At 38.2% G+C, this 576,716-nt stretch overlaps 4 long non-coding RNA genes across 7 annotated transcripts; 1 reads left to right on the top strand and 3 right to left on the bottom strand.

The window, feature by feature from the left end:
• Positions 1-131,319: 131,319 nt before the first annotated feature.
• On the bottom strand, positions 131,320-400,850 carry LOC135308078 (uncharacterized). 4 transcript variants are annotated; one of them, XR_010368616.1, is made up of 6 exons: positions 400,752-400,850; positions 385,822-385,864; positions 383,715-383,879; positions 300,063-300,168; positions 135,605-135,686; positions 131,320-131,410 (listed from the first exon to the last, which is right to left on the bottom strand). It is a non-coding gene; the product is annotated as an uncharacterized LOC135308078 (long non-coding RNA). The 4 variants fall into 4 exon arrangements; XR_010368617.1 differs by lacking the exons at positions 131,320-131,410; positions 135,605-135,686 and adding exons at positions 292,554-293,450; positions 295,916-295,977; XR_010368618.1 differs by lacking the exons at positions 131,320-131,410; positions 135,605-135,686 and adding an exon at positions 292,554-293,450.
• Positions 329,485-334,946, top strand: LOC135308087 (uncharacterized). The gene is made up of 3 exons (XR_010368624.1): positions 329,485-329,953; positions 333,110-333,223; positions 334,732-334,946. It is a non-coding gene; the product is annotated as an uncharacterized LOC135308087 (long non-coding RNA).
• Positions 368,007-374,633, bottom strand: LOC135308091 (uncharacterized). Its single transcript, XR_010368626.1, has 3 exons — positions 372,221-374,633; positions 371,560-371,722; positions 368,007-369,306 (listed from the first exon to the last, which is right to left on the bottom strand). It is a non-coding gene; the product is annotated as an uncharacterized LOC135308091 (long non-coding RNA).
• Positions 400,851-523,789: 122,939 nt separating the features above from the next.
• Positions 523,790-530,132, bottom strand: LOC135289167 (uncharacterized). Its single transcript, XR_010351965.1, has 3 exons — positions 529,662-530,132; positions 529,077-529,286; positions 523,790-528,986 (listed from the first exon to the last, which is right to left on the bottom strand). It is a non-coding gene; the product is annotated as an uncharacterized LOC135289167 (long non-coding RNA).
• Positions 530,133-576,716: the final 46,584 nt, after the last annotated feature.

Genomic DNA, 576,716 nt, shown 5'->3' with positions numbered 1-576,716 from the left:
AGTTCTGCCTAAAAAAGAATAAATGTAAACAGATTAAATATTTTTTTAATAATTTCAGTTATAGTCAATAAGCATCTGAGCTTACAGCAAAGAGTCTTTGCTTTTCTTTCCCCCTCATGGCTTTTCTTTCAGTGAGAGTTGAATCTGTCCCTGCTACATGGACATCAACAGTTCTGCAACTGCATTCACTGGAACACAATGTTTTAAAACATTTGTTAACTCCTTGGAGACAGAAATTGCATCAATCTGTATGGTGAAAAAATGCTTAGACAATGCACGGGAACTGAGTATTTTCTTGGCTGGCTTTAAAGCAGTACCCCACTACCATTACTGTTGTAATCTCCAATATGAGAACAAGCACTGTACACTTGGTCTCCATAATCTAATCCTGTTTAGTGAGTAATATTTTATATTCTGATATAACTGTTTGGTAAATTACAAGTGGAATGTTCTATATTGAAGTCTTGGGAAGTAAAAATGTAGATAAAAGATATCTACATAGGCTTATGCCTGATTTTTTTTTTTTTAAGTCAGACCAGTCTGTTTTATTCTGTCCATGACAGGGGTCAATGGTAAAAGTCTCACCAGAGGACACAACTGTCTTCTCTGAATGCCCAATTATATGAAATCTTGCTCTCAAGAGAGTTTTTCCACTATCTTTTAAAAGGTAGCAATGTTTACTTGCTTTCTGATACAGAAGAATTAAAAGCAGGTTAAGGCAGGATTTTGAAAAATTACTCAAACTCAATATTTTTAATCACTTTTGGTGCTAAAGTTGAGTCAAGTTCACAAACTCTGTGCAATTTTACATTCTTATTTTGCTTCTACATGTCTCATTTTGTCATGTTTAAACTAAACTGCCCCTTCACATAGGGCAGAAAAATATATCCAGCTATGTCAGGTTTTTTCCTGGTTCTCTGTTAAGTGAGGAAAGCTCTGACTTGCCTTAATGGTTCTACTGCTTATCTGTAGCTTTATCATTGCTCCTTCTATATCTCCTCTCTAATTTAAACAATATAAAACTTTTGTATTTTATACAGCACAGAAATCCTGCCAGACTAATTTTCTCTGTTAGAAATGGGATGAATATTAGAAGAACTATTTATCTCTTTGAATATCTGACTTTATACTTCACAATAACTTCAAAGGTCAGACACTCTCCTGGTAATGCAAAATGCTATTAGGTTGAAAAGATCAAGATTATATACCTTCACTTTTTAGATAAAAGGTGTATTGTGCAATTTCTTGAATGTGTACCAGACAACCCCAGATTTCACAGTTTTAACAGAAAATTTAGACATGCACGGAGATGGCTAGAGTAGCAAGATAAGCTATGTGCAATACAGTAACAGGAAATTCATGAAGGTGAAACCTGAACTATTTTAAAGGTCAGTAAACTCTTTTTGTTTTAGCCTTACAAAACTTATTATTAAATAATATGCCAAAGATGACAGAAACCTTTACAGCTAACATTTTATCAGGTTAATTTCCAAGGACACACAGTGGGACAAGTCCTTTAACTGAGATAAGAAAGGCATTAAATAAATCAGTTATCTAGTGGAAATTGAATTTAAGAATACATGTTCAAAAAAACAATGCAAGAAATTATCTGAATGGTCCTTGCAAATTCATCAATGCTGCAAGCTCTGTGCAGTTTCCAAGATATCTGCAGCTGTGTTATTGGACTTGTTGAACCTGTAGAACCTTCTCAGTAGGATTTCTCCAGACTGAGCTGACTGGTTTGGCACTTTTCTTTGACTCATTCTTTTAACCTGGCAGGTAAGGTCACTTGGCTGAGGCCAGAGAGTCTCTGGATTATTTCTGCTTTCTCACTGATATTGTCCAAGGGAAAAGATATGCTTTATCTGTGTGAGAACATAGCAGCTCAACTTCCTGATGCAGACTCTAGCTTGAGGGTTTGGTTTTGCAAGTGCCCACCTGAACAATGAGGTGAGCAGACCATGCAAGAAACTTTAGCAGGAACTGGCTTTTGACATTTCCCATGGGCGTGGCTTGATGTATGGAGCCCTGGCATCCTGACTCCCTAACTGCCTCTTACACAGTACCAGGACAGCTTCAGGATCTGTCCTGCCTTGCGGCCGGGCATGACACTTCTGGTTGTTGCCTGTGTGCTGCCGTCATTGAACATCGCCCTTGATGTGAGAAGAGCCAGCACAGAGAACTGGTACTGCCTTGTAGGCTTGAATCACTGTGGTAAAATATGCTGAAAAAAGGCAGTAGAGTGATCAGATACGTAGAACACTGCATAAAGAGATGAGAGTATATTTCCTTGCTTACTGAAACCCCCACTGCCTCAGCTGTCAAGTAGTTTGAACAATTCTTTACTCTCTTCAGGAGAATATTTATTTGAAGTTACAGCTGTTACATCTTTTATGATGTTTCTCATCCCGTTCCCACTGGTCTATACCCCTTTGTATTTTCTTCCTCATATATTTAATTGCTACAAGGTATTTAAGAAATTAATTAATGTGGAAATATTTTTCTAATTATTCTATCATGTTACAATACTTTTGACTAAGAGAGAACATAATGTAGACAAAATAGAATTTGAGAAAATTATTTCAGAAGAAATAGAAAATCGTCATCCTACAAAATAATTGTTTCAATTAAAGGGAAAATATGTATTGATTCTGACATTTTCTTTTTGTTTTGTTGTTCTTTACCTGTATTGCTCTCTCATCACTTTCATGGCTGTTACTGTCAGTTCACCCACTTGCACTGCCACTGACTTAACCCCTTACAGGAAGCACATTTGTCTATCTTAATTTATTCACCTATGGAATAACAATATAGGAGATGCTTCTATTTGCACACCTGGTTTTCTCCCACATAATTCTGCAGGCTGTGGAGAAGCTGGTAGCGTGGAATTCATAATGGAATCTTTTTCCCAGCATATCTGCTACTTGTGAGGCACATTTATTATTGCACTCACTGTCAAGCCACACCAGTAAAGTTCATCCTTCAGAAGATGCAAGTTCTGATCCTGCCAAAATATATCACTGCAGTTTGCAATCACAAATGCCTTGCAACTCTGTGGGCTGCGAGGACTATTAGGAACAGCCATCCTAATTTGCATGCAGGGGTGGCAAGGTACAAGGAAAGGGAGTCAGCTTCTTGAAGATACATCTTGCTTTTAACAGCACAGTATGCTTCCCTGACACTCCTCCTCTTCCTAGGTCAAAAGCTGCATTAATGTACACCACAACAAACCATTTGGAGCTAAATGGATTAATTCAGGTAGAGCAGAATTTGACTCAGTGCTCTTGTATGAATTCTCTCACTCTATGGAAACCAGATCCAGGAAGAAATTAAGATTTACTGCCATTAATTTCAGAGCTCATTTTAAAAGTTTGGCTCAAATATTAAATTTATAAATGTCAAATAAAAAAATAAAAGTATAAGCTTCTTCTTATGAATATTTTAAAGAAATTAAGTAACCACATTATTTTATGCTTTTCCTAATGTTAACTTAATTAGGTCATAAAAGAATTAAACTAGCTTAACCAGTGCCTCTGGAGAATGAAAACCAGATTGTTTAAGCATAGAAATATTCCTAAAAATAGAGATAGGATATTTGAGGATTCATTTAGATAAGAATTACAAAGGGACATCTAAAGCTGAGAAAAACATGACATCCCTTTTCTCTCATTGAGGATGTCAGATGTTAAAAAACTTCTTTTTTTTCTTTAAATTGTTAAGTGATTTTGCTACTTTTATTTATTTTTATTTTTATTTTTATTTTTATTTTATTTTTATTTTTATTTTTATTTTTATTTTTTAATTTTTATTTTTATTTTTATTTTTTGTGCAAGAAGTATTGAGTTTTGTGTGGTTGCTGGCTCAGTAGCACTGGTGAGTACCATCTCCTTCTTAGGTTGGGGGTCCCAGAGCTGGATGCAGCACTCCGGGTTAGGTCTCACAAGAGCAAAGTTGAGGGGCAGAATTACCTCCTGTGGCCTGCTGGCCACACTCCTGGTGATGCAGCTCAGAATTTCATTGGCTTTCTGGGCTGTGAGCTGGCTCATATTCAGTTTTTCCTCACATCCAAGTCTTTCTCTGCAGGGCTGCTCTCAACCACTTCCCACCCAACCTGCAGGTGTGCTGGGATTGCCACAACCCAGGTGCAGGACCTTGCACTTTGCTTTGTTGAACCTCATAAGATTTGCAGAGTTCCACCTCTCAAGTGTGGCAAAGTCCTTGTGAAGGACATCCCTTACCTCCAGTGTGTCAGCTGCACCACACAGTTTTTCTTGTTTCTTTTTCTTTTTTTTTTTTTTTTCCCCAATCACAGTGAGACAGCCCTACTCCAAAGCATTTTGGCTGTGCTTTTGAAACTAAGAAGAAAATTGTCCCTTCTCTGATGTCCAAATTTAGATTTTCCTTATCCTTCAAGTGCATAATAAGACATATTTATGCAAAGCAAATATTCAGTGTTCAAGAACAAGCTAATTGGGTTCTTTTCATAATTGGTAGTTTATTGGCCATTTGTATTCAAAACTGTTCCCACTGAACTTCCTGAGCTGTGAAAAGCAGACACAGTGCTTTTATATTACATGCCTTTTTTAGCTGTCAAGCCTAACTAAAGAATCCCTTACTTTTATTTAGAAAAGACCTTTGCAATATCTTCAGCTATGAGGCTTTTACAGGTTAATGCTTGAACTGGTGCTGTGTCAATATTATTGTCCCATTCAGAGAGAATGCAGGAGCCTCCCAGGCCTTAGGTCCATCCTTCCCACCTGAGAATCCCATTGTAGAAAGATTACCTAGAGCTCAAGTTTTTTTTTTTTTTTTTTTTTTTTTTTTTTTTTTTTTTTTTTTGGCAGTAGCCTACACCTCACTGTGCATCTTCCTCCAGACTTCTCTTTTCAGATTCCTTAGACTATATTCCAAGATCAGGGGCAGAGCAATTTCTTTGCTTCTGCAGTCAAGAATTGCATGTGTATCAGAGTACTTTAAAAATATTGTTCTAGTTCTGTTTATAGATTAAGCACACTTTGGTCTTCAGTAAAATTCCCTGTCAATGGCACTGAAGAGAAAGAGAAACAACCATTAGCAACTTGTACAGTTATTCTGTTTGCTATATTAATGTTTACAGACTGTCAGACACAGACTGCTTTTGCCACAACAGCTAATCTGTGTTGCTGGGTAATTTGGCCTTAGATATTCCCAAGTATAATAAATGGAAAGGCTAAGAGAAAAAAAATCTATGCTTATAAATTTAATTTTTCTTTATGAAGCTCACAATAAAAACTGCTGAAACCTGGAACCCAACTTTTGCCATTTAATGTATTCTATGTGTCTAGCAGAAGTCCACAGATCTCTAGATACAAAAAGAATTTAAGATTAAAACTAAGAAACTACTGCACCCAAAGGGTGCCTTCCCTTCCAGCTGCTCATCTCTGCACTCAAAATATCTTGGAGTTATGCTATTTTTATGAATTAATCTTCACAAGCTGATAATATTTTCATGAATTCAAATTAGCTGCTGCATGGACAGAGCTTGTTGATTTGCAAAACACACTGTTTTTTGGCATCTTTGTTAGATGTAGTTGTGTGGAAAGAGGAATTATCCAGACTACAGTTTATTTACTAGGAGAAAACATGTGGACAGGCTTTAATTACAGATCATGTGGAAAACACATCATGAAATAGAAAATTCTTGTTAAGAGTCTTTGTTGCAGATAGAATTGAACCAAGGTGAACTTAACTACCAAAGTGGTATTTATGCTTGCTATGTAAAGTCAAAATCTTGAGTAACTAAAATACATTTTTCAGATTAAATTGATTTTAATCAAGAGACAATTGCCTTCTCAAATATATTGTATAAATAAATCAAACACTTCAGAAACCAGGCCCTGTGTTTTTATCCATGATGAAAAGAGACAGTGTTGGTCCCACGAAGTTGTGGTTACTTCATAAGTTGCAGTTTGGGAACAATTTCCACCAATTTTGGAAGGGGCTAACAGCGGGCCGGTTACCTAAAGGAGCAAGAAGAAGCTGAGAAGAAAGAAGAAGCTGATAAGGAGCTCTCTCCAAGGCTGTAACCAAGGATACCAAGAGACCTGAGGAACTGAAGAAAGATAAGAACTTCACAGCTGCACAAAGTATTTTTAGAAAGTTAGTAAGTCACTGTAACTTTTCACCAATGGTGTTATGTTGATTTATTGTGTCCAATAGTTAGGGTAGAAGAATCATAAACAATTAGAAAGCGTATAAAAGGTCAGCCATGTTCGATAATAAAGAGTTACCATCTGAGACTGCTTGTGGTCTCTGCTTCATGTTGTGACCGCCTCGACAATGACAACCAATATTATCCACAAGTCCTGGCTCTTCTTTAAAACTTTATTTCTGTACGTCTTTGTGTGGGTCTCTGTAAACCTGTTATTCCTTATTGCCTCCTAAAGAAATATCTATTTGCCTTGTTTATGTGTGCCACAAATTCAGCTTATATTGACCATCTCCAGATATAACAAGACCATCATTTGGTGAAGATGTGGAGAAGCAACAGCGTAGAGCATTCTGGGAATCTGATCTCCACAGTGTAGATGTTTATTAGAAAATCTTTGTGTGTGACTGTAATTGATTTGGATATGATCTTAATTTAATTTTTCACAGAATCTCTATTCTGTTGCATGTTTTAGTTTAGTTTGATGAGCACTATTGTGTCTGATTTCTCAGTACCTCAGTACCTCAAAGACTGAAAACTCCCCAGTGATTATGAAAGACATTTTCCTGATCAAAGCATAATATTTCTGCCTCTGGGTATTGCAGACCCACATATTCACCTTTTCTCTATGGACTCACCAGCTCAGCCCTGCTGCTGTGGATCACAAGAACACAAGGACAGCAGCCATTTGATACTCTCTCCAGCAGCAACTTATGTAAAATCTCTTACATGTTAACATATGTAATACTAGAGGATTTTACTTGATGTTAGAAATCTTGTTGTCCTATAATTTACTCAAGAACCAAACTCAGTTTCAGGAGTAAAGTGAGAATGAAAAGATACTGCAAAGTCTCAAGTCTTTGTAAAAAAGACATAGACTGCACAAGATCAACTCAAATAGTTTTGGCCAAAGAACAAAACTAGCAATGCTACAGATGAGAGATGGAACTGTACGCAGGATCAGATGCAATCCTGTGGTCTCTTTATTGATGGAGTTCAGTTAGCAATCACCTGAGAGGGCCAGAATAAGGATCTCAAAATTTCACCTCAACAGAGGTGGTGAAAAAGAAAAAAACTAATTAATCTTTCTGTTAAATCTCACAGTGGGAAGAACATTTGCAGTTTAAGAAGGTGGGCTTTTGAACTAAAAGAAGGTCAAAAGGCTGCCATCCTACAGTGATGAATAATTTTTTTGCAAAGCAGAAGTACTGTATAAATTTCTTGGAAATACAGCAGTGTGCATGCTTGGTGGGAAGACATTAGAAATAAGGTCAAAAAGGTGCATTGAAATAAATATAAAGGCACACCTCTACACTCTAAAGCAAGCCTGGGTCTTTGTAGTCTCAGTATAGTCAGAATATCATAGAGATGAATTGAAAGCACTAATTAATCAACACTTCTCCAGCATCTGATACCTCCCCTCTAACTGCAGTAGATGGGGAAAGACAGAATGAAGAACACTTGAATGTCAATGCTGTTGTCCCTGGATGACTAAAGAATTATTGAGGTGGACCTTTTCAAAAGAGAATTTGCAATGCATTGCAATAGCTCTCTTAAAAATCACTGATTGTTTTGATCTTTTTGAGAAAATTTACATTCTACACATACAATAACGAGAATTGAACTGCATTGCTGATTGCAACAACAAGAACATAACTTATACATTGACAGTAAAATAGTTAAATAAACTTCAGAAATTAAAAAATATAGTAGCCTTCTTCCTTTAAAAATTGGATAAGTAGCATCCGTCTGGGTTTGACAAAGTAGTTAATTATAGAAGAAACAGCATGTCTCTGCAACACGAAGTGTGTGGAGTGCCTGCCAATACTGGGTTGTTTGGTGAAAGGATGTGAGGACTGACTGTACTGTGATGTGTCAGGAGATATCAATATTGATTTAAGCTGTTCAGGACACACAGGACAACTTTCAATTATTGCTAATGGGATGTGGAACTCTTTCATTGTTCTCAGTCTCTGTGTGCCTCTCTTACATTACTGCAATATAAAAATGACAAATGAGAATTTGAACATTTTCAGGCGTAAAGACCTCAGTGAAAGTCATCTCTTTCTCAAGATTTTCTGAATCATGGGCAGGAAGCATGTTTTTATACAAGACTGACTCTTCTGTTGAAATGTTTTCCTTTTCTCTACTTTGTCAGTGTTTATTCTGTCTTGCAATCACTGCCTTCTGCTATGGGCTATCAGGCTGCTGCTCTTGTGTGTGAAAAAGCCCTTGCTTCCAAACAAAGCTAGTTTGCGCTTTACTTTGCTGAGAAATGAGAAATTTAATTGCTACAGTCAATGTGTTGACAAAGGCTATCCTGGTGTGAACGTGAAGAATTCTGCTTTTATGACCTTTGTGCATTTTCCAGGTCAAAACTGCTGAATATGAGTCTGGAGTCACCAGATGTTGCTCTTTCTAGTGTTGCTCCAGCCTCTCTTGAGTGCCCTTTCCCTTTTGTTCATCCACACTTTTGGTAAATAAGTCTTAATTTTCAGATACACTGACACTCTTTTATATGTTACTTCCATCCTTTCTCTGCAGCTATATAGGCTGATTTCATTGAAAGAATGACAAACTAGACAGTTTTAAATTTGTGTTATTGTTGTCTTTTACCAATAATTGCAAAAATTTCTCTCAATGTGATAGGAACAGAGAATTGCTGAATCTAAACCTAGAAAATACCTGTTTTGAAACTGGACTCTGATAGCCATTTAAAAATTAAAATTTAAAAATGTTTGGGACTTTTATGTTTATTCTTGAAATTCAGCTGTGTGGAAACACATTGGATTCAGAAATAAACTGACCCAGGTCTGGTTCAAGCTTGCCTTTGAAGTGTGCAAATGAAAACTTGCAGAACAGAATGATCATAGTGCAACTACCTCCCATTGCAGCAGGTGAGCAGCTGGCATGGTGCTGCTTGGTATGTGTGAACAGTGTGGTTGGGATCCTATGGAGCACAGATATAAATTATCTCTGTCCCTGAGAGATTACAGTGAAAAAACACAAAATGAGAAAACCGTATGTAAACACATTTGCAATTGGAGAACTATTTAAAATGTCATTGTGAGGGAAGTAACAAGGACAACCTCTCATGCAAGATTTACAATGAATTTTAAAAATTTGTTTTTTATAATATTTATTTTGGAGGATACTGTGCTCTGTGTCTGTCTCATTCAGAAGTCCTACTGAGATATATTGAAACAGTAAAAATCATAGTCTCCTACAGTCTTGCTGCTTGGAAAAATCTACATACACATTAGCAACAGAAAATTATTCTGTGAGAGCCACTATTTACTTTTGAATGTGTAGTAGGCAATAAAATAGCTGCAAACAGAAACCTCCTCTCCTTCAACAAAATGAAAAAGAAAGTTAATTGATGATGGTATGCTTTGCATATTTTAAGGCATAACATTATGTGGATAGTAAGTGTCTATCAAAGAGAGATTTTTTTCAGAAGCAACACAGATTGGATGTTAAATAAGGGCTATTGAATATCATTAAGCAGTAATGGCTTTTATTAAAATGTGTTTGAATGCATAAGATAGTTGTAGTAGTCCTATCTGAAGGGCTTGATTCCAACTCTAAAATGTAATTCAGCCCCAGAGAAAGACAGGTATTATCTTTTCTTGAGAAAGTGAAAAAATCTTAAAATTTGATAGCAGCATAATGTAAAAAGCTGCCTTAATAAAAGATTCTACATGGATATTTTGAATTAGTATTGCTTTGACATGGTCATTCTCCTGGTACAGTCTCATGTCCAGTACCAGACAGTAAGGTCCGTGGTAATCTTTGCTGAAAAGCCTGCACAACTCCTGCTTTAAGAAGCTATGTTCAGGTCAGGGACGGTTTGCTGTCTGTTAGGCAGACTCAGGTCTACATTTTCAGTCTATGTAGAACAAAGATCTTCTCTAAATGTTTAGACTGCACTTAAAAAAAAATTAGTGAAGTTAGGATCAAGACTAAAGACTCCAGGGGGAGGCAAGAGCTAGTAAATGTCAACAGAAATATCACATGTGACTAATCTGTGACTGAAAATGAGGTGCTAAGACTGAATCCCTAGATTGTCTTCCTGCTAGTCTGTCTTCATGCACTGCCGAAAAAAAATATCACGTCTCTCTGTCCCTTGCCAGTTTATGATACCCTACAAATCTTCAGAAGTTTTGTTGAAAGAAATGCTAGCTAGGATGGTAGAGTAACTAGCATTAATGCTTAATTAAAAAGAAAAGAGAAATATGATAATAATTCTGTGCAATTTTCCATTGAGTTAAAATGAGAGTGTGTTGTTATTATTGCTGGGGAGATTTACTTGACAGTGAGTGCTTGAGGTTTTATGATTAGGAGATTTTCATATCAATAAAAAACTGCTTAGTTTTATGGATTTAAAATTCTTATTTATTCTTATGTATACATGTACACACCTATATATACACCATTGCTGAAACAGACTTTAAAAGTCACCTTTCTATAAGGTTTTCTGCAAAATTCTCTTTCTCTCTCCCTTTTCTTGTTTTTTTTTTTTTTTTAATTTTAATATATTTGCTAACAGAAAACTACTAAGAAAATAATTGAGACACTACAGTGCCAGATAGTGGGATTTGCAATGGTCACTGAATTTTCATACTCAGAAAGATTTGGTTTATTTTGTGAAAGCTCTATGAAACACCTCTTTTAATTTTTTCAGGTCAAATTGTGCCCATATGAACGGTCTCATCCCCGATGACAAAGAAATCAGCCAGTGGGTTTGCCTGCAAACTGTAATTTCCTAATTTCTTGGAATAGCCGAACGAGAATGGTTTTAATCAGAATTCTCTACAAGTACTCTGTAAGAGAAGATAAAATGGAAAAAGTATTGAACAAAGCATTTTATGTTTAAAATAGTTAATGGATACTAGCAATTTTTTTTTCAGCTAGAATTAATCAAATGTATAAAATGAAAGGAAGCAAAAAATGAACCTTCAGACTTAACAGGAAGAATAACTAAGCTTCTTAATTTCACAACAGCAATGATGATGCAGGGAGGAAAAAGCCTCAGGCATTTGGTGATATGACAAATAAGACCTAAATAATGCAGTGTTTTGTCAGCTGCAATTTAGGTGCTTGCAGAAGCAGTGCAATTGTTTATCTTTTTGGGTGTACAATTCCCTTTACTGACATACCTGAATAAAGATTCTTTTAGCACATGTTTATTCCTCATGGCCTCAGGGCTTTCTACACATTTCCATACTCCACATTTTCCCCTCCTGCCCCCACCCCCCACTCCCTCTCCCCCAATACAGAAAGATATTTAAAAATAGAAGAAACCCCAGAAACCCCATTGGATACTCCTCCAAAACCGAGAAGGTTTTGTCTAAATGTCACTCATCATGTCTGTGGCTCTTTCTCTATCACCTTGTTCAGAATATGTGACCATGCTATAAAAAACAAGACTCACTTGTCTAGAGATGTGAATGAGATTTTAGTGCATGTGCACATATGCATGTATATATACTGGGGAAAATTTGATAATGTTCATGGAAGTATCACTGGAGAAGCATTTATTCCTATGTGCACTCTTATTTTCAAACAATAGTCTCTTTTTTCTCTCTGACAGAGACATACAATATTGCTTAATGGCTACTTTCCTAGCTCTTATTTTTAATTGTCACCTCCTATTAAGAAAAAAAAAAGAAAAAAAATCCCAAATCAAACCATCCCCATAAGAGACTGAGGAAGCATTGTGTTGTCACAGTTGTATAGAAAACCTTGAAAACTGGACTAAATGTAACTGAGTCTTACCATTCATTTGTCAGTGCTGCTTCATGTCTGAAAATAATTGGTTTGACTCACATAAATTGACCTATGCAGTTTGTTATCTACCAACTTTGACACCAGCAATGATGCACTCAGCATCACTGTTCCTTTTTTCTGAGTTACTGCAGCATGTAGGAAAACAGGAGCAGTTGTTTTCTTTCTTTTTTTTTTTTTTTTTGACTAAACATTTTTAAGCTAGTTCCTCCAGCACCTTGACTTGCTGGATTGTGAGAGTCCCTCTTCCTTAGTTTAAGGAATTCAGGTGAAAAGAGCCAGATGATGCACCATGGCTGTAAAACCTGGAGGCCATACGTGTGAGCACCCTGTGTCGTGGTATTTCAGAGAGAATGTAGGACTTCAGAACCACTAGAAGAGAAACAGCTGATTAATTCCTCAGATATTTCAAACATGCTGAAAGCGTTACAAGTGGTTGACTCTTTGAGATGTAATTAGAGTAGCACACAAAAATTTGTTAGCACATTTTCAGGCAAAGAGAACATAATTGAAACACACTGTTTCAAAGCAAGAACATTTTTCAGGTGAATTGTTTTGGAGTAAACTCTTTTCCAGGACTGAAAAGGAGCTTTGTGCTCTATGGAATGGGAGTTACATGACTTTAGGACATTTGGATTGTCTTTTTTAATACATTATAATGGTAGAATAAGAGAACAAAAGGGGTTGAAAAGTTGTAGGCATCTGCCAGGGGGACTATGTGTCCCCAGGAAGCAGAGGTACTTGCTAGCATCTCCCCACCGTTGCAGCAGACATCTTTGGAAACATGCTCATGGTCATAATTGCCGAATAGGTTGTTCTGGATCCTGAAAGCTGAGTATAGTATCTTCAAGAACACTTTACTTCAGTACGAGTGCACTACTTTTCATCTTATTTTTGTGAGAGTCTTTGACTTGCTCTTTCTGATAATGGTGCTCCACACAGACAGGCATTGTCCAAGAAGTATTAGCTTGTGCTGGGGTTACATTTCATAAGTATGGACACAATGTGTTCTCCGCAACTGTTTATCGTGAGTACCATTTGTTTGGATGGCGAGAAGAAATGTCTTAAATGTGGGACAAAGATGGGATAAACTTCTAGAAAATGGCAAAGTCATCTACAAGCCACTGGAAAAGGTGGTCCTGATCTAAGCTCTTCTGTTGAACTAGATTTCTCACTCAGGGATTGAGGACTCAGCTCAGAAGAGTCAAACACTATTCAAAACATTTTCAATGCATCTGGTAAGCTCTGAGTACTCAATTGGTGCGAAGAAAATAGCTGGATTAGACAGCAGAAACTGAGACAGAAACTGAATTTTTGGAGCATTATCTGTCTCCTCCACCCCTATCTCTGTCAGTGAACTGAAGGGTCATTTCAGCTCTTTTCAGAAACATTGGAGTTACACCTTGCAGTTACACCCACGTGCCTTTTGCAATGTCAGCTGCATCCAGCACAGCACATCTAAAACAGTTTAGGTCATGTTGCAATCCAGCATTTCAAGAAAATGGTGTTCCATCTACTTGTTATGTCTACCACTCCTCTGGCTTCTTTCCTTGTTCTGGCACAGGTGAAACACTAGAAATTCCCTTTAAAAAAAAAGTCTGGATCTAGACTTTTTTTTTAAAAAAAGTTTTAATCTAGATGTGTCACTCACTGGATGTGCAGACCTGCATCTGGTATGGCACAAGTGAAATGTGACGAGTAAGAAGGGTGAGGGGTGTGTGTGAGAATGGGGTCTATGTGTTAGAGGCTGACTGAGCATCTTAAGTGTTCCAGTTCAGTGGGATTTCAATTTTTCTCTGTGGTGTCCAACATCTACAAATGTCACTGATGGGAGCTGCCACATCTCAGCCATTTGGAAACTCACATGCTAATACTCAATTTTTTAGTGATGAAACATTTTTGTCCTTGGCACCTTCCAGGGATAACTATCCTATTTATTGTCCATAGTCTCCAACAAGGATTCAAAAAAGGAGCCCTAGTGGAGATGTGAATGTGCAGAATATTCCAGAGTACTATTTACTGTGCTTCTTGGAGTGAAATCTTGTACATGCCTTTTGTTTCTTCTTCAAATTTTCTTTCTAACTAAGGGTTTTCTTATTTGATTACACAGTTTCACCACTTCTTCTACTCCTGTCTGCTTCAGGACTTTGGTGCGCTAGAGGCATTTCCTATAATATTTTTTTTCTTATCTAAATAGTTTAAATCTCCAATGGGTCTCTTTTTCCCTTTATCTCTTTTTCTTTTTTAAAAATTGTATTTTGTCCTGCTGCTACATCCCATATTTTCTTTGTGAATTTCTTTCCTTTTGTCTCTCTTGACCTTCTCTCATTGTTCTGGTCCCTTAACAGACTTTTATTCTTCTCTACATTTACATGCAGAACAGAAATGTTCTCTAGTGTTCACAGCTATATGATAAGCTCTAGTCCTGGATAAAAATACTTGCTTACACAAGGGAATGATTCATTCTCCACTGCATTCTAATCTACCATGTTTAAATTACTCTGATGGTTTAACTTGAGATCAACTTCTCATAAAGGAGTCAGAACTGGCTCCTTAGCAGCTTTTCAAGATTACTTTCTAAGATACTGTGCTTTCTACTTGAGATAGATAGCAGAATCTTCGTAGAAAGTTAGTATATCTAGTCTTGTACTGTAATTGATGCCTAAATCTCTGAAGTTAAATTATGCTTATCATGCCTTGAAAGCTGCAAGCATTAATAAAATGATCTGTATTGGTTCCAGAGCTGCCAGTCATTGAGAGGAATACAACTTATTCCCTAACTTCTTTGTTTCCTACCACTCCTTCCTCCCACCCCCAATTATATTCCTACATATTGATAAGATGCCCCTGAGGCTTCTCTTCTGCAAGCTAAGCAGCTCTAGCTCTCTCAGCTTCTCCTCAAACGAGGCATGCTCTGAGCTCTTACCTTACTCATATTTGTGGCCCCTTTGTGGCCCTGGACTTTCCAGTGAAGTGGACTCTTCCCACGTCTCTTTTGTTCGGGGGAACCATAACTAAATCCAGCACCACAGATGTGTCCTGGGTCCACCAACCCTCTGGTCAGTGTCTATAAAGCTGCTTTCTGTAAGAGCACTTTTATCCCAACATAGTGGTCCAGCTTATCCAGAGGGAGCTTTTCAGACATGGACACAGCTCAGAGGTTGCCTAAACAAGGAAGAAGTAACTTACTAGAATGTACTTATGATCCTTTTCTGGGATAGGTATTCCAGACTAAAACCATTAACAAATAGTTTAAATAATCTTTAGACATGACTGGACTCTCATAGTTGCAGCATTATTACATCACATGATCTAGTCTCTGAAATGGTGCATGTAAAGTAAATCCTTATCATGAGGGAAAGAAATTTGGTCCATTGGAGATCTGATATATTTTTCATTAATGCTTTAAAATGATTAATTATTTTCAACAAACAAGCCTAGGAGTTTTATTTCTGAAAAATTTCATTAGTAAGTTGTTCATTTTTATTTATTTAATTAAATAAACATCATTCTGCATGCAGTCTATTATGTTATGGAGCACATCTAATTGTTCTTTTTTCCAGATCCAAGCCGAGATTAAGAAAATGCTTTAAAAATTTGAATGGATAATTTTTCACTTGAGAGCTATCATTGTAATCTCCCATCTTTGTTTTTAAGACAATGAGATGCCAGTTAAATTTTTCTAGTTAAAGCATACCTTTCTGTACATAATGTTTTAGCATTAATATTATGTATTAGTATTTATTACTCAATTCTTGAAAAGTTGATACAGCAACCTCAGGAAGAAGTGATAAATTAGAATGTTTTAATAAAATATTTGTCATCAGGAGTTGGTGAGTACACTAACTAACCATTTTGAAATGCAAGTTGAAAGGGATTCACTCAAAAATGTGTTCAAAAAGAAATCAGTGTCTTCAAGATATGCCAAGCATGAAATATCATGCTCTCTCTCTTAATTTGCCAAAGATGTCTTTCTTTTGGTGCTGCTCAGGACATAGCCTGACAAGCCTGGAAGCTCCAATCTGTCTGTCCTTGCAAATGGATAAAGGACTGCTTGGAGAAGCCCAGATGTCCCTTGGATAGTGAAGAATTGCTTGAGGGTCTGCTGGATTTTTTGAGGAGGCAGCTGGCATCTGCTTAGCTGTCTTTTGCAGAAATGACTTTGATCCTACTTGTGTTTTCATGGTAACATTAGTCTCTGAACAAATGAGCCTCAATCACTGAGTTAGAAGTTGACCTCTTCCTCACAGGAAATAAGATGGGAGAAGACAAGTAATGCCTTATGAAGGCTGACCGAGTGTCGCTGTTGAGTAAGAAATGACACAGACTCATCAGAAGGCTGATTGGTGTAATGCACCATATATTTGGAAATGTTCCTTTTTATAAGCTGTTCTGATCCAGGGTGATTTGATTGGTCATTTAGTTAATACATTTCACCTGATTGGCTAATTAACAAGACACCCTTCTTACAAACAATCTTTGACAAAAACAAGAAAACAGAAAGTAGAAAAACAACATCTGGAGGTCATTTATAATAATAAGCTATCATTGTTTATCTTCAACTCCCTAAAGTCTCTCAGGCTGATTTTGGGAAAACTTGTTCAGTTTTATCGCTCTCTGACCAGGCTGTCACATCCACAATCTAGAACAGAGACTAGATGGAGTTAAAGAATAAAGTAGGTATTTATTAAAAGGCCTCAGTGGATACACCTTGCACAGTACAAGACCCCAGCCAGGGCTACACCCAAGATGAACCCAAAATGGTCACAAAAGATGGATGAGAGGTCATGAGTTCTCACTTTTATAATTTCTAGTCCATTAGCATATTAGAGTTAATTGTCCAATTATAGCTTTAGATTATGAAGCCACATCCTTTTTTTTTTTTTTTTCCTCTTCATTCTGCTGTTGTTTATGCTCTTGGGCCTGAAATATGGATCATTTGTCCTTAGTCCCCAGCTAGAGAAGGAATTGTTTTGTCTACCTACTCTGTGAAGAGAGCTTACTATCGCACAATATGAAGCTCAGAACTACACAATAAAGCAGTACAGAATCTGAAAAATATAAAAGTTAAAACCTGAGGCATTATTTCTCCCCTTAGATTTTTGGAATATTTTTTCCAAACAGAAAGGTTCAGAAAATTCTCTTGACCACTCCATGTCACTTTACAAATCTCCTTTATGTAGTTTGGTCTTGTAATATTGCAAATGTGTGTGTGTAGACAGGAGGTAAATATTGTAAGTGTATTTGCTATTGCTGTGGTTTAACCCCAGCTGGGAACTGAGCCCCACACAGACCCTCACTCACTCCCCCATCAGTGAGACTGGGGAGACAATTGGGAGAGTAACAAGTAGAAAACTTGTGGGTTGAGATCGAGACAGTTTGTTAAAGAAAGCAGAAGCTTTGTGTGCAAGCAAAGGAAAACACAGAATGAATTCACTGCTTCCCATAGATGGGGAGGTGTTCAGCCATCTCCAGGAGAGCATCACATGCAATGGTTACTTGGGACTCCACCACTCCCAATGTTCCTCCCTGCTTCCCGCTTATTCCCCCACTTTCTAAAACTGAGCATGATGCCATATACTCTGGAATATCCCTTCGGTCAGTTCAGGTCACCTGTCCCACATACCATCAACTTTCTCACAAGCACGGCAGTACAGAAAGTAGAAAAGGTCTTGGCTCTGTGTAAGCCCTGCTCAGCAGCAACAAAAACATCTCTATGTTATCAACCCTGTGTTCAACACAAATCCACAACACAGCCCCATACCAGACACTGTGAAGAGAATTACCCCACCTGAGACAAGTACTGTTATACAGGAAAATGTATTGCATTAAGCACATAAATCTTCTAATTCAAGTGTGTAATTAATACTATTGCATATGGGTGGATGTTCTTTGGAGTGCAGTACTTAGCAGATTTGTAGTGGCTTTAAATTATTAAATAAAGACATAGCAATTATGAGCATGCTTAATTTTTTGGCTACAAAGAGGTTACAGGAGCATTTATGATTGAACCTTGCTATAGCACAAAGGGCTAACAGGTTTCCTCAAGGTGATTCCACATCAGCTTTTTTGTACATATAAATGCATTATTTAAAAAAGGGAACTTTTTATAATTTGAAGCAATTGTCACAGCAGACTGGAATATCATCATGTTTTTTGACATTACAGATTGACTTATACTGGTCTCTGTTCTGTCATGGCAAAATTACTTGTGATTTCTAAACCATTACATTTAAAGATAGTTCCTATCTTCATGATAACATTACAAAGTGTGCATGTAAATATGCCTTGAAAGAGGAGTCTCTTAAACAAGAAAATATTTAGTAGTGGCTATGAAAAACTCAAAAGATAAATATTCATTAATAATTCTAGACTTTCATTAATTTTTTTAAAATAACATGGTGAAATGAATATGAGAGCAGAATCACTTAATGTAAATCTAGTTAATGACAAAATCTGGGCATTGTAGTGCTGAGTTAGCTGATGTTAGTCAAATCTATTTCTGAAATAAATATATGGATAGGCACAAGAAAGAGAGAGAGAGAGAGATAATGCCTCATATTACAAAATGATGAGTCCCTTATTTAAGCCATTGAAGGAAGAGGGAAAAAGTAATCAAAAAGTTAGAGATCTTCCAAAAAACAGTGAGCCTTTGCAGAAGAGACATGAGAGATCACAGATTCAGGGAGCAAAGTTTGTGCTTCTTATGGTAGAACTAAAACAAAAATAAAAGAAATGCTAATTTAAAAATAATCAACAGACTATATCTTTGTCTACAAGGCAAATGATTTTTTACACTGAAATAAGGGAGGGTCTTTCTTGTATTCCTGGTGGAAAATATCACACAGTAGTGGAGCAGAGGTATTTTGCAGTTGCCTGTAGAGAACTAGAATTCATCTTTGACAACTACAGTATCTCCTTTAATATATTTCATCTGCCATATAACATCAAAAGCACTTCAGCCTCCTGCTGAGTATGTTTGAATGGTGCATCACTGCGAGACCCTTTCCTTTTTTGAAAAAATCCACATGGTTTTTTCTGTCTGTTACTTTTTTGGCTACAGAATAAAGAAGGGAAAGAGGCAAAGTATGATAAATTATATATTTAGGAAACTAATATGACAACTGTGAAATCAATTTCCTTGGTGTGGCTACAGTTGCTATCAATAAAATGCAGTTAATTTAATTTTTATGTTTAATTAAAATAATGGATGATTAACATATTAATGAACCCTTTTTAGATGGAAAATCTTTGAAAGTTTATAGAGCTATAATGTGAAACTTATGTGTGAAAAGCTCTGCAATAACAGGATCTGGTCATGGATTCTTTCTGTTGTTTTTGTCCTTGCAATTTGAGGAGGAAGATTCTCACAAGAAAATTGCCAGAAATGGTTACAACACCCTTACTGCTTTATTTCTCAGTCTAAATCAAAAGAAGGGAAGTTCAAATTTACTTCTTATTTTTTCCTTATTTTTTAATTTGGAGATTATCTAAATATAACTCAATTAACAGTGCTTCTTCCTTAGAATATTTATTGTTTTTGAAGTTTAGTAGTGGGCTAAGGATGAAGAGACATTCTCAGCCTTAAATAATTTACTTTCAAATGGCATCATCCGAATCTCTGAAGAGCAAGAACACAACTTTAATTCCCTGACAATTATTGATTATTTATTGTCTTTTTGACAAAGATGAGGAAATGTCACAACATTTAACAATTTTCCTTTGACTTCACAGGTTCCATTTTTTTTCCCCTCAAAATTCTCAGTGTATTTCAATAGATTTGGCAAGATTACTTTCTTAGCAAACTTTCTCTCAGGTGGAAAGCTATATAACATTTGAGCTAATTTTTTTTTTTTACTAAGTATTTACAAATTTGAAGTTGAATGATTCTGTTTTTTAAACATTTGGTAACTCTATTGGCTCAAGATTCTAGCAATTATTCTCCTGCAGGCTGATATTTCAGGACACAGGGATTTTCATTTGGAAAAGCATTGAAATGTATGCTGTTTCCTCTTCTTCTGGGAGCTACATTTAACATATTCTTAAATGAAACAAACAAACAAATGGAATAGAAGAAAGGCAGGAAAGAAAAATATTAAGTAGAAAACAATAAGCAACAATTTAGGCTAGATGGTAGTCTGACTCAAAAAAAGGGAGCAACAAAAAAAGGGATGTTTTTTTTGTCTGCACTGGGGAGAAAAGGTAGCTTAGCACTGCTGTCATTACTTCTGACAGTGAGGCTCAAGGTCCCCGTGGCTGCAAGAGCACGCTTCAAAGAGCTGCTGAACATCACTGGTCAATTTAGTTCCTGTTCTCTGAAATACAGTACTCATCTAGAAGTGTTCATTGTCAGGGTTATTTCATAGAAAAATAAGACACCTGTTCTATTTAAATGCTTGTGCTGTAAACCAGCTGGGGCCAGCACCAGTGCACACAAAGTGTTGCGATTTTGGGATCGTTGATTTGAGCTCTGGATACAGCCTTTGCTGGCAGTGATGGCTGAAGCTGGGAATGAATAGCCTTTGCCTTAGGAGAGCCCCAGTATTTAATTGCAGTAGAAACGAAGCCACTGAGAAAGCCTGGCTACAGTTTCAAACAAAATATAACCCTTTGGTGGCTGAAAATATGAAATGTGGAATCTGCAAAATACAAGTCTTCTAGCAGTTTAGTGTGAGCACTGCAAAGAATAATGCAAGCACAGTGAAACTTTTTTGGTTTCCAAAATACGGGAAACAGATGCAATATACTCTTTTGGTAATGAATCTTATTAATGTCTGTGTTAAAACTAATATAATCATAGGGATAAAAAGAAAAAAGCTCAATTCTAATAATCCCCTTTGCAAGCAGTTTCTCCTTTGTATTAATGCATAACTCCAGAACTGAAAACACTTTGTAGGGCGAGAAAACACTATAACAACATAAAGGAAAGATCCCAACAGTTTGTATGATAATTTTTTGTCCTTAAATTGTATTTAATTCCATAATTATCAGCATGTAATTATTATATTTATGATTATGATTTGTTTATTTCACATATTACAATATGATTGCAGTCATGAGTGAACTTTCAGGATAGGCTCTATTGCTCCTGTCTGAAGTGGTGGTTTGTTGAGGCATAGTCTAGTGCTAGCTGGCTCTGCAAGATGAAGTTGCAGCCTTCCTCCTCTTCACTTTGTACTTCTGGGGCTCACCTCTCTCCCCAAACCAAGCTGATTCACTCACTGTGAGGGTTGCTAAGAAGGCAAGAAAAAAAGGTGAATTTTGTTGAATTATCATCCTGTTATATACTTTACATTTTATCTAATTTTTGATAGGTACATGTGTACTCTATAGATCAATTTACATTATATTTTTTATATAATGTAATTTAGAATATGCTAAACGTGCATCCAAATTATAAGAGTTTGGCACAATGGCAGCCCTCTAGAGCCCAGGATATGCTTCATCATCAACAGAATTTTAGCTTTAATTAATATTTATAAAGGAGCTTGGGCATAATGAACTGCAATGCAGTTGCAAATGCACTCAAGCATATCAATTTTAAGGGGATTTTATTATGGGGGATTTAAAGGGGATTTAAATCCTGATGTCTTCAGGAACTTTTAGTAGAACCTTGCTCAGTAAATAGCACATTTATGGTATAGCCTAGTGATATTTCCAAAATTCTTCAGCAACGGTTCTGGAAGTGGACAAGAATTGCAGAATCTGTCTGTGAAATCACACATCACCTCATGCAGACGAACAGGGATGCAGGCAGCTGGCTCCAAGAACTGGGTCTGTAACAGGCAGACTTTGGGCCCAAAGTCCAGACTAGGGTCTTGTCAAGAAAAAGTAATATTTGATGACATATGATGGTGATGTGAAAGACAGGTTTTCTGAGTGTAGAAAAGGATTTTGAACATGAATAATTTGTGTTGCAATTGTTTAATGTTCATTTCTGCTCTTTCTGTGCTGGTTTTCAGTCAAGAAAGTCTTTAACAAGGGAATATTTAATGAGACTAATTTTTTTAAATATATTTTTTTCCAATACATCAGAAAGTTGCCTTAATAGTGTGGATCAGATCAGGTTTTTTTTTCACCTTTACAGTCAGTCCTTTCACTCACAGAAGCACTGAAAATGGTTCAAGTATTTTTTGTAGCACCTGGATCCTTAACAGAGGCCTGACTATTCCCCAGAATATAATGAAATAAATTTGAATTGTAAACTCAAACATAATTACAAAAATATGCATTGTAGAAATGTTTCTACTTCAGAGTACTAAAAGTTCCTATTGTGTCCTACTGGGTTCAAGTATAGTATCTCTGGTAATATCACTACATATAAACCTTGTAAGAGTGACTTTTTCATTGTTAATGCTATTGCAAATCTGAGTGCAAAAGTTCAATGGTCAATGAAAATAAATGAGTTGAAAGGAGATAAACCAATACAAATCATTAATTGTTTCTAAGTTTTTAAAAATATTATATGTCAGTGAATGCATATTTTTCAGCTGTAAACTTCATGCAATCATGAGTAGAATGCAGAACACTTCCTAGTGTGCTATGATTTGGAATCTCTACAAGTGAGATCTCCTGAGATTTGAGGCACCTTTTACCATTTTTGTCATTTATTTAGCACTAATTCGTCTAAGCTATCTACGACATTGGCATGGAACTTGTACTGTTAAGGATGGAAGGTAGGAAGGATTCCACTGGCACTTTTTTGAAACATTATCTGGGGGATTGGAGCATCCAAGGGAAAGTCATTTAAGCAGCTGATAATGACCAAAATTGCCAGTTTAGTAGTAAATTGGACAAGAACATGTTCCTCTCTCTCCCCCATCCTGCTGTAGCTTTCAGGAAGATAAGTATTGCTGTACCTGGACTTTATTCTTTTGGATAATGGGAACATGAGTAAAAAGAGGCCATAAAGAAAAAAATTAGAACCTTGCAGCTGTTAAAACAGTGGTAAATTACAGGGCTTAAAATAGTGATAATTTTTAGCTGCACAAAAGAGTTTCTGTTTTTCTCTGCCAAATATTGTACCTCTCACAAGAATAAAATTGTGATTATTTTTTTTTTCGGTAAGACCCTTACTATGCCCTCTCCCTCTGCAGCTCTGGGCCTAATTGACCACAGTGATTACACAACAACCAGCAGGAAATCTGTCAACTCTTCAGGAGCTTGGTGCTGAAGCGGGAGATGATGGGTCATGCTGCTCTTGAGAAGGCAACAAAAATAATGGCCTCTCCTTCAAGCCTGGTCTCAAACGGTCTTGCCACTTGCTTTCTTGTCTGATTAAAAGAAATCTGAGGGGCAATTGAGTTACAAAGTCTAGTTCATGGCTAGAAAAGTCAGAGCTCTCTGACTGAGGTAGCCTTTGAGAACAGAGCAAGTTCCTCAAAACAACATTTTTCATCCATTTTAGCAGAAACTCCCCTCCTGTCTGATTCAGTTCACAGGAGACTGGGACACATCATCACCAACACTGAGGAATTTAAGTCTCTGTACACAGTAAGCCCATCTTTATATTACAAGCTTCTTGTAGTGCCAGCCCCATGAAGAACAACTATGCTCTCACCAGTCATCAAACTTTATTACAGCTGCAGTCCCCTGGACTACTGAAAATATCAGTCTTGACAAAGGAAATTGTTAGGAGGGAGAAGCTGAATGGTATTGAAAACTGATCCCAAAGGATTGGCAGCACCATTATTTTGAGGCTGGTGCCCTTAAAACAAAATGTACTTTATTCAGACCACGCCTCAGGAGAAGGTCCAAAACCTGATTTTGCTCAAAAATTTTAGCTTCATCAGATGAAGGCTGGCAGAAAAGGAAGGTGATGTTTGTGACTGGAGTGAAGGAGGAAAGTTGACACTAAAGATATTATTAAATGATACTGTTACAAGCTATACAAGGCTCAATAAAAACTTTGAGGACTTGAATTGCTTTTTTAAATCTTTATAAAAGTAAACTTTGTTATCATTTCCTCAAAAACCCCCAGTTTTACAGGTTCACAAAAAATAGTTGCAGACACTAATGCTTTATTTTGCATTGCAGTGTTAGGGTAGGTTTTCTGTCATATGGTAAAAGTTTTTTCCACCATTTTCTCACTGTCATTAAATTTGTTCCATAAATTTCCATATGGAAATCAATTAAAAAAAATAATGAAATAATATTTGGGTGGATTTGAAACACAGATTATTGATAGTGATCATACAAGGTATTAGGAGGAGGTTTTCTGCTGGCAGACCAGCATCAAACACATTGAGTTCCCTGCAGCCTTACCCTCATTATGTCAATGACCTAAAGAGCAGTGTGTGACTGAATCCAGCCCCAAAGCTGCTCTACCTCTAAAGATGTGCATTTTTGCTGGCATACATTCCTCTTGCAAAAAAGGAAAAAAAACAAACCACCAAACCCAAAAAAACCCTAACCCAAACAAACAAAAAATCAAAAAATAGGGAGCTGAAAAAAAAAGTTAAAAAAAAGAACACTTTCTTTCCCATTCATTTATTCTGATATAAATCTCTTTGTATGCAAGTTTCCAAAGAAGCCTCTTTGTCAAGGAGTAGTAGCAGAGAAAGGCAAAACCAAGTGAAATTGACAAGACTACAAATGACAGTTTCTGTTATAATATCTCCTGCAGAATGGTAACATTTCTGACAGCCTTCATCATAATTTATGTTATAAAAAAAGTTATAAAAGACATTTCCACCATAATTTTTTTGGCAATAAAGACTCTTTCCTGAAAGAATATTAATTATTTTCATGGAACATTTCTAAATTATATGGACATCTTAATTTCTTTTATTCCTGCATGGAAAAAAAGGTCATCATTCTGTTAACACCAAACGCAAGAGGGAAGAATTTAGAAGTTTTAACAGAAAATATGAATTTGTAAATGAAGAAGAGAGAGGGTGTCAGTTTTTAAAGATGGAAAAGTCTTAATTTGAAATATCACAGGCTGACATTTTGAAAATAAAGATTATTTTCATGTAGAGTCCATCAAGTGAATACAAAAAAGAGTCAGTTGCCTGAAGAGTATTAGTCATGTTGAAAAAAAATCCAAATTTTAATTTTTTATCTGGTTTCAGTCAAAACTAGAGTAAAAGGAAATTTTACTGTATTACACAGACATGGCACAAATTGCAGGAGGCAAACATATCAGTAATGGAGACTCTTTTTACATTTCTGCTTTGAGGCAGATTTACAGATGATAAAAAGAAAAGAATATTAGTGTAGCAGAGTATTTACTTGGGAAAAATTCTATTCCTCAAAAACTAGCTGAATATTATCAAATAAAGTATGTTTACCCTTTATTCTACATTTTTATGCCACTAATAAAATTGGGGTCTTTTTAATAAAAATAAACAACTAATTCTTAATAGAAAAAAAAAAAAAAGAAGTGTATGGCATTTTGGAATATTGCAGGTTTTTCTTTTGGTTTAACCAGTGGGGAAAAAAAGGTAATTTCATCTTTATGTTCTTAATAAAGAAATCATAACATTTCTCACCAACTGAAAGAGTAGCCAATTTATAATTCCTATGGGTTTATGACCAATGTATTTATCTCACATTTTGGATAACTGTAATATTCTCTGTTACATTTGTACAGTCAAAGGTATTGATGCCTCTATCAGCTGAAATATCTACACAAAGAAATTACCAAATGAAAATGGTAGTTGGCTCGTGAGGTCCTTATTTCTCCTCTATTGCCTCAGCATTTATCTTGGTCACACTGTCTTTCCAAGCTACCTGAGGAATAATTCCTGGCTAACCCAGCTTGTGCTACTGTGAACTCCCACTTTTGTACATGAGTGGTGGATGTCTAAGTGCTCATTTACAACAAACCTACCAGTCTCCATCAACAGTCCAAACATGGGGTACACTGTTTCTGCACATTTTTTCAGGGATGAAGACAGTTTGGAGACTACCTCATTCTCACAGGTACTGAAATAAAAAGCAGGAGAAATAGAGTGTTTTTAGAAAAATGTACTCTTTCTCCTCAAAATCACTCCAGGAAAGAATAAAATTTCTCAATATTTTCCATGTTTAAAGTAATTTGGAAAATTTTTCAGTGAAGCATTTTCTTCATTTGAACTCTGTCAGGCAAGTATTTATAGGTCCAAAAGATTATATAATTTTCTGGTTGTTGAAGTGCTCATTCAGTATTTTGGAGGGCTGAATATTGGTCCTTGCTTCAGCTGTTTCATATAATCCATGTGCATGCACAATAGAAAAGGTCTTGGATGATGACCAAAGACGACTGCAAAAGCCATTTGGAATTTGATATTTGATGGGGGAAGACCTCTTTCCAGTTTCACCAGGCTTGCTTATCTGTCTTCTACAGCTTTTCTAAGGTCTAAGTTCTGTGCTGATAGGAAACAAACTTAAAAAATCCTTATAGACTCTGTGGAGCAAGCAAACTCTTTTTCTACCTATGTATATTTGATGTTTTCACAATAGCTGGATGTAATCATGTACATAATGCTTTATAACAATGTCAGCTTTGTTGACAGGATAATAGCCCCATTTTACTAAAATTCAGTTGGCCTTATGATTCTCTGCTTCACAAATTAACTTTCATAACTACATGATGAGGGTTAGAACCATGACAAGGGCTCTTGTGAGAGGAGAAATTGGGTTTAATAGTGTACCTTATATAAATAGATAAAATTTGGCCCTGTTAGAATGGCAGGAAAACATTGACTCCAAGAAATGTATTTGGGACAGGCATGTCAAAAAATGTTTTTCAAAAGTTTATTATGCTTTGCCTTTCCAAAAATTGGGCAGCAGAGATTCTTGGAGAAAGCCATACAATTTCACAAGACAAATGAAATCCTACATGGCTTAAATGAATCTACAGCCCACATGGGTACCTGCTTCACAATTCAGTATTGTGTTTTTTGGCATTTCTCCCTTGGTCTTGGAATTGTGGCACTGCAGCAATTTACATATAGAAAAAGTAAAACTGACATTATTTTAAGAAAGACTGCATGTTTTCTCCTACGTATTCCTTTCACATTTATTGAACTTGGTTTTACACACAGAAGGATTCAAATTCGTCACAAATTCAGAGGCTGATGAACACAGTCACATATCAAATTCTCACTGCTCACCTTACAAATGAATTCGCAGGAGTGCTGCAGTGTTGGGACTCTTTTCATGCTCAAGCTGCCACATGCCTGTCTCTGTGACTTAGAGATAAGGGAATCGCCACTAAGGACTATGCACAGGCACAGTAATCTGCCTTTTCTGGTGTGTATTTGCTGATATATTGTGGTGCTGCTCTTCATGCTAGTGTGTGCATTTCCTGTGTTTAGTCCAAGAGGAAGACGAGGATTAGAAAGACTTTACGAAGGGTTATTAAGTCCTGGTGCGGATAGACAGCACTATCCTCAAGGTAATAGCTGTTTCTGATTAAAAAGAAGCCTTCTTGGTATGGTAAGTATCAAAATGCCAAGGTGCTGAGCATCCTTGCCACATTTTGCTTTGAAACTAATGCGATTTTCTGATGAGGCTGCTCTAGCTCCCAGGTGAGATTTAAATTCTTATCCCTGTAGACACTTTGATGAATATTTAACATCTGTGGGTTTTAGTGTGGTGACTTGCATACTAAAAGTAAGAACAGAGTAATTGAAAATTTATTAGAGTATTTGAAAATTTGAAATGTCTTCATGTAAGTTAAAATATTAAAAAAGTGATGTACAGATATGTTGCCTCTAAATTGTTACAAAAATAAACATCATTCAATTTATCTTCCTTCACTGAAGTTCCTGACAACCTATTTGAGAGGACTGTCCAAAACATAATCAGCTATGTGTTTAAAATATATATAAAGATTTAGTTTGTACTAAATGCAAGTTTTAAAGGTGAAAAAAGCCTATAGATTTTATTTTCTTCAGTCTGTTTTGGTACATCCATGTCTCCTTTCCCTTTATGCTGGTTTTCCTTTGGAATAGCTACATAAAGTTTCTATAAAGTACTTATGCTACAAGTGTTGAGGCAAATAAATATTCCTCTTTCATTTGTCGTTTTCCACAAGTATACATTTGCTCTGTTGTACCTGAAAAACAAACAGCAGTGGAAGCACTGATTAGTTAATTATATCCTTAATAGCAAACATCAGGACCATTTTGTATTTAGTATTTAGAGTTAATACGGCAAAAGTCCTGATTTATGTTGTATAGATTCATTACAAGAAAGGAGTGAAAATACACAGAATTATCTCCCATTCCAGCTTGTGAAACTTTTGTTGGATCTGTCTACTAACCAAAGAAATCATCATGGGTCTTGCAGTGCAATCCCTTTTACTACCACAAATCCTGACATTTAGAGCACAGAAGACGGAAGTTTTGAAGAATGGAAGAAATGAGAGTGCATCTACTTCCTTCAAGAACTCATCTTTGCTAGCAAAATGATTTCTGAAACTTCCATTCACGTCTTCCAACGTGGTATGCTGTACATTACATTCACTGAGCCGGGATGGAAAAAGCCTACATGGATGCCTTAATTTAAAAATTAAAAACACCCAAATATGACTGATAAACTAATGATGTACATTCAATAAATATATATATATTTATAATTAATATAGTGTACAAGTGAGCCTGTAGAATAGATAGTCATAGAGATTTGATTCACAGACACATTCAACTTTAATTAAAGCTATCTGATCCTAGAAAATTCTATTTTAGTAGAATTTAGTGTTTTAGTATTTAAAATTTAGTATTTTAGTATAATTATTTTAGGCATGTGCAGCTCTGCTTTCAGTTGATCTGGCAATGGCTGCCAAAAAAGCATTGCTAAAATTCTTAGGTCCAAATGTTGCAGATCTGCTGGGTATGTATATCTTCATCCACAATATCATGCAAGCAGTTCTACTGAAATTGGTGACTTACACCAACCTGGAAAACTCGACTTAATCTTTCTGCAATGACTGTTATGTTCAGAAAAACTTTTGGCTGCAGGTGAAGATCCCAACAAAGTAGTTCCTGGTCACCATGAAATGCGTTCACTGACAAATGTTTGCCAACGTAGTTCTTTGTTTGCAGCATGGTCTCAAAAGCAGAAGACACAACACTTGTCATATCCTCTGAGTTCTAACTGTGGAAAAATACTCTTAAGCCTTTTCTTTCTGTGGTTTCTTTATGGGCTGTTCAGGTTCACTTTAGATGGAATAAATTAGGTGTCTCTTTCTCCTCCTTAATGAAGAAGTAATTTAAATTAATTTCTGTTGTAGCCAAAACTCTGCTGTCTTAAGGACTTGACAAAATATGTTTAGCATTATTTGTCTTTTCTGATTCAAGACAAGGAGCAATAATGTCATGTGATGTAAATCTCTCTCATGGTGGAGCTATGCTTTCTGCTTCTTCTCCCTCAGGTGATTTTTCCAAAGTTTCTTCTCTCTCCACTGCACAGTGTCCATTTCTCAGAGATGGTTTCAAACAGACCTTTTAAAACAATATGTGTGTGAAGTCAGTTTTTTAAGCTTCCCTCTTAGTTCTAAAGCTTCCCCCCCCCCCCAATTCAAGTACATTATTTTGCTGGTTTTTTTCTCTTTTTGTACTGAAAATGCAGTTTTTATGTGTAAACGTCAGTCTTAGTCTTGTTATTTTATTCTTTTATAAATTATCTCATATGCAGTGTTTTTCTCTTATGTTTTTTTATCCTCTGCAACCTTTGTACACCACTGCTGCCCCCTTAATAAAACCAGAAGTCAGCTATGAATTTATTACTTTGATTCTAATAGCCCAGAAGGTGACCTTGTATTTATTTCATCACATTCAAATATGAGTTACAAGGGTCAGATGTCATTATGGAAGCATGTGAACATACATTGAAGTATGCTGTTGATATAATGTCCAAGATTATGAAAATTTTGCTTCTCAGATATTTATACATTGAAGTACAAATAGGACCCGGTTTTGGTTAGTTTTGGTTGGAATGTTTTGCAGGTGTGGATGAAAGCCCTTGAAACAAAATTAGGCATGACCAACTTTTTACATGTATCCATTTTCTACAGTGCACGGTGCAATCTTATGTATAAATTCTGTAATCTTCTTTCCATTTCTCCTTTCCCACTTCTTCTCCAAGAACTATACTGACAGTAGAAACAGAGTCTTGGAAACATTGAACAAACCAGAAAAGAATAGGATAGATATTGTCTGGCCCAACTCCTTTTAATCAAAAGATTGTGACTGGGATGGAATATCAAATAGAAACTCAACCTTGACGACCTCATTACTGCAAAGAAAATTCTCCTTGCATGGTCTTCATGAGGAGGCAGTTTCCAAGCAGGATATGCATTGCAACATGAAAAAGTGTTCTAGCAGAATAATCTGAAGGTCTTTGTTTTTTCTTCAAAACAAGGAGCAAAGCCCACCTCATCCTCAATCCCTGACTTTCTGAACCTTAAATTGCAAAAACCCCACTTATTACTCTCTGCCAAACAACAATTAACCGAGAACTTCTGGAGCCACTGGAAGGACTGTCTCTGACTTGAGTATTTAAGATCAAGGTCATCTTAATTTAATTTAAGACAGGTATTTTTGAAAATGGCACTACTAGCAAACGCAAGATTTTTAGCAATCCCTATAAATGTCAGGAGGCACTGACAAGTAGCAACACAAGAAACACTGTATAACTATCATTTTATTCCTACAATTATAATGAAAAGAAAAATTTTTGAATCTCTCTTTATTGTGGTTAAAAATTGAACAGAAACTTGTACTCTGGTGCATGAAGGACAAAGGAGCCTAAGAGAGCTGATTGATCTTCAGAGAGTCAGGTAAGTACAGCAGAAGCCTGCATGGATAAAATGGGAACTACTTCAGAGCACAGATGGAATGTGAAGTGTACAGAAGGTGGAAGCAGGGAGGAATTTAGTGACAGTGCTTGAATGCACAGGGATGAAGTTAGGAAAAAGAACAAGTTCATCTGGAATTAAAGCTAGTAGGGATGTGAAGTACAATAAAGAAATGTTTCTGCAAGTGCATTGCCAGTAAAAGAAAGACCAAAGAAAATGAGCCCATTGCCCAGTGAGGTAGAAGGTCCAAGACCAAAGAAAATGAGCCCATTGCTCAGTGAGGTAGAGGGTCCAAGGACATAAGTCATAGAGAAGACTGGGTTACTCAGTGGGTATTTTGCCTCAGTTTTTTCCTAATCTGATCTGCCGTCAGATATCTAAGGTCTTTGCAGAAGAACATCTGGGTGAATGGTAGTCAAGTTGACCATGAATAAGCAGGGTGCCTTTGTAGCAACAAAAAGACTAGTTGTATCTTGGGGTGTCTTACCAAAATTGTATTTGTGAGACTGGGGGGGAGTAACTACCTTCTTCACAGGTTAATCACTATTTATGAGTTACCAAAACAAGGGACTGTTGCAAAGCAGTCCTTGAGAAACCATACCACATTTCACAAAAGCAGACATCCATTTAAAACACTCCAGAGTGGAAAATCTATTTGTCAATAACTGCTAGATTCAGGGCTTCTTAACAACTAAGCTGTAAAAGAGAAGTTATATCCCTCTTTACAAAACAGCCTGGTGTTTGCTGAAAGTCGAAAGCAACTTTTTTTGTCTTCGGGTGGAGCCTCCTCTGTTGATTTTACTCTTTCACTTCAGAGAGAAATAATAGAGCCATTAAGGTTGGAAAAGACCTCTGAGATCATTGATTCCAGCCATTAAGCTAACATACTCTTGTGTTTTAAGCTGAGCTGGCATGTAGCTGCATTTTCAACTCCCCTCTCTCTCCATGCCTGTCCCCATGGAATGGGGAAGAGAATCAAAAGTCAAATTTGTAGGTTGAGATAAAAGCAGTTTAAGAATTGAAAACAAATTAAAATACATTAATAGTAGTAGCAAACAATAATAATTAAAAGGGAAAGAAAAAATCCCACAAGATCCAAACAAAAAGGTGATGCACGATACAATTGCTCATCACCCCCATGACCAATGACAGACTTTGTTCCTAAACTCAGATCTGCCCCCTCTTATGAGTAATTTCCCCAGTTTACACACTGGGCATGATGTCCTGTGGTGTGAAATATCCCTGAGGGCAGTTTGGGTCACCTGCCCCCTCTGTTTCTTTGATGTACCTCTTCACAGGCAGAGCATGAGACATACACACACACAAAGTCCTCGGCTAGGGATGAGCAAAACGTAGCAAAGCCCAAAACATCAGCATGTTATCAATGCCATTCTCATTCTGAATACAAAACACAGCCCTCTAAGAGCTACTGAGAAGAAATTAACTCTATCCCAGTTGAACCCAGCACACACACCTTATTAAAAGCGAATAGAAACAGAAAAAATGCTCTTTACAGCTGCCATTGTTCAGCTGCCACTGGACATAAAGTTTTGTAGGTAAAATACACAAAAATAACACATCTCTGTCTACTGAGTCGTTGATTTCTGCTGTGAATGATGGTAACACTGCCAATTAGCAGCAGTACTGACAACAGCTTGTCTGTCAGGAAGCTGCTTTGGCACCATCCATCTGTATTTGACACAGGTCACTGAAGAACCGCTTTATTTTAGGGAGTTTCAATCATTATTAGTAGACAGAAACTTCAAACCTATACATGAATGTTGTTTCCTAAGTTACTGAAATCTCCAAAATTAAGTTTGAGAAGGATCGTACAGTAGTGAAATTAAAAACCTATGTTTGAATGACAGTTAGAAACATTTAAAGCCAAGGTGAAGAGTATATCCTTCTGCCGTTAAAATACCAGTGAGACATCTGTATTCAAAATGCTGTAAAAGAAAGTGCAGTGCTTCTCACTGTCTCTTAGTAGAAAAAGTTATAGAGATAGCAACTATTCTTCAAAAGCACCAGCTTGCATTTGAAACATAGTATATATGGAAATATATTCTTCTGAAAAAACCCCGTGCTTTTCCCCCTTTAGAGTGAGGCTGCCAGAGTACCTGTCCAGAATGAGAGAAGACAAAAGCTTTTACTGTACTAACTGAATCTGGGTTTCACTCATTATTTTCTAGGTGGCAAAAATGAGTAAACTTAAGAATATTTTCATGTGAACACCTTTGCTATAATGGAAATAAAGCTGTTTACCCAAAGTCCTTTCACTGAACTGTTTAAATTTTTGCATGAATATGGAACCAAGAAGAATAAGAATCACATCTCATTCTTACAACTCACAGCATGTAGCGTTTGCTCAACCAGAGGTAATTGCTGTCAGCTTGACAAATCACTAGGTGTTATGATTTCCCACTAGACCTTTAAATCACTATAGATAAAATGTACAAGAATGTCATCCTGTAGTTCTGAGGACTTAGAAACCCCAGCAGTGGTGACATGATTCTGCACCCAAGAATGTGGATATGACTGATGCACTCTCAGTTCCCTTCTCCCATTCCAGACCACAGGATCAAGCCTTTCTGGATTGCAAATGGAGAGCAAATGCTTTAAAATAACACCCCTGACAACCCTTCAATTATTTCAGTAGGACTTTTGCCATTTCTGCTGTTCTGGGCCATCTATCTGGCTCTTTCTGCAGTCTTAATAGCTCCCATACTTGATATCTCATCTGGATGTGGATACAGTCTTCATGCATCTTGTCCTGAATTCCCTGGAGCACAAGTTCTCAACAATGGGAAAGATCTGAGTTTGAAGTGAGGGTGTTTGCATAGAGTTCTGCAATACTTTGCAGTCAAGAAGTTAGTGTGCATGCACATTAGATTTGTGGGAATACAATATTTTTGGCTCTTAATTGGCTCAAAGCAATACTTACTAAAACACTCTTTAGAACTAAAACCAAGAGAATTTAAATATGAAGGGCTAGAATCTTAAGGGGAGTTCCAATGAGATTACAATTGAAAAAAAGGACAAGACGTTATCTTCCACAAATACCAAAGGGTCATGGAAACTGTATGGAAGAAGGAATACCTGAACATGTCCCCTCCATTATTAACTTTGATTAGGATAATGAATATGATTTTTTTACCTTTCCACATGAATACCCTAAATTCTGCATTATAAGTGCAAATACTTCCACTTCTGCCTTCTAATAATTTCTTCCTTTAAAATGATCTTACCTTCCCATGGATTTCAAACTGTTACATCATCCATATCCATTTATAAAAACATGTATAAATATATTTTTAGTTTTCCAAATCCATTTTGTGTCAGATGTTTTGCTAACATTTGCCAAAATTTTGTTTAAATTCATGGTTTTAACTACCTTGAGATAAATAGTTCTCTAGTTATAAAAAAAAAATGGCTTCCACAGCATTGTAACTTCCAGAATAAGGGATACAAAGAGATACAGAGAACCACAGGAGCAATTAAGTAAAAATTTCTTATTATAATTGTACTGTTTTACAAAAAACTAAATTAGTTACTGGTCTATTTAGTTTTAGATTATTGTAATAAATTAATTTATATGCATTATTTTTTAAATACAATACCATTATATTCAATCAAGAGTGGCTCAGAAATTATACACTTATATATATATCTAATTGTATATGCATTCAGAAGTAAGAAAAATGTCCTTAAGACTCTAGGTGTAGAGTGATCTGACTGTGCAGCCCTGAGAAACTTTTGTGTTTGCAAGGCACCTGAGTCATCTGGAGCACGTAAAAATCTGAACTTGTATCAAAATTTAATTTCCTTCCTCTAAGATCCCGCCTACTCCTGTGACTCCTTCATTTGCTGTAGGTATAGTCACCTTTGTCTCCTTTGTTCCGATGTATCATTTTTGTTATTGTTGTCTCTGACTGCTTTACTTCCTTCTCAGTTAGTGACTTCCTTCTTCAAAGTACTTACTCAGGAATAAGTTAATCTTATTCCGTGGATAGAGTACATTCTGGCGAATAAGGAGAGAAGGGAGAATACTGTGGTGGAGGAGGTTTTGTACCTGTCTCGATGCGTATTCTCAAGCCAGGAGCTGCTGGGTGTTCTGGCACTTGAATTGGAGTGCCAGGGTCCTCTGGGATGTTTTTCCCAGAGGTATGTGCAAATTAGTACTGAAGGCACACAGGCACACTTGCTAAATATAGTGTACTGGCACAGAAACACAGTCTTCATCTCACCCTCCGCTCAGACTTTTAGAAGTGTCTCCTAAAAGCAATGTTCTCAGGTACCACCAGCTTCATGTCCCTCAAACTCACAGCCTGTGCTTATCAAGTTTGTAATGGACTGATGGATAGCTCCCTCTCCCGCCACTGTGTTCTGAACATAATTGTGTTAGTACAGTATTGAAATACTTATTAACAAAATTCTACATCACTTTGCTTTAAATATTTAGGTGGAATGCTCTCCCAGGCATTGCAGTCCCTCTTTAACTTTCAAGAATATTTCACGTAGAGGAAGAAGATAAACATTAAAAGGACAAAAAAAATAAGCCCCACCAAAATGAAACAAAAACATTTTTAACTGGCTTCCCAGTATTTCTGAGTGTATTTTTCTTCTTAGTTAATAAGTGGTAAAGCTTCCAGGGCAGAGATTAGAGACTATAACAAATCAATAATATCAAAATGTCTGGGTATATTAATGAGATATTTATACATCTGTAATGGAGCTCTTTTCCAGGCTGCTATTACATATGTAGTAGCAGAGAAAAGACATTTCAGGACAGGTTATTAGTTTGGTTCTCTTTTTAAATAGCTCAAGCAATTAGGAGTAGCATTGTCTGTGAAACTGTTAGGTTTCTTCTTGTTGAAGTCTTGAGGGAAAAATAGCACATGGTTATAGAAATCCTTTTTAGGAGGCAACAAAATCAGTTCAAAGTATTAGATCATGTTCATATGTTTTGTCTAACTTATCTAGGACTAGGTGGAGAGAAATTTCAGTACCAGGCAAGACCTTTGGGAAGCTGATATTTTCTGTGTGGACTCCAGTATTTATGTTTCTTTGGGTACAGCTACAGCTTTCATTTTTACAAGTAGCTAGGGATAATAGTCATCTATGAACTCAAAGGCTCTGATAGTTTCCTGGCTTTGAAGAGCAGTGTAATCACTGAGTGAACTGTGAAGAGTTTTTGTAAAGCAGAAAAGTTGATATTTTACCACTTTCAACCTCAGGTAATATGCATTGCCTAAAGCGGTTACCCAACATTCAAACAAGGATTGTAAAATGACTCTTAAACAGTAATCTTAAAAGATATAAACAATTTTTTCTGTGTTGTAAGTGTACTTCAAACTTCTAAACACTTTATTTTTGTGTGAAACTCTCTTAAGAAGAAACAACAGTATTATTTTCTTTGTAGTTGCTTCAGAATTTATTCTTTGTGTAGACACAAAGTATTCTGAAGGTTAACTTTCTGCAGGTCTTGGAAATCTTGTGCTTTACAAGTGGGTAGCAGAAAATAATTGCACACAAGTTGGACTTATCACTTCCCATCTTGTCATTCTAAACCCTCTTCCTTCTGTTGATTTTCCTGGTAAATGGTTTGTGAAAGATTAACAGCCTATAGAGTTTAAATTGTTTCTATAACTTGTCTGTCATCGCCAGCAACTGATGACAACTTCTCAATGTTTAAATGGTTGCTAAGGTTTCTTTCCAGGGCACTATTCCCAGTTCTGTAGTTATTTAAAAAAATTGCTTCCATGTCTATGTTTTCTAAAAAAACAGGTGTCCTGCCATGTGATGGTTGCTCTTTCTTCAGAATATGAAGGTTTATTAATTTGATATCTTCTTGTATTATGCCATCTTTAAAAACCCAAACTAACCCAAACCACTGCCCTATCCCAAACCTAAGGCCAAAAAGCCTGAAGCCACTTATCCTAACTACAGGTAAGCCTATGTAAGTCAGCATCCAAAAGTTCTCCTGAAAATACTACAGTCCTAAAGTCTGTGAAATAGAGTACATGTTGGTCTTTATTCACTCTATCATTTTAATTTTTGGCTGTTTTTTTAAGATTTGTTGAAAAACCAGTCTGATGATCCACTCTCAATACTTAATATTCCTGTAGAGAGTGCTCCCTTAGAGTCCCTGGAGTATGAGTGTATGTAGCAATCTTGACTTTCCTCCAAAATAAAACCCTCATACAAAGCAAAGCAAAACAAAACAAAATAAAACAAATCCCAGTCTCCCAAGAAACAAACTGAAAAAGAACCACAAACTGGTAAGAAGACCTGGAATGCACTGAGTTAGGACCATAATGCCTTCATAAAAGTAGCTTGAACTTTCATAACCTTTTGATATTTGCCTAGGAGAATTAACTCAAAACCACACATTTGGAAAAATTGTAAATAAAGATTACCTAAGGGGATATATTTGTTATTTTCTGACGTTAGAGCTTCAAGGATAATTTAAAACCAAAATAAAAACCAAACCAACAAAAAGCCCAGCTACTATGAAAGCCATTCTGAAGGCTGGACGACTGGCCTTGAGGATAGGGGATGAAGGCAGAGAATGTTAACTACCTGTACTCTCATTGTCAGAGGAAAGATTGTTTGTCTTAGTGAATTAATATCCAAAATCTCTATTTGCTACAGATCTGAAGTGTGACCACTTTTTTAAGTGAGTTTAAGCTCAGAGGTCCAGTTAACAGTACTTATGATGTGCTTGAACACGGAATTGCAATCTCCCTTCAAACATGATGTGTCCATGAAGCTACAGTTTGTTATGTTATACTGAAGCTCTTTCCTATATTTTCAGGTAAGTTTTGGAGATATTTTTCACAAAATTGTCAAAAAATTTTCCATATGAATTATGTTGGCATTCTGCCTTCCCCCAGCCAAAAAGAAACCTTGCATTTCTCATGAGAAAGTGTTTATAGTTTCATTGTAAATGATCTGTGAATTTGAACTCCACCAAAATTCTGCTATACAAGGACCAACATACACATGTGAGGTAGATGTGACATTCAGAAAGCAGTAGAGTAGAATCTTCTGCTCTTTGCTATTCTTTTTTATTTTGCTAGTTCATTAATTTTATTTTGCCAAATAGTTTTGCAGGGTCTGTTATTGTTGGACATTCTAGACATTTTAATAAAGCTTTTATTTGGGAAAGATGTCTCATGTAAGGAATTATCGTGTTTTTTATTTTTAGGTCAGTCACCCAAGTTGTCTTTTTCAAATGTGCCTAAATAAAATAAGAAGGTGGTTTGAAAAGTCTGTGGAAGCAAAGATCTTCACATTGTGCTAGAAGGTTGCAACAGGTTACTGTAGATAAGAAATTTTACATTCATATAATCACAGACTCACAGAATCATCACAGGATCATTAGAGGAACATTTAGGTTGGAAAAGACCTCTAAGACTGTGAACTCCAACCTTAAACCAAGCACCCCCTTGTCAGGGCACAGCACGCAGTGTCACATCCCACTTCTGACATGGTGTAGGGAAAGAGTTTAACAAAACCCAGCTGCACTGTGATTTCATCGTGCCACAGTAGCATGTGGCCTTACTTCATCTTAAGATGAGAAATCAACTTTGGGGTTATTTTATTCATCACATTTCCAGGCAATTGAGAATAACTATGGATACTTCACATACATGACTTCCTCTTGCTCGTGGGGACCTAATGTTTTTATCTCTTATTTTGTCCTTTATTATGTACTCATTTGTTGTTTTTAACTTTCATGTAATCCAATGCACAACCTGATCCTTAAAATATGGGATCATTGAAGATGAAAGAGCCCAAGATGCAAGAGCCTTTGAATATTTAAGACAAAGTACCTTCTTCCTGAAGTACAAAAGAAAAGAAATGATCGTACAAAGTCAATATTAAAATTATTTGTGTTATTGAAAAAAGCAGTACAATAATTATTTTATATCTGTGCTGCACATCAGCAGTAAGACTGCTTGACTTGTATAAAATTTCTAAGTCACAATAATAACCAGGGGAGTAATGAAGATGAAGGGTCAGTGTTGTGTGTGCGTTCAAAGAGACAGAGAAGAAGAAAATTTACTGGGAAAGATTTTAGGAAAAAAAAAGGAGTAATTAAAATTATGCTGGTACCTAAAGAAAGAATCTAAATTAGTAGGATATATTAAAAAAAATACAGAATGTCATTCATTCAAGTTGGCAGGTGCTCTCTCTGATCTTCAAAAGAGGTTGGATTAGGAAAGCAGGGGACTATCAAAGGCTGAGGAAATATGCAGGGGTTAATAGTGGAATTTTAAATAAGAGCTTCACTTCCTCAGTAAATATTTAGGAATTTTGATTTCCTTAGAAGCACATTGCAATCATATTTTTTTTCCAAGTGGAAATATTTGAATTAAAAAATGTGCATACTTTGGTAAAACAATGAGAACGCTAAACAGTGTCAATTTGAGAAAGCATATTTACTAGCAAGAAAGCTGTAGAAAGTGCACTCTATTAGATATTCTATTACTTTCTCAGGTATAGCAATTCTATCAGTTGTGTATCATATTGTTATTCCAGATACTTGATATATTTTCATATAAATGACTTATTTGGAAAAAAGTCTTGTACCATCTGGGCTATTGAGGAGCATAGTTAGATTTTAAACACTTACTTGACAGCATTTCTACAGTAAATTGTAATAGGTACCTGGATATGAGTATTCTAGGTGAAGTGCTGGGGAAGAATATAGAATAATTTGCTAATATTTCTTGATTGATGCAGTAACATTTTCCATTATTGCACTGTCAAAGGAAAGGATATTAGGATAAAGGCAAAAGGTATTCATCAATTCAAGAGAAAAGGAACTTCTCCCAAGAAAAGGAGTAGAGGATAATGAACAATTTAACACAGCTATTCATGGCCTGGTGACTAAAGCTTTTGTTTTTTGTGTACATGCAGGGAAATGTGGAGAACATTCCATATACTGGGGAGCTTTCAGGACTGCCTGGGGATGCTGACTCTGCTCTTTTGCTGACATCTTAGTCAGATCCTTTAATGGATGATTAATGGTCAAAGTTACTTTTCAGTAGATGTGAGGCAGTGTTTCAGGAGAAGAAGAAAAATATATTCAGAGAATATATTGTGTAACCACAGAAGATGAAACTCCTGTATGCATGCATGTCCACATCAGAAATGGACTTATATTTTTCAGTCATCTGAGTAGAAAATAGAAAGACTTTCAGTTTTTCCACCAAGAGAGACAGGAAATTATCAATCTGGCTGCCCTTCTTGGCAGCAAGCTTTTTGATCAGTAGTCTGAAAAGTGATACAGAATTTCTAGAATTTTCTGTTTTGTTTCAAAATAAAAGGAAAAATTACGTGTCTGTGTGGTTCAAACCCAGCTGGCAACCAAGCCCCACTCAACTACTCACTCACTGCCCCTGAAGCAGGATCGGAAAGAATCGGAAGATTGAAAAGGAGAAAACTCATGGAAGAAAGAACTTTTAATGAAGAAAGCAAAAGCCACACACCTAAGCAAAGCAAAACAATGAATTATTTCACCTCTTCCAGTTGGCAGGCAGGTGTTCAGCCATCCCCAGGACAGCAGGGCCCTGTCATGCATAATGTTGACTTGGGGGAACTCTAAATGTTCTCTCTTGCTTATTTCTTCCCTGCTATTCATATGTAGGAGAGTGCCCCCTAATGACAGAGTGGCAAAGCTAGCCTTTGTCCCCCAAAAAAGGAAAGAAGCCCAGAAGTTTCTCTCAACAATTAGGTGAAAAGCCACCTCATAGGACCTCAGAGACTTCACCAAAAACTTGGGGTCATCTAATTGGATAGAAGCCAAAAAGTCCCGCCTGGCCCATCAGGTAGAAAAGAAGAGGACAAAAGAACTAAGAGGCTTTTGTGAAGGTGTTTATACCAGGGGCAGACCTCTGTACCTGGCTCGAGTTTTCTGTTTGTTATTTTGCCTTTTCTTAAACCTTTTTGTTTCTAACACTGCAGCAGAAGCCATCCTGCTTATTATTTGCCTCCAAAGGTAATAGCTAAGCTATCCTCGGGTGTGTTAGGTTCCCTTTTGAGGGTTTATAAGACCTGGCCCGAGAAAAAGAAACTAACATTCATATGCTGAGCATGATGCCATATGGTATGGAATGTCCTTGGGTCAGTTGGGGTTAGCTGTCCCGGCTGTGTCCTCTTCCAGCTTCTTGTGCACCCCAACCATGCTCACTGGTGGGGTGGTATGAGAAGCAAAAAAGGCCTTGGCTCCATGCTACCCCTGCTTGGCAGTAACAAAAACATCCCTGAATTATCAACACTGTTTTCAGCACAAATCCAAAGCACAGCCTCATACCAGGTACTGTGAAGAAAATTAACTCTAAATCAGCCAAAACCAGCACAATGTTTCTTTGTAACCGCTGCATTATTTAAGAACAAGGTTGTAAAATCCCAGCACTGGGAGAGAAGAGGAGAAAAAATTACATTGAAGCTACAAAATTGTATTGGAACAAGTGCAATTTTGCAGTTGCTGTGAACAGGAGTTCTGGGTCTGACCTAGGACGCTTTTTGTAAGTGACATCTTTGCTTCATGTAAACAGACTCATTTTTAAAGAAGGCTGATGTGGTAGGTTTTATTATTTTTCTTCTTCAGAATGGGCAGTATCATTCACCCACTGTTTCAAGCAGAAGCTGGAAAAGAACAGCAGAATTGTTTTCTGGAAGTGAAGAGAGAGTAGTGATACCTTTGCCTTGAAATTAGGCAGTGCTTTTTTGGAGGTTTAGCAGGGTCAAGCCCTTCACAGGTGAAGGTGGAAAGAAAAAGACCTCACAGTGATGCCTTCTGTCATCACCTATTCTTCCATCATCAATGTTCCTGCTGGAGGTGTGCAGTGCAGCTATGGCAGGGCTCCTGTCTACCTGCCTGTCTTTTCTCGACAACTGAGGAGCTGCCAGACTGTGAACACCACTGGAAACATTTTCAAGGGTTGGAATAAAAAATGATATCAGCATCATATGGTAATGATTTTGTACCTAATTGCCAGAACCCACCCTCTGGATGCCCTGGTTGGCTCAAAATCTTGGCAGGGGCTCGGAGACCCTGGCAGGAAACCAAAGACCCCTGTGGCTTTGAGTTCAACCCATGGAACAAATTACCAAGTTTATATGAAGAATTACAAGTCACAAAAGTTTAGATAGCATAACAGTAGTTGTCACAGGGTGAAAGGTGGAATTTTAAAGAATTTGACTACGGGGTTCTAGGGCACAAGATAGAGGAATCTGGGTGTTGCCCTGTCCTTCCTCCTTCTTCTTCCTAGCCTCCATCTTCTTGGTGATGGTAGTATTTTGGGATTTGTTTAGGCTAGAAAGTCACTGTCTAACATAGGTGATAGGTACTGGAAAATAACTGTAAATATCGAATACGTAGGTTATAGTATAAAAGATAACACCAGCCCCGTGGGCAGGGAGTGTGCCTCAGACCAACCTGCAGAACAGACCTTGGCAGGCCAGACATAAAATGTTTTAGATAAGAAATAATAAACAGCCTTGAGAACGACAGCCAAAGACTTCTGATTTCTTTTCGGATGGCTGGGTTGGAGAAAAAAAGACTTTTAACAAACCTCGGGGTCATCTCAATCAGAGAGAAAACCCCAAGACCTAACTTTTTACATATGGTTCTGACCTATAGAGAGATAAATGTCATTGTTCAAGTAGATTATTGAAAAATGGCATTATAAGGCTGTGATTCTACAGATGCTTACATTTGTGCCAACCTCAGGAGATACTTGGCACACACATCAGCATATATCTATGTGGTGGTTACTGAAGCCCCTAGTGTGTGGCTTTGAAATTGTATGTTGCACACTTGCTGAGCCTACAGGAAATCCTGCAGGTTGGCATCAATATTTGAAGACTTTAAAAAGGAGGGGCTGGGAGGGAAAAGAAAAATACAGTGAAAAACATTTGTAAAAAGCTTGATTTTGTATTACAGCATTGCCAAGGGAGCCAAAATCAATAGTAGTTATCCACTCAGCCTTTCATCCATGAATTCTTATGTCACAAATTAGCTTAATCACATGTATTCCAGCTGTTCATTATAGAAAACAAATGTTATTTCTGTGAAAAATCATTGGTGCCAGGCAAAGGGATATGAGACATGCACTGAAGGGAGCAATGGAAACAAGGACCACTGAGTTCTCTCTTATAAACAAGATGCCATATAATTCTTTCCCCAGTCTAACTGGAGGATCCTCTAAAACTTGCTAAGCCTCCTCTCTTTCCTACTGTTTGATGATTGAAAAAGACTTTTGCATGCCCTTATAAAACACAAACGAAGCCTGGTCCAGGCAGGTTTCCTCCCTACACCTTCCCGAGTGCTTTGCAGGGAGCCTGCAGCAGCCAGGCAGCTGAGTAATATCCTGCTGTGCTCCTCTGCTACCTCCTGCCCCAAACACTGTGCTACTTCCTATAGACGTTTGAAGTTATTGTTTCCGACATCCCACTTAAAATATTTATTCTCTGAGAAAGATCTTGAAAGAAATTTTGTAAAGCTCTTGCACTAGCAGCTACCTCACTGCAGCAATGTGTTTCGAGAGCTAAACTCAGCCACCAGATATTGTCTTTATGTTGTCCTGTCCCTGGCTGCAGCTGGATTAGCACTTTCTTATTGTTATTGGTACAGCTAGAAGACATAGCTGGAGTGTGCAGATAACCAGCAAATTAAAACAAACAATTGCTATTCCAGAAAGTAGCTATATTTAAGTGTTTATTTGATAAGAGAGAAACTTTTTCTCCCAACAGAAATTTTCTTTAAAGAACAGATACTACAGGCTTGCTGAATTTTGTGCCATTCTTTTATTGCAGTTTTCTCTCGGGAAATATTCCATGGCTTATTAATATTTACAAAAGCTTTAATTTCTGTCTAGAATTCCTTCTAATCAAATATTTTGAGGATAGAAATCTTAAGAGAAAAGAGTGACTGGGTGGGTTTTTTTTATTTCTGCTACCCTGACGAAACAGATGAAGGATGAGTCATTGACAGGCCAAAAACCTGTTCAAAGGGACTGCATCAAGCCAGAAGGGCTTCCTGGTGAGCAGATACATAAACATGATGCTTGTTAAGAAATTCTAGACAAAAAATTCCTTAAAAGTGAAGTAGAAACACTGATGCATTGCCTCCTCCTAGGTGGTACTGTCCACAGATGAAGGAGAATTCAGTTCATTACTAGGTGGTATACATGCTGGAAATATAGGAGGGCAGGGCTAAAGAAATAGGTGGAGTGGATGGAAGTGATTGTGGCACAACAGCTGGGCAGGAAGGCAGGCCAACTGGGGCAGAAGGTACTGTAGAGTAGTTGCCAGTTTCTCTCTCTTGACAACTCTGTAACACAGCACAGTGCTCTTGCACCACAAGAAAGAGCACCCAAAACCATTAACCATCCATGAAAACACCTGAAAACAGCAGAGACAACCCAAGATGTCATGTAAAATGTAGCAACATGAATGAGGTATCTGCAAAACATTAGTATCCAAGTAGGACACAATCTTCAGAGAATAATCAAATTGTGGGAAAATTCAGGTTGGAAGGGCCCTCTGGGGGTCCCCAGTCCAAAGCACAAGACTTTGTTTATTTACGTTCTGAAAATATCCACAGACCAACTGCAGTCTTCCCATGAGCCAATGCCTGTCTGTCCTTAGAGAGAAAGTTTGCCTTATCTCCAGTCTAAAACTCACTTTTTTCAAGTTATTTCTGTTTTCTCCCATCCTCCTACCGAACACTACTGTGAGGAGCCTGACACCATCAATTGTATCCAGCAGATCTGTCCTTCCCTGATCTGTCCACCTCTGGACTGTGTAAATTCAGAAACTCCTCTATGTCATGTGTCCTTGTTCAGTTCCTCATGGTCCCTGCTGCCCCCCTCCTTGAGCCCACCTAGGTCTCTGAATGGCAGCTCTTTCCCTGAATATATTGACTGCTTTCCCCAGCCCCAATCCAGTTTTGTGGTGGCACCTGCAATGCCAAGGACAGTGTGCTCTATTGCCTTCTTTAGATAATTAACAAATGTGTTATACAGGAAAGGTCCCATCAAAGATCCCTGTGGTACTCTATAAGTTACTGAGCACTGCCCACAGATCTCTACCCTCAAACTGATTATCTAGACAGTTTTTCACCAATCTGATTGTCCACCTATCAAGTTTCCAACTTGTATACAAAATGGTTATGGGAGACATTGCTAAAAGCCATACTAAATGCTAAGTAAATGCTATCCACTACTCTTCTCCACAAAGATCAAGTCCAAGTCTTAAGTGAATGGCCTATGTTATGATTTACCTGTGCAAATGCCTGCTGACTATTCCCAGTCACTTTCTTCTCCACATGCACAGTAGGAGGACTGTAGGAGGACTCACTCCATAAACTGTGTGAAAACCCTGCATCAAGAAGTTATTCCCAATACCCACCAGACACCTTTGATGGTTTGGGTCCTATTTGGTGTTGCCCTTTCAGGATCTGGTAGACCCCAGCAAGCACCAGGGTCTGTGGTGCAGTGACTTTCATGAACTGTTTAAAGAGGATGTCAACATCTTTGTCTTCCAGATTGGATGGTTTGTGAAAAATGGACACTTTAAAGACACCTTTTCTGGCTTCTCTGCTGATCCTGACCTGCAAGCTTTCACTCAGATTTCTCTCCATCATGTACAGCAGCTGCATGTATCCAAGCAGCTCCTGCTCCTAGGGGTCAGCATTCTCCTTTGTGCCCTTTCCCTGCTTGTCTTTCCTTCTATACATACATTAGAGGCTGGTGTTCCTTCACCCTCTTTGACCATTCCTGAGCTCTCTCTTGTTCCCATTGTCCTTCATCTATTGTTTTCTACCTCTGTCTATTGTCTTCTTTTTAATTGTGGTCTGCAATCTCCGTCTCCCATCGTTCCTTGTTTCAATGACGCCTTACCAGCTTGGCCAGCCTGTTGGCAAAGGTGTCCTTGCTCCACTTTTTTCAGGTGGATACCATCTGTTTCTAGCAGTCTGCCATATTTAGAGAGGAGCCCATGGCTAAAAAGTGACCTCCCAGAGGCTGAGATCTCCTGTCTGAGGAGGTGCTGACCTGGAAACCTACAGATCTCACTCTGGATCGAAGACTCTTCTGTGCTGGGAGAGTGGTCCTGTGGATGATGGGCACTGTGCCTTGTGGGGCATCACCTCCATGGCAGTGGATCCTTGCTGCCTTCATCCATTTCCAGTCCCCTTCTGTGCATCTGTTCACACGTGCTGCTGTGCCTGCTTGCTGTGTTGTGATTGATCATCAGGTAACTTCTTTCCTTTGTGGAAGCATAAACATAATGACTTACATGTACAACAGACCATGTGAGGACACAAATTCTCTGTGATATAAACATTCTGTAGCTATTTCCACAGACAAAGAGAAACACATTTGCTACACACTGAGTTTCAATAGGGATCTAAATTGTCTTGCTGTGAAGCTCAGCTTGAGAATAGAGTTGGGATATTCAATTGGCAATGCCAAAAGAAAGGAAGCAGTGTGGAAATTACTTCCTAACTCGGAAACAGAGGATAAAGTCAATGCTTTTCAAGTACAAATAGAAAAAAGGTAATGTATGAAGTTTTTCAGGTCTATGTAAAAAGATCAGTGTTATGACTGTTATTTTCTCTTGCAAGTGTTTAACAGAGACATGAAGCGGGCAGTAGCAATTAATTAAAACCTTTGGGTCTAAGTGTGAATGTCATTCATAAGCTGGTTCTTTTTAGTACACAAACAAGAATATGAAGCAAAACAAAAGTAAATCTCAGCAGTATCTAAGCTACTATTACTTCTAATTAAAATTGGTTTTCCCCAGCAGTCGTTATTGATCAACGTGATGTATGCCACAACTCACATTTCAATATTTTTGAAAATTGATAATTTCTTTGCCAATCAGCCAGTTGTTGGCTCATTCATCTCTTTATTTTTGTTGTTGTTTTGAAAACACCATTTCTATCAATCAAGACACTCAAGTACAGTTTTAATTGGTGTGAGTACCCAGGAGCAGGAAATGAACATAAACTCTCAGCTAGATGATTTTGAAGCGAATGCATATGAAGACTGGAATTTCTTGCCATTCTAATTCAAAGATTCTGTTTAGAATCTGCTGTCCATCAGAGAGGTGAGGAATATTTTATTGTGTTTGCTTTATAAATGAATTCTGCTAGCTTCACTTTTGACCAGCGGACTATTTTTTCTCATTGATTCCCTTCCTGTTCTCTTTCTTAACAAGAGATTGAAATACAGTTTAGTGCTTTTTAAGTACAGGTCAGCACTTGATAAGTACAGTGCTTGCACAGGGTAAGCATTTACACCTAGTACTTGATTTTTGTCTGAGCTGTTTTGCTTTATTGTGCTGTGGCAGCACTAAAGGCCTGAACACAGCCAGGGGCCCTCTGGGATGTATGTTTTACAAAATACATTTAAGTAATGATTGGATGAAAGAATGCACTGCCATCTGTTATATTCTATAGATAGTGCAACATGCAGTATCCCTCAGAGCTCTATAATAGAACTGGATCTTGTAAACTGATAAATAATATTCTACGGCACCTCATGACCCAAACTTGCTGTGTGTGTTTTTTTTGCAAAAAGCAATTGAATGAACTCATTACTTGTAAAATCTTCAATTATAAAAAAAAGAAAATATGTGAAAAAATACGGAAGCATAATAAAGAGTGAAACGATAGTGCTATATTTAAAATATTTTCAAAAGGGAACATGGCATATATGTGTATCCAAGTATTTATTTTTAATTTATTTGAAGTACTAGTAATCTAATCAAAGGACAGCAAATAGCCGTTATCAGTCAATATTAATGGTTTTACAATGTAGAAAATACAAAACTTTATCAATAAAAACTTCAGAACTGTTGTTCTGGAAAGTTTATTGCTATCTCACCCCTTACCCTGCTGTGATGCTCTCACCCTTCCTGTGTGCCACTCGGATGAGAGAATGACAGTTTGAGTCCCTTCAAGAGGAAAAGAAGAGGATTACAAGCTGTTCATATTCCTCCCCATTCTCATGTGGGCTATTTTTGTGTTGCTTTACTGTTTTCTTCTTTTACCTTTTTTTTTTATTTCCCTGCCTCACATCCTCTTTTTCTCTCTCAGGTGCTCCCAGCTGGAACCAGAGAGTGGCAGAGTTGCCTGGCCCAGCCCCAGCTGACCTCAAGGGCTGCTGTTTGTCACCTGCTGACCCTCCAGCTGGTCAGTGAGGCCAGTGCTGCCCTGGAGGTCACAGGATGAAGCTAAAACTGGACAGGCCACAGGCACTGCTCCTCTTGACAACTGGCAAAGCAGTCTGAGGCCATGGTGAGCCGGGATGAACTCCACTGCCAGGGTGGTACAAGGTCTGCAAAATCATGTACTGGGATACATAAAGAAAACTCTGACTGATTGCCATCATTCAGAGCAGGTAAACAGGGTATGTGAGGACAGTGATTTCTTCACAAATTATAATAGTGTTCATAAATTACATATCATTTATTCATCTAAGTATAATGAAAATATAATAATGTATAATAATATTATCATCATTCCCTTTTTCCTTTCAAAGGTCCCCTGAACTAATATCTGTAATTTTTGTTATTTTGAAGAAGAAACCTTTCACCTAATAATGGTTTGCAGTTTTTACCCTCCCCTAAGGTGCTATTTAAATGCTTAGCTGTACATATTACAATTAAACATGATAACTCACAAAAACCTAGGGCACAGAAAGCAGGCAGCTTCAAGACTGGGCCTCCAATGAAGAGCTGAATTCTCCCTTATAGCACTGAATTAGCAAATTCATGTTCTCAGAAGTCCAAATATGTTATGTTCTCAGAAACTGGCAAATGAGAGGGTGCATTAATGAGCAAGTGAGTTTTACACAGTTTTAATGAATTCTTCTGAGACCATTTCTTTTTTTCAGAGAAAACACTTTTCCCCCGTTGCTTTCTCATATGCTGCGCTGAAAAAGTCAATATCTCTCAAATCTACAGTTTCTCATGCATCCCATCTCAATGCATGGTTTAGTCCCCTGGAGAGGGTCTGTTTCTTTAGATTGCTGTTCATGCAGTAGAAAACACACGCACACACACAGACACTTGCTCTCTTCTTGACATTCACTACTATTCTCTCTGCATTATAAACAAGCCAGCCTCCAGCTTTAAAAAAGAGATTTCCTAGTGGAAAGAATATTTTCCTCCTGTAGTGTGCAACAGGAATTATGACATCTTCTGTGAGCTCTTTCTGTAGGGAAGAAAAGTGAGGTGGGTAATATGGCCTACCACTGATCTAGATATGGTTAAAATAATCCAAAATTACCTGCAAAAGGAGTTGATGACATTTTAGGTTGCCAGGGTCGGCTGTTGCTTGTCTCTGCCCCAGCACGGGAAAATGTGGTTCTGGGTAGGCCGCGCTCTCGAAGAAGGAGTCTGGACTCTTGCTTTTAGGTCTTCAGTCGAGTTTATTATTTCTTATCTACAAAGATTTTCTGTCTGTCCAGCCGAGGTCTGATCAGCAAGACAGCCAAAGGCACTCTCTCCCGCCCACGAGGCTGTTGTCTCTTTTATAATGAAAATTACGTATTAGATATTTACCTTTAATTCCCAATACTTTCTGCCCTTGTTGGCAAGTGTACTCTCTCTATGAACCAATCCACACATGCCAACATCATCCTGAACATGGATGCCCAGGAGAAGAAAGAAGAAGGACAGGGCACGCCCAAATTCCTCCATCTTGGGACTCCCGATCCATGCACAGAATTCTAGACCCCCCCGTACAACACATAAAACCCCCCTGTACAGTGCATTCTAACTTAAGTTCTAACAAGTGAATAACATCCCCTCACCATTCAGACCTGAAATTTTCTGATCTCCTCACCTTCAGGTGTCATTTCTTTAAAAGGATCAAAGTCAAGCCACCAGGTACTTTCGGCAACATTTCAGGGCCTCCGAGCCCCCCAAGGGTTGTCTCGGTAGCTCTGGACACTTGGAGTGATGTACTGAGTTCCCACATTAAGTGAACACAAAAACCTCAGAAATTTCAGGCTCAGACAGAAGGAAACAGAAGGAAGAAATATTTTTTTTTAAATGATACCAACTCTGAAGGAAAAAAAATTGGAAATAAGAATATTTCTCAGAGCATTAGCTTGGTTTATTTCTTTCTGGTATTCCCTACATTTTCTTAAGCTGCAGCTGAATTTCCAATGAACTCTGATGTTTCTTTTCTCTATCTTTTATGTGGATGGTGTTCATATGGTTAGGGCACAGCTCAATGGGGCTTGCTGTACAAAACAGATTTGAAAGACAGAAGGGAGATAAATCCATTAAGTAGGGTGTTCTTTGCTTCCCTAAACCACTGGAAAGCACCAGAAATTCCTAAGGGCCATGGGTTAGATAGCCAATATCCTAAATAAGTCTTCCATATGTTTGTGTATATATTCAAATCCCTGCTACAGACTGAAAATACAAAATGATTTTAAAGTAATTCCTTTTTTTTCAGTCACCATAAAAATATATCCCTAGTTCCAGCTAAAGTAGCATAGGCAGCCTTACAAATTTTTGAGGCTGACCACTGACTCTAGGAACAATCCTCTCCACTTTGGACAGTGACTCAGTGATTTCCAGGCCTTCTGGGCACCTAGAAAAGCAAGTTTATTTTGTGGCCCTGACAGTGTTTGAGTCAGGCAGCTGTACTCTTTACATGTACATGCTAAGAATAACTTCAAACAAGGTTAAAGCAGACTAGAAGAAGCTGAAATACTATCGTTAGACTTGTAGTGGTTTGTATGTTTTCTTTTCTAGCAGCTCCAGCCCTTCCCAAGAGGCTGCTCTAGGTCACCTGCTGATTCCTTGCCTCAGCTGGCTTTTTTACCCACATGGCATTTGCAGGGTTTGCACCAAAACAACAGGGCAACAGCCCCTTACTAACAGATATTTAATTAGGTCAGGCCAAGACATATCCTGAGATCCTGCTCTGTCAGGTCAGTAGCAAGCCTTTTACTTGGACTGCCTCCATCACAGATTTTATCCTTGGTTAACATCACTGTCTTATAAAAAAGGAAAAAGAAAATATGGTTCAAATAGAATGGACTAAAATGTAAATTATTTGAGCTCTGATAATACTTTTCTGTGAGATAAAGAGTTGGTTGAGGCCAGCTAGTCTAGAGATGAGAAATCATGCTGGGATTATTTCGAGTGTGTGGTATAGATGAAATGAAGGAAAATTGTCTATTTTCTTAGTTAATATAAAAACCACATCTACCAGTATTTCTCTAAAAAGAAGAAAGTACACTATATAAGCTTTCCAAATTATTTGTCCTTATTTTAACCACAAACAGGTGACATGAACAAGTTAATATGGTTCCAAAAGAATCAGATCTTACAAGACTTTTCTTTTAAAGTGCTAAAAGAAAATTTGTCTTATGACAAGGCAGAGATGAAGATAAGAGGGTCAGAAAAAAGAAGTGTTATATCCCATGTAGGCTAAAAATCTAAATACTAGACAATTTTGGAGCAAAGAAGGGTACACATGCAGATCTTCTCATCTTTGTTAAGCTTCTCCTTAAACAAATTTTACTGCAGTGCATTTTGCAACTCATTGAAGCCAGTCTAGTCCAAAAAGGCTGGGCACATAAGGAAATGCAGTTCTGTTAGTTGTGTTAATACCTTAAGATTTATCTTTTATAGTTTTCAAATCCTGTGCTGCATTAGTGCATAATTCTAAACTTCATATAAAGTGTTAACTACTGTCTTCACACTTTGGTCAGACAAAACAATTCCTCTGAACCTGGAACCCAAGGACAACCTACAACCTCAGGTCTCAAAAAGTATAAACAAAAGTGAATGGGGGGGGAAACTGGGGACATATGACTTCATAACTTGAAGTTGTAAATGGAGAATTAACCCCTGATATACAAATGGCCTAAACTTATATCTCTGAGAAAAACTTGTGACCATTGTCCATCTTGGGTGTAGCCTCTGTTCTAGGTAGCCACTTCAAGGCATCAATGATAAAAATATTTTCTGGCTAATATATTTCAGTTTTAATTCTAATGTTTACATAGGTCAAGTTTAAACTAAACAGTGCCATAAATCAGGATTTTCTGTGGAAAGCAGAAACTTTCTATACATACATAGAGGAAGGTTATTTCAAAGTTTTCAGTAACAGAGGACTTTTCCTCTAAAAGTGCTGCCCAGCACTGGAGGATAGATATAAGTCATGTAGCACAGTAAATTCCAAATGTTAATGTGAACTATCTATATCTCAAGCAGTGTAAGTAGAAATCAGAATTCACAAAAGGTCTGAGAAAAGTAAGTTTTTTATGTTACTGAAATGCAGTGAATTGGGAGCTTATAATTCTCTTAGACACCTGAGCTCACAGATTTTAGTCTCCTCTGAGGAGAAGCAGATTCTGTTCTCAGCCAACTCCCTATTTTCAGGTTTGTTTTTTTTTGTCCAATGCAAGACTAGCAAATGCCCTGCTGGCAAAATCTTTATTTTCTCACTGTAAATGCCTTAAAAATTCCTCAAGGCTTTCCTCATCACTTCAACATCCTCTTGCTGTCAAAGTTTTATTTATTGTTTTTGCCACACTGTTACTCTCATTGTCTCTTGTTTCACACCCAATATTTGGACTAAATTAAGGCAATATCTTCTCCCTCGCTAATGATAAACTTCTGCTTAATATTTCACCTGTAAGAGTGCAACACTGAGAGGATTCACCCTGCTGAAATCTCTGGTGAGTTGCTCCTTATCTCTTTCAACAGGGATACACCACTACTGCATGTCCTGCTCATCAGTGCCTTGCTCTAAACACCTTAATTTCAGTTCTGTGCCTTGAGTCATAGGTAACACCCAGTGGTTGGAAATCAGGGTGAATCACCCCATGGGTGTCTGGTGGCATTGGTGATGCCACCTGGCTGCCAGCTTCCAGTCAAGGAGGGCTGTGGTCTCGAGTGGATCAATGATGTAAATCCAAGCAGATGTCTTGAACAAAAGAAATTATCTCAAATGCATCTAGCTCCTGATGTGTCAGCATTGGGTCTTTCCTGCAGTATTATAGGGCATTTGCCCCGCCATTTACCTAAAAATGACCTTTGAGTCATACCTGGGCCTGTGGCAGGAGGAAGACAAATGGTATTCTGATTACAAGACAAGTGGAAAGCTTCCTGACATAGAGTAATGTTTGTTTAAGAAATGACCCTCTCAATCTATCTGTAATGGAATCTTTAATAGACTAAGTTGGATTTCCTGAGTCCTTAGAAGATGAGGGTCTTGTGGGAATGAGTCAACATTCAAAGCCTCATGAAAACAGCTGCTCAAAATCTGCATTTTCACTAATTTAGGTCCCTCATTAAGTGTGTCACAATCTGTTCTTATTCTTTTGTACCCTGCCACAAGGAGGTAGAGGTGACTGCTGCTTAGAAAATGAAGTACAATTTTCCCTTTTCCTAAGTTGGAACTTCTGGATATTTTTAAGATTGTGACCACTGTCATTTTCCTCCTGTCAGTGAACCAAATTTTCTTTTATCTTTCATAGACTTTCAGGCAGAGGTTCATAAACCTACTCAGATTGCTTTGCTCAAGAATAGCTGTCAGACACATAGCCAACATAGATTACTGTATTTTTATTGGATTGAACAGATCTGCGACACCAGAAGCACTCTTGTCAGCAGTCTTTGTGCTTTTTAAAGCAGATTTAATAATGACACAATGTCTCCACATTTCAGATTCTATTTTATTATCTGTAAGGTGTCATTCATCCACCTTCAGTCAGTTCATTTATATTACAGAGAGGTGAAATCTCCTGTGATGTCTACAAGTTTAGTTCTTCCAATCTGTATCTTGTATCCAATGCGCAGCCAAATCCAACTCTTCTAGGTCAGATTCCTCCACAGAGTAAACATTTTTTATGCAAAAGCCTCTGTTTTATTTCAGCATCAGTATTTTTAAATAAAACCCTTGCCCTTTCACATATGAATTATCTGCACAACTGAGCTGGAGAAACCCACATCTACTGCATGCCGAGTCTCTTGGAGCAGATGATCCATGTCCAAGGAGCTGTCTCCATCTCAGAGACTTTTCTCACTTATTCACCACCTACCTCTTTTGGGTTCTCTTTTGAGCTGGAATTACCTGATTCTATTCATCCAGAGTTCTTCTGGGTCTTTCAAAGATTTTGCAATCCTCATGCAATCCTTCCTGTTAATAGCATTTATGCTTTTCTTGGCAAACAAACTTTAAACAGCACCTTGCTTTCCTACTATATATTTTCTTGTTCATCCTTTTTTTGGGACAGTCTGTTTCTGCGTCCTCGATGTATTCCTTTCTCCTTCACCCAATCGCAGCAAATGCTGGGGGCATTTTTGGTATTATGGGTGATGCAAAGTACTAAAAAACTTGTTTGCAAAGGAATTGCACTCACTTTTTAATATTTTTCTTACTTCTGCTTCTGAAAATTACTGATCAGCTCTGACTCAGAAAGTTCAAGTGGTGTGCAGTCAGTGTGGGAAAGGCACAGAACATACCCATCAGTAGTGAAGACAGAATTTACAGACTAGTGACCAAAATAATGTTCCATTAGGGTTAAGTAGATTAAAATAATCTGATTTTAATCACCCAGGTTCTTACAGAGAAGTTGAGTGGTCAACATCATTTCCCACAGACAATACTGTGTTCCCTCTGTGCCGTGCACACTGATCCAGGTGCCACATGCCGGTGTGTTCCCATCTCCTACTGGAGCATTGACTGCTGGTGCTTTCACAGGGAGTTCATGATGCTCATCATCCTCATACAGGCCTCTGCTTTCTGTGGTGGGAGCCAGTTCTGCTTACTTCTAAATTCCTAAGTTCATTATTGGATAGGCAATTTAACAGCAGGTAACACTAAAATCTGGCTTTTGTCTTCTGGCATAAGTGCCTTTCCTCAGCAGTGAGTAAGTTCCACAGTAAAAGCTGGTGTTTTAAAATTTGAATGCCTGTTTTCCTACCCCCTGTGTTGGATGCGTGTTACAGAAAGAAGGGAAATAGCAATAGTTATGTGACATTAAAAAGCTATTTCTAAAACTGGACAGGTAAAGCTTTTAATGTGATGTCACTGTTCAGGTCACCTGATCTTATCTTGCCATAATATCAGGTCTCACTCATTCCAGTGGCTTTAACCTGGAATGAGCACTGCTGGGGCAAGGCTATAAAGTAACCGATTTTAACTCACTATGGATAATTTCCCTTAATAATTGCAAACAAGTTGCAGTAACTAGTTGTTAATACTACAAAAATGTTATTTCACAAGATTTTGACATTTTATTTCTAATTCCTCTCCTGTAAAGGTTGCTTTTATTATGCCACTGCTTTTAGCATACTGCAAAGAATGGTCATGAAATTAGACCTCTAGGTAGCTAGCTAAAGTAAAGAATTAATTTTACTTTTGGGGAAGAAAAAAAGATTTCATCTTGCAAAACACTGTATTTGTATGTATATATTTACATTTTTTAAGACACAGGTAAGTGTGCTGTCTATGGATAATATCTCTATGCTTCTGCTTTGGCAGGCCCCTGTATCCAACCTCTAGGGTATTGAATTAGACACAAAATAATTAGTTTTCTAACCCTTTGGGCTCTAATTGGTTTCCTTTAATGAGTTTAAGAATGCTAGCTTGTACATTTTCTGGGAAGCCCTTCTGGTATAGATGGTGTGTGTCTGCCTTTCAGGGACAGATGCTTGAATAGTCAAAGTACTGTCTGAGCTGACCTTTGCTGAGTTGCACAAAGATGGCATTTCTTGGTTGAAGCAGAGGTAGTGAGTGCTGCAGTAAAATTGAAGGTTAACCAAATTCTCTTTTTAGGTAGTTCCCTTGCTTTCATTCACTCCTCTGATTATGGTAACAGTTACAAAGCATCTGCGTGAATTGGACTTTGCTGGATTCTGCAATTTATCCTGGTACAAACACATCATGGTTGAACAGGAATGTGATAAATTTTACATTGTTTACTGTCCAAAATATAGCCATGAAAACCTCTAATTAATGAGATGAGATGTCTTCAACAGAATGATTCACACTGTAAAAGCTGTGGATGTGCTTAAATGTATCTAATTGTATTCTCTTTCTCCGACTCACTAAGAAAGCCAAGATGATTCCCCCTGCTTTTAGGAGCTGGTTGATGAAGGTATAATTGCTGATGTGCTGACAACCAGCAAAACTAAGTGATAGACCAATTTGAGCACAGATGCAGAACAATTTGAGCACAGATGCAGAATTTTCACTATAAACATGCCAATCAGGTTTTACTTAGGTGTATCTGCTAGAATTTCACACAATTGGAACAAATAAGAACAGGGGAAAAGTTGTTTATAAGAGGTGAATATTTTCCTCAGATTTAAATGTACCACACTGCTCCTTTAGGATTTGTAAAGAAGTTGAAATATTGCTCTTTTATTTATACGGAAATGTAGCAAATTGTAGAAAAATTGTAGCAAAAAGAAAAGAATGTTTAAAGCAAGTTGGTCCCCCTCCAACATATATAAAATGGCTAATAAATTATAGCAGTCTCTCACATATTGTTTTCAGCACATTTAGCCATTATTCTGTTTTTTATTGATTTAATGGTTGTCTTTTAATTGGAAGCTGTCTTTGACAATGGTACCAATTAGATGAGATTACTGTACTTTTCAATATGTTATGATTGTCATACCTCAATGATCTTTCTTCTATTTAGGACATGAGTTATCAACCAACTTATGAGAAAGCACAGCAAATGAGAACTTTATTGGATAAGGGGCTTAGAAGTTTGGGCAAGTTTTTATGGAGACAAAAACTGAATCTTAGGTCTAATTTGCATTTTCCCAAATGGTGATCTGAAGTTTGTTGTATAGCTTTTTAAAAAGAACTTTACAAGAAAATCAGATTTTCTCTAATCAAGAATTTTACTTAAAGATGCAAGCTATTATCAGGATGACAAATTCCCTTAAAGCTCTGATCTAGAGAACTTTGTCTCAAGCCAATTTAATTAGGATTAGCATATTTATTAAGACTCACTGCCATATTTTTAAGCTGGCATATCTGTTTGCATTTTTTGAATATTAACTATCTTGAAAATATGTCTAATTAAATCTATAGTCTAGATTTATACATTATTTCCCATCAAATTGAGATAAGAAATAGACATAACACCGTGAAGGGGTTTTATCCAGTGAACGGAATCTGCCTCTTTTTCCTTTTTATTTCTGGATGTGGATCCCCTGAAGGTGATGAAAATGCTGAATTCAATGGATTTGCTCTTGACTTATATTATTGTGATGGAAGGAGACAATTTAATGATGTGAAGAACAAAAATAAAGACAGCAATGCAAGGGATTCAAAAGGGTCTGAAACTATTCTTCAATTCTTTGAATAGCAAATACAGAAATCAAAACAAAAACTTGCTCCATGAAGATCTCAAAGATACTAAGATTTTTCTCAGCATTAGCCTTGTCACTTCTGTTTCATATTCTGTTTTCTTTGAGATGATTGCAGTTATTAAAAGAGAAAAGACAATCAAGTTTATTTCTATGGGTGTAGTCTTTGAAATCAAAAGAATTATATGGATTTACTGCAGATGAGTCTCTAGCTCGTGTTAATTTCCTGGATTGGTATTCATATAACTTGGTATTTTGGAGTAGACTTTAGGATTCAGTTTGGTCTCCACACTAAAAAATTCAAAGCTGCATTTAAAATAATCAGTCTGCATAATTTGACTCATGTATTTTCTCTCAATGGAACTAATATATGCCTGCAAAGTAACATATCATGAGACATTTGTTTGATAGAACTTGTAGTATGACTCACGCTCTTCCAAATGCCCATTTTCAGTTGTTTAGGATTTTTTTAATGTTCTAGGTTAGAATAAGGAAAATACATTAAAAAAACTCCTCCTTTTGTTTTGGTGGCCACTATGTACCTGCTTTAGAGCTTGAAATTGTGAAGGAGTAGACTTTCCTCTGCCATGATAATCCACTAGCATTTGCCCAAATTATCTTCCTGGAACACTATGTTGAACATGCCCTGGACTCCCACAGCTACATTTATACTGGTAAATTAAAATGTCCAGAAACCTTGCTGGGTACTCCTGTGTGATCATGCCCACTATAGGGTGGTGACAATGTTCTATGCTGCTATCATGGTCTATGCCAACCATTTTTGCATGCCAATGAATCACAGGCATACTTAGGCTAGAAAGCCTGTTTTTCTCCCAGTCTGTGCCAACTGGCTTCAGTGTCTGGAAGTGATGTTGAGCATATTTCATTTATGGCTGGATCCTTTTCCTGGTGGGTATCTGGAGTGGATATAAGATGATATTCTCTGATGCTCAGAATACTTACTGACTGTTCATTTGAATTCAGGTTCATTCAGCAAGACTAGAAATCATCTCTCCTTTCTAAAAGTGAGATTGTAACTACCAGATTATATTTTAAGTATTATAGTATTTTTCCTGTGACCATGCTTTTCCAACATTTTGAAACACAATTAAGGTGAAAGATATTGAAAGTCCATTTTTGCTGAAATTTGTATTTTAAATCTTCATTGACTCATTTAGTGGCCTATGTACCATGTATAGCCAGAGGAAGAGGTAAGATACCGCAACCCCTCACCCCCCCTTTTTTAGATAGAGAACACATAACCCATCATATTTTATATGGTCCCACATTTATATGAAAAGTCACAAGCAATTTAAACCAGATATTACATTGGTAAATGATCCACTCACGACATAGTGTTCATCTAACTACTTTCAAAATTCCTTTCACTTCTAATTAGCATAATAATTGCCACTATCTCTAGATCAGTTTTTTTATCCATGCAGTTCAGGATTTTACTTGATAGTACAAGATAGGGTTTCCAAGGACACTTGGCAACTGACAGCTACAGAATGCAAGATAAGAGGATGTCAGGCTGATGCCAGTCACCTGGGACATGTGGTCCATTTCTTTGCTATTGGAGGCAATCTTGGGATTTTTTGGTGATCTTTGCAGCATTGTTTTAAAACTGTTCAGGTGCTTTCACACTCATTGTGCCTTCTGTTTCTGAGCCTTTCTGAGCTCAAAAGCAGAAGGCCTGGATAAATAAAAGTATGCAATCACCACTCTATGTTACCTTGCTCCTGTAGTAGCATTGTCTTGAATATAAACCACTTTTCATCATCTGATATCTTTTCAGAGAGTGACAGATTCTTTTTGTTAGGTGGAAAAAGCCTCTTCTGGTCTCTAACCATTTAGGTTCCATTTAATACTGCTTATCTGATGACTGATGTCTTCTCCTCAAATATGAAAATAAGCAGTTCTTTGCTATTTCAACAAACCAGTTTATACTCACTAAGACATCCCAGTATAATAGTGTAGATGTAGTTTAACAGATGATATATTAATTTCCTATGTAACTCAATGGCTGATTCTACTGTAGGAGCCTTTCTTCCACCAGGAATAGTTAATTCCATCGTACAAAGTCTCCAAGAGACAAACTGTTGTTCCAGTTCTGTATCTGCCTTATCTATTCATCCTGTAGAAATTATGCACAGGTGCGACAGTGTACAAACAGGTTTTTCCATTCTGACATATTTCACAAATATCTGTTATATGACAAATTTTCAACTGCCAGAAATTGCAGATAACGTATTTGACCTTGCAGGTGCTCTCTATAAATTTTGCAAGTCTTTAGTTGTCATTTTTTGCTGTTATTTTTCACTAAAATTCTTAGCCTATGCCAAAATCTAGAGCAGCCCTTTTGTAGTTCAGGTGACATTTCTCTTCTAAATTTGTTTTCACAAATGAAGATGAAGAGTAAATTAAGGGAAGTGCAGAAATACACACAACATAGAAAATAGTTACATTTACATGAAACTAGCCCAACTTCAATGTCACTGGAATCAAACAGAAGCTGCATAATTTCAAGTGTATTCATCCAAGAGCTATTTCAAATGTGAGTATTTAGTCCAAGTTTTCTAATAGAGAATGGTACTTGTTTTGAGAAAAGAATGTAAATTAAAGTATTACTTTTCTTTAATTTAATGTATTACTCATCTGTTGCGGTTACTCATCAATCTAAAAAACCACAAAAGTCCCAAAAAATAAAACCCCAAAACAACAGCAAGATTAAGATAAATAAAATAACAGGAAATGGTACAATGAAGAAAAAGAAATATACTATCTTAATCTACACAAGAGTAGTACTCTTTATTTGTATGAGAAATCTCTTGGATCTGTATGGTATCATGATGCATCACATCATACAAGAGTCTGAATATATTTTAGAGCACTTTTAATCTAACTCATGCCACTTATTTAATTTTAAATTCCCACTGTATTAATTTTGTCCCCTGAAGAGATTAAAAATCTGTGTTTCTTGTGAATGTATGCTTTGTTCTCCATGTTACATCTGTTCAGACCTTAACTTCAACAGAAAGTTTAATGTTACTTTAATCATTAAAATGTGAATAGAACATTCCTTACAATGCATAGAGTTTAAAAACCTTAAAAGTTTAATGGCTTTCCCCCCGTTTTTATCCTGCTTGAATATACACTTTTTTTCAGGTAGTGTTCCTTTGTGGAACACATCTCTTTCTTCTGTGATATTTTTTTAATCATTGAAAGGCTTTAAACTGAATATTTTAAATTAAAATTGAAATGCATTGATTCAAGGTGCTGCTGTAGTGAGCTGTAGAAACTGTATTTAAGTTAGGTTGTTCCCAAGTCTCATCTCTAGCACAGGCATTTTGACTATGTTATAGTTCAATGTAAAGTGTTCCGGCCAGGTAATTTTGTAATATTTTGCTTTTCTTCGTCCGTGGAGAAGAATACAATCTCCTTGGGAGTATATTCTGGGAGGCAGAATTGACCAAAAGAGAAATGGAGTATGAGGTACTTGAATTATACTTAAGGATAAATGGAATGGTGAATCCCAATGACAGTATTTTAGCTTCTGGGTATTTTTCCATGGAATAACTTAATTTTTTGTTGAAGAAAGTGCCTGCTGTCCAGACAACTCTTGCAGCTGATTTTTTTTTAGTTTTCTGCACCAACAGACAAGGTCAACTTTGATTAAAATAAAGGATATTCATCTTCCAATTTTTTTTTAATTAGAATTTCTTCCATTACCCAATATATGTACATCCTTCTCTTGATTCTTAGTTTTTACTTCTACTGAGTTTATAAACTTCCTCATTACTTTTTTAGTTTATATAATGATTTACATAGATGCTTTCAATTAGGTTTCCACTGATCTCTTTTTTACCTGTTTTAGTCATTGGTAGCCATATGCAAAAATTTTTGGGCCTTCCTGTATCAGTTATTCTTGGGCTGCATTTGTATTTCTCATCAGATATAACATCCTCTCTGATTTTCATACAGGGGATCACCAAAGAGTCCAACAGGCTCCTGTGCACCCAGCAGTCAATGTTGCAAATGCCCAAATAAATTCAACTGACCATTTACTCTGAGTGCCATAGTCATGCCCTTGCTTGTTTCTTTCATGTCATGAAAGCAGAGTCCTAAAATTAAATAAGAGGCATTTTGCTCTAAGGCTGGATTTTTTTATATGGCACTATACTAGTTCAAATATCTTCTCTCCATGTCTAAATTGAAATGTTTCATCTTTTAACATGCTTCTCTTGGTTCTATTGATTTTCCACACTCTGTCTGTTCATAAGTAATCTAAAAGCCTTTGTCCTCTAATGTCAAATGTCAGTCACCCTGGCTCATCTCTCTCCTCTCTCACAAGCTCTGAAGTGAATGACTCATGGGTATATTCTCATGACAGCTTGTACTACTACCAAGATATCTGAAGGGGAGCTGAAGGAGGGTCATGTCAGAATCCCTCTTACTGTGACCCCCTATTTCAGCGTCGTGCTTCCTTTCCTCTGCATTGAGCCCAGAGCTGCTCACTTCTCCTGCTGCACTCTTCAAGAGCTTTAGTTCTTCCAGAGGTCACCAAGAACTACCATCAGTGAGCTTCATCTCTTCAAACTTTTTGTCCTAAGGATTTCTCTAGTGCAAAAGTCCCTTAATACTTCTGAGATACTTGCCTTTTATTTTCTCATCTGCTCCCCCACCCCTAAAATTTGAAAGCCTTGTTACATGACTGTAGCCTACATACTAGAATGTGATTGCTTCATCTTCTGATAAGTGCTTGAGAGAAGGCAATCCAAGCCTGCAAAGCTCTGAAATCTCAGAAAAAACATCTTGGGCAAGACACTTATTTCCTGCCCATAAATGTTGTCCTATGTTTAATGGCTGTTCACATGCAACTTTGGATGTAGGAAGAAAATACATTCAGATGTTTCAGCTTGTACTTCAGTGACTGATTTCATATTTGATGGTTTTACATCCTTGCTCTTCCATGCAATGGAGAACTGAATTGTGTTGGGTTAGGGCACAACTAAGATATACTGCAGATGTTGGAACAAGTCCTATACGTTTTTAGACACAAACCACTCCTATTAATCCAAGTGTTTCCATTCATTTCACCAAAACACATGCAAGATTTTGTATGCAAACAAGCTTTAAAAAACTCAGCAGGGAGAAGTTCTGTCTTCAAGGCTGACATAGTAATCCATTCAGAGAATTATCTTAACTGTTTTCTTAACTGCACAAAATTCAGGAAGGTTCGGTTGACTATTTGTCAGGTGAACAAACAGTGCTCCGCTTTGTAGTTGTTTTTTTCATATAAAGAATTTTGATAGAAAAAAAGGTTTTTGATATGATTCAGGATACATCATTTTCAGACGTTACTAAGGAAATTCCATGGGGATAAAACTTTCAGTAACTCAGTTACAGTTTCAGCTGCAGAGCTATTATAAAAATTCCTTTCAAATATTCAAATATTTCTGGATTGATTTGCACAGAAGTGATGTTCTTCAGGAAATAATGTTGCTCATCTTGTGTGGGCAAGAACTGAAAACTACAGCTGTATTTTTCCCTTTATTGCTGTTAATCACAAAAAAAAAAGTTGTCCTGAGTTAGCACCAAACAGAAATATTGTTGTGGGTGGCCAAAGTTTCCAACCTTTTTTGAACTGAAAATGTTCCTGTCTGTGATAAAAATAAAGCATTAAAGCAACAAGTTCCTAATGCACAGATATCAAGTGCTTGGTAGGATACACCATATGGAAAAGAACAAAAAAAGAGAGAATGTTACCATTTATTATTTCACAGAATCCTCTTATTCTTTTTCTTGGAAAAAAACCACACAAATATTTCCTCTCAAGTCAGTTGTTCAAGTCACACTTTAGAACCATAAATGTATATAGCAAATACATTGAGACAAGAAAAAAATTAGAAGAGGGCTATTGAAATTCAAATGGAAAATGTCTGGATGGAAAAAATGAAAATCTTGCTTACGATAAAGAAAAATCTAAACATGAGAATTAAGTAATGGTGTACATACAACAACAAAAACTTAATACGTAGCACAGCATTAATTATGACAAATGTCCTTAGATGATAGAAATGTGAGTACAGCTCTTTAGTCATTGGCGTAATTCTAATTTTCAGCATCTCAGTACAAAACACACTTTTCTTTCTTTATTTATGAAAAAAAAGCCTCTCCTTTCTTTGTGGAAGATTTTATTACAGACTTTTTTTTTTTTTAGTTTAAGAAAGTGGTTTTGAATTCTAGTAGTGTGACATCTGATTTTTTCGAAAGAAAAATTTTACTATAGTCTCAACCCTTGAATGAGGGGAAAAATATATTATAGTTCACTGTTGCCCTCTTGTGGAAAGAAATAAAAATAAAGACGTACATCATAAACATAAAATCCAAACCAAGAACTGGTTACTTAGATTCCAGTTCAGAAATATTCATTCATCTTGTGCCCTTAGTTTGGATTCTGATTTGGCTCTACATTATAACAGCTTTTACTCTTGGTGCATTGTTAAGAGTTATTGTCTTTAAACAACTCCTGGGGTATTGGACCCTGTAACATTTAATCCTCCAGAGCATCTAGGATGGCTTCAACCCTGTACCAGAAATAGAAGTGACATATTGCCACAAGCTTATCTTTAAAAAGTAAATCCTGCTTTATAAATCAAGTTCTGCTGCTGCTCTGACATGTTCAGCAGCTCTAACATGAGTCTACAACTGATGTCAAGAAAATGAGTGTCAAGGTTATTGGAAAAACAAATGGAACAAGTGATGACTAACGATGGCATTAAACATAGAAATACATATAAACAACATTTCTGCATTAACTAAATGTGAAAGAACATTGTTTGAACATTTAAAAAAATTTTCCTGGCTTACTTTACTATACTGCTTTTAAAGATCATGCAGACATATTTAAAATATACTTATGAAAGTGCTGAACTTACTCCTACTTTCTCCTGCTTTCTTTTTCATCTACCCCTCCAGGTGTTGTGTCAAGGTCCTTCTAATAAAGACAAAGAGGGCTATATCTCTAGGACTCAGTCTGTTGTGGTGCCTTTTCCCATCACATTGAATGCCTTATAAAGCCTCTCTAGGTGGGTAAAGATAGGTGATGTGCTTTGCTGGATGTCTCTTACTCTCTTCTTTGTCGAAGTTTGGCCATTGCACATTCACAATACATTAAGTTTTCTTTTGCTTTCTTTTTTAAAAGAGTGGATTCTTAATGTCTGGAACCACTGCTCTGAGAAAAGAACATATCCTAATGAAGGTGACACAAAGCCAAGATTTGTAGTGTGAGTACTATTTTGTGTACCATCTTCTCTAGGACTTCATATATTCTGGTGAATGATTCACAGTGACCAGAGAAATGGTGCAAAGGAAGGTTTGTGTATTACTTAAGTCCCAGTTTCAACCTGGGAGACAGACTTGAATGGTATATGAGGTTTTGTTTTTTGTTTTGCATGAGATAAATTTATTCTATAATTTAATTTCTGTTTTCTGTTACCAAAAGAAGTAATGAAGGCTCAGAAGTTTGTCACTGGGACGTCACATATCTTCTCTAGCTTCCACAGGAATCTCTCCTGGATGTAATGTTATAAACATGATTTTGGAGTTTCTGCCAGATCCCTTTTAACCACCTGATTTAACCCTGCTAGAAATATTTCCCTCCCTGTATGTTCCACCAGCTCCAGAGATCCAGTGCTCCAATAGTCAGACCTGCACATTATAACAGTTCAAGCTGGAGGAGAAACTAATTTGGAACTCTACTTTTAGACACTAGTCATGGACTAGCAATGCACTGAAACTGGTCAGATAATCCATCATTTTAAAGGAAAAGAAACTACCCTTTTGCTTTCTGTATGTATTTTCGCAATCATTCTGACATCCTAGCAGTGGAAGCTCCTTAAAAGTCTGGACTGAGATAAAAAGCCAAAACAAAAACCCCAAAACAAAACCTGTGAAATTTGTTTTTAATATTTGCTCTTTACTGAAACTAACTGTGGTATGTTCTTTCTCAAAAGATGATTACAGATGGAGATGCTTAGCACTTTAGCTGATTTCAAGGCTGGTTATGCAGTGCAGAATGAATTCCCAAGCATGAGATGGGAGAGGTTGTGATTCTCTTTGACATTTTATAAGGAAAAAAGCCAGTTATGCCGTGCCACCATAAGGGTAGGGCCCATGGGAAAGAGCTTTTGAGGGGATGCAGAGGGGCACAGAATCACATCTGCTCTGTAAGCAAAGGGATGCACAGGTCATCTGACTCCTGAAGCCTAAGCTATGCAATCGCTATACTCCTGTGTTTGCAGGCCCTGCTTGCTATTTATTTCTGTGCCCTACTACACTGACAGCATCCAATTTGCTACTTGCAACACCAAAACACCTGAAAAATATTTTGCTTGTTTAAATGTGCTGACTTTCTGGTAACAGAGTTATCATTTACTGAGAAGAACCAGCACGACCAATGAAAACAGCCCTTGATGAAGTTTCTAAAATAGAAAGACTCAAGGCAAGTATTTGATATTGGATCCAATTAAAAAGAAATAGGTTGTCCTTAGTGCCTGCTGAGGAGTAATATACTGCTGGAGTCTGCAGAAAACAAAAGACTGCCTGTCCTTCAGAGTTCACATTTCATTCAGATCCTGAATGAGGGAGAGACTTTCACATATTAGAAGTGAAATACCTAGCTGAATACTAGTTTTTAGTTTATTAGTATTTGGTTAGTATTTAGTATTAGTATTTCTCTGGCATAGTATTGATGACTTCAGCAACCCCTAACCTGTAATCTTTGGAGACATATGCAGCCATCCTTCAGCTGGATGTATTTGGTGTTTTCCACAGGATAATGCAGAACTGAAAATAAAAAGCATGTCAGATAAATCAGAAAGTTAAAAGAAAAAAAAAATAAAAAAAGCAAAGAAAGTTAGGATTGCCCCTCTGCCAGTTGCTGACACCAAGCGTGTGATTATTCCCATAGTCAAAATGTAAATCACCACTTGATGTCACCATTGGTCTGTACCTGTGCTGTGCAGCTCTTCAAGAAATCTTGCTGAATGAACATCACAAAGAAATGACAAATTCAGTTAAAATATTTAGAGATCTATTAGGATGTTAAGCAATCACCATATATTTTTTCGTCCCATTCAAAATACTGGAAGTACAGGCACACTGGATTTGGAGCACTATAAAGACACCATGAGAAGTAATTTGAAAGGTGCTGTTTATGATTAAAATCTGTTCTGATATGGAAATTTGCAATAACCAGCAGAGTAAGTCTGATCATTGCAGTATGTAATATAAAAATTACTACAATCCTACTGCAGAATGAAAAGAGTACATGAACAGAAGAGTCAATGCCTCTAGCAACATGAAATTAAGAATTATAAGTGTTAATGAAGGTACAAGACAGATATTTGAAATATCTTTTGAAAAAGTTAGGATCTTGTTTCCCTATTCAGGCATAAAGAAAAATAATCTGTGTTCAAATTTCGTTTGTTTCTAACAAGCATGATGAGGCTGACTTACAGTTTGTTAGTTCTGAGCATCTGTTCATTTATTTAGGGGTCTGAAGAGGAATTTGGCAGCTGAAGTTGAGGTGTAATTTCAAAAGAATATTACCGTGTATAAAGTACTGCTTGCTACTAAGAAGTCTTTTCTCAGTAGTTGCCACACTGGAAAACCAGAATTGTGTCTAAACTGAGTGGAAGTGGTCACAGCACCAAGCCTGAGAGAGATAAAGAAGTGTTTGGACAAGTCTCAGGCACAGGGTGTCATTCTTGGGGCTGTCCTGTGCAGGGCCAGGAGCTGGACTTGTTGATCCTTGGGGGTGCCTTCCCCATATTCTGTGAACATATGAACTAGGAAACGTTTAATTCAGACAATACTGTAGGTGATACAACATTGTGTACAGAGCAGAAATGGGACAGAGGTGGAATTTCCCAGCAGCTTGAAGCAATAGGATGCATAGTACAGCTATCTCTTCCATGATCAGTTCTTATTCATGTTTTATCTGAACTTTTAGACTGATGTAATTTTTTAGCTCCCAGCTAGGCATACTCTGAGGCACCAAGCACTGGTTGAGCCAAGTGTTCAGTTAACATGATATATTCTTATGGCTCTGTTTGGATACTCAGCATGATGCACATCGTCCTCCACAAGAGCACTGCCCACAGCTTGTGTAAGCCTGTACACCAAGAAGTCTATACAAACATCATTCTAATGCATAAATTATTTTAGGGTATATAAGAAAACATAGTAATTCTGGACTTTCCATCCATTTTCTGTCTGCTCATCAGTCATAGGCTAATGCTGTCCTTTTCTCCATTTGTGTGGTTGCAATCACTGAATTAATTCTTTCACAGGTCTGGACAGCAATGACTTTGCTCACAGACAAGGAAAATGTTTCTCAGAGAAGTTCCCAAGCAACTCTAGCACTGGGTACATGCTGAATATGTGAATTTTTTTCTGAAGGAAATGGAAATTGGAAGTGCTCAGGAATTACTAGTATTTCTCCTTTCACAATGCTGAACGAATAAGCTAATTCTATCCAATTTCAAGCTCCTTTCAGCATAATAGTTTCAAAATTGAAGCTCAGAGTTTATCACTTGACTCTCATTTCAATAAAGAGAGGCTAAAAAATCAAAACGGTCAACGGGCAGTAGGATTAAATTTGGTTAGCAAGCAAAAATAGAAAAGTGAAGTAGAGAGTAAAAAGCAAATTCAGAGTTTGAAATAGGGATGGCAGAAAAATGGAATAAAGGTACAATATAATACATACACATAGGACACATAAACTATTCCTTTGGGAAGAAAGTTAAGTGAGCTTTTGTAGTCATAAATAAATACTCTATGTCAATACATGGGTTTGTACTTGATAAAATAAATTAATTATACTTAAAAATACTATTATTATATAACCCAATACAATTTTTGCATTAATTTAATAGCATTACTGTATTCTAAATAGCTTTCTAATCTCAGCAAAATTAAACTTTCAAAAAGCATAAGACTCCATATCTTGACGTGTTTTTTTTTCCTGTATCATGTTATAACATAGAAGAACTGCCCTAGGAATTCACATAAATAAATCTGGAGTTTGGGAGGCAGTATCACAGACGTCTTATGTATTCGTATGTTTTTTTACATTACTCCAAAAAATGTTAACAAAAATATCTGATTCTTAGAGCTTATCTTCAGTATAAGACTATATATGTAGATACATGTAGATTTTTATGTGGGCATAAATATATATGTTTATATATATATAGGTATACGCATATCCATCCACATTAAAGTGCTTCAGTAGTCACTGGGGCAAAACGTAATTCTTGTTGTTTTTTTTTTTTTAAACAGATTTTTTCATTTACTCATTACTCTTTTAGCAGAGTCAGCCAGAGGTAAATTCATGATTTTTTGTCTTAGTAACTAAACTGCGGTGTGGGGAATCTCATCACCTACGTCACCTAGGGACAGTAATTATTCAGCTATGGGTAGAAAACAGGAGGAGCAACATGAAGTTTGACTTAGGATTCCCCCATCTTCAGCTGCTTCAGAAAATGTGTCATTGTGAAATGGAGAGGTATTGACAGGGATGAGCACTTTCAGGATTTGTGCTTTTGGTCAGGGATGAATTCTGTGCATCTGAGCAGCTTCCAGAGGGCTTGTGTCCTATGTTTAGGGTGTATCTAGCTTTAAAACTGTCACCCAGAGCACCTCAGCATCTCCATCTGCACTGTAAAAATAACATACACAAGGTAAATGCAATACTTTGCACTCCGAATTATGTGAAATCTACTTAATCTCTTTCTGGTGGCAACAAGGCCACACAAATATTAGTTCACCTAGTGTGTCCTGCCTCTCACAGCTGAGCTAATGGATTGATGGAAGAGGAAGTGGAGAGGTCATTCAAGTCTTTCTTTCAAGTATGTTACAATGCAAAGGCATGTGAGTGAGTGGTAGATTTTGTTTGCTAATGGTCCTTCCAAAATGAATTCAATATTTTCTACTTCCACAGGTATCCCTGACTTCAGTTTCTACTACAGGACAAGGTACGCAACCATAACAGAGCCATCACAGTAGGGCTGAACTGCAACACGCATTGTTCCCTTTCTAGTTACTATCTTAGTATTTACTTTTCAAAGGAAAATTCTGTTAGGATCATTAAAAGAAGAGTGAAGCCAAGTAAACTGCACTATTTTGTTGGTATTCATGTGACTCTAACACAGAATATGTTTTGTCCTGGTACTTGACATACATGCTTTCTGTGAAAAGTCAGATAATAATAATTACACAAAAACCAGTGTTGTTTCCTAGAGATGTATAAAGAAAGGGAAAAGCTGTTTGTTGCTGGAGGATTTACAAAATTTAGAATTTGGTTTTGAGTCTAGATGACACCAAGGAATGACCCACCTGTTCTGATTCACAGGTGGTCTGTATGAGCCTTCAACACAGCAGACCTGTAGGTGCTTCTGGAAATAATTCATGCTCCAGTACTGCTTGAATTCACCTTCATCAGAAGCTGCCAAGACAACAAAAAGTTACAGAACAATAAGGACAGGTACACAGCATGCTAAAGACGAGTTCTCTGTCTCAAGTGCTTAAATGCCATCCCTCACTCTTGTTAAGAAGGGATTGTGCTGACCCAGAAAATCTGAGGCCACACACCAACATGAGTGGATTGACTGTGTTAAACAATACATATTCTTCGTCAGGGTCCTATTGATTAAGTACATGTTGTGGGAATAGAACCAGTTACTGGAAATTTAGTTCATTTTGTGAAATACCAAGTGAGGCAGGCAAAGCAAAAATGATACAGATGTTTGCTATAGGCTCAGATCCCTTCATGGAATCCCATGACAAGCGGTGTGTTGATGCAGGACTGACTGACACACTTCAGCTTACCATGAATTTAAAGAATAACAGAATTGGGTAGGCAACACTTCTGACATAAAATAGAAATGGTAGAGGGCTGGGATGCCAAAAGCATTCAGAGTTCTGCTTTGTAGTGAGAGAAAGCTTACAATTTTATCCTGAGAATCTGTGAATAAACATGCAAAAGAGCAAATCAAGGATTGTCCATCCATTCCTTTGTTCTCAGAACAAATATTCTTAGTTATTCTTAGGACATATCAGAATGATGATTATTAATAGCCACCACAATTACCTTGTTCAGAACATTTTGCCAACCCTATGTCATAATACTTAATGGGGATAGGTAAAAGAAAGGATATTTGACAGAAGCCGGCTGAAAGGAAGAAAAGACACATGGTTACCATACAGGTTGCCTGTAAGTGCACTAATGATAAGTGAAAACAGATAACTTAGCTTCCATGAAACCTTGAGCAGCAAAGCATTTTCTGTATTCTTCAAAACACAAGGGAAGGCTTCAAATGTTTTGGACAGACTTGATCAATAAATCCAGTCTAAAAAGAATCTGACATCCAGCATTCCTGTACCCTGTCAGGTATGCCAAGAGCAAAATGGAAACCATTGATTTGTTTGTCACCAAGCTTCCCCAGGCAGCACATTTTTCTGAGTCTTAGATGTGCAGAGATGACATTATACAGGGACCAAATAACTGAAAAGCGAATTTTAACTGGAGACAATTTCTGTGAACAGGAAATGTCAGAGAATTCTCAATGTACCACATGGGATATGAGGTTATGTGCCTTTTTTTTCCTCTATAGACCATCCTTCAGAAATTAAGAGGAAGAAGATAATGTAAATCACTTATGGTGAGATATGGGACTTTCTGAAGTGAAGCAAATATTTTCACTGATTTTAAGAAGAGTTACATTCACCTTTAATAGAGATTTTAATTACTGACAAAGACTGTTCTGTCTTATCAGAACAACTAAAGACATACCTTCGCATGAACATCCCCAAGTGAACATGTTGAGTGTTTGAAGCAATTTTGTGACAGGAGGAGAAAGCTCTTAGAGTGCTAGTGCTTCAATAGAAAGGACTCTGTGGGATATGAAACACTCAGCATTTTTAATAAAGCTCAGTGCATCATTATTAGAGGAGGTAGTTCATTTAGATCTCAAATTCTGAGTTAGCAGTGCTTTAGGTAGTTTTACATTTACCCATGCTGTTTTGTTTTTTTCTCTGCCAGACAACTGTCAAATCTAAATGCTTCATAAAGGAGTAACCTATGAGCAGCAGTTCTTTTGCGTCTGATAATCTCAAAACAGTTTTTCCAGCATGTGGCATTAGATTTATTTATATGACTTTCGTCAGTCATAACCACACAATGTATTTATCCTTGCAGAAAACATTCACAAGTGCACCTAAGATATCACTATTTCCTTTACTTTGGTTATCCACACATTTTACATCACATGATCTACCTTGAATTCAAGCTCTGCAAAGCAACATAGCAACAGAGATAATACTTAGTGATGGAGTAATTACTTCACAAAAATTTTGGGAGCTAGGAAGGATTTTTTGAAGGCAGAAACAAAAGAGAAGAGTTTTTTAGAGGCTACCTGTAGCATAAATATGGCAACTGATGAAGGAAAAGGGTGTGACATTGGCTGACATAGAAGAGGACAATGTGAAGTGTTCTCTCTTTTATTAAGATGATGACAGTTGTTGGTGCTATTTTTGCACTTATTGATCTCTAGTTTTTTCCAGGAGGTCTTTTAGCTTTGAACTACTCATGAACTATGTAGGAATAAAGTGCATTTTCCTTTGGATCAGAATGCTATGACAGCTAGTGGAAAGCAAATGTAAAGGAGAGAGGAGTGGTGAAATTTCCATCTCAAAAATAATTGGCTTTCAGAAGAATCTTTGTGGGCAACAAATGGTGACAATGTTGTATGTCATAACAGGAAATTCAATAGTGTTGTGAATAGGAACAGAATCTGGAAAAACATGCGTAAGGAGCTAAGGTTGTAACCGTAATAAGATGATGGACAAGGTCAGTCTAATCCTATGTGGAATAAGGTAGGGAAGGTTTCCTACATCTTTTACTTCTGTTTTCCCTCTTATTGACTTCAGAAACACAATCCCAAATGACAACCATACTTTAAAATAAAATTTAATTTACTATGTTAAAAGTAAATTCAGAAAAAAAACCCCTTTTTGAACTGAAATGTTAATTTTAATGCAACATGGAACAGACAATGTGGATACTGGATTTCCCTCTTGCTTAGTTTTATCCAGCCACATCTTAAAGATTTTTCTTTAGTGTTTTTTTGTCTGAATATTAATAGTGTTTGATTATAAATCTCAGCTAGTGTATTTTATGGAATAATGTTGATTATGTTGATTTTTATGACCAACAGGAGAAACTAGTGTGGCTGTTAAACTGAACTTCTGTATAAAATAGCCTGAGATCTGAAAACATAAATATTTTTATCACTTCCATTCTCCCTGTCAAACTGGAACACTAACTTTGGTGCAGGATGAAAGATTTTAAAACATACAGATTTGGATTCCTGTATTAACTGTTTCAGTCATTAATTACATTTCACAGGAATATTCCTCCTGGCCCTAATTTCATGCTTAATGTCATTTTCACACATTTGACTCTCCTTTGTTCTTGGTTTGCAAGCTTCTTCCTACCATAAACCTGACTTGACTTTTAGGGACCATGGTCAAGTCCCCTCTAGTGCTCCTGCTGTTATGAACAATATTCTTGGCATATAATTGTCTAAAGGCAATTAATTTAGATCCAAAGATCTAAATCAATCTTTCAGCTTCTTTCTATATCTTCATGATTTTGTTGAGATTATTAAAATGAGAACAGATGTGAAGTGTCTGTACATCCTGTGTGGACAAGACATTGAGTCTTGTTTGAATGTTAGCACTACAAAACATTCATGCTAAGATGCACATAATGTGATTATGAAAACCAGACTTCCTGTTACCAGTGGTTTCTACTACATGTCTTTAAAATTAACCATGAATTTAAAACTTGTTTGTGTCTGTGATCATGAAAATTAACAATAGGTACCTGAGTTTCCAATGGAGTACTTCTTTTCTGCTTTGGTTTTAGTTCAGCTACATTTAAGTGTCTGGTGTATGGATATTACTGCTGAAAGGTCCAAAACTTTAACTCCTTTTTAAAGTCAAGTATGTTTTAATAATGGCGCTGGAAAGGACAAAACTGGGCAACTATCCTTCCTCATTGTGTGGGATTCTGAAATAAATATAATAATGGCATGTATTTTAAAATGCTTGCAAGAAAAGGTATGCCAGCAAGAACAGTAATTAGAAAGATGTGGGGTAGAAGTCACGTCAAGATGAGTGGACCATACAAATTTGAAAGAATAAAATATGTTATAGTAAAAAGGAGCCTGGCAAAGCACTATAGGAACTTATTAAGGGAAAATTGCTAGAGGGGCCTAAATAATGAGGAGAAGTAAAATCCAATACTAGTAGAGTGCATGGTCTTGCTACACTTTGTCTTTCAGATTCTTTGGAATGCAATGATTATCTTTCTGGAAATGGATCAATCACCCCCAAGGCAACCTATTGTACATGAATAAAACCATTCAGCAAGCAAGCAGCTGCAGTAGCAATATAGACTACCCTTTTCTATGCTAATAATTTTAATTGGACTATATATTTTCCTCAATATTGCATTTTTCCTCTGAATTTCCATTGCATTTGCATTTAATTCATTATTTCTCAAACATCATTAGTAAGGAAAGAATTTTTTGAAATATGTCATTAGGCATAACTTCAGAGATAAAATGACCATTTTGTTTTCATAAGGTTGGTAAGTAGGTCAGCTCTGCAAACCAGCAAGCTTGGCAAAGCAAACTTTGCAATGGCAAGGCTATGGCTTCATTAGTGCCTGAGATACCAGGATCCCATCTGCACAGCTAGGAATGCAGAACTGGAGCTGACAAACTGGGAGTGCTCCATGTTGCTTGCTAGTATCGTTGGCGTTTCATCAAGGAACCCAAGAACAGTGGGGTCAGAAGCGGATACTGTAATGCTCAAAACCCTAATAATTACTTAGTCAAGGTCACCTTAAGGCAATCAATTATATCTCTTAGCTAATAAAGACTGAATAATTTAAACATATTTTCTGTGGGAGTTTGGGAAACGCTTTGCACTCTTCAGTTTGCAAATTATCAGATCTAGCATCTGGGCTTCTAGCTCGTAACGTGTTGCAGTTTCACAACGAATCTTTCAGTTTAATAAACTATGGCAAATTTCTTTATTGTTTCATTTCATTTGGGTTTTCACTAGTAAATGATGGTATATTTGGTTTAACTGAAGATAATATTATGATGTGCCTGTGGTGTGAACAGTAATGGTATAAAATTGGTCTTTTTTGTTTAATGGCTTTGTGTTTGTGGTTCTCTGCTGTATAAGGTTAAGCCGAAACACTTTTGTTGGAATTCACAGTATTGATTGCTTTCTTGCTCAGTCTACTTTATATCTTTATACTGAAAAGATAAAGAAAGAAAAACTGTATCTAAATTTTAAGCAGATTATACATTTCTTCTTTGAAATTTAGATGAAGCCTTCTAATTCACATTAATTGCATCGATTAAAACACTTAGAAGGATAACAAATCATTAGCTACATGTACCAGACAATTCAAAACATTTCTAAGTAATGTAGATCAGAACGTCTTTAGTCATAATGTCGAGAAAAATAACAAAGCTGATGTACTGAAAACAATTCTTACAAAAATTCTTGCATAATAAATCACATCTAGTCTACAATAAAATCATTACTCACCGTTCTGCTCCTCTGCTCTGAAGTGTAAATCACTTGTAATGTTGACTTATTTTAAGTCAGTTTGCATATAAAGTGAAAAAAAGATTTAGTGGAAGTCTAATGAGAATGAAAATATACTCCTCTCTATATCGTAACTCATTTGATAGAATACATATATGTTGCAAGACCACATAAAAAAAATCCCTAAGAAGATAGATCTATCTCAGAATGAGTTCTTATGATCTGCTTCTTATTTTATGCACATACTAAAATATAAGCATTGCAAAACTCCTTGTGTTATGATTCCATTGAAAGCGTAATTTCTTTACTAAAATAAAACATAGCTTTCATTTAGCCTGACAATGTCGGCTCAGGAATATGGAATATTAGTTTCAGGAAGAATGCATTGGTTTCACTGTAAAATAAGGTTTCTTTGGTATCAGCCCTGGAGAAATGTATTGGTTTCAGCTAAAATGTATTGCAATGCTTTCACTAAAACATACAGACATTATAAAACTGTATATTGGTTTCAGTAAAAAATGTATTCTTTCCAATGGATTCATGAGGCTTTCAGCAAGAATGTATTGATTTCATTAAAATGTGCAGCTTGAGATAAACAAAAATTCAGTTAAAATGCATTGGTTTCTGTTAAAGCTCATTGGCTGAAGTGAAGAACATTCTACACTGGTTTTGGACAGCCTTAGGGTTTTTTAAACAATGAGTGGAGAAAGACATAAGTAATTACAAAGGTAATTGTAAACAAACTCTATTCTGTAACATCTAAAGATGCAGACATGCTAAATAAATTAGATTTTTATATTTCCACCCATTTGCATCTGCTGCTCAGCACAGGCATAAATATTGATACAGAAAAAGCATGACACTCTTAATTCTGATAAATATTTTTTTTAATCAGGTGTGGGTATGAGCTGTAAGATTTCTTTAACATGTTTAGTAATAATTTGTTTTCTTATGACCATATTTTGACCAGTTTGCTTTAAATCAAATTTGACATTTTTCTCCTTTATTGGCAACAGATTCTTTTTGCCTTTTCAGCAATGCCAGGCATTCAATGACAACGATATTTATAAATATCTTGAACCTCTCCTATTGCTAGTTAACTAAATGAGGGATAATATATTTAGTTACAGTGACACCATTTTTTTTCTGAGGAAGTTTTCCTATTTCAATATTTTAAATAACTTTACTTTTATACAGAAGTGGTGCCACTGACTTAGAGAAAAATGCATGAATATAACTGAACAATCCTTGCTACATTGAGTTCATTGCTGTCCCACTTTGGAGCATTATCCACTCCCTACACTGGCTTAGAATTCCCATGCAAAATGTGTTTAAGTGCACTTGAAGTGTAAGTAGTATGAATAAAGTTTCAACTACTTAAATTTACTTATGTAATTAAACAGAAGAAAGCAGGAATTATCATATTGGACTGAATAACTAGTCTAGATTGCTTTAGTCACATGTCCTACAGTTGCAAACATGAAAAATGCCTACATATTGCCAGAAGAATCTCCAATAAATCATACATAACAGATTTACTATATATTTCCTGAGAGGATGGCCATGCTTTTTTTAGGAAACAAATTTATTAAAAAAACCCCTATTTTAAATACGTTAAAAATTATTTATTTGTATTTATATTTATTTTTAATGGCTTTTTGGTGTAGTTTCCTTGTAACACTGTACAATTTCTGTTGCAAATAATGCATTCACAGCATCCATGGCAAGGAGCTGCACAGATGATCCCCCCCCATACAAAGAAGTTTCTTCTTTTTAGATGTTGGTTTGAATGTGCAGCTTGTTTCTTGCTGTTTTTACTTTTTCCTTGAATCATAGAATCATAGAAGGGTTTGTGTTGGAAGGAACCTTAAAGATCATCTATTTCAATCCCTCTGCTGGGGGTGGACAGGGAGGTCCTCCACTAGCTATGTCCTGATCTGGAAAACATAATGAGCTATCCTTTTTTCCCTGCAACACACAGCTTTGCAGATTCTTGCTACATATGGCTTCAACTGTCCTTTTTCTAATAAAAAACCTATTTTATTAAGCCCCTTCTTGTATAAAAGTTGTTTCGTAGCTCTGGTTTTACTTGTTGCCCTGTTTTTTGTTCATTCTGCTAGATCACTTTTAGTGACACGAGGAAAAGAACTGCACATTGCACTCAGAAAGCTTTGGCACTATAGGTTTGTCTAGTATCATAGCAAATTGTCTTTCATATATTTCTGTTGTAAGCCCAGTCTTATGCATCTTGGGGCAACCTACCTTTGTTTTCCAAACGTGTTTTATTTCCAAATGCTTTCTCTCCAACTGTTTTGTAATACTGTAATACCACTGTAAACATTTAGATTTTAGATATCTCTTTTCATCTCTCTTGGCAGATGTAGGAAAACAAGACATCAAGCTGTGGTAGAAGAGTTGAGATTACCAATCTGAAAGGTAATAGTTCTTCTTTCAAATCTGCAGCAGCAAGGGGATGGACCTGATTGCTTCACAAATCAATGCAGTTTATCAGCACTTTTATACGTTGCTCTGATGTCAAGGGTCAGCAACTCACTCTGTAAGAAAGAGGGGTTTTGCAGTCTTCTCAAAAGAATGAGTCAATAGTTGCTCCTCTTAATTCCCAGGACCCTGGCTTGGTACAAATCTTCGGAAATGCAATATATAACTTGTGAGAGGAAAGAACTGCAAGGTAGATGATGTCAGAAGACATTTCTCATGTATTGAATTACATGGAACCCATGAAGAAAAACTAAATTGACTAAATTGACTCAATATGAACATTGTTATTAGCAGAGCAAACACAGTACCTGGAAAGAGTAGTGTTGATGGTTGCAATTTCAAGCTCAGTTTCTGACTGCCACTGGAGCTGCTGCTTGCTGTGCCATCAGCTATGCAGGGGCCATCCCAGTGGTAAACCATTCCCATTGCAAGTTTCACAGAAGCTGAGCTGCTGTCAATATTGACCTGCAAAAATCTATGCTCCAGTCTCCTCCTATGTATTGAAAAAATACATTTATTATATTTATATTTTTATTATATTGTTTATATATTATATCTTGTAATCTAAAAGCTCACAGTTAAACAACAGGCATTTTAGCTTAATTTGCCTTTGTTTATGAAATTTTAAAGCTTTCACAACAACCTGGATTTTGTCCCAATGGATAATGACACTGCAGGGCTGTATGGATTCGTCAGCTGGAGTCGAAGGACTAAGGGACAGGAATATAACCAAGATATTTTCCCCACAGAAAATATCACTACAGAAGTTACTTTTGCTAGATTCCCAAATATTTCTTAAAGTAATGGTCAGTCTATCTTGCTGATTAACCCAGAATGAAAATTTCCTAGGCCATTGGATTCACTGAATCTCTGAATTAATTTATGATAATGTTGAAGGTAATCAGTTTCAAGTATAATTCTGCTGTGAATGAGAATACCCTTAGATCACAACTTTGCTATTTTACTAAGAACTTTGCTCTGACTCTGATTGTTTCTATTTTTCTGATGCAAACTTATTAGCAACTGTAAAACGTGTCCTCTAACATTACTGGAAGCAGAGGCTTCTAAAATAAGTTCAGATAAAGCAAGTTGTAATTAAATTCACTTTTGTTTTGAAATCCTATTCATATGTTGTTTACTTAGAAAGTTCACGGCTTTTTTGGAAAGTTATAGCTTTGGTAGGATCTGACGAATATACAACATTGAAGAAAAATTTGGAAATAGAAAATACAATTTAACAACCAAACTGATGTATCTTACAAGTTATTTTATGAAAGTCCTACAGCAAGTTGACATAGTTTCTGGACAAGTGGAAGAAAGGAACTACTTGATAAATCAAGTTCATTCAAACCTACAATGGTTTTTAAACACAAACCACTTTGGCAGTTTTTAACTGGGTGTGCAGTCTCCTAGGAGGAAAAAAATCTCCACATCTAAGCTGGGGCATCTCAGTGGGATGTAGGGTTTTTAAACCAGGACATAAAAATATGCTCCACCAAATCAGGGGGAAATATTTTTTTTCCACAGCTCATTCTTGAAAATACACTTAAAGTGTCAGAGTTCATCTTGTCAAATCCTGTGCCCTGAGACATGAAGACAATTGCATTGTGTGATTCAAATCACAGTTATCAGTAGAACAGCCATGAAGGCAAATTTCCCTTTTACCAGTTATGAAAAGCTATGAAGAGTATTGTCTTTCTGTTCTATGGTCCAGGACCAACCACATCACCTGCTGAAGAAGAGAGTTTCTTCTTCTGTCACAATATCTTGGCAGTGGGTCAGCTGTACAACACATTTGCCTCAATCTTACTCCCCCTCCATGTGAAACTTTTGGGTGCCTGTGGCTGTGTATACAGGCACTGCAGTAGAAGCTTATAGAACAAGGCTGGTGTTTGCTAATTTTTATTAAAGTTAAATAAGGGCACACAGATGTAAAAAAGCTTTATTACTAATTGTTAAAATATTCCCCAGAAAAGCAACTTGTCTGTGAGGAACCCCACATCATAAAATTAAAAAAAAACCAGACTGAAACTTCAAAGGCACATTAAGTGTCTTTCACCTGCAGGAAACATGAAATCCAGTTGTGGGGATCCGGAAGAAAAATTAAGCAAGAGCAACATTGTACTACACAGTCAGTGATGGATGGGAAAAATGGCTTTGAGCCAGAAGAGTGTTTCATTTTAATGGCAGATACTAAGATAAAAAAGTATGATAGAGAAGAGAAAAATGATATTATTGACAATAATTACAATGATGATGATAATGGTAATAATGCTTAGAAGCCCTTAAAATTAAAACCAAACCCCCCTTCTGTAAAGTGCAGAGCAGCAGTGAAGAGAGATTTTATTTCCTCATATAATGACTACAGATTCTTTTTATTTGCTGTGAAGTACTCTACTTATATTTCTCCCTGGCTCCATTTAAACTCTTCCCTGTCTGGAGTCTTTGGACAGGTTTTATCTGAAGAAATAAAACAGAATAACCTTTTTCCTGCTGAGGAGATTCCTATACTGCAGTGACATCATTAACCATAAAGCACTCTTACAGATTTCACACCTGGATGTCTTAAATAGAGGATGAATTAAATCATGTTTCCAAATCAATTTCTCCTGATATTTACATTTCACTGCTGCAGTAATAGGAAGACTGAATCCATTTAAAGTCTCTCTTATCCAGTGAATGAATGACATACATTTGCCTTAGAAAAAAATAGTCTGGATTACTGGACTCCTTAAAAGAGCTCTCCCACAAGCCCCTAGACAGTGTTTCAAACTCTAGAAATTCATCTGAAAGAATAATTACTTGGATAAACTGTGGTCTCTGTAGTATTCAGGTGAAAAGGGCATAAACAGGCCAATACCTCATAGTATTGTAAAGTAAAGCTTCCCTTTTGTTACTCCCCCACTGAAAAAGATGCACTATTTTATATTTAAAACTTTATTTATCCATGGGAATTTCTCATTAAAATCATATTATATATAGCATTTTTTCACTGAAAACACTACAGACACCCTCGTATAAAGAACAGCATGTTTCAACAAAGCTTTTTTTCGCAGTATCCTCCTGAACAAAATGTCCATCATGAAACTAGACATGTACAGAATGTTGTGGTGGCTCAATTCCCAGAGAGTTGTAGTCTCTGAGTTAACACCTGACTAGTGTCCAGCCACCATGACTGGTGTCCAGCCACTCGTGGTGCTCGTTCATCTGAACTCAGTTTGAGAGCTGGTTCTCTTCAATGGTTTTATCAGTGACCTGGAGAGAGGAGTTGAGTGTACACTAAACACATTTTCTGGTGATACTAAATTAGGAGGACCTGCTTATTCCCTAGAGGCTAGGGAGGCTTTACAGTTAGATCTAGCTAGATTAGAGCACTGGGCAATCACAAACCATGTGAAATTTAACAAGGACAAATGCTTGATTCTGTATCTGAAGCAGTATAATCTGGTGGATGCACAGGTAGGCTGGGGAACATGAAGGTGCCATGCCTCCCTGCTGACAGGGACCTGGGGCTTTTGGTTGATGGTAAGTTTAATATGTTTCAGCAATTTGACCTGGCAGATAAAAGAGACAGCCCTTGTGTATGGTGCTGTAAGCATTTTGATCACAGATCAAAAGGAGTCATTGGCCTACTGTGCTCATTGTTGGTGCAGCCTCACCTGTATGCTGTTTAGGCTTCCACAACATAAAAAGATAGAGAAAAATTAGAATATGTCCAAAAGAAAGCTTGAAAAATACTGAAATAACTAGAGGACAGGACTTAGTAGGAGTAGCTGTGGATACTTGGTTTGTTCAGCTGGGGAAAGAGAAGACTGAGAGGGGATCTCATTGCTGTCTACAGCTTCTACATGAGGGGGAGAGCAGAGGCAGATGCTGGAGGCACTGGTGGATGAAAGATTAGCTGTGAGTTGGCAATGTGCCCTCGCAGACCAGAAGGCCAACAGCAGCCTGGGCTGTACAGAAAGAAGCATGACCAGCAGGTTGGGGAGGTCATTCTCCACCCCTGATCCTCTCTCATGAGACCCCACCTGGAGTGCTGCATCCAGCTCTGGGTCCCCAACATAAGAAGGAGCTGCAATCAGTGGTGAGTCCAGAGGCGGGTCACAAAGATGATCAGAGGGCTGGAGCACCCCTCCTGTGACTAAGAGAGTTGAAGTTGCTCAGCCTGGAGAAGAAAAAGCTCCAGTGTGACCTTATTGTGGCCTTTCAATACTTAAAGGGCTCTTAGGAGAAAGATTGGGTCAGACATTTTGGTAAGGCCTGTCACAATAGTGCAAAGGGTAATAGTTTTAAATTAAAACAGGGTAGATTTAGACTAGATGTAAGGAAGGAACTTTTTTTTTATGATGAGAGTATTAAAACACTGGAAAATGTTGCCCAGAGAGGTGGAAGATGCCCCATCCCTGGAAACATTCAGGGTCAGGTTGTGTCAGGCTCTGAACAACCTGATCTCACTGAAGATGTCCCTGCTCGTTGCAGGGGGATTGGACCAGATGGCCTTTAATGGCCCCTTCCAACCCAAAGCCTTTGATGATCCTATGATTTTATGATCTCTTCTTTCTGATGTCTGCTGCTATCAGGAAATGAATTATAGTTATGTCAGGGGTTCATATTGGATATTAGGAAAAAATTCTTCACTGAGAAAGTGTTTAAGCACGGAACAAGTTGTCCTAAGCCTCAAGCTTTCTGGTGTTCAGAAAGTGTTTGGAAAATGCTCTTAGACATATAATTTAATCTCTAGGTTGCCCTTTGAGGAGTAAGGAGTTGAACTTGTGATCCTTATGGGTACCTTACAGCTCAGGATATCCCATGACTATATGATTCTAATTTACCTGGAAATCAAGAATTCACCACATATGGATCTTCTTTCTTCAAACATTAACAAATATAATTCCAATTTACAAAAATCTCTGAAATAATTTACAGCCTCATTTATCCTTCTGCAGACACTCATTTTTCTTTGGATGTTTTGCAGAGACCTCAGAGTTGTGAGATGCTGCTTAATGTCTTAAAAGGATTGATTTTCTGAAATATTGAATATCTGCTCTTAGAATATCTACCTTATCTTAGGAAGACTGTCATGCTGGGTAGGCAAAATATGCATTCTTCTTTTTAATGTCAAAGAGCAACCTTTTTCTGTTGCACTGGAAAGCATGACTATTTGCAAACAAAGAAAATAGGAAAGAAAAAAGTACATAATGAAATATTATTTCTCTTTTTTTTTAATAATAGGTACTCCATTTTGTATGGATTTAATTTTGTAAGACAGAAATTTTACTTAAAAATTATATGTAGTCATGGTACAACTATAACAGTCTTTTTCTGTGAAAAATATCTTACTAACATTTTTCTGATCAGGTCCAAACAGATCGTTCATTTTACAGAAAATAATGTCTGGTAGACTTAATGAAATGAATTCTTCATGGATGTTAAAAGGGCAGAACAAGGGCATTTATTATTCTGGATGTTATATGGCTGCATAAAATTGAGCCTTTGCTCAACTGCTGCTTTTATAGTCAGAGTGGACATAAAAAAGGGTAACAAAGGCCCTTAAAAGCACAGTTGTGCTCTTTGCACTGTGTGCTGTCCACTGACCTCTGTTGATCCCTGGTGTATATTATGCAGCTGTAGAGCCATCCTGCTTTATGTTTTGGTCTCATGGTCTCCCTGATGGGCTTGGGAAACAGACAATCACCTGCTTAATACATTCTGCACCTTGCAACATCTATTGTAATCTATGCACCTCGTAGACCTCAGCCATGGGGAAATCTTCACCAGCAGTCACCTCAGACTGACAGGTTGGGGTCCCTGGTCAATAATGTCAGTAGCATTAGGTAATTCTGACTTAAGGTATTATGGGAAAATGTGTCTAGTATTTTTTAAATAGGGATTACTTTTCAAATAAGAAATAAAAACACAGCAATAAAGAGGAAAAATCCCATAAACCCCTGGATTGGACCCTGTTTCTGACTTTACACTAACATGCTGACTTTACACTAACATACAAAGTGTATTAAAATACTAATGTGGGATTAGGTGATACAAATAATAGGTCATGTTGAAAAAAGATCAGAGAGATTCCAGGACATGTCTATTGAATTGTTTGATTTAACAGCTTTGGTTATAATTTAAAAGCCTTAGCTGTGAGGTACAGGTAGATGATTTATTTTTGTGTTTTTATCTTAGGCACAATAGTGACTCCTGCTGAAATCCTTGTAATACATATCAGTATTATAAAAGGTTTCTTAATATATTTCTTATGATAAAAAAATAAAATATCCATGTGTTTCAAATGAAACAGTATATTTTAATTTTAAATGTAGTTTTTTTCTGAGTAAGTAAAGAAATTATGCTGATGCTAATCTTTTTCTTTTTCAAAAAATTTGATGATTCTCACTAATACTACATGCCTTTCACTAATAAGAGAAGTATCAATGCCTCAGAAATACAAGGGAATAATTTCTTTGTTCTACTAAAATAACAATGTCAAGATGCTAACAGCTGGATAGGTAAAAGAAAGATCATCAATAAATATTCTTCTTTTATAAGTTGCACTAAAGTATTTTGTGCGGGTGAATTTCTACTCCATTTTTAAAATACTTATTTCTAACAACTGCCTCAAACCTGTTCAGTTACCTACACCTTTCAAAAATCAGTCCAATGGCTGTTTCTTTTCTCAAATTTTCCCTATTTTCCAGTCTCGGTAAGAGAAACCGAACACTGCACTAAACATTTTTCCCTGTCACTCAGAGGAGAAACATGTGGAGAGGAAAAGCCGAGATACTGAAATACAGTGACAATCAGTTTTATGTTCCTGCCTCAGCAACCTAGCATGCAGTGTTGTTCACTGACTTGGTGCTGCAAGTTTGATTTTCCTTTCCCTGCCCATGGTATGACCAGCTGGAACTAACTCAGCCAGCTGCTACATGCAGCTCTGCTTTTGAATGCATGATGCACTAAGAAAATAAATGAAACAACACTCTAAACTTTTTGGTCTATATAACACAGAATGTGAAACCCCAGCCATATTGATACACTCACTGATTAAGACATTTAAACTTTGCTGCACCTCATCAGTCTCTGAATTGTCTATTTCCATGGCCATTCAGAAGGTTAAGAACTGGGATGGATTCAGCTGTTTAAATTATTTATTAGGATCTAGGAACTCTATGGAAATTGCCGTAGTACCCAACAACTACAAACTATCACAGCATGCTCTGCAAACTTTTCTTGTGTTTCCATGTTAACTAGGTTTAACTAGTTGTCTACAAACTATTAACACCCTTGCAATTCTGCCTGAATTTTGGGAGTCTTTAACTCTCAAAACAATATCTCTGTGTTTAAAACCACATTAAGGAATAATTTAGAACTAAGCTTGCACGGATGAGTTTATTTTAGCCTGTTAACATAGACATATGAAATATTTTCACAGCTTTGTACGCTGCTTGTTGTGTAAGACTTAATTTCATCAGGGAGTAAATGGATGAGGTAATAAGCTGGTAAAATTGCAAGTTGGTTACCTAATTGCATTCAATGCATGGGCTATTCTCTTTGGCATGTTCCAAGGGCTTGATATCTTTACTTTTATAACTACTTTTTATCATTCTGCCACTGTCCAATTTTATATGACTATGTTTTTCTTTGCTTCTGCCTTTTTGAAGTTCCTTGTCCATTATCCTTATAACAGCCTCATGATCTTATTCCAGTGCCTTTTGCTAAGGCTGTTTTTTAGAGAACAAGAGAGTCAGCCATCTTTGTGAATTTTTGTTACTTCTGGAAACTGTAGAGATTCACAGATCAGAGTATCTCTTCAAACAGGAAACACTAAAGAAAAAGCTTAATCATGGTAACCTCTCAGAGACATAACATGTAACTTATCTAGTAGACAAAATCTTATAAAAATGTAACTCCTGATTTTGTAGTAAGTTTGCATATAATATTTTGCAGAAAAAAAATGCATCTCTGAGTAGATTCCACTGAAAGGCTTTCTGAGTCAGCAGCTCAAATGCAGAGGTGCTGGAACTTCAGGCGTCTTAATGTGAGCAAAATATATTTTGCTTGTGATTCATTCTGAGTAATAGCCAAGTTTTTTTAGCCAAAAATCTGCTCTAATCTACTTTCAAGATCAATTAAAAATGTGTCCTCAGGCAAACACATGGCATGGAAAATATCTGCCTTGAGGAATTAAAATTTAGCAATTATAAGTAATGAGAAAGAGGATTAAAAATGGTATATCTGAAGGCAGCTGTACAAATATTTCTACTTATGATGTTACACAACTCTTTCAGTGAGAAAAAGTCAGTATTGATACAAAAGATCTGACTGCAGTGTTTTCTGTGCTGAATTCATGTCTCTCTCCTGTGTATGCATTTTGCAAGTTCAGTTAGATCTGGGAACTCACATTAAACTCACTGCCCACTGTGAAGTTTTCCTGTATAAACCCCATGTAATGCCCATGGGGGAAAAAAAAAGTGCAATAAGAACTTTAAATGTCAAGATTTTGTCTCGCAGTTCTTGATTTCACCCTGCTTGTGTGTAAAAATTGAGAAAAATGCATAAAATTCTTGGCCAAATCTCACTTCTTCACACGCTAATGTTGGCTAGCCAATCATTGTGCTGATCAAAGTGTGCTGTATCTGAGTTCTTGCCTGAGTCTTGTCTTGGAGGTCATTGACCTCTCCAGGTGATGCATACATGATGACATATCCCTCCTCCACTGACTGACACAACAAACAGCTTTGGCAGTATTTAAAATCTGAAGCAAGATTTAAATGCCTCAGTAATTCACAAACGTGTAGAAAGCAACAGTTGGAAAGGAATAGAAATACCTATTCTTTTTCAGATTAAAAGTATTTTGCTTAGCTGCTGTCACCAGCACCTTGGACTATAGTTTTTCACTTTTGAGTGGTTTCCTCAAGCAGGTTCCATGAAGTTTAATATTTTCAGTGCTCAAAACGAAATTGTTATGAAACTTGACAGAAGCTTGAGGGTCCTTTGTGGTTTCAAGTGACAGAAACCACAGCCTCTCATCAAGTAGACAGCAAAATCTACTAGGACTTGAAGGAGCGAGTATGAAGGAGGGCCATGAAGATGATCAGAAGACAGGAGCATCTCTTATATGAGGAAAGGCTGAGAGAATCTGGATTGTTCAACCTGGAGAAGAGAAAGATCTGGGGTGAACTTATTGCAGCCTTTCAGTACCTACAAGAGAGCTACAGAGGGATTTTTAACAAGGGGTTATATTGATAGAACAAGAGAAGATGGCTTTAAATTGAAATAGGGTAAATTTATATTAGATAGAAGGAAAAATTCTTTACTGTGAGGGTGGTAAGACACTGGATCAGATTGTCCACAGAAGCCATGGAGGCTCCATTGCTGGAAGTGTTCATATCCAGGTTGGATGGAGCTTTGAGTAACCTGGTCCAGTGAAAGATGTCCCTGCCCAGTAGAGGAGGGTTGGAATGTGATGACTTTTAAGACTGGTTGTAAATAAACCATTCTATGATTCTGTGATTCTGTGATACTACTATAAAATGTAACAGCTGCAGCAGCAGCTTGTCAGTTGAGAGAAATAATGGAGCAATTCAAGGGCATATTACTGTCTTCATATTATCTACATAACTTATTGTAAATATTCAGTGAAAGCTGTGGAGAAAGCACACAGCCTCTGTGTGGTACATGTGGTACATGTAATGTTATTTCCATGTATTTCCTTAATAAACCAGCCTCAGTTTCACAGCATACAAAATATATTTCTCCAGGTGATGAAAACTTTGGGTTCCTGTTTTTTGGAGCCACTGGTTTACATCTATGTCAGTAAGCTAAACATCATCAAAGCACAGCTTTAATATAGCTCAGCAACAATCCAATTATGACATGCCTGTTAAAACCTTCCCTGGCAATGCAAAATTTACTCTGGGGATAGCTGAACCCGGGTATCATTCATAATTGTATGAATAAGGTCAAACTATTCTGAGGGGAGCAAGAGAATTTAGCTTCCTGAAGAACTTCTGTTTGCCACCGAAGCCAGGGAACAGGGGACACTTTGGCTTGCTGTCATAGACACTGCTGGGTAGGAAACTGAAGGCCAGCAGGAAATACTGTGCTAAATGGATTATGAAGAGAAACACCTAAACATCTGTCAGAATTCTCCACCCATGGAATAATTTAATATTTGTTTCAAATCTCAAGAAACGCAAAACCTGAAACACGATGGTATTGCTTTAGGCTAATGGTGCAGCTGCCCCTGTGCCATGCCTCAGACAGAAACTGACAGTGGAAATGTGGGAAAGAGTGGAGGAACAAGGAAAGCAATGTGTGAGTGAGTGACTGTCTGAAGCAGAACTGAGTGTTCAACCATGACAATCCTTCCACCACAGGTCCCCACTCACATGTGTGATTCTTTTAGCAAAGTCACCACTTGATGTTATATAGAATGTCCTACAAAAATAAAGCAAAAAAAATATATTCTGAAACTTCATCAAAAGAAAACCTGTAAAGAATTAATAATGTCATTATTTATCTTAATATACTTACTTCTAGACCTCTTTATAAGGCTCAGACCACAGGTATTCCCCCAGTAATTTCTATAACTCCCTTTGCAATCCTTCAAAACTGGACATCTACTTTTTTACCACCTGCATTTTTATTGCACTCTGGATAATTTAGTTCATCCATAAACAACTTCATTCAAAGGTAAGCAGGTTTGGAGCCATAGCATTTTCTTTTAATAATCCTAACACAAACTACAGATATTCAGGTCTCCTTTTTTTATTTCTGCTGGATTCAAGCCATTTTCTATTGTTTAGGATATGTGATCTGTGGAGCAAATGAGAGGTGACTTCTTATCTACAAGAAAAAGCTGTCTGATAAATCAAAAAGATGAATAATTTATAGCACAGGAGCAGAGAAAACAGCATTTCACACTGTTTTTCATGCAAAATGTCACATGAATTCCAAATGGACCAAGGAATTTGTGTGCTTGAGACTAAATTCATTGGCAAAAATGAAAAGAGGAGGGAGGAGAAGTCTCAGTATTGTTTTGTTGTAGTTTACTCAAGGAAAGAGGTTATGATCCAGCTGTTCTTTTTTCTATATTTACTTAAATAGAGAAATAAATTAAAACTACAAAAATCAATGCAAAGGAATACTTATGAAACACAGTCAGACAGCATTGGTACTGCAAATAAGGCAGGGCTTGTGCTGTGTTGCTTTTTGTCTCCACACTAAATTTCAGTCCGGTTAAGCCAAGACTATGAAGTTATTATTATGTTATTTCATAATCAGACATTAAAAGGACCAGCAACTGGAGAAATATGATTGAATATTATTGTCACTGCTGTGGCCCCATGTTGCCAATTGATTTACATGTAACCTTACAGAAGATGGCTTAAAGACTCTCAAAAAATGTCTAAGCAAGTTTAGCATGCAATGGGCAGACACACAATATCTTTCTAACATACAAGCAACAAAAAGCAGTAACAATACCATCCCCAGGAAAGAGAAGCCCTACACACTATTAATGCAACAGGGAGAATGCATACAAAACCAGAGGGACCTCCAGTGTCTTTGTGGAGCACCAGACAGGCCATCACAGCTCCCTCCCTCCCTTGCCTCCCTCCCTGTCTCTGTCCCTCTGTCCCTCCCTCCCACCCAGTAATAATTACCACTGTGGGCTTGATGTTGTTGTAAGCCTGTGAGTGCTGGGCATCTGAGCCAGTGTGACTTGGAGTCTCTTGTGTCTCCTTTATTAATAGACCCAAAGACAGTGATCTCTTGTATTTATATTGATGTCCCACTGTTTGCCTCTGTCTCTTTCTTCCTGTTCACAGAATGACAGAAAAAATTGTGTTGAAAGGGACCTCTAAACATCATCTAGCCCCTCTTTCTCTAGACCTAGCAATTTTTCACTAGGCCATGTTTCTCAAAGGCCCATTCAACCTGAACAGTGATGGGGGATCCACAGCTTCCATGAGCAATCTTTCCACAGTCTCACCACCTTCACTGTAAAAAATTTTCTTCCTTATGTGCAGTCTAAATCTGATGTTTTTCAGTTTAAGACCATCACCCCTTTTCCTGCCACTACAGGCCTTGGTTAAGTCTTTCTCCAACTTCTTATGAGATCCTTTTATATAATAAAAGGCCCAAACAATATTTTATGGCAACAGTTCTTCCAATTTGACTTCATATTCAAGTCATGAGATTACTTAAAGCCAAATGCTGTGCTCAATCTTGAAGACTTCACATAGTTGAAATACATTAAGGATTTGGAATACTGACTCACTTTCACAGCTTTCAGCAGATGTAATTTTTTGTGTATGCTCTGATAGATTTCTCTGCAAAGCGAGCATGCTGTCTAATATATGATTTATCTCTGCTGCAAACTTTTAAATGATGGGAAAATGTTGGCTAGAAAGCCTCAAGCATTTAGGAAAAACAGACTGGGAATTCTGTTCTTCCCAAGTACCCAGGTCCTGCTTAGAAATATCTAAATATTTTGATGTATTACTGTGATTATTCCACAAGCATAATATACAGATAAACCAGTCATATATAATTAAATGAAAGCAAATAAAAAAGTTGTATGAATCAGCCTGAAATTGTTTCTTTGTCACAATATTTAATATACTTACTTTAGTTCTATTTCACAGTTTCTGAGAGAAATAAAGAGCATGTAGAAAAGCACAAAAATGAAATGTTTTTCCTACTCTTCATCAGTAGAGAGCAGTGTTAGACAGCAACAATTCTCCAAACCCTCTCAAGCCACACAGGCACTGAATCACTCTCTGAAGCCAGTGGTGTGGCACCCTGGGCAACTAAATCAAATTCAAAATGAGAGAAAAAAGCAAGATTATACTTAGCATCATATTTTAAAGAAGTGTGAATGCATTTTTTTCACAAGCTAATATTGTAGACATGACATTAGTAATTGTGAACTCAGACAACTGAACATCTATTTGCATAAACTTCTAGGGAGAGAAAAGAGAGAAAACTGTTCACAAAGAGGCACTTAGAAAAAAAATCCACTGAACATGATGAAGCTGTACTCTAGTCCATATCAAGATGTTATCCAAAGATTAATAAGATGGGATGAAATTAATTAAATTACAGTGGTAAAGGGAATTGAATGAAAGTATGAAATGAATGGTGCACAGTAGTCATTACTGGCCATGTCTTGTGCTGCTGGGTGGTGCACTATGCTGCTTAATTGATTCTCTGGGAGACGAGGGAAAGTCGGACACCATTTATTGTACAGTTTTCATATGAAGAAGGGTAAGACTATTTTGGACTACTGAGGTCAAAGAGCAAAGCCAGTTCTTGTGGTCATGAATACCCAAACCCATCATCAGGATCTGGCAATTGAACTACCATCAGTCACCTTCAAGAAACAATTTTATAGGTTATAAAATTTCCTATTGCATACACATATAATTGCAAATTCATGTCAGACTTATACTAAACTGTAGTTTAATCCAAAAGAAAATTATGAGGCATGAGATAATAGCTTCCCTTCTTCCTTAGTATATCACTAATAACATGTTTGTGTATTCATATGGGATACATAGGCACAGGACAGTGTTCTCTCTATTTAGTGGGCTTTTTCATTGTAAAAACCAGAATTGATGCCACAAATCAGACTGAAGCTTTTGGATGTCTCCTAGTTGTCATAAAATGTAGAACTGCTGTTTGAGTAAGTGGCAGCCACTTTCCAGAGTCCAGGTCAACTTGGATTGTTCCTAAGAACACACTAAAAACACCGCATGCAAAAATTTACCTTATGAGAAAGAGTTTCTCAACAGCTAAATGTAATTAAGTACTCAATCAACATACCCAACATTTCCTTCCCTCTGTTTTCTGTGTTCTTAAGCATTTTATGCAATATGATTAGACAGATGTGCAAACTAAGGTATCTCAAAATGTGACAAAAAAGATTAATCACTTGCTCAAACCCTTGTTTAAATCAAGGGGAAAGCTTGCAGCATCTAGAATGTTGTAGGGCACTTCCTCCAAAAAATCAGGAGTTTCAGATATAGAACAAAAAGCCCAAATTGAAAAGGAATTTAGGAATTTAGAAATTTTTTGTCTTGGTGACTTATTTCCCAGCTGCTTAACTGCAAAGCGCATTTTCTGAGCTATCTATTAGGCACTGTCAGATAAAGAGGACAGTACAATCTATTAACATAGGGGTCCAACTAGTATAGCACTGACTGCATTCTGATGTTGACTTTAAACACCTTGAGGCTTTAGCACTTGAGGTTAAGTCTCAGTCCCAGGTCTGTCTTGCAGGAGATGAAGGATCCATCTGCTTGCACACATCCCTACCTGACATCTGCCTCACAGGGCTTACGGCACAGGACAGAACCTCACCACATTTGTGGTCTTGGCATTTGACCAGAACACTCAGAGCTTCTTTATTTCAGCTAGGAGGGGATAGTTAATGATGGTGCTGTTTGTATGTGCAGGATGCCCAGATCCAGATTCATGGCTTCCCAAGTCAGCGCCGGCGAAATGAAGATCCCAGCAGAGCTCGACCCCAGATTCCATTGAAAGGTCTCTGGTGCTATTCTGGCAAGAGCCATGAGTGAAGCAGTCAGAGACTGTAGATTAATATATGCAAAACTGTGCTGCAGATAATGATCTGTCATCATAAAATCCTCTACAGACATTTCAGAGAGATTTTTTTTTCCCAGAGTTTGCGCACAATATACCACTTGTTTAATTCACAAAAGGAAACTTGCATGCATATTTGAAAAGGTTTTTACATTTGCCTGAGCTATAGAAAAAAAACAACAAAAAAGGGCTTTCTTTTAAAGTGAAGACATGGTATCTTTACAGCATCTTAGAGGAAATGACCTTACCAGACCTTACCAGAGAGTATGGTCCCATCAGCTGTATAAACACAATGGTGTTCTTGTGGAATCAGTTTGTATGACAGTAAATTTCAAAGCTGAAAAAGCAACTGCTACCTTCAAAAATATTACTCAATCTCTTACTTAAATCTAGATATTTTATTCCATTCCACTCACAAACATAAGGAGCAGATCACTTCCTCAAGGATCTTCTCCAGCTGCATTTCTGAGGTTTGAATGACTGCTGCCCTGCTCATCATCTACTGACCAGTGCAGGGTGCCTACCATAGTGGTGAATGATTAGTACCTTGCAGTCACCATCTCCCACAGGTCTGCAGAGGTGTATTTCAGCTGCACAAGATTCAGTGACAGAGTATCATCAGTCTGGGTTTTAAAATTTTCCATGCAGCTGAGCCAGACTGCTTCATGACCTTGTATTTCTCTCTGCCTCCTCTCTCTGCAGAGTGCCTGGTTCTTCATTGTCCCTGCCTGCAATCTTGCCACTGTTGGTGCCAGAGCCTTCCCAACTGCTGCTTCTGCCATCTGGAACAGCCTTCTTATATCTCACTGTTCCATTGCCCCTCTGTCTCTGTTTAAATATCTATTCTTTCTTCCTCATCTATTACTACATATTTTTTTCTCTTTTCCCCTGCACTTACTTCCTTTTTAACTCTGTAATGCCCCCTAGCCTCCAGCTTGCTTAAAGTATGCTAAAAGAAGAAACAGTTTACTCAATTGTGCTTGATATTTACTCTGAATATAGTTGGGGTGGGGGAGGAGATAAAAAAAAAAGGAAATGAATAGAGGTTAAGCTGTAAATAGAAAAAAAGGCTGGAAAAATTCTGTGACTGTAGTAGTACTCATTTTAAAAGGATTTCCATTTTTGGAGGGATGGCTCATTATAGTGCAGGTGGGAGTAGGGAAGTCCAATCTTTCTGGAAGGCTGTGCTGTATTAAATCCAACTCCCTCCCTTTTCTTCTTGGTTTGAGAAATCTTTGATAGCACAGTGTTCTGACTCATCCCAGGCCAGTGCTTGGAGAAGCAGGGTTCTAAGCAGCTGCCTGGCATTTTTATGCCTTGGCTACTTTTCTTTGTCAGGATTCTGGAGCATGACTGGCATGATGGAGAACCAAAGCTTCTGAGAACATTGTTCCTTGCACTCCCAGTAGCACAAAAGAATGCAGAGAGCATTCTGGAACAGTTCTCTTCCTGCATTAGGATTTTGATTATATAGAAACCTCTCTGTAACAAATATAAAGATATGATAGTTTGGTGGTGGTGGTGTTTTTTTCCTCTCAAAGTCTGTATCTGAATGTGTTAAATCCGTGTATTCATTACGTGGCTTGTTTTATACCTCATTTTATCAAAAGCACCTGAAAAAGTGAGTTCCTATAATTATGTAGGTGTCATGGGTTGACTCTGGCACAGTGCCAGGGCCCCCCATGAAGGGTATATTTCCAAAATGGTTACTGTGAGATGTGACCCGGAAACAGAACAAAGCAGGCTCCAACTTGGGAATGGAGGGAAAAGACAACACTTTAATAATCTACAACACAGAAACATAAGGGAAAAAGAAAAAAACACACACAACAATCCACAACGGAACACTCCCAAAACACTCCTCCTCCCCCCAGTCCTCTAACATTCAAATCCCCTCTAACACCTCAATTCTCAGTCCAATACCCTCTTTCACACAAGCTCCCCCCAGTTCATCAAGAGAGAGAAGTCTCCCTCTTATACCATGGGCTTCCCCTGGAAACACAGTGGAACCTCCTGTGCTTCTGCGTCATACGCAGCAGCTGCCCAAAGAAAATCTGCCGTGGTGACCATCTTCCTTCCATGTCCAGTGCTCTCACCACTGTCCATGGATCCAAACTGCTCCTTAGGTCCTTTTAAGAATGCATCGCCCAGTTCCAAGAAATGGCCGCCTCCTACCATTTGGGACACCTGTCCCCCCCATATTTTTACTCCCCTGGGGCCTGGGTCTCGGGAACAGAGATCCTTCGCTGAAGGCAAAGGGCTCCACCACACCCTCCCCCTCAGTCTCTGTTCCCTCTACTTCTCCTCGCGGCCTTATCATTCTTGGCCTCCGGCCAACCGCTTCCCCCAGGGTGCAGTCTCTGCATTATGGGAAGAAATTGGTTTCGCCCGTGGCTATGTAAGAGAAAAGTCCAGCCAACGCCACTCCAATCATCTCCTCCATCTAGGGCACTCTCATCTGCCGGCATTTTCTTCACCTACTCAAACCTTCTTCTTCTTTCCCATCCTCCGTCCCCTCTCAATCCTCAGCTGGGGAGGATCAGTGTTTTTACGGCTTCCATTGTTTCAACACTAAAAGAGTTAAAAGCTCAGCCCGGTCTCCCAGCGGCTGGGCACCTTGCCCCACCCCCTTCTCCTCCTGGCCGTGGCATGAGATATCAAATTCCAAGCCAGCACAGTCTTTATCACTCTCTCCCGGGGCGAGGGGGGGCTGCCCAAACCATCCCAGATCTCCTCCACCCCTGCCTCTTGCAGGGGCTCCGGCCTCCCTTCCCTCAGGCCGCATGGCCTCCCGCTTCCCACCCAGACGCAGCTGGGCAGGGGAGAGGTCAGATCAGCTCACCTGCCGGACTCCAAAGAGGGAGTCTCTCTGGGAATGCTCTGCTTTTAACCCCTGTGTGTTCTCAGAGGCATATCCAAATCCTCAGTGACAACCACAGGTGCCAATTTCAAATCTGGCCAGTGATTGGTTTGACCAGAACTTTTCCAGAAACACACTTCCTGGCCAAACCATGACAGTAGGTAAACTGTAGAATTTACTGCCCAAGGGCCATATTAACCACCTCAGAATTTTCCATGAAGAAAGGCTTGGAAACTGTTTGCAAAACTGTATGGCACAGAATATATAAGATTTTACTATTTTCACAATGTATATATGTAGGATAGTATCAAACAGAAAGGTGCCTCATATGGTTCTCTGTTTATGGTGGGGCAGAAACACTTCACAGTATGAGTTGTTGTCCCTGTCACTCCTGATTGCCTGGATAAAGTGACCTGCCTCAGTTATACTCTGGCTGACAGACCTATATATTCTCACAAATTTTTGGGTGAAAATCCAGTGCACACTATGGCCTCACACAGTCAGGGAATATATCTTCCAGATCCCAGTCTGAAATCAAATTTTTACATCCAATATTCATAATGAGAAAGTTCAGTTTTAAAAAAAAACTTATTTGTGAATTCACATTCACTGCAAATATGAGACATATTTCATTATCATAGCTATGTATAAAAGTTTTGCCAATTGCAGTGTTCCAGTCTGGGTTCTGTTGCAGTATTTTTTTTTTGTATTTTTGAGCAATGTATCTGAATAAAATTCTCATAGTTGAAGAGCAGATGCCAACTTATGCCTACAATTTTTTTTTCTGATCAAATTTGCAAGCTGTCTAGGCCACTATCACAGTTACAAACACAAATCCAGTATTAACTCCTAATACTTGCTCCTTAAATGATTACACTTCATTGGTAATTTGCACTAATCTTTAGAAAATGCATACACATGCAATTACACAAATTGCACAGATGAGTTAAGCTTCTTTCCTTAAAATATCACCATGTGTACCCTAAAACATATATTTTAGCTGTGGGATGATTTATACTTAAAATATCCCATGGATCAGCTAATCACAAAGAAGTGATAAAAAGCACTAATGTGGACAATAAAAGTTAAACTGCTGCTCACATAATGAAAAATGGCTTTTTATTTATTATCATTGTACCATTGCTAACTACTTCATTTCATCATATGAAGAAAAATAGAATCTGTTTTTAGCAAAACACAGTTGACATTGCTAATGATGTTATAAAAGCAAAAAACCATGGTGTAAGAAAGGAATCCTTAAAGCAAACACATTGCGTCTAAGTGGGAGCTGGATCAGTCATGGTGGCATACTCAGGGTTAATTCCTGAAGCATCCTGAGTGGGTGTGCAGGGCTCAAGCAGAGAAGCAGCAGGGAGGCCTTTTCTGTAATGCTATGGGACACATGAGAGGAAGCCAAGGAGGAAGCTGAAGGCTGCTCAGACAAGACTTGCAGAGGACACAGATAGTGAGGAAGACAAATGAGGAAAAAAGATCATTATTCATAGGTAGTTCTGAACAGATAAGACATAATATCTCCCAGGTAATTGGGTACTACACACTAACACAGGTCCTACTGAATCTGATGGTGACATATCAAATGTGTCATACTTAGCAGTCACTAGGAATGGAGGATGTGTTTCTGTCTTTGCCTTCACTACTTTAATCATGTGTATATGTTTCAATGGGCAGTTCCAGCTTCTTAAACCTACGTGTACCTGTTCCTCTTCCATACATTTAAAATGTGAGACAAGTGGCTGAGAATCATTCCTCACAGTGCTGCATTCTCTGCCTCACTGCAGCTTGGTGACATCTGCAAATATATGACACTCTTGCAAAAAACTTAGCAATGCACTAAAAAATAACAGATTGTTGAAAAAAATGAGCTTGTTTAATACTGCCTTGATCAAAGTCAATGCCTAGGAAATAAAAGGATTTTTCAGAGAATCCAGCCTCAGTCTTTTTTAGTGTCTGTGTTCAATCAAAAAAAACATGCAGCAATCTGCAGCTTTTTTTTTTTCCCAAATGTTGGTGAGGGTTCAGTTGCAGCACTCTCTATATATTTGCACTTGATCCCAAAGTCTACTTTTCAGCTGATTGCACCTCCCTTGTTGAGAGGGTTCTGGAATTAATTATTTTGTCTCTATCAGTAGCATAGCTCTAGAGTTTTCTAGACTTTAAGAAAGTAGTTAGTTTAAAAAAGATAATCAGACCTAGACAGGTAGTAATGAAAAGACATGAATATTCAGGAGGCAATTTAATTTCAAGCTCAGTAATGGCACATGGACCGCTGTATACAGAGATATTTGCTAGAAAATGAACCTACTTCCTTAAAATAAATCATTGAGTATTCTTCAGACAGAAATATTTTAGTCATATTCATAGCCCAAGTTAGACTGGAAAGACCACAGCAGAAAATTCTATAGCTCATTTGCTTCATGTTCCCTTACCAACTTAATGTCACTTTCAAGCCACTAGTTGTACAAAACATTACCCAAGTAATTTCATCCTGAACTTTCAAATTAAAGGGTTTTGAGAGGGTTGTTTTTTGTTTGTTTGTTTTTGGTTGGGATTAGTTTTGGTTTTTTAAGTGTTTTTATTCAGGAGTCTGTCTCATGAATTTTGTGATATAGCTACACAAATTAGCACAAAAGAGATTTATATGTATATTTTTTCATTAAGTATAATGTGATATACATACATTTGCATGCTTTTATCCCACAATACACAAAGCAGTTCATCTCTTGCTGAGTGTGGAGTGTTCTACCTTACAATTTAGTTTTCAAAAAGATCACGAAACAGTGGTTGTTTTCATTGATAATTCTGAGAAAACACACACCCACAATTTTTTTCTAAAGGGCCACTCTACAGCAGGCATTGATTTCAGTGATTTTAAATGAATTTTGTGCTTGTCACTTTAGAGAGAAGTTTTCTGAAAATTTCGTCTTGCTCTATTTTAAAAGTTAATTGACCTGGCTTTTTCTTGCCTTAAAAGAAAATGTTTTTCATCTATTAGTTAAATATGAAGTTCAATTTTAAATTTCATTAGCCTGAATGTCTAAAAATTTCTCAGTTCACAGTTTTCTTACAATACAGTAAGTAACAAATCCCTTTTTCTTTGATATTCACAATATTCTTCAGTCTAATTAGATAGCTCCAGAATCAATATGAAGAATGAAATGGAGAATAGCCAGAAATCTGATTTTGTTTCATCAGAGATGTAATTTACCAACATGAAACAGAGATTTAAAAAAAGAACAAAAGGTTTTTCACTACAAGCATTCTCTGTCAATGACTGTTATCTACACAGAGTTCAAACTCTACAGAAAAACCGGCCTTACACAGTAATTGTGACCTTCAACACCATCCATCTGCTACAGTGTAAATTAGAAACTACTAACCAAAAGATACAGCTTTCCACTCATGAGATAATTTTGATATCTTCAGTTCTAAACATTTTTTTCTGCACTCTTTGGTTCTAATTAATTGGTATCAAGGAAAAAAATCAGAGGCATGATAGATGCTTTTCCCCCATTTCTATTGCTACACTGTAACTGCTCTTTACATAATGGGGGAATTGTAGCACCTCTGTGAACAGGAACAAGTCAAAAAAACTGGATAAAACAGGTGGTGTGGAGGCAGAAATGCAGGTGCTCAGCACACACAGAAGGTGCAAGGCAAAAACTTCCAGGAATAGAAATTTTGAAATTTTGGGTGCCTTTGTCTTGCAGAATCTCATGAAAAGTCTTGCATTTTAACAGATGTACATTACCTGTTATAGATACTTTACGGGAGTCAGTGAGAGCACAAATCAGTTCGGTACTGGTGGTTTTTATGGACAGGACAGCAATGGTGCTGTGCAAATTTAGGCATTATAAATATTCCTAGGTCTCTTCCATATTTCATTTCTTCTCAACAAAAGTTTCTGACCGCAGAATAATAGTGTAGCAAGTAGTTTGTACTACTAAAAGGGGATGATTTGTCACCAAACAAGCCCTGCTGAGAATAACAGTTAAAATACAATTGCCTTTTCATGTTTACTTCCTCAAAGTTTAGAAATTTAGCAAAAAGTTGTGACAAAAGTACACATCTTCTTTGATTCAACACCACTTACACAGAGATTACTGGTACAATGCTTTAAGTTACATTTACTTGCATGACTATGGTGTCCTGAGATACATTGAGGGCTCCAGACAGAAAATTTAAAAAGAAAAATCTAGATGGTGCAAACTGATCTAACCGGCCATAAAGCCTTTCTTGAAGGATTTTGCCCTTTAAGTAAGGAAAATAAACATACCCCCAGTTGATTTTGCTTTTAAGAGGCTCATTATTGGTAAGTAAAGAACCTTTCCTACACTGATAAGTGGCAGCATTCATAGCATTGCAAAAAAAGCATCCAGAACTACAGTGATACATACTGAAAAGGAAAAAACAAACATATTGGAAGAGGATGATGTAATAGAACACATGCCCACTTGTTCAATAAATTGCCTTGGTTTGTATGTTTGTTTTAAAAGTGTATTTAAATTTCTGAGACATTAGTCACATTTGAAAGCCACTCATTATAAATAATAAAGGAAATATTCCTTTTGCACAGTTTTAGAGTAATGATGGATGCAGTAAAGTTAATGTGGGCTTTACTAAATGATGGTTTTGAGTACTGAGACAGTGTTGAGGAGTTCTGTCTTGTCATACATTTGTTTGGATGTAGGTAATTAGCTGCTCCACTAATTCCCTAGACATGTATAAAGAATCTCCTTTTCTTAAATGTGTGAGACCAGCTATTCACTTACCAAAGAACTGCGATAGACAGTTTATTTGGTTTGGAATCTCAATCAAAACAATGCTATTATTTCAGTGTGTGTTTTACTTGAGTATAACCTGATACTTGTTATTCTGTAGGGAAATGTTGGCAAGGAAAGACAATAGAGCTTGAAGACTCAATTGCAACATTGATGTCATTGCAATATCTGTTGCTCTCAGCAACATACAGTGGAGTTTTTCTTCAATAAAAAAGTATATAAAACAATAAATTTCTGTCATTTAGTTATTATATCAGATGATAAATCAGAATTAATGTGAATGACATACTTAATATCTCTGCTTATAAATTTGAAATGGCAATTTAGAATTAAAACATTGCTTAGTAGACTAGATCTATGAATGGTTCTTTAGCTCACATTTAGTAATGTGGATTACAGAACTTAATCAGCACTTTAATCATTTATTACAATTTCTCAATAATGAAAAAGGCACAAAGAGGGAAGGGGTGCATTATCAACCTATATTAAGCAAAAGCATTAGTAATTGCCCTGACTTAGTAACTTTTTATTTTCTACTGCAATAAATACATTTTCTTTCATTAGTATTCTGTGCCAAAACTTATCAGTATGACTTTCTCAGTTTGAAGTAATTTCTTTTTAAAGATGTGCACAATGACATTTTTCATATAGCAAGGAGCTATCTCTCTGACTTTGCCACCATTTTATATTCCCTATTCCACATGAACCACTTTGTTGGCATCAATGTAAAATATCACAGTTGAAGGTTATCACTAGAACCATACCTAATTCATCATAACTGGTTTGATAAAGTATCAAAGTTGCACTAGGTATATGTCTTGTTTTTTCACAGTAGTATACAGACACATAAATCTTTCAAGATTATTGCTAACAAACACCTCCATCTTGTTGCCAAGTCTTTTGAATTCTATGTTTCAGTACTTACAGGTCTGCAAGTATCACCACAAGAGAAAGGAGTAATGGGAAGTAAATCACTGGAAAAAGAAATTAATTTGGATTTCAGAGCTGCAGAGAGTTGGAATATTTAGGCCCTTGGTAACTATTGGCCCAGTATAAAGTTTTAGCTTACAGAATTCAGAATATCTTGGAATAACTGGAGGGCTTAGTATCAAATTTACAAACACTCTTGTCTCAGTCAACACTGATGTGGGTAAACTGGTGTGCTTAATACAAAAGTATTATTTTTGAAACTGCCAATGAATGAAAACATTATAGCACCACCGAGCAAGATAGAAGTCTGTGAAAAAGATTTTTCTCAAAATGTAGTAACTCCTTCACCATTTCAGATGGCAGTCTAATTAGACACTTCCATATGCAGTAGTATAAATTTAACCTGAACCTGAAAACTAAACTCATGCGACATCTGTGTTAATTATACTCTGACAATTATTCAGTTAGTAAACAGAAGCAAACAAATTAGTTAAGGAAAAGCATGGCAAGAATTGCACTTAGTGAAAATCACTGCATCTAAAACATTTTAAGTCAGATGTAGGTTTATAACATGTATTGCTAATATGGCTAATATGTCATATGAAATAGATAAGAAAGTAATTTTAATGTCACAATTGGATACTTAGATTATGTCAAACATCTCATGAAGTCGAAAATGTTTAAGAGGATTGTAACTGTAGTTATGTAGGTTACCTAGCTGATATCATAGTGTTTTTGTTTCCTGGTTTCTTATAATTATATTTTAATCATAGTATACAAAGTAAAACTAATAGATGGTAGAGGTTCCCACGTTTCTGCTAATATGAATTTCATGCTCAACAAGAAACATAACTGAACCTATGAACCCTTATCAGCAAATTTCATAAGCCTGGGCCATGTTGTATATTTAAATTTAAACAAACAAACAAATCTCATCACCCAGTCAATCAGCTATTCAGCCCATCTGATATGTTTCATAGTGTGCATTTTAAGCTTTGTCAAAACATAAAATGGAAATCAACACTAGAAGATAATTTTTTTGGAACTTTCCCAACATATTGAAAAACTAGATATGTTGTCAGGGAAGAGTTATACCAACATGAGAAAATGTTTATTTGTTCAGGGTTTCAGAGTTTGATAACACTTAACTTCCAAAACTAGAAAGTGGTTTAAGAAAAAATCTTAGTACAAATACTGTCCAAAACACATTTATGTCCATTACAGTGATGGTATAGTCATTATACAGATATTTTAGTCATTATAAAAGTAGCATGTAGGAGGCAGTGAAGGACAGAGGATGTGCTGTAAAAGTGAAATCTTAAGAGAATTCAGCTGCCAAAACTTGGTCATTTTGTACTGTACTTAAACAGATATTAATCTGGAGGCTTGTAAACTCTCCAAACCTACATGAATTTTTCTGCAATGAATTCTTTGCCAAACATAAAGCCTTTCAAATCACAGAAATCCTGGACTTCTTCAAAATAAATTGTTGCAACCACTTATTTTAAAAATGGATCAAGACGTGATGTTTTATTTGTATATTTGCAGCGGTAGATGAATGGTTTCAGCTCAAAAGCAAAACAAACATTAAAACCAGCCAGAAACCAATTTGAAGCTGATGCCTACTCCTGAGAAATTCATCCAATGCAACTAAACACATTCTAAAGTGTTAAAGTGGAACTCTAAATGTTGCCTATGATGTTGATTTGGTTATGTATTGCTCAATACAATAGCAGTTGCAGCTGGGAAATCTGTGACTTCCCCAGGCCTCCTTCATGGAGTTGAAATCCACATTATCACTGTGGTCAAATGCAGAAATGCCATCTCATCCCCTTGTTGCACTCAGGGAGTGCCTCTGAATTACCTTAACTGTAATAACCATTATTAAGCCTGGAGGAGACTATTTTGGAAAGGGTCAGTGACAGAACCTGGCTCCTGCTAAGGAGTGATGGGTAAGCTTTAGGGACTTTAAAAAGTCTCAATGGAACAAGTATGAGTAAACAGTCAATTCTTGCAAACCATTTACTTATTATTTTCCCCTGATGCCAAAAACTCCAGGTAAAGTCTTCTATGATAGCCCTGGGTGCCTTTAAAAATCTGGGTGAGCAATTAGGAAAGCCTAAGAAGGTGAACAGAACAACATTCCAATACACAGTTTGGGAAATTTGGGCAGAAGCTGATGCATGAAAGTGAGAAAGGAAACACAGGGACTCTGTCTATCTCCAAAGTGACAATTTCAAACTGGATGGAGATGTAGGGTTTCCTTGACACTGCCCATGTCCACAATGAGATGGGGCACATGTGTCAGAACAACTGGAAATCCAGATTGCTTCATCACGAGGGACCTGACTGGAGCATTTCACGTTTTTCCTCTGGACAGCAAATGTGCATCTTTCCTTTGAAATCAAAGCAAGGCAGGGGTAGGTGCCTGACAAGGCACCTTTCTTTGATACTGGAAGTGGAAGCACCTACTGGTGTGCTCAGAGAGGGTCTGGTGCAGTTTTGTTGGATCAAACAGAGAATGGGAAAAACATGCTTCAGAACTGCTATAGGACACTGGGAAATTATTCTGTTTCACACACTGAGAACACAATGAGAAATTTGGAGTTGTGTGTGTTTCCAAGTGAAATCTAATTTTCTTTGAATGAGTGCACTCTTTGAGAAATGAGCCCTTATTTATGCAAATTGGTTTTAAACGAGAATATTTAATGAAAGGATTTGATCCCCACATAATGAAAGCGCTTATAAATGTGCACCTAGACAGCACAGGCAGCCTTGCTGTCTATTCAGGCCCTTAGAATAAGGGATTTTTTTCCCTCTTTAAGAAAGTTTAGACTACATGCTTTTAATTAGAATGAAATATAGTTAGATGAGGGATATTTTTAACTCAACTATTCTTTGGGTGTCCTTATAAATCTAAGAAGGGGTTACTAGACTGACAGGTGGCAGCATGGCCCAGCGGATGTTAAATTGCTTAGAAACATTTGGGCTTTTCATGTTTTAAAAGAAAGAAAAGGTTCCAACCTTTCTTTGTTTATATGTCACTCAGAAATGTTTGGTTGTAAAAGTTCTGACCTTGTTCTACACCTAATACTCCAAGGAAGCTGGTGCATAGGGCATATTTGAATAGATTTGGTTAAGAAAATACAAAAATTAAATTTTGATCTCTTAATATTCAATTATGCTCAAACTATGCTGAAGGAAATTTCAAGGAGGTTGTAAGTTCTTTTGGCATGCTAATGTAACAGATGCGAAAGCATGAATTAACAGCTACAATGGAGCGCTGCCGGCAGGTACTGATTTGTAAGCTGATCCGAACTCTTGAAGGTAATTGAGGAATGACTTAGAGATGACTTCACACTGAAAGTAGAAAGATATTTTTGTGCCCTTAATCCTGTCAAAAACTTTCTCAGAACTCTTATTTTGTGTTGGAAACTGCTGCTGCCAAAAAAGTAATTTTTCTAATAGTATTTCCATGCCCTTCCTGGCTGCAGCGCTGCATGAATGCTTTGTGGTCATACAAGGGAGACAAGGTGTGAAGATGGGAACAAGTGCCTGAAGATGGAGATGCTTCTTTTGTTCACAGTTTAGGCTGGCTTCTGCCATCCTTAGAGTTATTGTGAAACTCTACAGTTTTTAGGGATTTTGCCAATAGCTCTCCATTTAGGACTACTGAACACCTTGTCACAAGAATTTTAGGCTACTTCTTAAATCTAACACAAAACAACTCATTTTGTTACAGAATTACAGAACTACAGAACAGCTGAAGTTGAAATAGACTTCTGGAGGTCATCGTGTTCAAAGCCTGTTCAGTCTGGGGCACTCACACCTGGTTGACCAGTACCATGTTCAGATAGCTTTTGAATATATTCAGCCTGGGGACTCTACAATATCCCCAGACAGCCTACTGAATCACCCTAAAAATTGTTTCTTTATATTCTTTATATATAGGCAGCTTCCTATCTTTCAGGTTGTGCCCATTGCATCTTTCCTGCCATTGGGCATCATGAAAAAGAGCCTGTCTCCATCTTTGCATCTCTCTTCAGGTATTTATACATTTTTATTTGTCTTGCTGAACTATCTTGTCAGGTATTTTTCTTGTTGACCCATCTTTTTTGGCACAGTTAAGGTTGAACCCTGTGATCATTTCTTCTGTTCTGGTCTTAGTGTGCCCCTAAGACATGATGTGAGACTTCTCACAGCCTTGTTTTCACCACAAAGCTGTTTTATCATGAATATAGACAATTCTCTTGATACTTGCTATGCTGTAATTGAAGACTCATGATTGACAGTGATGGAACTGAGTTAATATGTGACTAAAGAGGTCAGATCAGATATCCCTGGCACATGTGAGACATTGATCTTGACAAAGTGCCAGTTTTGGCCACAGTCCTAAAAGCAGAATAAAGAGAGACAGTGTGCCTCAATTTGGTTGTACATCCTGCGTTTTCTGAGCCAAAGAGTTATTCACAGGCAAATAAATAAGATTGTAATCTGTTTATTCTGTGTGATAGAAGTGAAGGGAGGTAGTGATGTCTAGAAACTCCTGGAGAAGCCATTCCACATAATCTCAGACATAAACTTCTTCAGTTTATTAGATGAATCTGATTTGCAAAAGTGCTTATTGTTTTCCTAGTCCTTCCTATTCTGTTCAAGTCAACAGTGAAAATCTCCTTGATTTACCTAGTAGGATAGTATGGCCTCCACAGTGTCCTTTCTAAAGAAGTTTCTTATCCTCAAAATCACCTTTTGTTTAAGATTGCAGTGTGAAGAAAAGAGTAAAAAATAGCCTTGTTTCAGTGATGACAAAAGCTACTTTACTAATCCTGACTTCCTTTCATTGATGACAAAATATTGTTCCTTGCCTCTAACTTGTGTCCCTAAGGAAAATGTACAACTATCATGGCCAAAAATTACATTCTGGTAACGTGTTCCATGATCCTCCTTTAGCACCATTATCTGTCACTGCTGACAATATCTTTTTTTCTTTCTTACTGGTAACAATCCTCATTTGTAGTCTCTTCTCTCTGGTTCAGCTCTTCTGTCTTGCTACCTTTATACCTAACATGTGAAACCTTCTTCTCCTTAATTTATTTTCCATTTCCATCTTTATCCATCACCTGTTACTTTAATTACCTCTCTCATTTGCCAGTGTGCACAGCTTTCTACATTTTAGAAGTGCAATTTTTATCTGCTGTCACAGCATCAGATAAAAGCAGGAATGAGGTCAGCAGCTGAACTTCTGTATCCTGTCACTAAATCACTTGTGTACCTAATTTTCCTTTCTTGAGATATCAGAAGGTAGGAACTGATGCTAAAGGGCAATTCAGACTTCCATGGCAACCTCTAATAATTTTAATTGTTTTTGCTTTGTTTTGTATTGAATGTTGGATGACTTTGCTGGTTTTTTTTTAAACAGCTGAAAAGAGAATGATCCAGATCTTTTATTTTTCTGATACAAAAACAATTTAGGCCAATCCCTAAACTCTTGAAAACAGGAGTTTTCAATGAAAGCACTAACAGATGTTCAGTGGTAGAAAGCAGAGGAGTGGTTGCCATGGAATCAGATGGCAGGGAAAGTAGCTCACTTTTTAAACTCCCTGGCAGTGAACACATAGAACCAGCAAGTGGACAGCAATGCTGGCAGACATTTATCTCTGCACAGCACTTTGAAGGGCTGTATGGAGGCTACTGCTGTGACCCAGCACTGGAAAGTGGGATAGCCAGGTATTCAACAGCACGGGGGGCAGGGTGGAGCAGGGAGATGGATGATGAACAAACATCTGGATTTCATGTAGTTTATGTATTAGTGGTTTAAAGGGACAAAGTCCTGCTCTTCCACAGAGCAAGTGCTAAAGAAAGCGGGAGGATTGTTCGTATTTTCAGACACATGAACTAAGTAATCTACTCTCTATCCAGCAGAAGCATAATGTTGATGCTATCAGCCAGACAACAGCTGAGTGAGGGGCTAGAAATCTTCTTCACATAAAGTTATCTTCGTAAAACATCTCTGTAATAATAATTTTTCACTATAAAAAAGTGTATTATCAAACCAGTCATTTTATGTTATTTTTGAGAGCAAACTACATCCAACATAGCTGAAAGCCTGGTGGGTAAGATATTTCTATGAGATGTGAGAAACAGTGTGTCTAGTTCCTGTCTGGGAGAAGGCAGAGCAGGAACCTGAAATTTATATTCCATATCTCAGCAGTGTGCCTTTACCCAGGGGCTTGAGGGTCAGCCCCTCCCATCACTGCCGTCATGGAATGTAGGACACCCTAAATAATTTGTGTTGGAGATACAGTGTGAGATGATGAAATTTCACTCAAATGAAACCACTTTATTGAAACTGAGCATGGCAAAAAAATTTAATAAAACAAGATATGGAAATTCTGTTAGCTCCAGATAATAAAAAAGATCAGTTGTTTCTCACTCATTCCTGGGACTACAAACAGAAAACTTTTGAGCACAACCTTTTTCATGACACTTTCCTGTTTCTCCTTCTGGAGGAGTAGATAAATGGAGATGTTAAGAAAACAGTAGGAGCCTCAAATGTCCTTTGATTCAAGTGAACATTTTTATCAAATCTGGTTACTGCCAATACAGTCCAGAACTTTTCTATTATAAACTTAGAATTCGTGAGTGAACATTACACAGAAAATACATATTTATACAACTCCATTTTTTTGTGAATAGCTCAGAAGAATTCTGCCATTTCTGACTAGAATATGGAATGCATTACAAGAATTACCAAGAAATTCTAAACAATTACATCTTTTATCTTTCTATAGATGCCATTCGTACTTGCTTATCAATTCATTAAAAATATAATGAAATGTCAAAGAATTTTTTTCTTTTTTTATAAAATCCAACTTGTTTGACTTAATTTGATTCTACAAAGGAGTTTTATTAAAAAACATTTAACAGAGTTATGAAATGAAAAATAGATCCATCTTTTGTTGGAGCAAATATTCAACCCAGGTATTGGCCTCTGATATATAGTATTCAAAAGTAATCTTATTTTCCCATATTAACTTTCTTTTCAGACTCATTCCACTGTTGGCTTGCAATTTCTATTTTAATTAGTTTCTTGGCATGTTTAAAGGTAAAACTTCCTTAATTTCATGCAGGATTTTTCTGCACACTTTTCTCCAAAAGTCTTTTGTTTTCTGCGCCTGGTTTTAAATTATAATTCTCAACCATGACTAGTTCTTCTAGCTAGTAGCTGGCAAACTCTTTATGTTCATAATATTTCAATTTGTCTTCATGTTTAGTAGTTTTTTGTCCACATAAGCAGTATAAAGCTGTCAGACCCACTTACATTCTGTAGAGATCTGGATGGAAGTTCATTAGACTTACATATAATATCAGGGCCAAAGAAGAGAGAATTTAAAAATCATGAAGAGGAGAAGCCAGCATGTGGCAGACAAACCACTACAGCCTTGTTCCAGCTCATCAAAAAGACCCTTAGTATTGGCAGGCCCATCTGAGTGGCAGCAGAATAACATCTTTCAACAGCTAGCAGCCAGAACTTTCATGCCAAAACCCAACAAAACACTTGCATTCACAAGCCACTCTTTTTAACATCCTCCTTGTGCGTCTACCAAATAACAAGCAATAACGAATATTTACTATCTTTTATCTTCCAATTTGCCATAGTTTTGTCTCACCAATTCTCCCACAAAAATCTGACCATGTCAATGGAAAATGTGACTCTATAATCAGAGGAAACATGTAAGGTCTTGCAAGAAAAAAACCCCCCAAAAATAGTGAAATGGTATGCTGCATGCAAAAACTGAACTCATGGTATTTTTTAATCATGTTCTCCATCTTTCATTGCATTACTGTATCTCTTCTATAATTGCAATAGATCATCTTCAGTCCAGCTCTTCATGGGTCAGTGTACACGTGTACATAAGGTTCCTACATAAATGTATGTAAGGTTTCATGATTGGACTGTTAGACTGGTCTTTGGGAGATAAATTGTGCCACTTTTATCTGTGAAGAAAGTTGTTTTTATTTGCCTTTTCTGATAACTTAGTGAGTTTACAATATTCTGGGGTGACGTGCCCTTTATTTACCATACTTAATTTTTCCCTTCACCCTCCCCCTCATGCCCAGTGTTACAGGCACACTTCCAGAGTTCCACCAGTGGCTGCTCAAATGGCCCTAGAAAACTCATGCCTTCCAGGGAACCTGTGAATCTACAACCGGACAGCAAATGATCAGAATGCAGAGTTGCTACCTGGCGGGAAAATTTTGGCTTCTTTAGCAAATCCCAGAATCCTAAAATCAGAGAGAAAGTTGCTTTGATCTGGGATGTCCTTGGCTGGTCCTGAAGGCTCTACTTAAACTAAATATACAACTTCAGTGAACATCATATACTCTGAATATGATATCAACAATAATTTGAGGTGTCTCATGGACTAAAATATTTTTTATAAAGCCTAGAATGATGTATACCTATGCTTTGCAGTAGCAAGCACATCATTGTTTCAGTGCTGTACACTGAACATATTTTTTTTCAGTATGACCTGTATTTTCTAGACTGCTGTTTCTGCTGTTTCTGAAGATCACTTCTGTTATATTTGAATTCATTTCTCTATAGTGTCTTCTCCATGTTTAATCAATGTATTTTCTATTTTATGGTCTCATGTGCTAGGAAAACATTCAGCTTATCCTCATGAAACAGCCCTTGAACAACTGATAATTGTGTCCTCAATATTTTTATCTACCTCTTTTGACATACACGCTCCAATTGCTCAGGCTTGGCTATTTTTGCCTGACTTAAGACAGTGGTTTGCAAAATGATGCCTGGGGTCTCCTTGAAGAGGTCACTTAATGTGTTGTGTCCTGGCCCTCAGGATGGCTCATGTCCATCTCCTACAGCCCTGCCCTGCCTAGACATGGGCTCTGTTGATTTAGGCCAGCCTGCATTTCCATGTCCCTGCCAGAGGCCAGCTTCTATCCCCAGGGAGATGCTGGATGCCCAGTGCCCCCTGTCTTCCCTGCTTCCACCTGGGAAGGTGGGATGGGCCCCTTCCTTCATGGAACTATGAGTAGTACCCACGGACCCTTGGCCCCACAGAGCCACTGGCACTCATAGACCTGGGTGTGATGCCCTCTTTCACTTTCTTTAAAGATTTGCATTTATTTGACAGCTTTCACATTCCCTGTGCTAGTTCTAAAACCCATGGTAATTGGTTGCCTCAAGCACATTCTTTAAGTACCTAGGAGTAAATTTTAGCAAACATAGTTGACTGGAAAACATTTAACATGGTATTCCCTAACATTTTCTCATTTTTATTTTTATTGCATTTATCACTTGCTGGTAGTTGACTATGTTCAAGTGAAAAATTTTAACAAAGATAACCACTAAAAGACATTAAACATTTTGACTTCTGTCATGTTTTTGGATCTTTGTTTTATGTGTCAAAGGATTTCCATCTCTTCTGAGTCGCAGTGGATCAACACCAATCAGAAAGAAAGGAGAAAAATCTCTTAGAACTAAGTAGAGGATCTCATGACTGGGCATTATTGAATGAAAGTGCATCTGAATTGCTGATTCATAAAAGGATTGAGAAAATAACTGACTTTGGGTGCCTTCCCAAACATTGCTCTTCCTTCCTTTCCCTGTGTCTTCCTTTCATACACAAGAAACTCCAATGTCTAGTTTTTATTTTCAAATTCTTTTTGATTTCTTCACAGTTTGCTGATTCACACAAAATATCATGCTGAACCTTTAGTATATACATGACTCCTTCTAAACTGATTCAGCCCTCAGCTATGTTGGATACCTCAGCAGAAAAATAATCTGAAATCAAGTGAAATTTTGATGCAAAGTGTCTTTTTAATAGCTAATTGTATGAAGACATCCATGCGGGTCTGACCATCACAAAGAGGAAGATGGTACCATGAAATCAAAAAAGCAGCATTACTGAGATGAATGATATGGATTGTCTAAGAAAAAACCATCACAAACTCTGAGTATTTATTATTTAAAAAGAACACAATGTAGTTAAAGTAATATTTACATTTCAAAGTGAAATTGAGTATTTTTCAGTTATTTGAGATTCAGATATAATTCTTGGATTGAAAATGGATATTTTTGTCTTTTTTGAGGAGGTGTCTACAATTTCACATAAATAAAATAAATAAAAGGAACAACTTTGAATTATCTTGGAACTTAAGAGATAATTTCTCTCCAAGTGCAGCTAAATCACATGGATTTCATAAGATGCTGTGGCCAAAGTAGTCTCATTAATATTCTGTATTTCAAGGCCTTATGTGTTTGCAATGTAAGCAATTAAAATATTTAAATAACTTTAATATTAGGACAGAAACTGGTGAAATCAAAGGATTCCAAAGTCAAAGATGACCCTCTCTTTCATCTTTAATTTTTTCTTTCTTCTTTTAAATACAACCTTAGCTCATTAAAGGGATTAATACACTCCAGGCATATGGCATTATTTGTGACTCATACCCTTCCCATGTCAATGAAGAGACGGGCATTGCCTTCATTAGACTTAAGGTCAGAGTCTGCATACCATATAAACTGTTTGAAGACATATCTCCAAGCTATTCTCAGAGCTTTCCTGTCACTTAGTGGGAGTGGATTTGCAAGGATCATTATAAAGTAATATAAAGGTGTTTCCATTAGCTCTGGCTAGTCCTGTGTGCAGTAATGTATTCTACTGGTGGAGTGCAGCCTCCTACATTTAGTTTGGGAATGTATTGACTACAGGTTCCCCATGTCTATTATCTCATATAACACTCATCAAAATGTTCAAGATACCCAAAATAAGGGGATGTGTTTTATGGTACTTTAAATGATGCTTTTTCTTAATTTTTCATTTTGTTCTTTTATTTTATTCTTTATCTGTTAAAATGAGATATTTTACTTAAATATTGGTTTCTTTGCATTAAAAAAAATTCTGCTTTGAGATACAATGTTCTTCTGATCATCTGGTGTGTTTCTCTAAACTAAAATTTCTTTGCTTGAGTATTTTTACAATAAGACTTTTACCTCTCTCTCCCTTAAAAAAAAAAAAAAAGATGGAAAGACAAGAAATTAAAAAATTGAGGCAATGACACTAAGATATGCTTTTTGGTAACTTTTTAAATTAATGTTTCCAGATAGACATTTCATTTGCTTAAGATTTAGAGGGGAATTATAAAACCATAATTGTGTAATGATTAGACAGTACTATGAGCTAAATAAATATCAACTGATTATTAGAAACATTCTTTGTAATACTAGCAGTTAATCCTCTTTAATGTGTTTTTAATAATAGTTTTACATTTAATGTGGGATGAATTACTTATTAAAAGTAAATTTTATGTGTTTTATATTCTCTACATATAGCATTAAGCCATTAGCACTAATGGGATTTGAATGATATTAAGTTCAGGATAGCCCCCAAGTACAAATGTGGGAACCTTAATTAAGTTTTTATTAAAATATTCAATTAAATGCAATGCTAGATTATTAAGATATTTTTGCATATTGTTTAATGTCAGTTAGTTATTAAACATTTTCATAGGCTTCTGAAAATGGTCCTAGAGCATGCCGATAGCTAAAATTTATATAAAAAGTGTTGATGATCAATTTTCTAATCTTGTGGGTAAAATTGGGTTTTAATGAAAATTCTCTAGCTAGCTGTGATGCTGAACTGGAAGACAACCTAATGAATAGGTTAGTGAGTAAGAAGCTTCACTTGAAGAGGGAAAGTTTTATGTGGGGAATAATGAAAAACTGCAGTGAGGTACTGAAATGGTGTAGAGTGTGGAAGTTTTGCAGCAAAAAAACCTTACTATGTCTGCGTATTCATACTAGCTGGCTGAGGAACAGGGCGACAATGAACTACTGAGATCTAAACTGGTAAATCTGTTAAAGTCACTGAGTAAGCCACCATCCTGTTCTTTCTGCATTTTTGTGCAATGTGGGCCATAATGACAGTTGTTATGGTTTAAGCAGGGTAATTAGTATTACTAAACTCTTTAAGAGAGGGAACTTAGACTATGTAACTCCAGATAAGAAAGAATTATTTTTAGGACTGTGTATGAGAAGTCCAAACTGAGGCAAATCCACTGTGCAGAGGCAAAGGATAAATTCTCTATTACAAACCTCAACAGGGACATTGGAACAGAAAATAAACTCAAATATTAAATGTTGTTACTCAGACCAACAAAGCCAGAATAACAGATACCATATTATTATGTCACTAAACTAAAAAGAAACTGCTACTTACATGAATTAAGAGGAAGGAAAGTAGGTGATGGATTACAGTCCTATTTCTCTGAGGTACAAGTATTCAATTTTATTAATGCTCAGCTGGGGAGCTGATTTTAGCTTCATATAAATTCGCCAAGGAAAAGGCATTAAACCCTTCCAATGCTTTCCCCCTCTGACTTCAGAAAATGTCCATATGGTATACCTTTCATATTTTTCCTGGACAAATATGTTTTGAAATAAAAGTTGATACTAATATGAGCTACCTTCTTCAATGATATGTTAAGCACACACTATTTATTTTCATTAGCCTCAAAAGCTTCAGAAGACCATTACTTTTCACAAAGATGTTCAGCAGCTGAATCTATTTATCTGTTTATACCACACTCATTAACATGTTATCTGATTTACTTAAATTCTCCAAACCAGTTTGCAAGCAGTAACCCCCACTGGAAATTAGTTCAGCAAGCACTGAACTATAATGAATGACTCAACTCAAAAAGCCAATAGTCCCCATAGCTACGCTGGCAAAAGATGTTGTTGCACTAATTCCTTTCTTCCCAGTGTCACTCACCAAAGGATGCGGTTCAACTGCTGTGCACACCGTCGACTGTTAGATTTCCAGGATGATTGCAAACAACTAGCAGAGAATCCAGCTTCACCTCTGAATCTGTATCTGTCCCTGAAATTTCACAGTGAATAGGTGTGTTTCTTGCTACAGCATTTTAAATTATCCTTTAAAAATTTTAAAATTTTTGCAAGCATGACCTGTTGCAGCTTAGGGACAAGTGTGTCTTGCAGCTTAGATGGTAGAGAGGAAAGCTGTGGTTTGGTGTTGAGGGGGCAGACTGTAGGTGCTCTTTCAGGTGCAGGTGAAGCTTGCAAGCAGACTGTGTGAAAACAAGGAAGTCAAACTGGACTCCGTCTTAAAGGCCAAGATGCTCTTCTATTATGGAGAAAAAAAAGTCACAGAAAGAATGAGTAAAAGAACTCTCAATCATACTGAGTCCCTAACGAGACAGAGGACTGTGTTGAGAGATTGTGACCATAAAATATGAGATGACACTGTGGTTTGGATAACAACATAAAGGAAGTTCATATTACATTCCAGACAAATGCAATGATTTGATGAACAGAGCTCTTAAGACATGGTCTTTTCTAATATATTTTTTCAATGTTAGCAAGTATTAGGTAAGAATTTCCAATAAAATATCTGTAAAAGTATACAATACATAAATTAATTGCATTTCAAAGGCATATACAGTGATGAATGCTTAGTTCCACTTGTGGTGTTCTGTCAGGCATAGTGCTTCTTCAGACACAGTCACTTCGTCCTATTATAGAGAAGAGGGGAGAGCAAAAGATACAGGAAAACAAAGAAGTTTTAGAAAATGTGTCTGGACAATGGAGAAGTAAAGAGATCATCTTGTCCATAAATATGTCTTCCAAAGTTAATATCTATGATAGACATTTGTTTATAATTGAACTTAAAGTCTCCAAAATAATCCAGTATTCATTGTCCTTTTTATTACAGTCTTTTCCCTAATGACTAACCCCTATCTTTCTTGCTGAAATATAAATCCATTTCCTCTTATTCTCTTCAATAGTGACATGGAGAAAAGATTAATGAACCCTCTTCTCAACATGCTCTCCCATTAGCCTTTTCTTCTTTAGTTTAAACAATCCTCATAGCTTTTCTCATAGTTTATATTTTTAGGGTTTTTTTTTGTTTTTTTTGTTTTGGTGTTTGTATTTGGGTTTTTTTTAAGATTATTCTAATTGTCTGGACTGCTTTTTGACAGGGCACAAGAAAAGAGAGAGCACAAGGAAAAAAATAAATCAGGGGCTTGACTTAGACAACTTAAAGACCGAATATCCTTCTAGTACGGATGGAAAGACCCTTTTTGTAAAAAAAGCATGACATTGTTCAATCATATTCTGCTGATCTTCCATACTAATTCATTAGATGGAAAAGTGTAACACAAAGATCAAACAATACCACATCACATAGAAACCCACGTCAAATATGCAAATGAAATGATTATCTGTTTTCTTTTTCTGTCTCTTAAACCCTAGATTCCCTCAGCAGATTCAAAACATAGCATAACTGTTCGAATAGGTATTCTATGTTAAAAGTCTACAGAATAAATAAAATTATCAACCATACTGAGACAAAGGGAAGGAGTTTGACTAATTGCAACATTCTTTACTCCCTTAGGATTTGAAATAATCCTCAGTAGTGTTGTACCCCTTGGGGAAAAAGTGGACCCACGCATTTTAAAAGAGAAGAATAAATGGGCTTTTATCAATCCATTTTTAAGTTAAATATCCCAATGGGATAAAAATATGATGAAGAAAATTAAACACAAGAGGGAAATACAGCTGAATGCTTAAATAGGAAAGGGGAGAATTAATAATGAGAAGAAAATTAACTGAGATATTTCTTCTGTGGTAGTCACTTATGTTTTTCCCTATTGATTACATCTTACAGGTACTTTTAGGTCTACCATGCCATGAATTAGGTGAAAGCAAGGCTTGGGACATGTTATCACTACTTGCAACATCTGGTCCCTAACACATTCTTCTTTGATCAACAGTATGTCATGTGGTATAGTGAAGCAGATTGCATAGTTCATCCTTACTGAACCTTCACCCCCAGGACATCATGTGAAAGGCAAACTCCATCTGCCTCAGAGACATCAAAAATAATCTGAAATGTAGAAATTCATTGTGGTTATGTCAGGAATCAGTATTACAAGCAGGGGTAGGAATAAAGTCTTGCTACTTTTGTAAAAGCAGATCAAGCTCTTTTTTAGGTGATGGTTTGAAAAATTTCATACCTTTTGTATGGATTTTTCTCCTTCATTTTACAAGTTTTTGGTGAAATGTGTGAATTATTGCATGAACCTGGGGCCAGGCATAATATGCAGCAGGTGTTGTAGAGTCTTGTTTCTGTGATTAGATTGAACCTTAATTGCACATAACTCAATAAACACTTTTCTCACAGCTTCCAGAACTTGAAGACCCGTGTCGTCTCTTTCTTTTATTCCGTTCAGAATTAATTCAGAGGAAAATCCAGACAGGTCCAGTCCTGGCCTGAACAGAAGCCCTGATGTCTCTCTATGTGCTGTGCCAGGCCATATGGCAGGGGTGTGTGTGCCTCTTCACCAGTCATATGGTGCTTTCCTAGTCCAGGCACAAGCCAGGGAGAAAGCCTGGGGCTACCCCTCCTTTCCTTGATGTCCTGGAGCTGACACCACTCACATGCCTAGTGTGGCACAGCAGTTCCTCCTGTTCCTCTATGCCTGGTGTTCTGAGTCAGAGTGCCAGAGAAGAGTAACACTGAGAAAGGGAAACAGATGGGAGCTAATGCTTTTCTTCCCTGCAAAATATCCAGCTAAACTGATCTGGCTTATTTTGCATGCTGGTATGTCAAGAACACTGTGAAGTGGCCTGAAATACAAAATCAAATTACAACAGCATTGCAAGTTCATCAGGTGAGCAGCAGCACTTACTGGTTTGAATGTCCATCAGCTGACGTATGATTACTGTGCATCTGGGGTCATCTGCACAATAAAGTGCAATGCTTGAGCTTCTATTCTGTTATATACTGAACTTGGATTTAGTGGAATCCCATAGATTTTCCCCATTAGATGGATGAGATGTGGTACAAAGTTATTTGCTTTTCCCACACATTCTTGAATTGGAACCTGTTGGATTTTCTACGCGTTCATCAGGCTCCCTAAATTACATGCTTAAATGAAATTAGATGTTTCTATCATTTGTGTGAGTTCTAATTTGTCCTCAGATTGCACAATTTCTCAACAAGTATATGGGAATTCTTGTTAGAGAGAAGGAGGCTCTTGCAGGACAACTCATTGTGTGCCTTCCTGGTATCTTTCTCTTCTTCCACCTGCCCCATAAATGATGCCTCTACTGAAGTGAACAAAAGCCCCAGCAGAATGAGAGGTTTCCTTTGGATGTGGGACCCTGTGAAGGACTTAAGTTAAAACTGTTCTTTTCTAGTAGGAGGAATCTATTATTTCCCAGTAAATATAATTCAGTTATGAATTATTTCCATAACAGAAAAGTCAGTGATTAAAAAACTTTGAGAGATTAGTTATGAATTTAAATGCTTTCCAAAACACTCCCATTAGAGAAAAAAAAGTGATAAAATGTGATACAGGATTAATTTCAGAGTATTTTAATGCAAGACTAATGCAACCTTTTTCACATTAGATTTACTAATCAATAACTACATTAGCAACAACTGTTATGTTTCATGTAAGACTTATAAATATTTACACAACTGAAGCAGACGTATAATTTAATCTCATATTTTATATGGTTTACTTTTAATATGTTAAGGGAAATAATATGGTCCTTGCATACTTCAAAAAATTAAATTACAGTGGATAGAATAGATTAAAAAAAGACCCCTTACTTCAGATTTTTATAAATATCTATAGAACTGTAAGTTAGTTGAAATGGCAATTTTAGCACAGGTCTGGGTTCCATAATATTACATTTATTTCCACAGAATCATGTGAGAAATAAAAAGAAAATATTTATCCTGAACTCAAATAGTTACAGTGGTAACAGAGTTAAAAAAGAAAGATTGATCACTTCAAACATGTTTAACATTTTCCTACTTGCTTCTTGTATACAAAGTGGTGATAGCAGAAGTAGATGAAGAGTAGTAATTTTTATGATCAAATTCAGAATTAGAATAATTCATGTTAGACCGAAATGATAAGCTCATGCACTAGGCTGAAATGGAGTTGTTAATAATTTCAACCAGTTTCTCATTATTTTATTTGTCAATGGACCAGTAATGAGAACACTCTTTTTTCCTGTACAGGTCTAGTAAATTTTATATTTTTCTGTTCCTGTACAGGTCTAGTAAATTAAGTTAAACAACAGATGTTGAACAGATGTTCTCATTATTTTAGTGACTTGATTTCTGATTAGTTCCCAAGTTGTTTTACATGGCTAAGTGTTGCATCACTCTTTCTGTGACAGATGAATTATCTGAAAGCACCAACACTCAAAATCTCATTAGCAGAAACAGTTTTATAACATTTTATATGGTAAATGGACACAACTCTCCTAAAAAAAAAGGCATGATCTATGAAATGGTAGTATCACATGCTTTCACTTAAAAGTAGCATTCCAAGACCAAAGTTTCCTCATATCATTTTATGATTTACAATCTAATAAACACTGAACAATTTTCTTCAGATTTTCCTTTTCATCAGTCATAGAAACATTCTGAAGTCATAATCATGGTGATAATATTGTTCTGTGAATTACAGTATAAATTAGACAATCACTAAGGCTGAGCAGACTTCAGTGGTCGATACTCAGAACAATTATTTGGTGTCACTCTGTGATGAACATTATTGCACCGTCTGCAGTTTTGGGCACCACAACACCACAAAAGACATTAAGCTGTTGGAGACTGTCCAAAGGAGGGCAACAAAGATGGTGAAGGGCTGTGAGGGGAAGCTGCATGAAGAGTGGCTGAGGAAATTTTGTCTGTTCAGACAGGAGGAGACTGAGGACAGACCTCACTGCAGTTACAACTTCCTCATGAAGGGAAGAGGAGGGGCAGAAGCTGAGCTTTTCTCTGTGGTGACCAGTGACAGGACCCAAGGGAATGGCCTGAAGTTTTGTCAGGGGAGGTTTAGGTTGGATATTATAAATTGTTTTTTCACTGAGAAGGTGGCCGGGCACTTGATTAGGCTCCCCAGGGAAGTGATAACAACACCAAGCCTGACAGAGCTCGAAGAGCATTTGGACAGTGCTCTCAGGCACATGACATGACTCCTGGGGAGTCCTGTGCAGGGCCAGGAGCTGGACTTGATGATCCTTGTGGGTCCCTCCCAACTCAGTGTATTCTGTGATTCTGTGAAAAGAATTTAATGAAGGCTCTACAGTCTTATCAGTGCCTCATCCCCATCTCCCCAAATATAAACCTGTGTCTTTCATTTAAGATAGATTATCTTTTTTTTTTTTTTTTGTAGCCCTTCTCCCTGCTAAGTACCAGCAATATCCTTTTCGGTTCCCTTTGCCTGGTCCTTGCCAGGATGCCAGTTCCTGCAGCTGGGGACCTGTTAGTTTCCTGGAAAGTGGCTTGGCTTTGCCCCTGCTGCTGTTACACCCGTACTGGGCAGAGCATTTGTATCTGGTTGAGCACCATGGAGAAGTGGTGGTATCTAATAGCATATTCTTCAGCAACAGTTGCCCCTAATCACATCACCATTGCTATTATAGCCCAGGAAATACAATTTTGTCATGAGTTGTAACAAGTCACAGGCTCTATACTATTTCAACAGTGCAGGGACCCAGGTTTGCCATTTCCAAAGCTGTGTTCAGTCTGGTTTGGGAGTTGATATGAGGGGCATTGGCTGTAGCTCTTCTCTTTTAGCTTCACCCTGAGATCCCTGATATGGTGCCATTCTGACAAAGACAAGAAGTCAGTGGATGAAACAGCAGCCCTTGAGGGACCTAGGGCTGGGGCAGGCAATTTTACCACTCTCTGGCCTCAGAGGGAAGCTGGGACTGCAAGTAAAAAAATATTTGAAAATAAACCCAAGGAGATGCCAAGAATGGGGATGAAGAAAACCCCATCACAGACACTGTTGATGTCCAGCAAAAATTCTATGATGCTGACAAACTTGCAGCAAATCCCTGGTCATTTTGGGAAAGACTGAACCATCAAACTTGTGACCTAAAAGAACTCTGGAAGGATGAGCATCGCAGCTGAGAAAAGGAGGAGGGACTGGTGAATGTTTTTTTAATAACAATTTAAAATCTATTACTAATAAGGGTTTGGGGTTTTTTTATTATTAATTTGGATATGGCTATGTTGACATTGTAACTGAACTAATAATTGTTTATAACCTCTTAATTATATTGTTCCTATTTAATTCAGGGCAATAATTAATGCTTGTCTTCATACAGTAGGATTTGTTGCCAGTTATCCATAACAAGAATTTGGGTATGGAAGTACTCAAGGATATTTTCTTTATCCAAAATCCTTACTTTGTCTATGAGGCATGGATACATGTGTGTTCAGGTCATGACTATACACACTGGTGTACATCTCTTTTTTCCAGCCATTGGGATTAATGTTTGGGTCTTGCACGTCATAATTCCAGCAACTTGAGAGATCTACTTATGTGTGCAGGGAAACACCCCATACTCCAGTATAGACATTAAATACCTGTCAGAGACTTAGGAGGTTTGATACACATGCAAAGACTTTTGTCATATGAAAATTCCCATTAAGACAACTCTATGCTAGGCATTTTTTTCCCTAAATCCTTTATTATTTTTTTTGAATGTGCTGCAACCATTTAGCAACAATTGTTTCTTCTTCAACTCTTAAGCATGTTATGTATTGACTTATGTATTTACTTGCCAAAATATCACCATTTCTGAAAACTCTCTGTACATTTTTCAGGAATTAATATGACAGTGTACAATTATCTTTTGTTAATGAAAATTAAAAATGCCTGAAAAAGATATTCAGCACTTCAAGCTCGAAATTTAGTTGTGATAATGCAGCTGAAAAGAATGAGTTACAATTAATAATTGCAAGGAAAAAATACTGTAAAGTTAAATCTGCTCTTAACATACACAATTCCAAAACAAGCCACAGTTTTCAGAGTCAGCTGTGCTTAACTGCCCAGAGCCAAGCAAAGCCAGAAAATAAATTATATTGTTTCAGTTTCTGAAAAGAGTTTCCTCAGTTACCTTTACTTCTCTCAGCCTCAGACCATCTGTGCCTATAATTTTCCATTTCTCCCTCTGGCCTGTTACTGCTTTACGAGCCTTAAAAGCAAATGGAAGGTTTGCAACCACTATTTCTGACTGGGGGTTAAGTGGTCCCCTTGGTTTCGTTTTCTACATCTCTTGCTGAATTATTATGATATTTCCTGTTCAAAATGTACATTCTTATGTTATATGAAGTAGTGAATAAAAAAAAATCATGTTTCTATTACAAATATAATGCAAAAATATTACAGAAATTAAATGTAAATTAGCCCCAAACACAAATGCACACTTAGGAATGAACTTTTGTTTCCATTAAATTCTAATTAAGGGAACTATATCTTCCATAATCACAGAAATGTTCTGGATCTGTTTCATGGTTTGATCTGTTTCAAACAAACAGCTAAAAGGAAGGGCTACCACATAGAAGGATCGAGTGAGTGAATAGCCTTTCTTGCTGCAGCACTGTTAAGTCAGTTTCTCAATTACCTGAAATTCAGGAAAGCACTGTGAGTGTAACCATGGTTGCAGAGCGTTAAAATCCAACTCTGCCATGGGGTTCCAGAGAGACAGATACTTTTTATGATTCCCAACTGCTGTGTCACGCACAGAAAATTGATGCACAGCTTAAGAAACAAAGTTCATTAACTTCAAGAGAGGAAAAAGGTAACAACTGAATTCAATGGATGTTAACATTCAGTAGAAGATCAAAATGCTTAAGGACACAAAACAGAGACACACAGGTCACATACATATTTGTCAGAATCCATCTCTACAATAATGGATGAAGTGATGTCAAAAAGCTTGGCAAATATCAGTGCATGGCAAATTGTTGTTTTAACATGTGGTGTTCTTTTGTCTCAGCTGGAAGAAATGTGCATTACCAGGCTGTCCATCCATGTTGCAGCAGACAATTCCAGCAGAAACAAGAAACACATGCTTGCTTTTTTTTCTTTTTGACAAGGATACTCCAGGATAAGGTGAAACCAGCTAATGTCCTTAGGTGAATTTACGAATGAATTTTCTTCCATTTTTATGCTGTCACTGATTTAATTTCACCTAATTTGTTAAGGCCATTAGCAGAGAAAATACAAGAAGTAATGACTTGTGGAAGTAGTGCTTTGGAAGCCCTTTTGACAACCGGAGGGTGTGTGGTAATAACCATATAGAGCTGTCATTAAAGTGACCTTCTCTGAGAAAGCAGGTGTCATCGAGCAGTTTACTGTGCTTTAGGTATCACCTCAGGGAAGGGAATTCCCATGGGAATACTCGCCCCTGCTCCACTTAAGACTCGTAAAATAGTCAATATTTTTCAGTCACTTTCCTTCTTGCACTGTTCATAATTTTGTGCTTACCCTTTGACCGAGGGCATGAAAAGGCTAAAGGTGTTTGATTAAATTACACAGAAACAGGTGAATTGAGACCAACAAAACCGAGTTATTTCCTTTCCTACTCACAGTCACTTGTGTTTACATAAGCCAAGTATCAGATGACATCTGTATAAAAAAACAGAAAGAGCAGAAAGACTTATCTCCTCTTGTACCTTTCCAGTGTATGTATTTTCAAAATCAAGATCCAAACCTAACTACAGGCCAGATAGACTTCTCGAATAAAACCCAGCCTATTCCGGGATGCTGAGGGTGGGTTATGGCTCCCCTTTGGGAAAGGAATGTTCTAAAAAAGTGAGGAGACAAACGCACAGGTTTATGCATGTTCATGTAGCTTAAATCTGGTGCTTTTCTTTGTGCCTGAAGCTTGGCGTGATGACTCCACAGAGGCTGCAGCATCCTGCTGTGCTGTTTTTAGCTATCCTACAAACTGTGGCAGAGCAAGCAGAAGACTCATGCTGTTTTAGAGACTGCATAAACTAATTTTAGAAACAGCTTGCAAGGGGAGGATGAGGTTTACAGCAACAACATTGTGTTCTTTCACTACTCTAGCACCAACATATTATAAATATATTTCAGCGTTTTTAAATAAAGTAAAACCTTATTTAATACTGACCAGCAACACAGTAGAAAAGAATATTGTAACAACAATTTTCAGTGAAACCTGGTAATTTTGAATTAGAAGAGGCTGCTTCTAAGGAGGAAATAAATACAAATCACAAAAGCATATGTCATGTTGGCAGTAAGCAAACATTGGCATGTTGGCAAACATGCTGACATTTCCTTTGGTGCTCCTCACTTTCCTCTTGCTATGAGCTTTGTTCCTAAGCAGTCAATCAGGGAGAAATCTGTTGCCCTATAGATATATCCAGATCTTTCCCTACCTTTAACCTCTTCCATTAAATGCCACAAGACAAGTGGGTGCTCACAGACCCCTTTCAGCTTGAATGAAAACACTGCACAGGTACTCGAATAGCTCAGAGGATAAAAGGGCTCCCATTCCCCATCCCCCGAAATTTAATACCTCTAAAGTATCTACCTCTGATGTACTGACTGCTGAAAAATAATCTCATATTAATTTCTGTATCTTGCATGCTAATTCTTTTTCCAAATTAGTAATTTATTAAAACATCCAGAATGCATTTTACAATAGATGAAGCAAACACAACCCCCCCTGTTTTCTTGTTGTTATTGTCTGCTTCAATATTTATATTTATATGTATTTGAAATATGTTATTTTGGCTTAAGTAAAAAATACGTTTGGGACTTGACTGACAACTAGTTTAATTCTACAGAGACATATTAGAAAAATAACATTTCCACACTTGCTACATTGATAACCTCAAATACATAAAATATATTATTCATCTCATAATGACTTCTGTTCGTCACATATGAACTGTGTGGCAGATGCCCTAAGCTCCTAGACTGCCCAGAAAATTGTGAAGTAATGATTACTCAGTTCTAAAAAGAGCTAAAAAGATAGTTTTTTAGAGCCTATGTTGCACAAACATCATAGTTCTGCATCCCCATCCCATGCTGTGGACAGAGGTTACTTTCAACATCCATGGTTATCATGACATAAACTTCCTCTCTACAAACTGAATCTTTTCACGCTACTGTGCTGACAGTGCAAGCAGAAAGGTTTTGAACATAATAAAATACTGAATCTCCATTCATGTTGTCGCTTGGTCCTGACTGCTTTGCAACCACGTAATATATTGTACAACATAATTGACTGCTCTTACGTTGCTTTTAGTATTTTATGCCCTGTTAATTCATTTATTCGCCAAAAACATTTTTATAATTTAATCACTATAAAATCAGATTATGGGTTCTCACATATCTGGAAAAGAGACAGGTTGAATACAATTTTTAGTTAACAATAATTAGTTCACTCTTTTATGGTGTTTTGTTATAAGCCTGAACATGGTGATTATGTTATTCATATTGTCATATTACCAGTGGACTAATATTGAGGATTTTTTCTGGACAGTGTTGAGAATTTTGACTTCAGATAATTTTTTTCAAAAGTTTAAGTGTGTAAAAAAAAGGCCTAATTGGCCAAAGAGTGCTTTTAAATTGCCCAAACTAGCTCCTGATACCAACACAGATCAGGACTGAAGACAAGAGACACGACATATGTCTGCTTTTGAACAGAGGTAAGTGCACAATCATTTGAATTTATCTGTGTTGGTTGCAGGACACCAAGAGAAAAACCTGGTGTTTTCAGTGCCCTTGGATGCTGCAGCTTTGCCTGTTAATCCATGTCTTCTGACAAACAGGGGCTTTCAGAACATAAGCTAAAACTATTGGCAGGCCAGCAGGGATCTTCTGAATTACAGCTTTTGGGATTTAGTCTGGAACTTGTTTTTCATCTTTATAAATTTTTTTTAAATTGGTTGGCATGCATGCCTGAGAGGTAATTATAACAGTGAAGGCTCTTTTATTAGCTGGTGTACCAACTCTTTACATTACTCAAATAGAATACAGAGAATTAATACTCCTCATTTGCCTGAGGACAGTAAAACCCACAAATCCTTGGGAAGGGTACAGTTTCTATCTTGGCAGCTGTTTTGGATGCAGATGAGACCAGCTTCTCCTCATAGAGTTATGTTTTGGCACACTAATAATTCAGTCCTCCGAAAGAGAAAGGGGAGCAACTGAGGTAAGTATATCAATAAACCTATATAACTAGCTTTTATGGATTCACCAGGGAGGGAAGACAGATGATTTGGAAAAAAAAGAGAATTTTACCAACCCATTCCTCACTATGGCACAAAACATTAGCTTACAGTGAAGAGCCGAAGTGCCACCTGTACCTGTTTTCTCTGTTGTATATGATGCTTACTCGATAAACTGTGGTAAATATTTTCAGAGCAGGCTCATCACATCAAGCAGATTCTGGAGCAGAAGAGGAGTTTATTGCTACTTCATCTGTGAATCCTGAAATATGGAGTGTGAGACTTGCTCTGAGCTCTCAGCACAGCTACTGCTGAAGTGTGGCAGAGTCAGGGGAGTGTCGGGGTGTCTGGGCTCCATGCATGAGTGTATGCAGCAGCCACTTGTTATCGCTGCAACGAGCCTGCTCTGGCTGTGACCCTGATGTAGAGTGAGGTCTTGGTCGTGATCTCAGGTTCATCCTAGTCTGCTCTGCATATGTTTAAAAAGTCTAGCTCTTTGGAGCTCCTCTGTGGTGCATTTGCAGTAGCTCTGATGTGGCTAGCAGGGATCTACTGCATCCTGGCTGCCAGCCACCTACTGGACTGGGAGCCCGTGATTTATGGTTGCAGCGACTTAAAACACTCCTGGGCACAACTCTAGGTGGGTCTAGGTAGCCAAATAACATTTAAGGGTGAGCATCTATCAGGTGTAGGTGTCTCTGGAGCAGGCAGTAGCTGAGCACGGTGTTTTAAACAAGGTTGTGAATTTTGCTTGGAGCCTCTGAATTTATTTCTTGGATCTGTCTTTTGCTTCTTCTCAGCTACATTGTTATTTTATATTTTAAGATGCTCTAAAGGAACCTTTGATTTTCTTCTGGGTAACAGCTGAATTCATTGAAATGACAGTAGAACTGTGGGTGGCTAAATCATGAGTCAAAAAGTATATATGAAATCATACCTGATATAATCATTGGACATTTTATCCTGTTTTTAAAAATATTTTCCACATTGCCTCATTTAATAGACTAAAAGTCTTAATGGAACTGAATTGGTGAATGAAATTCAAAATGCAGTTGCAAACTAAATACTTTCTATCAAGGCAGTGATCACTTCAGGCTTTAAAGATAATAAGTGTAATGTTCTAATCAGAGGAAACTGGCATAAAGGTTCATATGCAGTACTATATAAACAAAGATTTTGATTGTTCTCCACAAAATAATCTCTGTTCTAGTTAAACTGATTATGGGCTGTATTTTTGAAATAGCAGCTTAATTTTAGAGTTTCTTGATAAAAATCTGGAGGTTTTTATACTTTTTTTCTGCTGTCATACCAGCTGAAGTCTCATAATTAGACACTACTGTGTTGCTTAAGTTTATGTATATGTTTCACAAATACTTAATGTACCTTGCAAAATATAGATACAAATGCACTTTATGTTAATAAATGTTAGTGCAGTCTGTAAGTAAAGCAGAAATGAATTATTGTATTCTTTATTGTTCTGAAGTGAGATGCAGAGAGATGAAACAACTTTCTAAGACTTAGAGGTAGTTGTTAGGTCAGCCGAATGCCTTTGGTAAGCAAGATCCTTCCTCTCTGGTATTTTCCTGAGCCATTAACATAGGAGCAAGAATGAACCACACATATATCTAATTTCTTGCCTTTCTGGAACGAAAACCTTGCCAATATATTATAAACAAAAGGAACTATCTCTAAAATATGAATTGCATCCAGAGAACTAAATGGTGCCATCTTCTCCAGGCACAACAGGCTCCAACATCTTAGGAGTTTGACTCAACACTGATATTTTCATTGAGTTGTTGCTCACAGTGTCTAGGAAGAATCAGCAACTGAACCTACATTGCTTTTGTAGGAAAATAAGTTGGAACTTGATGGTCTAATAAAGTATTTATTACTAAAAAGGAGTTGGTTATGATGTTTTATGCCTATAACAGTTATCTGCATGAATATTTCATTAACACATTTTTTACAGCTATCACAGAGATTATATGTAGCTGTTGATTACACCTCCTGCAACACAGTTATTATGTTTCTAAAGCAGCCAGATATCTCATGCCTGTGGGTGGCAATCACTATTTCTGATTTTTATCAGCTTTCAAGAGTGATCAAGTGACAGTTAGCAAGTAGTGTAGCTGCCTTGCTGACTCAGAGTTGCCTTCTATGTATTTTAATGATGTTATGATCCCACTCACTCCTTGGGGTGCCAAAAAACCCTTTACTACGTTTTCAATGCCTGTTTATTAGGTATGTCAGTTCAGTTTAAGTAGTCAGACACAAAAGCTTTTCACTTACATACACATCAACAGGTAGTAAAGACCTTAGTGATCATAGATTTTAAGCTGTAGTTGGTAATGAGTGTAGAGTGCAAGAGAGGGCATAAAACTTTGAAGTAGTTAAGATTATTTTTACTTTGGGAATGTTTTAATTTCAGGACTTTAAAAAAAAAGCTTTTAAATTGACTTTTTAATGTCAATTTAACTTTAATGTAGTGCTACATTTTTAAGTGGGAATAGAGGGGGTGGGTATAAATGACATCTGAAGTTGAAAATAAAAAGTAAATACCAATTATTTCAGTTTTATACCCATCATAAAAATATAACATAGCAGATGCTTCCATGACATCTTCTAAAATTTGGGTGTTTATTGTGTGCATATGTTCAACATCGAACATAACTAATTTTCCTCTGTTCATCTCAAATTAAGGGAAAAGTCGAGCATCAGCAACTCTACAGACAATGACAACAGCGAGACCTAAAAAATGCAAGGAAATGCAGAATCAGATGAAGCAAGAAAACCAGAAGGGGTGAGCATGGAAGAGACATTGCAAGCTCAAACCAAATGGAGATAAGAATAAAAAGCTATACAAAATAAATGAATTAAAATGTTAGATATTGACTGAGGAAAAAAATAAAATACAAGAATTTTTTAATACTGCTCACTGGACTCAGTTGTGATGAGAGCAGAGCTGCTAAATAGTGACTGTCAATGACAGATAACTGATACTCACTTTTTTTCTCCCTGTGCTGTCAGGAGGGAGTTGCTCGTGAGCTGTTTTCCTGTGCTAGTAGAAGAGTTTGATCCTGAAATGATGGGATTAACATAAGAAAGAAAAACCAGCCTGATGAAGATTTGTTTGTGTGCAGAGGTGGAAAATGTTTGAGAACTCCTACACAGTGTGAAATGTCCATAATTTCTGGATTCCGGAGGCTCATTCCCTCCCTGTAAAAGAAACCCTGCAAGTGTTGCTTCATCCCTGAAATTTATCACCAGAGGTTGACATGTAACAAAGACACAAAGCCACAGAAACTGGTCTGATACCAGCTTCTAACTGTATCTAAGGCACATGGATCACTGCCATGTTAAAAGTCTTGTCATAAATCTAGGAAGGGTGCTTCAGTGCTGGCACAGAGACTGTGCACAGCACTGCACTGGTGAGGTAGTTACACTACAGATAATGTCTGGGTCCAGTCTAACATCTCCACCCTTGTGCTGTGTGCTGTGTAATGTCCCTGCTTTTCCAGTACTGGACATTGCTCCAGTACCCAGTTTCTTTAGGCTCTCAGAAGCATGAGCTCAGATCTCTTTAGCATAACTTAGCTTTTTGTCTTAATGTAGAATTTCACTACTCTTACTTTTAGGTCCTTGCAAGAAAGAATGTCTCAGTTAGTCATAAAAAGAGAATGGAACATATGGAACCAGTTTTTTAAAGTGGTTTTGATGGACACTTAACAACTTATATTACTATTTACTCCACAACAGGAGGAAGGCAAAGATGTGTGGGTGGATGGCAGTCAAGACTGTAGGCTTATCAGCTTGGCAGACTGCAGTATGGTGCAGTGCTACTGTGGATCACCTCAGACAGGCTCATTCACATACTCAGGTTTTAGCCATGGCAGTGTGGAACAGAGCATCACCCTCTTTTCCTCAGAGGGAAGTGCAGTGGAGCATTGTTGATTAAACTGGTGCAGGTGGTGCGTTGTGGCTGGTCTGTGCTTGCCTCCAAACTGGTGAGTCTTACACTGCACTGCCAAGTAAACATGCATTATATAAAGCAGAATATCAGTAATAAGAGTCACTCAGTAAAGAGTAGCAGGAACACTCAGACAAAAAATATGAATTTTACTTGAGCCAAGATTTTACCTGCATGGTCTGTTTGATTCCCAGGTAATAAACCTCAACAAAAACAAGTAGCATGACTGGCATGGTGTTCAGTAACCTAGCAAGGACTAATGATTAAATGCATCTTGAACATGGGGTTACGCACACCCATTCTGCACATTAGGCTGACACTTCTGAAATAAGGTTGATGGAGCTTGGAGGATGCAGACAGCAATGCTGACAGACTTGGGATTTACTCCAGGAAGAACTAAAAGGGCTTTTGTCTCCTCTGGGATGTCAGTCTTTGACCTTATGTAGCAATAAATGAAGAGAAGGTCCACAGAAAGGAAAGAGGGACTAATTCATGATATTCATGATACCTTGAACAAATATTGAGTTACTGAAGTTGCTCGACTGCATTCACCCTTATTGAGAATTCTGTATTCAAAAGATAAATATATACAAGGCTTCTGGGTCTGAGTGTATTACAAGCCATTTATTTCATTCCCTTGCTAAATGTTTTAAAATAGGGTTAAAGACTCTTTTTAAGATGGTTTTTGACTGAGCTGCTGTATAATTCCTTTCAGGGTGCGAAGTGCCTTGATAAGCTTCTGTGGCAAGGGACTTTATAAATTAGATTGTATTATATACAAACACACTGCAATTTATAATGGAGAGGTAGTCTTGTCTCTTTACTTTGCTTATACTTTACACTTCTTTTAAGTTCAAATGCTTTATTCAAGCTAACTCAAATAGCAGAATTAGGTATTGTGACACATTTTTTAAGACCATAAAAGCTGTGCTTTTTTATTCAGTTAGTTTAAAACAATTGTGTCAAAGGTAATGTGAGAAGATTTTGACAACTAAAATTGACATGAAAAAGCAGTTAATTTTGAGGCCTGCATATGATTTTGGCATTTTATTTTGTGGAACATATTTTGCTTCTTATCGCCTACCACGTCTGTTCTTCTAGTATGGGATTGGCAGAAGCAGCATGGACAATATATCAGTAAAACTGAGTTCTATATTTACAATTTTTATACTTTTTTTTTTATATTCACAAGGTAACAGCGTCTGATCGGATGAGATTTTTTCACTTGTTTCATTTTTTGGAAGGATTTTCAAGTTTAATATCTCTACAGTCCATGGAGACATGGAGTTTCATTTTTCCGTGGAAACCAATCCCCAAAAGAGAGACTTGAAAAGAAACTCATTCAATAACATTAAAAAAAAAAGGCCTAAATTTTTTCTCTTTCCTTGCATAGCTAATAAAGATTGCAAATTACTTTTCCATGAATTCTATGAATTCTGGGGTCAGCGTTCATCAGACTTATAGCTTCTGCAATGTCCCAGTTTGCTGTGCCATCTTCCTTTAAAAATGTGTTTTAGTGGTGCCTGTGAGTAATACTGAGAAAGTGATTGAATGTATGTCTGATGACACTGTTAAAATAACTTTTCCCATTTGTACTGGTAATACAGATGAGTGGGGGAAAAAGGAGTACTTTCAGTTTACAGAACAAAGCCCCAGGTCTTAAAGTCACCATGTTGTGGGAGTACTATGAATTCTCATTTATCTACTTCTCCACCACACTAAAAAGCTGGTATCACATACTTAAGCAATAGCTCCTAAAATTACATGTCTAAATAGAGGACTAGCAATACTTTTTTGACTTATTGTAAGGTAATAGACAAGTAGAAGATCTATCAAAGTTCATGAAAAAACTGCCGAGGTTTCAGCATTTGATGCGTATTGAAACAGAACCTGTAGACACTGACATTTCTGAGGGGAAATTTCTCTTTTCAAGATCTTCCTTCATATTATTTGTGCCATGTGAACCACACAATAGAATTCTTAACCAGTAAGTGTTATGTGTGACATACATCACCATAATCTGGGCATTTCTGAACATAAACCTCTTCAGTCAAAACAAAACAATTTGTAGTGATAGAAAATTCTCACTTCGCAGTTTATATTCTGACCCTTCAGCTCCTCAGTCAGCACTGCAGAGAGATGTCACAGCATCATGCCTGATCAGTCTTCTCTGCCTACAGCTGCTCTCCCTCTGCATACATTCATGAGAATCACATGTTTAGGGTTGTCCTTCTGCATATGGCTACAAAAGGGATAACAGCATGCTGACATTTGAGATGACATTGAATGGTGGTGTTACAGAAACTACAGACCTTCTGAATTTAGAGTTGAGATTTTCAGATTCTGTGATGAGTGTCTGTGATGAATCTACCATTTTTGTTTGGTGAAACAAGGTAATAATTTGAAACAGCACTTGGTTATTCTTGACCTTTTTTTAGAATTGGTTCTGATAGCAAAAAACTTTACAGATGGTCCATTTAGATTCGGGTGGCAGAATTTGAGTATAGGAAAAGAAAAAGACCTTTATGCTCTTAAGGAATATTGAAGAATTTTCCACTTGCTCAGAATACAGAAGAATATGTAAATTATTGATTTTGGTAAGCTATAAGTAGGAAATGTTTTCCTGGCTTACTTAAAATGGAGTTTTATTTTGTGTTTGGATCTTGAAGTGCTGGACAGTTGGTTTAAAGCAATACTCTTCTTTCAGATTCTACGAAGCAGGTCTCACCTTTGATTGTCTGTTCTGTGTATCTTTCATGCTCAGAGATCTGTGCAGCAAAGGTGAGCAGGGTAATGGAGTTAAGATCAGCCATGTAGATCTGAAAGAATAAAGCTGTCTTTAACAAATGCTCTAGGCTGTTTCCATTTTTTATTTGCTAAGGAAAGAGAATACGTTAAGAAGGCCTGACTTTTTTCCAAGATGATATATTTTCCTAAAGCCTTATCTTGTAGATGTTGAGCTCTTGTTTGTGTAATTTAAAATGCAATAATGACAGAAACAGAAGCAAAGAGAATTTGCATACATTGATTATGCATAGTCAATAATGAACTTTGTGAATAAATGTGAGTTAAATGTCACATAACGCTTAGTAACAGAATGAAACAATAAAGTAAGAAAAAAACACTAAATAAGCGTAAATAGAAACATTGAAGGACATAAGGTTTTAATTTAAATAATTGATTAGGAGATTCAAGGTATTCCATTTAACATACAAAGACTCAGGTTTAATTGAGTCTCTCTTTCATAGGAATACTGTGAATTTAAAATGCTCCATGTCTTGCGTTAGTGGCCTTTAATGAAACCTTAAACAAAAAAGCTTTTAAAGAAGTAGTTGGGAAAATGTCAATCAGAAGAACTTCCAAAATCATATACTTAAGCTCAACTGTGATAAAGGTAGCCAGGTAGATGACTTAGAATATTGCTCAAGCTGAATTCAAGTTACAAAGACCAGAGAGACTTTTGGAAGATTTCACATGTTGCAAACCCCTGTGGTTGTAGAACAGTGGAAAAACTGAATAGACATAAAGGAAGGCTGATGTCTATAAAGTGACCTCTGCTTTCCAATTGTAAGTATCATACAGTTCTGCCTTAGGAGAGTTGTAGTAATATTGTAGGTGAATATGAGACAGGGTGTCTGCAAAGACCTTTTTAAAAGATTAAAAGAGGGCATTTTGTCCCTCTCTGCCCATATATAGGAATAAGTGACTGTTGCATTTTTTGTACTAAGTTATAAAAGGCCAAAGAGCTAAAGAACTAGAATGATAATTTAAATTTTTTTTTGTGCAGACTATTCAAGCTGAAGTCCTTATATTGACATTGGTATTGGTTAATTAAAAGCATATCTATTTATATATAAACAAAAAGTTAAGTAATTTCTTTGTCTAGGCTGTCTGGTTGATATGAAACATCTGCAACTTATGTTTGCCTCTCCTGTCTTGTAGCAGAGTAATGTGGCTGATATTTTTTAATTCTGGGATCTGTTCTAGAGATATATATGCTTTTTCTTAGGTCTGTAATCTTTTGGCATTTATTTGATTTCCCCTCTACTGGTCACATTTGCATGTTACCACTTTCTTCAAAGTCCATCAGACACCACACCATTCCTTCTTTCATGAAATCTTATTTAAATTTCTGACACTGTCATTCAAAATACAGGCACTTCAGGGTTGATCTCATCCAGAAGTTTTATAAGCACAATGAGCAGTTTAAATTGATTGCATCATTCAGAATTGATTAAATTTATCACATTGCAGCAATTTAATTTTGCATATGGTTATGGGCTGGGATGAAAGGAAGTCAGAAATTTTTATGGAATTTTATGGGAGTTAAGATTAATATCATATCCATTAATTCCAAGAATACAATTTACTTAAAATTATATGAACTTTACATTGACCTGTGCAAGAAATAAAAGAAACATATTATATAATATTATTGATTATTCAAATTTTCCTTCATATATTTAAAATCATTCAAGAATGGATTTTAGTTAGTTTTTGAAATAGTAGCTGAGTAAAAGGTCATGAACACTACAGTGCTAGTAATTTACAAAAATAATTTTTATCTGAGAGTCAAAGTGTCCTAAGTAATTTCTTTTTATTAAACTGGACATGAGGAACATGATCTATGAATGGTGTAAGTATCATAAACTTTATTTACTAGTCTGCGTGAGCCCACTTGTACACACTAAACATAATAAGTCTCCAGTGAAACAGTTTCAGTATTGTCTTTATTTTAATTTAAGTTCAATATCAATAGTTTGTGAACAAGTGTTGAATCGTTGTTAAGACTTATATTGAAAGTGTATCAAAGTGGAAAGACAACGAAATTTTGAAGTTGAAATCAAAGAAGGTTTGATTTTTTTTGATAGTAAATATAAGGCATAGAGCAAAAATACTAAAATATACAATCATACTAAAAATACTAAACTCCATCTTTTTATAGTCATCATGTTAGTATTGATAAATGCATATTGTCACCAGCTAAATTAAGGAAAGCTTCTAGGAGTCATCTGTGAAAGACATGAAAGGCAGAAAAGCAAGGGTCTCTTAATTCTGGAGAAAACTATGGAATGCATTCTCTTTTGTCTGTTTAAAGATTGTGGGGGTTTTATAATTTTAAAGTTGAATCAAGCTTTTCAAATGCATATTTCATTTCATATTTATCCCTACTTTGAGTTGGGAACTGGGCCAGAGAGCCTCCAGATGAACCTTGTAATGTTATTTAATGTACTTGGCCTGTGGTACATAGGCTACAGGTTGTTCTGTTCTTCACCAGTCAGGTTGTTGCATTTCTAGGGTGGAATTCCTGTAAAATCATGGGAACTCTTCCTGTACTTAATCCAAGATGAGAAGAAATTATTTATGAGATTTTTTTCTCTTAACAGGCAATATGTCTTGTCACTTCCCTGGAAAACAAAACAAAACAAAACAAAACAAAACAAAACAAAACAAATCAAAACAAAACAAAACAAAAACTAAACACCTGAAAAAGGTTTTTCTCTTAGCATACCGGAAAAAATTGGAGAAGGTGGGGGTGGGGGCACTAGAATGGAGGAATTTTGGTAGGAAAATGTAATATGAGGTAAAAAATAAATTAGAAACAAATGATTGCTTTATTGTAAGTTAGAGGAGAAAAAGACTTCCTGAAATGTTGCTTTATTGTAAGTTAGAGGAAAAAAAGATTTCCTGAACTATCATCTCATACATACAATTTTTGAGGAAAGCTGTAATTTGTGAGCTTTCTAATTCTGAGTCTCCCAAACTTTTTTTTTTGCATAATGGGAAGTCTACACACAGTGATGCTTTTCCTAGATATACTAGCAGGTAATTTCTATTGCCTAAAACACTTCAAAAAAGGTGTTTTAGGAAATAGAAATTGGCAAAAGCAGATAATGTGTTGTAAGGGGATTAATTTTAATTGCATCTGGTTATGGTATGTATACCTATAGAGAAAGAGGTGTATAGAAAGGTGAATCATTTTGACAAAAGTAAGTAGTTTTTAGTCTACTAGAGATCTGTGGTTCAGTGGAAGTTAAAAATTAAGCAGGAAATTTTGGTTGGAAGTCCTTCAAGTAAAACAGTCCCTGTGGGTTTATTAAAGATAAACTTAAGGGAGAGAAATATTTGAAGGCTGCAATTCCAAATTCAATTCTACAATAGTGTTAGCTTTTCAAGTTGCAGAAAGTTTGTCAATATACTAATAGCTTCTATCTACAACAGGAATAAATTGAGGAAAATAAATATACTTCTGAGTACCAGAGTAGCCTTTTTTCTTCCATGAATTTTTCATAGACTTATTTCTAACTAAAGAGAATATAGGTAGTTTTGTCAATCAAATTTTGCTTTCCACTCTATCCTATTTGGTATTTCCAAGGTAGCTTGACAAAAAGGAAGGCTACACTATTTTGTAGACATAAAATAACAACAACAGCAACAACAACAACAGTACCATCACCACCAATCATCTCCAAAAGATTCTAATCTAATGATTATGTAATCTAATTACAGGAATGCTCAGAATTAATAGTCAGGTTTTAAATGAAGCATAGAAAACATGTATAATGTGTTCCTATATGAGTAAAAATATGACTTTATATGGCTTTTATGTCTTTTTAGAGTACTGGGGGAAAAAAACAACCAAAACCAACCTGGAAAGATGAGCAATTGTATCCAGAGAAGATAACTGTAAATTCCAGTGCTTTTGAAAAAGAACATGGTAAAAAAAGAGAAAATTGCATGAAAAATGCTCTTATTTTGTTATTATGAGTTTACTAAAAGCTCTCTCTTTTTCCTCTTTCATACCCTGGCAGGTCAGTGATAAAAGTGTCTGTATTCTAATGCTTGGGTGTTATATTCTTTGTTACAGTAGCCAACACAAGATCCCTTGATACATTCCTTGGTACATAATTTGAAATCTAATTAATGTGTACTGATATTTTAATTGCTCAAATTTACAGTTCAGCTCTTCTGAAATTTCTGGTTCAGGAGAATGTTCACAAGAATCACAATACCTTCTCTTTATGCAGGGTGAAGAACCAGTTCTCCTCAGTTACCTAATTTGTTCTGGATCACAGCAAGTGATGGTTTTGTGCCCTGAAATGAGAATTTACTTAACTTCCAAATGTTTATTTGGTCTAAAACACATATAAAGACACCTGTGAATGAATATTTTGGAATATCTGTGAAAAAACCCATTTCGCCTGCTCCAAACAAACCCCTGAACAACCCAACAAGGAATATGTGTGCGAAGTCTACCTGAGTAAGTTGATCCAAGATTGAAAAATATTTATGTATTTCTTATTTGAATTCACTATAAAACACTTGGCTAAATGAATTGCTTGAGGGTCAGTTTTTAATATTCTCTTTTGTAGTCTTTGCTAATGTTTAAGACAAAATAACATCTGCTGACTGCTGCTGTTTTACCAAAGATCATCCTCAAAAACTTTTCATTTTCAGTGATATCTAGCTACAGTTAATTCTGTGTTTGCACTAAAGTGCATTGCAAATTTAGAGAGATCATTGTTTTGTTACATAAAGCAACCATAAAACTCTTAAAGGTAACCATTATAGACTGCACACCAAAATGCTTTTGGTTCCTATTTGTGTCCTTGTTCTCAGCAAAGATGTTTTCAGAAAAATAATCAATATTAGGCCCTCTAGTCTCCACGTTCTAATTATCTAATTAGGTACAGAAATGTAACACAAACCACTAGGCTTTTTTTTTCCTTCACAGTACTTATTTCAGCTCTTCTCCCTAAGTAGGGTTATCTTGCTCCCTAAATTTTAATTTATTAAGTGTTCAACTGGAAACCAATCACCCTTGCAGTCAATTCCCAGATTAAAACATCTGCCTTTTCAATTCAGACAGCTTATAAATGAAGAAATACACAAGGGACACAGAATCATGTTCTCTGTCAGAATATAGAGGTGTTTAACTCAGGTGGTATTCCAGCACCAGTGAACTTGTTCTGAACTATGAATAAGCTTATTATCAAACTGGGCTATGGAAAACACAATTAGCATGCATTTCTTCAGCTCACTTCCTAAGTTTCTTGTGTTTCTTATCTTTATCAATTCTTTTTCCTATACTAAATGACCTTTTCAGAGGCTACTTGAGACTTATAATTCCTTCCACTGAGAGTATTTCCAAGCCTAAAATTTTCTTGAAGCATGTTTAATCTTGAACGTTACAGTTGTGGTTTTAGCGCTATCTGAAAAATTATATCTTAAAGTTCTGTGAAGATGAATTCTTAATAAATTATTCCTATTGACACCAGAAGGTTCTATCTTGAATGACTTCTTAATGTTTTGAATGACAACCAACAGTGCTTTAATATCCAGCAGTGTGAAAAAGGAAGAATATACAAATTGTGAGGTTTATCCTTAAAAGAATATTACCCTGAAGATGAAAAATTTTTTTCTTCACTTAAAATGGTTCTGCAATTGAGTTTAAAAATTGGGTTCTCAATTTAAGCTTCCTTTTTTTTTTAACAAATAAACATCAGAAACATGGAAACATCATAAACACAGATTGAATTAGCAAATAGATACTCCATTCTCTGACAGAAACAGGAGATTTTGAGTCACCTAGGAGTGTTTTCCACATATTTTTATTTTAGAAGCCAGCCAAATGTGTTTTATTTGGTATTACCTATGAGTAAGTATTGACAATAAGTAGCCAGGGTGTTGTAGAATCTCTGTGTGCCAACGTATTTCCTTTACAGTCCTGTTTCATAATGCTGGATGCAGCTAAGACAATGACATTGAGGTCCCATGCAATTTGACACTGAAACATTGCAAAATGTGATTTCATCCTATTAGAATATGAAAAAGAAGTTCACAGGATAGCTGTGCTACCCCTTCAAAAGATACTACTATACTGAAAATTCTGTACTTTGGATTAAAAGGCATATAGCATGGTGTCAAACCCTACTGTTACCTAATATTGAGCACCACAATGCTTTAACATACACAGAAGAGTGATTCTGCATGATAAATGTAAACCTGAGCATCTACAGATCTCAGTATTATGACTCAGCTAATACCAAACAGTAATAATATTGTGCTTTGTTGGTGTTCACTGGCAAGCATTACCTAAACCTCAATAACAAGCATTACCTAAACCTTTATTTTACAAAGATTTTGAGGATTGAAAATTTGTTATATTTCAATGAGAGTGAGTCTTCTACAAGTATTTCCAAAGAAAAAAAACCCTTAGCCATACAGAAAAAGATGAATCACCTAGAATAGCTCATAATATTTATGAGAGTCTTATAGAACTTGGATCATGGTCTCTGAGTTATATCTGTCCTCTGAACCAGCAACTCACCCATGGCTCTTTTACTGCCAGACTCTGAATTTTTATTTATTAATTAATTGAACGATTGATGAACGAATGATTAAAAAATGTGATATCTTATGATAAATAAGAGCCGATATAAAAATATATTTCTGCAATGTATAACATGGAAAAACATAATTTTTTATTTCATAAAGTCCCAAACTGAAATTGCCATATTTTCTCTGAGATGTGAAAATATATTTCAAACATAATAGTCCAATGCTCAAGTATGGGAGATAATATTTTTTTCTGACAGAAGAACATTAACATCTTCAAAATGGGAAGAACAGTGAAGAGTCCAAGAGAAGCAAAAAAAACATGTTTACTGAATAAAGTCCAGATAAATAAGATCTCGGGTATATTTCAGGACAGGCAGATTAAAAATATACAGCAATTGTAGGGCTTCGGTTATATGGCTCAGACATATGTCTATAGCTTGCAAAAATTTCAGAAGAAAAGTAAAGAGAGTCATATATTCAAATAAAAGAAATTTTCTTTTTATTTGGTATTCGAGGGAAGAGAAAAAATCATATTAATTCAATGGGGAAAAAAGCTTGCCAAAATTGATACCAATTGAAATACTGGAAACAGAAAAGAAGGAAATGCTCTGGAATGGAAATAGCATCAAAGGAAGTGCAATTGAAAAAAAAAAAAAAAGAAAATAGGAAAATTTAGTGACTACAAGAAAATGGACCAGGATTACATGAGATGAGGTGCAAAGGGACAAATGATGCCAAAACTAACGTCACAGATGTTGCAAAATCAAGATAAAAGATCAAGGAGGAAGACAGAACTTTGAGGGTTGGATAGGAGGGACATGGCATGTATACTGAAAAAAAGAAAAATTAATGACAAAAGTCAAAGGCATCAAAAGGCATGGGATGCTGGGAACTGCAGGGACATGGACCAAAGATTGCCCAAATGATTTCCATTGAAATTGCAAGATTTCGTTTCCGTTCCCGAAAGGAAAATTCGTTTCCTTTCGGGAAGAGAAATGAAATCTTGCGACGCAGAAAAGAAAGACTTACAAACGCTCTGGAAAGGAGATATGATCAAATGAAATGCGCCTGAAAAACAACCAAAAATCCCGAAAACTGGGAAATTTACTGACAACAAGAAAATGGCCTGGGACGAAATGTGGTGCAGTGCAAGGGACAAAACATGCCAAAACTAACCTCACAGATGTTGCCAAAGCAGGGAAAAAAAAAACAAGGAGGAAGACAAAACTTTGAGGGGGAGATATGAGAGCCATGGCATGGATACTGGGAAAAAAAAAAAAATTGCCTCACCTCATTTATTTTTGGGAAGGGAAATGAAATCTTGCGATTCCAATGGGAATCAATTGGGCAATCTTTGGACCAAGTCCAGTCCAGATGCAGTTCCCGGCATCCCATGCCTTTTGATGCCTTTGGCTTTGGTCATTAATTTTTTTTTTTTTTTCAGTATGCATGCCATGTCCCTCCTATCTAAGTTCAAAGTTCTGTCTTCATCCTAGATTTTTTTTCTCCTGCTTTGGCAATATCTGTGACATTAATTTTCCAATCTTTTGTCCTTTTGCACTGCACCTCATGTAGTACTGGTCCATTTTCTTGTAGTCACTTGATTTCCCAATTTATTTATTTTTTTGTTTTCTCTTTGACTGCTTTGTCAGTCATATCTTCCCATCACAATTCTGTCTTCCTCCTTGATGTTTTGCCCTGCTTTGGCAACATCTGTGAGGTTAGTTTTGGCATGTTTTTGTCTCTTGCACTGCACCTCATTTCGTCCCAGGCCATTTTCTTGGAGTCACTAAATTTCCCAATTTTCTGGATTTTTGGTTGATTTTCAGGTGCATTTCATTTGATCCTATTTCCTTTCCAGAGCCTTTGTGTGGATGGGTGGAATGCAGAAAATTAGAGATAGTGATGAAGGTAATCACACCCCAAAGGAGTTACAGCTGTGTTAATTATCAAGACTTAGGAACAGTCCTGCCCTTAATAGGCCACAGCTAGATCCAATTAGGATGGGTATTGTAAAAGAGTAGGTTGGCTGGTCCAGAAGTTGGATGGAGTGTGTTGGCTGTGCTGAGAAGAAGAAGTCAGTGCCTTGAGGAGCTGCCCATGAGAAATCACCAAGAAGGTACAAAACATTAGTATTAAAATGACAATAGTTTTGTAACTCTTTCTTTTCCATTCCAGAAAGGACATGACATCACTTTTTGGGAAGGGAAATGAAACATTGTAATTTCAATGGGAATCAAGGGGGCAATCTTTGGTCCATGACATTGAAGTTGCCAACATCCCATGACTTTGGATGCCTTTGGAGAATAATAATTTTTTTTCAGTGCCCATGTCATGTCACACCTATCTTCCTCTCAAAGTTCTGTCTTCCTCCTGGATTTTTTCTCCGAGTTTGCAACATCTCTGAGGTTAGTTTTGGCATGTTTTGTACCTTTGCATTGCATCTCATGTAGTGCTGGTCCATTTCCATGTAGTAACTACATTTCCCAATTTCTTTTGTTTAGTTTCCGTATCCAGGACATGTCATGGATATCTTCCCCTCAAAGATGAGTCTTCCAGCTTGATATTTTCTCCTGCTTCTGCAAAATATGTGAAGGTTGTATTGGCATGTTTGCCATTGTTATATTGCAAATAATTTTAGCTCAGACCATTATATAGGAGACATTACTGTCCCAATTTTCAGGATAATTGGAGTTATTTAAGATATTTCATTTGATCATATCTCCTTTCCAGAGTGTTTGTAAGCCTTTCTTTTCAGGGTCGCAAGATTTCGTTTCCCTTCCCGAAAGAAAATCTTGCGATTTCAATGGCAATCAATTGGGCAATCTTTGGAGCAAGTCCCAGCGCTTGAAAGCATCCCATGTCTTTGGATGGCTTTGAGTTTGGTGAAGAGTTATTTTTCTTTTTCCCCTGTATCCATGCCATGGCTCTCATACTTCCCCTCGGAGTTGTGCCTCCCTCCTCTTCTTTTTGCCCTGCTTTAGCTGCATCTGTGAGCTTAGTTTTGGCATCTTTTGGTCCTTTGCACAATACTTCGTGTCATCCTGGCCGATTTTCTTGCAGTTGCTAAATTTGCAAATTTTCTTTTTCTTTTTTTTCCCCTGTATCCATGCCATGGCTCTCATACTTCCCCTCGGAGTTGTGTCTCCCTCCTCGACTTTTTGCCCTGCCTTTGCATCATCTGTGAGCTTAGTTTTGGCATCTTTTGGTCCTAGCACTGCACCACATTTCCTCCCACACCATTTCCTTGAAGTCCCTAAATGTCCCAATTTTCTGGTTTTTGTGATTTTTTTCTCAGCTGCATTTCGTTTGATCAAATCTCCTTTCCAGAGCGTTTGTAAGCCTTTCTTTTCAGGGTCGCAAGATTTCAATGGTAATCAATTGGGTAATCTTTGGAGCAAGTCCCAGCGCTTGAAAGCATCCCATGCCTTTGGATGGCTTTGAGTTTGGTGAAGAGTTTTTTTTCTTTTTCCCCTGTATCCATGCCATGGCTCTCATACTTCCCCTCCGAGTTGTGTCTCCCTCCTCTTCCTTTTGCCCTGCATTTGCAGCATCTGTGAACTTAGTTTTGGCATCTTTTGGTCCTTTGCCCTATACTTCATGTAATCCTGGCCCATTTTCTTGCAGTTTCTAAATTTACGAATTTTGTTTTTTTTTTTTCTTTCTTCAGAAACCATGCCTTGCCTTTCATATGTTCCCCTCCAAGTTGTGTCTCCTTCCTAGACTTTTTGCCCTGCCTTTGCATCATCTGTGAGCTTAGTTTTGGCATCTTTTGGTCCTTTGCACGATACTTCGTGTCATCCTGGCCCATTTTATTGCAGTCGCTAAATTTGCAAATTTTCTGTTTTTTTTTTTTCCTCAGAAACCATGCCTTGCCTTTCATATGTTCCCCTCCAAGTTCTGTCTCCCTCCTCAACTTTTTGCCCTGCCTTTGCAGCATCTGTGAGCTTAGTTTTGGCCTCTTTTGGTCCTCTGCACTGCACCACATTTCCTCCCACACCATTTCCTTGAAGTCCCTAAATGTCCCAATTTTCTGGTTTTTGTGATTTTTTTCTCAGCTGCATTTTGTTTGATCATATCTCCTTTCCAGAGCGTTTGTAAGCCTTTCTTTTCAGGGTCGCAAGATTTCGTTTCCCTTCCCGAAAGGAAATGAAATTTCCTTTCGGGAAGGGAAACGAAATCTTGCGATTTCAATGGTAATCAATTGGGCAATCTTTGGAGCAAGTCCCAGCGCTTGAAAGCATCCCATGCCTTTGGATGGCTTTGAGTTTGGTGAAGAGTTTTTTTTTCTTTTTCCCTGTATCCATGCCATGGCTCTCATACTTCCCCTCTAAGTTGTGTCTCCCTCCTCGACTTTTTCCTCTGCCTTTGCAGCATCTGTGAGCTTAGTTTTGGCATCTTTTGGTCCTTTGCACTATACTTCGTGTCATCCTGGCCCATTGTCTTGCAGTCTCTAAATTCGCAAATTTTCTTTTTTTCTTTATCCCTGTATCCATGCCTTGCCTTTCATATGTTCCCCTCCAAGTTCTGTCTCCCTCCTCAACTTTTTGCCCTGCCTTTGCAGCATCTGTGAGCTTAGTTTTGGCCTCTTTTGGTCCTCTGCACTGCACCACATTTCCTCCCACACCATTTCCTTGAAGTCCCTAAATGTCCCAATTTTCTGGTTTTTGTGATTTTTTTCTCAGCTGCATTTTGTTTGATCATATCTCCTTTCCAGAGCGTTTGTAAGCCTTTCTTTTCAGGGTCGCAAGATTTCGTTTCCCTTCCCGAAAGGAAATGAAATTTCCTTTCGGGAAGGGAAACGAAATCTTGCGATTTCAATGGTAATCAATTGGGCAATCTTTGGAGCAAGTCCCAGCGCTTGAAAGCATCCCATGCCTTTGGATGGCTTTGAGTTTGGTGAAGAGATTTTTTTCTTTTTCCCTGTATCCATGCCATGGCTCTCATGTTTCCCCTCTGAGTTGTGTCTCCCTCCTCGACTTTTTCCTCTGCCTTTGCAGCATCTGTGAGCTTAGTTTTGGCATCTTTTGGTCCTTCGCACTGCACCACATTTCCTCCCACACCATTTCCTTGAAGTCCCTAAATGTCCCAATTTTCTGGTTTTTGTGATTTTTTTCTCAGCTGCATTTCGTTTGATCATATCTCCTTTCCAGAGCGTTTGTAAGCCTTTCTTTTCAGGGTCGCAAGATTTCGTTGGTAATCAATTGGGCAAACTTTGGATCAAGTCCCAGCGCTTGAAAGCATCCCATGCCTTTGGATGGCTTTGAGTTTGGTGAAGAGTTTTTTTTTCTTTTTCCCCTGTATCCATGCCATGGCTCTCATACTTCCCCTCTGAGTTGTGTCTCCCTCCTCGACTTTTTCCTCTGCCTTTGCATCATCTGTGAGCTTAGTTTTGGCATCTTTTGGTCCTTTGCACTCTACTTCGTGTCATCCTGGCCCATTTTCTTGCAGTCGCTAAATTTGCAAATTTTCTTTGTTTCTTTATCCCTGTATCCATGCATTGCCTTTCATATGTTCCCCTCCAAGTTCTGTCTCCCTCCTCTTCTTTTTGCCCTGCCTTTGAAGCATCTGTGAGCTTAGTTTTGGCATCTTTTGGTCCTTCGCACTGCACCACATTTCCTCCCACACCATTTCCTTGAAGTCCCTAAATGTCCCAATTTTCTGGTTTTTGTGACTTTTTTCTCAGCTGCATTTCGTTTGATCATATCTCCTTTCCAGAGCATTTGTAAGCCTTTCTATTCAGGGTCGCAAGATTTCGTTTCCCTTCCCGAAAGGAAATTTCATTTCCTTTCGGGAAGGGAAACGAAATCTTGCGATTTCAATGGTAATCAATTGGGCAATCTTTGGAGCAAGTCCCAGCGCTTGAAAGCATCCCATGCCTTTGCATGGCTTTGAGTTTTGTGAAGAGATTTTTTTCTTTTTCCCTGTATCCATGCCATATCTCTCATACTTCCCCTCTGAGTTGTGTCTCCCTCCTCTTCTTTTTGCCCTGCCATTGCAGCATCTGTGAGCTTAGTTTTGGCATCTTTTGGTCCTTTGCACGATACTTCGTGTCATCCTGGCCCATTTTCTTGCAGTCGCTAAATTTGAAAATTTTCTGTTGTTTTTTTTTCCTCAGAAACCATGCCTTTCCTTTCATATGTTCCCCTCCAAGTTCTGTCTCCCTCCTCTTCTTTTTGCCCTGCCGTTGCAGCATCTGTGAGCTTAGTTTTGGCATCTTTTGGTCCTTCGCACTGCACCACATTTCCTCCCACACCATTTCCTTGAAGTCCCTAAATGTCCCAATTTTCTGGTTTTTGTGACTTTTTTCTCAGCTGCATTTCGTTTGATCAAATCTCCTTTCCAGAGCGTTTGTAAGCCTTTCTTTTCAGGGTCGCAAGATTTCAATGGTAATCAATTGGGTAATCTTTGGAGCAAGTCCCAGCGCTTGAAAGCATCCCATGCCTTTGGATGGCTTTGAGTTTAGTGAAGAGTTTTTTTTCTTTTTCCCCTGTATCCATGCCATGGCTCTCATACTTCCCCTCCGAGTTGTGTCTCCCTCCTCTTCCTTTTGCCCTGCATTTGCAGCATCTGTGAACTTAGTTTTGGCATCTTTTGGTCCTTTGCCCTATACTTCATGTAATCCTGGCCCATTTTCTTGCAGTTTCTAAATTTACGATTTTTTTTTTTTTTTTTTCTTTCTTCAGAAACCATGCCTTGCCTTTCATATGTTCCCCTCCAAGTTGTGTCTCCTTCCTAGACTTTTTGCCCTGCCTTTGCATCATCTGTGAGCTTAGTTTTGGCATCTTTTGGTCCTTTGCACTATACTTGGTGTAATCCTGGCCCATTTTATTGCAGTCGCTAAATTTGCAAATTTTCTGTTTTTTTTTTTTCCTCAGAAACCATGCCTTGCCTTTCATATGTTCCCCTCCAAGTTCTGTCTCCCTCCTCTTCTTTTTGCCCTGCCGTTGCAGCATCTGTGAGCTTAGTTTTGGCATCTTTTGGTCCTCCGCACTGCACCACATTTCCTCCCACACCATTTCCTTGAAGTCCCTAAATGTCCCAATTTTCTGGTTTTTGTGATTTTTTTCTCAGCTGCATTTCGTTTGATCATATCTCCTTTCCAGAGCGTTTGTAAGCCTTTCTTTTCAGGGTCGCAAGATTTCGTTTCCCTTCCCGAAAGGAAATGAAATTTCCTTTCGGGTAGGGAAACGAAATCTTGCGATTTCAATGGTAATCAATTGGGCAATCTTTGGAGCAAGTCCCAGCGCTTGAAAGCATCCCATGCCTTTGGATGGCTTTGAGTTTGGTGAAGAGGTTTTTTTCTTTTTCCCCTGTATCCATACCATGGTTCTCATACTTCCCCTCGGAGTTGTGTCTCCCTCCTCTTCTTTTTGCCCTGCCATTGCAGCATCTGTGAGCTTAGTTTTGGCATCTTTTGGTCCTTTGCACTATACTTCGTGTCATCCTGGCCCATTTTCTTGCAGTCGCTAAATTTGCAAATTTTCTTTTTTTTTTTTCCTCAGAAACCATGCCTTTCCTTTCATATGTTCCCCTCCAAGTTGTGTCTCCCTCCTCAACTTTTTGCCCTGCCTTTGAAGCATCTGTGAGCTTAGTTTTGGCATCTTTTGGTCCTCGCACTGCACCACATTTCCTCCCACACCATTTCCTTGAAGTCCCTAAATGTCCCAATTTTCTGGTTTTTGTGATTTTTTTCTCAGCTGCATTTCGTTTGATCATATCTCCTTTCCAGAGCGTTTGTAAGCCTTTCTTTTCAGGGTCGCAAGATTTCGTTTCCCTTCCCGAAAGGAAATGAAATTTCCTTTCGGGAAGGGAAACGAAATCTTGCGATTTCAATGGTAATCAATTGGGCAATCTTTGGAGCAAGTCCCAGCGCTTGAAAGCATCCCATGCCTTTGGATGGCTTTGAGTTTGGTGAAGAGGTTTTTTTCTTTTTCCCTGTATCCATGCCATATCTCTCATACTTCCCCTGTGAGTTGTGTCTCCCTCCTCGACTTTTTCCTCTGCCTTTGCATCATCTGTGAGCTTAGTTTTGGCATCTTTTGGTCCTTTGCACTATACTTCGTGTCATCCTGGCCCATTTTCTTGCAGTCGCTAAATTTGCAAATTTTCTGTTTTTTTTTTTTTCCTCAGAAACCATGCCTTGCCTTTCATATGTTCCCCTCCAAGTTGTCTCCCTCCTCTTCTTTTTGCCCTACCGTTGCAGCATCTGTGAGCTTAGTTTTGGCATCTTTTGGTCCTCCGCACTGCACCACATTTCCTCCCACACCATTTCCTTGAAGTCCCTAAATGTCCCAATTTTCTGGTTTTTGTGATTTTTTTCTCAGCTGCATTTCATTTGATCATATCTCCTTTCCAGAGCGTTTGTAAGCCTTTCTTTTCAGGGTCGCAAGATTTCGTTTCCCTTCCCGAAAGGAAATGAAATTTCCTTTCGGGAAGGGAAACGAAATCTTGCGATTTCAATGGTAATCAATTGGGCAATCTTTGGAGCAAGTAATGGCGCTTGAAAGCATCCCATGCCTTTGGATGGCTTTGAGTTTGGTGAAGAGGTTTTTTTCTTTTTCCCCTGTATCCATACCATGGTTCTCATACTTCCCCTCGGAGTTGTGTCTCCCTCCTCTTCTTTTTGCCCTGCCATTGCAGCATCTGTGAGCTTAGTTTTGGCATCTTTTGGTCCTTTGCACTATACTTTGTGTAATCCTGGCCCATTTTCTTGCAGTCGCTAAATTTGCAAATTTTCTGGTTTTTTTTTTCCCTCAGAAACCATGCCTTGCCTTTCATATGTTCCCCTCCAAGTTGTGTCTCCGTCCTCAACTTTTTGCCCTGCCTTTGAAGCATCTGTGAGCTTAGTTTTGGCATCTTTTGGTCCTCCGCACTGCACCACATTTCCTCCCACACCATTTCCTTGAAGTCCCTAAATGTCCCAATTTTCTGGTTTTTGTGATTTTTTTCTCAGCTGCATTTCGTTTGATCATATCTCCTTTCCAGAGCGTTTGTAAGCCATTCTTTTCAGGGTCGCAAGATTTCGTTTCCCTTCCCGAAAGGAAATGAAATTTCCTTTCGGGAAGGGAAACGAAATCTTGCGATTTCAATGGTAATCAATTGGGCAATCTTTGGAGCAAGTCCCAGCGCTTGAAAGCATCCCATGCCTTTGGATGGCTTTGAGTTTGGTGAAGAGATTTTTTTCTTTTTCCCTGTATCCATGCCATATCTCTCATACTTCCCCTGTGAGTTGTGTCTCCCTCCTCGACTTTTTCCTCTGCCTTTGCATCATCTGTGAGCTTAGTTTTGGCATCTTTTGGTCCTTTGCACTATACTTCGTGTCATCCTGGCCCATTTTCTTGCAGTCGCTAAAGTTGCAAATTTTCTGTTGTTTTTTTTTTTTCCTCAGAAACCATGCCTTGCCTTTCATATGTTCCCCTCCAAGTTCTGTCTCCCTCCTCTTCTTTTTGCCCTGCCGTTGCAGCATCTGTGAGCTTAGTTTTGGCATCTTTTGGTCCTCCGCACTGCACCACATTTCCTCCCACACCATTTCCTTGAAGTCCCTAAATGTCCCAATTTTCTGGTTTTTGTGATTTTTTTCTCAGCTGCATTTCGTTTGATCATATCTCCTTTCCAGAGCGTTTGTAAGCCTTTCTTTTCAGGGTCGCAAGATTTCGTTTCCCTTCCCGAAAGGAAATGAAATTTCCTTTCGGGAAGGGAAACGAAATCTTGCGAATTCAATGGTAATCAATTGGGCAATCTTTGGAGCAAGTCCCAGCGCTTGAAAGCATCCCATGCCTTTGGATGGCTTTGAGTTTGGTGAAGAGGTTTTTTTCTTTTTCCCCTGTATCCATACCATGGTTCTCATACTTCCCCTCGGAGTTGTGTCTCCCTCCTCTTCTTTTTGCCCTGCCATTGCAGCATCTGTGAGCTTAGTTTTGGCATCTTTTGGTCCTTTGCACTATACTTTGTGTAATCCTGGCCCATTTTCTTGCAGTCGCTAAATTTGCAAATTTTCTGGTTTTTTTTTTTCCCTCAGAAACCATGCCTTGCCTTTCATATGTTCCCCTCCAAGTTGTGTCTTCCTCCTCAACTTTTTGCCCTGCCTTTGAAGCATCTGTGAGCTTAGTTTTGGCATCTTTTGGTCCTTCGCACTGCACCACATTTCCTCCCACACCATTTCCTTGAAGTCCCTAAATGTCCCAATTTTCTGGTTTTTTGTGATTTTTTTCTCAGCTGCATTTCGTTTGATCATATCTCCTTTCCAGAGCGTTTGTAAGCCTTTCTTTTCAGGGTCGCAAGATTTCGTTTCCCTTCCCGAAAGGAAATGAAATTTCCTTTCGGGAAGGGAAACGAAATCTTGCGATTTCAATGGTAATCAATTGGGCAATCTTTGGAGCAAGTCCCAGCGCTTGAAAGCATCCCATGCCTTTGGATGGCTTTGAGTTTGGTGAAGAGGTTTTTTTCTTTTTCCCCTGTATCCATACCATGGTTCTCATACTTCCCCTCGGAGTTGTGTCTCCCTCCTCTTCTTTTTGCCCTGCCATTGCAGCATCTGTGAGCTTAGTTTTGGCATCTTTTGGTCCTTTGCACTATACTTCGTGTCATCCTGGCCCATTGTCTTGCAGTCGCTAAATTTGCAAATTTTCTTTTTTTTTTTTCCTCAGAAACCATGCCTTTCCTTTCATATGTTCCCCTCCAAGTTGTGTCTCCCTCCTCAACTTTTTGCCCTGCCTTTGAAGCATCTGTGAGCTTAGTTTTGGCATCTTTTGGTCCTTCGCACTGCACCACATTTCCTCCCACACCATTTCCTTGAAGTCCCTAAAAGTCCCAATTTTCTGGTTTTTTGTGATTTTTTTCTCAGCTGCATTTCGTTTGATCATATCTCCTTTCCAGAGCGTTTGTAAGCCTTTCTTTTCAAAGTCGCAAGATTTCGTTTCCCTTCCCGAAAGGAAATGAAATTTCCTTTCGGGAAGGGAAACGAAATCTTGCGATTTCAATGGTAATCAATTGGGCAATCTTTGGAGCAAGTCCCAGCGCTTGAAAGCATCCCATGCCTTTGGATGGCTTTGAGTTTGGTGAAGAGATTTTTTTCTTTTTCCCTGTATCCATGCCATATCTCTCATACTTCCCCTGTGAGTTGTGTCTCCCTCCTCGACTTTTTCCTCTGCCTTTGCATCATCTGTGAGCTTAGTTTTGGCATCTTTTGGTCCTTTGCACTATACTTCATGTCATCCTGGCCCATTTTCTTGCAGTCGCTAAAGTTGCAAATTTTCTGGTTTTTTTTTTCCCTCAGAAACCATGCCTTGCCTTTCATATGTTCCCCTCCAAGTTCTGTCTCCCTCCTCTTCTTTTTGCCCTGCCGTTGCAGCATCTGTGAGCTTAGTTTTGGCATCTTTTGGTCCTCCGCACTGCACCACATTTCCTCCCACACCATTTCCTTGAAGTCCCTAAATGTCCCAATTTTCTGGTTTTTGTGATTTTTTTCTCAGCTGCATTTCGTTTGATCATATCTCCTTTCCAGAGCGTTTGTAAGCCTTTCTTTTCAGGGTCGCAAGATTTCGTTTCCCTTCCCGAAAGGAAATTTCATTTCCTTTCGGGAAGGGAAACGAAATCTTGCGATTTCAATGGTAATCAATTGGGCAATCTTTGGAGCAAGTCCCAGCGCTTGAAAGCATCCCATGCCTTTGGATGGCTTTGAGTTTGGTGAAGAGGTTTTTTTCTTTTTCCCCTGTATCCATACCATATCTCTCATACTTCCCCTCGGAGTTGTGTCTCCCTCCTCTTCTTTTTGCCCTGCCATTGCAGCATCTGTGAGCTTAGTTTTGGCATCTTTTGGTCCTTTGCACTATACTTCGTGTCATCCTGGCCCATTTTCTTGCAGTCGCTAAATTTGCAAATTTTCTGGTTTTTTTTTTTCCTCAGAAACCATGCCTTGCCTTTCATATGTTCCCCTCCAAGTTCTGTCTCCCTCCTCAACTTTTTGCCCTGCCGTTGCAGCATCTGTGAGCTTAGTTTTGGCATCTTTTGGTCCTTCGCACTGCACCACATTTCCTCCCACACCATTTCCTTGAAGTCCCTAAATGTCCCAATTTTCTGGTTTTTGTGATTTTTTTCTCAGCTGCATTTCGTTTGATCATATCTCCTTTCCAGAGCGTTTGTAAGCCTTTCTTTTCAGGGTCGCAAGATTTCGTTTCCCTTCCCGAAAGGAAATGAAATTTCCTTTCGGGAAGGGAAACGAAATCTTGCGATTTCAATGGTAATCAATTGGGCAATCTTTGGAGCAAGTCCCAGCGCTTGAAAGCATCCCATGCCTTTGGATGGCTTTGAGTTTGGTGAAGAGGTTTTTTTCTTTTTCCCCTGTATCCATACCATGGTTCTCATACTTCCCCTCGGAGTTGTGTCTCCCTCCTCTTCTTTTTGCCCTGCCATTGCAGCATCTGTGAGCTTAGTTTTGGCATCTTTTGGTCCTTTGCACTATACTTTGTGTAATCCTGGCCCATTTTCTTGCAGTCGCTAAATTTGCAAATTTTCTGGTTTTTTTTTTTCCCTCAGAAACCATGCCTTGCCTTTCATATGTTCCCCTCCAAGTTGTGTCTCCCTCCTCAACTTTTTGCCCTGCCTTTGAAGCATCTGTGAGCTTAGTTTTGGCATCTTTTGGTCCTTCGCACTGCACCACATTTCCTCCCACACCATTTCCTTGAAGTCCCTAAATGTCCCAATTTTCTGGTTTTTTGTGATTTTTTTCTCAGCTGCATTTCGTTTGATCATATCTCCTTTCCAGAGCGTTTGTAAGCCTTTCTTTTCAGGGTCGCAAGATTTCGTTTCCCTTCCCGAAAGGAAATGAAATTTCCTTTCGGGAAGGGAAACGAAATCTTGCGATTTCAATGGTAATCAATTGGGCAATCTTTGGAGCAAGTCCCAGCGCTTGAAAGCATCCCATGCCTTTGGATGGCTTTGAGTTTGGTGAAGAGATTTTTTTCTTTTTCCCTGTATCCATGCCATATCTCTCATACTTCCCCTCTGAGTTGTGTCTCCCTCCTCGACTTTTTCCTCTGCCTTTGCATCATCTGTGAGCTTAGTTTTGGCATCTTTTGGTCCTTTGCACTATACTTCGTGTCATCCTGGCCCATTTTCTTGCAGTCGCTAAAGTTGCAAATTTTCTGGTTTTTTTTTTTCCTCAGAAACCATGCCTTGCCTTTCATATGTTCCCCTCCAAGTTCTGTCTCCCTCCTCTTCCTTTTGCCCTGCCGTTGCAGCATCTGTGAGCTTAGTTTTGGCATCTTTTGGTCCTCCGCACTGCACCACATTTCCTCCCACACCATTTCCTTGAAGTCCCTAAATGTCCCAATTTTCTGGTTTTTGTGATTTTTTTCTCAGCTGCATTTCGTTTGATCATATCTCCTTTCCAGAGCGTTTGTAAGCCTTTCTTTTCAAAGTCGCAAGATTTCGTTTCCCTTCCCGAAAGGAAATGAAATTTCCTTTCGGGAAGGGAAACGAAATCTTGCGATTTCAATGGTAATCAATTGGGCAATCTTTGGAGCAAGTCCCAGCGCTTGAAAGCATCCCATGCCTTTGGATGGCTTTGAGTTTGGTGAAGAGATTTTTTTCTTTTTCCCTGTATCCATGCCATATCTCTCATACTTCCCCTGTGAGTTGTGTCTCCCTCCTCGACTTTTTCCTCTGCCTTTGCATCATCTGTGAGCTTAGTTTTGGCATCTTTTGGTCCTTTGCACTATACTTCATGTCATCCTGGCCCATTTTCTTGCAGTCGCTAAAGTTGCAAATTTTCTGGTTTTTTTTTTCCCTCAGAAACCATGCCTTGCCTTTCATATGTTCCCCTCCAAGTTCTGTCTCCCTCCTCTTCTTTTTGCCCTGCCGTTGCAGCATCTGTGAGCTTAGTTTTGGCATCTTTTGGTCCTCCGCACTGCACCACATTTCCTCCCACACCATTTCCTTGAAGTCCCTAAATGTCCCAATTTTCTGGTTTTTGTGATTTTTTTCTCAGCTGCATTTCGTTTGATCATATCTCCTTTCCAGAGCGTTTGTAAGCCTTTCTTTTCAGGGTCGCAAGATTTCGTTTCCCTTCCCGAAAGGAAATTTCATTTCCTTTCGGGAAGGGAAACGAAATCTTGCGATTTCAATGGTAATCAATTGGGCAATCTTTGGAGCAAGTCCCAGCGCTTGAAAGCATCCCATGCCTTTGGATGGCTTTGAGTTTGGTGAAGAGGTTTTTTTCTTTTTCCCCTGTATCCATACCATATCTCTCATACTTCCCCTCGGAGTTGTGTCTCCCTCCTCTTCTTTTTGCCCTGCCATTGCAGCATCTGTGAGCTTAGTTTTGGCATCTTTTGGTCCTTTGCACTATACTTCGTGTCATCCTGGCCCATTTTCTTGCAGTCGCTAAATTTGCAAATTTTCTGGTTTTTTTTTTTCCTCAGAAACCATGCCTTGCCTTTCATATGTTCCCCTCCAAGTTCTGTCTCCCTCCTCAACTTTTTGCCCTGCCGTTGCAGCATCTGTGAGCTTAGTTTTGGCATCTTTTGGTCCTTCGCACTGCACCACATTTCCTCCCACACCATTTCCTTGAAGTCCCTAAATGTCCCAATTTTCTGGTTTTTGTGATTTTTTTCTCAGCTGCATTTCGTTTGATCATATCTCCTTTCCAGAGCGTTTGTAAGCCTTTCTTTTCAGGGTCGCAAGATTTCGTTTCCCTTCCCGAAAGGAAATGAAATTTCCTTTCGGGAAGGGAAACGAAATCTTGCGATTTCAATGGTAATCAATTGGGCAATCTTTGGAGCAAGTCCCAGCGCTTGAAAGCATCCCATGCCTTTGGATGGCTTTGAGTTTGGTGAAGAGGTTTTTTTCTTTTTCCCCTGTATCCATACCATGGTTCTCATACTTCCCCTCGGAGTTGTGTCTCCCTCCTCTTCTTTTTGCCCTGCCATTGCAGCATCTGTGAGCTTAGTTTTGGCATCTTTTGGTCCTTTGCACTATACTTTGTGTAATCCTGGCCCATTTTCTTGCAGTCGCTAAATTTGCAAATTTTCTGGTTTTTTTTTTTCCCTCAGAAACCATGCCTTGCCTTTCATATGTTCCCCTCCAAGTTGTGTCTCCCTCCTCAACTTTTTGCCCTGCCTTTGAAGCATCTGTGAGCTTAGTTTTGGCATCTTTTGGTCCTTCGCACTGCACCACATTTCCTCCCACACCATTTCCTTGAAGTCCCTAAATGTCCCAATTTTCTGGTTTTTTGTGATTTTTTTCTCAGCTGCATTTCGTTTGATCATATCTCCTTTCCAGAGCGTTTGTAAGCCTTTCTTTTCAGGGTCGCAAGATTTCGTTTCCCTTCCCGAAAGGAAATGAAATTTCCTTTCGGGAAGGGAAACGAAATCTTGCGATTTCAATGGTAATCAATTGGGCAATCTTTGGAGCAAGTCCCAGCGCTTGAAAGCATCCCATGCCTTTGGATGGCTTTGAGTTTGGTGAAGAGATTTTTTTCTTTTTCCCTGTATCCATGCCATATCTCTCATACTTCCCCTCTGAGTTGTGTCTCCCTCCTCGACTTTTTCCTCTGCCTTTGCATCATCTGTGAGCTTAGTTTTGGCATCTTTTGGTCCTTTGCACTATACTTCGTGTCATCCTGGCCCATTTTCTTGCAGTCGCTAAAGTTGCAAATTTTCTGGTTTTTTTTTTTCCTCAGAAACCATGCCTTGCCTTTCATATGTTCCCCTCCAAGTTCTGTCTCCCTCCTCTTCCTTTTGCCCTGCCGTTGCAGCATCTGTGAGCTTAGTTTTGGCATCTTTTGGTCCTCCGCACTGCACCACATTTCCTCCCACACCATTTCCTTGAAGTCCCTAAATGTCCCAATTTTCTGGTTTTTGTGATTTTTTTCTCAGCTGCATTTCGTTTGATCATATCTCCTTTCCAGAGCGTTTGTAAGCCTTTCTTTTCAGGGTCGCAAGATTTCGTTTCCCTTCCCGAAAGGAAATGAAATTTCCTTTCGGGAAGGGAAACGAAATCTTGCGATTTCAATGGTAATCAATTGGGCAATCTTTGGAGCAAGTCCCAGCGCTTGAAAGCATCCCATGCCTTTGGATGGCTTTGAGTTTGGTGAAGAGGTTTTTTTCTTTTTCCCCTGTATCCATACCATGGTTCTCATACTTCCCCTCGGAGTTGTGTCTCCCTCCTCTTCTTTTTGCCCTGCCATTGCAGCATCTGTGAGCTTAGTTTTGGCATCTTTTGGTCCTTTGCACTATACTTTGTGTAATCCTGGCCCATTTTCTTGCAGTCGCTAAATTTGCAAATTTTCTGGTTTTTTTTTTTTCCCTCAGAAACCATGCCTTGCCTTTCATATGTTCCCCTCCAAGTTGTGTCTCCCTCCTCAACTTTTTGCCCTGCCTTTGAAGCATCTGTGAGCTTAGTTTTGGCATCTTTTGGTCCTTCGCACTGCACCACATTTCCTCCCACACCATTTCCTTGAAGTCCCTAAATGTCCCAATTTTCTGTTTTTTTGTGATTTTTTTCTCAGCTGCATTTCATTTGATCATATCTCCTTTCCAGAGCGTTTGTAAGCCTTTCTTTTCAGGGTCGCAAGATTTCGTTTCCCTTCCCGAAAGGAAATGAAATTTCCTTTCGGGAAGGGAAACGAAATCTTGCGATTTCAATGGTAATCAATTGGGCAATCTTTGGAGCAAGTCCCAGCGCTTGAAAGCATCCCATGCCTTTGGATGGCTTTGAGTTTGGTGAAGAGATTTTTTTCTTTTTCCCTGTATCCATGCCATATCTCTCATACTTCCCCTGTGAGCTGTGTCTCCCTCCTCGACTTTTTCCTCTGCCTTTGCATCATCTGTGAGCTTAGTTTTGGCATCTTTTGGTCCTTTGCACTATACTTTGTGTAATCCTGGCCCATTTTCTTGCAGTCGCTAAATTTGCAAATTTTCTGTTTTTTTTTTTTTCCTCAGAAACCATGCCTTGCCTTTCATATGTTCCCCTCCAAGTTCTGTCTCCCTCCTCTTCTTTTTGCCCTACCGTTGAAGCATCTGTGAGCTTAGTTTTGGCATCTTTTGGTCCTTCGCACTGCACCACATTTCCTCCCACACCATTTCCTTGAAGTCCCTAAATGTCCCAATTTTCTGGTTTTTGTGATTTTTTTCTCAGCTGCATTTCGTTTGATCATATCTCCTTTCCAGAGCGTTTGTAAGCCTTTCTTTTCAGGGTCGCAAGATTTCGTTTCCCTTCCCGAAAGGAAATGAAATTTCCTTTCGGGAAGGGAAACGAAATCTTGCGATTTCAATGGTAATCAATTGGGCAATCTTTGGAGCAAGTAATGGCGCTTGAAAGCATCCCATGCCTTTGGATGGCTTTGAGTTTGGTGAAGAGGTTTTTTTCTTTTTCCCCTGTATCCATACCATGGTTCTCATACTTCCCCTCGGAGTTGTGTCTCCCTCCTCTTCTTTTTGCCCTGCCATTGCAGCATCTGTGAGCTTAGTTTTGGCATCTTTTGGTCCTTTGCACTATACTTTGTGTAATCCTGGCCCATTTTCTTGCAGTCGCTAAATTTGCAAATTTTCTGGTTTTTTTTTTTCCCTCAGAAACCATGCCTTGCCTTTCATATGTTCCCCTCCAAGTTCTGTCTCCCTCCTCTTCTTTTTGCCCTGCCGTTGCAGCATCTGTGAGCTTAGTTTTGGCATCTTTTGGTCCTCCGCACTGCACCACATTTCCTCCCACACCATTTCCTTGAAGTCCCTAAATGTCCCAATTTTCTGGTTTTTGTGATTTTTTTCTCAGCTGCATTTTGTTTGATCATATCTCCTTTCCAGAGCGTTTGTAAGCCTTTCTTTTCAGGGTCGCAAGATTTCGTTTCCCTTCCCGAAAGGAAATGAAATTTCCTTTCGGGAAGGGAAACGAAATCTTGCGATTTCAATGGTAATCAATTGGGCAATCTTTGGAGCAAGTCCCAGCGCTTGAAAGCATCCCATGCCTTTGGATGGCTTTGAGTTTGGTGAAGAGGTTTTTTTCTTTTTCCCCTGTATCCATACCATGGTTCTCATACTTCCCCTCGGAGTTGTGTCTCCCTCCTCTTCTTTTTGCCCTGCCATTGCAGCATCTGTGAGCTTAGTTTTGGCATCTTTTGGTCCTTTGCACTATACTTTGTGTAATCCTGGCCCATTTTCTTGCAGTCGCTAAATTTGCAAATTTTCTGGTTTTTTTTTTTCCCTCAGAAACCATGCCTTGCCTTTCATATGTTCCCCTCCAAGTTGTGTCTCCCTCCTCAACTTTTTGCCCTGCCTTTGAAGCATCTGTGAGCTTAGTTTTGGCATCTTTTGGTCCTTCGCACTGCACCACATTTCCTCCCACACCATTTCCTTGAAGTCCCTAAATGTCCCAATTTTCTGTTTTTTTGTGATTTTTTTCTCAGCTGCATTTCGTTTGATCATATCTCCTTTCCAGAGCGTTTGTAAGCCTTTCTTTTCAGGGTCGCAAGATTTCGTTTCCCTTCCCGAAAGGAAATGAAATTTCCTTTCGGGAAGGGAAACGAAATCTTGCGATTTCAATGGTAATCAATTGGGCAATCTTTGGAGCAAGTCCCAGCGCTTGAAAGCATCCCATGCCTTTGGATGGCTTTGAGTTTGGTGAAGAGATTTTTTTCTTTTTCCCTGTATCCATGCCATATCTCTCATACTTCCCCTCTGAGTTGTGTCTCCCTCCTCGACTTTTTCCTCTGCCTTTGCATCATCTGTGAGCTTAGTTTTGGCATCTTTTGGTCCTTTGCACTATACTTCGTGTCATCCTGGCCCATTTTCTTGCAGTCGCTAAATTTGCAAATTTTCTGTTTTTTTTTTTTTCCCTCAGAAACCATGCCTTGCCTTTCATATGTTCCCCTCCAAGTTGTGTCTCCCTCCTCAACTTTTTGCCCTGCCTTTGAAGCATCTGTGAGCTTAGTTTTGGCATCTTTTGGTCCTCCGCACTGCACCACATTTCCTCCCACACCATTTCCTTGAAGTCCCTAAATGTCCCAATTTTCTGGTTTTTGTGATTTTTTTCTCAGCTGCATTTCGTTTGATCATATCTCCTTTCCAGAGTGTTTGTAAGCCTTTCTTTTCAGGGTCGCAAGATTTCGTTTCCCTTCCCGAAAGGAAATTTCATTTCCTTTCGGGAAGGGAAACGAAATCTTGCGATTTCAATGGTAATCAATTGGGCAATCTTTGGAGCAAGTCCCAGCGCTTGAAAGCATCCCATGCCTTTGGATGGCTTTGAGTTTGGTGAAGAGATTTTTTTCTTTTTCCCTGTATCCATGCCATATCTCTCATACTTCCCCTGTGAGCTGTGTCTCCCTCCTCGACTTTTTCCTCTGCCTTTGCATCATCTGTGAGCTTAGTTTTGGCATCTTTTGGTCCTTTGCACTATACTTTGTGTAATCCTGGCCCATTTTCCTGCAGTCGCTAAATTTGCAAATTTTCTGGTTTTTTTTTTTCCTCAGAAACCATGCCTTGCCTTTCATATGTTCCCCTCCAAGTTCTGTCTCCCTCCTCTTCTTTTTGCCCTAACGTTGCAGCATCTGCGAGCTTAGTTTTGGCATCTTTTGGTCCTTCGCACTGCACCACATTTCCTCCCACACCATTTCCTTGAAGTCCCTAAATGTCCCAATTTTCTGGTTTTTGTGATTTTTTTCTCAGCTGCATTTCGTTTGATCATATCTCCTTTCCAGAGCGTTTGTAAGCCTTTCTTTTCAGGGTCGCAAGATTTCGTTTCCCTTCCCGAAAGGAAATGAAATTTCCTTTCGGGTAGGGAAACGAAATCTTGCGATTTCAATGGTAATCAATTGGGCAATCTTTGGAGCAAGTCCCAGCGCTTGAAAGCATCCCATGCCTTTGGATGGCTTTGAGTTTGGTGAAGTGGTTTTTTTCTTTTTCCCCTGTATCCATACCATGGTTCTCATACTTCCCCTCTGAGTTGTATCTCCCTCCTCGACTTTTTCCTCTGCCTTTGCAGCATCTGTGAGCTTAGTTTTGGCATCTTTTGGTCCTTTGCACTATACTTTGTGTAATCCTGGCCCATTTTCTTGCAGTCGCTAAATTTGCAAATTTTCTGGTTTTTTTTTTTCCCTCAGAAACCATGCCTTGCCTTTCATATGTTCCCCTCCAAGTTGTGTCTCCGTCCTCAACTTTTTGCCCTGCCTTTGAAGCATCTGTGAGCTTAGTTTTGGCATCTTTTGGTCCTTCGCACTGCACCACATTTCCTCCCACACCATTTCCTTAAAGTCCCTAAATGTCCCAATTTTCTGTTTTTTTGTGATTTTTTTCTCAGCTGCATTTCGTTTGATCATATCTCCTTTCCAGAGCGTTTGTAAGCCTTTCTTTTCAGGGTCGCAAGATTTCGTTTCCCTTCCCGAAAGGAAATGAAATTTCCTTTCGGGAAGGGAAACGAAATCTTGCGATTTCAATGGTAATCAATTGGGCAATCTTTGGAGCAACTCCCAGCGCTTGAAAGCATCCCATGCCTTTGGATGGCTTTGAGTTTGGTGAAGAGGTTTTTTTCTTTTTCCCCTGTATCCATACCATGGTTCTCATACTTCCGCTCGGAGTTGTGTCTCCCTCCTCTTCTTTTTGCTCTGCCATTGCAGCATCTGTGAGCTTAGTTTTGGCATCTTTTGGTCCTTTGCACTATACTTTGTGTAATCCTGGCCCATTTTCTTGCAGTCGCTAAATTTGCAAATTTTCTGTTTTTTTTTTTTTCCCTCAGAAACCATGCCTTGCCTTTCATATGTTCCCCTCCAAGTTGTGTCTCCCTCCTCAACTTTTTGCCCTGCCTTTGAAGCATCTGTGAGCTTAGTTTTGGCATCTTTTGGTCCTTCGCACTGCACCACATTTCCTCCCACACCATTTCCTTGAAGTCCCTAAATGTCCCAATTTTCTGGTTTTTGTGATTTTTTTCTCAGCTGCATTTCGTTTGATCATATCTCCTTTCCAGAGCGTTTGTAAGCCTTTCTTTTCAGGGTCGCAAGATTTCGTTTCCCTTCCCGAAAGGAAATGAAATTTCCTTTCGGGAAGGGAAACGAAATCTTGCGATTTCAATGGTAATCAATTGGGCAATCTTTGGAGCAAGTCCCAGCGCTTGAAAGCATCCCATGCCTTTGGATGGCTTTGAGTTTGGTGAAGAGATTTTTTTCTTTTTCCCTGTATCCATGCCATATCTCTCATACTTCCCCTCTGAGTTGTGTCTCCCTCCTCTTCTTTTTGCCCTGCCATTGCAGCATCTGTGAGCTTAGTTTTGGCATCTTTTGGTCCTTTGCACTATACTTCGTGTCATCCTGGCCCATTTTCTTGCAGTCGCTAAATTTGCAAATTTTCTGGTTTTTTTTTTTCCCTCAGAAACCATGCCTTGCCTTTCATATGTTCCCCTCCAAGTTGTGTCTCCGTCCTCAACTTTTTGCCCTGCCTTTGAAGCATCTGTGAGCTTAGTTTTGGCATCTTTTGGTCCTCGCACTGCACCACATTTCCTCCCACACCATTTCCTTGAAGTCCCTAAATGTCCCAATTTTCTGTTTTTTTGTGATTTTTTTCTCAGCTGCATTTCGTTTGATCATATCTCCTTTCCAGAGCGTTTGTAAGCCTTTCTTTTCAGGGTCGCAAGATTTCGTTTCCCTTCCCGAAAGGAAATGAAATTTCCTTTCGGGAAGGGAAACGAAATCTTGCGATTTCAATGGTAATCAATTGGGCAATCTTTGGAGCAAGTCCCAGCGCTTGAAAGCATCCCATGCCTTTGGATGGCTTTGAGTTTGGTGAAGAGATTTTTTTCTTTTTCCCTGTATCCATGCCATATCTCTCATACTTCCCCTCTGAGTTGTGTCTCCCTCCTCGACTTTTTCCTCTGCCTTTGCATCATCTGTGAGCTTAGTTTTGGCATCTTTTGGTCCTTTGCACTATACTTCGTGTCATCCTGGCCCATTTTCTTGCAGTCGCTAAATTTGCAAATTTTCTGGTTTTTTTTTTTCCCTCAGAAACCATGCCTTGCCTTTCATATGTTCCCCTCCAAGTTGTGTCTCCCTCCTCAACTTTTTGCCCTGCCTTTGAAGCATCTGTGAGCTTAGTTTTGGCATCTTTTGGTCCTCCGCACTGCACCACATTTCCTCCCACACCATTTCCTTGAAGTCCCTAAATGTCCCAATTTTCTGGTTTTTGTGATTTTTTTCTCAGCTGCATTTCGTTTGATCATATCTCCTTTCCAGAGCGTTTGTAAGCCTTTCTTTTCAGGGTCGCAAGATTCCGTTTCCCTTCCCGAAAGGAAATGAAATTTCCTTTCGGGAAGGGAAACGAAATCTTGCAATTTCAATGGTAATCAATTGGGCAATCTTTGGAGCAAGTCCCAGCGCTTGAAAGCATCCCATGCCTTTGGATGGCTTTGAGTTTGGTGAAGAGATTTTTTTCTTTTTCCCTGTATCCATGCCATATCTCTCGTACTTCCCCTCTGAGTTGTGTTTCCCTCCTCTTCTTTTTGCCCTGCCTTTGCAGCATCTGTGAGCTTAGTTTTGGCATCTTTTGGTCCTTTGCACTATACTTCGTGTCATCCTGGTCCATTTTCTTGCAGTCGCTAAATTTGCAAATTTTCTGGTTTTTTTTTTTTCCTCAGAAACCATGCCTTGCCTTTCATATGTTCCCCTCCAAGTTCTGTCTCCCTCCTCTTCTTTTTGCCCTACCGTTGCAGCATCTGTGAGCTTAGTTTTGGCATCTTTTGGTCCTCCGCACTGCACCACATTTCCTCCCACACCATTTCCTTGAAGTTCCTAAATGTCCCAATTTTCTGGTTTTTGTGATTTTTTTCTCAGCTGCATTTCGTTTGATCATATCTCCTTTCCAGAGCGTTTGTAAGCCTTTCTTTTCAGGGTCGCAAGATTTCGTTGATAATCAATTGGGCAAACTTTGGATCAAGTCCCAGCGCTTGAAAGCATCCTATGCCTTTGGATGGCTTTGAGTTTGGTGAAGAGTTTTTTTTTCTTTTTCCCCTGTATCCATGCCATGGCTCTCATACTTCCCCTGTGAGTTGTGTCTCCCTCCTCGACTTTTTCCTCTGCCTTTGCATCATCTGTGAGCTTAGTTTTGGCATCTTTTGGTCCTTTGCACTATACTTCGTGTCATCCTGGCCCATTTTCTTGCAGTCGCTAAATTTGCAAATTTTCTTTTTTTCTTTATCCCTGTATCCATGCCTTGCCTTTCATATGTTCCCCTCCAAGTTCTGTCTCCGTCCTCTTCTTTTTGCCCTGCCGTTGCAGCATCTGTGAGCTTAGTTTTGGCATCTTTTGGTCCTCCGCACTGCACCACGTTTCCTCCCACACCATTTCCTTGAAGTCCCTAAATGTCCCAATTTTCTGGTTTTTGTGATTTTTTTCTCAGCTGCATTTCGTTTGATCATATCTCCTTTCCAGAGCGTTTGTAAGCCTTTCTTTTCAGGGTCGCAAGATTTCGTTTCCCTTCCCGAAAGGAAATGAAATTTCCTTTCGGGAAGGGAAACGAAATCTTGCGATTTCATTGGTAATCAATTGGGCAATCTTTGGAGCAAGTAATGGCGCTTGAAAGCATCCCATGCCTTTGGATGGCTTTGAGTTTGGTGAAGAGGTTTTTTTCTTTTTCCCCTGTATCCATACCATGGTTCTCATACTTCCCCTCGGAGTTGTGTCTCCCTCCTCTTCTTTTTGCCCTGCCATTGCAGCATCTGTGAGCTTAGTTTTGGCATCTTTTGGTCCTTTGCACTATACTTTGTGTAATCCTGGCCCATTTTCTTGCAGTCGCTAAATTTGCAAATTTTCTGGTTTTTTTTTTCCCTCAGAAACCATGCCTTGCCTTTCATATGTTCCCCTCCAAGTTGTGTCTCCCTCCTGAACTTTTTGCCCTGCCTTTGAAGCATCTGTGAGGTTAGTTTTGGCATCTTTTGGTCCTCGCACTGCACCACATTTCCTCCCACACCATTTCCTTGAAGTCCCTAAATGTCCCAATTTTCTGGTTTTTTGTGATTTTTTTCTCAGCTGCATTTCGTTTGATCATATCTCCTTTCCAGAGCGTTTGTAAGCCTTTCTTTTCAGGGTCGCAAGATTTCGTTTCCCTTCCCGAAAGGAAATTTCATTTCCTTTCGGGTAGGGAAACGAAATCTTGCGATTTCAATGGTAATCAATTGGGCAATCTTTGGAGCAAGTCCCAGCGCTTGAAAGCATCCCATGCCTTTGGATGGCTTTGAGTTTGGTGAAGAGGTTTTTTTCTTTTTCCCCTGTATACATACCATGGTTCTCATACTTCCCCTCTGAGTTGTGTCTCCCTCCTCGACTTTTTCCTCTGCCTTTGCAGCATCTGTGAGCTTAGTTTTGGCATCTTTTGGTCCTTTGCACTATACTTTGTGTAATCCTGGCCCATTTTCTTGCAGTCGCTAAATTTGCAAATTTTCTGGTTGTTTTTTTTTTCTTCAGAAACCATGCCTTGCCTTTCATATGTTCCCCTCCAAGTTGTGTCTCCGTCCTCTTCTTTTTGCCCTGCCGTTGCAGCATCTGTGAGCTTAGTTTTGGCATCTTTTGGTCCTCCGCACTGCACCACATTTCCTCCCACACCATTTCCTTGAAGTCCCTAAATGTCCCAATTTTCTGGTTTTTGTGATTTTTTTCTCAGCTGCATTTCGTTTGATCATATCTCCTTTCCAGAGCGTTTGTAAGCCTTTCTTTTCAGGGTCGCAAGATTTCGTTTCCCTTCCCGAAAGGAAATTTCATTTCCTTTCGGGAAGGGAAACGAAATCTTGCGATTTCAATGGTAATCAATTGGGCAATCTTTGGAGCAAGTCCCAGCGCTTGAAAGCATCCCATGCCTTTGGATGGCTTTGAGTTTGGTGAAGAGGTTTTTTTCTTTTTCCCCTGTATCCATACCATGGTTCTCATACTTCCCCTCGGAGTTGTGTCTCCCTCCTCGACTTTTTCCTCTGCCTTTGCATCATCTGTGAGCTTAGTTTTGGCATCTTTTGGTCCTTTGCACTATACTTCGTGTCATCCTGGCCCATTTTCTTGCAGTCGCTAAATTTGCAAATTTTCTGGTTTTTTTTTTTCCTCAGAAACCATGCCTTGCCTTTCATATGTTCCCCTCCAAGTTCTGTCTCCCTCCTCTTCTTTTTGCCCTGCCGTTGCAGCATCTGTGAGCTTAGTTTTGGCATCTTTTGGTCCTCCGCACTGCACCACATTTCCTCCCACACCATTTCCTTGAAGTCCCTAAATGTCCCAATTTTCTGGTTTTTTGTGATTTTTTTCTCAGCTGCATTTCGTTTGATCATATCTCCTTTCCAGAGCGTTTGTAAGCCTTTCTTTTCAGGGTCGCAAGATTTCGTTTCCCTTCCCGAAAGGAAATGAAATTTCCTTTCGGGAAGGGAAACGAAATCTTGCGATTTCAATGGTAATGAATTGGGCAATCTTTGGAGCAAGTCCCAGCGCTTGAAAGCATCCCATGCCTTTGGATGGCTTTGAGTTTGGTGAAGAGATTTTTTTCTTTTTCCCTGTATCCATGCCATATCTCTCATACTTCCCCTCTGAGTTGTGTCTCCCTCCTCTTCTTTTTGCCCTGCCATTGCAGCATCTGTGAGCTTAGTTTTGGCATCTTTTGGTCCTTTGCACTATACTTCGTGTCATCCTGGCCCATTTTCTTGCAGTCGCTAAATTTGCAAATTTTCTGTTTTTTTTTTTTCCTCAGAAACCATGCCTTGCCTTTCATATGTTCCCCTCCAAGTTCTGTCTCCCTCCTCTTCTTTTTGCCCTACCGTTGCAGCATCTGTGAGCTTAGTTTTGGCATCTTTTGGTCCTTCGCACTGCACCACATTTCCTCCCACACCATTTCCTTGAAGTCCCTAAATGTCCCAATTTTCTGGTTTTTGTGATTTTTTTCTCAGCTGCATTTCGTTTGATCATATCTCCTTTCCAGAGCGTTTGTAAGCCTTTCTTTTCAGGGTCGCAAGATTTCGTTTCCCTTCCCGAAAGGAAATGAAATTTCCTTTCGGGAAGGGAAACGAAATCTTGCGATTTCAATGGTAATCAATTGGGCAATCTTTGGAGCAAGTCCCAGCGCTTGAAAGCATCCCATGCCTTTGGATGGCTTTGAGTTTGGTGAAGAGGTTTTTTTCTTTTTCCCCTGTATCCATACCATGGTTCTCATACTTCCCCTCGGAGTTGTGTCTCCCTCCTCTTCTTTTTGCCCTGCCATTGCAGCATCTGTGAGCTTAGTTTTGGCATCTTTTGGTCCTTTGCACTATACTTCGTGTAATCCTGGCCCATTTTCTTGCAGTCGCTAAATTTGCAAATTTTCTGGTTTTTTTTTTTCCTCAGAAACCATGCCTTGCCTTTCATATGTTCCCCTCCAAGTTCTGTCTCCCTCCTCTTCTTTTTGCCCTACCGTTGCAGCATCTGTGAGCTTAGTTTTGGCATCTTTTGGTCCTTCGCACTGCACCACATTTCCTCCCACACCATTTCCTTGAAGTCCCTAAATGTCCCAATTTTCTGGTTTTTGTGATTTTTTTCTCAGCTGCATTTCGTTTGATCATATCTCCTTTCCAGAGCGTTTGTAAGCCTTTCTTTTCAGGGTCGCAAGATTTCGTTTCCCTTCCCGAAAGGAAATGAAATTTCCTTTCGGGAAGGGAAACGAAATCTTGCGATTTCAATGGTAATCAATTGGGCAATCTTTGGAGCAAGTAATGGCGCTTGAAAGCATCCCATGCCTTTGGATGGCTTTGAGTTTGGTGAAGAGGTTTTTTTCTTTTTCCCCTGTATCCATACCATGGTTCTCATACTTCCCCTCTGAGTTGTGTCTCCCTCCTCTTCTTTTTGCCCTGCCATTGCAGCATCTGTGAGCTTAGTTTTGGCATCTTTTGGTCCTTTGCACTATACTTTGTGTAATCCTGGCCCATTTTCTTGCAGTCGCTAAATTTGCAAATTTTCTGTTTTTTTTTTTTTCCCTCAGAAACCATGCCTTGCCTTTCATATGTTCCCCTCCAAGTTGTGTCTCCCTCCTCAACTTTTTGCCCTGCCTTTGAAGCATCTGTGAGCTTAGTTTTGGCATCTTTTGGTCCTCGCACTGCACCACATTTCCTCCCACACCATTTCCTTAAAGTCCCTAAATGTCCCAATTTTCTGTTTTTTTGTGATTTTTTTCTCAGCTGCATTTCGTTTGATCATATCTCCTTTCCAGAGCGTTTGTAAGCCTTTCTTTTCAGGGTCGCAAGATTTCGTTTCCCTTCCCGAAAGGAAATGAAATTTCCTTTCGGGAAGGGAAACGAAATCTTGCGATTTCAATGGTAATCAATTGGGCAATCTTTGGAGCAAGTCCCAGCGCTTGAAAGCATCCCATGCCTTTGGATGGCTTTGAGTTTGGTGAAGAGATTTTTTTCTTTTTCCCTGTATCCATGCCATATCTCTCATACTTCCCCTCTGAGTTGTGTCTCCCTCCTCGACTTTTTCCTCTGCCTTTGCATCATCTGTGAGCTTAGTTTTGGCATCTTTTGGTCCTTTGCACTATACTTTGTGTCATCCTGGCCCATTTTCTTGCAGTCGCTAAATTTGCAAATTTTCTGTTTTTTTTTTTTCCTCAGAAACCATGCCTTGCCTTTCATATGTTCCCCTCCAAGTTCTGTCTCCCTCCTCTTCTTTTTGCCCTGCCGTTGCAGCATCTGTGAGCTTAGTTTTGGCATCTTTTGGTCCTCCGCACTGCACCACATTTCCTCCCACACCATTTCCTTGAAGTCCCTAAATGTCCCAATTTTCTGGTTTTTGTGATTTTTTTCTCAGCTGCATTTCGTTTGATCATATCTCCTTTCCAGAGCGTTTGTAAGCCTTTCTTTTCAGGGTCGCAAGATTTCGTTTCCCTTCCCGAAAGGAAATTTCATTTCCTTTCGGGAAGGGAAACGAAATCTTGCGATTTCAATGGTAATCAATTGGGCAATCTTTGGAGCAAGTCCCAGCGCTTGAAAGCATCCCATGCCTTTGGATGGCTTTGAGTTTGGTGAAGAGGTTTTTTTCTTTTTCCCCTGTATCCATACCATGGTTCTCATACTTCCCCTCGGAGTTGTGTCTCCCTCCTCTTCTTTTTGCCCTGCCATTGCAGCATCTGTGAGCTTAGTTTTGGCATCTTTTGGTCCTTTGCACTATACTTCGTGTAATCCTGGCCCATTTTCTTGCAGTCGCTAAATTTGCAAATTTTCTGTTTTTTTTTTTTCCTCAGAAACCATGCCTTGCCTTTCATATGTTCCCCTCCAAGTTCTGTCTCCCTCCTCTTCTTTTTGCCCTACCGTTGCAGCATCTGTGAGCTTAGTTTTGGCATCTTTTGGTCCTTCGCACTGCACCACATTTCCTCCCACACCATTTCCTTGAAGTCCCTAAATGTCCCAATTTTCTGGTTTTTGTGATTTTTTTCTCAGCTGCATTTCGTTTGATCATATCTCCTTTCCAGAGCGTTTGTAAGCCTTTCTTTTCAGGGTCGCAAGATTTCGTTTCCCTTCCCGAAAGGAAATGAAATTTCCTTTCGGGAAGGGAAACGAAATCTTGCGATTTCAATGGTAATCAATTGGGCAATCTTTGGAGCAAGTAATGGCGCTTGAAAGCATCCCATGCCTTTGGATGGCTTTGAGTTTGGTGAAGAGGTTTTTTTCTTTTTCCCCTGTATCCATACCATGGTTCTCATACTTCCCCTCGGAGTTGTGTCTCCCTCCTCTTCTTTTTGCCCTGCCATTGCAGCATCTGTGAGCTTAGTTTTGGCATCTTTTGGTCCTTTGCACTATACTTTGTGTAATCCTGGCCCATTTTCTTGCAGTCGCTAAATTTGCAAATTTTCTGTTTTTTTTTTTTTTCCCTCAGAAACCATGCCTTGCCTTTCATATGTTCCCCTCCAAGTTGTGTCTCCCTCCTCAACTTTTTGCCCTGCCTTTGAAGCATCTGTGAGCTTAGTTTTGGCATCTTTTGGTCCTCGCACTGCACCACATTTCCTCCCACACCATTTCCTTAAAGTCCCTAAATGTCCCAATTTTCTGTTTTTTTGTGATTTTTTTCTCAGCTGCATTTCGTTTGATCATATCTCCTTTCCAGAGCGTTTGTAAGCCTTTCTTTTCAGGGTCGCAAGATTTCGTTTCCCTTCCCGAAAGGAAATGAAATTTCCTTTCGGGAAGGGAAACGAAATCTTGCGATTTCAATGGTAATCAATTGGGCAATCTTTGGAGCAAGTCCCAGCGCTTGAAAGCATCCCATGCCTTTGGATGGCTTTGAGTTTGGTGAAGAGATTTTTTTCTTTTTCCCTGTATCCATGCCATATCTCTCATACTTCCCCTGTGAGTTGTGTCTCCCTCCTCGACTTTTTCCTCTGCCTTTGCATCATCTGTGAGCTTAGTTTTGGCATCTTTTGGTCCTTTGCACTATACTTTGTGTCATCCTGGCCCATTTTCTTGCAGTCGCTAAATTTGCAAATTTTCTGTTTTTTTTTTTTCCTCAGAAACCATGCCTTGCCTTTCATATGTTCCCCTCCAAGTTCTGTCTCCCTCCTCTTCTTTTTGCCCTGCCGTTGCAGCATCTGTGAGCTTAGTTTTGGCATCTTTTGGTCCTCCGCACTGCACCACATTTCCTCCCACACCATTTCCTTGAAGTCCCTAAATGTCCCAATTTTCTGGTTTTTGTGATTTTTTTCTCAGCTGCATTTCGTTTGATCATATCTCCTTTCCAGAGCGTTTGTAAGCCTTTCTTTTCAGGGTCGCAAGATTTCGTTTCCCTTCCCGAAAGGAAATTTCATTTCCTTTCGGGAAGGGAAACGAAATCTTGCGATTTCAATGGTAATCAATTGGGCAATCTTTGGAGCAAGTCCCAGCGCTTGAAAGCATCCCATGCCTTTGGATGGCTTTGAGTTTGGTGAAGAGGTTTTTTTCTTTTTCCCCTGTATCCATACCATGGTTCTCATACTTCCCCTCTGAGTTGTGTCTCCCTCCTCTTCTTTTTGCCCTGCCATTGCAGCATCTGTGAGCTTAGTTTTGGCATGTTTTGGTCCTTTGCACTATACTTGGTGTCATCCTGGCCCATTTTCTTGCAGTCGCTAAATTTGCAAATTTTCTGGTTTTTTTTTTTCCTCAGAAACCATGCCTTGCCTTTCATATGTTCCCCTCCAAGTTCTGTCTCCCTCCTCAACTTTTTGCCCTGCCTTTGAAGCATCTGTGAGCTTAGTTTTGGCATCTTTTGGTCCTCGCACTGCACCACATTTCCTCCCACACCATTTCCTTGAAGTCCCTAAATGTCCCAATTTTCTGGTTTTTGTGATTTTTTTCTCAGCTGCATTTCGTTTGATCATATCTCCTTTCCAGAGCGTTTGTAAGTCTTTCTTTTCAGGGTCGCAAGATTTCGTTTCCCTTCCCGAAAGGAAATGAAATTTCCTTTCGGGAAGGGAAACGAAATCTTGCGATTTCAATGGTAATCAATTGGGCAATCTTTGGAGCAAGTCCCAGCGCTTGAAAGCATCCCATGCCTTTGGATGGCTTTGAGTTTGGTGAAGAGGTTTTTTTCTTTTTCCCCTGTATCCATACCATGGTTCTCATACTTCCCCTCGGAGTTGTGTCTCCCTCCTCTTCTTTTTGCCCTGCCATTGCAGCATCTGTGAGCTTAGTTTTGGCATCTTTTGGTCCTTTGCACTATACTTTGTGTAATCCTGGCCCATTTTCTTGCAGTCGCTAAATTTGCAAATTTTCTGGTTTTTTTTTTCCCTCAGAAACCATGCCTTGCCTTTCATATGTTCCCCTCCAAGTTGTGTCTCCCTCCTCAACTTTTTGCCCTGCCTTTGAAGCATCTGTGAGCTTAGTTTTGGCATCTTTTGGTCCTCGCACTGCACCACATTTCCTCCCACACCATTTCCTTGAAGTCCCTAAATGTCCCAATTTTCTGGTTTTTTGTGATTTTTTTCTCAGCTGCATTTCGTTTGATCATATCTCCTTTCCAGAGCGTTTGTAAGCCTTTCTTTTCAGGGTCGCAAGATTTCGTTTCCCTTCCCGAAAGGAAATGAAATTTCCTTTCGGGTAGGGAAACGAAATCTTGCGATTTCAATGGTAATCAATTGGGCAATCTTTGGAGCAAGTCCCAGCGCTTGAAAGCATCCCATGCCTTTGGATGGCTTTGAGTTTGGTGAAGAGGTTTTTTTCTTTTTCCCCTGTATCCATACCATGGTTCTCATACTTCCCCTCTGAGTTGTGTCTCCCTCCTCGACTTTTTCCTCTGCCTTTGCAGCATCTGTGAGCTTAGTTTTGGCATCTTTTGGTCCTTTGCACTATACTTTGTATAATCCTGGCCCATTTTCTTGCAGTCGCTAAATTTGCAAATTTTCTGGTTGTTTTTTTTTCTTCAGAAACCATGCCTTGCCTTTCATATGTTCCCCTCCAAGTTGTGTCTCCGTCCTCTTCTTTTTGCCCTGCCGTTGCAGCATCTGTGAGCTTAGTTTTGGCATCTTTTGGTCCTCCGCACTGCACCACATTTCCTCCCACACCATTTCCTTGAAGTCCCTAAATGTCCCAATTTTCTGGTTTTTGTGATTTTTTTCTCAGCTGCATTTCGTTTGATCATATCTCCTTTCCAGAGCGTTTGTAAGCCTTTCTTTTCAGGGTCGCAAGATTTCGTTTCCCTTCCCGAAAGGAAATTTCATTTCCTTTCGGGAAGGGAAACGAAATCTTGCGATTTCAATGGTAATCAATTGGGCAATCTTTGGAGCAAGTAATGGCGCTTGAAAGCATCCCATGCCTTTGGATGGCTTTGAGTTTGGTGAAGAGGTTTTTTTCTTTTTCCCCTGTATCCATACCATGGTTCTCATACTTCCCCTCGGAGTTGTGTCTCCCTCCTCGACTTTTTCCTCTGCCTTTGCATCATCTGTGAGCTTAGTTTTGGCATCTTTTGGTCCTTTGCACTATACTTCGTGTCATCCTGGCCCATTTTCTTGCAGTCGCTAAATTTGCAAATTTTCTGGTTTTTTTTTTTCCTCAGAAACCATGCCTTGCCTTTCATATGTTCCCCTCCAAGTTCTGTCTCCCTCCTCTTCTTTTTGCCCTACCGTTGCAGCATCTGTGAGCTTAGTTTTGGCATCTTTTGGTCCTTCGCACTGCACCACATTTCCTCCCACACCATTTCCTTGAAGTCCCTAAATGTCCCAATTTTCTGGTTTTTGTGATTTTTTTCTCAGCTGCATTTCGTTTGATCATATCTCCTTTCCAGAGCGTTTGTAAGCCTTTCTTTTCAGGGTCGCAAGATTTCGTTTCCCTTCCCGAAAGGAAATGAAATTTCCTTTCGGGAAGGGAAACGAAATCTTGCGATTTCAATGGTAATCAATTGGGCAATCTTTGGAGCAAGTAATGGCGCTTGAAAGCATCCCATGCCTTTGGATGGCTTTGAGTTTGGTGAAGAGGTTTTTTTCTTTTTCCCCTGTATCCATACCATGGTTCTCATACTTCCCCTCTGAGTTGTGTCTCCCTCCTCGACTTTTTCCTCTGCCTTTGCAGCATCTGTGAGCTTAGTTTTGGCATCTTTTGGTCCTTTGCACTATACTTTGTGTAATCCTGGCCCATTTTCTTGCAGTCGCTAAATTTGCAAATTTTCTGGTTTTTTTTTTTTCCCTCAGAAACCATGCCTTGCCTTTCATATGTTCCCCTCCATGTTGTGTCTCCGTCCTCAACTTTTTGCCCTGCCTTTGAAGCATCTGTGAGCTTAGTTTTGTCATCTTTTGGTCCTTCGCACTGCACCACATTTCCTCCCACGCCATTTCCTTGAAGTCCCTAAATGTCCCAATTTTCTGGTTTTTGTGATTTTTTTCTCAGCTGCATTTCGTTTGATCATATCTCCTTTCCAGAGCGTTTGTAAGCCTTTCTTTTCAGGGTCGCAAGATTTCGTTTCCCTTCCCGAAAGGAAATGAAATTTCCTTTCGGGAAGGGAAACGAAATCTTGCGATTTCAATGGTAATCAATTGGGCAATCTTTGGAGCAAGTAATGGCGCTTGAAAGCATCCCATGCCTTTGGATGGCTTTGAGTTTGGTGAAGAGGTTTTTTTCTTTTTCCCCTGTATCCATACCATGGTTCTCATACTTCCCCTCGGAGTTGTGTCTCCCTCCTCTTCTTTTTGCCCTGCCATTGCAGCATCTGTGAGCTTAGTTTTGGCATCTTTTGGTCCTTTGCACTATACTTTGTGTAATCCTGGCCCATTTTCTTGCAGTCGCTAAATTTGCAAATTTTCTGTTTTTTTTTTTTTTCCCTCAGAAACCATGCCTTGCCTTTCATATGTTCCCCTCCAAGTTGTGTCTCCCTCCTCAACTTTTTGCCCTGCCTTTGAAGAATCTGTGAGCTTAGTTTTGGCATCTTTTGGTCCTCGCACTGCACCACATTTCCTCCCACACCATTTCCTTAAAGTCCCTAAATGTCCCAATTTTCTGTTTTTTTGTGATTTTTTTCTCAGCTGCATTTCGTTTGATCATATCTCCTTTCCAGAGCGTTTGTAAGCCTTTCTTTTCAGGGTCGCAAGATTTCGTTTCCCTTCCCGAAAGGAAATGAAATTTCCTTTCGGGAAGGGAAACGAAATCTTGCGATTTCAATGGTAATCAATTGGGCAATCTTTGGAGCAAGTCCCAGCGCTTGAAAGCATCCCATGCCTTTGGATGGCTTTGAGTTTGGTGAAGAGATTTTTTTCTTTTTCCCTGTATCCATGCCATATCTCTCATACTTCCCCTGTGAGTTGTGTCTCCCTCCTCGACTTTTTCCTCTGCCTTTGCATCATCTGTGAGCTTAGTTTTGGCATCTTTTGGTCCTTTGCACTATACTTTGTGTCATCCTGGCCCATTTTCTTGCAGTCGCTAAATTTGCAAATTTTCTGTTTTTTTTTTTCCTCAGAAACCATGCCTTGCCTTTCATATGTTCCCCTCCAAGTTCTGTCTCCCTCCTCTTCTTTTTGCCCTGCCGTTGCAGCATCTGTGAGCTTAGTTTTGGCATCTTTTGGTCCTCCGCACTGCACCACATTTCCTCCCACACCATTTCCTTGAAGTCCCTAAATGTCCCAATTTTCTGGTTTTTGTGATTTTTTTCTCAGCTGCATTTCGTTTGATCATATCTCCTTTCCAGAGCGTTTGTAAGCCTTTCTTTTCAGGGTCGCAAGATTTCGTTTCCCTTCCCGAAAGGAAATTTCATTTCCTTTCGGGAAGGGAAACGAAATCTTGCGATTTCAATGGTAATCAATTGGGCAATCTTTGGAGCAAGTCCCAGCGCTTGAAAGCATCCCATGCCTTTGGATGGCTTTGAGTTTGGTGAAGAGGTTTTTTTCTTTTTCCCCTGTATCCATACCATGGTTCTCATACTTCCCCTCTGAGTTGTGTCTCCCTCCTCTTCTTTTTGCCCTGCCATTGCAGCATCTGTGAGCTTAGTTTTGGCATCTTTTGGTCCTTTGCACTATACTTGGTGTCATCCTGGCCCATTTTCTTGCAGTCGCTAAATTTGCAAATTTTCTGGTTTTTTTTTTTCCTCAGAAACCATGCCTTGCCTTTCATATGTTCCCCTCCAAGTTCTGTCTCCCTCCTCAACTTTTTGCCCTGCCTTTGAAGCATCTGTGAGCTTAGTTTTGGCATCTTTTGGTCCTCGCACTGCACCACATTTCCTCCCACACCATTTCCTTGAAGTCCCTAAATGTCCCAATTTTCTGGTTTTTGTGATTTTTTTCTCAGCTGCATTTCGTTTGATCATATCTCCTTTCCAGAGTGTTTGTAAGCCTTTCTTTTCAGGGTCGCAAGATTTCGTTTCCCTTCCCGAAAGGAAATGAAATTTCCTTTCGGGAAGGTAAACGAAATCTTGCGATTTCAATGGTAATCAATTGGGCAATCTTTGGAGCAAGTCCCAGCGCTTGAAAGCATCCCATGCCTTTGGATGGCTTTGAGATTGGTGAAGAGATTTTTTTCTTTTTCCCCTGTATCCATACCATGGTTCTCATACTTCCCCTCTGAGTTGTGTCTCCCTCCTCGACTTTTTCCTCTGCCTTTGCAGCATCTGTGAGCTTAGTTTTGGCATCTTTTGGTCCTTTGCACTATACTTTGTGTAATCCTGGCCCATTTTCTTGCAGTCGCTAAATTTGCAAATTTTCTGGTTGTTTTTTTTTCTTCAGAAACCATGCCTTGCCTTTCATATGTTCCCCTCCAAGTTGTGTCTCCGTCCTCTTCTTTTTGCCCTGCCGTTGCAGCATCTGTGAGCTTAGTTTTGGCATCTTTTGGTCCTCCGCACTGCACCACATTTCCTCCCACACCATTTCCTTGAAGTCCCTAAATGTCCCAATTTTCTGGTTTTTGTGATTTTTTTCTCAGCTGCATTTCGTTTGATCATATCTCCTTTCCAGAGCGTTTGTAAGCCTTTCTTTTCAGGGTCGCAAGATTTCGTTTCCCTTCCCGAAAGGAAATTTCATTTCCTTTCGGGAAGGGAAACGAAATCTTGCGATTTCAATGGTAATCAATTGGGCAATCTTTGGAGCAAGTCCCAGCGCTTGAAAGCATCCCATGCCTTTGGATGGCTTTGAGTTTGGTGAAGAGGTTTTTTTCTTTTTCCCCTGTATCCATACCATGGTTCTCATACTTCCCCTCGGAGTTGTGTCTCCCTCCTCGACTTTTTCCTCTGCCTTTGCATCATCTGTGAGCTTAGTTTTGGCATCTTTTGGTCCTTTGCACTATACTTCGTGTCATCCTGGCCCATTTTCTTGCAGTCGCTAAATTTGCAAATTTTCTGGTTTTTTTTTTTCCTCAGAAACCATGCCTTGCCTTTCATATGTTCCCCTCCAAGTTCTGTCTCCCTCCTCTTCTTTTTGCCCTACCGTTGCAGCATCTGTGAGCTTAGTTTTGGCATCTTTTGGTCCTCCGCACTGCACCACATTTCCTCCCACACCATTTCCTTGAAGTCCCTAAATGTCCCAATATTCTGGTTTTTGTGATTTTTTTCTCAGCTGCATTTCGTTTGATCATATCTCCTTTCCAGAGCGTTTGTAAGCCTTTCTTTTCAGGGTCGCAAGATTTCGTTTCCCTTCCCGAAAGGAAATGAAATTTCCTTTCGGGAAGGGAAACGAAATCTTGCGATTTCAATGGTAATCAATTGGGCAATCTTTGGAGCAAGTAATGGCGCTTGAAAGCATCCCATGCCTTTGGATGGCTTTGAGTTTGGTGAAGAGGTTTTTTTCTTTTTCCCCTGTATCCATACCATGGTTCTCATACTTCCCCTCTGAGTTGTGTCTCCCTCCTCTTCTTTTTGCCCTGCCATTGCAGCATCTGTGAGCTTAGTTTTGGCATCTTTTGGTCCTTTGCACTATACTTCGTGTCATCCTGGCCCATTTTCTTGCAGTCGCTAAATTTGCAAATTTTCTGTTTTTTTTTTTTTCCTCAGAAACCATGCCTTGCCTTTCATATGTTCCCCTCCAAGTTCTGTCTCCCTCCTCTTCTTTTTGCCCTACCATTGCAGCATCTGTGAGCTTAGTTTTGGCATCTTTTGGTCCTCCGCACTGCACCACATTTCCTCCCACACCATTTCCTTGAAGTCCCTAAATGTCCCAATTTTCTGGTTTTTGTGATTTTTTTCTCAGCTGCATTTCGTTTGATCATATCTCCTTTCCAGAGCGTTTGTAAGCCTTTCTTTTCAGGGTCGCAAGATTTCGTTTCCCTTCCCGAAAGGAAATTTCATTTCCTTTCGGGTAGGGAAACGAAATCTTGCGATTTCAATGGTAATCAATTGGGCAATCTTTGGAGCAAGTCCCAGTGCTTGAAAGCATCCCATGCCTTTGGATGGCTTTGAGTTTGGTGAAGAGGTTTTTTTCTTTTTCCCCTGTATCCATACCATGGTTCTCATACTTCCCCTCGGAGTTGTGTCTCCCTCCTCTTCTTTTTGCCCTGCCATTGCAGCATCTGTGAGCTTAGTTTTGGCATCTTTTGGTCCTTTGCACTATACTTCGTGTCATCCTGGCCCATTTTCTTGCAGTCGCTAAAGTTGCAAATTTTCTGGTTTTTTTTTTTCCTCAGAAACCATGCCTTGCCTTTCATATGTTCCCCTCCAAGTTCTGTCTCCCTCCTCTTCTTTTTGCCCTGCCGTTGCAGCATCTGTGAGCTTAGTTTTGGCATCTTTTGGTCCTCCGCACTGCACCACATTTCCTCCCACACCATTTCCTTGAAGTCCCTAAATGTCCCAATTTTCTGGTTTTTGTGATTTTTTTCTCAGCTGCATTTCGTTTGATCATATCTCCTTTCCAGAGCGTTTGTAAGCCTTTCTTTTCAGGGTCGCAAGATTTCGTTTCCCTTCCCGAAAGGAAATGAAATTTCCTTTCGGGAAGGGAAACGAAATCTTGCGATTTCAATGGTAATCAATTGGGCAATCTTTGGAGCAAGTCCCAGCGCTTGAAAGCATCCCATGCCTTTGGATGGCTTTGAGTTTGGTGAAGAGATTTTTTTCTTTTTCCCTGTATCCATGCCATATCTCTCATACTTCCCCTGTGAGTTGTGTCTCCCTCCTCGACTTTTTCCTCTGCCTTTGCATCATCTGTGAGCTTAGTTTTGGCATCTTTTGGTCCTTTGCACTATACTTCGTGTCATCCTGGCCCATTTTCTTGCAGTCGCTAAATTTGCAAATTTTCTGTTTTTTTTTTTTCCTCAGAAACCATGCCTTGCCTTTCATATGTTCCCCTCCAAGTTCTGTCTCCCTCCTCTTCTTTTTGCCCTACCGTTGCAGCATCTGTGAGCTTAGTTTTGGCATCTTTTGGTCCTCCGCACTGCACCACATTTCCTCCCACACCATTTCCTTGAAGTCCCTAAATGTCCCAATTTTCTGGTTTTTGTGATTTTTTTCTCAGCTGCATTTCGTTTGATCATATCTCCTTTCCAGAGCGTTTGTAAGCCTTTCTTTTCAGGGTCGCAAGATTTCGTTTCCCTTCCCGAAAGGAAATTTCATTTCCTTTCGGGAAGGGAAACGAAATCTTGCGATTTCAATGGTAATCAATTGGGCAATCTTTGGAGCAAGTCCCAGCGCTTGAAAGCGTCCCATGCCTTTGGATGGCTTTGAGTTTGGTGAAGAGATTTTTTTCTTTTTCCCTGTATCCATGCCATATCTCTCATACTTCCCCTGTGAGTTGTGTCTCCCTCCTCGACTTTTTCCTCTGCCTTTGCATCATCTGTGAGCTTAGTTTTGGCATCTTTTGGTCCTTTGCACTATAGTTTGTGTAATCCTGGCCCATTTTCTTGCAGTCGCTAAATTTGCAAATTTTCTGGTTTTTTTTTTCCTCAGAAACCATGCCTTGCCTTTCATATGTTCCCCTCCAAGTTCTGTCTCCCTCCTCTTCTTTTTGCCCTACCGTTGCAGCATCTGTGAGCTTAGTTTTGGCATCTTTTGGTCCTTCGCACTGCACCACATTTCCTCCCACACCATTTCCTTGAAGTCCCTAAATGTCCCAATTTTCTGGTTTTTGTGATTTTTTTCTCAGCTGCATTTCGTTTGATCATATCTCCTTTCCAGAGTGTTTGTAAGCCTTTCTTTTCAGGGTCGCAAGATTTCGTTTCCCTTCCCGAAAGGAAATGAAATTTCCTTTCGGGAAGGGAAACGAAATCTTGCGATTTCAATGGTAATCAATTGGGCAATCTTTGGAGCAAGTCCCAGCGCTTGAAAGCATCCCATGCCTTTGGATGGCTTTGAGATTGGTGAAGAGATTTTTTTCTTTTTCCCTGTATCCATGCCATATCTCTCATACTTCCCCTGTGAGCTGTGTCTCCCTCCTCGACTTTTTCCTCTGCCTTTGCAGCATCTGTGAGCTTAGTTTTGGCATCTTTTGGTCCTTTGCACTATACTTCGTGTCATCCTGGCCCATTTTCTTGCAGTCTCTAAATTTGCAAATTTTCTTTTTTTCTTTATCCCTGTATCCATGCCTTGCCTTTCATATGTTCCCCTCCAAGTTCTGTCTCCCTCCTCTTCTTTTTGCCCTGCCGTTGCAGCATCTGTGAGCTTAGTTTTGGCATCTTTTGGTCCTCCGCACTGCACCACATTTCCTCCCACACCATTTCCTTGAAGTCCCTAAATGTCCCAATTTTCTGGTTTTTGTGATTTTTTTCTCAGCTGCATTTCGTTTGATCATATCTCCTTTCCAGAGCGTTTGTAAGCCTTTCTTTTCAGGGTCGCAAGATTTCGTTGGTAATCAATTGGGCAATCTTTGGAGAAAGTCCCAGCGCTTGAAAGCATCCCATGCCTTTGGATGGCTTTGAGTTTGGTGAAGAGATTTTTTTCTTTTTCCCTGTATCCATGCCATATCTCTCATACTTCCCCTGTGAGTTGTGTCTCCCTCCTCTTCTTTTTCCTCTGCCTTTGCATCATCTGTGAGCTTAGTTTTGGCATCTTTTGGTCCTTTGCACTATACTTCGTGTCATCCTGGCCCATTTTCTTGCAGTCGCTAAATTTGCAAATTTTCTGGTTTTTTTTTTTTTCCTCAGAAACCATGCCTTGCCTTTCATATGTTCCCCTCCAAGTTCTGTCTCCCTCCTCTTCTTTTTGCCCTACCGTTGCAGCATCTGTGAGCTTAGTTTTGGCATCTTTTGGTCCTCCGCACTGCACCACATTTCCTCCCACACCATTTCCTTGAAGTCCCTAAATGTCCCAATTTTCTGGTTTTTGTGATTTTTTTCTCAGCTGCATTTCGTTTGATCATATCTCCTTTCCAGAGCGTTTGTAAGCCTTTCTTTTCAGGGTCGCAAGATTTCGTTTCCCTTCCCGAAAGGAAATGAAATTTCCTTTCGGGAAGGGAAACGAAATCTTGCGATTTCAATGGTAATCAATTGGGCAATCTTTGGAGCAAGTCCTAGCGCTTGAAAGCATCCCATGCCTTTGGATGGCTTTGAGTTTGGTGAAGAGGTTTTTTTCTTTTTCCCCTGTATCCATACCATGGTTCTCATACTTCCCCTCGGAGTTGTGTCTCCCTCCTCTTCTTTTTGCCCTGCCATTGCAGCATCTGTGAGCTTAGTTTTGGCATCTTTTGGTCCTTTGCACTATACTTCGTGTCATCCTGGCCCATTTTCTTGCAGTCGCTAAAGTTGCAAATTTTCTGGTTTTTTTTTTTCCTCAGAAACCATGCCTTGCCTTTCATATGTTCCCCTCCAAGTTCTGTCTCCCTCCTCTTCTTTTTGCCCTGCCGTTGCAGCATCTGTGAGCTTAGTTTTGGCATCTTTTGGTCCTCCGCACTGCACCACATTTCCTCCCACACCATTTCCTTGAAGTCCCTAAATGTCCCAATTTTCTGGTTTTTGTGATTTTTTTCTCAGCTGCATTTCGTTTGATCATATCTCCTTTCCAGAGCGTTTGTAAGCCTTTCTTTTCAGGGTCGCAAGATTTCGTTTCCCTTCCCGAAAGGAAATGAAATTTCCTTTCGGGAAGGGAAACGAAATCTTGCGATTTCAATGGTAATCAATTGGGCAATCTTTGGAGCAAGTCCCAGCGCTTGAAAGCATCCCATGCCTTTGGATGGCTTTGAGTTTGGTGAAGAGATTTTTTTCTTTTTCCCTGTATCCATGCCATATCTCTCATACTTCCCCTGTGAGTTGTGTCTCCCTCCTCGACTTTTTCCTCTGCCTTTGCATCATCTGTGAGCTTAGTTTTGGCATCTTTTGGTCCTTTGCACTATACTTCGTGTCATCCTGGCCCATTTTCTTGCAGTCGCTAAATTTGCAAATTTTCTGTTTTTTTTTTTTCCTCAGAAACCATGCCTTGCCTTTCATATGTTCCCCTCCAAGTTCTGTCTCCCTCCTCTTCTTTTTGCCCTACCGTTGCAGCATCTGTGAGCTTAGTTTTGGCATCTTTTGGTCCTCCGCACTGCACCACATTTCCTCCCACACCATTTCCTTGAAGTCCCTAAATGTCCCAATTTTCTGGTTTTTGTGATTTTTTTCTCAGCTGCATTTCGTTTGATCATATCTCCTTTCCAGAGCGTTTGTAAGCCTTTCTTTTCAGGGTCGCAAGATTTCGTTTCCCTTCCCGAAAGGAAATTTCATTTCCTTTCGGGAAGGGAAACGAAATCTTGCGATTTCAATGGTAATCAATTGGGCAATCTTTGGAGCAAGTCCCAGCGCTTGAAAGCGTCCCATGCCTTTGGATGGCTTTGAGTTTGGTGAAGAGATTTTTTTCTTTTTCCCTGTATCCATGCCATATCTCTCATACTTCCCCTGTGAGTTGTGTCTCCCTCCTCGACTTTTTCCTCTGCCTTTGCATCATCTGTGAGCTTAGTTTTGGCATCTTTTGGTCCTTTGCACTATAGTTTGTGTAATCCTGGCCCATTTTCTTGCAGTCGCTAAATTTGCAAATTTTCTGGTTTTTTTTTTCCTCAGAAACCATGCCTTGCCTTTCATATGTTCCCCTCCAAGTTCTGTCTCCCTCCTCTTCTTTTTGCCCTACCGTTGCAGCATCTGTGAGCTTAGTTTTGGCATCTTTTGGTCCTTCGCACTGCACCACATTTCCTCCCACACCATTTCCTTGAAGTCCCTAAATGTCCCAATTTTCTGGTTTTTGTGATTTTTTTCTCAGCTGCATTTCGTTTGATCATATCTCCTTTCCAGAGCGTTTGTAAGCCTTTGTTTTCAGGGTCGCAAGATTTCGTTTCCCTTCCCGAAAGGAAATGAAATTTCCTTTCGGGTAGGGAAACGAAATCTTGCGATTTCAATGGTAATCAATTGGGCAATCTTTGGAGCAAGTCCCAGCGCTTGAAAGCATCCCATGCCTTTGGATGGCTTTGAGTTTGGTGAAGAGGTTTTTTTCTTTTTCCCCTGTATCCATACCATGGTTCTCATACTTCCCCTCTGAGTTGTGTCTCCCTCCTCGACTTTTTCCTCTGCCTTTGCAGCATCTGTGAGCTTAGTTTTGGCATCTTTTGGTCCTTTGCACTATACTTTGTGTAATCCTGGCCCATTTTCTTGCAGTCGCTAAATTTGCAAATTTTCTGGTTTTTTTTTTTCCCTCAGAAACCATGCCTTGCCTTTCATATGTTCCCCTCCAAGTTGTGTCTCCGTCCTCAACTTTTTGCCCTGCCTTTGAAGCATCTGTGAGCTTAGTTTTGGCATCTTTTGGTCCTCGCACTGCACCACATTTCCTCCCACACCATTTCCTTGAAGTCCCTAAATGTCCCAATTTTCTGGTTTTTGTGATTTTTTTCTCAGCTGCATTTCGTTTGATCATATCTCCTTTCCAGAGTGTTTGTAAGCCTTTCTTTTCAGGGTCGCAAGATTTCGTTTCCCTTCCCGAAAGGAAATGAAATTTCCTTTCGGGAAGGGAAACGAAATCTTGCGATTTCAATGGTAATCAATTGGGCAATCTTTGGAGCAAGTCCCAGCGCTTGAAAGCATCCCATGCCTTTGGATGGCTTTGAGATTGGTGAAGAGATTTTTTTCTTTTTCCCTGTATCCATGCCATATCTCTCATACTTCCCCTGTGAGCTGTGTCTCCCTCCTCGACTTTTTCCTCTGCCTTTGCAGCATCTGTGAGCTTAGTTTTGGCATCTTTTGGTCCTTTGCACTATACTTCGTGTCATCCTGGCCCATTTTCTTGCAGTCTCTAAATTTGCAAATTTTCTTTTTTTCTTTATCCCTGTATCCATGCCTTGCCTTTCATATGTTCCCCTCCAAGTTCTGTCTCCCTCCTCTTCTTTTTGCCCTGCCGTTGCAGCATCTCTGAGCTTAGTTTTGCCATCTTTTGGTCCTCCGCACTGCACCACATTTCCTCCCACACCATTTCCTTGAAGTCCCTAAATGTCCCAATTTTCTGGTTTTTGTGATTTTTTTCTCAGCTGCATTTCGTTTGATCATATCTCCTTTCCAGAGCGTTTGTAAGCCTTTCTTTTCAGGGTCGCAAGATTTCGTTGGTAATCAATTGGGCAATCTTTGGAGCAAGTCCCAGCACTTGAAAGCATCCCATGCCTTTGGATGGCTTTGAGTTTGGTGAAGAGATTTTTTTCTTTTTCCCTGTATCCATGCCATATCTCTCATACTTCCCCTGTGAGTTGTGTCTCCCTCCTCTTCTTTTTCCTCTGCCTTTGCATCATCTGTGAGCTTAGTTTTGGCATCTTTTGGTCCTTTGCACTATACTTCGTGTCATCCTGGCCCATTTTCTTGCAGTCGCTAAATTTGCAAATTTTCTGTTTTTTTTTTTTTCCTCAGAAACCATGCCTTGCCTTTCATATGTTCCCCTCCAAGTTCTGTCTCCCTCCTCTTCTTTTTGCCCTACCGTTGCAGCATCTGTGAGCTTAGTTTTGGCATCTTTTGGTCCTCCGCACTGCACCACATTTCCTCCCACACCATTTCCTTGAAGTCCCTAAATGTCCCAATTTTCTGGTTTTTGTGATTTTTTTCTCAGCTGCATTTCGTTTGATCATATCTCCTTTCCAGAGCGTTTGTAAGCCTTTCTTTTCAGGGTCGCAAGATTTCGTTTCCCTTCCCGAAAGGAAATGAAATTTCCTTTCGGGAAGGGAAACGAAATCTTGCGATTTCAATGGTAATCAATTGGGCAATCTTTGGAGCAAGTCCTAGCGCTTGAAAGCATCCCATGCCTTTGGATGGCTTTGAGTTTGGTGAAGAGGTTTTTTTCTTTTTCCCCTGTATCCATACCATGGTTCTCATACTTCCCCTCGGAGTTGTGTCTCCCTCCTCTTCTTTTTGCCCTGCCATTGCAGCATCTGTGAGCTTAGTTTTGGCATCTTTTGGTCCTTTGCACTATACTTCGTGTCATCCTGGCCCATTTTCTTGCAGTCGCTAAATTTGCAAATTTTCTGTTTTTTTTTTTTCCTCAGAAACCATGCCTTGCCTTTCATATGTTCCCCTCCAAGTTCTGTCTCCCTCCTCTTCTTTTTGCCCTACCGTTGCAGCATCTGTGAGCTTAGTTTTGGCATCTTTTGGTCCTCCGCACTGCACCACATTTCCTCCCACACCATTTCCTTGAAGTCCCTAAATGTCCCAATTTTCTGGTTTTTGTGATTTTTTTCTCAGCTGCATTTCGTTTGATCATATCTCCTTTCCAGAGCGTTTGTAAGCCTTTCTTTTCAGGGTCGCAAGATTTCGTTTCCCTTCCCGAAAGGAAATTTCATTTCCTTTCGGGAAGGGAAACGAAATCTTGCGATTTCAATGGTAATCAATTGGGCAATCTTTGGAGCAAGTCCCAGCGCTTGAAAGCATCCCATGCCTTTGGATGGCTTTGAGTTTGGTGAAGAGATTTTTTTCTTTTTCCCTGTATCCATGCCATATCTCTCATACTTCCCCTGTGAGTTGTGTCTCCCTCCTCGACTTTTTCCTCTGCCTTTGCATCATCTGTGAGCTTAGTTTTGGCATCTTTTGGTCCTTTGCACTATACTTTGTGTAATCCTGGCCCATTTTCTTGCAGTCGCTAAATTTGCAAATTTTCTGGTTTTTTTTTTTCCCTCAGAAACCATGCCTTGCCTTTCATATGTTCCCCTCCAAGTTGTGTCTCCGTCCTCAACTTTTTGCCCTGCCTTTGAAGCATCTGTGAGCTTAGTTTTGGCATCTTTTGGTCCTCGCACTGCACCACATTTCCTCCCACACCATTTCCTTGAAGTCCCTAAATGTCCCAATTTTCTGGTTTTTGTGATTTTTTTCTCAGCTGCATTTCGTTTGATCATATCTCCTTTCCAGAGCGTTTGTAAGCCTTTCTTTTCAGGGTCGCAAGATTTCGTTTCCCTTCCCGAAAGGAAATGAAATTTCCTTTCGGGAAGGGAAACGAAATCTTGCGATTTCAATGGTAATCAATTGGGCAATCTTTGGAGCAAGTCCCAGCGCTTGAAAGCATCCCATGCCTTTGGATGGCTTTGAGTTTGGTGAAGAGATTTTTTTCTTTTTCCCTGTATCCATGCCATATCTCTCATACTTCCCCTGTGAGTTGTGTCTCCCTCCTCGACTTTTTCCTCTGCCTTTGCATCATCTGTGAGCTTAGTTTTGGCATCTTTTGGTCCTTTGCACTATACTTGGTGTCATCCTGGCCCATTTTCTTGCAGTCGCTAAATTTGCAAATTTTCTGTTTTTTTTTTTTCCTCAGAAACCATGCCTTGCCTTTCATATGTTCCCCTCCAAGTTCTGTCTCCCTCCTCTTCTTTTTGCCCTGCCGTTGCAGCATCTGTGAGCTTAGTTTTGGCATCTTTTGGTCCTCCGCACTGCACCACATTTCCTCCCACACCATTTCCTTGAAGTCCCTAAATGTCCCAATTTTCTGGTTTTTGTGATTTTTTTCTCAGCTGCATTTCGTTTGATCATATCTCCTTTCCAGAGCGTTTGTAAGCCTTTCTTTTCAGGGTCGCAAGATTTCGTTTCCCTTCCCGAAAGGAAATGAAATTTCCTTTCGGGAAGGGAAACGAAATCTTGCGATTTCAATGGTAATCAATTGGGCAATCTTTGGAGCAAGTCCCAGCGCTTGAAAGCATCCCATGCCTTTGGATGGCTTTGAGTTTGGTGAAGAGGTTTTTTTCTTTTTCCCCTGTATCCATACCATGGTTCTCATACTTCCCCTCGGAGTTGTGTCTCCCTCCTCTTCTTTTTGCCCTGCCATTGCAGCATCTGTGAGCTTAGTTTTGGCATCTTTTGGTCCTTTGCACTATACTTTGTGTAATCCTGGCCCATTTTCTTGCAGTCGCTAAATTTGCAAATTTTCTGGTTTTTTTTTTCCCTCAGAAACCATGCCTTGCCTTTCATATGTTCCCCTCCAAGTTGTGTCTCCCTCCTCAACTTTTTGCCCTGCCTTTGAAGCATCTGTGAGCTTAGTTTTGGCATCTTTTGGTCCTCGCACTGCACCACATTTCCTCCCACACCATTTCCTTAAAGTCCCTAAATGTCCCAATTTTCTGTTTTTTTGTGATTTTTTTCTCAGCTGCATTTCGTTTGATCATATCTCCTTTCCAGAGCGTTTGTAAGCCTTTCTTTTCAGGGTCGCAAGATTTCGTTTCCCTTCCCGAAAGGAAATGAAATTTCCTTTCGGGAAGGGAAACGAAATCTTGCGATTTCAATGGTAATCAATTGGGCAATCTTTGGAGCAAGTCCCAGCGCTTGAAAGCATCCCATGCCTTTGGATGGCTTTGAGTTTGGTGAAGAGATTTTTTTCTTTTTCCCTGAATCCATGCCATATCTCTCATACTTCCCCTGTGAGTTGTGTCTCCCTCCTCGACTTTTTCCTCTGCCTTTGCATCATCTGTGAGCTTAGTTTTGGCATCTTTTGGTCCTTTGCACTATACTTGGTGTCATCCTGGCCCATTTTCTTGCAGTCGCTAAAGTTGCAAATTTTCTGGTTTTTTTTTTTCCTCAGAAACCATGCCTTGCCTTTCATATGTTCCCCTCCAAGTTCTGTCTCCCTCCTCTTCTTTTTGCCCTGCCGTTGCAGCATCTGTGAGCTTAGTTTTGGCATCTTTTGGTCCTCCGCACTGCACCACATTTCCTCCCACACCATTTCCTTGAAGTCCCTAAATGTCCCAATTTTCTGGTTTTTGTGATTTTTTTCTCAGCTGCATTTCGTTTGATCATATCTCCTTTCCAGAGCGTTTGTAAGCCTTTCTTTTCAGGGTCGCAAGATTTCGTTTCCCTTCCCGAAAGGAAATGAAATTTCCTTTCGGGAAGGGAAACGAAATCTTGCGATTTCAATGGTAATCAATTGGGCAATCTTTGGAGCAAGTCCCAGCGCTTGAAAGCATCCCATGCCTTTGGATGGCTTTGAGTTTGGTGAAGAGATTTTTTTCTTTTTCCCTGTATCCATGCCATATCTCTCATACTTCCCCTGTGAGTTGTGTCTCCCTCCTCGACTTTTTCCTCTGCCTTTGCATCATCTGTGAGCTTAGTTTTGGCATCTTTTGGTCCTTTGCACTATACTTCGTGTCATCCTGGCCCATTTTCTTGCAGTCGCTAAATTTGCAAATTTTCTGTTTTTTTTTTTTCCTCAGAAACCATGCCTTGCCTTTCATATGTTCCCCTCCAAGTTCTGTCTCCCTCCTCTTCTTTTTGCCCTACCGTTGCAGCATCTGTGAGCTTAGTTTTGGCATCTTTTGGTCCTCCGCACTGCACCACATTTCCTCCCACACCATTTCCTTGAAGTCCCTAAATGTCCCAATTTTCTGGTTTTTGTGATTTTTTTCTCAGCTGCATTTCGTTTGATCATATCTCCTTTCCAGAGCGTTTGTAAGCCTTTCTTTTCAGGGTCGCAAGATTTCGTTTCCCTTCCCGAAAGGAAATGAAATTTCCTTTCGGGAAGGGAAACGAAATCTTGCGATTTCAATGGTAATCAATTGGGCAATCTTTGGAGCAAGTCCCAGCGCTTGAAAGCATCCCATGCCTTTGGATGGCTTTGAGTTTGGTGAAGAGATTTTTTTCTTTTTCCCTGTATCCATGCCATATCTCTCATACTTCCCCTGTGAGCTGTGTCTCCCTCCTCGACTTTTTCCTCTGCCTTTGCATCATCTGTGAGCTTAGTTTTGGCATCTTTTGGTCCTTTGCACTATACTTTGTGTAATCCTGGCCCATTTTCTTGCAGTCGCTAAATTTGCAAATTTTCTGGTTTTTTTTTTCCTCAGAAACCATGCCTTGCCTTTCATATGTTCCCCTCCAAGTTCTGTCTCCCTCCTCTTCTTTTTGCCCTACCGTTGCAGCATCTGTGAGCTTAGTTTTGGCATCTTTTGGTCCTTCGCACTGCACCACATTTCCTCCCACACCATTTCCTTGAAGTCCCTAAATGTCCCAATTTTCTGGTTTTTGTGATTTTTTTCTCAGCTGCATTTCGTTTGATCATATCTCCTTTCCAGAGCGTTTGTAAGCCTTTGTTTTCAGGGTCGCAAGATTTCGTTTCCCTACCCGAAAGGAACATTTCCTTTCGGGTAGGGAAACGAAATCTTGCGATTTCAATGGTAATCAATTGGGCAATCTTTGGAGCAAGTCCCAGCGCTTGAAAGCATCCCATGCCTTTGGATGGCTTTGAGTTTGGTGAAGAGGTTTTTTTCTTTTTCCCCTGTATCCATACCATGGTTCTCATACTTCCCCTCTGAGTTGTGTCTCCCTCCTCGACTTTTTCCTCTGCCTTTGCAGCATCTGTGAGCTTAGTTTTGGCATCTTTTGGTCCTTTGCACTATACTTTGTGTAATCCTGGCCCATTTTCTTGCAGTCGCTAAATTTGCAAATTTTCTGGTTTTTTTTTTTCCCTCAGAAACCATGCCTTGCCTTTCATATGTTCCCCTCCAAGTTGTGTCTCCGTCCTCAACTTTTTGCCCTGCCTTTGAAGCATCTGTGAGCTTAGTTTTGGCATCTTTTGGTCCTTCGCACTGCACCACATTTCCTCCCACACCATTTCCTTAAAGTCCCTAAATGTCCCAATTTTCTGTTTTTTTGTGATTTTTTTCTCAGCTGCATTTCGTTTGATCATATCTCCTTTCCAGAGCGTTTGTAAGCCTTTCTTTTCAGGGTCGCAAGATTTCGTTTCCCTTCCCGAAAGGAAATGAAATTTCCTTTCGGGAAGGGAAACGAAATCTTGCGATTTCAATGGTAATCAATTGGGCAATCTTTGGAGCAAGTCCCAGCGCTTGAAAGCATCCCATGCCTTTGGATGGCTTTGAGTTTGGTGAAGAGATTTTTTTCTTTTTCCCTGTATCCATGCCATATCTCTCATACTTCCCCTGTGAGTTGTGTCTCCCTCCTCGACTTTTTCCTCTGCCTTTGCATCATCTGTGAGCTTAGTTTTGGCATCTTTTGGTCCTTTGCACTATACTTGGTGTCATCCTGGCCCATTTTCTTGCAGTCGCTAAATTTGCAAATTTTCTGTTTTTTTTTTTTCCTCAGAAACCATGCCTTGCCTTTCATATGTTCCCCTCCAAGTTCTGTCTCCCTCCTCTTCTTTTTGCCCTGCCGTTGCAGCATCTGTGAGCTTAGTTTTGGCATCTTTTGGTCCTCCGCACTGCACCACATTTCCTCCCACACCATTTCCTTGAAGTCCCTAAATGTCCCAATTTTCTGGTTTTTGTGATTTTTTTCTCAGCTGCATTTCGTTTGATCATATCTCCTTTCCAGAGCGTTTGTAAGCCTTTCTTTTCAGGGTCGCAAGATTTCGTTTCCCTTCCCGAAAGGAAATGAAATTTCCTTTCGGGAAGGGAAACGAAATCTTGCGATTTCAATGGTAATCAATTGGGCAATCTTTGGAGCAAGTAATGGCGCTTGAAAGCATCCCATGCCTTTGGATGGCTTTGAGTTTGGTGAAGAGGTTTTTTTCTTTTTCCCCTGTATCCATACCATGGTTCTCATACTTCCCCTCGGAGTTGTGTCTCCCTCCTCTTCTTTTTGCCCTGCCATTGCAGCATCTGTGAGCTTAGTTTTGGCATCTTTTGGTCCTTTGCACTATACTTTGTGTAATCCTGGCCCATTTTCTTGCAGTCGCTAAATTTGCAAATTTTCTGTTTTTTTTTTTCCCTCAGAAACCATGCCTTGCCTTTCATATGTTCCCCTCCAAGTTGTGTCTCCCTCCTCAACTTTTTGCCCTGCCTTTGAAGCATCTGTGAGCTTAGTTTTGGCATCTTTTGGTCCTCGCACTGCACCACATTTCCTCCCACACCATTTCCTTAAAGTCCCTAAATGTCCCAATTTTCTGTTTTTTTGTGATTTTTTTCTCAGCTGCATTTCGTTTGATCATATCTCCTTTCCAGAGCGTTTGTAAGCCTTTCTTTTCAGGGTCGCAAGATTTCGTTTCCCTTCCCGAAAGGAAATGAAATTTCCTTTCGGGAAGGGAAACGAAATCTTGCGATTTCAATGGTAATCAATTGGGCAATCTTTGGAGCAAGTCCCAGCGCTTGAAAGCATCCCATGCCTTTGGATGGCTTTGAGTTTGGTGAAGAGGTTTTTTTCTTTTTCCCCTGTATCCATACCATGGTTCTCATACTTCCCCTCGGAGTTGTGTCTCCCTCCTCTTCTTTTTGCCCTGCCATTGCAGCATCTGTGAGCTTAGTTTTGGCATCTTTTGGTCCTTTGCACTATACTTCGTGTCATCCTGGCCCATTTTCTTGCAGTCGCTAAAGTTGCAAATTTTCTGGTTTTTTTTTTTCCTCAGAAACCATGCCTTGCCTTTCATATGTTCCCCTCCAAGTTCTGTCTCCCTCCTCTTCTTTTTGCCCTGCCGTTGCAGCATCTGTGAGCTTAGTTTTGGCATCTTTTGGTCCTCCGCACTGCACCACATTTCCTCCCACACCATTTCCTTGAAGTCCCTAAATGTCCCAATTTTCTGGTTTTTTGTGATTTTTTTCTCAGCTGCATTTCGTTTGATCATATCTCCTTTCCAGAGCGTTTGTAAGCCTTTCTTTTCAGGGTCGCAAGATTTCGTTTCCCTTCCCGAAAGGAAATTTCATTTCCTTTCGGGAAGGGAAACGAAATCTTGCGATTTCAATGGTAATCAATTGGGCAATCTTTGGAGCAAGTCCCAGCGCTTGAAAGCATCCCATGCCTTTGGATGGCTTTGAGTTTGGTGAAGAGATTTTTTTCTTTTTCCCTGTATACATGCCATATCTCTCATACTTCCCCTGTGAGTTGTGTCTCCCTCCTTGACTTTTTCCTCTGCCTTTGCATCATCTGTGAGCTTAGTTTTGGCATCTTTTGGTCCTTTGCACTATACTTGGTGTCATCCTGGCCCATTTTCTTGCAGTCGCTAAATTTGCAAATTTTCTGTTTTTTTTTTTTCCTCAGAAACCATGCCTTGCCTTTCATATGTTCCCCTCCAAGTTGTGTCTCCGTCCTCAACTTTTTGCCCTGCCTTTGAAGCATCTGTGAGCTTAGTTTTGGCATCTTTTGGTCCTTCGCACTGCACCACATTTCCTCCCACACCATTTCCTTGAAGTCCCTAAATGTCCCAATTTTCTGGTTTTTGTGATTTTTTTCTCAGCTGCATTTCGTTTGATCATATCTCCTTTCCAGAGCGTTTGTAAGCCTTTCTTTTCAGGGTCGCAAGATTTCGTTTCCCTTCCCGAAAGGAAATGAAATTTCCTTTCGGGAAGGGAAACGAAATCTTGCGATTTCAATGGTAATCAATTGGGCAATCTTTGGAGCAAGTCCCAGCGCTTGAAAGCATCCCATGCCTTTGGATGGCTTTGAGTTTGGTGAAGAGATTTTTTTCTTTTTCCCTGTATCCATGCCATATCTCTCATACTTCCCCTGTGAGTTGTGTCTCCCTCCTCGACTTTTTCCTCTGCCTTTGCATCATCTGTGAGCTTAGTTTTGGCATCTTTTGGTCCTTTGCACTATACTTCGTGTCATCCTGGCCCATTTTCTTGCAGTCGCTAAAGTTGCAAATTTTCTGGTTTTTTTTTTTCCTCAGAAACCATGCCTTGCCTTTCATATGTTCCCCTCCAAGTTCTGTCTCCCTCCTCTTCTTTTTGCCCTGCCGTTGCAGCATCTGTGAGCTTAGTTTTGGCATCTTTTGGTCCTCCGCACTGCACCACATTTCCTCCCACACCATTTCCTTGAAGTCCCTAAATGTCCCAATTTTCTGGTTTTTGTGATTTTTTTCTCAGCTGCATTTCGTTTGATCATATCTCCTTTCCAGAGCGTTTGTAAGCCTTTCTTTTCAGGGTCGCAAGATTTCGTTTCCCTTCCCGAAAGGAAATTTCATTTCCTTTCGGGAAGGGAAACGAAATCTTGCGATTTCAATGGTAATCAATTGGGCAATCTTTGGAGCAAGTCCCAGCGCTTGAAAGCATCCCATGCCTTTGGATGGCTTTGAGTTTGGTGAAGAGGTTTTTTTCTTTTTCCCCTGTATCCATACCATGGTTCTCATACTTCCCCTCGGAGTTGTGTCTCCCTCCTCTTCTTTTTGCCCTGCCATTGCAGCATCTGTGAGCTTAGTTTTGGCATCTTTTGGTCCTTTGCACTATACTTCGTGTCATCCTGGCCCATTTTCTTGCAGTCGCTAAAGTTGCAAATTTTCTGGTTTTTTTTTTTCCTCAGAAACCATGCCTTGCCTTTCATATGTTCCCCTCCAAGTTCTGTCTCCCTCCTCTTCTTTTTGCCCTGCCGTTGCAGCATCTGTGAGCTTAGTTTTGGCATCTTTTGGTCCTCCGCACTGCACCACATTTCCTCCCACACCATTTCCTTGAAGTCCCTAAATGTCCCAATTTTCTGGTTTTTGTGATTTTTTTCTCAGCTGCATTTCGTTTGATCATATCTCCTTTCCAGAGCGTTTGTAAGCCTTTCTTTTCAGGGTCGCAAGATTTCGTTTCCCTTCCCGAAAGGAAATGAAATTTCCTTTCGGGAAGGGAAACGAAATCTTGCGATTTCAATGGTAATCAATTGGGCAATCTTTGGAGCAAGTCCCAGCGCTTGAAAGCATCCCATGCCTTTGGATGGCTTTGAGTTTGGTGAAGAGATTTTTTTCTTTTTCCCTGTATCCATGCCATATCTCTCATACTTCCCCTGTGAGTTGTGTCTCCCTCCTCGACTTTTTCCTCTGCCTTTGCAGCATCTGTGAGCTTAGTTTTGGCATCTTTTGGTCCTTTGCACTATACTTCGTGTCATCCTGGCCCATTTTCTTGCAGTCGCTAAATTTGCAAATTTTCTGTTTTTTTTTTTTCCTCAGAAACCATGCCTTGCCTTTCATATGTTCCCCTCCAAGTTCTGTCTCCCTCCTCTTCTTTTTGCCCTACCGTTGCAGCATCTGTGAGCTTAGTTTTGGCATCTTTTGGTCCTCCGCACTGCACCACATTTCCTCCCACACCATTTCCTTGAAGTCCCTAAATGTCCCAATTTTCTGGTTTTTGTGATTTTTTTCTCAGCTGCATTTCGTTTGATCATATCTCCTTTCCAGAGCGTTTGTAAGCCTTTCTTTTCAGGGTCGCAAGATTTCGTTTCCCTTCCCGAAAGGAAATTTCATTTCCTTTCGGGAAGGGAAACGAAATCTTGCGATTTCAATGGTAATCAATTGGGCAATCTTTGGAGCAAGTCCCAGCGCTTGGAAGCATCCCATGCCTTTGGATGGCTTTGAGTTTGGTGAAGAGATTTTTTTCTTTTTCCCTGTATCCATGCCATATCTCTCATACTTCCCCTGTGAGCTGTGTCTCCCTCCTCGACTTTTTCCTCTGCCTTTGCATCATCTGTGAGCTTAGTTTTGGCATCTTTTGGTCCTTTGCACTATACTTTGTGTAATCCTGGCCCATTTTCTTGCAGTCGCTAAATTTGCAAATTTTCTGTTTTTTTTTTTCCTCAGAAACCATGCCTTGCCTTTCATATGTTCCCCTCCAAGTTCTGTCTCCCTCCTCTTCTTTTTGCCCTACCGTTGCAGCATCTGTGAGCTTAGTTTTGGCATCTTTTGGTCCTTCGCACTGCACCACATTTCCTCCCACACCATTTCCTTGAAGTCCCTAAATGTCCCAATTTTCTGGTTTTTGTGATTTTTTTCTCAGCTGCATTTCGTTTGATCATATCTCCTTTCCAGAGCGTTTGTAAGCCTTTGTTTTCAGGGTCGCAAGATTTCGTTTCCCTTCCCGAAAGGAAATTTCATTTCCTTTCGGGTAGGGAAACGAAATCTTGCGATTTCAATGGTAATCAATTGGGCAATCTTTGGAGCAAGTCCCAGCGCTTGAAAGCATCCCATGCCTTTGGATGGCTTTGAGTTTGGTGAAGAGGTTTTTTTCTTTTTCCCCTGTATCCATACCATGGTTCTCATACTTCCCCTCGGAGTTGTGTCTCCCTCCTCTTCTTTTTGCCCTGCCATTGCAGCATCTGTGAGCTTAGTTTTGGCATCTTTTGGTCCTTTGCACTATACTTTGTGTAATCCTGGCCCATTTTCTTGCAGTCGCTAAATTTGCAAATTTTCTGGTTTTTTTTTTCCCTCAGAAACCATGCCTTGCCTTTCATATGTTCCCCTCCAAGTTGTGTCTCCCTCCTCAACTTTTTGCCCTGCCTTTGAAGCATCTGTGAGCTTAGTTTTGGCATCTTTTGGTCCTCGCACTGCACCACATTTCCTCCCACACCATTTCCTTAAAGTCCCTAAATGTCCCAATTTTCTGTTTTTTTGTGATTTTTTTCTCAGCTGCATTTCGTTTGATCATATCTCCTTTCCAGAGCGTTTGTAAGCCTTTCTTTTCAGGGTCGCAAGATTTCGTTTCCCTTCCCGAAAGGAAATGAAATTTCCTTTCGGGAAGGGAAACGAAATCTTGCGATTTCAATGGTAATCAATTGGGCAATCTTTGGAGCAAGTCCCAGCGCTTGGAAGCATCCCATGCCTTTGGATGGCTTTGAGTTTGGTGAAGAGATTTTTTTCTTTTTCCCTGTATCCATGCCATATCTCTCATACTTCCCCTGTGAGCTGTGTCTCCCTCCTCGACTTTTTCCTCTGCCTTTGCATCATCTGTGAGCTTAGTTTTGGCATCTTTTGGTCCTTTGCACTATACTTTGTGTAATCCTGGCCCATTTTCTTGCAGTCGCTAAATTTGCAAATTTTCTGTTTTTTTTTTTCCTCAGAAACCATGCCTTGCCTTTCATATGTTCCCCTCCAAGTTCTGTCTCCCTCCTCTTCTTTTTGCCCTACCGTTGCAGCATCTGTGAGCTTAGTTTTGGCATCTTTTGGTCCTTCGCACTGCACCACATTTCCTCCCACACCATTTCCTTGAAGTCCCTAAATGTCCCAATTTTCTGGTTTTTGTGATTTTTTTCTCAGCTGCATTTCGTTTGATCATATCTCCTTTCCAGAGCGTTTGTAAGCCTTTGTTTTCAGGGTCGCAAGATTTCGTTTCCCTTCCCGAAAGGAAATTTCATTTCCTTTCGGGTAGGGAAACGAAATCTTGCGATTTCAATGGTAATCAATTGGGCAATCTTTGGAGCAAGTCCCAGCGCTTGAAAGCATCCCATGCCTTTGGATGGCTTTGAGTTTGGTGAAGAGGTTTTTTTCTTTTTCCCCTGTATCCATACCATGGTTCTCATACTTCCCCTCGGAGTTGTGTCTCCCTCCTCTTCTTTTTGCCCTGCCATTGCAGCATCTGTGAGCTTAGTTTTGGCATCTTTTGGTCCTTTGCACTATACTTTGTGTAATCCTGGCCCATTTTCTTGCAGTCGCTAAATTTGCAAATTTTCTGGTTTTTTTTTTCCCTCAGAAACCATGCCTTGCCTTTCATATGTTCCCCTCCAAGTTGTGTCTCCCTCCTCAACTTTTTGCCCTGCCTTTGAAGCATCTGTGAGCTTAGTTTTGGCATCTTTTGGTCCTCGCACTGCACCACATTTCCTCCCACACCATTTCCTTAAAGTCCCTAAATGTCCCAATTTTCTGTTTTTTTGTGATTTTTTTCTCAGCTGCATTTCGTTTGATCATATCTCCTTTCCAGAGCGTTTGTAAGCCTTTCTTTTCAGGGTCGCAAGATTTCGTTTCCCTTCCCGAAAGGAAATGAAATTTCCTTTCGGGAAGGGAAACGAAATCTTGCGATTTCAATGGTAATCAATTGGGCAATCTTTGGAGCAAGTCCCAGCGCTTGAAAGCATCCCATGCCTTTGGATGGCTTTGAGTTTGGTGAAGAGATTTTTTTCTTTTTCCCTGTATCCATGCCATATCTCTCATACTTCCCCTGTGAGTTGTGCCTCCCTCCTCGACTTTTTCCTCTGCCTTTGCATCATCTGTGAGCTTAGTTTTGGCATCTTTTGGTCCTTTGCACTATACTTCGTGTCATCCTGGCCCATTTTCTTGCAGTCGCTAAAGTTGCAAATTTTCTGGTTTTTTTTTTTCCTCAGAAACCATGCCTTGCCTTTCATATGTTCCCCTCCAAGTTCTGTCTCCCTCCTCTTCTTTTTGCCCTGCCGTTGCAGCATCTGTGAGCTTAGTTTTGGCATCTTTTGGTCCTCCGCACTGCACCACATTTCCTCCCACACCATTTCCTTGAAGTCCCTAAATGTCCCAATTTTCTGGTTTTTGTGATTTTTTTCTCAGCTGCATTTCGTTTGATCATATCTCCTTTCCAGAGCGTTTGTAAGCCTTTCTTTTCAGGGTCGCAAGATTTCGTTTCCCTTCCCGAAAGGAAATGAAATTTCCTTTCGGGAAGGGAAACGAAATCTTGCGATTTCAATGGTAATCAATTGGGCAATCTTTGGAGCAAGTCCCAGCGCTTGAAAGCATCCCATGCCTTTGGATGGCTTTGAGTTTGGTGAAGAGGTTTTTTTCTTTTTCCCCTGTATCCATACCATGGTTCTCATACTTCCCCTCTGAGTTGTGTCTCCCTCCTCTTCTTTTTGCCCTGCCATTGCAGCATCTGTGAGCTTAGTTTTGGCATCTTTTGGTCCTTTGCACTATACTTGGTGTCATCCTGGCCCATTTTCTTGCAGTCGCTAAATTTGCAAATTTTCTGGTTTTTTTTTTTCCTCAGAAACCATGCCTTGCCTTTCATATGTTCCCCTCCAAGTTCTGTCTCCCTCCTCAACTTTTTGCCCTGCCTTTGAAGCATCTGTGAGCTTAGTTTTGGCATCTTTTGGTCCTCGCACTGCACCACATTTCCTCCCACACCATTTCCTTGAAGTCCCTAAATGTCCCAATTTTCTGGTTTTTGTGATTTTTTTCTCAGCTGCATTTCGTTTGATCATATCTCCTTTCCAGAGTGTTTGTAAGCCTTTCTTTTCAGGGTCGCAAGATTTCGTTTCCCTTCCCGAAAGGAAATGAAATTTCCTTTCGGGAAGGTAAACGAAATCTTGCGATTTCAATGGTAATCAATTGGGCAATCTTTGGAGCAAGTCCCAGCGCTTGAAAGCATCCCATGCCTTTGGATGGCTTTGAGATTGGTGAAGAGATTTTTTTCTTTTTCCCTGTATCCATGCCATATCTCTCATACTTCCCCTGTGAGCTGTGTCTCCCTCCTCGACTTTTTCCTCTGCCTTTGCAGCATCTGTGAGCTTAGTTTTGGCATCTTTTGGTCCTTTGCACTATACTTCGTGTCATCCTGGCCCATTTTCTTGCAGTCTCTAAATTTGCAAATTTTCTTTTTTTCTTTATCCCTGTATCCATGCCTTGCCTTTCATATGTTCCCCTCCAAGTTCTGTCTCCCTCCTCTTCTTTTTGCCCTGCCGTTGCAGCATCTCTGAGCTTAGTTTTGCCATCTTTTGGTCCTCCGCACTGCACCACATTTCCTCCCACACCATTTCCTTGAAGTCCCTAAATGTCCCAATTTTCTGGTTTTTGTGATTTTTTTCTCAGCTGCATTTCGTTTGATCATATCTCCTTTCCAGAGCGTTTGTAAGCCTTTCTTTTCAGGGTCGCAAGATTTCGTTGGTAATCAATTGGGCAATCTTTGGAGAAAGTCCCAGCGCTTGAAAGCATCCCATGCCTTTGGATGGCTTTGAGTTTGGTGAAGAGATTTTTTTCTTTTTCCCTGTATCCATGCCATATCTCTCATACTTCCCCTGTGAGTTGTGTCTCCCTCCTCTTCTTTTTCCTCTGCCTTTGCATCATCTGTGAGCTTAGTTTTGGCATCTTTTGGTCCTTTGCACTATACTTCGTGTCATCCTGGCCCATTTTCTTGCAGTCGCTAAATTTGCAAATTTTCTGGTTTTTTTTTTTTCCTCAGAAACCATGCCTTGCCTTTCATATGTTCCCCTCCAAGTTCTGTCTCCCTCCTCTTCTTTTTGCCCTACCGTTGCAGCATCTGTGAGCTTAGTTTTGGCATCTTTTGGTCCTCCGCACTGCACCACATTTCCTCCCACACCATTTCCTTGAAGTCCCTAAATGTCCCAATTTTCTGGTTTTTGTGATTTTTTTCTCAGCTGCATTTCGTTTGATCATATCTCCTTTCCAGAGCGTTTGTAAGCCTTTCTTTTCAGGGTCGCAAGATTTCGTTTCCCTTCCCGAAAGGAAATGAAATTTCCTTTCGGGAAGGGAAACGAAATCTTGCGATTTCAATGGTAATCAATTGGGCAATCTTTGGAGCCAGTCCTAGCGCTTGAAAGCATCCCATGCCTTTGGATGGCTTTGAGTTTGGTGAAGAGGTTTTTTTCTTTTTCCCCTGTATCCATACCATGGTTCTCATACTTCCCCTCGGAGTTGTGTCTCCCTCCTCTTCTTTTTGCCCTGCCATTGCAGCATCTGTGAGCTTAGTTTTGGCATCTTTTGGTCCTTTGCACTATACTTCGTGTCATCCTGGCCCATTTTCTTGCAGTCGCTAAAGTTGCAAATTTTCTGGTTTTTTTTTTTCCTCAGAAACCATGCCTTGCCTTTCATATGTTCCCCTCCAAGTTCTGTCTCCCTCCTCTTCTTTTTGCCCTGCCGTTGCAGCATCTGTGAGCTTAGTTTTGGCATCTTTTGGTCCTTCGCACTGCACCACATTTCCTCCCACACCATTTCCTTAAAGTCCCTAAATGTCCCAATTTTCTGTTTTTTTGTGATTTTTTTCTCAGCTGCATTTCGTTTGATCATATCTCCTTTCCAGAGCGTTTGTAAGCCTTTCTTTTCAGGGTCGCAAGATTTCGTTTCCCTTCCCGAAAGGAAATGAAATTTCCTTTCGGGAAGGGAAACGAAATCTTGCGATTTCAATGGTAATCAATTGGGCAATCTTTGGAGCAAGTCCCAGCGCTTGAAAGCATCCCATGCCTTTGGATGGCTTTGAGTTTGGTGAAGAGATTTTTTTCTTTTTCCCTGTATCCATGCCATATCTCTCATACTTCCCCTGTGAGTTGTGTCTCCCTCCTCGACTTTTTCCTCTGCCTTTGCATCATCTGTGAGCTTAGTTTTGGCATCTTTTGGTCCTTTGCACTATACTTGGTGTCATCCTGGCCCATTTTCTTGCAGTCGCTAAATTTGCAAATTTTCTGTTTTTTTTTTTTCCTCAGAAACCATGCCTTGCCTTTCATATGTTCCCCTCCAAGTTCTGTCTCCCTCCTCTTCTTTTTGCCCTGCCGTTGCAGCATCTGTGAGCTTAGTTTTGGCATCTTTTGGTCCTCCGCACTGCACCACATTTCCTCCCACACCATTTCCTTGAAGTCCCTAAATGTCCCAATTTTCTGGTTTTTGTGATTTTTTTCTCAGCTGCATTTCGTTTGATCATATCTCCTTTCCAGAGCGTTTGTAAGCCTTTCTTTTCAGGGTCGCAAGATTTCGTTTCCCTTCCCGAAAGGAAATGAAATTTCCTTTCGGGAAGGGAAACGAAATCTTGCGATTTCAATGGTAATCAATTGGGCAATCTTTGGAGCAAGTCCCAGCGCTTGAAAGCATCCCATGCCTTTGGATGGCTTTGAGTTTGGTGAAGAGATTTTTTTCTTTTTCCCTGTATCCATGCCATATCTCTCATACTTCCCCTGTGAGTTGTGTCTCCCTCCTCGACTTTTTCCTCTGCCTTTGCATCATCTGTGAGCTTAGTTTTGGCATCTTTTGGTCCTTTGCACTATACTTGGTGTCATCCTGGCCCATTTTCTTGCAGTCACTAAATTTGCAAATTTTCTGTTTTTTTTTTTTCCTCAGAAACCATGCCTTGCCTTTCATATGTTCCCCTCCAAGTTGTGTCTCCGTCCTCAACTTTTTGCCCTGCCTTTGAAGCATCTGTGAGCTTAGTTTTGGCATCTTTTGGTCCTTCGCACTGCACCACATTTCCTCCCACACCATTTCCTTGAAGTCCCTAAATGTCCCAATTTTCTGGTTTTTGTGATTTTTTTCTCAGCTGCATTTCGTTTGATCATATCTCCTTTCCAGAGCGTTTGTAAGCCTTTCTTTTCAGGGTCGCAAGATTTCGTTTCCCTTCCCGAAAGGAAATGAAATTTCCTTTCGGGAAGGGAAACGAAATCTTGCGATTTCAATGGTAATCAATTGGGCAATCTTTGGAGCAAGTCCCAGCGCTTGAAAGCATCCCATGCCTTTGGATGGCTTTGAGTTTGGTGAAGAGATTTTTTTCTTTTTCCCTGTATCCATGCCATATCTCTCATACTTCCCCTGTGAGTTGTGTCTCCCTCCTCGACTTTTTCCTCTGCCTTTGCATCATCTGTGAGCTTAGTTTTGGCATCTTTTGGTCCTTTGCACTATACTTCGTGTCATCCTGGCCCATTTTCTTGCAGTCGCTAAAGTTGCAAATTTTCTGGTTTTTTTTTTTCCTCAGAAACCATGCCTTGCCTTTCATATGTTCCCCTCCAAGTTCTGTCTCCCTCCTCTTCTTTTTGCCCTGCCGTTGCAGCATCTGTGAGCTTAGTTTTGGCATCTTTTGGTCCTCCGCACTGCACCACATTTCCTCCCACACCATTTCCTTGAAGTCCCTAAATGTCCCAATTTTCTGGTTTTTGTGATTTTTTTCTCAGCTGCATTTCGTTTGATCATATCTCCTTTCCAGAGCGTTTGTAAGCCTTTCTTTTCAGGGTCGCAAGATTTCGTTTCCCTTCCCGAAAGGAAATGAAATTTCCTTTCGGGAAGGGAAACGAAATCTTGCGATTTCAATGGTAATCAATTGGGCAATCTTTGGAGCAAGTCCCAGCGCTTGAAAGCATCCCATGCCTTTGGATGGCTTTGAGATTGGTGAAGAGATTTTTTTCTTTTTCCCTGTATCCATGCCATATCTCTCATACTTCCCCTGTGAGCTGTGTCTCCCTCCTCGACTTTTTCCTCTGCCTTTGCAGCATCTGTGAGCTTAGTTTTGGCATCTTTTGGTCCTTTGCACTATACTTCGTGTCATCCTGGCCCATTTTCTTGCAGTCTCTAAATTTGCAAATTTTCTTTTTTTCTTTATCCCTGTATCCATGCCTTGCCTTTCATATGTTCCCCTCCAAGTTCTGTCTCCCTCCTCTTCTTTTTGCCCTGCCGTTGCAGCATCTCTGAGCTTAGTTTTGCCATCTTTTGGTCCTCCGCACTGCACCACATTTCCTCCCACACCATTTCCTTGAAGTCCCTAAATGTCCCAATTTTCTGGTTTTTGTGATTTTTTTCTCAGCTGCATTTCGTTTGATCATATCTCCTTTCCAGAGCGTTTGTAAGCCTTTCTTTTCAGGGTCGCAAGATTTCGTTGGTAATCAATTGGGCAATCTTTGGAGAAAGTCCCAGCGCTTGAAAGCATCCCATGCCTTTGGATGGCTTTGAGTTTGGTGAAGAGATTTTTTTCTTTTTCCCTGTATCCATGCCATATCTCTCATACTTCCCCTGTGAGTTGTGTCTCCCTCCTCGACTTTTTCCTCTGCCTTTGCATCATCTGTGAGCTTAGTTTTGGCATCTTTTGGTCCTTTGCACTATACTTCGTGTCATCCTGGCCCATTTTCTTGCAGTCGCTAAAGTTGCAAATTTTCTGGTTTTTTTTTTTCCTCAGAAACCATGCCTTGCCTTTCATATGTTCCCCTCCAAGTTCTGTCTCCCTCCTCTTCTTTTTGCCCTGCCGTTGCAGCATCTCTGAGCTTAGTTTTGGCATCTTTTGGTCCTCCGCACTGCACCACATTTCCTCCCACACCATTTCCTTGAAGTCCCTAAATGTCCCAATTTTCTGGTTTTTGTGATTTTTTTCTCAGCTGCATTTCGTTTGATCATATCTCCTTTCCAGAGCGTTTGTAAGCCTTTCTTTTCAGGGTCGCAAGATTTCGTTTCCCTTCCCGAAAGGAAATTTCATTTCCTTTCGGGAAGGGAAACGAAATCTTGCGATTTCAATGGTAATCAATTGGGCAATCTTTGGAGCAAGTCCCAGCGCTTGAAAGCATCCCATGCCTTTGGATGGCTTTGAGTTTGGTGAAGAGGTTTTTTTCTTTTTCCCCTGTATCCATACCATGGTTCTCATACTTCCCCTCTGAGTTGTGTCTCCCTCCTCTTCTTTTTGCCCTGCCATTGCAGCATCTGTGAGCTTAGTTTTGGCATCTTTTGGTCCTTTGCACTATACTTCGTGTCATCCTGGCCCATTTTCTTGCAGTCGCTAAATTTGCAAATTTTCTGGTTTTTTTTTTTCCTCAGAAACCATGCCTTGCCTTTCATATGTTCCCCTCCAAGTTCTGTCTCCCTCCTCAACTTTTTGCCCTGCCTTTGAAGCATCTGTGAGCTTAGTTTTGGCATCTTTTGGTCCTCGCACGGCACCACATTTCCTCCCACACCATTTCCTTGAAGTCCCTAAATGTCCCAATTTTCTGGTTTTTGTGATTTTTTTCTCAGCTGCATTTCGTTTGATCATATCTCCTTTCCAGAGTGTTTGTAAGCCTTTCTTTTCAGGGTCGCAAGATTTCGTTTCCCTTCCCGAAAGGAAATGAAATTTCCTTTCGGGAAGGTAAACGAAATCTTGCGATTTCAATGGTAATCAATTGGGCAATCTTTGGAGCAAGTCCCAGCGCTTGAAAGCATCCCATGCCTTTGGATGGCTTTGAGATTGGTGAAGAGATTTTTTTCTTTTTCCCTGTATCCATGCCATATCTCTCATACTTCCCCTGTGAGCTGTGTCTCCCTCCTCGACTTTTTCCTCTGCCATTGCAGCATCTGTGAGCTTAGTTTTGGCATCTTTTGGTCCTTTGCACTATACTTCGTGTCATCCTGGCCCATTTTCTTGCAGTCTCTAAATTTGCAAATTTTCTTTTTTTCTTTATCCCTGTATCCATGCCTTGCCTTTCATATGTTCCCCTCCAAGTTCTGTCTCCCTCCTCTTCTTTTTGCCCTGCCGTTGCAGCATCTCTGAGCTTAGTTTTGCCATCTTTTGGTCCTCCGCACTGCACCACATTTCCTCCCACACCATTTCCTTGAAGTCCCTAAATGTCCCAATTTTCTGGTTTTTGTGATTTTTTTCTCAGCTGCATTTCGTTTGATCATATCTCCTTTCCAGAGCGTTTGTAAGCCTTTCTTTTCAGGGTCGCAAGATTTCGTTGGTAATCAATTGGGCAATCTTTGGAGAAAGTCCCAGCGCTTGAAAGCATCCCATGCCTTTGGATGGCTTTGAGTTTGGTGAAGAGATTTTTTTCTTTTTCCCTGTATCCATGCCATATCTCTCATACTTCCCCTGTGAGTTGTGTCTCCCTCCTCTTCTTTTTCCTCTGCCTTTGCATCATCTGTGAGCTTAGTTTTGGCATCTTTTGGTCCTTTGCACTATACTTCGTGTCATCCTGGCCCATTTTCTTGCAGTCGCTAAATTTGCAAATTTTCTGTTTTTTTTTTTTTCCTCAGAAACCATGCCTTGCCTTTCATATGTTCCCCTCCAAGTTCTGTCTCCCTCCTCTTCTTTTTGCCCTACCGTTGCAGCATCTGTGAGCTTAGTTTTGGCATCTTTTGGTCCTCCGCACTGCACCACATTTCCTCCCACACCATTTCCTTGAAGTCCCTAAATGTCCCAATTTTCTGGTTTTTGTGATTTTTTTCTCAGCTGCATTTCGTTTGATCATATCTCCTTTCCAGAGCGTTTGTAAGCCTTTCTTTTCAGGGTCGCAAGATTTCGTTTCCCTTCCCGAAAGGAAATGAAATTTCCTTTCGGGAAGGGAAACGAAATCTTGCGATTTCAATGGTAATCAATTGGGCAATCTTTGGAGCAAGTCCTAGCGCTTGAAAGCATCCCATGCCTTTGGATGGCTTTGAGTTTGGTGAAGAGGTTTTTTTCTTTTTCCCCTGTATCCATACCATGGTTCTCATACTTCCCCTCGGAGTTGTGTCTCCCTCCTCTTCTTTTTGCCCTGCCATTGCAGCATCTGTGAGCTTAGTTTTGGCATCTTTTGGTCCTTTGCACTATACTTCGTGTCATCCTGGCCCATTTTCTTGCAGTCGCTAAAGTTGCAAATTTTCTGGTTTTTTTTTTTCCTCAGAAACCATGCCTTGCCTTTCATATGTTCCCCTCCAAGTTCTGTCTCCCTCCTCTTCTTTTTGCCCTGCCGTTGCAGCATCTGTGAGCTTAGTTTTGGCATCTTTTGGTCCTCCGCACTGCACCACATTTCCTCCCACACCATTTCCTTGAAGTCCCTAAATGTCCCAATTTTCTGGTTTTTGTGATTTTTTTCTCAGCTGCATTTCGTTTGATCATATCTCCTTTCCAGAGCGTTTGTAAGCCTTTCTTTTCAGGGTCGCAAGATTTCGTTTCCCTTCCCGAAAGGAAATGAAATTTCCTTTCGGGAAGGGAAACGAAATCTTGCGATTTCAATGGTAATCAATTGGGCAATCTTTGGAGCAAGTCCCAGCGCTTGAAAGCATCCCATGCCTTTGGATGGCTTTGAGTTTGGTGAAGAGATTTTTTTCTTTTTCCCTGTATCCATGCCATATCTCTCATACTTCCCCTCTGAGTTGTGTCTCCCTCCTCGACTTTTTCCTCTGCCTTTGCATCATCTGTGAGCTTAGTTTTGGCATCTTTTGGTCCTTTGCACTATACTTCGTGTCATCCTGGCCCATTTTCTTGCAGTCGCTAAATTTGCAAATTTTCTGTTTTTTTTTTTTTCCTCAGAAACCATGCCTTGCCTTTCATATGTTCCCCTCCAAGTTCTGTCTCCCTCCTCTTCTTTTTGCCCTACCGTTGCAGCATCTGTGAGCTTAGTTTTGGCATCTTTTGGTCCTTCGCACTGCACCACATTTCCTCCCACACCATTTCCTTAAAGTCCCTAAATGTCCCAATTTTCTGTTTTTTTGTGATTTTTTTCTCAGCTGCATTTCGTTTGATCATATCTCCTTTCCAGAGCGTTTGTAAGCCTTTCTTTTCAGGGTCGCAAGATTTCGTTTCCCTTCCCGAAAGGAAATGAAATTTCCTTTCGGGAAGGGAAACGAAATCTTGCGATTTCAATGGTAATCAATTGGGCAATCTTTGGAGCAAGTCCCAGCGCTTGAAAGCATCCCATGCCTTTGGATGGCTTTGAGTTTGGTGAAGAGATTTTTTTCTTTTTCCCTGTATCCATGCCATATCTCTCATACTTCCCCTGTGAGTTGTGTCTCCCTCCTCGACTTTTTCCTCTGCCTTTGCATCATCTGTGAGCTTAGTTTTGGCATCTTTTGGTCCTTTGCACTATACTTCGTGTCATCCTGGCCCATTTTCTTGCAGTCGCTAAATTTGCAAATTTTCTGTTTTTTTTTTTTCCTCAGAAACCATGCCTTGCCTTTCATATGTTCCCCTCCAAGTTCTGTCTCCCTCCTCTTCTTTTTGCCCTGCCGTTGCAGCATCTGTGAGCTTAGTTTTGGCATCTTTTGGTCCTCCGCACTGCACCACATTTCCTCCCACACCATTTCCTTGAAGTCCCTAAATGTCCCAATTTTCTGGTTTTTGTGATTTTTTTCTCAGCTGCATTTCGTTTGATCATATCTCCTTTCCAGAGCGTTTGTAAGCCTTTCTTTTCAGGGTCGCAAGATTTCGTTTCCCTTCCCGAAAGGAAATGAAATTTCCTTTCGGGAAGGGAAACGAAATCTTGCGATTTCAATGGTAATCAATTGGGCAATCTTTGGAGCAAGTCCCAGCGCTTGAAAGCATCCCATGCCTTTGGATGGCTTTGAGTTTGGTGAAGAGATTTTTTTCTTTTTCCCTGTATCCATGCCATATCTCTCATACTTCCCCTGTGAGTTGTGTCTCCCTCCTCGACTTTTTCCTCTGCCTTTGCATCATCTGTGAGCTTAGTTTTGGCATCTTTTGGTCCTTTGCACTATACTTCGTGTCATCCTGGCCCATTTTCTTGCAGTCGCTAAATTTGCAAATTTTCTGTTTTTTTTTTTTCCTCAGAAACCATGCCTTGCCTTTCATATGTTCCCCTCCAAGTTCTGTCTCCCTCCTCTTCTTTTTGCCCTACCGTTGCAGCATCTGTGAGCTTAGTTTTGGCATCTTTTGGTCCTCCGCACTGCACCACATTTCCTCCCACACCATTTCCTTGAAGTCCCTAAATGTCCCAATTTTCTGGTTTTTGTGATTTTTTTCTCAGCTGCATTTCGTTTGATCATATCTCCTTTCCAGAGCGTTTGTAAGCCTTTCTTTTCAGGGTCGCAAGATTTCGTTGGTAATCAATTGGGCAATCTTTGGAGAAAGTCCCAGCGCTTGAAAGCATCCCATGCCTTTGGATGGCTTTGAGTTTGGTGAAGAGATTTTTTTCTTTTTCCCTGTATCCATGCCATATCTCTCATACTTCCCCTGTGAGTTGTGTCTCCCTCCTCGACTTTTTCCTCTGCCTTTGCATCATCTGTGAGCTTAGTTTTGGCATCTTTTGGTCCTTTGCACTATACTTCGTGTCATCCTGGCCCATTTTCTTGCAGTCGCTAAAGTTGCAAATTTTCTGGTTTTTTTTTTTCCTCAGAAACCATGCCTTGCCTTTCATATGTTCCCCTCCAAGTTCTGTCTCCCTCCTCTTCTTTTTGCCCTGCCGTTGCAGCATCTCTGAGCTTAGTTTTGGCATCTTTTGGTCCTCCGCACTGCACCACATTTCCTCCCACACCATTTCCTTGAAGTCCCTAAATGTCCCAATTTTCTGGTTTTTGTGATTTTTTTCTCAGCTGCATTTCGTTTGATCATATCTCCTTTCCAGAGCGTTTGTAAGCCTTTCTTTTCAGGGTCGCAAGATTTCGTTTCCCTTCCCGAAAGGAAATGAAATTTCCTTTCGGGAAGGGAAACGAAATCTTGCGATTTCAATGGTAATCAATTGGGCAATCTTTGGAGCAAGTCCCAGCGCTTGAAAGCATCCCATGCCTTTGGATGGCTTTGAGTTTGGTGAAGAGGTTTTTTTCTTTTTCCCCTGTATCCATACCATGGTTCTCATACTTCCCCTCTGAGTTGTGTCTCCCTCCTCTTCTTTTTGCCCTGCCATTGCAGCATCTGTGAGCTTAGTTTTGGCATCTTTTGGTCCTTTGCACTATACTTCGTGTCATCCTGGCCCATTTTCTTGCAGTCGCTAAATTTGCAAATTTTCTGGTTTTTTTTTTTCCTCAGAAACCATGCCTTGCCTTTCATATGTTCCCCTCCAAGTTCTGTCTCCCTCCTCAACTTTTTGCCCTGCCTTTGAAGCATCTGTGAGCTTAGTTTTGGCATCTTTTGGTCCTCGCACGGCACCACATTTCCTCCCACACCATTTCCTTGAAGTCCCTAAATGTCCCAATTTTCTGGTTTTTGTGATTTTTTTCTCAGCTGCATTTCGTTTGATCATATCTCCTTTCCAGAGCGTTTGTAAGCCTTTCTTTTCAGGGTCGCAAGATTTCGTTGGTAATCAATTGGGCAATCTTTGGAGAAAGTCCCAGCGCTTGAAAGCATCCCATGCCTTTGGATGGCTTTGAGTTTGGTGAAGAGATTTTTTTCTTTTTCCCTGTATCCATGCCATATCTCTCATACTTCCCCTGTGAGTTGTGTCTCCCTCCTCTTCTTTTTCCTCTGCCTTTGCATCATCTGTGAGCTTAGTTTTGGCATCTTTTGGTCCTTTGCACTATACTTCGTGTCATCCTGGCCCATTTTCTTGCAGTCGCTAAATTTGCAAATTTTCTGTTTTTTTTTTTTTCCTCAGAAACCATGCCTTGCCTTTCATATGTTCCCCTCCAAGTTCTGTCTCCCTCCTCTTCTTTTTGCCCTACCGTTGCAGCATCTGTGAGCTTAGTTTTGGCATCTTTTGGTCCTCCGCACTGCACCACATTTCCTCCCACACCATTTCCTTGAAGTCCCTAAATGTCCCAATTTTCTGGTTTTTGTGATTTTTTTCTCAGCTGCATTTCGTTTGATCATATCTCCTTTCCAGAGCGTTTGTAAGCCTTTCTTTTCAGGGTCGCAAGATTTCGTTTCCCTTCCCGAAAGGAAATGAAATTTCCTTTCGGGAAGGGAAACGAAATCTTGCGATTTCAATGGTAATCAATTGGGCAATCTTTGGAGCAAGTCCTAGCGCTTGAAAGCATCCCATGCCTTTGGATGGCTTTGAGTTTGGTGAAGAGGTTTTTTTCTTTTTCCCCTGTATCCATACCATGGTTCTCATACTTCCCCTCGGAGTTGTGTCTCCCTCCTCTTCTTTTTGCCCTGCCATTGCAGCATCTGTGAGCTTAGTTTTGGCATCTTTTGGTCCTTTGCACTATACTTCGTGTCATCCTGGCCCATTTTCTTGCAGTCGCTAAAGTTGCAAATTTTCTGGTTTTTTTTTTTCCTCAGAAACCATGCCTTGCCTTTCATATGTTCCCCTCCAAGTTCTGTCTCCCTCCTCTTCTTTTTGCCCTGCCGTTGCAGCATCTGTGAGCTTAGTTTTGGCATCTTTTGGTCCTCCGCACTGCACCACATTTCCTCCCACACCATTTCCTTGAAGTCCCTAAATGTCCCAATTTTCTGGTTTTTGTGATTTTTTTCTCAGCTGCATTTCGTTTGATCATATCTCCTTTCCAGAGCGTTTGTAAGCCTTTCTTTTCAGGGTCGCAAGATTTCGTTTCCCTTCCCGAAAGGAAATGAAATTTCCTTTCGGGAAGGGAAACGAAATCTTGCGATTTCAATGGTAATCAATTGGGCAATCTTTGGAGCAAGTCCCAGCGCTTGAAAGCATCCCATGCCTTTGGATGGCTTTGAGTTTGGTGAAGAGATTTTTTTCTTTTTCCCTGTATCCATGCCATATCTCTCATACTTCCCCTGTGAGTTGTGTCTCCCTCCTCGACTTTTTCCTCTGCCTTTGCATCATCTGTGAGCTTAGTTTTGGCATCTTTTGGTCCTTTGCACTATACTTCGTGTCATCCTGGCCCATTTTCTTGCAGTCGCTAAATTTGCAAATTTTCTGTTTTTTTTTTTTCCTCAGAAACCATGCCTTGCCTTTCATATGTTCCCCTCCAAGTTCTGTCTCCCTCCTCTTCTTTTTGCCCTACCGTTGCAGCATCTGTGAGCTTAGTTTTGGCATCTTTTGGTCCTTCGCACTGCACCACATTTCCTCCCACACCATTTCCTTAAAGTCCCTAAATGTCCCAATTTTCTGTTTTTTTGTGATTTTTTTCTCAGCTGCATTTCGTTTGATCATATCTCCTTTCCAGAGCGTTTGTAAGCCTTTCTTTTCAGGGTCGCAAGATTTCGTTTCCCTTCCCGAAAGGAAATGAAATTTCCTTTCGGGAAGGGAAACGAAATCTTGCGATTTCAATGGTAATCAATTGGGCAATCTTTGGAGCAAGTCCCAGCGCTTGAAAGCATCCCATGCCTTTGGATGGCTTTGAGTTTGGTGAAGAGATTTTTTTCTTTTTCCCTGTATCCATGCCATATCTCTCATACTTCCCCTGTGAGTTGTGTCTCCCTCCTCGACTTTTTCCTCTGCCTTTGCATCATCTGTGAGCTTAGTTTTGGCATCTTTTGGTCCTTTGCACTATACTTCGTGTCATCCTGGCCCATTTTCTTGCAGTCGCTAAATTTGCAAATTTTCTGTTTTTTTTTTTTCCTCAGAAACCATGCCTTGCCTTTCATATGTTCCCCTCCAAGTTCTGTCTCCCTCCTCTTCTTTTTGCCCTGCCGTTGCAGCATCTGTGAGCTTAGTTTTGGCATCTTTTGGTCCTCCGCACTGCACCACATTTCCTCCCACACCATTTCCTTGAAGTCCCTAAATGTCCCAATTTTCTGGTTTTTGTGATTTTTTTCTCAGCTGCATTTCGTTTGATCATATCTCCTTTCCAGAGCGTTTGTAAGCCTTTCTTTTCAGGGTCGCAAGATTTCGTTTCCCTTCCCGAAAGGAAATGAAATTTCCTTTCGGGAAGGGAAACGAAATCTTGCGATTTCAATGGTAATCAATTGGGCAATCTTTGGAGCAAGTCCCAGCGCTTGAAAGCATCCCATGCCTTTGGATGGCTTTGAGTTTGGTGAAGAGATTTTTTTCTTTTTCCCTGTATACATGCCATATCTCTCATACTTCCCCTGTGAGTTGTGTCTCCCTCCTCGACTTTTTCCTCTGCCTTTGCATCATCTGTGAGCTTAGTTTTGGCATCTTTTGGTCCTTTGCACTATACTTGGTGTCATCCTGGCCCATTTTCTTGCAGTCGCTAAATTTGCAAATTTTCTGTTTTTTTTTTTTCCTCAGAAACCATGCCTTGCCTTTCATATGTTCCCCTCCAAGTTGTGTCTCCGTCCTCAACTTTTTGCCCTGCCTTTGAAGCATCTGTGAGCTTAGTTTTGGCATCTTTTGGTCCTTCGCACTGCACCACATTTCCTCCCACACCATTTCCTTGAAGTCCCTAAATGTCCCAATTTTCTGGTTTTTGTGATTTTTTTCTCAGCTGCATTTCGTTTGATCATATCTCCTTTCCAGAGCGTTTGTAAGCCTTTCTTTTCAGGGTCGCAAGATTTCGTTTCCCTTCCCGAAAGGAAATGAAATTTCCTTTCGGGAAGGGAAACGAAATCTTGCGATTTCAATGGTAATCAATTGGGCAATCTTTGGAGCAAGTCCCAGCGCTTGAAAGCATCCCATGCCTTTGGATGGCTTTGAGTTTGGTGAAGAGATTTTTTTCTTTTTCCCTGTATCCATGCCATATCTCTCATACTTCCCCTGTGAGTTGTGTCTCCCTCCTCGACTTTTTCCTCTGCCTTTGCATCATCTGTGAGCTTAGTTTTGGCATCTTTTGGTCCTTTGCACTATACTTCGTGTCATCCTGGCCCATTTTCTTGCAGTCGCTAAAGTTGCAAATTTTCTGGTTTTTTTTTTTCCTCAGAAACCATGCCTTGCCTTTCATATGTTCCCCTCCAAGTTCTGTCTCCCTCCTCTTCTTTTTGCCCTGCCGTTGCAGCATCTGTGAGCTTAGTTTTGGCATCTTTTGGTCCTCCGCACTGCACCACATTTCCTCCCACACCATTTCCTTGAAGTCCCTAAATGTCCCAATTTTCTGGTTTTTGTGATTTTTTTCTCAGCTGCATTTCGTTTGATCATATCTCCTTTCCAGAGCGTTTGTAAGCCTTTCTTTTCAGGGTCGCAAGATTTCGTTTCCCTTCCCGAAAGGAAATGAAATTTCCTTTCGGGAAGGGAAACGAAATCTTGCGATTTCAATGGTAATCAATTGGGCAATCTTTGGAGCAAGTCCCAGCGCTTGAAAGCATCCCATGCCTTTGGATGGCTTTGAGTTTGGTGAAGAGATTTTTTTCTTTTTCCCTGTATACATGCCATATCTCTCATACTTCCCCTGTGAGTTGTGTCTCCCTCCTCGACTTTTTCCTCTGCCTTTGCATCATCTGTGAGCTTAGTTTTGGCATCTTTTGGTCCTTTGCACTATACTTGGTGTCATCCTGGCCCATTTTCTTGCAGTCGCTAAATTTGCAAATTTTCTGTTTTTTTTTTTTCCTCAGAAACCATGCCTTGCCTTTCATATGTTCCCCTCCAAGTTGTGTCTCCGTCCTCAACTTTTTGCCCTGCCTTTGAAGCATCTGTGAGCTTAGTTTTGGCATCTTTTGGTCCTCCGCACTGCACCACATTTCCTCCCACACCATTTCCTTGAAGTCCCTAAATGTCCCAATTTTCTGGTTTTTGTGATTTTTTTCTCAGCTGCATTTCGTTTGATCATATCTCCTTTCCAGAGCGTTTGTAAGCCTTTCTTTTCAGGGTCGCAAGATTTCGTTTCCCTTCCCGAAAGGAAATTTCATTTCCTTTCGGGAAGGGAAACGAAATCTTGCGATTTCAATGGTAATCAATTGGGCAATCTTTGGAGCAAGTCCCAGCGCTTGAAAGCATCCCATGCCTTTGGATGGCTTTGAGTTTGGTGAAGAGATTTTTTTCTTTTTCCCTGTATCCATGCCATATCTCTCATACTTCCCCTGTGAGTTGTGTCTCCCTCCTCGACTTTTTCCTCTGCCTTTGCATCATCTGTGAGCTTAGTTTTGGCATCTTTTGGTCCTTTGCACTATACTTCGTGTCATCCTGGCCCATTTTCTTGCAGTCGCTAAAGTTGCAAATTTTCTGGTTTTTTTTTTTCCTCAGAAACCATGCCTTGCCTTTCATATGTTCCCCTCCAAGTTCTGTCTCCCTCCTCTTCTTTTTGCCCTGCCGTTGCAGCATCTGTGAGCTTAGTTTTGGCATCTTTTGGTCCTCCGCACTGCACCACATTTCCTCCCACACCATTTCCTTGAAGTCCCTAAATGTCCCAATTTTCTGGTTTTTGTGATTTTTTTCTCAGCTGCATTTCGTTTGATCATATCTCCTTTCCAGAGCGTTTGTAAGCCTTTCTTTTCAGGGTCGCAAGATTTCGTTTCCCTTCCCGAAAGGAAATGAAATTTCCTTTCGGGAAGGGAAACGAAATCTTGCGATTTCAATGGTAATCAATTGGGCAATCTTTGGAGCAAGTCCTAGCGCTTGAAAGCATCCCATGCCTTTGGATGGCTTTGAGTTTGGTGAAGAGGTTTTTTTCTTTTTCCCCTGTATCCATACCATGGTTCTCATACTTCCCCTCGGAGTTGTGTCTCCCTCCTCTTCTTTTTGCCCTGCCATTGCAGCATCTGTGAGCTTAGTTTTGGCATCTTTTGGTCCTTTGCACTATACTTCGTGTCATCCTGGCCCATTTTCTTGCAGTCGCTAAAGTTGCAAATTTTCTGGTTTTTTTTTTTCCTCAGAAACCATGCCTTGCCTTTCATATGTTCCCCTCCAAGTTCTGTCTCCCTCCTCTTCTTTTTGCCCTGCCGTTGCAGCATCTGTGAGCTTAGTTTTGGCATCTTTTGGTCCTCCGCACTGCACCACATTTCCTCCCACACCATTTCCTTGAAGTCCCTAAATGTCCCAATTTTCTGGTTTTTGTGATTTTTTTTCTCAGCTGCATTTCGTTTGATCATATCTCCTTTCCAGAGCGTTTGTAAGCCTTTCTTTTCAGGGTCGCAAGATTTCGTTTCCCTTCCCGAAAGGAAATGAAATTTCCTTTCGGGAAGGGAAACGAAATCTTGCGATTTCAATGGTAATCAATTGGGCAATCTTTGGAGCAAGTCCCAGCGCTTGAAAGCATCCCATGCCTTTGGATGGCTTTGAGTTTGGTGAAGAGATTTTTTTCTTTTTCCCTGTATCCATGCCATATCTCTCATACTTCCCCTCTGAGTTGTGTCTCCCTCCTCGACTTTTTCCTCTGCCTTTGCATCATCTGTGAGCTTAGTTTTGGCATCTTTTGGTCCTTTGCACTATACTTCGTGTCATCCTGGCCCATTTTCTTGCAGTCGCTAAATTTGCAAATTTTCTGTTTTTTTTTTTTCCTCAGAAACCATGCCTTGCCTTTCATATGTTCCCCTCCAAGTTCTGTCTCCCTCCTCTTCTTTTTGCCCTACCGTTGCAGCATCTGTGAGCTTAGTTTTGGCATCTTTTGGTCCTTCGCACTGCACCACATTTCCTCCCACACCATTTCCTTAAAGTCCCTAAATGTCCCAATTTTCTGTTTTTTTGTGATTTTTTTCTCAGCTGCATTTCGTTTGATCATATCTCCTTTCCAGAGCGTTTGTAAGCCTTTCTTTTCAGGGTCGCAAGATTTCGTTTCCCTTCCCGAAAGGAAATGAAATTTCCTTTCGGGAAGGGAAACGAAATCTTGCGATTTCAATGGTAATCAATTGGGCAATCTTTGGAGCAAGTCCCAGCGCTTGAAAGCATCCCATGCCTTTGGATGGCTTTGAGTTTGGTGAAGAGATTTTTTTCTTTTTCCCTGTATCCATGCCATATCTCTCATACTTCCCCTGTGAGTTGTGTCTCCCTCCTCGACTTTTTCCTCTGCCTTTGCATCATCTGTGAGCTTAGTTTTGGCATCTTTTGGTCCTTTGCACTATACTTCGTGTCATCCTGGCCCATTTTCTTGCAGTCGCTAAATTTGCAAATTTTCTGTTTTTTTTTTTTCCTCAGAAACCATGCCTTGCCTTTCATATGTTCCCCTCCAAGTTCTGTCTCCCTCCTCTTCTTTTTGCCCTGCCGTTGCAGCATCTGTGAGCTTAGTTTTGGCATCTTTTGGTCCTCCGCACTGCACCACATTTCCTCCCACACCATTTCCTTGAAGTCCCTAAATGTCCCAATTTTCTGGTTTTTGTGATTTTTTTCTCAGCTGCATTTTGTTTGATCATATCTCCTTTCCAGAGCGTTTGTAAGCCTTTCTTTTCAGGGTCGCAAGATTTCGTTTCCCTTCCCGAAAGGAAATGAAATTTCCTTTCGGGAAGGGAAACGAAATCTTGCGATTTCAATGGTAATCAATTGGGCAATCTTTGGAGCAAGTCCCAGCGCTTGAAAGCATCCCATGCCTTTGGATGGCTTTGAGTTTGGTGAAGAGATTTTTTTCTTTTTCCCTGTATACATGCCATATCTCTCATACTTCCCCTGTGAGTTGTGTCTCCCTCCTCGACTTTTTCCTCTGCCTTTGCATCATCTGTGAGCTTAGTTTTGGCATCTTTTGGTCCTTTGCACTATACTTGGTGTCATCCTGGCCCATTTTCTTGCAGTCGCTAAATTTGCAAATTTTCTGTTTTTTTTTTTTCCTCAGAAACCATGCCTTGCCTTTCATATGTTCCCCTCCAAGTTGTGTCTCCGTCCTCAACTTTTTGCCCTGCCTTTGAAGCATCTGTGAGCTTAGTTTTGGCATCTTTTGGTCCTTCGCACTGCACCACATTTCCTCCCACACCATTTCCTTGAAGTCCCTAAATGTCCCAATTTTCTGGTTTTTGTGATTTTTTTCTCAGCTGCATTTCGTTTGATCATATCTCCTTTCCAGAGCGTTTGTAAGCCTTTCTTTTCAGGGTCGCAAGATTTCGTTTCCCTTCCCGAAAGGAAATGAAATTTCCTTTCGGGAAGGGAAACGAAATCTTGCGATTTCAATGGTAATCAATTGGGCAATCTTTGGAGCAAGTCCCAGCGCTTGAAAGCATCCCATGCCTTTGGATGGCTTTGAGTTTGGTGAAGAGATTTTTTTCTTTTTCCCTGTATCCATGCCATATCTCTCATACTTCCCCTGTGAGTTGTGTCTCCCTCCTCGACTTTTTCCTCTGCCTTTGCATCATCTGTGAGCTTAGTTTTGGCATCTTTTGGTCCTTTGCACTATACTTCGTGTCATCCTGGCCCATTTTCTTGCAGTCGCTAAAGTTGCAAATTTTCTGGTTTTTTTTTTTCCTCAGAAACCATGCCTTGCCTTTCATATGTTCCCCTCCAAGTTCTGTCTCCCTCCTCTTCTTTTTGCCCTGCCGTTGCAGCATCTGTGAGCTTAGTTTTGGCATCTTTTGGTCCTCCGCACTGCACCACATTTCCTCCCACACCATTTCCTTAAAGTCCCTAAATGTCCCAATTTTCTGTTTTTTTGTGATTTTTTTCTCAGCTGCATTTCGTTTGATCATATCTCCTTTCCAGAGCGTTTGTAAGCCTTTCTTTTCAGGGTCGCAAGATTTCGTTTCCCTTCCCGAAAGGAAATTTCATTTCCTTTCGGGAAGGGAAACGAAATCTTGCGATTTCAATGGTAATCAATTGGGCAATCTTTGGAGCAAGTCCCAGCGCTTGAAAGCATCCCATGCCTTTGGATGGCTTTGAGTTTGGTGAAGAGATTTTTTTCTTTTTCCCTGTATCCATGCCATATCTCTCATACTTCCCCTGTGAGTTGTGTCTCCCTCCTCGACTTTTTCCTCTGCCTTTGCATCATCTGTGAGCTTAGTTTTGGCATCTTTTGGTCCTTTGCACTATACTTCGTGTCATCCTGGCCCATTTTCTTGCAGTCGCTAAATTTGCAAATTTTCTGTTTTTTTTTTTTCCTCAGAAACCATGCCTTGCCTTTCATATGTTCCCCTCCAAGTTGTGTCTCCGTCCTCAACTTTTTGCCCTGCCTTTGAAGCATCTGTGAGCTTAGTTTTGGCATCTTTTGGTCCTTCGCACTGCACCACATTTCCTCCCACACCATTTCCTTGAAGTCCCTAAATGTCCCAATTTTCTGGTTTTTGTGATTTTTTTCTCAGCTGCATTTCGTTTGATCATATCTCCTTTCCAGAGCGTTTGTAAGCCTTTCTTTTCAGGGTCGCAAGATTTCGTTTCCCTTCCCGAAAGGAAATGAAATTTCCTTTCGGGAAGGGAAACGAAATCTTGCGATTTCAATGGTAATCAATTGGGCAATCTTTGGAGCAAGTCCCAGCGCTTGAAAGCATCCCATGCCTTTGGATGGCTTTGAGTTTGGTGAAGAGATTTTTTTCTTTTTCCCTGTATCCATGCCATATCTCTCATACTTCCCCTGTGAGTTGTGTCTCCCTCCTCGACTTTTTCCTCTGCCTTTGCATCATCTGTGAGCTTAGTTTTGGCATCTTTTGGTCCTTTGCACTATACTTCGTGTCATCCTGGCCCATTTTCTTGCAGTCGCTAAAGTTGCAAATTTTCTGGTTTTTTTTTTTCCTCAGAAACCATGCCTTGCCTTTCATATGTTCCCCTCCAAGTTCTGTCTCCCTCCTCTTCTTTTTGCCCTGCCGTTGCAGCATCTGTGAGCTTAGTTTTGGCATCTTTTGGTCCTCCGCACTGCACCACATTTCCTCCCACACCATTTCCTTGAAGTCCCTAAATGTCCCAATTTTCTGGTTTTTGTGATTTTTTTCTCAGCTGCATTTCGTTTGATCATATCTCCTTTCCAGAGCGTTTGTAAGCCTTTCTTTTCAGGGTCGCAAGATTTCGTTTCCCTTCCCGAAAGGAAATTTCATTTCCTTTCGGGAAGGGAAACGAAATCTTGCGATTTCAATGGTAATCAATTGGGCAATCTTTGGAGCAAGTCCCAGCGCTTGAAAGCATCCCATGCCTTTGGATGGCTTTGAGTTTGGTGAAGAGATTTTTTTCTTTTTCCCTGTATCCATGCCATATCTCTCATACTTCCCCTCTGAGTTGTGTCTCCCTCCTCGACTTTTTCCTCTGCCTTTGCATCATCTGTGAGCTTAGTTTTGGCATCTTTTGGTCCTTTGCACTATACTTCGTGTCATCCTGGCCCATTTTCTTGCAGTCGCTAAATTTGCAAATTTTCTGTTTTTTTTTTTTCCTCAGAAACCATGCCTTGCCTTTCATATGTTCCCCTCCAAGTTCTGTCTCCCTCCTCTTCTTTTTGCCCTGCCGTTGCAGCATCTGTGAGCTTAGTTTTGGCATCTTTTGGTCCTCCGCACTGCACCACATTTCCTCCCACACCATTTCCTTGAAGTCCCTAAATGTCCCAATTTTCTGGTTTTTGTGATTTTTTTCTCAGCTGCATTTCGTTTGATCATATCTCCTTTCCAGAGCGTTTGTAAGCCTTTCTTTTCAGGGTCGCAAGATTTCGTTTCCCTTCCCGAAAGGAAATGAAATTTCCTTTCGGGAAGGGAAACGAAATCTTGCGATTTCAATGGTAATCAATTGGGCAATCTTTGGAGCAAGTCCCAGCGCTTGAAAGCATCCCATGCCTTTGGATGGCTTTGAGTTTGGTGAAGAGATTTTTTTCTTTTTCCCTGTATCCATGCCATATCTCTCATACTTCCCCTCTGAGTTGTGCCTCCCTCCTCTTCTTTTTGCCCTGCCATTGCAGCATCTGTGAGCTTAGTTTTGGCATCTTTTGGTCCTTTGCACTATACTTCGTGTCATCCTGGCCCATTTTCTTGCAGTCGCTAAATTTGCAAATTTTCTGGTTTTTTTTTTTTCCTCAGAAACCATGCCTTGCCTTTCATATGTTCCCCTCCAAGTTGTGTCTCCGTCCTCAACTTTTTGCCCTGCCTTTGAAGCATCTGTGAGCTTAGTTTTGGCATCTTTTGGTCCTTCGCACTGCACCACATTTCCTCCCACACCATTTCCTTGAAGTCCCTAAATGTCCCAATTTTCTGGTTTTTGTGATTTTTTTCTCAGCTGCATTTCGTTTGATCATATCTCCTTTCCAGAGCGTTTGTAAGCCTTTCTTTTCAGGGTCGCAAGATTTCGTTTCCCTTCCCGAAAGGAAATGAAATTTCCTTTCGGGAAGGGAAACGAAATCTTGCGATTTCAATGGTAATCAATTGGGCAATCTTTGGAGCAAGTCCCAGCGCTTGAAAGCATCCCATGCCTTTGGATGGCTTTGAGTTTGGTGAAGAGATTTTTTTCTTTTTCCCTGTATCCATGCCATATCTCTCATACTTCCCCTCTGAGTTGTGTCTCCCTCCTCTTCTTTTTGCCCTGCCATTGCAGCATCTGTGAGCTTAGTTTTGGCATCTTTTGGTCCTTTGCACTATACTTCGTGTCATCCTGGCCCATTTTCTTGCAGTCGCTAAAGTTGCAAATTTTCTGGTTTTTTTTTTTCCTCAGAAACCATGCCTTGCCTTTCATATGTTCCCCTCCAAGTTCTGTCTCCCTCCTCTTCTTTTTGCCCTGCCTTTGAAGCATCTGTGAGCTTAGTTTTGGCATCTTTTGGTCCTCCGCACTGCACCACATTTCCTCCCACACCATTTCCTTGAAGTCCCTAAATGTCCCAATTTTCTGGTTTTTGTGATTTTTTTCTCAGCTGCATTTCGTTTGATCATATCTCCTTTCCAGAGCGTTTGTAAGCCTTTCTTTTCAGGGTCGCAAGATTTCGTTTCCCTTCCCGAAAGGAAATTTCATTTCCTTTCGGGAAGGGAAACGAAATCTTGCGATTTCAATGGTAATCAATTGGGCAATCTTTGGAGCAAGTCCCAGCGCTTGAAAGCATCCCATGCCTTTGGATGGCTTTGAGTTTGGTGAAGAGATTTTTTTCTTTTTCCCTGTATCCATGCCATATCTCTCATACTTCCCCTGTGAGTTGTGTCTCCCTCCTCGACTTTTTCCTCTGCCTTTGCATCATCTGTGAGCTTAGTTTTGGCATCTTTTGGTCCTTTGCACTATACTTCGTGTCATCCTGGCCCATTTTCTTGCAGTCGCTAAAGTTGCAAATTTTCTGGTTTTTTTTTTTCCTCAGAAACCATGCCTTGCCTTTCATATGTTCCCCTCCAAGTTCTGTCTCCCTCCTCTTCTTTTTGCCCTGCCGTTGCAGCATCTGTGAGCTTAGTTTTGGCATCTTTTGGTCCTCCGCACTGCACCACATTTCCTCCCACACCATTTCCTTGAAGTCCCTAAATGTCCCAATTTTCTGGTTTTTGTGATTTTTTTCTCAGCTGCATTTCGTTTGATCATATCTCCTTTCCAGAGCGTTTGTAAGCCTTTCTTTTCAGGGTCGCAAGATTTCGTTTCCCTTCCCGAAAGGAAATTTCATTTCCTTTCGGGAAGGGAAACGAAATCTTGCGATTTCAATGGTAATCAATTGGGCAATCTTTGGAGCAAGTCCCAGCGCTTGAAAGCATCCCATGCCTTTGGATGGCTTTGAGTTTGGTGAAGAGATTTTTTTCTTTTTCCCTGTATCCATGCCATATCTCTCATACTTCCCCTCTGAGTTGTGTCTCCCTCCTCTTCTTTTTGCCCTGCCATTGCAGCATCTGTGAGCTTAGTTTTGGCATCTTTTGGTCCTTTGCACTATACTTGGTGTCATCCTGGCCCATTTTCTTGCAGTCGCTAAATTTGCAAATTTTCTGGTTTTTTTTTTTTCCTCAGAAACCATGCCTTGCCTTTCATATGTTCCCCTCCAAGTTCTGTCTCCCTCCTCTTCTTTTTGCCCTACCGTTGCAGCATCTGTGAGCTTAGTTTTGGCATCTTTTGGTCCTCCGCACTGCACCACATTTCCTCCCACACCATTTCCTTGAAGTCCCTAAATGTCCCAATATTCTGGTTTTTGTGATTTTTTTCTCAGCTGCATTTCGTTTGATCATATCTCCTTTCCAGAGCGTTTGTAAGCCTTTCTTTTCAGGGTCGCAAGATTTCGTTTCCCTTCCCGAAAGGAAATGAAATTTCCTTTCGGGAAGGGAAACGAAATCTTGCGATTTCAATGGTAATCAATTGGGCAATCTTTGGAGCAAGTCCCAGCGCTTGAAAGCATCCCATGCCTTTGGATGGCTTTGAGTTTGGTGAAGAGGTTTTTTTCTTTTTCCCCTGTATCCATACCATGGTTCTCATACTTCCCCTCTGAGTTGTGTCTCCCTCCTCGACTTTTTCCTCTGCCTTTGCAGCATCTGTGAGCTTAGTTTTGGCATCTTTTGGTCCTTTGCACTATACTTTGTGTAATCCTGGCCCATTTTCTTGCAGTCGTTAATTTGCAACTTTTCTGGTTTTTTTTTTTCCCTCAGAAACCATGCCTTGCCTTTCATATGTTCCCCTCCAAGTTGTGTCTCCGTCCTCAACTTTTTGCCCTGCCTTTGAAGCATCTGTGAGCTTAGTTTTGGCATCTTTTGGTCCTTCGCACTGCACCACATTTCCTCCCACACCATTTCCTTAAAGTCCCTAAATGTCCCAATTTTCTGGTTTTTTGTGATTTTTTTCTCAGCTGCATTTCGTTTGATCATATCTCCTTTCCAGAGCGTTTGTAAGCCTTTCTTTTCAGGGTCGCAAGATTTCGTTTCCCTTCCCGAAAGGAAATTTCATTTCCTTTCGGGAAGGGAAACGAAATCTTGCGATTTCAATGGTAATCAATTGGGCAATCTTTGGAGCAAGTCCCAGCGCTTGAAAGCATCCCATGCCTTTGGATGGCTTTGAGTTTGGTGAAGAGATTTTTTTCTTTTTCCCTGTATCCATGCCATATCTCTCATACTTCCCCTGTGAGTTGTGTCTCCCTCCTCGACTTTTTCCTCTGCCTTTGCATCATCTGTGAGCTTAGTTTTGGCATCTTTTGGTCCTTTGCACTATACTTGGTGTAATCCTGGCCCATTTTCTTGCAGTCGCTAAATTTGCAAATTTTCTGGTTTTTTTTTTTCCTCAGAAACCATGCCTTGCCTTTCATATGTTCCCCTCCAAGTTCTGTCTCCCTCCTCTTCTTTTTGCCCTGCCGTTGCAGCATCTGTGAGCTTAGTTTTGGCATCTTTTGGTCCTCCGCACTGCACCACATTTCCTCCCACACCATTTCCTTGAAGTCCCTAAATGTCCCAATTTTCTGGTTTTTGTGATTTTTTTCTCAGCTGCATTTCGTTTGATCATATCTCCTTTCCAGAGCGTTTGTAAGCCTTTCTTTTCAGGGTCGCAAGATTTCGTTTCCCTTCCCGAAAGGAAATGAAATTTCCTTTCGGGAAGGGAAACGAAATCTTGCGATTTCAATGGTAATCAATTGGGCAATCTTTGGAGCAAGTCCCAGCGCTTGAAAGCATCCCATGCCTTTGGATGGCTTTGAGTTTGGTGAAGAGATTTTTTTCTTTTTCCCTGTATCCATGCCATATCTCTCATACTTCCCCTCTGAGTTGTGTCTCCCTCCTCTTCTTTTTGCCCTGCCATTGCAGCATCTGTGAGCTTAGTTTTGGCATCTTTTGGTCCTTTGCACTATACTTCGTGTCATCCTGGCCCATTTTCTTGCAGTCGCTAAATTTGCAAATTTTCTGGTTTTTTTTTTTTCCTCAGAAACCATGCCTTGCCTTTCATATGTTCCCCTCCAAGTTGTGTCTCCGTCCTCAACTTTTTGCCCTGCCTTTGAAGCATCTGTGAGCTTAGTTTTGGCATCTTTTAGTCCTTCGCACTGCACCACATTTCCTCCCACACCATTTCCTTGAAGTCCCTAAATGTCCCAATTTTCTGGTTTTTGTGATTTTTTTCTCAGCTGCATTTCGTTTGATCATATCTCCTTTCCAGAGCGTTTGTAAGCCTTTCTTTTCAGGGTCGCAAGATTTCGTTTCCCTTCCCGAAAGGAAATGAAATTTCCTTTCGGGAAGGGAAACGAAATCTTGCGATTTCAATGGTAATCAATTGGGCAATCTTTGGAGCAAGTCCCAGCGCTTGAAAGCATCCCATGCCTTTGGATGGCTTTGAGTTTGGTGAAGAGATTTTTTTCTTTTTCCCTGTATCCATGCCATATCTCTCATACTTCCCCTGTGAGTTGTGTCTCCCTCCTCGACTTTTTCCTCTGCCTTTGCATCATCTGTGAGCTTAGTTTTGGCATCTTTTGGTCCTTTGCACTATACTTCGTGTCATCCTGGCCCATTTTCTTGCAGTCGCTAAAGTTGCAAATTTTCTGGTTTTTTTTTTTCCTCAGAAACCATGCCTTGCCTTTCATATGTTCCCCTCCAAGTTCTGTCTCCCTCCTCTTCTTTTTGCCCTGCCGTTGCAGCATCTGTGAGCTTAGTTTTGGCATCTTTTGGTCCTCCGCACTGCACCACATTTCCTCCCACACCATTTCCTTGAAGTCCCTAAATGTCCCAATTTTCTGGTTTTTGTGATTTTTTTCTCAGCTGCATTTCGTTTGATCATATCTCCTTTCCAGAGCGTTTGTAAGCCTTTCTTTTCAGGGTCGCAAGATTTCGTTTCCCTTCCCGAAAGGAAATGAAATTTCCTTTCGGGAAGGGAAACGAAATCTTGCGATTTCAATGGTAATCAATTGGGCAATCTTTGGAGCAAGTCCCAGCGCTTGAAAGCATCCCATGCCTTTGGATGGCTTTGAGTTTGGTGAAGAGATTTTTTTCTTTTTCCCTGTATCCATGCCATATCTCTCATACTTCCCCTGTGAGTTGTGTCTCCCTCCTCGACTTTTTCCTCTGCCTTTGCATCATCTGTGAGCTTAGTTTTGGCATCTTTTGGTCCTTTGCACTATACTTCGTGTCATCCTGGCCCATTTTCTTGCAGTCGCTAAAGTTGCAAATTTTCTGGTTTTTTTTTTTCCTCAGAAACCATGCCTTGCCTTTCATATGTTCCCCTCCAAGTTCTGTCTCCCTCCTCTTCTTTTTGCCCTGCCGTTGCAGCATCTGTGAGCTTAGTTTTGGCATCTTTTGGTCCTCCGCACTGCACCACATTTCCTCCCACACCATTTCCTTGAAGTCCCTAAATGTCCCAATTTTCTGGTTTTTGTGATTTTTTTCTCAGCTGCATTTCGTTTGATCATATCTCCTTTCCAGAGCGTTTGTAAGCCTTTCTTTTCAGGGTCGCAAGATTTCGTTTCCCTTCCCGAAAGGAAATGAAATTTCCTTTCGGGAAGGGAAACGAAATCTTGCGATTTCAATGGTAATCAATTGGGCAATCTTTGGAGCAAGTCCCAGCGCTTGAAAGCATCCCATGCCTTTGGATGGCTTTGAGTTTGGTGAAGAGATTTTTTTCTTTTTCCCTGTATCCATGCCATATCTCTCATACTTCCCCTGTGAGTTGTGTCTCCCTCCTCGACTTTTTCCTCTGCCTTTGCATCATCTGTGAGCTTAGTTTTGGCATCTTTTGGTCCTTTGCACTATACTTCGTGTCATCCTGGCCCATTTTCTTGCAGTCGCTAAATTTGCAAATTTTCTGTTTTTTTTTTTTCCTCAGAAACCATGCCTTGCCTTTCATATGTTCCCCTCCAAGTTCTGTCTCCCTCCTCTTCTTTTTGCCCTACCGTTGCAGCATCTGTGAGCTTAGTTTTGGCATCTTTTGGTCCTCCGCACTGCACCACATTTCCTCCCACACCATTTCCTTGAAGTCCCTAAATGTCCCAATATTCTGGTTTTTGTGATTTTTTTCTCAGCTGCATTTCGTTTGATCATATCTCCTTTCCAGAGCGTTTGTAAGCCTTTCTTTTCAGGGTCGCAAGATTTCGTTTCCCTTCCCGAAAGGAAATGAAATTTCCTTTCGGGAAGGGAAACGAAATCTTGCGATTTCAATGGTAATCAATTGGGCAATCTTTGGAGCAAGTCCCAGCGCTTGAAAGCATCCCATGCCTTTGGATGGCTTTGAGTTTGGTGAAGAGGTTTTTTTCTTTTTCCCCTGTATCCATACCATGGTTCTCATACTTCCCCTCGGAGTTGTGTCTCCCTCCTCTTCTTTTTGCCCTGCCATTGCAGCATCTGTGAGCTTAGTTTTGGCATCTTTTGGTCCTTTGCACTATACTTTGTGTAATCCTGGCCCATTTTCTTGCAGTCGCTAAATTTGCAAATTTTCTGTTTTTTTTTTTCCCTCAGAAACCATGCCTTGCCTTTCATATGTTCCCCTCCAAGTTGTGTCTCCCTCCTCAACTTTTTGCCCTGCCTTTGAAGCATCTGTGAGCTTAGTTTTGGCATCTTTTGGTCCTCGCACTGCACCACATTTCCTCCCACACCATTTCCTTAAAGTCCCTAAATGTCCCAATTTTCTGTTTTTTTGTGATTTTTTTCTCAGCTGCATTTCGTTTGATCATATCTCCTTTCCAGAACGTTTGTAAGCCTTTCTTTTCAGGGTCGCAAGATTTCGTTTCCCTTCCCGAAAGGAAATGAAATTTCCTTTCGGGAAGGGAAACGAAATCTTGCGATTTCAATGGTAATCAATTGGGCAATCTTTGGAGCAAGTCCCAGCGCTTGAAAGCATCCCATGCCTTTGGATGGCTTTGAGTTTGGTGAAGAGATTTTTTTCTTTTTCCCTGTATCCATGCCATATCTCTCATACTTCCCCTGTGAGTTGTGTCTCCCTCCTCGACTTTTTCCTCTGCCTTTGCATCATCTGTGAGCTTAGTTTTGGCATCTTTTGGTCCTTTGCACTATACTTCGTGTCATCCTGGCCCATTTTCTTGCAGTCGCTAAATTTGCAAATTTTCTGTTTTTTTTTTTTCCTCAGAAACCATGCCTTGCCTTTCATATGTTCCCCTCCAAGTTCTGTCTCCCTCCTCTTCTTTTTGCCCTACCGTTGCAGCATCTGTGAGCTTAGTTTTGGCATCTTTTGGTCCTCCGCACTGCACCACATTTCCTCCCACACCATTTCCTTGAAGTCCCTAAATGTCCCAATATTCTGGTTTTTGTGATTTTTTTCTCAGCTGCATTTCGTTTGATCATATCTCCTTTCCAGAGCGTTTGTAAGCCTTTCTTTTCAGGGTCGCAAGATTTCGTTTCCCTTCCCGAAAGGAAATGAAATTTCCTTTCGGGAAGGGAAACGAAATCTTGCGATTTCAATGGTAATCAATTGGGCAATCTTTGGATCAAGTCCCAGCGCTTGAAAGCATCCCATGCCTTTGGATGGCTTTGAGTTTGGTGAAGAGATTTTTTTCTTTTTCCCTGTATCCATGCCATATCTCTCATACTTCCCCTGTGAGCTGTGTCTCCCTCCTCGACTTTTTCCTCTGCCTTTGCATCATCTGTGAGCTTAGTTTTGGCATCTTTTGGTCCTTTGCACTATACTTTGTGTAATCCTGGCCCATTTTCTTGCAGTCGCTAAATTTGCAAATTTTCTGTTTTTTTTTTTTTCCTCAGAAACCATGCCTTGCCTTTCATATGTTCCCCTCCAAGTTCTGTCTCCCTCCTCTTCTTTTTGCCCTACCGTTGCAGCATCTGTGAGCTTAGTTTTGGCATCTTTTGGTCCTTCGCACTGCACCACATTTCCTCCCACACCATTTCCTTGAAGTCCCTAAATGTCCCAATTTTCTGGTTTTTGTGATTTTTTTCTCAGCTGCATTTCGTTTGATCATATCTCCTTTCCAGAGCGTTTGTAAGCCTTTGTTTTCAGGGTCGCAAGATTTCGTTTCCCTTCCCGAAAGGAAATTTCATTTCCTTTCGGGTAGGGAAACGAAATCTTGCGATTTCAATGGTAATCAATTGGGCAATCTTTGGAGCAAGTCCCAGCGCTTGAAAGCATCCCATGCCTTTGGATGGCTTTGAGTTTGGTGAAGAGGTTTTTTTCTTTTTCCCCTGTATCCATACCATGGTTCTCATACTTCCCCTCTGAGTTGTGTCTCCCTCCTCGACTTTTTCCTCTGCCTTTGCAGCATCTGTGAGCTTAGTTTTGGCATCTTTTGGTCCTTTGCACTATACTTTGTGTAATCCTGGCCCATTTTCTTGCAGTCGCTAAATTTGCAAATTTTCTGGTTTTTTTTTTTCCCTCAGAAACCATGCCTTGCCTTTCATATGTTCCCCTCCAAGTTGTGTCTCCGTCCTCAACTTTTTGCCCTGCCTTTGAAGCATCTGTGAGCTTAGTTTTGGCATCTTTTGGTCCTTCGCACTGCACCACATTTCCTCCCACACCATTTCCTTAAAGTCCCTAAATGTCCCAATTTTCTGGTTTTTTGTGATTTTTTTCTCAGCTGCATTTCGTTTGATCATATCTCCTTTCCAGAGCGTTTGTAAGCCTTTCTTTTCAGGGTCGCAAGATTTCGTTTCCCTTCCCGAAAGGAAATGAAATTTCCTTTCGGGAAGGGAAACGAAATCTTGCGATTTCAATGGTAATCAATTGGGCAATCTTTGGAGCAAGTCCCAGCGCTTGAAAGCATCCCATGCCTTTGGATGGCTTTGAGTTTGGTGAAGAGATTTTTTTCTTTTTCCCTGTATCCATGCCATATCTCTCATACTTCCCCTGTGAGCTGTGTCTCCCTCCTCGACTTTTTCCTCTGCCTTTGCATCATCTGTGAGCTTAGTTTTGGCATCTTTTGGTCCTTTGCACTATACTTTGTGTAATCCTGGCCCATTTTCTTGCAGTCGCTAAATTTGCAAATTTTCTGTTTTTTTTTTTTTCCTCAGAAACCATGCCTTGCCTTTCATATGTTCCCCTCCAAGTTCTGTCTCCCTCCTCTTCTTTTTGCCTTACCGTTGCAGCATCTGTGAGCTTAGTTTTGGCATCTTTTGGTCCTTCGCACTGCACCACATTTCCTCCCACACCATTTCCTTGAAGTCCCTAAATGTCCCAATTTTCTGGTTTTTGTGATTTTTTTCTCAGCTGCATTTCGTTTGATCATATCTCCTTTCCAGAGCGTTTGTAAGCCTTTGTTTTCAGGGTCGCAAGATTTCGTTTCCCTTCCCGAAAGGAAATTTCATTTCCTTTCGGGTAGGGAAACGAAATCTTGCGATTTCAATGGTAATCAATTGGGCAATCTTTGGAGCAAGTCCCAGCGCTTGAAAGCATCCCATGCCTTTGGATGGCTTTGAGTTTGGTGAAGAGGTTTTTTTCTTTTTCCCCTGTATCCATACCATGGTTCTCATACTTCCCCTCTGAGTTGTGTCTCCCTCCTCGACTTTTTCCTCTGCCTTTGCAGCATCTGTGAGCTTAGTTTTGGCATCTTTTGGTCCTTTGCACTATACTTTGTGTAATCCTGGCCCATTTTCTTGCAGTCGCTAAATTTGCAAATTTTCTGGTTTTTTTTTTTCCCTCAGAAACCATGCCTTGCCTTTCATATGTTCCCCTCCAAGTTGTGTCTCCGTCCTCAACTTTTTGCCCTGCCTTTGAAGCATCTGTGAGCTTAGTTTTGGCATCTTTTGGTCCTTCGCACTGCACCACATTTCCTCCCACACCATTTCCTTAAAGTCCCTAAATGTCCCAATTTTCTGGTTTTTTGTGATTTTTTTCTCAGCTGCATTTCGTTTGATCATATCTCCTTTCCAGAGCGTTTGTAAGCCTTTCTTTTCAGGGTCGCAAGATTTCGTTTCCCTTCCCGAAAGGAAATTTCATTTCCTTTCGGGAAGGGAAACGAAATCTTGCGATTTCAATGGTAATCAATTGGGCAATCTTTGGAGCAAGTCCCAGCGCTTGAAAGCATCCCATGCCTTTGGATGGCTTTGAGTTTGGTGAAGAGATTTTTTTCTTTTTCCCTGTATCCATGCCATATCTCTCATACTTCCCCTGTGAGTTGTGTCTCCCTCCTCGACTTTTTCCTCTGCCTTTGCATCATCTGTGAGCTTAGTTTTGGCATCTTTTGGTCCTTTGCACTATACTTGGTGTCATCCTGGCCCATTTTCTTGCAGTCGCTAAATTTGCAAATTTTCTGGTTTTTTTTTTTCCTCAGAAACCATGCCTTGCCTTTCATATGTTCCCCTCCAAGTTCTGTCTCCCTCCTCTTCTTTTTGCCCTGCCGTTGCAGCATCTGTGAGCTTAGTTTTGGCATCTTTTGGTCCTCCGCACTGCACCACATTTCCTCCCACACCATTTCCTTGAAGTCCCTAAATGTCCCAATTTTCTGGTTTTTGTGATTTTTTTCTCAGCTGCATTTCGTTTGATCATATCTCCTTTCCAGAGCGTTTGTAAGCCTTTCTTTTCAGGGTCGCAAGATTTCGTTTCCCTTCCCGAAAGGAAATGAAATTTCCTTTCGGGAAGGGAAACGAAATCTTGCGATTTCAATGGTAATCAATTGGGCAATCTTTGGAGCAAGTAATGGCGCTTGAAAGCATCCCATGCCTTTGGATGGCTTTGAGTTTGGTGAAGAGGTTTTTTTCTTTTTCCCCTGTATCCATACCATGGTTCTCATACTTCCCCTCGGAGTTGTGTCTCCCTCCTCTTCTTTTTGCCCTGCCATTGCAGCATCTGTGAGCTTAGTTTTGGCATCTTTTGGTCCTTTGCACTATACTTTGTGTAATCCTGGCCCATTTTCTTGCAGTCGCTAAATTTGCAAATTTTCTGGTTTTTTTTTTCCCTCAGAAACCATGCCTTGCCTTTCATATGTTCCCCTCCAAGTTGTGTCTCCCTCCTCAACTTTTTGCCCTGCCTTTGAAGCATCTGTGAGCTTAGTTTTGGCATCTTTTGGTCCTCGCACTGCACCACATTTCCTCCCACACCATTTCCTTAAAGTCCCTAAATGTCCCAATTTTCTGTTTTTTTGTGATTTTTTTCTCAGCTGCATTTCGTTTGATCATATCTCCTTTCCAGAGCGTTTGTAAGCCTTTCTTTTCAGGGTCGCAAGATTTCGTTTCCCTTCCCGAAAGGAAATTTCATTTCCTTTCGGGAAGGGAAACGAAATCTTGCGATTTCAATGGTAATCAATTGGGCAATCTTTGGAGCAAGTCCCAGCGCTTGAAAGCATCCCATGCCTTTGGATGGCTTTGAGTTTGGTGAAGAGATTTTTTTCTTTTTCCCTGTATCCATGCCATATCTCTCATACTTCCCCTGTGAGTTGTGTCTCCCTCCTCGACTTTTTCCTCTGCCTTTGCATCATCTGTGAGCTTAGTTTTGGCATCTTTTGGTCCTTTGCACTATACTTGGTGTCATCCTGGCCCATTTTCTTGCAGTCGCTAAATTTGCAAATTTTCTGTTTTTTTTTTTTCCTCAGAAACCATGCCTTGCCTTTCATATGTTCCCCTCCAAGTTGTGTCTCCGTCCTCAACTTTTTGCCCTGCCTTTGAAGCATCTGTGAGCTTAGTTTTGGCATCTTTTGGTCCTTCGCACTGCACCACATTTCCTCCCACACCATTTCCTTGAAGTCCCTAAATGTCCCAATTTTCTGGTTTTTGTGATTTTTTTCTCAGCTGCATTTCGTTTGATCATATCTCCTTTCCAGAGTGTTTGTAAGCCTTTCTTTTCAGGGTCGCAAGATTTCGTTTCCCTTCCCGAAAGGAAATGAAATTTCCTTTCGGGAAGGGAAACGAAATCTTGCGATTTCAATGGTAATCAATTGGGCAATCTTTGGAGCAAGTCCCAGCGCTTGAAAGCATCCCATGCCTTTGGATGGCTTTGAGTTTGGTGAAGAGATTTTTTTCTTTTTCCCTGTATCCATGCCATATCTCTCATACTTCCCCTGTGAGTTGTGTCTCCCTCCTCGACTTTTTCCTCTGCCTTTGCATCATCTGTGAGCTTAGTTTTGGCATCTTTTGGTCCTTTGCACTATACTTCGTGTCATCCTGGCCCATTTTCTTGCAGTCGCTAAATTTGCAAATTTTCTGTTTTTTTTTTTTCCTCAGAAACCATGCCTTGCCTTTCATATGTTCCCCTCCAAGTTCTGTCTCCCTCCTCTTCTTTTTGCCCTACCGTTGCAGCATCTGTGAGCTTAGTTTTGGCATCTTTTGGTCCTCCGCACTGCACCACATTTCCTCCCACACCATTTCCTTGAAGTCCCTAAATGTCCCAATATTCTGGTTTTTGTGATTTTTTTCTCAGCTGCATTTCGTTTGATCATATCTCCTTTCCAGAGCGTTTGTAAGCCTTTCTTTTCAGGGTCGCAAGATTTCGTTTCCCTTCCCGAAAGGAAATGAAATTTCCTTTCGGGAAGGGAAACGAAATCTTGCGATTTCAATGGTAATCAATTGGGCAATCTTTGGAGCAAGTCCCAGCGCTTGAAAGCATCCCATGCCTTTGGATGGCTTTGAGTTTGGTGAAGAGATTTTTTTCTTTTTCCCTGTATCCATGCCATATCTCTCATACTTCCCCTGTGAGCTGTGTCTCCCTCCTCGACTTTTTCCTCTGCCTTTGCATCATCTGTGAGCTTAGTTTTGGCATCTTTTGGTCCTTTGCACTATACTTTGTGTAATCCTGGCCCATTTTCTTGCAGTCGCTAAATTTGCAAATTTTCTGTTTTTTTTTTTTTCCTCAGAAACCATGCCTTGCCTTTCATATGTTCCCCTCCAAGTTCTGTCTCCCTCCTCTTCTTTTTGCCCTACCGTTGCAGCATCTGTGAGCTTAGTTTTGGCATCTTTTGGTCCTTCGCACTGCACCACATTTCCTCCCACACCATTTCCTTGAAGTCCCTAAATGTCCCAATTTTCTGGTTTTTGTGATTTTTTTCTCAGCTGCATTTCGTTTGATCATATCTCCTTTCCAGAGCGTTTGTAAGCCTTTCTTTTCAGGGTCGCAAGATTTCGTTTCCCTTCCCGAAAGGAAATTTCATTTCCTTTCGGGTAGGGAAACGAAATCTTGCGATTTCAATGGTAATCAATTGGGCAATCTTTGGAGCAAGTCCCAGCGCTTGAAAGCATCCCATGCCTTTGGATGGCTTTGAGTTTGGTGAAGAGGTTTTTTTCTTTTTCCCCTGTATCCATACCATGGTTCTCATACTTCCCCTCTGAGTTGTGTCTCCCTCCTCGACTTTTTCCTCTGCCTTTGCAGCATCTGTGAGCTTAGTTTTGGCATCTTTTGGTCCTTTGCACTATACTTTGTGTAATCCTGGCCCATTTTCTTGCAGTCGCTAAATTTGCAAATTTTCTGTTTTTTTTTTTTCCCTCAGAAACCATGCCTTGCCTTTCATATGTTCCCCTCCAAGTTGTGTCTCCGTCCTCAACTTTTTGCCCTGCCTTTGAAGCATCTGTGAGCTTAGTTTTGGCATCTTTTGGTCCTTCGCACTGCACCACATTTCCTCCCACACCATTTCCTTAAAGTCCCTAAATGTCCCAATTTTCTGGTTTTTTGTGATTTTTTTCTCAGCTGCATTTCGTTTGATCATATCTCCTTTCCAGAGCGTTTGTAAGCCTTTCTTTTCAGGGTCGCAAGATTTCGTTTCCCTTCCCGAAAGGAAATTTCATTTCCTTTCGGGAAGGGAAACGAAATCTTGCGATTTCAATGGTAATCAATTGGGCAATCTTTGGAGCAAGTCCCAGCGCTTGAAAGCATCCCATGCCTTTGGATGGCTTTGAGTTTGGTGAAGAGATTTTTTTCTTTTTCCCTGTATCCATGCCATATCTCTCATACTTCCCCTGTGAGTTGTGTCTCCCTCCTCGACTTTTTCCTCTGCCTTTGCATCATCTGTGAGCTTAGTTTTGGCATCTTTTGGTCCTTTGCACTATACTTGGTGTCATCCTGGCCCATTTTCTTGCAGTCGCTAAATTTGCAAATTTTCTGGTTTTTTTTTTTCCTCAGAAACCATGCCTTGCCTTTCATATGTTCCCCTCCAAGTTCTGTCTCCCTCCTCTTCTTTTTGCCCTGCCGTTGCAGCATCTGTGAGCTTAGTTTTGGCATCTTTTGGTCCTCCGCACTGCACCACATTTCCTCCCACACCATTTCCTTGAAGTCCCTAAATGTCCCAATTTTCTGGTTTTTGTGATTTTTTTCTCAGCTGCATTTCGTTTGATCATATCTCCTTTCCAGAGCGTTTGTAAGCCTTTCTTTTCAGGGTCGCAAGATTTCGTTTCCCTTCCCGAAAGGAAATGAAATTTCCTTTCGGGAAGGGAAACGAAATCTTGCGATTTCAATGGTAATCAATTGGGCAATCTTTGGAGCAAGTAATGGCGCTTGAAAGCATCCCATGCCTTTGGATGGCTTTGAGTTTGGTGAAGAGGTTTTTTTCTTTTTCCCCTGTATCCATACCATGGTTCTCATACTTCCCCTCGGAGTTGTGTCTCCCTCCTCTTCTTTTTGCCCTGCCATTGCAGCATCTGTGAGCTTAGTTTTGGCATCTTTTGGTCCTTTGCACTATACTTTGTGTAATCCTGGCCCATTTTCTTGCAGTCGCTAAATTTGCAAATTTTCTGGTTTTTTTTTTCCCTCAGAAACCATGCCTTGCCTTTCATATGTTCCCCTCCAAGTTGTGTCTCCCTCCTCAACTTTTTGCCCTGCCTTTGAAGCATCTGTGAGCTTAGTTTTGGCATCTTTTGGTCCTCGCACTGCACCACATTTCCTCCCACACCATTTCCTTAAAGTCCCTAAATGTCCCAATTTTCTGGTTTTTTGTGATTTTTTTCTCAGCTGCATTTCGTTTGATCATATCTCCTTTCCAGAGTGTTTGTAAGCCTTTCTTTTCAGGGTCGCAAGATTTCGTTTCCCTTCCCGAAAGGAAATGAAATTTCCTTTCGGGAAGGGAAACGAAATCTTGCGATTTCAATGGTAATCAATTGGGCAATCTTTGGAGCAAGTCCCAGCGCTTGAAAGCATCCCATGCCTTTGGATGGCTTTGAGTTTGGTGAAGAGATTTTTTTCTTTTTCCCTGTATCCATGCCATATCTCTCATACTTCCCCTGTGAGTTGTGTCTCCCTCCTCGACTTTTTCCTCTGCCTTTGCATCATCTGTGAGCTTAGTTTTGGCATCTTTTGGTCCTTTGCACTATACTTGGTGTCATCCTGGCCCATTTTCTTGCAGTCGCTAAATTTGCAAATTTTCTGTTTTTTTTTTTTCCTCAGAAACCATGCCTTGCCTTTCATATGTTCCCCTCCAAGTTGTGTCTCCGTCCTCAACTTTTTGCCCTGCCTTTGAAGCATCTGTGAGCTTAGTTTTGGCATCTTTTGGTCCTTCGCACTGCACCACATTTCCTCCCACACCATTTCCTTGAAGTCCCTAAATGTCCCAATTTTCTGGTTTTTGTGATTTTTTTCTCAGCTGCATTTCGTTTGATCATATCTCCTTTCCAGAGCGTTTGTAAGCCTTTCTTTTCAGGGTCGCAAGATTTCGTTTCCCTTCCCGAAAGGAAATGAAATTTCCTTTCGGGAAGGGAAACGAAATCTTGCGATTTCAATGGTAATCAATTGGGCAATCTTTGGAGCAAGTCCCAGCGCTTGAAAGCATCCCATGCCTTTGGATGGCTTTGAGTTTGGTGAAGAGATTTTTTTCTTTTTCCCTGTATCCATGCCATATCTCTCATACTTCCCCTCTGAGTTGTGTCTCCCTCCTCTTCTTTTTGCCCTGCAATTGCAGCATCTGTGAGCTTAGTTTTGGCATCTTTTGGTCCTTTGCACTATACTTCGTGTCATCCTGGCCCATTTTCTTGCAGTCGCTAAATTTGCAAATTTTCTGGTTTTTTTTTCCCTCAGAAACCATGCCTTGCCTTTCATATGTTCCCCTCCAAGTTGTGTCTCCGTCCTCAACTTTTTGCCCTGCCTTTGAAGCATCTGTGAGCTTAGTTTTGGCATCTTTTGGTCCTCGCACTGCACCACATTTCCTCCCACACCATTTCCTTGAAGTCCCTAAATGTCCCAATTTTCTGGTTTTTGTGATTTTTTTCTCAGCTGCATTTCGTTTGATCATATCTCCTTTCCAGAGTGTTTGTAAGCCTTTCTTTTCAGGGTCGCAAGATTTCGTTTCCCTTCCCGAAAGGAAATTTCATTTCCTTTCGGGAAGGGAAACGAAATCTTGCGATTTCAATGGTAATCAATTGGGCAATCTTTGGAGCAAGTCCCAGCGCTTGAAAGCATCCCATGCCTTTGGATGGCTTTGAGTTTGGTGAAGAGTTTTTTTTTCTTTTTCCCTGTATCCATGCCATGGCTCTCATACTTCCCCTCTGAGTTGTGCCTCCCTCTTCGACTTTTTCCTCTGCCTTTGCAGCATCTGTGAGCTTAGTTTTGGCATCTTTTGGTCCTTTGCACTATACTTCGTGTCATCCTGGCCCATTTTCTTGCAGTCTCTAAATTTGCAAATTTTCTTTTTTTCTTTATCCCTGTATCCATGCCTTGCCTTTCATATGTTCCCCTCCAAGTTGTGTCTCCCTCCTCAACTTTTTGCCCTGCCTTTGAAGCATCTGTGAGCTTAGTTTTGGCATCTTTTGGTCCTCGCACTGCACCACATTTCCTCCCACACCATTTCCTTAAAGTCCCTAAATGTCCCAATTTTCTGTTTTTTTGTGATTTTTTTCTCAGCTGCATTTCGTTTGATCATATCTCCTTTCCAGAGCGTTTGTAAGCCTTTCTTTTCAGGGTCGCAAGATTTCGTTTCCCTTCCCGAAAGGAAATGAAATTTCCTTTCGGGAAGGGAAACGAAATCTTGCGATTTCAATGGTAATCAATTGGGCAAAATTTGGAGCAAGTCCCAGCGCTTGAAAGCATCCCATGCCTTTGGATGGCTTTGAGTTTGGTGAAGAGATTTTTTTCTTTTTCCCTGTATCCATGCCATATCTCTCATACTTCCCCTGTGAGTTGTGTCTCCCTCCTCGACTTTTTCCTCTGCCTTTGCATCATCTGTGAGCTTAGTTTTGGCATCTTTTGGTCCTTTGCACTATACTTGGTGTCATCCTGGCCCATTTTCTTGCAGTCGCTAAATTTGCAAATTTTCTGTTTTTTTTTTTTCCTCAGAAACCATGCCTTGCCTTTCATATGTTCCCCTCCAAGTTGTGTCTCCGTCCTCAACTTTTTGCCCTGCCTTTGAAGCATCTGTGAGCTTAGTTTTGGCATCTTTTGGTCCTTCGCACTGCACCACATTTCCTCCCACACCATTTCCTTGAAGTCCCTAAATGTCCCAATTTTCTGGTTTTTGTGATTTTTTTCTCAGCTGCATTTCGTTTGATCATATCTCCTTTCCAGAGCGTTTGTAAGCCTTTCTTTTCAGGGTCGCAAGATTTCGTTTCCCTTCCCGAAAGGAAATGAAATTTCCTTTCGGGAAGGGAAACGAAATCTTGCGATTTCAATGGTAATCAATTGGGCAATCTTTGGAGCAAGTCCCAGCGCTTGAAAGCATCCCATGCCTTTGGATGGCTTTGAGTTTGGTGAAGAGATTTTTTTCTTTTTCCCTGTATCCATGCCATATCTCTCATACTTCCCCTGTGAGTTGTGTCTCCCTCCTCGACTTTTTCCTCTGCCTTTGCATCATCTGTGAGCTTAGTTTTGGCATCTTTTGGTCCTTTGCACTATACTTCGTGTCATCCTGGCCCATTTTCTTGCAGTCGCTAAAGTTGCAAATTTTCTGGTTTTTTTTTTTCCTCAGAAACCATGCCTTGCCTTTCATATGTTCCCCTCCAAGTTCTGTCTCCCTCCTCTTCTTTTTGCCCTGCCGTTGCAGCATCTGTGAGCTTAGTTTTGGCATCTTTTGGTCCTCCGCACTGCACCACATTTCCTCCCACACCATTTCCTTGAAGTCCCTAAATGTCCCAATTTTCTGGTTTTTGTGATTTTTTTCTCAGCTGCATTTCGTTTGATCATATCTCCTTTCCAGAGCGTTTGTAAGCCTTTCTTTTCAGGGTCGCAAGATTTCGTTTCCCTTCCCGAAAGGAAATGAAATTTCCTTTCGGGAAGGGAAACGAAATCTTGCGATTTCAATGGTAATCAATTGGGCAATCTTTGGAGCAAGTCCCAGCGCTTGAAAGCATCCCATGCCTTTGGATGGCTTTGAGTTTGGTGAAGAGATTTTTTTCTTTTTCCCTGTATCCATGCCATATCTCTCATACTTCCCCTCTGAGTTGTGTCTCCCTCCTCTTCTTTTTGCCCTGCCATTGCAGCATCTGTGAGCTTAGTTTTGGCATCTTTTGGTCCTTTGCACTATACTTCGTGTCATCCTGGCCCATTTTCTTGCAGTCGCTAAATTTGCAAATTTTCTGGTTTTTTTTTTTTCCTCAGAAACCATGCCTTGCCTTTCATATGTTCCCCTCCAAGTTGTGTCTCCGTCCTCAACTTTTTGCCCTGCCTTTGAAGCATCTGTGAGCTTAGTTTTGGCATCTTTTGGTCCTTCGCACTGCACCACATTTCCTCCCACACCATTTCCTTGAAGTCCCTAAATGTCCCAATTTTCTGGTTTTTGTGATTTTTTTCTCAGCTGCATTTCGTTTGATCATATCTCCTTTCCAGAGCGTTTGTAAGCCTTTCTTTTCAGGGTCGCAAGATTTCGTTTCCCTTCCCGAAAGGAAATGAAATTTCCTTTCGGGAAGGGAAACGAAATCTTGCGATTTCAATGGTAATCAATTGGGCAATCTTTGGAGCAAGTCCCAGCGCTTGAAAGCATCCCATGCCTTTGGATGGCTTTGAGTTTGGTGAAGAGATTTTTTTCTTTTTCCCTGTATCCATGCCATATCTCTCATACTTCCCCTCTGAGTTGTGTCTCCCTCCTCGACTTTTTCCTCTGCCTTTGCATCATCTGTGAGCTTAGTTTTGGCATCTTTTGGTCCTTTGCACTATACTTTGTGTAATCCTGGCCCATTTTCTTGCAGTCGCTAAAGTTGCAAATTTTCTGGTTTTTTTTTTTCCTCAGAAACCATGCCTTGCCTTTCATATGTTCCCCTCCAAGTTCTGTCTCCCTCCTCTTCTTTTTGCCCTGCCGTTGCAGCATCTGTGAGCTTAGTTTTGGCATCTTTTGGTCCTCCGCACTGCACCACATTTCCTCCCACACCATTTCCTTGAAGTCCCTAAATGTCCCAATTTTCTGGTTTTTGTGATTTTTTTCTCAGCTGCATTTCGTTTGATCATATCTCCTTTCCAGAGCGTTTGTAAGCCTTTCTTTTCAGGGTCGCAAGATTTCGTTTCCCTTCCCGAAAGGAAATGAAATTTCCTTTCGGGAAGGGAAACGAAATCTTGCGATTTCAATGGTAATCAATTGGGCAATCTTTGGAGCAAGTCCCAGCGCTTGAAAGCATCCCATGCCTTTGGATGGCTTTGAGTTTGGTGAAGAGATTTTTTTCTTTTTCCCTGTATCCATGCCATATCTCTCATACTTCCCCTCTGAGTTGTGTCTCCCTCCTCTTCTTTTTGCCCTGCCATTGCAGCATCTGTGAGCTTAGTTTTGGCATCTTTTGGTCCTTTGCACTATACTTCGTGTCATCCTGGCCCATTTTCTTGCAGTCGCTAAATTTGCAAATTTTCTGGTTTTTTTTTTTTCCTCAGAAACCATGCCTTGCCTTTCATATGTTCCCCTCCAAGTTCTGTCTCCCTCCTCTTCTTTTTGCCCTACCGTTGCAGCATCTGTGAGCTTAGTTTTGGCATCTTTTGGTCCTCCGCACTGCACCACATTTCCTCCCACACCATTTCCTTGAAGTCCCTAAATGTCCCAATATTCTGGTTTTTGTGATTTTTTTCTCAGCTGCATTTCGTTTGATCATATCTCCTTTCCAGAGCGTTTGTAAGCCTTTCTTTTCAGGGTCGCAAGATTTCGTTTCCCTTCCCGAAAGGAAATGAAATTTCCTTTCGGGAAGGGAAACGAAATCTTGCGATTTCAATGGTAATCAATTGGGCAATCTTTGGAGCAAGTCCCAGCGCTTGAAAGCATCCCATGCCTTTGGATGGCTTTGAGTTTGGTGAAGAGATTTTTTTCTTTTTCCCTGTATCCATGCCATATCTCTCATACTTCCCCTGTGAGCTGTGTCTCCCTCCTCGACTTTTTCCTCTGCCTTTGCATCATCTGTGAGCTTAGTTTTGGCATCTTTTGGTCCTTTGCACTATACTTCGTGTCATCCTGGCCCATTTTCTTGCAGTCGCTAAATTTGCAAATTTTCTGGTTTTTTTTTTTCCCTCAGAAACCATGCCTTGCCTTTCATATGTTCCCCTCCAAGTTGTGTCTCCGTCCTCAACTTTTTGCCCTGCCTTTGAAGCATCTGTGAGCTTAGTTTTGGCATCTTTTGGTCCTTCGCACTGCACCACATTTCCTCCCACACCATTTCCTTAAAGTCCCTAAATGTCCCAATTTTCTGGTTTTTTGTGATTTTTTTCTCAGCTGCATTTCGTTTGATCATATCTCCTTTCCAGAGCGTTTGTAAGCCTTTCTTTTCAGGGTCGCAAGATTTCGTTTCCCTTCCCGAAAGGAAATGAAATTTCCTTTCGGGAAGGGAAACGAAATCTTGCGATTTCAATGGTAATCAATTGGGCAATCTTTGGAGCAAGTCCCAGCGCTTGAAAGCATCCCATGCCTTTGGATGGCTTTGAGTTTGGTGAAGAGATTTTTTTCTTTTTCCCTGTATCCATGCCATATCTCTCATACTTCCCCTCTGAGTTGTGTCTCCCTCCTCGACTTTTTCCTCTGCCTTTGCATCATCTGTGAGCTTAGTTTTGGCATCTTTTGGTCCTTTGCACTATACTTCGTGTCATCCTGGCCCATTTTCTTGCAGTCGCTAAATTTGCAAATTTTCTGGTTTTTTTTTTTTCCTCAGAAACCATGCCTTGCCTTTCATATGTTCCCCTCCAAGTTCTGTCTCCCTCCTCTTCTTTTTGCCCTACCGTTGCAGCATCTGTGAGCTTAGTTTTGGCATCTTTTGGTCCTCCGCACTGCACCACATTTCCTCCCACACCATTTCCTTGAAGTCCCTAAATGTCCCAATATTCTGGTTTTTGTGATTTTTTTCTCAGCTGCATTTCGTTTGATCATATCTCCTTTCCAGAGCGTTTGTAAGCCTTTCTTTTCAGGGTCGCAAGATTTCGTTTCCCTTCCCGAAAGGAAATGAAATTTCCTTTCGGGAAGGGAAACGAAATCTTGCGATTTCAATGGTAATCAATTGGGCAATCTTTGGAGCAAGTCCCAGCGCTTGAAAGCATCCCATGCCTTTGGATGGCTTTGAGTTTGGTGAAGAGATTTTTTTCTTTTTCCCTGTATCCATGCCATATCTCTCATACTTCCCCTGTGAGCTGTGTCTCCCTCCTCGACTTTTTCCTCTGCCTTTGCATCATCTGTGAGCTTAGTTTTGGCATCTTTTGGTCCTTTGCACTATACTTCGTGTCATCCTGGCCCATTTTCTTGCAGTCGCTAAATTTGCAAATTTTCTGGTTTTTTTTTTTCCCTCAGAAACCATGCCTTGCCTTTCATATGTTCCCCTCCAAGTTGTGTCTCCGTCCTCAACTTTTTGCCCTGCCTTTGAAGCATCTGTGAGCTTAGTTTTGGCATCTTTTGGTCCTTCGCACTGCACCACATTTCCTCCCACACCATTTCCGTAAAGTCCCTAAATGTCCCAATTTTCTGGTTTTTTGTGATTTTTTTCTCAGCTGCATTTCGTTTGATCATATCTCCTTTCCAGAGCGTTTGTAAGCCTTTCTTTTCAGGGTCGCAAGATTTCGTTTCCCTTCCCGAAAGGAAATGAAATTTCCTTTCGGGAAGGGAAACGAAATCTTGCGATTTCAATGGTAATCAATTGGGCAATCTTTGGAGCAAGTCCCAGCGCTTGAAAGCATCCCATGCCTTTGGATGGCTTTGAGTTTGGTGAAGAGATTTTTTTCTTTTTCCCTGTATCCATGCCATATCTCTCATACTTCCCCTCTGAGTTGTGTCTCCCTCCTCGACTTTTTCCTCTGCCTTTGCATCATCTGTGAGCTTAGTTTTGGCATCTTTTGGTCCTTTGCACTATACTTCGTGTCATCCTGGCCCATTTTCTTGCAGTCGCTAAATTTGCAAATTTTCTGGTTTTTTTTTTTCCTCAGAAACCATGCCTTGCCTTTCATATGTTCCCCTCCAAGTTCTGTCTCCCTCCTCTTCTTTTTGCCCTGCCGTTGCAGCATCTGTGAGCTTAGTTTTGGCATCTTTTGGTCCTCCGCACTGCACCACATTTCCTCCCACACCATTTCCTTGAAGTCCCTAAATGTCCCAATTTTCTGGTTTTTGTGATTTTTTTCTCAGCTGCATTTCGTTTGATCATATCTCCTTTCCAGAGCGTTTGTAAGCCTTTCTTTTCAGGGTCGCAAGATTTCGTTTCCCTTCCCGAAAGGAAATGAAATTTCCTTTCGGGAAGGGAAACGAAATCTTGCGATTTCAATGGTAATCAATTGGGCAATCTTTGGAGCAAGTCCCAGCGCTTGAAAGCATCCCATGCCTTTGGATGGCTTTGAGTTTGGTGAAGAGATTTTTTTCTTTTTCCCTGTATCCATGCCATATCTCTCATACTTCCCCTCTGAGTTGTGTCTCCCTCCTCTTCTTTTTGCCCTGCCATTGCAGCATCTGTGAGCTTAGTTTTGGCATCTTTTGGTCCTTTGCACTATACTTGGTGTCATCCTGGCCCATTTTCTTGCAGTCGCTAAATTTGCAAATTTTCTGGTTTTTTTTTTTTCCTCAGAAACCATGCCTTGCCTTTCATATGTTCCCCTCCAAGTTGTGTCTCCGTCCTCAACTTTTTGCCCTGCCTTTGAAGCATCTGTGAGCTTAGTTTTGGCATCTTTTGGTCCTTCGCACTGCACCACATTTCCTCCCACACCATTTCCTTGAAGTCCCTAAATGTCCCAATTTTCTGGTTTTTGTGATTTTTTTCTCAGCTGCATTTCGTTTGATCATATCTCCTTTCCAGAGCGTTTGTAAGCCTTTCTTTTCAGGGTCGCAAGATTTCGTTTCCCTTCCCGAAAGGAAATTTCATTTCCTTTCGGGAAGGGAAACGAAATCTTGCGATTTCAATGGTAATCAATTGGGCAATCTTTGGAGCAAGTCCCAGCGCTTGAAAGCATCCCATGCCTTTGGATGGCTTTGAGTTTGGTGAAGAGATTTTTTTCTTTTTCCCCTGTATCCATACCATGGTTCTCATACTTCCCCTCTGAGTTGTGTCTCCCTCCTCGACTTTTTCCTCTGCCTTTGCAGCATCTGTGAGCTTAGTTTTGGCATCTTTTGGTCCTTTGCACTATACTTTGTGTAATCCTGGCCCATTTTCTTGCAGTCGCTAAATTTGCAAATTTTCTGGTTTTTTTTTTTCCCTCAGAAACCATGCCTTGCCTTTCATATGTTCCCCTCCAAGTTGTGTCTCCGTCCTCAACTTTTTGCCCTGCCTTTGAAGCATCTGTGAGCTTAGTTTTGGCATCTTTTGGTCCTTCGCACTGCACCACATTTCCTCCCACACCATTTCCTTGAAGTCCCTAAATGTCCCAATTTTCTGGTTTTTTGTGATTTTTTTCTCAGCTGCATTTCGTTTGATCATATCTCCTTTCCAGAGCGTTTGTAAGCCTTTCTTTTCAGGGTCGCAAGATTTCGTTTCCCTTCCCGAAAGGAAATGAAATTTCCTTTCGGGAAGGGAAACGAAATCTTGCGATTTCAATGGTAATCAATTGGGCAATCTTTGGAGCAAGTCCCAGCGCTTGAAAGCATCCCATGCCTTTGGATGGCTTTGAGTTTGGTGAAAAAGATTTTTTTCTTTTTCCCTGTATCCATGCCATATCTCTCATACTTCCCCTGTGAGTTGTGTCTCCCTCCTCGACTTTTTCCTCTGCCTTTGCATCATCTGTGAGCTTAGTTTTGGCATCTTTTGGTCCTTTGCACTATACTTGGTGTCATCCTGGCCCATTTTCTTGCAGTCGCTAAATTTGCAAATTTTCTGGTTTTTTTTTTTCCTCAGAAACCATGCCTTGCCTTTCATATGTTCCCCTCCAAGTTCTGTCTCCCTCCTCTTCTTTTTGCCCTGCCGTTGCAGCATCTGTGAGCTTAGTTTTGGCATCTTTTGGTCCTCCGCACTGCACCACATTTCCTCCCACACCATTTCCTTGAAGTCCCTAAATGTCCCAATTTTCTGGTTTTTGTGATTTTTTTCTCAGCTGCATTTCGTTTGATCATATCTCCTTTCCAGAGCGTTTGTAAGCCTTTCTTTTCAGGGTCGCAAGATTTCGTTTCCCTTCCCGAAAGGAAATTTCATTTCCTTTCGGGAAGGGAAACGAAATCTTGCGATTTCAATGGTAATCAATTGGGCAATCTTTGGAGCAAGTAATGGCGCTTGAAAGCATCCCATGCCTTTGGATGGCTTTGAGTTTGGTGAAGAGGTTTTTTTCTTTTTCCCCTGTATCCATACCATGGTTCTCATACTTCCCCTCGGAGTTGTGTCTCCCTCCTCTTCTTTTTGCCCTGCCATTGCAGCATCTGTGAGCTTAGTTTTGGCATCTTTTGGTCCTTTGCACTATACTTTGTGTAATCCTGGCCCATTTTCTTGCAGTCGCTAAATTTGCAAATTTTCTGGTTTTTTTTTTCCCTCAGAAACCATGCCTTGCCTTTCATATGTTCCCCTCCAAGTTGTGTCTCCCTCCTCAACTTTTTGCCCTGCCTTTGAAGCATCTGTGAGCTTAGTTTTGGCATCTTTTGGTCCTCGCACTGCACCACATTTCCTCCCACACCATTTCCTTAAAGTCCCTAAATGTCCCAATTTTCTGTTTTTTTGTGATTTTTTTCTCAGCTGCATTTCGTTTGATCATATCTCCTTTCCAGAGCGTTTGTAAGCCTTTCTTTTCAGGGTCGCAAGATTTCGTTTCCCTTCCCGAAAGGAAATGAAATTTCCTTTCGGGAAGGGAAACGAAATCTTGCGATTTCAATGGTAATCAATTGGGCAATCTTTGGAGCAAGTCCCAGCGCTTGAAAGCATCCCATGCCTTTGGATGGCTTTGAGTTTGGTGAAGAGATTTTTTTCTTTTTCCCTGTATCCATGCCATATCTCTCATACTTCCCCTGTGAGTTGTGTCTCCCTCCTCGACTTTTTCCTCTGCCTTTGCATCATCTGTGAGCTTAGTTTTGGCATCTTTTGGTCCTTTGCACTATACTTGGTGTCATCCTGGCCCATTTTCTTGCAGTCGCTAAATTTGCAAATTTTCTGTTTTTTTTTTTTTCCTCAGAAACCATGCCTTGCCTTTCATATGTTCCCCTCCAAGTTGTGTCTCCGTCCTCAACTTTTTGCCCTGCCTTTGAAGCATCTGTGAGCTTAGTTTTGGCATCTTTTGGTCCTTCGCACTGCACCACATTTCCTCCCACACCATTTCCTTGAAGTCCCTAAATGTCCCAATTTTCTGGTTTTTGTGATTTTTTTCTCAGCTGCATTTCGTTTGATCATATCTCCTTTCCAGAGCGTTTGTAAGCCTTTCTTTTCAGGGTCGCAAGATTTCGTTTCCCTTCCCGAAAGGAAATGAAATTTCCTTTCGGGAAGGGAAACGAAATCTTGCGATTTCAATGGTAATGAATTGGGCAATCTTTGGAGCAAGTCCCAGCGCTTGAAAGCATCCCATGCCTTTGGATGGCTTTGAGTTTGGTGAAGAGATTTTTTTCTTTTTCCCTGTATCCATGCCATATCTCTCATACTTCCCCTCTGAGTTGTGTCTCCCTCCTCTTCTTTTTGCCCTGCAATTGCAGCATCTGTGAGCTTAGTTTTGGCATCTTTTGGTCCTTTGCACTATACTTCGTGTCATCCTGGCCCATTTTCTTGCAGTCGCTAAATTTGCAAATTTTCTGGTTTTTTTTTCCCTCAGAAACCATGCCTTGCCTTTCATATGTTCCCCTCCAAGTTGTGTCTCCCTCCTCAACTTTTTGCCCTGCCTTTGAAGCATCTGTGAGCTTAGTTTTGGCATCTTTTGGTCCTCGCACTGCACCACATTTCCTCCCACACCATTTCCTTGAAGTCCCTAAATGTCCCAATTTTCTGGTTTTTGTGATTTTTTTCTCAGCTGCATTTCGTTTGATCATATCTCCTTTCCAGAGTGTTTGTAAGCCTTTCTTTTCAGGGTCGCAAGATTTCGTTTCCCTTCCCGAAAGGAAATTTCATTTCCTTTCGGGAAGGGAAACGAAATCTTGCGATTTCAATGGTAATCAATTGGGCAATCTTTGGAGCAAGTCCCAGCGCTTGAAAGCATCCCATGCCTTTGGATGGCTTTGAGTTTGGTGAAGAGATTTTTTTCTTTTTCCCCTGTATCCATACCATGGTTCTCATACTTCCCCTCTGAGTTGTGTCTCCCTCCTCGACTTTTTCCTCTGCCTTTGCAGCATCTGTGAGCTTAGTTTTGGCATCTTTTGGTCCTTTGCACTATACTTTGTGTAATCCTGGCCCATTTTCTTGCAGTCGCTAAATTTGCAAATTTTCTGGTTTTTTTTTTTCCCTCAGAAACCATGCCTTGCCTTTCATATGTTCCCCTCCAAGTTGTGTCTCCGTCCTCAACTTTTTGCCCTGCCTTTGAAGCATCTGTGAGCTTAGTTTTGGCATCTTTTGGTCCTTCGCACTGCACCACATTTCCTCCCACACCATTTCCTTGAAGTCCCTAAATGTCCCAATTTTCTGGTTTTTTGTGATTTTTTTCTCAGCTGCATTTCGTTTGATCATATCTCCTTTCCAGAGCGTTTGTAAGCCTTTCTTTTCAGGGTCGCAAGATTTCGTTTCCCTTCCCGAAAGGAAATTTCATTTCCTTTCGGGAAGGGAAACGAAATCTTGCGATTTCAATGGTAATCAATTGGGCAATCTTTGGAGCAAGTCCCAGCGCTTGAAAGCATCCCATGCCTTTGGATGGCTTTGAGTTTGGTGAAAAAGATTTTTTTCTTTTTCCCTGTATCCATGCCATATCTCTCATACTTCCCCTGTGAGTTGTGTCTCCCTCCTCGACTTTTTCCTCTGCCTTTGCATCATCTGTGAGCTTAGTTTTGGCATCTTTTGGTCCTTTGCACTATACTTGGTGTCATCCTGGCCCATTTTCTTGCAGTCGCTAAATTTGCAAATTTTCTGGTTTTTTTTTTCCCTCAGAAACCATGCCTTGCCTTTCATATGTTCCCCTCCAAGTTCTGTCTCCCTCCTCTTCTTTTTGCCCTGCCGTTGCAGCATCTGTGAGCTTAGTTTTGGCATCTTTTGGTCCTCCGCACTGCACCACATTTCCTCCCACACCATTTCCTTGAAGTCCCTAAATGTCCCAATTTTCTGGTTTTTGTGATTTTTTTCTCAGCTGCATTTCGTTTGATCATATCTCCTTTCCAGAGCGTTTGTAAGCCTTTCTTTTCAGGGTCGCAAGATTTCGTTTCCCTTCCCGAAAGGAAATGAAATTTCCTTTCGGGAAGGGAAACGAAATCTTGCGATTTCAATGGTAATCAATTGGGCAATCTTTGGAGCAAGTAATGGCGCTTGAAAGCATCCCATGCCTTTGGATGGCTTTGAGTTTGGTGAAGAGGTTTTTTTCTTTTTCCCCTGTATCCATACCATGGTTCTCATACTTCCCCTCGGAGTTGTGTCTCCCTCCTCTTCTTTTTGCCCTGCCATTGCAGCATCTGTGAGCTTAGTTTTGGCATCTTTTGGTCCTTTGCACTATACTTTGTGTAATCCTGGCCCATTTTCTTGCAGTCGCTAAATTTGCAAATTTTCTGGTTTTTTTTTTCCCTCAGAAACCATGCCTTGCCTTTCATATGTTCCCCTCCAAGTTGTGTCTCCCTCCTCAACTTTTTGCCCTGCCTTTGAAGCATCTGTGAGCTTAGTTTTGGCATCTTTTGGTCCTCGCACTGCACCACATTTCCTCCCACACCATTTCCTTAAAGTCCCTAAATGTCCCAATTTTCTGTTTTTTTGTGATTTTTTTCTCAGCTGCATTTCGTTTGATCATATCTCCTTTCCAGAGCGTTTGTAAGCCTTTCTTTTCAGGGTCGCAAGATTTCGTTTCCCTTCCCGAAAGGAAATGAAATTTCCTTTCGGGAAGGGAAACGAAATCTTGCGATTTCAATGGTAATCAATTGGGCAATCTTTGGAGCAAGTCCCAGCGCTTGAAAGCATCCCATGCCTTTGGATGGCTTTGAGTTTGGTGAAGAGATTTTTTTCTTTTTCCCTGTATCCATGCCATATCTCTCATACTTCCCCTGTGAGTTGTGTCTCCCTCCTCGACTTTTTCCTCTGCCTTTGCATCATCTGTGAGCTTAGTTTTGGCATCTTTTGGTCCTTTGCACTATACTTGGTGTCATCCTGGCCCATTTTCTTGCAGTCGCTAAATTTGCAAATTTTCTGGTTTTTTTTTTTTCCTCAGAAACCATGCCTTGCCTTTCATATGTTCCCCTCCAAGTTGTGTCTCCGTCCTCAACTTTTTGCCCTGCCTTTGAAGCATCTGTGAGCTTAGTTTTGGCATCTTTTGGTCCTTCGCACTGCACCACATTTCCTCCCACACCATTTCCTTGAAGTCCCTAAATGTCCCAATTTTCTGGTTTTTGTGATTTTTTTCTCAGCTGCATTTCGTTTGATCATATCTCCTTTCCAGAGCGTTTGTAAGCCTTTCTTTTCAGGGTCGCAAGATTTCGTTTCCCTTCCCGAAAGGAAATGAAATTTCCTTTCGGGAAGGGAAACGAAATCTTGCGATTTCAATGGTAATGAATTGGGCAATCTTTGGAGCAAGTCCCAGCGCTTGAAAGCATCCCATGCCTTTGGATGGCTTTGAGTTTGGTGAAGAGATTTTTTTCTTTTTCCCTGTATCCATGCCATATCTCTCATACTTCCCCTCTGAGTTGTGTCTCCCTCCTCTTCTTTTTGCCCTGCAATTGCAGCATCTGTGAGCTTAGTTTTGGCATCTTTTGGTCCTTTGCACTATACTTCGTGTCATCCTGGCCCATTTTCTTGCAGTCGCTAAATTTGCAAATTTTCTGGTTTTTTTTTCCCTCAGAAACCATGCCTTGCCTTTCATATGTTCCCCTCCAAGTTGTGTCTCCCTCCTCAACTTTTTGCCCTGCCTTTGAAGCATCTGTGAGCTTAGTTTTGGCATCTTTTGGTCCTCGCACTGCACCACATTTCCTCCCACACCATTTCCTTGAAGTCCCTAAATGTCCCAATTTTCTGGTTTTTGTGATTTTTTTCTCAGCTGCATTTCGTTTGATCATATCTCCTTTCCAGAGTGTTTGTAAGCCTTTCTTTTCAGGGTCGCAAGATTTCGTTTCCCTTCCCGAAAGGAAATTTCATTTCCTTTCGGGAAGGGAAACGAAATCTTGCGATTTCAATGGTAATCAATTGGGCAATCTTTGGAGCAAGTCCCAGCGCTTGAAAGCATCCCATGCCTTTGGATGGCTTTGAGTTTGGTGAAGAGTTTTTTTTTCTTTTTCCCTGTATCCATGCCATGGCTCTCATACTTCCCCTCTGAGTTGTGCCTCCCTCCTCGACTTTTTCCTCTGCCTTTGCAGCATCTGTGAGCTTAGTTTTGGCATCTTTTGGTCCTTTGCACTATACTTCGTGTCATCCTGGCCCATTTTCTTGCAGTCTCTAAATTTGCAAATTTTCTTTTTTTCTTTATCCCTGTATCCATGCCTTGCCTTTCATATGTTCCCCTCCAAGTTCTGTCTCCCTCCTCTTCTTTTTGCCCTGCCTTTGAAGCATCTCTGAGCTTAGTTTTGCCATCTTTTGGTCCTCGCACTGCACCACATTTCCTCCCACACCATTTCCTTGAAGTCCCTAAATGTCCCAATTTTCTGGTTTTTGTGATTTTTTTCTCAGCTGCATTTCGTTTGATCATATCTCCTTTCCAGAGCGTTTGTAAGCCTTTCTTTTCAGGGTCGCAAGATTTCGTTGGTAATCAATTGGGCAATCTTTGGAGCAAGTCCCAGCGCTTGAAAGCATCCCATGCCTTTGGATGGCTTTGAGTTTGGTGAAGAGATTTTTTTCTTTTTCCCTGTATCCATGCCATATCTCTCATACTTCCCCTCTGAGTTGTGTCTCCCTCCTCTTCTTTTTGCCCTGCCATTGCAGCATCTGTGAGCTTAGTTTTGGCATCTTTTGGTCCTTTGCACTATACTTCGTGTCATCCTGGCCCATTTTCTTGCAGTTGCTAAATTTGCAAATTTTCTTTTTTTTTTTTCCTCAGAAACCATGCCTTTCCTTTCATATGTTCCCCTCCAAGTTGTGTCTCCCTCCTCAACTTTTTGCCCTGCCTTTGAAGCATCTGTGAGCTTAGTTTTGGCATCTTTTGGTCCTCGCACTGCACCACATTTCCTCCCACACCATTTCCTTGAAGTCCCTAAATGTCCCAATTTTCTGTTTTTTTGTGATTTTTTTCTCAGCTGCATTTCGTTTGATCATATCTCCTTTCCAGAGCGTTTGTAAGCCTTTCTTTTCAGGGTCGCAAGATTTCGTTTCCCTTCCCGAAAGGAAATGAAATTTCCTTTCGGGAAGGGAAACGAAATTTTGCGATTTCAATGGTAATCAATTGGGCAATCTTTGGAGCAAGTCCCAGCGCTTGAAAGCATCCCATGCCTTTGGATGGCTTTGAGTTTGGTGAAGAGATTTTTTTCTTTTTCCCTGTATCCATGCCATATCTCTCATACTTCCCCTCTGAGTTGTGTCTCCCTCCTCTTCTTTTTCCTCTGCCTTTGCAGCATCTGTGAGCTTAGTTTTGGCATCTTTTTGTCCTTTGCACTATACTTTGTGTCATCCTGGCCCATTTTCTTGCAGTCGCTAAATTTGCAAATTTTCTGGTTTTTTTTTTCCCTCAGAAACCATGCCTTGCCTTTCATATGTTCCCCTCCAAGTTGTGTCTCCCTCCTCAACTTTTTGCCCTGCCTTTGAAGCATCTGTGAGCTTAGTTTTGGCATCTTTTGGTCCTCGCACTGCACCACATTTCCTCCCACACCATTTCCTTAAAGTCCCTAAATGTCCCAATTTTCTGTTTTTTTGTGATTTTTTTCTCAGCTGCATTTCGTTTGATCATATCTCCTTTCCAGAGCGTTTGTAAGCCTTTCTTTTCAGGGTCGCAAGATTTCGTTTCCCTTCCCGAAAGGAAATGAAATTTCCTTTCGGGAAGGGAAACGAAATCTTGCGATTTCAATGGTAATCAATTGGGCAATCTTTGGAGCAAGTCCCAGCGCTTGAAAGCATCCCATGCCTTTGGATGGCTTTGAGTTTGGTGAAGAGGTTTTTTTCTTTTTCCCCTGTATCCATACCATGGTTCTCATACTTCCCCTCGGAGTTGTGTCTCCCTCCTCTTCTTTTTGCCCTGCCATTGCAGCATCTGTGAGCTTAGTTTTGGCATCTTTTGGTCCTTTGCACTATACTTTGTGTAATCCTGGCCCATTTTCTTGCAGTCGCTAAATTTGCAAATTTTCTGGTTTTTTTTTTCCCTCAGAAACCATGCCTTGCCTTTCATATGTTCCCCTCCAAGTTGTGTCTCCCTCCTCAACTTTTTGCCCTGCCTTTGAAGCATCTGTGAGCTTAGTTTTGGCATCTTTTGGTCCTCGCACTGCACCACATTTCCTCCCACACCATTTCCTTAAAGTCCCTAAATGTCCCAATTTTCTGGTTTTTTGTGATTTTTTTCTCAGCTGCATTTCGTTTGATCATATCTCCTTTCCAGAGCGTTTGTAAGCCTTTCTTTTCAGGGTCGCAAGATTTCGTTTCCCTTCCCGAAAGGAAATGAAATTTCCTTTCGGGAAGGGAAACGAAATCTTGCGATTTCAATGGTAATCAATTGGGCAATCTTTGGAGCAAGTCCCAGCGCTTGAAAGCATCCCATGCCTTTGGATGGCTTTGAGTTTGGTGAAGAGATTTTTTTCTTTTTCCCTGTATCCATGCCATATCTCTCATACTTCCCCTGTGAGTTGTGTCTCCCTCCTCGACTTTTTCCTCTGCCTTTGCATCATCTGTGAGCTTAGTTTTGGCATCTTTTGGTCCTTTGCACTATACTTCGTGTCATCCTGGCCCATTTTCTTGCAGTCGCTAAATTTGCAAATTTTCTGTTTTTTTTTTTTCCTCAGAAACCATGCCTTGCCTTTCATATGTTCCCCTCCAAGTTGTGTCTCCGTCCTCAACTTTTTGCCCTGCCTTTGAAGCATCTGTGAGCTTAGTTTTGGCATCTTTTGGTCCTTCGCACTGCACCACATTTCCTCCCACACCATTTCCTTGAAGTCCCTAAATGTCCCAATTTTCTGGTTTTTGTGATTTTTTTCTCAGCTGCATTTCGTTTGATCATATCTCCTTTCCAGAGCGTTTGTAAGCCTTTCTTTTCAGGGTCGCAAGATTTCGTTTCCCTTCCCGAAAGGAAATGAAATTTCCTTTCGGGAAGGGAAACGAAATCTTGCGATTTCAATGGTAATCAATTGGGCAATCTTTGGAGCAAGTCCCAGCGCTTGAAAGCATCCCATGCCTTTGGATGGCTTTGAGTTTGGTGAAGAGATTTTTTTCTTTTTCCCTGTATCCATGCCATATCTCTCATACTTCCCCTCTGAGTTGTGTCTCCCTCCTCTTCTTTTTGCCCTGCCATTGCAGCATCTGTGAGCTTAGTTTTGGCATCTTTTGGTCCTTTGCACTATACTTGGTGTCATCCTGGCCCATTTTCTTGCAGTTGCTAAATTTGCAAATTTTCTGTTTTTTTTTTTTCCTCAGAAACCATGCCTTTCCATTCATATGTTCCCCTCCAAGTTGTGTCTCCCTCCTCAACTTTTTGCCCTGCCTTTGAAGCATCTGTGAGCTTAGTTTTGGCATCTTTTGGTCCTCGCACTGCACCACATTTCCTCCCACACCATTTCCTTGAAGTCCCTAAATGTCCCAATTTTCTGTTTTTTTGTGATTTTTTTCTCAGCTGCATTTTGTTTGATCATATCTCCTTTCCAGAGCGTTTGTAAGCCTTTCTTTTCAGGGTCGCAAGATTTCGTTTCCCTTCCCGAAAGGAAATGAAATTTCCTTTCGGGAAGGGAAACGAAATTTTGCGATTTCAATGGTAATCAATTGGGCAATCTTTGGAGCAAGTCCCAGCGCTTGAAAGCATCCCATGCCTTTGGATGGCTTTGAGTTTGGTGAAGAGATTTTTTTCTTTTTCCCTGTATCCATGCCATATCTCTCATACTTCCCCTCTGAGTTGTGTCTCCCTCCTCTTCTTTTTCCTCTGCCTTTGCAGCATCTGTGAGCTTAGTTTTGGCATCTTTTGGTCCTTTGCACTATACTTGGTGTCATCCTGGCCCATTTTCTTGCAGTCGCTAAATTTGCAAATTTTCTGGTTTTTTTTTTTCCTCAGAAACCATGCCTTGCCTTTCATATGTTCCCCTCCAAGTTCTGTCTCCCTCCTCTTCTTTTTGCCCTGCCGTTGCAGCATCTGTGAGCTTAGTTTTGGCATCTTTTGGTCCTCCGCACTGCACCACATTTCCTCCCACACCATTTCCTTGAAGTCCCTAAATGTCCCAATTTTCTGGTTTTTGTGATTTTTTTCTCAGCTGCATTTCGTTTGATCATATCTCCTTTCCAGAGCGTTTGTAAGCCTTTCTTTTCAGGGTCGCAAGATTTCGTTTCCCTTCCCGAAAGGAAATGAAATTTCCTTTCGGGAAGGAAAACGAAATCTTGCGATTTCAATGGTAATCAATTGGGCAATCTTTGGAGCAAGTCCCAGCGCTTGAAAGCATCCCATGCCTTTGGATGGCTTTGAGTTTGGTGAAGAGATTTTTTTCTTTTTCCCTGTATCCATGCCATATCTCTCATACTTCCCCTGTGAGTTGTGTCTCCCTCCTCGACTTTTTCCTCTGCCTTTGCAGCATCTGTGAGCTTAGTTTTGGCATCTTTTGGTCCTTTGCACTATACTTTGTGTAATCCTGGCCCATTTTCTTGCAGTCGCTAAATTTGCAAATTTTCTGTTTTTTTTTTTTTCCCTCAGAAACCATGCCTTGCCTTTCATATGTTCCCCTCCAAGTTGTGTCTCCGTCCTCAACTTTTTGCCCTGCCTTTGAAGCATCTGTGAGCTTAGTTTTGGCATCTTTTGGTCCTCCGCACTGCACCACATTTCCTCCCACACCATTTCCTTAAAGTCCCTAAATGTCCCAATTTTCTGGTTTTTTGTGATTTTTTTCTCAGCTGCATTTCGTTTGATCATATCTCCTTTCCAGAGCGTTTGTAAGCCTTTCTTTTCAGGGTCGCAAGATTTCGTTTCCCTTCCCGAAAGGAAATGAAATTTCCTTTCGGGAAGGGAAACGAAATCTTGCGATTTCAATGGTAATCAATTGGGCAATCTTTGGAGCAAGTCCCAGCACTTGAAAGCATCCCATGCCTTTGGATGGCTTTGAGTTTGGTGAAGAGATTTTTTTCTTTTTCCCTGTATCCATGCCATATCTCTCATACTTCCCCTGTGAGTTGTGTCTCCCTCCTCGACTTTTTCCTCTGCCTTTGCATCATCTGTGAGCTTAGTTTTGGCATCTTTTGGTCCTTTGCACTATACTTGGTGTCATCCTGGCCCATTTTCTTGCAGTCGCTAAATTTGCAAATTTTCTGGTTTTTTTTTTTCCTCAGAAACCATGCCTTGCCTTTCATATGTTCCCCTCCAAGTTCTGTCTCCCTCCTCTTCTTTTTGCCCTGCCGTTGCAGCATCTGTGAGCTTAGTTTTGGCATCTTTTGGTCCTCCGCACTGCACCACATTTCCTCCCACACCATTTCCTTGAAGTCCCTAAATGTCCCAATTTTCTGGTTTTTGTGATTTTTTTCTCAGCTGCATTTCGTTTGATCATATCTCCTTTCCAGAGCGTTTGTAAGTCTTTCTTTTCAGGGTCGCAAGATTTCGTTTCCCTTCCCGAAAGGAAATGAAATTTCCTTTCGGGAAGGGAAACGAAATCTTGCGATTTCAATGGTAATCAATTGGGCAATCTTTGGAGCAAGTAATGGCGCTTGAAAGCATCCCATGCCTTTGGATGGCTTTGAGTTTGGTGAAGAGGTTTTTTTCTTTTTCCCCTGTATCCATACCATGGTTCTCATACTTCCCCTCGGAGTTGTGTCTCCCTCCTCTTCTTTTTGCCCTGCCATTGCAGCATCTGTGAGCTTAGTTTTGGCATCTTTTGGTCCTTTGCACTATACTTTGTGTAATCCTGGCCCATTTTCTTGCAGTCGCTAAATTTGCAAATTTTCTGGTTTTTTTTTTCCCTCAGAAACCATGCCTTGCCTTTCATATGTTCCCCTCCAAGTTGTGTCTCCCTCCTCAACTTTTTGCCCTGCCTTTGAAGCATCTGTGAGCTTAGTTTTGGCATCTTTTGGTCCTCGCACTGCACCACATTTCCTCCCACACCATTTCCTTGAAGTCCCTAAATGTCCCAATTTTCTGGTTTTTTGTGATTTTTTTCTCAGCTGCATTTCGTTTGATCATATCTCCTTTCCAGAGCGTTTGTAAGCCTTTCTTTTCAGGGTCGCAAGATTTCGTTTCCCTTCCCGAAAGGAAATGAAATTTCCTTTCGGGAAGGGAAACGAAATCTTGCGATTTCAATGGTAATCAATTGGGCAATCTTTGGAGCAAGTCCCAGCGCTTGAAAGCATCCCATGCCTTTGGATGGCTTTGAGTTTGGTGAAGAGATTTTTTTCTTTTTCCCTGTATCCATGCCATATCTCTCATACTTCCCCTGTGAGTTGTGTCTCCCTCCTCGACTTTTTCCTCTGCCTTTGCATCATCTGTGAGCTTAGTTTTGGCATCTTTTGGTCCTTTGCACTATACTTCGTGTCATCCTGGCCCATTTTCTTGCAGTCGCTAAATTTGCAAATTTTCTGTTTTTTTTTTTTCCTCAGAAACCATGCCTTGCCTTTCATATGTTCCCCTCCAAGTTGTGTCTCCCTCCTCAACTTTTTGCCCTGCCTTTGAAGCATCTGTGAGCTTAGTTTTGGCATCTTTTGGTCCTCGCACTGCACCACATTTCCTCCCACACCATTTCCTTGAAGTCCCTAAATGTCCCAATTTTCTGTTTTTTTGTGATTTTTTTCTCAGCTGCATTTTGTTTGATCATATCTCCTTTCCAGAGCGTTTGTAAGCCTTTCTTTTCAGGGTCGCAAGATTTCGTTTCCCTTCCCGAAAGGAAATGAAATTTCCTTTCGGGAAGGGAAACGAAATTTTGCGATTTCAATGGTAATCAATTGGGCAATCTTTGGAGCAAGTCCCAGCGCTTGAAAGCATCCCATGCCTTTGGATGGCTTTGAGTTTGGTGAAGAGATTTTTTTCTTTTTCCCTGTATCCATGCCATATCTCTCATACTTCCCCTCTGAGTTGTGTCTCCCTCCTCTTCTTTTTCCTCTGCCTTTGCAGCATCTGTGAGCTTAGTTTTGGCATCTTTTGGTCCTTTGCACTATACTTGGTGTCATCCTGGCCCATTTTCTTGCAGTCGCTAAATTTGCAAATTTTCTGGTTTTTTTTTTTCCTCAGAAACCATGCCTTGCCTTTCATATGTTCCCCTCCAAGTTCTGTCTCCCTCCTCTTCTTTTTGCCCTGCCGTTGCAGCATCTCTGAGCTTAGTTTTGGCATCTTTTGGTCCTCCGCACTGCACCACATTTCCTCCCACACCATTTCCTTGAAGTCCCTAAATGTCCCAATTTTCTGGTTTTTGTGATTTTTTTCTCAGCTGCATTTCGTTTGATCATATCTCCTTTCCAGAGCGTTTGTAAGCCTTTCTTTTCAGGGTCGCAAGATTTCGTTTCCCTTCCCGAAAGGAAATGAAATTTCCTTTCGGGAAGGAAAACGAAATCTTGCGATTTCAATGGTAATCAATTGGGCAATCTTTGGAGCAAGTCCCAGCGCTTGAAAGCATCCCATGCCTTTGGATGGCTTTGAGTTTGGTGAAGAGATTTTTTTCTTTTTCCCTGTATCCATGCCATATCTCTCATACTTCCCCTCTGAGTTGTGTCTCCCTCCTCGACTTTTTCCTCTGCCTTTGCATCATCTGTGAGCTTAGTTTTGGCATCTTTTGGTCCTTTGCACTATACTTGGTGTCATCCTGGCCCATTTTCTTGCAGTCGCTAAATTTGCAAATTTTCTGTTTTTTTTTTTTCCTCAGAAACCATGCCTTGCCTTTCATATGTTCCCCTCCAAGTTGTGTCTCCGTCCTCAACTTTTTGCCCTGCCTTTGAAGCATCTGTGAGCTTAGTTTTGGCATCTTTTGGTCCTTCGCACTGCACCACATTTCCTCCCACACCATTTCCTTGAAGTCCCTAAATGTCCCAATTTTCTGGTTTTTGTGATTTTTTTCTCAGCTGCATTTCGTTTGATCATATCTCCTTTCCAGAGCGTTTGTAAGCCTTTCTTTTCAGGGTCGCAAGATTTCGTTTCCCTTCCCGAAAGGAAATGAAATTTCCTTTCGGGAAGGGAAACGAAATCTTGCGATTTCAATGGTAATCAATTGGGCAATCTTTGGAGCAAGTCCCAGCGCTTGAAAGCATCCCATGCCTTTGGATGGCTTTGAGTTTGGTGAAGAGATTTTTTTCTTTTTCCCTGTATCCATGCCATATCTCTCATACTTCCCCTGTGAGTTGTGTCTCCCTCCTCGACTTTTTCCTCTGCCTTTGCATCATCTGTGAGCTTAGTTTTGGCATCTTTTGGTCCTTTGCACTATACTTGGTGTCATCCTGGCCCATTTTCTTGCAGTCGCTAAATTTGCAAATTTTCTGTTTTTTTTTTTTCCCTCAGAAACCATGCCTTGCCTTTCATATGTTCCCCTCCAAGTTGTGTCTCCGTCCTCAACTTTTTGCCCTGCCTTTGAAGCATCTGTGAGCTTAGTTTTGGCATCTTTTGGTCCTTCGCACTGCACCACATTTCCTCCCACACCATTTCCTTGAAGTCCCTAAATGTCCCAATTTTCTGGTTTTTGTGATTTTTTTCTCAGCTGCATTTCGTTTGATCATATCTCCTTTCCAGAGCGTTTGTAAGCCTTTCTTTTCAGGGTCGCAAGATTTCGTTTCCCTTCCCGAAAGGAAATGAAATTTCCTTTCGGGAAGGGAAACGAAATCTTGCGATTTCAATGGTAATCAATTGGGCAATCTTTGGAGCAAGTCCCAGCGCTTGAAAGCATCCCATGCCTTTGGATGGCTTTGAGTTTGGTGAAGAGATTTTTTTCTTTTTCCCTGTATCCATGCCATATCTCTCATACTTCCCCTGTGAGCTGTGTCTCCCTCCTCGACTTTTTCCTCTGCCTTTGCATCATCTGTGAGCTTAGTTTTGGCATCTTTTGGTCCTTTGCACTATACTTTGTGTAATCCTGGCCCATTTTCTTGCAGTCGCTAAATTTGCAAATTTTCTGTTTTTTTTTTTTCCTCAGAAACCATGCCTTGCCTTTCATATGTTCCCCTCCAAGTTCTGTCTCCCTCCTCTTCTTTTTGCCCTACCGTTGCAGCATCTGTGAGCTTAGTTTTGGCATCTTTTGGTCCTTCGCACTGCACCACATTTCCTCCCACACCATTTCCTTGAAGTCCCTAAATGTCCCAATTTTCTGGTTTTTGTGATTTTTTTCTCAGCTGCATTTCGTTTGATCATATCTCCTTTCCAGAGCGTTTGTAAGCCTTTGTTTTCAGGGTCGCAAGATTTCGTTTCCCTTCCCGAAAGGAAATTTCATTTCCTTTCGGGTAGGGAAACGAAATCTTGCGATTTCAATGGTAATCAATTGGGCAATCTTTGGAGCAAGTCCCAGCGCTTGAAAGCATCCCATGCCTTTGGATGGCTTTGAGTTTGGTGAAGAGGTTTTTTTCTTTTTCCCCTGTATCCATACCATGGTTCTCATACTTCCCCTCTGAGTTGTGTCTCCCTCCTCGACTTTTTCCTCTGCCTTTGCAGCATCTGTGAGCTTAGTTTTGGCATCTTTTGGTCCTTTGCACTATACTTTGTGTAATCCTGGCCCATTTTCTTGCAGTCGCTAAATTTGCAAATTTTCTGTTTTTTTTTTTTCCCTCAGAAACCATGCCTTGCCTTTCATATGTTCCCCTCCAAGTTGTGTCTCCGTCCTCAACTTTTTGCCCTGCCTTTGAAGCATCTGTGAGCTTAGTTTTGGCATCTTTTGGTCCTCCGCACTGCACCACATTTCCTCCCACACCATTTCCTTAAAGTCCCTAAATGTCCCAATTTTCTGGTTTTTTGTGATTTTTTTCTCAGCTGCATTTCGTTTGATCATATCTCCTTTCCAGAGCGTTTGTAAGCCTTTCTTTTCAGGGTCGCAAGATTTCGTTTCCCTTCCCGAAAGGAAATGAAATTTCCTTTCGGGAAGGGAAACGAAATCTTGCGATTTCAATGGTAATCAATTGGGCAATCTTTGGAGCAAGTCCCAGCGCTTGAAAGCATCCCATGCCTTTGGATGGCTTTGAGTTTGGTGAAGAGATTTTTTTCTTTTTCCCTGTATCCATGCCATATCTCTCATACTTCCCCTGTGAGTTGTGTCTCCCTCCTCGACTTTTTCCTCTGCCTTTGCATCATCTGTGAGCTTAGTTTTGGCATCTTTTGGTCCTTTGCACTATACTTGGTGTCATCCTGGCCCATTTTCTTGCAGTCGCTAAAGTTGCAAATTTTCTGGTTTTTTTTTTTCCTCAGAAACCATGCCTTGCCTTTCATATGTTCCCCTCCAAGTTCTGTCTCCCTCCTCTTCTTTTTGCCCTGCCGTTGCAGCATCTGTGAGCTTAGTTTTGGCATCTTTTGGTCCTCCGCACTGCACCACATTTCCTCCCACACCATTTCCTTGAAGTCCCTAAATGTCCCAATTTTCTGGTTTTTGTGATTTTTTTCTCAGCTGCATTTCGTTTGATCATATCTCCTTTCCAGAGCGTTTGTAAGTCTTTCTTTTCAGGGTCGCAAGATTTCGTTTCCCTTCCCGAAAGGAAATGAAATTTCCTTTCGGGAAGGGAAACGAAATCTTGCGATTTCAATGGTAATCAATTGGGCAATCTTTGGAGCAAGTAATGGCGCTTGAAAGCATCCCATGCCTTTGGATGGCTTTGAGTTTGGTGAAGAGGTTTTTTTCTTTTTCCCCTGTATCCATACCATGGTTCTCATACTTCCCCTCGGAGTTGTGTCTCCCTCCTCTTCTTTTTGCCCTGCCATTGCAGCATCTGTGAGCTTAGTTTTGGCATCTTTTGGTCCTTTGCACTATACTTTGTGTAATCCTGGCCCATTTTCTTGCAGTCGCTAAATTTGCAAATTTTCTGGTTTTTTTTTTCCCTCAGAAACCATGCCTTGCCTTTCATATGTTCCCCTCCAAGTTGTGTCTCCCTCCTCAACTTTTTGCCCTGCCTTTGAAGCATCTGTAAGCTTAGTTTTGGCATCTTTTGGTCCTCGCACTGCACCACATTTCCTCCCACACCATTTCCTTAAAGTCCCTAAATGTCCCAATTTTCTGTTTTTTTGTGATTTTTTTCTCAGCTGCATTTCGTTTGATCATATCTCCTTTCCAGAGCGTTTGTAAGCCTTTCTTTTCAGGGTCGCAAGATTTCAATGGTAATCAATTGGGCAATCTTTGGAGCAAGTCCCAGCGCTTGAAAGCATCCCATGCCTTTGGATGGCTTTGAGTTTGGTGAAGAGATTTTTTTCTTTTTCCCTGTATCCATGCCATATCTCTCATACTTCCCCTGTGAGTTGTGTCTCCCTCCTCGACTTTTTCCTCTGCCTTTGCATCATCTGTGAGCTTAGTTTTGGCATCTTTTGGTCCTTTGCACTATACTTCGTGTAATCCTGGCCCATTTTCTTGCAGTCGCTAAATTTGCAAATTTTCTGTTTTTTTTTTTTCCTCAGAAACCATGCCTTGCCTTTCATATGTTCCCCTCCAAGTTGTGTCTCCCTCCTCAACTTTTTGCCCTGCCTTTGAAGCATCTGTGAGCTTAGTTTTGGCATCTTTTGGTCCTTCGCACTGCACCACATTTCCTCCCACACCATTTCCTTGAAGTCCCTAAATGTCCCAATTTTCTGGTTTTTGTGATTTTTTTCTCAGCTGCATTTCGTTTGATCATATCTCCTTTCCAGAGCGTTTGTAAGCCTTTCTTTTCAGGGTCGCAATTTCATTTCCTTTCGGGAAGGGAAACGAAATCTTGCGATTTCAATGGTAATCAATTGGGCAATCTTTGGAGCAAGTCCCAGCGCTTGAAAGCATCCCATGCCTTTGGATGGCTTTGAGTTTGGTGAAGAGATTTTTTTCTTTTTCCCTGTATCCATGCCATATCTCTCATACTTCCCCTCTGAGTTGTGTCTCCCTCCTCTTCTTTTTGCCCTGCCATTGCAGCATCTGTGAGCTTAGTTTTGGCATCTTTTGGTCCTTTGCACTATACTTGGTGTCATCCTGGCCCATTTTCTTGCAGTTGCTAAATTTGCAAATTTTCTTTTTTTTTTTTCCTCAGAAACCATGCCTTTCCTTTCATATGTTCCCCTCCAAGTTGTGTCTCCCTCCTCAACTTTTTGCCCTGCCTTTGAAGCATCTGTGAGCTTAGTTTTGGCATCTTTTGGTCCTCGCACTGCACCACATTTCCTCCCACACCATTTCCTTGAAGTCCCTAAATGTCCCAATTTTCTGTTTTTTTGTGATTTTTTTCTCAGCTGCATTTTGTTTGATCATATCTCCTTTCCAGAGCGTTTGTAAGCCTTTCTTTTCAGGGTCGCAAGATTTCGTTTCCCTTCCCGAAAGGAAATGAAATTTCCTTTCGGGAAGGGAAACGAAATTTTGCGATTTCAATGGTAATCAATTGGGCAATCTTTGGAGCAAGTCCCAGCGCTTGAAAGCATCCCATGCCTTTGGATGGCTTTGAGTTTGGTGAAGAGATTTTTTTCTTTTTCCCTGTATCCATGCCATATCTCTCATACTTCCCCTCTGAGTTGTGTCTCCCTCCTCTTCTTTTTCCTCTGCCTTTGCAGCATCTGTGAGCTTAGTTTTGGCATCTTTTGGTCCTTTGCACTATACTTGGTGTCATCCTGGCCCATTTTCTTGCAGTCGCTAAATTTGCAAATTTTCTGGTTTTTTTTTTTCCTCAGAAACCATGCCTTGCCTTTCATATGTTCCCCTCCAAGTTCTGTCTCCCTCCTCTTCTTTTTGCCCTGCCGTTGCAGCATCTCTGAGCTTAGTTTTGGCATCTTTTGGTCCTCCGCACTGCACCACATTTCCTCCCACACCATTTCCTTGAAGTCCCTAAATGTCCCAATTTTCTGGTTTTTGTGATTTTTTTCTCAGCTGCATTTCGTTTGATCATATCTCCTTTCCAGAGCGTTTGTAAGCCTTTCTTTTCAGGGTCGCAAGATTTCGTTTCCCTTCCCGAAAGGAAATGAAATTTCCTTTCGGGAAGGAAAACGAAATCTTGCGATTTCAATGGTAATCAATTGGGCAATCTTTGGAGCAAGTCCCAGCGCTTGAAAGCATCCCATGCCTTTGGATGGCTTTGAGTTTGGTGAAGAGATTTTTTTCTTTTTCCCTGTATCCATGCCATATCTCTCATACTTCCCCTGTGAGTTGTGTCTCCCTCCTCGACTTTTTCCTCTGCCTTTGCATCATCTGTGAGCTTAGTTTTGGCATCTTTTGGTCCTTTGCACTATACTTGGTGTCATCCTGGCCCATTTTCTTGCAGTCGCTAAATTTGCAAATTTTCTGTTTTTTTTTTTTCCTCAGAAACCATGCCTTGCCTTTCATATGTTCCCCTCCAAGTTGTGTCTCCCTCCTCAACTTTTTGCCCTGCCTTTGAAGCATCTGTGAGCTTAGTTTTGGCATCTTTTGGTCCTTCGCACTGCACCACATTTCCTCCCACACCATTTCCTTGAAGTCCCTAAATGTCCCAATTTTCTGGTTTTTGTGATTTTTTTCTCAGCTGCATTTCGTTTGATCATATCTCCTTTCCAGAGCGTTTGTAAGCCTTTCTTTTCAGGGTCGCAAGATTTCGTTTCCCTTCCCGAAAGGAAATGAAATTTCCTTTCGGGAAGGGAAACGAAATCTTGCGATTTCAATGGTAATCAATTGGGCAATCTTTGGAGCAAGTCCCAGCGCTTGAAAGCATCCCATGCCTTTGGATGGCTTTGAGTTTGGTGAAGAGATTTTTTTCTTTTTCCCTGTATCCATGCCATATCTCTCATACTTCCCCTGTGAGCTGTGTCTCCCTCCTCGACTTTTTCCTCTGCCTTTGCATCATCTGTGAGCTTAGTTTTGGCATCTTTTGGTCCTTTGCACTATACTTTGTGTAATCCTGGCCCATTTTCTTGCAGTCGCTAAATTTGCAAATTTTCTGGTTTTTTTTTTTCCTCAGAAACCATGCCTTGCCTTTCATATGTTCCCCTCCAAGTTCTGTCTCCCTCCTCTTCTTTTTGCCCTACCGTTGCAGCATCTGTGAGCTTAGTTTTGGCATCTTTTGGTCCTTCGCACTGCACCACATTTCCTCCCACACCATTTCCTTGAAGTCCCTAAATGTCCCAATTTTCTGGTTTTTGTGATTTTTTTCTCAGCTGCATTTCGTTTGATCATATCTCCTTTCCAGAGCGTTTGTAAGCCTTTGTTTTCAGGGTCGCAAGATTTCGTTTCCCTTCCCGAAAGGAAATTTCATTTCCTTTCGGGTAGGGAAACGAAATCTTGCGATTTCAATGGTAATCAATTGGGCAATCTTTGGAGCAAGTCCCAGCGCTTGAAAGCATCCCATGCCTTTGGATGGCTTTGAGTTTGGTGAAGAGGTTTTTTTCTTTTTCCCCTGTATCCATACCATGGTTCTCATACTTCCCCTCTGAGTTGTGTCTCCCTCCTCGACTTTTTCCTCTGCCTTTGCATCATCTGTGAGCTTAGTTTTGGCATCTTTTGGTCCTTTGCACTATACTTGGTGTCATCCTGGCCCATTTTCTTGCAGTCGCTAAATTTGCAAATTTTCTGTTTTTTTTTTTTCCTCAGAAACCATGCCTTGCCTTTCATATGTTCCCCTCCAAGTTGTGTCTCCGTCCTCAACTTTTTGCCCTGCCTTTGAAGCATCTGTGAGCTTAGTTTTGGCATCTTTTGGTCCTTCGCACTGCACCACATTTCCTCCCACACCATTTCCTTGAAGTCCCTAAATGTCCCAATTTTCTGGTTTTTGTGATTTTTTTCTCAGCTGCATTTCGTTTGATCATATCTCCTTTCCAGAGCGTTTGTAAGCCTTTCTTTTCAGGGTCGCAAGATTTCGTTTCCCTTCCCGAAAGGAAATGAAATTTCCTTTCGGGAAGGGAAACGAAATCTTGCGATTTCAATGGTAATCAATTGGGCAATCTTTGGAGCAAGTCCCAGCGCTTGAAAGCATCCCATGCCTTTGGATGGCTTTGAGTTTGGTGAAGAGATTTTTTTCTTTTTCCCTGTATCCATGCCATATCTCTCATACTTCCCCTGTGAGCTGTGTCTCCCTCCTCGACTTTTTCCTCTGCCTTTGCATCATCTGTGAGCTTAGTTTTGGCATCTTTTGGTCCTTTGCACTATACTTGGTGTCATCCTGGCCCATTTTCTTGCAGTCGCTAAATTTGCAAATTTTCTGTTTTTTTTTTTTCCTCAGAAACCATGCCTTGCCTTTCATATGTTCCCCTCCAAGTTGTGTCTCCGTCCTCAACTTTTTGCCCTGCCTTTGAAGCATCTGTGAGCTTAGTTTTGGCATCTTTTGGTCCTTCGCACTGCACCACATTTCCTCCCACACCATTTCCTTGAAGTCCCTAAATGTCCCAATTTTCTGGTTTTTGTGATTTTTTTCTCAGCTGCATTTCGTTTGATCATATCTCCTTTCCAGAGCGTTTGTAAGCCTTTCTTTTCAGGGTCGCAAGATTTCGTTTCCCTTCCCGAAAGGAAATGAAATTTCCTTTCGGGAAGGGAAACGAAATCTTGCGATTTCAATGGTAATCAATTGGGCAATCTTTGGAGCAAGTCCCAGCGCTTGAAAGCATCCCATGCCTTTGGATGGCTTTGAGTTTGGTGAAGAGATTTTTTTCTTTTTCCCTGTATCCATGCCATATCTCTCATACTTCCCCTGTGAGCTGTGTCTCCCTCCTCGACTTTTTCCTCTGCCTTTGCATCATCTGTGAGCTTAGTTTTGGCATCTTTTGGTCCTTTGCACTATACTTTGTGTAATCCTGGCCCATTTTCTTGCAGTCGCTAAATTTGCAAATTTTCTGTTTTTTTTTTTTCCTCAGAAACCATGCCTTGCCTTTCATATGTTCCCCTCCAAGTTCTGTCTCCCTCCTCTTCTTTTTGCCCTACCGTTGCAGCATCTGTGAGCTTAGTTTTGGCATCTTTTGGTCCTTCGCACTGCACCACATTTCCTCCCACACCATTTCCTTGAAGTCCCTAAATGTCCCAATTTTCTGGTTTTTGTGATTTTTTTCTCAGCTGCATTTCGTTTGATCATATCTCCTTTCCAGAGCGTTTGTAAGCCTTTGTTTTCAGGGTCGCAAGATTTCGTTTCCCTACCCGAAAGGAAATGAAATTTCCTTTCGGGAAGGGAAACGAAATCTTGCGATTTCAATGGTAATCAATTGGGCAATCTTTGGAGCAAGTCCCAGCGCTTGAAAGCATCCCATGCCTTTGGATGGCTTTGAGTTTGGTGAAGAGGTTTTTTTCTTTTTCCCCTGTATCCATACCATGGTTCTCATACTTCCCCTCTGAGTTGTGTCTCCCTCCTCGACTTTTTCCTCTGCCTTTGCAGCATCTGTGAGCTTAGTTTTGGCATCTTTTGGTCCTTTGCACTATACTTTGTGTAATCCTGGCCCATTTTCTTGCAGTCGCTAAATTTGCAAATTTTCTGTTTTTTTTTTTTCCCTCAGAAACCATGCCTTGCCTTTCATATGTTCCCCTCCAAGTTGTGTCTCCGTCCTCAACTTTTTGCCCTGCCTTTGAAGCATCTGTGAGCTTAGTTTTGGCATCTTTTGGTCCTTCGCACTGCACCACATTTCCTCCCACACCATTTCCTTAAAGTCCCTAAATGTCCCAATTTTCTGGTTTTTTGTGATTTTTTTCTCAGCTGCATTTCGTTTGATCATATCTCCTTTCCAGAGCGTTTGTAAGCCTTTCTTTTCAGGGTCGCAAGATTTCGTTTCCCTTCCCGAAAGGAAATGAAATTTCCTTTCGGGAAGGGAAACGAAATCTTGCGATTTCAATGGTAATGAATTGGGCAATCTTTGGAGCAAGTCCCAGCGCTTGAAAGCATCCCATGCCTTTGGATGGCTTTGAGTTTGGTGAAGAGATTTTTTTCTTTTTCCCTGTATCCATGCCATATCTCTCATACTTCCCCTGTGAGTTGTGTCTCCCTCCTCGACTTTTTCCTCTGCCTTTGCATCATCTGTGAGCTTAGTTTTGGCATCTTTTGGTCCTTTGCACTATACTTGGTGTCATCCTGGCCCATTTTCTTGCAGTCGCTAAATTTGCAAATTTTCTGTTTTTTTTTTTTCCCTCAGAAACCATGCCTTGCCTTTCATATGTTCCCCTCCAAGTTGTGTCTCCGTCCTCAACTTTTTGCCCTGCCTTTGAAGCATCTGTGAGCTTAGTTTTGGCATCTTTTGGTCCTTCGCACTGCACCACATTTCCTCCCACACCATTTCCTTGAAGTCCCTAAATGTCCCAATTTTCTGGTTTTTGTGATTTTTTTCTCAGCTGCATTTCGTTTGATCATATCTCCTTTCCAGAGCGTTTGTAAGCCTTTCTTTTCAGGGTCGCAAGATTTCGTTTCCCTTCCCGAAAGGAAATGAAATTTCCTTTCGGGAAGGGAAACGAAATCTTGCGATTTCAATGGTAATGAATTGGGCAATCTTTGGAGCAAGTCCCAGCGCTTGAAAGCATCCCATGCCTTTGGATGGCTTTGAGTTTGGTGAAGAGTTTTTTTTTCTTTTTCCCTGTATCCATGCCATGGCTCTCATACTTCCCCTCTGAGTTGTGCCTCCCTCCTCGACTTTTTCCTCTGCCTTTGCAGCATCTGTGAGCTTAGTTTTGGCATCTTTTGGTCCTTTGCACTATACTTCGTGTCATCCTGGCCCATTTTCTTGCAGTCTCTAAATTTGCAAATTTTCTTTTTTTCTTTATCCCTGTATCCATGCCTTGCCTTTCATATGTTCCCCTCCAAGTTCTGTCTCCCTCCTCTTCTTTTTGCCCTGCCGTTGCAGCATCTCTGAGCTTAGTTTTGCCATCTTTTGGTCCTCCGCACTGCACCACATTTCCTCCCACACCATTTCCTTGAAGTCCCTAAATGTCCCAATTTTCTGGTTTTTGTGATTTTTTTCTCAGCTGCATTTCGTTTGATCATATCTCCTTTCCAGAGCGTTTGTAAGCCTTTCTTTTCAGGGTCGCAAGATTTCGTTGGTAATCAATTGGACAATCTTTGGAGCAAGTCCCAGCGCTTGAAAGCATCCCATGCCTTTGGATGGCTTTGAGTTTGGTGAAGAGATTTTTTTCTTTTTCCCTGTATCCATGCCATATCTCTCATACTTCCCCTCTGAGTTGTGTCTCCCTCCTCTTCTTTTTGCCCTGCAATTGCAGCATCTGTGAGCTTAGTTTTGGCATCTTTTGGTCCTTTGCACTATACTTCGTGTCATCCTGGCCCATTTTCTTGCAGTCGCTAAATTTGCAAATTTTCTGGTTTTTTTTTCCCTCAGAAACCATGCCTTGCCTTTCATATGTTCCCCTCCAAGTTCTGTCTCCCTCCTCAACTTTTTGCCCTGCCTTTGAAGCATCTGTGAGCTTAGTTTTGGCATCTTTTGGTCCTCGCACTGCACCACATTTCCTCCCACACCATTTCCTTGAAGTCCCTAAATGTCCCAATTTTCTGGTTTTTGTGATTTTTTTCTCAGCTGCATTTCGTTTGATCATATCTCCTTTCCAGAGTGTTTGTAAGCCTTTCTTTTCAGGGTCGCAAGATTTCGTTTCCCTTCCCGAAAGGAAATGAAATTTCCTTTCGGGAAGGGAAACGAAATCTTGCGATTTCAATGGTAATCAATTGGGCAATCTTTGGAGCAAGTCCCAGCGCTTGAAAGCATCCCATGCCTTTGGATGGCTTTGAGTTTGGTGAAGAGGTTTTTTTCTTTTTCCCCTGTATCCATACCATGGTTCTCATACTTCCCCTCTGAGTTGTGTCTCCCTCCTCTTCTTTTTGCCCTGCCATTGCAGCATCTGTGAGCTTAGTTTTGGCATCTTTTGGTTCTTTGCACTATACTTTGTGTAATCCTGGCCCATTTTCTTGCAGTCGCTAAATTTGCAAATTTTCTGTTTTTTTTTTTTCCCTCAGAAACCATGCCTTGCCTTTCATATGTTCCCCTCCAAGTTGTGTCTCCGTCCTCAACTTTTTGCCCTGCCTTTGAAGCATCTGTGAGCTTAGTTTTGGCATCTTTTGGTCCTTCGCACTGCACCACATTTCCTCCCACACCATTTCCTTGAAGTCCCTAAATGTCCCAATTTTCTGGTTTTTGTGATTTTTTTCTCAGCTGCATTTCGTTTGATCATATCTCCTTTCCAGAGCGTTTGTAAGCCTTTCTTTTCAGGGTCGCAAGATTTCGTTTCCCTTCCCGAAAGGAAATGAAATTTCCTTTCGGGAAGGAAAACGAAATCTTGCGATTTCAATGGTAATCAATTGGGCAATCTTTGGAGCAAGTCCCAGCGCTTGAAAGCATCCCATGCCTTTGGATGGCTTTGAGTTTGGTGAAGAGATTTTTTTCTTTTTCCCTGTATCCATGCCATATCTCTCATACTTCCCCTCTGAGTTGTGTCTCCCGCCTCTTCTTTTTGCCCTGCCATTGCAGCATCTGTGAGCTTAGTTTTGGCATCTTTTGGTCCTTTGCACTATACTTGGTGTCATCCTGGCCCATTTTCTTGCAGTCGCTAAAGTTGCAAATTTTCTGTTGTTTTTTTTTCCTCAGAAACCATGCCTTGCCTTTCATATGTTCCCCTCCAAGTTGTGTCTTCCTCCTCAACTTTTTGCCCTGCCTTTGAAGCATCTGTGAGCTTAGTTTTGGCATCTTTTGGTCCTCGCACTGCACCACATTTCCTCCCACACCATTTCCTTGAAGTCCCTAAATGTCCCAATTTTCTGGTTTTTGTGATTTTTTTCTCAGCTGCATTTCGTTTGATCATATCTCCTTTCCAGAGTGTTTGTAAGCCTTTCTTTTCAGGGTCGCAAGATTTCGTTTCCCTTCCCGAAAGGAAATGAAATTTCCTTTCGGGAAGGGAAACGAAATCTTGCGATTTCAATGGTAATCAATTGGGCAATCTTTGGAGCAAGTCCCAGCGCTTGAAAGCATCCCATGCCTTTGGATGGCTTTGAGTTTGGTGAAGAGTTTTTTTTTCTTTTTCCCTGTATCCATGCCATGGCTCTCATACTTCCCCTCTGAGTTGTGCCTCCCTCCTCGACTTTTTCCTCTGCCTTTGCAGCATCTGTGAGCTTAGTTTTGCCATCTTTTGGTCCTCGCACTGCACCACATTTCCTCCCACACCATTTCCTTGAAGTCCCTAAATGTCCCAATTTTCTGGTTTTTGTGATTTTTTTCTCAGCTGCATTTCGTTTGATCATATCTCCTTTCCAGAGCGTTTGTAAGCCTTTCTTTTCAGGGTCGCAAGATTTCGTTGGTAATCAATTGGGCAATCTTTGGAGCAAGTCCCAGCGCTTGAAAGCATCCCATGCCTTTGGATGGCTTTGAGTTTGGTGAAGAGATTTTTTTCTTTTTCCCTGTATCCATGCCATATCTCTCATACTTCCCCTCTGAGTTGTGTCTCCCTCCTCTTCTTTTTGCCCTGCCATTGCATCATCTGTGAGCTTAGTTTTGGCATCTTTTGGTCCTTTGCACTATACTTGGTGTCATCCTGGCCCATTTTCTTGCAGTTGCTAAATTTGCAAATTTTCTTTTTTTTTTTTCCTCAGAAACCATGCCTTTCCTTTCATATGTTCCCCTCCAAGTTGTGTCTCCCTCCTCAACTTTTTGCCCTGCCTTTGAAGCATCTGTGAGCTTAGTTTTGGCATCTTTTGGTCCTCGCACTGCACCACATTTCCTCCCACACCATTTCCTTGAAGTCCCTAAATGTCCCAATTTTCTGTTTTTTTGTGATTTTTTTCTCAGCTGCATTTCGTTTGATCATATCTCCTTTCCAGAGCGTTTGTAAGCCTTTCTTTTCAGGGTCGCAAGATTTCGTTTCCCTTCCCGAAAGGAAATTTCATTTCCTTTCGGGAAGGGAAACGAAATCTTGCGATTTCAATGGTAATCAATTGGGCAATCTTTGGAGCAAGTCCCAGCGCTTGAAAGCATCCCATGCCTTTGGATGGCTTTGAGTTTGGTGAAGAGTTTTTTTTTCTTTTTCCCTGTATCCATGCCATGGCTCTCATACTTCCCCTCTGAGTTGTGCCTCCCTCCTCGACTTTTTCCTCTGCCTTTGCAGCATCTGTGAGCTTAGTTTTGGCATCTTTTGGTCCTTTGCACTATACTTCGTGTCATCCTGGCCCATTTTCTTGCAGTCTCTAAATTTGCAAATTTTCTTTTTTTCTTTATCCCTGTATCCATGCCTTGCCTTTCATATGTTCCCCTCCAAGTTCTGTCTCCCTCCTCTTCTTTTTGCCCTGCCTTTGAAGCATCTGTGAGCTTAGTTTTGGCATCTTTTGGTCCTTCGCACTGCACCACGTTTCCTCCCACACCATTTCCTTGAAGTCCCTAAATGTCCCAATTTTCTGGTTTTTGTGATTTTTTTCTCAGCTGCATTTCGTTTGATCATATCTCCTTTCCAGAGCGTTTGTAAGCCTTTCTTTTCAGGGTCGCAAGATTTCGTTGGTAATCAATTGGGCAATCTTTGGAGCAAGTCCCAGCGCTTGAAAGCATCCCATGCCTTTGGATGGCTTTGAGTTTGGTGAAGAGGTTTTTTTCTTTTTCCCCTGTATCCATGCCATGGCTCTCATACTTCCCCTCTGAGTTGTGCCTCCCTCCTCGACTTTTTCCTCTGCCTTTGCAGCATCTGTGAGCTTAGTTTTGGCATCTTTTGGTCCTTTGCACTATACTTCGTGTCATCCTGGCCCATTTTCTTGCAGTCGCTAAATTTGCAAATTTTCTGGGTTTTTTTTTCCTCAGAAACCATGCCTTGCCTTTCATATGTTCCCCTCCAAGTTCTGTCTCCCTCCTCAACTTTTTGCCCTGCCTTTGAAGCATCTGTGAGCTTAGTTTTGGCATCTTTTGGTCCTCGCACTGCACCACATTTCCTCCCACACCATTTCCTTGAAGTCCCTAAATGTCCCAATTTTCTGGTTTTTGTGATTTTTTTCTCAGCTGCATTTCGTTTGATCATATCTCCTTTCCAGAGTGTTTGTAAGCCTTTCTTTTCAGGGTCGCAAGATTTCGTTTCCCTTCCCGAAAGGAAATGAAATTTCCTTTCGGGAAGGGAAACGAAATCTTGCGATTTCAATGGTAATCAATTGGGCAATCTTTGGAGCAAGTCCCAGCGCTTGAAAGCATCCCATGCCTTTGGATGGCTTTGAGTTTGGTGAAGAGTTTTTTTTTCTTTTTCCCTGTATCCATGCCATGGCTCTCATACTTCCCCTCTGAGTTGTGCCTCCCTCCTCGACTTTTTCCTCTGCCTTTGCAGCATCTGTGAGCTTAGTTTTGGCATCTTTTGGTCCTTTGCACTATACTTCGTGTCATCCTGGCCCATTTTCTTGCAGTCTCTAAATTTGCAAATTTTCTTTTTTTCTTTATCCCTGTATCCATGCCTTGCCTTTCATATGTTCCCCTCCAAGTTCTGTCTCCCTCCTCTTCTTTTTGCCCTGCCTTTGAAGCATCTGTGAGCTTAGTTTTGGCATCTTTTGGTCCTTCGCACTGCACCACGTTTCCTCCCACACCATTTCCTTGAAGTCCCTAAATGTCCCAATTTTCTGGTTTTTGTGATTTTTTTCTCAGCTGCATTTCGTTTGATCATATCTCCTTTCCAGAGCGTTTGTAAGCCTTTCTTTTCAGGGTCGCAAGATTTCGTTGGTAATCAATTGGGCAATCTTTGGAGCAAGTCCCAGCGCTTGAAAGCATCCCATGCCTTTGGATGGCTTTGAGTTTGGTGAAGAGGTTTTTTTCTTTTTCCCCTGTATCCATGCCATGGTTCTCATACTTCCCCTCTGAGTTGTGCCTCCCTCCTCGACTTTTTCCTCTGCCTTTGCAGCATCTGTGAGCTTAGTTTTGGCATCTTTTGGTCCTTTGCACTATACTTCGTGTCATCCTGGCCCATTTTCTTGCAGTCGCTAAATTTGCAAATTTTCTGGTTTTTTTTTTCCTCAGAAACCATGCCTTGCCTTTCATATGTTCCCCTCCAAGTTCTGTCTCCCTCCTCAACTTTTTGCCCTGCCTTTGAAGCATCTGTGAGCTTAGTTTTGGCATCTTTTGGTCCTCGCACTGCACCACATTTCCTCCCACACCATTTCCTTGAAGTCCCTAAATGTCCCAATTTTCTGGTTTTTGTGATTTTTTTCTCAGCTGCATTTCGTTTGATCATATCTCCTTTCCAGAGTGTTTGTAAGCCTTTCTTTTCAGGGTCGCAAGATTTCGTTTCCCTTCCCGAAAGGAAATTTCATTTCCTTTCGGGAAGGGAAACGAAATCTTGCGATTTCAATGGTAATCAATTGGGCAATCTTTGGAGCAAGTCCCAGCGCTTGAAAGCATCCCATGCCTTTGGATGGCTTTGAGTTTGGTGAAGAGATTTTTTTCTTTTTCCCTGTATCCATGCCATATCTCTCATACTTCCCCTGTGAGTTGTGTCTCCCTCCTCGACTTTTTCCTCTGCCTTTGCATCATCTGTGAGCTTAGTTTTGGCATCTTTTGGTCCTTTGCACTATACTTGGTGTCATCCTGGCCCATTTTCTTGCAGTCGCTAAATTTGCAAATTTTCTGTTTTTTTTTTTTCCCTCAGAAACCATGCCTTGCCTTTCATATGTTCCCCTCCAAGTTGTGTCTCCGTCCTCAACTTTTTGCCCTGCCTTTGAAGCATCTGTGAGCTTAGTTTTGGCATCTTTTGGTCCTTCGCACTGCACCACATTTCCTCCCACACCATTTCCTTGAAGTCCCTAAATGTCCCAATTTTCTGGTTTTTGTGATTTTTTTCTCAGCTGCATTTCGTTTGATCATATCTCCTTTCCAGAGCGTTTGTAAGCCTTTCTTTTCAGGGTCGCAAGATTTCGTTTCCCTTCCCGAAAGGAAATGAAATTTCCTTTCGGGAAGGGAAACGAAATCTTGCGATTTCAATGGTAATGAATTGGGCAATCTTTGGAGCAAGTCCCAGCGCTTGAAAGCATCCCATGCCTTTGGATGGCTTTGAGTTTGGTGAAGAGTTTTTTTTTCTTTTTCCCTGTATCCATGCCATGGCTCTCATACTTCCCCTCTGAGTTGTGCCTCCCTCCTCGACTTTTTCCTCTGCCTTTGCAGCCTCTGCGAGCTTAGTTTTGGCATCTTTTGGTCCTTTGCACTATACTTCGTGTCATCCTGGCCCATTTTCTTGCAGTCTCTAAATTTGCAAATTTTCTTTTTTTCTTTATCCCTGTATCCATGCCTTGCCTTTCATATGTTCCCCTCCAAGTTCTGTCTCCCTCCTCTTCTTTTTGCCCTGCCGTTGCAGCATCTCTGAGCTTAGTTTTGCCATCTTTTGGTCCTCCGCACTGCACCACATTTCCTCCCACACCATTTCCTTGAAGTCCCTAAATGTCCCAATTTTCTGGTTTTTGTGATTTTTTTCTCAGCTGCATTTCGTTTGATCATATCTCCTTTCCAGAGCGTTTGTAAGCCTTTCTTTTCAGGGTCGCAAGATTTCGTTGGTAATCAATTGGACAATCTTTGGAGCAAGTCCCAGCGCTTGAAAGCATCCCATGCCTTTGGATGGCTTTGAGTTTGGTGAAGAGATTTTTTTCTTTTTCCCTGTATCCATGCCATATCTCTCATACTTCCCCTCTGAGTTGTGTCTCCCTCCTCTTCTTTTTGCCCTGCAATTGCAGCATCTGTGAGCTTAGTTTTGGCATCTTTTGGTCCTTTGCACTATACTTCGTGTCATCCTGGCCCATTTTCTTGCAGTCGCTAAATTTGCAAATTTTCTGGTTTTTTTTTCCCTCAGAAACCATGCCTTGCCTTTCATATGTTCCCCTCCAAGTTGTGTCTCCCTCCTCAACTTTTTGCCCTGCCTTTGAAGCATCTGTGAGCTTAGTTTTGGCATCTTTTGGTCCTCGCACTGCACCACATTTCCTCCCACACCATTTCCTTGAAGTCCCTAAATGTCCCAATTTTCTGGTTTTTGTGATTTTTTTCTCAGCTGCATTTCGTTTGATCATATCTCCTTTCCAGAGTGTTTGTAAGCCTTTCTTTTCAGGGTCGCAAGATTTCGTTTCCCTTCCCGAAAGGAAATGAAATTTCCTTTCGGGAAGGGAAACGAAATCTTGCGATTTCAATGGTAATCAATTGGGCAATCTTTGGAGCAAGTCCCAGCGCTTGAAAGCATCCCATGCCTTTGGATGGCTTTGAGTTTGGTGAAGAGTTTTTTTTTCTTTTTCCCTGTATCCATGCCATGGCTCTCATACTTCCCCTCTGAGTTGTGCCTCCCTCCTCGACTTTTTCCTCTGCCTTTGCAGCATCTGTGAGCTTAGTTTTGGCATCTTTTGGTCCTTTGCACTATACTTCGTGTCATCCTGGCCCATTTTCTTGCAGTCTCTAAATTTGCAAATTTTCTTTTTTTTTTTTCCTCAGAAACCATGCCTTTCCTTTCATATGTTCCCCTCCAAGTTGTGTCTCCCTCCTCAACTTTTTGCCCTGCCTTTGAAGCATCTGTGAGCTTAGTTTTGGCATCTTTTGGTCCTCGCACTGCACCACATTTCCTCCCACACCATTTCCTTGAAGTCCCTAAATGTCCCAATTTTCTGGTTTTTGTGATTTTTTTCTCAGCTGCATTTCGTTTGATCATATCTCCTTTCCAGAGCGTTTGTAAGCCTTTCTTTTCAGGGTCGCAAGATTTCGTTTCCCTTCCCGAAAGGAAATTTCATTTCCTTTCGGGAAGGGAAACGAAATTTTGCGATTTCAATGGTAATCAATTGGGCAATCTTTGGAGCAAGTCCCAGCGCTTGAAAGCATCCCATGCCTTTGGATGGCTTTGAGTTTGGTGAAGAGGTTTTTTTCTTTTTCCCCTGTATCCATACCATGGTTCTCATACTTCCCCTCTGAGTTGTGTCTCCCTCCTCTTCTTTTTGCCCTGCCATTGCAGCATCTGTGAGCTTAGTTTTGGCATCTTTTGGTTCTTTGCACTATACTTTGTGTAATCCTGGCCCATTTTCTTGCAGTCGCTAAATTTGCAAATTTTCTGTTTTTTTTTTTTCCCTCAGAAACCATGCCTTGCCTTTCATATGTTCCCCTCCAAGTTGTGTCTCCGTCCTCAACTTTTTGCCCTGCCTTTGAAGCATCTGTGAGCTTAGTTTTGGCATCTTTTGGTCCTTCGCACTGCACCACATTTCCTCCCACACCATTTCCTTGAAGTCCCTAAATGTCCCAATTTTCTGGTTTTTGTGATTTTTTTCTCAGCTGCATTTCGTTTGATCATATCTCCTTTCCAGAGCGTTTGTAAGCCTTTCTTTTCAGGGTCGCAAGATTTCGTTTCCCTTCCCGAAAGGAAATGAAATTTCCTTTCGGGAAGGGAAACGAAATCTTGCGATTTCAATGGTAATCAATTGGGCAATCTTTGGAGCAAGTCCCAGCGCTTGAAAGCATCCCATGCCTTTGGATGGCTTTGAGTTTGGTGAAGAGATTTTTTTCTTTTTCCCTGTATCCATGCCATATCTCTCATACTTCCCCTCTGAGTTGTGTCTCCCGCCTCTTCTTTTTGCCCTGCCATTGCAGCATCTGTGAGCTTAGTTTTGGCATCTTTTGGTCCTTTGCACTATACTTGGTGTCATCCTGGCCCATTTTCTTGCAGTCGCTAAAGTTGCAAATTTTCTGTTGTTTTTTTTTCCTCAGAAACCATGCCTTGCCTTTCATATGTTCCCCTCCAAGTTGTGTCTCCCTCCTCAACTTTTTGCCCTGCCTTTGAAGCATCTGTGAGCTTAGTTTTGGCATCTTTTGGTCCTCGCACTGCACCACATTTCCTCCCACACCATTTCCTTGAAGTCCCTAAATGTCCCAATTTTCTGGTTTTTGTGATTTTTTTCTCAGCTGCATTTCGTTTGATCATATCTCCTTTCCAGAGTGTTTGTAAGCCTTTCTTTTCAGGGTCGCAAGATTTCGTTTCCCTTCCCGAAAGGAAATGAAATTTCCTTTCGGGAAGGGAAACGAAATCTTGCGATTTCAATGGTAATCAATTGGGCAATCTTTGGAGCAAGTCCCAGCGCTTGAAAGCATCCCATGCCTTTGGATGGCTTTGAGTTTGGTGAAGAGTTTTTTTTTCTTTTTCCCTGTATCCATGCCATGGCTCTCATACTTCCCCTCTGAGTTGTGCCTCCCTCCTCGACTATTTCCTCTGCCTTTGCAGCATCTGTGAGCTTAGTTTTGCCATCTTTTGGTCCTCGCACTGCACCACATTTCCTCCCACACCATTTCCTTGAAGTCCCTAAATGTCCCAATTTTCTGGTTTTTGTGATTTTTTTCTCAGCTGCATTTCGTTTGATCATATCTCCTTTCCAGAGCGTTTGTAAGCCTTTCTTTTCAGGGTCGCAAGATTTCGTTGGTAATCAATTGGGCAATCTTTGGAGCAAGTCCCAGCGCTTGAAAGCATCCCATGCCTTTGGATGGCTTTGAGTTTGGTGAAGAGATTTTTTTCTTTTTCCCTGTATCCATGCCATATCTCTCATACTTCCCCTCTGAGTTGTGTCTCCCTCCTCTTCTTTTTGCCCTGCCATTGCAGCATCTGTGAGCTTAGTTTTGGCATCTTTTGGTCCTTTGCACTATACTTGGTGTCATCCTGGCCCATTTTCTTGCAGTTGCTAAATTTGCAAATTTTCTTTTTTTTTTTTCCTCAGAAACCATGCCTTTCCTTTCATATGTTCCCCTCCAAGTTGTGTCTCCCTCCTCAACTTTTTGCCCTGCCTTTGAAGCATCTGTGAGCTTAGTTTTGGCATCTTTTGGTCCTCGCACTGCACCACATTTCCTCCCACACCATTTCCTTGAAGTCCCTAAATGTCCCAATTTTCTGTTTTTTTGTGATTTTTTTCTCAGCTGCATTTTGTTTGATCATATCTCCTTTCCAGAGCGTTTGTAAGCCTTTCTTTTCAGGGTCGCAAGATTTCGTTTCCCTTCCCGAAAGGAAATGAAATTTCCTTTCGGGAAGGGAAACGAAATCTTGCGATTTCAATGGTAATCAATTGGGCAATCTTTGGAGCAAGTCCCAGCGCTTGAAAGCATCCCATGCCTTTGGATGGCTTTGAGTTTGGTGAAGAGTTTTTTTTTCTTTTTCCCTGTATCCATGCCATGGCTCTCATACTTCCCCTCTGAGTTGTGCCTCCCTCCTCGACTTTTTCCTCTGCCTTTGCAGCATCTGTGAGCTTAGTTTTGGCATCTTTTGGTCCTTTGCACTATACTTCGTGTCATCCTGGCCCATTTTCTTGCAGTCTCTAAATTTGCAAATTTTCTTTTTTTCTTTATCCCTGTATCCATGCCTTGCCTTTCATATGTTCCCCTCCAAGTTCTGTCTCCCTCCTCTTCTTTTTGCCCTGCCTTTGAAGCATCTGTGAGCTTAGTTTTGGCATCTTTTGGTCCTTCGCACTGCACCACGTTTCCTCCCACACCATTTCCTTGAAGTCCCTAAATGTCCCAATTTTCTGGTTTTTGTGATTTTTTTCTCAGCTGCATTTCGTTTGATCATATCTCCTTTCCAGAGCGTTTGTAAGCCTTTCTTTTCAGGGTCGCAAGATTTCGTTGGTAATCAATTGGGCAATCTTTGGAGCAAGTCCCAGCGCTTGAAAGCATCCCATGCCTTTGGATGGCTTTGAGTTTGGTGAAGAGGTTTTTTTCTTTTTCCCCTGTATCCATGCCATGGCTCTCATACTTCCCCTCTGAGTTGTGCCTCCCTCCTCGACTTTTTCCTCTGCCTTTGCAGCATCTGTGAGCTTAGTTTTGGCATCTTTTGGTCCTTTGCACTATACTTCGTGTCATCCTGGCCCATTTTCTTGCAGTCGCTAAATTTGCAAATTTTCTGGGTTTTTTTTTCCTCAGAAACCATGCCTTGCCTTTCATATGTTCCCCTCCAAGTTCTGTCTCCCTCCTCAACTTTTTGCCCTGCCTTTGAAGCATCTGTGAGCTTAGTTTTGGCATCTTTTGGTCCTCGCACTGCACCACATTTCCTCCCACACCATTTCCTTGAAGTCCCTAAATGTCCCAATTTTCTGGTTTTTGTGATTTTTTTCTCAGCTGCATTTCGTTTGATCATATCTCCTTTCCAGAGTGTTTGTAAGCCTTTCTTTTCAGGGTCGCAAGATTTCGTTTCCCTTCCCGAAAGGAAATGAAATTTCCTTTCGGGAAGGGAAACGAAATCTTGCGATTTCAATGGTAATCAATTGGGCAATCTTTGGAGCAAGTCCCAGCGCTTGAAAGCATCCCATGCCTTTGGATGGCTTTGAGTTTGGTGAAGAGATTTTTTTCTTTTTCCCTGTATCCATGCCATGGCTCTCATACTTCCCCTCTGAGTTGTGCCTCCCTCCTCGACTTTTTCCTCTGCCTTTGCAGCCTCTGCGAGCTTAGTTTTGGCATCTTTTGGTCCTTTGCACTATACTTCGTGTCATCCTGGCCCATTTTCTTGCAGTCTCTAAATTTGCAAATTTTCTTTTTTTCTTTATCCCTGTATCCATGCCTTGCCTTTCATATGTTCCCCTCCAAGTTCTGTCTCCCTCCTCTTCTTTTTGCCCTGCCGTTGCAGCATCTCTGAGCTTAGTTTTGCCATCTTTTGGTCCTCCGCACTGCACCACATTTCCTCCCACACCATTTCCTTGAAGTCCCTAAATGTCCCAATTTTCTGGTTTTTGTGATTTTTTTCTCAGCTGCATTTCGTTTGATCATATCTCCTTTCCAGAGCGTTTGTAAGCCTTTCTTTTCAGGGTCGCAAGATTTCGTTGGTAATCAATTGGACAATCTTTGGAGCAAGTCCCAGCGCTTGAAAGCATCCCATGCCTTTGGATGGCTTTGAGTTTGGTGAAGAGATTTTTTTCTTTTTCCCTGTATCCATGCCATATCTCTCATACTTCCCCTCTGAGTTGTGTCTCCCTCCTCTTCTTTTTGCCCTGCAATTGCAGCATCTGTGAGCTTAGTTTTGGCATCTTTTGGTCCTTTGCACTATACTTCGTGTCATCCTGGCCCATTTTCTTGCAGTCGCTAAATTTGCAAATTTTCTGGTTTTTTTTTCCCTCAGAAACCATGCCTTGCCTTTCATATGTTCCCCTCCAAGTTGTGTCTCCCTCCTCAACTTTTTGCCCTGCCTTTGAAGCATCTGTGAGCTTAGTTTTGGCATCTTTTGGTCCTCGCACTGCACCACATTTCCTCCCACACCATTTCCTTGAAGTCCCTAAATGTCCCAATTTTCTGGTTTTTGTGATTTTTTTCTCAGCTGCATTTCGTTTGATCATATCTCCTTTCCAGAGTGTTTGTAAGCCTTTCTTTTCAGGGTCGCAAGATTTCGTTTCCCTTCCCGAAAGGAAATGAAATTTCCTTTCGGGAAGGGAAACGAAATCTTGCGATTTCAATGGTAATCAATTGGGCAATCTTTGGAGCAAGTCCCAGCGCTTGAAAGCATCCCATGCCTTTGGATGGCTTTGAGTTTGGTGAAGAGTTTTTTTTTCTTTTTCCCTGTATCCATGCCATGGCTCTCATACTTCCCCTCTGAGTTGTGCCTCCCTCCTCGACTTTTTCCTCTGCCTTTGCAGCATCTGTGAGCTTAGTTTTGGCATCTTTTGGTCCTTTGCACTATACTTCGTGTCATCCTGGCCCATTTTCTTGCAGTCTCTAAATTTGCAAATTTTCTTTTTTTTTTTTCCTCAGAAACCATGCCTTTCCTTTCATATGTTCCCCTCCAAGTTGTGTCTCCCTCCTCAACTTTTTGCCCTGCCTTTGAAGCATCTGTGAGCTTAGTTTTGGCATCTTTTGGTCCTCGCACTGCACCACATTTCCTCCCACACCATTTCCTTGAAGTCCCTAAATGTCCCAATTTTCTGGTTTTTGTGATTTTTTTCTCAGCTGCATTTCGTTTGATCATATCTCCTTTCCAGAGCGTTTGTAAGCCTTTCTTTTCAGGGTCGCAAGATTTCGTTTCCCTTCCCGAAAGGAAATTTCATTTCCTTTCGGGAAGGGAAACGAAATTTTGCGATTTCAATGGTAATCAATTGGGCAATCTTTGGAGCAAGTCCCAGCGCTTGAAAGCATCCCATGCCTTTGGATGGCTTTGAGTTTGGTGAAGAGGTTTTTTTCTTTTTCCCCTGTATCCATACCATGGTTCTCATACTTCCCCTCTGAGTTGTGTCTCCCTCCTCTTCTTTTTGCCCTGCCATTGCAGCATCTGTGAGCTTAGTTTTGGCATCTTTTGGTTCTTTGCACTATACTTTGTGTAATCCTGGCCCATTTTCTTGCAGTCGCTAAATTTGCAAATTTTCTGTTTTTTTTTTTTCCCTCAGAAACCATGCCTTGCCTTTCATATGTTCCCCTCCAAGTTGTGTCTCCGTCCTCAACTTTTTGCCCTGCCTTTGAAGCATCTGTGAGCTTAGTTTTGGCATCTTTTGGTCCTTCGCACTGCACCACATTTCCTCCCACACCATTTCCTTGAAGTCCCTAAATGTCCCAATTTTCTGGTTTTTGTGATTTTTTTCTCAGCTGCATTTCGTTTGATCATATCTCCTTTCCAGAGCGTTTGTAAGCCTTTCTTTTCAGGGTCGCAAGATTTCGTTTCCCTTCCCGAAAGGAAATGAAATTTCCTTTCGGGAAGGGAAACGAAATCTTGCGATTTCAATGGTAATCAATTGGGCAATCTTTGGAGCAAGTCCCAGCGCTTGAAAGCATCCCATGCCTTTGGATGGCTTTGAGTTTGGTGAAGAGATTTTTTTCTTTTTCCCTGTATCCATGCCATATCTCTCATACTTCCCCTCTGAGTTGTGTCTCCCGCCTCTTCTTTTTGCCCTGCCATTGCAGCATCTGTGAGCTTAGTTTTGGCATCTTTTGGTCCTTTGCACTATACTTGGTGTCATCCTGGCCCATTTTCTTGCAGTCGCTAAAGTTGCAAATTTTCTGTTGTTTTTTTTTCCTCAGAAACCATGCCTTGCCTTTCATATGTTCCCCTCCAAGTTGTGTCTCCCTCCTCAACTTTTTGCCCTGCCTTTGAAGCATCTGTGAGCTTAGTTTTGGCATCTTTTGGTCCTCGCACTGCACCACATTTCCTCCCACACCATTTCCTTGAAGTCCCTAAATGTCCCAATTTTCTGGTTTTTGTGATTTTTTTCTCAGCTGCATTTCGTTTGATCATATCTCCTTTCCAGAGTGTTTGTAAGCCTTTCTTTTCAGGGTCGCAAGATTTCGTTTCCCTTCCCGAAAGGAAATGAAATTTCCTTTCGGGAAGGGAAACGAAATCTTGCGATTTCAATGGTAATCAATTGGGCAATCTTTGGAGCAAGTCCCAGCGCTTGAAAGCATCCCATGCCTTTGGATGGCTTTGAGTTTGGTGAAGAGTTTTTTTTTCTTTTTCCCTGTATCCATGCCATGGCTCTCATACTTCCCCTCTGAGTTGTGCCTCCCTCCTCGACTATTTCCTCTGCCTTTGCAGCATCTGTGAGCTTAGTTTTGCCATCTTTTGGTCCTCGCACTGCACCACATTTCCTCCCACACCATTTCCTTGAAGTCCCTAAATGTCCCAATTTTCTGGTTTTTGTGATTTTTTTCTCAGCTGCATTTCGTTTGATCATATCTCCTTTCCAGAGCGTTTGTAAGCCTTTCTTTTCAGGGTCGCAAGATTTCGTTGGTAATCAATTGGGCAATCTTTGGAGCAAGTCCCAGCGCTTGAAAGCATCCCATGCCTTTGGATGGCTTTGAGTTTGGTGAAGAGATTTTTTTCTTTTTCCCTGTATCCATGCCATATCTCTCATACTTCCCCTCTGAGTTGTGTCTCCCTCCTCTTCTTTTTGCCCTGCCATTGCAGCATCTGTGAGCTTAGTTTTGGCATCTTTTGGTCCTTTGCACTATACTTGGTGTCATCCTGGCCCATTTTCTTGCAGTTGCTAAATTTGCAAATTTTCTTTTTTTTTTTTCCTCAGAAACCATGCCTTTCCTTTCATATGTTCCCCTCCAAGTTGTGTCTCCCTCCTCAACTTTTTGCCCTGCCTTTGAAGCATCTGTGAGCTTAGTTTTGGCATCTTTTGGTCCTCGCACTGCACCACATTTCCTCCCACACCATTTCCTTGAAGTCCCTAAATGTCCCAATTTTCTGTTTTTTTGTGATTTTTTTCTCAGCTGCATTTTGTTTGATCATATCTCCTTTCCAGAGCGTTTGTAAGCCTTTCTTTTCAGGGTCGCAAGATTTCGTTTCCCTTCCCGAAAGGAAATGAAATTTCCTTTCGGGAAGGGAAACGAAATCTTGCGATTTCAATGGTAATCAATTGGGCAATCTTTGGAGCAAGTCCCAGCGCTTGAAAGCATCCCATGCCTTTGGATGGCTTTGAGTTTGGTGAAGAGTTTTTTTTTCTTTTTCCCTGTATCCATGCCATGGCTCTCATACTTCCCCTCTGAGTTGTGCCTCCCTCCTCGACTTTTTCCTCTGCCTTTGCAGCATCTGTGAGCTTAGTTTTGGCATCTTTTGGTCCTTTGCACTATACTTCGTGTCATCCTGGCCCATTTTCTTGCAGTCTCTAAATTTGCAAATTTTCTTTTTTTCTTTATCCCTGTATCCATGCCTTGCCTTTCATATGTTCCCCTCCAAGTTCTGTCTCCCTCCTCTTCTTTTTGCCCTGCCTTTGAAGCATCTGTGAGCTTAGTTTTGGCATCTTTTGGTCCTTCGCACTGCACCACGTTTCCTCCCACACCATTTCCTTGAAGTCCCTAAATGTCCCAATTTTCTGGTTTTTGTGATTTTTTTCTCAGCTGCATTTCGTTTGATCATATCTCCTTTCCAGAGCGTTTGTAAGCCTTTCTTTTCAGGGTCGCAAGATTTCGTTGGTAATCAATTGGGCAATCTTTGGAGCAAGTCCCAGCGCTTGAAAGCATCCCATGCCTTTGGATGGCTTTGAGTTTGGTGAAGAGGTTTTTTTCTTTTTCCCCTGTATCCATGCCATGGCTCTCATACTTCCCCTCTGAGTTGTGCCTCCCTCCTCGACTTTTTCCTCTGCCTTTGCAGCATCTGTGAGCTTAGTTTTGGCATCTTTTGGTCCTTTGCACTATACTTCGTGTCATCCTGGCCCATTTTCTTGCAGTCGCTAAATTTGCAAATTTTCTGGGTTTTTTTTTCCTCAGAAACCATGCCTTGCCTTTCATATGTTCCCCTCCAAGTTCTGTCTCCCTCCTCAACTTTTTGCCCTGCCTTTGAAGCATCTGTGAGCTTAGTTTTGGCATCTTTTGGTCCTCGCACTGCACCACATTTCCTCCCACACCATTTCCTTGAAGTCCCTAAATGTCCCAATTTTCTGGTTTTTGTGATTTTTTTCTCAGCTGCATTTCGTTTGATCATATCTCCTTTCCAGAGTGTTTGTAAGCCTTTCTTTTCAGGGTCGCAAGATTTCGTTTCCCTTCCCGAAAGGAAATGAAATTTCCTTTCGGGAAGGGAAACGAAATCTTGCGATTTCAATGGTAATCAATTGGGCAATCTTTGGAGCAAGTCCCAGCGCTTGAAAGCATCCCATGCCTTTGGATGGCTTTGAGTTTGGTGAAGAGTTTTTTTTTCTTTTTCCCTGTATCCATGCCATGGCTCTCATACTTCCCCTCTGAGTTGTGCCTCCCTCCTCGACTTTTTGCCCTGCCGTTGCAGCATCTGTGAGCTTAGTTTTGGCATCTTTTGGTCCTTTGCACTATACTTCGTGTCATCCTGGCCCATTTTCTTGCAGTCTCTAAATTTGCAAATTTTCTTTTTTTCTTTATCCCTGTATCCATGCCTTGCCTTTCATATGTTCCCCTCCAAGTTCTGTCTCCCTCCTCTTCTTTTTGCCCTGCCGTTGCAGCATCTCTGAGCTTAGTTTTGCCATCTTTTGGTCCTCCGCACTGCACCACATTTCCTCCCACACCATTTCCTTGAAGTCCCTAAATGTCCCAATTTTCTGGTTTTTGTGATTTTTTTCTCAGCTGCATTTCGTTTGATCATATCTCCTTTCCAGAGCGTTTGTAAGCCTTTCTTTTCAGGGTCGCAAGATTTCGTTGGTAATCAATTGGGCAATCTTTGGAGCAAGTCCCAGCGCTTGAAAGCATCCCATGCCTTTGGATGGCTTTGAGTTTGGTGAAGAGGTTTTTTTCTTTTTCCCCTGTATCCATGCCATGGCTCTCATACTTCCCCTCTGAGTTGTGCCTCCCTCCTCGACTTTTTCCTCTGCCTTTGCAGCATCTGTGAGCTTAGTTTTGGCATCTTTTGGTCCTTTGCACTATACTTGGTGTCATCCTGGCCCATTTTCTTGCAGTCGCTAAATTTGCAAATTTTCTGTTTTTTTTTTTTCCCTCAGAAACCATGCCTTGCCTTTCATATGTTCCCCTCCAAGTTGTGTCTCCGTCCTCAACTTTTTGCCCTGCCTTTGAAGCATCTGTGAGCTTAGTTTTGGCATCTTTTGGTCCTTCGCACTGCACCACATTTCCTCCCACACCATTTCCTTGAAGTCCCTAAATGTCCCAATTTTCTGGTTTTTGTGATTTTTTTCTCAGCTGCATTTCGTTTGATCATATCTCCTTTCCAGAGCGTTTGTAAGCCTTTCTTTTCAGGGTCGCAAGATTTCGTTTCCCTTCCCGAAAGGAAATTTCATTTCCTTTCGGGAAGGGAAACGAAATCTTGCGATTTCAATGGTAATGAATTGGGCAATCTTTGGAGCAAGTCCCAGCGCTTGAAAGCATCCCATGCCTTTGGATGGCTTTGAGTTTGGTGAAGAGTTTTTTTTTCTTTTTCCCTGTATCCATGCCATGGCTCTCATACTTCCCCTCTGAGTTGTGCCTCCCTCCTCGACTTTTTCCTCTGCCTTTGCAGCATCTGTGAGCTTAGTTTTGGCATCTTTTGGTCCTTTGCACTATACTTCGTGTCATCCTGGCCCATTTTCTTGCAGTCTCTAAATTTGCAAATTTTCTTTTTTTCTTTATCCCTGTATCCATGCCTTGCCTTTCATATGTTCCCCTCCAAGTTCTGTCTCCCTCCTCTTCTTTTTGCCCTGCCGTTGCAGCATCTCTGAGCTTAGTTTTGCCATCTTTTGGTCCTCCGCACTGCACCACATTTCCTCCCACACCATTTCCTTGAAGTCCCTAAATGTCCCAATTTTCTGGTTTTTGTGATTTTTTTCTCAGCTGCATTTCGTTTGATCATATCTCCTTTCCAGAGCGTTTGTAAGCCTTTCTTTTCAGGGTCGCAAGATTTCGTTGGTAATCAATTGGACAATCTTTGGAGCAAGTCCCAGCGCTTGAAAGCATCCCATGCCTTTGGATGGCTTTGAGTTTGGTGAAGAGATTTTTTTCTTTTTCCCTGTATCCATGCCATATCTCTCATACTTCCCCTCTGAGTTGTGTCTCCCTCCTCTTCTTTTTGCCCTGCAATTGCAGCATCTGTGAGCTTAGTTTTGGCATCTTTTGGTCCTTTGCACTATACTTCGTGTCATCCTGGCCCATTTTCTTGCAGTCGCTAAATTTGCAAATTTTCTGTTTTTTTTTTCCCTCAGAAACCATGCCTTGCCTTTCATATGTTCCCCTCCAAGTTGTGTCTCCCTCCTCAACTTTTTGCCCTGCCTTTGAAGCATCTGTGAGCTTAGTTTTGGCATCTTTTGGTCCTCGCACTGCACCACATTTCCTCCCACACCATTTCCTTGAAGTCCCTAAATGTCCCAATTTTCTGGTTTTTGTGATTTTTTTCTCAGCTGCATTTCGTTTGATCATATCTCCTTTCCAGAGTGTTTGTAAGCCTTTCTTTTCAGGGTCGCAAGATTTCGTTTCCCTTCCCGAAAGGAAATGAAATTTCCTTTCGGGAAGGGAAACGAAATCTTGCGATTTCAATGGTAATCAATTGGGCAATCTTTGGAGCAAGTCCCAGCGCTTGAAAGCATCCCATGCCTTTGGATGGCTTTGAGTTTGGTGAAGAGTTTTTTTTTCTTTTTCCCTGTATCCATGCCATGGCTCTCATACTTCCCCTCTGAGTTGTGCCTCCCTCCTCGACTTTTTCCTCTGCCTTTGCAGCATCTGTGAGCTTAGTTTTGGCATCTTTTGGTCCTTTGCACTATACTTCGTGTCATCCTGGCCCATTTTCTTGCAGTCGCTAAATTTGCAAATTTTCTTTTTTTCTTTATCCCTGTATCCATGCCTTGCCTTTCATATGTTCCCCTCCAAGTTCTGTCTCCCTCCTCTTCTTTTTGCCCTGCCTTTGAAGCATCTGTGAGCTTAGTTTTGGCATCTTTTGGTCCTTCGCACTGCACCACGTTTCCTCCCACACCATTTCCTTGAAGTCCCTAAATGTCCCAATTTTCTGGTTTTTGTGATTTTTTTCTCAGCTGCATTTCGTTTGATCATATCTCCTTTCCAGAGCGTTTGTAAGCCTTTCTTTTCAGGGTCGCAAGATTTCGTTGGTAATCAATTGGGCAATCTTTGGAGCAAGTCCCAGCGCTTGAAAGCATCCCATGCCTTTGGATGGCTTTGAGTTTGGTGAAGAGGTTTTTTTCTTTTTCCCCTGTATCCATGCCATGGCTCTCATACTTCCCCTCTGAGTTGTGCCTCCCTCCTCGACTTTTTCCTCTGCCTTTGCAGCATCTGTGAGCTTAGTTTTGGCATCTTTTGGTCCTTTGCACTATACTTCGTGTCATCCTGGCCCATTTTCTTGCAGTCGCTAAATTTGCAAATTTTCTGGGTTTTTTTTTCCTCAGAAACCATGCCTTGCCTTTCATATGTTCCCCTCCAAGTTCTGTCTCCCTCCTCAACTTTTTGCCCTGCCTTTGAAGCATCTGTGAGCTTAGTTTTGGCATCTTTTGGTCCTCGCACTGCACCACATTTCCTCCCACACCATTTCCTTGAAGTCCCTAAATGTCCCAATTTTCTGGTTTTTGTGATTTTTTTCTCAGCTGCATTTCGTTTGATCATATCTCCTTTCCAGAGTGTTTGTAAGCCTTTCTTTTCAGGGTCGCAAGATTTCGTTTCCCTTCCCGAAAGGAAATGAAATTTCCTTTCGGGAAGGGAAACGAAATCTTGCGATTTCAATGGTAATCAATTGGGCAATCTTTGGAGCAAGTCCCAGCGCTTGAAAGCATCCCATGCCTTTGGATGGCTTTGAGTTTGGTGAAGAGTTTTTTTTTCTTTTTCCCTGTATCCATGCCATGGCTCTCATACTTCCCCTCTGAGTTGTGCCTCCCTCCTCGACTTTTTCCTCTGCCTTTGCAGCATCTGTGAGCTTAGTTTTGGCATCTTTTGGTCCTTTGCACTATACTTCGTGTCATCCTGGCCCATTTTCTTGCAGTCTCTAAATTTGCAAATTTTCTTTTTTTCTTTATCCCTGTATCCATGCCTTGCCTTTCATATGTTCCCCTCCAAGTTCTGTCTCCCTCCTCTTCTTTTTGCCCTGCCTTTGAAGCATCTGTGAGCTTAGTTTTGGCATCTTTTGGTCCTTCGCACTGCACCACGTTTCCTCCCACACCATTTCCTTGAAGTCCCTAAATGTCCCAATTTTCTGGTTTTTGTGATTTTTTTCTCAGCTGCATTTCGTTTGATCATATCTCCTTTCCAGAGCGTTTGTAAGCCTTTCTTTTCAGGGTCGCAAGATTTCGTTGGTAATCAATTGGGCAATCTTTGGAGCAAGTCCCAGCGCTTGAAAGCATCCCATGCCTTTGGATGGCTTTGAGTTTGGTGAAGAGGTTTTTTTCTTTTTCCCCTGTACCATGCCATGGCTCTCATACTTCCCCTCTGAGTTGTGCCTCCCTCCTCGACTTTTTCCTCTGCCTTTGCAGCATCTGTGAGCTTAGTTTTGGCATCTTTTGGTCCTTTGCACTATACTTTGTGTAATCCTGGCCCATTTTCTTGCAGTCGCTAAATTTGCAAATTTTCTGGTTTTTTTTTTTTCCTCAGAAACCATGCCTTGCCTTTCATATGTTCCCCTCCAAGTTCTGTCTCCGTCCTCTTCTTTTTGCCCTGCCGTTGCAGCATCTGTGAGCTTAGTTTTGGCATCTTTTGGTCCTTTGCACTATACTTCGTGTCATCCTGGCCCATTTTCTTGCAGTCTCTAAATTTGCAAATTTTCTTTTTTTCTTTATCCCTGTATCCATGCCTTGCCTTTCATATGTTCCCCTCCAAGTTCTGTCTCCCTCCTCTTCTTTTTGCCCTGCCGTTGCAGCATCTCTGAGCTTAGTTTTGCCATCTTTTGGTCCTCCGCACTGCACCACATTTCCTCCCACACCATTTCCTTGAAGTCCCTAAATGTCCCAATTTTCTGGTTTTTGTGATTTTTTTCTCAGCTGCATTTCGTTTGATCATATCTCCTTTCCAGAGTGTTTGTAAGCCTTTCTTTTCAGGGTCGCAAGATTTCGTTGGTAATCAATTGGGCAATCTTTGGAGCAAGTCCCAGCGCTTGAAAGCATCCCATGCCTTTGGATGGCTTTGAGTTTGGTGAAGAGATTTTTTTCTTTTTCCCTGTATCCATGCCATATCTCTCATACTTCCCCTCTGAGTTGTGTCTCCCTCCTCTTCTTTTTGCCCTGCCATTGCAGCATCTGTGAGCTTAGTTTTGGCATCTTTTGGTCCTTTGCACTATACTTCGTGTCATCCTGGCCCATTTTCTTGCAGTCGCTAAATTTGCAAATTTTCTGGTTTTTTTTTTCCTCAGAAACCATGCCTTGCCTTTCATATGTTCCCCTCCAAGTTCTGTCTCCCTCCTCAACTTTTTGCCCTGCCTTTGAAGCATCTGTGAGCTTAGTTTTGGCATCTTTTGGTCCTCGCACTGCACCACATTTCCTCCCACACCATTTCCTTGAAGTCCCTAAATGTCCCAATTTTCTGGTTTTTGTGATTTTTTTCTCAGCTGCATTTCGTTTGATCATATCTCCTTTCCAGAGCGTTTGTAAGCCTTTCTTTTCAGGGTCGCAAGATTTCGTTGGTAATCAATTGGGCAATCTTTGGAGCAAGTCCCAGCGCTTGAAAGCATCCCATGCCTTTGGATGGCTTTGAGTTTGGTGAAGAGATTTTTTTCTTTTTCCCTGTATCCATGCCATATCTCTCATACTTCCCCTCTGAGTTGTGTCTCCCTCCTCTTCTTTTTGCCCTGCAATTGCAGCATCTGTGAGCTTAGTTTTGGCATCTTTTGGTCCTTTGCACTATACTTGGTGTCATCCTGGCCCATTTTCTTGCAGTCGCTAAATTTGCAAATTTTCTTTTTTTTTTTTCCTCAGAAACCATGCCTTTCCTTTCATATGTTCCCCTCCAAGTTGTGTCTCCCTCCTCAACTTTTTGCCTTGCCTTTGAAGCATCTGTGAGCTTAGTTTTGGCATCTTTTGGTCCTCGCACTGCACCACATTTCCTCCCACACCATTTCCTTGAAGTCCCTAAATGTCCCAATTTTCTGTTTTTTTGTGATTTTTTTCTCAGCTGCATTTTGTTTGATCATATCTCCTTTCCAGAGCGTTTGTAAGCCTTTCTTTTCAGGGTCGCAAGATTTCGTTTCCCTTCCCGAAAGGAAATGAAATTTCCTTTCGGGAAGGGAAACGAAATCTTGCGATTTCAATGGTAATCAATTGGGCAATCTTTGGAGCAAGTCCCAGCGCTTGAAAGCATCCCATGCCTTTGGATGGCTTTGAGTTTGGTGAAGAGATTTTTTTCTTTTTCCCTGTATCCATGCCATATCTCTCATACTTCCCCTGTGAGTTGTGTCTCCCTCCTCGACTTTTTCCTCTGCCTTTGCATCATCTGTGAGCTTAGTTTTGGCATCTTTTGGTCCTTTGCACTATACTTCGTGTCATCCTGGCCCATTTTCTTGCAGTCGCTAAATTTGCAAATTTTCTGGTTTTTTTTTTTCCCTCAGAAACCATGCCTTGCCTTTCATATGTTCCCCTCCAAGTTCTGTCTCCCTCCTCTTCTTTTTGCCCTACCGTTGCAGCATCTGTGAGCTTAGTTTTGGCATCTTTTGGTCCTCCGCACTGCACCACATTTCCTCCCACACCATTTCCTTGAAGTCCCTAAATGTCCCAATTTTCTGGTTTTTGTGATTTTTTTCTCAGCTGCATTTCATTTGATCATATCTCCTTTCCAGAGCGTTTGTAAGCCTTTCTTTTCAGGGTCGCAAGATTTCGTTTCCCTTCCCGAAAGGAAATGAAATTTCCTTTTGGGAAGGGAAACGAAATCTTGCGATTTCAATGGTAATCAATTGGGCAATCTTTGGAGCAAGTCCCAGCGCTTGAAAGCATCCCATGCCTTTGGATGGCTTTGAGTTTGGTGAAGAGATTTTTTTCTTTTTCCCTGTATCCATGCCATATCTCTCATACTTCCCCTGTGAGTTGTGTCTCCCTCCTCGACTTTTTCCTCTGCCTTTGCATCATCTGTGAGCTTAGTTTTGGCATCTTTTGGTCCTTTGCACTATACTTGGTGTCATCCTGGCCCATTTTCTTGCAGTCGCTAAATTTGCAAATTTTCTGTTTTTTTTTTTTTCCCTCAGAAACCATGCCTTGCCTTTCATATGTTCCCCTCCAAGTTCTGTCTCCCTCCTCTTCTTTTTGCCCTGCCGTTGCAGCATCTGTGAGCTTAGTTTTGGCATCTTTTGGTCCTCTGCACTGCACCACATTTCCTCCCACACCATTTCCTTGAAGTCCCTAAATGTCCCAATTTTCTGGTTTTTGTGATTTTTTTCTCAGCTGCATTTCGTTTGATCATATCTCCTTTCCAGAGCGTTTGTAAGCCTTTCTTTTCAGGGTCGCAAGATTTCGTTTCCCTTCCCGAAAGGAAATGAAATTTCCTTTCGGGAAGGGAAACGAAATCTTGCGATTTCAATGGTAATCAATTGGGCAATCTTTGGAGCAAGTCCCAGCGCTTGAAAGCATCCCATGCCTTTGGATGGCTTTGAGTTTGGTGAAGAGGTTTTTTCTTTTTCCCCTGTATCCATGCCATGGCTCTCATACTTCCCCTCCAAGTTGTCTCCCTCCTCTTCTTTTTGCCCTGCCATTGCAGCATCTGTGAGCTTAGTTTTGGCATCTTTTGGTCCTCCGCACTGCACCACATTTCCTCCCACACCATTTCCTTGAAGTCCCTAAATGTCCCAATTTTCTGGTTTTTGTGATTTTTTTCTGACACGATCCGTCGTAAGGACGTGATTCGTGTAGGTTCTTTTTCACTGATCTCAGAGTGCAAAAACTGACATGACAAGGGGATTTGCAGGAAAATCAAAATACATGTACTTTTATTAAATAGCCATAGAAAAGATGCGTTAGAGAGAGGGGAATGAAGAAAGGGAAAAGAATAAGGAAAAGAAAAGGAAAAGAGGGAGGGCAAGGAGGTGTATAGCTACGAGACGTGCGGATGACAAAGTCCCTCGAAGTCCGGTCGACGAAGAGGCCTGTCGTCTTCACGTCAGGGGAGATCTCCAAGGTATCAGTCAGCTCTAACCTTTTTTATAGTCCTTTTGAAATGTGGGAAGGGGACCCATTTCAAAATAGTCTATTGATAAAGGGTACAAGGAGTCCATCAGTAGTCCATCAGGAACAGGTGTCGTCAGCAGCAGATGTCATAGGCAGGAACCATTGTCTTCTCGGTCCAGTGGTCGCTTGCAAAACTTGCTCCGGTCCCCACGCATACCTTCCCTCACCCTACGGTGGGGATTTCAGTCTTAGTCCTTTTGGGGAAAGAGGGGAGCTTTTCCATGTAGGGGTCGCATGTCTCAGTCCTTGAGGGAGAACCTTCTCCCTTCTCAGTCCATCTGTCACGGTGGTTGATGTACGGTGAATGGAGGGTCCTTTTGTGGTGACCTCCGGGAAGGTCCTTCCAGAGAGAAAGCCCAGCCAAGTCAGAAGGGTGGAGAAATTCCAGCACTAGCCTTGCTAGGTGATGCAGGCGAAGGAGAGCACACTGCCCCTTCTCGGGTGCAGTGTTCCATGAGTTGAGCAAACACACCCGTAGGCAATAATCTGGCTTGGTGGACCAGACAGACCTGGATTTTCAGAACAGGATCTTTCCCTTTCCCCGGTGGTCTTGGCTTTCATGACGATCGAGAGGCAAAAAATGAGGCAAGTTTCGGACAGACTCTCACATTTTCTCAGCTGCATTTCATTTGGTCATATCTCCTTTCCAGAGCATTTGTAAGCCTTTCTTTTCAGGGTCGCAAGATTTCGTTTCCCTTCCCAAAAGGAAATTTCATTTCCTTTCGGGAAGGGAAACGAAATCTTGCGATTTCAATGGTAATCAATTGGGCAATCTTTGGAGCAAGTCCCAGCACTTGAAAGCATCCCATGCCTTTGGATGGCTTTGAGTTTGGTGAAGAGTTTTTTTTCTTTTTCCCTGTATCCATGCCATGGCTCTCATACTTCCCCTCCAAGTTGTGTCTCCCTCCTCTTCTTTTTGCCCTGCCGTTGCAGCATCTGTGAGCTTAGTTTTGGCATCTTTTGGTCCTTTGAACTGCACCACATTGCCTCCCACACCATTTCCTTGAAGTCCCTAAATGTCCCAATTTTCTGGTTTTTGTGATTTTTTTCTCAGCTGCATTTCGTTTGATCATATCTCCTTTCCAGAGCATTTGTAAGCCTTTCTTTTCAGGGTCGCAAGATTTCGTTTCCCTTCCCGAAAGGAAATTAAATTTCCTTTCGGGAAGGGAAACGAAATCTTGCGATTTCAATGGTAATCAATTGGGCAATCTATGGAGCAAGTCCCAGCGCTTGAAAGCATCCCATGCATTTGGATGGCTTTGAGTTTGGTGAAGAGTTTTTTTTCTTTTTCCCCTGTATCCATGCCACGGCTCTCATACTTCCCCTCTGAGTTGTGTCTCCCTCCTCGGCTTTTTCCTCTGCCTTTGCATCATCTGTGAGCTTAGTTTTGGTATTTTTTGTTTGTTTGCACGGCCTGTCATATAATCCTCATTTGTCGTCACTACATTTGTCCTTTTTTTTTTTCAATATCCGTTCCTGGTCACTCATCTGTTCCCCTCAAAGTTTTTTCTTCCTCCTTGTAATTTTCCCCTGCTTTTTCATCCGCTCTGAGGTTTGTTTCGGCATGTTTTTGACCTTTGTAGTGCCCATCATTTTCTCTTAGTTTATTTTCTTTTAGTAATTGAATTTCCAAATTTTCTTTTGTTTTTTTAATTCCATATCTTTTGATGTTATCTCTATGTTAGAGGATTTTTACGGCCTCCTTTTCTTTCTCCAGGATTTCAATGGGTATCAATTTTTGCAAGCTTTGGTCTATGAACCTGAACTTGATGGCATCCCATGCCTTTTGATGACTTTGTCAAAGGTTTTTGTTTTCCAGGATGAAGTGACATGTGCCTGGAAAGAACCACAAAATCCTTAAAATTGGAAAATTTTGTGACGACATAGAAATGGTCTGGGACAAAATGTGGTCCATTGCAAAGAAGACAATACATGCCAAAACTAACTTCAGAGATGTTCCAGAAGCAAGGGAAAATATCAAGGAGGAAGACAAACCTTCGAGGGGAAAGTATAGACGTCATGGCTTGGATACTGAAACAAAAAACTTAATCGCCAGAGTGAAAGGTATGAAAAGGCATGCAATACCGAGAAATGTAACGATATGGACCAAAGATTGCCCAATTGATTCCCATTGAAATCACAAGATTTCGTTTCCCTTCCCGAAAAGAAATTAATTTTCTTTTGGGAAGGGAAATAAAATCTTGCGACCCTGAAAATGAAGGCTTACAAATGCTCTGGAAAGGAGATATGATCAAATGAAATGCACCTGAAAAAAGCAGAAAAATCCCGAAATTTGGGAATTATAGTGACCACAAGAAAATGGCTTGGGATAATATGAGGTGCAGAGTAAAGGACAAAAACATGCCAAAACTAACCTCAGAGTTGTTGCAAAAACAGGGGAAAATATCAAGGTGGAAGACAACTTTAAGGGGGAGATATGAGTGACATGGCATGGATACTGAAACAAAAAAACTTAATTGCCAGAGTGAAAGTCATAAAAAGGCATGGAATGCCGGGAACTTCAGGGTCCTGGACCAAAGATTGCCCAGTTGATTGCTATTGAAATCGCAAGATTTCACTTCCCTTCCTGAAAAGAAATGAAATTTCCTTACGGGAAGGGAAATGACGTCTTGTAACCGTGAAAAGAAAGACTTACTAATGCTCTGGAAAGGAGATATGATCAAATGAAATGCAGCTGAAAAATGCCCAAAATCCCAAAAGTTGGGAAATTTAGTGACGACAAGAAAACGGTCTGGGACGAAATTAGATGAATTGCAAAGGACAAAAACATGCCAAAACTAACCTCTGAGATGTTGCAAAACCAAGAGAAAATATAAAGGAGGAAGACATAACTCTGAGGGGAAGACATGAGTGACATAGCTTGGATCCTGAAAAAAAAATCTCGGCCGAAGTCAAAGCCATGAAAAAGCATGGGATTCTGTCAAGTGCAAGGACATGGATCAAAGCTTGCCAAAACTGATGCCCATTGAAATCCTGGAAATATAAAAGAAGGACTTACAAATGCTCTTGAAAGTATATAGCATCAAAGGAAGTGCAATTGAAGAAGAAGAAAAAAGAAAATTGGGAAATTTAGTGACTACCAGAAAATGGACCAGGATGACATGAGGTGCAGTGGAAAAGGCCAAAAGATGCCCAAAACTAGAGTTACAGGTGTTGCAAAATCAGGAGAAAAAATCAAGGAGGGAGACAGAACTTTGAGGTAAAAATATGAGTGACGTTGAAAGGATACGAAAAACAATATCTTTGCTGACGTGAAAGCCATCAAATGCCCTCGGATGCCATGTAGTGCTGGCACATAGATCGCAGTTTGCCCATTTGATCCCCACTGAAATCTTGTGAATTAGAAAAGACAGACTTATAAATGCTCTTGAAATGAGATACAATCAAATGAAATGCATTTGAAAAAAATCCTAAATTATCCAGGAAATTTTGTGATTATTTCTGACCATCTGTGTGTTTGGTTTTTGAATCTTCTGGTCCTTTGCACTACACCTCATTTTTTCCCAGAGCATTTTCTTGTCATCACTAAATATCCCAATTTTTTTTTTTAATTTCATTTCATCTGAGTACATCTCCTTTTCAGCTTGTTTGTAAATCTTTCTTTTCTGTTTCACAAAATTTCTTTTGCTTTTCCAATAGGATTTCAAATTTCAATGTTTGTTGCATGTCTCTGAACTTGATGGCATACCTTGCAATTTGATGTCTTTCTCTGTGCAAAGACTTTTTTTTTTTTCTGCACCCATGCCATGTCTCTGCTCTCTTGCCTTGTAAGTTGTGTCTTCTTCCTTGATTTTCTTGCCATGCTTTTATACCATCTGTGACGTTGCTTTTGGCATGTCATCTGTGACGTTGCTTTTGGCATGTTTATGTCCTTTGCACTGCACCTCATTTCTTCCCTGATAATTTTCTTGTAATCACTAAATTCTCCAATTTTTTTTTTCTTCAGTTGCATTTCATTCGATCATATGTCTTTTTTAGAGTGTTTTAAATGTTTCTGTTCTGTTTCACAGAATTTTGTTTCCTTTCCCGAAAGATTTTCACTGTATTTTTTAGGTAAGATTTCATAAAGAAGTAAGCATATTTCCTTTTTGTCTTGTAAGGCTGCAGGCTGACCTTGGCAGAATGACAGTCATCCACCAAAACTGCTCTGTCATTCCTCTCCTGAACTGGATATAGGACAGAAACTGTAGGAAATGGTTCATGGGCTGAGATGGGGATTGGGAGAGCTGTCTCATCAAATGCTGCAGCTGGCAAAACTAACTGGAGCTAGGGATATTAAGTGAATTTATTACTAACAAAATCAGAGCAGTTTGATGGAAAGTAAACTAAATCTAAAAACACTTCCCCCCACCTCTCCTTCCTTCCCAGCTCTACCTCCTCTTCAGTGGTGCACGGAGACAGGCAATGAGGACAGGGCCAGCTCATCACAGGTTTTTCCTGTCACTGTTCAGTGAGAGGAGTTGTTACCCTGCTCCAGCATGGGGTCTCTCCCATGGGAGACAGTTCTCCATGAATGTCTCCAGCATGAGTCCATTCCATGGGCAACAGTTCTCCACAATGTGACAAACTCTTCCATGGGGTGCAGCCCTTCAGGCAAATCCTTCTCCAGTGTGCATCCTCCTTGAGGGTCACAAGTCCTACCAGGAAACCGGCTCCAGTATGGGATCTCTTCTCCATGGGTCTGCAGGTCCCTGCCAGGAGACTGATCCAGCACAGGCCTTGCATGGGTCACAGTCTCCTCTCACCTGCTCCAGTGTGAGCCTGTTTCACAGGCTGCAGGTGGATCTCTGCATCCCTGATGTCCTCCATGGACTGCAGGGGCACAATTACCTCACCATGGGCTGCAGGGGAATCTCACCTCTGGCACCTGGACCAGCTCTTCCCTCTCCTTCCCCACTGACCCTGGTGTCTGCAGGGTTGTTTCTCTCACATATTCTCACCCCGGTCTTCCCTGACTGCAAATGCATCTGCGCAATTACTACTTTTTCTTAAATATGTTATCACAGAGGTTTTACTACCACTTCTAATTGACCCAGCCTTGGCCAGCTCAGCAGTCTTGGAGTTGCCTGGCACTGGCTGTTCTGGATATGGAGGAAATTTTTGATAGCTTGTCACAGAAGTCACCCCTGTAGTGTAGTCACCCCTGTAGTGTAGCCCCCCTGCAACTATCAGTGCAAATCCAATACAATGGCATCTTTAGTGATAAAATCATAAAAATAGTATAAGACTCAGAGAAATAGAGATAACCTTTATCAGAGCTCTGGACATTTCAGGCAGAGGTGAATACTAAAGTGCAGTGATCCAGGATTTCCAGAGGAAAAATAAGTATAATTGCATCTGCACAGGTATTTGAGAATTATCATGGCAGTGTTCTGGGAGCCTTGATCTAAGATAGCATGCTTGAAATTAATTTGTGAAAGTAAACAACCACTTTCAAATAAAACAACTATTTAAGTGTAGCCTCTGTCCTGAGAGTGTGTAGCAGCAATTAAAGTCTGAGAAGACTTTCCTGAAAGAATACTTACATGCAGGTTTGGGCAGGACTAAATAGTCACAGGCTGTTCCTACTTGGTAAGCTTGGGAAAAAAAGACTTCACTGGAGGTACATCTAGAACTACAATGCCAACTTTATTTAACAGTAGAGTGAATCTAGGCTGTGACACAACAGAGGTGTTTCTGCAAGTCTGAAGGCCCTTTTTATCACAAGGCACTTCCAAGTACTGTTCAGTCTGTCTTGACTATTCTCAAAATGAAAAACAATGTAGTTAAAAAAATGCTAGGCACATTTATTCTGAGATGTTACACACATCCCAGCTTTTTGCTGTGTCATCAGGAGACTCACAGAGAGCTTGGACCTGTACAGAAAAATATCTTTGATAATCAGAACCAGAAAAGATGCAAAGTCTGACTTTTCATTAAATAATGCAATATATTTCTGTGGGACTGAAGGTACTGAGAACAGGAATTTCAAGCCTACTACTCAGTGGTACCTGTTGACAGCACTGAAAATTTTACAGACCTGTGGAATTCCTTACTTTAACATGTATGATATATATTCAGTGTTAGAAAAATGATTAAAGGCATATCAGACATCTAGAGAGAAAAGGTGAGCTCTGAGGTCAGACATCTTCCCCTTCACTTTGTTTTAATGTTATTTTCAGGTTTGGGTTTTCCCTTAATAACAGGGCAAAACTTCTGTTTCTCTAAATGCTTTCAGAGATATCTCTTCTGATTCATGAGTTGTCCTTTTCTCCTCCATTCCTGTCTCCTTCCCTGGAAATCAACTGCCATGTTCTTACAGACATGTAAGAACAGTGTATGGCCTTCTTAAGGTACCAGGGATAAGATATGGAGGCAGACCAGGGAATTGTCTTAGTGTGTAGATCCAGTCTGCTGCAGAAGCAAAGCATGTTTTTTCCTCCTGGAAAGGATGAAAAGACAATGTTTCATTCCCTTACCTTTTCCATTTGCTTAACTTCTGTCCCTTACTTATTCTCAGTATATGTTACAAAAAGATACCATTTCACCCACTGAAGTCACTGCAATTTCATGTTGGGTGAAAAGATTCCTGTGTACCCCCTCTGAGATTCAACACATTGTTTAAAGTGGTGCAAACATCTAAGATGTCATACTGGCATGAAATTTAAACCCTTACACTTGTAGCTACATTAGTTTTTACACTGTGTCTCTTGTCTTGATTACACAGCTTGACACTTGAATGTTTTTTTTTCCTGTCAACCTATAGACAATGTCTTTGAGCACCACAGGAACAAAATTTGAAGTAGATATTCATACTGTCCTGAATGAAAATGGTTATACAGGCAAGATGCACTGCAGCAAACACACTAACTTGCACTTAGCTCCTGATGTCATTGTTTTATTGTCAATAGTAGTAATAATTGCAGAGCTTGTAGTTCTGTGGCACTTAGCACCTTGGGTGAACAGAACAGAACCATAATGTTGGGTTTTGGGACGACAGTAGAAAGCTAAACTCCTGCCTGACTTCCCTCTTCCCACAAAAAGGTATCCTGGTATTATCCTTCTCTCTCATCATTCTTCTTATTAGCGCTGGGAATTTTTTGCATTTAAATTTGAGAACTTCTGGCTTATGAGCTATGTTGTGATGTCTCTAGCTTATGAATTTCCATGCCAGTGGAAGTAACTAATCTATTTATTCCAATATGCCTCTATAGCTGTGTCGAGGAGTTTGGGAAATTTTGAGTGATGATCAACAGATAATTATAGAACAATGGAGTCACATATAAACCATTCTTACCATAATCAGCACTTTATAAATTAGCTATAGATTCAGCTGAAAATTTATATTATCCTGAAATCCTTCAAACCAGAAGATAATTTCTTGGCCAAATACTGAATCTGAGTGTCTTGTTTTTCATACATGTAATTATGAAATTTAAAAATTACAATATTTATAATGTTTCTAATTCTAAATAGGTTGGGGTGTTTTGATGGGGGGTTGGTTTTAGATTTTTTCTTGGGGTTTTTTGTTGTTTCTTTTTCCCCTTTCAGAAATATTACATAGTTTGTCTGATTTTTCGCTTTGGAGATAATTGTTTGCATTTGCAATGTGTGTACGCATAGCATCTGCTTCAGAGTGAGTTGCTGTGCTCACTACTCAATGAAGCAGTGAAGCATTTGAAATGCAGGAACATCCCTCAGACATCGTTGCTAGTTAATGATTCTTCATGCTCTGAATGTTGCATCTCATGCATCCTGTGTCTATAATCTTAAAATGACAGACCTCACCTTATCAGTAGTCTCACTAAGAAACATATCTAACAAAACCTGAGAAGAGCCTTTTGAGAAGCAATAAAGTATCTTTATCATTCAAAAAAGAAAAAAAAATTGAGAATATTGATCTCCCTATGCTCATCTGTAAATCACCAACTTTAACTTGGAGCCAGTCATGCCTAATCAGGCTTCGTAGACAGAACTCAAAATGAACAAACATCCTGCTGATCTTTTCTGGCAATCTTTTTTTTTTTTTTTTTCCCATATCCATCCTGGTGTCTGGAAATGAGGCAAGCATTAGGTTAGTAGTCTGAACAGCTAAGTAGATGTGAATAAAAATCAATGCTAAATGCAGTGTTCAGGAGCATGGAGTGAATTTAAAATGGTACATTTACAAATTTAGATCAAATTAAGAAAAAATTTGCAACCTGTTCAAAATCAGTGTGCACATCAAAGAAGAACTTACACTTTTTGAAAAGAACGATATATTCTTAAAAGACTCTTGGGGAACATTTTAAAGACAAGATATTTTAATCCAAATTTTAAACAATTTTAAACAAAATATTTGTGTTTCTTTGGCATTTACTTGGAGCTCTAGCTAAAACATTGCCTCTCCTAACTGATGCAGTCTTTCTACAGTCAAGGTTCTTAAATCACAAGATATGTTTTAGTGATTAAGTCCTTTGTGTGAAACACTGTATGGTAGTCTCAAAAGGGAAAGTGGGTAGATTTGCAGTAACCTGTTGTACTATAGAGCATCCCAGTAGGATTTGACAAGCTTTTCTTTCTTATATTCTGAATGCAAACTAGAGTGGCTTGCATTAAATATATCCCTAAAAAAGAAATCACCTTGAAGGCTGCTGTCAAGGAAAAAGGAAAAAAGAGAAGGCAGCAGGGAAACTCTTGCACAGTGAACCATAATATTGGTACAAATGACTCGAATAGTTAAAGAAAACTCAGGGTCTCAGTGGTTTCTGAATCTTGAAACAGTCTATTATAATATTTACTTTGAATTACAATTTTTCTTTCAGAATAATATGCAATGCTTTATACCAACACAGAGTAATATTAAACCTTAAAAAGGGATTAAATAATGCAGAAATTGAAAAATTAGGAATTTTAAAACCCACTTACCCGTATCAAAGAGGATCATAATGAATTTCATGTGGGTCTCAAAGTTCTTACCAAGCTAAAACCTGAATTATATAGTTTAATAAAAATAATAATTTAAGTTATTTTTTCCCAAGGTCATGCAACACAAAGGAATTTAAAATTTGTGTGTCAGAATACCAAAGAATATTAAGAGGCACCAAGCATTAGATCTTGATTTCAAGTATTTGCAAGACTTTTCTTCCTCAGTCTTGAACTGGTTTAAAAGCCAAAATTACCATTAAATATTATTCTATTTTCTAGTTTGCAACCAGGCTGTCGCTAAAAAAAAAAACATTGTGGTGGGAAAAGAATATTAAAAGAATAGAGCATTTTGAAAATTTAAGGATAACACATAATTTACAGAAATATCCTTCTCAAACTAACAGAAATTTGAAATCTTTTGAAGCTCTTCTGGACTTATTTAAATTTCAGCTTGTTAAGGACGGAGTTGATGATGACACATTACATGACAAGTAGTTCAGAAATTCCTAAAATAAAATTTCTTTAAAGTACAAAACTAAAAAGTAAAAGAAAGCAGTTTATCTGTCTTCAGAGTAGTGCATTGATTTTCCAATTTAAAAAGCATATTTCTAGGGTGGTTTTGATTATGCATTAGGTGACTATCCTTGTTTAACAATGCTTATTTCAGCTAAAACAAAAGAAAAATAATTTTCATTTAATCCATTATGGATCTGATCTGGAGTTTGTGGAAATCAGCCATTTAGTAAATTGGCATGGTCTTTGGGTCAGGCTGCATATGAAGAAGAAAATGCTTCTGGCCCCAAGAAATTTTATTTTTTTAAACTTGTAAATCTTGCAGATCTGGAATAGCAGCAATATGACATACTGACAGAACTTAGTTTACATATTGAGAATGTGAAGCTGACTTACAGATGCTGAATCACAAATAAAATGGTGAGACTTAACAAATAACATCAAAAAGCTTTATCTTTAGTCACCATTTTAATGAAGTGTAAGACAGTGGCCAATACCAGTTTTATGATGATTGCGTATTTATATATCTATTTATTCAAAATTTCTTTGATGGCAATATATGGGTTTTCTTGGTGGGTTGCACACAATGGAGTGCATTCTACTTTTAGATGCCTATAATTGTTTTAAATATATATCTATTTAAAGGGAGATCAGCACAATTCAATTACACTCTCTTCATTATTCTGTGTCCAGCGCTTTAAGCACTAAATGTTTTTGAATACCGCAGGCATTTACTCTACCAAAGAAACAGGGAAGGATACGCCCAATTTTCATTCAGTTTAAACAGGAATGAGTTACTATTTAACAATGACACAACTATCAGAAAATAGTTTTGAGTAGTACACTGCTCTTTCTTTTTATTCATGCTTATTAATTGTAAGTGAATTGAATCAAGCAATTATCATTTAAGTGTTGGTATTAGCATCCAGGTTTTTAGAAATCTTCCCAGACAGTCCAGAATGGAATATACCACTTGCTATTTTGGAGTTGAAAGCAGAGTAGGAAACAAACCTTCAGCATACTGCTAACGAAACAGAGTGGGATTGAAAATGTTGTAATGAAATTGCTAAAGGGAGTAAGTTCTCAAGCAAATCGGGCATTGTTCAAATACTAAATCTTGTTTTGCATTCCAGCAAGCAGAAAAAAGGGAGATGCAACAAAGAAAACAGACATCATCTTAGATTAGTCCAACGTAAATGAAAGAAAGAAAGCAAGCTGAAAATTGTAGAAGAGTTGATTTCACTACATGTTTATGTTAATAGGGTATTTGACTTTTGAATGCTTCATAAACCTTGTTATGTTCAGTGCTATTTGAGGTAGTAAAACAGCTGGAACTCTGCCAGAAGCTTTAATTGGAATCAGCTTAGCAGGCGCTGACAAGGTTTCCTAGTGTTTAGTTTCAACCTTATAATAAAAATGCAAAATTATGTGCTATATATTTTCTGTTCCTCTTTGGTGTACGCCCATAAAGGTGAGACATAGCTGTGCTGGAAAATAGATTTTTTTTTTCTCACATGCCTCAGGCCAGTGTTTTAACAGGGCAGCGTGAGTAGTGTTGCTTATAATTAGATATTTCCTCACAAAGGAGGCTGCAGAAACTCACCATAGAGCTCTCCTTTTTTGTACATCTTGGTTATTGATTAGGCCAGTGTGTCAGATGGCCACAATAACACCAGAGGTGTTAGCAGTATGACTAGGGAATGGGATCAGAGGGCATCACCAAAGAAACATCAGAGGAGTAGTGTGATTACACTCTTCATCTAACAATAAATTAGAGGGCTGCAGATCAGGGCATCTTGCCATACAGAAGGAAGGGATTATTGTTTTGTGGAGTCAGCGATGCAGGCCTGTCCATACAGAGGAATCTGAAAAAACAAAATTTTGTCCCAGGAAACAACTGTACTGTTTGAGCCTTTGAAACTGATTAGATTCTTGGATTCAGGACTATTAAAAAAAGATTATTCATTCATTATCTATAGCTACAAATTAATAGATTAAAAAAAAACTTTCTCCCTTCAGATTGTCTGCATGATCTCTTGGAATTCTATACTTGATAAATGTAGGTCATGGAGATAGGTAACAAATATAGATAAATGACTTTCACCAAGGTTGTTAAGACAGGAATGAATCCCCCGATAATATTACATTGTCAAGAGGCCAAAAGTAGTCAGGAAAGTCATGTCTGGGAAACATAGTTTTCAGAGTTTTAATAGAAAATCTTCACCTTGGGAAACTTTTAGTTCACTGAAAATTCCACCTGCCCTGTCCATCCCCACCCCATGAAGCCATTCTTTGCAGGCTATTTATAGTCTCACTACTAAACCTCACTACAAAGTGCATTCAATGTAGTTCCTCATAAACTTTACTATGTTTAAATACATAAAGTGAAAACAAGAATAAGAAACAGCAAAAGCCATGTTTGTTTGTTATTTGTAATTACTTTGAAATATCATGGCTGAGTAGCACAAAGGTACTGACTGAGGTGGAAATAATTTTTCCAGGCCAACAGAAGTTTTATAAACTTGCTCCCAGCCACAGGCTCAGGTTTTGCAAGGATCTGTAGTCTCAGACCCATAAAGGCTTTTGAGTTCCCTGGCCTGGGGATTTAAGGTGAAGGCAGATGATTTGACAATTTGTCAGTAGCTCAGTTCTGCAGTCCAACAAATATACCTGTAAGAAGTGCAGTGCTTCAGGACTTGTAGGTGCTTCCTTTGAACTGAGCTTATTTTCAGCTTGCTTTAGGTATCATAGCAATTGTCTATCAGTCAGGTGCCTACTGCCTAAATTTGCCTTAGTTTTTCACTTTTTCACAGCACAGCACATAATGCTGATTAATAGAGAGTAGTAATAACTAGCAATTCTATGCAGACTTAATACTTTATCACCCTGGAATAAAAATGGGCTGAGAGACAGCATAGGCATAGGAGGATACAGAGATTTTAGACTGTGAAAACCCATAAATCTTCATGGTCAGTCACTACTTATTAAAGGGATACAACCCTGAGAGACAGGTAAATCTGTTCTAAAGTTAGCAAAAAGGACAGAAGAACAAATATAATGGGGAATTCAGAACTAAGAAGAAAGTGAGGGAGAGCACATTCTAATAGGTAATGTAAAGAACTTAGTAACAAGTGGATGGAAAATTGAGAACAGAGGTAACCGCAATCCGTAATTGTGGATTGTTTCCACAGTCATCTTATCAGAGCTTCACATGCTGAGGAATCTTTGTACCTCTCTCCCTGATTCTTTTGAGTAAACCAGTGGGGCACTGGAAAGTGAACATAGAGGAAAGGTACTTATATGTTCAAATGTGTAGCAGTATGATAAAGGATTTTTTTCCAATTATAATTAGGTAATTCAGACTATGATTTTTAGTTTAATTACAACTGCAATAATAACTGTTTCTTGTTTATTTATTAGGCAGTTAAGATTTCAATTAAACTAACAATACATTTTGACTCTGCATATATGTTATGGCTCCTTTTTTTGCCCAGAACAACATTTTGAAAGCATGAGTGAATACCACATGTATGCACCTTGCTTTCTCTGAAGAAATACACAAGTCTGTGGAAAAAGGAAAATAAAGACCGTGTTTGAAAACTGGTAAGAACATACGCCTGTGTACTTATCATACCTTTAACATTAAAGATCATCCACTGGCTATCCCAGCTGCTGTTCTGTTCCATCTTATACTTGTTATGATTGATAATTTTACATGTTTAGTTGTTTCTTAGGGATCTCTGCAGGAAAATAAAACAAAAGTAAAGCAATAAAACACTCTCATCACCTCCGAAGTTCGAAAAGAATTTGTCCCAGTAGTCTGTCTTTTACTAAAATTCTGTTCTGAGTGATTACTGAAGCTCCACAAAATAAAAAAGATTTCGGTTTCTCTTTGCAGTTTCTAATAGATGTCCTGACAGACTCTCATTGTAAAAATGGTTGTAAGAAATCAAGTCTTACCAGCCCTTGTGATCCTTGCATGAGGTTGGTAAGAAACCAGCAACTAGAAGCTAGGGTTTGTTTATGGTCTCTTTGCCTTGTTTGGTGCAGACTTTTTGTTTCCCTTTCTCAAAGGGCAGTTAAGAGTAACTGGTATAACTGGACCCATTGGTTTTTGTTCTAGAATTCTCTGTAGAGAACATGGAAGCAATCTTCTGTGTTCAGCATATGTCTGATGGAGTTCTGTATTTTCCATGGTTACAGTCATATTTAACTCAGGAACACCTTCCTTACCATCAAGTAGAAAGAGGAAGCAGCATTGTTCTCATCAGCATCTAATTCCATATTACAGCACTTCGTTTTCAGATTCTCCAAAGATAAATGTTATTTATACACTTTTATCTGCAATACTATAACTGCATTACAATGGGAATGAAATTTCCTTTCTTTAGGTGGCAGAAATTATTTTAAAGACAAGAAAGAATTTAATTGATGGCTAAAATCATCCTCCTCATCAGAGAAACAAAGTTGAAGAGTGCTGTTCAGCTGACCAACTGACAAGAGATAAGAAAAAGTCGAACATCTAGCAACTCTAAGATTATCAAAAGCTGAACATCTAGTATCTATCACTATATATCAGATAAGATTGAGCAATAGGAACTAAATGCAGGGGGAAAAAGCAAAAAATAAGTTAGAGAACAAGTTTAGCACAAGTGCAGAGGAATACGTCTGAAAGGTGCTGCAAAACTAGATAAAATACAGTTTGAACTCTGCAGAGTTTGTATTTGCCCATTCTCTTTTTTTAAGGAAAAGTAATGCAACTCCAAAATATTTTCCCTCTCTGGATATTCTAAAAGCATCAGGTGCACTAAATGAAGCATATTTGAATGGTGATAAATTATCAGTAGGCACAACACCCTTGTTCTGATCAGGACGGAATTGATTTTTGCAGCAGCCAGGAAGGGCATGGCCAGGACCCTGTAGTTATTCCACACTACCTCACGCCATGCAGAATGGACAGAGAGACGGTGTGTCCCTTCCAGTGTGGGCTGGGGGAAGAGTGTGTGTTTGTGTGGTGACAGATTCCACATGGGGAGCATTGTGTGTGAATTTTTTGCTTGCCTTTTACACTCTGTTATTAATATTGTTGTTACTACTTATTTTCTTATTTCATTCCTCTTTTTAGTAAATTGTTTTTATCGCAACCCATGATCTATTTTGTGCCTCCAGTTTTCCTCTTCATCTCACTGCAGGGGAAGGGGTGTGGGGAGGAAATGAGAGAGCAGCATGCAGCCTGATGTGTTCCACTGAGAATAGTAAATTGGGGAATGCCATTCCTTAACCATGGAACACTATAATGCCCATCTATGGAAACACTTTTGAGGGAAGTAAAAGCTTGTGAAAGTGGAAAAAATATGATTCCATTTTTTTATTTCAGATTTGAGTGCTATTTATAGTTAGCTTTCTTCATCAAAAGAGTTTTGAAAGTTCATTTTGTGCATCTATTTTAAGTTCACCTATTAAGAACCTTATTTTTGCCCCTGTCCCTACAGGTAGGTTACACAATACATACCCATGGTCTGATGTGTCAATTATACAAAGTAATGGAATCAAGCTGTCCATCTGATGATCAAGATTAATTTGTCATGCGAGCATTGCTGATCTGTGTCTGTGCCACTGCAAGTGCTTTTGTGACATATACTGTGTTTACTCTGTTGCTGTTGATTACACATGGGTCTGTTGAGGCCAGAGTAATTTTGACATATCTTTGACTCCAGCTGAAGGTTTTTCCTTGCTCTGACTCACAAAACTCTACAAGGAAGGCTATATGATTTGGACAACCAAGCTGTAGATATTTCAGCACATGTGCTAGGCTATACTGTCTCATACAAGAATGGGCTTTGTTACTAATTAGGGTTATGAGCAGGGTGGAACATCTTCATACAACCCTACATCAACCACTTTGTACGTACCATGCACAAGAAAAGCCAGCTCAGGCTTTCTTCTTAAATCAACCACATTATGTCTAAATGGACCACTTTATATGCAAATAAAAAAGGAATTGTAACATTTCTAAAGGTACAAAATATTTGAGTAGGTGATATCTTTTATAAACATTAAAATGTGGTAAATTGGTCACATAGCCAACGTACAAGCATTTGATCTTTCTGCCATTCCCTGCAAAGTACAATGCTCTAAACTGCACTTCAGCTTCTGAGAAATGTCATAGGGAATTTTTCATAGAGCTCAGGTTTTTCTTAGCAAACTCTCCTTCTTGTAAGGAAAGCTGATTCCTAGCAAGGTATTCCTTCTTGTTAATCAAAACCTGCCTTTAAAATGTTGTGACAGTATGAATAGTTATACATATGACTAGGAAAGGATCTGTGTGCACGACCGTGTGTGACAGAAATCTGATTGCTACCAGCATCCAGCATGTGTTGGATATTTATATTTTAAGTTACGCGGCTATGTCATACTACAAAAAAAAATCAGAAATATAGAGTCTATAACTTACTACAGGATAAATTTTGCTAAACAAGCTCATTTAAAATTACTCAAGGTGTACTTCAAAGGTATTTCTATATTTAAAATGAGTTTGTGTTCTCAAGTGTGTATGTGTGTGGTCAATATAGTTTATAGACTGATACATTTTGTGACATGCAAGTTGCAGGAAGGTGATTCAATGTACCATTTCATGTACCAATTAGTGCCGTAAATCATCTGTGAGCTGGACAATCTAATTGTTTGTTTATCACTTCCAGCAGGATGAGGCAGGAAACTGCTGCCAGCTGTTGATATTCTGCCTTTGTTTTGAAACTCTGTGCAGAGGAAACAGCTGCTTGCAGTGGGACTTTTGGGAGCTGAAAGGTGATCCATAGTCCTAAAATCTGTGATAAATTAGGAATTGATGTTGTCTGAGTGAACATGTTACTGCAGGTTGGTTAAATAAAGGAATGTAGGTTACTGAGGTAAAGTCCACAATAGCGATTTTTTTGTCTGTGCTCTACAGATCAATTTTATGACAGTATTACCATGCCAGAGCACATACCTAAAATACTAATCAAATTCTTGAGGAGTTTATTCCCCATACAATTTAAATTTTTCAGTCTGAGGTGTGATATATGCTAAACCTGAGTTATCTCCCTGAATTATCACAAGCTGCAAATACAGACGAGGTAAAATGTTACCATCTTTTTACACAAAAAATAATCTTTGTTAAGTAGAGAATTATAATCTTGCTCTTTCAGAAGAATGAAGAAGTAAAGCAGACAGGACAGTTCTGTGTAAAAAGGAGCAGATGTGAACTGCTGGTCCTGATTCTGTTTAATCAAGTAGAGACAAAGTTCTGATAGACAGGAACAAGTCTAAAGCAAAGACTTTTCAGGATAGAAATATTACTGCCATTTCCTTGTCTGGACATCTAATGCAATGAAACCGGAAAACAAATTTGACTCTGTGTATCAGCAAGGATTTCCTACATTATAAGGGAACCATGAAAGAGGATTTAAAAGCCAATCTTTCTTTCTTCCTCTTATCACAGGGGTTGCAGAGGCACTCTATTTTTCTTTCTTGTCCAGTTCTAAAGGGACTTGATGGCCCTTTGCATTCTGGATGGCAGAGGGGTAAATACAAGTCATTTAAACCTGTGTCATCTTTCAAAGTTGCCAGGCACTGTTCTTTTCATTATTGTTACACAGTGTTCATGAACACTTTTGTTTGGTTTCTTTGTAATTTTCTTTAGTTTGCCAAAAGACCATAACAATAATTCATATTGCAACAGAACAGAGCTATTTAAAAATATTGCATATTTACCAGTAATATGAATAGGCAATTTTAGTACAGTCACCTGATACTAGGATTTTCAAAACAATGTGGAGGATAATTCCTTTAGACTGCCTGGAAAATCCCAGCCTGGGATCTTAGCAGCATACAGAATATATTAAGAATACAGATATGTCAGAAGATTCTCATAGTTATATACAGTCTTTATAAAGTGTTTTACTTGCTCCCATGAATTGGTTTAAATGGTTCACAGACTTTGCAAGGCATAAATTGCACTCAGAAAGTAGAATGGGTTTTTTTTTCCACAATAATTTTCCTTCTTGGAAAATATATTTAGTGCAGAATGAAACTTACTGCATAAGTCTCCCTTTTGTGTATCTTCCATAAACTTCAGACAACCCTCTTCTTAAGTAACCTTATCTCTTAAAAAAGTAATTGTTATAGCCCTCTGCTGGGGTAGAATTATCTGACTTTTCTCATCAAATCTCATTATTTTAACAGATAGGGCAGTGTGTAATTGTCTTCACTCTAAGAACACTTGCTAATCAAAAATTCTAAAAACACTTGGCTGATTCTTTGATAAAGACTGAAAGAATCAGCAAATCTCTGGGAGAAGTCAGCAGGTGTAACCAGTATGCCTATTTTTCATGTTTCTATTGAGACTTATCCTATCTGTGCATCAGTTTTATGAGAATTCATGTGTGTGCTAAGTTATTTTGATCAACATTTGTTAGGGTGAGAACAAAGATATAAAACTACACAAAAATTTACAAAAAGGTTATGTTGTAGAATACCTGTTACTTGAACTCAAGATGCCCTTGACATTTAGATTCAGGGCTCTTTCAAGATATTAGAGGCAGCATTCCCAGGGAGTCACTCCTATGTTCTACTGTGGTGGTACAAAACTACAAATCTACAGCTGTGGTGTAGGACTTAGCTGGCACCCAGGGACTCAACACACTGACGGTGAGATCTGGCCTGGTTGCCAGGGATTTTCTATTATTTGTGACAGTTTTTTTCAATCATTAGCTTCCAAATCACTTGCCATACAGTTGATGTAAAACCCAATTTAAACCATGGATATCCTTGTATAGGCTCTGTCCCAGAAGCTAAAGAGTTTCAGATTCCTTTCTCAAACAAAGTCAGAAACATGTTATTTCTCATTAGAATGGATTTTCTAGCTCCAGGCAATGCTCTGGTCTACTTCAGAGCAGTAGGTAGGTGACTCTGGCAACAGCTGCAGGAAACTCACGCTCTGAGTGAATAAAAAAAGGTCAAATATCTAGGCCAAATTTCCTCTGATGTAAACCAGAAATCTTATTACCAACTTACACACTTCTATTAAAGCTCTGTGGTCCTTGGATGAAAATCTCTGCATATTATTGCATTATCTTTGTTCCGTGCATTTGTCAAGGCCTGAATTCAGTGCAGCAGCATGCTTTCTTAAACACTGACAATTGCACAGTGTCTGGTACTCCTGAATTAATTCAGAATTTCTGTTTTTTAAAACCAATTCCTCCCCACATTCATTAAAAATAATCCTAAAAACAAAACAAGCAAAAACCCCCTCATCAGGTAGTCAAAAGCCTTAGTACCAAAAATGACAAATACATTTGGAAGTAGTGCTAATCAAATTTGATTTTATGACTGAAGAACTTAATCTAAGAAAGAAACCCTTAGGAGACATGTGGGTGACTATTGCACTGGGTTTTTTATCCTGCAACGTAAGTTTAAGAAAAGCTTCATTTTTTGTATGCTCCTTGTTGAACCTGCTAAATAGAAACAGTCTGCAAAGGGAATAAATCTAACAAATTTACCATGTGTTACCAGGATTTTCTTTAAAGATGTGTTTTTTCCTTTCAGCAAGCTTATCCTGGAGCTCTTTTGTCAACCAGTATTGTCATCGTTCAGCTTCACAACCACATTTTTTAGGGCTTGTCCAATACTTTCACTATAATAATTTTTAAATTAATGAAAGTTATTAGTTCATTAGTTATTAGTCATTAGTTCATAAAATCATAGTCATCCAGTACTTTACTATGATCGGTATACCTCATCCTCATGATGGCCTTGTGAAACAGATAAATAATCTTGATCTATATTAAGGATGGGAAAGGTCACACACAAAATACATATGGACCATGTTCTAAGACTCCCAAGTTAGCACTGATTTAATTGTACTCTAACAAGAGATACCATGTAGAGCTAATTGGCTGGTCCCAGTGCAAGTACTTTGGGTTGCCTGACCATAAAGTTATTCTGTTATCTATCATATTGGTTATGGTTATCTGGTATGAAGAATCCAGGTTTCTCATGTGCTTTAGCTCCTGAATTTAATCAGAGCAGACTTAATTCTAACCTGTGACGCAGACATAATTTGAGATGTTAAAAAAAAGACTTAGCTCCACAAAGGAGCATAAGACATATGACTATTTAAGCAGAAGTTGGGCACTCACAACCCTCTGAGGATCAGAGTCTTTCTGATCTAATCATGGTTCTATATGCCAAGAAGAGAACTGGTTTTCACCACTGATTCCTAAAGTTATTGCTGTTGTCACCAGAATATCCAGATGAGGTTTTCCTTCCAAGCTGTTTTGGCAGAGGAATCTATCAATGAAAGAGCTTGCATGCTTTTGACATTCTCCTGTTTGACTGTTCCTCCTGCTGCTGAAATCATCCCTAGGAATGTGTTGTAGAAAAGGTCTTCTACTTGTTGAAGAAAGCTTGCACATCTTTCCTGACATCAGATATGTGCTGGTTTGGCAGCACTGCATGGAGAGTGTTTGATCTGAACATTTCTGTAAATAGGTACAAACCAGTCAGGTGGAACCATGAAAAACTTGAATGCACAGTTTTGCTGGGTCCACCCTCAAAATGTACTTTTATGGAATAGCAGCATAGCAAAGAATAGAGCCTAAAATAATAATGCACACCCCTGCCCCCCCAAATCTCAAAGCGTGTTAGCTTTGATTTTTTTGTTAAATTCAGACCCATTTTTTCTGAAATCTTTTTTTCCTTCTCCAAAAGAACATTGCCATTATTGCAGTGAAACAAAACAAATGAAAGATTTCTAAGAAAAGAATGGCAAAAAAATTAATTTTATTTTTTTTTCTACCACTTGATATAATAATTTCTCCACATGATCTGGATTTGGTAAGACTGCCAGAGGAATGACCTTGTTCTGTACTTCAGTTTATGTTTTCATCTTCAAGAATTTGAGGTGGCTTATGAGCCAGGAAATGTAAAATATGAGAACACACCTTAAAGCAAATACATTTCTTTTATGGAATAAATAGAAAATTGCAGCTTCTTATATGGCAGAAGTTATAAGATTGTAATAAAATCAAACCTGAAATTTCCAATTTTATGTTATATTTTTCTCTTGTCAGAGGGAAACTTAATAAGAACTGCCTTTGGTAAAAGGCATCTAAAAGAAAAGCAGATGAAAGGGGAAAGTAAGTGTGGGGTTTCATTTATTTATTTATTTACTTAGTATCATGCTGAAGACTTTCATTATTTACCTTATTTTATTGAGGAGAAAAATGCTTTTCGGTACAGCTAGAGAAAAGTGCTTGTCATACCTGAAATTTATTTGGTCTTAAAGCCAGCATTTACATTTAGGTTTGTGCCACTTTCAGCAGAAATTTGGGATTATTAGCATACTTCCAGAATAACATATCTTTTTGTCACTAATTAGAATTTTTTTCCTAAAAATTCTGTTACAGAAACATAAATGATAGGATCATTTTATCATTCCCTTAAACACCTCCAGGAATTTTGACTCCACCATCTTCCCGGGCAGTCCCTTCCAATGCTTTCTTGACAACCCTTTCTATGAAGAAATTTATCCTAATGTCCAGCCTGAACCTTTCCTGGCATGGCTTGAGGCCATGTTGTTTTGTCCTGTTACTTGTTACCTGGGACAAGAGGCCCCTACCTTGCTAAAACCTCATTTCAAGCAATTGTAGAGAGTGGAAAGGTCACTCCTGAGCCTCCTCTTCTCCAGGCTAATCAACCCTAGATCCCTCAGTTGTTCCTCACAGGATTTACCTCTAGATACATTCCTACCAGACCAACTTGAGATTAGAAATCTGAAATTTCTTTCCCAAAATAGTTTTGCCATATTAGATAGAAAGTAACTTCTGAAAGTCACAGATGTAATATAAAGTGTATCTTACACTTTTCTGACATGAATACTAGAGCTCTGGAAAAGTAGAAGACTGCCACAGTAGAAAATTAATTCCTTGATATGACCTTATTGTAAAGTTTAGGCAGTTCTTAAACTCATTTCCTGTATCTTCTAGTCATCTCACCTTACCTTGTACTAAGGGATCTGGCTGCATTTTCAGAGTAGTTTATAGATGGACTTTTAAGTGCAAATGATTTGACGCTGGAATTGTGTGTTTGTCATTCCTGGTAAAGTGGATGATCTAAGATTTCTGCTTAAAGGTGATACTGGAATAGAAGACTGTACAAATAACAAATGATAATAATTAAGCAGAACAGTCTGAGCATGAAAAGTAGCACTAACACAGCTCCCCCAGGTGCCTCTTCCTGACTTGAAGAGTTCACCTTGAGGATGAATTGCCAGTTCATTCTCCATGCCCATGAAATTTCTAGTCTCTCTGAGAGACTCTATTAGCAGCAATTTTGTTTGTAATTTGTAGACATGTCAATCACCTAATTTCATATAGACCACTGAACAATTATTAGAATGCAACAATTTGGATTTTTACTGACCCAGGCTGAATTTCAGCTGGTAATTTACATGTGAAAGACTCCATATGGTATTACAAAGTCCCCAAGCCTGCAGTTTCCAACTGTTTATTTAATTCAGGTATGCTTATTAGTTTTAACACATTCACACAGTCTACACAACTTAGTTTGTAGATCTGCATGGATAAATGCCATTGACTTGCTAATGCATGTGGAAAGCATATTTTGCTAAATTAATTTGGTGGGCTTAGGACATTAATCAAAAGTGGTAGTAATTTCAGAGCCTTCAATTTCTTTCCTCTTTTGGTTGTTCCTTGTTTTCAGACTGGGGGCTTAAATTCTTCACTCCGGAAGTATTGCACAGAATCACAGAATGCTTGGGGTTGGAAAGGACCTCTGGGTATAATCTAGTCCACCCCCTTTCTAAAGCAGGTTCAACTGGAGCAGGTTGCACAGGTTCACATCTAGCTGGTTTATGAATATGTTCAGAGCAAGAGACTCCACAGCCTCTCGGTTGCCTGTTCTCATCCTATGTCACTCCCGAAGTTCCCTTCATGTCATTCAGTTTGTGCCCATTGCCCTTTTCTGAACTGAAAAGAGCCCATCTCCATCCTTGACACCTGCTTTTAAGAGGTTTGTATGTATTGATAATATCCTCCTTATGTATTGATAAGCCATCTCTTCTGGCTAAACAGCCCCAGTTCCCTCAGTCTCTTCTTCATAAGAGAGTTGACCCAGCCCCCTGATCATTTGACTGGCTACATGTCCTTATTGTACTGAGGAGCCCAGAACTGGACACAGCACTTCAGATTTGGCTTCACCAGGCTGAGTGAAGCAGACAGATCACCTCCTGTGACATGCTGGTAGTGCTCTTCTCTGTGCAGCCCACTGGCCTTCTTGGCCCCAAGGGCCACTGCTGGCTCATGGACAGCTTGTTGTCCACCAGGATTGCCAGGTCCTTCTCTGCAGAGTTGCTTTCCAGCAGATCAGCCCCTAACCTGTACTGGTGTGTTGGATTGTTATTTCTCTTCAGTACCCTGAAACTTCCCTGTGTTGAACCTGAGCAGGTCTCTGCCCAAACATCTATCCTTACATGGACGCTTTTGCCCTCATTTTTGTTGTGCTGTCCAGCTTGACTCTCTGCCCAACCACATACAGCTTGAGGCTCCACCTTGTTCCTGAGAGCCCTGGTATATGGAAGCTGTGTGAATATACCCTTCCTGTGGCCTGGACTGTGGCCCAGGGCCCAGTGTCTGCTTTCTAGGAGTCTTCCCTGAATCACAGGGACGTTTGTCCCTGGACATGGAAAAATGTGAGAAGGTTCAGAGGTTCCATTTTGCTTGAGCAGATGCTGTGCAGTTTAGATAAACTGACTTAACCATTTGTTCAAGGTTTTAATCCTTGGAGAGCTGCTAAAATATTTGGACACCTGGGAGCACGTGAATACTACTGACTTCCCTAATGCATTTATCATTAATGTTTTTTCTGGAATTAACAATTTCAACTAAGAACTCGCATAATATCAGATTTTATGAGAAGTTCTCATTCTTGCCTAGCTAGAAAAACCACAAGGGAGCAGCCTTTCTTAAGGTTTCTCAGGCCTTTTGGTTATCAACCAGTAAGTATAGAGAGGCACAAACAAATAAAGTTAAGGTAGGACTTTCCATGCATATCAGATATTTCAACACTTGACAGAGGGAAATTCACTTTGTTTTATTTTATTTAAAGGCAGTGCTCAGTCTTGCATGAGACAGAGTGTGCTTGGCCCAGACCTACAAGAGCTAATTAGCATACTAGGAATTAACTAGGAGAGCAAGTGCTGTGCTGCATTAGCTCAGGGGTTTAGGGGGTGCTTTACAGAAGTGAGGCCCACAAGGACTTAGGAGGAGCTTGCTTCCATCAAACTATGAGGAGTCCAGATAGCCAGGTCCAGTTCATAAGTGTTATTCTACTTCTGGGAACTGCAATGGGCTCTGCACTTCACTGACTGCAGGAACAAGACATAAACTTCCTCCTCCATGACCTCTTTGACTATCCAGAAGCTTTGCTGCTGTTGAAAAGACACAAGCACTGCCAGAAGTCTTGTCCAAGCAACCTGAACTAAATCTGTATGACAGCCAGAGTCAGCAAAATACTAGAAAGAAGGATCTCATTCTCATGCAAATGTCTTGAGAAAGAGAGAATCAGAGAAGTGAAATATACATAAAATGTGATATATTACAATAGCTTCTAAAAAGAACATTTTTCAGTTTTCTTGAGCTGTCAGCAGCTGTTTAAATTTGTTCAGAAGCAATGGGGCAAAATAAAATCTTTTTCATATATGATTATTTTTATATTTTCAGGGCCTTTTTTCCCCCCAGGTATTATCTGGTGACACACAAGATAATGCAGTAGGTCCAGGCAGAAACACTGCAAAAAAGATCAAACATTTCACTTCATCATCTTCAAATACTTTCATGCTACCATGGGCAAGAAGAATAGAGGCAAAGAAGCAAAAGGACACTTTAAAAAGGATCGAGGAAAGAAAGAGTTTATACACTGAGCTGCTACAAATTACTGCTAGTAAAGCTGAAAAATCCCCAAATGCTGGAGATGTAGCAGTCTGGGAATGCAAGAAGAGATTTAAACTTCAGTGAACAACCCTACCTCCCCTTACGCTTGCTTGAAGAAGCACAGTCCCTGCTGTTCACCTATTAGTCTTGGGAGGAAGAGAAATGTGCAGGTGGCCTATATATAAAATATATGTGATTATACAAGTATGGTGGATCTACGTGTGAATGCAGCAATGGCAGTGTTGAGGGCCAAGATTCATCTTCTATACTAAAAAATTTAAAAAAAAATTAAAATTTTTTAAAAATCCTAAACCTCACAAGCCACAGTTAAGGTGTAGTACAGAAGTGTGCCCTTTTTATTTGTTTATGTTCAGTGTGTCACTGAATTTAGAGTGTCACTTTTTAAAAAACAGGTGAATAATAGGCTTTCCTAATAATGTCATTAATATTTCATCAAAATGGTGAATGCTTATTTCTATTATGTTGAGCACTTTCTTCAGGATAAAACATCACTACTTTTCCATCTTTACCTCTGCAACTTATGATTACTCTGTACTCTACTCTGTATTTAATTTTATTTAAGCATGTCAGAACTCCTTTATATAAAGAAGTAGGTATGTATATAATAAAACAATGAGGACTTCACACCACTTTCCAGTTAAGAAATGTAAGAAGCTTTAGGAGAAAACCCATTTTGTCAAAACTGCTTGGCCAGTTGGAATATTAAAGAAATTAATATTAAATATTTTGGCCAGCCACCTGAATTTTTACATGCTTATTGTGACATATTGAAATTGTTCCTTGTCATTAAGAGATAGCGGCAGTGATTGTGTGAGGATTTCAGCATCATATGGCAGGATAGAAACTGTATCAAACCTAATTCTCAGTCACATACAGGAAGGGTAAGAAGATCTTCACGTAAATGATGGCTGTTTCAAATGCTGTCTTAATAAACTATAAAATTCTCAGGCTGTTTTTCAGTGACTCTTCTGGTTTTATAACACAACCATTTTCATAGATGTTATTTCTTCAAAATGAATTAAGATTGTGCAAAAAAGCTTGCTATAGATAGAAAAAACAGGCTTTTGGTCCCCTTATTCTAATGATTTTTGAATCAAAATCAATAGAATATTTCTTGAAGGTTTTTTAAGAACTGACCAAAAGATACAGTGGAACAAGTTTGAAAACACCCAGAGAGGAGTGACATGCAGAGACAGGTTCATGAAGTGTTTAGCTTCTCCACCTCCCACGGGACAGTGATCAGATGGAAGGCAGAATGGTATCAAAGGAGCACAGTTGTTCTTTTTAATTTTTTAAAATAAAAAAAAAAATTCTCTCCTTGTAGTGGGCTTAAGGAAGTTTGACCCATTAAGGTCTTTATCTGTCAATTTTTTTTTTTTCTAATATTAAATAACAGGTCTCTAAAAAAAGAGGAAATGTCAGAGGCAGGAAAGTGTGTCTCAGTCTCAGCTGGTTACCACTGTTGCAGCAGGGAAGGAGAGTATTAATGGCATTAATTAATGTCAGGAAAGAAAGGTCCTGTGTGGGCCCTGCCACTAGGACGAGTCCTAAAGTACTTAATGTGTGATAGTGGCCCTGACAGCGGGCTGTTAGTAGCCTCCTATGTACATTTTTTATCCTTAAATACAAACCCAGAATTATAAGGTATTTCAAAAATGATACAGAAATGACATCATTGTAACGGGGCCCTGTGTTGAGCCTCTATGTGAACTATTTTTTTAAATATAAAAAAGAAATAAATAGTTCAATGATAGAAAGCTACAATCCCAGCTGTATTTCCAGATTTTGTATTTGATAGCCACAAGCTGCAGGACAATGTTTGTGACAAACCTGCATTTTGAGAAACCTTTCAAAGACATGACAAGAATACAGCCTGCTTTTTATAGCCTCCAGCAATACCATCTCATGCTCTGATCTCTCTAGATTTTACATGCTCTGGTAGGCAGGTTGAGTGCTTGACTGGTGAACTCCAAGGAAATCCAAAATGCTGCTAGTGACTGTGCTGGCTGCTGTGCAGCGCTGCATTTGTTCAACACTGAGCCTGTCACCTGATATATCTGTAACAAGCACTGACTTCTGGCATAAAGGCTCCAAGTCAAGTTGCTTAATCACCCAAGGTCTCATAAGGACCCTACATCAGGGAAAATACAATTTTTAATGTGCTGTTGATTTACATTCTTCCTGCAGCTATATTCAGAGGCAAAATGCTTTAGTCCCTGTTTGAAGCTTTTCTCATGTGGTGTCTGCTACATCATATTGGTTTTCTGATTTATGCAGTGGAGTTTGGGAGACAGAATTGCTCATAAATACTCTTCAGTTTCTTCAAGTGTCTGAAATTAGCTTATGATTTAATATTTATAAAAGGTTTTGAAATCTCCAAGCTATAGAATGCACTTCTAGGGGTAGTTTCAGATATAGAAGTTCAGGCCATGGCAGAAAAGTGGTAAGAGAGAGAGCATATATAATTTCAATAGATATATGACAACTAAAAGTCTTTGGCAAAGGGAATCCTGTGGCAACCTGAAGATAAGGAAGATGATACCTCAACAGAGACTAAAGTAATTTTAAAGGATTTAAAAAAGCATATTTTTCTGATGCATGCTTGAAGTGTTATGACTCTATGAGCATGATACAAATTGTTGTGGCTAGACCGTGGCCAGCAGCCAAGCCCCATGCAGCCACTTGCTTACTTCTCCTCCAGGGGGATTGGAGATAGAATTAGAAGGGTAAAAGCTGGAAAACCCATTGAAGTAGCAACAGTTTAATAGGGAAAGAAAAATCTGAGCACACAAGCAAAGCAAACCAAAGAATTAATTCATCACTTCCCATGGCCAGGCAGGTGTTCAGCCACCTCCGGGACAGCAGGGCCCCATCACATGTAATGGTGACTTGGAAAGACAAACCCTGTCACAAAACATCCTCAATTTTCTCCTTCTTTCCCCACTTTTTATACTGAGCATGATGTCATAGGGTCTGGAATATCCCTTTGGTTGGTTTGGGTCACCAGTCCAAGCTGTGCTTCCTCCCACCTTCCCAAGCACCCCCAACTTTCTCACCAGCATAGCGGTATGGAAAGCAGAAATGGCCTTGGCTCTGTGTGAGCCCTGCTCATCAACAACAAAAACATCTCTGTATTATCAACCCTGTATTCAGCGCAAATCCAAACCATAGCCCCATACTAGCCACTCTGAGGAAAATGAACTCTATTCTAGCCAAAATCCGCAGATTAATTTTGGAATTATCTGTTAATAGTGAAGTGGTAGGGTTGTTCAGTTTGTTGACATTTTTTTTTAGAAAAATGCAAAATGAAAATAAGGAAAATGTACTTAATTTTAACATCATATAGTCATCAATAGAAGAAGACCATGCCAACTTGATAAACAAAATTGATATTTTAAAACAAAATGGCCAGTAATTACAGTAATTTTCTATTATCCAAATCTCTGGTTGACAATAGCTTCAGATGGTTTCCCATGTCATGTTATAGCTCTAATTATAGCTTAGTGTTGCTGCTGAATATTCCAATAAATATTGACTATTTATCTTTGAATGTCTGATAGCATTAGAATCTTACTCAAACAGGGGTCTTTGCATTTTGCAATTTCTAAGAGGAGATTAATACAGCATAACAATATTTATTTTTATAACAGAAGAGAGATTATTGAGTCCATCATGGTGTCCAGTGCTATCTGTCTCACTTATCAGAAAAAGGTCCCCACAAACACAAAAGTCATCACGCCTTGCAGAAACATTAATCATTTTTAAAGAAGCAGCAAAAAATAACTGAGGTGCAAGAAGAAAACAAGTGAGAACACAAAAACACCCCAGAGATGCAAAGGTAGAAGACTGGGACTGCCACTGCAAAGGCGCTGTATTTTTGGGTGATCTCAGCACATTAGTACAGTATGGAGAGTCCTATCCAAACCTGAACTCTGAGCAAGTACGTATTACTGAGGTTGCAGTGTGTCCTCTATGGATGTTGCTAGTGTTGTTCCTTTTTCTATCCAGGCTTGAAGGCTTCTCTGCTTACTACATATCTGAACGTAAAAGCTTGCACAAAGGAGAAGAATACTTGCCAGGCATAGGTAATGCTCTTAACATTCCAAATTTAAAATCTCTTTGCTTTGATTATCTTCTTCCTTAAATTTCTTATACAGGTTTTAGGCAGCAGAATTGTGCTGCTAATCTAAAGCCAACACTGAGCACACAATATTGTGTTGTTTGGGACTGTGCTTATATGAGCTGGACAGTTCTGACAGTCAGAAATGGGTGCCTGGGGAGCATTGTCAAGGCTAAGTGGAAACAGAAATTCAAGGAATGACCCAGTGGAACAGCCACTGGTCATACAGTGGTAGTTGTGCAGTTCTGGTTCTCTCCATCTCAGAGAGCATATAGTTGAAAATAGTCTGGGGAAAGGCAACAAGGATTATCAAAGATCACCACCCATGTGAGAAACAAGTAAATAAAAGAGAAGCCTTCTGTTTCAAAAAGAAATGAGTAGGCATGGTATAAGCAGATTTGGGTAGCTAGGGATTGGAAATGATTGTTTTCTGCATCTTTCTTCACCAGAGACCAGGAGAGGAAGGGGTCAAAAGTAGCCAGAATATAGGTGAGTTGAACAGTCTGCAACAGTTTAGTTTTGGTACTCCTTGCCAGAATATGCTGCAATTATTTAAGCTTACAAAGATCCCAGAAAAAGTTGGTGAAAGTAATGGAAAAGCAATTCTTGTAACACTTCTAAATGTATATATGATCAGAAATTACTTGATCTGCAAAAAATTTGGAGGCAATGGGAATTCTTCAAGGGAAAGTATGTGATAACTCTGTTCTTATACTCTTGTCAGAAACTTCATTTTGATCTCTGAGAGATGGACATGGGGCTGGGAGTACCTGGTCAGACCAAAGATGACTCTTATGGTTTTGACATGTAGTTGGAATGAAGTCACACCTTAGGCTCTACCTGCATTGTCCAGACATACCAGGCTGCTTTGAACACAGGCAGAAAGAAGCACCTATGGTGCAAAACAGCACTGAAACATTGAATGATCAATAGATATTGCATGATAACAGAGAAAAAGGAGCAACAAAGAAAGGACCTGCAGTGGAAAAACAGGCAGTTAAAAGCTGCATGAGAGTCGAAACTCCCTGGAAATAGAAGAGTTTTAAACAGCACTTCACTCTGCCTTTGCTAGCAAGGGATGTCAGGAAAAGGCAGAGTTTCAGAGATAGTCTTCTTTCTAACAATAGCTAGCTCTGAAGCTCTTGATGTGTTTAATAGCTTCCACTTAACTCATGTAGAATAGATTGACTGTAAAACTGCTAGGAATATTTGAAGTTTCCTGCATTCTATGGGAACATTAAATGGATGAGAAGGATTTTTTTTTTTCTTTAACTAATATGGGAAAATATAAGCCTTGAGTGTGGAACAAAGGCTGAAAAACCAGATCTGCAATCTGGAACAGTGGGAGGAGGTGCTAATATATGGTGAAAGGAATATCTAAGCAATGACAGCATATGTGCAATATACCCAAAGACGTAGTGGAATGAGGTGAGTTAACATAGCAGAATGGGCAATGTTTCCACAAAAAATAAAAAAGGTTGCAATGAGGCATTCGTTAATTTTAAGTTGAGCATTAGCAGGCAGTAAAGAAAGTGCTACTAGACTCATCCGATCAGGACTGGCAGGAGAAAAGCAGAGATATGATTAAACAAATTAATCTTTCTATTTACTGTATATGTCTATTTCTATTAAATGCATGTGTAAATTATATACACATTCAAATAACATACTAGAAAACAAAAAATTGAATAGTATCAGAAGAAATGAATATGTTCTTATATTAAAAGCATGGCCACCCAGAGTCTAAAAGGTATGAGGGAACAGACACTGAGTCAAAATTATCTGAAAGACCTGGTAGACGACAGCAGAAACTCAATAAAGTAATAACAAAATGCAGTTGAGAATCTCTCCAAAGTGTGTACTGGTTTGCACTAATACAACACAATGAAAACTGTTGGCAATTTATTAAGAAATATAAAATGCCACTGTGCTCCAATATATTGGGAGCTGTTTTCAAGACAATATCTGAATTTCTTTTAAATATATTGTAAGCTTTGTACTTTAAGGATTATCAGCATTGGACGAACACGCTTTCCAAAGAAGCAGAGGTCTTTTATACAGCATTTGACAAAAATTTAATTGATCAAGATACTAGAAGCACCTATTGTCTGTGATCTGATAAAAATGCCTTATCTGATCTGAGACAAATATATGCACATCGAGTTCCAGAAGTAACAACAACTGGGGGACCTTAAAGGAAATAATGAGAACTATTACCAGGGTGAGCCTCACACAATATGAACTTCACATCTCAGAATGCAGAATGCTGTACTGAACCAGCTATTTTGCTGTTAACTGTCTGCCAAGGATAACAATCATCTTTGCCTCTCTGGCATGTATTAAACAACAAAACCAACTGAATTTCTTGTAATTTCGCCAGTGCCTTAATGGAGCTTCACTGACCCTAATAAAAGAATGGGTCATCTTGAAAATGAATACTTAAAAAAAATGTATTTCATATAATCAGAATGATTTCTAACTGTAAATACAATACAATTCTTTTTAAGAATTACTCAAATTTATCTTTCACAGGAGAATGTCTTTTTTCTTCAGAATTGATAGTGCAGGTTGTGTTCTTGGTACCAGAGACAGGCTGTGGCTGTTTCCTGAAAACATGACAGGATGAAACCATTTGCATCAATATGTAGGTCTGTCAGCCCTACAAAATCAGGGTTTGAATCTAGAAAAATGTGGAAATCACAACTTTTAGGGAAGAGTAGTTTTTACATTGTTTCTAGCCAAGAACTGTAAGTGAGAACAGGACTGGTCCCTTATTTCTTGCATTAGTGTAGATAAAATTAGTTTTCCTTTTCAAAGTAAATCCTTTTCTTAGAATTTCAGAATCCAGTAATTTATGTTTCCATTGAGAGGAACTTTGTCATGGGATAAAGGTTTAATCCCCAATACACTGTGCATTTTAATCAGTTTAAATCTTTGCCTGAGAACAGACATTTCACAATCAATGGATTTTAATAACCTTTGGGGGGAAATTGCATTAAAGGGAAGCAGTAATACTTTTCTGGTTTCCTCTCTGCTACTATTAGTTTTCTATTTTGTTATTAAGAATCTTAGCATGAGACCCAGATCTTAATTTTTTTCTCAGGCATTCATCTGTTCTTGATGATTTTCTTCTCATATGAAGTTGTAATCCTCTGTTTGTGACAACATAATCATTTCCACAGCAGCTAATTGCAATATTTGTAACCACTGATTAGAACTACAGGTGGGGATATGTAGTCACAATCTACTGAATTAAAAACAAAACAAATCCCAGACAAGCCAAAATAGATGACAGAGAACAGAAGTGTTTTCATAACTGGGTTTCCAAAGCAACTATTTTTATTTTTGTTTACAAAAACCAGCAGATGCAGGCATCCATTGCAAGTGGAGGACTTCTCCAGACATAGCCCTTTTATAACTCTGCTTCCCTTACCATGGTTTCTTTACAGAAATGGAATATAAGGTGATTGGAATTGTGGTTTTTTTTTTTTTTTTTTTTTTCCTGAAGCAACAGAAAAAGAAATCACCTGCAAACTAATGTTCCTGTCAGTCTGAGGTCTTTTTCTGAATGATTAGAGACTAGAGCAAAGCAGAGAATTTTGCTTTTATCAGCCACTATATGTTTGCTTACAGAGACAGCAAAAGAAGGAAATATCAAGTAGTTTTAGAGGATCACTGAAGAAGGAGTTATTAATTTATAATTTGCTGTACAAGGAATGTGCACTGTGTCCCATCACCAGTGCAGGAGGCATCCGTAGCCCACCTCTCTTTCCTGCCTTCTTGCCTCCGTGCTGGTACATTTTAATTATCCTCCCACCCCTAGCCAGGCAACCCTGAGGTGGATCAAGGAGAAATGAGAACAGAACTCACCCCATTATTCAGTTTTCTAGTTCAGCAGGTAGAAGCTGCTTTACACATTTTTCCAAGATCTGCAGTTGCAACATTTTTTTATGTGTTGTATACATTGTGGCCTGGAATTTTAAAATCAGAAATAGGTGGGATAATTACAGGAAAAAATGTTTCAGAGGCAGCAGATCAGTAGCTGACATTTTAGCCCTGAGCTTGAGGGTGGAATTTCCACTGCATCTGGGAAACTCTTCCTTTCTGCAGTGCATTTTCTTCCTTCAGATTGCATACAGGCAGTTATACCCAGCAGGAGAGAAAAAAAGGGCTGTGACAATCTATCCCCAAGAGAAAAATAGAGTGCAGACATCAGAACAGCTAGACCTGGCTTAGATAAAGCAAAATTATGCTTTTACTCATTATTTGTCTTGAACCTAATTCAGTCTATATTTCTTTGAGGACTAAAAATGCTTATTCAGGACTTTATTGCAAATATGAGACATTGAGGAGTTTTAATACAGATTGTGGACTATGGGAGAGTACAAAATTTATTATTAACTAGTGTTTTTTTCTGGCCTATTACTTTCAACCAACAAATAATGGTCTATGTTAGGAATTTTTTATTAGATTGAAGCTAGAAAATATTAACAGATTCATAGCAAAACAAACTGGAAAATCACAGACAATTTTTTCCCCTCCAACTGGCTCTTACACCTATGAAAATCACCTCCAAGTCAATACTATTGATTATATTTCAAAACTCATTATAAGGACAGTTTGGAGCGAAGCAGCAGGTTTATCAGACTTTGCTTTAGATTATGTTTGTCAGTACTGTATTTTAAAACCTATATTTTAACAGCATGGTTTTGAAGCTTCATTTGCCACAACTTTGAACACTTCAGTCATTGAGATATGTGTTCCAAGGAAGGGCACTTTATATTTTGTGGTTTAAATGAATCTGTTCTGCTCCAGACCCACAAATGCAGAAATCTGGATATGTACTTAAATATTTTAAATGTCAATATGCATCTTCCTGCAGGTGAATCAATACAGATGAGTCCATGACCCTTTATTATGTTCACATTCAGCGAATATTCACAGAATGAGTGGAATTATTGATCAAAACTTTACTTATTAAAAAGAATTTTAATCTTAATTACAGACTATTTTGCTCAAATTTATTTTCCCACTTATATGGAAAAGAATTTTGCTTTGATAGGAGTAGTGGACTCCTCTGATGGAAGAAATGCTCTTCAGGGAAAAAAACCCTGAATATTGGGTATATAAAAAGAAGTAATTTGAAACTGTAATTGTGAAGCAACTGAAATTGCCTTTGCCCCATAATAGATTAAATCAACTGTGAGCAACCAAGTGTAGGAGGGAAAAGAAAAAACCAAACCACTCAAAAATGCTGCAGACAAAGGCATGGACTAGGTGCTTCATTTTTTTTTCTCTCTTTCTGCTTGTTGAAGAACAATCACAAGTATTATCGAGGCTACTCTATAATACTTGTGATTTGGTTCTCCAAGCTTGTGGTATACATCACAGAAGGATAAATTAAGTGAAGTAATTTGGTAAGGAAGATGGTAGCATATTCTTTAATTGAAAATTGTCACTTTTCCATCCTGGGCACAGTGGGATGCCTGCCTGCCTGCAAACAAAATGATGATGCCTTGTTTCTGCCTGGATTAACCCCTATTTTTCCTTTGGTGCTCCATAGCATCTCCCAAGGGTGTCTCTAGTTCCACTCCCTGAATTCCACCCCTTTTATATTGCCAGAAAACTGTTGGCTTTTAGGCTCCAGCCTGTTACCTAATTTCTTTTCCCTTATTTAGACCCTCACTGAAATAAAACCTGTTTATTTGTGGAAGTCCACACTCTTCACAGCCCCAAAATGATGAAAATCTGTTAGTTAATACTCTATAATCATCTGAAAATAAAGATGATGCAATATCATAGCTGAGTCCCCAGCAGAAACTGCTCCACCTCGGATTCTCAGGGCACATCTCCTTTATGATCCTCTGGTGACTTTTAAAACTTACCAAGGACACTCTGAGCATCTGCTGGTTGGCCTAGCATCATAGTGTTGTGTTTGTGGTCTTTATTTCTTCACTCCACTGAACTGCAACAGCCAGCTGCTGAAGTAAGTGCATGAAATCGTTTGTCTTTCAGCCTGAGCAGAGTACTTAGGACAGACAAAAGTAAGAGGAACTTGTGCTTGCTGCTACAAGGATGAGATTCGTGTAAGTCTCCTGTAAAATGCTGGTGCCATTAAGGATGAGCAGTGCTGTATTTTTTCATCCAGTTTGGAAAAAGTGAAAGTGCCAGTTCCCAGAATCCTTCTAGCTTGTTCTCTTCCAGCAGTTCAACCTCTTCCCAGAAGTCTCTCCCTTCTTCAGACTCAGCTACTGATAAAGAGAGAGGGGGGAAGAAATCTACATTTTGCAGGTGACCTGCTGCATGCTGGAATAACTGGAGTTCAGGACCACAAGAGACAGCTAAACCTGAGAGCAATCTGTATGCTGAACTATTCCTGCCTGAAAGCTTCTGAGGCAAAGTTTCAGTGTGATACTACAGTTACAATTTTCACAAAGAGTTCAAAGGCAAAGGTCAGCTTCCAAATTGCTTCCAGTGAAAAGTTTAACCAGCTAAGTCCTCAAAAGCAGATGATAAATGTATGACAATCTATGAAAATACAAGATAGCCCATATTTAATTCTGCGTTCTTATCTGCATTTGACTTACGTGATTGCACCAGACTGAACAGTGACTGGGTAATTGTTACAGTGTCAGGGTTGCTATTAAATGATATTTCTTGTGCTCTAAAACACTGTGCTGGGACATGTACTGTTTGTTATCAGGCTAAATAATAATTAGATGTTGGGTTGCATCCCTAACTTAATCAGGCTGCTTGTTAAATGCTTTTAGAGATTAGAAGTATGTTAAAAAAAAGAGTAAAATATATATGAACACATATGTCTGGCTATATTTTACATTAAACAAAGTGCAGTTATTTCTCCCATTCCTCCAAATGATCTATGAATAAAAATACTTAATCCATTCGACAAATTATTGATCAGATTTTATTACTGGACTGATTTAATTTGTTTGACTAAAAGTAGATAAAATATCAAAGCAGGAAAGAAGAAAATGGGTAGATACAAATACATCTAGACTAAGATTATTCAGTTGTTCAGAATGTTCTTGAAGCACTTCATCATATTAGACAATTCATTCAATTAATAAAAGATGTACTGTCATTCTGATGAGAGTGGAGCAGATTATTGTCAATGAATTTAGTCTCTTTGGATCAACTGTTTTTTGTGGTAAGATGCTTGAATTTATCTGCTTAATTTTACTTGGAGGTTGGTTGCTTTTCCTCTATTTTTTTTGCCCTTTTCTACTGGAATTATGCTATGAGGAAAACATTATTAATATTTTACACCTGAGTAAAGCTGGGCTGGTATTAGTTGCAGTTTTTCCATGTATGAAATCTGGGTTTGATTATTCTTTGTTTTAGGTTCCTTTGTGAACAGATGTATGACTGAGAAGACCAAAGAACAGAAACTGTTATTCAAATAATTAACATCTGCCTGGACGGCAAGGATTTTACATGGTACATAATTTCTAAAACCAGTAAGTCAGTGGTCTTTTATGGCTGGGTGTTAGGCTTCAGGCTTATTTTAACACCTGCACAATCTAAACATGTAGGGGAAGTCAAAGCTCTGCTTTTCTCATAACTACATTTTAGGCTTCCAGACTAAGGTGGTGTGGAAAGAGGATGCCACACCAAGAGAATGTGGAATGTATGTACAGTTTATGACCACTCTGATGTGAGTATTGGAACATACAACCTAAAATGATTCTCAGCTTAAGCAGAGACATGCAGATTTTCTTGGCAATGACAAAAAGAATGCACAAAGTGGAAGAAAGTGTTGGGTTTTTTTTTAAAACTTGAGCCAATATTAGAACATATCATATGGCATTCATTCTTCTGTGCTTGAGACATAAAGTAAGAAACTTAAGACAAAAAATGTTTTTTCAAAAAGTATCATTTTCAGTAAAAAGGACCATGCTGTTCCTATTTATTTTTTTCTCCACAAAATCTTGCTAATAGGAAATCAGTTCATCTTTTCTCTCTTCTGAAGATTTTTTTTTGTTTTTAATTGGTATTCTTCATACTTGTTAGATTTCTTCTGGAACTACTTGTTAGAGTGTGTTTGTTAGAGAGTGTTTCACTTTCTGCCCTATCTCAAAAACTGTGTTTACTGCTGTTTCTAATGCGTCTAATATCACTTCAAGTGTTCAAGTGTGTTTGTGTTCTGCTCTGCTTTCTTTCAGCATATTTGCCATGTGCTTCAGTTTTCTATATTGGCTTTTAAGTATGTTTGTCCAAGAGATTATGTGATAGATCTTTATTCTTCCTCTTAATTATTGTATTTTTGTGTGTGTATATGAAATGGTGCTTTACAACAGTTTTGTATATGTTCATTTACGAACACTGGACAGAGCTTCCATGTGCAATATGAGGCAATCTACAAAAGGGAGAGAGAAAGACATATAACTAAACAAGTGGGGATAAATGAAAGTGAAAGATTGCTCAAACTCAGAATTTTGAGAACTGAAATTTCATCTGGAAATTAATTGCTACTATGTGCATGCACATATCTGGGCCAGATTTTCTTCTTTAGCCTAGCTCGTTCTAAGTACTAAGGGCAAGTAGAAAAGAAAGAAAATGCCAAATATCTGTTGTCAAGATTGCAGCAAAGGGAGACAGAAAGAGGACAGCTGCAGGGAAGTAGCCAGGAAGATGGATATGTATAGGAGTGTGTACTTAACAGCTGAAAGAGTTTTTCCAGGGCCATATTAAAAGTAAAAATAATGGATTAGAAATATAGTAGGGAACAAAGATTAGGAAGTATTACAGAATGAAGAGCCTACTCCTTTTCCTTGTATTTTACTGAGAAGGAAGAGTCATAATTTCACCAAGTTAACTTTTTAATTTCTCTAGAAGATTGCTGTGCTGTTTTATCTGGGATTGTGATAGAAGGCACATTTTATATTCCCTTTATATTTTGGCAGGGAGCTGACACTTTGTTATTTACATGCATTATGTGTTTATGTTTCATTACACAGTATAATAATATGACATGGCTAAATGACAAAGTCCCCAGTGAACATTTTAAGCAGTACACATCCCAGGACTGCAGTAAACATGCTAAATTACAAATTCATGGACTGGTGAATATGGCCATTCAGTGATAAAGGAATAGCTCATTTTAATAGACAGTGTGTTCTGTTGAAAGGGCATGGGCAATAGGATAGTGGTTTCTTTATTTATTTACTTAAGGGCTGAGGCTAGAAGCTTTCAAGGAAAGAGTATGCAAATTTATTTATAGCACAAGGCAGAGGAAGTTTGGAGCTGTAAAGAGGTATTCAGAGTGGGAAAAATTCTACAGACTTTAATGATGTTTTCACCACTATTTTCTGGAGTTACTGAAGAAAACACAAAGGTACTCACACATTAATTGGAAATTGACAGCAAAGTTTAGTGAAGAATACTAGATTTTATTAGCAGATTACTCCAAAATCTCAGTGAATTAAAAATAACAGCCTCAGGAGGTTACACATAAGTTTTGAACTTGGTCCCTCTCTTTCTACCTATTATCCTCCTTGTCATCTTTTCATGCCCTTTATGTCTGCATTATGTCACACCATTTTATTTTTTGGTGTAAGAAATGTCACTTTTATTCCTGACTTTTTCTAGGAACTGTAAAAAGAAATGTGGCTGATGAAAAAAAAACGAGATAAAAACAAAGAGCATTATGTACTTTCCCCCCACCCTTTCAATTCTTTTGTGTGACAGAAGAGATGGCTAGAGATATGGGGCGGGGTAGGGGGGATGAGAGAGGGGGTAGGATGCAATCATCAGCTAGAGAATAAAACAAGAATAACAAATAATTCCCAAGCCTTTTACTTAAAATGCACTTTGTTTTAAGATTTTTAATTTTTATTCCCCATCCTGGAAGGGGAAAGTTAGGTTGGACAGGGCTATGGGAAACCTATTCTATTGGAAGGTATCTCTATCCACGGTAGGGGATTTGGATCTAGATGATCTTTAAGTTCCCTTCCAACTCAAGCCATTCACTAACTCTATTTTATGATTCTGTTTATCTAAAGCTACTATTGATTCTGGATGATTATTCTATAAAAAGATTTAACATTCGTCTTTCCCCCAACAGTATGTTTTGCTTTTCTATATAGACTGTACTCCTTGAATTCTATCCCAGATTCTGAATGCCTCAAGGATCACGCTAATCATCTGTCAACCCCTCGCTCTGTAAGATTTTCAAGCTGGTGAGTCCCTTGAAGCTACAATGATCCCAACCCATACATGCACATCCTTGGGCTAACAACTTCATGACTCACAGTTACAATGAAAGGAGAACAGAAGGTCATATTGAAGGTAGTGTAGTGCAGACTGTTGAAAATAGTGACTCGAAAGTGATACGAAGACTTTCTTCAGAAAAGTGAACAAAAAAGTCTTTGTTTTACATTAATTCTTTGGGATTATATAAAGACAGAAGATTGCAGAGTTGAAACCGTATGTGTTTAGACAAAAATAACTTAATTACTGTAGGTTAACTGAGAGCTGGCTCAGAAATCTAAGAAGTTATGAAAACACCATAGTAACAGAAGAGTATATGCAGTAAAGGACAATATATCTTTAAGATCAGAGAAGTTATATTCTGCATGCAGAATGGCTTAGCAGAATGGGAGCAGTCTGGATAGAAATGCATGACAGAGAAGGTACAAACTATGTTATAAGGAAATAGATAAAAATGTGCAAACTAGTGTGAAAAGAGACAGGTCAGGAAAAGTTTGTATCCATAACAGCTTCTCCTAAAGAGGCACATCATTAATCATGAAGACTTCAATTACCCTGGCATAGACTAGAATAGAAATTGTGAAATGACCATGGAAAGTTATTTCTGGAGGTAAAATGGAGCTATTTCTTTTCAAATCTTCTGAGCGATCAAGCAGGCCAGACATGTATTTGGATGTGTCCCCAAGAAAATAAATATATGTGATTAATGAGACAAAAGTTGGTGAAGATTTGATTAATGTGATTGTAGAGCAACAGCATCAAATTTTAGGGAGTCAAGAGAATATTCATAAGGCTAGGAGAACAAAAATACTGGACTTTAAAAGGTACCATTTGAAGAATATGAAATATATTGAGAATAGGGTACAAAATATTAAAAAACATGATAAATCCATGTAGCAGAAAGGGAAGCTACTTATGATAAAAAGAGAAAAGATAAAAATCTAGGATTTTACAATTATACAACAATAAAAACAATACCTGGAGAGATTCCCAGGTGGCATAGTTATAACTTCATTTCTGGGCCCTTTTACACCAGCTAGAGATGGTTGAATGTTTAAAGTAAGATTAAGGTATGAAAAAAATCAGACAAAAAGGAGATTTATAAGTCAAATGTTGCACAGAGAAGATTATACCAAAAAAAATAGTGATAGAAGAAAAAAATTAGAATTGCTACAATGAAATACACCTACTTCTAAAGCAATTTCACTATCAAAAAGCTTTTATTTTCACAAATACACAAAACAGGTATTTTTTTCTGTTTATGATTCCTGCTGGTTTTATTTGTAATTCCACCATGAATTAAAAAGCTCAGATCGTAATAAGGTACATGTAGACAATTTAAAGCAATGTCTTCATGTAAAGCATATTAGACAGAAAAATGTGTTATTCGTTTTTATGCCCTGTGTGTCTGCTGACTAAAACAACAACATAAATTTGGTTGAAGTGAATGTAATGTATCATACAGTTCACAAATAAAACAAGAACTGTAGGAGGTCTTTAAGCTATTTAAATAATTTCACGGACTTTAAGAGCCATTCCCTGTGAGTCATGCTGTCTTTACAAATACCCAAATTCTTTTTTTAGAGGTTGACAAGCTGAAAAACTCCATATAAACCCAATGTATTAATGTTTCTGTGATATTTTGTAGGAAAGTGAAGAAAAGTTTTCCCTATGAGAATAGGATATAGCTCAGCACACAGTCATAAACAAACTCAGAGTGAGTGCCTTACAGTAATGTAGAACCCTATGCTATGAGAAAACTGCTGAGAATGTGGGTAAAAACCAAAGCAGTAACTAAACATTTATTTACTTTGAAAAGACAGAATTGCTTGTAAGGTAAAAAAGGTAAAAGCACCCAAAACAAATCGGAAAAAGTTGGGTTTTTCACGTCGAAGGTGAGAGAGTATCAGAGCTCTGAGAATATCAGAGCCAGTTCCACTGGAAACTAATACGTTGTCATGACCAAAATGAAAAAGCTGCAAGGCTGACTGAAACTCAGCTGTGTATCACGAATGTTTTCAGCAAAAATATTCAGGGCACTGTGATCTAAAATAAGAAAAAACCCCAATGTTCTGAAAGAGAAGTTATTGGAAAAAAATGTATTTTTTGTTATCTACAATTGTAAAAAAGCTGAAATTTTCCACATCATATCTAAAAAGAAATTTATAAATTGAAAGCTGTTAGAAGATTCAAAGTCTATACATTTTTGTAGCCTAGGTGAGAGCACTTCTTAAATGATAGACATGTCCTGGTGGTTTCTTTGTCAAATTGTACCCTGTAAAGGAATTATTTGTAGTCAGAATGACCTTTTTAGTACAGCTAACGTTGAAGAACAACACAGAAAGTGTTGGGATGGAGAACAGCAGTGACTTCTTGATTTGGAGCAGGACTCATGGGCCACAGGAAGGAGAGCAGAAAGGGAAAGGAGAGGTCTTCAGTGGAGAGCAGAGAAGTCTACCTAGCAGACTTTCCAGACACTGAGAAGGGCTATGATTCTGTCTAGACTTCCAACAGGGTGAGATGACCTGTGATGTACAGTATTCTTATCTTTGCTTCCCTTTGTGTTATTTCACCATTTTACTCTGCTCCTGAATTCTCCCACTGGCTCAAGAACTATAAGCTGTTCTAGGTAAAGAGGTGAAAAATTAAAAAATGCTATGAATCAGGAGTGAAAAGAATCCCTTTCAAAAGTGGAACTTAAGTCTGAAATGTCAAAATATATTCTTCTTCAACGCTGGAAAGCTTAAGATACTTATGTAGCTGTTGTCTGCTTTTAAAAGAGAGATATTCTGCCTAGCAAGAGAGGATGGGGTGCATGGACCTGTGCACATTGAACCTCTCTCCCACATCACTTGGTAAGAGCGCCTGGATAGAGTGCATCCCAGCTCTTTCAGGTTCCATTCCCAAGCAACCAATTCACAGCTTGGGTGCTGATGTCCACCTAGTTAGCACCTTACTGGGGACTGTGGTGGGCTTGGAATCTACATACAGCCTGGCACTTACGTTACAGACATGAATTCTTGCTTCCATAAAGAAAACTCAGTGTTTCTGGTTTTGGATTTAAATTGTTTGCATGTAGGCCTTCTACTTTTTAATTTATGCAGTGTGATTGCATATCAAACAGATTATGAGGAGAGCAGGTGAGTAAGTCTTTGTATGGACTGCAGCTGCCCAGGTGGTGCCTGGGGCATGCAGGGTGCCCTCTGAGAGAAGAGACCAGCTGCCCTGTGCTGAACATGATCAGCTGCAGCTGTTTCCAAAAGACCCAGTGCAGGGCATAGCTGGGCCTTGCAGCCAAGGTGGTGGTGACTCTGAGAAAATGTACCTAATTAAAGGCAAAGGATGCCACAGAGGGTAACAGATGAAACCAGTGAGAAACACCAGTGTGAACATGAAAGTCAGAGGAGGAGGAGGAGGAGGAGAAGATGGTGCTCCAGGTCCCACAGGAGATATCCCCATTGCAGCCCTTGGACAGCATCCTTCCAGACAGGATGGGCTTTCCCTGAAGGAACTGACATCCATGAGGATGTCATGCTGGAGAAGAGGGAATGTATGGAAGGAAGAAGGAGCAGAGAGACCAGCAACAATTACATGCTGACCACAGTGCCTCCTGCCCCCTATCTTTCCCCTGCTGCTGGAGAGCATACAGGGATGAAAGAGTGCACTTGAGCCTGGCAGAAGCAGTAGGAGAGACATTAATGTTTGTCTTCATTTCTCACTATCTGCATCTGGTTTAATTGAATATAAATTAATGCTAATTTTCCTTAGATCAAGTCAGTTTCGCTCACAGTAGCAATTAGCAAGTGCTATTCCTGCTTTGACCCATGAGCTTTCTTTTTCTCATTTTGTCTTGCCTTGGAAAGGGAGTAAACGAGCATCTTGGTGGGAGCTGGCCTGTTAGAAAAGGCTAACCACCGTGAATTTGAAAAACTAAATGAGGAAACTAAAGCTAAAATTCAGAATGAGAGACAAATAGTATCTAAACAATCACAGAGACGCTCAAGACAGAGATTCCCACAGAAATGCAGGAGTTTCCATTTCCACCCTGACTTACTGAGAAATTGGCAGTCCTGCTACCAAGGTCTGCAACCAGCTTAGAGGAGAAGGAAAGGGAGGGGTTTTCTGCCTTTCCATCAGCAATGACTTCCTGCTCTCCAGGATAAGGTGAGATAGAGAGAACAGAGCCTATTCTTTTCTCTGGATATTTTCCATCTGTGATAATCTGATTTTGTTTCTGTTCAACACCTTAATATGGCAAAATTACTGTATAAGTTTTGCTTTATCTGGTGGCAGGGACACATATAAACATTCAAATGCAAATTGAATAATTCTGATCCTACTTAGATCAACCTTTATTCTCCATTACTAGTTTCTGGTAATGTTACAAACAAAAGTTTCCAGTTCATAAAACCACAAAAAGAGTCAAAATTATGACCCTGAAAATTTTCACTCTTCACAAACTGTCACAACAAAAATAATGCCATAACAAAACTGGAAAGGTCTAGAAGATAAATGTTTTAACTCACATATACTTAGAGTTTAAACAGAACAGTAAGAAAGATTGGAAAAATCAGGTAATATAATATCCTTGATAATAAGGATTTTTGAAACATTTACCATTTAAATGTGTCGTGTCATAATGGAGTGTCATTAAAAGGTGTCTGGATTAGGCTAACCTACAGAATAGAGTGGGATGGAAGAGGGCAGATATATGCAATAAATAGAGGAAAAAGCCCGAGGCACACAGCAAAGTTGTATAAAGAAAAAATGGCACACACACAAGTGCACATATATGATACAATATTCCTATATCTGTGTTTACTCTCAAGAGGTATTCTTCTGAAAAATAAATTACAGCAGCAGGTGAAAAGCCTACAAGGGAACCAGATAGATGAACAGTGCTGCAGAATTGTCTCCTGTACAAAGGGAAAGTATACATCATAGTTACTGTCACAATTGACTGTTTTAAAGAATCGAGAGCAAGTGCAACTGCTGGGCTTAAAAAAGAGTAATAACAACTGTCTTTGTGACACTGCAGCTTGTAAGCTGCTGTGATGTTAGGTTGGTGGACAGAAAAAGAGCTAGCATATCATCCATAAATCATTGAGCCTAAGCAGAGATAGAGTTCCTTGGCTTTTCAACCATCCAGGAAATCAACCTGGATTTTCAGTAGTACAAATGAGAAATACTGCACAAGGGCAGCCACAGAATCCCAAGTTTGTACAAGACAGATTGATAGAGTGTCTTCAACTTCAAAGTGCCAGTTTGTACATAAATTAGGAAACTCATAAGCTGCCTTTTAAATACCAGTTCCATTGCATATGTTATTTAGGCTATTTTAGATTTATACATTCATCAAGTTACCTTTTTCTGTAATGTCACTGAACATGCTAGGAGAAGAGACTAGGATGTAGAGCAGGTTGTACATTAATTTTGTTCTTGTACAAGCCCTCAGTAAATATGGAAAAAATAATTAGAAGGGTAGAAACTCAAAAGATGTGTAGAACCTGTGAGATTACAGGCCCTTTAAACATGTATTTAGAGGTTTCATTTAACAAGCACAAATTTTAAACAAGCAGATGCTTAAAGAAACTCTGCAACAGCCAGTACACTAAAGATATTGCACTAATAATATCTTATTAGTGTGTATAAATCACTAGTAAATGCAAATTCATTGAAAAACATACACAAAACAAATCAGAAAAATGTAATTATTTTTTAAAGGTTTTCCATCAAATCTAGAGCCTGGAAAAATTGTGTTATCTCCAGCTTCCTGTTAACATTCAGTGCAACCCTCAAAACCTCACAAGTTTTTTTAATTTCCCAATATAGCCTTGTACCTCAACTGTCAAAGACAAGAATAAATCACTGTTTAAAATATTACCTCTCTGACATTCCTGGTTTAGACTGAAACAGGTATGCTGAGTTGATCTTTTGAGAATTGAAAAATTCCTTTGCCTCAAGTTTTCTTTTGGCTTATTGAAACTAGGTTACAGAACAGAAGTTTCTTTACCTTTGTATATTCTGTTTTCAGGTTTGGGTTGCTTTATTTTTATGCTTCATGCATACCACATGGCAGCAAAGGAAGATATAGTATTTATCAGAGATAAATATATTCCATAAAGTAGAAGACATGGAAAAAAGAAACAGTAGCAAGTAATGAAGTGTCTTTATAGACTGTCTGTTGTACAGTAGGGAGATACACTTCAAACCTGCCAAATAAATTACTCCCTACTAAAATTGGCAAAACTCTTGTTGACTTCTAGGCAATGAGAATTTTGCCAGATAAAGACTTTAGGATGTGGCCCTATGTGAACTATGTAGGACACGAATGTTAAATAGGGCTTGTGGCCTGATGGGGAGTTTTGTGCCTAAGGCTGTACTTCCAGTGTGCATTTGTATATTCAATTATCTGCATTCATTAATTGGACTTTGGTAGATATCGTAGCTGCACAGTAGCTGCTTCATGGATTATACAATCCTTCTTCCACTTGTACTGAAGAACATAAAGAAACCTAAATTTTGCATATGTTACAAAGTGCCCATCTAATTCTATATGTTATATTTCAAGAGGCTTTACTGCAAATTCTTTCTCTAACCCTGATAAAAACCACAATTTTACCAGCACTTAAAGTTCTTCATTTGTGAAGAACTGGACAATTGAGCCCACGTGTTGCATGCCCTGAAGTGAAAAATAGTGAATTAAAAAAATCTTTTAGCTTTAAAATTTTATCATTAAAAAAATTAAATCAAGGCAAAATAAAATTAAGCTATGACAAATGGAAAGGTTTTTACTTGTTTGTTTTGTGTACTGATTTCCACTCATCTTTCCCTGATACTCATATGTTATTTGCTTATTTTCTCTTTTCTAAAAGTGGATAATTTGAAAACTATGATGCTGAAATTGTAAATTGTTGACTGTATCTTAAGCCATAGGTACAGTAAAAGACTGTATAAACCAGTTCTTTAGCTAAACCTAATTTAAACTTTGCTTCATTAATAGCCCACAAACATTCAACTTACTGTCCTTGCTCCTGATATAACATAAGATGATATACCATGAAATTCCTGGATAATTAACATGGAAATTTCTATGTGCTTCCTAAAAAGATATGCAACATTGTATTGTATTATTTACAAACATAGTGAAAAAAAAATTGGCAGAGCAGTTCTGGTTGTTCTACAAGCTGGTTTTCTCTGATAATAGTTGCACAATTCTAAACATGCTCTTGGTGGTTTAGTTTGCTTCATTTCATGAACCTGTATAAACTACAGTACCCAAAGGTCCTCTTCTTATAGTGTACAATTTATCTGTTGCAGTTGCATCAAGATTTTCTCTGTGCAGGGAAGACATATAACATATGCAGGATGAAGTGAATGTACCACAAGAGAAAAGTTTAGAGAACCTATAGAGTTCCCAAGTGCCTGGAAAAGGTTAGAAGCGGCTGGGAAGGTACTCAGAGTGGGAGGAACTCTAGGTGTTGGGGGAAAAAAAGGTATTTCCTCTGTTTAAAAGTAAGTTAAATTTAATACAACAAAAGTAAATAAAATAAAATACAACATTCAAACAAACTTCAATGTCTGCACAGCAAATAGCACTCAAAGATTGGTTTACAGAGGTTCAGATGTTAACACAGAGAGAAAGAGCAAGAGATACTCATATACTCATAAAAATATATAATATCTATATGTTCTATCCAAAACCTCCAAAAGGACAATATTTGTTAAAAAAACAATATGGGGACCTGAAGTCTACCATAATCTTTAATCTTTTAGCTCTTCCAGATATAAATGTGTCCCTGCAATTTTTCAAGCATTATCTCTTTCCTTATTGTTACTCATTTAATGTGGAAGGACTCATTATCCCAACTGATCACAAATGCAAATACATGAACTGCAACTCATTTTTCCACTGAAGTAGTTGGGGTCAAAATAACTCAATAGTTACCTTTATCAGCTACCAGGTTGTGACTAATAAATAACTTGATAAGAGACCTTCTACAGAACAATGGATTTTTCATTTTCTTCTTTATCTAAAAGGGAGAATATGGATGATAGTTAGCTATGAACATCTTAAAATTGTATTATAACTTTATACTGCCTGTCATATACAAAGGGCAATTCTCTCAAAGTCATAACTTACCTGAAAAACAAACATTATAGTTTCAGGAATCTTGTGTATATTTGTTTCATGAGGACATGATTAGTAAATTTTCCTTGTATTTATTATTTATAATAAATAACATTTCCTTATATTTTTTATTTCCTTGTATTTGTTTGTTGGTTTCTTCCTCTTCTTTTCAGGGCTGAGGATGAATAACACAAATTGAATGTATTGAGTTTTTTAGGGTCATTCTTCTTTTAGAGACACAGTCAAAAAATTAAATTCCTGTCTCACTAACACATAAAAAAACTACATGACCTCAGTGAGAAAATGTTTGAATAATTTATAATTTTCAAACTAAAATGACAAGTCCTGTACATATAACAATGTGCATCATCAAAGAACACTTTTAAAATTGCATCCTGATTATTTACAGAGGTTTAGGAGAAATAAGTTGTAAATTATTAATTTTATTTAAAAAATAAATTAACCAAATAAACACTTACTATACCACATAACTATTAAATAATTTTCCCTCCTCCAATGATGAACTGAGAATTCTTTTTCATGGGAATAACATAAGAGAGGAGTCTCCACAGAAAGGAGTCCATGGTTGCCTTTACTAAGTTCTCTTTCCAGGATGCATATCACCAGTTTTATGGTGCACCTGGGAATGACACTAAATATAGCAAAATACATTTTGACTGCAAACAAGCTCATGAAATTTCTCATGCTAGCTGTCGTAGATTTGATCAGCTCATGAATGTGAAAGGAAATCAGAGAAAATCTCCCAGGCTCAGGGTTGTAACCTAAGTTTTTTCTTCAATCCCACACATAGAGACCTGCGCTGACATCTCAGATATCCACACTGTTTTTGCTTAAGATGATGCAAATTATATGTGCACATCTCCAGATGGTGTCAGGACCCTGCGAGCGTTAGCTCTAAGTGGAGCAAAGGAGAATATTCTGAAATACTCCATGGATGCAATGGTGGTTCCAGTGAAGCCAGTAGTATCTTCAACTTTGGTGTCCACACAACTGAGATTTTATTCTAGTTCTTTTGGATGTGTGCTACCTCTGTTGTACTGGTTGTGGTTTTTTTTTTTTTTGTGTGTGTATTTTTTTTGTGTGGGTTTTTTTTTGTTTTTTTGTTTTTTGTTTTTTTTCCGTTTGTTTGTTTTTTGGGTTTTTTTGGTTGGTTGTTGTTGATTTTTTTTTTTTTTTTTTTTTTAGGTTTTATTTCCTTGAAGTAAGTATTTGGGAAAGATTATACCCTTATTCTCTCGGAGACTGATTTTTTGTACATTAGCCTCTGAGTTATTTCAGCAAGAAAAAACTTTCTCATATGAACATACCACCAGTATACACTAGCCTTCTTCTGCAAGAATAGCTTCTGAGAGTTCAATCCTCATGCATTTTCAGCGTTTTTTAAAATTTATCGTTCCTCCCCCAGTGCATCTATCATATGTTTAGACAGGTGAATGCTGTAGCTCAAAGACTGCAGCAAATTTCTGAGAAAGGACAGCTTAGGATGCCTACCCAAATATAGATCTAATTGGATTGCTGTGAGACTTATTCTATGTTTAGAACTAAATAAAGTACATAGTTTTGTCATGTGATATTGGTGTCTCTGGTGATTTTTTTCTGTAACCAACCAGACTAAAAGCTCCTTAGTGTTTCTGTGTCCTTAAGGAACTTTAAATAGGCATTATTATTGAAAGGGGAAAAGTACATTATTTTTTAATTTTTACACCTTTGTATACTTCATGATGGTGGTATTAGAGGTTCAGTGGTCCCTAACTTGGATATATTAACTAACACAGGATCTATTCCTAACAAGTTTTTATCAAATGCTGGCCAACATTCATGTTCCAAAACTGAGTCCTTTGGTGCTGCTTCAAGGCTTGTCCTCATAATATTGATTTACATTATAAAACCACACAGAGAAATATTACTTCTTTATAACTCTTCTGTACTTATTGTACTTCTACATATGTTTCTGTAAGTTAATACAAACTTTTTTATACTTAGCTCAGATCTTCTTATCTTCCACTCATATCTTCTTATCTTCCATTGACATACAAACTTCCTGTGTTCAAGTACAATTATATTATAATACAAAAAGCATAGACTAAGACCTGAATGTCTGTAACACATTATCTGACAACATGACAATTTCATGGTACATATGCAACCCAGCAGTCAAGTATTCCACTCTGCCTACTGGCAACACATAAGGAGAACTAACAGGAGGGAGTGTCCTGGAACTTATTTTCCACACTGAAAATATGCAAAAAAAGGCATATTTATAGATTTTATTTCATGACATGACGGTTCCTACTTCAGTTTGAAGGAACATATCCCCTGCAGGAAATATTTATTTTTCTCTCTTAAATGCTATTTCATGCTTGAAAGATCCTTGTAAAGTCTTAGTCCATTTATGTGCAGATTTCTACTGTCCTGTTTGTCACTGTCCTGACCTCTGTTGCAACTGCTGGAACAAATATTGCCAACACGAGCCAAAGAATAATAAAACTGTATGGTATGGTACACACAATAACATTTATTACATGACTAATTCAAGAAATTTGACATGGTTGACAGCCTAACAATATGAAGTACAGGTGATATTTTTCAAGGTCCTCTTCATTTATATAGTTTATATAGACACCTTATTTCACTTCAGCTATTTCAAAGAATTGAAAAAATGCTCAATGGAAAGAAAGCAGGAGTGCAATTAGAAATGCATGAAGGTTAAAGCTGATAAGTATTGACCTTTTCTACAGGCCTGTTCTATAAATCAATATACTTTCCTTTTGAGTCTACTTATGCTTCAGATAGCTGTAACATCTTGTGACATCAAATTTTATAATCTCAATATCCACGAGTTTTCAGTGGACATTTTATTGTCAATGACTCAATATCCTGAGGTGATCCTGAAAAGTCTTGCCTAAGTCTAGAAGTGTGGAGATAGTTTTGAGATTCCAGCCACCCATAGTAACAGACTTTACCAGGACCAGAACCACTTTTTTAGCAGACTAAAAAAGCTTTTAAAAATACATATGTTCCTTTTTAAAGCAGAGCAAACAGGAAGTAAAATATGGTGAGGGAAATATGAATTATCTTAAATAGCAACAAATTAAAATTTAAAATATGCAATAAAAAAATTGGAGTAAAAGTTGCTATGGGACTAAAATACCAAGAAAACTTATAGCAATCCTTATATGTCAAAATGAAGGCAAGGGCTATGCAGTGACATAATCTGGTGGAATTTCAAGAGACGCAACTGAAGACTTGGATTTTGAATGCCACAGACTGTTATCTTACACAGAAGTTGTTGCTAAGAGAAAAACTGAAATTGTCACTCCATAATGAATTTCTCCTTCCAGTTCAATGTTGGCAAAGGGTAGCAACAGAAAATATCTCATTTAAAATCCAGAGCCTGATAGACCTTGGGTGGACCTTCATTAGTTTCCAGTCCACCTTGGTAAAAGATGTTGAGGATCAGGGATGGTGGATCTCTGGAAACCTTTGTAATAAAAATCTGAGATCAGCTGGGGCTCTGCTCCTGTTGAAAAGGAATTTACAGTTACTTGCCTTTAAATAAAAAAGGCCAAATACTCACTTCACAGAGGAGTTATTCATAAAGTTCCCTGTCTCCACCCCAGTTCTTCTGAATTCTACTCTTCTACCAAGTAAAAGCAAGTAAACAATCACAGAAAGTCTGGCACACCCACAATAAAGCTTTCTTCTAAGGTGTGCAGTTGAAATATATTTGTTTGTTTCAAATATATTTTAGCTGGCAGTCTTGTAAGAAGTCAGCACTTTGAGCAGAAAATGCAGAAACCTCTTTTGATGCCATCATTAGTCAGGCCTGTTACTTAGAATGCCTAAACATTTTTTTAAAGTGATTGAAGACAATGACATTTTAAATGTAATATCTTGACACTCTGCTAATATGTTCTTAGACATCTATTTTATCATGAGCGTATTTGGGCCACATGAACAAGATTTTTTTGAGAAATCATCTAAAAATTACTATGCAGCAAGTCTGTTCTCCCTGCACTTGGTATGTATCATACATAACAAGTTCAAGTATAAGTGCTGCTGTAACAACTCCTTGAATTTGACACCTGATTTTTTATTATGTTTAATGCATGTTGAAAGTAGGAAAGGGGGGGTTTGGTCAAGAAACACAATGAGCTAGTAACAGTCATACAAAAATACAACATAATATTGTGTTTTTAAATTACTATCTCAAAAGACAGTGACCTGGAGAAAAAGCACTAAAGCCAAAGAATAATTTGAAACTTGTATTCCTGTCATCAAACATAAAGGACATTAAAAAAAAAAATCTGCAGCACAGGCATTTTATGTGTGGTCTATTTCAGTGCAGCAGTATATGAATGACACTGGGAGTCACATTCTGCAGAGATAGAAAAAGTTGTTGATTTGTTGCTAAAGTTGCACTTGTTTATGCAGGCAAATGAAAGTGAAGACTGTCTTATCCTCACCTGATGAAGTAGTCCAGGTGGCGACCATTCTACCCTGAGCTACCTTGCTACATTCCTTGATGCATCCTATATGCAGAAAAGGCTGTTCCTATCTTCCTGCTTGCTTCAGGCTGTCCATTTAGTTGTTATAATTCTTAAATTTTGTTTAACACCTTAATTCCAAATCTATATAAAATGTGAGTTTATTCTGGAGTGCAAATGAAGATGTAACAATAACAGAATTGGAAGTTGAATGATAATTTCAGATTATTGAGGTTTTTTTTTCTTACTTCATATTTGCATTTACTATCTCAGATTTTAATAATTTCATAGCCCAAAACAAGTCCATAGTCAGCAACTCTGCCCTGTATTACAGCTTATTTATCAAACCTCACTGGCAACTTGAAGGCCTCTGGTCCTCCTAACTGAACCAACTGTTAATTAATCACCATTGTTAATGAATCACCACTATATCAAGCAGCTTTCAGTTCAGATAGTGTTTCAGGCAGTTGGTGTAAGCTGCCATAGAAAATTTCATGAGATGATATCAAACATTCTAACCGATTGCTTCTATCTTTGAGCTCTCTTTCACAATGTTATTATTGTCTTATATCACCATATACATGTGTGTATACAACTGTAGTTTTCTGGTGACATTCTTTATAAACTAATAGTACTTATTTTAAATGTTATCCTAATAAAAAGGCGGAAAGAAGCAACCAGAACTTTGCATGTGAGGATCTAAACATCAGTTACATTTTCAGAAAGACTAGGAAATATGTAGGAAGGATGAAGGTGAACAAAATCTCCTGGTGTTTAAGGGCTCATTTTGCTATGAAGGATAAGACTTTATTTAAGCATTCTTTCACTTGTCTTGTATAATCATATGACAGTACTCAACTGAACCTAACAGTAGGTAAAAAGTCTATTTTCACTAGGGCACCCAGAAAGATACTATCATAATATTTGTGGATTATTTATATGCTATTATTTATACAAGAAGCTAGATAATTTTTGCTGGCACCACTAACAAGACCCTGACAACATCCTTTCACTCTCCCTTCAGGTATTTATGTACATTGACAAAATCCCCACGGGGCCTTCTCCTCTCTAGGCTGAGTAGTCAGAACTCTCTCAGTCTTTCAATCATCATCTCTAACTTTATTTAGTCCCAAGGAGCAATGATTTTGTGTTTCTGTCAAATTCACTGATGTGGAGGGTGCAATTGGATACCACCCTGTTAGATGAAGCTCTTCTTTCTGCTCAGAAATCGTCAAGGTAATTTGGCTTTAACAATCTTCAGGTCCCCAAGGGTGCTACCTAAGCAGCCCCCTCCTAACACTGTTTTTAACTCCTTCAGTAATTTCCTATGTGAAATCTAATAGTTTGTAGTAATAGTAATTACTGCTTCAATTGTAGATTAGTTACCCACAGCCCATGAGGCCTCTTGAACAAATCAATATGTTCTAGCAGGATTTATCAGATGTATTCCCTGCAGAAAACTGGGGCACCAACTGAACAGCTATTTTCATACTTGTGAACAGTCTTCAGCTAAAAAACTGACGTTACTTTTTTGTTATTCTCAATGCTGTGCTCTAGAAAACATGGGGGCAGGAGAAGAAACAACCCAAAACACTGCATACAAATTAATATTATCCCAGAACCACCTGAAGCTGATTTTTAGGTGCCATTTGCCTGCTTGAAAAGGCCGTTTGCCTTGACCAGACAGTTTCTAGTGCCCAGTCAAGAGAGCTAAGAGAGGTGTAATTGGATATGAAGATGCTTCAGAGATGTTTAATATATTTAGGTGGACGCTTCATTGGGAAACATTACCAAGATGCAGTATAAGCACTTGATGACAATATTTTCAAGAGAAACTACTTAACACTTGTTTTTCAGGTGAGTCCTTTTCCCCATAAAGAAATTAAAAATCATCCTTAGAGATATTCCTCATCAAGATAAATTCAAGATGACTGAAAATCTGTATGTAATTACAGACACACTTTTAGTTATTTCCACTCAAATAACACTCTTAATTTTGTCAGCTTCTTGTGTTTAGCTGTTTTACAAAAATTGATCAAGGGATGTTGCAAATGCATCAATCACTCAGTCCTAATAAAAGGCACATGGTTATAACATCAAAATGACTGATAGATTTATATAGATGAAGCTTCTTAGCAATGTGATATCCATGTGAAACTTGAAGACTTTCAATAGATAATAACTTCCCAATCCTCATGTTGAACTTAAAGAAGGCATAACTGAGATTAAGCAAAGCCAAAGTAAAGACCAATGTTAATGTGTATCTGTGTGTGTGTGTTTAAGCAAAAAGGTTTTATGAAACAGAAAGGATTAATCTGACTTTGAGCAACACCATCTAAATCCCTAGATTTATATGTAGCGTTTCCATTTTTTGACTTCTGATGCTTTACTTTATGTCTTCTTGACACATACCACAGCTAAAAATGGAGTTTGGGTGGCTGGTAGCAAGATGAATAGTCTGAGCTAGAAGCAACTGATGATCGTAGTTTGATGGTAGACTTTGTGCGAGGCACTGTGCTTTCATGTGGCTGGTCTGAAGCTGCGATTTTCTTTGAAAGAAAAGAGATCATTTAAAGATGACAGGTGGTGACTGTCAGTTGAAGGAGTGGATAATAATCTTTGGAAATGAAGATAAAAAATATAAACAAGATCTGATACTTTACCAAGCACATAAATTCATTTCTGAAGACAAATAAGGCTGTCAACTGAACAGATTCTTCCCTTTCTCCCTCTTTTAAACTTTGATTTCCAGCTCAGATTTACTAGACACTTTAAAAATTTATTTCTCTGATGCTATTTTTGCTAGCTTCTCTATAGACTAGGACTGCAATTTTAATAGGTTCTAAAAATGAATCCTCTTATTTTTAGTACATAGAACACTGTGTACTAAATGCAATGCAATAGAAGTTGCACAAAATACATGAACTTTAATACTTCTACTCTGCATTTAAGAATAGAAGTTGTTAGTTCATATTTTTCTACAAAAACTGGCATGCAAAGATTTTCTTTAAGTAAATGCTTGATTGTTTTCCCTCCTTGTGCTCCACATTATGATAATGAGAAAACGGAAGGTATTTGTGAAAACAAGAATATTTATCACATAGTGGATACTTTGAATCACAGCCCTTATGGTTAAAGCACAGGTTTCAGCTAAAATGAAAGACAAGTCTGCAAAATTATGTTAGAGAAATGATAGTAATAATAGAAAACTCTAAATAAAATAACATTTTTTTAAAATCATACAATAAATGAAGGAAATATTACTACCTTTTAAAACATGGTCAGTAGGTACAGATATACTGCTTCTTTTTGAATAATTTAATTTGGACAAGATCTCTTCTCAAATTCACTGCTTTGGAAAAAAAATGGGCAATTAGAAGTGCCATAATTAAATTATCCTTTATGTATTATCCATGCTCAGAATAATTAATTATAATTTAGAAAGTAAGAATAATCTCATTAAATTAGTATAACAGTAATTCCTTAATATTGGTGTAGTTTACTTGGGTTTTTGATTAATTATGACATTAATAAAAATACTGTGCAGTAGATGCCACTATGCACAGCTATATTTGTCAGCCCAGAACATTATAAACATGACTATTCTGCAGTTACAAAAGTATTATGGTTCTCTAGTTTGTATCTACTTTAGATGATTCTAATTTTGAGTGTCTAAAATGTTTCTCTGGAACTAAAACTATATATTAATGGTCCTATATCTTATAAAATGCTTTCAAGCATACAAAGAAGACAAAGAAGTATCAAAGAAAGACATTAGATTATTTTCTGCAATCTAGAGACTGTAGTGCAGGTAATAAATAGCTTGGATTACATAATATAAAAATTCAAAGCAGCCCAAACCTATTGATCTCACTACAGCATTAACTGTCCACTTCTAAATAAAAAAAAAAAGTCTAAGATAATGTGGCTTCTGCATTAATTAAATTCTTTCTTCCTTCGGAAAAAAAAAAGCAAGCTTTTGCTACTGTTGCAGAGTGATGCCTTAGATACAAATGGCTTGGCTGCTCTTAATGTTCTCTGCACTGCTAAGGATCTCAAAAAAACTGGAGAGGAACATCATAGTAAGTATTAATGACCAAGATTTTCTGGTTAGTAAGTCACACCTACTGGTCAAGCAGTTGATCCAATAAAGTAAAACTATGAATTCGTAAATAGAATGGGTAAAGCAAGGAGTTTTCTGAGAAAAAATGAAGGTCACACTTCCAGAATATTTACTTAAAATGCAGATATATCACCAGGGAGGCAATTCTATTACACAAGTTTAACCCTATTACCTTAGTGAAAACCAGTTAACCAGACCCATACTGTGATTTTGAAGTTGAGAGAAACTCCAAGCATTTAATCAAAAGAGATAGGAAAACAAAAGATCTGAGTAGTTACTGAACTAGTCTGTGTCCTTTTCAGGTACAGCAGTGCTGACAGATGGAAACACCTTCGACAGAGAAAAAAAATATGGGTACTTGGGCAATATACTATGAACTAATTTTAATAAAATAAGAGAATTTTCTTTGAAAGGATGCCTGAATACTTCTAAGCCCTTTTGCATAAATCTGAATTGAAATTTTACATTATTTTATACATATAACCAAACTATTGTAATGTAGAATTAGTAGATAATAATGACCTAAATAAAAATCTTGCTCTGTGCAAGAAAGACTGTATAAAATAGGGAACTAAGAATTTATTTTTGGTTACAATGTTTGTACAGGCTAATAATCCAAAGCAGTACAGAAAAATGTAACTAATAATAGTTTAAATTTCTTTATAGATTACTTCGATCCCACTCATTTCTCTGTTGCAATGTTCACTTTTCAAATGTCCTTCTGAGTCCTATGGCCAATAGTTGAGCCTTTCGCAGTGGCCACAGGGTTGGTAGTGAAAATAAGTCATCAGCAAACTGAGGACTTTAGAGGATAGAGCATAATGTTTGTGGTGGACTTTCTTTCCTTTCAGTCTCTGGTTTGTTTCTACAAGCTTCCTCAGAACGTTTTCCTTTCCATTGATCCCCAACTATTTCTGACAGAAAGGGCTGTTGTTTTCCATGCAGTGATTCCCTGAGTCTGTGGGACTATTGCTGCACAAGACACTTTTAAGGTACCACATCTGGAGTGATTTCATCACACAATTGTTGTAACAAACTAAGCCCTGCTCAGGCTGTGACAGCCTGGATGAGACCAGAGACGTGTAGCCTTCCACCAGCAATGGCAGAAAATCATATTCATTGGGCTAGACCTATCACCAAAGCGAACAGAAATTTACCTCTGACTTTCATCTGATGGGATCTGCCTGAGCTCATGCATTCTATGAGGTAAAATAAAAAGGAAACAAAACTGCACTTGTGTTTCCTGAATGTAAAACAAATTATTAGATTACCAATGGTTCAGAGGACAGATGTCAGCATTAATTTTTAAACATTCAGTATAGTTAACATTGCTAAGAAAAGACACTGCTTTCAGTGGTTGGAGTGCAAAATTGAAAGTATTGGAACAGTGATAAAACCCTATTTTCTGTCTTGCTAGATGGGAGACTTGAAATTGCACATGCTGGGTAATGTGTTCACAGGTAGAATTGGGAGAATGGAGGTAGTAATACCAAGTCAACTTCCAAAATTCGTAATATATTTTATATTTATTAGTCTGGAGTTTTTTTCCAAATAGTGCTTATTTCTTATTAATGAAGTTTTTTCATTGTTATGTAAAGAAGTGAAAGTTCCTTTTGAGACTGCATCTTTCAAATGAGTAATTAGAAATGTTCCTTATTGGCTTGCAGTTTATCATTGATGCCACTGTATGTTTTTGTTGTTATTTCTTTGAATTAAACAATGTTAATACCTGTATTTTTCCATGTAACAGTTTTCCTCATAATTGCTTGCTTTACTCTTGAATGCTTCTTTGTTTCCAAATCTTCTTTGAGATAATTGAAAATGGGAAGACAGTTATAAAAATAATATGTTAGAGATGAAAAGCTACATCTTTCATAAATCTGTTTTTTAATTACAAATGAGCTCAACATAGTAATGCGTTTTACTTTAATTACGATTTTGATGACCTTCTTAGAGCTGAAAGCCATTTCTCTTAATTAATGACATGCATGTGTGTGTTTCAGGAGTTCTGTTGCTAAGTGATTTCCAGGGAATCTAGTGAAGCAAACTAATGAAGTGTCAGATAATATTTTGTAGCGTTTTTATGGAATGGCATTACTGGACCACAAAGAGACCTGTCTCACGTTTGCATAATCTTCAGAGTCTGAAGGTTTGAGAGAGCATATGAAGCTCAAATTTGAAAAGAATCCCCCCATCTCTTTATTTCACCACATCCAGCTTGTGCCTTTGACCACACAGTACGAGGTTAGTGATAGATAAGTGCAATTAATTTTTTTCCTGTTATTTTAAAAGGTCCAAAATATGTTTGACTCTTGTATATCTCTGTTTCTTTTCTTTCTCTTTCTCTTGGGTGCTCACTCTTTTAAAATAAGCATCACCATTTCTCTTTCCTGCAGCTTTGTTTCCAAAGAAGCTAAAGTGCACTGCATCTGACATATATAGTGTATAAATTCAGCTTGAAGATATGGAACTTGTCAACTTCAGAGCGTATCTGCAGCAGGTGGAAGTGACACAGCACTGACTTCGGTGCAGTTCTGTCACAACAGTGATGGAACTTGGGCTCAGCTCCACAAACAGTTTTGAAACACTGTTTATAACAGATTTGTTCATAAGTAATCTCCTTCACAATGGCAACCCAAAAGAGTGGGATCTTAAAATGGAAATGCTTAAGCAATTCTAGAAGAAAACTGGTGTAGGATTCTTGTACTGTGTCATGTTTCAGAGAAGAAAGGCAGTCATATTTACTTTGGGATCAAGGATCTTAAGTCTTCATTTGGAAAGATAAAGGATATTAATAAGTTACAGAGGATCTGGGTACCAGTTAAGTATACCATAAAGAAGATGTAAATTATATATCCTTTAGTTGCAGGTTATATATGGTCTTAATATGCATTTCTTAAAACTGATTATTTAAAATGATTACTGACATATTGCTTGTATATGAAGGAAAAGGAAGCATTTTTAAGGATAACTGAATGTACAGAATCCAGCCTCTACCAGGTTTCAGTAATTAATAAAACTCCCTGACCTTTCTTAAAGAAATGAACCACAAGTTGTTATTTTTGTTTTCCTTTTAAGACAGTGAAGCCAAAAGCATTGTATAAAGCACAAAAGTTAAGATAAATTGATTTTGGGTCTGAGAAATTCAGGGAAAATTATAGTTTGGACATATCCTAATTTAGAGAACATGAATTTTGCAATAGCTTTTCTTTCTCACTCTGACTTTCCTCTAGATCTTCTTTTTCTCACTTAATAAAATACTTCCCCCCATTGATCCTGCTGGGCCAAAACCATGTTTGTATTATACATTATTAAAGTAGTGTCAGACTCAAGATATAGTATGCTTGGGGCTTTGCAGCAGCATTATTTTACTTGGTGTCCCTTAAAAAATACTCAAGGGATTCTAAGGCAGCATTAGCTCCTTTCACAATGTACCACATAACCTGTTTAGTTGTATGGCATTAGGTTACTAAACAAAATCAGAGGTGGTGGTGGTGCTTGCTACATTCTACTTCAGAGTTACATTTTGTAGGCAGGCCTTTTAGTCACCACAGAAAAGGCCTAATATTTGAGAGATGGTATATATTTATTTATATTAAATTTACCAGTGGGGAAGTCACACAGATGGTGGTTAAAAAGGATAGCTTACCGTTTCTCTGTGAGAGTGGGTACCAAACCTAAAAGTTTCTCAATTACTTGTGTATCTACAGCCTCAATGTACTCCTGCTGCAACCTGCTCAAAGGGTAACATATACCACTGTAATTTTTAAATTAAGTCCTATCTCTTCTCAGGATTGAAAGTAAAATATTCTTGTTATGTTTCTGTGTGACAGAAGAGAATAGTTTTCAGCTAGGGAGGAAGATAAGATAAGGGCATATATTTATTGATTAAGATTAAATGGTAAATAACACTGGTATGACACCAGTCTGTGGCATGGTACTGTGTTACCTGTGACAGGACAGAACTGTGAAAGGATTGCCTTTTTGCTTCATTCCATTTGCTGAATGAGCCAGGTGGAGCTCTCCTAGAGAGAAAATAGGTCTCCTCACGAAAACAACCAAATATGTTGAAGCAGAAACCCGATTTCTGCTAACTTTATTCTGCTCTCTAAAGAGAAAGCGAAAGATGGCAAGATAGAGACTGCAATACAAATGAACTGAAGGTCTTCAGTAAGGAGCAGAGGGAGGGTAGGTGGGTAACCTTCAGAGGCAGAAAGGCAGATTTTTCCCAGGAGAAAATGGGCAACAACTTCTGAGTTAGGGGAGAAGCCCTGAAGCAATATTCAGCCAGATCTGTAACACTAAGACTTGCTGAATCAAGTGAAGGCACAGTCCCACCGCAACAACATGTTGTGCAGGTTATTGTGCAGTCCTTTTGTTCCAAGGTTACACTCTAGCAATCCATATTTTTCATCTCAAAAGCTGCTGTGTGCTAGTTGGTGTTCCAGTAGAGAAAATCAAGGGCTTTTTGGTGACTAGTGTAATATTCAATTTTATGAAAATTTCAATACTGTGACTTACTAGAGATACTTCATGTTAGGAAGACTGCTGAAATTCATGGTATATTTATACTCAGTTGGTATGGAAAGGTGCAAAACTTAAAATGGTGCTAAAAATTCATGTTTGAATATCGTCGTCATCCCTGTGCCAAAAAGGGGTGAGCTGAGGAAGAATGGGATATTTCCTGTGAACAAGCTATTCCTTTGAATAGTCGGAGATGTTAGCGCTGATTTCATATCAGATACAGGGAGTTTTCATCTGTCTGCTAATACTGCTACCACTACTGGAAGTCAATATAATCAGTGATTTTTGGACTTGAGATTCCATATCTTCTCACCTGGGAACTCAGCAGAATGAGCCTAATTACTTAGTATTTGCAACAATAGTTGCCCAGTTGGATGTTTTTCACAACTTTATCTCTAGCAGACTGACATAACAGTCAACCTTTCCTTTTCTCTTCACACTGAAAGTTTAGCAACCCCCGTGTTGCCTCCATATCATTACATAAATGAGTTATAAATAGTTTATCAGAATATTAGGCATGATTGCCTGGGGCAAAATTTGTTAAATCACTGGAGGTGTCTAGCATGTGATTTTTTTTTCTGCAGCAGTATATTCTGTTCCGAAATAAAACAATAAATAAAATTAGGTGGGCTTTGTTAGTTGGACTGTTTATCAATTCCCTGCTCAGGACAGATAAACATTTTATTGAGCATATGAGGACTCATTACACCCACACTTAATGAAGAAAAGTCAGATATCTGAAGAAAGAATACAATGTAGCACATTACAGTTAGCACATTTTTCTGAAAGGGAAATAGCTGGATGACTGGTACCTTGTTGTACCCTTCTCTTGCCTCCACTTTCACTTCACACCTTCTTCCCCCAGTCTGATTTACAGTAATACACATTCTGTAATATATTTATAGTAATTGAGACATATAATCCAATGAAAGACTGTGTATTGCTGTATTCTTCCCTGGTGTCATATATGATCTTTGCTGAGGATCACTACAAAGTAGTGTTGAGAAGAGCGGTAGGTAAGCAAATATAAGGCTGTGTTGTGTTTTAACTCTTTTTGCTCCTTTAGGTGTGTTAAATTATAGAAAATCAGAAATTCCAATCCCTCTCTCTTTTCCTGTAACAATCCCCACAGTTCAGAGAAATCTTGAAGACCACTAAGACATCTGTTTAATCAATGACATCATTTAATCTCAGTTTATTTTTCTTGGTTTTTGCACCTCAGCAAGGTATGTCACATTATATTTCCAGTATAATTTCTTTCTTAGCCACGCCTTTTAAAAAATGACATAACATTTTCCAAATCACTTATGAAGTGAAAGTGCAAAAATAATTTCTGCTTTTTTTTTAACTTTAAGCTGACATTTTGTCTGTGTAGGTTTGTTTGTCTGGTTTGGGGAGAGGTTTTTTTTCAGAAATAAAATCCCTTCACCTGAGTACAAAATAAATACTTCCTGTAAAATGAACAAAATGAAAATTGTTATTGATGCACCATTAACAAATGTCTTGTTTAGGCACCAAAAGTGCCTCCTCTAAAAGGTAAGCTCTTGTTCACATTATGTTTATTCATCTGAAGTGTTTATCTTTAAAAATACACATAGGAGCCAAAGGCAAGTTTTAGAACTGTATGTTTTGAAACACTGATCTAAGCATTGTTAATGGAAGTGTTATCTAAATCTTGTAAAAGTAATGAAAATTTCTCCAGGTGTTAGACTGCAGAATCTTCTGTCACTTTGATATCAGGGTTAGCCAACAAAGTGGATTGCCTTGTCCATCAAAATGTAGTAGGATAAAATTTCACTACCCAAGTAAGAGTGACAAGAATACAGGAAAATTGATGTGGAATTTATCAAATTTAAAAATACTAGGTGCTTACCAAAAAACCCACAAAAACCCAACAAAAACCCACAAACCACTAATGAAAAAGAAAAAACCCTAAACCAACCAAACAAGAAAAACAAGAAAAACCTGGTGAAAGATGATGTTAAGTTTGCATTAATTTATTTAACTCAAGAATCATTTTACAATTGGATTACAATGGTGTTATCTAAATGAAAGAATAATGACTTTGTCTAAAAAGACATATTCAAATTTATTTGATTTAATTTCCAGTCACTGCCTAGACTGGGAAGAAAATAACCATATTACTTTCACAGGGAGTCTAAAACAAAGGTGGAAAAAAGTTTGGCTAAAAACAGAGTTGCCTTCAGCTTTGTTCCATAAGGTTAATAATTTTCTTAAGTTTTAAGCTGAGCTATGAGAAAAAGAAAAAATAGTTAGGGTGTACAGTTTTGTTTAGTAGAATGATTTCCTTAAAGGCAACACATTATTTGGCTTGAATTATTGGGTGTAAGAGTGGCCAGATGGAAAATTCAATTTACATTTTATTTTAACTGATGTATCAACTATTCCATTGACAAAGAGAGGTGTTACTTTGGTGAGTGAGAAAAATGTTATTTTCTGCTTATAGTTGCATTAAAATGTTACAGTATGTTAGAAGTTTTCACTCAAAGCCTTTTCATCACTATTGCTGTTTCCCAGACTCCTCCATTTTTAGCTGTTCCTAGAAGTGAGAGCTCTAGAAGGTGTTACTATGGCTGACATTTTGCTGCCATTTCCTCCATCCCTCCCCATATACTGATGAATGCACAGTGTATTAAAAGGGCTGCATATGTTAAGGACTTTTGTCAACCCACTTCAGGGTCTTAATTGGTTTGCTGAGGCAGTACTGATATTTCCTCAGTTTTCTTCAGTGAAACTGACAGCTTAAGAGTACAAGAGTTCAATCCTGGGCTTCCCAAATCTCTCACCCTCCTTAAATCACCCCTTTTTTTCACGAGAACAAGTCAAGTACCCAAAGCCTCTGTCGATCTTGAAAGCTAAAGAGGAACTTTTGCCCTGCGGTTTGAGAAAGATGGAGAAGCAGTAATTGAGCTGTTTTTATTCACTTGAAACCCACCCCCCTAGATTTCCACTCCTTGTTCCTCTTCTGCCTTGCTTACACTTTTCCTAAGACAAAACCCCAACGTATTTATTGGCCACCAACAGGAGCTAACCTTTTCCATGGGCATATGTTTGTGTCATAGATCTGGGACTACAGAACTGTGCTATTGTTTCTTTTTCTAGTTAATATCACAGATTCACAGAATAGTTTGTGTTGGAAGGGACCTTAAAAATTCATCTGGTCCAATTCCTCTGCCATCTTCAAATAGATCAGGTTGCTCAGAGCCACATGCACTCTGACCTTGAATGCTTCTAGGAACTGGGCATTTCTCATTTATTTGGGCAACCTATGCCATTGTTTTATCACCCTCATTGCAAAAATATTTCTTCCTTATATCTAGTCTGAATCAACACTCTCTTAGTTTAAAACCATTATCCTTTGTCCTGTTGCAACAGGCCCTAATAAATAGACAGGCTTTTCTATACAGACATTCCTGGAAGGTCTTGGTGTTCTACCACAAAAAAAGTGATTTTGTAGATGCCACCTGTTCCCTGACCACATTTTGATGGTTGCACCTTGTGACATCTGTTTTCTTTTTGCACAGGTTTCTCTCCAGTCACTATTCTTTAGAACCTTCTAGAGAAACATCCATAGAGCCTGAAATGCTGAAACAGGCGAGTGGATTTACAGCATTTTATTTTGTAGTGAGGCAAAATAGACGGTCAAGATTTAGAAAGCATAACAGTTAGAAAATCAGCCTACTATTTTCAAAGGTATGTCATCTGCTGGTATTGAAAACTTCAGCAATTCCCTCTGTTTCTGGCAAGAAGGCTTGTATATGTTCAGTGACATGGCAACTCTTTGTTCTCCTTCTTTAAAAAATTGGCAAAGAATAAGAATTCTTTTTAAAATAGTAAATGTCGTATGGTCCACAGTTTAATTTTCTCATATTAGAAAACGATTACATTTTCATGAAGTATTTGAACTAGAGACATGTATATGTTTCATGACATACTTGTTTGATTTCCTTTGTTATTTTATTAATTATATTTTTCAAGCACTCCAACTTTTAAATTTTATTTGAAAATTTTATTTTGAGCAGTGTTTTAAAAGCTATTAAAAAAAATCTACTCTGACTGATGGATATTGATAATCCTGGCATGGCTGAACAGAAATTTTGGAAGCACCAGCCACAAGCTTGGCTATTTTTTATTATTTTTTTCTTTCCACAGCCTGTAAATGAAGCTGCAAGCCTTGAGGAACACATCAAATATAGAGCAGGTTTCTGTGAAAGAGGACCTTTCCAGGGACAACTGAGGTTTAAAAGAGTTCCTGTTCTGAAGCTCTGCCCCATAGGGCTGAAACTACATCTGATTACAGTTACATAAATGCCACAGAGCAGAGAAAAAAGACATTAGAAATAATGTTTTGTATTACTTGCAATTCATTCCATTTCTCCCATTAAGCAAAGAAATCATTATCTTTGGTGATGGCAAAGTCTTTGACATTATTTGAATCTTTCTTATTTCACTCTAAGCACAAGAATGGCATTTGTTGAAGAGCTGTGTGAAAGAAATAAGAAACAGATATAAGAAATGTTCAAGTTTTAATTAAGATTAGCTGTGGACAGCTGGATTAATAATTTGCTTTATTTTCACCTCAATATCAGAAATCTTTTATCAAATCCCTTGATTCAATAAAATGTAGTTTACCATGCAGAGAAAATTCTATGTTTTCCTATGTTTCCATAGCTAATCTTTTATTATCCTATAGACAGCTTTTACAGCCCAGAACATTAATTTTTATCTACTGAGGAAGTTTTAAATGGCCATCAATATTGGGCATTCTCCCTCCCTCCCTTTTCCTCCTCATAGTCAGAAAACACAGTAAGCAGCTAGACTATGTCTAAACAGCCCCAAAAAAATTCAGTTACATTTCCTCAAGCTGCATACTTTGGTGCAGCTCAAAATGTTAGATTAATATGACAATTCTGTAATTTTCGTTTGAATTTTAAAAAATTTTGGACACTTTTCTCTGGCTCCTCATACACACCTCCAAAATGCTTTCAGCTAATTTTTCTTCTAATTCATATTCTTATTTTAGAGCATTTGTGATTTCCACTCCACATGTTTTAATGAGTTATTCTGTTGAAAAATCAAGATGTTACAAGTGACAAACGAGGGTGCCAGTGTACTGTTATACAACAGCAAAGACAGTGCTCTTGCAGGCTACCTATCTCCTTCCACTGCTAAGAATATTTGTAACCCAGGAAGCTTATTGGAATATTGCTGTATTTTCCAGGCCCAAAGACTGAGAGACTAAACCTCTTTCTAAGAAGAGTCACAGTATCTTGCAATTGGTACCATATGGTTCAATTGACTGAACGAAAGAATTTAATTCCTACAAAGAAGGGGGCAGACTCTGAGCTAACTATAATAATTTCAGTTATAAAAATAAAGAGGTGGTTTAATGATCAGTCACATTAAATCCCAACAAACAAAACTGTTCAGAATGAGGAAATGAAGAACCAAAATGAAAACATTGTTCTGTTACCAGGAATAGCAGAACTGCTATAAACAACTGTCTAAGATATCTCATCCTGGTGCATGTATTTCTGGTCTTTATCTTCTTTTCACTCCCTCACATTAAAAAAAAAAAAAAAAGGTATTGGTGAAAGAAAGAGGAAAACACATAAACAAAATAGGAATTTTCCAAGTTTTGAATTACCTTCCATATGTATGACCAATTAGATTTTTCTTCTCCTCATTGCAACATCAATCATTGCTTTAAAAAATGTTACACTGTTATATGGGAATTATTTACTTGTCTTCTCTGTTTATGTGGTATCCGTTCTTTGTATATAATTTAGTAAATTGGAAGAGCAGGAATTACTAAACATATGGATCAATGTCTTGATTAGGATGCCAAATCATTAAGACTGTTTAGAGATTTGTGATAATAATGGTAAAATCCATTAATTTCTACCCTAGAGATTACCAGAACATGCATGAAATTAGAAGTTTAAGATCATAAAGATTATTTTGTTTTACGAGAACATAATATTTGAGAGAGCAGTTCCTTATTCAGTGTCCTAAAGCTGCCTGTTTGCATCTAGGATAATTTAGGAATCAGCAGGTTAGGGCATCATCAGTTTTGTTGCTGACCTACCCAGTCTTCTCTTTACAAGCTTTTCAAACTACACTCTGGCTGGTATGACCATTTTACCATACAGTACTCTCATAAGAGCATATCACTGTCTTTTCTTTCATATCCTGTCAAGATACTTAACCAGTGACTGAACGGAACCAAATGTGAAATTGTCACTTTTAAAGTCATCTCAAAGTTGACATAACTGTACTGGTCAAATCTGTGACAGTACATTTTTCCCCCAGAATTCACTGGCATCCTTGTCATCCTGATGTCAACACCTCATCTCTGCTCCTGACAGTTATGTCCCCCCTCCATTCACTAGTAAATTAAATAGTAATCTAAGCTATGTTTAATAATGAAATAAATAAGGTTTAATAGTGTATTGGTTTTGCATGGCCTGGTTTTTGGAAGCAGGGGGGGCACAAAGATAGCTCCTGTGGGAAGCTGCTGGAAGCTTCCCTCTCTGTTCAGCTCAGCCAATGGCTGATGGCTCTGATGATGCTGCTGGTGAAAACCGGGCCAGTGAGACATGGCCTCTGTGATGACATATTTAAGAAGAAAATAAAAACAAAGACACAGGTTTTTGCTTCTAGCCAGAGAGGAGGAGGAGGTGAGAACATGTGAGGGAAAACAACATGGTAACACCAAGGTCAGTGGAGAAGGAGGGGCAGGAGCTGCTGCAGGCACCAGAGCCGAGATTCCTCTGCAGGCCATGGTGAGACCAAGGTGAAGCAGCTGTGCCCCTCCAGCCATGGGGATCCCTGGGGGATGCAGAGATCCCACAGCTCATGGGGGAGGTGGCCATGCTGGAGGAGGTGGATGCCTGGAGGAGGCTGTGATCCAGTGGAAGGGAGAGGGCTCCTGCTTCCAAGCTGGAGCAGTCTGTCCTTGGAGGAGTGCACCCCATGGAAAAACAGACCCATGTCACAGCAGTTTTAGGAGAATTGCTTGCCTGTGGGAGGCACTCACGCTGTAATCGGTGTGCTAACACTGCTGCTCATGAGAGTGGACTCACACCTGGGAAGTTCATGGAGCACTGTCTGCTGTGGGACATGTCCTTTCCCATGGTGCAGCAGGGAAAGGACTCCTCTACCAGAGTAGGGGAAGAAAATCTCGGTGATGAACTGACCAAACTCCCACTCCCTGTCTCCCTGTGCTGTCAGTGGGAAGGAGAGAGGGGCTGGGGGGGAAAAGGTGTCTTAAAGGCTTATTTTACTTCTCATTATCCTTGTCTGATTCTGGTAGTAAAAATTTCATTTTGCAACCTTGAGACTGTTTTCCCTTTAAATATTTTTTCCTGCTTCTTACCTCAACTCAGGAACCCTTTGTTAACTTTTTCCCTTTTCCCTCTGCCCAGATCTGGCAGGGGAGGGTGAGTGAGCAGCTCTCATGGGTGCCTGGCTTTGGGCCAGTGTCAAGACATGACACATATGATGGGTTTGAGGATTCCTGCTTGATAATCCTTCACAGCTTTTGGCTATTTAAATAATCTCTTCCATTAGGACTAGCCCCCTGTACTTATGCTCTGTTATTTCTCCAGCATTCAGCAGAATACATTTAGAAGGCAGAGTGGTTATACACATCTTACAACATGCATGCATTCTTAGACTGGTCCCACTGCAGCTGCCCTTTCTCCAAAACAGGAAATACACATTTTTGCCATGAAAATAAATTATGTTGCCATCTCTCTTGGTTTGAGGCTGAAAAGCAGCTGCAGGATGAACAGCACCTACAGGACAAGGGACATGGCTGGATAACAGGCAACTAGAAAACAATTGACTGGTTTATAGCTATGTGATTTAAATATTTATTAAAGGCTTTTCTTAAGCATTTCCATAATTTTAAAGGGTTTCTATTTGAGCCCCAGAAGATACAGCTGGTTTTGCCAGACAGCACAGACAAAAAATGTGCACACACGTGGGCATGTGCTATTGAATTTAACTTTTCCATAGGAATATTCTCTCCAATTCTACTACTCTTAAACAGCTGTCAAAAGTAAACATTACTGGACTGTCACAGCTTTCAGAATTTATTTGTCTTTCACATTCTAAGAAAATGAATAAGACTTCTAAGGAACATGATGATATTTTCAAGCTTTTTAAAAAATCAGACTTCACCCTAATTTATTCAACTATATAATAGGACAGAAAAAAAATAACTTGCCTCATAATTTTTCTTTAGAACAGCTAGCTTAACATACACTAGATTTAAGGATAGTATGATCTTTATTACTTTTTAAATGGAACTTCTCAGAGTTATTTGTCTTTGAAACAAATCAAGAAGAGGACCATATGTACCACTGCAGACTATCTCAAAATACAGCTTCATTTCAGTCGAGAGGGGATAAAGAGAACCATTTATTTTCATAATGGCTCTATTAGGGCAGACCATGCCTCTGCCTAGAAATGCCCTGTTAGCAAAGCTGTCATCCAACAATGATCTCTGGGAAGGTGAATGAATATAGCACAGACTGTTCCTGCATTCATTTTAGAATAGTCAATAACTTCCCCCATGTCTCTACTATTTCACAAAGCATCATAATTTCTTAAGGTTTATTTTTTGTTTAGTAATAATGCCCTCTCGTGGACCACAATTCGATCCACAGTGAAAACTTGCCTAAGCAGAGAATTACACACTAGAGAAATATTTACAAGATCGATTGTAATTTCTGCTTTAAGCAGACTACAGAGTCATTTCTCAGACTACTGTGTGAATTTGATATACAGAATTTCTTCTCCCACTGCCCCTGGTCATATTCCTGGGTCATATATGACTGTTCAAGTCACTAATGGTATAAGATCAAGGAGACCCAGTTTTAGAAGTAAATTCTTTGTAGGGCACTTGGGAACAGGAAGTGCTAAGAATAATAAGCTGGACACCTACTATGAAGAGGTGTTACTTGGGAATGCTTAAAACCTAAGGAGCTTCTAGAGAGGATAATCTTTAAATAAGAAACCATGCCTCATTGAAGTCAGCATGTCTTTTGAGTTAGAGACCACATTTTGCATGTCCTGGTTCACTACCAGAAAATAAATTTAGGATGGACCTTTCATTTTTAAGATAAAATAGAAAACAAAAACAAAAAAACCAAAAAAAGACCAAACAAACAAAAAAACCCCCCAAAAACCCCCAAAGCAACAACAACACCACCACCAACAACAAAACAACTACAAAAAAACCCCCAACAACCAAAAAAAAAAACAACCAAAAAACCAACACAAAACAAAAAGAAGACCACCACTTGGAAATAGGATTACAGAGGTTTTAAATTATTGCACTATCTTAAATACAATTCTCAATTCCCATTAGAATAATTGGTCATGTGTGTTTCAAATAGAATGCATATACAGATTTGTTTTCACAAGACAAGGAGGAGAAAAAATTGATTTAATTTGGAAATCATCCCAGATGGAAGATATGGAAATTTTGTTTTCAAGGCACAACAGAAATACTACCATTGTATTTTGAAATAAAAAAGAAAAATGTGAATCAAAGCCAATCATAATGATTAATTTGACATTGATCAGGGTGAATGCAGGAGAATATGATATGCTAAATTATGATGAGACACAGATCATTGACTTCAAAGTGTCAATAGAAAAGTTTGAAGAAAAAAACTGCTGGGATTTATGATGAGATATAAATGTTGGTTTACAGTGTGGTATTAAGGAGCTAGTGATTTTGAAGTTGTGAGCTGAAATATTCTTTTTAAATTCTGTTATCAGTAAAAGTTGATAAAGTTTATTAGGCGCTACATTGGAGATTAAACTGTTGTTTTATTAGTGCAAAAATATCTATATTGTGATACAGTTCAGAAATCTTGTGCTTTTTTGTTATCTTTGCAGGTATAACTCCACATTTAGATATTGTTTATGTAAGAAACTGAAGAAAAAATTTAGGTTTATGATAAACACACTGTGCAATTAAGGTGCTGAGAATTGAAACTAATTACAAAAATGTCCTGTAGAATGGTGGATTTTAAATTAATTGCTTAATCTTAGGCCTATGATATGGCTCTAGGATTTGTTAAAAAAAAGGGGGGAAGCTTGAAGTAGTTGAAGCAGCACTAGGGAAAATACTCATCCATACACTATTGCTAAGTGCACTGTACTATTATGATTTGGGTTTTCTCATCATGAAGCCTGAACTGATGTAGGAGGAATTTAAAGTCATGGCTTTGAAGGGCATTGGGTCAAACCCAACATCACTATCCATGGTCTTTTCCATGGTCTTTTTTGCTACGGCATCAAGATATTATTCCTCACATCCTCAGTTCTTCCCTCAAGATTACAAAATAAACACCACATTCACCATCCTCTCCTATCTCAAAGAGCTGACAATAAAGATTCCAGATCAGATGATAGGTGAGATTCTAGTTCTTGGTGTAATAAACAATTATAGCTGTTGAGGGTTATAAAAATCTCTGTTTTGGAACTCTGTAAGTTCTGGAAACAACAAAAAACCCCAATCCATAGGCACTAACAACTTCCAAATTTTTCAGAAGATTGCCTTTCTCTGATTATAATCAGTGTTTTGTCTCTTTGGTTATGCTAGTGTTATTTATTAGACATCACCACCCATTACACTTAACTCTGTGTCAGGAGTAAAAATTCTCCTCCTCCCTTTTTGCTCTTTGTGGCACATTTTCTTGGGTGAGACATCCATCTACTTATTCTTGCTACTAGCACACTTGGAAGAAAGTACAAAAGAGGAATAAATGCATGGATGTAATTACCAGCTCCTGATTAAGCACTGACAAGAGTAATCCTGGCGTGTACTTGGGTTTGTCACTTTCAGGTGACATTAGGTAAAAAACTTCAAATTGCTCTTTTAGGGATAGAAGGCAGCAAAGCCTTTTTTGTGCATCTGCCCTGAAGACAGACACTTGAGCTGACACTGTGGCAGATTGTAAGTGGGCATAAGATATTCTTCCACCAGACAAAGTGACATTAATATTGTGCCTTGCCATGAGTTATCATGGCCACAAGCCATTAGTTCCAATTATAATAATGATTTTCTCTTTCAGGGTGCAATGCCAGACTTTGTATCAGGTCAGTGATTAATGCATATTCCTTTTGTGCCTTTAATGGTGAAATATAAACAGGGTAGGCTAATCATCTATCTTCTTTAGAACTGACAGTTTTAAGTAGGACAAGCACACACTGGATGCAGATGTTCACCTAGGTATAGTGACTGTTTACTGAACACAATCATTTGTCTCCAATTCAACCTGGGGCTTAAAGTCAGAAGTTCCAAGGGTTGCCAGTTTCTGGCTGATTATCTACAAAGCAAAGTATTGGTGGTTTTTTTTTTTTTTGTGGTTTTGTTGGTTTTTTTGGTTTTTTTTTTTTTTGTAAAAATAGGATACCTTTTTTTTTTCCCTCTATGATTTTCTAAGTAGAAATTTTCTCTTTGTCTTTTTTTTCCTATTTGATTTCACTGGAGAGATCTTCAGTGGATTTTACAACAATTTATTCAAAACTTTTAATCTAGAAGAACTGAAACACAGTGTCATGCTATCACAGTTCTAACTGGCTATTGCATGATGACTGTGCCATGGTGTCTATACTTATTTTTGTTCAAGGCATACACACGATAATAAGATTTACACAGCTCTAAAAAAAGAGGGTTAAACAATCTGCCTAATGTTTGCTGTGGGCTACAAGCACAGAAACAATTATTAAATATTAGTATTAGTTTGAAAGTGACAGATACAGTATGTTTATAAATGCCACAACACACAGAGATGATTCATAATAACTAGAAGTCATACAGCTCACAATGTAGGCTTCAAATAATCACTTGTACCTACACATCTGAATGTCATGCAAAATAAACTAATGAGGCTAGATTTTTTTAAGGTATTATGTTCTTGGAGAATTTCAGCCTTATGTTTGGAATTTTCTTGGTGTTCATGTCTGCAGTTAGCTGCCAAGGGCCACAGGGCCTAGTGGCCCAGGAAGCTGCTCTAGCAATTGCATAATTGTATTGTTTGCTGTGCTTTGTACGTACACATATTGCCCTGGAAATCTTCTTAAGTGTAAGGGAAGTGCAGAGCAAATAAATAAGTAGAACTTGTTGGTTTTGGAGACAGTAATACAGCTATGTTAGGCAGTCCATCACTTCAACTGATCAGTAACCAAAGTCCTCTGAGAAGAATGCACTCTTGGAAGCTGTCATTTCTCAAGGGGTGTTTGTCTTCTAGGTCAGATGTATTGAATACTTTGGTCTGAGCATGGTTTTGGGATGCTTGGAACTTGCTTTCCCACTTTAAAGATTGATCACCTAAACTGGAAAGCAAACATCACAGCAGCCTTGCTTTACAGGGTTTAATATCCAGTCATGTCCCTCCTTTTCACTGAATTGTGATAGATTTATCCAGATGCACTTCTACTCTTATGTCACCACACCTTCCTCCTTGTAGCAATGTAAGGCTTCTAACTTAGCTTTGGCATTTTCCTAAGTGGCTAGAGAAAATGCGTCCAAATTTGCTACCATGAAATAGTGCAGAAAATAAGAACTGCTTCTAGATCAGACATTGAGAAATGATTACAAGGCACCACCCTCAATAAAAAACCAGGTGTATTTGTACCCTGTCTAGCAACTGAAACCAGGACTTATTTAATTTGTAGTTCCAGAAGCAGACATTTCACCCACATTATCCAAGTATTCACACTATACAAAGACAGTAATTTCATAGGAAAAGGTGGTAGATACTAGATCAATTATGCCAGAAATCATGAGCTTTCACTGCTAGGGCAGGTCAAAATTGTTAAACCTTTTCAGGTGGAAAAAGCTGTTATTTTTTTTGGAAGCAGGGAAAGATTTGTCAAAATTCACCTAGTAGGGTGAATTATTTAGGTAAGGGATTTCTCCCCCCTTAAGAATCCAAGAAAATAATCTAACACCTAGGTATTTGCTCCATCTATTCTCTTGGCAGATTAAAAGAGGAGAAGGAGAAAGCAGAGCATTATCAAAGTCCTCAAGACAGATTTCTGGAGAGAGAAAAATTACCTGAAACTATACCACAGTTGCTCCCAAAGAGGCTGTTACGACCTCTCCCACTTTAAGTCATATTACTTGTTATCACAGAAATGAGAGACAGATGATCAATTTGTAGTATGCAGAGGAGCTCCCGAAATTTTCTTGTCATGAGGAAATTTCTCATTTGCTAAGACCATTGCAGTAACATGCAATGTATTCAGGATGTAGATCAAATTGTGGTTTTAAAACTGCTGTTTGTTGATGAAATATTAAATTACTTGCAGTCTTTCAAAGTAAGGGATGGGAAGAAGGGAAACTAAATACCCAATATTATGAGTTACTTGATTTGTGCCATAACAAGCAATAAAGCCCAGAGACTTCTGTTCATGTTTACATCACTCCTCCCAGTACCTACCATGTCTTCATGGATATTTGGCAATGTTTAAGTGTTTGAGAGCAAAGTTGTCACACCACGAGTACTAATAGTATCTGGAGCTCCCATGCAGCCTGGAAAGAAGATTTGTATATATACCAATGTTGTTTGTAAACTTGCAGTCCTCAAAAGAGAATGTTTGTTCCACTTAGAAACATTCAAGTACCAGGAAAGATAGCAGTTGTATCTGCCAGACCTCCAGCTATATTGGTTTTGTCAGGTGAAAGCACTTTCTCTCCAAATTAACTTAAAATCTGAATACGGAAGAGCCTTTGTTTTTTGCTGCCATGCAATTTTCCCCCTCCCACTTCAAAATGACAGAATAAAAAAAATTGGGTTCTGTCCAAGCCTACAATGAGAAAAAAAATGCAGTTCTGCTTTCAGTGTTTTCTAGGTCAGAGTATTTTCTTTAGTCTACTTCCAGGACTGTTTCATGTTCTAGGTTTGTTTTCATCACTCCAAAAGACCTTTCTTTCCCTGAGACAGGTTGTTTGCAGCCTTAGTCACTTTGGCACTTGAAGTCTCCACTAGACTGCATCTCTAGATGCCTGAGAATCACTTTGCTTTTCATTTCACTTCTCCTACAATGATTTGTGTGTCCTTTTTACACCTCAGAAATTGGTTTGAAACCAGTCCTTAGCTCCAACTCATCATTACCTATACAAGATGATGCTTCAGAAGAAACTGCTACCTCTTTGCAAAATTGGATGTTATTTCATTCAATGCCAATGACAAACACAGAAGTACTCAGTCAAATTCTCTCATCAAAATCCAGGAGTTGCTATGAAGAAAACACTCTTGTGATATTGAATACAGGATTCTTAATAAAAGAGTTCATTATTCAGGTATTCAAGTTTGGCAGGATACCATCACCAGTGACTTGGAATTCTCTCATCACATGTTTTTGGTACCATAATGGCATGGGAATGGCAGGGAGACAGGGGAGGGACCAGTAGGAAAGGAGCTGCCTATTCTTACTGAGTAGATCATAGTTTGGCCCTTCCAGCAATCCCTGTGACTCTCCTGAATGCTTACAGTCCACCAACTGACAAATACCAAAAAGCTGAAGTGCTGGGGCTCTGCAAGGGCCACAGCCTCTCTGTTCAGCTCCAGGTTAGCATAGCTTAGAGAGGGTTTGTAAAAAAGAAGGATCAAACACAGCAAGGACTGTGCTCACTGTAGCCTGCTGCCTGAGCTGAGGACATTTCCTCCCCTTGTCCTTCCTCACAGATCTCCTTTGGAGAGGGCCTGGGCAAATCAGCTACTGATGTCACAGTTATCTACTTAACAAGGATGTACTTTTCACAAGCTAACCATCTTTGCAGAAGATCCCCAGTGTTCATCTAGAAGGATCATCTTCATCCACTCCCAATGTGATCATGCTTTAGTGGTATTGAGTTGCTTCCTCATAGGTCTGAAATTGGCTGTACAACTCTGTGAAAGAACTTTTGTTCTGAAAAGCAGTGAAAGAATGCTAAAACCTCTATGTTTATGCTTTAAGCACCCCATTGTTTTTAGAAGAAATGGGAAGCTGAAGTAATTAAAAGAAAAAAAACAACCAGCATTTGAGCATTTGAGTACTCTAAATAGTTTTCTGATGTTGTCAAAATGATTGTCAAAGCCACCAGTATCAAGACAATTTGCTGCTGTGCATATGTCCATGCTACATAGAATCTATCATAAACATATTGCATGTAACTAATGAAGACCTTCTTGAACAACTTCTTGTCTGGTAATAAAGAATGCTTGTATTTAAAGCATGGGGAACTTTAAAGCATCTTTTATGGTCATGTTGCAAAAAAATTACTAGAAAAATAGTGAAGTTTTGGTAATGAGTGTGAGTTTGGAGCATTTGTTAAAGATTGCCTCTCTATACTTAAGAAAAGTTATTAGAATTTATATTTTTCATTATGTGGGACCTGCATTCCTAAAAATTCCTCATAAATGCTAAAAAAAGATATAAGAATTTTGAAATTTTTTTTCTGAATATCAAAGCTATATGTTAACAGCAAGCTACTTATGCTGAATTACATTGTGTAGTAGTTTTAGCATTGTCCTCTCTGTATATCTGTTACAGATGAAAGTAATAAAATCCAAGAATCTTAAATGCTACAGATAAATGAAAACACTTTGTACTTGTGGCAGCTTTCTTGTTAGGCTCAAATGTATTTTAAGATTGGGTTGGAGTCATTGTCTTTAATTTGCAGTGAGGGAAAGAAAGTTACAGTTTTGTGTTTCTTTCTGATACTTTCTGGATCTCTGTAGGTACATGGATCACGGTCAAGATATTGCTACCTAAAGGCTGTCTGAGGTTCTCCTAATCCCCCTGCTTCTCTGTGGTACCAACCTGTTCTACTCTTCAGTCTTAGACAAGCAGTCATAGTCTACTGCTAACATTAGCAAAATTGCCAGGTAGGTCAGTTGGCACAAAATCTAGAGCCTAGAAGGCTTCCTTTCCACTCTGGGATGTGCCTTGGGCTGGAGCTTGTGCTTCCTTTAGCAGTGCAGATGTTTCAGGCTCATGCTAAAAGAAGGCCAAGATCAAGCCAGGGCCAGCTAGTGTGAGTTTACAAGTGAGCTTTTTCTCACATGTGAACCTGCTCTCTGTGTTGCTACACAGACAGGAGTTTAGCAGGTCTCTAGACATAGAATATGGTACTGGCACATGTAAACCATATTAACTGTTTATGTAAAATATTTTTCATGTACAAGTAAAAGGACAACCTAAACCTCTAATAAAATCACAGCTTAAAACCAATGTTTGTCTCTTTTTAAAAAAATATTATCTGTTCCTGCAACAGCGTCCCTATTACAATCATTAGTGTTTTCAGGGCCAAACTTTATTTACAGTGTGAAGGCTCATGGAGTGGTCCATCTGGCTGCTGGCTGGGAAGAGAACCTTTCATGCCAAAATGCACCTCTGAGAGAAAGCACACGGGATGTGTAATGGGGCTTAAGCTAGAAATGTCAAAACATTTTGCATATCCTCATATTTGCAGCATCAATCATGACAAAATCTGGATCTCTCTCAGTTTTAAATATTTAAAAATTGCATCATGTAACTGCTTATGAGTTCTGTCTTATTTTTTGCTACTTAGCAAGAAATTTCACAGCATCAAGACACTCAGGCCTCTGCACAAAAGCCTATTGATTTCTGAATGAAGAGACCTTTTGAGGGAAAACATACTTAAACCTCTGAAACTGCAATTGAAGTCTCTGTAATATTTGCAATTCCAGGACTTTTTATGGGGTTGTCACCAGACACGCTGATGTAATGGAATATATAAGTAACTGGAGAGATGGCATTTGCTTGGTCTACCAAGCCAAATATCAGTGGTGAAATCTCTCATGCATCTACAGTCCTGAAATCCAAAAAGCAGCTCTATTGCACATGAGGTCACAAACCTTGTCTTGGTAATTGATCTGAATTTGGGCTTGGAGGTTTGTTCATCCCCTGTAGATATTTCCTGGAGGTGTTCTCTATCCCGACTTGTGGCATGACACAAAAAAGAATGAGCAAAGAAAAATTTGTCTGTGAGCAGTGGAACCTCCAGACCTTGCCTGTTATATTAATATTGAAAGCAAAACTTATGCTATGTACCTGACCCAGAGCAATGTTAGCGGAGAAGGAAAGAAAATTAATAGTTTAAATGAGCAAAAAGTCCCAGAGCTCTCAGCATTTATAGGAAGTAAGGGAGGGGAGAACCCAGAAAACACCTGAAGGGTAAGAATTTCTAGACTATGCCTAATAACAACTCAGCCAGCATGGCCAATGTTAATGATCTGTGTGCGAGGGCCCAAAGGTTGCCAGATCTGAACGGTGCTTCCTTCTCACAGAAGTGACAAGCAGGAAATATTCCATTACTGCTCCAGCCAGATCTGTAATGACTTCTCTGCCTTTTTCCCTGCTGTAGGTAAAGGCTTACCCATGCAATTTCTGTCTTTTGTCTTCACAGAGTTGAGGATAAATTATTTCAACCTCTTTGCAGGGGGCATTTGAAACCAAAGTTATTTTTAGGTGGAAATAAATTCTTTCATGTAAGATGCGGGAGTTGTTGCTCCTCAGGCAGCTGAGAGAATATGAAAGGCACTTGAAGTCTTTTTAAAAGCTGGGTTCTGATGTTTAGCTTGAGATCAAAGAGGGAATGGGAAAAGGAGGGGAAGCCGAGTTTCTAGTAAGCTATCGGTATATACAGCCTTGTATATGCGTCCTTTGAAGGACTTGCCATTACATTTCTGATCTTTGAACTCTTTTTCTTATTTTATGAAGGTGAACTGAATTTCTTTTCAGTTATCTCATTGTGAAACTAATGACTATGCCTTAGATGCCTTGAGAAGATTTCATGAATCTAAAAAAAGAACACAGTATCAGTAACTTGGTTATTTTACTCCCACTTTTTTTTGTAGGAAAAATGCCAATGTAGTTTTAAAAGATTAACATCTAAAAATATTCTTTACCAGGTTTTTGAAAGCACAGTTCAGGATTTTGATGTCATACTATAATACTTTAAGCTCAGTGCTGTTACTTTAGTATATTTATTTTGTTTGCAGTAAACCTATTCTCCTTTCAAGCTGTTTTATTTTTTGAGAGTGGAACATTTGAAATTTAAAATTCATCTTGTTGCTGCTTTTACAAATACTTGCAAAGCCACTGCTGACTTGTGTGAAGAATAATAATCAAGATAAATGAGGTACTAATAGCATTTGCAACTAATGCAGATGCCAGCCAAGTGTCCCCAGCAGAATGACAAAACTTTCTTGTTGTTTTTGATCTAATGCTAGGTATACCACTTACTTTCTGACACTTTGAGGAAAAGCACAGCTAATGGTGTGTAGCTGAGGGGCAGTGCTGTCTATTTATCAGCGTATGTAGTAGAGAGATTGGTTGTGGAGCTCAGAAGCAAGCTGTATTGATCTCAGCTACACTACACTCTTATTGTTTCTTACACTTACCCAACCTGATACTATTCACAGAAGCCAGGAATCAATTAGGGTTTATGGCTTCTGCAGTGGAAAATATATAATATAAAAGCTATAATTTCCAATATTGTGTGGGATGCAAAAATTTCGGGTTTTGACATGAAATGGAACCCACATAAATAAGAAGCAATTTCTTTTAATATTTTCATATAGTAGTAACAGCCTCCATTAATGCAAATTTTGCCTTTGTAGCTCTTTAAGACCTTTACTGAGAAGGAGAAGGAAGGTAATTCCCATTATTTACAGCTTGTGAAATTGATGCAAGAGACAGAAGAGATGCCTTGCTCCAGGGAAGTGGTGGTTGAAGTAAGAAGAGTGGAAGCATACTTGCAAGAGTGGTTTGAGTGCTTATAAATATTGATGCAGTAGTGTCTTACATTGTGATGATTTCTGAGCTTCACAAATTCATGAACTTCTTGTTATGTTACTACATGGTTTTGTCAATAGAGAATGATAGCTTTTAATACAAAATTTCAGCACATTTGCAAGCATATGGTAGAACCCCTGGAGAGGTGCTGATTTGGATCAAATGAATGATAGAGACAGAGATGATAACATGGGGGATTGTTTTTTACTCTGTTTGTTTAGAGTTATTTGTTTCTTTCTGGGACAAAGATGGACTGTTTATTTATTTACAACCTCCCCTGTTGCTTTGTTGTGTGTCTATGTCCCACATCACAGGAATGGAATTAGAGCAAAATGTTCAACCCACTGACAAATCAAGTGTTCCAAGTAGGTTCTGTTGTCACTGTCACTCAAGAAACCTCAATGAAGATAGGTGCAAAGCTGCAACAGAAAGCAGAGAAAAATGGCCCTAAGCTCAGCACTGACTGCAGCACAAGCAAACTGCTTATTACAAGCAGAGAACATCACTTAAGTGCCTGGGAAATACTGGTCCACCACCCAGCTGTGCAGATTTCTGTGGGATCTTCCGATGTGTCCTTGAGAAAGGAAGCAGGGGAAACTCCAATGATCTTTGGAAAAGTACACACCCAGGTCTCTCCATGTTAATGTGTCTCTTGTTTGCCAGGTTATGCTTCCCTGGGGAAGGAACTGGCTAGTGAAACCCTGTGGGAATATTCCTGGAATCTCTGTATATATTGAGGATGTGATGGGGGCACCTTGGCTTCATATGGTTACATTCTTCAAAGGTTTCATAGCAGTCTGTGGTAGCTATGGCAACAATAATCACCTTAACACAGAAGAAAGCAAGCAGTTCAAAGGCACAGCCACTGGAAATTGAACCCATTATCATAGAGGTACCTGCTGACACTGCAGATGCTCATTGGAAGACAATAGAAGTCAGTACTGATACAGGTGGATTAATTGTGGGAAAAGGACAATTGCACCTTCACCTCACCCATCCTCACAAATTCCTGCCTATTTTTGCAATAGTCTGGGATCTGGCAGCCTGGCACATATCTGTGAAAGAAAACAAAGCCTAAAACCTACTTATTTCTCTAAGATCTCATTTCTACTGCACATTGTGTCCCAGTGGTCCAGAACTGTCAGACAGGACCATTGCCATGGCAGGTCTAACAGATCTGGTGATAGCTGACTGAGAGGAAGAAGAGGGGATGCCCTCAGTCCCTACCAGTTCAGAATAATGAAAACAGTAAATCCCTACAATTATTTATTTCCTCCTATTTCCTCCTCTTGTTCCCTTGTGGTGCTCCCAGGCTGCCAGAGCTCCTTTGGTCCTTACATCAGGAGGTGACCATGCAAACTCATGAATCTAGAAAGAGGCAGAACAACCTTGCTGGGCAGAACCCACCCTGCACAGGCACCTCAGGCAGTGGCAATCACAGGTTTTGCAATCTGCTTAAGGGTTGTTTTTTTTTTCCCACCAGTTTTTTATCTTGTAGTTCTCTCACTAGGTTTGCTGATGTGAATTATCTCCAGGTGAACATACTGAATGCTTTCCATCATGGCTGGATCTTTCCCTAACCCTTTGCCCCAAACCTACTCAGATAAAGTGTGATTCCCCAACTTATAACTCTCATGAAAGGAAAAGCTACTGTAAACTCTGATGACATTGATTTCTGCCTTCTCCAATTTTCTATCTGCTCTGTACTGAGATTATTTTGTTTATAGCATTCAAAACAAGTACCAGCAGATATAGGGCAGCTAGCAAGCAGACAGAGTACGCAATTATTTTGTAGTTTATTTCACTAAGTAAATGTATATTTTTCCTCCTGGTTATTTTGACAAAGATTGCATACAGTACATGCAAGAAACATTATAATGCAAAATATCCCCCAAACTGCTGCTGGTAAATGGTAGTGTCTATTTTCAAACATGAGCATGGTTAATTGGAGATAGGCAGCATCACCAAGTAATTACGTACCTTAAGTAATCTCTCTTTGAATTACAATCAAAAACAAAGGATGAAATTATCCTATAAGTGAGAACATGCATTATTATTAGAACAGCAGTGGCCCAAAGAGTAATTGCTGGGCATTAAGTCTTCTCTGAGAAGCACAGCAAAGACTGCATTTGTCTTGGTGTCATTGCCATACAATTTTTAATTGCAGCAATTTTAGTTTTCCTCCTGTTTTCCACCTTTCACTTCTTTTGGACTTGTTCTCTCAATGTTCCAGGAATGTGGGTGTTAGTGTGGTTAGGTCAAGTTTTTCACAAGAACTTCCCCTTAAAATGAATTTTGGGAATGGACAAGCTGATTCCCACTTTGCTCTGCTTATTTCAGTCCAGTGGGATGCCGTCCACAGAGCATATGCTTCTTCAAGTAGATTACAAAATAGCTGAGCTACAAACTATGGCTTAAAGAGAGGTCAAAAAAGAGCTTCTGTGAAATGTTCTCTAAAATGTTCTCTCCAAAGTATATTTTATATGGCTTTGTAATTTCCCACTTGCTGCTTGAACTAATGGAGAGCTACATCCATGTGAAATTAACTCACAAACTTTCCTTTAGCATCTTTAGATGCCACTGAAAGGGTTGAAGGTTAATTTGGGTATTTATCTTGGCTTGTTCTATTGCTCACCTTCCTTCAGTCCCTTTTCTGCCAAAGCTTATTAAGTTCACAACTGGATTTATCCACATAATCATATCTGCTCTCAGGAAAATAAAGTGGGTCTGAGGCCAGCACTCAATTTTGTTCAGAGGATAATGGGAGGTTTTCTAATTTTTTTAAGAAGACACACAACATCAAAGAGCAAAGAAAGCAAACATGCAGTGTCTTATTTTTCATTTTTCAAGAAAACAGTGCAGTTCAGACGGTATTTAGGTTTTCCCCCCTCTCATATTGAAAGTATCAGCTTTGGTTTTAATTGCTGATTTCTCTGTAGTACCTGTAACATATCAAATTAAGGCTTTGAAGGAAGGAGTCTAATGTCATCTTTGCAACTCATATACTGAACTGATCAAAAGCTCTTCAGTTTTTTCACTTAAACTGATTTAAGCTCATTTAAAAGTTGTGTGCAAAAATGTTGGGAATTTAGCTAACAGGGCAGATAACTTCACAAAATGGTCAAAAAATACATTGTAATATCTATAGAAAGCACAAATTTTACATGACTGTTTTTAGACACTTAGTGGATAAAAAGAAGATCCCATCCTGTCATCCTGATGTCCTCCTTCACTTATTTCTTCACACTATTTCTGTTTTCTAGACTGGTGGCTCACTAGGTTTTCTTTCTGCACTTTAGTACATCCTTTTCTGAAGAGACATTGCATGAGCTCTGAGTTGTTGTCCTGTTTCATCTTCAAAAATAGGTATCTGGATCTACTGGTAAAAAAAATACAAATACAAACACAAACAGAATGAAATAAACTCTCCCAGTTTCAGGACATGCAAAGAAATGCACTAAATATTTCTTCCATGTGACTGTGTTGTGGGAGCTGGGGCTGTATTTTGTTTGTGCTACCTGTATTTTAAGAGAAAAGAATAAGGAAAAAGAAAGCCTGTCTTAGGAAGAGCTGAATACTCTGATCACACTGCAGAGTGGCATCACTTTGGAGGCCAGAGAGAGAAGAGCAGAACAGGTTTGCTGCTGTGGTGTTGTCTTGGCAGCTTGGAGTGGGAATCCTGCCTCTGCCCAGCTGCTGTACAGGGAAGCTGGGTGCCAGAGAATGGGGATAGATCTCATACAAAGGGACAGAAGAGGAGTAGGTGACTAAGATTAGAGGTAAATTTAGTCTAAATTTTAGCTTTAATCCTCAAATTTACTTACTATGCTATATTTCTGCAGCACAAAGCAGGGCTGAGTCCAGGAGCGTGGAAATAACAGTGTCTGCCTGTACACTGAACTACCTTTCCCATAGGTACAGAAAGCACATTCCTTGCCTCTCTTCCCCTCCCTCCTCCCTCACTTTCAGCTTACAATAAGTGAGAGAATTAAGTTCCTTTTCATTTAAGTTTAGGGTAGCTATTGGTGAGGCTGCAAACATGGAGAACTCCATTAAAACTTTTTTTTTCTTTCTCAGAAAATTTTTTCTCTGCCTCTTCTTTATTAAAATTGTGAGGCCAGATTTTTAGCATGGGCAAAATGATGTAACTCTGTGGAAAGCAATTAAGTTATAGGAATTTAAACAACAGAGAATTTCATCCCTCTATCACTTGCATCTTATGCACCAATATGCCTTTTTTCAAATATGATTATAAATGTATTTGCTAAGAATCAGAGCTGACAGAAAATGTCAAGTGGTAAAAAGACATTTTTCTACATAGAAAAAAAAGAAGAAAAAGCAGAAGAGGACAGAATTACCCCAGCAACATTTCCTCAGTGTTGCAGTTTGCCAGCTTAATGATACATAATCTTCGCTTTAAAAACAAATCATGGTAATGGGGCCTCAATTTGTGTTTCTTTTCTTTTTTCCTGTTTTCTTAATAAAATGTTTAAATATTTATTGCAAATGAGGGCACTTATATTTATATTTATGTATCACACACTGAAGCAGCCTTCACTAAAAATAGTTTCTTGCATGTATTTGTTGCTGTAGAGTTGCCACTGCTGCCATTCACCAACTGAGAGGCACCATGAACATCAGACTTTAACATCACTACATTTTCTGCCTCTTGGATGGGATTTGTGTTCTGTTTCCAGATTCTATTACTGGATGAGTGTCTCTGGCTTGAAAGAAAAAAAAAAAAAGAAAAAAGAAAAAGGTATAAGCAATGTTTTTATTAAACCTTCCTCTTAGCTTTACATGTCTTTTTTTTTTTTCATCTTTGTAGACTCCATGTTTTTTTAATGATTGCTCCATTGCTTGTAGAAAGTTGAGAGGATAAGAGAAGGAAGGAGAAAGCACTCAGAATAATTCAATTTCCTACTTTGTGAAGAGAAAAATCTGTCTCTGGGCTACAGCTAAAAATAATAAAAAATGATGTTTTCCTTTTGTAACTTCTATCACATTTTATTTAAAGAAAAAAATCATTTTTAATCACAGACTTTTTTTTAAAAAAAAAAAGAAGTCATGTGCTTTATAAAATCATGGAAGCAAGTGATGCACATACTTGAATTTGCAGGGAAATAAAATAATTTTATAATGGAACAGACAAGGAAGAGAAACCTAATGAGGTTCAACAAGGGCAAGTGCAGGCCCCTGCACCTGGGGAGGAATAACCCCAAGTACCAGCACAGGTTGGGGGGTCACCTTCTAGAGAGCAGCTCTGCATTTTGGGGAATGACCAGATGACGATGAGCTGGCAGTATGACCTTGTGGCCAGCAGAGCCAATGGCGTCCTGAGGTACATCTGAAGAGTGTGGCCAGCAGGTCCAGAAAGATGTGAGAGACCAAATGTTAAAGGCTAATGACTCAAAGAAATGGCCATTTACAAAAGCAGTGGGTCACATTTGTTGAGGTCACATTTGTTGCTTTGTTGAGGTCAGATTTTCTCCCCCCAATCAAAGGGGAAAAGGACAGGTTTTGGGTGTGTGGTGGTGAAACCTCCAACCTGCAACTATCTCTCAGCCTCAACATTTGCTCAGGTTGAATACACTTTTTCCTTAGAATGGACCACAAACTGAATACTCACAGGCATCGGTGTGATTTGACCTGGGTGTTAAGCTGAGTCTGTGCCTCAGTTTAGTGTCTTCATCCACTATTTACAGTTAAAGGGAAAATCCTTTTCAACTCATGTGGTTTAAATCAAATCAGGTTTGAAGCAGTTTATTCATTTATTGACAGAATGTGTTTAACTGGAGAACAGATAAATCCCAGTATTAGTCACTTCTAAAATGTTAATAAGCACTTAAAGTTTCTAAACACCCTCCATTTATTAATCCATGAAAATTTTCATCCCACAAAGACAAATGTACACCTTCAATCACCCTGCTCCTCGAAATGCTCACATAGTTCTGATAAAGTGCTCATCAACATTACAGCATCCCATGTTTTGAAAAGAAACATCCCATGTCTCTCTGCTGTAGTAGAGACAGTGTTCAGGACTAGGTCTGCTTTATGACTTGCTGTCTCCTAACAGCTGTATTTTAGAGAAGGTGAATAATGATTACTGACACTTAAAATTACTAACAATTGACTGCTGAAGACAATGAAGCAAGACTAATGTTAATGCTAATGGGGTACAAGTCAGTTGTGTTTTAATAGCAATACTCAGGGACTGATGCATTTAACTTCCATTAGTTTTAATAGGAGTTATCCACATGAACCCATGCATATCGATAAGTAAAGTATACCTTGTATATAGGAAATTCAGACCATTCTATTTAGAGCAAAGGAGAATGATTTAGTCAGAAATGGCTTTCTTGTTACAGGATGGTAATTCTCATTGGGAGGTTTTCTTTCAGATGCAGACTCCCCACTTTTCAAAATGTCTACTGTTTGATTCTATCTGCAAAGAGCATCAGAAGATTTTTAGTCAGTCTGGTTTATTTGAGTCTGGCTTCTCAGTCAGGAAACAAACTTTTTGGTACTGAACTACAACTGACTAATCTATCTGGTGCCTTAAATACAAGAGGGATTCCTGCAGCAGTGTATACTTTGTCATGTTGGGTTGCTACTTGCAGGAAATTAGTGTTCATTTCATGAACTAGAAATTAGTTAAAAATTTTAAGAGATCATTTAATATTTTAAGGGTCTAATATAAAGTTGAATTCTTTTATTCTAGCCTCTTTTTTTTTTTTGATATACCAAAAGAAGTAAAGGTTTATTTAAAATTCTGATTTCCACAACAAATGTAAAAAACCCAATTCTTACAGGTTGAGGAAAAGAGAACAGGTTTTAGAATGGAAAATTACAAGTGTACTGCAGACTTAAGCTAGTTCTCTTTGCTGCTCAAGTTATTTAACAGAATCAACAAAGGCATCAAATGAGGGAAACAAAACTCCAAGTTTATTGTCTCATTGCTTCTTGTTCATTTGAGTATCCTCCCTCTACCCAAGGCTAATAATACGCCTCTAAAAGCTCTAATGTCATTGAGAAGGGAAAAAATCCCCCAGGAGAGCAATTCAGAGAAGTTTAGCTCTGGCTCTGGCTCTTGTTTGCCATTTTGAGGGAATCTCTCTCTTCTCTGCTGACTGCAGATGGAGTCCATGGAAAGGCAGTGGCCACCCTAGGCAAAAGTCAGTTTGTAGAAAAACCTTCCTCTGTGTATGGGTGGCTCTCTAAAGGCTTGCACACCACCATCCAAGGGAACTGTTCTTTTTAACTAATTTTGCCTAAGGGCTTCAGATTTTGAACTAAGATTAAGGATTTCTGGTGTTTGATCGTGTTGGTTTTGCCATTGAAAATGCTTCAATGTTGTTGATAAATTATTTTCTGTAACAGGGGGAGTGCTCCTCATGAAAACCAGAGTTCCTTCACTCCAACAGATATATAATTTTTGTTTATTTTAGTGGTTTGGATACATATTAGTACCTTGTTTCTCTCTCTGTAGTCTTAGTGATTTAGTTCCAGGTTTGCCAGGGAACAGTCTTGGATATGAGTATAGGAAAATGCAATGCAAATCAGAGCTAGCGCTGTTGTCTACATGACTTTCAGTAAAGGACCCTTGGCAAGTAGGTACTAAACAAATGTATTAATATGACAGGACCTGTTTCTTTGGGTTTGTGTTCTGAAAGACAAGGTGAAATATGAAATTCAGCAGGCAGGTAGGATGAAGTAAATTATTTGAAGCAAGCCCCAGATGAAATAATAGCTCAAATCCATGAAAATCAATAGCAATGCACAAGGCCTTTGAGAGACCAAATTCGCACTGAAAACTTCTTAAATTCTGTTTCTTTATTTGAGAGCTTCTATTCTGAGTGCACTTTCAACCATATCACTAAAAGCCTTCCTGTTACACAGCAAGGAGTCGTCTCATTTTGACAGACTCTGCCTATTTGCCTATTATTTCTTCTGGGTGAGTTAGCTCTGTTTGGTAGGATTGACTATTATCAGAAAAATTTTTAAATTGTGCTAAAGGCAATTTTTACTTCTTTCTGATATTTACATTTAAAACCAAGGAACTATTACAGTTACTGTAATAAAGAATTTTTTAGCTTTGTATTTTATCCTACATATGCCACATATTTCTGAAGTGGAATGCAGGCTCCTTCTTTCCATATTATAGCTGTTATTAATGCCTTTCACTGCAACAGTCTTTATTAACACAATTTTTTATGTTCTCACAATCTTTCTAGATTTATGTTCTCACAATCTTTCTAGATTCAAAATTGTATTGATGTTTGATCAGGTCTTTTGTCAAGGAGCAAGAGATCTCAGGACTGTAAGTATTTATGAAGTGTTCATGTCTTTAACATGTTTCAGATTATTAATATTAATAGCTCAGGTGCAGTAGAGACCATGTGGAGGTGGCTCACACTCTGTGTAGGAATAAGATGGCGACATGGCTCTGACTTATCCCTTCCAGTCACTGTGCCAAACTTCCAATCAGTCTGAAAGGAAAGAAGAATATCTTCTCTTTAGTTCTTCAGCACTGCTTTTATTGCTTGTAATGAAAGCTAAGTAAAGATAATGACTGTGTACTATCAAAGTAAGTTTCCTTAGTAGATATTTAGACTCCTGAAAAATATTATCAATTTTTTGTAGATCCTCACTTCTTTTCAAAGGTATCAGTTGTTACAGACCCTTATTTAGGGTAACTAAATCTTTAGCCTGCATTTGTATACATTGCCTTAGTTAGTTTCACAAAATGCAAATGGAGTGGGAGTGCTTGTGTTTGTGTATTGTCCATTTAGTAAGTAGGTCATGCCAGTGGCATGCAATTGTGCTTATCAACCCTGTGGCAGTGCAAAGGCTCCCTGCTGCTGTGTTAATACTGAAGCAAAGCCAAGGGAGCTTATTTTCAAAGACAGACAAATGCTAATCCCACAATGACACCATTTTATTAAATTGTCAAGATGTCTGTGCCTTCTTCATGTGACATAAGTGGATGGGTATGGACAGCTGGGTGTCCCTGCTCAGACCTTAGTGGACGTGAGGCAGGTGTGGCCTGGAAGCTGCAGCTGGTAGCATGTTGCTCAGAGCTCTGACTTAGGAAATAACCTCTCCTGAGGTTACTCTGTCACATTAACCAGTGTCCTGCACCACCTCAGAGGCTTCCAGGCTGAGCTGGACCCTCTCCAGCCAGCTCAAGCATGAGCAGCTCAGGCACACATCTTGTCTCTGTAGACACACCTTGAGTAACTAAATGACCACTGGAAGACTGCAAGTGCAAGTATTTGACAATTTTTGCCTTCTGTCACTGTCCACAGTATCCTGCTCAGCTCGGATAGCAGGGAAATATTCTAGTTTGCCTAAAACCAATCAGTTAGAGAGAGATGCTTGCATCCCTGTGGGTTTTCTTTTTTTAAGAATGCAACCAGGAGTCACAGGCATGGTTTAGCAGTCCACTGTATTAAAAATGAACACAGCAGAAGTTCCTTTGCTGACTTTGATGTTGTGATTTTGAGTGAGTAGAGCTGTGATCTGAGCAGCTGGTCCAGATGTGACTTGAATTCTGTCTACAAACTGCCCATTTTTGAAAACAAAAGTATTTGAATACATCAGAGTTTTTCACATACTCAAAAGCTATTTTGCTAAATTCTGGAATATGAGCTTAGTTTTAGTTCCATTTAATTTTGATATAAATAGACCATTTACATATTCAAAAAAGATTCCATTTAGTAAAACCCAATTATTGTGGGTGAAATAAATATGGGGTAATGATTTATTGCATTTACTGCTAGATAAAAATCTCTTCATACTGTATAATAAAAACATCACTGCTTTGTGCCTAGTTAAGATGTGAAAAAGCCACCGTACTGTTTAAAGCACATCAAAAGCAAAGAGACATTATAGGTCAGAAACTCTACAAGACTGGAGAAACTTCTTTTATTGAAGACAAAACAATTTATATATTTTCATCACATTGAAACTACTGAGCTTATAAAAATCAAATGTTTTAAATTCTAAATTAGAAAGAGGTACAGAACAGGCTGATTGTTGCCTGCAGGAAATCTTCCAGACTGTTTTCTGACATTCTAAATATAAAATATGCCATATGAGAAATGTCTGTTTCATTCTGAAGCCTGTGATGAATGTTCGCCAGGAACCATTGACCATTGCCTCATCTCAAGTGGAATCAAATTGGAAGTTTCACAGAGAAAGCAAAGACAGACCTCTGGAGTTCAGTATTTAATCTAAGTTCCTTGTACACCTTTCATCTTGCCTGAGCAGATAAAGCAATTTTTTTTTCACAGTTTGGTGAAAAATGACCACTGTCAGCTGTACAGTGAGTCTGTAAATGTGGAAATATAATTGTTGGGAAACAAGGACAGTGGACTGTTAGGAAAGTTGTCCACCCTTATTTTTTTCCATTCCCTCATTTTCATTCCACCCTTTTTTTGTTCCATGCAAAAACTGTGAAAAAAACACCCCAACTCTTTATTTTAAAGGCATTCTGTCTCCTGAAAATGTTTTATTGAGACCTCTTTTCCTGAGTCTTTTGCAATAGGAATTTCATATAGAAGTTCAAGCTCTGCTGTTAAAATTCCAGAACACAACACTGGCATGGAAAGGACAGATAGATACAAGAGTCCATAAACATCCCAAATTTATAGACTGTTTAGCTGTAAAACACACACACACTGTCTTAAGGTATTTTGAATACTACATTATAGAAAGATAATTGAACTGGAATAACAAATTGAATGAAACATTCCTAAGCATGGAAACATAAAATCCTGTGAGATTTAATTCACAGTCTGCATGAAAGTTAAAGAACAATAACAGACAAAGCAACATCTAAATGTGTGACACTTTTGCAGATTTGTGACCTGCCACTCATACTAATATTAAATGTGCAAATTTGTTAGCATTTTCTCATACATTTCCTGTTCTTTTCAGAATCTTCTGGGTTTATTGCTGGCTACTGCTCATGCTTAATTTGTGTGAAAACTCTCTTTCTTCCTCACAGAAAAACTAAAACATGGGAATTTCAATTTAAAAGGTCAAGTCAGTATTTGTTGCTTTTTAACTACAGCTTTCTATTGTAAATTGTTGCTGAGAAATTAATTGGAAAGAGCCAAGAGGGTATTCTTCATGACATTATTCCAGGGCGTAGTTTTCAAGCTGTTTCCTACAGAGACAGAAACACATTACAAGTTCTGTCCACATGTAAGATAGCATGCACTGGGGCATAATGATAAGCAGATGGCATTATTTGCAGTGGAAGTAATAGCAACCAGAAGCATTTCTGCCTACATTATTTTGCAAATGTTTTTATATTATGCTGTGTTAAAGTCTGGAACTTTATGTGCTTTCCCTTTCTAAAGCATAGGTATTGATAGCAATTGATGAGATAGCTGGTGGTTATAAGTAAACAGAGTAGTTATTGGGAAGTAGGTGGTATTTAAAAAACCACAACCACAGCAATCACTAGAAAAAGACAGAACAAGATAGAACAAATACTAGTGAAATGTTCCAAAAAATGGAGGAAAGATGAAATTGGATGATTTGATGGTCTTGTGATTAAAGATGTTGTTTCGGAAAGTCTTTATATGAATACGCCATTCAGAAAATCTGAAGTTTCTAACTTTTATTACCAATAATATTGCCTAATTTACCACCACCATCTGGATGGCAATTATTGCTGGAAGTAATGCATCCAAGGCATATTATTTCAGAGAATGACTCTATAGTTCATGGGTGCATTGTGAGATAGAATGTATTAGGGAGATTCCCAGGCTAGAGGAGACCTCAAGTACACATGTGCACACATGATTATATGCAGGTGTGTGGATAGATACACAATATGTCTCTACATGTGCACCTATACATAATAGTATAGAATTGAGTCTTATGCCATTTCACTACGATAAGGAATTGCCAGGTTAGTCCAGTGTTCTCCTCTTGAGACTTAAAAATCTCTGTGTTTGAAAAAAAAATCTATTTACCATATTATTTAAATACTTTCCTTTGCAAAGGTATTTTGTATGAACTTGGAGTTATATTTCCTCTAGATATATGTCCTCATGGCCTTCTGCACTTGGAGCTAGATTGTAACATTTTTAGTGTGACCAATACATTGAAAGAGATGGTGCAGAAGGGACTTACATCTGTAGGGACTTAAATCCCCCCAAAGGGATTTAGCCTCCAAAGGGCCATATGCAACAGTGACAGTACCTGCTGGAAGACTGCAACATGTCCTCCCTCTGGCACAGGCCTGAAACAGCTGGTGTGGGAAAAGGTTGGGCAATGAACACAGCCAGCCTGTTCCCTGCTCCTGTGGAACACAGCTAGCTGCCTTCCTTCTTACCCCTGCAGTGAGGAGCAGGATGTTGTGCCTCCATGAACTTCAATGGGAGGACAACTTCAGAAACTCTGAATTCACTGCAATTGTCAACTGGCAGGAAGAACAGAGATGAGACACTGCTGTACATCCTGCTGTGTTCCAGGGAGAACCACCATACTCTTGGGAACTGGAGTATTTGGAGTGAAATGAAGTCTGTGCATTTGATCAGAACAAAAATGAAATTATTTTGGAACCAAATGTGAGAAATATGCTGCCTCTGTAGACTCCTCTGTTAAAAAACTCAATAGTAATAATAATACAAAAAAAATTTGATAATTCATACAGACAATTAATTTATGGTCTGTCCTGGGGTGACCATATCTCTTGTTTTGAACATTGTTCCAGTGATTCTACCATTTAAATGTGATAATGTGTCAAATGTGATAAGGAGGATCATCAAGGTATCTTGGTACTCTTATTTATTTGTATCATGGTAAGGGCAAGACATCTGAGAACAGAGAACAGTCACCACAGCATAGAGTATAATCCTTGCACTGAACAGTTTGTGGTCTGAGCAGGTGAAAGACTCAAGACTGGAGAAGGCTTTCATTTTGTGCAGGTGAAACAGAGCCTCTGCCACAAATCTGGGGTTTCCCAGCGTCTGTGGAGTTTATATTGCACCCTGGAAAGACTCAGAGGTATGTGTTCAGTTATGCAGGAAGCTCTCTAGCACTGAAAGCAATAAGAACTGCGTCACAATAAATTATTATCCTTGTTTCCCTGAGCTGCTCAAGGATGCAAAGGGCAAAGTTAGAAATCAAATTAGGATCTATCAGATGATTTAGCCATAAGACTGACAAGTGCAGAAACCCGATTTCCTCTCTGGGGTTCAGCTAACACCTCTGTGACTGTGCATTCTGAAAAATGCCTTACAGAAATACAGGGCTTCTATGTTAGCTGTGTTGAGTACTCACTCCTGACTGGTTAGCCATGTCAGCATGGACATCAGCAAGGACAGCATTTCACTCTTCTTGCTGACTTTGTCTGCAGTTCAAAGCTAGATGTGTATCTGAGCTGCTAATGTGACACATGTCTGCCACAGTGACTTCAGCAGAGAGACTCTAAGAGCTAAATGACAATCTGAGAGAAAAGTGGTACTGTGAAGAAAAACCAGTAAAAGTCCTGAGGAAAGTCCTTCACACCTAAGATTAAATGAAGTATTGTCTATGTCAACTGAACTGGTGCAATCAGAAAAAAGCTATAACATAATGAAAAGAATTATTCTCTAGTATTCAGAAGAAAAAAAGAAATCAATATCGGAAAAAAGCCAATTGTAAAATCTAAAAGCTTAACAATTAGTTCTTTAATATATGATCTTTTGAAGTGCCAAAAAAAGCTATTTTAAGCTACACTTTTTTGAGTTTTTTTACTCGATATAGACTGCTTAATTGTATAGAAGCTATCATGTAAAGCTAAAAGACTGCATTAAATAAACTCCATTCCTTTTCAAGTCCAACATCAAGTCTTATAAATTTGAAGTACTCTATTTTCATAACAGATCCCGTATATCCCAGCATTGTACACAAGCCTAAACATAGCTGTTCTATTGAGCTTGAAATCAATGAGGGCACTGCACTGTAAACAAAGGAACAATTTGCCCCAGTGAGCACAATTAAGTTTGTTTCAGTCTGGGATGTGAACTGTAGTCTGCATGAAAATCTTCTCACAGAGCTTCAAACCACAGTACATCTGTTTCTCTCACCTAGCTTGCATGGTTCCAAATGGCAAAGTATTAGCTAAAAAACAAGCAAGATAATTTTTAATACATTATGTTTCTATGCTTCTATAAAATATTAAAGCTAAAAACTGTTTTTACCAAATTGATATCTAGCTATTGACCTACCATATGTGATAATGACTAAAATTTAAATAGAGAATATTATTTTAGGTCTTTGCATGTGAATATGTAAGAAATCTACTGCATTGAAGATGGAGTTTTTGTCATACAATTCAAAAAATATATCAATAATAACTTTGAATATAACTGTGCATACAGGAAGAATACAGCAGGATCAATACACATAGTCCCAAACACCACTCTCATTTTGATTCTTAAAATCTTCCCTTCCTTGACATATAAGTGATATACAGAAAATCCTGGGTTGCCTATGGGATTTTTTTTTCAGCAATCCTTATGACTTTCAGAGGATCAAGGTTGTATCCATATGTTCTTGAAATTCTCCCTGCAGTGTTTTTTTTTTTTGCAGCCATAAGTGGAAAATGAATTGCAATGGATTTTATAGGAGCATGTGGGTTAAAACTGGCTGAAAGACTATAAACAAAAGATTATGAGAGTGACTAGGGGAAAAATATCTAGTAGGGTAATGAAGGGTGCAGATTCGGGATTGCTCCTATTTAACATCTTCATTAGCAATCTGGAAGAAAGAATAAACAGCATGTTAATGAAATGCACAAATACTAAATTAGGAGGAGTCACAAATACTATTGAGGACAGAAACATAATCCAAAGGCCCTAGGGAGAAATGTGGCAGGAAATAACAAAGCAAGCCACTACTCACAAAAAGCATACTAATGCATTAAATCTAGTGCAGTGTGAATCAATGAGGGAAAAACCACAGAAGCAGTAACACTGGAAGAGATTCTGGGAGCAACGTATTAGATATGCGGTGCAATGTGACATGCTGGCAATAAAAGCCAATATATTCAGTGCCACATATGCAAAAGCAGAAAGTCATGGATCAAAGAGGCTGTAGCTTCTCTAAATGTTTCTCTACTAACAGAAAATGGAATCTTGATACTGAAGAAGAACCCCCTAGTCAGCATAGCTATGCTCAGTTGAAATATTAAGTGTTTTGGTTAGAAAAATTCTTCAAGAAAGAACAGGGAAGAAGTGATATATAAATTTATAGAAAGAAGAAATATCTGATTATATAGAAAGAAATATCTGATGAGATGAAGTTGAACATGGGTTAATGACAGGAAAAGTAACTGGCTATGCTCTAAAAAGTTTTTTCAACTTTTTTTTCAGATCAATCAAATTTTCTTCTGTAATGAAAGCTAGCAGATGACAAGCTGGCACATAACTTGCAAAAGAAAAATGATGCACACTTTCCTATTGGTAAAATATTTTTCCCCACCCATCACCTACATATAAATTGAACAAAAGGAATCTATTGTGAAAAAATTGGGATCAATACAGTTCCTCATGCTGCACTAAATTTATACCTAGTATCACCAGAAAATTGCTTGGTTCATTTGGTTTTGGGGGTTTTTTTTGTGACATAAGTAGGCCTCTCAGAAAGGAAGAAAAAGAGAAAATAAAGTTTATCATCAGTTTTTGGTGAGTTTTTTAACAGGACCAAATCTGTATGTTGCATAAGTAGACATTTTCTTTTGAACAAGCAAAAGGTCCTTGTTTTTTTGCAAGATGGAGGGATGCAAAGAAAAAGAACAAAATACAAAAACCAACAATAAAACTAGTTGTGCCATTAATCTAATCCATGCTGCATTTGTGTTTTTGACACTGCATGCATTGTAGCTCTATCATACTTTTCTGCAGTTCACCCAGAATCTAGTAAAATGGTAACTGAGTATACGCTGTAAAATCATACAGTAAACAGTACAATGACAATGAAACCATAACTGGTTAAAAGTCCTTGACCCTGGGAGTGATGCTGCTTCTACAAAAGGAGAAATTGAATTGATTAATATTGTTGAGTTTGTGAAAAATCCTTTTTGTTCTCACAATAAAAGTATGCAAGAGTAGAAAATGAAAGATCAGCCAGCTGGTGTAAACCAGAGAAAAGTGTTATTCCACAGTATGTGTAATTAAGCCTCAGAACTCTGAACTCAAGAGGATGGTGCAAAAAGAGGTCAAAGAGATCATGAAAGATACAGGTATGGAAGGGCACTGAGAAGAAAATTTCACATGAAACCTGTTGCTCTGAAAGTCCCTAGATTTCAATTTACTAGAGTTATGCATTAAAACCGTAGGGGTCACTCTGTGCATTCTCACTGTCTTGTGCTGTTGCATATGTTCTACCCACACACCAGATATGCTATAGGCACTCTACTATTAAGTTGACCTAAGAAAGAGTTTTTTAAGCTAGAAGTTATTATTAAGCAATAATAATCACAATGAAATACCCTATGAAGGCACTTGTTAAAAAAAACCAGGCGCAATAGCAGGAAATTTTGAAAGTGTACACATGCACACACACAACACCTTTTGGGAACCCCAACCAGAACTGGGAGTTATGAATACTTCTTGGAGGAAGAGCAATGTTAATTGGGTGCTATCTTACAAACTCCTGTTTTGCCATCAGGACCTGCATTAGGGTGCAAACACTAAGGTCTCTGAACAACTAAGAAACAGTTTTGTGTTTGAAAAATAATCTAAATGCCAAAGTACCTAAAAAATTTAGTCTTCAGGGACTTCTCTCCACAAGCAAAAATGTAGATGTATATTGTATAAGATTAGTAACAAAATGTGGTTAATAAAACACTTTTGGGAGTTTTAAGAGGATTGTATAGTGACACATTTGCTCAGTACACACTAGGTCTAATCCAGGGCAAAAATCAAGCTTGTTTAAAAAGATAATGTGGAGCTGGGTTGTAGCAAGCCTTAAGTGGTGGGAAGGGCCTTGCTCAGAAAAGCTAAAATCCAGCAGATGCTCTTGGGTGTGCATGACTGCTTCTATAACTTGCTGTGGGTTTTCTAGATTTATGCATCTGTCTAGCTTCCTTATGGTAGATAGAAGGGAATGTGTCTCTCACACTGCATCAGAGAAAAAGCACAACATTATATCTGAGGATGCTCAGCTCTTCTTTTTCAATCTCCAACACCCCACAGATGTTGAAAGCTTTGTTAAAACTGTTAGGTTTTTTTTTTTTGTGGGTTAAATGTACATTTCAGTTCTCTTTGCCAGGTGAGGAGAATAATTTTAGGTTTAGAGGTTTTTATAAGTAAAGTAATAGCATATATCTAAAATATCATAAATATATTTATGCACAACATATAGTATATGGTAAGTATGAACCCAGAGGGAAGATTATCAAAGATGTCATAAATTGCAGACTCTATCCTCTTAATAATAGGTTAGAGATATTACTGGGACATTAAATAGTTTATTTAATTATTAAACCTATTTGGATTGACAAGACTTTTGACATAATGTAATGTATCTAATGCGATGTAAAAATGTATACATAAAATATCTGGTTTCTATGAGAGGGTGAAGTTTTCTTCTTTTATGTGGATTCTGTTAACTCAGTTGAATTACTTGTTCATAATATATTCAGAATGTATTTAGCTAGAGACCTGTGTAATTACATTTATTACTTCTGTAAAGGCTGAAGAAGAATATGTGGGATAAGAATATGTAGCAATTTTTTAATCACATTTACTGCAGCCTTTTGAAGAGATATATCCCTACCTGCACAGATGTTTCTTGAAAAATACTGGTCCTTAGTCGGTGTAGTTCAGACTGCAAGTATATGACAGTGCCCTATTTTTATAGGAGGATCCACTCAGTTTGATTTTCATTCCAGAAAAACAGCCTTATTACCTCTGGTTGTGGGCTGGCACTTGTTACAAAGACCTACCAATAGAGAAAGGAGATAGAAAATTAAAAATGTGTGTAATTGAAGTCACAGACAGGCATATTTGGGCAACAGAAGATGCTAATTCATATGTGTAAAAGTTCACCTGTTAAGTAAAACCAAATAATATTAAACACTTTTGCTTATGAAAAAGGATATTTGTATCAAATTTCTTCCAACAACTGATCAGCTTTAAAAATTCATTGAAAGTTTATTAAAAAGTTGCCTCACATAGACAATTGTGCTTTTCATGATAAAACATTTCAGCTTGGTAATTTTCTACAATTTTGTGTCTGAAAGCCATTGCTTTTGTCTCCTTTCCAGTTCTTCTGCTCCAAATGACTGATTCCCCTTTCTGGGCATCATCTGGCTCCAGCTGGTTCCTCTGGAAGAGGAGGAGCAGGATGCTGGTTCTTGTCTTCAGAAGGGCAAGGCAAGCCTGGCAGACTGGTAGGTAATGGTGATGGGAATGGAGAACTAGGATAACTTCTCTGCTTTCTGTCCTGCAGTACTTACCCTGTTCGTGGTTGGTAGACAGGTCCAACACATGACTTGACTAAAAAGAAGCTCTCTAATATAGAGATTATTTTTTTTCTCTGTGGCTGAGATTGCTGCAACACACAGGCTCCTTAGCTTAAGCCAAATTATTAATACAGCAATAAAGAATATTTTGCAGTTACCAGTTATTTTAATCTTTTTCTGTACTTAATTTTGGCCAACAAGTCTTGGCACGAGCCATGAGCTGTAGATCATAGTAGGTTTCTCAGCTCCGTGAAATGTTAAAGAATTATGCCAAAATTAGATGAATGCTTCTTTATTGCATCCCCATGTCCTTTTCCACTCAAGTAAGGGGCAGAAGATAGGTACACTTACATACTCTGTATTTGTCACTGGGTTCTGACTATTGCAATAGAGTATACCATTTTAACCATAACAGCAGCCACACTTTTTGATATAATAAATATATCTATAATGCACTGGAGCAAATCTATGCTAAACTTAATAAGTAAATGGAAAGATAAAACACTTAAAAATAAGGGGGAATTGACACTAGAGGAAAGGCAACCAAATTCTTGCTGTATTAGCAGCATGTCGATTTTTCTTCTGACACTTAATGTTTTGCTATGATTTCTTGGCATTCAGCACAGCTTCCCAGAGTATCCCAAGTGTAATGCTTGATACTTGCCAGGTCAGATCCAAATGATGCTGAAGTGTCATGACTTGTATGTGGATTTATAGGTCTGTTAAGCTGTCAGTGTAATTATCATTATTTATGTAAATAATTTTAACCTGCTTGAGGAATTAATGTTTCATAATATAATTTTTACTTACTGTGGTGGGTTTTTTTTACATTGTCACAGTTGTACAAAGTGGCCATATGTCCATGATAATATCATGTTTTGTGCTTTGCACTGAAACTGAATTTTTCTATTAAGCTTTACAGTAGCAGAAGACTCAAGACTTCATTATTTTAAGGCTCAATACAGTAGCTGGACATTACTTTATATCCCCTTGGTAAACACATATCCAGTACCCTTTATTGTCCTTGGGAATTATGCATAGTTGTGAATGTGAGGACTGATAAGCACAAGTGTTAGAAACACATTATCTTGAAGTTTTGCATATGTTTTGGAAATTTATACTCTACGGCACGTGTGAAATAATGGATTTGTTTTCGATAGCTTATCAATAAAAATAAAGTAGTCCATACCATAGATAAAGAATTAATAGTTTTCAAGCATTCTAGTTCGTCTGAAGTGATGATACGAGAATGTCTTGGAATTATTAACCTCCCTGCCAGAAAGTTGACACAGTAAAGTGTTCAGATAACAGCTTCCTATAGCTACATGCTGAAAGTGTATAAGTAAAGAAACATATGCATGTTTCTATTCCAGTGGTGGAAAAGAAATATATAATATTGATAAAGCGTATGTACATTACCAATCTGCAGGAAAATTATTCTACCAGTTGCCAATCTTCAGAGCTGTAAGAAAACATAAATCACTCTTGTGAATTACATCTAGGTATGTGTAGTATTTACTGAGGTTTAGTCAACATTTAGCAAAAACAAAAAGTTCAACAAGCTGTCTGTTTGCAATGATCAGGATTCTTATTTCATGACAGCTGAGTCTGAGTCTGCAAAAGACTCAACTTTGGCTCATTTAGAGGGCAGTGCTGAAGCAGACATTGCACTGGCTTCAGAGGATATAAGCAGATGCTTTAAAATTAGCACATCTGAGCACTGACCAGCTTATCATATTTCCTCTAAAAAGATGTTAAATATTTTAAATCTATTAAGTGATGTAACTTCACTGTAATCTATTTCCCGTTTTGTGTATATAGTTTAATAAAATGTAATACAGTGCATACATACAGTTAAAGAAACTGACATGATTTTTTAATATTATACTGAATTAAACAATATTACATTATTAGCAAGAAGTTTAGTTTACCATCTTGCATAGAAATTGTAATGTGAGTAACCATATGATACTATGAAATATCAAAGGACATAAGAATTCATTCTTGTATGTGTGCATAAAAAATTAGCTTCCTTGTTATATATACCTAGAGATCATAGAAAAAAAATTATCTCTCCAGAAAAAAAACTTGCTTTTCTTTCACTTGTACAAATTCGGAGTTCAGTTTACAAATACATAATTTTCTAGAAGATAGTGTATATACCCACTCTTTCTAATGCTCTAGTATTACTAAAGGCAGTCATTATCAAGACAGAGAGACAACCTCTGTTTGTTAATGCAAATTAGGTAAACATCCCACTTATCCTTTTTGAAATAAATAATGTAAAACAGGCACTTAGGAAGAGTCCTCTGGGTAACATTCCCTCCTACAACTCAGTTGATCAAATCCTTTTTTCTAGTAGGAAAAAGCATATTTCAGTGGTTTAATTAAGAATTACCTATATATTAGGGTACAGTCTTCAAATAAGTATGCAGAAAGTTGGAACTAGAAGATTTTTAATGTCTCTTCCAATCCAAACAATTCTGGGATCTATTCTATGATCTAAACACATTAAGAAATTGTCAAATACATAATTCAAAAGTTGTTTTGTTTTTTTGGGTTTTTTTTTACAAAGAGCCCAAAAGAAAAATAAAAAAGAGCTGCTCATGCACAAAATCCCCACAGTTTCTGTGTTTGTGATGGTGACCAAGGAATCTGTGAAATATAATCAGATAAATATTAATGTTATTAAATGAAAGTACAATATGGACAATTTGCACTAAAAAGAAACACAGAAAAATAAAAACATGAAGAAAAAAAGAGACATCAACACAGGCTATTAATAGTGCTTTTTAACTACTTTTGGTACTTGCTAAGCCTCAGCTCCCACAAACAATTCTGTCAGTAAATGTAATATTATAGAGTCCTGTAAGCTGACAGACAGTTTTGCTCACTAGAATTATTCCTGTGAATACGTGTAAGCTGGATGAAGAGGACCCAAGCTCTACTGAAACCAGTAAGAAGACTCTTACTGAGTGCAAAATTTCTATGGAAAGTGAATTAGAAAATCTTCCATATGAAATAATTAATATAATAAACATGAAGTAGAGCAGATTGAATTATCTGTAGCACAACCCTGTAGAGAATTAAAATTCTTTAGAGATAACTTCCAATGGTGGGATCCTTAAAGCATAACTTTCAGCTCCTGACATCAAATCTATGTAATAGGAAATGGCACAACAAGGTATCACATGATAGCATCTAATGTATTACAATAGGAATTGAATTAAATGGTGATTAATTAATTACAAGCATAACAGATAATAGCAATCTCTTTAATCAGAAGTGATTACATTATAAAAAGATCAAATAACATGGTAAAGATATGTATTTGAATAAATGCTATCAGCTAACACGCACCATTTAATTTATCTGCTGAGTAGAGGACCACAAAGTGTCTGATCAAGTATCCTTTCCTTTTTGCATTGGAGAAATAAGATAAAATGAGTTTAAAGGGGCATAAGCTGAACATCTAAATTTCTTCATAGTTATGCTTTTCCCCAGTTACTCTCATCTTTTACAAGTTATGTTAGAGTACAAAACCCTCTTTTTTAGGCTGAAGGCGTGTTTTTTGGTTTGAAGTTGTAATTCAAATTTCTTTTGCGCAATTTGAACAGAGAAAAACAATTGGTTCTTTTTTTTTTTGAAAGCCCATCTTTTACTAAGATTTGGAATACAATAAATACTGGAAGTCATATTTGTAATGACAATTTTCATAGGAGAAGAGAACCCCAAGTGATGGGATTTAATTTTGAATTTCCAGGTTTTTAAAGATAATTAACATTTATTTGTTTGTTGTATTCCTTTCCCCTACATGGATTTATAAAATTCATTTGGTTGAAAAATCATAAAACACTGTATCATTTCTGTTTTAGGTCATTCTCAGGACCTTACAATCATAGATATTTTCTTGTCTTAGCAGTTCAGCCTAATTATTGACTTTGGTGCAAGAGTTCTTCTAGAACTTTGCCCCAGATGATTATTTATAAGAAATTAGGATGACTTCAAACCATTACAAATTTCAGAATAGCAGGACTGAGTAAATCCTTAATCTTCCTAAATCATCTTTTCTTAAAAAGTTCTGTATAATTGCATACACATTTTCAACGTATAAAGATTCAGTGTCTTTAAACAGGCACAGATTGCACATTCCAGGAGAAACATCTAAAATCACATTTGAAAAATTTAGGTCAGTGTATAATTAGAGCCCCAAGTTACCCAAAAGTATCAAATTTGAGCTGTGTAATGTTAGACACATGCCTTGACAGTATGGCTACATTCAGTGTCAGTTTGAAATTTCAAATGCATACCTATGAAAATAAAAGGGAAAATAAACTCCTAAAAATCACAGGAGACCTTCTTCTTTTTTTTTTTTCTTTTTTTTTTTGTCTTTTTTTTTGTTTGTTTTGTTTTGTTTTTGTTTTCTTTTGGTTTTGTTTTTTTCTTTTTGTGCATCAACAGCAAAGAACTTTAACCAAATATAGTAAATTTTGTGATCCTGGTACTTTCATGCCAAAGTACAAACTTGTCATAGTACCCTCCAAGTGTGAAACTGTAACTGAGAAACTAAAAAGTGGGGTACTTCGCTACTCATGTTTCTATTTAGAATTCACATCACAAAGTGTAAAACCAAAAAATTGTGAACAAAATCTCTGTCAGTCCCTGGAGATATATTCACTGTTTCTTTGACTGGAGAAGGACTGCTACAGCATTGGTTTGTCCTATTGCCACCCCTAAAACCCAGGGGCTTTGGAATTGTCTTGTCTGGAAGACAGAGATCATCAAAAAATGGCTTTGGTTTGACAGTCTACCTATTCAGCCATCTTACTCTTGTGACCATGCCTCGAGTGCATGCTCCTTGCATATAGTTAGAAAAACCTGACAGCTTAAATTCTTATTTTAATCCTATTTGAGGTTTCTATGAAGACCTAAGGCACTGCTGCCAACTTGGCCTAATAGACATATTGCTAATCTGCACCCTGAGAGGTGTAATTTCTATTTCCTTTGTCACAAGATGGGAAAATTTTATGTTTCAGATCCTGTTTTTGGAGAACGAAAGGCATTGGAACTTATTTACTCCTCAAACCACTGCAAATTTATCAGTAAGTGTAAAAGAAAATGTTCTGTGACAGGAATAGTATGTGTTTCCTATAGATAGCTGTATTTGAGTGGTGTTAGTTTTGTCTAACAAGAAGCATATGACAAAAGAAGTTTTATCTTAGATGCAGCTATAACATCTCTCCTGGGTGCAAATCAAATTAGGGTTTAATTCATACTTTGTCTTTTCCTTAACATGGGCACCAAGAACCCCTCTCCACTATGCAATTTCTTGGTATCTACACCTTTGGTAGAAGTGAGTCATCCATAGTGCATCTTCCCCTCTGGGAAAAGGTGTTAAATATGGCCAACTCATTTAAAACCTTCTGGAAGGACTCACGTAAACATATGCACTTGGTGTAGGGTCACAGAAGTCTCAACTCTGTAAGGAACTGGGCAAAAAAATACAGAGAAAACACCATCCCTGATACATAGCCATTAAATCTAAGATCCAGAATGGCCTACAAGCCAGGTTATACCATTTTACTGTAAATTTTATGCTGGCATTCACTGCCTTAACAAAAAGACAACCCATAGTCTCCAGTCCACTTTAAATCCATGTATTACACTGCTGTGTCAGTGTAACACATTTCAGCCATCTTTCTTTCTTGACATCCCAATTCCTTTAGAAAGAAAGCCTTTTACAACTTAGGAGCACTCAAAAAAATGGCCTCTGAACCTGAAGTATAAGATGTGGTGACGGATCATCTGCTAGGCTTCCAAAGTGAGCAGCCACAGTAAGAAAAGTTTCCCCTGGTAAAATGCTTTAGATAAAAAAAATAGGGCGGCTTTTAGGTCAGACATGCTGGCATTGGGAAGGGTAAGGAGGAATCTCCTGCGTTAGGTAAGCTATCTCTTCAGTAGTTCCAGTCCTGGTGGATAGCAGTGACCTCTGGCTATCTGCACAAGCACTCTGCTGATAGCATAACTGAAGATGGTTCTGATTTATTGAGAGCTCATCTTTACATGACCCTTGTATGCTCCTGAAACACTCCCCACAGAATTTACTTCTCCAGTGAGTTTACATATATACTCCCACATATATGTGAAGGTGTATCTTGTATCACAAAAATGCATATGTATATTACCAGCACAAAAGCAATTGTCTTCTTTTAAGTGATGTTCCATTCCCCCCAGAAACCTGAGTGTTCTACAGGAAACCTTCCTAGGACACTTTTGACTTCAGATATGATGCAAAAGTCTGTTTGATACATATTTGAGGATTTTCCCTTAGCATGGATCATAATACTGACTTCTCAAATAAAATCAACTTTAAGAGGAATTACTAGATGAAAAGTGGTTCCCTCTGTGTCCAGATTGTGCTTCGGAACAGTAAATTATTTAATTATAAATATATTACATTGCCAGAATCCTGTGATAAGCTTCACCATAATGTTCTTAAAGAAGGACACTGAATTCTATGTAAATTACGTAATAAAATCAATTCAGTGATGTGGTAGAGTCATCCAGACCAAAAATCAATAGGTTAATGAGTTTTAAAACAAGCAGAATAACATACAGCTCTCTATAATATTGATAGCCTGAATATCCGTTATTTTCACAATTTAAGTTCTACTACTAATTAAGTTTACAACTCTCTCTGTAAAACTCTTTCACAAAGCCGACCAAAGCAATTTCTAAGAGCATCACTGCTAAATAAAAAAAATACTTTGTGTTGTCAAGTTTCTGGGAAAAATAGAAGTGAATGATAGCCAAAGGAATTGTATATTTTTCTTCTAGTAACCAAAGTATATTTTAGAACTGCCCTGTGCTAATAATTTCTGCTTGAAATATTTTCTTTTGTAACTAGATCTTAGATTCCTTTCTCTTTGTCAGTCATTTAGGCTTCAAGTAAAATATGCAAGAACACAGAGCACAACAAAAGAACACACTAATCTTACTCTGTCAAAAGCAGATCCTCTTTCTTATTCCCCAAGGCCAGACAAAACAGAGCTGGGCTAAAACATTAAATACAGTGAAGCAAGCATACATTTTTTCTTATCTCTTGCTAAAATACCTGATATGCAAGAAAAAAATTCCACACAATTTTTTCTTTCCCACAGTTTTAGCTGATTGCAAAAACAAACTAGTAAACACATTCCCTTAAAAATACATGAACAAATTTTCAGAGTTTTCAATGCAACCCCTAATTTCACTGGAGTGGGTAGAGCCACCTGCCATTCTGCTGCACACTTGGCTGGTAGTCTGTACATTGCACAGTCTTACAGAAATATATGAAGTAGTGTGCTCACTTCTGAATCTAATATTGTCCTTCCCTTGGTAAAAGAATTCCTTCAATAAATTGAGGTCCTTTGGACTTTCAGCCCCTTGTCTCACTTGCAAGTATAGTCTCATAAACAATTGTAGATAGAACACGGAATGTCTTTTTAAAGGCAAACCATTTTCCTGTTAAAAACTGCACACCATACATCTTTTTAAAGATGCTTTTTCTTTTATATATTTACTCCAGAAAAGTATAGCCTTGAACATTGTGGCCTGCTGGACAAATTTCTTGGGAAGTATAACTGAAAAACTGGAGTTCTTAAAAACCTATTATCTGCAAAGAGACACAAGGGTAAAGGAAAAACTCATCATTAGAGCTGAGGCTCTGTAAGTCAGTTATTGTTTCTATTCTGCTTTTAGTGTACCAGCTTCACAACGTTTTGCGTTTTTTGTTTTATAATTATATATATTTCTTTAAGGACACAGTTCTGGGCTTACACACCCAAGAAAATAATACTTCCATTCTCCTAAGTTGGAGGTGTAAACATGTAGGATAATGGATGAATAAGGATAGCAAGATGAATTTGGTGGTTTTCTTCAGGGGAAAAAAAAAAAAAAGAAAACCAAAAGAGTGTGAAACCATAGCAGAACAACTATCTGATAGCTCATTCTTCAAAATGGAGTTCACTAGGTTCAATAAAGTCCTTTCTGCATTGGCAACCAAATTTGCAGTTCTATCTTGAAGTCCTATTTTGTACAACCTCACCTATCATGAAAATGTTTCTGGTGCAAAATATCTGCAGGATTAATAAGACTAATTTTTCCTTTATCTGTTACAAAAGAGTAACATCAGGCCTCAAGAGAAATGTATTGTCATATACCATACTGCACAGATAGTTCAGTATAAAAGAGTAAACCAATCTTCTAAATTTGCCACTCTAGAATTTTCTGAGGGATTTGTATCAGAAATAAGGATGATATGGAAGTAAATGGGCAAATTTACTTGTAATGGTGTTTTTTGCCACAGTGACTTATACATATACGTATTCACGTATGTATAAGTATGTATATGCATATGTATACACATATGCAGCAAAACACATACATTTATGCACACACCTATGTAGGTACAATGGTCTGAGGAGTGTTTCTCACTTTATATAAAGTTGCTTCTCAGCAGAAAGCAAAATGAGTCAGTGCATTCTGCTATGGCTCTCTGTTCATGAATTAAGTCATCTTTCTATCTTGCTATCCCCTTTTCTTGCCTGTAATATTTGGTACTGTCATTTCAATACCCAGATGGTTAATCTAATAATTAGAAATTACTTAAAAACTCTTTGTCCGAGACACAATGTTTGTGTCAAATTCCAGTTATTATCCAAATACACATCACCAATGCTACTCTAAAATAACTCAAAACTGAAAGACTGTGGTCTCAATAGTTTTTTTGGTTGGTTGAAGATAAGGGGAAAGAGCATACACCAAGCTACAAACACAATACTACTTTTTCACAAAATTTAACAGAGTTTGCATATTCTGATGATATGCAGATGTTCTCCCAATTTGTGCATCCTCTTTGATGAAAATTAAAGCAAAAGTTTTAAATACTTTTTCCCAATGCATTTCACTGAAAATCTGATGGTGGCGTTGAAATCCTTACAAAGATGAGAATACAGACTAGAAAAATACTTGAATTTAATTAGTTAGAGCAAAACTCTTCTTTTAAATTTTATCAACCAAGATGTTAAGGAACAAATAGTTAAATGCCTGAGCTTTTAGGTGGAAAAAATTTTCAAAAAGTGCATAATATAATTGCTTGCACATTTAGTCTTATTGGAGCTCATTCCATTTCCTACCAGAAAAATCAGTGGCAGAGATTTTTTTGTTATTGGATAGTCAAGGTGATTATTTTACACCTGCAAATAATAAGATTTGTGGGACTATGGAATATACTGTGACTAATATCTAAGTAATAAAAATATCTAAAATTCAGATATTCTCAGAACATCTGGTTTACCAGCCTTGGTTCTGGACTCCAGTCAAAATTCCTTGAAAGAACAAAAAAGAATACCACAACACATTAACAGTGTTATTTTCCTCTGGTCTGGAATCTCCTACCAAACTGAGACCTGAGCCTTTTTCCTTTGATGGTGTTCATGAGTGAATGCATGAAGTGGACATAACCAATTCAACAGATTATCAGCACATGTGCTATGGATTTGTGAACCAAGTGTGTTTGTCTGGAGGCAAATTAAAATTCTGCTAAAACCTCTAAGATTAAATCAGTAAACTCTGAAATAATCTGGGGAATTAGAGAGAAAACTGCAGCCCCTGGGCTGTGTTCTGCACTCAATTTGATAGTGGTCTGTGGATAATTCATGGGTCAGATGACAGTCTCCTTTCTCCTCATTCTCTGAAGGGAAAAGGTAGTGAGAGAATCAGGTGACAAAGAAGATGTAAAGAATGCAGAAGAGGAACAGAACAGATGGGCGTGGGAGACAAAATGCGTTGCAAAAGTGACAGAACAATCATTGCATTCTAGACAACTAAAAATACACAAATACATTCATATTTGTTTCCCCTGCTGCAGTTGCCAGAAAGATGTCACATTATCACAAGTAAAAAGTGAGGTGGCACATGCAAAGAGAAGTCATGATGAGTGAGATGCATCAGCCGCTTTCTTCTTTAAATGATGCTCCCACCTCTGAAAGCCAGAAGGCCTATGGCTTTGGAATTTTGTGACTCTGTACAGGAAAAAAGTTGTTCAAATTCTTTTGCAATGTTTCAAGAGTGTTAGTAGATTGCCTTGGACAATCTCAGCTGTTATAACAGATATAAGGACAAAAAATAATTTCTATGATATGGGTTATTTAAGGACTTCAAGGTGAAATCTTACACATCAAGAATTCTAAAGTAACAAATGAAAAGTTTTAGTTTATGAACAGAATCATTGCAAATGCCAAAAATTAGTGCTTCTTTATAGCTACATGAATAGTTTTTATAAAACAACTCAGATGCAGATTGCTTTATTCAGAGGTTTGAAAAGCTATCAGATAGATGGGGGATGCACCAGTGCTTTCTTTCAATCCTCAGTGATACTTCATATTGACTAAATACACAGTCTGAAAAGTGCCACAACTTCAGCATGCTCTGAAAGAAATACAATTTTCTTCTCATTCCTCTATAAATAGAGTAAACTAGCCCACCGTAGAAGGAACTGAGTGAATAGCTGGGGTAAATTTACATTAGCTGAAATTAATCAAAGACTACACCCTCAGTTTGCTGAGCATGAAGTAGGCTTTTGTGTTTTGTATTCTCCCTGAACTAGCTAAAAACATTTTCCTAGTTTGTATGTTGTACTGGCTGCCTGGAGTTCTCAGCTTAGGATCAAAAGTTCTTTGTCCTTGGTCTATCTTCCCTTTATTTTAAAAGGAAAAAAAAAACAAGGACGTTGACTGAAGCAGTGAAAAAATCCATCATAATGTAATGATAGTTTTATTATAGCTGAGGTATTTTAAGGACACAAGCAAGATAAGCTCCATAGAAAGAGATAGCATCTTTTACTGGATCAAAAAATACAACTGGAAGGGTATACAGATCTGGATACATGAATGCCCTCCTGCAAGTTTAAAATGGAAACAGCCAGCTGGTCTGAAATATTTATTTACAAATTGAATATACATATTAAAAAAATTTACATTATAGAAAGTTTGAATTTTAACAAAAAAAAAATTATTTTTTAAAAATAAGGAAAAATATTCTCAATACCTTGATAGCTAAAGGATACATAATTTTATCTAATTTAAGTCAGTTTAAGACTGTTAGTTTTACTGTGTTTAGATAATTTTTGATTTCTGATGTTTCACTCTACAAGTTTAAGCTGCCTTAACAGAAGATATTGGGTCTCCTTTCAGCTACAATATGGCAGAAATAAAAGGGACATGTGTTAGTCTATAGCTTCTCTCATGGAAAACTTTCTCAAATATGTTTGGTGAGAAGATCCTATGTCTTTCTTATCATATCACACATTTTTGAGTGCTATATGCTGCTTTCTTTTGGTGTCAGATTAATCAGTATTTATTTCCTTTAACTTTGCTCTCAACATCACAGCCAATTCTTAGGAAAACATATATGCTATCCAAAGGTTATTATTTACACAGATTGTGGTAATATCTTGTCCAGGCTTTTGGCCAGGAAGAAGTTGATTTTTCTTGCAGAACCTTTGAGGGGGTGGAGCCTGAAGCCATGTGGGCTTTTCTGGGTTGTTGTCCTATACAACCTCACCTCACTACTCGGGGGTGGAAGTAAAGGATTCTTCTTCCAAGAAGAAGGTGGGGGTAGCTCACATTTGGAGAAGAAAGTGTGAAGCACAGAGGGTCTATCCACCACTACTTTTCAGTGATCTGGGCTTGTGAGCATTTTTGGTTGTAAAGATAAAAATGCTCCTCTTTTTACACACATTTTTTGCCAATATTGTTGCAGCTACTGTTTGATTTTCTTTTCTCATTGTTGTTTCCAGGAAATTGTTATTATCTCAACCTGTGATCTCTGCCTTTGAAGTCTCCCACCAGAGACTTGGGGAGGGGAAGAGTGGCTTTTGGTTTGAAGTGCTGTTCCTAAACCAGGACAGCCCTCATTGGAGCTGACTGTGGGGCTCAGTTGGTTCTGGCATACTGCACACTCCTCCTGGTGAAACCACAACACATCTAAAAATGGGTCAGATACTATCTAAATGCAGAAGATGCAATCTGCTCTCAAGAGGCAGCAAGCAATTGTAGCCCAGTAAATTATTTTTCTCATGACTAGCAAAAAGTTGCCGTCCTTTTGTTGACCTGGTCTTAGAGCTCATCTAGGTTTGCTGTGGCTGCAGCTGGGCTCAGTCTGGTTTGACAGCTGCTGAAAGGGGTAGTACCTGGGGGAGGCCTTTGTGCCACACTTTGGCTTTAGAGGAGAGCCTCTGAGAAGGGGGCTATGAGGAGGAAAACAAAAAAAAGAAAAAAAAAAAGAAAAGGGTAAAGGTGGCCTCGGTGGAAGATGAAGGAGAAAAATTCCTTGTCATGATTTTCAAATTGCTTCCAGCAAAGATCTCAGGTGCTTATTGCTATACCCTCTTATTCTCCCCTGCTTTCTCTAGGAATACTGAAACAATCAGCCTTGGGATGGAAAGGGATACAAGAAGGGTGAGCTCCACACCACAAAAATAAACACTAGGAAAGGTGGGGGTTTGTTGGTTTTGTTTGTTTGTGGTTTTGTGGCTTTTTGTTTGTATGGGGTTTTGTTTTGTTTTGCTTTTTTCACTTTAAATGGTATTATTATAATTTTCTGTTTTAATTAAATAAGCCATGTTGTTAAATCTGCTAAAACAGATTGTTCTCATTGCACACTCACATTTTAGCTATGTATGTTTTTTTGCTCCCTTTTGCACACAGCAAGATTTTGAGCCTAAAAAAGAAAAGCAGATTCAAATATACAATAGAACAAAATACTGATTTTCATTCCTGCATAATTGGAAAATAATTCCTAAATTTAGTCAAATAGATCTTTGAAGAGGAGAAAGTAGAAAAAGTTTCCTCAGTAGGACTTAAGAACTGAACATTGTCGTGGAATATCTGTAGGCTGGGCCTTTATTTGGCCTTTCAGCAGATACCAGCTGTACCTCAGTTTTCTGGGCATGTGATTGTAACACATATGTAATGCTTCAGTTCTCAGCCTTTTAGGTAAAATCCAGCACAATTTTTTTTAATAAAGATATGAATAATAGTCAGCCTTGTAATGGGGATGAAGTAAATGCATGCTATTCTGTTTTGCTGGTGTTTTTTCCAGTTCAATAAAAATTTTTCCATTGAATATCAATGATAGAGAAACTGAATAGCCATGGTAGAGAAAAAAAACTTATAGGTAAAAATTAAAATATAAAAAGGAATAAATAATGAAGGCATTACTAAGAATGCAGTATTTGTAAAGTATCATCTTGCACATTCCCAAAATTTGAAGGCAATCTTGATTTTGTGTACGGTACTTTAATGTGTTTAAAGGCAAATACTTGCAGACTGTGCTGACAAGCTGGGAAATTTTAGCCTGGCAAACAACAACTTTGAAATTAATTTGAATGTTCACAGTCGATAATGAGCTAAATGTGAGTTCCCAAAGGAGAGAGTTAGAAGTATAAAGAGGAAAATCTTGTTTAAATTTAGGGGGCAATATGATCTTACTATAGGTGCAAACACCCATGTGGAATGCAGTGCTCTTGGTTGTAGTTGAAATTGGAGAAAGTTTGTAGAAAATACAGGAGAATGATTAAAAGATTTGGAAACAGGCCCCCTTGGGGGTTTTAATCTGTTTATCAAAGACATAAAAGAGATAAATTTAAGCAGGATGGTGTACATGCTTGCATGTGTGGGTGAATGACTGTCGTGCATCCTGGAAGTATCTCCTGGCAAACAAAACTTTGATCAAGGGTTCTCTAATATAGTAGACAAAAGTGTAACAAAATTCAATGGCTGGAAGATTAAGCAAGACAAATTTAGAGTGATAGAATAAGGCTCCAATGTCTAACACTGAAGAAAATTAACTAGTGAGTACTGTGATGAAATTGTGGTTGGTTTTCTGTGGAAATTTTAATTATGACTCAGCATAATTTTCTCACCACACTCTTTTAATTCTGTGGGAATTTCTTCTAGTAAATCCTATAACCTTTCTTATTTGACAGGTCAGCTTAGATGATGATAATAATATTTCTTTTCTGGTTTTGCCATCTGTGTTGAATAATCTTTTATCTCATGTTCTCATTTTTGTATATATAAATATTTTATTTCAACCTTTGTCTTCTAAACTTCCTGTCCCTGGACAAAACCCCTACTTTCCCTCTGTGGCCTTCACTCTCTTCTCTTAGTCCCTTCACATTGCAGACCCCTGTTGACATAAGCATTTTGATTCTTTGGCTAACTACCTGACTGAAAGCAAGTCAGTAGATTCAAACTGTAAGAGGTCAATAATTGCATATCTATATATTAGGGACCTGAGTATTGTATTTGCATGGACCCTCATGGCAGGAAGGAATGATGAATCTGACTCCATGTTCTCAGAAGGCTAATTTATTATTTTATGATACTATATTATATTAAAGACTACTATACTATACTATACTATACTATACTATACTATACTATACTATACTATACTACACTATACTATACTAAAGAATACAGAAAGGATACTTACTGAATGCTAAAAAGATAATAATGAAAACTCGTGACTTTTTCTGGAGTCTCAACACAGCTTGGCGCTGACTGGCCAAAGAGCCAAAACAACTCACACCAGAAGCCAGTGAAACAATCACCTGTGGGTAAACAATCTCCAAACACATTCCACATGAGCAAAACAGAGGAGAAGCAAATGAGATAATAATTTTCTCTCTGCGGCTTCTCAGCTTCCCAGGAGAAAAATCCTGGGCGAAGGGATTTTTCAGAAAATGTGAATGCAACACCTGAGAGTAGGCTAGAAGTAATTAGAAAAAATATTTCCATGTGTAAAGCTTTTATGACTTTGGTTTTACGAATTCCCATGTTATTTTTCAAGGGATCTGTCTCTGGAACCTCTGTCTCCAGTGGTGCCCATTGAGACGAAAAAATGTCATGAATTAGTTTTTTAATTTTTTTTTTTTAATTTAGAACCCTTAGAATGGTCCTGTTTTAAAAAGAAAGTAAGCCTTTACTACAGCAGAAATGCTGCTCTGATATAAGTTTTCTGAACAGTAAGTGGATGAAGATCTAAATTAGGTTTTCACTGTGTCAGGTGCAATAGTAGCAACCAAACAAAAGCATTGCATAGCCTTAGGTCTGACAGTCTGTTAAGTGAATTTGTATGCACACAAGAAGAAGTGTCTTTTTGAAACATGAAGATGCCCAAGAGAGAGACTCTGGAAAGGTTTTACAGCCATTTAATAGTTCAAGACATTATTTGTTCAATAACAGAAGAAAAAGGCTTAGAGAGCAATCAGATTTTCATGGACAAAAGCTAGGCTCTTGTCCTGAGGGGAGAAAGGATCATAGGCAGTGATTTTTGTGTGTGTCAGGAAGAGATGCAAAAAAAGGGTTTGACAGCTGGAGAAGCAAGAGAAGAACTGCTCATTCTATCTCATCTATTTTGTATGCGTTTATACTCCATTTTATCTGAATGTGATTTCTAGCTCTTTCCTCCTCTCTCTAATGAATGTTTCATTCTCTTTTTACACTGCTATTACTACAAAAAAACTATTCTTCTTCATGTTCCCACTCAGTTCTTTTTCCTGTCCTACATCACTCTCAATATTGAACCACAACAGCTCCCTAATTTTCTAATAAGGATGCAAGTGCATTCTCATTTTGGTCACTTTTGTGTCCACATGACTGCTGTAGTATCCCCTGTAGACCATGTATTTTAGCAGCTGTGCAGAACCTAGTGAAAGCTGATTACAATCACGAATATCCACTCCTCTGCCCTGAAGGAAATGGTACTTGTCAGCAAATAAAACTAGCTAAGTGTTCCCCTAGTAGTGTAAACACTACCTCAGATTCCCAAAGGACTTAAAATATACTTGGTTCTCCAATTTGGTTTTCTCATGTTTTTGTTTTGTTTCTACTCTTCAAAAGTGCACTAAGAAATCTACCTGAAGACGTGCCCAAGTGGTAATTTTCTGGCCAGAGCTGGTTGCGCACTGGGAAAAATATCTCAAAAAGACATCCCCAAGAATTATAACAGTGCCAGTACAAGGGGACAGATACTAATCTCCAAGCTATCTTGCAGTTTAACTATTTCTTCCATCTTAGTGTACTCCTGTTTTTGAAGGAAATTGAAGGGACAAGATGATGAAATGCTACTAGTTTCGAATGAGACAAGGCAACCTTCTTTATCTATTCAGCCACAAGGTTGCAATAAGGGCTAAAAATGTAATTTATTTACTTTTGTCCCCTATGAGTGTGAAAAACCTCCCTTAACCCTCAGCATAACAGTGAACCTCCCCTGAAAAGAAAATATATAGAAATACTTACTTTATGTTTTTAGTAGCTTAGTCCGTTCAGGAGCTGGCTTAAACCAAATGGTTGAATTGAATCTAAGCTGCTGCCCTGGGGTTGTTGTATAACAGCAAAATCTTCTGAGTATAAACAAATTATATTTCTGCATGTGGGAGGATGATGGAAAGAAAAGCGTAGTTTACTTTTGACTGGGACTGGGACTATACTTGTGGCATAATGTTTTGTTGGCCTGGCAAAAAATTCTGAGCATCGGCCTCTTAAATGTCACAGAGTTTTTGTAGGAAAGATTTTTATTAGGAAATGTCAAAGCAAATATCTAGGCATGGAATGGCTCAAAGCTGCCTGTCATATATATAATATTGATGGATTCTTGGCTGTGTCTTTTGTTAAGTAAATGAGAATACTGGCTTCATGAATTCTGGTTACATGTCTAAATGCAAGAGCTGCCCACGCAAAACCTGTGTTGGAACTTTATAAGCTGACATGGTCGATAGAAGTGAGAAGTTCTGATTCAAAATAAAGAATCAGGACATCTGCTTCAAGTTTCGTGCTTTTGGGGGAAAATGATGGAGGGGGAACACATTACTTTAATGTCACAAATTCTGATCAATTTATTTTAAACTTTACTTTGATGATAAAGATACAAAGTGAAGATACTAAAGTATTTGCCACTTTTCCCAAATGCAAATATAGATATATCTTAACCCTTTCTTTCAAACTTTAATCAGTATGATTCAGGCATACAAAGCAGAAGCTGGGAATAAGAAGAAACAATTCTTCTGGAAGGTTATATTGAGAATATATATTTGGACTACATAGCCACCGTAGTTCCTTTCAAACTGTAATATTCTAACACAGCTGACTACCAGAATAAATATTGAGAAAACTGCTTAATTGTGCCTAGGTTTCTGAAGACAGAAGTGTATTTTCTAAGCCTGTATTCCATTTGGCCCTTTGGCATCTGCACCACCAGTGATATAAAATTCTGAAGCAATAACTTGAATATCAGCTTTTATCCTACTAAATTACAAGGTCAGCCAATCAGCATTTTTTTCACTAGGTTGCCATCCTCCTAACAATCTTCTTGCAAAACATTCTCATGAAAGACTTCAAATGACACAGTAGAGATGTTTTATACAGCATATTTTATAAAATCAAACTCTGAGCAAAATTGTGTACAGAAAATAATTGTCATGCTTTTCAAAATATGGTTTTAACATTATATCACAGAAAAGCACACTTAGAATCCAAGAAAAAAAACCAAGGATATAATTCTCAGTTCTGACTGAGATTCTTCTTGAGTAACCTTAGTTTAACCTGTTACACATTATTGATTTTTTCTAAATGGAAAGGTAGTGATCTCTTTATTACCTATATTTATGTTAGCAAAAATGCTTTTGCAATCTTCCAGAACAAGTGTAGGGAGAAAATCCTAGCTTTGCCCATCTTAATTTTTTCTCCCAGTTGTTTTTCTGAGAATTTTTGATGAACAGATTCTGACAGTACTTTCTGGAATTCCATTTAAAAGTTTTGCATCAGCAGAATGCAGTAAATTTTCATGAGCATGTTCATCAAATATATATGGCTGCTTAGTTGGTCAGCAATATTCAGCCAACATTGTAAATAAAAGAAACAGTCGTGGCATAGCTGGCATGAAGTACTCTAATTAAAAGCTGTGACCAGTAATTATGTGTATGACAAAATAAATGGCTGAGAAGCACCTTTTAACTTACCCAGCCAAGTGCTGCACTGGCATGTTACTCAGCAGCTGTAACTGCTTCCCTCTACCCTTCTTACTCCTAGCATATTATTCTTAAGGTAGATAAACATAGTTTCAAAAATGGGCTGTGCAACTTAGGTACTGGGTTGGGTTGACCTTGATTGGCTGCCAGAAACTCATCCAAGACAGCCTGCCAGTCTTCTTTCTCAAGAGAATGAAGAAGGAAAACAAAATGAAAAAGTTCATGGGTCAAGAAAATGACCTAGTACAGTCAAGGCCAGAAGCGGCTAGGCATAGGGAGGATAAATTTAATTTATTGCTAAGTAAAATAGATTTGGATAGTGAGAACCAAAAAGAACTTATAACATCTTCCTCCCTCCCCATTTTCCCAGGCTCCAACTCACTCCTTCATTCCTACTCCTGTACTTCCCACGCTAAGCTTGCATAGTTGGGATGGGGAATGGGAGTCTGTGGACAGTCCACAATGGTTCCTCTCTGCTGCTCCTTTCTCCTTGCACTTTTTCAGCTGGATTCATCTTGGTCTGCAGAGAAGTCCCTGTTCCAGTGTCTGGAGCACCTCCTCACCCTCCTCTCACCTCAGTGTCTGCAGGGCTGTTTGCCTCATGGGGGCTTTTCTCATTCATCACCCTCACCGCTGCTGTGCTGTGTTTTACACTTTCTTTAATACTCTTCCCAGAGGTGCCACTGTGTTGGCTGAGCAACAAGCTATGCCCAGCAGAGGCTGCATTGGAACCACATGGAACTGTCTGGGATGGGCTCTGTGCAGTTTGGGGCAGCTTCTTCTCACAGGAATCACCCCTACAACCATCCTGCCGCCAACACTTTAACACTATTACTCTGGAGACACACAAAAATCTCAGTAAACTGTCCTCTGTCCAAAAAGACATGATGTTTCAAGCTTAATAAATACCTTTACTAGAGGGAAAGGCTAATTTTTAAAGAAGAGACATTGGGAAAATACTAGGGGAAAAAAAAAAAGAAATGTCAATTTTACGTATCAAAAGCTACATCATCGTAGGAGGTACAAGTGAATCTAAATAAGGATTCTGTTTTGGCATATTTAAAGTTTATTAAACCTATGATTTCTTGAAAAAGTCAGACTTTATCCTCCTCTCTCTCTACTCAGTTTAAATGTTAATTTGATAAATATCAGTCTTCAGCACTAGCTATAGGAGAGTGCCATGATGAGTAATCTCACATTTCCTCTAGCATTTTATTTATCATTCAGGTGAGTTTAATTAATGCCAAATGACAATTTCAGTGGAAAAATAACATGTGTGATTATTTCTAAGTTGGGAAATGCTTGAAGTATCGTAGTAAATCTTGTTCCTCTCTAGTATTCTCAAAATCTGTTACATGTTTTCTCTCCCTCTTTTGGATTTGTGATTTTATTGGAGATTTTTCTCTGCCCCAAATGTGTACTTAGATTAGAGAGGACACTCTTTGGGCCACAGAAACAAAACTCACTCTTTAAGAGACTTCACTCTTTTTTTTTTCTTTGCTGCAGTGTACAGAATGTTCCCAAAGTGAACTGAAAGTTCATGTTTGTGTGGCTGCAAAGAGTACACTAACCACACTGAGCCAGCACATCTATTTCATACCCAACTGATAATTTATTAAATTTTTGTACCTTGATTACATTTAATTTAGTACCATTAGTGTAAAATGGAGAGAATCAGTTCTGATGGGTCTATTTATTCTTCACCTTATGAAGTAGATTCAGGTAAACCCATGCCATAAGCAATAAAAAGTTTATCTAGTTCTAAGTAGATTAGACAAATACTGTAGTTTTACATCCTGTTATGAATTTTTCTGAACTCTCCTAATTTCCAAAACTTGAGAATTATGTCTCAAATGGCTTCAACAAGGATATACAACTCAGCAACATGTTTCTGCTGTGCTGCTTTCTTTGGTAATGGTATGGTATTTTGCAGTGAGTTGATGGGGCAGAGCAAGAAGATTGTGGGAGCTTATTTGATCTTTTCCTTTGAGATTCTTCTGCAAGAATTAAAAAGAGTCAATCCTTAATATTAATTCAAAATGGGCAATCACTCTTGTCATTCTGTCTCTTGTTAAAGGAGCTTTTCTTGAGAACAGTCATTAACAGGTCAGAAGATTTTAAATTGCCCCCTGAAATCTGTATTACATCATTAGAAGAGCTTTCAGTAATTTGGGATTACTGTGGTAAAAAAATTCTCTACCTGTCCATCATAAAAAGCTTTGCAGTAAAGTTGTACAGCTGTATTTTGCAAATGTATGGTAGGGAAAGTGTTCAAGAATACTTCAATCAGAAGCCTTTAAATAATAAATGTCAAAATTCCATTTCTTTTATTAATAGTTTATGTAGATTTTTGTATTTAAAGATTATGTTTATTTAGTTTTGGTCTGCTGCATGACTTTGCTAACTCCCACACTTATGCAAATTTTATCCATGGGATGCAAAATATAGCTTTCATGCATATGTTACCCATTGTTCCCAATCTACTTTTATATTAAATGCATTTGCTAAACAATAGGACAAGCTTTAGAGTAATGATGTTGATCAAGTAACAATTTCAAGTACAAAATGAAATGTGACACTTTATAATGGTCTTTGATTTGAAATATGTCCAAGTTGGCATTGCATTTACTTTCATAATGACTTTTTTAAATAAAATCAACTAAAGGCTGAAGTTTGTAGACGGGGAAGTTCCATTTTTAAGTAAAATATAAAAACCTGATAAGTTTTTTAACTATGGGAAAATAACATAAAATGATTTTACAAAAAGCAAAATGAGTCCTTCACAAAAGGCCACTATTATGAGGACACATTGTTTATCCATCTATAAAGAAGAGTCTGCCATCCTAAAATCTAATATTTGCATTAGTTCTCTGCCATTTTCTGCTATAAAGACTAAATTTTATGTGTGGCCTAGAGAGACAAATGGCAATAATGATCCTTTTAAATGTATCATAATTAAGTATAAAATATGTGAAATGTACAAATGTAATGTATTACAGAATTAAGAGTAAGTGTTACAATTTTGAAGACACTGAGAAATGAGAATGCTACTGCCACTTGGGTGGCATTACTTTTTTAAAATTAATGTAAAATAAATTTATTCTGTTTGTAAACCCAAGAAAGATTAATTTGTTTTTTAATTCAGATCTCTCAGGTAATCATCTTTTACCATAGAGAGTACTATTCAACCGGCAGGATTATACAGGATGTTGATTGGTTAGGCTTCCTAGTTCATTTGCATGTTAGTTGGCTTTTTGTAAAGGAGAGGCTTGGTAATTGTTAATTTATTGTTAGAACTATTGTTTCGTGATCAATACTTGTGTACTTGAAGTGGTAACTTTTTAAGATGCAACAGAAATTCAATTCCCATCAAGCCTGTGTGACCAGCTACAAGAGCTGTGAGAGAGTGCTTGTTAAATGAGACTTGGTGGATTTTCTTGCAAAGAGAGAGATACTCTATGTCAATGTGAGAACCGTAGCTAATAAGGTGAGCAGAATTTTTCTTTAGGCTTCCAAATATTGATATTTGCTTGAGCCTGTGAAGTTCTTCCTATGGTGGCATCCCAGGAAGCATACCACAAAGAAAGAAAATGACATTTTAGGCTGGAAAAGTTTCCTGTCATAGAAGGAATGAAAATATTAATTCTGCAATTGAGGTATCATCTGACTCTCATATCCACCATTAGTGAAGGGTGCAATATACATAACAGCATCACAGATACACTTTAAACTGCAATTAATTCAAAGAGAGTCTTCTGTGATTCTTGGAGAAAGATATAAAAATGCCCTGTACTGCTTGATTTATTAATTTAAGTAATTTTGAAGTGTTGCACAAGACTTTCACTGTGCTTCCTAAATCAAGATATTTTATTTCATAAACACCAATAGAATTTGCAGTGCTGCTGCAAACAGGAGTGGGATTTCCCAGCTGGCAGATGGTCCACCACGATTCAAAACACAAGCAGAGCAATATGAAAGGAATATCTCACACAGCTGAATGTTGTCATTTAAAGACTCCTACTTAGCAATAGAATTAAAGATCTAATATTGAAATCCCTTGAATGTTTAGCTTTTTGAATAGGTTAATAAAAATAAAATACTAAAATTTCATTGAAAAGAATGATCTCTACTGATCTATATGCCTCAAGCCAAATGTGATTTGTAGTTATATCTGCAGAATCGTATTTAAAACAATGGTGTAATAAGGAGATAGCTGAAACATCAATTGAATGATTTTTAAATAGTCAAAGTTCAAGTCAGATGTATTTTTGAAAGAATTTGAATCTGAACAGCCTTTTCTTTAACTGAATAATGTCTTAGAATTTTGATAATTTTTTGTGACAGTTTTGTCTTTGCTAATTAAGTAAAAAAAGTGATTCTTGTTGGACAAAAAAGAAATGGGTGGAATTTTTAATGAAAATAATGTAAGTGATTTAATTCTACTTACAGAAGCAAATTTATTCACAGAATTTCAGAAGGCACTGAGGAAACACGAGTTAGTAACAGGAAATTAGTATGATAAAATAAAGAGAGCAGAGCAGAAATTGGTGAATCTTGCCCTGGCTAGTTATCAGTAAGTCAGTTTGAGTAAGCATAGAATTTGGTCAAAGCTGCAGTTTTAATATCGTTAGCATGAGTAAAGCTCCATTTTCAATCCTGCATTTTTTTTTAAGGTTTAAGAATATATGTAATTCTGAAATAAGATAATGTCCCATAAAAACAAAAAAACTACAAAAATAGCAAATTCACATCCTGAATATCTGAAGCAATGTTGGAGCTCTCAAGTGACACGTAAGAAAAATTCTACCTGGGAATGTTAGACAGAGTCCTTAAATTGGAGTTCATTCACATCACGGATGTGAATTGTTGGATGACTGGGATAACTGGTATACTGCTTATTCCAGCATGAGACACTCTCACTGTCTCCTGTTGGAGCCATTTCATTTTAGATAGATAATGCATATTCTTTGGTAGAGAGATTTTTATTCTGTTCTCTAGCAGACCTAATCATTAGACTATGAAGTTACTCTCCCTTTCCATCTCTCTTTCTGTCCAAATGCAGTTATAATGTTTTATATAACATGAAAAACCTCTGACCAGAGGGAGAGAAGCACTGATTGTCTCCACACCGATATAACCTGAAACTTTCAAGGTGGTAGCTGAAGTTGCTGTCCTGATTAAATTTTCCCAATTTTAAACACACTTCCTATATGGAGTTAGCTCAAGTCCTGCAGATATTTCTTGCTTTCCTTCTACTTTGTTAGTACTAGAAAGTCTTTTTCCATGTGGGGGAGTATGTATGTGTGGAAGTATTCACTTCTGATAATTTCTAGTTTTCATGTAATTTTCAAGTGAAAAGGGTGGAAAATGCCCAACAAGCTCTAGTTACATACTTAATCTGAGATCAGATGTCTTCATATCTCTAATGAGATATTGCATAGCCTTGCCACTTTATTCAGGGGAAAAAATAAGGAATTTGTATCAAAAGGAAGATAATATTCATTCTTGGACCTGTTCCTGAATCCCTATATAACTATCTAATCTTCATGTGGCAAAAGAAGTTGAGTATTTTTTAATGACTTTTTACAGCCCTAAACACAAGTAAACTTCAGTCTGGTTATTTTGAAAGGTAGTCTTTAACCTTTAATTTTTGTTTCAACATGGGCATGACATTACAGATTCACTGGGGAATACTTGCATGGTTTTGGAAAACTAGTACTCTTCACCAAAATGAATGCAGTGCCTTCCAGATCCAGAATACTGTCTCTTAATGCTCCAGAAAACAATAATGATTCCTTTAAAAAGGTATTTTGTTCTATGAGAACACTTATGGTTTTTATTGTGGTTTCCTTATGTTGTTCTAGTGCTGTGTACAATAAACTATAATCCCTATAAATATATAAGTAAATAAAAAGCTGCGGCGTGGGAGAAGAAATTTAATTTATCTGTCTTAGTATCCAGTGTAGTCCAAGAAAATCTGTTTTTAAAATGCATTATGTATTTCTGTTTTCTGTCTTCTGTTTTAGATAGAGCATTTGTACTAAGCTCCATTTAAAAAAAAAAGCTTTTAATTAAGAGTTGTTCACAGTTAGTTGCCCAAGGGCAAGCAGCATTGTAGATGAAAGGTTCATTTTTTTCAGTTAGGACAGTGATTTATTAATTTTTATGCTAACTTTCTGTTCTGTCCCTAGTGAGCTGGAAATGTTATTAGATATTTGACATTATATCAGGAGAAAAGAATTGACCTTGGAACTCTATAGTGAATGTTTTTCTAGTAGAATATAGTACTGGATACTGTGAAGGCAATTGGTAAGAGAAATCTTGAAAAAAGTCCTTGTTTTATGTCTGCTTTTGAACCATCAGCACTTATAAATGTACCTAACCTCAAAAGTGCAGACTTATGTTTTATGTAAGTGAATTGGTCTTTTGGAGTGGTATGTTAAGGGAAAGTGAGGTGATTATCTGTTTTAGGTGAGAGCTGTGCCTGTTTCAGAAAGGCCATGCCTTGCCTTAAGTTTTTAAATACCAGAATTCTGTGCTTGATTGTAAAATACAGTCTAATTTCCTTGAAAATTAATTTCTCTATAATTTAACATCTGTGTTCAATTTCTCAATAATTTTGATTTTTATCAATATTTGAAATGGAGTCTCACTAAGCCTAATGTGTGTGCAGAATTACTATCATTGCTAGAACTCTCTTCGCCTTCCCTCCACCCCAATCTCTCTCTCTCACCTGCCTACTGTATCACACAAAGCAGCGTTAAGATAGCTCTTCAAGGACTAAAGTCTTTAAAGTTTAAAGAAAAACTTAAAAAGAAGACAATCAAGGGAAGAAAAAGAGACCAACAATAGATCACTGAAGCTTGAAGAACAATGAAATTCTCTGTTTCAGCTCTTTTTTAAGTTATCACATCTGGCAAACTAATAGAAAAACAATGCTGTGTTTTCTGGGCTTTTTTTCCCTTTCTCTTGCTTTGTTTTGTAGGGACTAATCTAAACTTCTTTGCATTTTGCAATCTGCCAGTGCCTACATGCTGCTGCACAGTTTATTAGAGAAAGAAGGATATATATTGAATGCAGTAGGAGAGAAAGGACTTTGACTCCAAATTATGCAAATAAACAACAACAATACAAAACCAAAGTAATACCCCTACCTGCTCTGCTGCTTTCAGATGACTGCCACATTATGCATGCAGTGATGTCTTGGAAGCCAGAGTTGGTATTGCTACAGCAGAACTTTAAATTGTCTGCACAGCACAAAGAACTTTAAGGAAGCTGAGACGTTGCTTCAGAGTATATTTTAGGGTCTTAAAAATATATTATTAATATTATTATTATTATTATTATTATTAATATTAATATTATTAATAATATTATTAGTATTAGTATTATTTTCTTCATCTTCATCATCATCATCATCATCGTCATCATCATCATTGCGGTCCATCATCTCCTCTGTGGAACAGGAAAAATTGCAGACTCTCTGGGGTTTCCTGATTGTGTTCTGCTGCAAACCAGAATAGATTAATGTAGCTGAAAGAGTGCTCATATTGTTATTGTGGCACTACTCCATGTGAATAGTAATAAAGTTTTTACTGTGATCCAAATTTTCACTGTGATCCAAGTTTTCAGAGGTCCTTTTCACTCAAATATTTGGCTTTGGTGAAAAAAAAGTCTAAATTGAGGCATCTAAAGGTCCTAAATTGACTGTGAGATGAGAGAGGGATTGGCATGAGATTCAGCAGAGCATGGCTAAGGAAAAAAAGAGTGAGGCTGTTTGAGTCTGAAAGGATCAAAGTATTAAAAGTCTTTTGCATGGGTTGTGCAGTCTTGTAATCGATATGATGTTTAACACAATGAACAAATACTTCAATACTGACAATATACATTCTAATTAGTTCAAGTGATAAAACATGCTATTACATTGTGAAACTGCTGGACCCTGCACAATTCTTTATCAACAAAAGCTGCAAACAGAATAGTGTGTTAATCTGATCTCACATACATGAGTAAGGATGTGAAAACCTTTGCTTAATTGAACTTCAAAATGGAACAATGGATTAAATGGTATGTAAAATCTTGGCCATTGGAAAAACCCTGATAAAGAAGCTATTTTTGTACTCACAGTAATATCTACTAATGTCAACTGGCTCAGTCAGTAGAATTTCTCTTTGCGTTTTTCTTACTATGTTCCTAAATTCCAACTTAAAAGTTTCATTAGGAGAAGGACATAGAGCCACAGCAGCAGGAATTCCAGTTCTTTTGTGCTGCTCTACTTGTAAGAGAATAACACAGTGAAGGTAGGGAAAATGCAAGCTTTCTCTATTTTTAGGTGGAAAAGATATAGGGTGAGCATAAAAGTAGAGAAAATAAACTTGTAAGATTACTGAATAGGTAATGATGTTGCTGAGCTCTGTAGTGACATGGCACTTGCTACTGCTCTGCCTCTGTATTTTCTTGACAGCCAGCCTAGATTATTAGAGAGCAATGTAAACTATACTGCTGAAAAGGAATAATTCAGCTTAGAAATTCACAACTGCCTTAATGCATCCTGCATTGGTAAGAAGGCTGAAAATATAGTGTGGGGATATGCAATGTAATAACTGTTCTGTGCTAAACTGGTTTTACAAAACAGCCCCACAAAGCCAGCACGTGATGGAGTCCTTTGAGTAAACACTATTACTAATACCACCTAGTCTCAGTTTTGTGTTTTCAAGCAGATCAGGAACATCATGGTCTAAACTGGGGGGGAGCTGATTGTAAGGGAACTTGAAAAAGGAGTTATTCTATAGATGGGGAATTTTGATTGAAAAGTATGTGATTTGGTGTCAAAACACAAAATAAATCCAGATTACCATGTCATTTCTCCAAATTAAAAGCCACTCTAATTTGCAGTGAAAAAACGTCTTTGAATCCTGTAGTCATTATTGGGACAAGCACGGAGTACTTGATGGAGTTGCAGTACTCCAGTTCCCAGGGCTGCTTTCACTGCACACTGACTCAAGCAAAGTGTTTCTTTAATGTAAAAATACACTTAATTGTTGATTAAGATGTTTTCAGTCACATTTTCTGGCAACTTTTCCACTCTGTCTAGTAACAATCCATTCCCTGGCATATTTCCGAAATGCTTGTAGAATGAGCAAAAGCCTATTGAACAGCAGACTTTTCATGGGGAAAGCATTTCCACAGAGTGGGCTCATGAATAGCTTCAGTCTGGAGGCAGGAAGGTCTGTGCAAAAGGACAGACAGCTGGAACATGCCACTTTCCAAAGATCATCCAGATCCACTGGGTTTACTTGTCTGCATTTTCTTATCCACTGAGGTAGCAAGATTGCGTGAAGAGAGCCTGTACAGAAGAACAGCGATAGTCAGACATAGGCACCCAAGATTATATGCACTAGTTTCTAAATGGCTTATTTTATTTTAATATTGTGAAGAATAGTTGAGAAAAGCTACAGAGATAGAGAGACAGAGGATAAATCATATTTGATGACTATTTATATGAAGAAATCACTCTTCAGTTTGCTGAAACCAGGAAACAAACAAACAAACAAAAGAGATAGGTCTTTCTATGTCACTATTTCTTTTCACAGAATGGGCAAGTTTGGAAGGGACCACAGTAGGTCATCTGGTCCAACCTCCCTGCTTAAGCAGGGATATCACAGAGCACATCACAACAGTATTGTGTCCAGAAAGTTCTTGAATCCAGTGAGGGAGACGTGACAACCACTGACTAATAAATTATTACTCAGAACTGAGTAATTAAATGTTCAGCGTGGAGAGAGAGAGAGATACTATTTTCCAGAAAAAACAAGGATGTTACAGACAGACAATGACACAGGTTTGCAAGCAGTTTTTCTTGAATTTAGAGAAGATGTAGGACTGTCTGGACTCAATGATCCTTGAGGGTCCCTTCCAAGTCAGAATATTCTGTGATTCTGTCTGCATTAAAGGTATAGAACTCCCCTGCAGCCCTCTGAAGGAAATGTAAAGGAGAGACTGAATTAGAAATTGTGTGGTTGCAGCAAAAATAATTTCTGGGTAGCAAATAAAGGTTGCCGTGAAGGCCAGGAGCTAAAGCGCTCTCACCTTTATCGTGGGGCCAGATGACTGCAAGTCATGCTGAGAACTTATCTGACTAGGGACCATTGTGTCAGCATGGAAGAAACATAACAAAAGTATTTTTTTTTTTGGTAAGACTGGATGATGACAGATTGACTTACAAGTACCTAAGGTGACTTAGTGTGGGGGTGAGTATCCCACACGCCACACTGAAGACTGAGATTTCGTTCCACATTGGGGGACCAGGCTTTTTGGTACCAAAACCTAAGGTCATGAGGTTTTGAGATAAGGATAGTAACTGGGAGATGTAAGTGGCAAAACTAGTACAGAACAACTCAGAGAGTAGAATGACCATGGGGAGGTTTTGGGTTTTTTTTGTAACTATGGGGAAGGAACAAGGGGTGAATTTTGTGTAAATTGTCCATTTTTTAATGTGTTGGTGTGACGCTATTTTGATTTTTGTTGGGAGGAATTTTTGTCTTGCTTTATTTGATTGTTTTTGTTGATGTGTGTATAGGTTGTGTGATGAATGTGGATTTTAGTGATAATTCTTAAACACATTATTCACAGAGGCGAGTGATGGAATGTATTGGGTTTGCATGGCCTAGTTTTGGTACTGGGGGGGAGGTGTGTCTACAGGTGTGGCTTCTGTGAGAAGGTGCCAGAAGCTTCCTTCATGTCCAGCAGGGCCAATCCCTGCTGGCTCCAAGATGGACATTCCATGGTCAAGGCTGGGGCAGTCAGAAATGATGGCAACACCTTGGTAATAACATTTAAAAAGAAGGAAAAAACCAAACTTTTGTATAGATATAATTGCAGCCAGAGAAGAACAGGGTGAGAACATGTGAGTGGAATGGCCCTGCAGACACCAGGGTCGCTTAAGAAGGAAGGGCAGGAGGTGCTGAGATTCCCCAACAGCCCATGGTGCAGGGCCGTGGTGAAGCAGCTGTTCCACTGCAGCCCACGGAGGATCACAGTGATACAGAGGTTACTCTGCAGCCCATGAAGGAGACCCATTCCAGACCAGCTCTTCCTGAAGGACCTCATGCCATGGAGGAGTGACCCATGTTGCAGAAGTTTGTGGAAAACTGTTGCCTGTGGGATCGTCTCACACTGGAGAAGTTTGTAGAGAACTGTCTCCTGTGGGATGATGTCACCTTGGAGAAGTTTGTGGAGAATTATTGCATATGTGAGAGACCCCATGGTGGAACAGGGAAAGGACTCCTCGGTCTGAGGAAAAACAGAAACAGCTTGTGAGGAGCTGATCATTACCCCCATTCCTCATCTCCCTGCAGCTCTGGGGTAGGAGGTAGAGCTGGGAAGGAGGGAGGGGTGGGGGAAATATGTTTTTAAAGTTTTACTTTACTTCTCATTATCCTGCTCTGATTTTGCTAGCAGTAAATTTAATGAATGTCAGTTTAGTGCTTCTCTTCAGAAACATTATGAATTTTCATTGCTTGTGAGCAGGATGTATATTTCTCACCAGTACTGCCCAATAAGTAGATACAGAGATACCACAATGCTGCTTTTTTTTTTTTTTTTTCCAGAGCTTAAAAGCCAGTGAGTAAATTTATTGCTTGAGGAAATTTTAAGTAAGTGGCTATCATTACTAAGATCACCATCAAGTTGCCAAGCTGAGGTACACGCAAAGGGAGCGTGTGAAAAGAATAAACTTAGTGAACTAAAAAAAGAAGTGCTTTCTTAAGCAGAAAAATATTTCTCAGTGAAGTACATATTTCAACTCACTAGCTTTAATGATCAGTGAATATGTAACACAGATTTTAGTCATAATGACTCCTCCGTTAAGGTACTGTTGATCAACTTTCGGTGAATTCCCACTAATAGAAAATTAAGCTCTGTACAGGGGCATAAGTAAGAAGAGATGGGGAAAATTGTGTTATGCCTGTGGGTGGCACTGGGTATATTTAGGACCTTCTTGGTGGAGGTAGAGATTACAGTTCAAATTTTCTCATGCAGAAGTCAAGAATTCAGAGTCAATCTCCTATACCTTAAGAAAACCATGGGCTATTCAGGTCAAAAAAGAGCCAATTTCCCTTTGAATCTTGCTCTGAATATTTTGTTGCATTTTTCCCAAATTTAGCTACTTGATTAATTAAGTTCAAATTGTATCTTAGTTTATGCATTTTAACTAATGTACTATTAATTGCAAAACCCCTTTTTTGCTTGAAAGTTTGTGGTTTGATAAGAGAAGAGAAGAAATATATTGTTGTGAAAAGAAAAACAAAAGATAATACACAATTTTCACAGTGAAAATTAGCCCTCATAATTTTGGTGCCATCTTGCAGTTTTAAAGTACATGGATTCAATAATGCTTGAAATACAGGATGAAATCTTGATTTTTTTTTTTAATTTCTAAGAGGAATTAATGATTTCAATTTTCACTTTTTCACAAGCCCTCTATATCACACACTTTTTTTTTTCCTTAACAAATGCTCAGTCGGTAAATATTCTGGCTGTTTTGTTTGAATACCTAGAGGGGAAATAAGTTGTCATCTTGCTCGGTGCAGTATTGTGAGAGATATTCATGGTTTGTTGTAATAGAAAGGTGTGCATGGAGTGGGGCAGAAAGAAAAAGGGTGGAAAAAAGGTGAAGGCAAAAATTGAAGAGGGACTTTTATTTTTCACTGAACTAGACTGGGCTTTGAATTAACATACTGCAGCATGTATTTCAATCAAAATCCTTGAAAGAAGGTGACTCCTTTAAAATACTGAAGGGCTCAAGGAATTTATTTCAGGTGTCAGTGATCTTATTTACATTTTCAAAAGCAAGAGTTCCAATTGACTGGGTTATTACATTGAGACCCTCAGAGCAAACACTTCACTAAGGATGGATTCATGTTCTCTTTCTACTTCCAAGAACACAGGCAGTATTTTTCATAACAGACGGAAATATTTGTTACCAGGGAAATTTCAGGATCCAGAAGGGAGATTGAAGGACTGAGATTCTGTGTGTATGGAAAGCAAACATTAAAGTGAAAGTTGCTCTCAGACTCTGAATCGTCTCAGGAAGAAATAAGATATAAGCAGAGTCAAAGTGGGTTACCACTGATTTAATAACATTTCAGATACTGTGAATTTGTTTTTTAAAGTCTAGGTAGGTCAATGGTGAAACATTTGTGCATGAAATGAACTAGAGAAATGTGTATCTTTTGCAACTTAGAGCTGTTAAATGAACATTCTCATGCACTTATCAGCAAACTGTACTGCTTTTTCTCTCTGAGAAACCTCCATGAATGGACAAACATTTTCTTCAATTTGGTAATGAGTATCGCCTGACTGCTGCAAAAATGCTAACTTGCTTGACAGCTATTCTTTATGAGGTACTAATTATTCAAAATCTCCAGCTGTTTTAATGGAGCACTTGGGTCAGGTGGGTTTCCTAATTAAGTGAGATAAATGGTGTCATTTAGACCAGCCCAGTGCTAGAACTGGTGTACATGAATCATTTTGTAGTTGAAATAACCTGTGTGAAAAAACCCAGCACAAATTTTATGTACTGTTTAAATTCCGTTCTGAAAATAAAAGCATACAGATGAACCTCTAGACCTTAAACTGTGTCAATACAGAACTGTCTCCTTTGCATTTTGGAATGTTTAGTTAACACTCACTGAGTTGTGAGTGGCTTTTTGTGTTTGTGTTTGTCAGAAACCCACTAAAACCGATGAGATCACAGAGTCAAAATGCTTTCAAGTAGTGTTCCCACCCTCGGGATTTCACTGTGTTGTAACATGATTGCTCTGCAGAGGTTTGCTTTACACCCTGCTGATCATTACATCCTTAGTTGGTGCTAGCCTGACAACCAATTGCGTAGTGACAAAACTTTTCAGTGTATCCAGTACATACTTCAGTGCATTTAATGTATTAGGGGTCTTTGTGTCGTGGCTCTGCCAGGGAGTTGTGGGCTTAGCAGGAGTTTTTTCTGCTTGTTTTGTTTTGTTTTTCGTTGCGTTTTTTTTTTTTCCTTCTAATTTAGAATAAAATAAGTAAACTGTACTCAAGTTGAAATCCCAAATTATAGCAACATCAACTTGCTTCTGGAAAGAAATCATAGCTAAGAAGCTTGTCTGGAGAAACCAGACTTGCAAGTTTCCAGCTTGCCAACAGCACACAGCCATGTGTGAGCGGCAGTGCTTACAGGGATGATGGCACTCAGGCTTTTTCCCAATTTGACTTTTACATTGTTTTTCAACACTATTCCCTAATCCTGAATTTTCTGAGACATTAACTATAATTTATTGTTTATCATTTCCACATGCTGACCCCTTCCTTCCCTCACTAGAGTTATCTTTGGGGCTAGAAAAAAAAAGTATTTTAACTACATTTTTTGACCTGGACACCCCCAGTGTTAAGGTCATAAACCTTTCTAATTTTAGTCTCTTGAAACCCTCACACAAGTATTCTACAGCTTTGATCTTATCACCAGGCTTTAGACAAAGTTCCACGCACAACATGACTTGCCTGTCTACTAGTGACCACTCAAGTTCAAACATCCCTGACTTGGCTTTCCCAAAGTCTTTGTTTCCTTTAAAAATCCGACTTAGAACAGGCTTTCTGAAATGAATATGCTGCAGCTGAGCTAAAAGACTAGGTGAAAAAAAACCTAAAATCCCACAACCCCCCCCACCCAACAAAAGTATAGAGAACCAAAACACCATAAGGCTTGCCTGTAGATATCACAGTCTTGAAGTTATTTTAAATACTGAGGCCTTAAAACCCTAAAGATCCCTAAGTCTGCGCTGAAAAAAAAGTATATGTGTGTTTTCATTTGAACACAAGCTGCTGCATCATCTTTGATTTATCTTTGAAACAGATGTGTTTTGAACTGAAGTTAGACTTCAAAGGAGAAAGTAAATGTTCAATAGGAAATATTTTTCTTATTCAAAGCAGAGTCATAAAGTGTAAAGTTTGCTCTGAAAAGATAAAATTTTATTCTAAAAGTTCCATTCCAAAGTTCAGAAATGGTTCAGAGATTTAGCTCAGAAAAGTGCAGAAAATTACAGTTGTGAACCTTAGGCACATTTCTTCAAACGAACAAGTCTAGAGGGTTAAGCAGGAACATATAATATCTGGCTGTTGTGATAATTATGTATCTTCATGATTAAAATGCCCGAACACCCTGTCGACACAGTTTTTCAACCAGCTTGACTTAATTTCCCCGATGCCCAGAAATAGCCTGATACTTCTTTTCTTCTTCAGCTCAAACACTTTATATCCAAGATCAGCTCCCTGATATTTTTGTCTTTGTGTCTATATACTCACCCTTACACATATCCAGGCACATACTTATTTAGGCATCTTGCTGAAACCTTCCCTCTTCAGTAAAGCCCTGGGCCAACTCCTACAGTTTTCCTCACATCCTCCCCACCAAGTGTGAGACTTCCTCTTGCCTGTCAGCTTTGCCCAACCGCTCCATGCCTTCAGCTTTGTTAGTGCTCCTTCCTGATTTCTCTTTTCTACTTGTGCTTTTTACCAGCCCCTTTCTTGATTTCCCTTCCTTTATTCTTCCTCAGCTTTCCAGGCCTATGCTCAGTGCTTATTAAGACTTCCTACTTTGCTGTGTTCTCCCAAAAGACTTCCCAGTTTTCCATTGGATGGAAGATATACTTCAGCAAGAAGCTTTTTTTACCAATAGTCCAGTCAATTATTTGCAAAAAAGAAAGTCTGTATTTCTCCTAAATTATGGTTTCCAGGCACACATCCTGTTTCCTATTAATAAAACTGGTATCCTGTGTGAGCAGTGAGCAGGGTCAGGGCTTTGAACATCAATGCCCCATTCCATTTTAACTGTCTAGAGCTCTGTTATGATCCAGCTGTATGATCATACATCCCAATGGAAACAGAGAATGCTGGAAATTTTTTTTGCATGTGAATAGTCAGCTAGAAGAGCTCTCTAACCACGTCCTTAATAATATCCAGTTCTGAATCCCTTTTACATGTAGTCAGATATTATGTCTGTGTAATATTTGGAGACATCTGTCTTGAGTTATTCAAGGTCAAGCTGACATATATAGTAGGGAAGTGATAGTATGTCTTATCTTTAACTTCACATCTTATTTATAGTACATTTTCTCCTTTTGCATCTTCACTGTGAAGGCAACAATATAGTGATAAAGAAGATAAAGAACTGGCAGGCATCTGCGTTTAACCATTCTGTCATTTAGACTGCTCTCAAGGTCTCTGTATAAATAAGCTTTTGTGAACTAGACCACCTTTCCTTTAGTGTGCAAGGAAGAGTGGTTTGTACTGAAATATGAATGGAAAGCTATATGCACATGGCTTTCTAGTACTACATAAAACTATAGTTAATATATGTATTATAAATGTAAAACCTATGTAAAACTACATACTGGTTATATTTATTATATACATATATAGAGCTATGTGCTGTTTATCCCCACCCTGCAAAATGTTCAACCATTTTATAATTTTATTGCTGTCTATAAATACAGAGATACAACTAGAAAGATATTTTATATAAATCTGTGCTTATTTTCCCCCTTAAATCTTAATAAAACAACTTCGACTGGAATAATTGTCTGAAAATAAGTGAGTTTATATTAACCCTTATGTATCATTTAGATTACAACATTGCAGCATACCAGAGGATCAGAGAATTCTTCTGATGCCTCCCATTTTTGCTGGATGAACACCCCATTCTAATCAGGAAAAAAGAAACAATAAAAAACCAACCAAACAGCAACTTCTAGATGTCTTGGAACAGTTTTTTTGTTATTGATTTCATCTTCTACCAGTGTTGTTTCCATATCACCATGGTTCTTCACTTATGTACTTACATGAAGTGGCCTGAATAGCATGACAGATTTCACTTGCAGGATAAAGACATTCACAGATAGGTTTTTTTTTCCCTTGCTGTTTGAATAAAATATCTGAACTTATTGCATCTTCTTTATCACTTTCCTGTTATGTTCATCATGGTTGGGCATGATGATCTCAGGAAGAAGAAAGGTACAATGTTCCAAGGGTTCAAAAGGCAGGCAGTTGTATCAAAGTTAATGTAAAGCTATTGGACTTAGCAGCAGCACTGTAATGTTCTTTTGTCCTCCTCACCTCTTTCTTAGTCCCATTAGCACTAATCTCTAGATTCTGGTGTGCTGGTGGCATAGAGAAGAAGCTTGTTTGCTGGCCCTCACAAATCTGAACGCTGGTTCTGTGGATATTTTTGGAGGGCATACTAGATCTAAGCTGTATGATTAGCCTATTCCTTGCAACTGGGGTGTGATTCAACACCATGCTTATTCCAAATGCTCATCCTTGTTCAGAGGCTGATCAATGCAATGTGTCCTTTTGAAAAGATAGAGGGGTCTGGATCTTGACCACTGAATGGTGCTCTGCCCATCCAAAGTGTATTATCAGAAGGGGACTGCAGTGTCTAATCCTAGCTCAGCATGTCTGCTTACACAGTGAGAGCAGAGAACAGTTAAGTGACAAATCCTTCGATAGTAGTCTGTCAGTGTGCTTGGGTCTTGTTCCCTGATTATCCTGAAGCTGAATTTAAAGTTCTGTCCTTGAAGCTCCTAGGAGTCGATGATTTAGAGTATCTCAGAGCACTGTTTTAGTGAGATGCTGTTTCCTCTGTGAAGGCATGGAGGGAAGAGTAAAGGAGTTATCCAGGCTGCCGGGCACCTACACAGAATGGCTACTGGCTTACTCCCCATCATACAGCTCACATGCGGTCAGACCTGCACAAAAGACTCATGAAAAGGATAAAGTCTACACATAGAATATTTTTTAGTCTAAACTAACAGAAGAAGATTAAACACTGAATTCCATTATGAGACCAGAGGCGAGATGTGACTTCAGGTGTCATCTACTTTCTGATTGAAGTTAATATGCTTTTAAAAAAATGAATCAAAGTAGTATTTCAATTTAAACTGTCTTGTGCAAGTGTCTCACTGACCTGAAAGATAACGAAATGTAAATGGTATTCAAACCTCTTAATTGCTGCCAATAGCAATTCTTTTGTTACTCTGCAAGGAAAACGGTAGAGGCATCTCTTTTAGAGAATAAAGCCCCAGGTAAAAAAGCAGTAAGTACCTCATTAGCAACACTGAGCTACAAGTGTGCCTAAGATCCCACAGACTTCAAGCCAAGTGTTAAAATAGGTTGGTCTGAATGGATGACTAAATTGTTCCAATGACAGTCTCTCTTTGATGAAAGGTGCCTAGAGCTACCCTTTCTTAGGTTTGCCTACCGTGCCCATCTGTCTTTTGCCATTCAATACAGTTCACTTCTCCCTCAATTCTGTATCTTCAAGGTATTTGAAAGTTGGGAATTAGAGATTATAAAATAATAGCTCTTGCAGTAGGCACTCAGAGTTAGGAGACTGTTAAAGTGATTGGGTATTTATTTTAGTGAGCGTCACAGAGCACTAAAACAAATAAAAACCACATTAGTTGTGAGTTACTGAAGAAGATGTTCTGAGCCATTGAAGCTGGGTGAATCAAGTCTAGGAAATTTAAAATATTCTTTGTGTGCTAGCAGATATATATATACATATATATATATATAAATATATATATATATAACGTTTTAGATGTACTCTAAGTCAAACTGCAGGCATTTCCTTTTCATCTTCTGTATACTTAATAACTCCATGAAAATCATTGAATGCTGTGATCGAGAGATGCCATAAAAGTGTCTGGCCAGTTCCTGCTTGCTTTGCTCACACAATTAGGTAGTGCCTGCATCAGTAAATCAGCTGATGTTTTTTCCAGCACTTAGATGAACTGATTTCTCGGCTGCCTTCAGCAACTAAATGAAAATACTTTTAGGTGTCTCTTACATCTCAAAAATGCTCTAAAGAAAAAAAAAAACCAAAATAAAAACCAAAACCAAACAAAAAAAAAAAAAACCAAAAAAAACCAAAAAAAAAAAACCCAACAAACCACTTGCCTGAAACAGCCACCTCCTTTTTTTTGTAGATAAAACAAATCATACAAATGGTGGTGGATGGAAATTCCGGCACATATATCGCTGGAGCCAGTCAAGCACATATATTGCTGGAGCCAGGTAGATTCCCAATTCTCACAGTGAATTTAGAATAATTCAAGGCACAAGTTTAGTGCAAATAAAAAAGGTGCATAAAATTGATTCATAAATGTATATTTTAAATAGAATGTTAAATAAAATTGATTCATAAGTGTATATTTTAAATAGAATGTTAAATAAAATCATAATTAAGTAAAATCTAAGAACTAGTTTAAATATAAAAAAAAAAATCTACTGCAGAAAAAAAAGAAGTTTCTGTTTGATTCTCATCGCATATTTTAAGACTTGCTTTCTGGGATGAGGAATGTAGCAGAGAGATCTTATTAGAAGGAAATTTATTTGTCTTGCTAATTCTTTTCTTTATTTCCACTCTTTTGCCAGGAAGAACATTCACTGAAATCATTCAGTGTAAATTAAGTGGTATTTAAAGTGATGCAACTATTCAATGTGTGCATGTGCTTCATACAGTCACATAAGCCAAACAGTTTGCTTAAAATATTTTACTGCCAGTTCCCAAAATGTATACTCAGTGTGGTCTTTTTGGAAGGGCACTGCAGACTAAATTTGTCCTAGCCAACATGTACCCCAGTTCCCTCAGCAGACTTGGGGCACGCTTCTGGGCACAGGGCCTCCAGCCCCTTCATCATTAAGTGATGGCACAGTCCTAGCACCAGCTATATTTCAGGCCAGCAGTAACTCTCTCTCTGGCCCCTTTCTGGTATTTAGACAGTCCAAGGACCACAAAAATAAAAGAATTTGTGGATGTGCTTTCCACAAGGGCTTTCCACACAATTTGGATTGATCTGGGGGGGTAAGGATTTTGGGAATGAGTTTGCTACATGTGAGGAGCATCCCAATTAAGAAGTATTCAAGGTGTGGTCCTTATTCCTTACACCAATTGTCTCCTAAATCTTGCCTTCCCTTGGGCAGATTTCTCATGCACATTTGGCTTGCCCTGTCCCGAACACCTGTATTCAGGTTATTCAAACCAGAGCAGCTGACTGGGACAAATGATGTGAAAAATACTCCCTCACAAATATTCCTCATCCCTGTTGCCTTCTTACTGGCCTGCAGACCTAGGGCACCACAGTTTACCAGCTGGACAAATGAACTCCAGCCACTTGCCATATGTCAATGGGAAGTATTAATGAGAGAAGTACTTGGACGGAGCTTTGTAAAAGTGGAAAATTGAGAAGCACGAAGGTTCTTCACGCTGTCCTGTGACTGTTGTGGATTTAAGTAGGCATGTAGAATTGTCACAGCACTCTGTCTCTTCTTGAGAAACTTCAAGAGACATTTGGACCATACTCTTGGTCACAGGGTGTGACTCTTGGGGATGCTGCTGTGGAGGGCCAAGAGATGGACTTTATCCTTGAGGGTCACTTCCAATCTGTGATTGTGTGACTGATACCACTGTTTAAACTACCTGACAAGTTTAGAGAATTCTAAGAAAATCATAACCTTAACATTTAATGAAATTGCCTAGAATATATCTGGCTTTTGGGATGTTCATTCACTCATACATGTGATAACAACTATAAATTACTGAAATGGCCCATAATCATGATGTCTGATGCACGTCTCTAAACATGGTCCACCTAGAAACTTACAAAGAAATATGAACCTGCCTTGTGTTAGTAACAGGATGGGAGAGAGACAATGTTCTTCAGAAATCAAAAAAGAATGTTGAAGAAGCTCAAAATTTCCTATCATCAGTGTGGTAATGCATTGTGAGACACCTTTTGTTACAATTTCTTTCAGGTTCTGTAAGGAATAAGGTTTTTAGTCATCTGGAAAAACTTTGTGTGATTAAGTCTGATGAAAAGTGGATTAAAATGAAACAGTAATTAACTTGATTATAATAATAATAAAAGTGAATTATTGTCTTGCTGCTTCATCTAAATTGTTTTCTATTTATCACTTCTACATCATAAGCATTTGTTGTAAGTTTCCAAGCTTTTTCATTATTTTCAATGATAATGGACTATAGGGTGCCAATCAGCAAATTAACTAAGTATTTTGTGAATGTAAAAATAAGTAGAATCAAAATAATTCATTAATAAATATGATAATTAAATTTTGTTATTAAGACATCACATAATGTCCTCTTTAACATCACACAAGTATGGCATTCTTAAAAGGCTTATCAATATTAGAATTTTCGCCATTTAAAAATACTATATGTTGGTGGGACAATTAATTTCAGAAAAAGAAAAAATACTTATGTGTTGCACATAACACGAAATCATATTTTTAAAATCTGAATTTCTGTACATCTTTATTTTGTACAATATTTCTAGATGATTTTTAATATAATGTCATTTTTATTCATACAGCTTTTTTCATTTCATTATGACAGCTTATCTATTCAGCGCCTGGTCAAGAAGTATACTAACTGGTAAATAGATGTTCACAATATTTTCTATCCTGTGCATGCTAAATTAGTCCTAATTAAGCAGGATTAAAGCAGCATTGATGCTTCCCTGTGAAATAAAAAAACCCTCACCACCAAGGGCCAATTTACATTCTTATTATTCAACACATGTGAAAATAAAATAGCTTTGGCACAATAAATGAGGATTCTTTGACCATAATCCAGTGTCTACATACATTTGGAATTGGTTTCTTTGCTCGAATTGATAACAAATATCTGATGTGAAGAAAATGCTTCCTTTTGGTTTTATGACACTGTGCTATTTCACACTGAATTAGGTTATGTTAGATGATGAGCTAAGCAGTGGGGGAGGAGGGAAGGGAGAAGTTTGGGTAGGCAGGAGAGGGAATGTGTGACATAATCTAAAGAGAGCTTTCAAATCATTAGAAATACAAGGAAAGAGCAATATATCAGGAGCCCCCATTAAGTGCTGCAGTGTGGGTTCAAAAGGGCCTAGATCCTGACCCTTGCCTTCCTAATCACTTATTTATAGCTTTCAAAGGCACAGTATTATGTAGTGACACTGTGACAACATGCAATTGCAGAAGGGCAGCATCTGTGTGGCTGGCAGACCCTAAAATCTCAGCCACAGAGAAGTTCTTGGTAAATGAATCACCATTGTAGAACAAAGAACAAAATACAAAACCCCTGACAGGGATTAGAATAGACAGTTAATACTTAATAAAGAATGACAAAATCTGCTACCCAGCACTTAATAATTTACTAGTGGTTTATTATACTGTTAAATGATATGACACTTCTGTAATTTATTTTTCTTTAAAATCATGTAATAAAACACTATGTTGTAAATAAAAGTTGTTTTCTTCCTTCAGGAAGGAGAAAAAAAATCATCAGGCCAAAAGAGTCTAAATAGATGTTTAATGCAGGTGGCAAGAAGGAAGAGTAATAGAAATAATTGTGGAAACTGTTCAAACACTCATTTGCTTGTGGAAATCTCAATTTCTCTATATTCTAATGGCTGAAAAAATTATTTAAAATACTTGTGCAGATGCCTGTTACAGATTCAGGCTATGATAGCCAACAATAAGTGTCATGGCATAATTGGCGCATCAACTGGCAGGGGTTGATGAGGTTGTAACATTCTCTCTAGTCTAGACTCTTCTGATTGCATCCAATTTGCTTTCTGTTTTTACTGACAAACTTGACTTCCAAATTATGGTAATGTTATCATGCTCTTTATATTGGTTATATTTACATTTCCTTATCTCAAGATGAGTTTAGAGAAATTCTACAGAAAACAAGTTTTCCTTTTTAAGTTTTTTTATCATCTAGCCAGTTTCTGAGATATCTGCTGGTCAGTTATTGTTTTTTATGTTCTTATTTGCATCCAGACTTCTCCCAACAGTAATTCAGAAAAATTAAATAGAAATTTACAACCTAGACATTAAGTTGTGTTCTGTATGAGGCCAAAGAGCAGTAAGTTGGAAGTTTAAGACGGTTCAATTTAAACTAGTTTTGTGCATTTCATCTATAGGAAGCTTGAGACGAGTAGTTTAAAATAAAGTGCTGTGCACCTCATCTAGAATGTACATTGAGGAACAGGAAAATCAGAGCTGGTCTTTAGACCTGAGTTCAAAGTTTCTGTAGCTTAAATCTCAGGTTTCTGAATATTATAAAAATTGAAAATTTCTATACACCTTGAGAAACAAAATGTTTTTGTTTCTCAAATAAAAAAATGGTTACTATAAAACCTTTTTGCAGGTCAAAAAGTCTCAAAACCACAACCTCTTCCTGCATTGCAGAATGCCTTAAAAGACTATTTTGCTGCATGTACAAAATGGCAGTCTGTGCTCAAATTCTGATGAAGTTTTGAAAGACAAATTCCATCTCAAAGAAATAGCTCTGCTGCTTTTGTTGGAACAGAATGCCACAGTCTTCTGTGTGGAAAGCAAGCTGGTGAATCAGTGTGCAAATTTGATTAAGGCCATATTTTCTAATGTGCCTAAGTGACTCCAAGCCATAATTTTTGAAATAACTTTGAAACTCATGTTCCTCAAGTAGAGAAGTTTGAAGGCATAGAGAGACCTTTTTTATTTCAAAATGTAAAGGCTAAATATATGGCCCTGGAGCAGTAAATGACCAAAACTTTAGCTACAGAGAAATAGGAAAGACAGTGAACAAAGCTATGCTTATTCAAAAGGGACACAAGACAGAAAAGAATTTTCCTCTTGCTAAGATACCTTTTAAGCTGTGGCAGCATAATACCTCCAGCAAATTTGCAGTATTGAACACTCTGCTTTCCTTTTTGATTTGGAAAATCCAACATTTTTCTGCTTTAATGCTGACATTCTTCACAGCATGAATATTCTGCTTTTCAGTCAGCTATACCAATCTTTTAGGAGACTTTCCAGAATACCTTCAATATGCAAATGGTTAGTAAAACCCATTTTGCTTGAGTATGCAAATCTGACATACATTAAATAATCATAAGCCTGAAACATATTTTCATTGAAATGAGAAAATATGTCAGCAATGTAAGCAAAGCAAAGGCCTGATTTAGGCCCAGTTGTCTCTAGCTGTGCAAGACCAAGCTCTACACTTCACTGAATTCCTTCAGATTCCTGGTTTTCACTCATATGCTGTCATTGTACCTAATATTATGCTTTTATTCTCTTACCATTCTGCTGTCTGGCTTCCTCTTGTGTTGTGGATTGCATGAGACATTTTTTGCCACAGTGATCTTGCATCTTTAAATCTTTCTGAAACTCTTCCATCTTTTTGACTCACCAGTCTTTATCTTGATGTACAAGAATTGATAGCCCAACTGATAGCCCCTGCACTCCTTCCTCACCATTTTAGGTAATATTGTTGGTCCTGTTTCTTCTGAAAAGAAGTAATAAGCAGCACTGTAAAAATGAACATTGTAAAACTGTAAAAATTGAAAAGACAGCCTGTGAAGCCTGTGCTTTTACACACAACATCAATACATCTGGCACACGTCTGGGGACTGGTATATCTGTATCATTGTTAATTAGTGAGAATCTTTTTATCTCGTGTTTCTTTGAGTGTTTGTTTAATGTTATCTACTTAATGTCTTATAAACATCTCAAGAACAGCCAAAATCTTTGCTCCAGTCTTGGGTCCATGTGTATTACCAGTTTGCTATTTAAAGTCCAAAGCAATTCATAGTAGACTGTTTCTTCTCTAAGACAAGTGACACAGAAATCTTTGCATTATAAATAATTTTAGTATTTATTCTCTTTCTATGGAGCACCTGAACTCAGCAGTGATGTTTATAGGCATACAACATACAGAACAGAAAATGAAGGAATAACAGTGTCTGTAATTTGGTATTTATGGTTGGAATTATGGTGTAGAAAGCTCTCAATCATCATCTTTTGGTCACTGATCCTCCCCACTGAAGCATGGACAAATTGATGTAGAAGAAAGGGATGCCCAGGTAACATCTGAAAGCAGAAAGTGGGGAACAGAGCAGAGTCCTGCCAAGGCCATCCTGAGCTAGAGGATGCCTCCACTACTGACGACAGCTCTGACAGACACTTAATGAAGGCTGGCAATGAAAAATAACCCAAATGCTTTGCCCAAGTGGAAACTGTAAATTCTTGCAAAGAAATTGAAACAGGGGTCAAACATTGCTTTAACGTTGGAACATGGTGCAATGGTAGTTTCCAATTTCAGTCAATGAAACAAAAGCAGGAGGGGGGAAGCCTATATTGTGAATAACAGATTGCAGTCAGGCTTTCAGTCTGATTTACCATAGCCTCTGTATTTCCTTTTAGTGTTATATACATTTTCTGCATGTTAGCCTGAAAAGGAATTAATAGTATTTCTGTTCATTGTGACTGCTGCCTTTCTTTATCACCACAGCTCCCTGTGAATAATTCATACAATCTAATGTACTTCTTTTTAATTCTGTAACACCAGGACATTTAATTTAAGTACAAAATAAGAAAGGAGATTCTTTTTATCAGATCAGTGAATTAGCTCTGAATAGAAAATCATCTTACTAGTTAGTGGATTCTCACTGTCATTACCCCCTTATGAAGAAATAACAAATGGCTTTCTGTTGCTGATATTGGAGATTTTAGGATTTGAGGGACATATTTTTTTCATCTGGGCTACTCTGTAATAATTTCTAATGAATAATTCAAACATCATGGGAAGCCAAAGCTGCTAGAGACACCCTTTCTCATTATTAATTGTAGATTCTGCCTTCTATTAGTATAACTTCACTGGAAGTTCATACTGAAGAAATCTAATGAGTGTGACTTAGAGCATTTTTAATTCTCCATCGTCTGCCAAAGGTGCAATGAAATTGCCTTGGGTTATGTGCACAGACCTTCCTATGAGACATAAAACTAAAAAGATCTCCTCTCTTTCTCAGGGAGATTTTATTTTACTTCAGACATGAATAGTAACACCAGGGATTTTCCTTTTTCCCCTGTAAAAACTAACTTAACTTTCTTCATATGATTGCATGATGATTAACTTCAGCAATAGAAGAGCATTAATCCCAGAACATGAATAGCACACTTTGATGTTGCTCATGGCCAAAATGCATCACCCATTCATTTAAATATCACAGAAAAAGCATCTACTTCCAGGAACATTTGGAATTCTTTTCCTGAGTTATTATAACAGGTATAAGTATTTAATAAGCTTTAAGTTTATTTTAATTTATTTTAATTTATGTAAATAACTCTGGGTCTTTTGTTTCACAATCTCATTCAAGTATTTATATCTGAAAGAAATTCCAGCAAAGTGTCCCAGTCCTCACACTGGGAGAGGGAGCTGTTTTTCACAAGCTATAAATTGCCTTAATATAATGCAATTCTGCATCAGCTGAGGAACGGGTATAAAATAAATCTGGGTTTGTCTGACAGTTGAACTCAACTTTTCCATTAGCATTAAGGGAATGACTAAATTTTTAACAATGATGTTCCATCTATACTGAAATACACGAAGGAATACAGGAATGACATTAGATGAAATCCCACCCTTTTCTCTGTATTTAAGTGACAGGAGAAAAAAATGATGGCCGTAGTCATGGTTGTTATATCCCTGTCAGTCAGACCTGTCAGGATTTGATGAGTGAGAGAGCAGCTGAATTTTAGTCCATGCAGCAATGACTTACAAGGCCCAAAGATTTCAGGCTTGTATTTGGTGCTCGTCCCGGAACATAATATTACGTACAAGAAGAAAATGTCTGCAGCCAAATCACAATGCACAGTTTATCTCAGAGACTATAATGGAGACAAGTTGTACCAAAATAAGGCTACGTAAAGTTTTGAATGCCCCGCAGCAGGGAGCTGCAGCCATACTCCAGAGCCAACTATTGTGAGAACAACAATAAGGCTAGCATATGGGATATTCTTAGATTTAGGTCATAACTAAAGTGGTACTGAAATAAGCCTTCTCTACTCTATAAATCATCTTACACACTAGACTCTTATACAAATGTAGAGATCTTCAAAACTGTATTTGTTCAGTACTCATATCAGTATTAGAGGCAATTAGAAGCACTATACCCTGAAATATTTTGAATAGAATGTCCTAACTTAATTTTTTTAAGATCCCAAACTAAGCATAAACATTGTGGCATTTAAAAAATATATATTATATATACAAATAAAAACATTATAACACTCTATTACTGCCTTATTGGCGTCAGCTGAAGTCAACTGATGTTAAACTGTTCATAAGTGATAAAACCAGTGTCAAGAATCCTGCCTCCAGGTCTGCTGCTCTAATAGAGCTGTAAGAGTGTATTATAACTGACTAATTTACAGAAAAATGCATCAGGCTTGACTCATTTTCACTGTGTACTGTTATTATGTGTGCCAGGAAATTATAGCTTCAGTGGACTTGAAACATTGTTTGTATTATGCATGAAAGAAGGGATGCAGGAAAAAACGTTGTTTAGGTAAGCTGTAAGATGACATTATCATAGTCTTTGATGAAACAATTGGATATCTATTTGTTTTGTATATACTACTTAGTTGTTTAGAAATTTTCAGACATTTCTGTGGTTACCAGGACAGGTCAAATCTTTGCGCATCATATTTTAAACAGAATTTGCACGCCCATAGGGAGGTGAATGATTGGCCTGCCATAGGCTGTTGTGCAATATATCCATTTAAATGGCTGGAGCTAAGAATGTGATCCATCGTCTTAATTCATTGTCCCTGGACACAACAAAGTTTATGGGCTTCAGTGAGCACTCTGCAATTTACTTACCAGCCACTATGGATACTCGTACCTTCTGCAGCTACCTGCTGGGACACTGAAAGGCATCCAGCATCTTTCACATGACTTCGTCCTACAGCACAAGTCTTGCCTTTTGGAGGTGTAATGTGACATGACAGGGTGTGATACCCTCAAGGTCAACTACTTTGCATTTACAGCCAAATTTTCTAGAGGAGATATAGCCACCTTGAAACACAAGTCCAGTTTATGAATTCAGCTGCAAAATTCAACTCAGATTTGAATTACGAAATGTGGTTTATAAAATGTTTTGGATAGACAACTAGATCATGGAGAAAGGTATAATAAACCAGCCTTCATCTCATCCAGTCTCTGTCAGAAATTTGCACAGTATCCATAAATTTAGGACAGCAGACCAGGAGCAAACTGGCTGTGCTGTAACTCTGTTAGGGGGCATTCTTAATTGGAGGGTTGGATGCTAGTACATTTGAAATTTATATGATTGAATGAAACTAGGAAAAGTTTTGGGAGAAGGAACTTGAAGTTTTTATTGTAATTGTCATAAGCCCTTTATTTGTTCTGAGCCTGAAGTAATGTTTAATATTTCAAGAAGCATTTTTACAAAATAAATTAGAGCACTGTACTTTTATCACTGCTAACATCAACTGATGCCAGAAAGTAATATGATCTGAATTTGTTGAAGACTTCTGAAATATTCTAAGGTCTATTGAAAACTGACTGGTGCATTCACAATATGCTATTAAAGGGCTTATTAAAAGGTTAGATATGTGTAAAAGAATAAAGATTCATCATTGTCACAAAAAATCTGTGGCTGATACCACAGCCACATAAAATCAGTCCTACTCTATGTCCAGGTGACAGAAATTATAAGAGACAGACTTAGGCTGCAGGGGGAAGTAGTGGTGGATTGACAATACTAGCAATAACACATAAAGGTTAATGCCTCTAAGACATCACTCTCTTCCCAAAGTTTGCTTAATAGTCAAGTATCCCTCCAAATTAATAAAGAAGAAGTGATTATGAAAAGTGTCGAAACATGCTGAAATAAAAGGTAAATGGTCTACTGAAACTAATCAGGACTCATTAACACACATCCCAACACACCCAAAACAACAAAGTTCCAACACAGGGAGGAACATGCAGGTAAATATGCACTTTTTTTTTCTCTTAGTGGAAAGAGGAGGAATCACTTCTGAAGACAATTTAATAAATGGATTTTTATCACTACCTTTACATGCATATGATAAGGCCCCAATTTGTCTTGGCTAGAAATCATCAAATAAAGATCCAAAGAACTTGATAGCTGATACGACAGCTGTCCTTTGTAGAAGGAAGAAAATGGAAGTTCTTCTGTAACTGCAACATTAACTGTTCTTTCAAAATTAGAGTCACCGAGACAAGCACAGAAATAATGTTACAATGTTCTTTGTATGAAAAATTGAGAGGTGCATGTATACTCTCAAGAGATACAGTCAATCAATGTGTAGATGAGCACAGAGCAATCAACTGTTCTGTCTTCAAGGACTCAAAATTAATTTTGAAAATCACTGGGGCACTGTAGCCCTACACTAGACATTTGAGAAGCAGCATTTTCTTTGGTGTAGGTAAAATGATTCGCGTAAAACCTTGCAATGAATCCCTAGAAATGTTAATAATTTTCAGGAGTATCCCAAGCCAGCCAGAGAGGGTTATGGGTAGGTGAAATTCTTGACTCCTCTGAGCAAAACTATGAGTACTATGCTAATATTCTTCTTATTGTTCACTGATTCATCTGCCATTAAATACATGGCTTAAATCCTTTACTGTTTTTCAAATGAACCAGTTTCAGGATTTCTGTAAAAAAAACCCAACAAAACCCAAGCAAACCCCAACAGAAAAACAACAATATTTCCAAAGAGTTATTACTCTCAGATCCAGGACAGAGTTAGAAAGAAGGAAAAGGTGCTACATGAGCTACATGAGCTAGACATAACCTGCCTGTGCTTTGTTGCCTGTGCATTTGTTAAATCTCTCTGTTAGTGGGCACTGCTCTACAGGGCAGGTTAACAGATCTTTGTCATCTTCTCTACATAGCTGTGGTGCCATGTCAAAAAGCATTTAGTGTTCAGCTACACAAGTTTAAAGCTCTGATATAGTCCTAGTGCTTCATGTTGTGTGGGAAGAAAAGAAATGGAATTACACAGAAAAGAAATGTACTATTTTGTCTTCTTGTGTATTCATATAATGATATAAACCAGTTTTATTTATACCTACCATCAAGTGTTTTGCCACTTTAATATAAATCCTTTAAAGAAAATTAGAGAATTATAATAGACGTGATGTTCAGATATATTTTTGAAAAATACAATGTGGTAGCCATTTGAGTTTATTTGTATAAAATGTTATGACTTTGAAACCATCTGCTTAGAAGTAAATCAGAGGGGGAATACATCTGTGTGACTTTAAATATACAGAATGGGGCTCCAAGAATTCAGGATCCATCAATCAGTAGCTTGCATTGCTACCTAAAATGTCTTTAACATACAAAGACTTCTTATATAATTTTTTTGGCACTAAGCCTGTTTTCAACACAATGTATCATCTGCAAACATGCAAATTACTTGGCTTCCAGTGTGTCTCCTATAGAAGGTTCATTCTAATTAAATTTAAAGGCAGACTGGGGTTTTTTAATTAGGATGAATTATAAAAATGTTGCTATTTATGGTAGTGTTCTTTATGCTTTACAGTTCAAAAATGCATTGTAATTTCTAAAATTACTTGAAACACTGGTAGAAAATTTTATTTATGCCTCTTCACTGCATTAAAACCATAAATGGTTGGTACTGTCACCAGAATGAGAAAACCATAAAACTAGTTAAATTAGAATATAGTAGAGTGTGAGAGTGTGCGTATGTGTATGCATATGTGAGCAAGAGAGAGAGAGAAAGAGAGAGAGACACCAGGCAAAAATGAGTAGCTGTATGTTAAAATTATTTTTTAAATTATTTTCTTATGCAAATGGACTATGCCATATTACATTTATTAAAATGTATTTATGGAACATTAAACAAAATATTCATTTCTGATAATTAAAATAGATGAAAAAATTGCCCAGGCTATTTATCAAGAAAACTTCTTGTGCCTATATGGACTGTGGAGTGAATTCTGATCTCTCTCACAATGGTCAAAGTCTATCAAAGCCAGGGAATCTTTTGGTATTTGAACCCGGGTAATGAAAAGTAAATATTTAATAGTGTCTTGCAACAATTCCTATCAGTTTCTTTTACTTTACCATTGAAGGTCATAGTGTTCCTCTTTGTTATTTTGTACTATAAATAGGTGCACCCATTTCAAGTCAAACAGCAAATCAAATCAGATTAAATTTAATCAAAGCAGGTTATCATAGAATCTCATTCTGACAACAACAAAAAGAGAAAAAAGGGAAAGGGAGTAGAATTCATGGAAAGCAAAGCAAACCAACAGCCCTATACTTCACGAAAATCTATCAATGGGAAGGTCTATTGGGGTCTTCCATGCCACTTAGACTCTATAACAGAGCTTGAGGGAGAATGATACAGTAGCCATCCCTTTTGCTGCCAAGGGAAATAATGCAAATCGCTGGTAAGAAATCACAGGATTGCTGGACAGGTCACTGCAATGTCTGTAGCACATTCCTCCAGAGGTGGGCAGTAGTCTTGTCATGAAAACTACAAAGCAATAGCTTAGTCTGGATGTGTTGTTACCTGTTCTCTCATTCATATCCTGCCTCCTTTGTTCTTATCTGTTACTTTCAATCTCAGAGAGCACACACACTGCAAATTTATCTCTGCACAACACAACAGATTTATTCAATAATAACTTTTTCTGTAGCTTCTTAATTTACTCTATTTGAGTATTTTTGTTCTTGCTGTATTTTCAGAATTTCTTTCATACTTCCCTTAATACCTCTTATAGGACTATGAAACAAATTCTGGTTTCTCAGAGAATGCACGATCCTTCCTTTGTAGTCTTTATATCAGAATTTACAAAAAATTATTTCCTTTACCCAAATTGCTAACAGTCAAAATTTCATTTTGGTTTCCAATCTGGTCAAATTGAATACAAGTTGACTCTATGCTTCAGTTGACTGTTGGTTATTGTTTGTTGTCCAGTCGTGAAGATGTGGAAGCCGGGCACTTGTACGGAGCCAGACAGGTGTTCCAGCAGTGCAGTTGGTATGGTGCCATGCAATGGAGCCTGGATGAACTGGGATGCTGGGTGGTCATCCCTGTGTCGAATGGACCCACTGTCACCCATGAGTCTTCTTGAGGCAGGTCCACCTCCATGGTGTTTATGCTTTTGTTTGTCCAGTAAAAACCACTGGTACAATCAACATCCATGGGCTCTGTGTTGTTCATTGGTGGGCCACCACACTGGGATTCACACGATGGCTCAGAAGATGGACATGTGAGAGTCTGTCATGGAGGTACCCACACATACACACACACACACACACACACACACACACACACACACACACACTCACAAACACTCATACACACACAAGAGGGAAGTGGATTGGGTGGCCCAAAGTCCAAACTGCAACTTGTAGTGTTTCCGTTTATCCCTTTCTCAAGGCTTGACTTGCACGTGATTTATTTCTGTTGATGCATCTTCTTCTCAGAACCTCAAAAATGTTTCTGCTAATATAGCATTGTTAGATTACCTAAGTCTTTGTAGACTTCTTTAAGTCCAAGATTTATTGAGACACTTTGAGCAGAATAAACTGACTCTGCCATGTCTCAGATTCCCTTCGCTTTTGTTCTTCAGAAATTCATCTGAGCACCTTTAAGGTCACCTCTGTTCCCCATTCCTTGCGTCTTGTCTTTGTCACATTTCTCTATCTCTCAGAAAGGTGAGTATTTAATATAATATGTAGATACCAGGTGGAAAATTATTGTTAATGACAGTTCCTCTTTTGAAATGATTTTTTGTGCAGTAGCAAAAAATGTTTATGTTCTATGATAAAATAAATTAATTGAAAGGCAAAAGTAAGTTCTGCCTTTCTACATGTTTAAAACATTGGCCAAATTTTTTTTTCAGTATATGTAATATCTAAGATCTGGTGGTTAAACTAGAGATAACATAGGTAACTTCAGGAGGTGAGCTCAGATATGTTTCTATTACCATCAACAGAGTGAATAAATGCATCTTTGAAAACCCAGCTGATAATAATTTTTGTTCTTTGGCTTTTCAGCAACAGCCGTGAAATCTTACTTCAGATTTTTATCATTTAAAATACATTTATAATTCTCTTTCAATTTTTTTATGAATTCTTAGAATCTCTTCCAATGTAGAAGGAAAACAAAACTTTCTTTTGTCAGTCAACTCAACCTTATATATTACTTTTTGAACTACAAAGTTAAAATAATGTTCACTGAGGAAAGAATCCCCACTTATTAGGAATCATAAAAGGATTTTGCTGAAGTGTGAGCTTCCATCATTCTGTCACTTTGAAATTGCTGCAGGTTCACAGCTGGACTGCAACAACCTAAAATGAATTGCTAAGTGAAAGGACAAGGCAGGTGACAATTACACAGAAAGTCACTGCAAGTAATTGGTAAGGCAAAAGTTGCCAACTATAAAGCAACATTTATATTAAAGAAAAAAAAAAAAGGAAAAAAAAAAAAAGAAAGAAGGCGACGACTCTTCTCTCCCAAAGTTTCCTTAATCGTTTGCTAAGTTATTATCTCCTAGTATTGGGAGAAACAAGAGATATTCCTAAATCAGCTTCTAAACAAAAATAACTCACTACATCAAGGAATCTTGAAGAGTATGTCTGGAAGAATCGCCTTGAGTTTTACATATTACTGAGGCTGAACTGTCTATGTAAAATCTCGGTAAGTAAGCATAAGTGATGTCAGCCTGCACATCTAGTACTTGAAAATCTTTTTCAATAGATACATGGTACAACATAGCAAGAACTCTTATATTAATCAAGAGCAGTTATTTAGACACATTTAAAAATGCATAACCTCCACAACTACAAACAAAGAGTTATCTCAAATATATTGTAAGTTGTTAACAGGATTATTGAGGTTGGTTGAGGCAATATTCATTACAAATATTAATGATAGGAACTTTCCAGACTGTATTTCCATATAACATCTACAAGTTTTATTTTACCTGTATGACCAGGATATTAATCTGAAATAGGTTATATTAATATTCCATTTATTTCCCCGCTATGTAATATGCTCCCAGTGTGCTTTCAGAGCTGAAACAAGTAATTTCTATGTTGAGTTGACACTGACTCAAGCATTAATCCAGAGGGTTTACATCACTTTCATCATATAGATGACATGTTGGTAATGTAAAAACACACAACCTCTCATTAATTTTCCCTATTCTGGTTTTACATTATGTGCTCAATTGCCAAGACCAGAAGACATGAGCATCAAGGCATGGCTCGCATGAAGATCAGGCAGCAAAAATTACTGTTTGGAAAACCTCAGGTTAACTTTGCATGATGCTGAATTTTATATTCCATAAATATCTTTGCTTCCCATTTTAAAGGCACCCAGGTTTCTAAAGGTATGTCTGTCTCCCTGGATATATCCTGTGGTTGGCAGGGCTGAGGAAATAGTGCTTAGCTAAAGACTTATGAAATCCAGACGCTGGAAGCCTTTAGATGTCGCTTGAAGGGCTGGACCTTTCTATGGACTTTTGGAGCCTGCAAGCCTAACATGCAGTGGATGTTTCCAGAACACACCCTCTATACAACTCAGCTTGATCTTCCCACACTGTGTAGCTCTATGTAGTTATCTTCTACTCTGTACATATATACAGGAAAAAATGATATTTTATCATGGAGTTTTTTTCTTTTCTCTCTCTGACTTTTCTCACCTTTTCTGTTTCTACATGTGTCTTCTGAAAATGCAGATGTATTAAGAATTTCTGAAGAGTTTTCTCATTATTTCATTGTATTTCATGCTTTGAATATGAAAATTAAATTATTATGCAAAGAAAATACAGTTATTCATAATATTTGGATCCATTTAATGAATTCAACTTCCAAGGAACAGATTAGATGTAGAGATCCCTCAAGTTTCTTGTCCTAACTTAATCCTTGTATTTATGGGTGTTTTTAGCATCAGAAGTTACTCTTAGCAGGAATAAAGCTAACATCTCTTTCTTCCTTGTGAATAAAGGAAACATTAAGAATACAATGCTTATTTATTAAAGTATCTACAAAAAGCAAGGCTTATAAAAAATGAACCACGTCTAATTTATTAAATAGGATTTTTAGTACTTCCTATAAATAGTTCTATTCTTAGTCTTACTATAAGTGAAAACTTGTTAATGTGGGATATGGAAGAATTTATGACCTTGTTCCTTTAAATACCACAGACTAATGTGGATATTTTCAACAGCTAGCCTCTTCTGCTATGTGTGCTTAACAAAGGCCACTGGCTTAACAAGGCACAATTCCAGCACACACATGCCTGTAAAACTGATCTGGTCCCCAGTGTGGACTCATCAATTCTCCAGCCTCTCAATACAAAACCACCTTGGTGAAGTAAAAGCATCTTTTCAATTCTTCAGGCCTTAGATCCTTAGATTTAACAAAAAGTTAGACAAATTAATATTATTATATGTAACTGCATTTAATAAGTGGAAATAGCTTGTATATTTGATGTATATATGCATACATCTCTATCATCTATCTATCTATCTATCTATCTATCTATCTATCTATCTATCTATCTATCTATCTATCTACCTATCCTTGCCCTCCATCTTTTAGATGTTCCTTTTCCTGAAATGTTATTTAGTAATGGGATGGGGCAACTGTAATTTATCATTATGTTTATGGAATGCTGAGCATTAGACGTCTGAATTCTGGTTGTCTAGATGCCACATGGCCTATTAGTAATGATTGTTATTAATGATATCTTTTTCAAATTTCAGGATATGTAGAATGTTAAATAAAGACATTAATTTTTTCCTAGTCAGGAAAGATAAAGACAGTTGAAGCATGGATCCCTATTGCTTCATCTCAAACAAGTAGACTCTATTAGCAGGTCATATATCTACTCCTTTACAAATATATATGCACACATATAAAAACAGCAGTCAGTTGGAGCATACAGTCAACTTGTATTCAGTTTGCCTAGACTGAAAAACCAAGATGACATGCTGACTCAGCAATTTAGGTACAGGAAATCTCATTTTGTTAAGTTCTGTTAGAAAGAGAATAAAGGAAGAACTGTGGAGGACTCTTGTTTTGTTGTGGTTTTGTTTTGAGGCTTTCTTTCTTTCTTTCTTTCTTTCTTTCTTTCTTTCTTTCTTTCTTTCTTTCTTTCTTTCTTTCTTTCTTTCTTTCTTTCTTTCTCTCTTTCCCTCTTTCTCTCTTTCTTTCTCTCTTTTTGTTTTCAGTACATTGTTTTGGCTTCTTAAATTTTTTTTGGTGTTTGTTTTTTTTTGGGGGTTTTTGCCTATTCGTTATTCTGAATGTAACAAAAAACCCTGTCTCAACATGCATTATTGGCATTCTCTTCCTCTTTCATATATGGCCTTCTCAGAGCCCGAGAGAACCTAGAGATGTCTAAAATGCATGGGCTTCATCCCACAGGATAACTTGGATCTACTTGCAATACTTACTTGAATTCCTTGCTGTGTTCATGGGTCAGTGAGCTCCCGCTGTTCATTTACATCACATTATTTATTTATGTTTTCTACAGGTCAAGTTGTCAATATTGGGGAAAAAAAGCTTGTTTCAGGTAGCTATCAATTAAAACAGCATCTTGCACACAAAAATTAATGACAAACTGCTAACTCAATAATTTTAAAAATGGCATATAGAAAAAATATGTCATTAATTGTGTTGTTTGGACCACTACAATACTTTTCTTTCAATGTATAGGAAACAAAACCTGAATTAGCTCCTGGGGATACAAGATGATATACAGAGAAGCAATGGGTTTGCAATCATCCGTTTCACATGTGAACAGAAGTGTGCCTACACCTACTGTGTTGAAGGACAACCATGAGTCATGTTTATAACCTTATAAGACTATTCTGCAAATCAGCTAAAGCCATGGGAATTGCCTGATATAATTTCTGTATTCTGTCAAATCCCTTTGGCTTCCCCATTTCTACTGACATCTGGGATCTGGCTAGGTTTTGACACTCTAGTGGGTCAGCAAGGTAAGGGACAGGGGGATTTGCTTCATAACTTTCAATTTTCTTGCTCCAGGGGTGTTCTTGCAGTTATTCTAACAAAATCAGACAAATAATCTGGGGCAAAAGAGTTTATGGTATGACTTTCTACCTAAATGGGACTTGAAAATGTGTTATTTCATCTGCTGTTATTTCATCTGCTCTGTCTACATATTGGTGTGGTTTTTAGATGTGTCCCAATGTGCTCTTATGCAGTCTTGCTACATGCTCATTAGTATCTCTCTCCAACAGCCTCTAATGCAATGACTAACGTAACATCTGAAATAAATATAGATGTCTCAAAGGCAATAGCACTGCTACTCTCTTCCAGCCTGATTGTCTGCTGTCTGCAAGAGGAGACACAAATGAGAGTCTCTGTTGAGGGAAAGGAATGCAGAACTCCTCTGTGGCATGCTCTGTCAAAAGCTGCTCAGCCAGTCTTGACTAGCAACAGCACAGTAATAGCATTGTGTCTCTTTCTGAGTTAGGACGCAGTAGGGGTTATTATGGGGAAAAGGATGTTCAGAAAAAGGATCCAGACTGTAGGAAATCAAGTTTCATTCTCACCTTTCAGAGTAACCCAATTTATTATTTGTTTGGGGTTATATGTTTTCATTGGGTTTGAAGTCTTTTCAGGTTTTATCTTTGGATTTTGTTTTCCCTTCAACCCTCAGTCCTTTGTCTTCTGTAGAGCCTGATAAAACTTTATTCTGATACTTAGATTACTGTAAATTATAGGAATGGACTGCATGGGAAATGCTTGAAATACATCCTTGCCAAGCTGCCTGAGGAATATAGAGTGATCAGTCTGATATTCCTTGAAAGAATATTTTTGAGTGAAAATTTTCATCGGACCTCCACTAATCCCATCCCTTTTCTAACCTCACTCCTTTCCATGACTGTGTTGTCATATGCTGAAAACATAGCAGCAGCAGAGGAAAAAAAAAGTGATTTTAGGCTGCTGTGCTACCCCTCATGAATGTGTCCTGGAAGTGTCAGTCTGTTTAGTTTATGGTGTGTTGAGATAAAGTCACAGTATACTAAAGGAACAATGGGGCATGACAGCACTGCACTGATTTCTGGCTCATCTAAATGTTGATGTCATTATTCAGTGTTTGCCTGATTATTTTAAGTACATAAATTCATCACCAGTCTAAGTAGGCTGATCATGAAAGATCCATGGGGTTTTTGTGGTTAAGTTTTGTTCTGTAAGTTTGGCAGGTTTTGAGGCATTTTTTGTTTGTTTGTTGGTTTGGTTTGGTTTCTGACAGGTGTTTTTTTCCCTCAAAAATGCTATGATCTCTCCCAATTCAGATTTTCCTGAAATGTAATCTGTTCGACATGGGAAAAAATATTTACCCATAAGACTCCATCAGTGTTAGTCTTTTTCTTGAGTCAGGCAATTATGGATCTAAGACAGAGGTGTGGGCAATATAAAGCAGCTTTAGACAGCTAAAAACGTGAATGAATGCTGAATGCATATTTTTAAAATAGTTCATTTCTGGTGTGCTGTGATTCTCTCAGAACTTTAGCGGTGGCTATCAAACAGTTCCAGCAACTCATCCAGGGCTGATAAACAGTCTGAAGTCTTTTGCTGATTTTTATGTATTACTTTTATGTATTAGTTTGCTTGCTTTCTTTATGAATGCATATTCACTTTTTTAATGTTTTCTAAAAAAGTTTTTATCAGAGAAGACTATTTATGGAGGCTGGAAAGTTTATGTGAATCCTGAATACCTGCAAAAAATACATTTTCAATTCCAAGATTTTTGTCACATATATGAACAGGCACAAGCATAAGCACATATTTGAACTATGGCTGAATTACAGATTTGATCCAGTAATTCTTTTAAGATATCATGAGTGTAATTTATCTCAGGATTATCCACTACAATGTAAACTATGCTTCTAGCATTGTAGCCAGTGGTAGCCATGCCTTCTTCAGATACTTAAAATCCGGTAAACAATTAAAAGGTTAGGAAAAGAGTTATAAAAATATGCAGCTCATTTATTTGTTGTTTTAATGCCATCACAGTGTCCAACATGCTTTTCATTGAACACATCTTAATTTCAGTAACCACCATCACAAAACTTAAAATCATAATACTTTACAGGATTGCCATTAAAAAAAAGTAACTACAGATTTATTAAAATATGGCTGAAAATTGCACTTTCTATTCCCCTTCTAAACAGGAGAGCTATGTCTTCAGAAGTGTGAATTTATTTCCTGAAAAATAGTCCTAAGAAAAGGGTAATGAAGCTCCAAGGTGCTATAATTTACAATTCTTCATGTGCAAAGCATTTTCCAAATGTAACTATTTCCTAGCATGTTGTGTTGCTTGTATATTAATTAAAATGGGAAAAGAGATATGGGATCAACCAAAAAATATTCTGACAAGATAAAGTAGTTATTTTTTTTCCACTGCAAAAATAATTTCAAGTATTTTATAATAATTAAAAAAAACCAACCAAAAAACAAAAACTGAAACAAAACGACCCAAAACAGTTTTTTTTCTTTCTTAGACTTTTTTAGCTGGAGACAAACTGAGAGAGTAATTTTCTTTTTTTTTTTTTTTTTTTGTTTCTGTTCTCCACAGCAGTCAAAGCAGTTGTGCTGTCCTGATCAGCATCACGGAGAAAAAGCCTCTAAATGCTGAAATTGGTGACCTTCTCAGCAGAATACTGCTAAGAAGCTCTTTGTTGCTTCAGGTTATTTCCAGTTCATTTCTCCTTGGATATGAGCTTTTCATGGCATTTAATAGACTCAGTTCTAAATACAGAAGTCAGGTTACAGTTCAGCACCACATGGTCACTCTCGTGAAGGGATAATTGCTGAAGAAGGATGGTAATCCCTGTAGCACAGATGATGAAATGAAACTTCACCCTTTCCTAATGCAGTTGTTCTTGTCATAGCATTCAGTGCCTTGCACTCGCTTTATGCTCTCCCTGACTGGAGGTCTTTACATGCTATAAAATCCACATCGCTAAAACTATTGTTCATTGATGCAATCATGAAGAAAAAGTCAAGTGCAAACACCACAGAACATTGTTTCCAGCTCAGTGACTCAACACTGGTTAACTGTATGCAACTTGACAAGTCATGTTTTCAATTCTCAACCCAAATACTTCTTCAGAAAATACAGTTTCACACAAAACACTCAATTTTGTTTTCTGACTCAAATGTGAAATTTCAATCCTCATAAAAATTAAATATGCATATATAAGTTCCAATAACTGTCAGAATGTCCTGAGGCTGTGAACATCATAGTCCTGCTTGAAAATACCTTCAAAAATATAAATTTTGCATGTACTTAATTATAAAGGAATTCTAAAAATAACAAATATCATTAGGAAATTATATTTTTCATTCTTAGAATTCCTTTAAAATAAAGTACATGCAAAATTTATGCTTTGTTGGAAGAAAAAACCCTCCCTGGTCTCTTCTGATGACCTGTTTCACTAAACAGTTCTTGATGTAACAATTGAGCTGCCCACGTAGATGTAGGTGCAATATTTCAGTTATGGCTTAGAAAGGATTCAGAGATAGAAAGGAGGAATAACATTCCTGAAGAAAGGGAGGATAAGAATTTTTCTTCAAATTGCTCAGATGGTAATTCAGTTCAATTCCAGATATATTGTAAGGGAATTCATTGAGGTCTGATGTGAGCAGCATGAATAAAGTGTTAATTAGACTATGGAAAATTTGTTTCTAATTTTATACTATTTATGTATTGCAAAATCTAATGCAATAAACAATTTGATTAACAACACTCTTTCTGTGTTAACTTCATGGCATTCAGTTATTTCCAGGAAGGTCATTCATGTAGAGATGACATTTTGCAGGGCTATGGCTTGCTAGATACATGTCAAATTTCCAGACAAAGAAAAATCAATACAAATGTTGAATTGTCAAAATATCCTGAAAAGTTGTACAACATCCTCTGAGTTATATTTTAATGTTGCAACAATAAACAATACATTGCAATGAATAAGGAATGGCCTTAATGTACAAAATGGTAGAATTTCAAACAGGTCTCTAAATTGTTTCCTTTTGATTGAATTATTTGCTCCACAAACATTAAAATGACTTTAAAATAGATTATTGTAGCACACATAAATAATTATCACATTCCCTGTTTCTTTGCCCATTTGCACACATTTTGATGTTACTAAGACCTTTGTTTAGAGAAAAAAAAAAAACAGAAGCAGACAGTTAATGTGGATTTAAGCAGGTTTGAAATGGCACTGAGAATTTTGGTCTGGCATGGAAATCTCACTAAACTTTGCTAAAACAGCCCTGGACTGTATTTGAAACAGACACAACCTGAGGTTTATAAGAAATTAATAACTTCTGGAAAGTTATTAATAACTAACTGGAAAATATCCAGTTATTAAAACATTCACACTTTTTGTTTGCTTGTTCTATTTTTGTTCATAGCTAAGAAAGAACCTTGCAACAAGAAATCTATATGGTACATCTGAAAAATGATTGACAAGCTTTCAGCATTCAGGCAGTTTTTCTTTACAATATAATCTGTGAATACAATGCTTTTACGTAACTTTCACAAGGACACTAAAGGTAGAAATGATAACTACAAATCTTAATTAAAATTTGAAAATTAATGATACACATCATTAGTTAAGTAGTATATATTTTGGAGGTGTAATGAAGCGATTTAAGCTAAATTTACATAGCCCCCAACATTTATGTGTCAGTGATTTCTTACTGCTTTCTCCTGATTGCTACTACAGTATATAAATTTAGTCCTTCTGTTACATAGTTCATGCCAGGAAAGAACTCATATCTGGAAGAGCTTTTGCCAACTCATGACCTGTGTTAGTGATGTCAAAATCAGTAATTAAGCTGTTCTCTAAGACTCCATTTGTAAGAATTACATTCCAGATATTTCTCAATTCAGTATATGTTTTATATTTTTTTCATGGAAGTATAAGTGGAAAGTAATAATTAAATTTGGGGTACTTTTCAGTTGATAACTGTTATTGAGACTCAGTGACAGAGACACATGAAACTATACTGAGAGTTGTAAACTGTTTATGAGGATCACATATTGCAGAACCTATCCCTGTGCACAGGGGATCCCTCTGACTCTCTGGGTAGCATAAAAAATGTAGTTGTCAATCAGTCCTACTGTCTAAAGGCAGACTGCTGTACTTCTAGGTTTCATCCGCCAAGATAATTGGTGGTGAGTTCAGCTATATTGTATTATTATCGTAGTAGTCTGTGTTGATTTCCTGGGCTTTTTTTCTTTGACATGTCTTCATTGCTCCCAGTTTTCAGCTAACACTGAATTTAAACTTAATTTTTATGCAAGATCAGAGGCTTTGCTTTTGCAGCTGAAGGAAATGGGAGCTTTGCATTTGAATTACATGGAGAGACTCAGATACTTCTCTCTTGTAGATAAGAGCTGTGTCACAAGCACCAAATACTGAGTCATTCAAGATCATCATATAACTTGGAATCTTTCATGATTACAGTCCTAGCCTGGAATACTGGGAGAGATGAGGTAGAGGAGCCTTCCAAGGAAAATAAAATGATAATACTTTTTTTCAAGAAAAATCATAATACTTTTTCCAAGGAAAATCATACTCTGCAAGGTGAAATTCCTGTATAACATAAGCACACACAGCAGTCAAATAAACCAGTCATTTGCAATGATCTACTATTCTTTAATCTGAATTCTGACCTGAGGACCAACACACAGGGGAGAAGTAAGAAAATCACCATTGCTTTCTCAACAACTTGATCTCAGGAAAGACAAAAAAAAAGAACAGCTGTGAATAAAGTGACAGATATTTTGCTTCTGTTTCTCAAAAAAAAAAAAAAAAGAAAAAAAAAGAAAAAAAAGAAAAATTTTAATCTTCTTCAAACTCTGGCCATCTGTTGAAATATCATCAATTCCATCAACATCCTAATTCTGTGAAAAACTTTCAGGGTACTGATTTGGTACTTTGGGATAAACTAGATTTAAAAATGTCTTGAACTACCACATGCTCTAATATAATCTAAATATTAAATCCTCTGCCCCTGCTGACTTCCCAGATGAAGCAAAGGATGAGAAAGGCAAATCTTTAAGAAATACCAAAATCTACTTTACTGAGTCAGACTCCATGTGAAATCCCAATAAATTTTCTTAAGTGTTTGTCTGTTAAAAAGGGACATTTTCAAAGGCAGAGATAGCTAATGTGGTAGAAGATTGGTGAAGAGTAAATCTTTGTCAGTTTACTCAGATCTTCTCCTAGGGAAATTGCCAAAAAGGTTATGGAATAGGTATGCTAGAATTTTAAGCAAAATCCAGTTTAATATGCTCACAGTAATTCTGCTACTGTTCCTGATTTGGGAAAGGTTAATGAAATATTTTGCCTTAAGTAACTCTAGCTCTCAGTGTGGGATATAAATTTTCAGTTTCATTCAGCTGCTACTTCTAACTTTGGACCATCAGCCTTGCAATTGGTTATGTGAGACATCTGTTGAAAATATGACTGGTTTCTACAGTAATGGTCCAAAGCACTAGACAGCACCTAAAGAAAAATATAGGGCAAAACAGCCAAAGGCAAGAAGCAACTGTATTTTGAATCAACCCTGTAAAAGCCTGTCTGTAAAAGGTTTCTTGAAATGGTGGAGGACTGAGAATGCAGTGACCCTAATGAGAAACTGGATTTTGCTGAGCCAACCATGAAAGATTTTGTTAGATTAATTTACTCTGAGGGCAACTCTGTGTAGAGTACAGGCAATTCTTTACTCCTGTTCCAGACTGAAGTAAAAAATTATCTTCAGACAGCTTCATATTAAGGAAATTAGCATGGGAAAATATTATTTGTTAGTTTTGCATGTCTGAGCAGATTGTTTTTGATTGCTGTTAGCCTGAGTTACATGTGTGCGCTTTGTAAAATAATTTTGTTAATATTTGGCTTGAAAAACATTGCAATAATTGCTTTTCTTATAAAAACAAGAGCTGTTTTGCTTCTTTTCGCTCTTAAAATTTCTGCCCATTTTTGCCTGAACTGTTTCTTTGTACCTTCCCCATGCAAATATTTAGTCAACAATAGATGTGCCAGCCCACCTTTAAATATATGCTTATAAAGGTATACCTCTGTTTGCAGTGAACAAGAATTTGTGATTGTGTGTGGAAATAATCAGAATAATTTTTTAGCCACCTATGTAACATGACCACATGATCCAGACCAAACCACAACTGTCCCCAACCAGTGAGCTATTTATGAGTCTTAATGCATGTTAATTCAGTTGAGCATTTTCCTTTTCATGCTGTTGCCAAAAAGCAAGAGAAGGCTTGATTTACATGAAATGCTTGGCAATTGGAGAAAGAAAGCAGTACTAAGGAAAATAACAATATTTGATTTTTGTAATATATTTATAAATTAATCAAATCAAACTCAGCACAATTCAGTAAGTTTTAGAGCTGTGAGCAGAAATCACTTAATGAAACAGATGACATAGGGCAGCAATAAACATAATACTATTTTTAATAGAATATTTAACATTAGAATTATAAATCCTAAACCAAATGTTTGGATAAGTAATAAAATTGAAAAAATTTTGAGAAATAATCAGCAACTACTGATGAAAAGTATTTTAGCCTCTCTGTCACTTAATTATTGAATCATGTGTATCGAACTACATGGTTCATAGAAATAGACTAATCTGGCAGATAAAAGATGCAAAACACCAGCAGTAAGTGATTGCTCTGATTTTACAAAATGAAACCTTGGGGCTTCATCTGGATTCCCAATGTGTTTTACCAGCTAAGGTGATGGTATGTGTCATTTACTGGTTTTTTCCATGTTAATAAAATTTAATAATGGAAACTTTTTTTTTTTTAATTGAAAAACATAGCAATTCATAAGTCTTAGAGTGTTTTAGTTTTGTCAACACTTCTGTCATCTTTATCTCCTCATATTCAATAATAGGATGTTGTAAACTTTCAGGGAAAAGCAAGTTTTCCTGATCTCATTTGCCAAATAACTCAAATCCGTGTTAACTGAAATATAAAGAAATTAATTATTAGAATTTTTAGTTCCATTACTTTTATATTACCCTGGTGTGAATACCTAGTCGCTGAGCTATGGTTGTCCATATATTCACATACACTGCTGTTCTTTTATCAAGGGCAAACTTTTGGTCATTTTTGAAGAATAGTACCCTACAACAGTTCTGCTTGCCTTAAGAGAAAAGAGTGTTTTACCCTAGTTATATAATTTATGTGCATGTGCCATGGTTTCACATTTAGTCATTCTTAAAAGAACTACAAAATGCAGAATAATGCAGAAGAGAATTATTATACTTTTCTAATTCCATTTCACAGCCTGCAGCTCACAATTTTTAAGTCCATATTCAGCTCAGTATTAGATTTCAGTCCACACTAGTTTTACATCACTTCTGTTTCCCCATTCATAATGGCAGGCATCTTGAATTTAGCTTTGGAGTTTTGGTGCTGTTCTTGAACTGCATTTTGAAGGGACCTTAGTTCACTTCTCTGTGGCTTCCTCACTGCTGTCTGTATGGTCATGTAATGCAAAGAGTGGGAAGTATATTTTTGAAGATGAATTAGACCAAAAGATAAAAAACTCCATATCAGGTTAGCTTTCCTCTCAAAAGGCTGACCAGAAGTTTAAGTGCCACACCTCAGCTTTAATTCACACTACAAATAAAGGGAGGTTTATAGAAGTGGCAGTTCTTTGTGCCTAAAAGAAATTCACTCCAAAGGAAATTTTCCAAAGGAAAGATGATGTTTTTACTGCACTGCTGATATCCACTGACTAGCCTTGTATTCAGACTCTACTAAATCCTGAAAACACCTATGACATTTGGGATGTACTACTGCTCCCACTTGCATGAGTGGCAATGTAAATGGAATTGAATGATGACCTTCTGAGTTATATTGTTATCAAGCCACTCTGTGATCTGATCAGGATGGGACTGTGCAAACTTGCCTCTGTCTAATCTTGGGCTATCCTTCTCATTTTCACCAACATAAATTTCATTCTGTGATCCTCAGTCACTTAATATCTGCCTTTTTTTCCCCTCTGAGTTTATATATCTCAGAAAACAATTATTTGTATTAAAGAATTAAAGAATTAAATAAACGCTTTGCCTGTGCAAGTGTGCACAGCTGCTTAATACCACCACCACTGCTCCACAATGAGTAGGATTTCCCTGCAAAGGAAAAAGTAGGTCCATTTGTAGCATAAGCAACTCCTTAGATTAAGTAAAGATTTGCCAAATCCAAAAGTGTGTGCAGATCTAACATGCTCCCTGAAGATTAGAGTTCAGTGATTTCCAGCAACTGAGCAGGGTAGGCAAGAGTTTACTAGAGTATGTATTGATAGAACAAGGGGGGAATTACTTCAAACTGAGAAAGAGTAGGTTTAGATTATATATTAGGAAGAAATTCTTTACTGTGAGGGAGGTGAGACGCTGGAATAGGCTGCAAAGGGATGTTGTGAATGTCTCATTCCTGGAAGTGTTTAAGACTAGGTTGGATATGGATCTGAGAAACCTGATCTAGTGAAAGGTATCCCTGTCCATGGCAGGGGGATTGGAACCAGATTGTCTTTAAGGGCCCTTCCAACCCAGACCATTCTATGATTCTATGATTCACTATGAAAGTATGAACTATATATTCATTCACTTTTGGTATAAAATTTTTCTATTATATTGATATGTCTTTTCAAACTAGATTTTTGTCTTCATTTTCTTTGCTCACATAGTAGAGGAAGATGCATGAAATACTACCCTCCTTGTGTCATTGGCCTTGAATTGAATATAATATCACTGAGCAGGACATTAGCCCTTATGCTGAGGGAATCACCTTCTCCCTCTATTTCTGATCTGAGAAATATGATACTTTCCCTTCCTTCCCTTTCTCTTGGTTACACACTCTGGTGATATGGTAATTAATTCCTTAAAGTGTTAGGATACCCCACCAGGTAAGGAAGATTTTGAAATGATATCTCTCTTATCACCAGATGACAGATCTAACCTGTGCTGGTGTAAGTTATGGCACAACTCTCTCATACAAACTCTCCAACTATGTTCTTTAGTCTTGCATTTTGGAAAAATTAAGTAAATATATCAATAGCTTATCAATAATAAAAATATAATAACAGTATTACACATCAGAAGAATATTGGTCAGAATTAACTATTTATAAAATGCTTGGAAGATGAAGTAAACTAAATAGGTGCTAAGGCTTCTAATTCAAGAAGTTTTGGGAATGCTTTTCCCTCTCTCTTGGAATAGTTTCTAAAGCTAAAAAAAAAACAAAACAACCAACTACTGAATATATTTAACCAAACTTTTAAGCAGTTTTATCAGTGCTTTATACATTGGTTTCAAAACCAATGATTTGGTTTATGAGGTACAACACCTGTGGCTGTATCACTTTTTGCTCAACAAACACCAGGAAAGCTAGTGGGACTGAAAGATGCACAATGACTGTGGGCTCTTTTATTAAACTGACCTCACACAGGAAAGCTTGCTTAAAAAGTGGCATACTGATATGGACTGTTGTTTTCTTCTTTCTCATTACTAAAGCAATTACTCCCCAAATACATACAGATTCATTATGGTCACTCCATGGAGCTAAACACTAACTGTAATACTCAGATACAGAACCAGAGAGTGAAGTCAGGCTAATTAAATTGGCCCAGCCACTTCAGCAAGCAAATTGGGCAAGTTAATTGGCACAGAGTGAGATAAGGAAATTCAGGCACCATTCTGTGAAATACCGTTTTAATTATATCTAAAAAAGAACATTGCCCTTAATTTCAAATTTCTTAATTAGGAACATGAATAAGTAGCAATAATAATCTTTGCAGTCTACAAATATAAAAATGTAAGATGAAGTTTGTTTTGGCCAAGTCTGTTAACCAGCGAGCAAAGATTAATACAATTATTAATAGTTACATTTGTCCTACATGGAGACCTATAGCCCCAGAGAAAAGGTTAATAGAGGGGTTATGAATCAAAAGGAAGATAAATCTGACATAAACAGTATAAGAAACTCTGTGTTGGAAGGATTCACTTGCAATAAGATATTTAACGCCCAAAGAATATAACATCTATGCCACAAGCAATGATTTTTCAATACGATTCTGGTTGCAGTTTAATTTCAAGCAAAAACTTCTGGATTCAAATTGAAAAAATTCAAAACACTGTTTCAGGTGTAACGTTGGTGAAAGAAAAAGAGCAGAACAGTTTCATCTGTCTTTGATTATAAGAAAGTTTGGAGCAGCTGGTGTAACTGCACAAAGTCACTACTTCTGTCACTTTTTTTTAGCTGAGTTTTCCTCCACTAGTGCTTAGTTTTGAAGGAACAAACTACATTACAGGTGTTCACGATAGTCACTGTACAAATACAATTACATAAATTGCATCTCCCACTTTGGGAAAAATAGGGAGATTATATTCCACTCTATGGTACAATATTAATAGGTGTTAAGGCCTTTCCTGTGGAGGATTTTTGGTTTCCTGAATTTGAGCTTTTACTGGCAAAACAACCAATTACTGTTGTGTGGGCCAGGAACAGGTGAGTGAAACCAGAGATGACTTCCTTAGCTGCAAGTGTAAGCAAGACCAAAATGTTCTGTACAATTCAAAAGCAGTGCACTTTTAAGTTTAAAAGATAATTATTCTCCATCTCTTAAAGAGAATACTGCGAAGCTCTGCTTTGAAAGGGTGTCAAGGATATGGAAGTGAACAAGATAAAAGAATGTTACAACTAATGTAAGTGTGAAAATTGTCCATATGGTCTCTCTGTTCTAGAAGCTTTAAAAAATAAGATCATATTCTTCAAACAGCTCCAATTAAAGGACACCCTTTGAGGTAAAAGTCTGAAGGATGATGCATATTCTAATTTTTGATAAATAAAACCATATTCAGTTTGTAATGAAGATAACTTGGTCTAAATAGATCCAAGTATAGACTGCTGTGGTAAACTCATAATCAGAAAAAATTGCCTAACTGGTATCATAAGCCAGACTATATATAAGACACAAAAGCATGCAATAAATAATTTTGTTGAAAAACATGAAAGAAATGTTGATTAATTAAAAAAAATAATGTGTGATTCTGTAAACTCTAAGCAAATTAACTACTTTTTTTTACATCATGTTAAGGAAGGCAGAGGAATGAATACAGCACTTTACAAGCTGCATCTTCAGAGAACTGAATTGTGTCAGGCGAACACATTTCCATGTCTTGTTCACTAGAAAAAAGTAATAAAAAAGAGATTGAGGAAAAATGGCTCACCTCCTAGAAGCACTAATACTAAAGCTGCTCTCAGCATTTCGTTAGGACATCTGAATGCAACTGAAAACTTATGGGCATAGTTGGTGGTTTACTCATCTTCTTCACGTCTGTGTGCTGCAAAATGGGGGCAACGATAGCAGCCAGGCTCGTGTCTCTGAATCTTTAGCACAATGTAAGTTTTTCTGGGGACAATTTCAAGGAGACAATTTCCATTAATAGCTTTATCACACTGCCTCTTCTCCCTGTTTGGCTCCTCTCCCTGCTCTGTCATAAAAGCAAAGCAGACAAAAGTCTCAGAGTTGACTATGGCTAGAGATTGCTCCGCTGCTAAGAATACTGCTTTGGCATTATTGAGAGTACAAAATAATACAAGCAAAAAAGAAATTGAATAAAATATTTTGGAATTTTTTGAATTACATCTATATACATATATTCATATGTGTATTCATACATGGGCAGGCTGTGTTTCTGTGTGCATAAAAATGGAGTTTAAACTTTAGTAAATTTGTGTAAGTATTATGTGTTTACATCCATTATATACACACACAAACTTGTGTCTAAACAGACTTCATTTTTTGCATCCAGAATAGAAGTAATAAGTACTGTGGATATTTCAGACTTTTGTGAACAGTATAAGTTTGACTTTTAGTAGCAAATTTTAGTTTGGACCACAAATCATGGATATAAAATCCAGAGAAACAGGAGTTTATGGCGTAAGACTAATACAACCTTCACTATAACAGGAAAACACTACTATAATACTAGTACTACACTGAGGTTGATAAAACTGGAATTATTTTTATGCTGTCTCTGAAGTAATTTTCAGAACAATACAATGTCTGTAAATGCCTACTATTAGAAAATAAACCAAGTTTATTTTAGACAAGCAATGTTTTGGTGAAGTCGTGAAATCTGATAGCAACATAACATGGGCCTTTGTAAATATGTGTCTTCAATGTACTCTGGAAAGTTGTTGCTTTTTTTTTTAATGCTAAAGACACAGGCAGTATGACACTGAGGAGGGAGAAGCTGTAATAATTTTAAATGCTAATGTAATATATTAGTATACTTAGTTATATGTTTAATTTCTTAGCAAATTTAATATGAATTTATTTTAACTGATACAGCATTCAGATTCAAAATTACACTTCAAGGTACAATGAATGGGATTTTATTTTCTATTTTTTGCTATAGAGACTATTATCTTTTAATTACAGGTTAGCAAAAAGCATTGCAATTTAACCTCTCACAAGGAAAGGAGGCTGAGCAAGTCACTGCCAGGGATAATCTTTACTGTGACTACACCCTGCCTCAGTAGAGAAGAATGGGTAAGTGCTATTTCAAGTCACTGCCAGCTTCCTCTCAGCTGTTTCTCTGGAGTGGAGGTACTGTAGCTTAGGAACCTATACAAAAATATGGACAGATATTAACATTTTTAAAAGTAATTTTGCAAGACTATATAGAATTAGAGAAAGCATTTCTATGCTGTGCCCTCCTCTAATTATGTTCCTAAGAAAGAGCTCTTTTTAAGAAAGAGGTACTTCTCAGGTATACAGAAAAGACTCAGATTTTATTCTGAATGGTTTGTTTCACACAAGATCAGTGACTCTTAGAAAATATGCTTTTTAAGACCCGTAGCAATGTAGCACTCTTTTACAAGTACATAAACATAATTTAGCACATAGTAGTCTAAACTCCAGGTGTTTTGTGGCTGATGACTACTCTTCTGAACTCAGGAAATAAGAGGCAATACACTTTTGTCACGGTGGTTAAAATGTTAATTTTGTGAGGGGTTTGTCCCAGTCTCGTGCTTTTTCTTGGTAATGTGTGTAATTTCCTTGGATAATGTTCTAATGGCACTAGCATCCACAGTAGATTTACTTTATTTCTCTGCTTTTTTCTGAAGCTTCTGTGGTGTAATGAAAGCATTTATTTCAGTGTCCCCTGAGACCTGCATTAAATGGTCCTGTTAGCCAGAGCTTTATTATGGACAAAGGCTAAAGAGTATAATCTAGAAATCTTTATTCATTATTATTGCTTTAGCTTCATGTTCAGCTAGAGAGCCACGTAATTATAATAATTTATATCTATCTGGAATAAGGCATGGAACACAATTTGAAGAATATTCTCTTTCTGCTCACTTAAATCTAGAGAGCATCCTGGCTCTGGGAAACTGATTGCAGGTCTTATGAGAGCAAGCATCTTTGGAGCTGTCTCACGCCACAAACAGAGCTTGCTTTTCCAGGCAGAAGGTCATAGCAGGCTCTGAACAGTCCCACATAGTGTGGTGTCGCTGGGACAGGTGGGAGCCAGAACAGCACTAGATTTACCCTATGTTGCAGTGTCTATAAGAGTAGGGAAGAAATTTCCTCCTGATGAGCCATAGAAGCACATTAGAGTTCTCTGAAGCATAATATTTTCCCCTCTGAGCATTTCCTGGGATATTGTACTGGGAAACCAAAAGTACCCAGAGCCATGTCCACAGACTCAAGTATTCACAGAAAGAGCCTCAGTTGCTGTGGATGGGGGTGCATGGACAGAATTACGTTAAAATAAGATTCTAACCCTCCTTTTCCATGCACAGTGCAACTTTTGATATGCCACCTGCCAACACTAAAACTGTGAATTTCTGTTCTATTTCTCCTCCCCAAACTGTGGAATAACTTGCGTTCCCTTTGAAGTTTCAAAACTTTTGTTGGAAAGAACAGTGAAAGGATCAGAATATTTCACAAAATGTTAAGAACATTTGCTCAAGACATTCATCAAACCTGCAATTTTTTCACTAAAAGTGTAATCAACATAGACTGATAAAATACTGATCTCAGTATTTCCAATTACTTTTCTGTCATCTCCAATAGCCAGACCATGACCTGTCTTATCTGTCCTGTTTATTTTATTCTCTAGTCACTGCCCAGTTATAGTTTGCCCAGTGCTGTGTCTCTTAGGCTATGACTGAAGAAAATATTTCTAAACTGAGGTTTCTAAACTAAGATTTCTAAACTTTCCCACCTGCTCTACCCAGCACTGCCCAGTCCAGGGCATGTGTTTCAAGACATGGAGGAGAAAGATTTGCTCCCCGCTGAACAGACTTGTTCAAAAGTGACATTTTATCTGGCAGAAACACAGACAGCAGGGCACAATGCCTGGCTGTCACTCCAGATGAACAACACTTGGTTGGTATGTGAGTGAGAAGAGCCTCTCAAGCCTCGACTCTTGCAACACCCACACACAGTCCAACTGTGCTGGCAGCTCTGAAGCTCTCCAGGCTAATCCTCTGGTGTCCAAACACAGACAGCAGGATGTCATCAGCAAGATGAAGACCTGCTGCTCAAACACAGAGCCATTAGCCTTTTCCAGTTTAGTTGGTTTTATATGAAACATCCAGGACCTGTTATCATTTGAGAAACTAGTATTGTTGAGAACCCAAGGCTTGAGATCTGTTTCCTAAAGGAGAAGTCATGGACTGTGAAATGTGCTCCAGATAGAAACACTTCTTAAATATGAGGGTGTCCAAAGATGGCTCAGGTTGTTCCTGGTAATATCACTAAGACAGAAATGAGAACAAGAATTGTGGATGGAGCTTTGCCCTGCATCATATTTTTGAGTCACATAGCAGAGCTTTTAGTGGTGCTTGGATGAACCGAACATCAAATATCTCACACCTCCTCTATTTTCAGGAATGCATCCAGAAGAAAGCCTTACACTGAGTTTGAAGAGATAGTTCCTAGTTTAGGAAAACATTGCCACTTAGGACAGCTTTCAGAAAATGAAGCAAATTTAGACCAAATGACTTGGAAGAGAAAAAAAGAGTGCCTGAAAATAAGGCATTATAACATGAGAATGAAGTGAATATGACTTTGACAATCTCTGGGAAAACACATTTGGACATTGTACTTTCTATTTCTAAAATCATTCTTAATTTAGCATTGTGCTTGTAAAGCAGATCACAGATGCAGACTTCTATTTTAACTAGAATGAGTTTATGTTGAAACACTTGAAAAAGAGGTAGGAAGGGGCAATGTATGCCATTGCCCCATTTACTTCCTGTTAGTACTTGCCCACAGGCTCTATTAGCTGCCTTAAATGATTTGCAAAATGTATTTTTATTAAATTAAAATTAAATTAAAAATACCTTATCTCTTTCATCTATATTGTAATTCATGTAATACCTTGTTTTATATTTTACTGATATACTGTATTCTCTGCAACACTTTTAATTTCTGCTTTATCCCAATATTCATGAAAATAAACAGTATTTAATAGTAACCACATTTCTCAGCTACATTAATTTTTATCTTTTGTTGTCATTGAACTGGGAAAATATCCAAGGATATATAGGAAAATATTTCAGTGCAGTGCTGTTTTTATGGTTTTAACTTTTCTTCTTAACTCATAGAATCACAGAACCATTTAGACCTCACAGAATCATACAACCATCCTCGGAAAAGACCCTTAAGATCATCAAATGCAACAATTAACCAAACACTACCAAGTCCACCACTCAGCCAGGTCCCTAGGCACCACACAATTTGAAACACTTTTCTCTTCATATGGGTATATAAATAGAAACTCTGAGACTACCCTATTTCTAGGGCATCATTACAAAATTTACCTTCATTGGAAAACTGAAGTGCAGTGTTATTGTTTGTTCCCAAATGGTCTTTTGTCGCAGCAAGGCATCCAATTAGGAATTCTGTGTTGGCAGGTGAGAAGCAAACAGTCCTCTTCAGATCCACCTGTGCTTATTTTCAGAGCAACAGCATATTTTGTTGCTTTTCTCCTTTTATAGAACAAGATGAAAGAAAATATTTAAAAAAAAAGGTACAGAGAGCTTGAACATAGTTCATCTAACAGAACATGATAAAAGTCTGATGAATAGAAGCTGATTTAGAGTAAAGGATATGGAAAAAGTGTGATTACAGATTACTAGAGGGAAGAAGGGTCGTGTTCCTGTGCTAGCTTTTAAATGGTGATGATCTATCTGGTTTTGGGCATTCTCTTGTACTTTAGTGTCTATCACAACAGAGTATCACAGGAAGGAATCATTGGTCCTGAAGGGATCACAGACCTTGTTAATGTGAGAATGCATCCCACTCATTCACCCTTTTGGGACTGAAGGCAGAACTGCTTAAGTACTCTTATTTAATATAATATCAGTAGGTGGTAAATGATTGCCACTGGAGGCATTAAAAAAAATGGCTGGGCCTGTTCAGGTATAATTCAGATAAAATCAAATCTTTAAAAGCATATTTTATTGGAGCATGTGAATTAGTGTGCGAATGGCAGAAGATAGAGTTATGAAAGTGATTTTTAAGGCAGTGAGAAACAATTTCTCAAGTACTGAATTTATTGTAGAGCTGTATTTAAAAACTGCTTGATTTCTACTGCAATCAAGAAAACCAAACTTCATCTTCAACTTTTGCAAATTAACATTATTATATCAAGAGCATTCCACATTTCTGTCTGAAGCTGTCCCATCAGTTATCACTGAGTCAGCACTCAAGTGAAAAAACTCTGTGCTACTACATTTTTCTTAGAAAACCTATAGCTGTCCCTGAAGAATAGAGATTGAATCCTAAGTTTACATAATATTTGGATCCAATTACATTTGAATAAATTCCTTCTGTTTACTTTACACAAGCATGGGGGAATAAGTAGGTATGTGCTCTTTTCAGACTCTCCCCTTCATATGTGGTATTTAACACTGTCTGCTTTAGAAAGAGTGGAAGTAAGACAATAAAAACCAAAATACTTTGGCATCATTTTACATTGCAGTATTTCACTGAAGAATATTTGCCTCCATGATAAATGCTCTTAAAATAAAAGTTGATGTACTTGGGTTTAAATTAGAAACTTCCAATAAAGTAACAGCTTTCCCTTTCCCTTTCCCTTTCCCTTTCCCTTTCCCTTTCCCTTTCCCTTTCCCTTTCCCTTTCCCTTTCCCTTTCCCTTTCCCTCTTTCTTTTTTTCCTCCTCAGGTGTACATGCTGGACATTTGTATCCTGAACAAACTCAGGAAGTGAAAAAATCAAGCACTCCTAGCTGCAGAACTGCACATTTCTAGATGTGTTCTTTAATGCAATTTCTCTTTTCTTTCCACACTCTTGCAATCTTTTGGGAAAGAAGGAAAAAAAAATCCCAAACAAGCTGTCAAGCAGATGAACTGGAAAGGGAAGAATTAGGAAGAGCGAACATATTTCCACAGTTCTATTGCTGTATGCTGACTTTTCTGTGCTGATTACAGGCTTTGCTAAACATCAGCCAGGTCCTGTCCCTTCTTTCTTACTGCCTTCCTCCATTTTTCTCGTTGGTCTGTACCTCTTATTTCTCTTACCTTTGTCCTTCTCCCTTTGCTACTCTGATAAACAACATCCATCATAAGACAAAAAGAAAATGAAACTTCTTTAAACAAAATATGGTACTAACACAGTGCTTGCCAACTATGTCTGTTCTTTCAGCCTGTGCGAGTAATTCTTTTTCAATAGTTTTCTGTCTTGCTTATTTATATTACATGCTTTTTGGGGCAGGGACAGCCTAACTTCTCAGTTAGACTAACTTTTTGAAGTACTTAGCAGATGGCTCCCTTCTCAGTTTTTTTTTTTTTTCTTTTATTTTTTTTATTCCCAAAGCACTTGGATAAGTGATATTATGTTCTCTATGTTCAAGGCTGAACTTAAGGCATCGTTTTACTCTATCTGGCGCTTAATTCAGCTCCAAGCACTGAAGCAGTGACTTTAAACATGACTAATCCCCTGAATACTGTAGGAATACTAATACAAGTAAATTTTTTGTCCTGTATAGAATCCTTTAGTAAATTTGGGTTCTATGGTGTACATTCTTAAATTCTCCACTCTTTCTGGGAAAGCCATCCTAGTCCATGAAAACACTTTTAGATATTTTGCAGGTTTGATGTTAAAAAAATGCAGTTATTATGACAGCCTGTAATGAAAAGGTAATTTGTACTTCTATATATTTTAAAATGTTTAAATTTTCACATTATCTTTAGAACTAAGTCTTCAAAAACTGTATACAAAATAAATAGTAGCTGAATACAATAATGGTAAAAAAAACCCTGTTCAAAATAACCTGGGAAAACATTGACACCTGAATTATAATCTTAGCTGTGTTATTTCCTGATAACTAATTTTTTCAGAATTCAAAAATTCTCCCATTTCCGAGTATTACTAATTACATAAGGGATAAAATTTCTTTATGTGAAAAAAGAACCAAAGTGAGGCAGTGAAATACATGACATCTTTGCTCTGCGAATAATTCTTGTATTTTGTGATCTTTTGAATCTCACAAATTTTACAGCAATTTTTTGGTGTTATGTCAAAATTCCTCCTTTATATGAAGAGATGAAAATTTGCATATATTTTTGTATAATTGACTCATCCTGTATTTTCCAGTATAAATACTTTTGTAAACAAATATCTTCTCAGCAGTAACTTACAAAAAAGGTTAATTTTTTTTTCAGTATGCCTTCAAAATTATTTCAGAAGTGTTCTAGAAGCAGATAGTAGGAAATGCCAACCCAATTTTACAGATAGTGTAGTCTGAGGAAGAAAACCATGAATTTGGAGTTATTTTTGCCTTTAATGGAAGCTACTAGAATGATGGATGTGGTTAGAATATCCAACAGAATGACTGTACATTTAGGAAAAATTGTCTGGGAAAAAGGTGAAGAGAATTGACATGTTTTAAAGCACACCTATTTCTGAATCTGTTTTTAGTCTCTGTTCAAGGTAGGATGGTAGTCAGTGATGGCTACAAACTACAGTGTCCTACATGAGAACTGGATCATTAGTTACTTAAGTACCTGTCTGTTATGTTAGCATTACACATTATCATCAAACTGTGTTACTGAAGCAGCAGATGGTTAAATTCTTACATCACAGAGCTTTCTGAACACTGTCAGCATTGCTAAAGAAGTGATTTGAATAATTAAAAAGTGATGTGTATAATCGAAAATCTCATCTGGACAAAGAAATTTGTGATAAGGAAGCTAATCAATAAATACTTGTATGCATATCAGCAACCACAGCCTCTTACACTTTATTATACATGAACAATTAAGCCCTTTACACAAATCCATATGTGAGCTGAAAGCTTTAATTAGTACGTCACAGATCTGAGAAGAGTTCTGGTCTAAATTATTTATCAGTAGAAATGTGACTGATAGGTAGATTTAACTAGATTTTCCCAAATCCAATTTATTGAGAAAGAAGGCACAAAATAAGCCAAACTTTCATCCACCAGTCTGGCTCTCTGTGGTGCGCAGACTGCAGCAGAGCCCTGACATGTCTCAGTTACAGTCAATATCAGTCTTACATGGGCATTGAGGTGAAAACCATAAAGAATTGTGTCAAAGATAGGCAGATGAGAGCTGTAATTCTGGAGTTCTCAGCCTCCAGGTCAGACAAGGGAGTGGAGCAAACTTTGCCCTGATTACTTGGGGACTACAAGCACTGAAAGAGTAAGTGGAGAAACAAAAGGCAGCATATAAAAGATGAAAAATTGCTGAAGCCTCCTGCTTACAGCTGAGACCTTTCTTGTCTGGGGTAACAGCCCCAGTGTTTTACAAAGTATGTGCAGAGCACATTGACAGGGAAAAGGCCATCGTTCCAGATGTGACAGCATATGGTAAACAACTGGAACTAGGGTTATCATCTATGCAGAATCCTTATGTTACTCTTCTAAAATCAGTCACAAATCTGGTTCACTTTTTGATAAGAATTGCCTTCTATCAGAGTAATATGGTATATACCATATATACCATATATATTGGCATATGGTACCAATACATTGGTACCATATGGTACCAATACATGGGCATCACACCTGTTCTACAGTACTTTCTGAGACAAAACTGGGAAAACAAATGCATTGTCAACTAAAGGGAAATGCAGCTTTCCCCATACAAAGAGAAATAATTTCTATAGTCGATACGTTCTAAAATACCCTGCATAATATAGAAATGTATTGTGCTCTGAAGATTTTGTACTTTCAGAAACTGCTGAAAAAAACTACCAGCTGTTACCTCTCTGGGGTTAATCCACACTGTACTGGTGTGAAAGTAGAATGCTTGGCCTGAAATTTCTGATAGTGACAGCTGTGTGTTGAATGAATGAACTCATGGAGTAGGAACTTCTGCTTGCACTTCTCCATACACAGTTCTGAAGAAGAACATGAAGGAGAGACATTAGTATTGGCAGATATCCTGGGATAGGGAATCTTAGAGTGTTTGGCAGTGCAGGAGAGGGAGAGGTGGGTGGGCAATAAGGCAGATTGTCAAAGCTTGAATAGAAGAAAGAGGCAAAGAGAGAAAGAACTCCTGAATGAAAGAGCTCTTCTGTATATTACAACTCACACACTGAAGCCTGGATGCCTTATGTAAATATTTAAAAAACAAAACAAAACAAAACAAAAACCCTACCAAAAATAGTATTTGTTTTAATGTGGATATATTACTTGCCTGTTAGATATTGTAAATAACAAGGTTTATTATTCTGTGGTTAAAAAATTATAAATAACTAAATAGTAGCAATCTACATGTGTTAAATGCATAGGAAGTGTATAAATTACACTAAAACTCTGAAATCAGGAGAACTTGTCTTGGCCTTTTGATCAAGGCTGACAAACATATGTGAGTTGTTTTTCTTCTCCATCCTGCACTGTGTTGAGTGTGTTTTGTGTGTGGGGTCCATAGTTCCAGTGTCTTCCGATGTCTGTCTTATTGAAGAAAGAATGGGGCAAAAAACTCATTTTGGAAAACTTCAGTGGAGCTTGAGTAGCATGAAACAAGTAGCAGCAGGCAGAGAAAATATAAAAACATCTCAAACCCCTTTTGAATGCTTGGCCTGAAATTTCTGATAGTGACAGCTGTGTGTTGAATGAATGAACTCATGGAGTAGGAACTTCTGCTTGCACTTCTCCATACACAGTTCTGAAGAACCCTAGATATGAGACTGTAAATGTCTTGTAAAACCTTTTTGTTCCAGCGGGATTAAACTGAATTTTTCCAGAGAGGCCAATTCTACCACCACATGATTGGATGTCCTGTGGAGTTCAATGAAATTTCTTGTTTTAATGAAACTAGTGCAACAGTGGATTTGGGGTCCTGAATCTTTCATGGTGTAATTTAATATATAAAAAGGGGGACAAAAAAGTGCAAAGCAACTTTTCTCTTTTTGCACAGGTTTTTGTGCAGATGTAACTTGAGAAGGATGAATAAATGTAGGGGAGATTTTTGGTTTCTGACCCCTTTTTGCCTCCTGTCTCCCCAAAAGAGTCAAAGTGTTGGTTCTTCTAAGGTGATCCAGCAATACTTTAAAGATCACTTTTGAGGGGTGTGGCAATATGTGCAAAGATTAATTATATGACTTTTTTGTAGTCTCTAAATGGACATACAAGAGGCTTGTAGAGGGACTTTTTGCAAGGGTGTGTAGTGACAGGACAAGAGACAATGGCTTCAATCTGAGTAGATTTAGGTTAGATATTTGGGAGAAATTCTTTACCATGAAGGTGGTGGGACATGAAACACAGAAGCTGTGGATGCCTCACCCCTGGAAGTGTTCAAGGTCAGGTCAGATGGAACTCTGACCAAGCTTAGTCTAGTAGAATGCATCCCAGTCCGTGAGGTGGGAGCTGGTACTAGATGATGTTTATGGTTACTTCCAACCCAAATTATCCTATGATTCTAAGTCTCTGTAACAAATAGCAAAATAGGATGACTGTTAACTATGAATATAAATTGGAAACTAAGAATGGTGAAAAGCTGATAAAGAAGCAGAAAGACAAAAGGAAAACTGTAGAACCAACCAGATAAGAGAAATTTTTACCTACACTGAGAAAAAAAAGAAATCCTAATAACTTTTCCCTTACTATATTGAAATGATATATCATAAATAATACATATTTCCCTCTTCTATTGAATAAATATTTCTGCTCTCTATTTGAAAAAATGAAATAAGCACAGTCATTTCCAAGGCTGCTGATGAAATACTTTTCACACTAACAGTAAATCAGAAGCTGCAACTCCTATAGCAGGCTAGTTTTAAAACAACAGATCTGAGCAAAGGTGAAAAATGAAAAAAGTAAGAAGCTTCCCAGTATCTCAGTGTTGATTTCTAATACAACTTAAAACAATTAGGAAATTCTAGATGATTGAAAAGCAAGCAGAAAAAAAAGAAAAAAGGATAAAAAGAAAAAAAATCAGTGTTTTAATTTTAAAAATATACAAATGTGATTACTCCATTAGCTATATAATTGATTCTGTGTAAACTAATCAAATAGTTTAAGTAGGACTGTATTTATAGAAGATGATAAAGCAAAAGCAGTTATCTCCAATTAGCCTTATAGTAGCCAGATTTCACCCAAAATTATCCCTGGTGAGTTTAAAAGTGAGATTCTTGGAGGATCGGTATAGCTTTATTATTTAACATTAATGAAAACACTCCTCAGATAAACTGTCTTAAAATCTGGAGGGGTTTCAGAGTATAAACAATTTGGAAAAGACATAGCAATAGCAGTACAATATGGTGCCCTGGGCATCTAGGATACCACAGAGAAGAATTGGAACTGATAGTCGCATGAAGAATGTATATGAAGAACAGATAAGCAGAAGACTGATATAGCAGACCAAATATGAAAATATCAAATGTTTGGAAATAAAGAAATAGAATAAAGACAAAAATTTTACTGATATAACAAACTCTTGGAGCAAACATTTAAAGGTTGTGGTTAAGTCCCTGATGAGAGAGGATTCATAAAAATATATAAATACATAAATTTGCTATATTAATAGACCCATGTGATCCTTCCAGTGGCTTCAGTAAATGCAAAAAGAGACTACATGCTTAACTATCCACCTACTGTGAGAAACAGTTCATTGACTGTTTATGGTCTGCTTATGGTCTGCTGGCTTATGAGTCCATCATTATGATTTTTATTCTTATTTCCTAGAAATTTAAATCAGAAGGGACTATGAAATCACTGTTTTCTTGCTTAGATGTTGTAGGGGATTTCTCATCCTTCACTAAGCCTATGTTATGCTTTTTAAACCTCAAGTAATCAAATATAGAATGGCAAATAACAAACATGATTTCCATATAAATCTTTTAGTCAAATGTCTGTGCAAATATTTCTGTAAGACTGGGTTTTTTTTCAGAGAATATAGCAAGGCACAGACATTAACAGGGGAGTTTTAAATGAGAAAGCTGAGAAGTTATAGCATTGTGCAGGTATTTGACTTGTTTATTTGAAAGCTTAATAGGTTTTTATAAAGCATAATCATTGGGGATTTAAGGTCAGGAAAGCATAAGTATCTTTAGCCCTTAAATTTAGAAGGAAGAATCCCAGCAAAGAGGAAAATTAGGGGATGTGGATGCCAAAAAGGAAGACAGTCACCCGCAGTAGATTAGGGACAAACAATCCTGTGACTGAGCCAGAATGATTGAAGTCAGTGGCTTTTTGCCCTTATCAGGAACCAGCAAGTTATGGGCTTGAAATCAACTGCAATGAGACTGGATTAGTCAGTTGGATTAGTTCAAAATGCTTCATAGTGGCACCATAAAGTATCCCAATGACTCCCTATTAGGAGTAAATCCTTAGCTGTAAATTATGATTAGGATTAAACACAAGGCCAGTTGACAGTTGTCAGCAGAGAGGCAGGGACTTCCAGGTGCAGAGTGAACTCCTCTGAAAGAGCTCTTTCGTTGTGCTCATCCATCCACATATTCAGACCACTGGAGCAAGGATTAATTCCAGCATTCTGGTAGACATTTATTTCCAAGATGTATTAGAGGTGGTTTTGCACAGTTAGAACAGCCTGCCTGAACACTATAGTTCCAATCAGAGGATGTGAGAAACCATCTTGATATATCATCTTAGGTCATCCAAAAGTTGCTGCTGCTGGCCCTGGTGCCTTTTCTTTCTCTTTTAGAACATATCAAATTCTTAATTTATTATAAAAAAAATCATGAGGATGATGCTTTCAATTTTCCAAGGTGCAGTACATAAATTTACTGGACTGGAAAAATACGCACTGACTTTTGTACAGTCACTTGAAAGCTTTAGAACTGATGAAAGATTAGCTGATCTCTGCTATTTCTTGTCATTTAAAATCCAGCACTTCTGGAGTTAGCTTTAAATTGGATTAAAAACGTATATCTGAGGAAAATTGTCTCCTAACAGCCAGAATGTCTTACAGTTTAGGGATGCATCAAATCTTCACTGAATATGGTTTTTGTGCAATGAAAAGCCAGATTTGAATTCAATTGCATGATTTGACCAAAACATCAGTCTATCATATTACCAAAGGTTAGAAGTTAACTTTTTACTATTCATTGCTTTGTCTTTTAAACATACTGGCTTGATTGCAGTCTGCTTTGTGCTGTCACTCTCAGACAAGCGCTTTGAGCTTGTTTATTCATATTGACAACAGGTTTAAACAGGTTGGCATTGCTATACTGTGATCAAAGAAGTAATCACTTGTGAAATAACAATGCACAGAACATTCTCATTATGTACTATGCTTTCATGGGTGTTCTGCATTAAACTGAATATCACACTTAAAGGAGATCATTCAGAATCAGAAATCAAGAATTGTAATATAATTTTCTCTTTTTGACTGGATATCAGGAAATTATACAAATGAGAGTGGAAGCTGGCATTAAAACACTCCTGCTAAGCCTTAGTCACGACATCCTTTAAGCATGCCTTTCTGATTGCATATTGAAAACCAGAGAACAAAGAACCTCCTGAACAAGACACACTAGCAAAAAGAGCATTTTCTAAATGAGAGATTGCTTAAGAGTATGGGTGTCTAATTTTTTATTTCTAGCCATTGATATTGTACTTTTTATAACTATATATATTAGGATAAAACAATCATCAAGGATATCAAAACAAAATTAGAATATTTGAAACGTACACAAACTGATATGAATTATTATTGCAAACTAAAAGCCACTAGGAAGAAGTCAAGGGAAAAAAACCCCAACCATATAGTGGAAAAGAAACCACATCTTGAAGTTAAGTGGTGCAAAAGCCATCTGGTTTTACTTTATTCAGGGGTCAAGCATTCCTAATGTTTCAGTTTGCTCTCCTTTTTTAATCTTGAGTTATCATTTGAACAGTCAGGAGACTGTTCAAATAGAATGACCTTAGAGCAACTTGGAAGTAACTTAGCTGAGAACTGTCAGTCTCCCTGACTGGGTAGTGGGAAGGAAGGGGCTCCTCTGGAGGCATCAAATCTAAATTGTTTCTGAAGATTTCTAACCGCGCTGTAACTCCAGAAGTCAAGTTAACTGCTTAATGTTGGCAATACTTTCCTTAGGTGCCCAGACTAATGCACTGTAATTTGAAAGAACTTTCAACTTTACTTCAATGTGTACCTCAGTGCATCCACACTTTCAGAAGAGAGTCTGGGTGTGACCTTCTTTCTGATTGATGTCCCTGAAGTGTCTGAGAGAGATGAACTGCTGCTAAGGCCAGCTTTGCAAAGATGGAGAGTAGAACCGTGAAAGACAATCATTTTGTGAAGCATTGAACTGGAAAGGACCAATTCACATGAAAGACCTCTCAATGCCAATGAGTTCAGTAATTCCTGAGTTTTCCAGAAAAAAATCCTAAAGAAAAAGCTAGGTCATTTGAACTGGAATGTTCTCTTCCAATTCAAAGTGCATGAAACATGTTCGCCTTGGGGTTCCACAGCCAATATGCTCTACATTTCCTCTAATGGTAAAAAATTACATTTAGGCAAATGCATCAGCATAATTTAAAGAGAGAAAATGTCACGTGGAATTAGACTGATCATCAATCTATACTGGTATCCTATAGTGGCCAACAACAGATGTTTCAGAGGCAGATACGAAACCTCTGTAGAGAGAAATTTTGTAGTGCCATGTAAGGGATTCTTTCTACCCAGGGCATACATTTTTGACATATACCACACATTTTTTATTAAAAAAAATATGAATGAATGATCATTTTGCCTCATCTGAGGTAGTAGCAACATACCCTATGAAAAGCACTGCAACTTTATTCCCTCTTGTCATTTAGAAGGGGATTTTAGAAGTATTTGAATGTCACTGGAAAATAAATGGGTCTATGTTCCTACCAGCCTGGGACTTCTGTTTGCTGGGTTATGTCAGATTGGTGGGCAGCTTGAAACAAGCTATCTCAGAAGGTCACACAAAAAGGTGTGAAGGTGAAATAACATGGTCTTTTCTGGGGTAATAATGGCACTTCATTTCTTCAAGTTAGTGCAGGAAAGAAACATAAGTTGTAACCCATATTCCTAATATTGCCCTTTTGAATGTCGTGCATTAGGTCTGCCTTACCATCTGAGAGCATTTTACAGAAAGAAATGATACCTGCTTAGATGAAGCTATTACCTCTTTATTATAAAAACCTCAGCTGTTTTATGAGAAGCAGGCAAGAAATATGTTTATGTGATGAAACTCAACTCTTTCAGTATAATGGGACATACAGAATATTTTTACACTCTTTTTGCACTACTGCGTCTTAGTATAATTTACAGTATCTTGCTGCAGTAACTAGAAGTGAGCCAAACCTATGAATTCAGCAAATCTGGGATATGCTCAAATTTGTAAATAGTTGTAGGGCATTTTGCCTATCTTACCCTGAAGAAGAGGTGGAGACTAAAAATTGTTCTGGTTCCATTAAAAATACAGTTTTTTAAATATTTGATTCAAATACATGTAAGCAGTGAATTTGTTTAAATACATTATTACCTTCCACTGAAATGATCAAGCAGATTAATATGCCTCCAACTTACTGTATGTGTTAAATTTACAAGTAAAAATTATACAAATCTTTAGATTTACAGAGACCTGCATCTGCTCCAGAATGGTGCTGCTGCCAAATGAAAAAAAACTAATTTTTTTATAAGACAATGAGATAAGAAAAAAAAGTTCTGTGCTTGCCTTCCTTGTTATACAGAGGAAGGCTTCACACACATATCAGGAAAAAACAGGTCTATTCCTGCAGAAGCATAAGGGAAACCTGAAGACAGCATGATAAATGTGATCAACACTGTTCCCTGAACTGGATTTTGCATCTTTGATCAGCAACAGATACAGAAGATGATAGGGTTTAGTATAGCTTTCATGCAAATTTTCTATTTTATATAAGGTCAAATGTGATTCATGAATACTCTTGGATGAAATTTGTCCTCCAGAATGAGATACTTAATTCCAAAAGCATGGGAAAGAGGGAGGGAACTGACCTCTAATTACTCTCAATTTTATATAACCTATTGACACCACTGGTCTTATTAGAGAACAACCTTTAGGAGATGAATGGTTGTGTATAGTCTTTGAAGTCGGGTGCTGGAAATGTAATTCACCAGATTTGAAAATGTTTGCAAATCCATTGTCCTTCAAACTTGTAGAAATTCCCCTCTGATTTTCAGCTTAAGAAGAGTATGTATTATACACTGGTTTCTAATTGTACTTCTTCAATTGCATTTGATGTGCAGGGACATTAAATAAGTGCAGATTAAGTGACTTTGGTTTTTTCTTTCATTCAGTCTTAATTACCCTGATGACTTGTACATTTCCCAGTTGTTAAATAAGCTGGGCTTGTGGCAGATATTACAACTTTGTTATGCTGATGTTTCATGTGGCATTGAACCTTACTGGTATAAAAAGGGGTGAATAAAATTGTGTATATAAACAGTAGGAAAAGTAAAATTTATCTGAAGAACTTCAGCACATCTTCTTCTGATAATTATAGTCTAAAAATTTAAAACAAAGATAGAAAGCTTTAAGAAGGTCTACCGATTTCTAATGTAGGTCTGAATGAATCACGGAATCAGACAACCATTGGGGTTGGAAGGGACCTCTGGAAACCATCTTGTACCATCCCTCTGCCAAGGCAGGGTCACCAGGAGCAGGTAACAGAAGAATGGGTCCAGGTGGTTTTTCAACATCTCCAGAGAGGGACACTCCATGACCTCCCTGGGCAGCCACTTGCATAGCTCTGTAAAGAAATTTTTCATGTTGAGGTGAAATTTCTCTGTTTTTGTTTATGGCCATTACTACATGTCTTGTCACTTGCCATCACTGAAAAAATATGGCACCATTCTCTTGGCACTCTTCTTTTTGATATTTGTATGTATTGATGAGATCCTCTTTCAGTCTTCTCTCGACTCAACAGGTCCAGCTCCCACAGTTTCTCTCCATAAGAGAGATGGTCTACATACTTAATTATCTTTTTGGCTCCCCACTTAACCCTTCTTCTTCAGTAGCCTCTTGTCTACTTTGAACTGTGGAGACCAAAACAGAGCATAACACTCCAGATATGGGCTCACTAGGGCTCAAGAGAGAGGAAGGATCACTTTCCTTGACATTCTGGCCATACTCTTCTCTACACACCCCAGGATCCCATTGATCCTCCTGGCCACAAGGGCACTGTTGGCTCATGGCCATCTTGTCACCCACAAGGACTCTAAGGTCCTTCTCTGCAGAGTTGCTCTCTAGAAAGTGAGCCCCACCCTGTGCTGGTACTTGCAATTATTTCTCCCCAGACGCAGGACCCTGCACTTGCCTTTGTTGAACCTGATTAAGCTCCTCTCTGCTCAATTCTCCAGACTTTTAAGGTCCCAATTAATGGCAACAGAGCCTTCAGGTATACCAGCCACTCTCCCCAGTTTTGTATCATCATCAAACATGCTTAGGGTGCATTAAATCCCTTTGCCTACCTCGTTAATAAGCAAGGTCAATTAAGACTGGATGTAGTATTGATCCCTGGGGAATACCACTGACTATTGGCCTCCAGATAGGTTCTTCTCCACTGATCAAACCCTCTGATTTCTGCCATTCAGCCAGTTCTTGGTCCATCTCACTGTCCATTCATTCAACAAGTGTCCTGAACTTACCTACAAGGATGTTATGGGAGACAGTGTAGGTAGAGAACATCCACTGCTCTCCCCTTTTTGACCCATCCTGCCATGTCATCACAGAAGTCTATGAATGATCAAGCATGATTTACTTTTGGTGAATCCCTGTTGACTACTCCTGATGATATTTTCTTTTATTTCCTTTGTGATGACCTCCAAAATTATCTATTCTGTTATCTTTCCAGTGATGGAGGTGTGGCTGACTTCTAATTGGCTTCCCGGTCCTCCTTCTTGCAGGAGGCCCTTTTCTGAGGATGTGAATAACACTGGCCTTCCTTTAGTCATTGAACATTTTCTCCTATACTCTGTGATTTTTCAAAGATAAGGGAGAGTGGCTTAACAACATCTGCCAGCTCTCTCAGCAACCATGGCTTCATTCCAACATAGTCCATGCATTTATCTGTCTTAGTATATGTATAATGAAAAGGTCATTTGAAAAATATGATATTTTCAGAAACGAGTGTGCTAGTTATTGCATATTCCCAGTAGTCACTCAAGAATGATGCATTTTTAAATGGTTAAGCTATGTGTGAGGTGGAAATCTTCCCTAATTCTTCCCTAATCCCTTTCAGGCTCAGTTGCAAACACAGAGACAGTCAACGAACTAAGCTAGTTAAAGTGAAATGAGAATAGAATATTTTACATTTAAGGATAAAAGGAAAACCACCTGTGAATAATGGCTGTAGAACTGAACAGTATCTGCTGTGAATGAGTGCCTCTAATCATTGCCCTGATAATCTGAGAAATGTATATGGCATATCATCAAACCTTTGTCACTTTGACTATGTTGCATGTCTTTGTTTTAGCAAAACTGAAGAGTCTAGACATCTGCTAAACAAAATAGCTAATATTAGGTCATGTGGAGACCTCGGCTAGTTTAATTGCAACTCTCTGTTGTATTTGGAAATAGATCCAAGTTCTGAGATACCTGTTGTATACCATGAGGTCTTTTGTAAAGAATGAGAGACCATCTCTTCTCAAAGGAAAGTCAGCAATCAGTTCATATGCATGCATCAAAATACGTAGTGATAAATTTTAAGTTATGTATTAAAAAGAAACAGGTAGGTTTACATGATGAATTCCAGAAGATCTAGTTGTGATGCAGTTTCTTATTATTTAACCCAATTCCTAAAAATTGATAACCCCATTTTTTTTAAAGTATCATTTCACTGATCTCTGTATGTAGTCAGTGCTTTGCCTATCAAGGAGAGTTTCATATACTAGGTTTTGTTTGAGAGGACAATAAAGTAAAAAAAAAAAGTTTCATCTGACTTGCTAAAAAGTGGGAAAATATGACTGGTGAAAATTACATTTATAACATAAATATGGATATTTTTGTATGCTGGGTGTTTTGCAACACATATGTAATCTCTAAAAATATTTTAAAGTGGCATTCCCTGGTAAACCTAAACCTGTTTCTTTATCATGGTCTCCAAAGTGTCCACTAAAGCTATAGCCTTAATTCTAAGGAAAATGAAAGGCTATTGAAGAGTACAAAGAGAATATTACAGTACCAAAAATATATAAGTCTTCTGGGTATGTGGTAAAGACAAGAAGTCACATTCAGTTGTTAATATTGTTACCTGATTTTCTTTATATTACTGGCCAAAATATGCCTGATGATACAAAACTTTTTTGATGTTATATCCGTTTGTTTACCTGTGTGTGTGCACATGCATATACATACCAAGTATGTATATACAAACCAAGTCCTCTTGTTCACTTCATGTCCTTTTAAGATCTTCTCTTTGTTTTCATCTTTCTAATTAAGAACATAATCTTTCGTTTTTCTGGAACTCATATTTGCTATAACTGAAGCCTACCTTGAGCCTATTGTGGACTGTGAGGAAACAGATGGAAAAAGCACCCTACTGTTCTGGAAATTACAGTATCTGCTGGCAACTGCTTGTTGTGTTCCAGGAGGGCTGATGCAGCTCTAAGTTTCTTCAGGAACTGGGAAATATTTACTGCCATGATGTAAGAGTCAAGGTGAGGGCAGAAAAAATTGTTTTTGATTCTGTGGAAAAATTATTATGAGCAGAGGTAGACAGCGGCCTGTTGACTGAAAATGTGAGAATGGACAGAATTCACTTTACCTGATGATTTTTTTCCCAGCTTTCTCTTTTTCCAGAGTTAAGGGCACAGGACTTGCACTCAGGTCTGGTTTGAGAAATGCAGAAAACCTATACTGCCACTCAGGAATACAGCAACAAATGCCAGAGCGGATGGTAAACTATCACTTGGTATAGTCTTAATGGAACGGGCAACTGACTTTTATGTCACTATATTCCTTTCCCTGTATAGGCAAGAAACGTTGGGTGAGAGAAGGCCCTTCACCTATAGGTGCTTAGAGAGAAGAAGCAACTGTAGGTACATGATGGTTTTTTTATTTGATTTTTTTTTCCTGTGGACAAATGTTTCACCTTTTTTCATTTTTCTGAACATTCAGTTAATGTTTATTCCTCCAAAGTACCAATAAAATGAAGGTTAAAGGCAGCTTTGAGGAAAAGCACAGTCCACATAAAATGAAAACAATAACAATAAATGACAAAGGGGAAAACAAACAAAAGAAAAAAAAATACAGCATTTTTTCCTTGTCTAATTTTCAAGACTGAAAAAAGGTTGTAATTAACAATGGTAGCTACCCCCTTGCATGTTAAAGGTTATATTCTCTGCTTTGAGATTTGCACATCCTCCTCTTGTACTTCATAGGTGTCATTTGCTAAACACAAGTAAATGTATAATTTTGAAAGGCTTACAGGAACTGTCTAAAAAAGTATAGAGACATAGGAAAATTTGAAACCACAGAGCAGTAAAGAGAGACAGCTTGTAAAAGACCAAAACTACTTTAAACTACAGTGCCCTTTACTTGTAAGGAGTTTACCTTGACTGTAAAAGTTTTAAGCAACAAATGTATGTGGGGATCCAATGTTTTGTTTCCTATGTGATTTCTGACATTTAGGTATTGATTTTTTTTATCAATACATAGGAATTTTAAAACTTTCCACTGAATTTTGAGTTATGCCTTAATTCCAATCAAATCACAGCATGTTTTGGTATACCTATTGTATTCCTAGTGGTTTTTGAAATATCATTTAAACAACAAATAATTTTGTGAAAAATGTTTTCATTAAACTGAGAGTGGTACAAAAAGTGAACATTGTATTTAAGTAGTACTACTTTGAGAAATTTTGTTTCTGAAAGCAAAAAAAAAAAAATTATAATGCAAAGTTCTTCTAAGATATATTACAAGTTCAGTAGCTCCTGGATCATCTGAAATTTAACTCCAAAATTCAACAGTAGATTTTCAACAATTGGTGGCAATTACCCTAAGGGTGTCCAACTGGCTCTACCTCTTCCTTCAGTACCAAAAAGCAAGCCAGGCCAGAAGAGCCTTTCAGAACTTTGAACACACTGAGACCTGACAAAGGGTGCTACCACACAGAGGGCTGTGCGGGGGAAGAAGTCTGTTCCAAAGAAGTAGGTCCAGATCTGTTGCAATTACTGGGGAAATGTCTGCTCCAAAGACTAGCTCTAGATCTGTCCCAATCCTGCAAAGCCCCTTGATCAAATACCCTGATTGTCTGGTCATGGCTGAAAGGACAGGCTCTTCATGACCCTGCCAGAAGTGTTTAGCCTAGCCATATGTTTCTAATTCAAGAACTTGTGGTCCAGAGATATCTTCCCAAAAATTAGGATAATAAATGAAAGAGGTTGAACTTGCTGTACTAATCTGTGTTTGAACAAAACACAGAAGGATGAGACAAGTGACTTGACAGAAAAAATAGTTAATAATGAAGGGTTTGTGGTTTGGTTTCTGTGCTTTATAATGAGAAAAAGTGGCCATTATGATGATCTTGTATGATAGAATATGGATTTTCTGTTCTCTTTTATTCATAAAGTGCCTATTAAGAAAGGCTAATCATTTTGTGCAATGTCTCACATGCTAAATAAAGATCTAATGAGTTAGCTTCTTTTCTGAAAGTCAGGTTTCCATTTTCATGGCTACTGTATTTTCTTCCTCTCTTCCAGTAAGATTATATATTTGATAGCAGAAAGCTGATTAATCCCTAACACTGTGGCCTGTGTATTCAAACATGACAGCTCTTTGCGGTGTTTAGTCATCTAAATAACCACTTTCCAGTCTTCAGAAGTACTTAACATTCATAGCTCAAGTTGACTCTGATGGAACTGGAAGAAGTTCCATCACCTTTGAAAATGTTTTCTGTTTAGTCAGATGAACATATATGCTGCATATATGACCAGTTGATCTAATTCTTATTTATATAGTTATAAATATGTACAATATATATGCACATACACACATATCTCCATAAATTTATTTATATGAAAATGCCATTTATACATTTTTGCTCTTAGTTTGGGAACACAATATATATGAAATCATGAAAGAAAACAGATCTAAGTTCTGTCGCTCTTTTTTCCACTGTGAAAATCAAAACAGTGTTTGGTCAGACAATCCATCTGTTGAGAGGTAGTTTCTTTATGTGGCAATGCTGACTGATATCACCACATTTGGCATGTTTGGAACTGGGGAATTAAGTCCCCACTGTGTAGTCTTTTTCAGTAGTCTTTTTCAGTAGTCTGCTGTGACATTTAGATTACTGAAGACTATTCAAGGGATGCTAGAAGCCTTGGGAATCCAAACTTTACTGTCTGCTATAGGGCATCCTTCCTGTAACTTTGCCTTTAAGTATGTCAGCACACAGCAAGAGTTAGAAAAATCTCATTTATACCTCAGGAGCAGCCCTGAGTACAGTAGCCTTGGGATCAGGAAAGTGATCCATCACTTTTGTATATCCCTCATCCCTCAACTCTTGCCTGCTCTCTCCTATCCTCCAGGATTTCTTGTTCACAAAGTACTGGGTAAGAAACTTTGGCTGTGAGAATGTGTACGCATTCAATATGCATAATGCAAATCCAAATAATGTATTCCAATATACCATCTATAAGAATTGTAGGCATGTAGTAAGTGTGTACTAATTGAAATATGGAGGCACTGAACACCTACTGAGAACACTTTATTTTTTAAAATATTACCATGGTATCAATGCGTGCCTTGTGATTCTAGATAATAAGTTTCTGGTTACCAGTTTGCTTTTGAGCTCTGTAGTGTGAGAACAAATGCAAATGTAAGCCTCTATCTATTCTTATGGTCATATGTCATCTTAGCCAATTGGGCAATAAAGCAGCAGGACCAGAATGCTGTTAAATAATACAAAATATGATGCATGGATATGGAGGCAAATGTGTGCCTATAAGTTATGCCTCTCCAATATTGGTCTGCTTTGCATTTCTGAGGTAAAAAGTCAAATGTAATGAATAGAATAAACATTTAGTATAAGTCAGCATTCTCTGTGACATTTTAAATTTAAGAACAGTTGCTCTGTGTCTTCAAGAATTAACTTAAACACTTGCCAGATTAGTGGTATAAGATAGACATTGTGGCTGATGCGGATAAATCAGGAAGAATGCAACAAAAGTCAGAGCTATCAAAGAGTGCTTAAATATCATATGTATGTAGGTACATAAACAAAGCACATACACATACACATGAAAAGCTGTATAAGCCTATAATTCTACACATACTGTGGGAGCAGCTTTCCTTAATTTCAGCCTCATAATGCCCCCTAATCTATCTAAAAATAATTCTAGTTTATTATAAACTCATAATCACATTATAAATCTCATTTATCACAAATCAGTGTGTGTTCACAAACCAAAGCACAGGGAACAAGAAAGTCACAATTTTTTTCTCTGTAAAAAAGTGCAGATTGGGTTTTTGCTTTTGGTTGGTTGGTTATGGGGTTTTGTGGCACTTTTGTGGGAGTTTTATTTGTTTGTTTGCTTGTTTGAGGTTTCGGGGTTTTTTTTGTCAGTTGTTTTTTTTTGGTTTTGCTTTTGTTTTTTGCTTTCGTGTTTTGTTTTTGTTTTGTTTTGTAAAGAAGCAGAATGTCTGTCCATACAGAGAAGGTTATCAAGATTACCAACAAAAATCTTATCTTTCATTTGTATCTACACTGGTATGAGGCAGGTAGGCAATAAATCAATGCAGTGCTCCTTTTATTGTAAGTACTTATAAGAACAAATCCTGGTTTCTAAGTCTTTCATATACTCTCTTTCACTTTGGCCTTTTTTCGAGGGACATATTGTACCCATAGAACAGTGTAATGCAAAACCTTTCCTAATATCTGTTAGTTCTTTTCTGTAGATTAAGGAAAATCACTGCTTAACAGATCAAATGACCAGGTCATCCAGGAAGATGGGCAATTCTCACTAAATAAAATACACTATAAATTACTTTGCTGCTTTTGAACATGGAATAAACTGCAGACGTTTGAATATTCTTTGAGATACAAAAAAAGGATACTGCTGTAGGAATGTGTTTGTATATCCACCCATAAAAACACGGAGGGGTCTGTTTTTGGATTATGTGTGTGTCTTGATGTGGTTGATGTTCGCTGAGTACTCCAAAAATCATTTTCTTTTCATTTACAGCTAGCCCAAGAGTTTGTACTACAAAACAACTCTGGCACTACTTGTATCTCATGATGAGCTGGTTCAGCTCACCAGGCTGGCAGGAAACATTTTATGCTTTTCTTTGAGTTTGTTTAGGGACTTTTGCTGGATTAGAGGATAGTTAAGCAGAGCTGAAAACTGGCAGAAAGGAAGAAGACATACACAGACCATATTTTGGCATAAGAGAACCTCACCATCTTGTTGAGCTATGCCTTGCAGTCTACCCCACATAGACCCAGAAGCTTTATCAAAGTGCCTAAAACCTGTTTTTTATCAAGATATTCTAACTGTCTCTCTACAGTCCTGCACAATGAATAAAAGCCTGTCATTTACTTCAGTGAAGATAATTGCCTGGACATACTAGTGTGTTTAAAGGTGTGTCTGAACTAGTGTTGGATGAAAGCTATAGTGGATGTACTGTGTTGAAATACCTTAACAACTTGCAGAGTCAAGGACTTGGAATTAATTATACTCTAGATCTTCTATGTTGAAGGATTGACCTTTGTTTCCTCAAAAGTCAGGGTACTACCACAGAGAGGAGATAAATGAGATAAATGCAAATAGTTAGTCATCAGAGCTCATCTCAGCCTGATTTCCATTCCATTACCTTCCACATTCTCTTACCTGAAGGTGGAAAATATTTGCATCCAGAAACAGCCTTTATACAGAGATATATCTTGTCTGGTTCTTGTTTTCTGTGTAGAAAAATTATTTAGTGACTCAATTTGAGTTTGAAGCCTGGAGAAGCATAACACAGGAGACATATTGTTCCATCTTAATATTCTTTGCAGTGCCTGAAGTTAGCAAGAGCTCTGAAGACTTGAACTTCTGAACCTATTTCTAACAGGAGCCAATTGCCATTATTCTTGCAGCAAAGCAAAGAAACAACCCTTGTACTCGAGAATAAAAGAAAGCACAGGTAGAGATAAGAACAAAGGTTACAGAATTAAAACAAAACCAAATGGAAGTTTGAAATTCTGGTTGCTGCTCTGCTGTGTGCTCTTCCATTTTACAGCTAGCCTTGTCCCCTGTGATTTGCTTCCCTCACTTAGGCATGCCAGTACTACTCTGAGCACCAAGTGTGGAACATTGCAGGATGAGTGTAATGAGAAATCTGCCAGTGTGTCACTTATGTCTCTGCCAAAATAGAGGTTAAAATCTGCTTTCAGGCTGCTCATTCTAGACAGAAAGGCTTTTCTATCCTGCTTCAGAACTGCATAACATCAGGAATGCCAAGCACAGCTAAGGAGCTTGGCTTCAGTGCTGTCATTACTCCCATGCCTCTTTGTGTGTTGTCCATGGTGGCCCAGCTGCTCACCATGTTGTGGGCATTCCTGGAGGGCTCCTGTGGGTAGTGAATACCCCGAGAGAAGCATTAAATCCTTGAAAATGTAGCAACATGAAGCTCTGGATGCATGGACTTTTGTAGAGGTTAATCTATATGTGTCTCCTGCTGATTGGAGCTACTCTTTTTAGTAAATAACTAAGAATTTGATGAAATTGAAAATTAATTTGAAAAATATTTAAAATCTCACTCTAATATGACATTCCTGTATGAGAAGAATTAAATCAAACCAGCTAGAAAGGTACATATGTTTGATTTATGTGGCAAGGTTTTGGTACTAGGGGGCTACAGGGTTGGCTTTTGTTAGAAGTTGCCAGAAGCTTCCCTCATGTCTGACAGAGCCAATGCCTGCCTGCTCCAAGACGGATCCACTACTGGCCAAGGCCAAGTCCATCAGCAATGGTGGTAGAACCTCTGGGATAACAAAGTTAAGAAGGAGTGGGGAGAAATCTGCATTTGCAGATGGAGAGAGAAGTGAAAATATGCGAGGGAAACAGCCTGTAGACAATAAGGTCGGTTGAGTAGGAAGGGGAGTAGGCGTTCCAGGTGCTGGAGCTGAGATTCCCCTGCAGCCTGTGGTGCAGGCTGTGGTGAGACAGCTGTGCCTCTGCAGCCCATGGAGGCCCATTGTGGAGCAGAGACCACATACAGCCCATGGAAGACCCATGCTGGAGCAGGTGGATATCCAAAGGATGCTATGACCCTGTGGGAAGCCCATGCTGAATCAGGCTCCTGGCAGGAACTGTGGACTCATGGAAATAGGAGTCCACAGTGTATCAGGTTTAATGAACCCAGAACTGGAGAATTCAGTGATGAACTGCAGCCCTTTGGAAGTGACTCCCATTGAGGAAGCTGGTGGAGGACTCTCTTCCATGGGAGGGACCCCACACTGGAGCAAGGGAAGAGTGTGAGGAGTCCTACCTCTGAGGAGGAAGGAGTGGCAGAGAAAATGTGTGATGAACTGATGAACAGTGCCATTCGCCATCCCCCTGTGCTGCTGCAGAGGTATTTTTTGTTTACAGTGTTTGTCTTCAATGCAATCACCACTTGTGCAGAAGCGCTGCTTCCTGAAAAAGAGCCAGACATTGTCTGGTGATGGGAAGTAGACAAAAAAATGTTGTGTTCCTTTGTTTCCACAAATGAGCTTTGATTCTGCATTATTAAACTGCCTTTATCTTGATCCACAAATTCTAAAATTTTATTTTCTCCCCTCATTCTGCTGAGGAGAAAGTGATTGAGTGACTTGATGGTTACCTCTCACCACTCAAACTCAAAGCAAATTGTGTGTCACAACAGGTGTCTTGGGTCTAAGTAGCCACTAATTAAATTGCAGACTGCTGTGGCTGAACTTGTAAGAGAAAAAATAAAAGTCTGAAAGTACTGAACAGTATTTTCTTTAGACATATTATGAAAAAACCTAAGTGTCCAAGAACTCAGAATGATCATGGATAATGAGCACTTTATATTGACCACTTTACTTTCAAACATCTATTTTCCATGCTGATAAAAGAAAATTTGTATTAAGGTCAAGTCATGCATTTGATTCACATTTTGGAGCTGTTTATTTGATTCTGAATTATTTGAGTTATCTAGCACTATTTCTTTTACTGAGTATCTAATGAAAGTGTCCTTTGTTCAACTACATATTTCCATTTTCTCTTTGTTGATTTTTCATGTATGATTAACACAACCTTCAGAAAATTCTACCACTACAGACCATCTCATTCTGCAAAATAAGTTTTCTTAATTGGATGCTTTTGTCTCTTTATAACCCTTTGAGTTAGATTATTAAATTAGACCATTCTTCATCAACTTCCAGATCACATAGAAAGGCCACATGAGATGCCTTACAATATTGCCTATTGGATGCGCTTGAAGCTTGATATCCTTTTTCATAAATTCCTCACGTTATTTTTAGAAAATTGCTGCTGTGTTATATATGGCTTTTTATGGAGCTATATCGTACAGCCAGTTCAGTATTAAAAATAAAAATGTAAAACTGAATTGTCCACTTAAACTGAAATGCTACTTTATGAAGTACAGGTCATTTTTTTATATGGCGGTATTGGCAGAATGAGTCATCCTTCTAAGAATATAGCTAAATTGTGCTGTGGCTAACTGAGTGTAGGCTGCTTTCTGAATGTTTTGCCTTTTACCTCCTCACCTCTGGTCTAAAAAGTATATCTCAGAAGAATTTCAGTCTAAAATTCTTCCAACTGTGCTTACATATTCTTATGCCAATTTGTGCCTGCCACCATACAGTAGGAACAAAAAGCATTTCTTAAATCAAAATCTGGAATGCAAACACCTTACACTGTATTAAACAGGGCAGGAAACAGGTCAAGCTGAGCAACCTGTAATACTTGTGAATATTTGTTCCAATTCAGAAGTGAGTTTTAAAAGGAATGTTTTTGTGAACCTGTTCTAGTCTCTGCAAAGCTATGTTCAAACACTTGAGCTTCAGTTGTGTGTCCATTCAAACAGTGGAGGCTTACTTCAAACATAGACCTTGAAACAGAATTTGATATTTTGTGTTTCACTGCCCGTGCAGAGCTCAATTGATAATGTTTCCACAACCTGAAGGAAAGGTTTATTTAATGATCATCCCAATGTAAAATATATGGGAAAGAAATAGATATTGAAGCGTGCTGTAAATAAAGTCTGTTTATATACTGAGACTCTACAGTACAGGCTCCGTTCTAGAACCCACACAGGTCACATTTGAATAGGGCTTTTTTCTTTGTGATCCACTTCAAGTTTCCTAGCAAGGCCATTCCCATATTATATAATCCACAAAGGACTGACTCAAGTAGCCATAGCTTCCTTGAATTCTAGGGACAGCAGGAATATTTATCTAGCTCCTTCCTCTTCATTTTCACCATCAAAGTGAAATGTTTAGTACCTTAAGCTTTTTATCATACAGAATAGTGTGGTATTCAGCCAAATAAATGATGAGATTTCTTTATTTCAGATTAAAATTCTTGTCAGCAGAAGCAATAGCCAAATGGATTGTTCATTTAAATGCAAGATGTTGATAATTTCATCAGCACAGTTTTCTTTTTAATGCTTACTATGATCACCAATGTAAAAGAAATTATGATGGAAAAAATCTTGCAGAACTTAAAGGAGCCTCTTGACATTCTCTATATTTGGCATATAAGCTTTATTTTTGTTTTAAATTTTACTCTGAAACACCTTATGAAATGAAAATCCATAAATTTCTTGTGGAAATTCAACATTATTTCCCAGGGAGATTTTGGAGACGAGTGCCTGTTTGTGGAAAGTTTGCAGATAGTGCACAAAGAAAAAAAAAACAGTTTCTTTAAATAACTTCACTGAGAGATACAACATCCTTCTAATTAGTCTATGAAAAATAGTAGTGAGTGAAGTTCTTAGGTCTGCTCCATAAGTCTCTGATGAATGAGAGTTCTGCTGATTTGGCATGCACAAAAAGAAGGGTGCAGGGTAGAAAGCTTAAATAAGTTATGTGCTTTTAATCATGGGGAAGCCCCAAAGGAGATACAGTTTAAATCAAGACAGCAGAGAAATCTATATAAGCACCACCAGTCATTTTTGGGACACAGACTAGGACTGTAACAAATCATAAGATGAATTTCTTTAGTATTTCACAAAGAGTTTTTATAATGTAGAGATTATGTCTTTTCTGTCTTCTTCATTTGATAGAACTACTTCACCATCACTGAGCCCTAGAATCCTATTGTGAGGATTTTGACAAATTTAAAACATCTTTTATCTCATCCTTTTTCTCTGGATCCTAGTAATGTAAATGCAAATGCAAATTTGTACACAAAGAACATTTAAAGAGAATCCTGTTATCCAAACAGAGTTTTCATTTATGGTGTTTTAAATCAATGAAGTAAACTCAGTAAATGCCTTTATACTGAATAAAGCTTTGTACCAAATTACTTTTCTTCTTTGTTTTTCTTCTTCCAAAATGATTTAAATATATACATCTATTTTCAGTCAGAACAAGAATTCATCAAAATGTTTTGGTGTAACTTTCATACCTCTCTCATTTTTGATTGACAGATATATTTGATTCAGTTCAGTTAGTGTATTAGAAGGTCACTCTTTTCCTCCAAAACCAAAAATACACAAAGAAAAAAAGTAGTCTTTTCATGATACAAAGAGACCAACATTTCAGTTCCCACACTTGGTGATTTGGCAGTTCTAAAGAAGGAAGCACTTAAACACTTGACAGTAAAAGCAAAATACCCATCTTTACTTTGAGTGTCTGTTATCAGTAGAAGTGTTCAGCAATAGAAGATATGACAATTCTAGAGGAAATATTCTGTAACAAAGCTTACAAAGGATGCATTTTGATTTGTGAACTTCATAGGATAAATAAGATAGTACACACCAGTAAAGAGCTAGCACTAAAAGAAATAACCAACAAATTAGAAATAAGCTTTATATCAAAGTCATATGAGGTATAAGTTGGTCTAAACACAGAAAAAAATGTACCATTACAGACAGAGCAAAGGATGTGAAAGAACTTTTTGTTCCACCTGATTTATGAAAAAAACAGAATGCTGTCTTTTAAGAAACTAATTTTGTGTAATAGTTCCAACCCTTCTTGTTCATTTCACAATGTGCTGAGGCTGGCTGTGATGGAGTTAATTTTTTTCATAGCAGCCCATATGGTGCTGTGATTTACATTTGGGTCTAAAACAGACTTGATAACATAGCAGTGTTTTGGTTATTGCTGATCAGTGCTGGCACAGCATCAAGGCTTTTTCTCTTACTCTCTGAAGAGACTAGGCTGGGAGTGGGCAATAGATCAGGAGGGGACACAGCAGGGATAGCTGACCCCAGCTGACCAAAGGGGTACCCCCTACCATAAGATGTTGCACTAGGTAATAGAAGATGGGGGGAAGAGGAGGAAAGGAGAGGATGATGGTGGTTATGGTGTTTATCTTCCAAAGTACCTGCTACACCTGTTGAGATTCTGTTTTTCAGGGAATAGTCTGATACTTGCCTGCAGATTGGAAGCAGTGAATGAATTTGTCTTTCTGCTTTGCTTATTAAATTGTCATTATTTAGCTCCATGAGTCTTATTTTCCTTCTATCTCTTCCTCATCCCACAGAACATTGAGCAAGAGGATGGGTGGGTATTTGGCTGCTGTGTAGGGTCAGTCCACCACACAAAAAATGTAATTTTATATTAAAGAAGTCCAATCTACCCATCTCTCTCAATAGGGAAATCATTAATATTAATGTGTAAGACCACATGAATACAGTATTTTCTTTAATGTCTCAGTGTCAGCATAAAATTCAATGTAAGTCAGTGGGGCCCTCAATTAGTATTAAATACAAGAATAAGTGTGTAGCAGAACAAAGCTTTGTGGCAATTATTTCAGCCACATGCTATGAAATTTTATGTTTTCTCATATAATTTTTTCAACTGTTTTCTCTATTAGAAACCCATTGACTCCTGTGGAAGCATCAAGTTGTGTCTGCCCACAAGAACATAGTAAGCCATGAAATCCAACTGAACCCAACTGAAGTAGAAATTTAATGAGTTTTTCCTCAAACTTATTTTATTGCGCCACATTGGCAGTGGAAAAGTCTATGGAAAATTGACAGTTTTGCAAGGATTTGATATAAACAAAACACTTCAAGGAATCAGGGTTAGAATCTGAAAACTGCAAAGGAGCATGTTACAGGTAAAGTGTGATGGAAGTCAGATAACATATACTTATGAAGGGAGCACATTCTCGTCTCCAACTGCAGCCTCATTAAGAGTTAAGCATCTCTTATAAGCTAATTGTATGGGTCTTTTTTGTCCATAGTGAAACAAAAACATCTCTAAAAGAAGATTAATCTTTAATGAAAATCTTTAAATGGGGTGAATCAGGTTTTGGATCTATCTTTCACCAGACTGCAAAAGAACCTGAGGCAATTTGTGGGATTAATTGCTTAAACTGTTAAAGCAAAGTGAGATGGATCCTTGCCTACAAAAATAAAAGGTCTATTGATTTTTGGTACACCTGGAAGACAGCAACTTCTGTTAAAACACCCACTGACTTTTCTAAGATCAAGTTACCCAATTTTCCCATTTCCCACTCAGCAGATGGAAAGATAGACAGGAAACGATCTGTAAAAGATCACTGTTAGCCTAAAATAATGTAGCCTCTAGGACATTTTGAGATCTACCTCCCCTTGGGTCAGGGATGAAGGGTGGTTCTAAGCAGTTAATCAGTGTACGAAAACAAAGAGAGAGTCTGGTTCTAATTGGAACCATTTTGCTTTCTGCAGCTCTGGGAGTACAGCTCAGTCATATCTTAAAAGACAAAACACCTCAAAACTTAAAGAAAAAATAAGGTCATTTTATATCAAAATACAAATTTATTTTACATTTAGGTACAGTCATAATGATTTAGTTTTTCTTCCTCATTAAATATCAAGCATTTTAATTTTAAATAAAAGTCAATTACAGACAAAAAAACCCAACCAAACAAACAAACAAAAAAGTAAGAGGATTTTATTTCATTTTATTTTATGAAAATTTGAATAACAATAGCATATGAAAATTCAAATTATAAGAGTAGGAGACAATGTTTTTATAGTATCCCAGTGCCTTAAATAATTTTACAAGCACTAGTGAACTCAGTAGTGATTCCTTTCTGAGGGGATGAGTGGGCCCCATATGTCAACTGGACCCATCCCACAGGGACATCTGCTGCCTCCTTGGGGAAGAAGATATTACTGAGAGACTCCTTGGGCTGATTCAGCCCTCTGATTATTACCCAGTGCTGTTACCCCAGGCTGGCAGTGATGCGATTGAAAAGAGGATCATCAGGGCAGTTAAAAGGAACTTCAGGGCACTGGATAAAGTGGTTGATAGGGCAGGAGCACAGGTGGTGTTCTGCTCAGTCCCTTTAGTGGCAGAGATAAACAATGAAAGGAATACGAGAGCTCACATTATGAAGTGGTTAAAGGGTTAGTGTCATCAGCAGAATTTTAGGTCCTTTGATCATGGGGGAAATTTTTCGGCATCTGGCCTGCTGGAACTGGATGGGCTCCATCTCTGTTAAGGGCTTTTAGCTCACAAACTGGCACAATTGATTGAGAAGGCTTTCAACTAGGTTTGGAGGGGGAAGGGGATGCAGCTGGCCTGTCTGGAAGCAGGCCCAAGGGTGGTAAGCCTGAGTTAGGGGTGCAATCAGCAGCCCAGCAGAGGTGCATGTGCACTAATGCACTCAGCCTGGGCAACAAACAAGAAGAAGCTGGAGGCCATGGTGCGACAGCACAGCTGATGTAGTCGCCATCACGGAAATGTGGTGGGACGACTCACAAGGCCGGAGTGCTCACTGGATGGCTACAAGCCCTTCAGAAGAGACAGGAAAGGGAGAAGAGGTGAGGGGTGGCCCTTTATATTAGGTAGGCTTTTGATGCCATGGATACTGAAACTAGTGACAATGAAGTTGAAGGTCTGTGGGTGAGAATTAAGGGGAAGGCCAACAAGGCTGACATCCTCGTAGGAGTCTGTTATTATCCACCCAACCAGGAAGAAGAGGTGTGTTTAAAAAAAGATTGGATGTGGCACTCAGTACCATGGTTTAGTTGAGGTGTTGGAGCACGTGTTGGACTCGATGATCTTGAAAGTCTCTTCCAACCTAGTCATTCTGTGATTCTGTAAACCACACAGCCCAGCTGTCAGTTTGGAAAATATCATTGCTGTTTTAATGAGAAGTCTGCATTTTTCTGAGGAAATTCCAAGGCTCTTCTATCTTAGAAAAAAACATGATGTGACTTCAATTCAGTATTTATCTGCAGAAGTATTTTTACAAGATTAAAAGTTGTTTCAGTTTTTCTTCTGTCTCTGTGTATCTCTGTGTCTCTGTTTTCTCCGTTAATTATTCATCAAAAAGAGCAAAGGTTCTTACTCTACTAAGTGATCATCACTCCTAATTTCTTATAACCAATACTTTTAGAATACTTTTGTTTTGACTATAATGCTGTTGAGACCATATGACTCTTCATTTACTATGTTGTTGATGTGGAAATCTCTTTAATTCTGGTATTTCATCAATTAATTGTACCAGTTTGAGTGATAAAGGATGTCAGACTAGAGAAAAATAAGAAACATATCATAAAAGTGAGATTTCTTGTCTTATCAGCTAGTCTACCAGTATAAAAAATTCAATACCAGAGTTTCTTAAGGCATCTTAAGAACTTTATCATGGTACTGACGTTTTGGATCTATCCAAACACTTAACCCTTTGGTGTGACAAAAGTTTATGTGAGTATTCAGTTACTTCAGATTTGCTACTGCAACTGGGACTTGTAGATAATATTTACACTTACAAATTTTAATAAATTAGAGAAGAATTATTGACAAATTTTCCAGCTGGATTAGGAGGAACAAGTTGTAGGAAATAAGGAAATAAGGAAATATAGGAAATAAGCTCCACATGGAGAAATTAACTTTTGGAGGAGAGAATCCTTTTCAAGTTGTGTGTGCCTGCTTGCTGCACTCAGCTCCATTAACCCTGCAATGAGCTGTTGCAATATCATTGCAGTTGAAAAGTGCATTAAAGGAGACTAATTGGGTGGCTGACATATATTACTTGTTCCAGTCTCATGAATAATAAAGTTTCATGAAGATTGAGGTTTAGAACTTTTGCATAGAAAACCAGCTATGTCAATGAAGTTTGCAAGCCAAGGCAAAGAATCATAGGAAGTATTACAGGAGAACTAACCTGGTCACCTTAGGAATTGCAGTCACAAAACTGGCAAAGAGCAAGCGGGTAAGAACTATGCCATTAAGGTGTCAGTCTGAGTTTATCCATATGTAAGAGAGAAGGAAAAATATAATCTCAGTGAAAAATATTAAGTTTACTTCTTTTCTACTGTAGAAATTGAATTTCCCCTTCAAATCTAATCACTAATGGGCCAATTGAATTTCCCAAATTGCTTTTAGATCAAAGAATTTAAAACAAAAGTCTCTCAGCCTTCTTGTTTTTTCATTGGACATTTTTGTTTTCCTTCAGCTTTTTTTTTTCTTGGTGATAGTGTTGCCTTAGGGATTACTAGAGGAACTGAAAACTAGAAATAATCAAATAACAAAATTGGGGATGGCAAGTTAGCTACTTTTCTTGGCCTTTTTTCCTGTTGACTGAACAAGCTGAATTCTCTTAATACATCCTTGCGCACCACGTTCTCCAGCTCTCCAAGCATCTTTGTTATTTGTTCATTTTCCCTGCTGTCTTGGGGAGACTAAATCTGGACACAGTAGTCCAGATGCAATCTCATAAGTAAGGAGAGATGAGGAACAGCTTCTTTTAATAGTTATCTCTAGTCAATACAGCCCAAGATGCAGGTGGCTGTCTTTGATACAGTGATGTGCTACTTATACATTTGACCTTTTCATGAGGAATGCTGGACTTTACATTTGCCTTTGTTGACCCATCTGAGGTTTTTTCCCAGCCAGCTAATGTCTATTTCAATAGTAAACCTGCCCTTTACTCTATGGACTGCATCCACCCCAGTTTGCTGTCATCCGTGACCTTGCTGGGAGTGCGTGCCATTTCATCATGCAGGATGTTAATAGAGGTGTCAAACCTTACTAATCTCTGAATCAATGCCTGAGGAGTGCCACTAATAATTAGTCATCAACTGGACTTCATGTTAGGGATCTGATGATAAGATGAGTAAGATGATAAGACTCATTGAATGCTTGCTACCAGAAGGAAGATGTTCAGGGAGGTAATGATCATACTTTGAGGTATTGAAAGCAAAAGGATGAAACAGGTGATGAAAGTCACACCGAACTTTTAAATAAAACAGCTTCTGAAGCTTAAAGCAGGATTCTTGTGAAGCTCTTTATCTGATCATTGTCTATCAAATAGTGATATTTTTAAACCCCATTTAATCTATGTCAATGCAATTCAACTAGGAAATCCATGAGGTTATAGAGTTCTGTGCTAAAGTTTAATATGAGGAATCTGATTTTTCTTTTTGGTGATGTTTGATAACTGATCAATTTCTGTTATTTTAAACCCAAACAGTGCCATTTGAGTGTAGTTTTTATACTTTGTGTCTGCCAAGAAGAGCTCTGCAATCCATCAATGTAATTACTATGCTCTTTAAGGACTTTTGATTGCGTTATGCCCAATGTTAGTTTTTTAACAGCTGAATCATATTCAATAACAAATTTAATCTTAAAGCCTTGGCAGTACCTTGCTCAGCTCTCTCTGAGATCTATTCTATAACTTTAGTAAAAAATAGTTGATGCAGCATGCAGCTGAAACCCACTTGTTTTTCTTTTGGTTGACAATACACACAAAAACTCATGTACTAGTTCTGACCAAAGCCACAAATATCACAATCAAACCAGAAAGAATTTAATAATTTATGTTCTATTAGAATTCACTTCTCAGCAGTCAGATGTGATGCTGTAAAAAACACAAAGGAAAAACTTTGTTTTGTCACTAAAGAGGCAATTACTAGTTCCATGGACAAGTATCTCACTGTGATGTTGCCAAAAAAAAAAAGATATGCAAGCATAAGAAGCTGTAGGAAACCAGTTTCACTATCATTTCTGCAGATCAGTTCTGAAGTACTTGACAAAAACTGACAAAATGACATTAAGTGAGACATCTTTCTGTTACTGCTGCCCTATATTGTTTAGGGAATGGCTTCTCTCCTTCTATAATCACTTGCCAAACAGAAACACAGGATAGAACAGAACTCAAAACATCCAAAAGATATTTTAAAGCATCTACTTATATTTATTCTTTTTTTTTTCAAAGATCTAGAGTATTAAAATAGATTCAACTAAAATTTAGGATCATTTTGGCCTATAATGAGTCTCAGCGAACAGGGATTGTAAGCTCCTGCATAATTGTGCTTGTGTTAAAGGAACTTAAGAACAAAACTCATAGTTACCTAGACAGATAGAGTATTAAGAGACTAAAGCAGACTTTAAGTACAAGACTTAAAGTCTGACAATATCATTGTGATTTCCTTCTCAGTAAAGTGCATAACAGCTACAGTTCTGAGAATAAGATGATGTGTGATTTCCTTTAAACCAGGGTGGATTCACCAGAATGCAGCTCTTTATTCACCTGAACAGCCTTTTAGAATCATAGAAGAGGGTCTGGACATAGATCTCATAGTAATTTTTGATAGAGTTTGCTTGCACTTAATTGACAATAACTTTTAATTGTAAATCTCTACATCTAAATTTGGCATCTAAGTGGATTATATGTGGTTACAACCACAGAAAAGTTTACTCCTTCTTTTACTTTGTGTGAAGTATCTATGTGTTTTTCTTCCTCTGTAATCCCAAGTTTTCTTCTGGAAAACAGCTACCTGATATAAATGTGATTCATCACAGTTTATATAGAATTCTTTCTGCATTGCAAAGGTATTATTTTATATTTCAGAACACAAATTTTAATTCCCAAAATTAACAAGAGTAACAAAAATCTAGCAGTTATTAACTACACTGTATTTTTAAAATGTATGTCTAAAAAAACCCCTCTTGTGAACAAGACAGTAAAAGTGCAATAAAGATCACCTAATTCCATTTCAAGTTTATTGCTTCAATAATTCTAAGTTATACAAAATGACAATGTATTCAATCAAATATAAGGGTTTCTGTTTGTTACGCTGGATTTTTAAAATTCAGCAATTAAATAAAGTGGCAATTTATTTTGTTTATAAGGTACAGTTTTCATCCATACCCAAAAGTGCCCTTTAATTATCTTAGTATAAATATAATTTTGTAGAGCATAACACACTTCGTATTGGCTACTTTTGCACATAGATTTTTAATGTTTCTCCAAAATCCTTCAGAGTTATGTTTTTCCAGCTATGCTAGTAATAATTATTCAGCCATTAAAATCCTCATACCTACTTATTACCCGAACTAGCGCCTCTCTCCCAACAATGAATCAGCTATAAAGGGATGTTCCACATTGAAAACAAGCTGGAGCCTTCACACCACCTCAGATAAACTGCTTTACTAGATTACAGAATATGGGAGATAGGGGCCTGCAGTGAATCAAGCAGAAAAGACTGCAGGAAATAAATATTAATTATAGCTGCATAAGTCAGGAAATTCACTAATGAGTTTGGAAATAATGGAAGGAATGGCTTAAAATACTGACAAACAGCAGGTTACCTCTTAAACCCAGTCTTTTACCTCTTACCTTTTGTCCTGTTGTTTTTCATCTTACTTGAATTTTAACATCCAGCACAAAAGACACAGCATTGTCTTCTAGTGAAAATATGAAGACTATTAAACTTTCAGAATTTGCTGCATACTATACTGAGAGAATCCACCCACACTGAGGTTAATTTTTTTTTTCTTTTATCTTTCTGCAGAAGCACCTGAAGGCCTTAGCTGACATAGAGGTCTAGTTATGCTGAATGTGCTGTATTTGTGCCTTAACACTGTGCAGTCTAAATTAGAATGACCCAAACAAAAAAGTGTCTGGCTAATCTAAATATGAGAACTGAGAGATGAGGAGATTAGGTTACTCATTGTACTGGAAAGCAGTATCAGAGCTGGGAGAAGGGGGTGGATCCTGACTGTGGTGGCCTAATTCAGAATAATATCATGAAGACTGCTGTGGGGAATCTGCCATTGGAAAGCTAACCTCTTTTCAGCTGTTAGGACTCTGGTCATGAGTTAAGCTGGGCCACTAACACATATAATGGATATATAAGTACATTTGTGTGTGAAGGTGAAGGGGTCTGAAAGTTGTTGAGAATTCTTTCCAGATAAAGATACATTTGAATTTCAGAAATTCTTTGAAACTTCAACACAGACTAGTTGGGAAATAAAATTGCTTAGATTTTTTATTTTTAAAGAAATTGGTGGAAAAGAGGAAAGGTAGAAATGCATTTGAATCCCCAGTGTCTTCAGACTGCATTAGGGAGTTCTGGAAAGAGTTGTACACAAACTAATTGTTGTTCCAGCTTCATAACGCCTAAGAGGTCATCCCTGGTTTCCATTTTTTTCTCACAGAATTTTCACTGCCTCCAAATTGGTGCAAAAAGGGCACAACTGGGACCTACATATATGACATACATGCCAGTGTTTCAGGCTTGACAAAGTAATGTATTCAGCATAATTACAGCAAATAGCCTTATAAGTCAAGGTTGAAGAAATTAATCACTTCAGATGTTGACTGCTAAGGACATTTGCTATCATCTGTCAATGATTTATGAAGACAGCTCCTGAGTGACAAGATTTTACTTTAGATAGAATTTGAATGCATACAAAGTATGTTTTAAGCCAGGATTATTATTCTTTCAATTTCTTAAATTATTCCTCTTATCTGGGTAATAAAAAGGTAGCCACTTGTCTATCTACATTTATACAAGATACCACAGCAACATAAATCCTTCACGTTGCTTCCTCTTTCTTTTATATTATCATTAATCTGCTAATTAAGAGCAGCTGTGGTGATGGTCTCCGTGTGTTGATTCACATCAATATGAGTTACACAGAGTCTAGTAATTCATTCATCATAAGGCAAATGACTGCAACTTTGAGCAGGCATTAGTCTATCGGGGCTAATAAGAAAAGATGTGATGTTGTATTTAGCTGGAAAAAAGTTTTCCGTATCCCAGAGTGGAATCCTCTGTGTAGCCATTATTTTTAGTACTGCATTTGAAAGAGCTTGCTAATAGGAAGCAGTAAGAAAAAATAATTTTTGTTCCCTGAGTCATTTTGCTGCTTGGACAACTTTGATTCTTTACTGGATGTCTATTGCTCAATTTCAGATTATGCCTTCAGTGCTGAATATGTGAAACATAGAAAACAAATAAATTAAATGGGCATTGGAGAAGGTGGCTTTTTGTTCTATTCTTGGTAATATATCAGGTAGGCTTATGTTTTGAAATGATGTAAATATGTTAAATAACCTGTGTTTCAGTCCTGGATACAACTTTGAGACATCAGGGAAACCTTCTGAAACTCTTTTAGCTTCCAGGTCATATTCCTGCATTTGGAAAATGAAAATGTCAGTAATTATTAAATGGACAGAGTTTATGGAGAGAAGTACAGTGCCAAAGAATGAAGAAGTTAGAAACTGACATCGACATTGATTTCGTCATTAAGGTCAAATGGGGGGTTTTTGTTTGTTTGTTTCTTTGGTCATCTATCTTCTTGGACAGCACTGTTGACTAGCAAAAGTAGGAAGCAGAAACAAGTGTCACCACTTTGTTCTTTGAAGACATTTTTCCAATGATCTCCTCACAGCACTACTGTTGTCTTATTTTTAAAATTCTGACGGTATGTGGGAGGCCAATCTGAGTCCTTTTCTTTTCCTCCCATGAAATTCACCACTAGCACCAGCCATGAAAAGTGGTGGACTGGAGGAATTGGGAGGAGTGAAGTAGGTGAGATTTTTAGAAGGGGCAGAAAAGATGGCCTAAAATTTATTTTCATCTACTTTTAAAATGTTACCTTCAGAAGGCTTTCTGACAGAAATTGGTTATCCCAGATTTATTAAAATACTTCTGTAGAATACAATTTTTCACATTTTGAGTAGTCAAAACAATAAAAAGTTTTATATGGTTTCTTGCTTACTGAGAACTTCCCACAGTGTTTTTGCATCTCATTTTCCATAAAATTATTTGACTGTAATGTTGCATAATCAGTACTATTCAAGATACTTGGAAATGAACATTTCCACAAATGTGGTCCTTAAATGTTCTGTTGCCATATGTAATTTTATTCTGACTATCCCCACTGCTGTAAGAAAAGGATTTCTATTGAAAGGCACATTAAAAACTCTGAAGTGTTTTATTCCTGTTTTGCTAATTGTGAAATATTAAATTCTGGGAATATATTTCTGTTGAATGAGAGGTACGTGTTCTACTCCAAAAATGCTAACTTCACAATAGTATATTTTTGCATGGTTACAATTAATACTTAGAGATGACATAGATCTAAATTCAAGTTTTCATTAGGGTTGGGAGATTGTGTCAAAAGTCACCTGTGTCTCAAGTTCCACAGATATATAAGGGAAAGCTTATCACACAATCAAATTCCAGGATTAGGAAAACCATAAAATGAACATCAGTCAAGTATAGATTCTATGTGGAGAGTGCAGATTAGGTTCTTCTCCATTTTCATTGACTTGTAAATTTGTAGCTGTAGTCACCTGCTGAGTGTGAAGAAGAAATCTTTGTGATGCAACTGAAACCAGTGTTTTCTTCTATGGCCTATTGGTTCTATTGGCCCTCCCTGTGAGTGTTTATAAAGCAAAACATTATACAATATTGGGTAAGTCCCAAGAAAGGCAAGGTGTCATTGCTAATGAAACCTGCTAATGGTAATATCTTTAGTGATGTGTCATTGTCATTCTTCTATTGCTATGAGAAAAAAGGAGGTTGTCTCTTGACCTGGATATTTATTGTTATTCCATATGTAACTTAGATCCTTGTCAGTCAACATTCTCTGAAAAAATTTATTCTAATGAACCTGTATTTTCAATTAGTTACTTTTCCCATTTGTGTTTGCAAATAGTGGATGGATTTAGGTCTTCTCAGCACTTCATCAGCTGAAGTGATGTTTTGCTCTTGGTTATTTTTATTCTTTCCTTTGATACAAAGGTAGTGAATACTTTAATCTCTTTGTGTGTAAGATCACACACATATTTAATGAGGATACAAAAAAGCCCCAGCTATGATTAAAAAGTATCCCATGTCATCAAACTGTCTTGTCCCCACTTGATTTCCAGGTTATTGTAAATATATATAGCAACTTCAACTGCATTGGTGAAGCAGTAAGTATGTATCATCAGTTTTATTAATCAAATTATAACCATAGTACACTTCAACACTGATGCTAAATATTATTTAAATAATGTTTAAGTTTGGAGAATTCAGAATACTTTAAAGTTACGACAGAAGTTTCATCTGTTGACATGTTCCAATGCTTCAGTATTTCTTGGTGGAAAATGGAAAATTTTGGAGCCCAGTCATAGAAAATAGCATGCTTCTTTGTATTTTAATATTGTTTTAAACCATAGATGGACTTGCAAAAGGTAATACCATCATCTAGTATAGAATGCTTTTCAATATTCCTGTTCATTCTTTGTAAACCTGTAGAACTTCTAATTGCAATAAAAGCCTGATTTGTAATTACAAAAATATTAGACTTGACAGGGAGGATGAAAAGACCATATCCAGACACCACTGAGGCTAATATTTTCAATCTAATTGATTTTAGTCAGATCTACTAAAGCTCAGGAAAAGCTGGCTGGGGTGAGCAAGAGATTTGGAGGAGAGAGAGCTAGGACAGCTGACCCAACTGAACAAAGGGATATCCAATATCTTATAACTCCATACTCATCAGCTAGAGATGGGAGAAGCAAGAAGGAGGTGGGGTCATTAATTCCTAAGTCATTTGTCATCAAACAACTGCTATGAGTGTTGAAGACCTGCTTTCCAAGAAGTGTGTGGACATCTACCTGCCGATGGGAATTAATTAATGGGAATTAATTCCTCTTTGTGCTTTTCATCCATATGCAGCTTTTGCTGCATCTTAACCCACAAGCCTTCCCATCTTATTTTATCCCCCAGTCCCGATGAGGAGGAGTGAAAGACCAGCTAAGTGGGAGTCTGGTAGCCAGAAAAGATCAACCCACCACAAGGGCATATTTCTTATTTTCAGGTATTTGAGTTGCTTTGTTGTTTTTTTCACAGGGATAATGAAATCAGTAGTTTGTGGGCTATGAATGTGGTTTGGATTTGTGATTTTAAATAGACTGAACTGGATTTCAAGTTACCTTTTGCTCCTTGAAAATCAAAACTATTATACCTTGTGGGGCTATTCTTAATTCTGTTAATTTGAGGACTGTCTGCTCCAGGTCACAAAAAACCTGTGATTTACAAGGTTAACTGACTAATTGGCTTGTTTCAGACAGGAAAGTCGATCCTCATTTTGCTTCTAAAGACATTAGGTGATATGCTAAGATACCTAATTCAGATTGACAAAATTCTCATATATTTAATGAAGCCTCCAAGTGGCATATTGTCTGTCTTCATTTCTCACCCTTTGTATTTGGATTGTGCAACATGGGGAGTGGACATTATCAATCTATTAGCATTTTCTGCAGGTGCTTCTCCTTCCCTCTCCTGTGCAAAGTGTTCCACAATTTCTTTTTCCTTTCTTCCTCTTTCAGAAGAGAGTAGTCAGGAGGAATTATTTCTGAGTTTCCACATGTAATGGCATAGTTGAGTGCACCATGATCAAGGTAAACAAACCATTACATACATTCTAAGATTCTCTGAACAGCTAGTGGTTTTCAAATCCTAAAGTTCATCCTCATTAATAAATTGAAAATTAATCACAGTCTAGAAGTTTGTTTCTTATTATATTTTTTTTTTTGTGAACTTAATAGGGATTTAATGTAGATGAAGATTTAGGTTAACAGTCAGACTCAATAAAACAGTCAGACTGAAGCAAGGCTGGCAGCTCCATGTATAATATTTTAATTAAGACACAAGTGCCCTTTTCCTAGAGCTGTAAAATAAATAGCTTATTAAAGGATCACTTTAACAGGAGTGTATTTAGGATAAATGGAAAGAAGTAAACTTTGACCTTTTCAAATAATGGAACTGTATTCTCGTGCAAAAAACAGAAGAGCAGGCTTTTTCTGCTTTGGAGAAGTAAAGTAAGAAAATCCAAATACTGTGAAATAAAGAAAAACATTTTGAAACACATAGATTTATATACTTACTGAAATTTTTATGTATTTTCTATTTAAAAGGAAGAGTATTATTAAAGTATGTGGTTTTTCTTCTAAAATATAATATTTCAATATTACAGTTTTCATTTAAATAGTTCAGTGGTATAGGAATCCACCAGAAGCAAACCCATTGGCACCCCAAATTTTTGGCAAAAGGGCATGTATTTCTGTCACATGTCATCAGGAAATAATTTTGTTGCTTTTGAGAAATTGTTGCATGAATCAGAGTCACTCGGACCTCTAAGACGTAATCTTGGTGTAATAAGCCTTTGTGAGAAGACTAAGGTCTTCCTTTTATATTTCACCTCACTCAGTTACTTTCTAAAAAACTTAAACAAATACAGCAAGTGCTAGTCTGCCATAATAATAAAAAAATTCCACAGACTCAACACTACTTATGCTAAATCATTTGTGTATGATATCATGTAAACCTTTTATATTCTAATGACTGCAATCCTGAAGATCAAACATGTTTGTGTTTTCTTAGAAGAGAAATAATAATATTTTGTTTTGCTCTTGGTTTTACTTCCTTGTTTTAAGCTACATTGAAATCAGTATCATCTGCTTTGTATCTTAAATTTAATTGTGGCTCTACAGTTTGTTTAACAGAAGCATAAACTAGTTGCCAGGAGGTACCCACCTAGATAACTGAGCCAGGAGTCTTAAGGTTACTGAGCATATTTACAAAGAATATACAAAATCCTGCTTCCATAAGTACAAGACACTACCACATCTGATGACATTTTTCTTGCCTTCATCCCTGATGGTATTTCAGATCCTGATTCAAAGGCCTTCTTTTTAACCTCTTTCCAGGGTTGTGTCTCATTATTTTCCTGTTTACTGCTCTCATGTATGCATGTGGCCTTTTGTGCTCCTTGTCTCTGGTTTCTGATTTTTATTGGTTGTTTCACTTCAAGCCAGTTCTCAAAAGACTGATTGGCCAAATCCACAGCCTTTCTAATTGCACTTGGAATTTAATTTTTGACAGTGAGTTTGTGTCTGTGTTTTCAAGACTCCCATTTTTTTTTCCATTTTTAGCAAAACCAGGAAGCTCTTGTATTACCAGTTCTTTTAATCCAATACAGAATGCACAGAAACTTAATCTTTTGATAGATATAGGTATTTACCACAGTATTCAAATATTAGTTGTCGTTCCCTTTTGTGGTTTTTCCTAAAAGAAAAGCTGCTGGAGCAGAGAGAACTGTTGAAGGAATATTATCTGCAATTATATTTTTGCAGCTCAGCTTATGACCCTTGCAGATGCCAAGTACCAGCTGAGTATACAAAACATCAGGCAAGAAATGCTAGTTATATTGTGATACGCACTGGGAACAGACAGACTGGTCTCCTCGTGTATCTAAATGATGGTTGCTGTGGCTCTACTCATGCAAAATAATCTGACTGTTTCTGGGGAAAGAGTGGCTCTCAATAGTTTAACATGACTCTCTGTGTATACAGACAACATTTTACAGTGTTAAATGAAGATCCAAGTTAAATAGGTTGAGAAATGTAAGAAGTTGCATTACATATTTACATGGTCTTTTACATATACCTTTGAAAACTGCTGGGACTTTTATTTGCTGCTGTATTACATAACCCTCACAGATCTTTTAGAAGGATCCAGGGTTGTCATCTTAGTTATCCTTTGCATAGCACCTACCACTGCTGAATTTGAAGACTTACTCTACTTGCTTGTGGAGAAAGAAAAACAAAAACTGGAAAGCTAGCAATGAAAATACAGAACAAATGGCATCTCCTTTGAGATATTAAAAAATTTTACTCCATCCAAATCATACTCATTATTACTTCCAGCATTTTAGGAGCACGCGCGCACACACACACACATCCACACACACACACACATATACACAAACATATAGACATGCTGACAAACATATACATGTTTGTTCTGCCTGTGACTAGTTTCACTCTTGATGCTCATAAATTTTACATCTTTCTCTTTCTATTTGGTGCTTAATAGCTGGAAACACATAAAGGAGTAGTCCATAAGGAGAAACTACACGTGAAAGAAAACTATTGTCAAGGTACATATGAAATCCATTGGAATGAAGGAAGGCTACGTTCCCACGCTTGGAGTTCAGCCCTGCAAAAGCTGCAAATGTTGAGATAACAGCTAGAAAATGGGGAACATATGGTTCTTTTTGTGGTTTTGTTTATGTTTTCAGCATAGATATCTGATAGCTGGTATCATGTTCAGTATTAGTAAATGGAACAAAGTCAAGCTAAGAAATTACAGACTACCTTTCAGAAGATGAGTTTGGATGATGGAAACATGCAAATGTATTTAGAAGCAAGATGGTGACTTTGTAGTTCAATGACCTCTGTCTCATCTCTGCACATGATTTCTAATAAATTGTTCTGAATTGTTCTTCTGACCACTTGCCAAGAAAATAATACTGTTATTGCCAGGTCTCAAATATCTCTGCAGTAACAATGTCAGAGTGAAGCTATTAGTGGAATTACTATGTCAGAAAGGCATCTCACAAGCTAAGGACAGTCCGTGGCACAAGACCTCAAACTACCTTGTGATCTGTCTTGGAAATTTTGTCATATTTTCCAGTTAGTAGTTTCAACTATAACTTCTAAGAGATTGCAACATTGCAAGCAAATACTGACATCAGTGTGCATAGTCTGAAAGGACCAGAAAAAGAGGAGGGGATTGAGATTTGTCTTAGCTCAGCTGCCATAGTGCCTGATGAATTCCATATCTAGCAACAATAGTTTCCAGCACATCTGTATCTCCTTATCTCCACTCCTAGTTTACACTCTGGCAACACATGTTAATGTTTTCTTATAACACTGAAAGACAAGTTGGAATACAGAGACATGAAATGAGATTAAATGAGACTCTTTGATGTGGGGAGACTACTCCATGGACCAGTAGATGCTGAGGGCTGGTTAGCTGACAAGCTGCTTTGCAGAAAAAGACCTGAGAGTCCTGGTGCTCAAGTTGAACTTGAGCCAGCAATGTGTGCTTGCAGTGATGGCCACCAGCATCCTGGGCTGTACTAAGAAGACCACTGCCAGTAGGTTGAGAGAGATGACGTTTACAGTCTGCTCAGCTCTGGTAGGGCAACATCTGGAGTGCTGGGTCCAGTTCTGGGCTCCCCAATACTAGAGGGTAGCCTGCTTTAGCAGAGCCCTCTTGGGCAGTAGGATTAGGTAAAGGGGCAAAATAGGTCTCAAGAAGACCCTTCAAACCTCAACCATACTAATTCTCTGATGATGTGTTGGGAGCAGAATAAAAGGAAGTGGAAAATCTAGGGAGTCCTGCTATAAGTGAAACAACATAAAAAAAGGGGCCATTTTAATGTATAGAAAATGTATGGACATATTAGGGAACTATGGTTTATGTCAAATGAAAAGGGCCAGGAGTGGAAATCTGTTGGAGAAATGAATAAGGATGCATGAAAAGGAATATGGTGGTCTAGGACAGAAGAATGGTATGGAGCTTATAGAAAATCTAGCATGAAGAGGCTGACAGAGCACCTGCAGTTTTAGGCAGGAGAAAATGAGGTGTGCAAAGTGTTTTTCTGTTCTTAAAAGCAAAGAGATGGGCAGTAAGGGAGCACATAGGTGTCTCATAGGGTCCAGCAGAAGAATGTGGAAAATCTCTGCTGTGTTTTTGGTTTCAGCCTCACAAAGGGAATGACATGGGCAACTCATTTGAATAGCAGAATATTAGCTAACTCAGCCTTACTGACCCATCTTAAATAGAGAACTATGATGAGAAGAAGAGCAAGTTAGGAGTTTGCAGGACTGGCAGGTTGAAGGCAGCAGTCACACATAAAGAGTTACTGAATGCTAGGCAAGTAAAGCTTGCGATATAGGCAACAGACACAGGAACAGACCAGATGGATTAGCAGGTGGTGTGGGCACAGCACAAGGAAAAGATGGGTGGAATACTGATAGAAAGAAGAAATATGACCAGATTCAGTAAAAGTCATCTGATTTCCAGTTCAAGCTGCTAAATTTCAGAAAGCAGAATCAGAAATCCATATGGGAATTTGTTGTTGAACCAGGACACTTGCCAAGACCTGATCTAATACAGAATAAGGAATAGATGAGACAAGATTCAATGGTTTGGCTTATCAAAACTCTTGATGACTGCTTAGGTTTAGTCTAGACTTAGAAAGCCCTTCAATCTGTTCTGTGTGAATTTAGGACAGTCTCTTCCCAGAATTGCCATGCAGTGAAGGACATATGATTTTAGGAGAGGCACAGGCCAAGAAGATCCTATACCACCGCCTATACAGAGTTAATAAGTAGTAGTGCACAATATGCTTTTGATCTAAACACTGGTCTAACGCCTTTAGAAAATGAAATATAGATTAAATTAATTATAGATGATAAGCCTCTTAATGCTACACAGTCAAGGAATGCTGAGTGTTTTAGACAGCTTACCCCTGCCTCCCTCAAATTAAAAATCACTTGTTCCTGTAGGCCAGACAAGAAGACAAAAGAAAGACAACAGAGAGAACTTTTCAGTAAGAAGCTGAAGTTGTCAGGACTTTTTTCCTGAGGGATGAATTATCTTCTAGCTGTGCTGTGGACATATCATATTCTGCTGATTCATGTGAGTAACCCTTTTTAAGTTAACACTCATGTAGCTCCATATAGGAAAATTTTCATCTGAGTCAGGACATAACTCCACAAACAGTATCATTTTTGGCACTTTGGCCGCCTTCATGGAGACGTATAAAGGAATATATTGTTTTCTTGCTGGTGGCAATCTTGAGTTTTGTTACATCTGTTATTTATATCTTGTATTTTCCTCCATTTCTAGTATAACTCAGACTATTCTGTGCTATACAAAGGCATGGCCTTCCATTCAACAGGAGGAACATTACTGTAGCTACCAACAATGTATTTTGGTATTTAATTGTGTCAGGAATGTCCCATATTTTTATATGGAATTTGAAATGTACTTTTGTTGCTGTTTTTTTGTTTTCCATTTTCTTTTATATTGATCACAGTGTGTACGTACATGGAACTAATTTCCTAAACTATCTTATGTATAGAGGACCATGATTGTGAGAATCTTTTACCATAATATATTAAACCACTATGGAAAAATGCTCCTCACTGGGATATTATTATACATAATGCATATGTGCTGCTTTTCCACGCTTCGCAATGAAAGATATCTCAATACCTGTCTGTGACATAACACTGATAGTGGGTTTCAGCTGTTTTTAAATTTGTGAATGCCTAAAATATTTTTGAGGCTGGTGAGTTTCTTGTAAAATAAATGTAAGTCTATTAACTGCAGATATATTCTTCTCAGCTATTTGTTAACAAAACTTCAATTTATGTTCAGTATCCACTGAGGATTCAGAGATCTTGGCTTGAAGACCACAGGTGTAACATGATACTTAAATATGTAATATCAGTTTATATAATTTTTCACACCCATATCTAAGGTGAATATTGAGGATAGCCCTATGGTTGTCTATGTGGACAATGACAATTTTACCCTTTGAATGCAAGAAATGAAATCAAGAATGAATCTACTCATTATCTGTCATGCAGCATGCCTTCTGCTCAGAAATGTTTCCACAAAACATCTTTTTCATTTGAAAACACTGGTTGAGAAAAATAAACTATTTTATGGGCAGAAATAGGTTTTTTTCATATTTCAAAAAGAAAATGGATAAATATTTTGGTCTGATTTGGTGCTAGAAGCTTAAACAAAAAAATCAAACCCAATATTTTTTAAGCCCTACTGAAATATAATTTTTTCATAATTTGCCATCAAAATTGTGGATGACATAGTATTTTTTTAACTGGAAATATTAACATATAAGTATCCAAATGCTTATTTCTTGTTCCAAGTAACTTTCTGAAGAAAATTTCCATCTCAGGTCAGTTTCAAAGTTCAAAACTAAGTTTTCTCAGTAAGAAAAACCAAACTGGTTATAAGAAAATTAGACAGGGATAATATGTGGGGAAGAGAGAAAGAGAAAATGCAAATATTCAATATGTTTTATTTTCTCATGACCTTTTGCTCTTTGCCTTTCTGCTGTTAAGTGCTGCTATTTCACCAGATGCTTTGCAACAGTTCCACTTTATAACATCAGATTTTTGGATTTTGTCTTTTCTTCCTTTTTTTAAAAAAATATTATTTTATCCTTATCAGGACTTAATTTTCCTATTACACCAGTTTACCAGTTTTTGGTATCTGAAAAATCTCTTTCATCCCACAGTACTGGTTGGTCAATTTGGGATTGACAGTCACCCCATAAGTTCTGTAGAAATGTGGTTAAAGCTCTAATTCTCACCCTTTTTAAACAACAGGAATCTGTGATGTTACTACAAAACTACATTAGGAATTTACAATTTTGATCTGGTTTTACATCTTCTCTATGATTTTATAATTACCAACTTAATTATCTCCCAACACTCAAATTGCCATTTTTAGTTTGTGTTTTTTTCTTTAACCCTGCTTGAGCTACTTTAGAAGATACTTGGCCTATCAATAAACATTACTTCTCAGCTTAGCAACCTATGGATAGAATGTTTTTTTCCTCAGGATGATTAACAGGTTTTTGGATTGCAGTTAGGGCTGCTATTTATAACATGCTGATGAGAGTAATTCACAAAACCTAATTCATAACCAATAATGGATAATACCTTTAGTGTCAGGAAATTATCTTCTTCCTGAGAGTGGTTTGGATTTTGTTCTCCTTCCTTTCTGCTCTGACAGTAAAGGGTACACAAGCAGATTATGTATGAAGCCCTCACTGCCCATATCTGAATCTGCAGGAAAACAGTGACATTTTCTGAAGCACCTTTACAATTTTCTTTTCAGTTAGGGTTTTGTAGACCTATACAACTGTCTGCTGAAAAAAAATTATGCCAATGGTAAGAGGGTTAACATCTACTGTTTACCACTAACGCATGAAAGTAGGAAAAATAAAACTGATTAATAGAATATTAAACCACCTTTCAGCAACAATTCCCCAACTCTGTCACCACAATGATAAATTCTTTAAACTCCTTACTGCTTTGGCACTGAGGCCCTGCCTGCCCTGCATGTCTTGCCCATCTCTGTGGCTCCCCACACCCAATCCATGTCCTAGGACCGCACATCAACCCCCAGAGCCTTCCAAGGGAGGTGCCCAGTGCCCAGAGCTGAGGCTGCCGTGGTGGCCCATTGTCCTGTTCCTGGCTGAGGTGGTGGGATGGGCTCTGGCTGCCAGGCTCTGTTCTGACAGAGCCATGGTGAGCCCCCACGGGGCCCCGTGGGGCCTTTCTCATTACAAGAGTGCAGAGGTGAATGGTTTTGTCAAAACTATCTGCACAGAGCAGTTGCTGTGTGCCTGACAAAGCAAACAAATATTTGAGACCTCTTCTTATGCTCCTTAGTTCTTCGGTGCTCTGAATGGGAAAGGTTCTCCACAATGAGCCTCCCAAACATTACCTCTGAGCACTGTCAGACATGTTTCGAAATGCTGTAGGAACTGGACTGCATTTGCACGGAAAATGCATGTCAAACCTTACCTTCCTGTAACTGGCTTAGCCTATTCCTATTCAATGGTGGATTACACTTTACTATCCTTAATTGTTTTCTAAAAATAGCTCCTGAAAATTCAAAAGAAACACCCCAAATATGTCACATTTTCCTGCCTCAGTATCTTTTTCAAACATTTTCTCTAGTAGTGCTGTTTGGTTTAATTTATTAATCCCTTAATGTAAACTCTGCGAGTGTAGCTTGACAAAGATCTCATGCTATTTTTTAACATATACAATAATCCTCTTGTGACATATATTCTCCCTCCCTCTGCCTCTCCCACTAGATATATAGTCTCCCTTTACACATATGTTTATATGAATATATTTATCAGGTATATATTTGTGCTTTTTAAAAAAACCTCAAACAGTTGATAGTTCTAGGCCTCATAGGAATAATAGCTCTTTCTGTGAAGAAGGGATGTCATTTTACTGATAATGTAGGAGTGTAGCAGCAGCTATAGAACACCTCTTCCCTACTGTTTTAACACAGACAAATATGTTTCCATCTAACAATGAGGATTTATTATCACTTAGCCAAAGGCATGGCTGAAATACATTGCTGAGTAGCACAGATAATAGAATACATTAAGACTGAGATTCAAGGTACAAATAGCGGTTTCAGAAGCAAAGCGTATTCACAAGGTCCTTGTAGATGCTCAGTGACACTATCAGGGACAATAGCTGCAGAACAACATGGCTAGAAAGGTGACTGGAAAGTACAAAGCACTCAAGTATTCCATAAGACAGTCACCTAAAAGTCAAAATCCTTGGGAACTCATCTCAAGCCAGCTTCCTGTAGGGATTCAGGCTCTGGAGTTGACAACTAAATTTTGGTTAGTATGGGGATTTCTGAAATCTTTGAAGCTTGGATTGAACCTAGGGAAGGCATAGTGGCTGCTTGCCCTGGAGAAATATGATGAGGGAGCATAGCCTGTCTGGCACAATTTTCCCAAGCCAGTGGACTCCAGAAACCTGTCAGAAATCCAGTCAGGATTTGCTGTCCTCCATCTGCCTGGTTCAAAGTCTAGCCATCTGGGCAAATAAACATTTATTCCCTTAATTTAAACTTTTTAAATAGAAAAATTATGAGCAGAGTTAAACACAGAGTTAAAAGAAGTTTAAACTGAATGCAGCCATGTGGCCACCAAATAATGTACTTAGTTCAAATCGTGGTATTTTTTCTTATTTGTATTGCCCACTCATTCTGACTATCGCCACTGGGACAAGTAAAGCACTTGGCATTCACTGTTTCTAATGTGTACATGAAACACGAGGTCTGTAGAAGTAAAGGAAGATTTTCTGTCTGTTGCAGACTTTCTGCTTTACCCGTAGGCTCTGTGTCTGGCTTTGTCTTTGTGAGGAACTGTCACTGGAGAAATCTGCCAACTTGCTGCCCTTTTACAAGTCTCCCAGGTTTTTCTGAGGTCTGACAATTTCTTACAAAATGGGTACTTCTGTGTTTTGATGCTCTACACATCAGAATAGAGGCAAGGTTGTGACATGAAGCTGACTGATGCTCTTTTATGTCAAAGTGTTGGGGAACCCAGGATGCCCATGTCCATAACTTTAGGGCAGTCTAGACAGAAACCTGTTATGGTTATCCCTATGGTACTGAGAAATTGGATCTTCTACATGAAACTGGGAAATTGGCCCAGTTTGGGGTTTATGATTCTTCAGGTTGAGCCCAGGAAATGTTAGGATGCCAACTGGAGCAAACTGGTTATGCAGTTTTGAAAGGATGAATACACTCAATTCACAAACTGACAAATGAATTACAAAGAGGATAGGTAGTTTGAATAAGAAGTGATATTTTTTTTTATTAAGAAAAAAGGTATATCTGCTACAGTTTAAGAGATAATTAAAAGAGGTGACATTAATTAAAGCAGTACCTGTTCACAAGTTTAAATTTATGCAGTACTCCTAGTAACTGAGAAGATATAGATACACTTGGCATCAGTTCTGCCTGTCTTGGAGGGAAAAAAAAGAGATGTATCAAAGTTAGCTGCTTCCATCATAATTTTAAAGGTAATGGAAATACCTCACAGATCACTGAAATAAATTTACCTAAATGCTTAAAATGGTGTTTGGTTTTTGTCTTTGAGGCATAGCATTTCTGAGTTTGTAGGAGTAGAGCTTGGAGATGAATATTTAGCAACTTGGTAAGCTTTTGTTATAGTAATTTCATGGTCAAAAGTAATATTTCAAGTAACACAGTTTTGAAAAGGCAAGATCTGAAATTGTCAGTTCTTACAAGATTCCTTTGAGTGACCTATACATATCAAAAAGTATGACAGAATTATTAAAGTTGAGGACAATTAGTAGTAAAGGAGCTTTCTCTAAACAAAAGGCAATAGCACCTGTAGGTACATGGTGCATAGATGCACATGGAAATAAACTCTTATTATGAACTCTGTTTATTGCATGAATGGCAAGATGTCTGGTAGGATGATGAAGATTTATGTAGGGGCCCTTAAAATACAGGCTGAATAACCTCAATGCCTCCACTCCCCCACGAAAGCAAAGTATAAATCTGGTTTTCAGGACAGCTAACACTTTTCATTTGGTTTTAAAGATCTCTTTTAAAGCAATTTCTTACTTGGCAGATGGGTAATTTTGTCTTCACTTACATCTGTTGGCATGCAAATTAATTTTAAATTAACACTGCAAATTATTCCATTTTTACAACATAAATTTTATCAATAAGATATAAATTCACTTTGATGTTTAGCAAAAATCCTTTACTGACTGTAGAAATATGTTGGACTCTGTAAATACAAAATTGTTTTGAATTTGTGTTATTCCAATGCTAAATATACCCATAAGGAAAATATTTATATTTGTACAAGTGGTTGGACCTTTAATAATTTTTAATTTTTCTTTGGGAAGAAATTAGTCTTTGTTATATTATTATATTAATGGGACTAAATATAGTTACTTTTAAATAGAAGTTAGTTACTTGGAGTATTCATGTAGTTGATGATATATAGAAAGGCAAATTTCTCTCTGAGATGATGAATTGTATTTTTTGACATGCACTGTATCATAAGGCATTATTATTAAAATGTCAGGTGACTTTTTTACATCAGTAATATCTTCTGCTATGCAGACATTCCAAGTTATGGTTTTCCACTTCAAAATGTGCTTAGTCTCTGCTCATTTAAGCATATTAGCATTAAAAAATATATAAAGTTGCACTATTTAGAGAGGCTGAAAGGTTTTTTCACAGCAATAGTAATAATATTTTCATATTTTACCTACTTACACAAGTAATTTATTCAAACAATACCCTAAGAAGAATTATTTCTGGGGTTTTTTTTTTTCTTTTTAATATAGGAGTTATTTACTTTCATGTGTTTTCCATACTGGTATGGTGCTGAAAACAACACTACAAAAATTAAATAAGATGCAAGAATAGAATAAGCAAACATACTTTTTTTTTTTGTCTCCAAATAGTTTGGCCTTATAATAAGCCAAAATTAAAAGTGTATTAATAGTTTTCTTAATTAACATCATTTGGAAGAATAAAATTTGATAGTCTTTTTTCCCAAAAGGTAACATACATTTGTAACTCTGTGCCCAGTAAAAAATACTAAAACATATATTAAAATAAACTTATGATTTTAATTAATTACATCAATGTGGCAGTAATTACAAGATTTCTCAGATGAAAAATACATTTTATAGCCCTCACAGCATTGCTGGCACAGAGAAATAATACTTTCTCATAAATAGAAACAGACTTTAGTAAAACAGATGACAATTAGAATTATTTTTAATTTTACCTAATTCAGTGAGCATAGATTCTTTCTATCAGAATAAGTGGTAGATGTGCTGGGCCTTGCATCCTTTAAGATTTTCTGCAGGCAGACGTACCAAATCTCATTAGTTATTTTAGTACAATCTGTAGAAATGTCTTAAAATTTTAAAATATGGAAAAAAAAGTATATGTGGCATCTGAAAGATACGACTAAATATTTTAGATCTAGTCAATGTCGTATGTGTACAGTTATTAGATATATATTTAAAATATGTGCAAATGCACAAGTCATGTTGCAAATGTATGTGATTTTTGAGTAAAATGGTGCCAGTTTTAAAGAATTCTGCAATGCTGTGTCTGTCTTTGATTTATTGCATTTTGGTGTTGGAATTTGTTTTGAACTGGATCAGTCCTGTCAACCGTTGTCCTATTCTTTATAGACTCCGTAAATAATCAAATCTAAATACATTTGTAGTTACCCACCTTGTCATATATACCTGGTAGAGCAATCAATTTTTGGGGAGCAATAAAGAAAAGGACATATTTTCAAGGACTTCTATTTGATTTGTATTTGTTGCTGCCTTTGGCTTTAGCACAGTAGAGGAACATACAAACACGCTTCATTGCTTTCCTTAGAAAATAATTTTCCACTTTGGAAGAAGTCTGAGACAGAAGCTTAGGAAACTTTCTTTTTACTTTTTTTTTTCTTTTTTTCCCTTTAATTCCCATTCCCAAGTGCTAATATTCTATATTCATGTTAAAATATTCATTCAATAAAAATACATGAAACACATATTTAGATCTCTTAAATTTGGCCAAGCACAAAATGAATATCCACAGTGAAATTTACTTAAAAATTCCCTTGAAATTTCAGTCATATTACTGATTTTCGTGCTGAGGATTTGGAAAATGGGGCATAATAATTTTTTTAAGAGAAAAGCGAACTCTAGTAAATCCTTTGAGAACAGCTTTCTTGAGGACACTTTCACAGTAGTAGATTTTGGCTTTGTTCTGCTGAAAAAAAGAGAATAGACTGATGAATGAATGCATCAGAAAACATTAAGTGAAAACATTTAATTTGCAATACAATTCTGAATGCAGCCCTAATAACAGCTGTTGGCAGTGCTGCGTCTATAATATGTGGTATTTGCACTGTGGTATTTCTGCTGCTGTATTGGATCAGTTATAACTACAATAAATGTTTGCATTGCTGAGGCTGCACCTCAAGTACTGTATTTAGTTCTGGACACTGCAGAAAAAGCACTGAGGTGCTGGAGCATGTGCAGAGAAGGGCAACAAGGCTTGTGAAGGGTCTGGAGTGTGAGTCATATGAGGAGTAGCTGAGGGAGATGGGGCGTTTTCCCTGGAGGAGGCTCCAGGGTGACCTTATCACTCCCTACACTCCCTGAAAGGTTGGTTTCTTCTCCCAGCTGACAAGGACAAGAGGACACAGCCTCAGGCTACATGAGGGAATATTCAGGCTGGACATCAGAAAAGATTTCTACATGGACTGGTTTCTAAATGTCAGAATGGACTTCCCACAGTCACCATCCCTGGAGGTGTTTAAGAAATTACTGGATGTGGCACTGTGTACCATGATCTACTTGACAAGGTAGTGGTTGGTCAAGGATGATCTCAGAGGACTTTTCCAACCCAAGTGATTATGTCATCCTGTTTCTTTCATAAATCCAGTCTTCTTTAATGTGATTTTTGTTTCACAGTGGGAACTTTCAATTCCTTTTTTCTTTTTTTGTCCCACATGATGACCTGAAACAGTTAATTTAGCTGAAGAACATGTGCTTAGTTTGGTTATTAATAATTCAATTTTCATTGCAGAAAAAAGGTCACAGTAATGTACTGGAGATCTCTAACCCTGTGAACTCTGTTCTCTTCAGCTAGCATCAGTGTCATGTATAGTTGACAATTTTTTGACCTTCCTGTGTAAATTGTAGTCAGACCTTACAACTTCTAATCAGAGAAAGAGCCAAGACCAATATCATGGCTTACAACTTCTTCACAATTGCATTCCATATGCCATGCTCATGGATGCATATTATTGGACATGTATGTTACCATGAGGCTCATATTTTTAAGCCATACTGTCAGTCTAAAATTCTTGAATTTGATTTTGCTTTATGCTTTAAAGAATCAAACTGATTCTTGAAGGACTTGTCACCAGTATGTCAGGATTTTGTGCTGAAATACTCATATTTTTAGTACTGTATCACTGGTGCCACCATGTCATTCCTTCACAGACTTTCTCGTGCACTACTAACTTACTAGGCAAACATCCAGATTAGTGGCACCCCTGTACATGTGGGGAGAGGAAAATGAAAATGAAAAAAGATGTACAGTTAGTGAAGCACACTTGTAAACATATGCTCTAGATACATCAGCTGAGCATAAAATTAATGGTAATTATAATGTCAATAATCAAGATATATAGTACATGATTTTCAGTATGATTGTTATGTTAACCTGGATTGCTTATCATATCATTTCAGTAAAGGAAGACATGAAAAAATTAATATTTTTAATATTAAATTATTTATTTAGAGTTTGTGGGGTTTTTTTTTTGTTGTTGTTGTTGTTGTTGTTGTGGTTGTTGTTGTTGTTTTTGTTGTTTTTAATTAGTGGGTAATCTGGCTCTTCCCAGAATAGATATAAGTTCTCAGTTTAAGTAACTTATCCAAATTGATAAAAGAAGGGGAAAGGAACCCAACAAAAATTTGTTTATTTTCTCCTACATTCTGAACATTTTTTTAAAGAATGCCATTTTAAAGTAAATACAGAATGGAGTTTTATTATGTACATGTGCGTGTACTTTTTGAAAAGAATAATTTACAAAACTTTTAGCTTCATAAATTGTCACATAAAAAAAAAGATCTGCAAAATAAAGGAAAAAGTATGCTTTTTAAAAATAGTACTTAAAAATATTTTATGCAACTACTACAATTTTGTTCATGTTTTAGTTGAAGACACTTCAAATCAGATTTTTTAATTTTTAATCCTGTCATTATTTGTATCAAATGGTGCATTTAAAACTAAACAAAATTAAGAGACCAAAGAGCCACATTTGAATTATATGCATTGCAGACAGAGAGTGAGTGAAACCACAGGCAAACATAGGACTTGGTACTGCAATATGGAGAATAATATTTTGTTAGCTAAAGAGGAACTTCAGTATAACTTGAAAAAACACCTATGGCTGATAAAACAATAGGATTAGGATGAGAGGGACAGGACAGTTAAATCATTACCATTGGACAGTGTTTTCCCTTCCTGAAGAAAGGCTTAATAAAATTTTGTTGTAGGACTTTTTAGCATGAGCATAAAATAAAAGATATTTTTTTCTTATATTATGAAATACTTTGCATAATTGTGAAATCTTCTTTAACTCTTCAGAAGTATGTGTTATGTCAAAATTATTATCTTCTGTTCCTCTTATGATTGCAACACAGAAATCTCAAAAATCTTAACGGCCTGCTGAATTTTACTAACTGAATCGTCTCATGTGCTTTTGATGGTGATGAGGAAAGTTAGTTAATCTGTATTTTCAATACTAATTGGACATATAAATTTAAAAAATTCAAATTAACTACAGCTAAACCTCTTTCTGAGATGGCTTCCCTTCTGTGCGCTGCTCCCTGATCTGTCTCAAGTTGGAGTAGTTGTCACTGTTATGCCAAGGTGTATTTCAGCAGAGATTAAGTTAAGCTTTCTTTTGGAAGTCAAAGGCAAAAGAGAATGTTGCAAGCTTTTAATAGTCAACAAGTTTTTTAAAAAAAATTATATTAAAGACTAAAAAATCTCAATCATCATCATAATAAATTTTTTTTGAAACACAGTCATTTAGGTAACACTTGCAAGTTTTGCAGTTTTATAAAACTTTGCAAACTTTCATGTTAAGAACCAAAGACCAAGTTCAAGTTGTTTCTAAGAGGAGTTTTAAGACAAAAATAAAGATTTCACAGACTTCAAAAATAGCCCTACAGAGGAAACTTAGGGCTTCTTATGTGTGCACATCACATCTCTCTTTGAGTACCATCCTTGTCATGTCAAAATGTTTTTACTTTTCCTTGTTTCTTTTACAACCTCCTGAAACAAGACTAAGAGGAATGGGTATTTTAATTGCAATTTAGTCCCTGTTTTGTGGGGAACAAAGCAAAGCAAGCCAAACAGCATTCGCATAAGCCTTTTGATATGTACAGTCTGTTTAGTTTGTGATTTAAGCAGCATTGAAATGTATGCCTGTTTCTGTTAAATCAGAAATCTAAATGCACAGTCTTAGACCAGAGGGACAACAAATATGTTTCTGGCATACTACAAGGAACTCTGTCTGCCAATCAACCATATTGATTATTTATATGTCAGACATTTCTTTGGTACCATAAACCACAAAAAGAACAATCAACAATATCTATTAGATTTTTTTTTTACTGATACACCTTTAAGGTCTAGATTTATCTCAATGTATTCACTTACATTAATCAGAAACAGAAATTTTTGATATAAGAGTAGAGAAATTCTTTAGAGGGACTAGATGCACATACATTAAGCAAATTCTGTTGCTGAGCTATTGTGCTATAAATTCACAAGAGTGAAGTATCATACATAAAATAATTTTTTTATCATTTCTTCATGAGTCAGATTTGTTTGTGTCAGCTGCTGTCTCAGTTAAAGACATGCCTAATTATTTTTTTCAATAAGAATATTTCTGTATGTTTTCATTCCAAATACCCCAATATAATTATTTTCTTTCATGCCCTACTTCAGTGAATTCTCAGCCTTTTATTTAAAGTCTTCTTCCTGAAAAAAATTATTCTATAGTTAAGTTTGTAGACTATATCAAAATTAATTTAAGTTTGTTCAAAAAAATCCATTTTTATCTCTAAAGAAAGAATTTAGGTAAAGACTACAATAGTGTTTAAGCTGGAAATTGCTTCGTTTGCATTTTGCTTAGAGGCTTGTTATCTTTGCCTTAATCACAGCTAAATCCTCCTAAGATTCAGAGCTTTGCAGGCAAACTCAGATGTAAAAGGAAGAAAATATTTAGAAACCTGCAAGTCCTTAGAGAGGATATAAGCCACCTAACCTTGCTGGGGATTTACCTGCCAGCATTTGCCTCTTTGTTTACTTGATCTCATTCTGCCACTCCAGCTGAACCTGGTGGTCCTGATACTTTCGCAGCAGCTGCAGCAGCAATTTTTGTCCTCGCTTGTTCCCTTCCGTGACACTTTCTTGCCACTCTTCTCAGGAAAACTTTTCAGAAGAAAGCAAACAAGAAAGGCAATCTTCCTCTTTTCTTTTCAAAGTCAATTCTTAGGGAAATATCTATTGATGCAGTCTACTCTCCTTAATTTTGCTGGACATTTCTGCTGAACTTCAAGAGAATGACTTACAGTTTTGTGTGAATTCCCAGCCTCACTTGCAAGTGGACTGAGTGCAATCCTGGTTGTACAGTTTGATCTCTCTACATTCAAATCTAAGACATGTATTTTGTCTTCAAAGTGTATATGTAATGGAAAAATCTGACAGATAGAATGCTGATAAAAGGGAAATCGGTGGAACACTGGGAATCAAAGCCAGCCTGAGCTCTGTGGGGATTTATGTCTGGCTCTTCATGATACCTCACATAGTTTCTCAATGGTAATGGCATCTTCTGGGTCAAGAAATACATCCTCTCATTATAATGTATATACATGGGTAGCCAAGGCTTGGGATGGCAGAAAAAAGAGAGCAAGATGTATTGCTTGGAAAGCTAGAATTACTCCCAAAGAACCCACACCTGGATAACAAATAAAAAAAACCACCCAAAATTACTGATAAAAGTCAAAACAAAAAAGAAGGTCCCTGGTAGACCTCTACTTAGGTTTCTGGCAAATTAGAATTTGTCTTAACCCACACGACTAACTCAGGCAAAAGCAAAAAGAATGCCAAAGTTTTTCTGTGGTTTTATCCCAGTGACTGAGAATGTTTTTTATGTAGCTATAGAAAGGTAACTTATTATTGAAAAGAAGATCGGTGGAGGGCTACTGTATGCCTGTTCTCTATATGCTGTACACATCCAAACTATAACATTACAAGAACTACATGAACTCAGTTATTCCAGGCCACAATCTTCCTCAGTTTGCATGCCAGCATGAACAACTATATTTGCCTCTTCAGTCATATTCATCTGACTAATCTGGAGAGAGCACTGTAAAATAGAATGAGAAGTTGGAAAAGCCAAACAGAAAGGATGAAGCTGCAGTTATAATGCTGCTATCAAAATACAGATGCATCACATTTCCTACAATTTCATTGTCCACTTATATGCCCTTCTGAAACAGTCTTAAATGGAAAAGCTGGAAAGATGTCTGAGAGGATAAAGGGAGTCTTGATTTTTACTTGTTCTTCCTTTGCATAACTGAGTAAAATCACTTAGGGTTAATCTTCAAATGCACATATGAATTCAATGTTTTAATAATTCTAAAGAAATATGTCAATCTCATGCTTGGATGAAAGGAATGGAGGTTTTTGGCTTTCTAATTCAGAAATCCTTACTTATCCTCCTTGTCTTCTGGAAAATGGACAGAACTTTTTTCTTGTCTGATTCTCAAGAATTTTTTCCTCTACTGACATGCTCTTAAAAAAATGTTTTTTGCACAAATCAAATAAACATGCAATAACGAGACCTATCAAACAGTATTTTTCCAAGGAATTTTAAAAATCAGCTTGTTTGAATTTAATATTATTACCTTATCAATCTATTAATTTAACACAAAGGAATCGGGGATATCTTATTTAACAACTAGCTGAGTATGCTTGAAGATAGCTTAATTCTCTGCAATGAAAAACATTTGTATGGGAAATGATGAGATATAAATACTGACAAGAAATTATTTTTCTAGAATGTCTTATAGGACAGTAAGATCTTGTACCTTGTTTAGATAGTATGTGAGCAGTGTAAGATGCTCAATGACTTATCTGTCAGTGGGTGGGTGCACTTTTCCTACTTAAACACATTTTTTTCCCAAAAGTAAGACAAATCCTAGAAACCACTATACTTTGATTTTAGGCCACAGGCTCAGAACAAGTTTGTTAACAGGAATATGAGTCATGTTATATTTCAGTGCATTCTGAATGCTATTATAAAGATAATTTTTTTATCTTGTCTTTCCATGCTTTTACTTTCTTTGAAAGCAAATCTAATGTAATCGTCTCTACTGCAAGGATTCTTTATATTGGTTTCCTTAACAGGAAAAAAAAAGTTACTTTTTTCTACCAACTTCCATCTCCAATGGACCTAGAGAATGAGTTTTCGGGTTTTATTTGATCATTACTTACCCTGTATCCTGGTTTCAGGCACGGACAGCATTCATGTTTTTTTCATGTAACAATGAAGGATGAAGGCTGGACCAGTGTGGGTGTGGCCAAGACGCTAATAATATTCTATTTAATCTTATTTCAAGGGAGGAGGGAAAAGGATTTTTTTTCTCTGTCTTCTGAGAAGAAAGAGCATGTAGGCTGTGTCTTTCCTAAGAGAAGTCTCTACATGTTTGGACATATGCCAATAACTTTGGAGTTTGAGTTACTTATGGCAGTCAAAGGGGTTTCAGACAAATGGATAAGGAATCAGCCATACTATAAGCTTCAAAAGTATGTAAAACACAGAATGGGCATATGAGATGGAAAGATGTAGAGATGGAAATGGATCTTGTATAGTGCAGTTAAAGCATGAGAAAACAAAGATTATGGAATGTAGAGCTGAATTATCTAGATGAAAAGGAGACTTGTGTATATCAAACCTTTGAATGTAAGTCAATTAGAACATCCCAGTAGTAATGAATTTTGTGATATATATATATATATATATATATATATATATATATATATATATAAGGAGGGAGAAATATATCATTCTGTCTTGGACAAGATGGGATGCTGGAAAGTCATACTCAGAAGCATCACACAGTGAACAATTTGTCTATCTCTCGTTAGGGTCATTATATTTTTAAGAGCTTCTATTAAATTACCTTAAACGTAAGCTGTAAGAAAACAGCCAGTACTGTAGAAAAACCCTAAACCCACTTCTATAGTGCTAAATGGAACCAGATCTGAAAAAAGCCGTCCTTTTTCCTGTATCATAGAAGTTACCCTATATCAGAGAATAAAGGCAGTCTGGCGTGGAATACCACTAGCAGCATTTACCTCTCCAGCAGATCATAAGCATTTGACTGCCTTCTCTTGAGGATCCTCTCTTCCCTTCTCCCCTCCTCCATGTATAGTGCTTTGCTGTTTCAACTACATATAGGTGGCTGGTCTCCAAAAGGTAAATAAATTCTTATTGTGAGAAATGCCTGTTCCATTTCTTTCAGGATGCTATGTTTTTAGCTATTGTTATTCAGTAACCAAGCCATAAAGAATATTTTTTCCTATCCCTAGGATAGGAACGAGGCCGAATTATTCATCATCACTAGGATGCATGAGGCAAATTATTCTTGAGCCTTGTGGTTTAGTAGAAAACTGGTTTAAGTAACATCTAGCTTCTATTGGGTTGACTAAAGAATGCAATTCAGAGGATCTATCCTGACTAAATGGCTTCTCACCCAGAAAAAAAAAATCAATTTCTTGCCCTTTGTAGAGGAAAAAAAGTGATAACAATAATAACAACAAAACATCTGGGCAAATATAAAAGTTCTACCCTCTACCAGTTTGGCCTGAATTATTCTGAAAAGAAAAGAAAGTGGAAGTACTTCAGGATTTATGAGAGAGGGTTTTTTATTCATGAAAGTTATTATGTAAATTTCTGGCTTAAAAAAGACCTCCTAATAAATACTAAAGTTGTAGAAAAATGGAAACTCTACAGGGATTACATTCACATGCTGTACTTCTTGATCCCTGGTACTTTCCTTTTGGGAACAAATAATTGGATGATTAAGTGTGATCTTAAGTAATGACCTTCTGAATAACTCCAAAAAACATGCACCTGGGAGATTTAAGTGGTATACTAAGTATCTCTAAGAGCAAGCTGAAAGTGGTAATTACACTGAAAGCCACTGTAATTGTTTGGGGATCAATTGTCAAACACTGGCAAACTTGAAAAAAGTTAATGAAAGCTCAGTACACAGACTCATGTGACTTCAGTGATTTTCAGATAATTAAGGAGCAGGTTAGAAGGTAGTGTGAAGAAAATAGAAAGCTATTTAGTTTGCTTTTGTAGAGTGCCATTTGAAGGGATGAAGGATATAAATATTTCTGTTAGAACAGAGTCCACTTTAAAAAAATCCATTCTTTGCCTCAGATGTAATATTTAGCTGTTAAGAAGTGACATTTTTTAATTTAAATAGTGATGAACTGCTCCTTATGCCCACTCTCCTTCCTGTCATGGACACAGGAAACCCCTCAGAGCTGCTCTGCCACTGGAAAAAGTATCTTGAAAGTTGAGGGACAAGACATCTCTGGATTTCTCCATTAAGTTTCCATTATGAATCTGTTTGAGCAGAATGGGAAAAAGGTTTCTGTGCTGCACAGAATGGAAGTCCTTGGTGTGAACATCAGTTATAGTAGTTGGCAGGGTGTCAGATGTACAGTAGGTTACGTTCACATCTTCACAGTGTTTGGCCTTTGCCTGTGGTGCTGGATCTCTTTAGGATGGAATTACTTTCCCTCACAGCAGCCAATATGTGGTGTGCTTTGCATGTGGGGCTAAGACAGTCTTGATATCACACCAATAGGTGTGTCTGTTACTGAGCCATGCTTGCACAGCACCAAGGATTTTTGGTTTTACCCATTCTGACCCCTTTGGGGGAAAGAAGGGAGGGATGTCTTTCATGGTCATGGCACTTGTTATCCCTGGTGATCATTATGCATGCTGAGGCCCTGCTGGTGGGAAGTAGTGAATAAATTTTTCATTTCTCTTTGCTGGTGCATACCGCCTTTAACTCATCTATTTAAGTCCCTTCATGTTTATACGCAAGTCTTGTCTTCTATTTTCTGTCTGCCCTGCAGGAGAGAGGAATGAGCAAGTGGCAGGCTAAGTGTTCGGCTGCAGGCCATGCTCAGCCCATCACACCCTCCCCTCTCTGCTCCTTCGAAATACAGATCCCAGGAAAGGTTTTTGGGGCTTGTCCTTAATAGTAGGATTTATGCATCAGAAAGAAGAATATAGCTTGTCAGTATAGTGTCTTTGCTACCTACCTCTAGACAGGCTGATAAATGGTGGAGTTTATGCATCATTTTAGACCTTTCCATCACCCTTACCCCATGTAAGAGGGAATTTTTCTTAGATCCTGGGCAATGGCAAGAACGTCACAGAAGGAGCTTTGAGTGTTTCCCATTCCCTACAAAAAGGTCATTTTCTCAAAAGGGGTCATTTCCTATGGATGCAGACATGGATGACTGTCTGTAAGAAACATTTGCACAATTAACTCTGGAAAAATCATCTAAGATTAATAGTAATGTTCTAGGGAAAAACAAATGAGCTGTGTAGGTACATATATATATATACACATACATCTGACAACCAAACCAACACTGCTTTTACACCAACAAAGTGTAAACACACAGCTTTGTTTGAACAGCAGGATTCTCTATTTTATTTTTTGTCCCCTCAGGGACCTCATCTTACCAGTCTGTCTAACGGCCTCACCCCTCCTGTCAACTGACATCATAAAAGAGCTCTCTAACATGAAAAGCAGCTGCTTATCTAAACAAGCAATGTCCAATATCTCTAGAACAATCTGATGTCTCTATTGTAAAATGTTTTCTTTCAGCAGAAGAATGCACCTGCTGCCTAGTTAGGAGGCTGATCTCTTTTGAAGAGCATTTGCCATACGTTTGAAGTGCCAAATGAGAGATTGGCATTTGTATGCAGTAGACACAGTTAGTCTCCCTCCTGCTCCATTTTTCTGTCTCTTCTCTCAGCAGCATGCCTTCATCCCCATCCTGGCTTTTATCTCCTTCCCTTGCTCTTCAGTATGGGTCCTTTTCTTTCTCTCTTCTGAACAAAGACATCTGGTGTCATGTCCACATTCATAATGTTGTACTTATTGGTCCATTCTCTTCTTACTGCTTAACTGGTGGTGTATGTCAGGTTCCTCCGGCAGCTGATTCTATTTCTTTATATTAATTTCAGAGAAATGTATCCAGCACCAGTATCTGACAAGCTGTTTGTTTCAGTTTGATTTTGGAAACCTTCTGATTAATATGCTGTTAATACAATAAAAACATCTGAGTATCCATTAAAAGGTGCTGAAATTATGCTATAAAATACTCAAGCCAGTGTTGCAGAATTATCACACACCTGAAAACACTATTCAGACTGCATGACATTCTGGTCATATTGGAATAAGTACTTAACAGGTAGAACTCCTACTGAAATTAATGGGACACGTTTGAAACACTTGGGCACCCTAAATAAGGCAAGAACACTTCATTCAGAAATAACTCTCTCTCGAAATTTATGTTCAAGTTACTTGAAAATATAAGCTTTCACATAGGTATTATTGAAGCTGACATTTTCTGTGCCATGAAAGCACAGAGGTCTGACACAACGTTATTTCCACGTCTAATACAGTTTCTAGTTTAGTTTCATTCCTCTATTTTTTTTTTTTAATTTTGGTTTCTTTGCTTCAACAGATGTACTGGAAAAAAAATCGATTACAGAAAATCATTATCAACTAAATGTTCATAAACACATTGTGAAACTTTACTCCAAGTCATGAAGCATTGTAACAAGATTAATTTTGCTGCAGCTGTGCTGCCACAGCAAGGATCTAAACAGACCTGAGCAATTCTGAGTCACTTCTGCACTTTTTGCTGATGTTCTGGAATTCAATCCACTGCAGAACATAAATAAACCTAATTTTTGACCCATCATGAAATATGACCTCCTTCTGCCCTCTTCATCCTTCTCAGTTATACTTTTCCTACACAATTTTTTTCACATTTTTGAGTGCCCACAGAAGATGTAGTAAAATTCTAGTAGTGAGCTAGGTTTTTAAAGGTCTCTATTTGCAATTAAATAAATTCTCCAGACAGACAATTCAGGTCTTAAATTTTACAATTTGGTAAATGGTTTCTATGGTGATGAACTCCTAGCATTTGAAGAAGGATGGATTCATCTGATGGTTGGGAATGACAAGCAGATTTTGGGTCCATTGTATTGGCCTTTGAGAAGAATCTACATCTATGCTACAAGTGTTCAAGTTCAGTTTTATAACCAAGACTGAATTTTTGTCTGCTATAAGCTTCTGTGCTCTCTGCACTCAATTATGGCTATAAAACAAAAGACAATATATTCTGTCAACAGAATGAAATAATGCTGCTAGGTAATAGAGTTTGAAATGTTTACAAACCTATAAATGAAAACTGCTCCATTAATATGAATGAATATAATAAAATTCGTTCATGATAATTACTACATGCATAATATTGCACAACAGAGCTATTTTTAGCACATTAGTTACAGGTTTTATAGACTTGGAAAGGCAATGATTGTTCATAATATTATCTTCTGTTATACAAAAGAATGTTCTTTCACATCCTTTCATTAAGAGTTAAAGGCCTTATTCTGTAGTGGACCAAGTCTGATTTTTTTAAACATAGAAAGGGAATTACATGTTGTAAATCATAAGCATATTTGGAGTACTGATCCAAAGAAGTCCAGCAAGAAAAGCTACCAGTACCTCTTTTTCTCAGTACTGCAACCTGGTGGTCCAATGTGTCTTTTCACAAAGTAGGTATAGCTAAAGTCTACTGACAAATTAATTATCTCAATACACAGGCATTGAGATAATTGAGTCACTGAATGTGCAGGAGTGATGATGTTTGCTTTGGTTATTTCGCCTCCCAAATGAAAGAGGCAGAAAAGTTTCCACTGGTTTTCAGGTGCCCTAGTAATTACACATCTGCCCTTTCATGCTTCAACTTTAGCTCATTACTAAGAAAGAACTTGCAGAGTCATCTAGAATATCGACAGGGAATGTGCAGGAAAAATTCTCCTAATACCTGTGAAAAGAGAGAGAAACCAGAATAGTAAAAACAATTATTAAGGTTTTGCGTAAAAGATTGGAGAAAATTTTGCAATTCAGCAAGCTGCAGGCTATTTGGGAAGTCCTAAATGATGTGGGTGTCAACCACACAGCATGTGAGTTTGTGTGGATGAAGCAGTGCACCCCTCAATAAGGCATTACTAATGGAAGACAAACTTGGTTCCTGTGGCTGTTCCAGAAGAAAAAAAATCTTATTATGAATAACAAGTTCATTTTTAAATGCTGACAGATAGAAGAAAGACATAACTGATCAGAGATTTTGTTTATAATACTAAAAATATATAGGTTATTTCAACCTATATTAGTAATTCTCATACTAAGGAAAATCTGGCATACAAAGCTTCATTTAAACTACCTTTGAAACTTCAGCCTTTAGAGATAAATTAACTGTTGACAAGAGTCTGTGATGGGCTGGAAAAATTTCATAATCAGAAATAGAATTATATAGCAGGTGTAGGATACAGCTGTTGTAAGTGTAGGAGGACAGCAGCTAAATTCAGCCCAATAACAATTTCCTGTGATCTTTCTTTCTCATCTGTTGAATAGCCTTCTCCAAAAACCTCACAGGTCTTCCTTTCCTTTGGTTTGGATCAGAGACTCTAAGACACAAAGTAAAACACTCAGTTGCCTTTGAATTTCCATGAAAACATTACCTGTATGCTGGGATCTCCTGAAGGAATTACCTTGTTGTTTGATAGATTTTTCACACTCTTGGAGAAAAATCTTAGACTACATCCCAGAGATTCAAGTACATCTTCATAATTTTTTTAAGGTTAATATAGACTATTTTATTTGATTAGTGTAACTTCCATCCTGTAGAACCAAATCTCAAAATGTTTCAGGCCTCTACTCTATATATCTACAATATACATTCTAGAATCATAGAATCATAAAATGTTTTGGGTTGTAAGGGACCTTAAATATCATCTTGTTCCAGCCCTCTTGCCATGGCCAGGAACACCTTCCATCAGACACGGTTGCTCAAAAGTGCCCATCGAACCCAGTCTTTAGAATCACATCCATCCTTTGAAGTTTCTGTCGACTCGAGATTTTCAGCATGTCTCAAGATTTTCTTTTTTTAGCAATTAACTGTACCGATGTCTCAAATTTCTTATTACAACATCAACCACAAGATTATCTTATTTCTTGTACTGGCCATTAAGTCTAATTCACTTCCTCATAAATCTTCCTGTAGACTGGGACTTAGTCGCATTGACTGACTGATTATACCAACTCTGAGGTTCACTAGGAGTGCTGTAAAATAAGTTTGTGGTTTCTGTTTGTGTAATATTTTTTCAAGGTTGTAATGTAAAACTGTTGGCAACACTTTGAGCTTTTCTTTGAAGAGAAACCACCTTAACTATATAGAACTGTTCCATAATTGTATATTTCAGTTGAGGTCACTTGTGAAGCAGACTCTTTTCTCATGTTTCTTATTTCCTTTCTTCCATATCCCATGATGATGTTCACCCTTTTAGTTACATTATTTCATTCTTCATTTTGTTATATATTTTGATCCTTAATTCCCTCTCAGTGTCACTGCAGTCCAGAATGGAGCTTTTACAATTACAGCCTACATTTTTATTTTCTGGTGTCTGAAATTGTATCTGTCCACAATAGAGCTTCAGTTATTAAAAGGAATTCACATTTTAGACCAAGAGCTTGTCCCCTCATTGTTTAATATTCTACACATTTTCACATCATTGCAAGTTGTTACCAGCATCCAGAAAGTGTATTATTTTCATTATAAATATTGATGAAGATATTTACTTCACCAAGCCAAGAATTAATCTAAGATGTCACCAGGGGTAATGTTTCTTTGTAGAAGATTATTTCTCATTTACAGTAGCTTTTTTAATCTATGAGCAAGAAAAAAATTGAATAACACACATTTCTGCAATGTGTCAAATTTTCAAACACAAGTTTTCATCCTAGACTTTACCTAAGTGAGCTCTCCAATTTGAGAAAGGGGTGTGATATATGGAGATATTCCTATATAACATGTGGGAAGATGAAAAATAAAAATCATGAGCCTTTACTGTGAAAAGAAAACCTTCTTCAGGAACAGTCTTTACTCTGAGTAGAGAAATCAGCAACCTTATCCTAGTCAGTCTTTTCTCTACAAGATTACTTCAGAGTGTCTCCATGGCCCAAAACTAGTCCTGAATACTCCCACTCCATTACAAATAGCTGGATGAAGCTGTACTTCAAAGTCAGGGTGGGAACACAGAGATTAATTTTGCCTTTTTTACAATAAGATAAATGATTTTTCAGGAAAAAGTTCTGGTGTTAAAGATAGAATTATTGTGAATGGTTTTAAAATCACAGGTTCTTAAATTAAATGATGAATAATGATTTATTTTTACTAATTATGGGATCAAAGGTTGTAACTATAGGAATTTTAGTTTTCATTATATCAGTCCACATTTTTTCCCCTTGTTTACACTTCACTTAAAAATACTAACCCATACACTTACCCAAATATTAAAAGCTTCTACAAAAAAATCTATGAACTGAAAGAAATCACCTGGGAAAAGTGATAGAGTGAATTACTTATTTCTTTCTGGTATAGCATATCACCTGCCTGTACAACGATGAATTGACTAAGTTAAGAAAGGAACATATACATAGGTCAGAAGAGTTCTTTGTCACATTGTAAATGCATATCCTCTTGTCTTGCTTTTCAATGGAAACATTAAACCTGTCATTTCACATAAAATATGGTGACACTGGGTTATCTAGCTTTTGAGATATTTCATCAGCAAGAAAGGTTTTTTGGGACAGAGGGGCAGAATAACCAATTAAATTCATTCACATTTACTACTTGCTTTGTTGCACACATAAATCACTGATTCAAAGGGAAAATTAAATTCAGGCCAACTTTTTCTCTCAGCTTTGAAAACACAATCCTCATCCTAACACCTTTCAAAAGGCAATGAAAAAGTGAAGTTTAACCCTCTTTTCTCTGTGTCAGTCTTAATTCTTTCAAAAAATATGTATGTCCTAATATTTAAAACCAAGAAAGTATATGTGTTACACATACTTTTGTACTTAAAAAGAATTGAGGGTTTTCCTTTATGTAAGTGTAACCTCAATTTTTTGTAGTGTTTTTATTAGGACATGGTAGCAACAAAGAAGAAAATTGTAAACATTTATCACTAAACATTGCACTTATTGATTTTCCCATCTAGAGTACTTTGGGTACACAGATATACGTTAGCACCAATGAAAAATGAAAGGTTACAACCCTTCACTGACTCTGGATCATCCCCCATGAGAGAGAAAACGTTAGTTATAAAAGTGCCCAAGTTGGGCATTATCCATTTATTGTCTTTTAAATGCATTCTTTGAACCTTAAATAATGCTGAGGGACAATTTCATCTCCTGGTGTAGTCCCAGTGAAGTGAGTGGAATTGCACCAACAATTCAATTTGTCTCTGTGCGCTTGTGCATTTCTGCTTCTACTTGCTGTAGTTTATTGTTAGGCTTCCTTCAGTAACTGTGAAGTATGCTGTCATCATAATCCAAATCATAGAGTATATCATCAAAAAACATCTCAAAGGCTGTATAAATAAGAATTCACCTGTCTTCTCCAGCCATGAGCCATCTTCTCAAGGCTATGTCTGTTTTTTCCCACTGAAAGGGGAAGTTGGAAAGTTCCCAGCCATGCTGTCTGCATTTTAATGAGAAATTTCTGTAAAGACTGGGCAAAATTCTGACCAGGTTTTCCCTAATGGAGGAAAGGAAGGGTCAGAAATCACAAGGTTAGGGAAGAAAGAGACAGGATTGTAATTTTATTTGTAGGATTACAGAAACAGGGGGGATTTTTTAAAGACTATTTTTCATGAATTTTAATGCTCTAAGAGGCATGTCACCACAGTGCAAGAATTCCCTAGTCCTCACTCATATGAAGTGTTGCTTCACACTTTCTCTAGTACATACAATAAACAGAGTGTTCCCCTGCAAAATTTGCACATGGTGGGCAAGGAGAAACACTTTGCATACTCCCAGAAAGCACTTGAGTGAAAGCCAGCTTATCTCTCTGCTGCCTTTGAGTGTATGATACATCTATATGTTTATGAATGCAGAAACTCAGACACCACTGTGGGGGAAAGTTTTAGAAGACAGACTAAACAGGACAGCTTAAAGTTTTAAACTTTATTAGTTCAATCGTCTGCACACTATCGGCAAATTATTTGTTCTTGCCTATTTGTAATCTTCTCCAGTATATTTAAGGTGTTGTTGATCTTAACACTTTTATGTACTAAATTATATGTGAATTTGGAGATCTGATACCATGTAGTTGGAATTGATGGCCATAGTGGTTCTTGTTTACTTATTTAGTTTCCTCACTTAGGTCTGATACTTTTATGCATCTAGCTATGGCTTTGATAATGCTTATCCCCTTTTCATCTCTCTTCCCAGCCACCTCTTGTGTGTTCAGCAGGATGCCTGCCTATTTGTAGTGCCATGCACTTGTCTGTTACTGTGGCAACTTCTTGTTCCTTGAACCTTTTCTTTCTTCATCTGTTCTAACCTTTATTTTCTCTTTTGGTGTTCACATTGCTCTGGTATGAGTTTATAGAATATTCACAGTGTTACAAAACACATACACAGTTTTTAGTTACACTATATTAGTGTATATTACATGCTTGTGTTCAAGTCAAGTTAGTATTAATTATATCCTAATTTGTGGACTTTTATAAGTGTCATGCCTTTGTTTTGGCTGCATCTCAGTGACAGTAGGTTACCTCATGCCTGCTGTGGGATGAGTTTATAAACTGGGATAGTTAACATATCATGCTAGTGTGCCGTATATCTATGCCTGAGCTCATTGCTTGTAGAATCTCTATGGTAAAAGAAAAGACTCTAACTTCATATCTATCTTTCTCCAGATTAAAAATGGTATTTACTTATCCCGTCATATATGATTTTTTTCTTTAAAATTAGATTAAAACCACAGCAAATCAAGTCTTGAGTTTTCTGGTGTTTTGCTTGTCAATATTGTTGCCAATGAACTGTCCTCAGAGATCTCTTGATAAATCTCAAGAATTGGTGGAAAAATGGCAACAGAGAGCAGATTCAAAGCTTCTGCATTTTCAGGCTTTTTTTGATATTCCAAGTTAGGAAAATGAAGACAGAAGTCATAAATGTAGGTCAGCAGAGTATACACAATTTGTTTTGATTTGGGTGAATTATGTTTTTCAATGACTACCATTCTTTTATCCATTTATATTTTCCTTTTCTGTATCACCTTTGAAATAGCTCAGGCTTTCAGAGCAGCAGATATGTTTATTTCCTCTCAGCATTTCTTATTGTTCAGAAAGAATAAGCACATGTATTTGGATAAAATATCACTGTCCTTTAAGTTCCATGAGACCAACTTCATTTATCATTAAGCATCTTGGTCACTCCTATTAAATTTAGCTGATCACAGGAAATGTTAAATTTTTTGAATCTTCAGACCTAATTTCTTTCTGTAGTTTACTACAGTTAACTACATTTCATAAATATGTCTCTGTATGTGTGTACTTTTTCTCTTCTTGCTTATATCCATAACAGGAAAAGACACTCAACTTTTTGCCTTAAAGAATCTTTCATCAAAGTTTCATAGGAAATGAATGACATCAGTCACAGGCTTGCCCCTAAATCTTTTCTACTGAAATTTACATTAAGTCAATGGCAAACTTATTTTGAAGGTAATGCACTATGACATAAGGACTTCTTTTCTTAGCTCTTCTATTTAAATAGCTATTTCATTTGTACTTGGCACACAAATTTACACATATACACACCTGTAAAGTTTTAAAAAATAGTTTAGAGACTGAGTAACATAATTTTCTGATGAAGTCTGCAGACTCTGTGTGGAAAGTCAAGAGAGAAAATTTTCATTTATAGCACCTTGCTGTAGACTGAAAACATGTAGGTTGAATAATGCCTTGAAGTTTTAAAGCAAGATAAGATTCCATTGCTGTAAAGTAACATTTGAAGTTATGCAGACAAAATGTTTGCACCAGATTTCTATCTTTCCCTCAGAGTAATGAAGAAGCAGAAAAGGAGGAATTCTCTCGAAAATCTGCATGATTTCATGTGGATTTCTTTGCCTAGCACCTGGCTGATAAAACTGATTGACTGTAGATTTCTGATAGAAAGACAGATGCTTTTTCTAGTATGCATAGATATAATGCACATTGCCACTAATTTATTATTTATCTTCAGTTTTTAATAAAAAGACTATAATTTTAACAAAAATCTTACAGCAAAAGATCTACTTTAATATCAGTTTTCACTTAAATTTCTTCTTAGAAGTTCCAATTACTAAATGGAATTTCTAAAAATAGATTAGCAAAATAGCTGGAGTGGAGGGGCACAGCGGGGAAGAAATCATCTTGTCTAGAGGAAACAGAAACAATACTCTCATGGACAAAAAGACAGAGGTGATAAGTCTTAGGAGCTGGAACCAGATACAGACATAATGTTAAAAATTAAAATTATTAGAGAAAGTACATGACATTCATCTCAGTGAATTATAGTCATCCCTTTGATTTCAAAGAAATTTTTGTGATTATCTAGTTAGAACTGAACAGAACTGAATAATAAAGTTAGTTAAAATGTACAGACAAACCTATATTTATGCACAGAGTGTGCACAATCCGGTATTTTGCCAGTATAGTTGCTGCTTCATTTGCATTTGCAGTTTGAGAGCACATGATTTGGCAATTGAAATGTTACCCAATGTAAAAAAAGGTTAGAGTGATCAATGGAAAATGGAATCCTTGGCAATTGTCAGCTGCAAAAAAAATGTGAAAGATAATGTATGTAATATTTCTCTTGCAAAAAATAACTGCAGCAAGCAAAATTATTCACAATCATTGCTGAAGCTTATATGGCAATTTCTCAGCACTAAGTTTTGGTCTATGTTCTCTCTGTGGCAGATAAAATTCCCAAATGACAGGACATATCAGTTGGCCTGCAACTGTCAATATAGTTTTAAGAATTTTGCAAAATAATTTTTTCTTTTCCCAGCAAACAAACTGATATTGCTGCTGAAATTGTAGAAAATGTTAATCTTAGAAATAAAACAGGCATCATCATTAACTTTTATCTTTCTTCTGAAAAACATTGTGCAGGACCATTAAGGAACTTCACCCTCTGTAAAAAAAAAATAAAGCTTTTCTAATATTTCTTATTGCCTAATTTTAGAGGACTCTACAGACTTTTAGTGTTTTGTATCTCTGTATCTCGAGAACAAAATAAAAAGCAAAATCAACAATTCAAAGAACTTATCCTCTGGGTTTCCTAGTGGGTCTTATCACTCATGTTTGTCTTCCAAATTGTAAAGCCTGTAGGGAATAGATTATTTTGATATCTGCATGTTGTGGAAGGTCAAGCATACAGTCAGTCCTGAGTAAATTAGTAAACTGTGGTCAGTCAAAATCATAAAAGTCATACATAAAAACTTTATATATATATATAAAATCAAGCTATATTTGTGTCTAGGAGTTCAAAACCCATGTTCTCTGTCCCATGAGAGTTTGACTCTAAAATAACATTTTATGTTCTGAAGGCACTTCTTTTCTTTTTTTTTTTAAATGGAAGATGCTAACGATAAATCAGTATTAATCCTCTTGATCTGTTTTTGATAGCACTAAGCTTGACAATCCTAGCTGTTTTTCATGAGGGTTGTACAGTTTTAAGGTTTATTTTCAAGGACACTTAGAACAACATCCCTTTATCCTAAAATTCTCTTTACAACATTTAACAACAGCAGCAGAAGTCCTGTAAGAAGAGACATTTCCTTTGTTATTTCTGAATATAGTATATTTAAATTTGTAGGCAAAAGCTTTAAACGTCCTGCAGTTTCCTTAGAGAATAAAATGTCCTTGGAGACTTTTTTAATACATGAGCCTGTGATATATTACTGCAAAATGTAAAAAAGACAAGTGGAATAGAAAACCGATAATGTTAAAGCATGATCATCCAACATCTACTGTTATGTGTTCATTCCTCAGACAGCAGATGTCTCCTGATATTCTACAGGCACTGTAAGATTGGACTATTAGGTCACTGAAGTGCTTTACTACTGAGGCAGTATCAAAAAACCATTGTAAGTCTTTGTTTTCTCTTCATGACTGAATCATAATCCAGTTACTTGGTTCAGAGTGTTTCCATGTAGGTGAAGAGAACTTCCCATTGCATTTTCTGTGAAAATCCTCAACCAGAATATTTCTCCTTTACTCTAGTTGTCAAAAAACTCAGGAAAGTGGCCTTCATTAATATTTTACAGGATAATGCCTGTAAACAAGTCAACAAACGTGTCTTCTGTGGTCCCTTTGACTATGTTTTTCACATTCAAGCAGGCATAAATGCTTCTAAAACTACAGTTTTAAAATTCCAGATTTTTGACAGAAAATATTTTTCAGATTTTACTGCCCAAATAATTTGAAAATGGTGTGTTTCCTCAAAAGACAGACGGTAGAGGATATCCTCATATTTCTATTATACAACCTCTCAATTTCAACCCATGGAATGGAATCGACTTTTCTGGAAAACCCTGGCTTCAGGGACTCTAAGCAATGGCTGTCTTTCCCATTGGAATCTCTCCTCTTCCCTGTCTTCTAGAGGGTACAGACAAGGAAAATAACTAGACTTGACTGAATAGATGAAGAGCATAAGTCGGGTGGGAATGAAGAATATCACACAGTCCCCACGAGAGAAGAGATAATCCTTGTCCAGGCAGCAAACACGAGGGACGTGAGTAGATTTCATATAGAAAAGGGTAGGCAGGTCAGGTGCAGCTGTCTAAAAGTGTCTTTGGGCTTAAGCAATGCTAATGAAGGCTCAGAGCCCTCATTGTCCATCTGCTCTCTCATTGGGGCTACTACTGAATCTCTGCTGGCTAAAGCTTGGCTTGCAGTGAGTTGTGAAGCTCCTCATCTAGTTTATGCAGCCTGTGCCAGTGCTAAATGTTGAGTAGATTTGTGGGGTGCAGCTGTCTGCAGCTGGACTAATAATTTCTGAATATCAAAGGGCTCTGCTGGGATTTTTTGTAATACAGAAATGTTGGTCTGGAGAATAAGGTGAATTTAATGGTTATGTATTTCTTTGTTGAAAAATAGCTTATTTTTATTTTAATTAGACTGTCAGAATAAATAGTCATTAAGATCACACCCTGGAATTCAGTGCATTTGGGGGCCTTCAGTCCTTAAATCTATTTTCAGCACAAGAAGCGTCACCAATGTTAGAGATACAGAGCTTGGAGTGCTGTAAACCTTTTGCAATAGCTGGAAGAGGGCATGGCCAAGATCCTGCAGTTATTTGATGTGGAAAAGAACTCTCTTGCTTCCCAGGAGAAGGGCATTCCTTACAGTTTAGTAACTTGGCGGGTATAGCAGTCCAGTATTTTTTTATTGCTGAGATGATTCTGTGTAAATAGTTTTATATCTTTTGTTATTACTATTATTTATTTTCATTTTCTTATGACATTGCTCTTTCCAGGTAATTGTTATCTCACCTTGTATTCTTTGCCTTTTGTGACATCCATTGGAGAAGAGAGGGGAGTGGTGTGTGGTCTTTTTAGTGGCAGTACTAATTTGGAGAATAACATTTCTAAATCACAAGAAGAGGTTTAAGACAAATTACTCTGGATATTGCAGTTGCTGGAGTCTCCAAGTTATGCCACTATGCAAGTTCCTATTCTGCTGTAAGCAGCAAAAGCTTTGGCCTACATGAAAATCAGAACATAGCAAAAATCAGACTTTGAGAAAGAAAAAAAAGATGAAGCAGTTCTATTCAAAATTTTTTAGAAATGGTACAAAGAACAGCGTCAGTTCAGCAGTGGGGCAGACTGTTTGGGGTCACATGCAATCTTGGCAGAATAAAATTGACATTGATCTGGAGGACATTTATGAATTTGCTACCCTGCTCGACCCTGACATTTTTTCCTGTTGTATGGAATTATTCACCACTACTGGCTTTATGGAGTCACTGTGCTGCAGTTAAGCATCATTGGCAGGGCTTGTCAGCCAAAAGTTCATGTTCTTTACTGAAGTAAAAATGTGAGTCATCAGAATAAAACAGAGAAACAAAAATTCCTCACATGGATGATATCCTAAGTTCCTGTTGCGTCAGAAACTGGGTAAGTTTAGTGTCTCTAGCCATTTTTGGAGTGTTTGGAATGCCTGCTTATGTGCACTTGGTGAGAGGTGGGGCAGGCCAGGTTGTTCTGGCTGAGGCAGTGCCCTGCCCCACCCCAGACAGCTGGTGTTATACCCACCATTCATTTGCAATAAATGGGAAACACAGGATGTGTAACCTGAAGCCTGAGCTTCAGTCTGTTCCTAGAAAAATCTTGTCATGCCATATTAGATAAAGAACCTTTGGGATTTTTTAAAATTTCACTGGGGGAATGACCTGAGTTAGAACTAATTTTCCTGTCATGCTATTTGATCTGGATCAGGTATCCAATCTCTTCAGTACCCTAATTACATGAACAATTTTGCTGGTGCACAGAAATGCACAGTGAGAGGATGAGAAAAAGCATCCAAGGGGATAAATGAGGCAACTTCTATGACGGCAGCCCCAGTCTGTCACCCTGGATGTGACACGACCCCTGGAATGGTGTCACATTGAGAACTGTTTGTGTTTGTGACACCGTGGCTTGAGAGGAAAGAGACTTCAAAAATTCTGCACCAAATTTTGTGTCTTGACAGGAAAACATTTCTGACTTGGGTCTCATTAACTTAGAGAAAACTGAAAAATTGTTTCATGTACTTTATTTTTATTAAATACCCATTTTGTTTCCTCTACTCTTTCTTTTCCATTCTTTACACTGCTTTGCTTTAAACACCATTTTACTGTTTTTTCCTTTCTGTATTCTTTTTAAATTTTCTATTATTTTCTTCTTTTCATGTTTCTGATCAAGAGCGAGGCTTGTAGGTGATAGCAAGTGCATTCCAGTTTCAGTAACTTCTTGGGAAATGATTTAGCTCTGGTGAAAAATTGCTAGAAGACAAGTTTAAACATAGAGTAACTCAAACCATCATTATCCTGTAGAGTGAAGTAAAGTTACTGGACACGAAGCACATGTGCTCTCTCTAAGGATTATGGCAGGCCATATATAGGAAAAACACTTGATTTTTTTTTCTTGCAGCATAACTGGTTGAATTCTGCTGTTGCATTCTGTAGCATAGAAGCAATGCCAAACTTGAAAGCATAAGGACATAAGGGCTCTGTAACAGTAGATTGTGTCACTGTCCAATTAAGAAAAGAAAAATAAAATTCCTGAAATAGCTTTCAATTAACATTTACTGCATCCCATAGTATATCTAGTTTCTTAAAGGGCCATTAATTGTTAATATACTGCAATTAGCCCTTAAGTATGTGATTAATATTCTGTTAGATGCTTATTTAATGTTATTTCACATTCATTACCAATTAATAGATATTTAATTGAAGGCTGCTTCCTCCTTAGGAGAATGTCTGATCTCTTTTTGCCCTTTCCATGATTATTTTCTGCTATTTGTTTTTCTTCAGACCATTGCCTTTAAGGCTGTAGAATTATTATTCTTCTTGTGGTTCACTTGGCTAAGCAGAAAAAAACACAGTTTTCTATTCTGTAGTACCTATTCGTATAAGTGTTCTGGGATTACGGATGCATCAAATCACACCAAAATTCATTCAGCAAAATATATCTTGACTCCCAATATAAAAGGTTTGATGAAAGAAAGCAAAAATGTCATAGTAGTTGTTTTCCTGCATTGTCCCCTTTTGCTCCTTTTTTTTTTCACCTTTTTTTCTCTCTAGTGTCACCAGCTGCAATAGATGTGAGTTAGGCAAATGAGGCAGGGAAAACACAGCAGCAAATAAATATGGTAATATGATTACCTTATGGAGGAAACTTTTAAATTGCTTTCCAAGATGAACCTATTTCAGCTGTGTGGTACACAAAGTTGATGCAGACGGGAGAAATTGTGTTAGTTACCAATCATACCACCCTCATGAGGTCGGCACCCCATTGGTTGGCATTTGCATTCACAATTGTCCTCTTTCAGTTTAAAATCAGATAGCATAAAAGGAAATTGTCAAGTCAATTCTAGCATGTCCAGCTTGAGATGCATAAAAAGAGTCCAGTATTCAACAGCAGCAATAATCTAAACCTTGAAAATCCAGCCACCTTGAAAGTCTTTCCTGTTGTGTTAGCAAAAATGGCTAATCACTAAGCACAAAATAGTTTTGAAGGACCATTAGCTGCACTCATATTACTAGGTGGTCGATAAACAAGCAAATTCACTGAAATGTGTTCCAACTGCTGAATGAAGTTTGAATATATTCACTTCTCAGATTTATTTCTAAGGTTCAGAATGATGAGTAATATAATTATCTAAGGAATAAAATGATGTAGAAATACTTCCAAATTAAGGATAAAGATTTCATTTTTCAACCAGCTTCTGCTGATGAAAAGAATCCCGAGGTTATGAACTATAAACAGTTAAAATGCACAATGTATGTATTAAAAATGTAATTATATGTATATGTTCTTAAACTTGGTAAAAGCAAAGCTGTTGTTTTCTATCTCTAGTTTTTATGTATATGCCCTTGCACCATGGGAAATGCCTAAGGGAGAGTGAAATGCTCTTTCCACTGGCATTTTAAATTCCTTTATAAAGCACTTTAGTTAATACTTGAAATTTATAACAGTTGAAATTTAAAATTGCAATTCTTAATTAGAACTTTACACCTGCCAGAATGCCCTGCTTTAGGAGAGTACTGTATTAACTCTTTACATTGATTTTTGTGTCCATTTCCTGATTTTTTTCAGATGTTTTAGATTTTTTATGTCTCCAAGCCCTGCTGTTCAATAGAAGAACTCTCAGAAACATTTCTGATTATTTATGAAAAATCATGGGATTCTAGAATGCAAACAACACATCTTTCTTTAAAAAGGTCATGGAATTAGAACCAAAAAAAAGTCAGAATTGGTAACCACTCCAGTTATTTCAATTCCTCACAAGAACTTGGAACAAATAATTCAGCAAACAATTTGCAAGAGGGCAAGGAAATGAGCAAAGCCAAAGCAACAGGAGTACTGAGGGAGCCAACAAGGGAAGATGCCCTCTTTGATTTGTTGCTTTGTAACAGAAAGGATCTCATGAGTGGAGAATGGAGGCCATCTTGTCCAGAGCAACCACAAAGAGATCTCTGTTGACAGGAGGAAAAGTGCCAGCAAAACTTCACACTTGGACAAGAGGAGAGCAGACATCAAACACCAGGAAGGATGCTGTTAGGAATTGTCCACCGCATTATTCATTTAGTGGAATACCCATAAGGACAAGAATCCCCTCATACCTATTTATACCTTTTTTATCGAGAAGCCGATGCTTGGATGAAGGATTAAGGAACTCCAGGAACTTATGTTAAGCTCTTAGAACCTCTTATTTTTCTTTTTCTCTCCTTTCTTTTCTTTTCACCTTTACAATTAATTGTACCAAGAATGAGAACATCAGTTATGAGGCATAGAATAGATCTGAATGATGAAAAAACCTAATGAAAAAAGGTATGGTATAACAACATTTGTTTTATGCTGAATGTAGGGCTTCTAATTATTACTTAATTAAGCATAATAATTTACTGGGGGAAAAAGTAAGAAAAAGTCAAATTGGCTTGTAGAGAAAACCTTTCAAAAGGAGAGGCTAGTCATTTAGTTGAAGATACGGGCCCATTTTTCAGTCAGATTCACCAATCAATTGTTCTTGACACAACTGAATATATTATTAGATAGGTTTATAGGTTGAACTCTGAAGATTTTAAAGGCTGCTCCATGCATCTGACAATGCAGTCTGGCTCTATCAAGCCAAGGCAGGTGAGTAACTCATCCAACTGCTCTGTTGGCATTTTGTGCTATGAATTATTTGAACTTCAGATTAATTTAATCACCAACACTATTAACAGAAGACAACGTAGGTTTGAGGGCCAGTGCAGCCAGAACTACTTTGCCTGTCTGCATAGCCAAATCCAGTTCATTTGCGGAAAAGCTGGTTCTGGAGTATTTTAAAGAGATCACTCTCTTCATACTTCTGATTAGTGACTGCCTCCCAAAGCTTGGCCTAGATACGTTGTTTTAAGCAGTTTTAAAAAATTACTTTTCTCTCTACTAATAGATAATCACAATTGAATTGTTAATTGGGAAACAGAAGGTAGTGGTGTATACATTCTGTTGATTTTTACCTGTCTGCTCTGGGCTAATGGATTGATTAATAAACATTTCATACTGAACTTCCAGTATAAGAAAAGCAATATTATTCAGTGACTGACTTTTACCTTAGGCTTAAGCTCAACTCATTCCCGTGCAGCTTATTTGGAAAGGAGGATATTAACCTTAAAAACCATGAGTAATTATATTTCAGCAATGCATAATGGTATTTATTCAGCTCTCCACTCCCTTAGTAACTTCCTGCACCTTAACTTGGCATCTCCTTTTAAAGCTTGCATCTGACATTTCATTACCTCTGAGTATTCAAAAAATGTCCTAAATGGTAATGATGTCAGATAATTAGACATTTCAGACTAGGACTTCTAAAGGGCTGCATAAGCTTTGACTGATCTCATGTTGTTGCTTTATAGCTTCCTCTGACCCTTCTATTTTTATTGCATGTTTCATGGCCAAATTCAGCACAGGAATAGAACTTGCACTTAGCTGTAGCTGTACTGAATTGAGATTTTAGCATTCTTTAAACTACCATTGTACTGCCTATTATTACATTTTCAGGCTTTTTTCCCCTTGATAAATTAGTGTTTGCTATGGAGCCTTCTAAAATGTGTCCTTCATAACTGAATTCCAACAGAACTAAATTTCCCAGGCAATTATTAAGCAAAGTGGGAGAGAAAAAAAATGCTTTGAAGGCTGCATCAGTCTAGATTCTGAACTTCTTAATTGTAGTCATCTTAAAGCGAGGAAAGAGAAGCCATCGCAGAAAACATTATTAATTTATTTTTTTTTTTTTTAGAAAATGTGGATTTTGTTTTGAAAACATTTAAGGAAATAAAAAAGATTATGTTTGCATGTTTGCATTTTTCCATTTAAGCAAGAAGTACTAGATTTTTGAAAAGGTATTTATGTATAATTAACAAGATCATTCTGCACAAATCCACAAAGCATTTGTTAATGTAATAAAAAGTCTGTTTTCTATGCAATTCTTACTTGTGTGACTTGCTCATGCAGTGAGGATGTCATAGTTATACTGAGAGACAGGAAAAGAAAAAAGAGAGTTATTTCATATTATACACTTCAGCTGAATACTATGCATTCCAGATTCCCATGGTGGATATTTGGCCATTGACCCATTGGAGAGAGTTTAGAGGATGGCCACCAAGATGATTAAAGGGATGGAGCATGTCTCCTGTGAGAAAATGCTGAGAGAATTGGAATTGTTCAGCTTGGAAAAGAGAAGGCTTCAGAGTGACCTAATTGTGCTCTTCCAGTACCTGAAGGGTGCCTACAAAAAAGATGGAGAGACTATTTACAAGAGCATGTAGTGACAGGACTAGGGTAAATGGTTTCAAACTGAAGGACAGTAGGTTTAGATTGGATATTAGGGAGAAATTCTTTACTGTGAGTGTGGTAAGACAGGGGAACAGAGAAGCTGCAGTTGCCCCATTCCTGGAAATGTTTAACGCCAAGCTGGATGGGGCTTTGAGGGACCTGGTCTAGTGAAAGGTGTCCCTCCCCATGATGGGGGGGTTGGAACAAAGTGATCTTTATAGTCACTTCCGACCCAAGCCATTCTATGAATCTGTGATTCTATGATTCCATGATTCTATGACTGTACACCAGCTACTCTGTTATGTTTTCCCCATGCAAGAAAAAACCAAGCTCAAAAGATAAAGAATCTCTTCTATCCCATATTTTTTCCCATAAATGTAGATAATAAATAAATAAATAAATGGGATAGTGTAATACTGCTCATCTAGTTATAATGCCCAGCTCTGTTTTTCCTGGTGGCAGGCCTCTCCCATTTAGATGGGTGGCAGCCACACCCACCTCTCTCCTTGCTCTGTGCTCTTCTGACTGTGGCTTTCTCACTGATGGTTTTATGTCCTTCTAATTTGGCAATCAGTTACCACCACCCAGCAATCCCAAGGGCATATAAGCATCTCTGAATTTCAAAATCAAATCAACTGTTTCTGCTCACCTTCAAAGTCTCACAGAGACAAAATTACAATGGACAATGGCCAGGAGACACTAAACTGCATCAAAACATGCATAAAGACAGAAGTTAAAATCTGTCTAATGCACTACCTTCCCATCCCAAATATATTAATTATATTTTCACAGTATGAGATCTTCAGCAAACAACCCCCAGCAGGACCTTGTTATAAGAGGTCAATAAGAGTAATGCAGGAAAAAGGAACTGTGTGTGTCCTTTTTGAAGTTGAGGGAGTGCCAGGAGTTGAGTACAATTCATATTCTGTTCCACTTCACCTTCTCAGTTCCTATACTTCTGTCTTTCTGCCTAAATAAACTCTTGATTTCATGGCAAGTATAAAATGCAAGGTTAAGGGGAAATGATCATTTGGCCTTCATTTTATTGTAGATTATTCCTAGAATGTTTGCCTTTGTTCTGTTGTTTGCTTTTGGTTAAGAGCTGAGCTCTTGTGGTTCACCCAGAGGTGCCCTGGAGTCTTCTGTCCTTCCAACTTATCACCTGACAGCAATGATTGTATAGTGTAATTAAAAGTCAATGCTAGCTTTTGGGATACATGGTATAATAAAAGAACCATCTGAAATTAGGACTTAAATAATGAAGGGTTCGGGGACATGTAGTCTGGTATTTGTTATGCATTTTAATAGAGGAAGTTTGCAGCTAATTGGAGGCTAACTAAACCCTTTGGACACATTTCAAGTCACGTCAGTCCTTTTTTTCCTCCCCAAGGAATCTGATAGGCCATGCAGCTTAGCACTGTCTTTTTCTATCTTAATTACCACATTGAATTGTGCTAATGTAGGTTTACTTTAGAGGCATGTGTTATGATTATAACCCAGGCAAGAGTTTTCCACAACAGTTTTCAGAATCTAGTTTAAATACCTCTCTCTCTGCAAATAATAGAAGAAAAAATTAAGACTAATTTGCTTCTCTAACTAATGCATTGTAACCCATGCATGTGTCTAGAGAAGGCAGGTCACCTGAATTACTCTGACCCACCCCAGCAACTTGTAAACATGGTTGTCATTATTCTGTATTTGATATTACTAGATCTGATTTTATATAATATTGCACTATTTATTGTGCTACAAGAATGATCCTTGCTGTGAACACATGTTCTTCATAGTGGCACTAAAAAGACACATCCCTTTTAAATATGCTAAGCCTGTGAATCAAAATCTGTATTATTCAATTGTCTAATGAAAAAAACATTATGTCAACCCCATTTATTAGATGCTTGTAGAATTTTTGCAAAGGTTGGTCAGCGAACCTAGAAGGCTGATGTTCATAATTCAGGCTGAAGTCACGGAGAAGCAGAAACATATCAAAAAAAAAAGTGAAAATCAGACGTGTTGCATTTTGTAGATGTCAAGAGAAAATGCTGAATAATGCAAAAATCACAAACATGAATAAATGTCTCATACTTTACCAAGATGTATGCATGCATGGTCAACTTTTTTAAGGAATTGGCAAAATAGTTGAGTTTTAAAAAAGTATTTGATCTTGGTTTTTTTGGAGGTTACCATACAAAAAATTAATCCAAAATATTACAATTACCTCATCTCAAGGTGTGGTGGTTTTTTTTTTGGTTTTTTTTTTGTTTGGTTTTTTTTTTTTTTTTTTTTTTTTGTTTTTTGTTTTTTTTTTTTTTCATGAGTATGGAAGCAAAGTGGTTTGTGTGAATATATACAACCAGAATTCCAAGTCTGGAGATACTTCTCTCTTCTTTAGAACTGAGACTCTTTTGGCCAAGAAATCTACCAGAAGCAAACATACATATCTCAGAAATCTCTGTTTTTCCTGTCCTTCTCTTACCTCCAAAAAACAAATGAAATGTATTTTAACTATGTGTATGTAGCAAAGATTTTAATTCATGGGACTTTCATAGCTATCTAATATAAGGAAAAGGCATGGGAAGAGGGCATTTTTCTACTTCTACTCCCTTGAATTGTCCACTTACTGCTGCAGCAGTCCTCTGACTTCCAACATCATTGTGCTCTATTGTGCCATGCTGAAAGAGTTTGGATAACCCACATCTCTTGGATTACAAGACATATTTGCTGTATTTAGGTTATTTTAATTTTTTTTGCAAGATCAGGAGACAACAAGAAGCCTTAACTGGTTTTCCAAGAGGCTCACACTTCCTTGGCCTTCTAGGTGAAAAGTCTGAGGAGATTCCTGCCCTAGATTTCTGTGTTTCAAACCCTCCAATTTTTATGATAATTTTCCTTGAAGGAGGGCTGTTGTTTCTGTGCAGTAGTCTGTGCTTGGTGCAAAAAAGCTGACGGATACCCTATTCACATTGATGTTTAGGAAATGACAATGTTTAGAAAATGACATCGAATAAAAAGAGGTCTTCTGATTAGTGGATGACAGAGCACATGATCCAGAGCAGGAAACAGCACTGGACTTGAAGAAATGTAGGACAGGAAGATGCTTTGATTGTATAACTAAGAAATTACCTCAGGTCTTCTCTTTCATTGTTGCTGCAACAGGCTGCCTTGCTGTTAAGTCAGCATAATTTTTGAAAAGGGAGCGTAAGCACTTTTTCCTTGTCATCCTTTTCCTGGTTCTTCATTCGCTCTCCCTCTTCTGTCCTCTGTCAAGTCCACAGATAATCTTCCAGTTCTACTGTCAAAACTCTCTCATTTCATGGCCTCACAGCTAAGCAGTGAATATTTTCGATGCAGAAGTACTCCTTCTGTTACTGCTCTTTGAAAATATTTCTTTCAGGAAGAAACTAGTCTGCCCAAGTTTAAAAAAGGAGACAAATTTACTGGGGAATTAATAGCAAAACAAATGTGCTGGTGATGTCTGAAAAATTACTGGCAGCTACTTCTGGCTGAATTCAAGCAACTATAGCTTGTAGTAAAACATGACAGTTTTAGTATTTAGTCTGAGCTCAACCACTTTTCATGCTTAAATCTGATACATTCTACATTTTGGAGAGAACAGTAGCTACCTTCAATAGTTCCATAGAGGAAAAAATGCACTTCATTTCATATAAGAATATAGGTCTTATTTTACTATTCTTTAAATTGAAATTAATTAGAGATTAATTAATGTTTCCTTTAATGAGATCTTTTTATACTTTATTGGATTTCCTTATTGTTACATTTTTCCTGAATGCAATTTGTGTTCTTTGCAACAGATTTTTTTCTGCTATTTAGTTTTTGAATTAATTTACATATTTTTTGACAAGTTAAATCATCCAATACAGATCTGTTCATGTGCGGTATTTTCCATCATTCTTATCCTTTATTATGCTTACTTTAGCCCCTTGTGCTTTTCCTTCATGATTTGATAGCTCTATAATTCTGCAATAATTTATGCTTCCTCCATTTGCATTGCCTTACCTGTTCCATTTTTCCTTTGATTTGACATGCAAAATCTGCCTAGCTTTTTCTTTTTTATTCCATCATCCCATTTTGATTTTAACACTGACTTGTGAGGTATAGATATAAAACCTTTTGTGTTTAGTTCTCCTTTTCATCTCTGACTTCAATAATTAGTTTTTTTTAACCAAGTAATATCAATTTAGTTGTTCTTTTGCAGATTAAACTTAATTCTGGTGGGGGTTTTTTGTTTTGTTTTGTTTTGTTTTTTTTTCCCCTTGATTCAGCTCTGCTCTCTCTGACAACTAGGTAACTTTCTACCACATGGTTCCCATATTTTCTAACATTTCAGTATCTGTTAAACTCTGCCTCTTGACTGGCAGCTGAAACTTGACTTTAAATCCTGAAATACAACTAAAGGGTCATGAAGACCAAAGATAATGAAAGTGGCAGATATGACACTATATTGTGAATATGCCTAAACTGTGCTTAGAGGTCATCCTGGAAATCCATCTTTACTTAGAGTGCTTTCATCTGATAGTTGTCTTTTCTACTGAAGTCTCAAAGTCCTCTGATATTCATAAGTTTGTTCTCTTAATGGTCATAGAATAAATGAAGGGTGTCTTTCTTCTTTTTCTTTCCCTACTTGTAAAACTCTCTTCCTCTTTAGAAGTAACGTATTTAGTTTGAACTAAGTCCAGGTGGCAAGGAAAGTACTAGCTTGTATCAGTATATATTTTTTAGGTTATTTCACAAAAATGTCTGTTTATAAGTAACAACACCAAATTGTAACTTTTAATTAGAGCAATTTTACAGAGGTCTTATTGAAAGTTGTAAGTCTTTCTGAGAGTCTATGCATGTAACCTTTTGAAAGAGTCACTCCTTGAATAACAAAAGTTTTAAATTATATTCTCCTGCATCGCATCCATGCCCACAGGTGCTTTAGGTACTTATGTTCTCTGTGGTCCGGGTTCACTTGTTTTCATTCACACAATTTGCAGAGCGAAGCGTGATTTAGAGCATCAAATCTCTCTAACTGACATTAAGGAGAATTTTTAAACAACCTTTTCTGTATTTTTTTTCTTCTAACAAGTTATCAAAAGGTTGAAGCCCAGTTTCTGTACCCTAGGAAGTGGGCAAAAAAAAAAATCAGAATGTACCTCACGCTCTTTTCTCTTTGCTGCTCCCTTTGTGAAGCTGCTCTCTGTTCCAGTCACCTTGAACAGAAAAAGCAGAAGAACACTGCTATAGTATCTGATGATCTTTGCCCATTTTCCACCTCCCATTTACTTAATCTCTGAGAGCTGCGTAAACAGTCTTTACCTTCCTCTTTGTTGATACACAGGCTGAATCTTGCTTTTTTTTTTTTCAACTGGGAAATGGAAAAGACAGCCTAATTCTTGGTGATCTTCTAAGCAGTTTTTGAGATATCATTACTGCTAAATTTGATGTTATATTTTCATAACTACTATGCAAAATGCTGGATGCTGTTTTAAAAGCAAATTAATTTGAATGATATTAAGAAGAAGAATATTCAGAGAAATATGTTATTGCTTCCCCCCTTTTTTTTTCAGAGAAGGATCAAAAGATCCAGATATCACAAGTATTCCCTTGCAGAATGTTCTGAGGCACAGTGGTATGTCACTTTGAAATCGGATGTAAGATATAGCAGTGCTTATCAAACCAATACAATTCAATCTCAGGCTCAGAAGAAGAGCTTTATATGAAGACACAACAAGTTTATGGAATTGGTCAGATACAGCCTTATATGCAAAAAGTAAGATCTGTAAAAGATGCAATTCCATGCTTGATCAGAAGCAAGTGACAAGAGAAAGAAAAAGAAAAATCCAAGACAGGCAGAATATGGTATATTTGAGATGAAAAATAATTGGACTGGTTCTACCAGGCAGTTCAGCAGAGTGGCATTTTTCTATGGCATGAACTGAATGGTCAGATTCCTAGATATGAGTAGTGGTCGCAACTTGGAAATACTGTTTTGCAGAAGAGAAAAAACAAACATATAGAGAAAATGGAAGGAGAGCAACAAGAGCATAGGAGGACCAGCTGTTAGAATAAGGCTCAGTGATATAATATGGTTAGAAAAAGTTCTAGAAACAGAAATATGTAACCTCCCCTTTTTAGCCACTACCAGACCTTTCTTCTTCTCCCAGCCTGTTTGTGAAGCACCCTGTGTGCTGAAGCACCCTGTGGCAGTGATACTACGTGGTGTGGTTCTCGGGGTGGTCCTGAGCAGGACCTGAACACCAGTGATCCTTGTGAGTCTCTTCCAACTCAGGATATGCCATGATTCTATGATATTCCTTCTGTTGGTGAGAACAACAGGATATGGATCAAGGATGACGGGCAAAATTACACCAGTCATTCCAACAAGGCAAAGCTCTGAAGGCAGCAGATCTGCAGAAGACTGTCCTTGAGAGCCAAGGTAAATGGCTACAACCTCACTTACACTTCAGCTCAGCTGGCAAACTTTTGGGAGGGCACACAGTTAGCCATGTTCTATGAGTGAGTTGGCAATGTAGCCACTGCAGTGTAGACAACAGGGCAGGGCAAGCAGACTTTACAACTTTGCATAATTTAGTTCAAGGATTATATACAGCCTATATAAAAAAATGTGACAGATGCAGCATTAAACTTTGAGGACTAAGGGTCAGTACAGCGAAATATACTACCATGAATGTTAACCCACACTCTCAGTGTAACAAGTTTTTAATAAGTCATTAGCCAGTGACATTAAATCATATACTAATACTATACTACTTGGGGAAAGTTGTATGATAGTCTGTGCTACAATATTACATTTAGGTGATTGTGTCATTTCTGTAATGCAATGTTTCTCCTCAGCAAGACAACCAGAACTGAGACATAGGTGTATACATGGGGATGACTTCCAAGGCAAAATTCCAAATGAAATTTTAATAAATGATCTTTTAGATTAGCAGTGAGTATTAAGTGAGACTCCTTTTGTCAAGGTCATTCAGTGTGGTGTGGAAGAATGCCTGAAATTTGTAGACAGACAAAATAAACCTGGAGTTTGGTTTTGAAAGCAATCTTTGCTCAATTCTTCAATCATTTGGACACGTACACTCTTATTTTTCTATACATTATTTTAAAAAATAGTGTGTCAGCTGTGTCATTTTGAGGTTAAAAGGTTAAGAAATAATATGCAACGGATGTCCTGAAAAATGACATGGACTACCAATTTGTTAAATAGATATAGAGAGCTGCCAAGTTTAGAAAATTTGGATCTAGACCCCCTGGCAGAATATTCACAAAAGTGAGATAACAAATATAATTTTTTATTCTCTGTAATGCTATCCTGAATATAAATTAGTGAAAATTACTGCAGTATCCTATTTATTAATGACTGACAAAAAAGTCCATTGGATCAAGATAAAAATCTGCTTTCCTTCAGGATTTTTATACTATTAGTAGACTCATCACATCATGCCCATCTACTGCAGGGGCAGAGGAAAGAGGGAAAGAGAGTCTTAGAATTATTTACTAATACTTAATATTTGTAATAATAGAAATATTTCTTCACAGAGGACTTAAGATTGTTGTGCTTGACAGACACTTGTTCAATTATATAGGAAAGGAAATTCATAAAACCCTTGAGTTAACTGGTTAAAATTAAGTTCATAATGTAAAGGAGTATAAAAGAGCATAAAATAGATTTTTTTTTTCCCTTCTTTCAGAAAGACCATTGCCAAATGATGTATGCTTCAATGAACTCAAAGCTGTTAACAGAGAACAAGGGAAAGACAAAGACATTTCTAAATCCATCAGGCAATCACAACAAACAAAAAATCCAATGCAGAGGAGAAATATCTCAAAAAGGGTTCACTTATTTTCCTTTCTGGCTTCATCTCACAGCTACACAACTATGTTGTAAAAGGAGAAACAGCTTCCTACCACTATAGTTAGATTCTGAAAAAGATTTCACTAGCATGAAGCAAAATCAATTTATAAAAGTTTATCATTCAAATGTAATTTTTCCCTTTACTTTCTGTACAAGCAGGAATGTCAGGAAAGGAAGAAAATTTTGCAGTGATTTTTATTTTTCTTAATGAAGTGACACTATTATATTCTTTGAGCCACAGCCTAATTTTTGATTATGTATATCAGTCTCTGGATTCTAACCCTTAGCAAAACTACTGTATTTGATGGCAAACACTAACATAGCCCAAGAATTTTATAGCATTTCAAATTATTATCAACAATAATCAAATAAGGAACAAAGTTTGAATAAGAAATTCTCTATCTAGGTGATAAAAGGATCAAATCCAATTTGATTCATTCTCTCCTATATCCTTCCTCTGGGGGCAAACTGTAGCTGTTGAATAGTATTTTGAATTAATTTTCTTCCTGAAAGCCCAATCATTAAAGTATTTAAATGCTACTGTGTTTTATATTAGAGTAAATAAGGACATAATGATAATTTTAAGCTTTAGAGGGAAATATTTAAGCTTTTGTGACTGCCAGAAGCAGTTGCATTTATGGTCTTGAAACATCACCTCATTTGTTTTTTGCATGTGTGATCAGATCTGCTTGTAAACCTGCCTCTTCAAGAACCTTTAAATCAGAATTTTTTATTCTGACACATCGACACAGAAACATTTATCTATGTATATGTTTATGATAAGCATGGAAAAGTACTACAGGGAATGAAACAAGGAAGAAGTGGCTTGGGGACCAGAAATTTTACTCATTCTTTACTCTGTGTTGTATGATAAGTACCTCAGGGCATGTGATAGCAGTGAAGGCAAGTGCCTAAACACATAACACTTGTTATTTCCTAGACAGTGTGAGCTAGCAGTCCTCCACTGGTGTTGGTCACATGATGTCTTTACATCTGCTCCTAAGCAGAGGGGAGGGAGGGAGGTTACAGACATGTTTTTTTTTTAAATGTCTGAAGAAGACTTTAATATACTGCCCTTTTGAACAGATAGTAAGTTATCACAAAGTATGTTTGAAGTTCATTACTTTTTTATATACTTCTTTTTTTCACCCCTGATATGGGCATATTTTTTCACAGAACACAGACTCTCAGGTGAAATGCTACCAAATAAGGAAAAATGTTCAAGAAATATTGGTATTGTCTCTAAAAACAAGGACATGTTTTACAACTCTCAGGTTACTAAATTTATTGCTTATAATTTACAGAAGTTTGCTTAATTTCCAACTACAAGAAAGTTCAGTGCCTTTTGTTTTTGGTTTTGTTTTTTTTTTTTTTTTTAAATTTAGTTTAAAAATCAAAGTACCTTGAGTGGAGAAGAAATAACCAGCAGAGCATAATTATTATAGACGATGCAAAAATAAGTCTTGTGAAGCAGCCCTAATGAAGCCCATGATGTAGCTCTCAGGGGGAGATCCTACTGTCATTGATTTCTTCAGTTATCTTTGTGGGACGTTGCGTTAATCCATTTGCAAATCCAACTTTTCAGTTGTCAGGCTCCTTTCAAATGTGAGGGTAAACAGCAACAGAAAGGACAGCAAACAGTAATAAAATGTAAGCCAGATTTACTTAGCACAGACCCCCAAAGATAAATAAATACACACTGGCCTTCAAGATCAGAAGGAGCTATTAGCATAGTATTTCACAAAATTGAATGCAATGTTGACTTCTTTCCCAAAACAATCCAAACTTTTCTGATTTACAATGGGGACATACTAGAGTCAGTGCAGAAGTGTGACTGCAACTTATTTTGCATCCTTCAAGCTTTCTTGAGTAAGTGAAGGAGAGGAAGAAAGGCCAGTGGAGGCTCATAGGTTCTGAGCTAGGATCATGTGTTCCACATTAGAAATCTGTTGTGCTCAGAGAGAGGGTCCATAGTGACATCATCATCATTTCTTTGCAGGTGTTTTTGGGAAACTGCTCATGCTGACATTAAAACATTTTTCCCAGTCTGGGAAGAGAGTTTACATTGAATACAGTGAATCAGGCTAGTCTTGAAACTTTTAGATTAGTTTATGCCATTAGAACAAGCCTTAAGTAAGGTATATGTGAAGTTCCATCACTACATCAACTCTTCCTTATTTCTGTTAAATTTATGAATAAAATGCCTAATGGTTTCTGTGTCTTCTGAACCTGCAACCACTCCACTAAAATTTTAACTGCCTCTTCACTGGAAAAACAGGTAGGTTTGTATAAGATAAGACACCTGAACAAAGTAATTTTTCAAAAATATGGTAGAGACTCTTATAGCTTCACCACAGGAAACTAAGCTCTAAGCCTGCTCAGTTGCTAAATGGAAAAGCAAGTTGCAATTATTTCTCAGATTTGTAATGCTCTGTTAAAGCAAGGAAGGTAATAACATATCACTTTTACTTCAGTAAAGATAAGGTCTTTTCAGTCTATGATTTTATTAAGCAGAAAGCAGCAAGCCTACTATGAAGTCTGTCTGTATTGGCTGGAGACCAGGGAGTTCAGTGTTACTAACACAGAGAAAGGTGTCTCAAAGGGTAGGAACTGATGAGATTCTCTGTCCTTCCTGTCTGCTCTAATGTCGTGACACTAGAGCTGCTGGGACCAGGTCTGCAGCTGATCAGTTTAATATTTTCTGACTGCCACTTGCAGTAAACAAGGACAGTGAAATTGCACTGTGCAGATGCAATGATTTTATTTGAAGTCTTTTTTTTCTGCTTATTTTATTTGTGGGATATTTGCGTATCCTTGCACATATAATTTCCATTCCACTGGCATGCGCTGTGCATATATACTGAAATGCATTTAATTTTTCTGCAGATATGGATGTATACCTATGTAAGTGGATTAGGATCTTGAGAATTCAGATGGCATTTGAGTTAATACCAGCAGCAAATCAGCATTCTTGAAGGTTACTGTTTCTTAACGGTTTTTAACAGACTCATTTTTAAGCTGATTCTTTCCCATTTTTTAAAGACTGTGCATACTTAAGAGAGAGAAAGTTTTTCAGCTGAGCTATTTCTGCCCTTCCAGAACACAAGCATAGGAAGAAAGAAAGAGCAACTTGCATTGTCTATAGATCTCATCTCTACATACTGGCTATCTAATAGATGAGATCAAATGTGCTGACTTAGAAAGGAAGGGATAATTATAAGAAAGATAGCTATGTTCTTTTTCTGCACGTAATCTCTAATGGGGCCTGTTTTTTCAGGTAATAAAACCAGACAGAAGTATATGCACTAGATTTCATCCGCACACATCAGAATTCAGGTGCTTAAATGGGCTTTTGCCCCCCCACCCCAGCATCTTTTTGGATGCTCACTGAAGACAAGAGAGGCCACCTGCTGCATGCCACTGCTCAACAGTTCACCCACTGAGACCCCTGAACTCCTCAGGCCAAAACACTTTCACAATGGGCCGTGTGGGTTGATGAGTCTGCTGCTGCTGCAATGCCTCTACATCCCTCTCTAAATGTGTTCGAGCACTTTAAAATCTTTGACTTCAGACCCCATCAGAAGATAACGTCTTTCCACTCTGAGTGATGAAATCACTCCAGACATGGAGTGTGGGTTGTGAGCAGCACTCATAGCTGTCTTCTCACACAATAAACACTTGGATGTGTGCAGTGCTATGTTGGGAGACAAGTAGTTTGCAGGGGTCAAGGCCTCTGGTTTGTTTTCAGAGGCCATTAAGTGGTATTACACATCTCTGAATTTTACTAAGCACAAATACACAGAGACTTGAAATAAAATGGACTGAACTTTAAATTTTGTGTAAAGATGGTAGGCATGGCAGAGATGGGGGAAGGGAAAAACAGTGAAGGGAATGGAAAGGCATGTAAGTATAGGTAGATTTATTGATTTGAGTGTTTAGTTACAAGGTAAACAACATGTGGGTAGTATCTTTTTCATAGGATTTGGTCTTTTTTATTTAATACTCCTCTTCCACATGGATACACTTATATAAGCAGAAATAATACCACTAGGAACTATTGTGAATGGAACAACTAATTATTTTCCAAGGGGCAGGACAGATAATCCAGAAAAGATCAAGAGATTTTGAGACATGTGAAAATGTAGGTCAGTACATGCAGAAAGTGAATTGTCAGCAAGTTCTGGGTAAAATGGACCTCCACTGCAGTTTAGTCTGAAATGAAGTGAGAATGCCGTCAAGGCTCCCCTAACACTGTCAGTAAAATGCTGGTTCAAGAGAATCCCTCACTAGCACAGATAAGTAATACATTATTTACTGTTCCAGGAAACACAGTAGTTTTCTGCTTATTTCAGCCAGCTGAATCTTCTGTGGAGCCCAATGCAACTGGCCTGAGGCAAGGGTAAAAAACATCAGTTGTTCTCAGTCTTTGTAGCTCATACATTCAGGACCCTCTCTTTGGGATATTAGAGGATCCTGAGTAGAGCTCTAGCTGGGTTTTAAATATACTTATAAGCAGAACATATCAAACCTGACCTCTTACAAAAATGAAAACCCATTGAAGTTCGAGATAAAGTCTGAGGAATATTCTTCTTTATCTGGAATGAAATGAGCTTGGCAGCATGTATAGCTCTGACTGGTAATCTACATGTAAATCAACAGCAGCCCCATCATGTGAAAAGCCTTCTGTGTCAGTAACACAATATTATATGAAGAGGACAGTCTTAAGCCAAAAGATGTAGGAGAAAATACATATTGATAAAATTGTATATCTATTTTTTGGCAGTACAAGTGCTCACATGAAAATGGGAGTCTGACTCCAAGAGAATATGGCTCAGAGATCTACAGCCAACACTTTTCATGAGGGTTGCTGACCCCCACCCTCTGTCTTCTCAAGTAATTATTTTAAACAGAATATTGTGATTTAAAATAAATATTCTCACCTCCCACAAGAATATACTCTTCTGTTTCCTTGTGTAAAGGTTGTAGCTATTGAAGAATTCGTTCTTTTTTTGCAGCACATGCTTCACAATTTGTTACTTTACTCTAATTTTGTCTCATTATCAAAACATAGCTTGTTTTGGGCTTTTGGGGGGAATTTGTGTGAATTTCTTTTACATTTTCAAAGACAGATGACAAGTTTTGCTCTTAAGTTTGTGAGCTTGACTGAATAGGACACTATGTTAATTTCTTCCAATACATGTACTGTGTTATCAGAAAAAGTAAAATTCACCTGTTGATAGAGAAAAGCAATTTTTCATTTTTCAGTAGGGAGTTTTTCATGAAGTTATTTTTTGCTTTATATTTCAGCTCTGCAGTTAACAATCCTTTTACTGTGGAATAGCATTGACACATTCTTGTTGCTCTCCACAGGGGATGTTCACAACTGTCTGCTTCAGGCATATAAATTAGGCATCTTTAGTTTCCCTGAATTGCCTTCCTGCTTGTGTTGACCTCATTTTAGAGACAACAAAAAGGAGTTATGGCTTTTACCTTTGGTCCTGTGACTGGAGACTGCATTAATTTTCCTAGGTAAATAGTTTGAATGTCCATTCCTCCCAAGTGAATTAATTACCATCCTTGCTATGAAATGTTGTCCATCCTCAGTGAGGCTACACACTGTTCAGACAGTGATCTGTTACCCACCCGTTTCTTGGGTTTCTTCATGCAGTGGCTACACCACACATCACAGCCATTGCTTTCAGAGTTATATGAGCATCAGGTTTCCCTCTGCTGTGCTTGGACTCCATGCATGTCAGGACAGAGCAGAACAGGAGAGGGCTTTGTGATACAGAAATCTACACCTTGTGCATAAACCTGTGGGATCAAACCCACCTCTTACTCATCTCATAAATGATCAGCAATGGTCCTGATATAACCTAGAACTATTTCACAAACAAGCCCAGTTTACCTATGCATATATTTTAAAAGTCTCGTGGTATGTTTTTTCTTTCTTTCTCCTTTCTTCTTGAAGCAGAAAATGTTTGTTCAGGTCTGCCTATATTCTTTAATGGATCAAAAATTGGAAGGGATCACTCTGACCTCCGAGTGTTTTGGGGAAGCACAAAAAGATTCCTTCCTTTACAAATTGTGACCTACTGTTTCAGCTTGTGCTCAAAACACTTGCTCTTATATAATCTAATTCTCCAAGAACCATTGGGCCTGATTTTTTTTTTCCCCTGATAGGGTCTACACTGGGCTAGCTCAAGAAGAAACATCTGTATTTAGTAACAATAGTAATGATAGGCCACATGCATTGCGCTAGACTGAAACAAAACAAATTCTTCTAATCTTTTCTCACAGAAAAGAGTTACCATTCCCTTATTTATTCTAAGATGTGAAAAATGCAAGTTCTTTATATGTGGGATTTTTTTATGATCTCTAATAAAAGTTCCAAGATAACAATGATTTCTTAGTATATCTGAAAGTGTATTTCACATTCAATTAAATTATTAGAATGGTTTGAAAGTCAGTATCTGTTTAAGCCAAGTGATCTCCTGTACCTCACACTAAGGTAAGTCAAATGTCACTTTCCAAAAGTCACTGGAATTAACTTTCTGTGAAACATGAGAAAATGAGATCAGATTGGAAACCATTGACATCAAGTTATTGATAAACTTCTGTGATTTTTGTTTTCATAATAGGAGAATTACAAATATGCCATTTGTATGCCTGAGGACATCAACCATATAACTCATGTATGAGAAACATCCCCTCTCACAGTTCTATAAACAATACACATCTGAATAGTAATTATTCTAAAAGTATGACTTATGGTTGTGACTGAGAGGTGACCTAATCCCATGGAAAAATAAATTAAATGCAGCCATAATAAATGTCAGGTGATGGGAATTAAACAGAACAGTTTATTTTGAATCCTTGAGGTAATTAGTAGAGAATTCTGGGATACCTGATGTTTATAAAAAATCTTAAATATAAATCTTGGTCTATTGGAAAGCATATTTTTATATTAAATCTTTCAGTTTGTTAAGCACTGAATTGCCTGATGATACTAGGTATTGTAAGAGAAATTTCATGAGGAAAGTACTTCAAAGCAAAACTGATAAAACTAAAATATCTGTTCCCTTATTATGCAGTTGTCACTGGGAGGAAACAACTGAAAGGTAGATTTTCTTTCATAATTTTACATTTAAGACTTTGAGGTTACCAACTGCAGCTTGAGATGGCCAGGGACAGATGTAAGTACTTTATGAGTGAGTTAATTTTAGAATATTTCAGGGAAAATCATATTTCTAATACAGTTCTGTATTTCTAAAGGCAAATCAGAGTTGAAACCTTTCTGTTTTCTATATACATATAAATATCTCAAAAGAAAGGGAGATAGGGATGTCATATTTACATATATGTAGACATAATTGCATATACATTCCTGGTGGTACATATATTTGTACAGAGTTATATATTTAGAGACAAAAAGGGAGGCAAGATTCTGTTCTGCTATTCAAAGTCAACTCAAAGATTTTAATGAAATTTATTACTTTTCATTAAAAGTTGGCTATACTAAATATATTTTTTTTTAAGCTGAGAGGGGGGATTAGAGAACCCTCCTGCCTCCGCAAACCTCTAATTATCTCTATTGTCTTTGTTCAGCAGAGGCAGCATGTCTTCAGGATTCAAGCTGGGTGTAATGTAGATCTATTGATATCTACAGTTTTCCTTAGGGTTGCAAACGTAATTCCTACGTGCCTTTGAAGAAGAATCCAGTAGAGAATGTTATCATCATCACCAGAGAAATGGTACTGTCAACAACTGCCCGTGCGATCAGACACTTATCTTTTGATGTTCAGTTACCTTCTGCTCGTTAACCTTGTCAAGGAGGGGCACAGAGGGGAGCACCAACCAAATGAAACCTGCAGTAATTACTGTAATTCGGAAAGAAATATATTCACTGGAGGCAGGCAGTTCCACCCTCACAATCAACCTTTCTGCAACTCAAGGAAAACACAAACATGGCCTGGCTCAGACAAATTAGGCATGAACAAATGTTGCACATTAAATGAGTTAAAGGACCTTGCTGAAAATTACAAGGGCTGCTTAGGAAAGTAATGTATCCCATTAAGGCAGAAACAGGCTTAAAAGCAAGTGGGCTTTGCAGAGACACTTACATATATATTTACTGTACTTGGTTATCTTACCCAAGGCAATTCTGGCCACAACACTGCAAATATATCCAGATGATAATAGTATGATGTTCTTTGGGATGCATTCAGGGGGAGAAAAAGAGAACATCAGCTGGATGCTGCAAAACTACTGCTTCAAATACCAATACCTGGTTTGTCTGTAGCACTTTCCCTCAATCTCATTTCAAGTGCCTTGCAAAAGGATTGGAAAGATCTTAAACAGTTAGATGACGTAGAAAGCTAAGAAACATTTGAAGTTAACTTTTAAAAAAAACAATCTTCTTCAATCAAACATACAGTTTTAAACATAGAGCCACATTCTCTTTTTGCTGGCATTCACCAAAGTGCAATCCTGTTGCCAAAAGAACTTAAACAACTATAGCCAAAGGAATTGTCAATGCATTACTTAGTTCTCCTTTTGCTCATCAGTATAGTTAAATTATCCTTTCTGAAAGAAACACTCTGTTTTAATATGCATTAGCCTTTACTCCCACTGTAATTATGGGAGGACTAGTGGAAATTATTTTGCTTTAAACTGCAATGACAATGGGTTTGCCCCATTTCTCTTTTTTTCCTCAGCTTTTTTACCAAAGGAATTAATGAAGAACAATGCTATGATAGGTTCAGGCTCTTTTTTGTCTTTATCCTTGGTCCACACTGAAAGAAATACTAAAAGCAGGCTTTCATTAAAATTTGTGCAGCTTCCAGTAGTGTTTGAAGGTGGAGTCAGCAGGCGATAGGGCAGAATGTCATATGAATGTGTAAAATATGCATATTTGTAAATATGTTTTGAATACAAAGGTTAAAGAGAGGACAAGCTGAGTTAAGTCACAAAAGCATTATGAGAGGATGGTGGAAATGCAGATCATAAGGTGCCATGTTCAGCATAAATCATGCGGCATGTAATACATAATAAGGGTTATTCATCAGGAGCTTTGCAGCAGCCTGTAACATCTCTGCAATCAAGACAACAATAAACTCTACAAAGTGGGAGCAATTTCCATCAGAGTGAGAGTGTCCCCTCCCTCATCTTTATTTTTAAATGCATGATGATCACATGCTAATTGTGTAGACCTGTTACTGTGAATGACAAATAACCACTTCCAAAAGGACATTATGGCTAACAGCTCTTTAGGGGTCAATTTTGTTCCCCATCATTAAAATCCCCATTCTGTACAGAATTAGGAAGTATAGTCTTGCCACGGGAGCTTGTTGTCCAAAGAATAAATAAGACATGTTGGATTAAGGGTGAGCAAGTGCTGTCGTGAAAGCAATCTGCCGTGCACAGGCTGAAAAGCTAGTCAGGGAGGCTGCTGCTTGGAGACATGGAAGGATTTGGGAAAGGAGCAGGGGAGTTTTAGAGTGGCCACCCCACACACTGCAAGTGCAATTTTGAGGATTATTCCACCTCTGAATTTACTCCAGGCTTGGAGTTATGTCTACAGAGCTTTTTACTCTGTGCAGAGCTTGCTCTGCTGGTGCTCTGGGACAGCAGAAAGCTGCGTTCTTGTGTTACCTTAATGCTGGGTTCCCTGGGGCAGGCTCAGTGCCCCTGCTAACCATGCCAGCCAGCCAGCAGCTTGAGCAGGATGAGATTGCATCTGCTATGTATCTGAGGAGACTGCCTGTATCTGCTGAGAAAGGAAACACATGTGGCTTTAACCCCAACTTAGGTGGTGACACCCTCTGAGCAGTACCTGGCACGTCAGAGATGTTTTGGAACTTCTCAGCAGTACGCAGGTCCAGTCACTGGTGGGCTATGAATTTGCCAGGCTCCCAGCTTCTGAGGGATATCTGAGTAACAAAATAAAGGAATAAATATACCAGAGAAAATAAATACAAAACAGAAAAGTTCAGTTAAATCAGTTAAATCTGCTGGCCTGAAGTCTCAGATCCCCTCAGATCTGAGACTTCAGGCCAGCAGAAAACAGTTCAAGCAAGCCTCAGACTACTTAGGGTAGCATTTTAGGGAATGTTAAAGCACTTTAGGGGGTACAGTGTCTTGCCAAATTTCCTTTAAAATCAAGGAACTGACTATGAGAGATAGAAATATGAATACATTCTCTAACACATATTTAAAAAGCAAGGTTATTGAAAAATGGTGGAAACAGAATACCTTTCTGTGTCCAAAACAAGACTGAATAGCTAGTCTCACAATTTATGCAGCCAATGAAGGTGCTGAGATCTGCATCAAAGTATTGTTAATTTTTTTATTATCCAATGGCATAGTGATTCAAATTTAAAAGGGGGCTAATGGCCCCCAAGTCCAGATTGTAACTTGCAAAGGCTGAAAATAAGCCACTTTGAAAGGGGAAGAGGATGCAAAATACAACATCAAAAGGAGTCCTCAGCAGGTGGGTGCAGAGTGCTGAGGACACAATGTAGCATGTGGTGGAAATAAAAACAGCCTCAACCGAGAGAGGCTAAAGCAGCAGCAGATATAATGTCATGCAGCTGTGACATGCAGCTTTTTGTGTGGGAGGAGAGATTTTAATGCAGATTTAACTTATTGAGAGCCCCTGAACTAAGTAATCTGATTTAGATACCTGCTCTGTGCTAGATGGAGAGAGTTCCTGACACAGCTGATGGCAAGAGAGCAATACCTGCTTGAGAAATTCATCCCCTCCTATGACACCTGACAAATTATATATTTATGTTTGTTCTCCTTTGTCCTACGCTAGCCTTTGTCATAAAATGCATCCAAAAATATACCAGTTGCCACCTGAATTTCACACAGAAGTCTGTTGGTTTGGATAGTTTTACAGCAGTCTAGGTCCAGATTTTCAGAGTCAAGGTGACTGAATAAGAACATACATTTACATACTTCAAAAGTGTACTAAAAGTACTATATAAGTATTTTAAATGGTTAATTTCCAAATATCATTAATTTAAATTAATGCAATAGCTGTAATATTTTCATGAGACAACGTGCTAGGGTCTTCCCTCAGCAGAGGAAGAACTTTGACTTGCTTGAGCAAGATCAGAGAAAGACACAAGATGATGAGATGGATAGAGTTTCTGCTATGAGGAATTTGGACTGTTCAGCCTGGAAAAGAAACGGCTTTGAGGTGACCTAATTGTGGCCTTCCTGTAGTTGAAGGAAGCCTGCAAGTAAAATCGAGACACGCTCTTTGCAAGGGCATGTAGTGACACAGGACAAGGGGGATAGAATAAAACTGAGAGTACAGGTTTAGACTAGACATTAGGAAGAAATTCCTTATTATGAGGTTGGTGAGTCAATGGTTTCCCAGAGCAGCTGTGGGTGCTCCATTGGTGGGAATATCCAAGGGGCTCTGAAACAACCTACTTTAGTGAAAGGTGTCTTTGTCCATGGAACTAGATGATCTTTAAGGTCCCTTTCAACCCAGACCATTCTACATTTATGTGAATCAATGACTACTATTTTATGTAGTTCTGAAGAAAATTATTAAATTGTAGCAAATTTTAACAAGCCAAGTAGTTATTGATCCACTGTTCTTCTGCCTTTGCCAGAGTAATTAATGTGTATAACAATGTCTTTCTAGGGTTAAATTTTATTTAAAGTTTTTTGTCTCAAGCCTTTTTAAGCAGAAGAATGGGATTCAATCCCACATGTTTTTCTGAAGATTTAAATTGCTGCAGCACAGGTCTAGTGACAACATTGGAATTCATATATGGCAGTGGATTTGTTTCACTATTTAAAATGAAAAGTAGACTTGTCTAATGAAGAAAAAAATACAGTCAAATGTAGACCTTGTCAATCACATAGATTAACTAGGTGGGAACAGTGCCTTCAAAATGCTGTAAGTAATCAAAAAGATGAGATTCTTTTGAACATTTTTGTACTCAGGAAAAGCTGTTTTTCTGACAAGAAAAAATATTTCTTTCAAGATTCTTTCACCTCAGAACAGGAACCAGTACATCTTTTATTCATATTATCTGTAGAGCTTGTCGTTCTTGTATCTGTATCTTAGGAACATTCTCTCATCCACTGAAATAACCAAAAGTGCTAGCTGGTATTTTTCAGCTGACATCAGGTCAATTAAATGTGGACAATAGGAATTGAATATTTATGTAATAATAGGAAACAGACCTGACATGTTAGGGTCACTGATTACTGTACTGATTTCCCTTACGCTTTCATTGCTACTGCAGAATCCTTCATGCACTTACCTGCACAAAGTCTTTCTAAAGCTGGTGAGTACAATTTGTTATCACCTCTGACTTGTTTTAGCTCTAAAATATCTCCCTTGGCATTCAGCTAGGCTTCAGCACTGCCAGGCATCAGTGATTCTCACCTTAATATGCACTCATCTTCACAGTTTCCTCAGTGGTGAAACAGGCATGCACATTTACTCTTCATAATTTTAATTCTCCATGTGAAAGCTGATTGCTATTTGAGATGCTACTTTTTTTCTAGCTCTTGACAACCTGATACCACTGGAAAGGTGTAAATATTGAACAGTAATTATAGGCCACAACTAGAGGAGACCTTTCCAGATAACTTGGGAATATGGAGCATACACTAAGAAAAGGACTAGTGTCTGTTGATCTGATGTAGCACAATATTCAATTCAATAGCTCTCAAGCAGAAGTAATGTAATCCATTAAAAGCAAATATACAACAACTCCAAAAACACAACTTAATTTGTCTTGTCAAAGATTTCCATGACAGAAAGAAAAATGAAAAGCGGATGGTGGAAAGGGAAGTCACTAGATTGTTGGATTAAAATAGATATTTTTGAGAGTGGAAAAAAGGAGCATTGCCATATTAAAGTAGATAATTTCTAGGGTATAAAACTGAAGAAATCCATATTTATGTAAATAAGTAGGCATCCAGAAATTTACGTAAAAACCAGTATTTCATGTGTTTTCTCTGAGACAGAATTTTTTGTTCACAAGGGCAACAAAGTCTCCCTATAAAAGAACAACAAGCTGGTAGCATATGTGATTCCTTATCTTTTCCAAAATGTTAGATTCCAGGATAAAAGCAAACAGAAGATCTTCCATCAAAAGATTTTCTTTTAATTAAAAATTGGATTAGAAAGCAAATTAAACTACAACCCCTAGCTATCCGTAGTAATAATGAAGGAAACTTTCCTTGGGCACGAATGTTTAAAGCTGTGGTAATGACAAAGGAAAGAATATATGCAACACTGCATTTCCTCTCAATCTTGTTTTGAGAACTTCTGTGAGACCACATGCTTTTAAGTGTAACAGGCAGCTTATTTCCTGTAAGGTTTTAGGATCTCACAGATGCTTTCAAGAAGGAAGAAAATAGTTATCTCTGCAAAAAGCAAAGTGTTGTAAGTGACCTTATAAACCATTGAGTTTCTTTGTTGCCAAAGAAATCAATAATGTAACAGTGTGTTTGGATATCAGAGAAGCAGCACTCGTTTCTGTGATCTCTCAATTCTGTAAAATGAGCTGTTGAGACTAAATTCTCTTGCATGAAGAAATTTAATTGGCTCAAAATTTCCATTTTTTTTTTTCCATGGCAATTCCTTGGATGTTTTTAAATTTCACACAACACAGAACTCTAATATATAATTACACTGTAAAAATAAACAAAATTAGAAGACTGATCATCAGCTTTTCTGTTGTCAATGACATTATTACAGAACTAACATTTGAAAATAGGCCTTTTTGATCAGCTGATCAAGGGTCTGACTGATGAGGAATATGCAATAAATATGTGGGAAAAATACTTTATATTGGTTTAATTATGCTTTTATATTAATTGAGTACTGGATTAATTGATTGTCTAAATTACTGGTGCTCTTATGTCTGAAAAACTTTCAAAGGTATTTATACTTTTGTGCAATTTAAGTTCTTTTAAAATCCTTATGCCTGTTAAATAATGGCAACTGTTTGATAACACAAATGCAACATTGGAAAATTTTTGTCCTACTAATGTAAACTTATATACAGAAGTCAAATTGATGCTGCTTGAGAAATATCTAGGAGTTTGGCAGGTGATCTTTACAGTAATGAAGTTGTTATTTACAATTACAGAATAGTATTTAAACAAAAATTCTGCATAAGGATCATAAGGATTTCTTTCTTTCTTTTTTTTTTTTTTTTTCTTTTTTTTTTTAATGTCCTCTAAGTCCCAAAGGGAATTCATAGTGTGCTTTTTCATGGCAATAGTTTACAGTATCATCAGTTTCCACCTGCAGCTATGTCTTATCCAAACAGTCACCAAGATTATTAATACACAGAACAAACAAGGAAAGATACAGCATGAATCTCTGCAGAAGTTATTTGGGAATGAATAAATACTCAGAGTAAATGTTGGCTCATTTGATAATTCGGTAACTTTCATAATATGAAAATATATACAGTATGTCTGGATTAAGATCACCAAAATAAATCACAAAAGGACTTCCTAGAGATTTCTGATGATAATGGAATTTGACCTCTGGTGTAAACCCTAATCAGCAATTGAAAGGTTAAATGTTACTTTGTCATCCTCCTGAGCTATTTATTCATGCATTTTTCAAAGTCATTTATGATTCATATGAAAGAGACCTGTTGTCCTTGTCTGGTTAAGATTCATGTCAATAAACTTCCAGCTGCTTCATGACCTTGTTCGCTGCTGATGCCATGCCACATCAACATTTTGGCAGAAGATCAATGTCAAGTATGTTTTCACCTCACAAACCCAGCTTTACTTGCTTTATTCAGTCTCTGATCTGCTGCCTGCAGATGTTTTGATGTTTGTCTTGATGTTTTTCATCATCTCTACAGGGTCTTATTTTCCCCTCCAGCTTCTATATCTTAAAGAATGCCATGCAACTTGTGCACTGGCAAGACCTTTTCACAAGCAAAAGTTTACTGTTGAGTCTTTATTTTGCTGCTTCTGGTGTACTCAAAACTTGACAGAAAGGAAATAAACAAGTAAAATATGTTAACTAATCAGGTTAATATCTCTTTAGCCCTGGTCAAAAAGGTGAAATAAATATTGCTCTATTTGCCTTTTTTAATAATAACTACTAGAACATTTTAGATGAATAGCTGTAAATAGAGATGGTGAAATTTTCAGAGACACAAAAAATTACAGCACCCTGCAAAGTCTAATAGCTGCATGCCAAGCCCAAGACTGAAGATGTCTGCCAGTTAGTCTAAAAGCTGTGTGTTCCATTAATCTTCAAATTTGTTGGCACTGATGGGTGGAGCCAAAATGAATACTTGCCAGAAATTTAAAATGTTAAGTTACACCTTAATTCACTACATATAAGTAGCCCATGGTCAAGAATAAAGGTGTTTAAACTGTGTTTTTTCCATTCTCACCTTAAGGAAATCTTTAGTCTTCACAGGATTAGCATTTAGCAAAGTTTTGGCAGCCCTAGCCTGCAGGATGTGAAGGAAATTACATCTCTCTTGTGACAGTTCAGACCTTATTTAGGATTTAATCTTTGCTGACAAGGATTCATTGTTAACAAGTCTTCTATCCTTTGAAAATGAAGCAGGGTTTTAGACATTCAGATCCATTTGGTGGCTAGAGGGGTACTTTTAGGTGGTAAGATAATAGGAATCCCATCCTGGAGCCTATATGTTTGAGAAAGGAAACAAGGAAAGCATACTGACAATTCCTATTGGACAGAACAGAAAAATGTGTCTATTGAGATGTCTAGCAAAAACTGAAGAAGTAGGGAGATTTCCTTTTCTATAAAACTTCAAAAATATTATTATAACTCTCCCAATACGTACAAAAATATTTCTAGTCATTACCACCCAAAATCATGGTGAAGGATGGAGTCGAATGGAAGCAGAGAGACTGAAACAGTGATTTCAAATGAGGTGTCAGTGAAAGCACAGGCATTTTTAGAAAAGACACTACACAGAATAGCAAATTTTATTTATTCTTTTTTAATTTCAATGTCTGTAACTCTAAAACACAATACTTTTAAGTCATGTAAATGGTTTTCCTGGCTGTGTTCATTCTTTGGGCTCTGGAAGTCAGGAGGGGTCTAGACCTTCAAAACATGGGTTAGTCCAGGGATTGGGAGTGGGTAAGGTCTTCACCTGCAGGAAGGCTGTGAAACACATTAAAAGTCAGAAGAAGGCATGGATTTCTGTCCCTGAATAAAGGAGTTTGGTTTCAGTACTATAAACTAATCAGAGGGGAATCTAGTTTTAAACCAGAGAAGATTTTGGCTCCCCACAAAGCAGGAGGGCTGTAGCTCCACTTTTTCTCAGGCTGCAGTACAATGCCATTAGCCATTCACGGTCTCTGCAAAATCAGTGAAGCTTCACTAATTTGCATGAGCTGAGAATCTGGTCTGCGTGTTTGGGGTGCAGAAGGGAACAGTAAGATTAACAGGTGCTTCTCTTTATTATGCAAGTCCTCCCTGCACAGTTAGTTAAATGAAAACCTCTTACAATACCTGTGCTTTTCTAGTCAATTAGGGCTTCTCCCAAAACAGGTAGCATCCTTTAGAAGTCCTAACAGCCATTTCCCTAAAAAGGCTATTTAATTTTTATATCCCTTATCTGTGGAAAATACCAATTTCAGGACAAAGACAGAAATGAGCAGGCAACATTTTTATACTCAATAGCACTTGGCAGAGCTAATGAAGTATACACCAGCTTCTAACTATAGAAGAGTTGTCAGCTATTCTGGTGTGTATACAAATATATATCTATATCTGTGCATATGTACACAAACATCGTATTTGTAGCAAGATATATACTTCATGTATATTTCTTCATCTTAGTTACTCTGTCTAAAGAGTATAAAATCTGGAAGTAACATTTTCTCACACTATTTCATAGACATGAAATTTCTATTTTTCTCTTTGCTATTTCTAATGGATTCCCCCCAATTATTTTTTTTTTAATTTGATGGGGTTTTTTCTATAGAACTGAAATTCTGAATTTTTATATATACTTGCAGGTAATTTCTACATGCAATGTCACCTTTTCAAGTGAGTTTGGTATTGCATAAGTAAACACCAGAAGTTTTTTTGAAAATTCTTGAGCTTAGCAATAAACTCAATCTGTATCTGAAATTCCCATATGATATAGGTGGCATTTGAAATACAAAATTCTTGCTGACAGTGGATATTTTGGCACAGTTTTATGAAAGAATGCCTAAAGTGCTGGGTGTTTTTTTATTATCCTTTCTATTATCCTGGGTGTTTTTTTATTATGCTTTCTATTTTTCCTTTCCTTATCGATTCATACTATAATGCAAATCAATGATGACTATTTAGGAAAGATTTAGTAGAATTATTCTTAATAGCTACTTTATTTACACACAATTAGTTTAAAGGAATAAAAAAAAACTAAGTAGGCTAAATATGGGAATATTTTCCAGTCCATTTACTTGTGAGTCTCCTCCCCGGGGCATTTCAATAAGGACAATGCCTATCTCATTATTATGGCTATTGATTTCCTGGATTTTTCTCTTGCCATTCCCACTACTGATGACCAATATACCCTGAATAGCTGGACCAATCCCAATCTAAATGGAATTCCCTGATAAAGCTTTAATATACCATTTTTAGTAAAGGATGAAGTAATTGAAGTAAGTATAGAAAATGGGTGAAATGTCTTGCAATTCCTTTGGTTTGAGACTTGCTTTGAAATTTTTGTGTTGTTTTATAGTGTCTTACGAACTTGGCCAAGTTTTGCTTAGATCAATGAGTCATTACTCAGATGAACACCTACCATCAACAATAAGGACCTTCCCTTAGGGCTGTAAGAATGATAGATTTAAATAATAATTAAAGTTGCTATAGGTAGTCATTGTTCCTAAATTTGTGTTATATCACAGTAAACTAGCATGCAGTCAATCTACAGAGAAATCCCCAACAAAACTTGGATTGCCACCATTGTATTTTTTCAAAAGTAACATTTTTCTCTTTATTTTAGCAGGAATCACTGGATTCTATCTAATACCTGCTATATTAATATTATGCTTCCATTATCACAGGTGGAAAGGTGTGAAAATCTGAGGTAGAACTGGTTAGGGATTTCTTAAGAATGTTTTTTTTTTAATCTTAAAAAAAGAAATAATATTTTAAAATGAAAACTTGTGAGAAGCAGTTGGTAAGAAGGTATTTTCCCTTTTTTTCTTTTTTAGGTGAGGAAAGATGAAAGTTAAAACTTTTGAAAGCTTTTCAGATTTTGTAAGTCTGTGTTCTAGCTTTGAATAAAAAATCAAAAATTGTCTTTGGAAATTTAATTATACTAGCAAAATTAAATATGAGCAGAAATCAAAATGAAGCCTTTTATTAATCATAAATTGTCTTTTTGTCTCCAAAAGTGGTTGCAAGTGGTTTCAGTTTGGACTTTAGAATTAGAGCAGAGTGTTGTGAAAATATTCCGGGTTTCAGAGAATAATTTAGTTACCTTTCATCTTCTCCATGGAAGCTTTAAGATCAGTGCATGATTAGATGAACAAGAGGAGAAAAATTACCTTACTTTTCTCCATCTCTGGTGCCACCAAATGCATATAGGATGACATAGGATTTCTGCCAGTGTAGCCTAAACACCAGAAGTATAAAGCATATTTCTTACTGTTGGTTAGAGCATGAGAGAGATGAAGAGTGAGGACTAATTATATCCATGGCTTTGTTTTGGATCTTTTCATGCTTCTGTAAACCAAATAGAGACAAAATATTTTTGCTGCTTGCTATATTGTTTCAGAAAAAGATGTCCAAAAAGTCTGATTATAACACAACCCAGCACACAAGGACGACATTCTTTTCTGTGAAATGAATTGGGCAGGGTTAAGAAGATGCAATTATTCTACCAATGAAATATTGTAGGGCTATTAGAAACGGGAGCGTGTGAATTAAGCAGTACATATATCTGGGGTGTCAACACATTACCATGAAAAAAAGTGAAGAACTGTAACTAACCATACAATTCAGAAAACCACAAGCTTTTCAAGCAAGGCTTTGGTGAAACCCGTAGTATTCTAAAGACATCACCTGGGTTCGCCACACACAAAATACTGCATGCTAAGATGAATAATCACACACTGAAGACCATACAACATCCCCTTCATTAAAAAAGTCATACCACGAAAAGATACAGAGAAAATATCCTCTATATAAACATTATAAAAGGCTTTGAAAGTTCTGGTAGTTATATCTAATTCATGGGTCCAAAGAAAATGAGCCAAACAGCTTTCAATTTCTGTAGCTTGTTTTCAACTTTCACAGAAAATATTTTTTATCAGTAATTAAAAGCAATTGTGTTAGATTTTACAGAAGAAAATATTAATATACACATATTCCTGAACTGCATTTTCAAGTTATGACTTTTTCAGCTGAGCAGAGTTTTACTGATGTATGAAATAGAAACAATTAAATAGACTATCAGATAAATGCTACTCATTAGTAATAGTATTTGAAATACTGGACTAGATTGATCAAGGAGAAAATTGTTATTTATCTGTTTGTTATCATTTTAAGTACTTTAAAAATACAAAAGTATTTGTTTGTTAAAAGTGAGCATGAGATCTGTAACTATTCAGATTTTTAATTTTTTTTAAACAAAAAAAAAGCTTATTCCAGAATTATTTAGCTGGAAAATTGAAAGATGTAAGGAAGGCCTGGATAGAGAGTTTCACATACCACTCTCTTGCTTGTAATGTATTTTTCTCTTGTGCACTGAAGGGTATGATGTCCTACAGAATAACTGGCCCATTGCTCAGTTAAGAGCATATCATAATATATACACACAGCAACGTGTAAGACTAAGTGACATTCTCAATGGCATTGCTGCTTATAAAAACTGTAATTTCTAAGGTGTCTTGGTGGAAAAGGTGAAATCCCAATTTGTTCTAACAGTAATGTCATCCAGCCTCAGCAATACCTGAATCTCTCAACTTTTACCTTTCTGTGGCACAGACTTCCCTCACTTGACTCATGTGTTACAGGACCAGAAGATAAGGTGGCTTAATCCAATTCCTCTCAATTTGCATCCTTCAGTCAGTTAGTAGTGCAGCAATTTATTTTTTACCCGCCTGGAATCAGATTGGCAATGTTGTAGTAGCAAGTAGTTTGATCCATCTTCTGGTGGTCCATATCCTGGAATATAGAAGCATAGAATCATACAATCTCCTGAGTTGGAAGGGACCCACTAAGATCATCAAACTTCTGGACCTGCATGGGACACTCCAAGAGTCACACAAACACTTATACACATACTTGAACTCCATCAAGCTTGGTGCTTCCCTGGGGAACCTGTTCCAGCACCCAATCACTCTCTGGGTGAAGAACCTTTACCTAATATCCAAATTAAATGTCCCCTTGCACAGCTTCAGGCCATTCGCTTGAGTCCTGTCACTGTGACCACAGAGAAGAGATCAGCATTTGCCCCTCCTCTTCCCCTCACAAGGAAGCTGTAGACTGCAATAAGGTCTTCCCTCAATCTCTTCTCCAGGCTGAAGAGAACAAGTGACCTCAGCCATTCCTCATGCAGCTTCCCCTCAAAGCCCTCCACCATAGTCATGGCTCTCGTTTGGGTGCTCTCTGATAGCTTTATACCTTTTTTACATTGTGGCACCCCAACCTACCCCCCAGCACTCCAGGTGAGGCTGTCTCAGCACAGAGTAAAGCGGGACAATCCGCTCCCTTGCCTGGCTGGCAGTGCTGTGCCTGATGCCCCCCAGGACAGGCTTGGCCCTCCTGGCACTGCCCCCAGGGCACTGCTGACTCCTGTTCAACTTGCCATCGACCAGGACCCTCAGGTCCCTTTCTGTGGCACTGCTTTGCAGCATCTATGTCATTCCCCAGTCTGCACACACATGAAGGCTGCCCCATTCCAGGTGCAGAATCTGGCACTCTTCTTCGCTAAATGTCATACTGCTGCTGATTTCCCAGGCCTCTGATTTATCAGGGTTTCTCTGCAGGGTCTTCTTGACTTCAAGGGAGTGAGCAGCTTCTCCAATTTGGTGTTATCTGAATAGAGAAAGGTGAGTCATTACCGTCCAGTTACGCATCTTATATGAACTAGAAGAGCAACTGTTCTGTGGCGTGAACCCAACTTTTTAACCTGTTAAGTTACACCTAAATTAGTACAACCCAACTTTTTAACCTACTAAGTTACACCTAAATTAGTACAGCCCAGCTTTTTAACCTGTTAAATTACACCTAAATTAGTACTGCAACTAAATGACTACCAATGCATGACACAAACCCCTCTGATGAAACGGAGATAAAATGTTTACTCTTAGCTACTTGTTGTGACATTTTGTTCTACCCTCTGGTTCATTTTTATAGGGCAAAAAAAGAAATCTCAACCCCTGCCCACCCCTCTCTCCTACCCCCCCCAGTTTCTCAAAGAGTTTTGGGAAGAGACACATTTAGGCCAGAAATAAATATTTTTTTTTACATGTTGGGATAACTGAGTTCAAAATATTCAAATAAGGTATGGCATAAAAATATGATGGCAAAACTGTATCATGTAGAATGAATACTTGAGAGAGAATGATATAGGCTATTGATATGATTTCTCTTTTCAATTTCAATATTTAGCAAGACTTTTATTTTTGTATTAACTCTTTTCACCAAGGGAGCTATGGAAAGCTTATATGCACCTAATTTGAGCAGAAAGTAAATAATTGAAGATCAATTGCTGCAGTCTGATATTCATTTTTTAATATTAGAAATGTAACTTGCAAGGGCTATTACAACCTACTAGTATTCATGAAATGACACTGAGCCCAGAAAGCACTTGAGCTCTAATCTTGAATTTCTGAAGTCATAGCTCCTACTATATGTTGACGTTACAAGATAGTGAACAATCATACAGCTCCATTGGACAAAGCTGGTATTTATAGGCATCATTTATATTGAAACTGGGGGAGCTGTATTTATTTTCTTGCAATGTGTGACCAAATTTTGCTAGCAATGTACTTTTTTGGATGCTTCTGATTTGATGGTTTAAATATTTTAAGTACAAACATATGTGATAAACATGTTAATAAAAACATCTTTGTTTTAAAACATGCTTATGGTTCAAAAAGAAGACCTTTTGAAAAGATAGTTTAACTGTTTTTACCACAGTGCAGATATAAAAACTAGAAATGTCTTACAGCTATTTTACAGTAAGTTTGGCCAAAGCAATTTTTGAGAAGACTAGTGAAAATCACATTATTGCAAGTTCTATGAAAAATGAAACCACTGGATCTGCTTCATATTTTTTATACTTTCCACACAAAGAAAATATATAGTGATTTTTTTCCACTCTCCTCAAGCGAAAAATAGTCACTGCTGTGAAAATGCCAACTGTTCTCTGCAAAAGTAATGACTTTTCACATTGAGAAGAAAAGTGAAAATAAGTTATTCTTCCAGCAGGGCACTAGAAACATTATGTTAAGTTATACACAATTTTGTCCAGAAGTGATTCTACTTTAAAAGGGGTATTCATTGAAATATTATGTGTTACGCAGATTTACATGTTCTTCTGAATAGAACTCAAGGAATTGCTGTTATTAGCCTTATTTCTAAGTTTATGGTGTAGCCATTAAAGATAATGGCTGAAACACACTAATGAGGAGATCTGCAGTTCCTGCACTCTTGATGAAAATTATTTGCTGGTTTTAGTTTTTCTTTTAGCTTTTTATTTGATTATCTCCTCAAGCCCCATCCATGAAATACAGGTATAGGCTGTCTCAGGATGATAGAGAAGTGGTTTGTTGACTGCTTTTTCTTCTAGGTACTTCTGCAAGACTGGAGCTCTTCATTAAACAGACAGCAAGAAAATAGAGGATAAACTGCTGAGGTACTTTCCAAGAAGCTTTTCTTGTAGTTGCCACAGAGATGCTGCACAAACATAAATGGGGATTTTTATTGAGAGGACAGACGGTCTATACGATTGCAGACAGGAAAAGAAGTTCATTGCATTACAGGTTAATTTTGACATGGTCATTTATAATGGAAGTCTTTGTACAGAAGGCATTAAAACAAGAAGACATGGCAAAAAATACCATCAATTTTGTAAATCAAAGCCAAGAATTAAATAAGATTTGGAAACTATCTTTAAAAAGCTTCAAAAAATTATTAACTTTGCAAAGAAAGGACTGTAGGAAATAATTTCCAATTCAAATAGTTCAGTCCTGCATTACAGATACATGCCTTACATCAGAAGTTCTCAGCCCATGGTTCATGCAGAGCCACGTTGTTTTGTCCTGCCTAATCTCCTATGAAAATCAAAGGAAAAAAAGTAAAACAAACAACCACAACCAGCAACAACCCCCCTCCCCACCCCAAATTTTCCACTCCTGTTAGTGTGTAAAAGCAACAGAACATAAGAAGAACCAGATTCCAGAATGCCAGGCTAGTGTAGAAATAATGTTATCATCAGCGTTAATGTTTTCTAAGATATCTCAATTTCTCCATGCTCTTTTATTTATTATTTATTTTTCCCTTAGACAACACTGTGTTATGGTTAGCTGTCTCTTACTAACAGAAAACTGTTAAAAGCACCAAGTGTGTGAAAACCAGATAGCACCAGAAATAATACTATCTTTTCTCTGTCTTCTTGCTTTCATTTCTTAACCAGTGATTCAGAGTGGCGCCTTGATTAAATCTTATCTACTAATGCCCTATATTCCTTTTAAGCTCTCTATACTTTCCATTCAGAGCTGTTTCTTTGCTGTCTTTACTCTGACATTTTTCAGAAACCACAGAGGTTGGGACTATTTGAGTGCAGGACTTGCTACCAAGTCTTCCTTCTCCAAACCCACATTCTTATTGATTAGTATATGTAAAATGAATTTATGCCTACTGCAGCAAAACTTGCTAAGTGATCTGAATAAGATCTTTTAAGGAAGCAGGCCAGGGTCTTCTCTACTTCACATTTCTGGAATAAATATAAATTAAAATACTTGATGGTCAAATAGAATTAATTAAAACTGATTTTGTTTTTTAAATAGTGAAATTATTTGGGATATTTATTAGACCAAGACCACAACCCCTCCAGCCACTTTATCTCCTATAAAACCCTCACAAAAGTGCTGTCCTTTTTTATTAGTTGTTCTTCATATGATTGCAATATAAAAATATTCACCTTATAACACCTTAGTAAAATGTGTTCTTGATCTAAATGTATTTATTCTTGAATGCAACTAGATAATCTCATTTCTGATTTTACTTCCTGATATTTTTTGAAGAATAAAATCTTTCTGGGAGCTAAGAAAAAACCATATACATAGTCCTTATATTAATAAAGATGGTTTAAATAATGACTTGGTTATTCACTCATAAAACAAACATGAAAACTTTTCTACAAAAGTAGAAAATCCTTCATATTAGCTGATCATGAAAGAGCTCTGTTTTAATTTTCTTGCATGTGGATTGTAGAGTTAACCTGTCCTTTTCTCTTGGGGAAATACATGTTTTAAAAAACCAAAAAACAAACAAACAAAAAATCCAGGGGAAAATCTGCCTCAGTAGGATTCATAATAATGCTTCCCAATCTAGGAACCTATAAGATGTCCTTCACACCACAGTGGAGTGTGCCCTGGAATACTTAAGTCTAATGCAGAATAACTAAAGCAGAGACTGCACCTGTGACACCCTGACCTGTGTAACCTGTTTCTGGGATATATTTAGGATGAGAAAGGGTGGCATTCAAAACATCTCTGGGGAAGATTTGTCAGGTGACCTGGTCTGTGCAACAGCCTTGTTCCATCTAAACTTTCCCTTCTTTTGGCATTTCTACATGAAAACACAAGATCCACAGGGCTACCATACTAAATAGAAAGATTTTGCAGGATGTGTTTTGGAGTGAATGAATGCCTAAATTCTTCCTCTCTCTTGCTTGAAAATAATATTTATAGGAAAATGGTTGTTCTTTAGTAAATGTCGAGCTACCTGTCTTAGATAAATAATGTTTGAATGACAGACTGAGCATCCAGAAAAGAGGTAAACAAGGGTTAGAAATAAGCTTGAAGAGTAAATTTGTTCTAACATGGAATAAGTTGAACCTTGGAAGTCTAGACAATCACTTAAATTTAGCAGTATCATGCTCTTCTTTTGACAGTAATGGCTGCGAAAAACCACCATGGTATTATACCATATAATAATGCAATGTATTCTCTTAAAAAGTTAAACACATAATTAGAGAACATGCACAGCATGCAGATGACTGCATATGGCATAGAGTGTTTAAAAATGTTTTTCATAGAACTTATACATTCATGTTAGCACCAGTTAATATGTGGTGTTACTTAACATTAATAAAAAAAATCTTATCAAAAAACCACCTTATTCAAAATCTTATTCAAAGAGTCAAAGAGGACTTCAAATTATGTGATCTCATAACTGAGGGGAAAAAAAAAGAAATTTCAGTGTGTCTTGCTGTAATTAAAGAAAGAATTTTACTGACTTACTGGAGTCTATGTTCTTGAATTACAACAGATCTGCGCATCCCAGAGATAGCTTTTATATCTCTTGGCCTATTTCAGCTAAGGTGTCAACTTTAAAAAAAATTTACTAGGAAAAGACAAGAATCACTGCCTTGTATTGATAACACACAGCTAAAAATGTGGAATGTATACCATATTGTGTTATACAATTGAAAAAAATCAGAATGGATTCTCTTATCTAGCAGAATTCTAAAACTTCAATGCAAATAGGGGAAGGACAATTGGTCAAATACCTCTGCAATTACAGGAAACATTTTCATTAGTGAATCTTTCATCTTCAATTATAGTTTGATAAAAGATATCGTTAATTAACAATACTATACGTACATATATATACATATAATGGCAAGTCTGTGTGATTGGATAACATTCACTGAAGGGAGAAATAGAAGGAAACTTATAATTTTATTAGACTTACTAGAAAATCATCTAAGTAGAAAATTGTCTTATGTAACTGTCTTTTAAATTGAAGTAAATGACAATTATAAGATTACTTTGTTCTCTACTTTTCAGATGGAAAAGTATTAATGTAACAAAGACTATTTCTTTTAAAGTCTTGCTATTAAAGGCTATTTTTTCCCTTCACATAAATGAAATTCTAGTGTCATGAAGATATTGAAGTGGCTGGAACATCCAAAGTATGAGGTGAGGATGAGAGACCTGGAACTGTGCAGCCTGGTGAAAAGAGGGCTCAGGGGAGGAATCATCTCATCAGTGTGTTTAAATTCTTGATGGAGGAGAATGAAGAAGTCACTTCAGTCATGCCCAGTGATAGGACAAGAGGCAGTAAACACAAACATAAATACATGAAATTCCTGTTGAACTCTTTCCTGTGAGAGTTGTCAAACACTAGAGCATGTTACCCAGAGAGGCTGCTGAGTCTCCATCCTTGTGTTGTTCAAATCCAAACTGGACACACTGCTAAGCAACCTGCCCTAGTTAACCCTTCTGAGCAGGGGACTGGACTAGATCACCTCCAAAGACTTCCAGTGTCAATTATTCTATATTTTAACTGTTTTGTGTAAAGGTACATACGTGTTTTTGTCCACTTAACAGAAAGTACATGCAGAAAACTCACGATCCAAATTGTACCCTTTCTGAGGTGCTGAAATATGGCAAATTTTCCAGGTAGTGTTTTCACTTGAGGATGTATAAAATAAATCAGTTTTAAACTATATGTTATTTTTTAGGTTTTTAAAGATTTTAGTAAAAAAATAGACACTATCCTTGCATACCTTTTTACTTTGTATAGAGATACCAGAATCTCTACAGGAATCCAATGTTTTATCATCTTCTTCAGATATAATTTTTCTTTATGTCTAATCATAATTTCCCTTACTGCAACTCGTCTATAATTTTTCAGTCTTCTAATGTGTCCCTCCAGGAACAGTCTGGCTCCTGACACACTACAAACTATCAACATTATCAGCAACTGAGCAGCAGGGCAAACTCCAACTCAAGGCACAGGTGTCCATCAAAAGAGGTTAAGTGGTGGTGGCAAAATATGTTATTATCAACTAATAAGGTGATTATTAGAGCAATCTCTTAGGCTGTTCCAACTGCCAAACAATAAAGAACGTAATCCAAACTACATCTTTGGACAATGGTATGTGAAAGATTAATTTTGAACTAAGATAGGTTAACCCAAACATCTTTCACAGTTCCTCAGATTTATTATGGTCACTAAAAGTTATGAAATGTAAAAGTTTTTAATGGAATGAACTAAAAAAATTATGAATGGCAAACGGACAAAAATTTAGGTTCAAATGCTTAGCTTTATCTGATGATATGTGAGAAGAATAAATTACAGAACTTAAAACCTGAGACTGAATTTACTGAAGAGAGAAATCAAACATGAATTATTGACTTGTGAGTTCACTATGTCAATTAGGTTCAAGAAGTAACAGAGATAGCTCTATGATGGAACATTACAATATTCTTTCTATTTAGGAGCTCTAGAATTTAAGGAAAGGGATGTAAGAAAAGGAAAGGTGGACATTCTAGGCTGAATAGATCAGTATTACATAGCAGAAGCTAAGAAAAATCAGCTGAGTTTAGAGAATATATATGCAGTACTGCATGCTGAGATAAGCATATCTCCATCAGCAAGAAGATAAGCAGGCTTGTTTTCCAGCAAAACCCCTCAGATTAATACAATTTTGTAGGACCAATGGGATATCAGTGCTCGCTGCAGCTTGCATGTTGTGCGCAAATACAAATGCACAGACATGCACACGCATATTCATCTGTGAGAGCACACCTCCAAGTACATGGCAGAGAAATAGCAGATGCTTGCTGTTCTTCCTGCTACTTAACTGCCTCCATTTCTGCACAGACAGCATCTTGAGAGACTTGGTGGAAAATTTTTTTCTGTTTTCATCACCTGGTTTCACTCTTTTCCAGTATTCCATGTCCACTAAGGTCTGGAAAAATCAGTGCCAACCTGCTTTTCATTGCAAAGTTGTAGTGGTGAGCTGGGAATCCTTTCCTTGACTACAGCAAAACACAGATCCTCTACAAGGAAAGCATTTATCGTGCAGCATACTGTGCAGGGGTAAGATGGTCTTCAGAACACTGAGAGCACTTGTGGAAATAATTTCGGTATTACTACACAGATTTTAATCCTTTTATTTAAATGAATTGTGACACAGACAGAAAAGAGGATTCAGATTCACATCAGGAAGAAATTTTCTCAATAGAACCACTCTGTTAGCTTCAGAAAAAGGACTCTAGGACTTTCAGTGAAAGTCCTGTCAGCTGCTAACTGCACCAATAACTTCTGAGGGTATTAGGAAAAAACATCATTTGAACACTCATCAGGAACAAACAGCATCACTGGATCATGCTGCTCAGGCTTTCAGACAGAGAAAATCAAGGCAGATCTCAAATGATTTCCTCAGTTCTGGAAAAAGTGATGAAAGCATCAAAGTCAGAAGAGACCTTTAAGATCACCAAAATCAAGCTGGTGAAACCTCCAGTTCAGAGAGCTGGATATCCTGAGGCATTAAGCATCTCTGCCTTTTCCCCATTCCCTGTCACTACCACCACTCTCTGCGTTCAACAAATCATGGAAATAGTCCTTGACCATGCTTTTGTTTCAAGTGAATTTATTGAATTTTTTTTTTTAATTTTTGGGTTTTTTTTAATCTTTAAATGTAGCAGACAAATCAATTTCTATTTGGAATTTAGCCTTTCTAGTGTTCTCCCTACATGAGCTTTTGACATCCTTATAGTCCTCTCAAGTTACCTGACCCTCCTTCCAGAGTCAGTAGTTTCTCATTTTTTTGCTAAGTTCCAGGTGAAATTCTCTGATTAGCCAGGCCAGTGTTTTTCCCTGACAGCTTGTCTCTCTATATGTGAGCAGAGCCTGCTTCTGAATATTTAACTATTCCTTTTTAAAGCGCATTCAGCCTTCCTGGACTCCTTCACTTTTGAGGACTGACTCTCAAGGGACTCTGTGAATCAATGTTCTAAACAAGCTGAAGTCTGCCTGCCCTATGTCCAAGGTGAACTTCGGGAACCTCTTGGAATCCTTCCTCTGTTGTATTTCCAGCAGATATCTGGCTAAGTTCAGCTTGTTAGTTTTTTTTTTTTTTGGTTTTTTTTTTTTTTTTTTGTTTTTTTATTTTTGTATTGCAGACCTAATTCATACATCACTACAGATTCCTGTATGATTTTTTAAACTTTTTGAGATGTTACATTATTTCAAACTTTGATTTTTCAAACTTCTACATGTTTGTAGTACTTTTTTTCAGCCCAAGTCTCCTCTAATGCAAAACCTCATGCTCCATTAATTTCAGTTAAAGCATATTGATTTGCATCAGCAGATCATCAAGCCAATAGCATTTACCTGAAATTTATTTTCATAATGCTTGTGTTGACAAAATCTGTGTATTAGCTCCATAATAACAAGTATATTAGAAAAAAAGATGTAGCTCAGAAGATAAATATGATATGAGACAGAATGAAGGTTAGTCGGTCTTTGCTGAAGAAGGCTGAAAGCTAGTGAGAGTGCAATATGTCAGCCTGAATAACTTTTTCCCACCCAGTATGAATTTCAAGAGACATAAATTGAAATGTGAGAGAAGCTAACTTCCAACAGATGTTAGCAACACTTTTTTCACTTAACACATAATAAACATATGGAATGGCCTATCAGGCACTATTGCTGAGGCAAAACAAAAGGATCATTCAAGAAGCAATCAGATGTTCCTCTAGAGAAGTTGAATACTTAACATGGATGAGCCCTGATGGGCTAATAGTCCTGATGGGTAAAACTCTCCAACTAAAAAAATGTTATGTTTTATGTTCATTCAAATGCAAATATCACTTCAGTAGCATATACCTTCTTTTTGGTTTGATGGGGGTACTTTTGAATTTCCTTTTATTTTTTCACTACAAAGAAAAAGCAACTACGGTTTTGAAGTTTCAACATAAGAAAAACAACATCTGCAATGCATAGTCTTCCCCTCTCCTCTACCTGATACATAACTGACTTACAGAAGCAAAAGAGATCTGAGATGGCAGCAACTGGGTTGCATTTTATAGGATATAATATCTTCAGATACTTGAAGAAAGGCAAGTAGCCTTTCTAGCTATTTCAGAGAAAGTCATCCAAGACAGCCTAAGTTAGAAAGGCTGCTTCTGAATACTCCCCTTCAAATTAAAAGATGGAACATCCCCTCATGCTTTCTATTTCTTTCCAAAACCCCCAATCTACCTGTTTTCATATCAGTTTCTGAGGAGCAAGCAAAGCATCTTATCTGTGTGCTTCCAACTATACCATATGGCGACTTGCAGGTTTCTCAGCTGAATTATTCATCATGTTAGTGTTCCTGAAGTAAACTCAGGGTCTATTATTTCACTGATTTATTTTCCTGTCTTAATGTAGAGTGACACCAGATAATACCTTTTGCCTTAGTTTTGCTGCATGTTCTCTGTCAGAGACAAAAAATTTACCCAAATACATCATTACTACTTTATTATTTGAAAGATTTCTATTTCAAAAAGACCTCAAATTCTGTTTTCAAAAATTTTATGAGCTTGAAAAAGCAACAAAAACATCACCAGATCTTCTTGCCTCACCACTGCTTGTTTTCTGTCTTTCTAGTACTAGTATTGAGTCAAAAAACAAACAAACAAAAAAAAAAACCAAACAAAAACTAAAAAACCAAACAACAACAACAACAAAAAAACAAACACAAAAAAAAGCAAACAAAAAACCACTCTCAGGACTCCCCTAATTTAAAGCAGTATCAATTCATAGCCATTTGCAAAGTCGTTGATACAGGCGTGTTGCTGTTGCAGAGAGATGGACATCCATTCAAGACAGACAGAGTAGGCAGATATTCTACCTCGTGTTATTTCTTAGGTGAGTGGTGGGCTCTTCATGGATTAAAGATTAATGTAATGCCAATTTGGAAATTATAAATGTCCTGAAATACAATAAATGTTTTGATCCTGAAAACATGTACAGATGGATAATGAAATGAAAACAGAACAAAATAGTTGGCTAAACTCTTGTCACAATAAAATGTTGGAAGAACATAACAGTAACTTTCAGGAATTATATTTAAATGTGTGCTCTTGGTTAAAAAGAACCCAGAGCAGTCCTCTCTCCACCTTGCATGGTCCAAATCATAAATTACTCTTACTATTTTGTTGTACAACTTGTTCGTACTCAGCAAAAAGGAAAACCTTAGCATAAAGACCACATTTTCTCTCCCTAAAAGTATACAGTTTTCCCAAAAATATCTGTTGTTTAATCAGAATTAAAATGATTTTTCTCATTTCAAAAAGGATCTAATTTTGATCACAATTTATTTTAAAGATATATTCTTTTAAAATAATTTCTAATGCTGAATGTGGTCTTCATAAAAGTCTTAGGTGGAATTTATTGACAAGTGAAACATCCACAGAGCATAGAGAACAGTACACATAATAGTTTTGTCCACGGACTCAAGCAGTAACAATCTAGTTTTCATAATAAAAAAGTAGTGAAAAAATAGTGAAGTGTTTTTGTAATGAATATGTGCCATATTTTATTTCCTTGTATAATGAAGCAAATATGTTTTGGTATGAGCTCTTGTTCGCTTTTATTTTTTTCTGTCCCATTTCTATTTCCATACTCTCAACAGTACTATTTCTAATGTATAATAATGAGAATATGGCTTTAAAATACTAAAGTAAAAGTGAAGACTTGAAATAGGTGTTAATTTCAATATAATTTTCACTTCTACCACCTAAATAATAAATTAAAAAAAACAAATAATATAAATCTTCTGTTATTTTTGTGGCATAAGATTGTCAGCTGATTTTAAAAAAAACTCCCCCATGTTCTACTACTGCACACTAAGCATATCACAGAATGGTAGGCTAGGACTGATTAACTAATATTTTTCTTTCATGTATTTGCCCATTACTTAAACAGCAGCATTTTCTGTGACAGAACTGTATGCCCTGTGTTCTTAGCCTCATTGGCTAGCTGCAAAGGAGGTCATAAAATTGTGGCTTGAATATGGTCAGAAAGTAATATAAAACCCCTGAAACTTTTCTTAGTGGAATTTTACAGCTTGTAAGATTCTACTTTGAAAGTAGGAAGCTGCTTTGCTGTGGGTTTAGAAATGTATTGGTTTGTTTTAGATAGTCTCATAATCCTTAAATATTAACATCCTACCTTTGTAAGCATGTATTTATAATGTAAAAATAATAAAAGTGTCTATACCAAATGTTGCATTTCATTCATAAAAAGGGAGAAATTCCTGCTCCAGTATTTTGTTCTTTTCAGAGAAACATTATTTACAAAAGTAAGTAGTTACAGAACAAGGGAGAATGGCTTCAAATTGAAAGAGATAAGTTTACATTAGATATTAGGAAGAAATTCTTTGCTGTCAGGGTGGTAACTCACTGGAAAAATTTGCCTAGAGAAGCTGTAGGTGCCCCTTCCCTGGAAACATTTAAGGCCAAGCTGGATGGGGCTCGGAGAAACCTGATCTAGTGAAAGGTGATCCTGTCCAAGGCATCAGGTAGGAATGAGATGATCCTCAAGGTGCCTTTGAACCCAAGCCATCCTATGATTCTTTGGTGTTACAATTTTGTGATAAAGAGATGAATAATTATGCTACCTTTGTACAAATGGAAACATAACCAAACAAAATGATTTTTTAAAATTCTGTTCTACAGATTTCCTGTAAAAAAAAAAAAGCATTGAGAAGACAATGTTCTTACACATTCTTTATAGTAATATGTGACTGACACTTGTAAGTAGAATTCAGAATTAACATCTCTGTGAACTCAGCTGGAAAGTGATAGAAGAAAACTTATTTACTATAATTAATGACCTTAAGAACATCTGTTAAGGTAAGACAGGTAGAGAAATGTTATTGGTGAGGAAAAGAGAATAGGAAAGGGAAGAAATTTCTGTGGGTACGCCATCAAAAACGAGGTCAGAGTCCTGGTTTCCATTGTATTGTTCTAAGTATGTCATAGCCTTTGAACAAAAGGTCATTTAACAATACACTTAACATTTTGTGCTACAAAAAACTACTTGATGCATATCTTCCTAGTTCAGCTTATCCTGTGGGAGCTAACACTTCCCTTGTTGGAAAACCCATGCCAATATACTCCTTAACAGATGTTATTTGGCTTGCTTTTTCAATTTTGACAATGTTTTGAGATAAATATTTATGTTAGCTGCCAGTGAAGAAAAATATTCTTCTTCTGAGGGTTTAAAAAATAAATGTTTGAGTACTGAAATATACCCTGACCTTTGTGCAAGTCTCTACATCTGTACTAATGTGGATTATTTGCTTGTCTAAGTATGCGGGGTGTGAGCACCGTTCAGCAATACTGTGATGAGCACAACAAAGGTACCTTAGTGCAAGCCCTTTGGTATAATAATAAAGTCTTAGAAAATATGCTCATTTTTAATTGTTTCATTTCTGAGATAACGTCTGCCCAAGGCAAGAGAGAATTGAGTATGTATTTCTACGGTGTACAAAAACATTTATTCAAAATATATGCAAATTAACCAAACATTCTCATAAACAGCAGTATTGAGCTGATGTTAATGTCAGTAAAAGCTGATAACTTAATAGCGAAAAAAAACCAAAACCAAAACATGACTAATTAATAGGCTTTAAAAGTTTCATGAGAACTGGATGTCTCACAAAAAATTCTAAACACTTACAAATTCTAAACTCCCTCAACCCCATTTGTTCAGCTTCAGA

The sequence above is a fragment of the Passer domesticus genome, chromosome 1 (genome assembly GCF_036417665.1).
Source record: "Passer domesticus isolate bPasDom1 chromosome 1, bPasDom1.hap1, whole genome shotgun sequence".
NCBI lineage: Eukaryota > Metazoa > Chordata > Aves > Passeriformes > Passeridae > Passer > Passer domesticus.
The sequence above is the reverse complement of the archived record's forward strand: the minus strand, read 5'-3'. Positions and strand labels throughout refer to the sequence as shown.